This window comes from Corythoichthys intestinalis, chromosome 1 (assembly GCF_030265065.1).
Source record: "Corythoichthys intestinalis isolate RoL2023-P3 chromosome 1, ASM3026506v1, whole genome shotgun sequence".
NCBI classification, from domain to species: domain Eukaryota; kingdom Metazoa; phylum Chordata; class Actinopteri; order Syngnathiformes; family Syngnathidae; genus Corythoichthys; species Corythoichthys intestinalis.
The window spans coordinates 7,373,292-7,879,728 of NC_080395.1; the positions used below are offsets into that span (position 1 = coordinate 7,373,292).

At 39.8% G+C, this 506,437-nt stretch overlaps 15 protein-coding genes across 48 annotated transcripts; 8 read left to right on the forward strand and 7 right to left on the reverse strand.

Annotated features, from left to right (window-relative positions):
- Nucleotides 1–8,139: 8,139 nt before the first annotated feature.
- Nucleotides 8,140–106,969, forward strand: LOC130911811 (zinc finger and SCAN domain-containing protein 2-like). Of its 9 annotated transcripts, XM_057829407.1 has the most exons (8): nt 8,140–8,347; nt 9,592–9,877; nt 16,331–16,750; nt 31,306–31,551; nt 42,579–42,815; nt 50,376–50,612; nt 68,976–69,212; nt 105,374–106,969. In XM_057829407.1, exons 2-8 carry the CDS (start codon nt 9,670–9,672, stop codon nt 106,606–106,608), a joined length of 2,820 nt encoding a protein of 939 aa, XP_057685390.1. In that variant the 5' UTR covers nt 8,140–8,347; nt 9,592–9,669; the 3' UTR covers nt 106,609–106,969. The 9 variants fall into 9 exon arrangements, with proteins under 9 accessions (XP_057685390.1, XP_057685365.1, XP_057685380.1 ...); XM_057829382.1 differs by lacking the exon at nt 105,374–106,969 and having other exon boundaries at nt 68,976–70,891; XM_057829397.1 differs by lacking the exon at nt 105,374–106,969 and having other exon boundaries at nt 9,602–9,877; nt 68,976–70,891.
- On the reverse strand, nt 69,335–98,123 carry LOC130911982 (ubiquitin carboxyl-terminal hydrolase 8-like). 4 transcript variants are annotated; one of them, XR_009062514.1, is made up of 11 exons: nt 97,556–98,123; nt 84,516–84,683; nt 82,692–82,836; nt 82,533–82,618; nt 82,185–82,323; nt 80,757–80,799; nt 78,684–78,852; nt 78,415–78,577; nt 78,193–78,337; nt 71,072–71,299; nt 69,335–69,349 (listed from the first exon to the last, which is right to left on the reverse strand). XR_009062514.1 is itself a non-coding variant. In XM_057829702.1 (10 exons), exons 2-10 carry the CDS (start codon nt 84,617–84,619, stop codon nt 71,295–71,297), a joined length of 999 nt encoding a protein of 332 aa, XP_057685685.1. In that variant the 5' UTR covers nt 84,620–84,683; nt 97,556–98,123; the 3' UTR covers nt 69,373–71,294. The 4 variants fall into 4 exon arrangements, 3 of the variants coding, with proteins under 3 accessions (XP_057685685.1, XP_057685678.1, XP_057685672.1); XM_057829702.1 differs by lacking the exon at nt 69,335–69,349 and having other exon boundaries at nt 69,373–71,299; XM_057829695.1 differs by lacking the exons at nt 69,335–69,349; nt 71,072–71,299 and adding an exon at nt 77,731–77,964.
- Nucleotides 106,921–111,399, reverse strand: LOC130911970 (uncharacterized). 2 transcript variants are annotated; one of them, XM_057829673.1, is made up of 2 exons: nt 111,150–111,399; nt 106,921–108,381 (listed from the first exon to the last, which is right to left on the reverse strand). In XM_057829673.1, the coding sequence occupies exons 1-2, from the start codon at nt 111,345–111,347 to the stop codon at nt 107,293–107,295; spliced, it is 1,287 nt and encodes a 428-aa protein (XP_057685656.1). In that variant the 5' UTR covers nt 111,348–111,399; the 3' UTR covers nt 106,921–107,292. The 2 variants fall into 2 exon arrangements, with proteins under 2 accessions (XP_057685656.1, XP_057685661.1); XM_057829678.1 differs by lacking the exon at nt 111,150–111,399 and adding an exon at nt 109,612–109,905.
- Nucleotides 111,400–117,807: 6,408 nt separating this feature from the next.
- Nucleotides 117,808–379,944, forward strand: LOC130911875 (gastrula zinc finger protein XlCGF57.1-like). 9 transcript variants are annotated; one of them, XM_057829522.1, is made up of 5 exons: nt 117,808–117,886; nt 119,873–119,993; nt 120,864–121,058; nt 130,167–130,443; nt 133,527–137,900. In XM_057829522.1, exons 3-5 carry the CDS (start codon nt 121,029–121,031, stop codon nt 135,059–135,061), a joined length of 1,842 nt encoding a protein of 613 aa, XP_057685505.1. In that variant the 5' UTR covers nt 117,808–117,886; nt 119,873–119,993; nt 120,864–121,028; the 3' UTR covers nt 135,062–137,900. The 9 variants fall into 9 exon arrangements, 6 of the variants coding, with proteins under 6 accessions (XP_057685505.1, XP_057685523.1, XP_057685488.1 ...); XM_057829505.1 differs by lacking the exon at nt 117,808–117,886 and adding an exon at nt 119,546–119,705; XM_057829512.1 differs by lacking the exon at nt 117,808–117,886 and adding an exon at nt 119,570–119,788.
- Nucleotides 142,701–161,012, forward strand: LOC130911943 (gastrula zinc finger protein XlCGF57.1-like). Of its 2 annotated transcripts, XM_057829635.1 has the most exons (4): nt 142,701–142,785; nt 143,039–143,170; nt 151,354–151,735; nt 158,691–161,012. In XM_057829635.1, exons 3-4 carry the CDS (start codon nt 151,667–151,669, stop codon nt 160,071–160,073), a joined length of 1,452 nt encoding a protein of 483 aa, XP_057685618.1. In that variant the 5' UTR covers nt 142,701–142,785; nt 143,039–143,170; nt 151,354–151,666; the 3' UTR covers nt 160,074–161,012. The 2 variants fall into 2 exon arrangements, with proteins under 2 accessions (XP_057685618.1, XP_057685627.1); XM_057829644.1 differs by lacking the exon at nt 151,354–151,735.
- On the reverse strand, nt 166,489–179,080 carry LOC130911925 (gastrula zinc finger protein XlCGF26.1-like). Its single transcript, XM_057829610.1, has 3 exons — nt 178,961–179,080; nt 178,598–178,694; nt 166,489–170,535 (listed from the first exon to the last, which is right to left on the reverse strand). Exons 2-3 carry the CDS (start codon nt 178,601–178,603, stop codon nt 168,826–168,828), a joined length of 1,716 nt encoding a protein of 571 aa, XP_057685593.1. The 5' UTR covers nt 178,604–178,694; nt 178,961–179,080; the 3' UTR covers nt 166,489–168,825.
- Nucleotides 183,132–246,459, forward strand: LOC130911851 (zinc finger protein ZFP2-like). Of its 5 annotated transcripts, none has more exons than XM_057829457.1 (8): nt 189,751–191,435; nt 191,696–191,796; nt 199,377–199,665; nt 206,956–207,195; nt 219,360–219,581; nt 223,350–223,589; nt 235,385–235,624; nt 244,797–246,459. In XM_057829457.1, the coding sequence occupies exons 3-8, from the start codon at nt 199,455–199,457 to the stop codon at nt 246,050–246,052; spliced, it is 2,409 nt and encodes an 802-aa protein (XP_057685440.1). In that variant the 5' UTR covers nt 189,751–191,435; nt 191,696–191,796; nt 199,377–199,454; the 3' UTR covers nt 246,053–246,459. The 5 variants fall into 5 exon arrangements, with proteins under 5 accessions (XP_057685477.1, XP_057685440.1, XP_057685457.1 ...); XM_057829467.1 differs by lacking the exons at nt 189,751–191,435; nt 191,696–191,796 and adding exons at nt 192,604–193,454; nt 193,537–193,605; XM_057829494.1 differs by lacking the exons at nt 189,751–191,435; nt 191,696–191,796; nt 199,377–199,665 and adding exons at nt 183,132–183,229; nt 183,722–183,838.
- On the forward strand, nt 256,071–298,813 carry LOC130911953 (gastrula zinc finger protein XlCGF17.1-like). 2 transcript variants are annotated; one of them, XM_057829655.1, is made up of 3 exons: nt 256,071–256,348; nt 289,444–289,729; nt 292,643–298,813. In XM_057829655.1, the coding sequence occupies exons 2-3, from the start codon at nt 289,522–289,524 to the stop codon at nt 293,743–293,745; spliced, it is 1,311 nt and encodes a 436-aa protein (XP_057685638.1). In that variant the 5' UTR covers nt 256,071–256,348; nt 289,444–289,521; the 3' UTR covers nt 293,746–298,813. The 2 variants fall into 2 exon arrangements, with proteins under 2 accessions (XP_057685638.1, XP_057685646.1); XM_057829663.1 differs by lacking the exons at nt 289,444–289,729; nt 292,643–298,813 and adding an exon at nt 267,308–274,421.
- Nucleotides 302,852–331,257, forward strand: LOC130911907 (gastrula zinc finger protein XlCGF57.1-like). Of its 4 annotated transcripts, XM_057829570.1 has the most exons (4): nt 302,852–303,133; nt 306,222–306,314; nt 313,758–314,037; nt 320,310–331,255. In XM_057829570.1, exons 2-4 carry the CDS (start codon nt 306,309–306,311, stop codon nt 321,854–321,856), a joined length of 1,833 nt encoding a protein of 610 aa, XP_057685553.1. In that variant the 5' UTR covers nt 302,852–303,133; nt 306,222–306,308; the 3' UTR covers nt 321,857–331,255. The 4 variants fall into 4 exon arrangements, with proteins under 4 accessions (XP_057685553.1, XP_057685573.1, XP_057685563.1 ...); XM_057829590.1 differs by lacking the exon at nt 313,758–314,037; XM_057829580.1 differs by lacking the exons at nt 302,852–303,133; nt 306,222–306,314 and adding an exon at nt 311,973–312,496.
- LOC130911934 (gastrula zinc finger protein XlCGF57.1-like) lies at nt 343,431–347,378 on the forward strand. Its single transcript, XM_057829623.1, has 3 exons — nt 343,431–343,558; nt 344,765–344,814; nt 345,256–347,378. The coding sequence occupies exon 3, from the start codon at nt 345,324–345,326 to the stop codon at nt 346,968–346,970; it is 1,647 nt and encodes a 548-aa protein (XP_057685606.1). The 5' UTR covers nt 343,431–343,558; nt 344,765–344,814; nt 345,256–345,323; the 3' UTR covers nt 346,971–347,378.
- A 4,770-nt stretch (nt 379,945–384,714) lies between the features above and the next one.
- On the forward strand, nt 384,715–415,444 carry LOC130915110 (gastrula zinc finger protein XlCGF57.1-like). 3 transcript variants are annotated; one of them, XM_057834897.1, is made up of 4 exons: nt 384,715–384,900; nt 385,091–385,256; nt 402,332–402,620; nt 412,594–415,444. In XM_057834897.1, the coding sequence occupies exons 2-4, from the start codon at nt 385,251–385,253 to the stop codon at nt 413,625–413,627; spliced, it is 1,329 nt and encodes a 442-aa protein (XP_057690880.1). In that variant the 5' UTR covers nt 384,715–384,900; nt 385,091–385,250; the 3' UTR covers nt 413,628–415,444. The 3 variants fall into 3 exon arrangements, with proteins under 3 accessions (XP_057690880.1, XP_057690861.1, XP_057690871.1); XM_057834878.1 differs by lacking the exon at nt 412,594–415,444 and having other exon boundaries at nt 384,741–384,900; nt 402,332–404,638; XM_057834888.1 differs by lacking the exon at nt 412,594–415,444 and having other exon boundaries at nt 384,742–384,900; nt 385,129–385,256; nt 402,332–404,637.
- Nucleotides 415,445–425,596: 10,152 nt separating this feature from the next.
- Nucleotides 425,597–437,484, reverse strand: LOC130915119 (gastrula zinc finger protein XlCGF57.1-like). Its single transcript, XM_057834907.1, has 3 exons — nt 437,173–437,484; nt 436,827–436,919; nt 425,597–430,798 (listed from the first exon to the last, which is right to left on the reverse strand). The coding sequence occupies exon 3, from the start codon at nt 430,788–430,790 to the stop codon at nt 429,447–429,449; it is 1,344 nt and encodes a 447-aa protein (XP_057690890.1). The 5' UTR covers nt 430,791–430,798; nt 436,827–436,919; nt 437,173–437,484; the 3' UTR covers nt 425,597–429,446.
- An 8,367-nt stretch (nt 437,485–445,851) lies between these two features.
- Nucleotides 445,852–458,444, reverse strand: LOC130915127 (gastrula zinc finger protein XlCGF52.1-like). 3 transcript variants are annotated; one of them, XM_057834935.1, is made up of 4 exons: nt 458,300–458,444; nt 457,954–458,045; nt 450,229–450,658; nt 445,852–447,648 (listed from the first exon to the last, which is right to left on the reverse strand). In XM_057834935.1, the coding sequence occupies exons 3-4, from the start codon at nt 450,638–450,640 to the stop codon at nt 446,861–446,863; spliced, it is 1,200 nt and encodes a 399-aa protein (XP_057690918.1). In that variant the 5' UTR covers nt 450,641–450,658; nt 457,954–458,045; nt 458,300–458,444; the 3' UTR covers nt 445,852–446,860. The 3 variants fall into 3 exon arrangements, with proteins under 3 accessions (XP_057690918.1, XP_057690901.1, XP_057690911.1); XM_057834918.1 differs by lacking the exon at nt 445,852–447,648 and having other exon boundaries at nt 447,655–450,658; XM_057834928.1 differs by lacking the exons at nt 445,852–447,648; nt 457,954–458,045 and having other exon boundaries at nt 447,655–450,658; nt 458,300–458,408.
- Nucleotides 458,445–466,721: 8,277 nt separating this feature from the next.
- LOC130915091 (gastrula zinc finger protein XlCGF57.1-like) lies at nt 466,722–483,044 on the reverse strand. The gene is made up of 5 exons (XM_057834824.1): nt 482,799–483,044; nt 481,697–481,946; nt 481,338–481,440; nt 473,216–473,471; nt 466,722–468,635 (listed from the first exon to the last, which is right to left on the reverse strand). Exons 3-5 carry the CDS (start codon nt 481,341–481,343, stop codon nt 467,227–467,229), a joined length of 1,671 nt encoding a protein of 556 aa, XP_057690807.1. The 5' UTR covers nt 481,344–481,440; nt 481,697–481,946; nt 482,799–483,044; the 3' UTR covers nt 466,722–467,226.
- A 9,765-nt stretch (nt 483,045–492,809) lies between these two features.
- On the reverse strand, nt 492,810–499,977 carry LOC130915099 (gastrula zinc finger protein XlCGF57.1-like). The gene is made up of 3 exons (XM_057834838.1): nt 499,800–499,977; nt 499,421–499,537; nt 492,810–496,920 (listed from the first exon to the last, which is right to left on the reverse strand). The coding sequence occupies exons 2-3, from the start codon at nt 499,424–499,426 to the stop codon at nt 495,418–495,420; spliced, it is 1,509 nt and encodes a 502-aa protein (XP_057690821.1). The 5' UTR covers nt 499,427–499,537; nt 499,800–499,977; the 3' UTR covers nt 492,810–495,417.
- Between the last annotated feature and the right edge of the window lie 6,460 nt (nt 499,978–506,437).

Sequence of the window (506,437 nt, forward strand, 5' to 3'; positions counted from 1 at the left end):
AATGTGCATAAGTGGAAGCTTCTCCCCTTTTTGTTACTTTTATACACGTATCCTAGCTACCACGCGTTACAATGCACAAGACGTGGATGACACAAGCTGTGCTCTTTGGCCTGTACTGTAAGCACACGACAGCTCTGGATGCTAACAATCTACATAATTTTATTGGGATAAGTTTGAAAACGCAATATGCTTACCTTGAATATCTGCTAATAAAACAGGACAGCATACACTCTCGCTCCCAACCGGACTTCCCAACAGGACTCTCTCGGATCGCCAGTTTTACCCAACTTTTGTCTTATCAGGTATTTGCTGCACGCATTTTTCCCTGAAGCTCGTCTTGTGAACGACCGACAGTGCTGTCCTGCTCTTCACTTTTCAGATCTGGTTCAAATAGGGAGGGTAGAACTGACGATATGTTGGGAAAGCTAACGAGTGACACGCTGGAATTTCCGCAACGGGACCAGTGACATCACGCACTGCGACGTAACAAGAATGGCGACCTATCACTTAAAATAATTTTACAAACTTTATTAAAACAAAAAAAATAAGAAGGGTTATAATATCAAATTATTATAATTCATACTAACATTTATCTTTTAAGAATTACTTGTCTTAAAAATAGAGGATCCCTTTAACGTTTTCGTTTTTATAGAATTTGAAAATTAGTTGGCCGCCATTGTTGTTGACAACGCAATATACTCTGAGCGATGACGTCAATGTTCGACGCTGCTGTACTTCCACCGTGTCACTCGTTAGCTCCATAAACATGTCGTCGGTTTTGCCCTTCCAATTTGAACAAGAGCGGAAAAGTGTTGAGCAAGACAGCACTGTCGATCTTTCACAAAACGAGCAGCAAAAGCAATTCACTGAAGGTCTCCAGCAGGATTGGAACCTAAATTTCCCGTGCGACAGACAAGCTCGTAGACCACCGGACTATACTTCCGCGTGACGTTCGTCATGATGTTCCTTATAAAGCAATCGTAACTCACATGCGTTGTCTGTATGCGCTGTAAAACCTGAAAGACAAACTCAACTGAAAAGTGCGTTCACTTTGATCACAGAATTAAAAAACGTGGCTAACTTCAGACAAGATCATAGGGATTGCGTAAAAGGGTTTATTGAACACATAAAAAAACAAACGAAGGCGAAATGGGTGACGTGAAAAGGATCAGTGACAGGAGTTGGGGATACATTTAAAAATTAAAATAAATAAAAAATGGGGAAAACCGCGATAAGAGTAAGACAAATGGGGGAAAAAATGGCAACAATGTAACGCAACGAAGGGATATAAAAACTGTCAAATGGCAGAAAGCCGCCTAGGATCGGTATAAAGACACTGCTGATGAACTGGATTTGGATCCAGGTAAGATATTGAGAACTCATCCTACTGCTCTGGAACAGCACCATGCTACTGCTCTGTAACTTAACCATGCCTGTCAAGTTGTATGGTTTCGGCATAATTTGTACAAGTAAGTACTGATTTTTAAATGTGTACGCTCTTCGTGCATTACGTTTTTTTCTCCCTTTGAATTTTGTCACCGTTTCAGCAACGAGACAATGTGCGTTACGATGCAGTACTTCGTTGTTTGATGTGAGAAAAGTCAGAGACACTGGGAGAGAAGAGTTTGTTGTGACGCTGTAGCAAATGCGATGCTAGGCTATGTGGCGCCAATATTTCCTGACTGTACAACAACCTACAATCTACGCCTAGATATTAGGGCTGTCAAAAGATTAAAAGTTTTAATCAAGTTTATTACAGCTTAAAAATTAATTAATCGCAATTAATTGCAATTAATCGCAATTCAAACCATCTTCTGCCATACTTTTCTGTAAATTATTGTTGAAATGTAAAGATAAGACACAAGATAGATATATACATTCAACATACTGTACATAAGGACTGTATTTGTTTATTATAACAAATCAACAAGATGGCATTAACATTATTAACATTCTGTTAAAGCGATCCATGGATAGAAAGACTTGTCGTTCTTACAAGATAAATGTTAGTACAAGTTATAGGAATTTTATATTAAAAGCCCTCAATGTTTTCGTTTTGATAAAATTGGTAAAATTTTCAATCAAAAAATAAACTAGTAACCCGCCATTGTTGATGTCAATAATTACTTACACAATGCTCATGGGTGCTGAAGCCTATAAAATCAGTCGCACCCAAGCGCCAGCAGAGGGCGGCAAAACTCCATAAAACACAATTAACAAGTGGGCATTTCACTGTACTGTCATTTAAATCTGTCTGAGCGGGGCATGTGCGTTAATTGCGTCAAATATTTTAACGTGATTAATTTAAGAAATTAATTACCGCCCGTTAACACGATAATTTTGACAGCCCTACTAGATATATCACATGCTTATAGAACTACATGCGAAATAACAGACGGCGGCATTAATAAACAGCCGCCATTTTGAAGCAGAATTAGCAATAGAAATGTTCTTTGACTCAAAAATTGCATCGTTAAGTTAATTTTATCAATTGACCGTTTTAATTTATAATTGGACACGCTAACGAACTACCTTCAAGTCTAAATGAATTGCGAGCTGAAGTGCATCCATCAAGACATGATAGAAATTGCCAAAAGTGCTACATACAATTATTACAAAATTCACTGTTAAATTTTAGTAGTAATGATGTAACTGAAGATATTGATTGTTCCTTGATTGCACCAGGTTATATGTGACAATATTACCAATAAATTCATATTATTTTAAACATTGAGTTTTATTTTTGTTTCACCAATTTGTAAGGGCATACGTCACTATTTGTAAGATTGCCAATGGCCTCGGGTCGACAGGTATGCAGAACAATCTGACCAGCAGCAGAACGTGACAAAATCATGCCAGTCGTCATACTAGTTTGGCTTGCTAGCACAGCTATTCGCGCAGTCCAGTCCACCCGCGTCCTCACCCGAGCGTGCATTGCGCGTATAAAACATGGCGCCCTCCGTAGGTCAAAACATGTACTAAATATTCCAGATTTTTAAATTAATGGCAATAGTATGGGTTTCTAATGACATATTTTAGTCAAAGAGAACAATTGTGGCTTATTAGAGCCTACAAGTCTTTAAGTCCGAGGTTCCCTTTAAGGCCGAGTTATGCTTCCGCAGCAGACCTGCGCCGTCAATGAAGACCCGATTTACGACCCTCCACTGTAGCCGCTCGTGTTCCTTCATATTTTCTGACTTGGCGTCAACGTGTGTTGACGTGGCGGAAATGGACTTTGATTGGTCTGCTCAGACTGTTGTTTCTGTTTCAGCACGAAATAACTGCCATTTTCAAACATTGTTTTGCTACAAGCAAAACTGGACCAAGCCGACAGGAGTATTATTGAAGAGCAAGTACGACACTTCTACAATGTCTCGTCAAAGACATTGTAAAGATTGCCAAATGGCAAGGTCAGCGATCGCATACAAAAATGGAAGAACCACCGAGACCAGCATGTGTGTGTTCGGAAGCAAATGGCCACCCGAAGCGGTGACCCAGCCGCCCAAAAACTGCCAGCTTTTTATCACTTTGTTATATTTTTGGTTGGTGAACTTCATCATTTATTGTGTACATAGGTTTGCTGTGAGTCTGTGACTTATTTACATTTCACACGTCAATTACATTAGGAATAAAGCACAGGTTTGGTGTCAAAAGTGTTGTTTCGATGTTTAATTTTCAACAACGGACTGTTCACACGCGATACATCATCACTGATTGAGAGTGCCTCAGTGTTTTTATGATAACGTGTTTACCATCAAGGCTTGTAACGCATTTTGGGAAGTTCCATAGCCACCAGAATCTGCGATGGCCTTCCACTGGCTGGTTGTAGGACACGGCAAAAAAATCGGGCTGGAGGGCTGTCTACAACGCTTTGCAGACCACGGACAAAATGCTGGACACTGTGCTCAGCGCCAGTTTTAAGCTAGCCACCACAGCTTGCTGGTTTCTACCCGAGGCAAGAAATCTCTGTGCGGCATCAAAAGTTGGACAGACCGCCTTGAAACGGTCTTCTGCGTCGCCTGCATTTGTATGATCAACATTTAGTGGGCCAACTTCATGAAGGTTACATATTTATACAAAAGACAATAGCTTTAAAGTTTGTTCACAAAAAAAGGAAATCGGCAATGAACAAAAATGTTTAATTATTATAAGAATAATAAAAAGGTCAAGTCATTCTATAATCAGATTGGAAAATATTACAATGCAGTAGACTAAAGTCTTCCCTGAAATTGAAATTACAATGGAAATTGAGCGACAACAAAAGGAGGAGCAGCATCAATGTAATAAAAATGTATAAAGTAGGGCTGTCAAAATTATCGCGTTAAAGGGCGGTAATTAATCAATCATGTCAAAATATTTGACGCAATGAACGCACATGCCCCCCTCAAACAGATTAAAATGACAACACAGTGGAATCTCCACTTGTTACTTGTGTATATTGGAGTTTTGCCTCTGCTGGCGCTTGGGTGCAACCCATGAGCATTGTGTAATTATTGACATCAACAATGGCGGGCTACTAGTTTATTTTTTGATTGAAAATCTTACAAATTTTATTAAAACGAAAACATTAAGAGAGGTTTTAATATAAAATTTCTATAACTTGTACTAACATTTATCTTTTAAGAGCTACAAGCCTTTCTATCCATGGATCACTTTCACAGAATGTTAATAATGTTAATGCCATCTTGTTGATTTATTGTTATAATAAACAAATACAGTACTTATGTACCGTATGTTGAATGTATATATCCGTCTTGTGTCGTATCTTTCCATTCCAACAATGATTTACAGAAAAATATGGCATTTTTTATAGATGATTTGAATTGCGATTAATTATGATTCATTTTCAAGCTGTAATTAACTCGATTAAAACTTTTAATCGTTTGACAGCCCTAAAGTAAATAAATTGCCAAAAGCAGTAAGAAAGATTTGGAAAAGCCTGAACAGCAAGAGAAGGAGCCCCCAAGAGTGGCTTCCCATTCGCTGATTTAAATCATGATAGGGAGGCAAATTGATAACGGTGAAGAAGAAAAAGTCATGAACCCGAAAATTGAAATTGAACTTGCTGCCCATTCGCCGATTCAACACAAGTTGTGAAATTCCCTTTTGGAGGAAGAAGATCTTCTTGTGACACCATCCTCTACAATGAGGTTCTCGTAAAGACTCAATGATTGAGAAAATCCTATTGGATACTTTATGACATACCGTAATGGGCAGCGACATACATATTCCAATAGTTGGACAGTGCACTTCCTTTGGTTACCTACTTCAAACTGTGTCTTCAGGCACAGGGGTGCCATCGTGATAAATTTTACTAACCCAACTCATCCAAATAAAAAGGTAAGGTGTGAAGACTATTGAATTGGTCTGGGGGGGAAAAAGAACGTGCAAAATCATTGCTATATTTTTTTTTTCCACAAAAGAGGCTCAAGGGAAATGAAATTAGGAATTGCTTTTTCCACTGTAAATACGTGATAGAAATCTGAATATTTTGCCACACAATGCAATGGCGTACCGTACGCAGGCTATTTTTAGACCGTGACGTCGCATCGTAAAGCGGAAGTAAAGCCGAAGTGGGACATTATAGACCCGCCTTCGCATAGACACAACGCAATTAGTGCTACTTTTCGCCGGTAATCATTCAAAAAAGAACATGCCGATCACGCATTGCTTTTTTGAAACTTGTAGAAACGACTCTAGACATTACGACACACGAAGGATGTTTTCTTCATACGTTTCCGGAAACCAAAAACGCGGGAGGTAAAAATGTGAAGACCGAATCAACTTGCGCGGACTTTAACACCAGCTCGGTGAATCCATTCACATTTCATATGCAGTAAGCATTATGTTGGCATGGTCTTTCAGAGGACAAAGAGGTAAGCCATTTTTATATTTTTAACTTATTTTTTTAGCGTAACGTTGTGCCGTACTGCTTCTGTCTGACAATGAATGACCTGAAAAGAATTACAATGGTATCTGACTGCCACTGTTACCGTTTCTGTTATATATATAAAAAAAACATTAGTAAGGGGGAAGTGTCATGAAAAAATTAAAAGTGTTCGTTGGCTGTCACTGAGTAGCATTTGCGATCGCTACACAAAGCTAACTAAATTACCCCCAAGAACGGTAAGAGACGTAGGACAACCAGAGGATATATAAGAAAGAGAGGGCTGATGGTAAAGGATAGCTTGTTGAAACAGGAGAATGTCATTGTCAGTCGCGTCGATAAAAAAGCTAAAGCTATGCTTAGGTCGGCTCGTTTTTTTCCCGTCTTTTTCAGCCTTCGACACTAAAGCCATCTCTATAACTGAACATTTTTATGTTCTTCCACATCTTTGCCAGTGAATTTGGCACCAGGCACATCATTTTCGGAGAGAATTGGTAGGTTTAGCGCTGTAATCATCTCCTTCGTACACGATTTCCATTTCCTATTAGGGACAAACGGTGACCTGTCCTTAGTTAGCAACAGTAGCTAATGTCATGAATATTAATGAGCGGAAGTGACGTGATGCTTGCGGTACGCCATTGAAAGCCCCCTTCCCCCTCTCTCTCCTTTTGCGCTTGCGCAAACTGACGCCATTTTCTCTCGAGGGATAACTGGGTTATGTACGTGTTACAACAACAACAAAAATGTACGTGTTACGATCAGTGTTGTTAATAACGGCGTTACAATATAACGGCGTTACTAACGGCGTTATTTTTTTCAGTAATGAGTAATCTAATTAATTACTTTTCTCATCTTGGCAACGCCGTTACCGTTACTGAGGCGGGAAAGGCGTGCGTTACTATGCGTTACTAAGTTGGTTGAATAAAAAAAAGTCTGAGAGACGGACTCACGGGGACGAGAGCAGAGCAGGAGTGGGGAAGACGCCGTTGCAACCGCGATGCTAGATGGCTCCAATAATACCTGACTGCAGCCATAGCCGACAAACTACGCCCACATGACACGGTAGATATCATATTATAGATCTAGATGCGTATGACAGACACTGCTGCATTGCCAACATGTTTTAAGGACTACATGCGTTTGTAAACAGCCGCCATCTTAAAGCAGTAGACCTCTCAGGAAGGCCCTGATGTAGAGATCCTTCCTAGCGAACCTAAGTAATTTTTTTAAATCTAAAATGCTCCTAAATCGGCAAAATCTTAACTTAAATCTATCTTTAAATGATGAAACAGTTTTAAAACTTACACATGTTTAAAGTAGACAGAAGGGAACTAATGCAATAACGGGAGAAATTTTAACAACTTTAACTATTGATTCACAACTTTAAATGACTTCCACACATAGCAAAGGTTACTAGCTAGTTATCGCAATACCCTTGTGTCTAGTCAAGTGGAGGGTAAAGAATTGGGCTTGGGCCAATTGTCCCCCAAGCCCTTTAAGCTTCACATTGTGTGACCTGTTTTTTTTTTTTTTTTTTTTTGGAGGGAAAAAAAAATATCACTAGTTATTTTGCCAAGTAACTAATTACTCTTACATTCAGGTAACTGAGTTACTAACGCAATTACTTTTTGGGAGAAATAATTTGTAACTGTAATTAATTACTTTTTTTTAAAGTAAAATTAACAACACTGCATGGCACTAAATGCGTTAGTAGACAGCCGCCATCTTAAAGCAGTAGACTTTTTAGGACGGCTCTGTTGTAGAGAACCTTCCTAGCGAACCTAAGTAACTTTTTATCTAAAATACTTCTAAATCGGCAAAATCTTGACTTGAATCTATCTTTAAATGATGAAACAGTTTTAAAACTTTCATATGTCGAAAGTAGAGAGAAGGGAACAAATGCAATAATGGGAGCAATTTTAACAACTTTTAACAGTTGATTCAGGGTAAAGGGTAAATTAGGGTAAAGAATTGGGCTCGGGCCAATTGTACCAAAAACCTTCACAAAAAACTTCACATAGTGTGGCCAATGTTTTTTTTTTTTTTTTTTTTTGAGGGAAAAAAAAAGTAATTATCACCAATTACTTTGCCAAGTAACTAATTACTCTTACATTCAGGTAATTGAGTTACTAACGCAATTACTTTTTGGGAGAAGTAATTTGTAACTATAATTAATTACTTTTTTTCAGTAAGATTAACAACACTGGTTACGATTATTTAAAAAACTATTTTTTGGGGGGGTGGGTGATAGTTTAATTTAACCATCCAATAATTATGCCATAGATAGAAGTAGTGATGGCAACTTGAAACTAAAACTTCAAAACGTGCTCCGAACTGATGACGTATATTTTCATTGAATCACTGCTCCGGAAGCGCTTTCTTTTGACCTATCCGAGACTTCCGGTTCTTTTGTGTTCCCCTCTGGTAACCAAACGAGCTCCTTCAAAGTATTCTCATCGGGTAAGTATCTAAGTAAGAATTTATTGGACAAAAACGTCCCATCTTAAAGCTTTGTGGAAGTCGTTTGGCTTAATGTTGAAGTTTTGCAGGCTGACATAATATTGTATTGTTTAGCTTAGCTCGCTAGCCAAGACACGTGATACGCATTTCGATTGCCTTAGCTTTATGCCATTTGTAAAAACATTTTAAAATGGTGGATTGGGTCGTTCAGTTAACATTAGAGTGATTATATTTAATTGAATGAGACGCTTTTCGACGTTTCTTAACGATGCGACAAAATACTACTGACCGAAGGCCAACGTAAGAACGCCAAGCTAAAGAGTAGAGACGTGAAAGATGAGAAGAAATCCAGGCCATGACGAGCAACTGAAAAACAAAAGAAAATGAGGGTAAGATCACGACGTGTTGTTTTACTTTTTATGCAGTATCAGACTTGCTTTGATATGATCAGTGATTGTGACTAGGGCAAAGTTCCCATATCTTACCATACAAGGCTCACGATAACGATGATCTCACGATAGGGCGATACAACAGTTATCAATACATGGGTCAGGAAATCATTCAAGAATATTTTACAGAAAAAAACTAGCTATTTTCAGCCTTTTGGCGTGAATTTCAATGAGCTAGTCGTCGTCCAATCCATTTGAACTGAGAAGTTGGCAGTTCATTAGCTGCCAATCCTCCCACTTAAAACTGATTGGAAGTCTATTGCCGTCTATGGCAGCCGAGGCTTTTCTGGCCAGATTAATACTACAAACCAAGTAAAAAATAAGATAATACGAGGTACAATAAGCAATAAGGTACTGTCTATGTGATTAAAAAAAAAAAAAAAAAAGAAGACTGGTGACAAAATGGCGCGTGAGACTCCGGAATTGTGAAGTCAAAACCGCGTAAGTCGTGCAAGTTGTAACCTGGGTACTACCTGTATACCTCTCCCAAAACAGCCTTATAGCACAGATAAAAGTACGCCTGGCCCTCATCTATTTGTTGCGTTGTTGACGTCAGTGCGGCGGTGCTCTGAAAATACAGAAGTCCTTTTACAAATATACAATAAATGGGTTGTCGCTGAACACTTCACACTAGACTGCCGCTAGTTTGAAACAGCTTTTACAATTTGGATGGGCTAAAAATCAAATTTTGAACAAGGCCTTAGTGTCGGTAAAAAATATACAACATGAAAATCACGGCGGGAAACTGAGCAAAGCTTGACTTTAACCAGTCACGTGATATTTTTCCATTTTCAGTGTCCCGCAGACGTCACTGTTTAAGAGCGTCACCCTCCGGAGCACGATCCCCTCTACGTTAAACAGGAGGAGTCGGATATGGAGTACATCAAACAGGAGGAGGAGTCAGAGACCCCCAACATTAATGAGGAACAGGAAGATGAAATCCCCAGGTTTCCAATGACTGTCGATGTGAAGAGTGAAGAAAGCGAAGTTCCAAGCAAAGAGAGCGGAGCAGTGAAACCTTCGAACGATGGCTCATTTCAACACCTGTCAACCAAAGAAGAGGGACGATCGCAACCTTACGGTTTGTTAGCGTTGCTCTCGGACAGTGACGACATGACATAACACACTCCAGATTAGATATGTGCCGGTTACCGGTTTCAAGGTTTACCGTGGTATTAAAACGTCACGGTTTCAAAACCACTAAAATTTTCCATCATACCGTAGTACGTAGGCCTGTCGCGATAACAAATTTTAGTGGGCGATAAATTATCTCATAAATTATTGCGATATGCGATATTATTGCGCCCCCCCCCCCCCCCCCAAAAAAATATATTTTTTGTGTTTATTTATTTATTGTCATCATCATCGGTATCATTGACAGTTGCAAGATGTAATATGAGCAACCCGAAAAAACGAACATAAGACAAGGGCTGACGAGAGAAGCATATGCTTGTCAAGTCCCGTCCCCTTTTAACCGATTTACAGTAACACAGTGAGAATACAGTATATATTAATAGATCATGTACACCCATTTAAACGCAATAAATGTTTACTTTTAAATTAAAAAAATACCTTTTAAGAAATCACAACTAAAAACAATAGACCCTGCCTCTTTCAAGTAAAAGACAACATTATTAATACCGCACAGAAACACATAATAAATGTCTTTTTTCAAGAAAAAAATAAAATTGCACTTAATAACTGAAGCATTTAGGCACATAGGTATAAAGTTGCAATAACAGTAAGTGCACTTCAACAACAACAGAGAAAAATAGACTAATTAAGTAGCAGTAACAAAAATTTGGCTCCCAAAGGTATCAAATACCATTTAATAGAGGTAAAACTCTCTCATTTCTTCAGCAATGTAGCGGACTTCACTTTCCGTGAGGGAACGCTATTTTGCGCGGTGTCGTCTGTAGAGGTGTGCAAAATTTCCGATTCTTAGATTATTCGCGATTCGGCCGTGGAAGATTCGAGAACGATTCACAAACATCCAAATTCCGATTATTGAAATATGCGAAGTAAAGCGGAAGTACACAACACTCAGCGCGCCGCGCGGTCTTCGGGACGGAACGGAGCGAGAGTAGCTAAACATCATGCTTCCCATTACCCGACCCCTCGGGTAATGCCAATGCTCAACTCACGGCTCTAGCTCAACTCATGCAACGAGATAAAAAAAAAAACGCACAACAACATACCTGACTGCTGCCGAAAAGCTGCTTCAATGTACATCCATATAATGTTACGGTGGATATCATTTATATAGGACTAGATGCATTATAGATTTGGTAGTGTTAGCAGCACATCTACAAAAAGCTAGATGCGGGCGTTATAAACGGCCGCCATCTTAAAGCAGTACACTTCCCTGCAAGGCTGTTGTAGCGAACCTTCCAAGCAAACCTAATTAACTTTTTATCTAAAATACTCCTAAATCGGTAAAATATTGACTTGAATCTATCTTTAAAATAGTTTTAAAACTTTCACATGTCAAAAGTAGACAAAAGGGAAATTATGGAATAACGGGAGCAATTTTAACAAATTTAACGGTTGATTCACAACATTAAATTAATTGAATGTAGTTTAAAGCTGTTGATACAGAATGGGGACTGGAGTTTTTTATTTAATGTTATTTTTGTATATTTGTTTACTGCTATATGTTAACTTGATACTGAAATAGTAGTGTGGTTTAGCCTGAGAGTATTTTTGAACAATTTTGGAACTAATGTACAAAACATTAAAAAAAAAAAAAGAGGAAAAAAAAAAGAAGGGGGGTGCATCAATAATCGTTTTATAATCGAATCGGAGCCTCTGAATCCTAATCGTAATCTAATCGTTAGGTGCCCAGAGATTCCCAGCTCTAGTCGTCTGTATTTCTCACATCAAGCGAATACCTCTAATTGTCAATTAACGTGACAAGGAGGCTCCGCTTGTTGCGATGCAGTTTTCTTACTAAGCAGTGAAAAGTGGAGGTGATGATAGTGTTTCAAATTAGCATGTAGATTTATTCTGTTGGCCATCTTTGTTGAAACAACCTCCAGAAACATTTTGCAGACTGGTTCGTCCTCTTCCTCATTCCGCTCGCTCATTGCTCTGAGCCGACAGTGCACTCGGCCCGCCTCCATCCATTAAATGACGGTCACTCAAACTCAAATGTATAAAACGAACATACCCAGAAGTCAATAAAACAGAGTGGCACAAGGAAGCTGAACTTTAAACACGCCGTCAAACACGTCTGCCACACATCTGCCGCAAGCGCGTGCGTCACGTGCACACGAAGCGATAAATCGCCACAGGAAAATTAGTCTTCATTTTTATATACCGCGCGATAAATGGAATTATTGCATATTGCGACAGGCTTAGTAGTACAGTATTCGCCATTTTTCATGTCCCAAAAATAAAGCCAGCAGCGGCTTGGCGCAGCACCGCTAACCCGTTCCCCTGGTTGTTGCTGTGTGTGTCAGTGATGCTATTCTGTAGACAGACAGCCAACCAAAAAAGAAACACTCCAAACACAAGGCGTACTTTTCTTGAATATTTTTGAGCACTCAAATCGTGGTAACTGAAATATACAAAATGTACACTACCGTTCAAAAGTTGTGGGTCATCCAGACAATTTTGTGTTATCCTTGAGAAGTCACACTATTATTTATCAAATGAGTTGCAAAATGAATAGAAAATATCGTCGAAACATAGAGAAGGTTAGAAATAGAGCTGAAACGAATACTCGAGCAACTCGAGTAACTCGAGTTTAAAAACTGATCTGTGTAATTCACCTCGAGTAATCGTTTATTTTGACAGCTCTAAGCATCACGTTTTGCTCGGACTATTTTTAATGCGGGACAACGCGCTGATGTCACGTGCGGAGAGAAAGAAGAAGAAGGAAGAAAAAAAAACTTACTACAGCTGCTACAAACGACGCCGACGTTGCTAAATACTAGCCCGCACTGATGCTACGTTGGTAGCAGGTAGCGTCTGATGCGTCTCATAGAGATCACATGTATGTTGAACTAGATGCTAAATGACTGACTCGGCCGCGTCTGGGCAGCGTTAGTAAACAGCCGCCATCTTAAAGCAGTAGGGCGCTATGCGCTAATAAAGAGCGCTAAGCGCTAATAAATAAGATTAACGTTACTGTCACTACTAGCTCACGTAACGTTAGCCCTGCTGAGGGCTAGGTTTCTATTAATTATGACCACTGTCAATGCGTGGCTAACATGTCTTACAGGCTTTAACATAACATAGCATTGTGGAGTGTTGAGGGTGTAAAATAAAAACTTAATAATGCTATCAACTATCAATTTTAGTTCAGTAGTCATTGCTGGATAAAACACCAAGTAGCACTGGTCCCTAATGTGCTCCAATACAGCCTGTATCATACATTTATTTTGAACACTACAAAAACTCAAAATCCTATTAGGACTTACATTTTAGACTAAGTTAAAACTTAACTAGAACATAAAAATGGCTTGACACAAAGAGAAATTCAATTGAAACACGTGGGGAAAAAATCCTAACTTTTAAGTGATGTGTGTTATCAAGCGTAACGGCATTTTTAGGTAAGATATATATATATATATATATATATATATACAGTATATAGATTTTTTTTAATAAGATCTAAAAGTTTTTTGAGTGAAAGCAGTGAATTAGTCTTTTTTTTTTTTTTATTCTAGTTACATCTGAGATGCAATTGTTGGCTGTTTTCAACAATATACATCGAAAATAAAGACATTGATTGACTGAAAATGGTTCAAGATTAGATTAAATGTCTTGTTTTCTCATGTATATGTATAATTGCTCTTCACCTAAAAATATATGGTTTATCCGATTACTCGATTAATCGATAGAATTTTCAGTCGATTACTCGATTACTAAAATATTCGATAGCTGCAGCCGTAGTTCTTTCATAATTTGGAGGTGTGCTTTGGGTCACTGTGATGTCGTAGGATGAAATTGACTCCAATCAAGCGTTGTCCATAGGGGATGGCGTGGTGTGGCAAAATATTGTGATAGCCTTCTTTATTTAAAATCCCGTTGATCTTGTACAAATCTTTCATCACATTACCTTCACCATTGTTGACAGATGACATCAGGCACTCTTCCAGCATCTTTTCAGTTGCTTTGTGTGTCACAAATGTTTTCTTTGATCCAAAGTCCAGACACCTCAAACTTTGATTCGTCTGTCCATAACTTTTTTTCTAATCATCCTCTGTCAAATGTCTGTGTTCTTTTCCTCATATTAATTGTTTCCTTTTATTATCGAGTCTCAGATAAACTTTTTCCTTTGCCATACTGCCCTGAAAACCATCATCCCGGAGTCGCCTCTTCACTGTCGACATTGGCACTGGCGTTTTACGGGTACTATGTAATGAAGCTGCTAGACTCTAGAAACTCTTTTGTACTTGTCTTCTTGCTCGGTTGTGCAGCGGGGCCTCCTGCTTCTCTTTCTACTCTGGTTAGATCTTGTTTGTGCTGCTCTCTGAAGGGAGTGGTACACAGCGTTAGAGGAAATCTTCAATTTATGGCAATTTCCCTTATGGAATAGCCTTCATTTCTAAGAAAAGATTGTTGAGTTTTACATGAAAATTGTCTTTTTTTGACCATTTTGAGAGTTTAATCAAACCCACAAAGGTGATGCTCCAGTTACCCGACTAGCTCAAAGGAAGGTCAGTTTTAGAGCTCCTCTAACAACCTAAACTGTGTTGAGCTGTGCCAACATAATTGCAAATGGTTTTTCTAATCATCTATTATCCCTTTAAGACAGACATGTCCGAAGTCCGGCCTGGGGGCCAAATGCGGGCCGTGGTCAAATTTCATCTGGCCCCCAGCCTCTGTCATAAAATCAATAACGTCTGGCCCGCACACAGACTTAATTGGTCAGCAGTGCTGCTACCAGTTTACACACTCCTCATTTACCCACTAAAAGGCGGCAGCAAGATTACCCCATGTGACCCTTTACTCCCAATATTCTAAGATGGCAACAATCAACAAAAAAAGTTGACTGCGACGGCCGACGCTTCAAGGATAGGTGGAAATTGGACTATTGCTTCACGCAACAACTGCGTCTGCCTCATTTGCAAAGAGACAATCGGTGTTTTTAAAAACTTCAATTTGAGGCGATATTACCAAACAAGACATGCTGACATGTACAAGATTACAGGAGTGTCATGTGACTCGTTACAGGAGTGCTGTCAGCATTGCTGCAGAGATTCAAAAGGTGGGGGGGGGGTCATTCCCACAACCATGCTTGACTGTAGGCATGACACTTATCGTCGTACTCCTCAGCTGGTTGCCGCCACACATGCTTGAGACCATCGGAGCCAAACAACTTCATCTTCGTCTCATCAGATCATAGGACATGGTTCCAGTAATCCATGTGCTTTGTTGACATGTCTTCAGCAAACTGTTTGCGGACTTTCTTGTGTACAGTCTTCAGAAGAGGCTTCCTCCTGGGGCGACAGCCATGCACACCAATTTGATGTAGAGTACGGCTTATGGTCTGAGCACTAACAGGCTGACCCCCCATCTCTTCAATATCTGCAGCAATACTGACAGCATTCCTGTAACGAGTCACATAACATTTTGGAGGGAAAATGACAAGCAGTGCTCAATTTGGACATTTAGGGTTGTACGTAGTTCCCTTGCGGTGTACTCACTTTTGTTGCCAGTTTAGATATTAATGGCTATATTTTGAGGGGAAATTAAATTAACTATTATATAAGCTGCACACAGACTACTTTTCATTGTGTCAAAGTGTCATTTTGTCACTTAATTAACTTTTTATCTAAAATACTCCTAAATCGGCAGAATCTCGTCTTAAATATCTTTAAATGATGATATAGTTTTAAAACTTTGACAAAAGTAGACAGAAGGGAAATTATGGAATAACGGGAGTAATTTTAAGAACTGTAACAGTTGATTCACAACATTAAATTAATTGAATGTTGTTTAAAGTTGCTGATACAGAATGGGGACTGGAGTTTTTTATTTACTGTTATTTTTGTATGTTTGTTTACTGTTATATGTTAAATTGATACTGAAATAGTAGTTTGGTTTAGCCTGAGAGGATTTTTGAACAAATTTGGAACTAATGTACAAAACATAAAAAAAAAAAAAAATTAATTAAAAAAAAAAAAGGGGAGGGGGGTGCATCAATAATCGTTTTATAATCGAATCGGAGCCTCTGAATCCTAATCGAATTGTTAGGTGCCCAAAGATTCCCAGCTCTACAAATGACATCATCTCCCGTTTTACTTGGTCGATTGACTTAAAATAAAAACTGGTATGGACATCAACCTCCGCACTTTCAAATGAGACCAATCAGTGGCACGTGGGTGACGTAATTACAGTGCGATGAAGCTTCAAAGACGATATGCATAAACGCGTCGCTGCTGACACGTTCGGTGTTAAAGGGTTAATATTCTTTCCCAGCACAGAATCCACAAAGTGTGGGATGACATTTCGTCCCTTTGCTAATTAATGCACTATAATAATCAATAATCCACTTCATCCACTTTTATCCTGTGTCCCGCAGATGTCACAGTGGAAGATCTTCACCCAGAGAAGCATGATCCTCCCCACGTTAAACAGGAGGAGTCGAATATGGCGTACATCAAACAGGAGGCGGAGCCAGAGAGCCCCAGCATTAAAGAAGAAAAACAGGAAGAAGAAATCATGTTTCCAATGCCTGTCGCTGTAAAAAGCGAAGATGATGATGAAGGTCACAGCAAAGGGAATGGAGCAGCGAAACCTTCGAAGGACAGCTCATTTCAACACCTGAGAACAAAAGGTGAGGGACAATCGCAACCGGACGACCTCTTAGCACCACTCTCGGACACTGATGACGTAACGTCCCACTCTTCTGACTTTGACACCGATGAGGAGGATGTTGACTCGGATGTGTCGAAATCCTTTAACAAGTCATCACTGAAAAAAGACTCAAAAGAATGCGCAGGTGTGAAACATTTTTCCTGCTCACATTGCGATAAAACATTCACTACCAAGGAATTTTTAATCATACACACGCAAACACTCCTTGAGGAAAAGCCTTTTCTCTGCACGCTTTGTGTGAAAAGATTCAACAAGAAGGGAAATTTAAAAACACACAAACACATACTGGAGAGAAGACTTTCGTCTGCACATATTGTGATAAAAGGTTTTCTTGGAAGGAAGCATTAAAAAGACACATGGGAGCACACATTGGAGATAAACAGTTTGTCTGCACTAGGGCTGCAGCTATCGATTATTATAGTAGTCGATTAATTGATGAACTAGTTCGAATAATCGAGTAATCGTATAAGGAACATGAAAAACTAAAATACCTGAGCTGAGCCTTAAACGGTATAAAAAAATAAATGCGGATCTAAGTACAGCAAAAGAACAATTGGCTAACTTACATAGCAAAAGTCCGCTAGCTTAAATGCTAGAGGTGTGCAAAATTTCCGATTCTTAGATTATTCGTGGCCGTGGAAGATTCGAGAACGATTCACAAACATCCAAATTCCGATTATTGAAATATGCCAAGTAAAGCGGAAGTACAACACACTCAGCGCGCCGCGTGGTCAATGAGGAACGGAGCGAGAGTAGCTAAACATCATGCTTCTCATTACCCGGCCCCTCGGGTAATGCCAATGCTCAACTCACGGCTCTAGCTCAACTCATGCCACGAGATAAAAAAAAAAACACAACAATATACCTGACTGCTGCCGAAAAGCTGCTATAAAGTACGTCATCCGCATAATGTAATGGTAGATATCATTTATTTGGGACTAGATGCACGATTGATTCGGTAGCGTGAGCAGCACATCTACAATAAGCTAGATGCGGTTGTTAGTAAACGGCCGCCATCTTAAAGCAGTACACTTCCCAGCAAGGCTGTTGTAGCGAACCTTCCAAGCAAACCTAATTAACTTTTTATCCAAAATACTCCTAAATCGGTAAAATATTGACTTGAATCTATCTTTAAAATAGTTTTAAAACGTTCACATGTCGAAAGTAGACAAAAGGGAAATTATGGAATAACGGGAGCAATTTTAACAACTTTAACAGTTGATTCACAACATTAAATTAATTGAATGTAGTTTAAAGCTGCTGTTACAGAATGGGGACTGGAGTTTTTTATTTACTGTTATTTTTGTATATTTGTTTATTGCTATATGTTGACTTGATACTGAAATAGTAGTTTGGTTTAGCCTGATGGGATTTTTGAACAATTTTGGAACTAATGTACAAAACATTTAACTTAAAAAAGAAAAAAAAAGGAGGAGGGGGTGCATCAATAATCGTTTTATAATCGAATTGGAGCCTCTGAATCGTAATCGTTATCGAATCGTTAGGTGCCCAAAGATTCCCAGCTCTATTAAATGCTATAAAATGCTAACGTTTTTTTTACAATGCTCTTAACAAATGGTTCACATATTCCTACAAAAAATGGCTAAATATGCCTATAAACTAAATTATGAATGCATAAAAAACATTATCTCAAACAAAAACTTATCTTATGTTGGTCTTGACAGGGAGCAGTTGGATTCAGCCATGTGAAATTAGGCAGACCAGAGGGCAGTGTATAAATCCTAATCAATAAAACTAAATGCAAACACTTTCAAAATAAACCATTACAACGCTACTTCAATTAAACGAATACTCGAAGCAATAAAATCCGAATATTTTTTTCTAATGAATACACGAGTTAATCGTTGGAGCACTAGTCTGCACACTTTGTGGTAAAAGATTCCCCCAGAGATTTAAAGATACACAGAAGTACGCACACCGGAGACTAGCCTTTTTCCCGCTCTCTTTGCGATAAAAGATTTAGTACGAAGAAAGTTTTCACAATACACACAATGACACACACTGGAGAGAAGCCTTTCATCTGCTCCGTTTGCGATAAAAGATTTTGTACGAAGCCTGACTTAACAAGACACACAAGAACACACACTGGAGAACTAAGTATCAGTTGACAAGTCACACGAGGACACATACTGCAGCCTTTCGTCTGCTCTTTTTACGATAAAAAATGTTGTTCTAAGCAAGAGTTAACAAGACACGCATACACATAAGGTAAAAGTAGGGATGGGAATCGAGAACTGGTTGCTATAGAGAACCGGTTCCGTGTGTTCAGAGTCCATGGAATCATTTGGCAGTTTATTTAACGATTCGCTTATCGTTTCCAACCAAACCGGCACGATTTACGTTTCGTAATTTACGCATGTTACACACATTTAATTCGGCAAGTAAGACTACATGATTACTCAAAGAGACTACTCATCAAGTATAACCTGAAGAATCGTCGCCGAGTGAATTTGCATTGATTTTCACAGGCCAGGTCATTATTCTTGAGGCTACTTATAGAAATGGTGATTTTTCCCAAAAAGTCTATTAATGGGTCTATTGTATTCCCCGTCAAATACTCTATAAGAAAAATATAACATATATGCATAAAAAATAATCCTAAACGATTTTATTAGCAATTTTAAAACTCCTGTTAGAAAGGTTCTTTGGGTATGCGTTCGTTCCTAGAGCAATCAGTCAGTTACTTCCTGTTATTGTCCTACTTCACGCGCACTACATACAGTGGGGAGAACAAGTGTTTGATACACTGCCGATTTTGCTGGTTTTCCCACTGTAATTTGGTCTGTAATTTGTATCATAATTTCTCTTCAACTGTGAGGGACGGAATCTAATACAAAAAAACAGAAAATCACGTTGTATGATTTTTAAATAATAAATTTGCATTTAATTACATGAAATACGTATTTGACACATCACAAAAATCGAACTTAATATTTGGTACAGAAACCTTTGTTTGCTATTACAGATACCAAACGTTTCCTTTAGTCCTTGACAAGGTTTGCACACACTGCAGCAGGGATTTTGGCCCACTCCTCCATGCAGATCTTCTCCTGAGCCTTCAGGTTTCGGGGCTGCTGCCGGGCAACACAGACTTTCAGCTCCATCCATAGATTTTCTATCGGGTTCAGATCTGGTGACTAGCTAGGCCACTCCAGGACCTTAAGATGCTTCTTACGGAGCCACTCTTTAGTTGCCTTGGCTGTGTGCTTTGGGTCGTTGTCATGCTGGAAGACCCAGCCACGACCCATCTTCTGGGCTCTCACTTCAGTGAGAAGGAGGTTGTCAGCCAAGATCTGGCGATACATAGCCCCATCCATCCTCCCCTTAATACGGTGCAGTCGTCCTGTACCCTTGGCAGAGAAGAAGCCCCAAAAAAATGTTTCCTCCTCCATGTTTCACGGTTGGGATGGTGTTCTTGGGGTTGTACTTATCCTTCTTTTTCCTCCAAACACGACGAGCCGAGTTTAGACCAAAAAAGTTCAATTTTGGTCTCGTCCGACCACATGACCTTCTCCCATTGCTCCTCTGGATCATCCAGATGGTCAGTGGCAAACTTCAGACGTGTCTGGACATGTACTGGCTTCAGCAGCGGGACCTTGCGTGCGCTGTAGGATTTTAATCCATGACGGCGTAATGTGCTTTCGATGGTTTTCTTCGAGACTGTGGTTCCAGCTCTCTTCAGGTCATTGACCAGGTCCTGCCGTGTAGTTCTGGGCTGATCCCTCACCTTCCTCATGATCAATGATGCCCCACGAGGTGAGATCTTGCATGGAGCCCCAGAACGAGGCAGATTGACCGTCAACTTGAACTTCCGTTTTCTAATAATCACTCCAACAGTTGTTACCTTCTCACCAAGCTGCTTGCTTATTTTCCTGTAGCCCATCCCAGCCTTGTGCGGGTCTATTATTTTATCCCTGATGTCCTTACACAGCTCTTTGGTCTTGGCCATTGCGGAGAGGTTGGAGTTTGTTTGTTTGAGCGTGTGAACAGGTGTCTTTTATACAGGTAACAAGTTCAAACAGGTGCAGATACTTCCGGTAATGAGTGGAGAACAGGAGGGGTTCTTAAAAAAGAACTAAGAGCCGAAATATTTACTAGTTGGTAACGTATCAAAATCTTATTTCATGCAGTTAAATACAAATGTATTGTTTAAAAATTATACAATGTGATTTTCTGGATTTTTGTATTAGATTCCATCCCTCACAGTTGAAGAGAACTTATGATACAAATTACAGACCTCTACATGGCTTGCAGGTGGGAAAACCAGCAAAATCGGCAGTGTATCAAATACTTGTTCTCCCCACTGTATTCTGGGACCGAGAATAGGTGTAAGGTGCGCATTTCGAGCAGAGGACGGCCACATGTTAAGATGTGTGATATGCGAGGAAGTATTAATCTGAATGCGTCCATGAACGAATGTAAATATTTCCTCTTCATCTCATGAACCTGTTCATCCTCGCTGCGTCAAGGAGAGCGTTGTTTACATTATATTCGCGTTGCACATTTGTGTTAACCCCTTAACGCACCTTAACACCCCTTAATGTGGTGATTCGGCATCATACAGTTCCTGCTTTGAATGCGGCCAAAATATCGTCTGCCTTTGTTCACTGCCGGTAGATTAATTGCAAACACATGCCTAGGAACCTTTTTCAAGCATTAGTTTCAGTCTGGTCCGACCAGAAACGACACCACTTCCTTTTCCGGACTGCGATATTCAAGTTGAAAGTCACGCCCAACTCCTCCTCACCAAATTGACTAATTCGTCCGATTCAAGGTAAGTCAGCTGAAATAAAAAAATATGTACCGTCTTATTGTGTACTTGTGTTGCTAACACGATGAGATAGTTTCTATGATGAGTATTTTTGAAGCTCTTTTGGCTTGTAGCGTTGTCGCCACAGATCATCGCAAAAGCACCCGCCGTCCCGCCACCCCGCAAACGTAAATGCGTTGTTTGTCGCCGGTTTGCAACACTCGTGCGCGTTTTATGTATAAACTATCACTCTTGTCATCATCTGTAAACATTACAGAAGTAATGTTTTGCATAATAAAGAGCATTTGTGGTTACTATTTTTCTGTAGAACAAAAAAAAATGAACGCATCCTTTATATGCAACGGTGCACACGTGTGCCTCCATGTCGTTCCACTTTTATACACTGTTTAATTAGACATTGCCACACTTGTTATCATCTGTAGACATAGCAAACATAACGTGTTGCATAAACAATGTCATTGCTATTGATTTATTATTTCTATGTAATGAAAATTGAAACAGCATGAGCTGATAACAAACAGAAGCAAATATATATAGATGGTTTTCAACACATTTTATTTTGAATTATAACTAATTTCTGTACCTTATTTTTCTGCAGAAAAACAAAAGAATGCAGCAACTTTTTACGCAAAACTAGCACATCGGACCAAAGCTCTTCCTGTGGAGAGTGATGAGAGCGCTCTCAGTGAAAGTGAGGGCAGCGATGATGAGTACAAACCTAATAAACCTGGTGAAGGTGAGTTTGTGTCAAGTTTGAGCTTCTTTGACGTCTATGGATATAACTAGAGATGTGCCGGTTACCGGTTTCACGGTTTACCGTGGTGTGAAAATGTCGCGGTTTCAAAACCACTAAAATTTTCCGTCATACCTTAGTACAGTATTCGCCATTTTTCATGTGCCAAAATGCAGCCGAAGTGGCTTGGTGCGGCAGCGCTCACCCTTCCCCTGTTTGTTGCCGTGAGTGTTAGTGACTCTATTCTGCTAAACAGCCAGCAAACCCAAAAACAAACCCTCCAAACACAATGCGTACTTTTCTTCAATTTATTGAGCTCTCAAATCGTGGTGAATTATACAAATGAATACATTTAAAACGTTATACAATTGTATTTTTCTACATGTGAGTAGGTTCAACAGGATAGCAGTAGAACCATGAAAAAGGTCGCCAAACACAAAACATACATTTTCCTTTCAAATTCAATATACAAACTAAAACTTACAAAGACGAATGTTAGCCTAGGCTAAGCTGGGAGAGCAGCTTCATCGACGTTTTATGTCTCACAGCCGCTGAGTGAGAAACATGCTTGAATGAAGGGGGGGGAATCGCGTCAAAGATCGCTAATTGCGAAAGGAGGTCTCACTCCTCTTTGTTTTAGATGAGACCTTTCCTCAACAATATTTACATTTTAACTAACTTATACATTTTTAACTAACTTATTAACTTATGAATTTCTTGTTCTTTTGAACACAAAGGCATGACATCATGTAGAAGAAAGTTGACACAGTGGCTGAAAATGGCGAAACTTCAGCTTCTCCCCCTCAAAAACAGTCATACAGTATATATTTTTAATTTTATTTAGAAGTATTTTTACTTTTTTATAGCAATTATTTTGTTCTGGCTCTAATATTGGGCAACTTGAGCTGTGGCCGTAGGTATAGTCTAGGTTCTATTTTAATTTTATGTAAAATATGTTATTTTTTGTTATTTATTTTCACATTAATTTATTTTCACATTATATTCATGTTCCAATTTGCAAATATGTTCTGAAAAAAAACCTGTTCAATGGGAAAAAGTTTTTTTTTTTTTTTTCCTTTTTTTTAAAAAAAAAAAACCCCATACATCTCAAAATTTTGGCGCTGTAATTGCAATACCGTGATAAAGTGAAACCGCGGTATTTTTGCTCACGGTTATCGTACCGTCAAAATCTCATACCGGCACATGCCTAGATGTAACTATGTGAACACACTGAAAAGATAAAAATGTTCGGTGTTTCCTAAAGTGATTTATTATTTTCTGCACCAGGTGATGAGAGCAGCAGCAATGAGTCTACAGTGGACATTAGCAGCAGTGAGGAAGATGCTGATGGGTCGCCTCATCCACCTCCAACCACCAATGCTGGACCTGCAAAAGCAACATCGAAAAGAAAAAGAAAGATACTTTGGAGAACAGTAAAACAACAGAACTCTGCAAAAGAAGTTGATGTTTGGCTCGGTGGTCTTCCTGATGCCAATTCAACAAGATTGCCAATACAGTATTTCAGAGACTTTTTTGATGATGAACTTTTGGACAAAATTGTCGAACAGAGCAACTTGTACTGCACACAGCAGAACCCAAATCATGCCCTCAAATTAGACCGGTCGGAACTGGAACAGTTTCTTGGTTGTGTACTGTTCATGAGCATCTTTGATTTACCTCGATCAAGGATGTACTGGTCACGTATAACTCGACTTCCATTAGTAGCAGATGTCATGCCCCGTGACAGATGGGAAGAAATAAAACGTTTCATTCATTTTTGTGACAACATGGCACCCAAGAAAAATGACAAACTGTACAAAATTAGACTCCTAATTGACACACTTCTCCCCAAATTTCAAGCTCTCCCTCAGGACCAAATGTTATGTGTAGATGAGCAAATGGTTCCTTTCAAGGGCAGATCGCGCCTAAAGCAATATGTCCCCAAAAAGCCATACAAATGGGGATACAAAATGTTTGTACTGTGTGACACAAGAGGTCTGGTGCACTCCTTTGACATATTCACAGGGAAAATAGATCCGGTACCAGGCCAACCAGACATAGGAGCCAATGGTAACATTGTGCTCAAGCTTGCACAAGTCATTCATGAAAATGTCAACCACCTGCTGTTCTTTGATGACTGGTTCTCATCTGTGGATCTGTTTGTTGCTCTTGCCAAAAAGGGCATACCTGCACTTGGGACCGTGCAGCACGATCGCCTGCGTGGGTGCTGTTTCAGTGCAGACTCACAGATGATGAAGAAAGGAAGAGGGACATTTGAAGAGCAAGAGGCTCTTGTGGATAACGTCTGCATAAGAGCAGTCAAATGGTTTGACAACACAGGGGTGATTGTTGCCAGCACATTTGCCAGTGCCCTGCCTGTTTCAAACATCCAACGATGGGATAGAAAGCTGAAAAGGGAAGTGTCTGTGGAATGCCCAAGAATCATCAGCCTGTATAACAAGTTCATGGGTGGTGTTGATGCCCTTGATGGACTAATTGCATACTACCGCATCCACATCAAATCAAGAAAATACTATCACAGACTGTTTTTTCACTTTGTGGACATGGTCATTGTGAACAGCTGGTTGTTGTATCGGCGTGATGCAGATTCACTGGACATTCCAAGAAAGAAGCAAATTGATTTGCTTTCCTTTAGAGCATCCATTGCACATGCCCTCTGTGAGCAAGGAAAAGAATCGCCAAATAGGAAAAGGGGACGGTCTTCGATTGATGTTGACAAAGACTTTGAAGTGAAGAAACGTCGAGGTCCAGCCGCGCCTATCCCAGCAAAGGAAATCCGCACAGATGCTGTGGGCCACTGGCCAGTGCTGGAAAATACAAGGCAACGTTGCAAACTCCCAAAATGTACAGGGCAGAGTGTTTTTAGATGTGAAAAGTGCCTCGTACATCTGTGTTTAAAAAGAAACAAAAATTGTTTTTCAGAATTTCACAGCCAGTGAAAAAAGATGTTGTAATAAAAGCATGTTCAGACCTGAGATGGGAAAATGTGCCTTTTTTGCTATTTAATTGCCTGTTGTCGCTAATCTTATGGGCTATATTCAAATTAACACTTTCAATTTAATTTAGCATCTATTTGAAAGTAAAAACACACCCCCAATTTTTTTTTTTTGGGGGGGGGAAATAAATTTAGGCATTAAGGGGTTAAGAAGGAATGTGTTTGTTGAGCATCTTATGATGTTGTACATCCATATGAGTGTAAAGTGCTTAGTTTTCGCCACTTTTATTGCCAAGACGACCGCACGTGCACACAGCGTGCTTCCGGGTTGTGCGCGCGCGTTCGCGCCCCCCCACCTTTGTGTTCATTATACTGTACAGTCATGTATGTGTGTTATTGACTGCTTTACAGTCAGTTTGCATTGTTTATTGCATCAGCACTAATATGATGTAATTTTTTTCCTTCTGGAGCCACACAAATACCCACATATTTCAGTCTTCTTCCACACACAAGTACATCAACATCTTTCCACACATGCTCTCATCTGCTCATTGAGTGATTTTCATATCAAGTGCAATTGCCTGTACATAGTTGTGTCTGTTGCCAAGCTGGATTAAAAGTGCCAAAGGCCAACTCCACTCTCTGCTCCTTGTGTCTAACCTACACCCCGAGGCGAATGAACCATAAAACACAGTGGGGCAAATAAGTAGTCAACCACTAACTAGCAATTATTTTGTTCTTGCTCTAATCTTAAGCAACTTGAGCAGTGGCTGTGGGTATAGTCTAGGCCTGAACGACATTGGAAAAAACTATTGTTGCGATTTTTTTGGGGGGGGTTTGCGATATATTGCGATATTAAAAAAAAGTATTTTTAAAAATAAATTTTCACTACATGACTTGAATAGCTGTTTGGAAAGACTTTTGATGACTCTAAATCACCACAGTGTACAGTGATTCCTCGGTTTTCGCGGTTAATGGGGACCAGAACCCGCCGCGATAAGTGAAAAACCGCGAAGTTGCACCCCCCCCCCATTATTTTGTGCCCAATGTATTTTTTCAGATTTAGCATTAGAGATACATATAAGACATGTTTTTTTTCTCACTATTCCCCCCAAAGTGAGTTTAAAAATGTATATAAATAAATGGTTTTTAAGCACTTCAAATGTAATAAATATGATCAGTTTTAAACATAACTGTCCAACCAAATCATTTTTGAACAAGAATAAAGTATTGTAGTCGATAAATGCTTGGCTTTATTAAATGCTTCTGTTTATCTACCTTAGCTGTGACAGTTGGAGTGACATGTAGAAATTTCAAACTCATGATCATTTCTGGCATTTATATGTCTCCAACGTCTCCACACACACACGCGCACACACACATTCATTCCACCGCGGCTTCCTTGCAGAAACTGTTTAACAAGTTAAACGATGATTGACAGATTGCTGCCCGGCTTCTTTGGCCAGATCAAAGCCATCGTTAACTTTAATAAGAAAGTGCCGCAGTGACTGAGAGGAACAAAGGGCTGGGAGAGGGAGGGTGTGAGGCTGTGCACAGAGCAGAAAGCAAGGCGTATGTGGATTTTAAAAAATAAAAACTGTCGCACGTGCTTGCGATGGGACTATCGCGCACGCGCACATTGCAATGGCGATGTTTAAACGATATATCGTTCAGGCTTAGTATAGTCTATATTTTAATTTTATTGAAAATGTTATTTTTTGTTTATTTTAACATTACGTTAATGTTCCAATTTGAAAATATACTCTGAAAAAAAATCCTGTTCAATGGAAAACACCTATCCATGTCATTATACAGTTTGTAAGCCAAACATGCCTTTAATATCAGGCCACAGGTGTTTATTATTTTCGGGCACAATATCGGAGACAGTTGCCACTACCATTATACAGAGGATTTGTCTCGATTTAACACGTAGTTTTTTAAATTTGATTTTTGTAACCTGTCCTGTTCAGCTGCTTGACACAGAGAATGATGGAGATCTGAGTGTCCGATTGATGACATACAGTGGGGCAAATAAGTACTTAGTTAACCACCAATTGTGCAAGTTCTCCTACTTGAAAAGATTGGAGAGGCCTGTAATTGTCTACATGGGTAAACCTCAACCATAAGAGACAATGTGGAAAACAAAACAGAAAATCACATTGTCTGATTTTTTAAGAATTTACTACCAAATTGGAGTGGAAAATAAGTATTTGGTCACCTACAAACAAGCAAGATTTCTGGCTGTCAAAAGAGGTCTAACTTCTTCTAACGAGGTCTAACGAGGCTCCACTCGTTACCTGTATTAATGGCACCTGTTTTAACTCATTATCGGTATAAAAGTCACCCGTCTACAATCTCGGTCACACTCCAAACTCCACTATGGCCAAGACCAAAGAGCTGTCGAAGGACACCAGAGACAAAGTTGGAGACCTGCACCAGGCTGGGAAGACTGAATCTGCAATAGGTAAAATGCTTGGTGTAAAGAAATCAACTGTTTGGAGCAATTATTAGAAAATGGATGACATACAAGACCACTGATAATCTCCCTTGATCTGGGGCTCCATGCAAGATCTCACCCCGTGGCGTGAAAATGATAACAAGAACGGTGAGCAAAAATCCCAGAACCACACGGGGGGACCTAGTGAATGACCTACAGAGAGCTGGGACCACAATAACAAAGGCTACTATCAGTAACACAATGCGCCGCCAGGGACTCAAATACTGCACTGCCAGACGTGTCCCCCTGCTGAAGCCAGTACACGTCCAGGCCCGTCTGCGGTTCGCTAGAGAGCATTAGGATGATGCAGAAGAGGACTGGGAGAATGTGTTATGGTCAGATGAAACCAAAATGGAACTTTTTGGTAAAAACACAGGTTCTCGTGTTTGGAGGAGAAAGAATACTGAATTGCCAAAATACCAGCAACAGTGTGTGAAAAGCTTGTGAAGAGTTGCAGAAAATGTTTGGCCTCCGTTATTGCCAACAAAGGGTACATAACAAAGTATAGAGGTGAACATCTGGTATTGGCCAAATACTTTCTATAATAATTTGCAAATAAATTCTTCAAAAATCAAACAATGTGATTTTCTGTTTTTTTTTCCCTCCACATTGTCTCTCATGGTTGAGATTTACCCATGTTGACAATTAGAGGCTTCTGTAATATTTTCAAGTGGGAGAACTTGTACAATTAGTGGTTGACTAAGTACTTATTTGCCCTACTGTACATCCGTTGTGATTATTCAGCGTACCTCGTTTATTAAGAGAAAGCGGGACCAGGAAGGGTTCATGGGGAAATAGAAGAAAAGACGGAGAGACAGACATAAAAAGCATAAACAACAACAAGAAATACATTAAACGCCTGCTCTAACTATGAATATGTTGGTCCTATTGTTAGCTAGTTGTATTTCCAGTTGACACCATGTGGGGGGCCTGATAACCAAGGAAAGCGGTGGGGAGGGGGGTGGTCTGAGAGATAAGTGAAGTGTACATAAATCAGCCCTGTAGTCTAGAACCCAGTATTTGTGTGAATCCCTTTTGAGTGTATGTTGGCATCCTATTCTATGCCGTCTCATCGCTAATTCTGATGCCGAGGTTTTCTATCTGAGTGCGTCTAATTTCACGTTAAAATTTTTTTTTTTTTGTTTAAATTTTGCTATATTGTTTCGCACAGAACAACGTCATCTATATGCTTTTCAGTCAATTGGTTCAAAGTGTCATGGTGGTTCATTTGCTCAAAAGTGGGCTTGAATCCCAATACGTCAGCAGTGTTAAGAATTCTATAGCTATTTGTTTGGGGAAATGATATGAATGTGCTTGTGTTACCATATGGGAAAAATGCAACAAGTGCTAATAGGGTGATTTATTGTTAATTTTTATTCACAAATACCGTAATTTCTCCGAATATAAAGCACACCCGTGTATAATGCGCACCCCAAATTTACTTGTAAAATCTAGGGAAAATTATTGTACCCGTTTATAACGCGCACCCTAATTTTAGCACCAATAAATAGAAGAATACAAAGAAAACAGAGCTCGTGTAAAGATACACAAATGTCATTTTACAGACTGGTGAAACACAGCACAAGCATAGCACATTGGTAGTTCAAAACATTACCATAAACTGACAATATTTACGGTAAGAATATGATTTGACAACTTCTCCAACTTACCAGAATCTAGGACAAAACAAAACAGATGTGACTTTTAAAGACTGCTGTATAACTTGCTCGTTTCATCATGATGAATAAACATTTCTTCCATTGATTGATACGGTAAAATGAAAGCGAGAACGTAAGTCGGAAATCCGTGAGCGCTCATCACTGTCAACACAACAGTAACAATAGGAACTATTGTTATCTGGGTTTGAGTTTCCCGAGGGACCGATATAGTTGACGGACACAGGAAGTGTGTGTGCTTACGTTTGTTATGGTCCAAGTTGCGGAGGTGCAATAAACGTCGATTCAAATGAGTTCAAGAAACTAAATTCTGTGCTTTATGAAAAGTGAAAATAGCAGAATTTCACACAGATGAAATCATTCGGCCGATAAGAGTGAAGTATTACCGAAACAAAATGGTGACGTCACGTACCGTAATGGTCGGCAACGGGTCGCCGGGTTGTCATTTCTTCAACACAACGTGGCCGTGTCAATAAAAAAAAAATGTTTATATATAATATATATATATATATATATGTATATATATATATATGTATATATTTATAAAGAAATTTCTGTCTCCATCCATGTACCCGTTTATAATGCGCACCATGATTTTACAAGTTTATTTTGGGGGGGGGAAAAGTGCGTTATATTCGAGAAATTACGGTAATTTCCTACCGTGTTTGGATTCGTTTTCTTTGAAACGTTTTACACTAGTTACTGTAATTTCTGGACTATAAGGCGCACCTGACTATAAGCCGCCAGCCACCAAATTTGACATGAAAATGGCATTTGTTCATAGATAAACCGCACTAGACTATAAGCCGCAGTTGTCCTCATTCTATTATTGGATATTTACACCAAAAGATATTAACTGGTAACACTTCATTTGACAAAGGCATTGCAAGACTGTCATGAAACCAAATGAACCACCATGAAGCTTTGAACCAATTGGCTGCAAAGCCTAATTGTTTCAAAAATCTTCATTTGGCCATCACTGCTCCCTTGGGGGAGACAGTCAACCTCTGCTGCCACCTGCTGTCAACACTGTTGTCATCCAACATTCCTCCTAGCATGCATTGCGGCACTACAGATGTAAATAACAATCAAAATTCATGTTCTGTGCTAATTATTTCTTCAGTTACTGTTCCAGTTGTTTCATTAATTGCTAGCTATTGTATTTGGTAACATTTTCTTGGATAGAGGTGCCATAATACTGTCATAATTATTACATGACACTGTCATAAGCATTATTGAATGCTTATAATAGATGTTGGTTAGTGTCATCCAGCAAATTATCTCACTTTTGAATGGACGTAAAAGATCTGAGCTGGGCATAAATGGAGTTAGTGACATAATATGACACATATTGACATAGTTATGGTATTAAGTAACACTTTCTTTGACAGTGGTGACATAAGACTGTGTCATAAGACCATCATAATTATGAAATGACACTACCATGGGCATAAATGGAATGCTTATGACGTGTCATCTGGCAAATTTTGTCACTAACTCCATGTCCGACTCGGATCTTTTACATCCATTCAAAAGTGAGATAATGTGCCAGATCACACTAACATCTGTCATAAGCATTCAGTAATGCCCATGATCGTGTCATGTCATAATTTTGACGTTCTTATGACAGTCTTATGATGCCGCTGTCAAATAAAGTTTTACCTATTAACCCAAATAAATCATCAAATAAGCCACACTGGACTATAAGCCGCAGGATTCAAAATGAGGGGAAAAAAGTAGCGGTTTATAGTCCGAAAATTAGGGTATATATATTTCTTTCTCCATCCATGTACCCGTTTATAATGCGCACCATGATTTTACAAGTTTATTTTGGGGGGAAAAAGTGCGCGTTATATTCGGGAAATTACGTGTTTGGATTTGTTTTCTTTGAAACGTATTACACTAGTTAATATTCTTTCACAGCCCAGAATTCACAAAGTGTGGGATGACATTTCGTCCCATTACTAATAAATCCACTATATAATAGATAAATAATCCACTTTATTTTTATCCCGTGTCCCATAGATGTCACAGTGGAAGATCTTCACACGGAGAAGCACTATCCCCTCCACGTTAAACGGGAGGAGTCAAATATGGCGTACATTAAACAGGAGGCAGAGCCAGAGAGCCCCAGCATTAAAGAAGAAAAACAGGAAGAGGAAATCATGTTTCCAATGCCTGTCGCTGTAAAAAGCGAAGATGATGATGAAGGTCCGAGTGGATCAGCGAAACCTTCGAAGGACAGCTCATTTCAACACCTGACAACAAAAGGTGAGGGACAATTGCAACCGGACGACCTCTTAGCACCGCTCTCGGACACTGACGACGTAACGTCCCACTCTTCTGACTTTGACACCGATGAGGAGGATGTTGACTCGGATGCGTCGAAATCCTTAAACAAGTCATCACTGAAAAAAGACTCAAAAGAATGCGCGGGTGTGAAACCTTTTTCCTGCTCACATTGCGATAAAACATTCACTACCAAGGAATTTTTAATCATACACACGCAAACACACACTGAAGAAAAGCCTTTTCTCTGCACGGTTTGTGGTAAAAGATTCAACAAGAAGGGAAATTTAATAACACACACACGAACACATACTGGAGAGAAGACATTCGTCTGCTCTGTTTGCGATAAAGGCTTATGTACGAAACAAGCCTTAACAAACCACTTGAGAACACATACCGGAGAGAGGCCTTTTGCCTGCACATTTTGTGGTAAAAGATTTTCTAGGAAGGAAGCATTAAAAAGACACACGACTGCACACACTGGAGAGAAACCGTTTGTCTGCACACTTTGTGGTAAAAGATTCCCCCAGAAGAGAGATTTAAAGATACACACAAGTACGCACACCGGAGATGAGCCTTTTGCCTGCTCTCTTTGCGATAAAAGATTTTGTACGAAGAATGCTTTCACAATACACACAATGACACACACTGGAGAGAAGCCTTTCATCTGCTCTGTTTGCGATAAAAGATTTTGTACAAAGCCTGAGTTAACAAGACACACGAGAACACACACTGGAGAAAAACCCTTTGTCTGCACACTTTGTGGTAAAACATTCGCCCAGCAGGGAACTTTAAAGAAACATACAAGAACACACACCGGAGACCAGCCTAATGCTTGCTCTGTTTGCGATAGAAGATTTAGAACGAAGTTTCAGTTGACAAGACACACGAGGATACATACTGGAGAGAAGCCTTTCGTCTGCTCTTTTTGCGATAAAAAGTTTCTTTCGAAGGAAGAATTAACAAAACACACGAGAACACACACTGGAGAAAAGCCTTTTGTCTGCTCTGTTTGCAATAAAAGATCAAGTACGAAGCAAGCCCTAACAAACCACATGAGGACACATACTGGAGAGAAGCCTTTTGTCTGCACATTTTGTGGTAAAAGATTTTCTTGGAAGGTAACATTAAAAAGACACACCAGAATACACACTGGAGAGAAGCCTTTTGTCTGCACATTTTGTGGTAAAAAATTTAGCCGTAAGGTAGGTTTAAAAATACACACACAAACACACACTGGAGAGAAGACTTTTGTCTGCTGTCTTTGCGATAAAAGATTATGTACGAAGCAAGCCTTAAAAATACACACGAGGACACACACAGGAGAGAAGCCTTTCCTCTGCTCTCTTTGCGATAAAAAATTTCGTTCGAAGCAAGAGTTAACAAGACACGCGCGTACACATGAAGTAAAAGTAGGGATGGGAGTTGAAAACCGGGTCCTATAGAGCAGGGGTCCCCAACCTTTTTTGCACCACGGACCGGTGTGATTTGGATCTTTTTTTCAGGGACCGGTGTTTTGACAAATTTTGCAACCCATCAAAAACTGCAACTCCCCTGAAGCAAATAAGTATTTCGTCAAGTTCTCCCACTTGAAAATGTTAGAGAGGCATGTAATTGTCAACATGGGTAAACTTCAACCATGAGAGACAGAATGTGGAAAAAAACCCAGATTTTTAAACAAATTTATTTCCAATTTAGAGTGGAAAATAAGTATTTGGTCACCTACAAACAAACAAGATTTCTGGCTGTCAAAGAGGTCTAACTCCTTCTAACGAGGCTCCACTCGTTAGAAGCACAATTTTTTAAACTCATTATAGGTATAAAAGACTCCTGTCCACAATCTCAAGTCAGTCACACTCCAAACTCCACTATGGCCAAGGCCAAAGAGCTGTCGAAGGACACCAGAGACTAAACTGTAGACCTGCACCAGACTGGGAAGACTGAGGGGCAGTTTACATGGCGACTCTGCGATACAAAGACGCAATGACTGTGTTGCGGAGTGGCCTTGCGTTCGTATGGTGTCGGCGAAGACGGAAGGCAAAGACGAAAAATTCTGAATCCTGCCTCCAAAGTGGAAGAATTCGATTGAGGGGGGCTATCTCCGCATGCATATCAAAGGCTCCCGCCGCGCCGATAACGTCAGCACTCGTACACGTCACATTAAACATTAAAAACAGCAAATATGGCGGAATGTTGGCTTTAATTGACTGTTTTAATAGTATTTTTAAATTAAATATGTTGAATGTTTCCATTTTTGTGCCTTTCTGAGCAAAAGAAAAATGCCATCGCTTCGAGTGGGCGGGCATATTTATTCTGGGCTGAGGAACTTTGGTGGGGTCAAAGTGCATCATTCGCTGTCGCCTTGTAAATCTGCACTGCACCCTAGGGCCTGGCGTGAATACTACATCGTTTTCATGCAGAATTGAAACATTGTTCGAATGGAGACGGGCCCATTTATATGCAAACATGACATTTTTCGTCTTCTCGGAGAGTCACCATGTAAACGGCCCCTGAATCTGCAATAGGTAAAACGCTTGGTGTAAAGAAATCAACTGTGGGAGCAATTATTAGAAAATGGAAGACATACAAGACCACTGATAATCTCAATTTTTGCTCCAAGCAAGATCTCACCCAGTGACGTCAAAATGATAACAAGAACGGTGAGCAAAAATCCCAAAACCACACGGGGGGACCTAGTGAATGACCTACAGAGAGCTGGGACCACAGTAACAAAGGCTACTATCAGTAACACAATGCGCTGCCAGGGACTCAAATCCTGCACTGCTAGACGTGTCCTCCTACAGAAGCCAGTACACGTCCAGGCCCATCTGCGGTTCGCTAGAGAGCATTTGGATGATGCAGAAGAGGACTGGGAGAATGTGTTATGGTCAGATGAAACCAAAATAGAATTTAGAAAGAATATTGAATTGCATCCGAAGAACACCATACTTACTGTGACGCATGGGGGTGGAAACATCATGCTTTGGGGCTGTTTTTCTGCAAAGGGACCAGGATGACTGATCTGTGTAAAGCAGTGCTTCTCAATTATTTTCTGTTACGCCCCCCCAAGGAAGACGTAAATGTTTCGCGCCCCCCCCCAACTCTCTGCCGCCACTGTAAATAGTATCATTCGTCTATATTACTATTATAAGTACGCCTCAGCCTAACATTGTGTCCTTTTTTTTCTATTAAAGAAAAAAAGTAACATAGATCAACTTATAATAAAGTATAACTTTTTTAACATTGTGTTGCTTGTAACAGAAAAGACTTAACGCGCATCAATTTGCCTGAAGTTAAAAAATAAAAATAAAAAAAAAAAGTCACATCCAAACTGTAAAAATACTGGACTGTCTCAGAAAATTAGAATACACAATATTCTAATTTTCTGAGACAGTCCTGTACATTAATCCACCATTTAAAGCAGGGGTGTCCAAACTTTTTGCAAAGGGGACCAGATTTGGCGTGGTAAAAATGTGGGGGGCCGACCTTGGCTGACGTCCTTTACATAGAACAATATACAGGACTGTCTCAGAAAATTAGAATATTGTGTATTCTAATTTTCTGAGACAGTCCAGTACACTCAAGGTACATTTTTGACCATTTGATACTGAAAAATAAAATGTAATAAAATCAGTAAACAAATTCAAATTGATTAGAAACATTTACTCTTCAGGACAACGTGCCAAAAAATTTGACCGAAAAACAAAACTGAATAGAAGGGGGGGAAAAAGTCTTTGGACAGAAGGAAAGTTTTTATTTTCGCTGATTCACCACAGTGCTCACTGGTTTACTGATATAACACTGACAAAGCGGGACGATTGTGACAATTGGCAATATTCGGCACATTTTCGCTGAAAAACAATCAAGCGGCTTATCAATGAGATTGAGGTCGAATGTCTTTAAGTGGCGTCTTAACTGATTTGGCTTCTCCGCTATAATCATTTTTAGACTCAGTAAACAGTGGTCTTTCCTCATTTCCCACTATATTAAAAGTCAAAGGCAAACGGCCCGAAAAAAGCGCATTCTCGGCGGCCGAGGTAGAACCGTAGGTGAGGGCGGTGGTCGTGACGATCCCAAGCCGAAAACGGCACTTCTCGGCCGGACACGTGAGAACCGAAGAAGACAGTGGGTCGCTGCGTGAGTCCAGCTCTGCATGAGTCTCTTCCGTGTGCTCTTGCTTACTTCAAAAATACTGCACGCACTTTGAAAATGAGAGCGCCACTGCCACCCACGGAGTGGATGTGCAAGTACACTTTATTCTAGTACGGCAAAAAAAAATAAAATAAAATAAAAGCATGTTCCCCGAGGTCCCTCGCGCCCCCCCTGGCATCGCTCTGCGCCCCCCTGGGGGGGCGCGCCCCACCATTTGAGAAGTACTGGTGTAAAGGAAAGAATGAATGGGGCCATGTATCGAGAGATTTTGAGTGAAAATCTCCTTCCATCAGCAAGGGCATTGAAGATGAGACGTGGCTGGGTCTTTCAGCATGACAGTGATCCCAAATACACAGCCAGGGCAACAAAGGAGTGGCTTCGTAAGAAGCATGGAGGAATGGGCCAAAATACCAGCAACAGTGTGTGAAAAGCTTGTAAAGAGTTACAGAAAACGTTTGGCCTTTGTTATTGCCAACAAAGGGTACATAACAAAGTATTGAGATGGAACTTTTGGTATCGACCAAATGCTTATTTTCCACCATGATTTGCAAATAAATTCATTATCAAACAATGTGATTTTCTGGGTTTTTTTCCACATTGTCTCTCGTGGTTGAGGTTTACCCATGTTGGCAATTACAGGCCTCTCTAATCTTTTCAAGTGGGAGAACTTACAGAATTAGTGGTTGACAAAAAACTTATTTGCCCCACTGTATGCGGTTCTGCGCATGCGCGTAACCTTAAAAAAAGCCGCGAATGCTGCAATTCAAAAGTAAACACTACAAACTTTCTTTGAAGAAAGGAATATTAACTTACGTTTGATCATGGATGGACATGTAGAAAAGTTCTCCTCAGACCCATCCTGCCATGTTAGCTGCACACCGCTCTCTCACCGTTCACGCCTTCGCCGTGTTGTTTAGCATTAATTAAGAAGCCCGCTTCACAAAGATGCGATGTTGTAAATTGTAACAAGGTTTTCAGTGTTCTCGTCACGCTGTCAGGATACTTCGGAATGACTTTAATTGTCTCAAATGTACGTTTAAGGTCACCGTCATTTGCGATCTCTCCAAGCGGATCCTCCTGTTGCACAGACATGGTCGAATCACTCGGTTTATTCACAAACGAGTCACAAATCCACTCTTTCGCAGTTTGTGGGTCTTCGAGGTAGTAGGCTCATCTTCTGGCTCGTCAGGTGACCTTTTCGCCATAAAAAAATCTCTCCAAAGACGTCTGTTTTCCAGTCATTTTTGCTCGTGTGGGGGAACAAATGTGCTGCGCCCACAGCCTAGTCATGTTATTTTATGGAGGACAAGCGCACATAGATATATACAAAACAAAATGTACTGCTTGCAGTCCAGTCAATTGATTTCTATGACATTCTAATCTATATTGTAGTATTATATCTAGAGTAGACAGTTATATTGATGTGTTAAAGCAGGGGCACAGTCCAAAATTAATTCGGCCAGATTGCGGTCGTCAATAAAATATTATCTCTGTGCGGCCCGGTAGCAAATGCACCACGGACTGGTACCGGTCCGCGGCCCGGCGATTGGGGACCCCTGCTATAGAGCAGTGTTTTTAACCGGTGTGCCGTGAGAGATCGTCAGGTGTGCCGCGAGAAATTATCCAATATCGCATTTTTATTTTTTTTACATCGTCGGGCGGAGTTGCAGTAGGAAGGAAGGAGGAAGTAGAAAGTTTCGGTCGTGTGCAGATGAAGGAGGTATTACTCTTGCCACGTTCAATAACTGCTCTGATTTCTAGCCATCAGCTACCTTGCTGTCCGCGACAATGTGGACCCTAGCACGTCTACTGTACATCATTTTATAAGACTCGTCAAGAGTCAATCTTCACGAGCGCGTCCTTTCCATTTTATACATGTGACGACCGCCAATCCTCCCCGTGTTTTGTTCCAACACATTGTCAAGGGCAGCAAGGTGGCCGCCGGCTAAAAATCTGAGCAGTTCTTGAACACGACACGAGCAGCTATCCCATACCTGTCAACCCGAGGCCGTTGGAAATCTTACAAATAGTGACGTATGCTCTACAAATTGGTGACTAGTCTTACAACGTTGTATATAGCATGCAATATGAAACAAAAATAAAATTCAATGTTTAAAATAATATGAATTTATTAGTACTATTGTCACATATAATCAGGTGCGATCAAAGAAACAATCTTCAGCTGCATCATGATTACTAAAATTTAACAGTGACTTTTGTTATAATTGTATGTAGCATTTTTGGCAATTTCTATCATGTCTTGATGGCTGCACTTCAGCTCGCAATTCCGTTTGACTTGAAGGTAGTTCGTTAATGTGTCCAATCCAATTATAAATTAAAAAGGTCAAATGATAAAATTAACTTACCGATGCAATCTTTGAGTCAAAGAACATTTGTTTTGCTAATTCTGAAAGTGATCAGCAATAGTTGTAGGCAAATTGTGTTCGGCAACAAATTGGCAGAATGAAATCTCCTTTTTTGTCACTTTTCATTCTGCAGACTTCATCTTTATGACCAGTGTTGTTAATCTTACTTTTAAAAAGTTAGTTAGTTACAAATTACTTCTCCCAAAAAGTAATTGAGTAATTGTTACCTGAAGGTAAAAGTAATTAGTTACTTGGCAAAGTAACTCGTGTTACCTTTCATGTTTTTTTTTCCATTTAAAAAAATAAAACATAGTAACCTTTGCTATGTTTGGAAATCGTTTAACGTTGTGAATCAGCTGTTAAAGTTGTTAAAATTGCTACCGTTTTTGCATTAGTTCCCCTATGTCTACTTTGGAAAGTTTTAAAACTCTTTCATCATTTAAAGATAGATTCAAGTCAAGGTTTTGCCGATTTAGGAGTATTTTAGATAAAAACTTACTTATGTCCGCGAGGAAGGTTTACTACAACAGAGCCTTTCTGAGAAGTCTACTGCTTCAAAATGGCGGCTGTTTATTAACGCCGCCGTCTGTCATTTCGCATGTAGTTCTATAAGCATTTGATATCTAGCCGTAGACTGTAGGCTGTCGGCTACAGTCAGGAAAAAATGTAGCCACCTAGCCTAGCATCGCGTTTGCTACAGCGTCACAACACTCTTCTCTCTGTGTCTCTGACTTTTCTCGCGTCATTCAACCAACGTAGTAACGCACATTGTCTCGTTGCCGAAACGGTGACAAAATCCGAACGGAGAAAAAAAAACGTAATGCACGAAAAACGTACAGATCTTGAACGTACGGCGTACACATTTAAAGATTTGTGCTCTCTTGTACAAATTACGCCGAAATCGTACAACTTGACAGGTATGCTATCCTAAACGTCATCCCCAAATGAAACACCCGTCGCTTCAAAACAAGTCGATGGACTATTTTGTTCGCCTTTGTGAAAACACAGAGAAACGGGCAACTTTTTTGAGAAAAGCTACAAAGGTAAATGAGAAAGCTCCCAAAGCCAGTTACCTTGCTGTTGAACTTGTTGCTAAATTCAAAGTCCCACATTGTGGCAGAGACCGTAATACTACCTGCCTGCAAAGCTATTGTCAGCAAGCTACTCGGCCCTGATGCGGTTAAAGACATTGTTAAAGTTTTTTGCTTAGAGTTTTTCAAGCCTAACTGCTATAAAAATTAAAAACAGACTGAGAGCTGTTGATAAGGATTCCTGCCAGGATAGCAGCTTTGGGTTAATCTAAACAGGCTCGGTTTTACACTGAGTAAGTATAAATATTGAGAAACTACTTTATAAATACATATACTGTACAGGAAGTAATTTTAGAACCTTTTTGGTTTGTGGTGTGCCGCAAGATTTTTTCCAATGTAAAAATGTGCCATGAATCAGAAAAGGTTGAAAAACACTGCTATAGAGAACCGGTTCCGTGTGTTCCGATTCCATGGAATCGTTTGGCAGTTTATCTAACGATTCTCTTATCAATTCCAACCAAACCGGCACAAATTACCTTTCGTAATTTACGCATGTTACACACATTTAATTTGGCAAGTAAGACTACATGATTACTCAAAGACTACTCATCAAGTATAACCTCAAGAATGGTCGCTGAGTGAGTTTGCATTGATTTCTCACAGGCCAGGCCATTATTCTTGAGACTACTAAAAGAAATGGTGATTTTTCAAAAAAAGTCTATTAATTGGTGTATCGTATTCCTCGTCGAATACTCTATAAGAAAGATATATATGCATCGAAAAGAAACTATTTTCAACTATTGTTCAAAAATATGGGGACACACAGATAAGGTACATCTTCATCCTCTACTGATCCTTCAAAAGAAAGCGATTCGGATCATCCACAACGCGCCATTCAGATCACACACAAATGAGCTCTACATCAAATCTAAGCTTTTAAAATGTTATGATTTGATACACTTCAAAACTTCAGATGATGTATAAGGCACACTCAAATTGTCTTCCGTCTAGCTTACAAATTCGATTCCAGGCGAGGGAATCCAACTATGATTTGAGAGGGAGCAGGTTGTTTACTTATCGCCAAGTTAGAACTACCTTAAAATCATTTTCGGTTACTAACATTGGCGCTCGCCTCTGGAATGCTATTGACCCAGCTCTGACCAGCATACTGTCACTGGCTGCCTTTAAAAGGAAATACAAGGATAGTATTCTGAGTCTCTACTATGATTGACCTTCAATACTATAAAACAACTGCCACACACACAGACACAACATAGTATTCCCACAACAAATAAATGATAGGAATGTCAGGGGCAAAGATAAAGTAGTCACAACATAGCATGCCCTAAAAAATAAACCCTGTCATCAATGCAGAACATTAACTGCTGTTATATATGCGTGCTGTCCACTTGATTTGAATTGTAAAAATTGTGTACAATGGAGTTGCTGATCTGGTTGCTGAGTTCACTGGACAGAATTTTTTTCAACAATGCGACCTACATCCAGCGAACGCCCATGTCCGGCCAACACCTTCACGTACAAATCTGACAATCACCCTAATCGATGAACTCACAATTGATCGACAACTTTACCAAAGTGTTATGTCCAATCAATGACTTTTGGGAAGAAAAATCATGTGAAAAAAAAGTTGTTCATGTATCGCAATGTATTAGTCCTACTCTACCATGTATTGATTGTGCGTCCTTGGATGAAGGGGACGGGACTTGATAAGCATATGGTTCTCCTGTCAGCCCTTGTCTTTTTCTTCGTTTTTTTTTTTCTTGTAACTGTCAATGATACTGATGATGATGATGACAATAATTTGATAAATAATAAACATAATCCTAAAGTCCTAGAGTTTTTTAAAAATATATTTTTAATTTAAATATGTTGAATGTTTCCATTTTTGTGCCTTTTGGAGCAAAAGAAAAATGCCATTGCTTGGAGCGGGCGGGCATGTTGTCTTCCGGGCTTAGGAGGTTGTTGGGGTCACAGCGCCTTGTAAATCTGCACTGCCCCCTAGTGACAATTGCGACATTGGTCGAATGGAGACGGAACCATATAGATGCAAACATGACATTTTTCATCTTCTCGGAGAGTTGCCATGTAAACGGTGTATATTCAGAAGAGTTTTTACTTTTTCATAGCAATTATTTTGTTCTTGCTCTAATCTTAAGCAACTTGAGCTGTGGCTGTGGGTATAGTCTATAAGTTTTATTTTAATTTTATTGAAATTATTTGTCATGTTCCAATTTGAAAATATATTCTGAAAAATTAAAAAAAATCCTGTTCAATGGAATTTTTTTTTTTTACTCCCATACATTACAACATCATTATAACACATTTTGGAGCTATAATTGCAATACCGTGAAACCGCATAATTTTTGGTCACGGTTATCATATCGTCAAAATCTCATACCGGCACATGCCTACTTCTGATGTCCCTGCTCTGTATTACAGTTTGTAAGTCAAACATGCCTTTGATATGAGGCAGCAGGTGTTTATTATTTTCGGGTACAACATCGGAGACAGATGCCGCTACCATTATACAGAAGCTTTGTCTCGATAAACAACGTATATATATTTTTTGTTTTTTTTAACCTGTCCTGTTTAGCTGCTTGACATGGACAATGGAGATGAGTCTCCGATTGATGACATACATCCGTTAGGATTATTCAACGTACCTCGTTTATTAAGAGAAAGCTCCGAACAGAAAGGGGTTATAGGGAAACAGAAGATGGAGAGACAGAAAAAGCATTAACAACAACAAGATATACATGAAACGCCTACTCTAACTATTAATATGTTGGTCCTATCGCTAGCTAGTCGTATTTCCAGTTGACACCATGTGGGGGGCCTGATAACCAAGGAAAGAGGTGGGGGGGGGTCTGAGAGATAAGTGTACATAAATCAGCTATGTAGTCTAGAACACAGTATTTGTGTGAATCCCTTGTGAGTGTATGCTGGCATCCTAATCTATGCTGTCTCATCGCAAATTCTGACACCGAGGTTTTCGATTTGAGTGTGTCTAATTTCACAATTTTTTTTTTTTATCTTGGTATATTGTTTCACACAGAACAATGTCATCTATATGCTTTTCAGTCAATTGGTTCAAAGCGTCACGTTGGTTCATTTGCTCATAAGTGGGCTTGAATTCCAATAGGTCTGCAGTGTTAAGAATTCTATAGCTATTTGTTTGGGGACATGATATGAGTGTGCTTGTTACTATATGCGAAAAATGCAAAAAGTGCTAATAGTGTGATTTATTGATCATTTTTATTCACAAATAATAATTTTCCTACCGTGTTTGGATTTGTTTTCTAGGGAAGCATTTCACTAGGTTAATATTCTTTCACAGCCCAGAATCCACAAAGTGTGGGATGACATTTCATCCCATTACTAATTAATCCACGATATAATAAATAAATAATCCACTTTATTTTTATCCCGTGTCCCATAGATGTCACAGTGGAAGATCTTCACCCGGAAGAGCACGTTAAACGGGAGGAGTCGAATATGGCGTACATCAAACAGGAGGCGGAGCCAGAGAGCCCCAGCATGAAAGAAGAAAAACAGGAAGAGGAAATCATCATGTTTCCAATGACTGTCTGTGTAAAAAGCGAAGAAGATGATGAAGGTCCGAGTGGAGCAGCGAAACCTTCGAGCGACAGCTCATTTCAACACCTGACAACAAAAGGTGAGGGTCAATCGCCACCGGATGACCTCTTAGCACCACTGTCGGACACTGACGACGTAACGTCCCACTCCTCTGACTTTGACACCGATGAGGAGGATGTTGACTCGGATGCGTCGAAATCCTTAAACAAGCCATCACTGAAAAGAGACTCAAAAGAATGTGCGGGTGTGAAACCTTTTTCCTGCTCACATTGCGATAAAACATTCACTACCAAGGAATATTTAATCATACACACGCATACACACACTGAAGAAAAGCCTTTTCCCTGCAGATTTTGTGGTAAAAGGTTTAGCTGGAAGGACACTTTAAAAATACACACACGAATCCACACTGGAGAGACTTTCGTCTGCTCTCTTTGCGATAAAAGATTATGTACGAAGCTAGCCTTAATAAACCACATGAGGACACATACTGGAGAGAAGCCTTTTGTCTGCACAATTTGTGGGAGAAGATTTGGTCGGAAGGAAGCATTAAAAGTACACATGGGAATACACACTGGAGAGAAACCTTTTGTCTGCACACTTTGTGGTAAAAGATTCCCCCAGATGAGAGATTTAAAGATACACAGAAGAACACACACCGGAGACGAGCCTTTTGTCTGCTCTCTTTGCGATAAAAGATTTTGTAAGAAGAATGCTTTCACAATACACACAATGACACACACTGGAGAGAAGCCTTTCATCTGTTCTGTTTGCGATAAAAGATTTTGTACGAAGCCTGAGTTAACAAGACACACAAGAACACACACTGGAGAAAAGCCCTTTGTCTGCACACTTTGTGGTAAAACATTCGCCCAGCAGGGAACTTTAAAGAAACATACAAGAACACACACCGGAGACCAGCCTAATGCTTGCTCTGTTTGCGATAAAAGATTTAAAACGAAGTTTCAGTTGACAAGACACACGAGGACACATACTGGAGAGAAGCCTTTCGTCTGCTCCTATTGCGATAAAAAATTTCTTTCGAAGCAAGAGTTAACCAAACACACGCGCACACACAAAAGGTCAAAGTAGGGATGGGAATCGAGAACCGGTTGTTATAGAAAACCGGTTCCGTGTGTTCAGTCCATGGAATCGTTTGGCAGTTTATTTAACGATTCGCTTATCGTTTCCAACCAAACCAGCACGATTTACGTTTCGTAATTTACACGTTACACACATTTAATTCGGCAAGTAAAACTACTTGATTACTCAAAGAGAGACTACTTATCAAGTATAACCTGAAGAATCGTCGCCGAGTGAGTTTGCATTGATTTTCACAGGCAGGTCATTATTCTTGAGACTACTTATAGAAGTGATTTTTCCCAAAAAGTCTATTAATGGGTATGTCGTAGTCCTCGTCAAATACTCTATAAGAAAAATATAACATACAGTTGTGGTCAAAAGTTTACATACACTTGTGAAGAACATAATGTCATGGCTCGCTTGAGTTCCAGTTATTTCTACAACTCTGATTTTTCTCTGATAGAGTGATTAGAACAGATACTTCTTTGTCACAAAAAACATTCATGAAGTTTGGTTCTTTTATGACTTTATAATTAGTGATGCACGATAATGCATTTTTCAGCCGATACCGATAACCGATAATTTCCTCCTCGTTCCAACCGATAACCGATAATGTCAAGCCGATAATTTTATTAAAGATTTATGTAAAATTTTAAAGTATACACAAGAGAAAATATTGCTGTGCAAAAATAATATTGCTCTTTTTTTTTCCAACATCAAATGTGAACAAGTAGAAGTAGTAGTAGCAGTAGTAGTAGTCAATTCCAACATCTAAATAAAGACAGATTGTCTGACATTGTGTAATGGTAAACTTTTGGCAACAATTACTTACAGAGTAAATACATAAGTTGCACAAAAATGGCTTTAAAAGTGTACCATTCCTAAAGTATAACATTACTACACAGCAAAAACACAGCTCCTTAAGACAAGTTAAAGTCCCTTGTTTTCAGTGTAAATCTATTGGAAATAAGTGAAATTAACTGCCAGCACTTCAAGTATATTTCACTCAGATTTCTTGAAGAAAAATGGCCAGCTGAAAATAAGCTTAACAGCCTTATTTTAAGTAATAAATTATTATACATAATCCTAAAAAAAAAAAAACTTGTTAGAAATGTTCTTTATTTAAGAATATGTATGGTTCAAAACATTATTTCAAAGCAATTTTTTCTTGATTTAGGTGAAAAATGACCCAATTTTTTTTAGATGTTTGGGCTTAATAAGAACAAATTGCAATATTTAGTTCAAGTAAGTGGAATAATCTGGCGCATTCAACTAGTCTTCAACACTCAAACAAGATGGGGAAAATTATTTGACTAGATTTAAGAAGAATGATCTGATTAAGACGTCATAAATTTAAAGCGTACTGAATGCATTACTGACTGGATGACTTCTTTGTGTCGTTTGGCGCATGTTACAATTATCAACTAACCACTGTGCCGTCATGATAAACATGGTTTGTTGACATCACCTGTGTAAATGTCCGTGGTAAAACTGATGTGATCGGCATGTCTTTCACGAAGAATCCTGGTCGTATAAACTGCATTATTTTTTCATCCAGGGGTCTGGCTATCGGGTCATTTCGGGAATTTCCTCCCGCCTGTGCCCTTCAGTCCGCCCGGCTGCCAAATTAGCACCCGCGCCAGGCCTCTGTCTTGAACCGGAGTGGCGGCGGCAGCTAAGTTCGTACCTGATATCCGCCCGCCCCGGCCGGCTCGCAGCGGCGCATTCGGTGCATGGCTCTGCTCTCATGCTCTACCCGCCTAGGGCGAGGCGGCGGCCTGCCGGACCGGCGGGCTCCGTCGGAAGACAGCTACTTGTCAACTATCGATCTCGTGAGGTGTTTAGCCATAGAAGGGAGTTTACCACTCGCTGTGGGCTGCATTCCCAAACACCCCGACTCCCGGAGGACCGCAGCGTCTCTGTATCGTCACAAGCCCCGTAGCTTCCTTTATAGTTTATTTGTTAACAATAGCTTTAGCATTCGTGCTAGCAGCAGCCTCGTATTCGTTCCAAAAATCATTGTGATGCAGTTTTAAATGGCTGCTGGGTTAGTGCTAGTGGTGTTCAATGAGGACGCTTTCTTTATGCCTTGAGGAACTGTTTTGTAAATGGCAAGAGCGTCGTTTATTTCATTTCATACACGGGAAAAGCAACGCACGCCAGTGAGAGGCTGAGAGCGCCTCAACACTGATGTGTAACACCGCCTCCTCTATGACACCGTACTCCTAAACCCCTCCTCCCACAGGGGCTTCAGAGAGGGGAGGGGTTGAGCAGGCGGCAGTGAAGAAGTGGAGAAAACTGCTTGGTTGCGCACATTTGGAGGCTAAATCAAGTATATAATTATCGGATTGCATTATCGGTTGATTTTTTTATTATCTGTATTATCTGTGTGACGTCATAATTGCCATTATCGGCCGATAATTATCGGTAGCCGATATTATCGTGTATCTTTATTTATAATGGGTGAACAGAAAAAAGTGATCAAATCTGCTGGGTCAAAAATATACATACAGCAACGATAATATTTGGTAACATGTCCCTTGGCCATTTTCACTTCAATTAGGCGCTTTTGGTAGGCATCCACAAGCTTCTGGCAAGCTTCTGGTTGAATCTTTGACCACTCCTCTTGACAGAATTGGTGCAGTTCAGTTAAATTTGATGGCTTTCTGACATGGACTTGTTTCTTCAGCATTGTCCACAAGTTCTCAATGGGACTTTGGGAAGGACATTCGAAAACCTTAATTCTAGCCTGATTTAGCCATTCCATTACCACTTTTGATGTGTGTTTGGGGTCATTGTCCTGTTGGAACACCCAACTGCGCCCAAGGCCCGGGCTGATGACGTTAGGTTATCTTGAAGAATTTGAAGGTAATCCTCCTTCTTCATTATCCCATTTACGCTCTGTAAAGCACCAGTTCCATTGGCAGCAAAACAGCCCCACAGCATAATACTACCACCACCGTGCTTGACGGTAGGCATGGTGTACTTAGGGTTAAAGGCCTCACCTTTTCTCCTCCAAACATATTGCTGGGCATTGTGGCCAAACAGCTCGATTTTTATCACAGAACTTTCCTCCAGAAGGTCTTATCTTTGTCCATGTGATCAGCAGCAAACTTCAGTCGAGCCTTAAGGTGCCGCTTTTGGAGCAAGGGCTTCCTTCTTGCACGGCAGCCTCTCAGTCCATGGAGATGCAAAGCACGCTTGACTGTGGACACTGACACCTGTGTTCCAGCAGCTTCTAATTCTTGGCAGATCTGCTTTTTGGTGATTCTCGGTTGAATCTTCACCCTCCTGACCAATTTTCTCTCAGCAGCAGCTGATAGCTTGCGTTTTCTTCCTGATCGTGGCAGTGACAAAACAGTGCCATGCACTTTATACTTACAAAAAATTGTTTGCACTGTTGCTCTTGGGACCTGCAGCTGCTTTGAAATGGCTCCAAGTAACTTTACAGACTTGTTCAAGTCAATGATTGTTCAAGTCAATAATCACTCACAAGAAATTGCTAATTCGTGTTCCTGGATGTATATTTTTGACCCAGCAGATTTGATCACTTTTTCTGTTAACCCATAATAAAGTCATAAAAGAACCAAACTTCGTGAATGTTTTTTGTGACAAAGAAGTATCTGTTCCAATCACTCTATCGGAGAAAAATCAGAGTTGTAGAAATAACTGGAAACTCAAGAGAGCCATGACATTATGTTCTTCACAAGTGTATGTAAACTTTTGACCACAACTGTATATGCATCAAAAATAATCCTAAATGTTTTTATTAGCAATTTTAATACTCCTGTTAGAAAGGTTCCTTGGGTATGCGTTCGTTCCTAGAGCAACCAGTCAGTTACTTCCTGTTATTGTCCTACATCACACACGCTACATATTCTGGGACCGGGAATAGGCGTAAGGTGCGCATTTCGAGCAGAGGGCGGCCACCTGTTAAGATGTGTGCATCTGTGCAAAGAAGTATTCATCTTAGTGCGTCCATGATGTGTTTCCTCTTCATGTCATAGTTTTTTGATAAGTTAGAGCCGTGATCAGCGCGACCGTTTCGCGTTTTTACTGTTACGTCGGCTGGTTGCACCTGCTCGTCCTCGCTGCGTCGAGGAGGGCGTTGTTTACATTATATCCGCGTTGCACATCTGTGTTAAGAGGGAATGTGTTAGTTTAGCATCTTAAGATGATGTTGTACATATCAGTGTAAAGAGCTTAGTTTTCGCGACTTTTATGGCCAAGATGACTGCACGTGCACGCAGCGTGCTTCCGGGTTGTGCGCACGCATCCGCGCCCCTCCACCTTTGTGTTTATTATACTGTGAAAATCATGTATGTATGTCATTGATTGCTTTACAGTCAGTTTGCATTGTTTATTGCATCAGCACTAATATGTAATTTTCTTTCCTTTCAGAGCCACACATATACCCACACATTCCAGTCTTCTTCCACACACATACATCAACATCTTTCCACGCATGCTCTCATCTGCTCATTGAGTGATTGTCATATCAAGTGCCATTACCTGTATATAGTTGTGTCTGTTGCCAAGTTGGATTAAAAGTGCCACCGACCAACTTCCCTCTCCGCTCCTTGTGTTCTAACAGACACCCCGAGGTGAATGAACCATAAAACATACAGTGGGGCAACCACTAATTGTGCAAGTTCTCCCACTTGAAAAGATTAGAGTGGCCTGTAATTGCCAACATGGGTAAACCTCAACCATGAGAGACAGAATGTGGGAAAAAAAAAAAAAAAAACAGAAAATCACATTGTTTGATTTTTAAAGAATTTATTTGAAAATCATGTTGGAAAATAAGTATTTGGTCAATGCCAAAAGTTCATCTCAATACTTTGTTATGTTCCCTTTGTTGGCAATAAGGGCCAAACGTTTTCTGTAACTCTTCACAAGGTTTTCACACACTGTTGCTGGTATTTTGGCCCATTCCTCCATGCAAATCTCCTGTAGAGCAGTGATGTTTTGGGGCCGTCGTTGGGCAACACGGACTTTCAACTCCCTCCATAGATTTTCTATGGGGTTGAGATCTGGAGACTGGCTAGGCCATTCCAGGACCTTGAAATGCTTCTTACGAAGCCACTTCTTTGTTGCCCTGGCTGTGTGTTTGGGATCATTGTCATGCTGAAAGACCCAGCCACGTCTCATCTTCAATGCCCTTGCTGATGGAGGGAGATTTTCACTCAAAATCTCTCGATACATGGCCCCATTTATTCTTTCCTTTACACAGATCAGTCGTCCTGGCCCCTTTGCAGAAAAACCGCCCCAAAGCATGATGTTTCCACCCCCATGTTTCGCAGTGGGTTTGGTGTTCTTCAGATGCAAATCAGTATTCTTTCTCCTCCAAACACAAGAACCTGTGTTTCTGCCAAAAAGTTCTCATCTGACCAAAGCACACAGTCCCAGGCTTCAACTGGGGCCTTGTGTATTTTCGTGTGAGACCAAGATTGAGCTTTTTGGCAACAAACACTAAGTGGGTCTGGCGTGCCACGAAAGATGCGCATGCTGAAAAGCACCTCATACCCACTGTGAAGTATGGGGGTGGGCCAGTGATGCTGTGGGGCTGTTTCGCTTCCAAAGGCCCTGGGAACCTTGTTAGGGTGCATGGCATCATGAATGCTTTGAAATACCAGGACAATTTAAATCAAAATCTGTTGCCCTCTGCTCGAAGGCTGAAGATGGGTCGTCACTGGGTCTTTCAACAAGACAATGACCCTAAACATATGGCCAAATCTACACAGAAATGGTTCACCAGACACAAAATCAAGCTCCTCCCATGGCCATCTCAGTCCCCAGACCTTGTTTTGTTGGCAAAAGGGGGTTGTACGAAGTATTAACACCAGGGGTGCTAATAATTGTGACACACATTATATGTAAAATATTTTTTTCTTTATGTGGGATTTTTTTTCCCCACTGAATGAATGCACTTGTATTGAAGGTTGGATTTTTCTCTTTTTTTTCGTTAAAGTCCCATATTATTTGAATTAAAATAATATATATATTAGAAGCTAAAAAAAAAACACACATTTTTTAGGGGTGCCAATAATTATGGAGGGCACTGTATTTGTTTGGGGACATAATATGAATGTGCTTGTTACTTTATGCGAAAAATGCAACAAGTGCTAATAGGGTGATTTATTGTTGGATTTTATTCACAAATAATAATTTTTCTACCGTGTTTGGATTTGTTTTCTTTGGAAAGTATTACACTAGTTAATATTCTTTCACAGCCCAGAATCCACAAAGTGTGGGATGACATTTCGTCCCATTACTAATTAATCCTCTATATCAGGGTTGCCCAATCCCGGTCCTCGAGAGCCCCTATCCAGCTTGTTTTCCATGTCTCCCTCCTGACACACCTGAATCAACTAATCAGGATCGTTATCAGAGCTGCTACAGAGCTTGCTGATGAGCTGATCATTTGATTCAGCTGTGTTACAGGACGGAGACACGGAAAACAAGCTGGATAGGGACTCTCGAGGACCAGGTTTGGGCACCCCTGCTCTGTATAATAAATAAATAATCCACTTTATTTTTATCCCGTGTCCCACAGATGTCACAGTGGAAGATCTTCACCTGGAAAAGCACGTTAAACGGGAGGAGTCGAATATGGCGTACATCAAACAGGAGGCGGAGCCAGAGAGTTGCAGCATTAAAGAAGAAAAACAGGAAGAGGAAATCATCATGTTTCCAATGACTGTCGGTGTAAAAAGCGAAGAAGAAGATGAAGGTCTGAGCGGAGCAGCGAAACCTTCGAGCGACAGCTCATTTCAACTCCTGACAACGAAAGGTGAGGGACAATCGCAACCGGACGACCTCTTAGCACCACTCTCGGACACTGACGACGTAATGTCGCACTCTTCTGACTTTGACACCGATGAGGAGGATGTTGACTCGGATGCGTCGAAATCCTTAAACAAGTCATCACTGAAAAGAGAGACAAAAGAATGCGCAGGTGGGAAACCTTTTTCCTGCTCACATTGCGATAAAACATTTACTACCAAGGAACATTTAATCATACACACGCATACACACACTGAAGAAAAGCCTTTTGCCTGCACGTTTTGTGGTAAAAGATTTAGCCGGAAGGGAACTTTAAAAATACACACACGAACACATACTGGAGAGAAGACTTTCGTCTGCTCTGTTTGCGATAAAAGGTTATGTACGAAGCAAGCCTTAACGAACCACACGAGGACACATACTGGAGAGAAACCTTTTGTCTGCACATTTTGTGGTAAAAGATTTGGTCGGAAGGAAGCATTAAAAAGACACACGAGAGCGCACACTGGAGAGAAACCTTTTGTCTGCACACTTTGTGGTGAAAGATTCCCCCAGAAGAGAGATTTAAAGATACACACAAGAACACACACCGGAGACGAGCCTTTTGTCTGCTCTCTTTGCGATAAAAGATTTTATACGAAGAATGATTTAACAATACACACAATGACACACACTGGAGAGAAGCCTTTCATCTGCTCTCTTTGCGATAAAAATTTTTGTACAAAGCAAGCGTTAACAAGACACACGAGAACACACACTGGAGAGAAGCCTTTTGTCTGCACATTTTGTGGTAAAAGATTCGCCCAGCAGGGAACTTTACAGAAACACACAAGAATACACACCGGAGACGAGCCTATTGCTTGCTCTGTTTGCGATAAAAGATTTCGAACGAACTATCAGTTGACAAGACACACGAGGACACATACCGGAGAGAAGCCTTTCGTCTGCTCTCTTTGCGATAAAAAATTTTGTTCGAAGGAAGAATTAACAAGACACACGAGAACACACACTAAAGAAAAGCCTTTTGCCTGCTCTCTTTGTGATAAAAGATTTGGTTCGAAACAAGAGTTAACAAGACACACGCGCATACACATTAGGTAAAAAGGTTCACCCTGAAGCGAGAATCAATTCATGACGCAGAACACACGCCGAGGAGAACCCTTTCATATGATCCGCGTGCTGTAAAACCTTCTCTTACAGGGAACCACGGACAACTTGTAGTTCTTAAAAGATAAGTGTTAGTATGGGTTATAATTAGGGCTGTCAAACTTGTCGCGTTAACGGGCGGTAATTTATTTTCTTAATCAATCACGTTAAAATATTTAACGCATTTATCGCATGCGCGGAATGACCCACTCATGCAGTGGCGCGGTTTTTTGTACATTGAGCGCTAAGAGGCAGAGAAAAGCGCGTAGACACAGACATTCAATGGGATCGCGCCATTTATTAGCATAAGCTTTGGCAAGTCTTTCATAACAATTATAATTATTGTGGCGAGCAGTGTTGTTAATCTTACTGAAAAAAAGTAATTAGTAACCTTTGCTATGTTTGGAAATCGTTTAATGTTGGGAATCAACTGTTAAAGTTGTTAAAATTGCTACCGTTTTTGCACTAGTTCCCCTATGTCTACTTTCGAAATGTTAAAGTTTTAAAACTCTTTCGTCATTTAAAGATAGATTCAAGATTTTGCCGATTTAGGAGTATTTTAGATAAAAAGTTACTTAAGTCCGCGAGGAAGGTTCACTGCAACAGAGCCTTTCTGAGAAGTCAACTGCTTCAAAATGGCGGCTGTTTATTAACGCCGCCGTCTGTCATTTCGCATGTAGTTCTATAAGCATTTGATATTTAGCCGTAGACTGTTGGCTACAGTCAGGAAAAATTGGAGCCACCTAGCGTAGCATTGTGTTTGCCACAGCGTCACAACACTCTTCTCTCTCAGTGTCTGACTTTTCTCGCGTCATTCAACCAACATTGTAACGCACATTGTCTCGTTGCCGAAAGGGTGACAAATCCGAACGGAGGAAAAAAAACATAATGCATGAAAAACGTACAGATTTTGAACGTACGGCGTACACATTTAAAAATTTGTGCTGTCTTGTACAAATTACGCCGAAATCGTACAACTTGACAGGTATGCTATCCTAAACGTCATCCCCAAAAGAAACACCCGTCGCTTCAAAACAAGCTGATGGACTATTTTGTTCGCCTTTGTGAAAACACAGAGAAACGGGCAACTTTTTAGAGAAAAGCTACAAAGGTAAATGAGAAAGCCCCCAAAGCCAGTTACCTTGTTGTTGAACTTGTTGCTAAATCCAAAGTCCCACACAGTGGCAGAGACTTTAATACTACCTGCCTGCAAAGCTATTGTCAGCAAGCTGCTCGGCCCTGATGCGGTTAAAGACATTGCTAAAGTCCATCTGTCTGATAATTCTGAGTTTTTCAAGCCTCACTGCTATAAAAAATTAAAACAGAGACTGAGAGCTGTTGATAAAGATTCCTGCCAGGGTAGCAGCTTTGGGTTCATCTAAACAGGCTCGGGTTTTACACTGAGTAAGTATAAATATTGAGAACCTATTTTATAAATACATAAACTGTACATAAAGTAATTTAGGAACATTTTTGGTTTTTGGTGTGCCGCGAGACTTTTTCCAATGTAAAAACGTGCCGTTACTCAGAAAAGGTTGAAAAACACCCCTATAGAGAACCGGTTCCGTGTGTTCCGATTCCATCAAATCGTTTGGCAGGTTATCTAACGATTCTCTTATTGCTTCCCACCAAACCAGCACGATTTACCTATCGTAATTTACGCATGTTGCACACATTTAATTCGGCGAGTAAGACTACAAGTATCAAGTATAACCTGAAGAATAGTTGCCGAGTGAGTTTGCATTGATTTTCACAGGCCAGGTCATTATTCATGAGACTATTTAAAGAAATGGTGATTTTTTCCAAAAAAGTCTATTAAGTGGTCCATTGTTTTCCTCGTCGAATACTCTATAAGAAAGATATAACATATATGCATCTAAAATTAACTCTTTTCTCTCAACTATTGTTCAGAAAATGGGGACACACACATAAGGTACATCTTCATCCTCTACTGCAGGGGTTTTCAACCCAGTCCTCAAGGCACACTGTGGGTCCTGGTTTTTGTTCCAGCCGATCCAGCAGAGACAGTTGAACCAATGAGGCTTCTGCTAAAACAAGCCACACCTGACTGCAATCAACTGATTGCACTTGTAAAACACCAGATTGGGGAAAAAGTGTTGTCATCTTGTTTGGTAAGAATGAAATCCTGCACCCACAGTGTGCCTTAGTGGAATAGGTTGGGGACCCCTGCTCTACTGATCCTTCAAAAGAAGGCGATTGGGATCATCCACAACGCGCCATTCAGATCACACACAAATGAGCTCTACATCAAATCTAAGCTTTTAAAATGTTATGATTTGATCAGAGGTTGCGCTAGACATTTTCGTTGTCCGTCATTTTGACTGACAGGGTCATAAAAATCCGGTCATAATCTATTTTTACCCGTCACTTAAATTTTTAAAATGATGATGACATATTCAATAGTATTTAGTTTTCATTCATTTTTAATTAATATTGTAACGCTTGCTTGGCGGCGAAAAATTAGACACGGAAGTCGTGGTATTTTTCTCCCTCTCTTTTTACTCTGCTTACCGCCAACAACACCAACAAAACAACAACTCCGCCCCCAAAGAAAAAGAGGCAACTATCTAGACCCCAATCACCAACGTCACACAATGATCTTAATTGTGGTTGTCAGCCCAAAATCTTCTTAATATATATTAAATGCATCTTACCAGATATAAAATGACTACTACATAGTCTGTGGTGATCGTTTGGTGCCCAGATTTCTTGTCGAATTACAGCAGTCCATCTCGCTCTCCTCTTCGGGTCTCTCAGAATACGGTAGAACTTCAAGTCTCTCCGTCTATCTTCTCTGTTACTGCAACCAACCGCCACACACGCCTTCACCATTTTGATTATTAATGTTAACTAGCAGAAAAACACGCCGTAATAGAAGGCATGTACGTAGCGGTAATGTGTAAACACAACGAGCTGACACACAATATGGCGGCTCCAGTCAGGAGGGCGGAGTCGTGAGGTCATGTGATTGGGGTCTATACACATGCGGCAATCTAGTCCACCAATTGGCGACGTCATGCATTAAGAGAGACAGTAGCTAATTAATATGCTCACTCGCCACCCTGTGGTCTGGGGTGTAAATTGCAACCTGTCAAAATGACGGGCGGACTTCAGTTTTTTCCGTCACCGTTTTAAAAAACCGGTCAACGACGGAAAATATTCGGTTAACGCGACCCCTGGATTTGATACACTTCAAAACTTCAGATAATGTACAAGGCCTAGTCAAATTGTCTTCCGTCTAACTTACAAATTCGATTCCAAGTGAGGGAATCCAACTATGATTTGAGAGGGAGCAGGTTTTTTACTTATCGCCAAGTTAGAACTACCTTTAAATCATTTTCGGTTACTAACATTGGCGCTCACCTCTGGAATGCTATTGACCCAGCACTGACCAGCATACGGTCACTGGCTGCCTTTAAAAGGAAATACAAGGATAGTATTCTGAGTCGCTACCTTGATTGACCTTCAATACTATAAAACAACTGCCACACACACGCACACACACACACAACATAGTATTCCCACAACAAATAAATGATAGGAATGTCAGGGGCAAAGATAAAGTAGTCACAACATAACATGCCCTAAAAAATTAGCCCTGTCATATGTGCATCCTGTCCATGTTGATTTGAACTGTAAAAATTGTGTACAATGGAGTTGCTGATCTGGTTGCTGAGTTGACTGGACAGAATTTTTTTCAACAATGCGACCTACATCCAGCAAACGACCATGTCCAGCCAACACCTTCACGTACAAATCTGACAATCACCCTAATTGATGAACTCTCAATTGATCGACAACTTTACCTACGTACAGTGCCTTGCAAAAGTATTCGGCCCCCTTGAATCTTGCAACCTTTCGCCACATTTCAGGCTTCAAACATAAAGATATGAAATTTAATTTTTTTGTCAAGAATCAACAACAAGTGGGACACAATCGTGAAGTGGAACAACATTTATTGGATAATTTAAACTTTTTTAACAAATAAAAAACTGAAAAGTGGGGCGTGCAATATTATTCGGCCCCTTTACTTTCAGTGCAGCAAACTCACTCCAGAAGTTCAGTGAGGATCTCTGAATGATCCAATGTTGTCCTAAATGACCGATGATGATAAACAGAATCCAACTGTGTGGAATCAAGTCTCCGTATAAATGCACCTGCTCTGTGATAGTCTCAGGGTTCTGTTTAAAGTGCAGAGAGCATTATGAAAACCAAGGAACACACCAGGCAGGTCCGAGATACTGTTGTGGAGAGGTTTAAAGCCGGGTTTGGATACAAAAAGATTTCCCAAGCTTTAAACATCTCAAGGAGCACTGTGCAAGCAATCATTTTGAAATGGAAGGAGCATCAGACCACTGCAAATCTACCAAGACCCGGCCGTCCTTCCAAACTTTCTTCTCAAACAAGGAGAAAACTGATCAGAGATACAGCCAAGAGGCCCATGATCACTCTGGATGAACTGCAGAGATCTACAGCTGAGGTGGGAGACTCTGTCCATAGGACAACAATCAGTCGTACACTGCACAAATCTGGCCTTTGTGGAAGAGTGCCATTTCTCAAAGATATCCATAAAAAGTCTCGTTTAAAGTTTGCCACAAGCCACCTGGGAGACACACCAAACATGTGGAAGAAGGTACTCTGGTCAGATGAAACCAAAATTGAACTTTTTGGCCACAATGCAAAACGATATGTTTGGCGTAAAAGCAACACAGCTCATCACCCTGAACACACCATCCCCACTGTCAAATATGGTGGTGGCAGCATCATGGTTTGGGCCTGCTTTTCTTCAGCAGGGACAGGGAAGATGGTAAAAATTGACGGGAAGATGGATGCAGCCAAATACAGGAACATTCTGGAAGAAAACCTGTTGGTATCTGCACAAGACCTGAGACTGGGACGGAGATTTATCTTCCAACAGGACAATGATCCAAAACATAAAGCCAAATCTACAATGGAATGGTTCAAAAATAAATGTATCCAGGTGTTAGAATGGCCAAGTCAAAGTCCAGACCTGAATCCAATTGAGAATCTGTGCAAAGAGCTGAAGACTGCTGTTCACAAACACTCTCCATCCAACCTCACTGAGCTCGAGGTGTTTTGCAAGGAAGAATGGGCAAGAATGTCAGTCTCTCGATGTGCAAAACTGATAGAAACATACCCCAAGCGACTTGCAGCTGTAATTGGAGCAAAAGGTGGCGCTACAAAGTATTAACGCAAGGGGGCCGAATAATAATGCACGACCCACTTTTCAGTTTTTTATTTGTTAAAAAAGTTTAAATTATCCAATAAATTTTGTTCCACTTCACGATTGTGTCCCACTTGTTGTTGATTCTTGACAAAAAATTAAAATTTTATATCTTTATGTTTGAAGCCTGAAATGTGGCGAAAGGTTGCAAAGTTCAATGGGGGCCGAATACTTTTGCAAGGCACTGTATTATGTCCAATCAATGACTTTTGGGTAGAAAAATCATGTGAAGACAGAAGAAAAAAAAACGCTATTCATGTATCGCAATGTATAATGCCTACTCTACCATGTATTGATTGTGCGTCCTTGGTTGAAAGGGGCGGGACTTGATTAGCATATGCTTCTCCCTTCATTTTTTTTTCTTGTAACTGTCAATGATGCCGATGATGACAATAAATTGATAAATATTAATAAACATAATCCTAAAGTCCTAGAGTTTTTTAAAAATATTTTTAATTTTAAAATGTTGAATGTGTCCATTATTGTGCCTTTTGGAGCAAAAGAAAAATGCCATTGCTTGGAGTGGGCGGGCATGTTGTCTTCTGGGCTGAGGAGGTTGTTGGGGTCACAGCGCCTTGTAAATCTGACTGCCCCCTAGGGACAATTGCGACATTGGTCGAATGGAGACGGAACCATATAGATGCAAACATGACATTTTTCATCTTCTCGGAGAGTCGCCATGTAAACGGTGTATATTCGGAAGTGTTTTTACTTTTTCATAGCAATTATTTTGTTCTTGCTCTAATCTTAAGCAACTTGAGCTGTGGCTGTGGGTATAGTCTGTAAGTTTTATTTTAATTTTATTGAAATTATTTGTCATGTTCCAATTTGAAAATATATTCTGAAAAATAAAAAAAATCCTGTTAAATGGATTTTTTTTTTTTTTTTAACCTGTCCTGTTTAGCTGCTTGACATGGACAGTGGAGATCTGAGTCTCCGATTGATGACATACATCCGTTATGATTATTCAACGTACCTCATTTATTAAGAAAAAGCTCCGAACAGAAAGGGGTTATAGGGAAACAGAAGATGGAGAGACAGAAAAAGCATTAACAACAACAAGACATACATGAAACGCCTACTCTAACTATGAATATGTTGGTCCGATCGCTAGCTAGTTGTATTTCCAGTTGACACCATGTGGGGGGCCTGATAACCAAGGAAAGAGGTGGGGGCGGGGGGTCTGAGAGATAAGTGAAGTGTACATCAGGCATGAAAATGGGTCAGGGGTCAAAAAGGTGAGAAGGGTGTGGAGGAAATATGTTCCAGTATACTGTACACCCCAATAAAATATTGAGCTCTGTCGACCCACACTGTGTTTCAGCAGGGCCGTGCAGAGACCGGTGGAGGGGCGGGTGCTCGTAGATCAAAAGGAGCACATGAACAAGTATTTAATACACCTTAAAACAACATAACTTCAATTTTAACCAGCTTTAGATAATTATTGGCTGCGACTGTGACATACTTTAATTGGGAGGGGGCAACAGTGAATAGAAATCAAAACTGTCATTAACACTTTCTGGCTTTGACTCAGTCAGTCTGCCTATTTTCTTCCCTCAACCTCTGCATCAAAACTTCCTTCCTCAACTTGTTCATCTGAGAACAAACCACATTAGATGGTCACTGAGCCACCAACAGCACAGTTTTCTTAAAACTATTATTTCATTATTATCCATACTTAACAACTCTAGCACCTAATGATTAATAAAGCAATGACATAAAATCTTATGGAAACATAACATTGTAATTGTGTTTATAATTGTATTTAACACCCGACTATGCTTGCAAACTTGTTCTTACCAGATCTGCTATTCACCCAGCTGATGAGGTATCCACTGCCTTTAGCAGCCTCATCTAACTCCTTTTTTTATCCCTCAATCTCCCTTCCCTACGAGGCATGTCTATGTAATGAAATATAAATATTAAAAAAAACAAAAAAACAGACTCCCCGGTGGCTTTTAGTTTTAAAGCTTTCTTAATTCATTTCTCTCAATAACGATGGAGGTAGATTTGTGTTTTTATTATTCAATCGTGTTTTTATTATTCAATCAAAAAACAAAGTTACTTCTATCAAAAACAAAGTTGCTTCAATCAAAATACAGTATTTACTTTTAATCCCCAAAAAGTCACTTCAATTAAAAAAATTGTTTTTGATTGCAAAAATAAATTTGAGACAAAAAAAGCATTTGAAAACTATTTTACTTGATTGAAACAAATTTTTCCATTGAAGTAATGTTGTTTTGCGTTTGGGCCACATTTTGGCTAGGACATTTGTGTCTTCATTATTCAATCAAATAAGTTGCTTCAAACAAAGAAATATATATAAAAAGAAAAACTTTGCACACGTGTCAATCACCGTTTACCAAAGCCTGAGAGGGTTTGAGTAGACTCACTAAAACAAAAAAAAAAAAAGCATTTACTAAAGCCAAGCATTTTCTTACTACTTTATTCTTGTTTAAAAATAATTCGGTGGGGCAGTAACATGTTTAAAACTTATCATAATTCTTACATTTTGAAGTGCTTGAAAACCATTTATAAATGATACTTTGGTGAAAAAAGTGAAAAAACATGTCATATATTTATCTTTTTTCCAATGTAAAATCTGAATAAATGCATTGAACACGCACAAAAAAATGGGGGGCTACTTCGCGGTTTTCACTTATTGCGGCGGGTTCTGGTCCCCATTAACCGCGAAAAACGAGGGATCCCTGTATTTCTGAAAAGCTTTAAGAAGCAGGACTCATTCCCACCACTCGTCGGGCCGCTGTTGTGCCGACACCGGCCGTCAGCTCAAATCCAAGCCGAAAATAACGCGTCTCCGGCGGACGACGGGAGCGATGTGAGGCGCCCCCTCCATCCGAGAGAATGCCGCTTAATATGACTCAACAGTGTGTTTCTTCGTTTATATTACCGCTAAATACACAAGCTTGACGCCAATTTAACGGGAGCTATTTTTTTTCATGGGAGATTTGGCTAGCTCTGGCAGTGTTCAACGCAAGCTGCAACGAACGGCAGTAACTTTTTTATATCGCAAAGCGTGAAAACGATTGAAACCATTACTCACCAAATTCAATCTGCTGGCAAATACAGGCAAGTGTGTATGCTGCGCTCTGGTCTGCCCCGGTGTGGATAAGGCCTGCTTTTTGTTTTCGCAGCTATGCAATGCCACCCAAAGGCTCTCCGAGCACTCCATGTACAGTAAGGAGTGCGCGCGTTTGGAATAATGGAAGGCACCTTGGGCCGATGATTGGTTCTCGTCAGCGAAGCATCTAGAAGGATTTGCTGACTGTCCAAGTGTGACATTTTTTAAAGAACCGATTTCTTAAGTGCTCAGTTTACGTACTAAGTTAATCACATGATGATAATAATAATGTAACGTTGATAATAGTCAACCGTTTTATCAGATTGAAATTCTTTATTTGTGGAAACTTATTGAACAACACGACTGCTATCTGCCGCAGCCAACGCACATATCTCCCCCGCCAGAACAAACGTAAACACGGAAGGCACGTCCCTCGCTCTCCCGCACCTCCCTCACCCCTCTACGTCATGCGGTGCATTCAGGAACACATGCTAACACCCTCGCCACATTATAACTCGATTCGTTACAATAATAATAATTAAATAAAACCTCCCGACCCCCCCCCCCCCCTCCTCCCAAAAAGAATTTCTCCTCGGATCTACGCAATTCACGTAGGTCGCCATTTTTGACTTCAAAACGGCGAATTTCGCCGAAAGGTGAGAGATTTTCATGCCTGGTACATAAATCAGCTATGTAGTCTAGAACCCAGTATTTGTGTGAATCCCATGTGAGTGTATGTTGGCATCCTAATCTATGCTGTCTCATCGCTAATTCTGACGCCGAGCTTTTCGATTTGAGTGTGTCTAATTTCACATTTTTAAAAATTTTATCTTGGTATATTGTTTCACACAGAACAATGTCATCTATATGCTTTTCAGTCAATTGGTTCAAAGCGTCTTGGTGGTTCATTTGCTCATAAGTGGGCTTGATTTCCAATAGGTCTGCAGTGTTAAGAATTCTATAGCTATTTGTTTGGGGACATGATATGAATGTGCTTGTGTTACTATATGCGAAAAATGCAACAAGTGCTAATAGTGTGATTTATTGATCATTTTTATTCACAAATAATAATTCTCCTACCGTGTTTGGATTTGTTTTCTTTGGAAAGTATTACACTAGTTAATGATAGTGCCCATGATAGTGTCATGTCATAATTATGACGTTCTTATGACAGTCTTATGATCCCGCCCTCAAAGTTTTACCTATTAACCCAAATAGATAATGAAATAAGTCGCAGGATTCAAAATGAGGGGAAAAAGTAGCGGCTTATAGTCCGAAAATTAGGGTAATATTCTTTCACAGCCCAGAATCCACAAAGTGTGGGTTGACATTTCGTCCCATTACTAATTAACCCACTATATGATAAATAAAGAAACCACTTTATTTTTATCTCGTGTCCCATAGATGTCACAGTGGAAGATCTTCTAGCTGGAAGGACACTTTAAAAATACACACACGAATCCACACTGGAGAGACTTTCGTCTGCTCTCTTTGCGATAAAAGATTATGTACGAAGCTAGCCTTAATAAACCACATGAGGACACATACTGGAGAGAAGCCTTTTGTCTGCACAATTTGTGGGAGAAGATTTGGTCGGAAGGAAGCATTAAAAGTACACATGAGAATACACACTGGAGAGAAACCTTTTGTCTGCACACTTTGTGGTAAAAGATTCCCCCAGATGAGAGATTTAAAGATACACAGAAGAACACACACCGGAGACGAGCCTTTTGTCTGCTCTCTTTGCAATAAAAGATTTTGTAAGAAGAATGCTTTCACAATACACACAATGACACACACTGGAGAGAAGCCTTTCATCTGTTCTGTTTGCGATAAAAGATTTTGTACGAAGCCTGAGTTAACAAGACACACAAGAACACACACGGGAGAAAAGCCCTTTGTCTGCACACTTTGTGGTAAAACATTCGCCCAGCAGGGAACTTTAAAGAAACATACAAGAACACACACCGGAGACCAGCCTAATGCTTGCTCTGTTTGCGATAAAAGATTTAAAACGAAGTTTCAGTTGACAAGACACACAAGGACACACACTGGAGAGAAGCCTTTCGTCTGCTCCTTTTGCGATAAAAAATTTCTTTCGAAGCAAGAGTTAACAAAACACGCGCACACACAAAAGGTCAAAGTAGGGATGGGAATCGAGAACCGGTTGTTATAGAGAACCGGTTCCGTGTGTTCAGTCCATGGAATCGTTTGGCAGTTTATTTAACGATTCGCTTATCGTTTCCAACCAAACCAGCACGATTTACGTTTCGTAATTTACACGTTACACACATTTAATTCGGCAAGTTAAACTACATGATTACTCAAAGAGAGACTACTTATCAAGCATGACCTGAAGAATCGTCGCCGAGTGAGTTTGCATTGATTTTCACAGGCACGGTCATTATTCTTGAGACTACTTATAGAAATGGGGATTTTCCCAAAAAGTCCGTTAATGGCTCTATCGTAGTCCTCGTCAAATACTCTATCAGAAAAATATAACATATATGCATCAAAAATAATCCTAAACGTTTTTATTAGCCATTTTGATACTCCTTTTAGAAATGTTTCTTGGGTATGCATTCATTCCTGGAGCAACCAGTCAGTTACTTCCTGTTATTGTCCTACGTCACACGCGCTATGTATTCTGGGACTGGGAAGAGGCGTAAGGTGCGCATTTCGAGCAGAGGACGGTCACCTGTTAAGATGTGTGCGACTCTGCGAGGAAGTATTAATCTGACTGCGTCCATGAACGAATGTATTTCCTCTTCATGTCATAAAGTTTTTTGATAAGTTAGAGCCATTATCAGCGCGACCGTTTTGCCTTTTTACGGTTACGTCGGCTGGTTGCACCTGCTCGTCCTCGCTGCGTCGAAGAGAGCAGTGTTTACATTATATTTGCGTTGCACATCTGTGTTAAGAGGGAATGTGTTAGTTTAGCATCTTAAGATGATGCTGTACATATCACTGTAAAGAGCTTAGTTTTTGCCACTTTTATGGGCAAGATGACTGCACGTGCACGCAGCGTTCTTCCGGGTTGTGCGCACGCACCCGCGCCCCCCCACTTTGTGTTTATTATACTGTGAGAGTCGTGTATGTATGTCATCGACTGCTTTACAGTCAGTTCGCATTGTTTATTGCATCAGCACTAATATGATGTCATTTTCTTTCCTTTCAGAGCCACACATATACCCACACATTCCAGTCTTCTTCCACACACATACTAATACATCAACATCTTTCCACGCATGCTCTCATCTGCTCATTGAGTGATTGCCATATCAAGTGCCATTACCTGTATATAGTTGTGTCTGTTGCCAAGTTGGATTAAAAGTGCCAAAGGCCAGCTCAACTCTCTGCTCCTTGTGTTCTAACCGACGCCCCGAGGCGAATGAACCCTAACACATACAGTGGGGCAACCACTAATTGTGCAAGTTCACCCACTTGAAAATATTAGAGAGGCCTGTAATTGTCAACATGGGTAAACCTCAACCATGAGAGACAGAATGTGGAAAAAAAAAAAAACTGAAAAATCACATTGTTTGATTCTTAGAGAATTTATTTGCAAATCATGTTGGAAAATAAGTATTTGGTCATTGCCAAAAGTTATTCTCAATACTTTGTTATGTACCATTTGTTGGCAGTGATGGAGGCCAAACGTTTTCTGTAACTCTTCACAAGGTTTTCACACACTGTTGCTGGTATTTTGGCCCATTCTTCCATGCAGATCTCCTCTAGAGCAGTGATGTTTTGGGGCCGTCGTTGGGCAACATAGACTTTCAACTCCCTCCATAAATTTTCTATGGGGTTGAGATCTGGAGACTGGCTTGGCCATTCCAGAACCTTGAAATGCTTCTTACGAAGCCACTCCTTTGTTGCCCTGGCTGTGTGTTTGGGATCATTGTCATGCTGAAAGACCCAGCCACGTCTCATCTTCAATGCCCTTGCTCATGGAAGGAGATTTTCACTCAAAATCTCTCGATACATGGCCCCATTCATTCTTTCCTTTACACAGATCAGTCGTCCTGGCCCCTTTGCAGAAAAACAGCCCCAAAGCATGATGTTTCCACCCTCATGTTTCACAGTGGGTTTGGTGTTCTTCAGATGCAATTCAGTATTCTTTCTCCTCCAAACAGGAGAACCAGTGTTTCAACCAAAATGTTCTATTTTGGTTTCATCTGACCATAACACATTCTCCCAGTCCTCTTCTGGATCATCCAAATGCTCTCTAGCGAACCGCAGACAGGCTTGCACGTGTACTGGCTTCAGCAAGGGGACACGTCTGGCAGTAGAGGATTTGAGTCCCTGGCGGCGCATTGTGTTACTGATAGTAGCCTTTATTACTGTGCTCCCAGCTCTCTGTAGGTCATTCACTAGGCTCCCCCCTGTGTGGTTCTGGGATTTTTGCTCACCGTTCTTGTTATCATTTTGACGCCACGGGTTGAGATCTTGCATGGAGCCCCAGATCGAGGGAGATTATCAGTGGTCTTGTATATCTTCCATTTTCTAATAATTGCTCCCACAGTTGATTTCTTTAGACCAAGCGTTTTACCTATTGCAGATTCAGTCTTCCCAGCCTGGTGCAGGTCTACAATTTCGTCTCTGGTGTCCTTCGACAGCTCTTTGTTCTTGGCCATAGTGGAGCTTGGAGTGTGACTGCCTGAGATTGTGGACAGGTGTCTTTTATACTGATAATGAGTTAAATGGGTGCCATTAATACAGGTAACGAGTGGAGCCTCGTTAGAAGTAGTTAGACCTCTTTGACAGCCAGAAATCTTGCTTGTTTGTAGGTGACCAAATACTTATTTTCCATTCTATTTTGGAAATAAATTCTTTAAAAATCAAACGATATGAGTTTGTTTTTTTCCCACATTCTGTCCCTCATGGTTGTGGTTCACCCATGTTGACAATTACAGGCCTCTCTAATGTTTTGAAGTCGGAGAACTTGCACAATTGGTGGTTGACTAAATCCTTATTTGCTCCACTGTATGAGTGTAAAGTGCTTAGTTTTCGCCACTTTTATGGCCAATGACTGCACGTGCACGCAGCGTGCTTCCGGGTTGTGCGCACGCACTCGCGCAAATCCACCTTTGTGTTTATTATACAGTTCATGTATGTGTGTCATTGACTGCTTTACAGTCAGTTTGCATTGTTTGTTGCATCAGCACTAATATGATGTCATTTTCTTTCTTTTCAGAGCCACACATATACCCACACATTCCAGTCTTCTTCCACACACATACTAATACATCAACATCGCGCACTTTGTTTGTTAGTACATTCAGCTTCAACATTAACACAGCTCTCGGCAGACCGTAACTCGAACTCACCCCTGCATCATGTGAGTAAACAACATGTTGGCGCCGCGTGCACTTCAAGGTGCCTTGTATAATTCTATATCAGAATATTACAAATGGCGAGTGGACACAGGCGTTCATCGGACCGCGCCATTTATTGGCATATGCTTCGGCAACTCCTTCACAACAAACATAAGTATCATTTAGTGAAAGCACAACGAAAATAATATCTCTCAAAAAAGTAATGTTCTCAAAAAGAAAAGCGCTTCAATCTGTATTAATGAGGCCCTATTCTCACACAGTTAAAAGACATCCCAATCAAAATAGCTATGCAGCATGCACATAAAACTTACTCAAGACCTTGGTTAAACTCTATTCAAACATTTCGTTTAGTTCAACAAATACATTAGATGGCAATATTTATTCACAATATACACAATATCAGAGGTCAAGTACGTTGAGAGGCCAGCACTCAAATGACGTGAATTACAATGGATGGACCAGTAAACAGGAAACTATGGCGTCAGTGGAGGGACAAAATACACTATTTGGCTTGATATCTAATTTGGTGTATGTGGTGTATTTAGTGTATCTAGTTTATTTTTTGATAGAAAATTTTACAAATTTAATTAATACGAAAAGATTACGAGGGGTTTTATTATAAAATTAGTATAACTTGCACTAACATTTATCTTTTAAGAACTACAAGTCTTACTTGTGGATCCCTTTAACAGAAAGAATGTTAATAATGTTGATGCCATCTTGTGGATTTATTGTTATAATAAACAAATACCATACTTATGTACAGTATGTTGAATGTATATATCCGTCTTCTTATCTTTCCATTTCAACAACAATTTACAGAAAAATATGGCATATTTTAGTGATGGTTTGAATTGCGATCAATTGCGATTAATTTTTAAGCTGTGATTAACTCGATTAAAAATTTAAATCGTTTCTCAAACCTACAAGAAATACATTATTCGCCTACTCTGGTAAATATGAATATGTTGGTCCTATCGTTAGCTAGTTGTATTTCTGGTTGACACCGTGGAGGGGGGCTGATAACCAAGAGGTTGGGGGGGGCAGAGTTGTAATTGAAGTGTACAAAAATCAGCCATGTAGTCCAGAACCTAGTATTTGTGTGAATCTCTTTTGAGTGTATGTTGGCATCCTATTCTATGCTGTCTCATCTCTAATTCTGACGCCGAGGTTTTCGATTTGAGTGTGTCGTAAAAAGAATGTTTTTAAAAATCTTGGTATATTGTTTCACACAGAGCAACGTCATCTATATGTGTTTCAGTCAATTGCTTCAAAGCGTCATGGTGGTTCACTTGCTCATAAGTGGGCTTGAATCCCAATAGGTTAGCAGTGTTAAGAATTCTATAGCTATATAACTCTATATCTTGGTCTCATCTGAGCAAAGCACACAGTCCCAGGTTTCAACTGGGGCCGTGTGTATTTTTGTGTGAGACCAAGATTGAGCTTTTTGGCAACAAACACTAAGTGGATCCGGCGTGCCACGAAAGATGTGCATGCTGAAAAGCACCTCATGCCCACTGTGAAGTATGGGGGTGGGGCAGTGATGCTGTGGGGCTGTTCTACTTCCAAAGGCCCTGGGGACCTTATTAGTAGGGTTGTTCCGATCATGTTTTTTTGCTCCCGATCCGATCCCGATCGTTTTAGTTTGAGTATCTGCCGATCCCGATATTTCCCGATCCGATTGCTTTTTTTGGCTCCCGATTCAATTCCGATCATTCCCGATAATTTTTCCCGATCATATACATTTTGGCAATGCATTAAGAAAAAAATGAATAAAACTCAGACGAATATATACATTCAACATACAGTACATCGGTACTATATTTGTTTATTATGACAATAAATCCTCAAGATGGCATATACATTATTAACATTCTTTCTGTGAGAGGGATCCAAGGATAGAAAGACTTGGGACTTTGTGTATTGTTACTAAATACTGCCATCTAGTGTATTTGTTGAGCTTTCAGTTCAGATACTGCAGCATGCCCCAAGGCATGATGGGAAAGTGGAACCATGATGGGAAGTAAAACCATGACTGTGAGTCATCGTAAGAATGGATATACTATCTCTGCTTGGAGACTAAGCCATGGAGTATAGACAATGTATTATTGACCTCCTTGCTTCCCATATTTCTTCCAACGATAGTCCTAATCATGGGGTGGATGTATGCAAGGTTTTAATTAAATAAGGGGAGGTTTCAAAGGCAGGCAAAGAACACATTATTCAATTCTTGCTGTCTTTAAATTAAACTCTCTATGTAGGTAATATGGCGGCACAACAGATTTAGTGTGACAATGAATGAAAGGGTCATACATCGCAAATATTAATAGCTTAAATACTTTAACGTGACTCATTTCTAAATCAAGTAAATACCGCCCTCGTCAGGATATTTATGGTAACCCAACGCTAAGCCTACCCGAAAGACTGGATGACTGCAACATATTATTTCTGTAACGTTAAATAGAATTAGAAAACGATTTATTAAAATATATATATATTAAAAAATGGCATGGCCGATATATTTTTGCCGATTCCGATACTTTGAAAATGACGTGATCGGACCCGATCGATCGGGGCATCTCTACTTATTAGGGTGCATGGCATCATGAATGCTTTGAAATACCAGTACATTTTAAATCAAAACCTGTTGCCTTCTGCCCGAAAGCTGAAGATGGGTCGTCACTGGGTCTTTCAGCAAGACAATGACCCTAAACATATGGCCAAATTTACACAGAAATGGTTCACCAGACACAAAATCAAGCTCCTCCCGTGGCCATCTCAGTCCCCAGACCTTGTTTTGTTGGCAAAAGGGGGTTGTACAAAGTATTAATACCAGGTGTGCAAATAATTGTGACATTGATGTCAAATATTTTTTTCTTTATGCGGTATTTTTTCCCCACTGAATGAATGCACTTGTATTGAAGGTTGGATTTTTCTCTTTATTTCTATTAAGGTTCCATATTATTTGAATTAAAAAATATATACTGTATATTAGAAGCTGAAAAACACATCTAAACCAGGGGTGCCAATAATTATGGAGGGCACTGTATTTGTTTGGAGACATAATATGAATGTGCTTGTGTTACTATATGCGAAAAATGCAACAAGTGCTAATAGGGTGATTTATTGTTGGATTTTATTCACAAATAATAATTTCTCTCCCGTGTTTGGATTTGTTTTCTTTGGAAAGTATTACACTAAATATTCTTACACAGCCCAGAATCCACAAAGTGTGGGTTGACATTTCGTCCCATTACTAATTAATCCTCTATATCAGGGTTGCCCAATGTTGATCCTCGAGAGCCCCTGTCCAGCTTGTTTTCCATGTCTCCCTCCTAACACACCTGAATCAACTAATCAGGATCATTATCAGGCTGCTGCAGAGCTTGCTGATGAGCTGATCATTTGGTTCAGGTGTGTTACAGGACGGAGACACGGAAAACAAGCTGGATAGGGGCTCTCGAGGACCAAGATTAGGCACCCCTGCTCTATATAATAAATAAATAATCCACTTAATTTTTATCCTGTGTCCCACAGATGTTACATTGGAAGATCTTCACCTGGAGAAGCACGTTAAATGGGAGGAGTCGAATCTGGCGTACATCAAACAGGAGGCGGAGCCAGTGCGTTGCAGCATTAAAGAAGGAAAACAGGAAGAAGAAATCATCATGTTTCCAATGACTGTCGCTGTAAAAAGCGTAGAAGAAGATGAAGGTCTGAGCGGAGCAGCGAAACCTTCGAGCAACAGCTCATTTCAACACCTGACAACAAAAGGTGAGGGACAGTCGCAACCGGACGACCTCTTAGCACCACTCTCGGACACTGACGACGTAATGTCGCACTCTTCTGTCTTTGACACTGATGAGGAGGATGTTGACTCTGATGCGTCGAAATCCTTAAACAAGTCATCACTGAAAAGAGAGACAAAAGAATGCGCGGGTGGGAAACCTTTTTCCTGCTCACATTGCGATAAAACATTTACTACCAAGGAACATTTAATCAAACACATGAATACACTCACTGAAGAAAAGCCTTATGTCTGCACATTTTGTGGTAAAAGATTTGGCCGGAAGGGAACTTTAAAAATACACATACGAACACATACTGGAGAGAAGACTTTCGTCTGCTCTGTTTGCGATAAAAGGTTACGTACGAAGCAAGCCTTAACGAGCCACACGAGGACACATACTGGAGAGAAACCTTTTGTCTGCACATTTTGTGGTAAAAGATTTGGTCGGAAGGAAGCGTTAAAAAGACACACGAGAGAACACACTGGAGAGAAACCTTTTGTCTGCACATTTTGTGGTAAAAGATTTGGTCAGAAGGAAGCGTTAAAAAGACACACAATGACACACACTGGAGAGAAGCCTTTCATCTGCTCTCTTTGCGATAAAAAATTTTGTACCAAGCAAGCGTTAACAAGACACACGAGAACACACACTGGAGAGAAGCCTTTTGTCTGCACATTTTGTGGTAAAAGATTCGCCCAGCAGGGAACTTTACAGAAACACACAAGAACACACACCGGAGACGAGCCTATTGCTTGCTCTGTTTACGATAAAAGATTTCGAACGAACTATCAGTTTACAAGACACACGAGGACACATACTGGAGAGAAGCCTTTCGTCTGCTCTCTTTGCGATAAAAAATTTTGTTCGAAGGAAGAATTAACAAGACACACGAGAACACACACTAAAGAAAAGCCTTTTGCCTGCTCTCTTTGTGATAAAAAATTTCGAACGAACTATGAGTTGACAAGACACACGAGGACACATACTGGAGAGAAGCCTTTCGTCTGCTCTCTTTGCGATAAAAAATTTTTTTCGAAGGAAGAATTAACAAAACACACGAAAACACACACTAAAGAAAAGCCTTTTGCCTGCTCTCTTTGTGATAAAAGATTTCGAACGAACTATGAGTTGACAAGACACACGAGGACACATACTGGAGAGAAGCCTTTCATCTGCTCTCTTTGCGATAAAAAATATTGTTCGAAGGACGAATTAACAAGACACACGAGAACACACACTAAAGAAAAGCCTTTTGCCTGCTCTCTTTGTGATAAAAGATTTGGTTCGAAGCATGCATTAACACAACACACGCGCATACACATTAGGTAAAAAGGTTCACCCTGAAGCGAGAATCAATTCATGACGCAGAACACACACCGAAGAGAGCCCTTTCATATGATCCGCGTGCTGTAAAACCTTCTCTTACAGGGAACCACGGACAACTTGTAGTTCTTAAAAGATAAGTGTTAGTATGGGTTATAATTAGGGCTGTCAAACTTGTCGCGTTAACGGGCGGTAATTTATTTTCTTAATTAATCACGTTAAAATATTTAACGCATTTATCGCATGCGCGGAATGACCCACTCATGCATTGCCGCAAACAGACTACAGTGGCGCGTTTTTTTGTACATTGAGCGCTAAGAGGCAGAGAAAAGCGCGTAGACACAGACATTCAATGCATACCTGTTAAGTTGTAGAAATTGCAAATAGGGAGATTTCTGTTTGCCAACCCCGATGACGCGCGCGCGCGCGACAATCGCTAAGACAAAATGCAACCATTTTTTTTCCAAGTTCATTTTGGTCACAACACTAGTGTAAAAATTAACTACACTGTCAAAGAACCTCTTTTTGGTGGCATCAGAGATAGCCTTCAACTTGCTCCATGTATTGTCTGGCATCATGTGATACTGCTATGTTGCCTGTGTCATGCCAGTTCTCCTTATTCCTGTAATCAACATCTTGGATATCCTCAGCTTTCCTGATCACATCCATTTGCACAAATTTGGACATCAGCTTCCTCAGCAGCCTCTTCATCTCATCAACCATCACTCCAATTAGGGTTTCGTCAGACTAAATCAGCAAGAATTAAAAACATTAATTACATCATTTAGAAAATTAATATTTGTTTTTAAAAGTATCTTTTTCATGGCAGTTTTTTAATTGAATTGTAACCTAGAATTGAAACTTTATATTTTTTGTTTCAGCACAGTAATAATTATATAATGTAATAAAGTGTATAGTATAAACTTTAGCTTTAGCTAGTGATGCACGATAATACATTTTTCAACCGATATCGATAACCGATAATTTCCTGCCCCTTCCACCTGATAACCGATAATGTCACGCCGATAATTCTATTCTAATATGTATGTAAAATTTTAAAGTATACAAAGATCAATAGCAAATAGCACTAAAAATGTAATTTAGTGCTATTTTTTTCCACAACAAATGTGAATAAGTAGTAAATTCCAACATCTAAACAAGGGCAATGACATTGTGTAATGGTAAGCTTTTGGCAACAATTACTTAGAGAGTAAACACCCAAGTTGCACAAAAATGCCTTTAAAAGTAAGCCATTCCTAACATATATCACATTACTACACTGCAAAAACACCTTCTTAAAACTAGCAGAATTGGACGAAACTGTTTGGAGACTAAATCAAGTATATAATTATCGGATTGCATTATCGGTTGAATTTCGTTTTATCTGGATTATCTGTGTGACGTCATAATTGCCATTATCGGCCGATAATTATCGGTGACCGATATTATCGTGCATCTCTAGCTTTAGCATAATAGCGAATCTAAATGATTAAACTTCAAGTAAGTAACGATACGCTTTCTCACTTAAATTCATATATTGTGGGGGTAGGACCGCAGTGGTTTAATATTCCATGATGTTTGATCCACGAAAACAGAGTAAAGCAGCGACTTCTTCCTCCTCATCGTTCTCCCATCATTAGCTCTAATGCTATTAGCATTAGGCTAGTTAGCTATCGCTGGCAGGTAAGACTTACGGCAATTACGTTGACGAACGTCGTTTTTCCCGAATACTGAAGGCAGACCAGGGTCAGCTCCATCTCTTCCTCCCAAAATAAAGACTTGAACCAGTCTAAAAGCCGGTTTATTAGTGCCAGCATCTTGGGAAGTCGGTGGTGCTTCGCCTCTTCCCTCCCTGTCAGATGAGGGCAGGGAAGTCGGAGACGGCCAGGCTATTCGTTGTTGGTCACTTTCCGAATCAGGCCGAATGGTATCGTTACAAAACGGTGACAAACAAAAACGTTAAAAAAAAAAAAAAAAAAATTGACATTTTTGGAAAATTGGGAGATTTGGCTTTCTAATCGTGAGGCGTGAGCATTGGGGTCAAAATCGGGAGTCTCCCGACCAAATCGTGAAACTTAACAGGTCTGAATGGGACCGCGCCATTTATTAGCATAAGCTTTGGCAAGTCTTTCATAACAATCATAATTATTGTGGCGAGCAATGTTGTTAATCTTACTGAAAAAAAGTAATTAATTATAGTTACAAATTACTTCACCCCAAAAGTAATTGCGTTAGTAACTCAATTACCTGAATGTAAGAGTAATTAGTTACTTGGCAAAGTAATTGGTGATAATTACCTTTTTTTTTTTTTTCCTCAAAAAAAAAAAAAAAAAAACATTGGCCACACTATGGCTACGTTCATACTACAGGTCTTAATGCACGAATCCGATTTTTTTTTCATATCCGTTTTTTTGGCGTGCCCGTTCAGGCTGACTTTGTCCATTGAGACCGTTCAAGTATTACGCATGCGCACTAATTCGGAGTCCGACACGCGCTGAACATGAAGACCCGCATGCGCAGAAGCATCAAAACAAATGACACACGTCATCCATCATTCCAGGGATATCATATTTTGCTTTTCAAAAGGAGGACACAAATAACAGACATAAATAATCCCCGTTTAGGCTTATATTCAAAGTTTATATGGATCGATAGCATGCACGCACTGTCCCTGCATGTCACACACACACATATGCGCAGTTTGCCCCGACTCTCGGCCGTGTAGGCAATGTTGAAATATTGCTCACTTGGAGCAAAGAGAAAACTGAGCATTCTCAGGTTTATCCTCAACCCTTTTTTATTTTTTATGACTGTTGTCAAGCCCCGCCCTTCCCCAAAAGCCGTGCTCACTGCAAGCTAGGCGCTAATAACGCACAGCGGCACCGCAACGGTAAGCGTCTCTCTCGCTATTTGATGACGTAATTGCTGCATGAAATCCGATTTGGGAGAGTGGACAGTACAGACCGCCGCAACAGTCTGGAAAAATGTGGCCCAGATCGGATTTGAACCACATACGAAAGTGACCCAGATCGGATTTGAAATGGTCCAGTTCTATGCGACTTGTCACGTTCAGACCGTCAAGTTAATGCCTCACTCGAGTCGGAAAAAATCGGATTCGTGCATTAAGACCTGTAGTATGAACGTAGCCTAAGTGAAGTTTTTTGTGGAGGTTTTTGGTACAATTGGCCCGAGCCCAATTCTTTACCCTAATTTACCCTTTACCCTGAATCATCTGTTAAAAGTTGTTAGAATTGCTCCCATTATTGCATTAGTTCCCTTCTCTCTACTTTCGACATATGAATGTTTTAAAACTGTTTCATCATTTAAAGATAGATTCAAGTCAAGTTTTTGCCGATTTAGAAGTATTTTAGATAAAAAGTTACTTAGGCTACGTTCATACTACAGGTTTTAATGCACGAATCCGATTTTTTCGTGTTTTTCCGACTCGAATGAGGCATTAACTTGACGGTCTGAATGTGACAAGTCGCATAGAACGGGACCATTTCAAATCCGATCTGGGTCACTTTCGTATGTGGTCTAAATCCGATCTGGGCCACATTTTTCCAGACTGTCGCGGCGGTCTGTACTGTCCAGTCCTGCAAATCGGATTTCATGCAGCAATTGCGTCATCAAATAGCGAGAGAGTCGTTACCGTAGCGATGCACCTGTGCGTTATTAGCGCCTAGCTTGCCTTTCGGGGAAGGGCTGGGCTTCACAACAGTCATAAAAAATAAAAATTGGTTGAGGATAAGCCTGAGAATGCTCAGTTTTCTCTGTTACAAGTGAGCAATATTTCAACATTGCTTACACGGCCGAGAGAGAGTCGGGGCAAACTGCCCATATGTGTGTGACGTGCACAGACAGTGCGTGCATGCTATCGATCCATATAAACTTTGAATATAAGCCTAAACGGGGATTATTTATGTCTGTTATTTGTTTCCTCCTTTTGAAAAGCAAAACATGATATCCCTGGAATGACGGATGACGTGTGTCATTTGTTTTGATGCTTGTGCGCATGCGTAATACTTGAACGGTCTCAATGGATAAAAGCAGTCTGAACGGGCACGCCAAAAAAACGGATATGACAAAAAATCGGATACGTGCATTAAGACCTGTAGTATGAACGTAGCCTTAGATTCGCTAGGAAGGTTCTCTAACACAGAGCCGTCCTAAAAAGCCTACTGCTTTAAGATGGCGGCTGTCTACTAACGTATTTAGTGCCATGTCTGTCATTTTGCATCTAGTTATATCTATATACAGTACATGTGATATCTATCATGTCTACCATAACATGCGGGCTTAGTTTGTCGGCTATCGGCTACAACATGTATTATTGGAGCTACCTAGCATCGCGTTTGCTCGGCGTCACAACTTTCTTGCCTCCTGCTCTGCTCTGTCGTCTCGGTGAGTCCGTCTCCCTCAGACTTTTCGACCAATATAGTAACACATAGTAACGCATGCCTTTCCGTCCTCAGTAACGGTAACGGCGTTGCCAAGATGAGAAAAGTAATTAATTACCCACTACTGAAAAAAATAACGCCGTTATTAACAACACTGGTTGTCACACTTCAAAGGAAAAGCCATTTTTGGACAAAATCACAAGAATTTCGTCAAAATAAAATAACGCCCAAGGGTTAAGCAGCATAAATATCCAGGTAAACAGTTGCGATACACATTTGAACAGATTTCTGGGCGGCTTTTTTGAAGTCCGTTTGAGGATTGCGCTCAAACTAAATGTCCTAGAACCAAATTTCCAAATGTAACTACTAGATTGTGATACAATACACTATTGGGTGAAATTTGGTTCACTTCTGCGCAGCGGTTTGGGAGTTAACATCAAAATGACATTTCTCGGCCGAAGTGAAGGGAGCTCACTGTCAAAAGGCTTAAATGGCTTTTTTGAACTAAGTTTGAGGATTGCGCTCAAACCAAATGTCCTAGAACCAAATTTCCAAATGTAACAACTAGGAGTGGGAACCTCAAGGCACCTCACGATAACGATTATCTCACGATATCACGATACCGCAAATATCGATATATTGGTCAGAAATTTGATACATGATATTCTACGATACAACTGTTGAAACGAAAAAAAAACATATTTCAAAATAGAAAAAATACTGTTTAAGTCATTTATTAAACAGTGACACCTTTTCAGTGCAACATTGCTGTAAAATATAAATCTAATGATAATTGTGTACCTGCATATATAGAGGAAACAAACCACAACCACTGATATTTCTTGGCGAAATCATGATGAATGGCACCCTTAATTTCTTAAGTTTTAAATCTTTTGAAAAGTTTTAACAGTGCTGTAAGTGTCAATCAGCAGTTGAGCTTGGAGTGGGGCAATGATAAAATTGGTGGGTCTTTTCTTTGTATATGACCTTTGTTGTCAAAAGCATTGGTTTGAGCATTTCCACCATCTGCTTCAGCATTTGTGATGTAAGACTCAGTCAGTTACATTCTTCCTCACCTTAAAAACAACAAAATAAAAAATATTAGCTACTCAATAGCTTTTGAGTTGAAATTCTGTTTTTTTGTGTGTGTTGGAAGTATTGAGTGAATTAAAAAAAAAAATTAATTGAATGAATAGAAATTAAAAATGCAATAATTACCGGTTTTTAATATGTAGGACACATTAATTATCATGCACATCACCTTATAGATCTTGGAAGCTATTCAAACCTTTTTATAGCTTATTGTATCAAAATGGCAGTCATAACAGTTTGTGTAGTAAACTACATGGAAAGTGGTCCTCAAATATGTCATCAAAATAATACATTTAAATGAAAAAATCAATTACTAGTACATTGCAAAAGTTTCTTACCTCAAGTGATGCTCCATAGAAATCCAGTGTCCAATTAGTCACCAGCTGCCAGTGAACCTTATTTTATTAGACAATGCTTGCATACAGCAAAGTCCTTGTTCACCTTACTTCCTTTATTGTTGATGTAAAATCCAATGTGTGTCCGCATGTGTGATTTTCAGCAATATTTTTCTCACTTTTTCCTCCACCGTTCTCACGAAGCTTTATTTTTTTCAACCCACTTGAGACCGCTCTTCTTCTCTAGGCGACTTGTGCGCACTTTACCTTCACCACCACTGTTGAGCGCCCCCTAGTGGACCGCCAAGGAATTGCTCAACAAACATTGAGCAGTTTACAGCATCCATACTCCATTGTATGGCCAATATGTCAAATAAAAGTATCGATGCTTGGCGGGAGCATATCGATAACCGATCGGGTTGCAAAATATCGCGATATATCGCTGTATCGAGATATTGTCACACTCTTAGTAACAACTAGATTGTGATACAATACACTATTGGGTGAAGTTTGGTTCACTTCTGCGCAGCGGTTTGGGAGTTAACATCAAAATTACATTTCTCGGCCGAAGTGAGTCGAACTCACTGTCAAAAGGCTTAAATGGCTTTTTTGAACTAAGTTTGAGGATTGCGCTCTAACCAAATGTCCTAGAACCAAATTTCCAAATGTAACTACTAGATTGTGATACAATACACTATTGGGTGAAGTTTGGTTCACTTCTGCGCAGCGGTTTGGGAGTTAACATCAAAATTACATTTCTCGGCCGAAGTGAGTAGAGCTCACTGTCAAAAGGCTTAAATGACTTCATTGGGCACAACACAGTTTAACTCATTCTCTGCCTTAGACCACAATATATGAGATGTCATTAGCTTTGAAACAGAATTATTCATTGCTAGTCGTCCTAGTTGAATCTGATTTGCCTTCCAACACAGGCTTCCTAATAGAGATCGACCGATATGGGTTTTTCAGGACCGATGCAGATTATTAGTAGAAAGGCAGATATATCAACTCCAAAAATCAGTTATCACAAAAGTGAGTACACCCCTCGCATTTCTGAATATATTTAAGTGTATCTTTTCAGGGACAACACTGACAAAATGACACAATGAAAAGTAGTCTGTGTGCATCTTATATAATCGAGTTAATTTATAACTATAATAATAATAATAATTATAATAATAATAATAACTGCACACAGACTACTTTTCATTGTGTCAAAGTGTCATTTTGTCAGTATTGTCCCATGAAAAGATATACTTAAATATCTGCAGAAATGCGAGGGGTGTACTCACTTTTGTGATACACTGTAAATGCAGTAAAAGTGTAAAATTTAATCATGCAAACGCTGAACTTCATTGAAATGCCTAAAGCATGTTTTTATTGAATCACACAAATAGAAAATAATAGGGGGTGGTGATAGAGTAGTCGTTCCCCAACCCAGAGGTTGTGGGTTTGATTCTCCGCCCTGATGACCTCATCTAAGTATCCTTGAGCAAGATACTAAATCCCACGTTGCTCCTGGTGCTGTGTCACCAGTACGTAGATATAGTGTGAAGCGCTTTGAGGGCCTTGAAAAGGTGGAACGCTGCAATACAAGTGTAATTCCATTTAACCAATCAGAGGACAGGGTGAATTCTAGTGCAGGAGAAAGAGGTGCAGCTGCAACATAGTCAAAATAACCCAGTGTAAATTTTTTTTCATATCAGCGGTCAGATTTAAAATAATAAAGGCCGATATCGATATGTCAAATTTCCAAATACCGGCCTAGCCGATTATCAGTCTATCTCTACTTCCTAAGGCTGAGGATACTCACGCTGAGGCAGAGTGTTTTGAATAATGTTCTGCCTTGGAGGGTGGACTTTAGCGTTGGTTGTGTACATTGGGTAAAACAACAGCCAGTTCTCATAACCTCCCTCCAGCACAAGTGGCTCACTTCGCAAGATGGTTTTACTGTCCCACTGCGAAGTATCCAAATGATTAACAAATCAATTAGAATAATCCATTGCAAAACAAAATTATTGTTGGGCATAATTACCTTGTATAGAGCATCTTTAAGGCTCTGCAGCGTGGCGCCCATTCTTAGATCTGTTACAGAACTAAACCAGTCCAACAGGACTACGTAATCCACAGAACCCCGCCTATTCCACTGCTCTTTGGACACCTCTGGGAGCTTTTCTTCAATTTGATTCACTGTGATTCTAAAAATTGTCATCAGTCCAGTTTTGATTAATCAAATCAAATTATACAAAACAGAGTAAAAGATCAATTCAAGTAGCATGCTACATTTACTCCTCTGACTCGTACCCTGGACTGATGGCTTCCTCAGGCACGCTGATGCAGGCCTGAGATGGGACCTGAATGTGAGACTCCTCAAAATCTTTCTGGCTCCGGGCATCCATGACGATTATCGTTATCATTTGGTCCTTCATCATGTGGAAAAGTTTCTCGGCAGTGATCCCGCCCGCTGCCGTAGCTGTAAATAGACCATGTTATTTAAAGTGTATGTTAACACCTGGGGAAATGCTAATATTCCATCATTTATCCATAAATGAATGCCTTTTGGATTCATATCATGTCACTTCGTGTAATTACACACATTGCAACACCAAGAAAATGAGAGAAATTTGGGTCAATTTCAAGCTAAAAAGACCCGCCCCCGAGATCCCGGAAATCTGGCAGATTGTGGGCGTGACATCAAAACAAGGAAACAGTGCTTTAGTACTGAATGGCGGCGATGATGGCGGACAATTACGTTTTTATAGTTGCAGCGACGAATCCGACGTAACGAACATTCTTCTAATGGTGAAGAGGAGAGTTATGAACCTTTCTTTGCTGTTTTGGGTTATCAATTTGATCCCAAACGAAAGCCAATGCAGCCTAATGAAAGGATCATTGAGGGGAGCAGTCACACTGATGAAACCCCGACAACAGTTCGTGTGGGAAACACCAAATGGTATGTTTTGCATTTCTTTTTGTGAAGCTCCTACACAGTGACCGCAAAATAATGTATAGAATAATTACCATTTAATATGCTATCATCGGTTTCGCCCTGCCAACCGACACAAATATAAATGGGATTAGAGCAGGGGTCCCCGGTGTGATTTGGGTCTTTTTTCACGGACCGGTGTCCCTCTTTTATATTCAGTTGGACTCTCAATGTTATCCAATGGTGCTAAAAAACTATTTACATCACAAGCATACATGTGCAACACGGAAATGGCGTAAATTAACGCTAAACGACATTTCGGAGTGGCAAACGTAAGTTAATATTCCTTTCTTTAAAGAAAGTTTGTAGTGTGTACTTGGGAATCGCTGCATTCACGATCCTTTTTAACGTTACGTGCATGCCAACTTTGTCAGAACACCGGCAATGTGCGGCAGAAAAATACAGCAAATATAAAATAGCATTTGTTTTTAGCCCCGTCGTGTTAAGTGCACGGAAAAAATACAACTCACCCGCTGAATCAGTAGGAGGGCTGAGTTTGTTTCGTTGAGACGAGATAGGAGAGTGAGAGAAGCTAGCATCAAGCTAGCGATGTTGGAAATTGTAGCACAGTTTTCAGCGCGCTCCAAGCGATGTCGGGATATTCCGAAATGACTTTAATCCACAACTTCGGTAGAGTTGTCTCAAATGTACGCTTAAGTCGCCGTGATTTGCGATCTCTACAAGCTGATATTCCTGTTCCACAGACATGCTCGAATCACTCGATTTATTCACATACGGGTCACGAATTCACTCCTTCGCAGTTCGTGGGTCTTTAGTGATAGGGAAGTAGCATAAATTTTGTTTTCTTTGAGGTTGTAGGCACATCTTCTGGCTCGTCAGGTTCCCGTTTCCCTGTAAAATTGCAAAATTAGCCCTCTTAGCACTGACGAACTTTACTCATTGTCTGCGTAGTCCAGCTTTTTTTCTCGCGTTCGGGAACTCATGGGTACTACATTGCGACAAATGGCTATTTGGAAACTACATAGCAGGACAGGTTTGAACCATTTTAGCTATTTTTTGATAAAACACGAACGCAACTCTCTCGTCGATAAACAACGATGGGACCTGCCTCGACCTTTTGTTTCCTTGTTATGACGTCTCCGCAACACTTTCGGAAATGTTCGTCATTTTCGATCTATTTTCGATAATTGCTCTTTAATGTGATTGATTTTTTTGTTAACTTTATCAATATTTGTTATCTTGGCACATAACGGTTCTATTGATGTCTCACACCCCCTTTGCGTTTTCATACCCTTTAAGGACTGCCTAACATAAGAATGTAGACAATCCAGAATTACTTCATGCCACAATATAGATAATGGAAATCAACAAGTCCATAACTACCGTATCTGAAAAACCAAAGATAATCCCTGTTTAATATTACTACTTACTTTTTGAAGATGCATTCTTCAAGTCGTTTACCTCCCCTTTTACCTGATGGAATTAAAAAAAAAAAAAATTTTTTTTGAGAAAATGTGTTGAAAGTGGGGCTGCAGCTATCGAATATTTTAGTAATCGAGTAATCGACTGAAAATTCTATCGATTAATCGAGTAATCGGATAAAACAAATATATTTTTAGGTGAAGAGCAATTATAAATATACATGAGAAAACAAGAAATTTCATCTAATCTTGAAACATTTTCAGTCAATCAATGTCTTTATTTTCGATGTATATTGTTGAAAACAGCCAACAATTGGATCTCAGATGTAACTAGAATTTAAAAAAAAGACTAATTCAGTGCTTTCACTCAAAAAACTTTTAGATATTATTTTTAAAAAACTATATATATTTATATATATATATATATATATCTTACCTAAAAATGCCGTTACGCTTGATAACACACATCACTTAAAAGTTTGGATTTTTTCCCACGCGTTTCAATTGAATTTCTCTTTGTGTCAAGCCATTTTTAAGTTCTAGTTAAGTTTTAAGTTAGTCTAAACTGTAAGTCCTGATAGGATTTTGAGTTTTTGCAGTGTTCAAAATAAATGTATGATACAGGCTGTATTGGAGCACATTAGGGACCAGTGCTACTTGGGTGTTTTATCCAGCAATGACTACTGAGCTAAAATTGATAGTTAGCATAATTAAGTTTTTATTTTACACCCTCATCCCTCCACAATGCTATGTTATATTAAAGCCTGTATGTAAGACACATTAGCCACGCATCGACAGTGGTCATAATTAATTGAAACCTAGCCCTCCGCAGGGCTAACGTTACGTGAGCTAGTAGCGACAGTAACGTTAATCTTATTTATTAGCGCTCTACTGCTTTAAGATGGCGGCTGTTTACAATCGCTGCCCAGACGCGGCCGAGTCTGTCATTGCGCATCTAGTTCAACATACATGTGATCTCTATGAGACTTATCAGATGCTACCTGTACCAACGTAGCATCGTGCGGGCTAGTATTTAGCAACGTCGGCGTCGTTTGTGGCGGCTGTCGGCTGCAGTAAGTTTTTTTTCCCCCCTTCTTCCTCTCCGCACGTGACAGCGCGTTGCCCAGCATTAAAAGTAGTCCGAGCAAAACGTGATGCTTAGAGCTGTCAAAATAAACGATGACTCGAGGTGAATAAAATTACTCGGATCAGTTTTTAAACTCGAGTTACTCGAGTTGCTCGAGTACTCGTTTCAGCTCTAGTTGAAAGTGTCAGCAAGTCCAATCCCGGTGAGACTACTGAGTCAGGACAAGATGTACAGAGTATCAAAAAATGGAATACAACCTCAACAACTGAGGTTGGCTATTGATCATAAAAGAAAGTCTTAAATCTCCCAATTTTTGTCACACTCAAAATTCCCAGTAAACCAAGTACTACCTTATTGTCGTCCTTGTTGGCTGCTGAGGATTTGGGAGGGCTTCCACTGTCATCTTTCTCAGTTATATTCTCACTCCTTTTTTTCAACTCTTGCTTCTCCTTCTCTTCTAGCTTTTTCCTCACTTCAACTTCTTCATACCTTGTAAAACATTCACAGATGTTGATTAGCTACTGTATATATTTTTTTAATCAACTCATTCACTGCCATTGATAGCGATGGACATCCAATCCATTGTCTGGGAGAGGCTGGTAGCGAATGATCACTTCTAGCACACTAAAGCAAAATGGATTGGACATCCACCACTGCCAATGAGTCAATCACACTCAAAATTCCCAAAATATTCTGACCTGAGTTTGAGGCTTTCAGCGAGCCTCTCAGCTTCTTCGATGGCTTTCTTGAAGTTGTTGGGGCCGAGCATTGTCATGTAATACTCCTGTGGACATAGGCATGAAGAACAATTCATTTTATTACATAAAAAAAAAACTGTGGCTCCTGGGTCACCATACCAACTGCTGCTTGAAGTCTGGTCTGGTCTGGATAATGTTATATACTCCTAGATACTTCATGTAAAGCACATAAGCTCTCTCCTCATCTCTGTCTAGACGACTCTGCTCTGCCGCCTTGAAGAGTTTGCAGGCACTTTGAACATAGCTGCATCATAATAAAATAGTATTCAAATAGTATGCATGCTAGGCCTGAACGATATATCGTTTAAACATCGCCATCGCGATGTGCGCATGTGCAATAGTCCCATCGCAAGGACGTGCGATAGTTTTTTAATTTCATTTTTTTTAATCCACAAACGTTTGTTTTGAGGAAGGAGAGGGGAAAAAAGCGCACAGTTTCTCTTTCTCTCCAGCAAGTCATCGGCTCCTCCCCCTCCCCCTGCAACAGCGGAGTGGAGGGAGGAGGGGCCGAACAGCAGAGCGGAGGGAGGAGGGCCCGTTCTCAAAGTGAAAGCAAGCAATCAACACGTTGGAGGAGCAAGGAAGACTGTATCCAAAAGGAGTTTTGGAAGTATTTTGGCAAGAACAAGACTATAAGGGACAAAAAACAGCCCTGTCGACAGTGCCTCGCCATGGTTGCCTCAACAAGAAGTAATCTGTCAAACATGTGGGACCATTTAAAACGCAGGTATCTATGCATTCCTTCTACGAGCTCCCCATCAGAGGCTTTTTAGCACAGGTGGGAACATTGTTAAATGCCAACGTTCTTGTCTCAAGCCTGCTATAGTGGATAAACTAATAGTCTTGGCCAAAAACCTATGAGACCCAGTTGAGAATTGCTGAGCAAGGAAGGTGGACGATATGCAGACAAATACATAACACAGCTGAAGGAATGTCTTTTCTTTCTATTCATGTGACAGCTATCTGGAAGGCAGGAAATTTGGGAGTTAAAATGGTTCTGTTATTCATCACAGTTATTTGCAGTTATTCAGTTCAATTATTTACAAGTTCAATTGAGTTTATTTCTTTTATATTTAAATTTATTGTAAACCGTATTTTTCAAATAACTAGTACAGCTGCACATAAAGTTTTGATACTTAATATTTTTGTTGAAATATTTTTACAACTTTGTTGCCGTTTTGCAGTTTTATATTGTTATATTTTGTGTAAACAACTCAGGGGACTAATGCACTTGCACTTTTATTAGTCAGATTTAATATTTAAGTTCAAATATGTTGACAACTTTGTTGTTTAACTGAGGTTTTTATGTATTGTTATAGTTTGTGAACTCTTTTGTCATATTTAATATTTTTGTTCAAATATGTTGACAACTTTGTTGTTTTACTGAGGTTTTTATTTATTGTTATAGTTCGTGAACAGCTTTTTTATTTGTCATATTTAATATTTTTGTTCAAATATGTTGACAACTTTGTTGTTATTTTACAGAAGTTTTTATTTATTGTTATATTTTGTCAAAAACTTAGGGGACTAATGCACCTGCTCTTTTATTTATCATTTAATTTATTTGCTGCTGTTGAAGTGTAAAATATTGTATTCAATAAATGATCTATTTTGTGCAGACATGACTTCCTGGATACCTTCATACAGAAATCTTCATCATTCACAAATTAAACGGTATTATATGAATACACTGTGGTCACGGTGTGTTATGTAAAGTATTTCCAAACAGCTATTCAAGTCATTTAGTGAAAATTTCTTTAAAAAAGATCTTTTTTTTTTTTTTAATATCGCAATATAATATCGCAATATATTGCAAACCTAAAAAAAATCGCAACAATAGTTTTTTCCAATATCGTTCAGGCCTAATGCATGCATTGTCAAATCTGTACAGTATGTATGTCAAACTGTACTATCAACACCTACTTTCTTGTGCTGATCTTGTCTGGCTTAATTTCAGCTTTTTTATTGAGGTCACCAAGCGATGTGGACACATAGAGGTCCTTGGCACCGGTGGGCACCCCAGGCATCTTGGCGGGCGTGTTCAGTCAGAACTCACAGTTAATCAGTGCTCTTTAACCGCTTCAGACATGTCTGAAGATAAGCACAAAAAATATACACTATATTAAAAACATGTTCATAAGACACAACGGCATACCTGACTAATGAGCGATGAGTCAGAAAATTAACCTTTCTTTAAATATGTGATAACGCAGGCGTATTGTTTTAGGTATATTGTATTTAATAGTTTGGTGCAAATACTTTTCGATGTTGAAAGTTAATCAAAAGCTTTTAAGAGGGAAAACCTACTCCAGACAACAAGTGGTATGCAGGTTATCCTGCAAAATATCTAGCCACAATAGACCCTACCCACGTGACGTCACAACTCCTTCCTCCTGACTGGTGCCGCCCAATTGTCTGTCAACACATCATGTTTACCTGTTACGGCTACGTACATTCCTCCTATTTACGACGTGTTTTTCTGCTCGTTAACATTAATAATCAAAATGGTGAAGGCGTGTGTGGCGGTCGGTTGCAATAACAGAGAAGATAGATGGAGAGACTTGAAGTTCTACCGGATTCCGAGAGACCCGGAGAGAAGAGAGCAAGATGGGCTGCTGCAATTCGATGAGAAAACTGGGCTCCAAACGGTTACCACAGATTATGTAGTAGTCATTTTATATCTGGTAAGATGCATTTAATATATATTTAGAGGGTTTTGGGCTGACAACCACAATTAAGATCATTGCTAGGCTAATCGCCGACAACATACACGTATGTATGTAGTGAGAGTGCTATCGCTAAACCATATAAACATTAAAAGCCCTAACTCCATTGACAAACGACATGAAATACATTAGACTTGACAGTGGTTGTTAGCAATAACAAAAGATTTTGAATTGAAAATTTCCTAACTCACCTTTCCAAGCACAAGATAGATTCCTGCCGAATTTTCGTGGAAGAGGACCTGTTTCACCCAACCAGCAACGAAGTATTTATAAGCCTCCAAGCTCTTAAAGTTTTTCAAACTTTCGTGAGAATAGGCTGATTTTGTGTGGACAAGATAGTTGTACAGTTCAGGGTAGCTAGCAGATGTCAGGCAAATACGGCGGAGACAGCGGGTCGAAAAACATCGATTTAGGCATCAAATATGGATGTGGCGAATGGATAAACTGAAGCTTTTCCACATAACGCCTTTTATGCAACGCATCAAGTGAGTTTACGGCATCCGAAAGCACCGGGTCTTCCATGAAATGCATTATAAATTGCTTGATCAATTGAGACCATTGATAATACAGACACAAAATGATGGACAAGGGGGCGGAACCATACAGCGAGCACGTGATTTTGTGACGTCGGTGGGTAGGGTCTATATGCATGTGTGGGACATCATTGGAAAGCCTAAAATCTCAATTTTTGGGGGGAAGAAAATTTTTGAACAGGAAGGCATTCATCTTTTATTTTTTTAAACAGCCAAACCCTAACTGGAGGTGAGAGCATGAAAGCATAATTAAAGACGCCATGATTTTAACGAGATACTATCGCATACAAAATTCATGTAGCATGTATCACCGAGTGTCAAGACCAGTGTTGTTAATCTTACTGAAAAAAAGTAATTAATTATAGTTACAAATTACTTCTCCCAAAAAGTAATTGCGTTAGTAACTCAATTACCTGAATGTAAGAGTAATTAGTTACTTGGCAAAGTAATTGGTGATAATTACTTTTTTTTTTTTTTCCTCAAAAAAACAAAACAAAAAAAACATTGGCCATACTATGTGAAGTTTTTTGTGAAGGTTTTTGGTACAACTGGCCCGAGCCCAATTCTTTACCCTAATTTACTCTTTACCCTGAATCAACTGTTAAAAGTTGTTAGAATTGCTCTCATTATTGCATTAGTTCCCTTCTCTCTACTTTCGACATATGAAAGTTTTAAAACTGTTTCATCATTTAAAGATAGATTCAAGTCAAGATTTTGCCGATTTAGAAGTGTTTTATATAAAAAGTTACTTAGCTTCGCTAGGAAGGTTCTCTACAACAGAGCCGTCCTAAAAAGCCTACTGCTTTAAGATGGCGACTGTTTACTAACGCATCTAGTGCCATGTCTGTCATTTTGCATCTAGTTATAGCTATATACAGTACATGTGATATCTACCATAACATGCGGGCGTAGTTTGAAGGCTATCGGCTACAACATGTATTATTGGAGCTACCTAGCATCGCGTTTGTTCGGCGTCACAACTTCCTTGCCTCCTCCACACTCCTGCTCTGCTCTGTCGTCTCGGTGAGTCCGTCTCCCTCAGACTTTTCGACCAATATAGTAACGCATAGTAACGCATGCCTTTCCGTCCTCAGTAACGGTAACGGCGTTGCCAAGATGAGAAAAGTAATTAATTAGATTACCCACTACTGAAAAAAATAACGCCGTTAGTAATGCCGTTATATTGTAACGCCGTTATTAACAACACTGGTGGCGAGCAATGTGGTGAAGAATGACAAGCGATGATCTTTTTCTCAACACGCTTAAAAATACTCAACGCGGAGCATATAGACCCCACTCACCAATGTCACACAATGACGTGTCGCTGTATTGTGCCGCCATATTGACAGTCATTGTGTTTCCGTATTCTCAATGGTCTCAAATTATCGTGCAATTTATAGTGCAATTCATGGAAGCCCCGGTGCTTTCAGACGCTGTAAACTCATTGGATGTGTTGCGTTATGTGGAAAAGCTTCGGTCGAGCCATATTTTATGCCTAAATCGATATTTTTCGACCCGCTGCCTACGCCGTCTCTGCCTGACATCTGCTACCCTGATATCTACAACTATCTTGTCCACAGAAACTCAGCCTATTCTCACGAAACCCACGTAAGACCCTTTTAGTTTTCTAAAATGGCAACAATCCAAAAAAAAAAAAAAAGTTGACTGCGATGGCCGACGCTTCAAGGATAGGTGAATATTGGACTATTTCTTCAATTCAATACACAACAACTGCGTCTGCCTCATTTGCAAAGAGACAGTCGCTATTTTCAAAGAGTTCGATGTGACGCGATATTACCAAACAAGACACGCTGACATCTACGACATTACAAGGAAGATACGCAGCGAGAAATTATAGATACTTGAAGCTAGTTTAATTTCACAGCAGCAGTATTTCGCAAGAGCCTGAGTGTCGAAAGAGAACGCCACAAAGGCGAGATTGTTGAAATTATGAATTTAAAAAAATAATAATAAAGCAAATGTGACACACAGAAGGGCTTGCTAAAAATTGTTTAAATATATTGTTCTACGTAAATCAGCCAAGGTAGCGCCCCACATTTTTACCACACCAAATCTGGCCCCCTTTGCAAAAAGTTTGGACATCCCTGTTTAACTGATGATCCATAGACGAGGCCAGCTTCTTTCACATGGTACCAGCTAAATATTATTCAAAAAATAATGATGGCGGAAGAAATAAACATCTTGAATTTGAAACTGTATGTAGTCGGCGATTAGCCTCGCAATGATCTTAATTGTGGTTGTCAGCCCAAAACCCTCTAAATATATATTAAATGCAGTGTTTCCCACAGGATTTTAGGAGACTGTGGTGGGAGGGTCTCTGACCATAGGATTTTTTGAAACTGTGGTGGTGGGCTGCATCGGAGTCGGACAGCCACACCATGTCATGCCACGGCGAATTTTTTTTTTTTTTCATTATTTTTTCCCCCCCAAGAAGAACCATAACAACGATATATTTGAAATATTTCATTAGCTAGGCTAATGTTATAGCTCTCAGCTACGGTACATGTATGTAAAATGCGTTGCTGAGTACAGCTACGTTACCCTATGTAATAATGCGACTTTTTTTCTCGTAGCAATAGTACGACTTACATCTCGTAGTGACTCAGGGTTGGCAAACTGTTGAAAAGAGCCATATTTGACCCCCCCCCCCAAAAAAACTGATACAGTATGTCTGGAGCAGCAAAAAATTAAAAGCCTTGTACAAGCCTTATAATTATCAATACTAGCTATATTAGCCTACTATAAAAATGACTAAGTTGGCTAGAAATACATAATTAGCCTTCATGATTAAATGTTTATTTTCCCTGCAGTGGATCCTATAGCGCACCACGTGACCACTCTGTTGTACGATGACACCACAAGTTTAACTTCATTACAATATTAATGAATTGAAAGAATGTTTGTATCATGTTTGTCCTCCTAGAAATCCTATTAAAACAAAAAATATATTTCCCTCCCCCATCTTTTTCCATTTAAAAAAAAAAAAAAAGAAAAAAAAAAAAGCTCCGAAGCAGCACTAAAGAGCCGCATGCGGCCCAAGAGCCGCGGGTTTCAGACCGCCGTCGTAGCCCTCCTTTTTCCTTTTTATTTGACCCTCATAAGTACTACATTACCACAACAATAACAGTCCTTCTGTCAACTGACCCATTTACAGGACAGGGGGAATTCTAATGGCCGTGTAAATAGTTTTTCTTGATTCGGTGAGAAGGTGAATAGTTTTTTCCCCGTTGTTCGTGAACTAAATTTCCACACAAACGCACATCGAGGTACCATTAACTTAGCAAGGAGAGGTAAGAGAGTCATTTTTCGAGTGTCCCAGAGCTCGCGAAATTGTGAGGGGGGGGGGCGCATTTATCCAACTTTCGTCAGCCATAATTGTCTGAAGTTGGCGCGTCGGTGTTGTGCCAAAAAATAGCCACTCCACGCGAAATGTCCCCCCGACGGGAGCGCCCACACGTCATTCGTACAAACAGCCTTTTCTTACCAATCGATGGACACGGAAACGACGTTCTTGTACCGTGAATATGTATCATTTTACTCTGCTTGAACTAATAAATACTTTACTGTGACCAACGCTCTGAAAATAGAGCAAGGCTTTATTTTGGGCCCCGCCTCTCCGCGCAAGTTCAATCAAAGTTTGCTTTCCGTCCAAGACGGCCGTCCACCGCTCACTTTCGCCGAAAAGTCCGATCGAAACTATTGTAATGCCCCGGATATGGGGAAGAAGGAGAGAAGTCTGTATTTGCTTACCCACTCGATTGTGGTAACAATAATAAAGAAAAACAATAACAAAATAACAGCGGGCTGCTACGACATGCGACCGCTATCTCTCGCTATCTCGCTCGTTCTCCCATTCTTCCTACTCGTTCCCCTTGCGTCTCTTAAATAAATAAATAAATAAATAAATAAAATACTATTCTGAAATGCTGCTCTCGCTCGCGCGGGTAGTAGAGTGGAGTGGGCTACAGCTGTGTAATCGGCTGACTGACGCATCTGATTAGTATCTTTTTTTTCCGGGGGGGGCGCAAACGAGAGTCTCGTCCATTAGTGGGAAACACTGTAAATGCATCTTACCAGGTATAAAATGACTACTACATAGTCTGTGGTGATCGTTTGGTGCCCAGTTTTCTCGTCGAATTGCAGCAGTCCATCTCGCTCTCCTCTCCGGGTCTCTCGGAATACGGTAGAACCTTAAGTCTCTCCGTCTATCTTCTCTGTTACTGCAACCAACCGCCACACACGCCTTCACCATTTTGATTATTAATGTTAACGAGCAGAAAAACACGCCATAATAGGAGGAATTTACGTAGCGGTAATGCTCAAACAAGACGAGCTGACGGACAATATGGCGCGGAGGCGTGGTTGTGACGTCATGTGAGTAGGGTCTCTACCATTTGCAGCCACCACTGATAGTCATGGTTGCCCAACTTTCCATCATGCATTTGGGCAGAACAGTTAAGTCGCTACAGTATCATTTACTGACAGCGCAACAAAAATAATATTCCTATCTCTCAAAAAAAAAAAAAAAGTCACAAAAAGAAAAGCGCTCAATCAAAATAGCTATGCAAAATACACATAAAGCTTAGACTTCGGTAAAACTCTATTCAAACATTTCGTTTAGCTCAACAAATACACTAGATGGCAATATTTAGTCACAATATACAAACTATCAGAGGTCTCGTATGTTGTGAAGTCAACACTCAAATGAACGTAAGGTACAATGAACCCGGAAACTACGGCGTCCGCCGAGGGGCAAAACGCACTAGAAAAACTTGGCGAGATCTCTAATTTAAAACCCGTCTTTCAATCACTACCTTATGTAGTTAAAGACACTGTGGAAGAACGGCTGTGACGTCACCGCTCGGCGACGTCAACAAAGGTGAGCTATTAGTTTATTTTCTGATTGAAAATTTTACAAATTTTATTAAAACGAAAACATACAGAGGGGTTTTAATATAAAATTACGAAACTTGTACTCACATTTATCTTTTAAGAACTACAGTACAAATTTTTCTATCCGTGGATCCCTTTCACAGAAAGAATGTTAATAATGTTAATGCAATCTTGTGGATTTGTTGTTATAATAAACAAATACAGAACCTATGTACAGTATGTTGAATGTATATATCAGTCTTGTCTTTCCATTTCAAGAATAATTTACAAAAAAATATGGCATATTTTAGAGATGGTTTGAATTGCGATTAATTACGATTAATTAATTTTTTATCTGTGATTAACTCGATTAAAGATTTTAATCGTTTGACAGCCCTAATTTTAATATGTTGAATGTGTCCATTTTTGTGTCTTTTGGAGCAAAAGAAAAATGCCATTGCTTGGAGTGGGCGGGCACGGTGTCTTCCGGGCTGAGGAGGTTGTTGGGGTCAAAGTGCATCATTCGCTGTCGCCTTGTAAATCTGCACTGCTCCCTCGGGCCTGGCATGAATGCTACAGCATTTCTATTCGGAATTGCGACATTGGTCGAATGGAGACGGAACCATATAGATGCAAACAGGAAATTTTTTGTCTTCTCAGAGAGTCGCCATGTAAACGGTGTATATTTAGAAGTGTTTTTACTTTTTTATAGCAATGATTTTGTTCCAGCTCTAATCTTAAGCAACGTAAACTGTGATTAACTAGATTAAAAATTGTAATCGTTTGACAGCCCTAGTTATAATACTTTGATATTCAAACCCCTCTTAATGTTTTTGTTTTTATAGAATTTGAAAAATTAGTATTTAGTAGGTCGCCATTGTTGTTGACAAAGCAATGCACACTGGGCGTTGACGTCAATGGGCGACGCTGCTCTACTTCCACAGCGTCACTCGTTAGCTCCATAAACATGTCGTCGGTTCTGCCCTTCCAATTTGAACCTGAGCGTAAAAGTGTTGAGCAGGAAGGCATGGTCGATATTTCACAAGACTAGCAGCAAAAGCAATTCAATGAAGGTCTCCAGCGGGATTTGAACCCTCATTTCCTGTGCGACAGTCGAGCATGTTGACCACAGGACTATACTTCCGCGTGGCGTAAATCATGATGTCCCTTATAAAGCAATCGCAACCCACATGCGTTGTCTGTCTGTGCGGTAAAACGTGAAAGGGAAACTTGACTGAACAGAAAGTGCGGCTAGCTCTGATCACGGAATTAAAAAATGCGGCTAACTTCAGACAGGAAGCAGACAACAGAACATAGGGATTACACTAAAGGGTTCATTGAACACATAAAAAAAAAGGGAGACAGAAAAAGGGTCCGTGAGATGAAGTGGGGATCAATTTTTTTAAAAAAAGAGGGAAAACCGCAGTAAGAGGCAGACAAACAAACATTTGTAAAATTACCCAAAAATAAGGAGAGAAGACACTCAGTTTTCTTGGCCAAGGAGAGCAAAGGAGGGACTAGATAGATAAATGCTAGATTACGCTGTATAGTCGCCAAAATTGATCTAAGGAAAAAACCCTCCTTTGCTCCTTTCATTAGGGGTTTGTCCTAACACAGAAAGGGTGCTGCCCTGAAGGGAGGGGGAAAGCAAGCTGGAGACACCCGTGTGATTTTGGTTGGCTATGTGTGAGCATGTAGGTGGAACTAACTAAATACACGTGTGTAAGCAGGGCACAGGTAAAGTGGTCAGAACGACCCAGACGCTTCAGTTATGCAACGCTGCGGCCATGGAAGATGTCCTCGAATGGAAAATTGTCCTCGAAAGTCTAGACGTAAGACGCTGAAGATGTCCTAGAAGGTCTAGTTACGCAATGTTGCGGCCATGAAGCAAGGCAGTTGTCATCCCCGACCCTATTTACTCTTTGTAACACTTAAACATTATACTACACCCTAGTATAGCAAGCAATAATCATTTACTGGTTATATCAATAAGAAAAATATGTATTATGCATGTATTAGGTATGTATGAGCACAAGCAGATATTCAATCAATCAAGCAAAAATTCAATCAATCCTCGATAATTAACTCAACAAAAGGGATATAAAAACTGTCAAATGGCAGCAAGTCAATATCTTGGCAAGCCGCCTAGGATCGACACTGCTGATGAGCTGGAATTGGATGCAAGTAAGACATTGGGAACTCATCCTATAGCTGTGTTACAAAACAATCTGACCGGCAGCAGAACGTGTCATAGTCATACTAGCTTCACTTGCTAGCTAGCACAGCTATTCTCTCAGTCCAGTCCAACTGCGTCATCACCCCTAGCGCCCCTTGCGCGTGTAAAACATGGCGCCCTCCGTAGGTCAAAACATGTCCTAAATATTATAGATTTTTAAATCCATGGCAATGATATCTGTTCTCATAACATTTTAGTGAAAAAGAACAAATGTAGCTTATTCGAGGCTACAAGTCTTTAATTCAGAGGTTCCCTTTAACCCTTTACACTCCACGCTGTACAATTGGAAACGCTGGTGCATCCTAGGTTTCTCAACGCCTGTATCAAATTAATCCCACCAAGTATCAACCAGACTACAAAGCCATCAGCAAAACCATGCAGCACCAGAAGTCGCATTAATGTTAAGAAATACTCATCATTGATTAGCAACAGCATCACAATGTTATCAAAAATAATTCAGACTTACTGTACTTTAAAAGTGTTGTAACTTCAAAATATGCACACATTACTTGTATTTTTAATTTTTAACATTTTGTATGGCTCTCACGGAATTGCATTTTTAAAAAAATGTGGCGTTAATGGCTCTCTCAGCCAAAAAGGTTCCCGACCCGATATAGAGGAATAGTCGCTCTTTCATTCAACGCCAGATGGCTGCGCATGGTAACTAAATGAGTTTTCTTGAGTTGACTTGAGTTGAAGTTTGCGTCAGTGGCCGCCATTTTGCATCTGTGATGTTTCATATCACGTCTCTGCTGGATTAATCAATTTTTCTCACAATTATATCGACAAACTGGTATCACAACGACAAGGCAGGGGTAGAAGGGGTGTAAAACACCAGTAGAATAGCGTCAGGTCCTTAGCAGGCGAGTAGAAGCAATGAATTATGCCGAGTGTGAAGATGAGTTCCCAATAAGAGGTGACATGGATTCGGAGGAAGAGGATTTGACTAACAATGGCGTTGATCCCATCCCAGAAGGTAATGAGATGAAATAATATAGTAATTTTTCAAGAACAGACCTCTTCCAGATTTAAAACATGTTTCATTTCATTGGAAAGAATAGAAAATGTTGTTTTTTACTTATCATGACAATGTGTATTGTTTCCACAGTATTGTCAAAAGTGCCATTTTGGGAATGTAAATGATTCTGTGCTCATTTGCTTAACCTCGATGTGCAATGTCAAATTAAAGCTAAGATGTTCAATTTTTAGGATTGATTGTCAGAACCTTTGTGAGATTTAGTTTGTCAATCAAGCAATGTGTGTGATTTTCCATATTTGCCATTTGAAATTCTTTAGCTTTAGCTTAGCTTTAGCTTTTGGAAATAAGTTCATGACATCATCCTTTGATGACAGGAATGCAACTAGGCATGTTTGAATTGTTTTTGGGGTTTTTTAGTATTTAAATACTCATTGAAAAAAGAAAGAAAAAATGTGAAATTTACAAGTTTTTTATATGTCAATCCAAGATCAACCAGCCCACCATTTTGAATAAAAATGTCAAAAAATGCTGTCCATCGTTCGTGCTGTAAAACTTTTTGTTTGTGCTGCTTTCGCTTTTTAGATATTGAGGGATTCGAGTGATGACGTCCCTCGCAGCCCTTGCGTATCCTAACTCCCACGGCGTTACCAACTCTCTCCATAACAAAGGGGTGTCCCAACAACTTGCACAAATGTAGCACAAGCGAACGGCAACCCTTCGAGTCATAAACTTCATAATGTATTGACGGAATACTGGGCGCGGGGCTGATTCATAGGGGGCTAATCTCCGTCAAAGCTGACCGAGTGGAAACACTAAGAGCTTTTCCCGTTGAAAATTCTTGTTAATAAATGCTTAAATCCCTGAATTCTCTATAGATATGTAGAAACAATTGCTAATAACTAAGGCTGTCAAACAATTAAAAATTCTAATCGAGTTAATTACAGCTTAAAAATTAATTGTAATTAATCGCAATTCAAACCATCTATAAAATATGCCATACTTTTCTGTGAATTATTGTTGGAATGGAAAGATAAGACACGAGACGGATATATACATTCAACATACTGTACATAAGTACTGTATTTGTTTACTATAACAATAAATCAACAAGATGGCATTAACATTAACATTCTGTTAAAGCGATCCATGGGTAGAAAGACTTGTAGTTCTTAAAAGATAGATGTTAGTACAAGTTATAGAAATTTTATGTTAAAACCCCTCTTAATGTTTTGGTTTTGATAAAATTTGTAAAATTTTCAATCAAAAAAACTAGTAGCTCGCCATTGTTGATGTCAATAATTACACAGTTCTCATGGTGGTGAAACCCATCAAATCAGTCGCACCCAAGCGCCAGCAGAGGGCGACAAAACACAACAAGTGGACATGACACTGTGCTGTCATTTTAATCTGTTTGAGCGGGGCATGTGCGTTAATTGCGTCAAATATTTTAACGTGATTAATTTTAAAAATTACCGCCCGTTAACGCGATAATTTTGACAGCCCTACTAAAAACCTGACTTTTAATTAGGGTTGTTCCGTTCATGTTTTTTTGCTCCCGATCCGATCCCGATCGTTTTAGTTTGAGTATCTGCCGATCCCGATATTTCCCGAACCGATTGCTTTTTTTTGCTCCCGATTCAATTCCAATCATTCCCGATAATTTTCTCCATCATATACATTTTGGCAATGCATTAAGAAAAAAATGAATAAAACTCTGATGAATATATCCATTCAACATACAGTACATAAGTACTGTATTTGTTTATTATGACAATAAGTCCTCAAGATGGCATTTACATTGTTAACATTCTTTCTGTGAGAGTGATCCACGGATAGAAAGACGTGACTTTGTATATTGTGACTAAATATTGCCATCTAGTGTATTTGTTGAGCTTTCAGTAAATGATACTGCAGCCATTCAACCCAAATGCATGATGGGAAATGGACTGTGCGTAGTGCTACCAATTGCTATATCTTCTCTGCGTTGGGAAATAACATAAGGTGTTAAGAAAAAGATCAATAGCTACCTACCTACATAGGGAGAAGGATTGTAAGGCTTTAGCCTATTTAAAAAAGGCTCCAAAGGCTGCCAAAATTCACTCTACTCATTTTACGCTGCCTTTTATCTCTCTAAATGGGTAAAACGGCGCCATTACTGATTGAGCGCGACAATGCGTGAGTGGGTCGTGCAACGCATGCATTAATTGCGTTAAATATTTAACGTGATACATTTTTTAAAAATTAATTACCGCCGTTATCGGGCTAAATTTGATAACCCTACCTTAAGCCTAAACTAAAGACTCTGGATGAGTGTCAAATATTATGTCTGTAACGTTAAATACAATTAAAAAAACAATTAAAAAATATATATATCTATACATTAAAAAAAGGCATGGCCGATATTTTTTTGCCGATTCCGATACTTTGAAAATGACGTGATTTGTAAAATTTTCAATCAAAAAATAAACGAGTACCTAGCCATTGTTGATGTCAATAATTACACAGTTCTCATGGTGCTGAAACCCATCAAATCAGTTGCACCCAAGCGCCAGCAGAGGGCGACAAAACACAACAAGTGGACATGACACTGCTGTCATTTTAATCTGTTTGAGCGGGGCATGTGCTTTAATTGCGTCAAATATTTTAACGTGATTAATTAAAAACTAGGGCTGTCAAAATTATCGCGTTAACGGGCGGTAATTAATTTTTTAAATTAATCACGTTAAAATATTTGACGCAATTAACGCACAAATGCCCCGCTCAAACAGATTAAAATGACAGCAAAGCGAAATGTTTACTTGTTGTGTTTTTCGGAGTTTTATCGCCCTCTGCTGGCGCTTGGGTGCGACTGATTTTATAGGCTTCAGCACCCATGAGCGTTGTGTAAGTGTGACGGGTCCCAAAAATGGTACCAGACAACAAATACAATAGTCTGTGGAACAGACAAAAGTGCATGAGGAACGAGGACACGATGTTGCTCACGTGCTGTCCAAATTCAGTCTTTTTAATTTCAACATCATGACTCCAACATCACATTCACATCCGCTTAAATTAAATGTCTTCATGCTCAATAAAACGAAAACCTATTCAAAATAATATTTGCAGTTACAAGAATACATATTCTTCCAACCAATAACAGTCTTGCTTTACTGTGATCGATACAACTGACATCTGTTGTCCTTTTCAGCTGTACGACATACTTTCGCCACAAGGGGACGCGCGCGGACGAATATAACGGTTTCATTGTCACTCTTTTCTTTTCACATCAACAAATAATCATTTTACACGTTCTTGAACAATACAGATAATGTACAGAAAGTTCGCTAAATACCTTTACTAAACAACATGTCCGCTATATACATTTATTGAACAAAGGTGGGAGAGTATTGACTACAAGTTTTGTATGACGCAATCTACAATTGTACAGCAGAGGGCAAAATAGCCGTTGCTATCACTTCGCCATGAGAACGCAGTTTCTTTTCACTTTCTTTTGTCAATTAAACTTCTTAAATGACCATCATACTTGCTCTTAACATACAATCAATACAACAAAATTACATTTGACTCAAAATTAGTCAACATTGGTGAATACTGACCTGTGGAACAGACAAAAGTGCATGAGGAACGAGGACACGATGTTGCTCACGTGCTGTCCAAATGCAGTCTGAAATAGTGTTGTATCGGTCGCGAACGATTCGTTCTTTTTGAACGAATTGTTTGGGTGAACGAGACCGAACTAATCACCATCTGCACTGATTCGTTCTATGAAGTTGGTGGCGCTTGTTCGCTGCGTGGGAGGGCGTTGAGCAAGCGGCAGCGTCTTCTGACATCGCACACGACCAATCAGACGCCAGCCTCATTGCGTGCAGGGGAGGGAGCGGAAACAGAATCAAGGCGTCTGTCACTCATTTCCACGTGTGGCCAAATAAGCAGCAAGCGTGCAGGCAGGGGGGAAAGACTGAGTTTTGTCACTTCCCGTTCAGTGATTCGGTCCTCCGGTTCCTGACCTAGCTTGCTGCTAACTTGACTTTCCAGTAATGACTATGCGGTGAACGAGTCATAAAATGAAAGGAAATGACTTTGTCACATATTTGTTAACGTGGAGCCTATCAAATGCTGCTCAAACAGACAAAAACACCGCACAAATCTAGCGAGCATGGTTTAGTGTTCTTTTCTCAACAGACTCGGGACTGTACCTATGACGATATACTGTCAAATTTACAGTAATTTAAAACACGCGTAGCTACGAGGCAAGCAAAAGCTGAGCTGCGGTCGCGTGACGGCAGTGAAGCGGGCAGAGAACTGTCACTATATGGAGGCTTCATGGCAGCGATATTTACCTCATATGTGCACAGAAAAAAAAAGAATATTTAGTATGATCACCATAATACTGATTTGCAATGAAACTGTATATACATGTCAATTTTTTCCGAGTGTTTTTTTTTTTTTTTTTTTTTTCGTGTCAGAGGGTGTCGGTTGGTTTGACAAATTATGTCAATCCGTCCATCATGTGCTACTCAAGCGCCCAAAACAAAGCGCGCGGACACGGGAGATGTCGCAATATGTCTACATTTTTCTTAACAGACTAATGAGAGTAGAAAGGCGACATCATAAAGAGCAAACAATTATTTCTCGTCAGCATTTGACGATCTGAGATGCGGGGACGACAGGGGAGCTGACCGGATTATTTTATTTATTAATACCAGTGCAAAAATTCAATACGATCGTCTTAATAATAAAAAACAAAAATACAACAGAGCGAGAGGTAAATATGATGTGTTGGTCGTTCCATATTTAAGAATTAAACTTTCGATTTATTTTTATTTTCGTGACAGCAAGCATGCCGCGTTGGCTGGTAGAAGCAGCAGCATTGTATATGTGAGCAAGATCATGCTGAAGAAAGTCCGTGCGCCCCCGACCCCAAACCCCCACTTCCCCCTCAAAAGGAAAATGTTTAACCGTGTCCTAAATCGAAATGCAAGCACGAGCCATGACTTTGCTCTCTGACTTTGAGCCCATAGAACTAAGACAGACGACGCGGAAGTTCTCCCTCGCTTTTGGAGCAGCGGGAGGGAGACGAGGCTGTCTGTGAAAGCAGAATGATATCGCCTGTCACTCATTTCTGAAACTACGACGAGTGGTCAATGTGCAAGAGAGGGAGGGACCAAGCAATGTCACTTCCCGTTCAGTTATACTGCGAAGCGGTCTTTGGTGATTCGTTCGGCAACGTCACTTCCCGTTCACTAACCGAACGATTCATTTGGGCGGGGAGGGAGATGAGGGGGGCGAACGATTCGTTGAACGATTCGTTTGAACGAATCTCTTTACTGAACGAACCGGAATGGATTCGTTTACTCAAGTGAACGAGAGATCCCGTCACTAGTCTGAAATATGGGCGGAAGTCCACATCAAAGACGAGGCCAGACGGCAGCATTTCCGGTGTCAAAAGTTCCACTTACTTTTTTCTTTTAATTTAATTAATTAATTTTACAATTAATAACAAAATGGAACCTAAGGGTATATTTTGTTAATTGTGAACCCACAATTTATATTAATATGATTACATATTTTTGTAGTTACTACATAAGTAATTATTGACATCAATAATGGCGGGCTACTAGTTTATTTTTTGATTGAAAATTTTACAAATTTTATTAAAACCAAAACATTAAGAGGGGTTTTAATATAAAATTTCTATAACTTGTACTAACATTTATCTTTTAAGAACTACAAGTATTTCTATCCATGGATCGCTTTAACAGAATGTTAATAATGTTAATGCCATCTTGTTGATTTATTGTTATAATAAACAAATACAGTACTTATGTACCGTATGTTCAATGTATATATCCGTCTTGTGTCTTATCTTTCCATTCCAGCAATAATTTACAGAAAAATATGGCATATTTTATAGATGATTTGAATTGCGATTGATTACGATTAGTGCTGCAATGATTAATCGATTAACTCGAGTATTCGATTAGAAAAAAAGTATTCAAATTAAATTTTGTTGCTTCGAGTATTCGTTTCATTAAAGTGGCGTTGAAATGGTTTATTTTGAAAGTGTTTGCATTTAGTTTTATTGATTAGTGTGGATACACTGCCCTCTGGTTTGCCTCTGTTCACATGGATGAATCCAACTGCTCGCTGTAGAGACCAACGTAAGCCAAGTTTGTTTGAGCTCATGTTTTTTAATGCATTCATAATTTAGTTTATAGGTATATTTAGCCGTTTTTTTGTGGGAATATGTGTCTGAACCATGTGTTAAGAGCATTGTTAAAAAAAAAATAAAAAATCTAGCATTTTATAGCATTTAAGCTGGCAATTAATTACGATTAGTTAATTTTTAAGCTGTAATTAACTCGATTAAAATTTTTAATCGTTTGACACCCCTATTAAAAACATTAATTACCGCCCGTTAACGCGATAATTTTGACAGCCCTACCAAAAACCTGACTTTTAATTATTCAATTGGTTTTAGAAATGGCTTATATGAAAGCTAAGACCCTCCCAAATGATGTTGAATGTACAAAACTATATTTGTTTCACTGAAAAAAGATTTATTAATGAAGACATAAAGGTCAAATTTTGGCAAGGCGAAACTTTTGTCGCCTAAAGAAAGTAGTGTGAAAATTGAACAAAAAATGTACTTCAAATACAAAAATATTTTACATAACATAAGCGAATAAAGAAGCGGTGCTGTGAGATTCAAATTTAATATTTTGTATGACTTCCATGGGCTTGAAAGACTGCATCCATGCGGTTTGGCAAGGATTCATACAATCTATTGATGAAGTCATCAGGAACATCAAAGAAAGCAGTCTTGCATGCCTCCCAGAGTTCATCAACATTCTTGGGTTTCATCTTCCATGCTTCTGCTTTCATCCTGTTCATGTTTGGTGACTGGGCTGGCCAGTCCTGGAGGATCTTGATCTTCTTTGCCTATAGGAACTTTGAGGTAGAGATTGAAGTATGCGATGGAGCACCAGCCTGCTGCAGAATTTGTCCCTTTTTATGGTTAGGAATGTAAGAGGCAGCTAAGATTTTTTGATTTGTTGATGACGTGATCGGACCCGATCGATTCCGATCACTTCATTTTCAAAGTATCGGAATCGGCAAAAAAATATCAGCCATGCCTTTTTAAATATATATATATATATTTGTTTTAATTAAATCGTTTTCTAATTGTATTTAACGTTACAAACATATGTTACTCATCCAGAGTCTTTAGTTTAGACTTAAGGTAGGGTTATCAAATTTATCCTGAAAACGGCGGTAATTAACTTTTTTAAAAATGTATCACGTTAAAATATTTAACTCAATTAATGCATGCGCTGCACGACCCACTCACGCATTGTCGCGCTCAATCTGTTATGGCGTCGTTTTACCTATATAGAGAGATAAAAGGCAGCGTAAAATGCGTAGAGTGAATTTTGGCTGCCTTTTTTTTAAATTGGCTAAAACCTTACAATCCCTCTCCCTACGATTAGAAATATCATGGGAAGCAATGTGGGGAAGCAAGGTAGCAATTGATCTTTATCTTAACACCTTATGTTATTTGCCAACGCAGAGAAGATATATCAATTGGTAGCACTACGCACAGTCATGGGTCCACTCCCCATCATGCATTTGGGCATGACTACAGTATCATTTACTGAAAGCTCAACAAATACACTAGATGGCAATATTTAGTCACAATATACAAAGTCACAAGTCTTTCTATCCGTGGATCCCTCTCACAGAAAGAATGTAAATAATGTAAATGCCATCTTGAGGATTTATTGTCATAATAAACAAATACAGTACTTATGTACTGTATGTTGAATGAATATAATCGTCCGAGTTTTATTCATTTTTTTCTTAATGCATTGCCAAAATGTATATGATCGGGAAAAATTATCGGGAATGATTGGAATTGAATCGGGAGCAAAAAAAGCAATCGGATCGGGAAATATCGGGATCGGCAGATACTCAAACTAAAACGATCAGGATCGGATCGGGGGCAAAAAAACATGATCGGAACAACCCTAATTATAACTACCGTATTTTTCGGACTACGATGTCGCACCTGAGTATAAGTGGCACCAGCCATAAAATGCCCAACGAAGAGAAAAAAAACATAAGTCATGCTGAATAAGTGTACTATGTACAGTGCACGAACAACGAAATGCGAATATACTGTCCTCACCAGGACGCTATGGCTCAGCAGGCTAAACTCCCAAATGACGATCAATTTCGTCCTAGATACCAAACAGGTTCGCATCAACGTAAAAAAAATGATAATTAGGTGCTTTTATTTACAGCAATGACACAAACTGTTAGCATGCATTCGCTAGCATTAGCACATCATTCAAACAACCACACAACTGGCTCTAAGGGTGAATCCCATTTCACCCCTTGGCCCTACCCCTTACCCCTTCCCCTCCGTTTTGCGCGTTCACGTGTAGGGGTAGGGCTGTCCCAATTCACGCTAATGTGCAGGGGTAGGGGTAAGGGGGAGGGCTTTCCACCCCTCCAAACGGAGGGCCATGACTACCCTCACTCCAAACGGAGGGTTACGCGAAATTTCCCAGGGTGCAAAGCGATTACCCCGAGAATCATTTCCAAAATGGCGGAGCCAAGGAAAGAAGTACACAAATGTAAGTAGCTCTGTTTATCCCTAATTTAACTATTTTAACAGTTTTAAGTTGTGATAACTGATGTAGGCGTGTCTGTTTGGTTCTGTCGCTTTTTGATGACGTCATAACTGGCGGAATGGACTTATGACGTACGTGAGTGTGAAGGGGTGTCCCAATTCGTAGGGCTAACGTTTCAAGCCCCTACCCCTTATTGCTCCGTTTGAAGGGCCAAGTGGTAGGGGGAAGGGGTAAGGGGGAGGGCCAAGGGATGAAATGGGATTCACCCTAAGTGTCCGATCGCGGGTGGAAAACACACAACAACAACAGAAAAGATGATACACACAGGCGTTGCTTCTGTAGAGATATTTTACAAGCATAAACAATGAACATAGGTTCGCAGCCGTGTTTCTCTCTCGCTAACTCGCCCACTCACTCAGAGCTACAGAGCTGTCGGTCTTCTTCTGGCGTGTGAGCGCTCTTCTTCACGTAAACAAGTGCGAGTGCGCCCCCACGTGGGTGTTAGAGCACCACAAACTAAAAGCATGCATTTCAATATAAAAAAGTCAATAATATAATTGAATACACATTGCCAAAGGTAGAACGCGAACATGGTCATAGCTATTAAGAGTTATTCAGATAACTATAGCATAAAGAACATGCTAACAAGTTTACCAAACCATTAGTGTCACTCCAAAACACCAAAATAACATCTGAAATGATATCATAATATGTTAGAGATGTCCCGATCGATCGGGTCCGATCACGTCATTTTCAAAGTATCGGAATCGGCAAAAAAATATCGGCCATGCCTTTTTTTAATATATATATAGAGTATATTTTTTAATGAAATCGTTTTCTAATTGTATTTAACTTTACAAACATAATATGTTACACTCATCCAGAGTCTTTAGTTTAGGCTTAAGGTAGGGTTATCAAATTTATCCCGATAACGGCGGTAATTAATTTTTTTTAAAAAAATATATCACGTTAAAATATTTAACGCATTTAATGCATGCACTGCACGACCCACTGACGCATTATCGCATTTTGGCAGCCTATGGAGCCTTTTTTTAATTGGCTAAAGCCTTACAATTCCTCTCCCTACGACTAGAAATATCGTGGGAATCAATGTGGGGAAGAAAGGTAGTAATTGATCTTTTTCTTGACACCCTATGTTATTTCCCAACGCAGAGAAGATGTAGCAATTGGTACCAGTACGCACAGTCATCGTTGCACTTCCCATCATGCATTTGGCCAGAACAGCTACAGTATCATTTATTGAAAGCTCAACAAATACACTAGATGGCAATATTTAGTCACAATATACAAAGTCACGTTTATCCTTTAAGGATTACAAGTCTTTCTATCCGTGGATCCCTCTCACAGAAAGAATGTTAATAATGTAAATGCCATCTTGAGGATTTATTGTCATAATAAACAAATACAGTACTTATGTACTGTATGTTGAATGTATATATTCGTCCGAGTTTTATTCTTTTTTTTATAATGCATTGCCAAAATGTATATGATCGGGAAAAATTATCGGGAATGTTTGGAATTGAATCGGGAGCAAAAAAAAGCAATCGGATCGGGAAATATCGGGATCGGCAGATACTCAAACTAAAACGATCGGGATCGGATCGGGAGCAAAAAAACATGATCGGAACAACCCTAGTGTTAATAATTTCACACATTAGTCGCTCCTGAGTATAAATCGCACCGCCAGCCAAACTATGAAAAAAAACTGCGATTTATAATCCGGAAAATACGGTAATCAGCTTGGAAAATATTACAATGCACTAGACTAAAATCTTCCCTGAAACTATTGAAGTAATGTTAGAAATTGAGCGACAACAAAGGGAGTCAATGTATTTCCATAAACTTCATAATCCCATTACTAGTTCATCCGCTATTAGGGTTGTTCTGATCATGTTTTTTATCTCCCGATCGTTTTAGTTTGAGTATCTGCCGATCCCGATATTTCCCGATCTGATTGCTTTTTTTTTGCTCCCGATTCAATTCCAAATGCCCAAATGCATGATGGGAAGTGGAACCATGACAAGTGGAACAATGACTGTGCGTAGTGCTACCAATTCATATATCTTCTCTGCGATGGTATATAATGTAAGGTGTTGAGAAAAAGATCAATTGCTACCTTGTTTTGCCACATTGCTTTGCTTCCCATGATATTTCTAATCTTAGGGAAAGGGATTGTAAGGCTTTAGCCAATTAAATTAAGGCTCAATAGGCTGCCAAAATTTACTTTACTCATTTTACACTGTCTTTTAGCTCTCTATATAGGCAAAACGGCGCCATTACAGATGGAGCGTGACAATGCGTGAGTGGGTTGTGCAGTGCATGCATTAATTGTGTTAAATATTTTAACGTGATACTTTTTTTTAAATTAATTACCGCCGTGTCAAGTTTAAGGTGATACATTTTTTTAAAAATTACCGCCGTCATTGGGATAAATTTGACAGCCCTACCTTAAGCCTAAACTAAAGACTCTGGATGAGTGTAACATATTATGTTTGTAATGTTAAATACAATTAGAAAACGATTTTATTAAAAAATATAAATATATTAAAAAAAAGCATGGCCGATATTTTGTTGCCGATTCCGATACTTTGAAAATGACGTAATTGGGACATCTCTATCCGCTATAACCCATTTTATCATAACATTAGGCCAAAATATGCACCAAAATCATTAAATCCCTACTGTAAAAATGTTAAGGAAATATCGGCTGTTCTGTCCCAAGAGCGTGATTTTTAATTTTTATCCTGTGTCCTACAGACGTCGCAGTGAAAGATGTTCATTCGGATCGCCCCCATGTTAACCAGGAGGAGTCGGATATGGCGTACATCAAACAGGAGTCAGAGCCAGAGACCCCCAGCATGAAAGAAGAAAAACAAGGAGAGGAAATCTCCAGGTTTCCAATGATTGTCGGTGAAAAAAGCGAAGAAGATGAAGGTCCAAACGAAGAGAGCGGAACAGCGAAACTAGCGAGCAGTAGCTTGTTTCAACACCTGACAACAAAAGGTGAGGGACAATCGCAACCGGACGACCTTTTAGCACCACGCTCGGACACTGACGACGTAACGTCACACTCTTCTGACTTTCACACCGATGAGGAGGATGATGACTGGGATCCTTCGAAATCCTTAAACAAGTCATCACTGAAAAGAGGCGCAGAAAAATGCGCGGCTGGGAAACCCTTGAAGAAACACACAAGAACACACACCGGAGACGAGCTTGCTTGCTCTGTTTGCAATAAAAGATTTGGTACGACGTTTCTGTTAACAAGACACGTGCGGACACACACTGGAGAAAAACCTTTTGTCTGCTCTCTTTGCGATAAAAGATTTTGTTCGAAGCAAGCCTTAACAACGCACAATAGGACACACACGGGGGAAAAGCCATTTGTCTGCACATTTTGTGGAAAAAGATTCTCCCAGAAAGGATATTTAAAAACACACGCGAGAACGCACACTGGAGAGAAGCCTTTCGTCTGCTCTCTTTGCGATACAAGATTTTGTTCGAAGCAAGATTTAACAAGACACACGAGAACACACACTGGAGAGAAGCAGCCTTTTGCTTGCTCTGTTTGCGATAAAAGATTTAGAACGGAGGAACATTTAATTTCGCACACGGGAACACACACTGGCGAGAAGCCTTTCGTCTGCACAACTTGTGGTAAAGGATTCGCCAAGAAGTATCAGTTAACAAGACACATAGGGACAAACAGAAAGAGGTCTTTCGTCTGCTCTCTTTGCAATAAAACATTTTGTACGAAGCAAGTGTTAACAAAACACATGAGAACACACGCTGAAGAGAAGCCTTTTGCTTGCTCTGTTTGCGATCAAAGATTTAGAACGAAGGAAAATTTAATTTCGCACACGAGAACACACACTATAGAGAGGCCTTTTGTCTGCACAGTTTGTGGTAAAAGATTCGCCATGAAGTATCAGTTAGCAAGACATGCGCCGACACACACTGGAGAGGTCTTATGTCTGCTCTCTTTCCAATAAAAATATATCGTATGAAGGTACACTTAACAAGACAACACACACTGGAGAGAAGCCTTATGATTGCTCTGTTTGCGATAAATGACGAGGACACACGTTAAAGTGATCCTCAAACTTATAGTGCCTTGCAAAAGTATTCGGCCCCCTTGAATCTTGCAACCTTTCGCCACATTTCAGGCTTCAAACAAAGATATGAAATGTAATTTTTTTTGTCAAGAATCAACAAGTGGGACACAATCGTGAAGTGGAACAACATTTATTGGATAATTTAAACTTTTTTAACAAATAAAAAACTGAAAAGTGGGGCGTGCAATATTATTCGGCCCCTTTATTTTCAGTGCAGCAAACTCACTCCAGAAGTTCAGTGAGGATCTCTGAATGATCCAGTGTTGTCCTAAATGACCGATGATGATAAATAGAATCCACCTGTGTGTAATCAAATCTCCGTATAAATGCACCTGCTCTGTGATAGTCTCTATTATAGGGGTGGCCGTGGCCACCCCTGGCCACCCCCTGGTGGCGCCACTGGTTAACACATGACACCACATTCAAAAATTTGGCCTTTGTAGCCAGCTACAGATGGAAAATGGCTTTATAATAATGCACATAAAACATGAATGAAATTTAAAAAACTTTTATTTTGGAAGGGAAAAAAAACGAGTCATGGGGGTGTTGGTGTACACCTATTTAGTTGGGCAACACAAAGTGGCGCATCAAGGCTGAACGCACAGCTACACCTTCAGCATCTGTAGCAGGTGGTTGAACAGGAGTGTCTGGCTGCAGTGGCAGTTGCTCGCTCCACTCCTCTCTCCACATCTCATTGTGGCTTTCACAGAGGTTATGAAGCACACAGCACGTGAGCACCATGGACTTGATCCTCTCTAGGCTGCAGTCATTGCGCTTTTGGAGGCATCGCCACCTTCCTTTGAGTCTACAAAAAGCATGCTCAACCACAACTCTTGCCCTGCTTGTCTTCACGTTGAATGCCTGCTCTTCTTTGGTTAAGGCACCAGTGTCTGCAAATGGCTTCATGAGCCAGCTTTTCAGTGGATATGCAGCATCTCCAATGATGTAGTAACCAACATTCTGCCCTGCAACACTCATGTACTCCTGTGAAAATACCCTGCCCCTCTCAGCCAGTTCCCACAGATCAGACAAGCGTAACACTCGGGCATCATGCAGGCTACCAGGTTGCCCAGTGTATGCGTTCCAAATCAAACCTCTTCCATCTACAACTGCCTGTAAAACAATTGAGTACCATCCTTTTCTATTAAAATACTCCGTGTGGGCCTGCTTGGGTGCTAAAATTGGGATGTGGGAACAATCAACAGCCCCAATACACTGTGGCAACCCCCATCTTTGCTCAAAATACTGTGCATGTTCTTTCATTTTGTCAAGGCTAGGCATTTTCAGGACCTCTGGCAGCAAAACTTCTTCCACAGCGGAGCAGAACTCTCTTAAACAGTCACAGGCAGTTGAAAGGCCAATCCCAAATATACGCCCTATGCTCTTGTAGTCAGAGTTGGTGGCGAGCTTCCAAAGGGCGACAGCAATCCTCATGTCTAACGGAACTGCAAGGCGAAACGTCGTGTCCACTCTCTCCATTGCAGGCCTCAGACGCCGACAGAGGTATTGAAATGTCTCTCTAGACATACGGAAATTCTCCACGAACTGCTCGTCTGTAAAACTGGGAAGAACCCGTCTCCACCAGTCATCGGCTTTTGTTCGCACCCAAACAGATGGCGAGGATCGCTGCGCAATGAGTCGCAGCAAAATCTGAAACGGAAATGGAAAACGTATTTTCTTGGGTATTTTGGGTGACATAAGTCACAAACTCAAAAACACAAACTTGGCTCAAATGTTTGTTCATATGACAGTACATGTTTATACAGTCAGGGTCCCCCCAGGAAGGATAAATCTAAATTCAAGACTTTTAAGACCTTTTTTAATGCCATTTCACCTGAAAATTAATACTTTTCTTGCACCCATTATTTAGATCATATTGAATCATATTAAATAAAGCACTGAACATCAAATTTAACCTCAATTACTAAGTGTGTTTGACAAGAATGCACATATATTGAAGATACAATTAAAACACATTTAAAGTAACAATTTAAACTCTGTCAGAATTTTTTTAAACACACACACGCACACAGTAATTATGGACAAAAAGAGGAGGACAGCCATCTTCTGTAACAGGCTAGCCGCTAGTGCACCTGCCAAGACCCCAGTGAACATGGCTAACTCTCGAGTTAAAACGGCGAAATTCACATTTATTCGAAAGGCAAACCGAAATGTTTAAGCAGGTCCACTGCCTTCGCATGACCCATAAACTGCAACCTAAAGTATCTGGATGTAACTTGAGCCCCTATCACATACTCCAAAACAACGGGAATATCGCGGGACTTAACCGTGCAGCAGTTGTGTGTGAAAAAGATTTCCCGTGTCGACTGACATGGGAAGCAGTGTGCGCGAAAGCAGGCGTTAAATTCCCTGGTCACAGTAGAGCAGGGCGGTAAACCGAAAATTTACCGTCACCGAAATTCTTCACGATGACCGACGTAATTTTGACCATGTCGGTAAATTCGGTAATTTAATAAAACAAGAAAATATAGTCTTTGTATCCCGCTTTGACGCTGTGTTGTTCGGCTATGTTCATTCCCCTTTAAGAAAGCAGACAGTGTGCTTACGTATGGAGTCACGTGGTTTTCAGGAAGCCAATCAAACAGAAGCCCGGTAGGCTAATGCTAACGGCTAACGCTAAAAGTAAACGGGATGGAGTCGGGCTTAAGTTAGCTATCTTAGCTCCGCCAAACTTTCACCCGGCATTAAGTAAACTCTTGGCGGGTTCCAGACGGGCTTTCACCCGCTGTCCTCCCTGGTTCTCACGATATTAGGAGAGGATGCGTTCAGTGCGTTCTTCTGGTAGCCAAGCCACAGGCTAACGCTAGCAGCTAACAACGGCTACAAATGAACGTGAACGAGTCGGACAGCGGCTCTAACCTTGTCGAAACGGCTGAAATTAATGAGTGGACTGGGCACGGACTTCATGTAGAAATCATCATGTCGTGTTATTTGGCATCTCTATGTGATTTTTCTGAAAGCTTTCATGATGGTAAAGCACTCAGCATAAAGTAGCCTAATCCAACAGTGAAGCCTATATATAATATGACAGTTTAATGGCCACAGCTATTTTTCTGTATGTGTTTGCTTTATTCTGCCATCATAAAACCTTAAATGTTTCATTGGCATCAAAGCAATACAGCTTTAATCTGGTTGTGTCTGTGTGGGGGGTGCATGTATTAAAAAATGTTTCGGGGAAAAAAAAAAAGAGAAAAAAAAACTGAAACCTTGACGTAAACACTTGTGTTGAATAATTATGTCACAGCAGCCATTACCAATAAATTGTCTGAAGTGTACTGTTAAAGTTGCAAGTCATTTGTGTTAGAATGACATGTTTGCACAGTCATCATATTGATTTTTATAATGTACATTTTCCAAGTCATACAAGCTGTTATGAATGTTCACACTAGAATTCTTATTGTTTACAAGATTTTTTTTAATACTTAGTGTTTAGACTGCATGTGCAATTGTTAGATTGAAAGCTGGTTAAATAAATTTAACGAGAAACGGTTAATTTGTATTCCATGCATTGAGTCAAATTTTCAAATTATATAACAGTCCGCTTGGGCGAATTTATCGTCATTTATCGTTATCGAGGTAAATCTGCTCAATTTATCGTGATACTTAAACTTAAGGCCATATCGCCCAGCCCTAGTTCGGCAAGCACGAGTTGCATTTCGATTTGTAGTGCAGTGCATCGTAAAAATTCTATGCGTCATTTTCGTTATGGATTTTAAAAAAAACAAAAAAAACTTTGTCACGGATATAATTTAGGTTGCACTGAGATGTTCTTGAAAATTAAGACCACTGTGAAAATATTCCAGACTTACAACAGCTAATTTAATACTTTTAATACCTTTAAAAATGAAAAACTAAATTCAATGCTTTTTTAATACTTTTAATAACCCGCGGGTACCCTGACAGTAACAGTAGGGGTCTAACAGTACACTAAAATTAAATTTTGGTTCAGTTTTTGAAGTGCTCATTGCAATTAAGACTTTACAAAAAAAAAGGTTCGAAAAATACAGTTAATGCTTTTATTTTTCAAAATGTAAACAATATGTGAAAATAAATAAACGAGACACTTTTGGATGATATTTCAAATACATATAAAACACCTCGTTCTGAAAAAAAAAAAAAAATGTAACAATTATAACAGATTTATCCACTTGACTTTTTTTCACGTACATATTCCAGAGTGTCCGACACTTAAAGCGTCCGTGCGGAAACTGCCGCATGACCGCACACATCGCTTAGCTCGCGCTGCTAAATTTATGAGGGCTTCAAATGCATCAAAAGAAAACAGTCGGCACGCAAGTAAAACTAAAACAGTTATTAAAAAAAAAAAAACAACAAAAAAAAACACGTGAACACTTACATCCTTAGTAAACACGTCAAATACATGGTTTTACACTTACCCGTCGCCTCCTTTGTCTTCTACGGTCGTCTGCTGCCCTTTTGGTCTCCATGAAACGAAGAAACATCGCTTGCCTTTGGCTCTGTTGTCTTTTAATGTGGGCTACCAGTCTCGTCGTTAGACGCTGGGATTGCTCGCTGATGGAAACGATTCCCTTCAAACATGCAAGAATTGCCGCGGTGTCTTCAACGGTCTCCATTTCGTTGTCTTCCGTTTAGCTTAGCGCCGCTGCTGTGTGTGGCGACTGGCGAGTAAATAATGCGTCACTGGCGCAGACTAAAACGTCACAGCAGGTCGTATTGGGCGTAGTACTATGGGGAGAGATTTGTCTCAAAAATATTCTCACAAATACTTTCGCGATTCACACATATCCTTTGTCGATGCACAAATATAGCCAAGATTTTCACATGTATTTTCGAGATCCACAAATATATCCGTGAGTTTCCATGTGTTTTTGGAATCCACAAATATATTCTGGAAATTCACATGTGTTTTTTTATGTTGTGCGTGCACTCATCATGAATTATTGTTTGCAAACACTCGAATTGTATTTGTGAATCAGTGGCTGCGTGCGATTATTTTTGAGACAAACATAACAAAAACGGTCAAATTTTTCAAATTTTCATTCGCGATTCACACGTTTTTCAAATTCACAAATACATCCGCGATTCTCACAAATACATTAGTGATTTTCACACGTGTTTTTCAGATCCACAAATACGTCCGCGTTTTCCATGTGTTTTTCAAATCCACAAATACTTCCGCAAATTTCGCATGTGTTTTTTAATGATGTGCGTGCAGTATCATTTTTTAAGTATTCAATTTTGCTTGTGAATTGCTGGAGCTGTGTTTTTTAACAGCGAACGCTGTTGAGGTGGTTGCAGCTCAACGTTGCATTCGTAGGAAGAATTGACGGAGAATAAGTTGTCTTTTAGCCAAAACTTGGCGTGTTTAATTTCTACTGACATGCCGATACATCCTCTCTCATTGCTGTCTTCACAGGCAAATCCCACAAATCAAAGTCATCAAAGTCAAACACAAAGAAGTAATAGATGTAGCACTTTAGACAATTAAGTCCCATCCTGCCATCTTGTGGCGAAAAGATGATATGTCAATAATAACAAGCAATAGGAACATTATTTCAACATCAACTGAGGACACATTTATGAATACAAAACATTTCCTCCACCATTTCTTTCAACACCCCCACTTGTTCTCATGTTGATGCCTTTTTTAACAACCAAATGAAATTTTACATTTCAAATTCCCAAAATAACACTGTCAAACTTCTTCAATTTTAACTTTGTTACAGGTTTTGTCATGATATCAGCAATCATGTCATCTGTTGTCAATCAGGTAGCACTCCGCATCTCCTCTTTTGAGTGCGACTCCACTGCACCAGGTACCATCTGCCAACTGTGCCGCTGTGGTTCTCTGGTTTGAACGTCTCCTGGAAGCTTTTGAATTTGGTCTCGTCAGTGATGATATGAGATGTCGCTCCTGTGTCCACCATCAGGCCTCGTTCCCGGATGCTGTGTGTATCCTGCCGCCTGGTGTCGGGCTGTTCATCTCTCACCTTGAACGCGAAGTCAGGATCTCCATCTTCAGCAATTTTTCTCGCTCCATCCAGTGTTTCCTTGCGTCTGCAAGTGGTGTCTTTGTGCGTGTCCGTTTTGCATCGACTACACCATGTCTTTTGTTGACATGATTTTGCATGGTGGCCTTTGATCCCACATTTGAAGCACACCAACTCTGTGTCGTCTTTGATCCGGTCATGAGCGTTTGCTTTTGTGGCTTGCTTTGAAGCTCTTGCTTGAGTCTTCATCACTCTGTCGCTTGATTCTGCTGCATTTAACTTTTCCGTTTCTTCAAAACTTCGGAGTTTGGTTTTGAATTCTGCAAATGTCATGTTCTCATCGGTATGCGCCACATGAATTGTAAATGGCTTGTAACTTTCTGGCAGCCCCTTCAAGACCATTGCGATAAGTAGACCATCTGCCATTGTTTCTCCTGCATTTCGCAATGCTGTGATGGCGGGCTCAGCTCTTATTATGCAGTCCACTATGCTTTCATCGGTTTGCTTTTGAAGAGATGTTAGCATGGTGTACAAGTTTATAATCCTGGGTTTTCCCTTCTCAGCATAATATTCCCTTAATATTTTCAGAGCTTTTCCTCCGTCATTTGGCGCATCTCTCATTATTAAGGCTTTTATCATCAAGAAGTTGTATCATTTCAGCATACGCGTCCGCATTTTTCATTTCATCATTTTCTCTCTCTGCTTCAGTGGTTGGTCCTACCAGCACTGTCTTCTTTAGCCCGATTAGATGAAAATGTCCCATCATTTTAGTTTCTGACTTTACCTTCGAATGATTCCTGGGCCCATAACCTTTTGAGGTGGTTGCAGCTCAACGTTGCATTCGTAGGAAGAATTGACGGAGAATAAGTTGTCTTCTAGCCAAAATTTGGCGTGTTTAATTTCCACTGACATGCGGATACATCCTCTCTCATTGCTGTGTTCACAGGCAAATTCCACAAATCAAAGTCATCAAAGTCAAACACAAAGAAGTAATTACAATTAAGTCCCATCCTGCCATCTTGTGGCGAAAAGATTATTTTGTCAATAATAACAAGCAATAGGAACATTATTTCAACATCAACTGAGGACACATTTATGAATACAAAACATTTCCTCCACCATTTCTCTCAACAAACACGCGCATTTCTTTTTGAGACAAACGTCACTCGATGTTTGATCAAGATTTTCTCACACACAGTAAGCCGAGAATTTTCAGGTGTCTCAAATAACCTCCGCCTCCATCCGATAGTTGGCAGTATTGAGCGCATAGACTATAAAAGTATGATTCCCAGACTTCAAGAATTATCAAGACTGTCCGTGTATCTTTAGGCCGTTTGTTTTTCCTTCTAATTTTGGAAAATAAAAACGGAAAACGAGCCTTAATCCGTTTTTACAATGTCAATTTATTGAACTGAAGTCGAAAAACAAAATACGCCCAATATTTGTTTTCCTCCAAGTTCGCGTTTACGATTAGCCTTGACCCGGAAAACGATGTTTTTCTTCAACAAGGATTCGTCTTCCGGGTCATGGCTCATTGAATGGTGTACCGCAAGCAACACGTCACTTCCGCTCATTAATATTCATGACATTAGCTACTGTTGCTAAGAAGGGACAAGCCACCGTTTGTCCCTAATAGGAAATGAATGGAAATCGTGTACGAAGGAGATGTTTATAGAGCTAAATCTACCAATTCTCTCAGAAACTGATGTGCCTGGTGCCAAAATGTCTGGCAAAGATGTGGAAGAACATAAAAATGTTCAGTTAAAGAGATGCAGTGTTCCCCCCACCAATGAACGAGACTGTGGCGGCCCGCCACAGTCTCGTTTGACCCCCCCCCCCCCCCCAACGCCGGGAAAAAAAAACTAATCAGATGCGTCAGTCAGCCGATTACACAGCTGTAGCCCACTCCACTCTACTACCCGCGCGAGCGAGAGCAGCATTTTAGAGTAGTATTTTTTTTTATTTATTTATTTAAGAGACGCAAGGGGAACGAGTAGGAAGAATGGGAGAACGAGCGAGATAGCGAGAGATAGCGGCCGCATGTCTTATTTTGTTATTGTTTTTCTTTATTATTGTTACCACAATCAAGTGGGTAAGCACATACAGACTTCTCTCCTTCTTCCCCATATCCGGGGCATTACAATAGTTTGGATCGGACTTTTCGGCGAAAGTGAGCGGTGGACGGCCGTCTTGGACGGAAAGCAAACTTTGATTGAACTTGCGCGGAGAGGCGGGGCCCAAAATAAAGCCTTGCTCTATTTTCAGAGCGTTGGTCACAGTAAAGTATTTATTAGTTCAAGCAGAGTAAAATGATACATATTCACGGTACAAGAACGTCGTTTCCGTGTCCATCGATTGGTAAGAAAAGGCTGTTTGTACGAGTGACGTGTGGGCGCTCCCGTCGGGGAGACATTTCGCGTGGAGTGGCTATTTTTCGGCACAACACCGACGCGCCAACTTCAGACAGGAGTTGGATAAATGCGCCCCCCACCCCAATTTCGCGAGCTCTGGGACACTCGAAAAATGACTCTCATACCTCTCCTTGCTAAGTTAATGGTGCCTCGATGTGCGTTTGTGTGGAAATTTAGTTCACGAACAACGAGGAAAAAACTATTCACCTTCTCACCGAATCAAGAAAAACTATTTACACGGCCATTAGAATTCCCCCAGTCCTGTAAATGGGTCAGTTGACAGAAGGACTGTTATTGTTGTGGTAATGTAGTACTTATGAGGGTCAAATAAAAAGGAAAAAGGAGGGCTACGACGGCGGTCTGAAACCCGCGGCTCTTGGGCCGCATGCGGCTCTTTAGTGCTGCTTCGGAGCTTTTTTTTTTTTCTTTTTTTTTTTTTTTTAAATGGAAAAAGATGGGGGAGGGAAATATATTTTTTGTTTTAATAGGATTTCTAGGAGGACAAACATGATACAAACATTCTTTCAATTCATTAATATTGTAATGAAGTTAAACTTGTGGTGTCATCGTACAACAGAGTAGTCACGTGGTGCGCTATAGGATCCACTGCAGGGAAAATAAACATTTAATCATGAAGGCTAATTATGTATTTCTAGCCAACTTAGTCATTTTTATAGTAGGCTAATATAGCTAGTATTGATAATTATAAGGCTTGTACAAGGCTTTTAATTTTTTGCTGCTCCAGACATACTGTATCAGTTGTTGTTTTTTTTGGGGGGGGGGGGGGGTGTCAAATATGGCTCTTTCAACAGTTTGGGTTGCCAACCCTGAGTCACTACGAGATGTAAGTTGTACTATTGCTACGAGAAAAAAAGTCGCATTATTACATAGGGTAACGTAGCTGTAATCAGCAACGCATTTTACATACATGTACCGTAGCTGAGAGCTATAACATTAGCCTAGCTAATGAAATATTTCAAATATATCTTTGTTATGGTTCTTCTTGGGGGGGGGGGGAAGAAAGAAAAAAAAAAATCGCCGTGGCATGACATGGTGTGGCTGTCCGACTCCGATGCAGCCCACCATCACAGTTTCAAAAAATCCTATGGTCAGAGACCCTCCCACCACAGTCTCCTAAAATCCTGTGGGAAACACTGAGATGGCTTTAGTGTCGAAGGCTGAAAAAGACGAAAAAAAACGAGCCGACCTAAGCATAGCTTTACCTTTTTTTATCGACGTGACTGACAATGACATTCTCCTGTTACAACAGGAGTTTGCTCCATTATGCTTCAGTCGCAAATTTGGCAGAAGTTTATTCTTGAAAGGAAATGTCATCGAAAAGACAACAAGAGTCAGGGGCGGAAAAAAGGAAGAGGAAAAAGCGAGATGATGCCCGCGCATCACTTGCAGGTAAGAATGTTTTTTTTTTTTTTTTTAAAAATAATTGTTTATTTATTATCAGCTACGTTTACATGAATACAATAATCTGATAACTGGGAATAACCAGGTAATGACAATAATGAGATTTGACGCGTTTACGGGCACTTCAGTGATGTAATAATCAGGAAAAAACTGGTTTATATGTTAAGTCAATAGTTCGATTTCTTTCCAAGTATATGACGTAAAACTCTTGGTCTCAGCATAGGCCTTCCTCCATGTTAACCAAAAACTTGCTTGAAGTTGTCCCACTGAACCTCTTCAAATGCAAGTGTGGCGATTGCGTTACACAAGCTCGCTAACTGCAGAGTAGGCCCATAGGCTGAAAGCGAATCAGTTTAGCGTCCCTAAGGCCTCTCTAGCGACATCCAGCTTCTTTCACTTGGTACCAGCTAAATATTATTCAAAAAATAATGATGGTGGAAGAAATAAGCATCTTGAATTTGAAACTGTATGTTGTCAGCGATTAGCCTCGCAATGATCTTAATTGTGGTTGTCAGTCCAAAACCCTCTAAATATATATTAAATGCATCTTACCAAATATAAAATGACTACTACATAATCTGTGGTGACCGTCTGGTGCCCAGTTTTCTCGTCGAATTGCAGCAGTCCATCTCGCTCTCCTCTCCGGGTCTCTCGGAATACGGTAGAACTTCAAGTCTCCCCGTCTATCTTCTCTGTTACTGCAACCAACCGCCACACACGCCTTCACCATTTTGATTATTAATGTTAACGAGCAGAAAAACACGCCATAATAGGAGGAATTTACGTAGTGGTAATGCGTAAACACGGCGAGCTGACGGACACTAAGGCGCGGAGGCGTGGTTGTGACGTCATGTGAGTGGGGTCTATATCCACCTATCATTGAAGCGTCGGCCATTGCAGTCAACTTTTTTTTTTTTAATTGATTGTCGCCATTTTAGAAAATTGAAAGTAAAGGGTCACACGGGGTAATGTTGCTTAGAGTGCTGCTCTTAAAGTTTTTCAAAGTTTCGTGAGAATAGGCTGAGTTTCTGCGGACAAGATAGTTGTAGATATCAGGGTAGCAGATGTCAGGCAGAGACGGCGAAGACAGCGGGTCGAAAAATATCGATTTAGGCATCAAATATGGATCTGGTGAATGGATAGACAGAAGATTTTCCACATAACGCCTTTTATGCAACGCATCCAATGAGTTTACAGCATCTGAAAGCACCGGGGCTTCCATGAATTGCACTATAAATTGCACGACAAATTGAAACCATTGAGAATACGGATAAACAATGACGGACATTATGGTGGCCGGATACAGCGGCACGTCATTGTGTGACATTGGTGAGTGGGGTCTATTGAGCTTGCGCAAACCAACGCAATTTTCTCCCGAGGGAGGATGAGAGATTTGTACGCGTTTTTAATCTTTGGCCACAGAGGGATTTATCTATAGCTGGTAGATCATTAGTCTCTAAAGTCGAAGGTATTTCAAGATTGATAAAAGCAGCGATGGCGCTTGATGTGTCAAGAGATATTTGTATCGAAATTGACAGAATTTTATTCAAATTTATTTGAAAAAACAAAATACATTACATAAAAAAGAATGTTATGATAAAAAATGTAGCTTCGGGAGGCTTTGACGCTTTAGATTTTACTTCTTTGAATGCATCGTTTAAAATTAAATGGATTAAATTATATTTGAAAAATCCAGACTCAATATGGAATTTCATCATTACACATAATTTTAAATCTGTAGGAGGTCTAGACTTTTTGTTAAGGTGTAATTACAACATTTCAAAGTTACCAGTTAAATTAGCCAAATTCCACACTCAACTTCTTATGTCATGGTCAATGATATATAAACACAACTTTTCACCACATGGATATTACATTTGGAACAACCGAGATATACAGTATCGAAATAGATCTTTATATTTTGAAAGATGGGCCGAAAATAACATATTCTTAGTTAGTCAATTATTAAACGAAGATGGTCAACTTTTCACTTATCAAGAATTTTGTTTATCTTATGGTATTGTTGTTACGCCTCGTGAATACTCTATTGTGTGTGATGCAATACCAGAGGGCTCTCAAAGATTATTATAAAATTCTCCTAAAGGTAGAAATTGTAACATGCCAGTCTTTGATCCAAAGTCTCTGTTTATTGGTTATAAAAGTGCACTAAGCTCTGAAGCCTCCAACCATTGTTTGAGAGGACTTCTTCAAAGGGAGATAGTTTCCAAACCTGCAGCGATTTATTATTGGAATAATTTATACGAAGATATTGAATGGAAACATGCTTGGCTTTTGCCTAAACAAAAAATTTATTAAGAAATAAAGTTAAAGAAGTCACACTCAAACTACTTCACAGGTGTTATCCTGTAAAGACAACAATGGTTAAATTTAAAATGAATATTGATACGTTATGTTCGTTTTGTACAAATGCAGAGGAAACTATTTCCCATTTGTTTTGGGAATGTACTTACGCCCACATCTTTTGGGTTGACCTGAACAATTATATTAATTCTAAAGTTGAGCCATCATTGAAAATTGTTTTTAGACATATTTTGTTTGGCCTGTCCAACATTGAAGAACCAGAAATGGATAAAAGATATGTGATGAATCTTATTTTAATATTAGCGAAATTTCACATTCATTGTGTTCAATATGCTAATCAAAGACCAAATTTTCATGTTTTTGGGATAATGTTTTCTTTATATTTGGCCGATTTAAGTTCCTGTTTGAACCCCAAGGCTATAAGGACCAAGAGACTTTGCAAACGGTACAGCTCGTGTTAAAATTGACCCCCACCTTTTTATTTATTATTTTTGTTGTTGTATATATGTTGATTGTATGTGAATTGTTCACTCTATGTTTGTATTTGTTTTTGTGTAAATAAAGTTTGTTGGGGGGAAAAATTGTACGTGTTGGATTAAACGTTAAAAAAAAAAAAAAAAAAAAATAGGGAGGGTGATATTCTTTTTAACCATCCAATAATTATGCCATAGATGGAAGTAGTGATGGTCGCTTGAAACTAAAACTTCAAAACGTGCTCCGAACAGATGAGCTAATTGAATCACTGCTCCGGAAGCGCTTTCTCTTGACCTTTCTTTCGTGTTCCCATCTCCTAACCAAACGAGCTCCTTCAAAGTATTATCATCGGGTAAGCATCGAAGTACGAATTTTATGGACTAAAACGTTAGTGGAAGTCGTTTGAACGAATTTCGATTGCTTTTTATGCTACTTGTAAGTTGTTTTTAGCGAGAGTCGCTTGTTTAACATAAGAGTGATTACATTTAAATATGAAACGCTTTTCGACTTGTCTTAAAGATGCGACAAAATACTACTGACCGAAGGCCAACGCAAAATCATCAAGCTAAAGAGTAGAGACGTGGAACATGAGAGGAAATCCAGGCCATGACGAGCAACTGAATAACAAAAGAAAATGAGGGTAAGATCACGACATGAGTTGTTTTACTTTTATGCAATATCAGACTTGCTTTGATGTGATTGTGACTAGTGCAAAGTTCCCATATCTTACTATACAAGGCTAACGATAACGATAGGGTGACCATATTTTGATTTCTAAAAAAGAGGACACTCAGCCCAGCCTCAAGATACTTGAATTTTACTCGAAGTTCACTCAAAGATGCCTATATCACTTTAATATATTTAAAGTGTGCCCCCTCACTCTGGATGGAAAAATGCAGTTTGAAAAAAAAAATAACGACTTAAAAAAAAAAAAAAATATATATATATATATATATATATATATATATATATATATATATAATGCAGACCCATAGAAATGTAGTCCAGTCAATACACATACACACAGTAGGCTATGTGCCAACTAAACATTTTTATAAATTACTATCACGACAATTATCCTTGACAAATTGTTATTCCCATTCAATTGATGTTCTCATTCAATGTTCTAGATTGCACACAAACAAAAACCGAAATAAACTGACAAACTATTCAATCAGCATGTTTCCAAACGTAGCAGTTCAAAACTACATTTCCCATAATGCCTAGCGCGGTTTAGCTTACTGATAGCTAGCTGAGGCAAAAATCAAACTTTGCTATAAAAGTTTACAATCATCAGCAGCACGCCGATGCGACACCAAACGGGATTTTACAGTCAAAGCTCCGACAGAAGTCAACAGTTGCCATTATATACGTATTTATCATTAAAAAAAAAAAAAACTTCAGGCATTGTGGCCAAATCGTCAACCCAGTAGATTGCGGTAATGCCTCACGATAGGGGTAAACTGCCAACAAAAACAAGAAGAACTACTACTTCCCTCCATTCTCGTAGGAGCCATGTCAACTGCTGCCACCCAGCGGTCGGAGGGATTCTCTTCAAATTGGTCCCGTGAAAAATCATAAAAACCGCCCGGACCACGAGGAAACTACGTGAAAGTAGGACTTGTCCGGGCAAAAGAGGACGTCTGGTCACCCTTGATAACGATGATCTCACGATATGGCGATACAAACAGTTATCGATACATGGGTCAGGAAATCATTCAAGGATATTTTACAGAAACAAGCTATTTTCATCCTTTTGCCGTGAATTTCAATGAGCTAGTCGTCGTCCAATCCATTTGAACTAAGATGTTGGCAGTTCATTAGCTGCCAACCCTCCCACTTCAAACGGATTGGATGTCTATTGCCGTCAATGGCAGCCAATGAGTTAACAATTCTGCCATCCCTCTCACTTCAAACGAAGTGGGCGTCTATGGCAGCCAATGAGTTAACAATATACTATCTAGCATCATCAATGGCAGTGAAAGAGTTGATGAAAGATGGGTGTCAGTAATAAAGTGTATTTTTTTATCTACAGCTGATCATCAAATATAACGTAGGGAAAAGTAGCATCATGATTGTACGTTCTAGAGAAGATAGGGCAGGTAGGGTGCTCGGCTTCATTTAGTAATAGTCGGTCGAAGACGGCACACGCTGCAGCCCAGGCTGGATTTAAGCTTGGATTTTTAAAAAAGTACCAAAGCTGTACCGCATACAAAATAGAAGGATTTTCTCAAGAGTGATTTGTTCGAGGATTCAAGGTAATTATTATATTTTTCGTACCATGCATGCATTTTGAAACGTGAATACAATGGGGGGAGGGGCGGACTTGCTATGGCTGCCATATTGGCTTTCTCACTAGCGTTATACTTCGAAATTTTTACGTAACATGAATGGTAACTGACTGTTTTTTCTCCTTTACCTCTAACCAAGAACCCTGTAGGAAAACCCATTTTCTGTGTGTGTGTGCTTTAGTTTAATTGTTGCGATGCTGGCCCTTCAAGAAGTGCGAAGGTCGCTAGAGCAACTCTCTGCTCCCTTCACAGCAGTGTAGTTCGTCCCCCAGTCTACCATCATGTTTACTTACCATCCGAAAATTGTGTGTAAATGGGAGAAGTATAGTGTTGAGCAATGCATAAAAACGTTTGGTTGATGACAGTTCCTCAGCTAATAATCCATTGCATTTGCTAGCCGCCGCAAGTTAACCTCTAGCCGCCCTGTGCTAATTGCTAACGCTACTTTTACTACATTGATGAGGCTATAAGTTTGTATTCAATTCACCTGTCAAGCTAGGTTGTTCTAATTTCCTGCCTAATGTGTTTGCTGATTATTGTCCATGATGAGCAATTATATGCATTATGTGAGCGGTATATTTCATTCATATTAAATGTGTTAATTTAGGTAGATATGTTCATACAAAGGGTGTATGTTTGCATAGGGACTGTAGGGACATAACACTACCAACTTTTCAGGATGATAAAATTGTCCCCACCAACTTTTAAGCAACATGTTTGCAATATATAATGAGTTATATAGGGAATTTAGATTGTTTTCCCATATGTTGTAAGGATAAAATTGACCCTACTATTATTAAGTGAATTATTTTCATTATATTGTTTGCCAATAAATAGTTTTTGAAAACAAAGGTTTGAATCGAAGAGTGTATCACCTGAACCAATGCACGTAAAACTTATTATCAGTCGATACGGATTTATTTTGCATTGATTATTTAGCCCAGTGCTTCTCAATTATTTTCTGTTACGCCCCCCCAAGGAAGACGTAAATGTTTCGCGCCCCCCCCAACTCTCTGCCGCCACTGTAAATAGTATCATTTGTCTATAAAATTACCATTATAAATACGCATCTTCCTAACATTGTGTCCTTTTTTTCTAATAAAGAAAAAAGTAACATAGATCAACTTATAGTAAAGTATAACTTTATTAACATTGTTTTGTTTGTAACAGAGAAGACTTGACGCGCATCAATTTGCCTGAATTTCAAAATAAGTCGCATCCAAACTGTAAAAAATACACTCAAGGTACATTTTTGACCATTTGATACAGAAAAATAAAATGTAATAAAATCAGTAAATAATAAATTAAATTGATTAGAAACATTCACTCATGAGGACAATATGCCAAAAAAATTGACCAAAAAACAAAACTGAATAAAAGAAAAAAAAGAGTGTCCTTTGACAGAAGGACAGTTTTTATTTTTGCTGCTCACAGCAAAAATACACACAAAAAAAAAACCCTCCTTTGCAATGATGTGGAGTTATTTTGCAATAAGCATTCTAACAATGCTCACTGGTTTACTGATATAACACTGACAAAGCAGGACGATAGTTGGCAATATTCGGCACGTTTTCGCTGAAAAACAATCAAGCGGCTTATCAATGAGATTGGGGTCTAATGTCTTTAAGTGGCGTCTTAATTGATTTGGCTTCTGGCTGTCCGCTATAATTATTTTTAGACACAGTAAAATGTGGTCTTTCCTCATCACCCACTGTATTAAAAGTCAAAGCTAAAAGGCAAACGGCACGAAAAAAGCGCATTCTCGGCGGCCGAGGTAGAACCGTAGGTGAGGGCGGTCGTCGTGACGATCCCAAGCCGAAAATGGCACTTCTCGGGCGGCGACGTGAGAACCGGACAAGAAAGTGGGTCGCTGCGTGAGTGAGTCCGGTCGGAAAACGGCTTTCGAAAACGGCGGCGGCACACTGCTCTTCATATCTGTTTTCTGTGTGTGCTGAGTGCTCTTCCTTAGTTCAAAGATAATGCGCGCACTCTGAAAATGAGAGCGCCACTGCCACCCACTGAGTGGATGTGCAAGTACACTTTATTCCAGTACGGCAAAAAAAAAGCATGTTCCCCGAGGTCACATGCGCCCCCCCTGGCATCGCTCTGCGCCCCCCCCAGGGGGACGCGCCCCACTATTTGAGAAGTACGGATTTAGCCTATCTATTAATTAGGTTCATATTCATGAGAAATGTGACCCTTTGCCCCCTTCATCCAATCTGTTTAGTCTTATTAATGTCCTGTCCCCAGCAAAAAAGTACATGCAGGTTATGCTCTTATATCGTCCCTACCAATGTTTAGACCAAACCTCCGGCCTTGGGTGATACAGCATATGCGCGTGTGTATAGACCCCAATCACCAACATCACACAATCACGTGTTCGCTGTATTGTGCCGCCATATTGTCCGTCATTGTGTGTCCGTATTGTCAATGCTCAGTTTCTAAAGGGGGGATTCACTTGCAAATTATGGAAGCCCCGGTGCTTTCAGACGCTGTAAATTCATTGGATGAGTTGCATCAAAGCCGTTATTTGGAAAAGCTTCGGTCGATCGAGTCGCCAGATCCATATTTGATGCCCAAACCGATGTTTCCTCCCGTCCCGTGCGTCAGAGCTCGTCTTGAGACCACAAAATTTCCAGTCATACTCCAGTTTATGTCACGATGAGGAGTCGGGTACCCAAAATCGGGACCGGCCCGAATATAAACCGACATTTGGGCAGCTGAGCGTCACCGTTGTAACGATTGTAAAATGAAACTTGATCGACAACGGGCCGGTGAGTGCCAAAAAAATAGCCACCCCGCGTGAAATGTCCCCCCTGACGGGAGCGCTTATTTATAATGCTTTATTGACGTGAAAACATCAAATGTTTTCCTGGACGCATTACAGTAATGGATTTACGACTGTAAGATCAGTTTTAAATAATTAAATTGCACAAAATATTAGTACTGTATTTTAGTAACAAATCGTGGACTGGGCCACATAACCATCTTTGAACAGAAATGTATTAGTCTACAGGTTTTCACGACCATATCCCAAATCACACAGGTATGACATTTATTAGTTCAAGCAGAGTAAAATAATACATATTCACGGTACAAGAAAGTCGTTTCCGTGTGGGCGCTCCCGTCAGGGGGGACATTTCACGCAGGGCGGCTATTTTTTGGCACAACACCTGTTGTTGCGCTCACCTTCTTGCTGCGCGACCGTGGCGAAGATCTTCGTAGTCTCCGTCTGATGATGTCTACGATCGTGTTGGCATCATATTGATGTTTTCGCCGCTGTCTGACGGCTGTCGACACAAACGCATCATGGACCGAGATAAACAAACCGTGCTGCTTTCGAGATTTGCCCTTTTAACAATGGGCACACAGCAACTACTAAAATGACCGTTTATCTTCTCTGTTACTGCAACCAACCGCCACACATGCCTTCACCATTTTGATTAATCAATGTTAACGATTGTCAGGAAGGTTTTTGGGTTCGTTTACGAGGCGGTGATTCCTTAGACAAGCAGAAAAACACGCAGTAATAGGAGGAATGTACGTAGCGGTAATATGTAAACACGATGAGCTGACGGACAATATGGCGGCACCAGTCAGGGTGGCGGAGTTGTGACGTCACGTGATTGGGGTCTATTATATAACTGACATGTTGCATATGGTTATACTGTATTGCAGAAAACCACACACACCCGTCCTTATCATTCTCTGAAATAAACCACAAATAGATCCTAAACAGCGTCTTTAAATCTGATAGGATTCACAACATCATAGCGGCTTTATTCCACGCACCCATAGAGATCCCAATCTGAATTAGCTCTTTTTCAATCTAGACTGTTTTACATTCATTTCTGTTTAAAAAAAAAATCAGGGATGTAAACATTTATTCACAAGATTTCTCAACTTATAAAGCTCTTTGTTTTGCTACTTCGAAATATTTACGTAAAATGAAATATAACCCGTTTAAAAATTTTTTTTTTTGCTTTTGGTCAGCAATAGGCCGGCCCAGCGCCTGCACTTGCTTAAGATCGTCGGGTTCTTCCCCGGGGACGTGCAGGCCGACCTGGACCGCGCCAAGTTAGAGGAAAAAGATGATGATTAGATCTTGGCCGAGCTTGCCAGGGAGCTAGCCGGACCCGCCCATGAACGACGGCTACCTAGCTAGGAAGGTCCTGGCCAAGCAGGAGCTTGCCCAGCAGGGGAGCATGGAGATAGCTGTGGAGCTCGAGAGGTGTGATCCGCCCTACGTGATGTTCGACTTCCTGGTCGAGCTGATGGACATGGGAGAGCTGGAGACGAAAGCGCTGGGCTGTACTCTAGTGGCCATCTCTCCTCATGACCCATAATGACATAGGATTTCAATACCGTATTGGCCCGAATAGTGTTTTTTGCATTGAAATAAGACTGAAAAAGTGGGAGTCGTCTTATATTCGGGGTCTAGACATTATACCCGTTCACGACGCTAGATGGCGCCAGATATCACTGACGCGAATGCTGAACTTGAGGAGTACTATTCTGTCAGGACAGATCTCAGCTACTCTCAAGTTTAACCAGTTTGCATTATTTTATTGCAATGTTTTTCCTTATTCAGATTTGTTTCAAGACTACAGTTACAGTTAGACCTCACTTTGATGGTTAAGGCAGTTATTGCAATTTTGTTGTTTTATCACAATAGATTGGTTTATTTTAGGGCTGTCAAACAATTAAAATTTTTAATCGAGTTAATTACAGCTTAAAAATAATCTCAATTCAAACCATCTATACAATATGTGATATTTTTCTGTAAATTATTGTTGGAACAATAAAGACACAAGATGGATATATACATTCAACATACGGTACATAGGTACTGTATTCGTTTATTATAACAAATCAACAAGATGGCATTAACATTATTAACATTCTGTTAAAGCGATCCATGGATAGAAAGACTTGTCGTTCTTAAAAGATCAATTTTAGTACAAGTTATAGAAATTTTATATTAAAACCCCTCTTAATGTTTCCATTTTAATAAAATTTGCAAAATTTTCAATCAAAAAATAAACTAGTAGCCCGCCATTGTTGATTTCAATAATTAAACAATGCTCATGGGTGCTTAAGCCCATAAAATCTTGCCTAGCACAGCCAGACTATTCTCCCTGTATTTTTCAAACACTGTGAGAAATAGTCTGGGACTCAGCCCATTAACGGCCTCTCGAGCAAGGTACAAAATCAATCGTCCAATTAGATTCGTTTATGTGCATGACGTGTTCTTAACGAGTAATGTCACTCTTGTGCGCCGAAAGTCGTCTCTACAACAACACAGATGGCGAACGGGAGAGCCGACAATATGTTCCAATCCACGGTTTTAAATGACCAAAAACGCATCGAAAAAGTCATTGACAACAGTCAACATAGCTCACGCTAGCCATGTTGAATAAACTTCTCCATTCTCCGCTCACGCTAATTACTTGTCGTTTTAACAATGTCACGTCTGCCCGTCGCTGATTGGTCCACTCCGCTGTCTGTTTGCTGTGGCTTGCGCCGCCCTCGGAATTTGATCCGCCAGACGGTCACCAGACTCGAGAATTGCTGGAACAGCGGTGAGTCTGGCATACCAGGCAACATAAAATCAGTCGCACCCAAGCGCCAGCAGAGGGCAACAAAACTCCAAAAAACACAAGTAACAAGTGGAGATTGCACTTTGCTGTCATTTTAATCTGTTTGAGCGGGGCATGTGCGTTAATTCCGTCAAATATTTTAACGTGATTAATTTAAAAAATTAATTACCGCCCGTGAATGCGATAATTTTGGCAGCCCTAGTTTATTTACATTTCAAAAACATAAGCCATTCATTTACGAATGTGATATGTAAGCAAAGAGCTTACATATTTAAATGTTCAGATATTTATTGAAGATTTGAATGAGGCAAAATAACATGCTTTTTCTCTCAAATATATTGTTATAATCATTTGTTTCAGATGTACTGTAATTATTTTCTGTATAAAAATTTGGTGTTCAAAAAGTGTTTTTTTTCTCACAGTCTTGAAAAAGAGGGGGTCGTCTTATAATCAGGGCCGTCTTATATTCGGGCCAATACGGTATATAATTAGTTGTGATTGTATATAGAATTTCTAATTTATTTAAATATTGTTTATAGTTGATTCTGCATGCTTTCCTCAAGTATTATGTTTCTGATGTGAAAATTGAGTAATTTATAAGCTTTTGAAAACATGTCAAATTTGCACTCAATAAAAAAAATTAAGTTCCTATTTTGGGCAAAGATTCATGATATGTTAAATATTGCTTTTGATCCTGAAAATATAGGTGATTATCTCTTCATTTTGTGATTTTTGTGCATCAAGTGAAAAATCTGAAAATTTTATAGCCATTTTAAGTTTTGTTATACTTACATACAAAAAATAATCAGGATTTTATAAGAGAACAACTTTGAACTTTTTGTTGCTGCTGCTCATGAAGACTCATATATACCTAAAGTAGGTGCCCGTTTTGGTTTTAGGGCAGTAGCAGCATTGGTTTTGAAAATATTTGCATTTGGAAGTTTTTGAAAATGGGCCCCCTACGGATCGGCCCTGCGCCCCGTGTCATGTCGATATATTATGAAGTCTATGTTCTGAATAATTTCAATGAAGCTAAATACCTTGGCCACTTCATATCTGAAGACTTGTCAGATGACAGGGATATTCTTTGTCAATGTTGAAAACTTTATGCTCAGGCAAAAACGCTTAAAAAGATTTTTTATGTGCTCCCTCCACATGAAAACCTCACTGTTTAGGGCGTACTGCACACTGTTTTACACTGTTCACCTGTGGTCAAGGTACACTGCTAAATCCATGCAGAGGCTAAATGTAGCCTACAATGATGCCCTGAGGCTGTTGCTGCGTGTACCTAGATGGTACAGCGCGAGCCAATTATTTGTTAGCTCTGGTTTAGCTGCTCATGGAGACTCATATATGCCTAAAGTAAGTGCCTGTTTTGGTTTTAGGTCTGCAGCAGCTTTGGTTTTGAAAATATTTGAATTTGAAGGTTTACAGAATAGGCCGCCTACGGATCGGCCCTGCGCCCCGTGTCATGTCAAGTATTATGAAGTCCATGCTGCTGAACACTTCACACTAGGCTGTCGCTAGCAGTGGCGGAATTGGTAATTTTGGGGCCTAAGGCGAACATATCCAGGGGCCCTCTTCATGGGCCAGGGGTTAAAAAGATGAGAATGGTGTGGAGGAAATATATTCCGGTACACTAGGGTAGTGCTAAACGACAATTTTTCTCCTGATTAGTCAGCCGACTAGTTTTACGATTAGTCGACTAATCTAATAATTTTCTTTTTTTTTTAACTAATTTAGCAATGACATTTTTGTTCACGCTTATTAAGTCACCAAACTATTTTGGAACACTTAAATTCTTTATTAAAGTACAAATAATCATGTAAATAACAATAATTAATCACAAATAAACAACGAGGTTAAATGCTTATAGCATTTACTAGTGCAAAAGAATGGAAAGTAAACATATTCACAACACTGACTTTGCCTTTCCAACATTGTTCAAAACAATTCTTAGAAAAAAATTCTAGCATTATTATTACCTTATAGTATATACAGAAAGTTAAAAGAGGCATTAGCGGCCTGTTCTCAACTTCTCCCTCACTGCACTTTGGCTCTCATGGAGAGCACGTTCGCGCATGTGTTCGAAATGTGTTCAAGCAGTGGTTGAAAGCAAATCAGTCTTGCAATCACTGACTTTTAAGTTCTTAGTAATGTATTGTATTGTGGTTTTTTTATTGTAATCTTTTATTTCTTTTTGTATCTTTGTGTCACCTGTTTAGGGACTACAGATGTAAATTAGCATATTCTTGCTACAATCTGGCATATTTCCATCTTTTTAGATGTTCATCAATGTGCACTGTCCCTATTAAATAAATAAACGATAGCCGACGTGCAAAGTAGCAAGTGAGCTGTAAAAATAGCGAGCTTAGTGGCGTGAAAAACGCCGGAGAGCTAAGTGAAGCTAACAAACGGCTAAGCGACGCTAAACGGAGCTAAGCGAAGATAAACGGCGCTAAATGAAACTAAGCGACTGATACTCAGTCCGTCGTTGTGGAACAGTCCATTGTAGTACGTGTGTGGGGTGGAGAGATAATGTAAATGCAGCATTCAAATGGCTTTCTTTTTTGTTTTGTTGTTTGTTTGGTATGCTGACATAATTATACTTGACGAATAGTTGGGGGTGCTGCTGGCTCCGGTGGCCCAAGTCCTTGCTCGTTGGGGCAAAGTCAGCTGGTTGGGGGCCCCCTACTGGTTGGGGGCCTAAGGCGATCGCCTACTTCGCCTGAATAGTAGAGCCGCCTATGGTCGCTAGTTTGAAACTGCCTTTACAATCTGGATGGGGTAAAGATCTGATTTTGGCTGCCAGTCTGAAGAAGGCCTTAGTGTCGGTAAAAATATACAACGTGAAAATCACGGCGGGAGACTGAACAAAGCTTGACTTTAACCAATCACATGATTTTTTTCCCCCATTTCCAGTGTCCCGCAGATGTCACTATTAAAAAGCTGCACCCTCAGAAGCACGATCCCCTCCACATTACACAGGAGTTGGAGATGCCTAACATCAAACAGGAGGAGGAGCCAGATACCCCCAGCATTAATAAGGAAGATGAAATCCCCAAGTTTCCAATGACTGTCAGTGTGAAGAGTGAAGAAGATGAAGTTCCAAGCAAAGGGAGTGGAGCAGCGAAACCTTTGGGCGACGGCTTATTTCAACACCTGACAACAAATGGAGAGGGACGATCGCAACCTGACGGTTTGTTACCGCTGTGTTAGGACAGTGACGACAGCTACTCTGTTTTACAGTTTGTAAGCCAAACATGCTTGTATAGGGCCAGGGCTTTTTAATATTTTCAGGTACAACATGGGAGACAGTTGCCACCACCATTATACAGAGGCTTTGTCTCGATATACCATGTAAAAATGTTTTGTTTAATCTTGGTATATAGTTTCACAGCACAACGTCATCTATATGAACTCTGATTTCAGCAATGAAGCTTTTCAGTCAATTGGTTCAAAGTAGGGTTGCAGCTATCGAGTATTTTAGTAGTCGATTAATCGATGAGCTAATTAGTTCCAATAATGGAGTAATTGGATAAGGAACATGAAAAATTGAAATACCTGAGCTGAGCCTCAAATGGTATAAAAAAATAAATAAATGAGGATCTGTGCACAACAAAAGAACAATTGGCTAACTTACATAGCAAACGTCCGTTTGCTTAAATGCTATAAAATGCTAACGTTTTTTTTTTTTCTTTTTTTACAATGCTCTTAACAAATGGTTCAGACACATATACCCAGGGGTGAAAGTGGGCCAGAACGGTCAGGAACGCAGTTCCGGTATAAGATTCAGGGCCGGAAAGCTGTTCCGGTACACGGTGCTTTGATTCCAAAAATATGACGGCAAGTGTCAAAACGCTATGTAAAAAAAAAAAAAAATGCAACGCATTTGCAACGCAATGCATCTCCAAGAAGAAAACAATCTACCAACATCAGATTTACATACACAAGTGTTAAGAACAAGCACAGTAAAGTACCTGTGTAGCGTCACCAATATTTATTTTATTTTATCCACGGACGGCATGGAGGTTTCTCCGGCTGCTGCAGTTATCCGAGTCTGACGATGATGAGTCACGTCAATGTGCGAATGTGCGCAGCAAAGTAAAACGCCTGGACTCATTTATCCGTTCAATTGGCTGACATAATGACATGTGATCAGTAGAGATAGTTAGCTCTGATTCAACTTTGATCAAATGTCAAATGTGCATGTTTTCCGGGGGGGGGGGGGGGGGGGGGGGTTGTTGAATTGAAATAAAATGGATCAAATCTTTAAGAGCAATCATTTCACGTGGCTGAATCCAGCAGCTCCATGTTAAGACCAACATAAGTTTTTGTTTGTATGTTTTTTTTTAATGCATTCGTAATTAGTTTATAGGTGTATTTGGCCGTTTTTTGTTTTGTTTTGTTTTTTTGTGGGACACGTGTCTGGACCATTTGTTAAGAGCATTGTAATTTAAAAAAAAAAAAAAAAAAACTGTTAGCATATTATAACATTTAAGCTAGCGGAATCTAGCCAATCGTTCTTTTGGTGTACATACAGCTGTGGTCAAAAGTTTACATACACTTGTGAAGAACATAATGTCATGGCTCTCTTGAGTTTCCAGTTATTTCTACAACTCTGATTTTTCTCCGATAGAGTGATTGGAACAGATACTTCTTTGTCACAAAAAACATTCATGAAGTTTGGTTCTTTTATGACTTTATTATGGGTTAACAGAAAAAGTGATCAAATCTGCTGGATCAAAAATATACATACATGGATCTGAAAAAGCGAATTATTGACTTGAACAAGTCAGGAAAGTCACTTGGAGCCATTTCAAAGCAGCCGCAGGTCCCAAGAGCAACAGTGCAAACAATTGTTTGTAAGTATAAAGTGCATGGCACTGTTTTGTCACTGCCACGATCAGGAAGAAAACGCAAGCTATCAGCTGCAGCTGAGAGAAAATTGGTCAGGAGGGTGAAGATTCAACCAAGAATCACCAAAAAGCAGATCAGCCAAGAATTAGAAGCTGCTGGAACACAGGTGTCAGTGTCCACAGTCAAGCGTGTTTTGCATCTCCGTGGACTGAGAGGCTGCCGTGCAAGAAGGAAGCCCTTGCTCCAAAAGCGGCACCTTAAGACTCGACTGAAGTTTGCTGCCGATCACATGGACAAAGATAAGACCTTCTGGAGGAAAGTTCTGTGGTCAGACGAAACAAAAATCGAGCTGTTTGGCCTCAATGCCCAGCAATATGTTTGGTGGAGAAAAGGTGAGGCCTTTAACCCCAAGTACACCATGCCTACCGTCCAGCACGGTGGTGGTAGTATTATGCTGTGGGGCTGTTTTGTTGCCAATGGAACTGGTGCTTTACAGAGAGTAAATGGGATAATGAAGAAGGAGGATTACCTTCAAATTCTTAAAGATAACCTAACGTCATCAGCCCGGAGATTGGGTCTTGGGCGCAGTTGGGTGTTCCAACAGGACAATGACCCCAAACACACATCAAAAGTGGTAATGGAATGGCTAAATCAGGCTAAAATTAAGGTTTTCGAATGGCCTTCCCAAAGTCCTGACTTAAACCCCATTGAGAACTTGTGGACAATGCTGAAGAAAAAAGTCCATGTCAGAAAGCCATCAAATTTAACTGAACTGCACCAATTCTGTCAAGAGGAGTGGTCAAAGATTCAACCAGAAGCTTGTGGATGGCTACCAAAAGCGCCTAATTGAAGTGAAAATGGCCACGGGACATGTTACCAAATATTAGCGCTGCTGTATGTATCTTTTTGACCCAGCAGATTTGATCACTTTTTTATGTTCACCCGTAATAAAGTCATAAAAGAAACAAACTTCATGAATGTTTTTTTGTGACAAAGAAGTATCTGTTCCAATCACTCTATCAGAGAAAAATCGGAGTTGTAGAAATAACTGGAAACTCAAGAGAGCCATGACATTACGTTCTTCACAAGTGTATGTAAACTTTTGACCACAACTGTAGATCCTCATTTATTTATGAATTTATACTGTTTGAGGCTCAGCTCAGGAATTTTAATTTTTTCAGTTCCTTATCCGATTACTCGATTATTCGAACTACTTCATCGATTAATCAACTACTAAAATAATTGATAGCTGCAGCCCGAGTCCCATTGCTAATTCATCCACTATAACCCATCTTATCATAATATTAGGCCAAAATATACACCAAAATCATTAAATTCCTGCTGGAAAAATTAACGAGAAATGAAATATCAGCTGTTCCGTCCCAACAGCGTGATTTTTAATTTTTATCCTGTGTCCTACAGATGTCACAGTGGAAAACCCGGAGAAACACGTTCACACCCATGTTAACCAGGAGGAGTCGGATATGGCGTATATCAAACAGGAGGCGGAGCCAGATACCCCCAGCGTTAAAGAAGAAAAACAGGAAGAGGAAATCATTTTTCCAATGACTGTCGGTGTAAAAAGTGAAGATGAAGGTCCAAGTGAAGAGAGCAGAGCAGCGAAAGTAGCGAGCAGTAGCTTGTTTCAACACCTGACAACAAAAGGTGAGGGACAATCGCAACCGGACGACCTTTTAGCACCACTCTCGGACACTGACGACGTAACGTCACACTCTTCTGACTTTCACACCGACGAGGAGGATGTTGACTCGGATCCTTTGAAATCCTTAAACAAGTCATCACTGAAAAGAGACGCAGAAGAACGCACAGCTGGGAAACCTTTAAAGAAACACACAAGAACACACTCCGGAGACGAGCCTATTGCTTGCTCTGTTTGTAATAGAAGATTTGCCACGAAGCATCAGTTAATAAGACACGCACAGACACACACTAGAGGGAATTCTTATGTCTGCTCACTTTGCGATAAAAAATATCATATGAAGGTACACTTAACAAGACACATGAGAACACACACTGGAGAAAAGCCTTTTGTCTGCTCTCTTTGCGCTAAAAGATTTTTTACAAAGCATGAGTTGAAAAGACACATGAGGACACACACTGGAGAGAAGTCTAATGGCTGCACTCTTTGCAATAAAAGATTTTTTACGAAGCAAGACTTAACAAGACACATGAGATCACACACAGGGGAAAAGCCGTTTGTCTGCACATTTTGTGGTAAAAGATTCGCCCAGAAGGGATATTTAAATACACACATGAGAACACACACTGGAGAGAAACCTTTCGTCTGCTCTCTTTGCAATACAAGATTTTGTTCGAAGCAAGACTTGACAAGACACACGGGGACACACGGAGATAAGTCTTTCGTCTGCTCCCTTTGCAATAAAAAATATTGTACGAATCAAGCGTTAACAAGACATATGAGAACACACACTGGAGAGAAGCCTTTTGCTTGCTCTGTTTGCAATAAACGATTTAGAACGAAGGGATATTTAATTACACACACTAGAACACACACTGGAGAGAAGCCTTTCGTCTGCACAATTTGTGGTAAACGATTCACCGACAAGAGAGATTTAAAGATTCATACAAGAACATACACCGGAGACGAGCCTTTAGTCTGCTCTCTTTGTGATAAAAGATTTTGTACGAAGCATGATTTAACAATACACACGAGGACACACACTGGAGAGAAGCCTTTCCTCTGCTCTCTTTGCGATAAAAAATTTCGTTCGAAGCAAGAGTTAACAAGACACACGAGAACACACACTGGAGAGAAGCTTTTTTCTTGCTCTGTTTGCGATAAAAGATTTAGAACAAAGTATCAGTTGACAAAACACACGAGGACACATACTGGAGAGAAGCCTTTCGTCTGCTCTCTTTGCGATAAAAAATTTCGTACGAAGCAAGCGTTAACAAGACACACGCATACACATTAGGTAAAAGGTTCACCCGGAAGCAAGAATTAAACAATTACGCAAGAACACACACCAAGGAGAAACCTTTCACTTGCACCGTGTGCCGCCTGTCTCACCAGACCATAGGACATTGTTAGAGCATTCCAAGTGCTTTGTTGACATGTCTTCAGCAAACTGTTTGCGGGATTTCATGTGAACCGTGTTCAGAAGAGGCTTCCTCCTGGGGTGACAGCCATGCACACCAATTTGATGTAGAGTGCGGCGTATGGTCTGAGCACTAAAAGGCTAACCCCCCAACTCTTCAATCTCTGCAGCAATGCTGACAGCACTCCTGTAACGAGTCACATGACATTTTGGAGGGAAAATGACAAACAGTACACAGTTTGGACATTTAGGTATGTACGGTGGGGAGAACAACTATTTTATACACTGCCGATTTTGCTGGTTTTCCCACTTGCAAAGCATGTAGAGGTCTGTAATTTGTATCATAAGTTCTCTTCAACTGCGAGGGACGGAATCTAATAAAAAAAAAAAAAAAAAAATGAAAATCACGTTGTATGATTTTTAAAGAATAAATTTGCATTTAATTGCATGAAATAAGTGTTTGATACATCACAAAAATCGAACTTAATATTTGGTACAGAAACCTTTGTTTGCCATTACAGATACCAAACGTTTCCTGTAGTCCTTGACAAGGTTTGCACACACTGCAGCAGGGATTTTGGCCACTCCTCTATGCAGATCTTCTCCAGAGCCTTCAGGTTTCGGGGCTGCTGCCGGGCAACACGGACTTTCAGCTCCCTCCATAGATTTTCTATCGGGTTCAGATCTGGTGACTGGCTAGGCCACTCCAGGACCTTAAGATGCTTCTTACGGAGCCACTCTTTAGTTGCCTTGGCTGTGTGCTTTGGGTCGTTGTCATGCTGGAAGACCCAGCCACGACCCATCTTCAGGGCTCTCACTGAAGGAAGGAGGTTGTCAGCCAAGATCTGGCGATACATAGACCCATCCATCCTCCCCTCAATACGGTGCAGTCGTCCTGTACCCTTGGCGGAGAAGCAGCCGCAAAAAACGATATTTCCCCCTCCATGTATCACGGTTGGGATGGTGTTCTTGGGGTTGTACTCATCCTTCTTTTTCCGCCAAACACGACGAGCCGAGTTTAGAACAAAAAGTTCAGTTTTGGTCTCATCCGACCACATGACCTTCTCCCATTGCTCCTCTGGATCATCCAGATGGTCAGTGGCAAACTTCAGACCTGTCTGGACATGCACTGGCTTCAGCAGCTGGACCTTGCGTGTGCTGTAGGATTTTAATCCATGACGGCGTAATGTGTTTCCCATGGTTTTCTTCGAGACTGTGGTTCCAGCTCTCTTCAGGTCATTGACCAGGTCCTGCCGTGTAGTTCTGGACTGATCCCTCACCTTCCTCATGATCAGTGATGCCCCACGAGGTGAGATCTTCCATGGAGCCCCAGAACGAGGCAGATTGAGCGTCAACTTGAACTTCTTCCATTTTCTAATAATTGCACCAACAGTTGTTACCTTCTCACCAAGCTGCTTGCTTATTTTCCTGTAGTCCATCCCAACCTTGTGCGGGTCTATTATTTTATCCCTGATGTCCTTACACAGCTCTTTGGTCTTGGCCATTGCGGAGAGGTTGGAGTTTGTTTGTTTGAGCATGTGAACAGGTGTCTTTTATACAGGTAACAAGTTCAAACAGGTGCAGTTACTTCCGGTAATGAGTGGAGAACAGGAGGGGTTCTTAAAAAAGAACTAAGAGCCGAAATATTTACTAGTTGGTAATGTATCAAATACTTATTTCATGCAGTTAAATACAAATTTATTATTTAAAAATTATACAATGTGATTTTCTGGATTTTTGTATTAGATTCCGTCCCTCACAGTTGAAGAGAACTTATGATACAAATTACAGACCTCTACATGGCTTGCAAGTGGGATAACCAGCAAAATCTGCAGTGTACAAATACTTGTTCTCCCCACTGTATGTAGTTTCTAAGGGGTGTACTCACTTTTGTTCCCTGGGATTTCGATATTATTGGCCATATTTTAGTTATTTTGAGGGGAAAATAAATTAACTCTATTGTATAAGCTGCACACAGACTACTTTTCATTGTGTCAAAGTGTCATTTTGTCAGTGTTGCCCCATGAAAAGATACTTAAATATCTGCAGAAATGCAAGGGGTGTACTCACTTTTGTGATACACTGTACCACGCGTGCATTTTAGCATTGAACAAGTCTAAGTAAGCCAACTGCTAAATTGTTTTAGTAGTTACATATTTTTATACTTCTATTCATACTGTTTTTGTTTATTATAAATAATAATATATTTTTTCCCCAGACCAATTCAATATTCTTTATACCTTACCTTTTTATTTGGATGAGTTGGGCTCCTTCTCGTGCTGTTGAGGCTTTTCCAAATGTTTCCTAATTGCAATAGATTGACGCTGCTCCTTCCTTTGTTGTCGCTCAATTTCCAACATTATTTCAATAGTTTCAGGGAAGATTTTAGTCGAGTGCATTGTAATATTTTCCAATCTGATTATAGAATCACTTGACCTTTTTAGTATAATTAAACATTTTTGTTTTTTGCCGATTTCCTTTTTTGTGAAGAGTTTTAAAAGCTATTCTCTTTTGTATAAATATGTAACCTTTGAGAAGTTGGCCCCCTATCAGACGCAAATTTAGAGAGCTGCAACTAACGATTATTTTTAGAATTGATTTATCGGCCGATCATTAAACGATTAAACGGATAAATGTCACTTTTTTCAATGATAATAAAAAATTATAATAATAATAATAAAATTCAAAAATAATATTTTATTACAGCTTCCTAACTGTAGTCTACAACTATCGATTATCAAATTTTTCAGCAACTGGTTTATTGATTGATTTTAATTGACTTATTTGATTAGTTGTTGTATCTTTATTAAGAAGCTAGTTGAGACAGTAAGATGTCCGAAAATTGGCAAAAATGTGAATTGTTTTCCAAAGTAAAAGATTTTTGTTAATGTCCTACTTTGACCTAATAAAAATATAATGACAAAATCTGATATTTACAACTTAGAAGTTAAATATATGTTATAATTTGAAGAATTTAGACAAATTTAAGGTAAAAAGGTCTTCAACGATTAATCAATTATCAAAATGTCCTTTAATCGATTAATTGTTGCATTTCTAAAAATGTCAATCTTTTGTGTTTGTTAATAGTGTAAAAAGTTCCATTTCTGCCCCCAACGTTTTTAAGATACAGGTAGTCCCTGGTACTCGACTTACGTGCTTCCGACTTCATGATGCCGGAGTCTCTTCCTCCATTTTGTCTCCAATCTATTTTTGTTGTTGTTGCATAAACAGTACCTTAATTCAAGGATTTTTATTGTCTCATCAGTTCACATTTACATGTTAACGGTGATAAAATATGGAGGTAGATTTGTGTCTTTATCATTCAATCAAAAAAAAAGTTGCTTCAATTAAATAAAAAGTTGCTTCAATCAAAATATATATTTTCAATCGAAGAAAACGTCACTTCAATCAAAAAAATGTGTTTGAATGCAAAAATAAATTTGAAACTCCCAAAGTATATTTGAAAACTATTTTTCTTTGATTGAATTTTTTTTTTTTTGATTTAAGTCAAGTTTTTTTTTATTGAAACACCATTTTTGATTGAAGTCATGTAATTTTGCGTTGGGACCACATTTTGGCTAGGACATTTGTGTCTTTATTATTCAATCAAAAATTAAGTTGCTTCAAACAAAAAATATGTATTTTCAAGAGAAAAATCACTTCAATCAAAAATTTTTAAAATATTCCATCGTAGAAAAAAAGGTTTGAATGTGAAAAAATATTTGAGACTCAGAAATTCGCATTTGAACACTTTATTTTTCATTCAAACTGTTTTCTTTGATTGAAGCAATCCTTTTTGTGTTTGAACCATATTAGGGGTAGGACATTTGTGTCAAAATCATTCAATCGCAATAAAAGTTGTTTTATTAAAAAAATTATTTTTAATCAAAGAAAAAAATCATTTGCAAAAATATATTTTTTGAAAATATTTTTTTTATTTGAAATTTTTTTTTTTTTTTATTGAAGTGTCACTTTTTTTGAAAAGCAAAAAGTTTTAAACTTTTTTTTTCAAAGTGGAAAAAGTTTTGAACACACTTTTTTTATGAAGTGGAAAAAGTTTTGAAGGCACTTTTTTTCGATTGAATCATTTTGACACAAAGATTCAACTTCAACGCTAGTTCCGGTGTGTTTGAGTGGCAGGTGGCTACGCCAATGATATAAAAGTATGAAGCAAGCATAATGGCCACCAGGGCTCCATCCAGCCATCGGAGTCTGCTGGAGTCTAAGCCGAATATAGGGCGTATATTTTTGGGAGTTTCAAATTTATTTTTGCATTCAAACACATTTTTTTGATTGAAGTGATGTTTTCTTCGATTGAAAATATATATTTTGATTGAAGCAACTTTTTATTTGATTGAAGCAACTTTTTTTTTTTATTGAATAATAAAGACACAAATCTACCTCCATAATAAAATAGAACTCCTGTTTTGAAAGTCAATATAGATGCAAAGTCAGTATAAAAGAGCAAAATTGTAAGGTGCAAAAGTATAACATGTAAGATGGACAACAACAAGTGATATCTATAATGTTTTTTTTTTTTCCAAAAGAGGCTCAAGGGAAATGGAATTGGGAATTTTAAATGCTTTTTCCACTGTAAATACGAGATATAAATCTGAATATTTTGCTACACACTGTAAAGTGAGTATAAAAGTATGGGGCGCCGTTTGTAAAGCAGCACTTGCCGAAAATTACGACAACATTTTCTTACATTTAGCGCCACGGAGTGTTAAAAATGTGGTGTGAAATGTTTGCGGTCACTTTTTTTTGCACATTTACAACATTATTTAGCAACTTAAATTTTTATTTTAAAATTATAATTATTGGACTTGAATGTCTAAATCCAGAACTAAATATTTATTTGAATGTTAAATGCAAATCTTGATTTTATAGTCTATATATAAAGTCTATATATATATATATTTTAAATGTATATCCTAAATATATATATGAAATTTATATCTGAAATATATATATCCTAAATCTGAATTTTATATTAAATCCTAAATGTATATGTTATATCTAAATATTATATTTAAATCTTAAATCTGGAAACTGTTTAAACTAAATATTTAGCGTAATATGCAAATTCACATGACTGGAGACCGGAAGTAACTAAATAAAAGCTGAAGCAGCTCAGACTTTGTTCACGTTGCTTGAAAATGAAGAAAACCTACTCAACGGTGGCAGTCCGCTCTTGGACATGATTTATTGTGATAATTACAATATCTACGTAAAATACACATTTAGGAGAAACCATTTAAGGACTATTTTGTGCTTTTAGTGTCACTTTTACGCACGAGCCCTGTGAAGTTACTAAGAATAGCCACGAGGGGTCTCTGTTGGACTGGACTGGAGAGCAAGGTTGACTTTTTTAACTTCAACTGCAAAAATCTCGCGTTTCTCACTGGGAAACCTTTTTATTGCAGTCAGAGTAGCTCTGCCGAAAGTCTCGGGTAAATTTGACTCGCCTGACATACTTTCTTTCAGCCCACCCTCGCCGACTGTGAGAAACGCGGGATTTTTGCAGATAAAATAGAGAACTCAACCTTGCTCTCCAGTCCAGTCCAACAGAGACCCCTCGTGGCTTTTCTTAGTAACTTTATAAGGCTCGTGCGTAAAAGTGACACTAAAAGCACAAAATACTCCTTAAATGGTTTCTCCTAAATGTGTATTTTACGTAGATATTGTAATTATCACAATAAATCATGTCCAAGAGACAACTGCCCCCGCTGAGAAGGTTTTATTCATTTTCAAGCAACGTGAACAAAGTCTGAGCTGCTTCAGCTTTTATTTTGTTACTTCCGGTCTCCAGTCATTGAAATTTGCATATTACGCTAAATGTTTAGTTTAAACTGTTTCCAGATTTAAGATTTAAATATAATATTTAGATTAGGGCTGTCAAACGATTAAAATTTTTAATCGAGTTAATTACAGCTTAATAATTAATTAATCGCAATTAATCGCAATTCAAACCATCTATAAAATATGCCATATTTTTCTGTAAATTATATATATATCCTGTAAAATAAATTGTTGGAATGGTAAGATAAGACACAAGATGGATATATATACATTCAACATACGGTACATAAGGACTGTAGTGGGCATTTCACTCTACTGTCATTTAAATCTGTCTATGCTGTCCTCACTCCGAAGCGTCTACTTTTTCCAAAGCTAGACAGCTAGTGAACGAAGCCTTAATAATTACACTTCTTCCTTTTTCATCTGATTTATTAATAAAATGGCCTCAAACCATTGCCCTCTTTAGACCGTCGTAAAACTACAAAATAAAAGTACATAAGCATTGCATTAGCAACAACGTTAGCTTAGCACGCTATACAGGTTCACTAAACATAAACAAAAAGCGTCTCATACAAAAAATAGAACATTTCACTTACTAACATAATATGTACATTCTTTACAACAACCATACTAACGGACAAATCTTGTCCAAGGATCATATAAGCACAACATTATCAGCCCGAGACGTCGTGCAGCCATAATGAAGAAAGAAAAGAAGAAAATAATAAACTATGTCGCAAAGCGACCACAAGAGTTCGCTGTTGGACAGCACAAAGGCCTTGCTGTAAAACTTACCAAAAGGCAGAATACTTTCTGAGCGGGACATGTGCGTTAATTGCGTCAAATATTTTAACGTGATTAATTAAAAAAATTAATTACCGCACGTTAACGCGATAATTTTGACAGCCCTAATTTAGATATAACATATACATTTAGGATTTAATGTAAAATTCAGATTTAGGATATATATATTTCAGATATAAATTTCATATATATATATATTTAGGATATAAATTTTAAAAATATATATATATAGAATATAAATTTAAGATTTGCATTTAACATTTAAATAAATATTTAGTTCTGGATTTAGACAAGTCCAATAATTGTAATTTTAAAATACATGTTTAAGTTGCTAAATAATGTTGTAAATGTGCAAAAAAAAGTGACCGCAAACCTTACACACCACATTTTTAACACTGCGTGGCGCTAAATGTGAGAAAATGTTGTCGTAATTTTCGGCATGTGCTGCTTTACAAACGGCGCCCCATATAAAAGAGCAAAATTGTAAGGTGCAAAAGTACAACATGTAAGATGGACAACAACAAATGATATCTATATTTTTCTTTTCCAAAAGAGGCTCAAGGGAAATGGAATTGGGAATTTTAAATGCTTTTTCCACTGTAAATACGTGACATAAATCTGAATATTTTGCCACACACTGTAATTGAAAGCCCCGCCCCCCGCCCCCTTTTTCTCCTATTGGGCTTGCGCAAACTGGCGCAATCTTATCTTTATAGTTATGACGGGGGATATGTACGTGTTGGATTAAACGATTAAAAAAAATATTTTAGGGTGGTGGGTGGTACTTTTTTTAACCATCCAATAATTATGCCACAGATAGAAGTCATGATGGCAATTTAAAACTAAAAATCTCCTAAACGTGCTCTGAACTGATGACGTATGTTTTCATTGACCCACTGCTCCGGAAGCGCTTTCTGTTGACCTATCCGGGACTTGTGGTTCTTTCGTGTTCCCATCTCCTAACCAAACGAGCTCCCCCAAATCATTCTCATCGGGTAAGAATCGAAGTATTTGATGGACTAAAACGTTCCATCTTAAATCTTAGTGGAAGTTGTTTGGCCTAATATTAAAGCTTTCCAGGCTAGCGTAACTTCATGTTGTTTAGCTTAGCTCGCTAGCCAAGACACTGAACGCATTTCGATCACTTTAGTTTGACGCTACTTATAAATTGTTTTTAAGAGGGTCGTTCGGTTAACATTAGAGTGACTGCATTTAATTGTATGAGACACTTTTCGACATGTCTTATAGATGCGACAAAATACTACTGACCGAAGGCCAACGCAATCAAAAACATCAAGTTAAAGCGTAGAGCGTGGAAGATGAGGAGAGGACATCCAGGCAATGACGAGCAAGTGAAAAACAAAAGAAAAAAAAATGATGGTAAGATCCCGACATGAGTTTTTACTTTTTATGCAATATCAGACTTTCTTTGATATGATTATGATGATTGTGACTGCAGGGCAATATTCCCATAACTGACTTGCCATACAAGGCTAACGATAACGATGATCATGATCGTGTTCAGAAAAAAAACAAGCTATTTTCATCCTTCTGCCGTGAATTTCAATGAGCTAGTCGTCGTCCAATCCATTTGAACTGAGAAGTTAGCATTTCATCCGCTGCCATCCCTCCCACTGTAAACGGATCGGACGTCTATGGCTGTCAATGGCAGCAGATGAGTTGACAATTCTGCCATCCCTCTCATTTCAAACTGATTAGGCGTCTATAGCTTTCAATGGCAGCCAATGAGTTAGGCCTGGGCGATATGGCCTTAAGTACGTATCGCGATAAATTGAGCAGATTTACCTCGATGATGATAAATTCGCCCAAGCAGACTGTTTATACAATTTGAAAATTTGAATCAATGCATGGAATACAAATGAACCATTTCTCGTTAAATTTATTTAACCAGCTTTCAACTTAACAATTGCACGTGCAGTCTAAACATTAAGTATTAAAAAAAAAATCTTGTAAACAATAAGAATTCTAGTGTGAACATTTATAACAGCTTGTATGAAAATGTACATTATAAAAATCAATATGACGACTGTGCAAACATGTCATTCTAACACAAATGACTTGCAGCTTTAACAGTACACTTCAGACAACTTATTGGTAATGGCTGCTGTGACATAATTATTCAACACAAGTGTTTATGTCAAGGTTTCAGTTTACTTATTTTTTTTCCGAAACATTTTTTAATACATGCACCCCCACACAGACACAACCAGATTAAAGCTGTATTGCTCTGATGCCAATGAAACATTTAAGAATTTATGATAGCAGAATAAAGCAAACACATACAGAAAAATAGCTGTGCCCTGCCCAGTCCACTCTTTAATTTCAGCCGTTTCGACAAGGTTAGCGCCGCTGTCCGACTCTTTCACGTTCATTTGTAGCTGTTGTCAGCCGCTAGCGTTAGCCTGTGGCTTGGCTACCAGAAGAAAGCATCCTCTCCTGATATCGTGAGAACCAGGGAGGACAGCGGGTGAAAGCCCGTCTGGAACCCGCCAAGAGTTTACTTTATGTCGGGTGAAAGTTTGGCGAAGCTAACTTAAGCCTGACTCCATCCCGTTTACTTGTAGCGTTAGCTGCTAACGTTAGCCTATCGGGCTTCTATTTGATTGGCTTCCTGAAAACCACGTGACTCCATACGTAAGTACACTGTCTGCTTTCTTAAAGGGGAATGAACATAGCCGAACAACACAGCCTCAAAGCGGGATAAAAAGACTATATTTTCTTGTTTTATTAAATTACCGAATTTACCGACATGGTCAAAATTACGTCGGTCATCGTGAAGAATTTCGGTGACGGTAAATTTTCGGTTTACCGCCCTGCTCTACAATGAGTTAACAATCAGTGTTGTCAGTAACGCGTTACTGTAATCTGATTACTTTCTTTCAGTAGCAAGCAATCTAACGTGTTCATTTTTCCAAGCCAGTAATCTGATTAAAGTTCGTTTCCTCGTGGCTACCTATCAGGATGCTAACAGTAATGGAGCCGGAGAGATACAACAAACTGCTGCATTTGCTCACTGGAGATACAGCCATTACTTCACATATCCGTCCAGTAAAGATGACAAAAATATCTCCGTGCGTTGCAAACTGCGCAGGCTCCGAAAGACTGTCGACCGCGAAAAACTAGACGTCCAATTCAACAAGGAATCCCTTTGAATTACAGCACAACGCGAAAAAACTCGAATCAAAGCCGACAGGTAACGAGACAGCCAGCACGACAACAGTTTGTAACCAGCCTTTATAATATGTGTAATTATTTACATTTTATACTTAGAGTTTGTAATCATAGGCGAAGTTTTACATTTGTGATACTGGGGGAAAAACATGTTGAAGACTGAAACAAAAGTCATAAGTTTGGACACACTTCAGGATTTTTGCGTTTTATATATTTTCATTACTATTGTATAGACCCTACTCACCAACGTCACAGAATGACATGTCGCTGTATCCGGCCGCCATATTGTCCGTCTCTGTTTAGCCCTATTCTCAATGGTTTCAATTAGTCGTTCAGTTTATAGAGCAATTCATGAAAGCCCCGGTGCTTTCAGACGCTGTAAACTCATTGGATGCGTTGCATAAAAGGCGTTATGTGGGAAAGCTTCAGTCTATCCATTCGCCAGATCCATATTTGATGCCTAAATCGATATTTTTCAACCCGCTGTCTTCGCCCTCTCTGCCTGACATCTGCTACCCTGATATCTACAACTATCTTGTCCACACAAAATCAGCCTATTCTCACGAAAGTTTGAAAAGCTTTAAGAGCAGCACTCTAAGCAACATTACCCTGTGTGATTTCTAAAATGGCGACAACCAAAAAAAAAAAAAAAAAATGTTGACTGCGATGGCCGACGCTTCAAGGATAGGTGGATATTGGACTATTTCTTCAATAAAACACGCAACAACTGTGTCTTCCTCATTTGCAAAGAGACAGCTGCTGTTTTCAAAGAGTTCGATGTGACGCAATATTACTAAACAACACACGCTGACATGTACAACATTACAGGGAAGATACGCAGCGAGAAATTATAGCAACTTGAAGCAAGTTTATTTTTTCACAGCAGCAGTATTTCGCAAGAGTCCGAGTGTCGAAAGAGAAAGCCACAAAGACGAGACTGTTGAAATTATGAATTAAAAAAAATATTAAAGCAAATGTGACACACAGAAGGGCTTGCTAAAATTTGTTTAAATACCGTATTTTTCGGACTACAAGTCGCTCCTGAGTATAAGTCGATCCAGCCATAAAATGCCCAACGAAGAGAAAAAAAACATATACAAGTCGCACCGGAGTATAAGTCGAATTTTTGGGGGAAATTTACTTGATAAAATCCAACACATAGAACAGACATGTCATCTTGAAAGGCAATTTAATATAAAAATACAATAGAGAACAACATGCTAAATAAATGTACAGTGTACAGTGCATGAACAATGAAATGTGAATATACTGTCCTACGTTACGCCTCGGTCCTGGCTGTACAGCGAACTCTCAAAAGACAATGCTGGACGTCCGTATAATTTGCTGAATCAATTTGGTCCTCGATAGAAAACAGGTTCGCATCAACGTAAATAAATGATAATTAGGTACTATTAGTAATAAGTAACAGGTTAGCATGCATTCGCTATCATTAGCACATCGTTCAAACAACCACACAACTGGCTCTAAGTGTCCGATCGCAGGTGAAAAACACACAACAACAACAACAGAAAAGATGATACACGCAGGCGTTGCCTCTGTAGAGATGATTTAAAAGCATAAACAATGAAAGTAGGTTCGCAGCCGTCTATTCTCTCTCGCTAACTCGCCCCTCACTCACTCAGCGCTACGTAGCTGTCCGTCTTCTTCTGGCGTGTGAGCACTCTTCACGTAAACAGGTGCGAGTGCGCCCTCACGTGGGCGTGAAAGCGCCACAAACTAAATGCATCCATTTCAAGTTAAAAAAAAGTCAATAATACAATTGAACATACAGTGCCAAAGGCAGAACGCAAACGTGGCCATAGCTATAAAGAGTTATTCAGATAACTATAGCATAAGAACATGCTAACAACTTTACAAAACCATCAGTGTCACTGCAAAACACCAAAATAACATGTGAAATTATATCATAATGTGTTAATAATTCCACACATAAGTCGCTCCTGAGTATAAGTCGCACCCCCAGCCAAAATATGAAAAAAACGCGACTTATAGTCCGAAAAATACGGTATATTGTTCTATGTAAATCAACCAAGGTGGCCCCCCGCATTTTTACCACACCAAATCTGGCCCCCTTTGCAAAAGGTTTGGACACACCTGTTTAACTGATGATCCGTAGACGAGGCCAGCTTCTTTCACTTGGTACCAGCTAAATATTATTCAAAATGTAATGATGGTGGAAGAAATAAGCATCTTGAATTTGAAACTGTATGTTGTCGGCGATTAGCCTCGCCATGATCTTAATTGTGGTTGTCAGCCCAAAACCCTCTAAATATATATTAAATGCATCTTACCAGATATAAAATGACTACTACATAATCTGTGGTGATCGTTTGGTGCCCAGTTTTCTCGTCAAATTGTAGCCGTCCATCTCGCTGTCCTCTCTGGGTCTCTCGGAATACGGTAGAACTTCAAGTCTCTCCGTCTATCTTCTCTGTTATTGCAACCAACCGCCACACACGCCTTCACCATTTTGATTATTAATGTTAACGAGCAGAAAAACACGCCATAATAGGAGGACTTTACGTAGCGGTAATGCATCAACGCGACGAGTAGACGGACAATATGGCGCCGAGGCGTGGTTGTGACGTCATGTGAGTAGGCATGTGCCGGTTACTGGTTTCACGGTTTACCGTGGTGTGAAAACGTCGCGGTTTCAAAACCACTAAAATTTTCCGTCAGACCGTAGTACGGTATTCGCTATTTTTCTTGTGTCAAAAATGCAGCCAGAAGCGGCTTGGCGCAGCAGCGCTCACCCCCTCCCGTTTGTTGCTGTGTGTGAAAGTGATGCTATCGGCTAGCCAGCCAGTTAACCCAAAAACAAATACTCCAAATATAAGGCGTACTGTTCTTCAATTTATTGAGCTCTCAAATCGTGGTAAGTGTAATATACAAAATGAATGCATTTAAAATGTTGTACAATTAGATTTTTCCATGTGAGTAGCTTCAACAGATTAGCACCATGGAAAAAGTTCGCCAAAAACAAAATACACATTTTCCTTTCAACTTCAATATAAAAACTAACTTACAAAGATAATTGTTAGCCTAGGCTTACCTGGGAGAGCAACTTCGTTGAGTGTGACAGCCGCAGAGTGAGAAAACAAGCTTGAGTCGCTTGAATGAAGGGGAAAAAGTGATAGCGTCAAAGATCGCTAATTGCGAAAGATGATCTTGCCCTAAGCACAAATCCACGTTCGCTGGATCAAGGAGAGGTCTCACTCCCAATGTTTTTTTTATTTTATTTTTTAGTTGAAACCTTTCCACAACAATATTGACATTTTAACTAACTTATACATTTTTAAGTAACTTATGAATTCTTTATGTTCTTTTTAACACAAAGGCATGACATCATGTAGACTAGAGTTGACACAGTGGCTGAAAATGGCGAAACTTCACTTAAAGTGCTTGTGACACGAAAAAGCATGTTTATTTCATAATACACGCGGTATTTTATGCTCCTGAATGATATGGACCGCTTGGATGTGTGTGGAAGCGATTGCTATATTTATTTAGTTTTTTGAATCCCGCGCCAGGAAAATGAGTGACTTCCGGCTTCGGTCTCGCATTGAGGAGGAGGGCGCTGTGACGTGTACGGTAGAAGACATCCTCTTCACGCTACAGTGTACTGTTGTGTATGAGGACGAAGGATTCAGCTGATTTTGCGGATTAATACTTTTATTTTTTGCATCACGCCAGCCAAACGGCTGCAGAAAAATCATTCTCTATGCGGGAGAGGCGTATGCGCCTTTTTGGAGTTTCAAAAGGTTCCCATTCACCGTGGATATTTACTGTGGGACCATTGGACTTACAAGGAAGTGAGTAAACATCTTGTTTTGTATTATGTCAAATACGAACACAGTGATTACAAAGTAAACACTATAAAATTCCTTTAAATAAAGGACTACTTACGTTTGATCATTGATAGGCATGTAAAAAGCTATCCTCACGCTCATTAGCAGTTAGCCGTTAGCACGTTAGCTACACAACAATTCCAGCCACCCTCCTCCAGGGAACGAACTGTAAATTGCTCTCCGCCGGGCGGTTTGCCGATCCGCAAAGAAACTCGACAACCGGGTCGTCATGTCAAATAATCCAGGCTAGTTATGTGTGATTTTCCACTTCGAAAACTTTGAAACATCCCTCGGTTCGGGTTAGCATGTCAGCTAGCTGTCACTCCTTCTGGTCTGTTTACATTCTCCGAAGCCGGGGAAGGGAAATGACATATGTCCGATTTAGGTGTCATAAAATATCGTTCGGCAGGTGTGACAGTAAAGGTAAAGTCGACTGTTTTGACCATTATGGAGTAATTTTGCCATGTCGTCTTGAATAAATGGATTTTTATTATTTTATATTCCATTTAGCACAAGTTATTTGTCATGACCATGCCATTTATTTAGCAATTGGGGAAAGTACTTGGGTAAAAAGAAAATCCTGTAAAAATATTGAAGTAAAGAGACAGAAACAATGACATTTTGCCGCTCTCTTCGTCGCGTTTTCCTCATTGTGAATAGTTCCCCCTCGACGGGCTGACTGGTCCTTCTCAAGCCATTTATATAGCTATTGGGGAAAATACTTGGATAAAAAGAATATCCTGTAAAAATATTGGGAGTAGAGAGACTGAAACAATGACATTTTGCAGCTCTCTTCGTCTCGTTTTCCTCGTTCTGAACAATTCCCCCTCAATGGGCTGAATAGTAAAACCGATGAGCCTAGTCTACCGCTGACGTCATCCACCTGTTGGGGACGCTAAAGCCCTATAATTGTAGGCGTGGCTAACCGGCAGATTAAAAGACTAATTTCTCGTCATCTGCGCTTTGCTAAATTGTTGTATATAGTCGAATCGTCTCAAAATATGATTCTAATTCACATAATAATGCCATTTAAGACTTTTTTTTCTGGTGTCGTATGCTCTTTAAGCTTTTCCACCCTCAAAAAAAAAGTCATGCAGTATAAATTTCTAAAAAATTTTATTCAGAAGTGTTTTTACTTTTTTATAGAAATGATTTTGTTCTTGCTCTAATCTTGAGCAACTTGAGCTGTGGCTGTGAGTATAGTCTATAAGCAGGGGTGCACATAATTTTTTTGCCCAGGTTCTCAGAGTAGGACCTGGAGATGTGACTTGGTCCTCATTGAGCTTGAGTGCCGGCCCGCCTGATGCGATAAATTTATGACAAGCTTTACTTGGAGCCAATTAACTTTAATTAATTATATTAACAATTAATGCTTGATTAACATCAACTGGCACAACAAAATTGCCATTACTTTGAAGTGAAATGTAAAGAAATAAGAAGCACCAATTCAAAATAAAGGGCATTATGCGGCTCCCACATCAACTCCAAGCCTTTTTAAAAGTGGGATATCCTCCTCATAAGACCTCATTGAACGTGCATGTTTAGCTTTGTAAAATGCGAGCAAAAACACGTTTGTCAGTGCATGTCGCTGTTCATTACCTTTATTCCGCCACTTGTCCATAGGGCGAGTGGGGTCCTGTTTGCCATCGATAGTTTGCTTAATTGCCACATGCTCTGTTTTTTTCGTGCTTTTCAAAGTTTGGATGGCTGAAATTTTTTGACCCTACATAAAATGCGCTGCTCTTATCGGCGACATTGGGATTCTCACGACACATTTTGTACCGCATTTCCGTGCGAGCATCATTTGCTTCTAGCCATGGTACCTCCTGTAGCCACTTTTCAGCAAAAGTCCTTTTTTTCGGTAGCTCCGGTGACGTCTTTGTCGTCTGTCTTTTGACGGGGGTGGGGGAACACGGAAGTAATTTAGTGATGGCCAAATGAAGCGCAATGAAGCTTTGCAGCCAATTGGTTTGCACATGTAGCAAAGCTTCATGGTGCTTCATTTACCCTATGGCGCCATCAAGTGGTCTAGAAGCCCAAGAGGTCAACATTGTTAAGAATTCAATGGCTATTTGCTTAAAGGGTATGAAAACGCAAAGGGGGTGTGAGACATCAATAGAACCGTTATGTGCCAAGATAACAAATATTGATAACGTTAACAAAAAAATCAATCACATTAATGAGCAATTATCGAAAATAGATCGAAAATGACGAACATTTCCGAAAGTGTTCCGGAAACAGCCGAATGGGGCGGAGACGTCATAACAAGGAAACAAAAGGTCGAGGCAGGTGCCATCGTTGTTTATCGACGAGAGAGTTGCGTTCCTGTTCTATCAAAAAATCGCTAAAATGGTTCAAACCTGTCATGCTATGTGGTTTACAAATAGCCATTTGTCGCTATGTAGTACCCATGAGTTCCCAAACGCGAGAAAAAGAGCTGGACTACGCAGACAATGAGTAAAGTTCGTCAGTGCTAAGAGGGCTAATTTTGCAATTTTACAGGGAAACGGGAACCTGACGAGCCAGATGTGCCTACAACCTCAAAGAAAACAAAATGTATGCTACTTCCCAATGACTAAAGATCCACGAACTGCGAAGGAGTGAATTTGTGACCCGTATGTGAATAAATCGAGTGATTCGAGCATGTCTGTGGAACAGGAATATCAGCTTGTAGAGATCGCAAATCACGGCGACTTAAACGAACATTTGAGACAACAACTCTACCGAAATTCTGGATTAAAGTCATTTCGGAATATCTCGACATCGCTTGGAGCGCGCTGAAAACTGTGCTACAATTTCCAACATCGCTAGCTTGATGCTAGCTTCTCTCACTCTCCCATCTCGTCTGAACGAAACAAACTCAGCCTTCCCACTGATTCAGCGGGTGAGTTGTATTTTTTCCCTGCACTTAACACGACGGGGCTAAAAACAGATGCTATTTTATATTTGCTGTATTTTTCTGCCGCACATTGCCGGTGTTCTGACAAAGTTGGCATGCGCGTAACGTTAAAAAGGGCCGCGAATGCAGCGATTCCTAAGTACACACTACAAACTTTCTTTAAAGAAAGGAATATTAACTTAAGTTTGCCATGTTTGGCGCACACAACAACTGCACGTAGCCCTCTCACTTAACGACTTCGCCGTGTCGTTAAGCGTTAATTTATGCCATTTCCGTGTTGCACATGTATGTTTGTGATGTAAATAGTTTTTTAGCACCATTGGATAACATTGAGAGTCCAACTGAATATAAAAGAGGGACACCGGTCCGTGAAAAAAAGACCCAAATCACACCGGGGACCCCTGCTCTAATCCCATTCATATTTGTGTCGGTTGGCAGAGCGAAACCGATGATAGCATATTAAATGATAATTATTCTATACATTACTTTATTTTTCGGTCACGGTGTATCAGCTTCACAAAAAGAAATGCAAAACATACCATTTGGTGTTTCCCACACGAACTGTTGTCGAGGTTTCATCAGTGTGATTGCTCCCCTCAGTGATCCTTTCATTAGGGTGCATTGGCTTTCGTTTGGGCTCAAATTGATAACCCAAAACACCAAAGAAAGGTTCATAACTCTCCTCTTCACCATTAGAAGAATGTTCGTCACGTCGGATTCGTCGCTGCAACTAGAAACGTAATTGTCCGCCATCATCGCCGCCATTCAGTACTAATGCACTGAGCCGGTTGTTTCCTTGTTTTGATGTCACGCACACAATCTGCCAGATTTCCGGGATCCTGGGGGCGGGTCTTTTTAGCTTGAAATTGACCCAAATTTCTCTCATTTTTTTGGTGTTGCGATGTGTGTAATTACACGAAGTGACATGATATGAATCCAAAAGGCATTCGTTTATGTATAAATGATGGGATATTAGCATTTCCCCAGGTGTTGACATACACTTTAAGACAAAGATATGAATGTGCTTGTGTTAGTAATTTAGTATGTGAACAAAATATAACAAGTGCTAAGGGTAATTTGTTATTCATTTTTATTTAGAAATAATAGCTTTCCCACAGTTGCTGGCTTTAAAGAGTTTCTTTTTTTTTGGAAAATATTTCACCAGATTTAGAAAATATTCTTTCACAAGGCACAGATGAAGCTGGGGTGCAGAGAAATGTGAGTGCCAATTTATATAAATTTGGGTAGGTATTCTTTTGTGCCTCCCAGTACACTAATGGATTGTTCATTCTGTTGATGTTTGGTTCAGATAGGTACACACACACACTCACATTTATGTTAAAGTAGTTTTTCTCCCTTACCTTATTGAAAGCAATCAAATCAAAATGTTCCCATACAGGGGAGGATCGCTCTTTTCGCGCAGGTTCCATCGCAAGCAAAGGACAAGGCTTGAAAAAAGATTGCACTGGTTGCACTGTTGCGCACAGATGTAACAAGTACAGGAGCCCAAAATCCACAAAATGTGAGATAACAGGCGATCGCCATTGCGTTTTGCAACCAATTTATACCGTAGTCTGTCCTGTTTTTGCAATGTGCGCCAAACGTTGGATCACTTCCGAAGCACTCACGAGATTCAGCCGGGCGCCGGCGAGGCTTCCCACGTCATCATTTCCGGGTTTTGCCGAAATGAAGCGCGCCTCGCTACAAGCTTCGTGGAAACCCCCCTCCCATTACTCGACACAAGCTTCGGAACCTCGGCTCATTTCGTCCCATCACTAAAGTAATTACTCAGTGTGGCCTGCCTCTTCAAAATTTTGAGAAGTTATTTTCTCGTGTCCGCCGCAAATAGAGTGGTCAGCCATCGGTACGCAAAAGCATTTGGAAGCCGTTGAGGGCCAGCGCATTTGTCTACGTCCAGTACGCATGCACGCATGCGGACCACTTATGTGCACCCCTGTCTATAAGTTATATTTAGTTTAATTTTATTTAAAATATTTTTTTATTGATTATTTATTTTAACATTATATTCATGTTCCAATTTGCAACTATGGTCTGAAAAAAAAAAATCCTGTTCAATGGCAAAAGTTTTTTTTTTAACCCATACATCTCAAAATTTTTTGGAGCTATAGACCCTACTCACCTACGTCACAAAATGGGCGTGTCGCCGTTTCCGGCCGCCATATTGTACCTCTTTTTCGGACCTATTCTCATTGTTTTCAATTAGTCGAGCAAGTTATAGAGCAATTCATGGAAGCCCCGGTGTTATCTGACGCTGTAAACTCATTGGATCCGTTGCATAAAAGGCATTACGTGGAAAAGCTTCAGTTTATCCATTCGCCAGATCCGTATTTGATGCCTAAATCGATGTTTTTCGACCCGCTGGCTTCGCCTGACATCTGATATCCTGATATGGACAACTATCTTGTCCACACAAAATCAGCCTATTCTCACGAAAGTTTGAAAAACTTTGAGCTTGGAGGCTTATAAATGCTACGTTGCTGGTTGGGTGAAACAGGTCCTCGTACACGAAAATTCGGCAGGAATCTTGTGCTCGGAAGGTGAGTTACGAAATTTTCAATTCAAAATCTTTTGTTCTTGCTAACATCCACTGTCAAGTCTAATGTATTTCATATCATTTCATATCAATGGAGCTAGGGTTTTTAATGTTTATATGGTTTAGCGATAGCACTCTCACTATATACATATATAATACGTAATAAGTATGAAGTGCGATAGCACTACTCCAGATTGTCCCTAGTTTAATTTATTTTTTTGGCTTTTGACCTCAATAGTGAAATTGTAAATTGTATGACAACTGTCTGATTATCCCCTTATAATTATATATTTTCAGGTAGTTCATTCACAACGTCTGAGTGTATGTTGTCGGCGATTAGCCTAGCAATGATCTTAATTGTGGTTGTCAGCCCAAAACCCTCTAAATATATATTAAATGCATCTTACCAGACATAAAATGACTACTACATAATCTGTGGTAGTCGTTTGGAGCCCAGTTTTCTCGTCGAATTGCAGCAGTCAATCTCGGTCTCCTCTTCGGGTCTCTCGGAATACGGTAAAAATTCAAGTCTCTCCGTCTATCTTCTCTGTTTTTGCAACCGACCGCCACACATGACTTCACCATTTTGATTATTAATGTTAACGAGCAGAAAAACACGCTATAATTGGAGGAATTTACGAAGCGCTAATGCATTAACATGACTAGTATCCGGACAACATGGCGCGGGGGCGTGGCTGTGACGTCACGTGAGTAGGGTCTATAATTGCAATACCGTGATACCGTGAAACCGCGGTATTTTTGCTCACGGTTATCGTACCGTCAAAATATCATACCGGCACATGCCTACATGTGAGTAGGGTCTATATTCTCACTGCAGACATCAAAACTATGAACGAACATGTGGAATGGCAAAAAAAAGTGAAATAACTGAAAACAGGTTTTGTGTTCTACATTCTTCAAAGTATCCGCCTTTGAGGTGTCTCCAAACTTTTGGCCAGTACTGTATATATTTGTATATACACATCTTGACACTGTTCGAGTTCAATCAACTGTTCAAATTGTTGTTGGCAGCGTTTGAAAGCTTAGGTTTAAAGAAATTCTAAATATCCATCTTGCCTCCTTTTGTGTAGTTTTGGCTAAGCAAAGTCTCCAAGGTGCAAGTCACGTGATCTGTTCGAAAAATGATTTTGACCCATTATGAAAACTTTACGTTGTAGGATTTTTGTTCATTTCATTAATTTTTATTGTTTGTTTTATTGCTTTACAACTTTTGGAGACAACATTTTAACGGCTAGGCAGAGGTTACGCTTGACTTTTTCGTTGTCTGTCATTTTGACTCACAGGGTCATAAAAATCCGGTCATAATCTATTTTTACCCGTCACTTAAATTTTTAAAATGATGATACTGACATTGTGGTGACCCTTTGTTTGGCATAATTCACCTTCCGTACTTGTGTGTCCATTTGGCCGAGCGCGTTACCGGCTACGACAGTCACGTGACAGAGACACTTAAGAGCCGCGCGCGGTCCCCTCACTATCCACTCGCTCTCGCTATATGATTGGCCGAAGAGTCGAAATGCTCTCCCGTGAAATGCCTGTTTAAAAATGTTCCCGTTGTTACTTCTTGCATTCGCTTATAAGTGCCCATTTAAAAAGGAAAAGCGATGGATGATACTACACACAGAGCGTATTATTAACAAATGTTAAAGTTGTATAATCATATAGCGAGAATAAGAAACGTCACTGACAAGCGCAGGCCCCCGCGAGTGGATAGTGAGGGGAATAGGATAGTGCGCCTACAGCTAACAAGACTCTTAACATTGCATTCAACATATTCAATAGTATTTAGTTTTCATTCATTTTAAATTAATATTCTGTCCGAACAAGCTTAACAGAGAATCCACACCGTGCCATCACACATCAAGCAGATGAATATGTAACTTTTTCTCCGCAGTGACAAAAACAGCTGACTGTGGCCCAGTAGGTAGGTAGCCTACCATATGTAGCATATGGAACAATGAAATTAACAGTTCACCTGCTGTGGCCTGAACGTAGTCTCACACTTTCCTCCTGGTGCGCATGGACTTGAACTGCGTGCCCGCTTGTGCAGTCCCTGTTTTTTTCACCTCTTTTATCAACACCATCGTCGTTTTGGGGCTTTTTGAAGAAACTTCGGACACTCAGTTGCCTTGACATTTTTTCAGAGTAAGGCCAAAGACGTCATGCATCAAGAAAGACAATAGCTAATTAATATGCTCACTCGCCACCCTGTGGTCTGGGGTGTGAATTGCAACCTGTCAAAATGACAGATGGACTTTCCGTCGCCGTTTTAAAAAATCGGTAAACGACGGAAAATATTCGGTTAACGCGACCCCTGCGGCTAGGTCTTTATTTGAAAGGGGAAGTTCAGAATTTTTTACATTAGGCTCAATCTTGGAGTTAGCGGGGGTTTAATTAGTCGTTGAAGTTGATTTAAACAAATTTTGTGTTCTGTGTTGTGAGCTGTGTTCTAACTTTTCCATAAGAACTGCTCCATGTGTTAGTAAAGAGACAAGGTTGTCAGCACGTCGTGTGTTCGATACATTTGTAAACAAAAAGCTCATAACAAGACACTATGCACAATCCGTTTAAGAGACGCTGGAGTGGGAGGCGAGGAGGAGATCGGCGAGAAGCAAAACTTCGCGTTTGAATGTGGCGGCAGTCCGCTATTATTTTTGTTTTCTTATTGTTGCCACAATAAAGTGGAGAAAGCCATCGAAGACTCATCTCCTTCTTTCCCCCCAATGTTTTTATATTATTATTTTATATGCACGAGAGCTGCCGGATCTGCCAAAATGAACATGAAGTCTGATTATTATTTTTTTTAACAATGTCATCAGATAGACAAAAACATAACATTATGTGCAAATGCCTGCATCTTCAAATCATAAAAATAATAACCGCCTATATCTTACTATGTTGTAATCTCGATGGGTCTTGTATCTATTCCATGTCAGGTAGTCTAGGCACACTGTTTGCATTCTGATTAGCGTCTGGCTAATACATGGTAGATCCAACATAAAATTCCAAGCTCCTCTTCTTCCTCCAACTCTTCAAAAACTTGGATCTCCTCCCTTGCGCTCGGTCCATCGCTTATACCGCTGTTTGAATCATTGTTTGAAGGGCTTTGTATGGCGGCCGTATGTATGGAGCTGCCAACGCTGTTCCCGGTGTGACGTATCACTTCCGGGTTCGTCCCCTTTCAGGCTAGAACTTCGGAAACGCGATTATTTTGTCAAATATACAACATATAAATTATTTTTTCATGCTTTATTTGGTGGACAATGTTTAATTACTTTACTTGTGACCCTATTTGGCATGTGAAGAAATTAGTTCACACTACAGCTTTAAATGCACTAAAATGAACAGAAATTGACTTGTAAATGGCCTGAAAATCAGAAAGTGTGACTGAATGCGCTAGTTTCGAATGAATGAATGAACGTTCGTTCAACCCTCCCAGTCTATTTTTTTTTTTTTTTTTTTTTTAAACCTGTCCTGTTCAGCTGTTTGACACAGAGAATGGAAGTCTTAAGTGCCCGGATTCTGAACAGTTTTAATGTTTCACATTGAGAGTCCGACATACTCCCATTGTGATCATTCAACATACCGCACTTCGTTTATTATGACAAAGTAGCGAACAGGAAGGGATTGTGGGGGGACAGAAGAAAAGAAATACAAGAGAAGAAGGGAAAGAAACACAAACAACAACAAGAAATACATTGAACATCTAAACTAGTTACTAATATGCTGGTGCTATCGTCAGCGAGATGTATTTCCGGTTTACACCATGTGGGGGCGTATTGGCCAGTGTAAGAGGAGAATGGGGGTGGGGGTGTCTATAAGCCTATAAGCTAAGTGATTGAAAGGGGTAGAGTGTACACAAATCAGTTCTGTAATCTAGAACCCAGTAATCGTGTGAATCTCTTATGAGTGTAAGCCCGTTGGCGACCAACCCTATGCCGCCGCATCGCCAATCCTGGCACCGGGACCCCCAACCCGAGCATGCCCTACCACATCCAGCAGCAACCCTCCCAGTCTAAATGGATTGGGCGTCGAGCACCATCAATGGCAGCCATAGAGTTAACTAAGACACTATTATAGTGGAGGATTTTGATAGCAACTTGTTGGCCTTTTTTTTTTTAAAAAAACAATGACACCTTTTTTAAAATGATATCTCGATTCTTGGCAGGTGCATATCGATAACCCTTTGGGATACAAAGTATCACGATACATCACCATTTCAATATTTTGTCACACTCCTAATCTGGGTGGGTTAAAAATACGATTTTGGCTGCCATTCTTTACAAAGTCTTTGTGTCGGTAAAAAATATACAACATGAAAATCACTGCTGGACTATAGCAAATGACATATTTTTCCATTTCCAGTGTCTTGCAGACGTCACTATTAAAGAGCTTCATCCTCAGAAGCACGATCAACTCCACGTTAAACAGGAGGAGTTGGAGATGCCGTACATCAAACAGGAGACGGAGCCAGAGACCCCCAGCATTAAAGAAGAAAAACAGGAAGATGCAATCCCCAAGTTTCCAATGACTGTCAGTGTAAAGAGTGAAGAAGATGAAGGTCCAATCGAAGAGAGCAGAGCAGAGGAACCTTCGAGCGACGGCTCATTTCAACACCCGACAACGAAAAGAGAGGGACGATTGCAACCTGACGGTTTGTTAGCGCCGCTCTCGGACAGTGACGACGTAACGTCACACACGTCAGACTTTAACACTGATGAAGAGGATAAAGACTTTGACCGAAATGCTTCAAAATACCTAACCGAGTCATCATTGAAAAGAGACACAAAAGCGATTGGGAAACCTTTTACCTGCTCACTTTGTGATAAAACATGTTCTCGGAAATCTGACTTAGAAAGACACATGCGAACGCACACTGGGGAGAAGCCTTTTGGCTGCACAGTTTGTGATAAACGATTCGCTGGGAAGGGAAATTTAAAAAAACACATAATGACACACACTGGAGAGAAACCTTTTGTCTGCACATATTGTGGTAAACTGTTTTCTGATAAGGGAAATTTAAGCAGACACAGAATCACACACACTGGAGAGAAGCCTTTTTCCTGCCCTCTTTGTGATAAAAGATACTTCACGAAAGCAGATTTAAACGATCACACAAGAACACACAATGAAGAGAAGCCTTTTGCCTGCTCTCTTTGCGATAAAAGATTTTTTCGTAAGAAACTGTTAACAGCACACACGCGTACACACAGCGGGGAAAAGCCATTTCTCTGCACATTATGTGGTAAAAGATTCGCCCAGAAGGCACAATTAATATGTCACACAAGGACACACACTGGGGAAAAGCCTTTCACCTGCTCATTTTGCGGTAGAAGATTTTGTGCAAAGGTTCAGTTAACAAGACACATGAGTGTACACACTGGAGAAAAGCCTTTTCTCTGCACAAGTTGTGGTAAAAGATTCCTCGAGAAAAGACAATTACGCAATCACGCAAGAACACACACCGGGGAGAAGCCTTTTCGCTGCAAATTTTGTGGTAAACAATTCGCTGTGAAGGGATATTTAACCAAACACACAATCACACACACTGAAGAAAAGCAATTTCCCTGCTCAGTTTGCCATAAAAGATTCTCTCGTAAAATACTACTTAACTATCACACGCATACACACACTGGAGAGAAGCCTTTTGTCTGCACAGCTTGTGGTAAACAATTCACTCATAGGGCAAGTTTAAACAAACACATAAAGATTCACACTGGAGAGAAGCCTGTAGCTTGTTTACATTAAAAAATGGGGTGTCTTCATTGTATTTATTCAGATATAGCATTGGAGGGTTACATATTTCCCTTTTTCCCCAAAAATATAATTCTTTATCAACTCATTTGCTCCCCAAAAAACATATACATACGTTCTATTTTTGTTTCAGTGTCACAAAATACGTCTTTTATGCTTTTTTTTTCCCCACAAGAGATATCTCTAGGTTCTGATGCAACTTCGCTTCAAAGCACAATGGTCAAAATACATTTTAAAGCACTAAACCTGGCCACTGGAGGGTAGTAGCGCATTTTGTAAGAAGTCATATGTCAGGAAACGGAAGTAGGAAGAAGCGAGAAGAGTGAGAAAAATGTAGAGAACAACCTAGCTGGAAACACGCACGGCCAAACCAGTCCCCCCCAGTAACACAACATGCCCCACACAAGCTCCCCAGGTGACCTCTGCCATGAGGCATGTCAATGGAAATTAAATACGCCGAGTTTTGGCGTATTTAATTTCCATTGACATGCGGATATATCCTCTCTCACTGCTGTCTTCACAGGCAATCCCACAAATTAAAGTCATCAAAGTCAAACAAGAAGAAGTAATAAAAGTAGCACTTTAGATAATTAAGTCCCATCTTGCCATCTTGTGGCGAAAAGTTAATATGTCAATAATAACAAGCAATAGGAACATTATTTCAACATCAACTGAGGACACATTTATGAATACAAAACATTTCCTCCACCATTTCTCTCAACACCCCCACTTGTTCTCATGTTGATGCCTTTTTAACAATCAAATGAAATTTTACATTTCAAATTCCAAAAATAACACTGTCAAACTTCTTCAATTTAAACTTTGTTACAGGTTTTGTCATGATATCAGCCATCATGTCATCCGTTGGACAATACGTCAATGTTACTCTTCCCTGATTCACAGTTGATCTAATAAAATTGTATTTTATGTCTACGTGCTTGCATCTCTGTCTGGTAACAGGATTTTTGGCAAGAGCGATTGTCCCTTGGTTGTCATCGTGTACAGTTGTTGGAGTGTACTGATAATGATCAATGCTACCTAGTAGTTGCTCTAAATATAGGCATTCTTGTATGGTTGAAGCCAGTGCCATATATTCAGCTTCACAGGTAGATAGTGCGACTGTAGGTTGTTTCTTTGTTTTCCAAGAAATTGGAGAACTCTTCTTGCTCAAGAAAAGACAGTATCCTGAAGTACTGCGCCTGTCGCTAGTATCAGCTGCCCAGTCAGCATTACTATATGCCTGTATACCAAGTTTTGCATTGTCGTCTCTTTTGAAACCAAGGCTCTTTTCGGAAGTACCTTTTAAGTATCGTAAGACATGTTTCACAGTAGTCCACTGCTCCTCCGTGGGTTCATTAAAGTACTGCGATAACCTGCTTACCACATAGCTTAAGTCTGGTCTTGTGCAAACAGATATATAAGGCTTCCGACTGCTTCCCTATACATCCTCACGTTGCTCATTTTTATTGCATCCTCGGAATAGTCACGTTTTTGTTCACAGGGTGTTTCTCTGATTTTGCAATCAAGCATATCAAAGCGCTCTAGTATCTTGTTTGAATACTTTTCCTGTGACATTTTTACACAATCTTGAGTTTGAATGAAATCGATGGCCAGAAAATGTTTAAGCTGTCCCAGGTCTTTCATTCTGAACTTCTCTGCCAACGTCTCCTTTGTTTGCTTCAGAATACAATCATTGCTTGCAGCAATAAGTAAGTCATTGACCCATATGACGATGATTACCTTCTCATCATTTTGCTCTTTTGTATAAACACAGTGTTCAGCTTGGTTTTGTGTGAAATTGTTGTCACTTAACCATTCATGTAAAACCCTGTTCCAATTTCGGCCTGATTGTTTGAGACCATACAGTGATTTTTCAAGTTTGTAGACTAGACCATCTTTTTCTTCATAGCCATCAGGTGGGTTTATGTATATGTCATAGTCAATAGGAGCATGACTGCACAGGTCCCCTCCAGAATCCACCCACACAGGACACCAGGCGCTACCCGATTTAATGGAACGAACGGTCGGGCCGCACGGCCGGGGCGCCGGTGAAAGACGACCAAACGGACGACCAGGTGGACGTCCAGGACGCCAGGCGGTGGACCACCGAGCAGAACGATCGGGATCACCAGTGTAGCGGATGATGTTGTTGAGTCTGTGTTGCTCGTTGAGTAGAGTTCGTTTTGCCGTGTTCGGCCGCTCGTGACTCTCTAGTGCATGGGTGTCCAAACCTGTCCTCAAGGGCTGCTGCGGGTCCTGGTTTTTGTTCCTACAAATCGAGCACAGACAGTTTAACCAATGAAGTTTGTGCTAAAACAAGCAGCACCTGACTGCAATCAACTGATTACACTTGTGAGCAAGGGCGTAGTTTTGCATATGGATGGTAGGGACATAACACTAGCAACTTTTCAGGATGCTCACATTGTCCACACCAACTTTTAAGCGACCTTATTTGAATTTTACAATGAGTTCGGCTATAAAGGTAATTTAGATTGTCTTCCCTTGTGTTTTTAAGATAGAATTGACCCTACCATTATTAAGTGAATTACTTTTATTATGTTCAGACTTATGTTCACCGCTTTTCACGTGTTGAATGTGCCTGTCCATTTTTTCCCCTCAAACACACGTTTGATTGGCTGATGACTAGAACTCCCACTTTCACACAATCCCGACAGAAATACATGTCAATATGCTGCCTCCTCCGCCCCCTTTGAAGAGTAGGGATATTAGAAGTTTTTTTTTTCTTTTTCGGCCAGCAGCAGCAGCAGCCACTGTATGTACTGTTAAAATATGTCAATGTTGTGGAGGTGGGGAATATGCCACTAATTTTGCTACTGAAAGTCCGACCTGCATCAGAGTTAGCATAACATTAAGCTGTGTGAACTTGCTAACTTGTGAAACTCGAGTAGAAAGATGCTTAGAGGTGTCTTCCTGTATGTTTTCTACTGTCAACTTTAATTCACCTGTGTATTTTGTGCATTTATTCATAAATTGAAATGTATTTTCTACATCATTTTAAAAAAATATTTGCAGCATATGCACCCCCCCCAAAAAAAAACAAAACACCAAAACACAACCACTGTAAATTTCCTTGAAATGAAGGAAGCATTTTGAAAAAGGACTTTCTCCCTATGAAAATAATTTTTACCTTTTTCATTTTTATGTAGTAACTAGCTATTTTTGAGAAATGTATCCAATCTGTTTGGTCTTATTATTGTCCCGTCCCCAGCAAAAAGTGGACATGCAGTTTATGCTGTAATATTATCCCTACCAATGTTGAGACCAAACCTACGCCCCTGCTTGTGCGACAACAGATTGGTGAAAGGTTGTCCTCATGATGGGTATGAACAAAAACCCGCACTCACTGCGGCCCAATGGGGAATAGTTTGGACACTACTGCTCTAGTGTCTGGTGTCTCAACCAGAAACGCACACAACAGCATCACCCCTCAGTTCAATAGTTTAGTAATGTGTAAATAAATTGTTACTTTGCTATCAAAAGCTCTAATTGTCTTGTTGTTTATGTTATTTAGTAGAAGGAAAACATTATTCAGATGTTTGGGACGTTACAAAAGCAAAAAATAGCTGTGTTAAAGTCAAAGTTATATTTGAAATGTATGCTTTTACAAAAAGCTCAATTTCTGTTTTTTTTTTCATCAGAAATTGGAAAATTGCTCAAACTAAGCTATTTTCTAATGCTGATTTCTAAAGAATGGAAAAAGAATTTTTTTTTTCCTGCTAAATAAGAGAGTCTAAGCTTTCTTTTGGTGTGTTCCATGTTTATAGAGCTTATAATAGAAGATAATTTTCTGTGGGCCTTGCAAAGTCAGTCAAAATCCAATAAAACGGCCGGGAGCGAAGGGCCTTGCTCCGGTGAAAAAGGCTGGGAGTGAATGAGTTAAATACTTCATTGAGTGAGTCCTTTCAAATCAACTCATGCTGCATAGAACCGTACACAACACATCACAATGAGTGGCCATAGCACACTACAGCCATTGTTTAATGAGTTAAACGAGTCGATGCCTTTGAAAAATTGTACTCTCAGGCTACGTCTACACTAGCACAGATCATTTTCTCCAGGGTATTTTGCCGACTATTTTTATACCTGTCCACACTTACGTTTAAGGCCCCCCGCTTCTGCCCCCTGCTTTCGCAAACTACGCATGTGTAAAAAAAAATTTCAACCACAGCTTCCTGACAATCCGGACCCCTGGCTGGATGGACGTCCTCGTCACCCCCCCAGTCTCATCTGGCTAGATGGACCTCCTCTTGTTTCTTCATTCCATTGCATCTCTACAAACTGGACCTCCTGCTGCTAATACCCACCATCAGTCCTGGTGCATCTATTGACCCTACTCACCTACGTCACAAAATGACGTGTCGCTGTATCCGGCCGCCATATTGTCCATATTTTTTAGACCTATTCTCATTGTTTTCAATTAGTCGTGCACGTTATAGAGCAATTCATGGAAGCCCCGGTGTTATCTGACGCTGTAAACTCATTGGATGCGTTGCATAAAAGGCGTTATGTGGAAAAGCTTCAGTTTATCCATTCGCCAGATCCATATTTGATGCCTAAATCGATGTTTTTCGACCCGCTGTCTTCGCCGTCTTTGCCTGACATCTGCTACCCTGATACTTACAACTATCTTGTCCACACAAAATCAGCCTATTCTCACGGAAGTTTGAAAAACTTTAAGAGCTTGGAGGCTTATAAATACTTCGTCGCTGGTAGGGTGAAACAGGTCCTTGTCCACGAAAATTCGGCAGGAATCTATCTTGTGCTCGGGAAGGTGAGTTACGAAATTTTCAATTCAAAATCTTTTGTTCTTGCTAACATCCACTGTCAAGTCTAATGTATTTCATGTCATTTGTCAATGGAGCTAGGGCTTTTAATGTTTATATGGTTTAACGATAGCACTCTCACTACATACATATATAATATGTAATAAGTATGAAGTGCGATAGCACTACTCCAGATTGTCCTTAGTTGAATTTATTTTTTGGCTTTTGACCTCAATAGTGAAATTGTAAATTAATTGTATGACAACTGTCTTATCATCCCCTTATAATTATATATTTTCAGGTAGTTCATTCACAATGTCTGAGTGTATGTTGTCGGCGATTAGCCTAGCAATGATCTTAATTGTGGTTGTCAGCCCAAAACCCTCTAAATATATATTGAATGCATCTTACCAGATATAAAATGACTACCACATAATCCGTGGTAGTCGTTTGGAGCCCAGTTTTCTCGTCGAATTGCAGCAGTCAATCTCGCTCTCTCCTCTCCGGGTCTCTCGGAATCCGGTAGAACTTCAAGTCTCTCCGTCTATCTTCTCTGTTATTGCAACCGACCGCCACACACGACTTCACCATTTTGATTATTAATGTTAACGAGCAGAAAAACACGCCATAATAGGAGGAATTTACGAAGCGCTAATGCATTAACATGACGAGTAGACGGACAACATGGCGCAGGGACGTGGCTGTGACGTCACGTGAGTAGGGTCTATAGCCTGTCCCTCCTGGGAGTGGATTTCTCCTGACTGTGGTTCTCCCCAAGGTTTCTCATTTTTTCCCCCAAAAGAGTTTTTGGAGTTTTTCCTTGCCGACATGGAGGGTCTAAGGATGAGGGATGCCCAGGACTTGGACTTTAATTTATCTAGTGTTTCTGAATGTGTATCATATTGCCTCTGCAAAGCCCTTTAAGACAACCTTGTTGTGATATAGGGCTAAACAAATAAATTTGAATAAATTGAACTTAGTTGGCTATAAATACATAATGACCCTTCATGATTGTTTATTTTCCTTGCTTTGCATTCTATAGAGAATGACGCACGGCGTGACTACTTCTGGTCCGATACTGCCTCAAGTTCAACTTTATTACAATATTAATGAATTATGTTTAATTGCTTTGATAAAATTAACACTGGAAGTCCCGTTTTTTTTTTTTTTTGGCTATAAAGAAATACCAGAAAGGGGTCAAAAGACCCCGTTACCAAACTGACTACTTTGCTTTGCTTACAATAGACCACTCAAACAAGCAATCAAGCGGCCTCGGTGTGAAGGGGGAGGTTTCCACTCTGGATAGCTGCAATTAGCATCTTGAACATTTGGAAATCCAGACTTGTTAACTCCTGGTTTTGTGTAAATATGATGAGAGGGCCATGTGGCATGAAATTGAGACTAGCATCCAGAACTGTAGCTAAACCAGACTGTCTACATTTTAGAAAATTGTTAGAACATTGGCGACAAATCCCATCAAGCACCTTTACTTTGTCTTGAAAAGTCCAACATTCATTTGTCGAGGTTCATAATTTATTATGTTGAAGCACACAATGACCAAAGTACTTTCCATAACAGCTCAGATGGCACAAGCTTCAGTTTACAGTACATATGTAAAAAGGTTGTCCGCCCGATTGCCTGCCTGAGCGGTCCACTGTCCGACAAAGCCAGCACTGCCCTGCAAACACTAAAGATGCTAATTGGAGCAATCCAACCCTGTGGTTTTGCGAGTGTGAATGACTAATGAGTACCTCAATGCTCACAGAAGATATGCTGATTAGCATCAGATGACCCTTCTCTGTTAACAAAAGTGATTTGCATCAACTGATTCCCCCTTGGTAGTTTAACACTAGAACTTTTAACACTAAAGAAATGCAATAAAGAAATCAGATTGTGATGTCATTTGTATTTTGAAGATTGGAAAAAATTTTAAAAATAAAAATAAAAAAGCACAATGCAACAGAAAATTGATCAGCTCTTTAAGAGAAAGGAAAGCGTTGAAGAGGCTTATTTATTTTATTTACTGTACATCATTTAATTAGACACATCAATCCTCATTTAAATTCTCACTAAAGGTAAAAGAAATATGAATGAACATGTGTGGAACTATGTACTCAGAAAAAAACAGGTGAATCAACTCAAAACGTAAAATATTCTTGTATCTTCTAAGTAGCCACCCTATGCACCGATTACTTTTTCTTGCCATTCTCTTGATGAGCCTCTTAATGGTGTCTTCTAGAATGGTTTTTGACTTCGCAGCTATGCCTTTTCAGGTTTGATTAGTGGAATTTATTGCTTTATCAATGGGGTTGGGACCTTCATTTGTGTTGCATTGAATGAGGTTTATCCAGATTTTTGGCCTGTACGTTATGTTACTTATATGTTCATTATTTAAAATAAAAAAAAAAAAAGTAAATGTCTGATATAGCCCCAATTTTAATGTACATCCAGAATTGAGGGTTAGCATTCAGATGTGTGTGTGTGTGGGGGGTGGGGTTGGGGTTACTACTGTTTTTGTTAACTTTTATTCTGCAAATCATTGAAAAAACAACTGATCAGGTAAATTTAACAGCTTTAATTTGACATATTGCACATCATGGTTGAGCAAATGAACATTGAGAAATTTACATTCCAAAAATGGCACTTTTTGACAATATTTTGTAAACAATTATTTCACATTGTCATGAAATGTGAAAAAACAAAACATTTTCTGGATGCTCCTATACTGGTGTTCTACACCCCTTCTACCCCGGCCTTGTCATTGTGATGCCAATTTGTCGATGTCATTGTTAGAAAAATTGATTATTCCATCACAGACGTGCTATGAAACCTTGCCGATGCAAGATGGCGGCCACTGATGCGAACATCAACTAACTTCAAGTCAGCTCAGGAAAACCCCGTTACCATGCGACAGTGCAGCCATCTGGTGTTGAATGAAAGAGCTACTATTCCTCAACAAACTGGCCAAAATGACGTCTCATCATGAGTACAACAGATGTTATAGCCCACAGAAATCAAGGGGCCGCTGGCAGAGGTGGGTAGAGGAGCCAAAAATTTTACTCATGAGAATGCAACACTTCAAAATAATGTTACTCAAGAAAAAGTAGTCATTAAAAAAATTGTACTGGAGTTCAAGTAAAATAGTATTTGGTGAACAGAGTACTCAAGTCAGGAGTAACTTTGCGTGTTCTGATTTTTTTCAAACTTTTTTTCTCACCACAAGGTTATCTATGTGAACTATCATTATGCACTATACCCGATTACATAACCGGATGAAGCCAAAGAATCATAAATAAAGGGAAACAAAATTGAAAGTGGAGAAAATAGTTCCGAGTTTGAATGATGAAATTAAAAGGATAATATCTCTGGTTTTCTGTGGTCAGTTGGCACCAAATAAAAACTGGGAGAGAGGTTGAAATCCAGCACTTTTGAGGGCAGCGCTCTATGTCAAATACTTCATTTTTTACGGTGCTCCAAAGACGCTTTGATTGAACATTTGAGATTGAACAGGCTGGCGTGATCAAAGAACGGCAAGCTTGCCTCTGAATAGTATTATTGAGTCATGTGATAATTGCTGCCACGTCTCATTGGTGAAATTGGCAGTGCTACTCTTGGCATGGCTGGGAAAAAAAAATCTAATGTGTAGAATAAAGAGAAAAAATATAATGGCTCATGTGTAGCCCAAAGTAGCAGAGAAAGAGTAGCATTTTTTTCTTCACAAATCTACTCAAGCAAAAGTAGCCAGTATGGCTTGGTAAAACTACTCTTTTTACAGTCTTTTTACATTCCCCCCCCCCCCCAAAAGGTTACTCAAGTAAAGGTAACAAGAGTACATGTAAGACTTCCCCAATCATTCCCAATTGTACAGCGTGGAGAGTAAGGTTAAGAGGTTGTTTTTTTTTGTTTACATCACACAGTGCAAGTGAAAGGTTTCTTCTTGGTGTGCGTTCTTGCGTAACTGTTTAATTCTCGGTTCCAGATGAACCTTTTACCTGGTGTGTACGCACATGTCTTGTCAACTCTTGCTTCCTACAAAATCTTTTATCGCAAAGAGAGCAGGCGAAAGGCTTCTCTCCAGTGTTTGTTATTGAGTGTACATTTAAATCTCCCTTTTCGGTGAATCTTTTACCACAAAATGTGCCGACAGAAGGCTTCTCTCCAGGGTGTGTACTCGTGTGTTTTGTTAACCCTTGCTTCGAAGAAAATTTTTTATCACAAATAAAGCAGGCAAAAGGCTTCTCTCCAGTGTGTGTTCTTTTGTGTACATTGAAATTTCCCTTCGCGGTGAATCCTTTACCACAAATTGTGCAGACAAAAGGCTTCTCTCCAGTGTGTGTTATTGTGTGGATATTCAAATCTCTCTTTTCGGTGAATCTTTCACCACAAAATGTGCATACAAAAGGCTTTTCTCCGGCGTGTGTACTCGCGTGTTTTGTTAACCCTTGCTTCGAAGAAAATTTTTTATCGCAAATAGAGCAGACGAAAGGCTTCTCTCCAGTGTGTGTTCTTTTGTGGACATTTAAATTTGCCTTCTCTGTGAATCTTTTACCACAAATTGTGCAGATAAAAGGCTTCTCTCCAGTGTGTATACTCGTGTGTCTTGCAAACGCTTGCTTAGTATAAAATCCTTTATTGCAAAGAGAGCAGACAAAAGGCTTCTCTCCAGTGTGTGTTATTGCGTGGCTCTTTAAATTAAGCTCAACAGTGAATCTTTTACCACAAAATTTGCAGACAAAAGGCTTTTCTCCAGTGTGCGTTCTTGTGTGTCTTGTTAAATCATGCTTTGTACAAAATCGTTTTTCACAAAAAGAGCAGACGAAAGGCTTCTCTCCAGTGTGGGTTCTTTTGTGCACGTTCAAATTTCCCCTCTCGGTGAATCTTTTACCGCAAAATGTGCAGACAAAAGGCTTCTCTCCAGTGTGCGTACTTGTGTGTTTTGTTAAGTCATGCTTCGTTAAAAATCTTTTACCGCAAAGCGAGCAGACGAAAGGCTTCTCTCCAGTGTGTATTTTTGTGTGCCTCTTTAAATTAAGCTCAACAGTGAATCTTTTACCACAAAATGTGCAAACAAAAGGCTTTTCTCCAGTGTGTGTTCTTGTGTGTATTTTTAAAGTTCCTTCCTGGGTGAAACCTTTACCACAAAATGTGCAGAGAAAAGGCTTTTCTCCAGTGTGTGTATGCGTATGTAAGATCAACTTTTCCTTGGTAGTGAATGTTTTATCGCAATGTGAGCAGGAAAAAGGTTTCCCAACCACGCATTCTTTTGTATCTCTTTTCAGTGATGACTTCTTTAAGGATTTCGAAGCATCGGAGTCAACATCCTCCTCATCGGTGTTAAAATCAGAAGAGTGTGACGTTACAACGTCACTGTCCGAGAGCGGCGCTAACAAACCGTCAGGTTGCGATCTTTTTGTTGTCGGGTGCTGAAATGAGCTGACGCTCGAATGTTCCTCTGCTCCGCTCTCTTCGCTTGGACCTTCGTCGTCTTCACTCTTTACAATGACAGTCATTGGAAAGTTGGGGATTTCATCTTCCTGATTTTCTTCTTTAATGCTGGGGGTCTCTGGCTCCTCCTCCTGATTGATGTACGGCATCTCCGACTCCTCCCGTTTAACGTGGAGGGGATCGTGCTTCTGTGGGTGAAGCTCTTTAATAGTGATGTCTGCAGGACACTGGAAATGGAAAAATATGTCATTTGCTATAGTAGCTAAAGTCCAGCTTTGCTCAGCCTCCTGCTGTGATTTTAATGGTGTATATTTTTTTCCCGACACTCAGGCATTGTTCAGCCTGAACGATATATTGTTTAAACATCGCAATCGCGATGTGCGTGATAGTCCCATCGCAAGCACGTGCGATAGTTTTTATTTATTTTTTTAATCCCCATACGCCTTGCTTTCTGCTCTGCGCACAGCCTCACACCCTCCCTCTCCCAGCCCTTTGTTCCTGACAGTCACTGCAGCACTTGCTTATTAAAGTTAACAATGCTTGTTGTCTTTGATCTTGCCAAAGAAGCGGACTTCAAAGCGGAGTAATGTGTCAATCATAGTTTAACTTGTAAAACAGGCAAGGAAGCCGCACTGGAATGAATGTGTGTGTGTATGTGGAGACGTTGGAGACATATAAAATGAATGCCAGAAGTTATCATGAGGAGTTTGAAATTTCTACACGTCACTCCAAGACTCACAGCTAAGGTAGATAAACAGAAGCATTTAATAAAGTCAAGCATTTTTCTACTACAGTTCTTTATTCTTGTTCAAAAACGATTTGGTTAGACGGTTATGTTTAAAACTGATCATAATTATGACATTTGAAGTGCTTAAAAACCATTTATTTATATGCATTTTTTAAATTACTTTGGGGGAAAAAGTTAGAAAAAAACATGTCTTATTTGTATCTCTTTCCAATGCTAAATCTGAATAAATACATTGAGCACAAAAAAACACACAAAAAAAAAAAAAAAAAAAATTTGAGGGGGGGTGCGCTACTTCGCGGTTTTTCACTTCTCATGGCGGGTTCCATTAACCGTGAAAAACGAGGGATCACTGTGCACTGTGGTGATGGTGAGTCATCCAAAGTCTTTCCAAACAGCTATTCAAGTCATCTAGTGAAAATTTCTTTAAAAAAATATGTATATATAGTTTTTAGTATCGCAATATATTGCAAACCCCCAAAAAAATCGCAACAATAATTTTTTCCAACATTGTTCAGGCCTAGCGGCAGCCTAGTATGGAGCATTGAGCGGCAACCCATTCATTGTGTATGTGGGACCGGACTTCTCAGTCAAAGTGAGTGGTGAACGGCTGTCTTGGGCGGAACGGCAAGTTTGAATCAATTTGTGCCAAGAGGCGGGGCCCAAAATAGAGCCTTGCTCCTTTTTCAGAGCACTGCCGGGCTGACGCAGCCAATAGCAGAGGGGCAGGCGTACAAATAGGCAATTTTGCCGGATGTATACAGGTAATCCCCATGTTAGTCGACCATACAGTACTTGCATCTCGTTTAGAGAATGTTATAGGTAGCCGTGGTAACATTCTACAATGGTTTCAGTCATACCTGGAAGATAGGGCATTCTCTGTAATGATTGGAGAATTTTCTTCCACACAAACTCCTCTGTCTTGCGGGGAGCAACAAGGCTCTATTCTAGGGCCGATTTTGTTTGCACATTATCTGCTACCTTCAGGATCAATTAGGGTGCCACAAGGCTCTATTGTATTGTACTCGCGTTTTGTTTGCACTTTATCTGCTACCTTTAGGATCAATTATAAAATAACACTAGGCCTGCAAGCAGGACTGAACGGGCCCTCGCAATCTAGCGCAACTCGGACGTCACGCAACTCGGACTGTGTGCAGGTCAGGGTGGTGGCAGATCCTCCTCTCTAATCATCTCATTAGAACCTAACATGCTCGAAAGTCGCCTATTTACATTCCCACACCCAAGAGATAAAAACCCCTATTGGAGAGAGTACTACAAAAAAGGAGCCACTACTGAGCTGTGCAGCCAAGCCCTTATTCAAAACCAAAATTAATCTTCTAACTGGGCCAATTCGACCAAGTGTGCCAACTATTGTGGCTCTATAAGCTCCCTGAGTCTCTGAAAAAAAATATTTCCTTTAAATGGCGAACAAAGGGTCGTCACGGCAACAGACAGAGACACGTGGACATGGGCCGTAAAAAAGTATTTTAATAGGTCTTGAAACTACAATGACCAACATGAAAACAACCGGACATGTTTTGGAAAAACGAGTGACTTTCTATCGCCACTAGTTGGCGCTGTAGGGTTGATGCAAATGACCCCTACAAGGCCCTTCAGGGTATGACTCTCAACAAGCACGGGAGGTTTGGCGCAGATATCTTGTATATCTGCCGAGTTATGACTGTTCAAAGTTTTTGGAGAGAAAAATTGTTGACAGTCATTTTCACTTTCCTGTTTGGACCCCTCCGCTTCAACGAAACTTCAATATTTTTCATCAGGCACCTGAAGACAGGTCTTAAGGTTTCCCTTATGCAGGTTTGAGGTAGATTGATTTTTTCCCTTTAGAAGAGGAGTGTGTCCCGTAAAAAAGGGCATTTCCTGTTCCCACTAGGAGGCGCCAGGCACAAATGGTACATTTTCAATCCAGTCCTGCTCAGGCTGGTATACCTCACACACATGCCAGATTTAAAATAGATTGAACGTTGTATGAGGGAGTTATCAGTCATTTTCCGAATTCGGTGTTTTGGCGAAAAAATGGAAGAATTTGGCGCCCCGCCCAGGTCAGGCCCGTGAATGAAAACACACCATTTTTATAACTTAAGATTTCATATGCCTCATGAACAGTCTCCCCAATTTTGAGAATGATCAAACTAATTCCCTAGGTGCCAAGGTGTAAAATGTGCACACTGTAAATCGATAAAAAGTTCACATTCAATCCAAAATACCCGATTTCCTGTAGGATTTGGAATGTGTGTGCAAGAGACTTTTTGGAGCAGTTTTGCACAAAGTTTTGACTCTCCAAATTTCATCACTCTATGTTAGAAAAACCTAAATGGAGAGGCCTTTTTGAAAATTTCAAGGGGGCGCCACTGAGCCATTTTGTTAAATTGTTTCGTAACGTTGCAAGATTATCGAACGTTATCCAAAGCCGCATGTATGTGCAAATTTTGGTGAGTTTTTATGCATATTCAAGCCTCCAAATGTAAACTCTTACTGTGAACCCATGAAAATTTCACATTCGATCCAAAATACCCGATTTCCTGTTGGATTTGGAATATGGGTGCAAGAGACTTTTTGGAGCAGTTTTGCATAAGGTATCTACTCCCCAAATTTCCTTGCTCTATGTTGAAAAAACCCAATAGGAAAGGCCTTTTTTAAAACTTCTTTCTGTCGCCACTAGTTGGCACTGTAGAGTTGATGCAAATGACCCCTACAAGAACCTTCAGGGTATGACTCTCAACAAACACGGAAAGTTTGGCGCAGATATGTTGCATATCTGCCGAGTTATGACTGTTCAAAATTTTTGGCGAGACAAATTGTTGACGGTCATTTTCACTTCCAGTTTGGACCTCTCCGCTTCAACGAACCTCAATATTTTTCATCAGGGACCTGAACACATGTCTTGAGGCTCCCCTGAAACAGGTTTGAGGTCAATAGATTTTTTTCCCTTGGAGGAGGAGCCTGTCTCGTAAAGAAGGCCATTTCCTGTTCCCACTAGGGGGCGCCAGGCCTAATGGGTAATATTTCAATGCAGTCGTGTTCAGGCTGGGATATCTCATATACATGCTAGAAATGAAAAAGATTGAACGTTGTATCACTGAGTTTTTAATCATTTTCTGAATTTGGTATTTTGCCCAAAAATGGCCGACTTTGGGACCACGCCCAGGTCAGGCCCGTGAATGAAAACACACCATTTTGATAACTTAAGATTTCATATGCCTCATGAACAGTCTCGCCAATTTTGAGAATGATCAAACTAATTCCCTAGGTGCCAAGGTGTAAAATGTGCACACTGTAAATCGATAAAAAGTTCACATTCAATCCAAAATACCTGATTTCCTGTTGGGTTTGGAATACGCATGCAAGAGACTTTTTGGAGCAGTTTTGTACAAGGTATCGACTCTCCGAATTTCATCCCTCTACGTTGAAAAAACCTAAATGGAGAGGCCTTTTTGAAAATTTCAAGGGGGCGCCACTGAGCCATTTTGTTACATGTTTTTGTAACGTTGCAAGATTATTGAACGTTATCCAAAGCCACATGTATGTCCAAATTTTTGTGAGTTTTCGTGCATGTTCAAGCCTCCAAATGTAAACTCCTACTGTGAACCGATAAAAATTTCACATTCGATCCAAAATACCCGATTTCCTGTTGGATTTGGAATACGGGTGTAAGAGACTTTTTGGAGCAGTTTTGCACAAGGTATCGACTCCCCAAATTTCATCACTCTATGTTAAAAAAACCTAATAGGAAACACCTTATTGAAAAATTCAAGGGGGCGCCACTGAGGCATTTTGTTATATTTTTTCGTAACATTGCAAGATTATTGAACGTTATCCAAAGCCGTATGTATGTGCAAATTTTTACGAGTTTTTGTGCATATTCAAGCCTCCAAATGTAAACTCCTACTGTGAACCCATGAAAATTTCACATTCGATCCAAAATACCCGATTTCCTGTTGGATTTGGAATATGGGTGCAAGAGACTTTTTGGAGCAGTTTTGCATAAGGTATCTACTCCCCAAATTTCCTTGCTCTATGTTGAAAAAACCCAATAGGAAAGGCCTTTTTTAAAACTTCTTTCTGTCGCCACTAGTTGGCACTGTAGAGTTGATGCAAATGACCCCTACAAGAACCTTCAGGGTATGACTCTCAACAAACACGGGAAGTTTGGCGCAGATATGTTGCATATCTGCCGAGTTATGACTGTTCAAAGCTTTTTGCGTGACAAATTGTTTACGTTCATTTTCACTTTCCTGTTTGGACCCCTCCGCCTCAACGAAACCTCAGTATTTTTCATCAGGCACCTGAACACAGGTCTTAAGGCTCCCCTGATGCAGGTTTGAGGTCAACAGATTTTTTTCCCTTGGAGGAGGAACCTGTCTCGTAAAAAAAGGCATTTCCTGTTCTCACTAGGGGGCGCTAGACCTAATGGGTAATATTTCAATGCACTCGTGTTAAGGGTGGGATACCACACATACATGCCAAATATGAAAAAGATTGAACGTTGTGTCAAGGAACTATTAGTCATTTACTGAATTTGTCATTTTGCCGAAAAAATGGCCGACTTTGGCACCACGCCCAGGTCAGACCCGTGAATGAAAACGCACCATTTTCAAAACTTAAGATTTCATATGTCTCCTGAATAGTCTCACCAATTTTCAAGATGATCCAACCAACTCCCTCGGCGAAAAGGTCTCAAATGTGCACCCTGTAAATCGACAAAAATTTCATATTTGACCCAAAATAACCGATTTCCTGTTGGGTTTGGAATATGGGTGTAAATGCTTTTTTGGAGCGGTTTTGGACAAGGTATAGACCCCCCAAATTTCATTGCTCTACGCTGAAAGACCCTAATGTTATAGGCCAATTTTAAAATTTCAAGGGGGCGCCACTGAGCCATTTTGTTATATTTTTTTGCAACGTTGCAAAATTATCGAAATTTACAATTTTCCGGACGTATGTGCAAATTTTGGTGACTTTTCGTGCATGTTCAGGCCTCCAAATTGGCCGTTTTCATTTGCCCTGAAAAAAAAAAAAAATAAAAAAAATAAAAATAATCCTTTGCAAAACAATAGGGCCTTCGCACGCTTAGTGCTCGGGCCCTAATAATATCTCTTTACATTTTTATGCCAATGACCCGCAGCTGTATTTGCCCGAGACCCAACGAACAAACTGCTCTCACTAAATTGACGGAGTGCATTTCCATTGTGAAGCTGTGGCTCGCACAAAATTTAATACATCTTAATGAGAGCAAAACTGAATATATTACTTTTGGCACACCTTCCATGATGAATGCCCTTGAGCCCAACTCTGGCGCGCTAGCTCCCTTTTTCAAAGAAACCTCGGACTTAAAGACTTGTTGGCTTTAATAAGCTAAAATATGTTAGGAACACATGAAATATTGGCATTGATTAAGGCTGTCGCAAGATGCAATAATTTCATTTATCGCACGATAAATAAAAACGAAGGCGGTAATTTTTCCGCTGCGATTTATCGCCTCGCGTACACGTGCGAGCGGCAGACATGCTGTTAAAAGTTTGGATTCCTTGTTACCAACTGCGCAAAATGCATCTTCGTTCCAGGTCCGGCAAAAAATAGCGCCGGAGCCAATTGTTCCAATTATATCCTATTGTTCAACGTATACCGGCCGCGTCAGTGCTTCGGATTGACTGCGGACCATCTCCGGCGCGCCGGTGTTGTTGACGTGTGGGTGCTCCCGTCAGGGGTGACATTTCACGCGGGGTGGCTATTTTTCGGCACAACGCCGAATATTTACAACGAAGTCCGCCAAAACATTGTCAAACTTGCCATTGACACCTTGTGGTGTATTTAAATCACTACCTTCCATAGTTATAGAGTGACACTGTGAAGTACGGCAGCATGGCCATGTGACGTCACCGTACTGTGACCTCAACAACAACGGCGAGCTACTTAATTTTTATTTGAAATTTTACAAATTTTATTAAAACGAAAACATTCAGAGTTGTTTTAATATCAAATTATTATCGCTAATACTAATATTTTTTAAGAACTACATGTTTTTCTATCCGTGGTACCCTTTAAGGCATCTTTAGTATGTTCCGTCTGTACGCATTTAAACAAAAAAAGCAGTAAGCGCACTGTAGTACTTTGGGTGTCAAATTTTCCTCTTGTAAATGTTTTGCCAGTGTAGCACATTTTGGCAAAACACCATTTTTTCCCCCCTACTTTCGTCACATCTCATCCAGTGTGTCCTGTTCATTTTGCTTTTGCTGCTCATTTTGTGAAATATCGACAGTGCTGTCATGCTCATTATTGTTCCTCTCGGGCTCAAATTGAAACAGTTTAACTGGTGACATGTTTATGTCACTACAGTCATACTCTGGAAGCCCGGCAGCTTAACTATTTGACATCACAGAACAATGGCGACCTACTAGTTAAATAAATTTCAAAAATTGTATATAAACGAACACATCAAGAGGGCTTTCAATTAGGGCTGTCAAAATTATCGCGTTAACGGTGGTAATTAATTTTTTAAATTAATCACATTAAAATATTTGACGCAATTAACGCACATGCCCCGCTCAAACAGATTAAAATGACAGCAGTGTAATGACCGCTTGTTACTTGTTTTTTGGTGTTTTTGCCCCCTCTGCTGGCGCTTCGGCCCAAATGACTTTATAGGTTTCAGCACAATGAGTGAGCATGTAATTATTGACATAAACAATGGCGAGCTACTAGTTTATGTTTTGATTGAAAATAAAAAATAAAAAAACCAAATTGAATAAAATGAAAACATGAAGAGGGGTTTTAATATAAAAGTTCTATAACTTGTACTAACATTTATCTTTTAAGAACTGCAAGTCTTTCTATCCTTGGATCGCTTTAAGAGAATGTTAATCATGTTAATGCCATCTTGATGACTTATTGTTATAATAAACAAATACAGTACTTATGTACCATATGTTGAATGTATATATCTGTTTTGTGTCTTATCTTTCCATTCCAACAATAATTTACAGAAAAATATGGCATATTTTATAGTTGGTTTGAATTGCGATTAATTACAATTAATTTTTAAGCTGATTTAAAAAATTAATCGTTTGACAGCCCTACTTTCAATATCAGATTATTTTAACTCATAATAACGTTTATCTGTCAAGAACTACAAGTCTTTCTACCCGTGGATCCCTTTACGGCATACATTACAAATCTCGGAGTGATATTCGATAGCAGGCTCGGCTTTGAAAAACATTAGTTCTTTTGTAAGAGCAAGTTTTCTTCAGCTCCCTCTCTTGGCCAATGTGAAGACTTTTCTTCCAGTTAATTTTAGATTTGATTTAAAACGTTCACTTCGAACTTTTGATATTCACAGCAGAAGGATGAAAATAGCTTGTTTTCTGTAGCATATCCTTGAATGATTTCCTGACCCAACTGTTGTATCGCCATATCGTGAGATCCTCGTTATTGTGTGCATTGTATAGCAAGTCAGATATGGGATGTGATCACATCAAAGCAAATCTGATATTGCATAAAAAGTAATACAACTCATGTTGACATCTTACCCTCATTTTCTTTTTTTTCAGTTGCTCGTCGTGGCCGAATTTCCTCTCCTCGTCTTCCACGTCTACTCTTTAGCTGGATGTTTTTGATTGCGTTGGCCTTTAAAACAAGTCAAAAAGCGTCTCATACAATAAATGAAATCACTCTAATGTTAACCGAGTGACCCCCGCCCCTCAAAACAAAATTTACAAATCGCAAGTGGCATACAGTTAAAGCAATTGAAATGTGTTCACGTGTCTTGGCTAGCGAGCTAAGCTAAACAAAACTAAGTTATGTAAGCCCAAAGCATCAACATAAAGCCAAACGACTTCCATCAAGCTTTAAGATGGGACGTTTTAGTCCTAAATTCTTACTTCGGTACTTACCCGAGGAGAATATTTTGAAGGAGCTCGTTTGGTGAGGAGAAAGAAACACAAAAGAACGATAAGTCCTGCATAGGTCGAGAGAAAACTGCGGAGGAGGAGTTAGGGTCAGTGAAAATATTCTTCTTCTTCTTCTTCTTTTTGTTTATTGGCAGTTTACCCCTCGGTGCCGTGGGGCATTACCGCCACCTACTGGACCGACGGTTTAGCACGAGATCTGGCAGTTACAGACTGAAAGTAATCCCTCCTGACAACCAGTGAAACACACCCAGAGTGTAGATAAAACCCGAGCCAAAAAATTGGATAAATGACATAGTAACAACCGAATTAAATACTAATGAATTACCCTCTTCCTATATCCTGTCCAACAACCCTGTGTCCCTGAGAAACTTTATTAGCCCTTTTTGAATATTGGCCCTTTTCATCTGCAGAACATTTCCCATCCCAAATGTCTCTTCTGCCTGGTGCAGCACCATTCTGAACCGATCCCTCTGCTCTCCATACTTCCCGCATACCATTAGAATGTGTTCAACCGTTTCACGCTCCCCACAGTGTTTACATTTCCCATCTTTGTGTTTTCCTATCCTATGCAACGAATCATTTAGCCCCGTGTGTCCTATCCTCATTCGACTCAACACCACCTCCTCCCTTCTGCTTCTCCCCAATCTCCTTCCCACACCCACCTGTGACTGTATTGAGAAAAAATGTCTCCCCGTTTCTTGTGCTTCCCAATACTCTTGCCACCTCTTTTGTATGTAGCCCCCAATAATGGATTTCCCTTCCGCTCTACTCAGGACGCCCTGCCTTTCTATCCCCAGTGCTCTCAGCGATTGCTTGGCCAGGATGTCCACTACCTCATTTCCCTCAATCCCCACGTGCGCCGGGACCCACACAAACTCCACCCTGAGCCCACCTTTCTGTGCTTCATACATTAGCCTGTGCAATTCAAATACTAAGTCAAGTCTACTGGACTTCATGGTTAAAATACTCGTGAGCGCCGACCAACTGTCCGAAGCAATCACTGCCAATTTTATCCCATTTGTTTGAACCCAACCAAGTGCCATTATAATTGCTGTTACTTCCACTGCATAAACAGACAAGTGATCTGTACACCTCGTTTTAATGTCCACATTGTAACTCGGCACATGTACCGCCGCCCCAGTACGTCCAGTTTCCGGATCCTTCGACCCGTCCGTAAATACCAGAACGCTTTGCCCATACCTCTGTCCCAGATACTCCTCAGCCACCATACCCTGGTTTCCCCTCTCCCGGATCACTTCCTTAATCCCAAAATTTACCACCGGCATTGTGAATAGCCAGGGCGCAACACTGGATACTGGTACTGTTTTGCCGAACTCCAACTGGCTAAGCCCTGCCAGTTCTGCCACTGCATTCCCCACCCCGCTGAAGGTCATCTTCTGTTGATTTGTGTCCTCCCACCTGTCCATCAACACTTTCTTTACTGGATGTGTGTCTCCATGGCCCCTTACACTCACCCAATACGCAAGCATAATTTTCAATCTTCTAAGTCTCAACGGGAGCTCCCCCAATTCCACCTGTACTGCTGCGACTGGTGACGTTCTGAAAGCTCCACTGCATATTCTCAGACCGTGCGCTTGTTGCACCTCCAGCTTTCTGAGGTGGGAGTTCGCTGCCGAGGCATAAGCCATACACCCATAATCAATTGAAGACCTCATGATCGCCCGATATATATTGAGTAAGGCAGCTCTCGCTGCTCCCCAATCCCTCCCTGACAGGCACCTCAATATGTTATTGACCTTTTTACATTTTTCCACCAATCCATCTATATGCTGTGCCCATGTAAGCTTTTCATCAAACCACATCCCTAAAAACCTCACGCTTTTTACCTGTTCAATTACTCGTCCATACAATTTTAACTCCACCTCCCTATGTCTCCCATAGAAGCATATTGCCTGCGTCTTCACAATCGAGAACCTAAAGCCCCACCTGTCCGCCCACTCCTCAACCCTATTAATAGCCATTTGCATCTTCTTTTGAAGAAAGTCGCCATTTCGCCCTCTCACCCACAACACCCCATCATCGGCATACAATGCCCTCCCTACTCCTGGTCCAACATCATCAAATATATCATTAATCATAATATTAAATAAGGTTGGACTACAGACACTCCCTTGGGGAGTCCCATTGTCCACCTGGTACACCCCAGACAAGTCTGCACCTACCCGCACTTCTATTTTTCTATTCAACATAAAACTCAATATCCAATTATACAATCTCCCCTTCACCCCCAATCTAGTCAATTTAATAAGAAGCCCCTCTATCCACAACATATCATATGCTTTTTCAATATCGAATAATACAGCTATCACCATTTCCTTTTTTACTCGGGCCCTACTAATCTCGGATTCCAGACATATTATATTATCCATCGTTCCTCTCCCTTTTCGGAACCCACTTTGACACTGAGTTAAACAGTTGTCCCACTCCAGAGCGTGATTCAACCTATGCACCACCATTCTCTCCATAGTTTTCCCCAATTGGGAGGTCAGCGCTATAGGCCTGTAATTTTCCGGCCTCGTCGAATCCTTCCCTGGTTTTAGAATTGGAATCACCACTGCCTCCTTCCACTGCACTGGCACCTCACCCGTTTCCCAGATTCTGTTAAAAAGTTTTAGGACCACTCCCAACCCTTGTTCACTCATATGTGCCAACATACTATAACACACCGCATCCTTCCCCGGTGCTGTGTATTTGCGCTTCACGTTCGCTAATGTTTTCTTCAATTCATATAAGCCGAATGGCACATCGAAGTCCCCGCCTGTCACCGGCCTCCTATTTTTAGTTCCCGGATACCGACTGAGAGTCTCCTCCCTACTCGCTTTGGCTCCATGTGTCAAATTCCCCATGCTGTGAATCCCAACAAACGTCTTAGCCAGCAATTCTGCCCTTTCAGCTCCCACCACTGCTTTGTCCCCCTCATGTAGAACTGTTGAAACGGTGCCCCCTTTAAGTCCATTCATACGCCGTATCATGCCCCACACATCCGACAACTGAGTTTCCCTACCAATTTTATCACAATAACCTCCCCAAAATGCACGTTTTGCCGACCTTATGCGCCTTCGTACCACTGCTTGTTTCTGCTTATACTGACATAATGTCCCCATTGTGTGGTGCCGTTTGAGGAGCCTGAACGCTCTGTTCCTTTCCCTAATTGCTTGCCTACACTCATCATTCCACCACGGAACCCTCTTATTGTAAGTACTCCCACGTGACCTAGGGATGGTATCCTGCGCCGCCTGCACTATGGCCCCCACCACTGCTTCATTAAATACCCCCGTGTTTTCCATCCTTTCTTCTGAAATTTCTCCACACCTGTCATCACTCTTAAGCCTGAACCCATCCCAGTCCGCCTTGGCGAAGTTCCATTTCATTGTTCGTACCTCACCAATCCCACACGGGTCAGTTCCTATCTTGCAAATAACTGGGTAGTGATCACTCCCCACAGTTGTCCCTTTGAGTACTCCCCATTCACAAAATCCAGCCAATTCGGCTGATACAAGTGTCAAATCCAGTGTACTTTCAGTGTTCGATGCACTATTATATCTAGTCCCACTACCATCATTTACGCACACCAGATTATTTTCCTCCAAATAGTCTTCTAATGCTGCCCCATTCGTGTCCGTATGTTTGCCACCCCACAACGTGCTATGTGCATTAAAGTCACCACACCATACCACTCTTCCCCCCTTCTGTCCCCTCACCATATCAAGATCCCCCTTATCTATTCTATTGCCCGGATTGTAATAATTTATTATATCCACGACACCCAGCCCAGTCCACAGCTTTATCCTAATCGACTCAAACCCCGCACCCTTTTCCTCTACCTTATAGTTTAAACCCCTTTTAATAAAGGTCGCCACCCCGCCCCCTCTCCTATCCCCCCTATCGTCAGTGGCGGAGCTAGAGGGGGGGCCGGGGTAGCACTGGACCCCCCTAAAATCTGATTGGACCCCCCAGGTGCCACCCCAGATGATTGACAATGACATATCGCGGCACCGACTGCTAAGTCCTTCCTGTACAGTAGTTGGCGCTATGTACCATAAAGCGTTGCAAATTCGCTTTGATGAGGAGAAGAAGAATCGCCACTGAAACGGAGGAAGATTTGAGATTTGAGTACCGTTTGAGTATCGCTGACGGAACGGAACACGGAAGATAAACAAAGTGACAAGAACAAACAAGGAGACGAACTTGGATACCCTGCCTTCAAGCCACTGAAATCCTCGTCGTAATGTAAGTTTTATGCTGGTGTCCTAACGAGTCAATGTTTAAATTTGTAGGAGGGAGATTTTTTTGTTGTCGCTAAAAGAGAGAGCCACGGCATCAAGCAAACGTTAACGTTATCTCATGTCGTCCAGCTTCCAACAGCCGCTCGATATTAACGTCTATATTTAATTCATTTGGGTCGCTATTTACATACATGTTTCTCCAATAATTGTAGAGCATTAGCCAGCTGTCTCATGCTCTCTTGCCTTAAATGAAACATCACGTGAACACGGTAGTTGGCCGGGCCTGCTGTCAACTAGCTTGAAAGTCAGAATATTATGTCTATTATGTATTATTATGTATATATGTATTATTATATTATGTAATATAACGTCTACGGTGGTTTATTTGCCCTGAATTTTTTAAGGCTTGAAGTAGGGATTTAATCATTTACCAACATTGTGTGATTATGAGTGATGCTAGGAGTAACGTTAACAGGACTGGCTCATTGTTTCATAGGGACAGTTCAGAATGAAAAGGCAGGGGGCGAAGATTTCCTCTTTTTAAAGCGATCAAAGTCTGGGACGAGTCAGGCTCAGGATGAGAAAGAATCTGGCACACACTGCCCATCACCAGGTCAGTCAGAGCAGAGAAGCAGCTTCTCTGGTCTGAGAAGCAGTCACATGCTCACTTCAGCAGTCATTTTTCAGATACAGGTTTCCTACATGAGTATGGAAAGTATGGAACTTGATTTTTTATATTTAGTTCTATAGTAGTAGTTTTACGATATATTTCCATACAATGGCTTCCATACCACTAGTATGGAAGCCATTGTATGGAAATATATTTATCTTAATAGTTATCTTAAAATATTTGGATTAATTATTTTGCATACATCACTTATCTACAATCTCTTGGAAATAATTTAGTGACATAATGACATACAAATTCAGACTAATAACAAATGATTTGCATGATGAATTGCATCATCTATTCATAAGATAGATTGATAAGAGAGAAGGGGGGGGGTCGTATGAGTAACTGTGAATGTGTTGGTGCATTTTCACCATTTTTGTAAAAAATAGTTATTATCAAGTTAATAAACAAATTATATACATAAATCTCATCACCTGTGTGCTTAGTATGTACATTTCAACATTTGACACTCTGATAGCAATTGATAAGTCAAGAAACAAATGTATTGTTATAGTCTGTGGACCCCCTGAAATAGCCTCGGCCACCCCCTGGCCACCCCAAGAATAAAAGTCTAGCTCCGCCACTGCCTATCGTTCCTCACTGTTTCATATCCACCTATTCTGAAATCCCACTGCGGCTTTAACCACGTTTCCTGGATGCAAATAACATGTGGTTCCACCCTCAATTCCGCCACAAACCTCTTCATCTCCTGGCCATTGGCTATAAGGCTTCGAGCATTCCATTGCATCAAAACTAAGCACATGACGGCCCACCATTCCACACTTGTGAGCTCAGAGTCTCCCCCGCCAGTTTTTCCGTTACAACTTCCCAACGTAGATCCTTAATATTCAGATATTTCTCAGCCGCTTTAACAATAATCTTGATTTTCTCAGTTTTGCTACTTGTCTGCGCAGTACAATTTATCGCCTCAACCATAAACAAAACGAAGTCCCTCTTACTCACTATTAGAGAGTCTTCATTCATTTTGACACCGCCCACGCACGCTCCATTATCCCCTAACGCCGCTATGTCAGTACCGTCCAGTCGCCTTGTCCCCACTTTCTTTGCCGCATCAGCGTACGAGTTCCCTGCGTAACCCGCATCCTTTGTATCTCCGCTGCTCTCTGACTAACCTCACAGCCCCTATACGCTGAGGCATGCTCCCCACCACAATTACAGCACTTCAGTCGAGCCTTATCCCCACACTTCCCATACTCATGCTCCCCCGCACACCTTCCGCACCTGAGCTTCCCCTTACACACTGCCGCAATATGACCAAACCTTTGACACTTATAGCACCGCAGTGGAGGAGGAACAAATGGTCGCACTTCATAACTAAAATACCCCAAGAACACTTTAGTAGGCAGCGATCCCCCCTCAAACTTAAGCATAACCGATAAACTGTCAACTTTATTCCCATTCCTATTAGCCTTCAATCGGACGACCTCTGCCACCTCAGCCCCCTTCACATTTTCTTTAATCTGGTCCACAGTCACACTCGTAGGGATTCCAGTAATCACTCCCCTGTTCAGGCGTCTCTCATCCGGCAATGAACAAATCACCTCTTTCCCGTCAATTCTAGTCAGCCGCAGTGTCTTCCCCTGTTGCACTCCGTTCTGGCACAATATTAACAGCGATCCATTCCGCAGTTGTTTTACCGACTTCGATTCCCCTATAGCCCTATGGATTGCTTTAGACAGTTTAATCGGGTTCCACTCACCAAACGACGCTCCTTCCTGCGCCAGCTTCACAAATACCTTGTATTCGTCGCTTTGTCTTTCTCGATCACCGCGTTCACCGTCACTACTCGACTCCAAACACTCCAATTCCCTTCTCCTCGTCTCCTTTTCCGATTTCTTGCGCTTTTTCCGGTTTAACTGCCGTTCACCCACCTTACTCCACCCGGCATTTTCCCGGTTCGCCGTTTGACATCCCATCCCCTCCATCTCACTTCCGACTTCGTCACTTCCCTCTGCCATCACTCCCGCCAAACCGTGAGCCAATCCGACCCTGGTCCAGTGAAAATATTCCCGTCATCCGTCGGGAGAAAATGGCGTTGGTTTGCGCAAGCGCAGTAGCAGTCCGTCGCGATCCGGTAGGCCGTCACGATCGGGTAGTGACAGACAACTGCAACAACCATAGGTTATGTTTCTTGTCGTCAATTCTGTCTTTATCATAAATACCAAATACAGTGTAGTCTAAAAGAATTCACAAAGTGAATGAATGCAATCCCAATGACAGCAAAACAATGGTGAAGGAGGATGTGCAGAACTCTCGAGTCTCTCAGAATCTGAGGAAATTATACATTGGGGGGCAGGATTTTTGGGATAGTAAATGTATTAACAAAGTTGTCAGGAAATTGTTGATATATGAATATTTTCCGAATACAATTAGGAGGATATACAGTATATTTTGAAATGATTTGAGATCGATAAGATTAAAAGTATACGAAAAAATTATGTTTCATTTCCGGTGCATCCTCAAGCGAAGGCGGTCCAATTCAAGATTTTGAACGAAATTTACCCAACGAAAGAATTTTTAAGACTGAAATTTGGTTTTGAAGCGAATAACTACTTTTTGTGATGTAGATTTAGAAAATTTAAGTCATATATTTTTTCACTGTAATGTTGTTCATTCCTTCTGGATTCAATTAAACGAATGGCTGCAATCTAAGAATATTGATCTACCCCTGACGGATGAAACAATTTTATTTGGTGTTTATCTGAAGGATAAAAATTTAGAATTTGTTTTAAATGTAATATTGCTTATGGGGAAAATTTTTGTTCATAAGTGTAGGTTTTTTAAAACCAAACCGCGTATGGCTCACTGGAGAAATGATTTCTCTATATATTGCAAAGTTTTGAATGTGATCGATGGGAAGGCCCATCATTTGTTTTCTTTATTCAAACATTTTAAGTTGGTTTAGGAAGTTCTCTCAAGAGAAAAAAGTTGATTTTTTTGTTGTTGTTTACTTTTATGTTTGTTGTGGTGGTTGTTGTTGTCGTTGCCATTGGATGTTCGGTTATGCTCAATCTATAATATTGTATTTGATGTAGATACTTGAGTGCTTTGTTTTGTGTGTGTATATTGTTCAGTGGCGTACCGTACGCATGCTATTTTTAGACCGTGACGTCACATCGTAAAGCGGAAGTAAAGCCGAAGTGGGACATTATAGACCCGCCCTCGCATAGACACAAAGCAATTAGTGCTACTTTTCGCCAGTAATCTTTCACAAACGAACATGCCGATCACGCATTGCTTTTTTGGAACTTGTAGAAACGACTCTAGACATTACGACACATGAAGGATGTTTTCTTCATACGTTTCCGGAAACCAGAACTCGGGAGGTAAAAATGTGAAGACCGAATCAACTTGCGCGGACTTTAACACCAGCTCGGTGAATCCATTCACATTTCATATGCAGTAAACATTATGTTGGGTTGGCATGGTCTTTCAGAGGACAAAGAGGTAAGCCATTTTTATATTTTTAACTATTTTTTTAGCGTAACGTTGTGCCATACTGCTTCTGTCTGACAATGAATGACCTGAAAAGAATTACAATGATATCTGACTGTCACTGTCACCGTTTCTGTTATATATATATATATATATATATATATATATATATATGTATATAAATAAAACAACTTTAGTAAGGGGGAAGTGTAAATAAATCATAGGATTAGGATGTGTTATCATGAAAAAATTCAAAGTGTTCGTTGGCTGTCACTGAGTAGCATTTGCGATCGCTACACAAAGCTAACTAAATTACCCCCAAGAACGGTAAGACACGTAGGACAACCAGAGGATATATAAGAAAGACAGGGCTGATGGTAAAGGATAGCTTGTTGAAACAGGAGAATGTCATTGTCAGTCGCGTCGATAAAAAAGCTAAGGCTATGCTTATGTCGGCTCGTTTTTTTCATCTTTTTCAGCCTTCGACACTAAAGCCATCTCTTTAACTGAACATTTTTATGTTCTTCCACATCTTTGCCAGTGAATTTGGCACCAGGCACATAATTTCGGAGAGAATTGGTAGGTTTAACTGTGTAAACATCTCCTTCGTACACGATTTCCATTCATTTCCTATTAGGGACAAACGGTGACTATTGATGAATATTAATGAGCGGAAGTGACGTGTTGCTTGCGGTACGCCATTTAAAAAAAAAAAAATCTGTCTTTATCGCTTTGTAAAGCGCGCCATCTTGTGGTCGTTTTGTTTCTTGATTCGATAAAACGTAGAAGAAGAATGCAAACCACAAGTTGGTGAGATGGTATAGACCCTACCCACGTGACGTCACAACTCCGCTCTCCTGACTGGTGCCGCCCACTTGTCCGTCAACACATCGTGTTGACCTGTTACGGCTACGTACATTCCTCCTATTTACGGCGTGTTTTTCTGCTCGTTAACATTAATAATCAAAATGGTGAAGGCGTGTGTGGCGGTCGGTTGCAATAACAGAGAAGATAGACGGAGAGACTTGAAGTTCTACTGGATTCCGAGAGACACGGAGAGGAGAGAGCGAGATGGGCTGCTGCAATTCGACGAGAAAACTGGGCTCCAAACGATTACCACAGATTATGTAGTAGTCATTTTATATCTGGTAAGATGCATTTAATATATATTTAGAGGGTTTTGGGCTGACAACCACAATTAAGATCATTGCTAGGCTAATCGCCGACAACATACACGTATGTATGTAGTGAGAGTGCTATCGCTAATCCATATAAACATTAAAAGCCCTAGCTCCATTGACAAATGACATGAAATACATTAGACTTGACAGTGGATGTTAGCAAGAACAAAAGATTTTGAATTGAAAGTTTCGTAACTCACCTTCCGAGCACAAGATTCCTGCCGAATTTTCGTGTACGAGGACCTGTTTCACCCAACCAGCAACGTAGCATTTATAAGCCTCCAAGCTCTTAAAGTTTTTCAAACTTTCGTGAGAATAGGCTGATTTTGTGTGGACAAGATAGTTGTAAATATCAGGGTCAGGCAGAGACGGCGAAGGCAGCCGGTCAAAAATCATCGATTTAGGCGTCAAATATGGATCTGCCGACTGTATAGAACGAAGCTTTTCCACATAACGCCTTTTATGCAACACATCCAGTGAGTTTACGGCATCAGAAAGCACCGGGTCTTCCATGAAATGCATTTTAAATTCCTCGATCAATTGAAACCAATGCTAATACAGAGACAAAATGACGGACAAGTGGGCGGAACCATACAGCGAGCACGTGGTTTTGTGACGTCGGTGGGTAGGGTATATTCATTGTTCTCCATTCCAGTCCCACCCTCACGACTTTTATGGATTAAAAAAATAAATACATACACTTTGAATATTGTCCTGAAGTTACTTGTGTGATACAGAATGTGTTTTATACTTTGAACTAGAAACTGCAATTTCTGGAGAAATTACACCTGGTCTTTCCTGTGTGGCTATACAGATCGTAGCCCCGCCCAAGGCTATCAATAGAATGGACAAACATGCCTATCAATGGCATTAAACAAATTAAATCCCATTAGAAATGAATGGGAAATTTGGACATCCATGGCCGCCAATGGCGGCACCCTTAATAAGCATCAATGGAATTGGGGAAGTTTGGGGGACATGTCCTATTGATATCTGGTCATTATCTGTTGATTTTCGGGGGGAAAAAAAATTCCCATTGAAAATGAATGGGGAAAAATTTGGACGTCCATGGACGTCAATGGCATCAATAGAATGAACAAACATGAAGAAATGCCATTGGAAATGAATGGGAAGTTTGGACGTCCATGGACGTCAATGGCATCACCCTCCATAAGCGGCAATGCAATCGCGGACATTTGGGGGACACGTCCTATTGATATCTAGTCATTTTCTGTTGATTTGGGGGGAAAAAAATGTTCCCATTGAAAATGAATGGGAAAAAATTTGGACGTCCATGGACGTCAATGGTATCAACTTACATAGGATTCAATGGAATCCAAGTACATTGGCGTCAATAAAATGTAAAAACATGCTGAAATGCCATTAGAAAATGAATGGGAAATTTGGATGTCCATGGCCGTCAATGGCGCCAGCCTTCATAAGCGTCAATGGAATTGGGGAAGTTTGGGGGACACGTCCTATTGATATCTGGTCATTTTCTGTTGATTGTGGGAAAAAAAAACATTTCCCATTGAAAATGAATGGGAAAAAATTTGGACGTCCATGGACGTCAATGGCAGCACCCCCTATAAGCGTCAATGGAGTCAGGGATGTTTGGGGACAGGTCCTATTGATATCTGGTCATTATCTGTTGATTTGGGGAAATTTAGTTTTTTCCCCATTGAAAATGAATGGGAAACATTTTGGACGTCCATGGCCGTCAATGGCATCGACATCCAAAAAGTCAATTGAATCCAAGTACATTGGCATCAATAGATTCGACATGCATGGCCGTCAATGGCATCAATGCAATGTAAAAAATTCAATTGGAAATCCCATTGTAAGTGAATGGGAAATGTTCTCATTAGAAATGAATGGGACAGTTTTTGAAAAATTTCCGGGGGACCGTAATTTTTATCAAAATTCTGTATACAACTTTTATGCCTCTCACCGTCACGGAATTTTTGATGCCCAAATTATGTGATTTGGTCAAAAATTGAAGGACTAGATACATTTTTAAACTCTTCTTTGTTTCCCATTAAAAATGAATGGGCTAGTTTTTGGCAAATTGCCCGGAAACCTTACATTTTATCCAAAAAAATTTCGCCATCCCGGAATTTTTGACGCCCATCTTGTGTGTTTTCGTCAAAAATTGACGGACTAGTAACAGTTTGAAACTTGTCTTTTTTCCCCATTAAAAATGAATAGGCAGGTTTTTGGCAAATTTCCGGGGAACCGTATATTTTTTTCCAAATTGTGTTAATAACCTTTTTTCCCCTCCCCGTCCTGGAATTTTTGATGCCCAGATTGTGTGATTTGGTGAAAAATTGTAGGACTAGAAACTTTGAAACTTTTTTTTTTTCTCATTAAAAATGAATGGGCAAGTTTTTGTCAAATTTCTGGGGAACCGTAAATTTTTTCCAAATTGTGTTAATAACTTTTATGCCCCTCACCGTCCCGGAATTTTTTATACCTAAATTATGTGATTTGGTAAAAAATTGTAGGACTAGATACATTTTGAAAATTGCTTTTTTTTTTCGGAAAATTGCCGTTTACGGGCAAACGGAAAATTTTTCGGGGACTTTTGAAAAAGTCCCTGCGTCGCGCGAAAATTCCGGACGTGTCGATACTTGAATGGTGCCGATCGGTCAAGCGATTCGGGCTGCGCGGCTGGACGAAGGATTCCCATTCAAAAAAAAAACCCAGAATAACATATAGGAGGAGGCTGGAGAATCTCACTACCTGATCTTTCCAAAGGAAAGGCCAGGTAATTACACGACTCTGTTTTCAGTGAAGCACTGCTCCGGAAGTACTCTCTCTCTCTTGACCTATCCGGGACTTGCCGTTCTTTCGTGTTCATTCTTCCAACCAAACGAGCTCTTTCAAAGTATTCTCTTCGGGTAAGTACCAAGTAAGCATTTAGTGGACTAAAACGTCCCATCTTAAAGCTTAGTGGAAATCGTTTGGCTTTATGTCGATGCTTTCCATGACTTTGTTTTGTTTAGCTTAGCTAGCGAGCTAAGACACGTGAACGCATTTCGAATGCTTTACCTTATTTCCACTTGTAAATTTTGTTTTAAGGGGGGGGGGCAGGTCTCTCGGTTAACATTGGAGGGATTATATGTAAATTTTATGAGACGCTTTTCGACTTGTTTTAAAGGCCAACACAATAAAAAAAAATAAAACATCCTGCTAAAGAGTAGAGACGAGGAGTGGAAATCCAGGCCACGACGAGCAACTGAAAAACAAAAGGAAATGAAGGTAAGATCACAAGATCAGTTGTTTTACTTTTTTATGCAATATCAGACTTGCTTTGATGTGACCATGATCAGTGATTGTGACTGTGGTGCTGAATTCCCATATCTGACTTGACATACAATAATAAGGATAATCTTCAACAAAACAAGCTATTTTCATCCGTCTGTTGTGATTTTTAATGAGTTGATCACTACTTGATGTCCAAACCATATGAACTGGGAAGGTGGCACTTTCGTTCATTTGCTGCCGTCCCCCCCATTTCAAACGGAAGGGATGTATAATGAATTAACAATTGTATATCTCTCATTAATGGCAGTGAAAGAAATAATGAAACATAGGGGTTAGTAGCAGTGTTGTTAATAGCTACGTTACAATATAACGGCGATATTTTTTTCAGTAGTGAATAATCTAATTAATTACTTTTCTCATCTTGGCAAAGCCGTTACCGTTACTGAGGATAGAAAGGCGTGCGTTACTATGTGTTATTATATTGGTTGAATGACGCGATGCTAGGTAGCTCCAATAATACCCGTTGTAGCCGATAGCCTACAAACTACACCCACAAGATATGGTAGACATGTTAGATATTAGGGCTGCAGCCATCAAATATTTTAGTAATCGAGTAATCGACTGAAAATTCTAAAGATGTCGATCGATCGGGATGCCGATCGATCGGGCCCGATCACGTCATTTTCAAAGTATCGGAATCGGCAAAAAAATATCGGACATGCCTTTTTTAAATATATATATATATATATATATATATATATATATATATATATATTTTAATTAAATCGTTTTCTAATTGTATTTAACGCTACAGACAAAATGTCTTACACTCGTCCAGAGTCTTTAGTTTTGGCTTAAAGCAGGGCTGTCAAATTTATCGCGTCGATGGGTGAAATAACATTAAAATATTTAACGCAATGAACGCATGCGCTACACTACCCACTCACGCATTGTCGCATTCAATCTATAATGGCACCGTAGTACGAACACATGGAGCGAAAAAGCAACGTAAAATGAGTAGAGAGAATTTTGGCAGCCTTTGAAGCCTTTTTTTAATTGGCTAAAGCCTTAAGGCCGAGTTATACTTCCTGCGCCGTCAAGGAAGACCCGAGTTACGACCCTACGCCGTAGCCTGACGCGCGCCTCTTGAGTTTTCTAACCAGGCCCGGAGTGACTAATCGGGAGCTTCTGGACGATTCCAGAAGGGCCGGCCGGCCAGATGGGCCGGTCCGGGTTTTATTAAAAAAAAAAAAAAAAAAAATTACACTGTTATCATTTTTTGTTTGGTATTTATTTGTGACAGTGTCACTGAGTATAACTTACATTCTGTTACCGCTGTCCCTGTGGGCCGTCTTAAAAAAAAAAAAAAAAAAAAAAAAAAAAAAAAAGTAATTTTTTTTCCAGACTCATCCTCACGTGTGCAGACGAAAAATACAGCATGCAGCTCCGCCCCCTAATTGTAGTCTGTATTGAGCCAAATTAGCTGCTAATTCGGTGCTCGGATGGATAAAAAGAGCAAGGGTGGCGCTGAAAAATAAGAATTAAAAAGAGAAAAGCACTCGTGAAAGAATCGGCAAAATGCGCAAAAATAGCTATTTTTTTTCATGCAGCGACCTTGCTGCCTCAAACTACAGAGGATTACAACGAAAGTGGTAAGGCCAGATGGCGAATAAAATGCAACTTGCACCGTGTGATACGACAATATGTAATTGTGGAAACTTTGGCTTCTTGTAGCACCTCACAAGGGATATGTAGCAGCAAGCATTAGCCATAATGAACACACCACAGGTGCAGAGCTGGAAGGTAGGATTGCCATGTCGTTCAGCGAGTTAACATTAGAATTAATGTAATCATTTACGTGGCGTTTTTAAAGTGGAAATGGAAAATGGATAATAGTATCATTAGAAGTTGTTACAATGTGCAATACGTATTCTTTATTTTTCATATTGTTATGTTGCTATGTTTGTTTTATCTGTAAGCACTCATTTTGTTAATATTTGATGTTGCAGAAAAGGTCTTATTGATTCATTTATTTTAGGGCTGTCAAAATTATCGGGTTAACGGGCGGTAAATAATTTTTTAAATGAATCACGTTAAAATATTTGACGCAATTAACGCACATGCCCTGCTCAGACAGATTTAAATGACAGTACAATGACATGCCCACTTGTTAATTGTGTTTTATGGAGTTTTGCCGCCCTCTGCTGGCGCTTGGGTGTGACTGATTTTATAGGATTCAGCACCCATGAGCATTGTGTAAGTAATTATTGACATCAACAATGGCGGGCTACTAGTTTATTTTTTGATTGAAAATTTTACAAATTTTATTAAAACGAAAACATTAAGAGGGGTTTTTAATATAAAATTTCTATAACTTGTACTAACATTTATCTTTTAAGAACTACAAGTCTTTCTATCCATGGATGGCTTTAACAGAATGTTCATAATGTTAATGCCATCTTGTTGATTTATTGTTATAATAAACAAATACAGTCCTTATGTACCTTATGTTGAATGTTTATATCCATCTTGTGTCTTATCTTTCCATTCCAACAATAATTTACAGAAAAATATGGCATATTTTATAGATGGTTTGAATTGCGATTAATTACGATTAATTTTTAAGCTGTAATTAACTTGATCAAAAATTTTAATCGTTTGACTGGCCTAATTTATTTTTCAAATGTATCCATTTTTAAATTTGTTCAAAATATGTTGTGTTGCACTTGTTAAAATAGAGCCACCTTGTTAAACAACCATTACCTGCACTGAATTGGAATACACAGAATTACAGTACACGGCTTTAGAGAACACTGAACTTAACACGTGTATGCATAATGACATAATTTTAAATGAGTGGGCCGGTCTGAGGCATGAAATTCCAGGGCCGAAAATGAGTCCCACTCCGGCCCTGTTTCTAACCTTCGCGTCGCGTAACGCGAAAACGGACTGTGATTGGTCCGCTCAGACTGTTGTTTCCGGTTTAGCGCCAAATCACCGCCATTGTAGAATAGAATCAAACATTATTTTCTACATGCAAAAATGGACCGACGGGAGTATCATCGAAGAGCAAGTCTCGTCGAGACATTATTGTGAGTGCCAAATGGCAAGGTCGGCGATTAAAAAAAAGAAAAATGGAAGAAGAACCGAGACGTGTGTGTTCGGAATCGAGTGGCCACACGAAGCAGTGACCCAGTCGGCCAAAAACTCCCGACTTTTTATCACTTTGTCGTATTTTTGGTTGGTGCACTTTATCATTTATTGTGTACATATATTTGCTGTGAGTCTGTGACTTATTTACGTGTCACACTTCAAGTATATGAAGAGTAAAGCACAGATTTGGTGTCAAAAGATTTGTTTTGATCTTTAATTTTAAATAACAGACAGTTCACACGCGATACATCATCACTGATTTAGAGTGCCTCGGTGCTATTTATGATAACGTTAAAATCAAGGCTCCCGACGCAGTTTGGGAAGTTCCATAGATGCCAGAAATCTGCTATGGCTTCCCACTGGCTGGTTGTAGGACACGGGAATCAAATCGGGCTGGAGTGCTTTGCAGACCTTGAATGCAGTGCTCGACGCTGGTTTGAAGCTAGCCGCCACAGCTAGCTCTCTCCACCCGAGTCTAAAACTCTCTGTGCGGCATCAAAAGTCGGCCAGACCGCCTCGAAACCATCTTCTGCGTCGCCTGCCCCTCAACATTTGTATGTTCAATATTTATTCAGTGTTGATGAGCAGAATATTTACTTTCAAGAGTTCCATCTTGCATTGTTTATTTTTTCTCCGACTAGCGGAAGTCAACGAGCATGCCCAAAAACCATACAAACATAACGCCACATCCCTCTAGCGGCTTGGCGGTGATTTACAGAGCAACGCGTTCCCTCACCGCGGAACTATTGAATGTCAAATGACGCCGTAGTTGCTGCGCTGTCACCGCAACGTGGGAGTATAACTTAGGCTTTACAATCCCTCTCTCAACGATTAGAATTATCGTGGGAAGCAATGTGGGGAAGAAAGGTAGTAGTTGATCTTTTTCTCAACACCCTATTTTATTTCCCAACGCTGAGAAGATATATCAATTGGCACCATTACGCACAGTCATGGTTGCACTTCCCATCATGCATTTGGGCAGAAGTTAAATGGCTGCAGTATCATTTACTGAAAGCTCATAAAAATCCACTAGATGGCAATATTTAGTCACAATATACAAAGTCACATTTATCCTTTAAGAATTACAAGTCTTTCTATCCGTGGATCCCTCTCACAGAAAGAATGTAAATAATGTAAATGCCATCTTGAGGATTTATTGTCATAATGAACAAATACAGTACTTATGTACTGTACGTTGAATGCATATATTCGTCCGAATTTTATTCATTTTTTTCTTAATGCATTGCCAAAATGTATATGATCGGGAAAAATTATCGGGAATGATTGGAATTGAATCGGGAGCAAAAAAAAAGCAATCGGATCGGGAAATATCGGGATCGGCAGATACTCAAACTAAAACGATCGGGAGCAAAAAAACATGTTCGGAACAACCCTAGACAATTCTATCGATTAATTGAGTAATCGGATAAAACATTTATTTTAGGTAAAGAGCAATTATATATATATACATGAGAAAAAAAGAAATTTAATCCAATATTGAACCATTTTCAGTCAATCAATGTCTTTGTTTTCGATGTACATTGTTGAAAACAGCCAACAATTGCATCTCAGATGTGATTAGAAAAAAAATTCACTTTCACTCAAAAAACTTCTAGATCTTATATAAAACATATCTTCCCTAAAAATGTAATTGCGCTTAATAACACACATCACTTGAAAGCTATGTGTTTTTTTCCACGTGTTTCAATTGAATTTCCATTTGTGTCAAGCTATTTTTAAGATCTAGTTAAGTTTTAAGATAGTCTAAACTTTAAGTATTGAAAGGATTATGAGTTTTTGCAGTGTTCAAAATAAATGTATGATACCTGCTGTATTGGAGCAGATTAGGGACCAGTGCTACTTGGTGTTTTATTCAGCACTGACTACTGAGCTAAAACTGACAGTTAGCTTTATTATGTTTTAATTTCACACCCTCATCACTCTACAGCGCTGTGTTTTACAGATTAAATAAAGCATGTATGTAAGACACGTTAGCCACGCATTGACAGTGGTCATAATCAATAGAAACCTAGCCCTCTGAAGGGCTAACGTTACGAGAGCGAGTGACGGTAACGTTATATTTATTAGCGCTGAGAAGTCTACTGCTTAAAGATGGCGGCTGTTTACTAACGCTGCCCAGACGCGGCCGAGTCTGTCATTTCCTCGGGGTGCATAAAATGACTCGGATCAGTTTTTAAACTCGAGTGGCTCGAGTATTCGTTTCAGCTCTAGTAGATATCACATATACAGTGGGGAGAACAAGTATTTGATACACTGCCAATGGGTTTTCCCATTGTCAGTGTATCAAATACTTGTTCTCTCCACTGTGTATATATATATATATATATATATATATATATATGTGTGTATATATATTAGAACTAGATGCAAAATGACAGACACGGCACTAGATGCTTTAGTAAATAGCCGCTATCTTAAAGCAGAAGATGTCTTAGAAAGGCTCTGTTGTAGAGAACCTTCCTAGCGAACCTAAGTAACTTTTTATCTAAAATACTCCTAAATCGGCAAAATCTTGACTTCAATCTATTTTTAAATGATGAAACAGTTTTAAAACTTTCACATGTCGAAAGTAGACAGAAGGGAACTAATGCAATAACGGGAGCAATTTTAACAGCAATTGAAACAGCCCCACAGCACACGGTCCCAGTTGAAGCCTGGGACTCTGTGCTTTGGTCAGATGGGACCAAGATTGAGCTTTTTGGCAACAAACACTCTAAGTGGGTCTGGCGTGCCACGAAAGATGCGCATGCTGAAAAGCACCTCATACCCACTGTGAAGTATGGGGGTGGGTCAGTGATGCTGTGGGACTGTTTCGCTTACAAAGGCCTGGGAACCTTGTTAGGGTGGATGGCATCATGAATGCTTTGAAATACCGGGACATTTTAAACCAAAATCTGTTGCCCTCTGCCCGAAAGCTGAAGATGGGTCGTCACTGGGTCTTTCAGCAAGACAATGACCCTAGACATATGGCCAAATCTACACAGAAATGGTTCACCAGACACAAAATCAAGCTCCTCCCATGGCCATCTCAGTCCCCAGACCTTGTTTTGTTATTAAAAGGGGGTTGTACAAAGTATTAACACCAGGGGTGCTAAAAATTGTGACACACCTTATTTGATGTCAAATAATTATTTCTTTATGTGGGATTTTTTTCTCCACTGAATGAATGCACTTGAATTGAACGTTGGATTTTTCGGGAGTAAACGGGGGAAAAACGGGAGTAAACCTCAACTTCCGCACTTTCAAACGAGACCAATTAGTGGCACATGGGTGACATAATTACAACTTGAGGAGGCTTAAGGGTTAATAAAGTAAAAAATAAGATACTGTGAGGTACAAAAAGATACTGTTAGTGAAAAAAAAAAGACTGGGAAAAAATTGGCGGATGAAACTCCTCCGTCGTAAAGTCAAAATCGTGTAAATCGAGTACGTTATAACCCTGTAACAACCCGTATACATCTTCCAAAACTGCCTGATAGCACAGATGTAAGTAAGCCTGCACCTCTTCTATTTGAAGCGTTATTGACATCAGCGCTGCAGTGCTCTGAAAATACAGCAAGTCTCTATTTTGGGTCCCGGCTCTCGGCGCAAATTCATTCCAGCTTGCCGTTCCGCCCAAGACGACCGTCCACTGCTCACTTTTGCTGAGAAGTCCTGTTTGAGATGCACGATAACATCGGTCACCGATAATTATTGGCCGATAATGGCAATTATGACGTCACACAGATAATCCAGATAAAATGAAATTCAACTGATAATGCAATCCGATAATTATATACTTGATTTAGCCTCCAAATGTGCGCAATCAACAGTTTTGTCCAATTCTGCTAGTTTTAAGGTGTTTTTGCAGTGTAGTAATGTGATATATGTTAGGAATGGCTGACTTTTAAAGGCATTTTTGTGCGACTTGGATGTTTACTCTCTAAGTAATTGTTGCCAAAAGCTTACCAATGTCATTGCCATTGTTTAGATGTTGGAATTTACTACTTGTTCACATTTGATGTGGAAAAAAATAGCACTAAATTACATTTTTGCACAGTAGCATTAGATCTTTGTATACTTTAAAATTTTACAGTCATATTTGAATAGAATTATCGGCATGACATTATCGGTTATCGGGTGGAAGGGGCAGGAAATTATCGGTTATCGATATCGGTTGAAAAATGTATTATCGTGCATCACTAAGTCCTGTTACAAATATACAATGAATAGCTTGACGCTGAACTCCTCACACGAGGCCGTCACTAGTTCGAAACTGCCCGGATGGGCTAAAAATCCAATTTTGGCTGCCAGTCTGAACAAGTCCTTAGTGTCGGTAAAAATACACAACATGAAAATCACGGCGGGAGACTGAGCAAAGCTTGAAATTAACCAATCACGTGATATTTTTCCATTTCCAGTGACCAGAAGACGTTACTGTTAAAGAGCTTCACCTTCAAAAGCCCGATCCCCTCCACGTTAAACAGGAGGAGTCGGAGATGCCGTACATCAAACAGGAGGAGGAGCCAGAGACCCCCAGCATTAAAGAAGAAAAACAGGAAGATGAAATCCCCAAGTTTCCAATGACTGTCAGTGTGAAGAGTGAAGAAAATGAAGATCCAATCGAAGAGATCGGAGCAGCGAAACCTACGAGTGACAGCTCATTTCAACACCTGCCAACAAAAGGAGATGGACGATCGCAACCTGACGGTTTGTTAGCGCTGCTCTCAGACAGTGACGACGTAACTTCACACGCTTCTGATTTTAACACTGATGAGGAAGATAAATACTTTGACCTAAATGCTTCAAAATGCTTAAACAAGTCATCATTGAAAAGAGACACAAAAGCGGTTGGGAAGCCTTTTAGCTGCTCACTTTGTGATAAAACATATTCTGGGAAACGTCAATTAAAAAGACACATGCATAGACACACTGGGGAGAAGCCTTTCATCTGCACATCTTGTGGTAAACGATTTGCTGAGAAGGGAAGTTTAAAGAAACACACAATGACACACACTGGAGAAAAGCCTTTTCCCTGCTCAGATTGCCATAAAAGATTCTCTCGGAAAGCACAACTAAACTGTCACATTAAAACACACACTGGAGAGAAGCCTTTTGGCTGCACAGTTTGTGATAAACGATTCGCTGAGAAGGGAAATTTAAACAAACACTCAGCCACACACACTGGAGAGAAGCCTTTTCCCTGCTCTCTTTGTGATAAAAGATACTTAACGAAGTTAGATTTAAACAATCACACAAGGACACACACTGGGGAAAAGCCTTTCGCCTGCACACTTTGCAATAAAAGATTTTCTTGGAAGCCTTCGTTGACAACACACACTCGTACACACACCGGGGAAAAGCCTTTTCTCTGCACATTTTGTGGTAAACAATTCTCTGACAAGAGAAATTTAACCAAACACACAGTCACACACACTGAGCCAGAAACTCATAGCATTAAAGAGGGACAGGAAGATGAAATCCCTAAGTTTCAAATGACTGTCAGTGTGAAGAATGAAGAAGACGAAGTTTCAATCAAAGAGAGCGGAACAGCGAAACTTTCGAGCGACAGCTCATTTCAACACCTGACAACAAATGGAGAGGGACGATCGCAACCTGACGGTTTGTTAGCGCCGCTCTCGGACAGCGATGATGAAACGTCACACTCTTCTGATTTTAACACTGATGAGGAGGATAAAGACTTTGACCCAAATGCTTCAAAATACTTAAACAAATCGTCATTGGAAAGAGACACAAAAGCGGTTCGGAAACCTTTTACCTGCTCACTTTGTGATAAAACATGTTCTCTGAAATATAACTTAAAAAGACACATGCGAACACACACCGGGGAGAAGCCTTTTGGCTGCATAGTTTGTGATAAACGATTCGCTGAGAAGGATAGTTTAAACAAACACACAATGACACACACTGGAGAAAAGCCGTTTCCCTGCTCAGTTTGCCATAAAAGATTCTCTCGTAAAGCACTACTAAACCGTCACATTAAAACACACACTGGAGAGAAGCCTTTTGGCTGCACAGCTTGTGGTAAACAATTCACTCATAAGGCAAGTTTGAACAAACACTCAAAAGACACACACTGGAGAGAAGCCTTAGCTTATTTACATTAGAAAATGGGATGTCTTTAATGTATTTGTTCAGATATAGCATCGGAAATCACAGTGAGTTGCCATAGCACACTACAGCCAATGTTTAACAAGTTAAACGAGTCGGCGCCTTTGAAAGGTTGTACTCCCGAGCTTCTTCGGTAAGTTCAAAGCAGCTCCCTTGTCACTCATTGTTTAACAAGCTGCAGTTGCCTGCTGAGAAAGAAAAGCTTCAGGAGGGAGAGTGAGAGGCTGTACGTGATCGGATAGGACACGGCGATAAACTCCTGCTTTTTTTTAACCTGAAAAAAATCCGCGATGGACTGAGGGTGCGATGTTTGAAGCGCGAAGCAGCGAGGCGACGCTGTAATTTTATAATTAGGGATGTCCCGATCCAGGTTTTTGCACTTCCGATCCGATACCAATATTGTTTTGCACTTCGGGTCTGATACCGATACTGGCCGATATCGACCTATCTAAGCATGTATTAAAGTTTAAAGTTATTTAGCCTCCTTACTTTGTTGTCAGACTCATGTTGAAAAGGGTTTTAGTTCTCTTGATAACAACTAGCAAGCTGAATTAGGTGAGTTTGAATAACACACAACGGTTGGTAACAAGAAACTGACCTGTTTACTCAGTGTCAAACACAAAACATTCTAAATAACAAACAGAAATGGCATAGTCAGTAAAACGTGCAAATAATATTGTAAACCAGTGGTCTCAAACCGGTCCTCAAAGGGCCGCAGGGGGTACTGGATTTCATTCCAACCAAACGAGACAAATACCTTTTCACCAATCTGGTTTCTTACAAGTGTAATCAGTTGATTGCAATCAGGTGCTGCTTATGTTAGTAGAAACCTCATTGGTTGAACTGTTTGTGCTGGATCTGTTGGAACAAAAACCAGGACCCACTGCGGCCCTTTGTGGAGTCGGTTTGAGACCGCTGTTGTAAACTGTCTTTAAAAAGCAAAACACACGAACAACCTTGGTGGAAAATCCCACAAACCCACCAAGCTATTAGACGCTTTTAATGTTTCGTGCATTAGTTACAAAAATTGTATAAAAAGCCTCTCAGGTTTAAACGATTATTTCAGTACCAAGTTAACATTTTAAAACAGTATATAAAATACTCAAGTCCCTATTCTGTATCAGCAGCTTTAAACTACATTCAATTCATTTAATTTTGCGAATCAACTGTTGTTAAAATGCTCCCGTTATTCCATAATTTCCCTTCTGTCTGCTTTCGACATGTGAAAGTTTTAAAACTGTTTTGAAGATAGATTCAAGTCAAGATTTTGCCGATTTAGGAGTATTTTAGATAAAAAGTTAATTAGGTTCGCTTGGAAGCTTCACAACAGCCTACTAGGGAAGTCTCCTGCTTTAAGATGGCAGCTGTTTACTAACACATCTAGTTTTCCATACTTCAGTGTTGCTAACGCCGTCAAGTCTGTTGTTTTGCATCTCGTTCTATATACATATGATATCTATTATCTACAGTAAAACGATGTTGACGTAGTTTGTAGCGGCTGTCAGCAGCAGTCAGGTATTCTTGTGTTTTTTATCCAGCGGCATGAGTTGAGCTAAAGCCGTGAGTTGAGCATTGGCATTACCCGGGTCTATGACAAGCATGATGTTTACTCTCGGGACGCAATGCAGTCCGTTTCTCATTGCGTCCCGAAGACCGCGCTGTGTATTAGTTCCGTTTTATACGACATATTTCAATAATCGGAATTTGGATGTTTGTGAATTGTTCTCGAATCTTCCACGGCTGAATCGCTCAAGGATGTAATGACAGCTGGGCATGTTGTACCGTGGTTCTAAGTGTTGGATGGTGCGTCTTTACGCACGAGAGATAATGGCTCGTCATCCAGAATGAATTCTTCGGCAATGACTCTCGTTATTCCCTGGGCTTTGGGACTGTCGAGTGCCAGTTTGTCACGCATAGCAAAAGTTTCTGCCAGTTTTAGTTGCGTAGGACCTGTCTTTTTGTTTTCGGTTTTCTTAACATGATACTCCTTATGTTGTTTGTGGTGGTATTTCGCTAAATGCTTGATTAGGTTGGTTGTATTAAAACGTCTTACAGCTTTACCACCACGCTAGACTTTGTTGTGGCATATGTTGCACTCTGCCTCTTCGTCTTTGTCGTCCTTTAAGGTGAAATGATCCCACACAGCTGACATTTTTACCGATAAAGTCTCTCGGGAAATTGGGAGACGGTAATGTAGTGTGTTGAAGGTTTGCCGTAAAATGCGGACCGGATTTTAGGGAAATCAAAGCAAAAACTGGAATGTATTATGTAAATTGGTGCGCTGGAAAACCCGCACCGGACTTAAAAAAAAAAAAACAGGATCGGAATTTTTCCGTGTCAGCCAATCCGATACCGATGCGCATTTTTTTGCCCACATCGGCGTTCGATCCGATCCAAATATCGGATCGGGACATCTCTAGTTATAATAATCATGCTGTCGCGCGATTACAATTTTTAATTGCAGCCAGATGGGTTCACGCTTGTTACGCTGCCTCAGCGTGCCCCATTTGGCCATTAAAATCTAAAATTAAGCTATACCAGGATCAAGTCAATAGGATGATACTCTCTCATAGAGCTCGCGGCATTGAAAGCGTGTCACGGGGTCTTGAATTCATAACTACAGGATGCTGAAATAGCCATAATTTAACGCGCAAAGGGGGTCGGGGGTTACGTTAGTGATGTTAGAAACGATCTTAACAACAGCTTCTTTAAAAATGTCTATTTTCGACCGGACCAAACGTCAGGCTGGCCCACCGGGTTTTGTCCCGGTCCTCCCAATTAGCCACTCCGGGCCTTCTTTGATGCTTGACTTCTTTCTGTTGTTGTTTGTCCAATTTCCAAACGTTATCTGAATAATTTTCGGGAAGATTTATATATTCGTCTTGTGCATTGTAATCATTTGGAATCTGCTTCATTGTAGATTTACTGGACCTTTTTATGATTACTAGCAAATATTGTTGTTCATTACTGACTGACTTACTTCAATTTTTGTGAACTGTTTTTAACGGTCTGTACTATAAATATTGGTTATATATACCAGTACTCTTTGCATTGCATTAATTTACTTCATTGGACGACTGTGGTATCGTGCTTTTAATAAATTAAAATAAAAATAACATTGTTTTTGGCAGCCTTTTTAATTTTCGTCTTTCTTTTGGACGAAAATACTTGCTCAAAATGTTTTCGTCTGTAAAATTCAAAATTTTTAGTGGGAACAAAGGTTTCCAACAATTTTGAGGAAACATTGACAGACGAGCATATACTTAAGCGTCTATAAGGAGAATCCCTGACTTAGTCATATTACTTACTCGCCAGGAAAACGGTACATTTTCAATGAATTAAACCCACTTGGACGCCACGAACTGAATGTAAAAGTTCAATTTAAGACGACGCTCGCCACACTAATTGCTAAAGCTAATGAGAATGCTATGCTAATGCTGCGAGTTAAATTTAGTGTGTGATGATCACTTCGCGCAGACCTTTAATGGCTAAAGCAACATTGGGTATTCTCTCATGCCAAGATAAGAAAACAGCTTACCATGTGTCTCGAAACAAGCAAGCCAGAAGGGCTGCCTAGCTTTGCAGCACATCCAAAACCCCGCGCTGCACATGTGACACGACTCAAACAATGATACAATAAAGGCTGACGTATTACACGTACAGTAAGAAAATGAACACAAACATATGACAGAAACTGTTGCGTTGTCGTCTCGTCAGGTGAAAAATGGCAATCTTTTCGTTATGTTACTGTTGTCCAGGACACGTACTTACGTAGCTCTTCAACCTCACGTCATTGTTATGAAAAAAATATCAACAAATTTTATGAAATTGAAAAAAAATATATTCTCAATTATAAATAAATACATTAAGGAACAACAAATTCAAGCTTGTGGACACGTTTTGGGAGACACAGAAGAGACACCATATGATGTAGCTGCTTTGTTTTCTAGTTTGTAAGCCACAGGTGTTAATTATTTTCAAGTGCAACGTCCGAGACAGTTGCCGCTACCATTTAGCAAAGACTTTTTCTCAATATACCATGTAATTTTTTTTTCTTATCTTGGTATATTGTTTCACAGCACAATGTCATCTATATAAACTGTTATTGAAGCAACGAGGCTTTTCAGCCAATTGGTTCAAAGCTTCATGGTGGTTCATTTGCTTTGAAGTGGGCTTGAATCCCAAGAGGTCAACAGTGTTGAAAATTTTAGAGATATTTGTTTGGGAAAATGATATGAATGTGTTTGTGTAACTATAGACCCTACTCACCGACTTCACAGAATGACGTGTCGCTGTATCCGGCCGCCATATTGTCCGTCTCTGTTTAGCCCTATTCGCAATGGTTTCAATTAGTCGTTCAGTTTATAGAGCAATTCGTGGAAGCCCCAGTGCTTTCAGACGCGGTAAACTCATTGGATGCGTTGCATAAAAGGCGTTATGTGGAAAAGCTTCAGTCTATCCATTCGCCAGATCCATATTTGATGCCTAAATCGATATTTTTCGACCCGCTGTCTTCGCCCTCTCTGCCTGACATCTGCTACCCTGATATCTACAACTATCTTGTCCACAGAAACTCGGCCTATTCTCACGAAACTTTGAAAAACATTAAGAGCAGCACTCTAAGCAACATTACCCTGTGTGATTTCTAAAATGGCGACAATCCAAAAAAAAAAAAAAAAGTTGACTGCGATGGCCGACGCTTCAAGGATAGGTGGATATTGGACTATTTCTTCAATAAAACACGCAACAACTGTGTCTGCCTCATTTGCAAAGAGACAGTCGCTGTTTTCAAAGAGTTCGATGTGACGCGATAATAACGACACGCTGACATGTACAAAATGAGGGGCGGCTAGCTTGACTTCGTTTTAACGAGTGGAGGGTGGCTTGACCGCAGTTTCGCAAGAGCCCGAGTGTCGAAAGAGAACGCCACAAAGACGAGACTGTTGAAATTATGAATTTAAAAAAAATAATAAAGCAAATGTGACACACAGAAGGGCTTGCTAACATTTGTTTAAATATATTGTTCTATATAAATCAGCCAAGGTAGCCCCCCGCATTTTTACCACACCAAATCTGGCCCCTTTTGCAAAAGGTTTGGACACACCTGTTTAACTGATGATCCGTAGACGAGGCCAGCTTCTTTCACTTGGTACCAGCTAAATATTATTCAAAATGTTATGATGGTGGAAGAAATAAGCATCTTGAATTTGAAACTATGTTGTCGGTGATTAGCCTCGCAATGATCTTAATTGTGGTTGTCAGCCCAAAACCCTCTAAATATATATTAAATGCATCTTACCAGATATAAAATGACTACTACATAATCCGCGGTAATCGTTTGGAGCCCAGTTTTCTCGTCGAATTGCGGCGGTCCATCTTGCTCTCCTCTCCGGGTCTCTGGGAATACGGTAGAACTTCAAGTCTCTCCGTCTATCTTCTCTGTTATTGCAACCAACCGCCACACACGCCTTCACCATTTTGATTATTAATGTTAACGAGCAGAAAAACACGCCATAATAGGAGGAATTTACGTAGCGGTAATGCATATACACGACAAGTAGACGGACAACATGGCGCAGAGGCGTGGTTGTGACGTCATGTGAGTAGGGTCTATATGGGCAAAACGCAACAAGTGCTATTTAGATCATTTGTTTTTCGTTTTTATTCACAAATAATAATTTTCCTTCAGTGTTTGGATTTACTTTTTTCTTAGGAAAGTATTGCTCCAGTTAATATTCTTTCACAGCCCAGAATCCATAAAGTATGAAATAAAACATACACCAAAATAATCAAATTCCTCCTGGAAAACTTGAAATGTCAGCTGTTTCCAAGAGCGTGATTTTTCAATTTTTATCCTGTGTCCCACAGACGTCAAAGTGGAAGCTCTTCACCCGGAGAAACACGACCCCCCCCATGTTAAACAAGAGTCCATCAAACAGGAGGCGGAGCCAGATAACCCCAGCTTTAAAAAAGAAAAACAGGAAGAGGAAACCTCCAAGTTTCCAATGACTGCCGGTGTAAAAAGTGAAAAAGATGAATGTCCAAGCGAAGAGAGCAGAGCAACAAAACGAGCAAGCAGGAGCTTGTTTCAACACCTGACAACAAAAGGTGAGGGACGATCGCAACCGGACGACGTCTTAGCGCCGCACTCGGACACCGACGACGTAACATCACACTCTTCTGACTATAACACCGATGAGGAGGATGATGAAGTTGAGCAAAATGCTTCGAAATCCTTAAACAAGTCATCACTGAAAAGCGACCCAAAAGAATGCGCGGGTGGGAAACCTTTTTCCTGCTCAACTTGCAATAAAACATTCACTACGAAGAAATATTTACTCATACACACTCATACACACACTGGAGAAAAGCCTTATGTCTGCCCACTTTGTGGTAAAAGATTCACCCAGAAGGGAAATTTAAACATACACACAAGAAGACACACTGGAGAGAAGCCTTTCACCTGCTCTTCTTGCGATAAAAGATTTTGTACGAAGCATGACTTAACAAGACACGCAGGAACACACACTGGAGAAAAGCCCTTTGTCTGCACATTATGTGGTAAAAGATTCACCCTGAAGACATGTTTAACGATACACGCAAGAACACACACCAGGGACGAGCCTATTGTCTCCTCTGTTTTCAATGAAATATTTCGTAGGAAGGAAAACTTAAGACACACGAGAACGCACACCAGAGATAAGCCTTTTGTTTGCTCTCTTTGCGATAAAAGATTTTCCTGGAAGAATGTCTTAACAAGACACACGAAGACACACACTGGAGAGAAGCCTTTCGCCTGCTCTCTTTGCGATAAAAAATTTCGTTCGGAGGAACGCTTAAGAATACACACGAGGACACACACAGGAGAAAAGCCTTTTGGCTGCACATTTTGTAGTAAAAGATTCCCCCGGAAGGAAAGTTTAAGTTTTCACACGAGGACACACATTGAGGGAAAGCCTTTCGTCTGCTCTTTCTGCAGTAAAAGATTTTCCAGGAAGAATGTCTTAACAAGACACATGATGACACACACTGGAGAGAAGCCTTTCGTCTGCTCTCTTTGCAATAAAAAACATTGTACAAAGGACGAATTAACAAGACATATGAGGAGGCACACAGGGGAAAAGCCTTTTGTCTGCACATTTTGTGGTAAAAGATTCGCCCAGAAAGCACAATTAATAAGACACACAAGGAAACACACTGGAGAGAAGCCTTTCGTCTGCTCTTTTTGCGATACAAGATTTCGTACGAAGCAAGAGTTGACAAGACACACAAGAACACACACTGGAAAAAAGCCTTTTGTTTGCTCTCTTTGTGATAAAAGATTTTGTTCGAAGCCAACGTTGATAAAACACGCGCAAACCCACCAGGCAAAAGGTTCACCTGGAAGCGAGTATTAAACGATTTTATTTTTTCCTAAATAATATCGGACCTTAATGGAAACAAAGAGAAAAATCCAACCTTCAATACTAGTGCATTCATTCAGTGGGGAAAAAATCCCACATAAAAATAATTATTTGACATCAAATAATGTTTGTCACAATTATTAGCCCCCCTGGTGTTAATACTTTGTACAACCCCCTTTTGCCAACAAAACAGCACCTAATCTTCTTCTATAAAGTTTCACAAGGTGGGAAAAGACAGAAAGAGGGATCTTTAGCCATTCCTCTTTGCAGAATCTCTCCTCTTCAGCTCACCCCACAGGTTTTCAATGGGGTTGAGGTCTGGGGACTGAGATGGCTATGGGAGGAGCTTGATTTTGTGTCTGGTGAATCATTTCTGTGTAGATTTGGCCATATGTTTAGGGTCATTGTCTTGCTGAAAGACCCAGTGACGACCCATTTTCAGCTTTCGGGCAGAGGGGAACAGATTTTCATTTAAAATGTCCTGGTATTTCAAAGTACAGTGGTACCTCTACATACGATCGCTTCGACACACGAACTTTTCGACATCCGACGTAAAATTCGACTCGCCATTTGTTTCTACATCCGACGGCATGCTCGAAATACGACGACAATGGCAGCACCGCAGACGAATGCACGGCGGATTTTCTTGTGTGACAAATCAACACTGGTTTCAGAAAAGGTTGGTACGGGTGGTGAAACAAGAAAAAAGTTGACGCTTACTTTCTAAATGAAGATGCAAATGACAGAAAAATATGAGCGTAGGGTGGGCATCCGTGAAATGGCTCAACAATACATCTCCACGGTCCTCCTCCGACCATCGTTCGCCAGTCTTTATAAGTTAAGCTGACAATTCTTATTGTGGTAACATCTCCAGAGAAATCGCCAACTTCGCCACATTTTTATCATTTATTTCACAACTTATTCAAAACAAAAACACCTTCTGTCTGCCGCAATTGACGGTGTTCTCAAGAAAACATTCAAAGTGAAAGTGAAACTCAAGCTCACCGGTCTGTCTCTGGCACGTCAGCCCCGCGGTGCGTTCAGGGTCGGCAAAAAACGTCCGCCACATTAGAACCCGATTCGTTACATTAATACAGGAATTATTATTATTATTATTATTATTCCGATTTTGATTTATAATTTATTTGTTTTGCTATGTGTAATTGCCATTTGTAATAGTACCAGCAGTATTTTTTAAGGATTTAGTGGAGGTTTTTGGGCTGTGGAACGAATTAATGGAATTATAATGTATTCCTATGGGAAAATCCTGCTCGACATACGACCATTTCGACTTCCAAACAAGGTCCTGGAACGGATTAACTTCGTATGTAGAGGTACCACTGTATTAATGATGCAATGCACCCTAACAAGGTTCCCAGGGCCTTTGGAAGCGAAACAGCCCCACAGCATCACGGACCCGCCCCCATACTTCACAGTGGGTTATCGCTGTTGACGCGATAAATTTGACAGCCCTACTTTAAGCCAAAACTAAAGACTCTGGATGAGTGTAAGACATTTTGTCTGTAACGTTAAATACAATTAGAAAACGATTTAATAAAAAAAAGAAATATATTAGGGCTGTCTAACGATTAAAATTTGTAATCGAGTTAATTACAGCTTAAAAATTAATTAATCGTAATTGCAATTAATCGCAATTCAAACCATCTATAAAATGTACCATATTTTTCTGTAAATTATTTTTGGAATGGAAAGACAAGACAAGATGGATATATACATTCAACATACGGTACATAAGGACTGTATTTGTTTATTATAACAATAAATCAACAAGTTGGCATTAACATTATTAACATTATGTTAAAGCGATCCATGGATAGAAAGACTTGTAGTTCTTAAAAGAAAAATTTTAGTACAATTTATAGAAATTTTATATTAAAACCCCTCTTATTGTTTTTGTTTTAATAAAATTTGTAAAATTTTCAATCAAAAAATAAGCTAGTAGCCCGCCATTGTTGATGTCAATAATTACTTACACAATGTAATGGGTGCTGAAGCCTATAAAATCAGTCGCACCCAAGCGCCAGCAGGGGGCGGCAAAACTCCATAAAACACAAGTGAGTGTTTCACTGTACGGTCATTTAAATCTGTCTGAGCGGGACATCTGCGTTAATTGCGTCAAATATTTTAACGTAATTAATTTTAAAAATTAACGCCCGTTAACGCGATAATTTTGACAGCCCCAATATATATATATATGTGTGTGTGTGTGTATATATATACATATATTAAAAAAGGCATGTCCGATATTTTTTTGCCGATTCCGATACTTTGAAAATAACGTGATCGGACCCAATCGATCGGGACATCTTTATTTAATACCTTATCATTGCCTTAAGAATACTTTTTGCATGTATTACCCTTTCATACTTTTAACCATTATTTTTTTGCTGTAGCTTTAAAGCAGTTGACCGCATTAGTCACGTAGTATATTTAAATCGTCCTTATATGATATAACTACATTTAAGTATTTTCTTAAGGAATTTTTTTTGTACGTTCTGCCTGTATGCATCTAAACAAAACAAGTTGAGAGCGCACGGTAGTACTTTGGGTGTCAAATTCTCCTCATGCAGACGTTTCGCCGATGTAGGACATTTTGGCAGAATGCCGGAACATTTCCTCCACACCTTTCTCACCTTTTTAACCCCCGACCCATTTTCATGCCTGAATAAATAATAAATTACCCAAATAAAATTTGATACAAAACTAATAATTCTGACAATTCCCAGGGACCAACGTATTGCCATCAAGCGCGGAATACTTCTCCGGCTTATTGACATGAGTCGCAGTATATTTTGTGCGATGAGGAATAATGGTGCTACCAGGGGGTGGCGAGCCCTGGCCACGGCTCCCCCCCAATGAATTTGTTGGCTACCCCACTGGTCACCTCACTCGCCAGTATAATGTCAGATTGTATTAGCTGGGGAATTCAAAATTTTGACTGGACTATGTACACTAATACAACATAATAGTACACAATAAACAATCTCGCACAATCAACATAAGTATATTAGAAGGTAGAGGTGTGCAAAATTTCCGATTCTTAGATTATTCGCGATTCGGCCGTGGAAGATTCGAGAACGATTCACAAACATCCAAATTCCGATTATTGAAATATGCCAAGTAAAGCGGAAGTAAAACACACTCAGCGAGCCGGGCGCTCTTCGGGACGCAGTGAGGAACGCAGCAAGAGTAGCTAAACATGCTTCTCATTACCCGGCCCCTCGGGTAATGCCAATGCTCAACTCACGGCTCTAGCTCAACTCATGCCACGAGATAAAAAAACACAACAACATACCTGACTGCTGCCGAAAAGCTGTTACAAAGTACATCCACATAATGTTACGGTAGATGTCATTTATATAGGACTAGATGCATTATAGATTCGGTAGCGTGAGCAGCACATCTACAAAAAGCTAGATGCGGGCGTTAGTAAACGGCCGCCATCTTAAAGCAGTACACTTCCCTGCAAGGCTGTTGTAGCGAACCTTCCAAGCGAACCTAATTAACTTTTTATCTAAAATACTCCTAAATCGGTAAAATATTGACTTGAATCTATCTTTAAAATAGTTTTAAAACTTTCACATGTCGAAAGTAGACAAAAGCAAAATTATGGAATAACAGGAGCAATTTTAACAACTTTAACGGTTGATTCACAACACTAAATTAATTGAACGTAGTTTAAAGCTGCTGATACAGAATGGGGACTGGAGTTTTGTATTTACTGTTATTTTTGTATATTTGTTTACTGCTATATGTTAACTTGATACTGAAATAGTAGTTTGGTTTAGCCTGAGAGTATTTTTGAACAATTTTGGAACTAATGTACAAAACATTTAAAAAAAAAAAAAAAAAAAAAAGGTAGGGGGGTGCATCAATAATCATTTTATAATCGAATCGGAGCCTCTGAATTGTAATCCTAATCGAATCGTTAGGTGCCCAAAGATTCTCAGCTCTATTAGAAGGTGTGTCTTGAAGTCTATCTGCCAATTTTCTACTGGCCTGTTTAATACTACAACATAGTAAAAACCTGAAATCATGGCTTTTGTTTTTTGTTGTGCCACCCCAAGGTTTTAAGTGGCCCCATTTGGCCACCTGTATGAAGAATTTCAGGAGGCGCTACTGATTTGAAATGGGAAGTATAGCACTACTCCAACACCCTGTGGTTGTTCCATGATTTTCTTGCCTGTGAGTGAACGAGGGCAGGTGTGTTCCATTTACGTCTTTCGCTTCCCCTCCGCCCCCTTTCCCGCCATCCTCCAAGTGGCCTCAGTGTTGTAGCAAGTGCTCAGGGCAAAGTGAGTGAGGGGAACTCAAACCGTGACTGGAACGCAGCCATAACATCAGTAGAAGAACATCCAGTCCATAGCAGGCGAGTATAAGCCGTGAATTATGAGTCTGAAGATGAGTCCCCAGAAAGGGGGGACATGGATTCGGAGGAAGAATGTCTATTGTTTACAGAATATTGTGATTAAGTGCCATTTTTGGAATGTAAATTTCTCTGTGCTCATTTGATCAATCTTGATATGCGGTACGTCAAATTAAAGCTGTTACAATTTACTGATTAGTTGTCAAAACCTGAGATATATAGTTTATCAGTAATCAACAGGGGTAAAAGTGGCTAGAATTTACTGCCAGAACCCCATGACCTGAAGGATGCAACAGAGCCAGAATTTTTTTTTTTTTTTTTTTTTGGGGGGGGGGGGGGGGGGGATTCAAGCCTAAAACTACTGAAATACTGATCAAACTGCTTTTGGCAATTATTCCTATAACTCATCCAAACAAAGAAATAGAAATAATGCAAAAGAAAAGTTAACAAAAACCGCAGTAACCCGAACCTCCATTTCGTATTCCCCCCACCCCCACCTCAACATCTAAATGCAAAACCTCAATTTTGGATGTACATTAAAATTGAAGCTAATGCAAAGATTTCGTTGTTGTTTTTTAAGCCTCTTTATTCCTTTCTCTTAAAGAGCTGATCAAGTTTCTGTTCCTTTGCCCTTTTTTATTGCATCAGTTCAACAAGCTCTGTTCTGTTTTTTTTGTTTGTTTTCATTTTTGCTGTTCCAGAAAACATGCATTAGAACCAATCAGAGGGAAGCATCTCTGCTGATCACATGTCAATATTGTGCTGTAAGGAGTTACAACTACACTGTTTAATAAAGAAGTCAGAATGATTACAACGCCTGGTCTACTTACTGAAACAGTGAGGTGGACAACGCAAGTATTTTGCTTTGCTTTGCTTTTCTGCGCACATGGGCGTATCGACGCGACTCGTCAGACTCGTATAACAGCAGCAGCTGGAGAAAATCCATGCCGTCTGTAGTATTAATAAATAATATCGGTGAAAATGATATCCCACACAAGCATTTTATTATGCTTGTTGTTAACACTTGTTTATGTAAAGCTAACATTGGTAGATTGTTTTCTTCTCAGTGATGTGTGGCAGCCAGGAAGGGTTTTTGTTGTTGTTGTTGTTTTACATAGGGTTTTAATAGTTGCCATCATATTTTCGGGATCAAAGCACCGTTGTGGCCCCGAATCTTATACCGGAAGGGCGTTTCGGCCCACTTTCATCCCTGGCAATTTTTGATTTTCCATATTTGCCATTTACATATTTTGCCACTTCAAGGTAAGCCCAGGCCAAAATAACAAACCAGATCTACACTTAAACCCGACCCGCTAACTAAACGCTGATCATAAGAAAGGAAATAACAAATAGGCAGCCAGTGCCCTGGCTTCCTAGATTAAACAAAACAGGAGAAAATGTAATGAACACAAATGGCAGCTTACCCCTACTGCTTGGTGGTCTTATGTTCAGTGTCGAACAAAATGGATCCAATAATGGCAAAACACAAAAGACCTCACCGAAACGTGAGAATGTAACAAACTCTAAATTAGGGCTGTCCCAAACGACTAATTTCCTCCCGATTAGTCAGCCGACTATTTTTACGATTAGTCGACTAATCTAATATTTATTTAGTTATTTATTATTTTCTTTTTTTTTTTTTTTTTACTACTTTAATATTCAATTTTTTGTTTAAGCTTATTCACAAAAACCTTTTTGAACACCTACATTCTCTATTAACGTATAAATAAATAATATTAATACCAATAATAAATCACAAACAATGAGGTCAAATGCTGCTGGCATTAACTAGTGCAAAAAAATGTAAACGGAAACACTGTGACTTACCCTCTTTAACAGGAGTCAAAACGATTCTTATTTTATTTTTGTGGTATGTCATTGTCTATATATTTCTAAATGTTAAAATGAATTGCAATGTCCCGGACAACCATTTTCAGAATACTTTGTGTGAGTTCAGATGCTTTTTCTGGTGTGCATGCCGCATTTTTGGGGGATGTGAAAAACTGTTCAACTTTTGTTTGTTTTAACCTGAAAATAGATAAAGTACAGGGCACACTGAAATATTACCACAATTATTTTGAATGAAAGGCACACATACCCACAGTAACAAAAATTAAATATATAGTATTTTATAGTATATTACCATATGTAAAACTTTATAATATTAAATAACTAACATTAGTGCAGTCATGGATTACAGTAAGCAGGCCAATGGTTTTTCTATATTTTTTTTTATTATATTATGTATAAGGATATATGTATATATTTTACCCAAGTGGGAGCTTCCATGATCCTAATAAATTTAATGATAATTTTAAAAAATATATAATTATATTAATTATTTTATTAAATAAAAATGCACGTTGATACGACGCACTTAAAGGCAACTTCCATTTAAAAAATCGTTAGAAAGTTGTATGGACTTACTAGCTTGTTGTCTTAGAAAATTACACTTATGTGACAGCGCTTCAACTGTTCGTTCATAGCCGACGTGCTACCGTGGTGTGCGAGCTCAGCTTAGCAAAGAGTACACAAAGTGGCACCCTCCATATTTTCCTTGAAATAATTCCAGGCTCTGGCTATTCTGGTCCGCTTTTTTTGGCTTTATGCCGCCTTCACGTGTTACCAACTCTGCCCTTTTTGGAAATTGGCGGTGTTTTGAACTCCTCACCGGCGATTCACTTGGCTCGTTGTCGTCGGTTCGTCCGATTTCCTCCTCAGGAAGGCGGCGGCTTGCATAAAAACACCGAGAGGCATCGGATGGCTCTTTATGGATACTTTTATTGACCAAAACAAAAACATGGGGGATGAAGCCACTCAATTCGGCGCTACCCGCACACTTTTCCAACTCACCGATCTCGCTCCCTCTCTCTCGCTCGCTCGCCCACTTTCTTCCTCTTTGCTCAATCTGACAACGCCAGTCACATTGAAATAACAGCGGCCCCCTTGGGGTGCCAGTAACAACCGCTTGTATCGCGAGCGCCCACCATTCTAAACTTTATCCGCATGTAATTTTTTTTAACCCGTCATTACCCGTCGACGGTATGTTTGCACGTCGACGCATTTACGTCATTGATGACGTCAACAACGTCGACTAGTTGGGACAGCTCTACTCTATATCGGATGCTAAGGTGGATGTTAGACAAGCAAAAGCAGCTGGTGTGGCGGTACGCAATGGCTGTCAAATGCGACTTCGCTGACCTGATACAGCGGTTGTTATTTGAAGTTTGGCGACCTCCCTCTGTGGCCAATCGGCGGCGCCCACGTCGTCTACCCATTTGGTGTTGCTCAGCATACTTCACAGTGGGAGGGGAAGCAACCAGTCTATCGTTTTATAATTGTATATATGTAAGGCGGTGTGACGGCCCTGGCTGTTTAACTGTGTTTTATTTTGAGAAGCCAACAGTCAGCTGTTCCTCGCCTCTGCCAGCTGGCTGCTTCCCCTCCCACTGTGACGTAAGCTGATCGACGCTGGACGGACAGACGACGTTGCCGCCGCTGATTGGCCACAAAGAAAGGGTGCAAAGCATTTTGTTTGTGGTTTTGGCCTGGGCTTACCCTGAAGCTGCGCTTCTCAGTATTTTGTATACATTGTTCATTTCGAGTTTGATTTGTGTAAATAAATGTGTGTCCACTTGTATACGTGTGGTTCGTTTTATATGTTACGTTTATATTAGAAAGCCGGCTTGTCCCATCAGACCATAGGACATGGTTCCACTAATGCAAGTGCTTTGTTGACATGTCTTCAGCAAACTGTTTGCGGGCTTTCTTGTGTACGGTCTTCAGAAGAGGCTTCCTCCTGGGGTGACAGCCATGCACACCAATTTGATGTAGAGAGCGGCGTATGGTCACCCCCCCCCCCAACTCTTCAGTCTCTGCATTAATGCTGACAGCACTCCTGTAACGAGTCACATGACATTTTGGAGGGAAACTGACAAGCAGTACTCAATTAGGACATTTAGGGATGTATGTTTTTTCAAAGGGGTGTACTCACTTTTGTTCCCAGGGGTTTAGCTATTAATGGCTATATTTTTAGTTATTTTGAAGGGAAAATAAACTATATAAGCTGCATAAGCGGCATCCCAACGATGCTCAAATGGTACCAAGGGGCCCAAAGAGTGCCAAGAAAATATTCCGCACACCATTACACCACCACCAGCAGCCAGAACTGTTGTGTTGACGCAAGGCAGGATGGATCCATGCTTTCATGTTGTTGACGCCAAATTCTGACCCTACCATCCGAACGTCGCAGCAGAAATCGAGACTCAGGCAACGTTTTTCCAATCTTCTATTGTCCAATTTCGATGAGCTTGTGCAAATTGTAGCCTCAGATTCCAGTTCTTAGCTGAAAGGAGTGGCACCCGGCGTGGTCTTCTGCCGCTGTAGCCCATCTGCCTCAAAGTTAGACATACTGTGCGTTCAGAGATGCTCTTCTGCCTACCTTGGTTGTAACGGGTGGTTATTTGAGTCACTGTTGCCTTTCTATCAGCTCGAACCAGTCTGGCCATTCTCCTCTGACCTCTGGCATCAACAAGGTATTTCCGCCCACAGAACTGCCGCTCACTGGATATTTTTTCTTTTTCGGACCATTCTCTGGAAACCCTAGAGATGGTTGTGCGTGAAAATGCCAGTAGATCAGCAGTTTCTGAAATACTCACACCAGCCCTTCTAGCACCAACAACCATGCCACGTTCAAAATCACTCAAATCACCTTTCTTCCCCATACTGATGCTCTGTCTGAACTGCAGGATATTGTCTTAAACCATGTCTACATGCCTAAATGCACGGAGTTGCCGCCATGTGATTGGGTGATTAGAAATTAAGTGTTAACGAGCAGTTGGACAGGTGTACCTAATAAAGTGGCCGGTGAGTGTATATATCTCGGGGATATTGTTTGTCAGCACAATGTCGTCTGTATAAAATGTCATTGAAGCAATGAGGCATTTCAGCCAGTTGGTTCAAAGCTGGTTGTTCATTTGCTCTTAAGTGGTCAACAGTGTTGAGAATTCTATAGCTATTTCTTTGAGAAAATGATATGAATGGGCTTGTGTTACTATATGACCAGAATGCAACAAGTGGTAGTAGGGTAATTTGTGATTCGTTTTTACTTACAAGTAATAATTTTCCTACAGTGTAGAATCTAAATTGCAAAAAGCCCTCAGCCCAACGCTCGTTCCCTCCCCCTCGCGCACCACCTCACAGCGGCCAATAAAAACACATACTTCGCTCGTTCTCAGTTCATTCGTTTAATCCAACAAAAATTAATCCAAACGCTTGTCATCCCAAAATATAAACAAATGAGCAATTGAGAGGTAGAGTGAGATAGAAAGATGTTAATCCAAACAGGAAGAGCGAGAGAGAGATGTCAAAAAACAGTTTCGGCTCTATGCTTCCTCCTTCCTGCCTTAGTGTCAACTGACCGTCCACGCAGCAACTTCCGCGTTATATAATGCGACGTGAAATGTGTGGACACGAACTACTTCCACAAATAAACCACAAGCCCGTCCAACAGAACCAAAACACCAAATCACAAGCCTCTCTTATAGAACCAAATAAATTATTTACAACCAACATGAATAATTAACCAAACGTGATTTAGGTTCCTTCCTACTAGGGCTGTCAAACGATTAAAAATTTTAATCGAGTTAATTACAGCTTAAAAATTAATTAATCGTAATTAATCGCAATTAATCGCAATTCAAACCATCTATATAATATGCCATATTTTTCAGCAAATAATTGTTGGAATGGAAACATAAGACACAAGATGGATATATGTATTCAACATGCGGTACCTAAGGACTGTATTTGTTTTTTATAACAATAAATCAACAAGATGGCGTTAACATTATTAACATTCTGTTAAAGCGATCCATGGATAGAAAGACTTGTAGTTTTTAAAAGAAAAATGTTAGTACAAGTTATATAAATGTTATATTAAAACCCCTCTTAATGTTTTCGTTTTAATAAAATTTGTAAAATTTTCAATCAAAAAATAAACTAGGAGCCCGCCATTGTTGATGTCAATAATTACACAATGCTCATGGTGCTGAAACTCATAAAACCAGTCGCACCCAAGCGCCAGCAGAGGGCAGCAAAACTCCGCAAAACACAATGAACAAGTGGGCCTTTCACTCTACTGTCATTTAAATCTGTCTGAACTGGGCAAGTACGTTAATTGCGTCAAATTTTTTAACGTGATTAATTTAAAAAAATAACGCCCGTTAACGCGATAATTTTGACAGCCCTAGTTCCTACATACAGTGTTTGGATTTTAGTTATTTTTCTTTCAAAGGTCTTTCACTAGTTAATATTCTTTCACATCCCAGAATCCACAAAGTGTGGGATGAAATTTCGTCCCATCCTATAATAGTAGGCCAAAACATACCTACTGGAAAAATTAAAGACAAATATCAGCCGTTCTGACCCAAGAGCATGTTTTAAAAAAAAAAATGTTATTCTGTGTCCCGCCAACATCACAGTGGAAGACCTTCATTCGGAGAAGCACGATCCCCTCCATGTTAAACAGGAGTCGGAGATGCCGTCCATCAAGCTAAAGACCTCTGACATTAAAAAACAAGAAGAGGAAATCTCCAAGTTTCCAATGACTGCCGGTGTAAAAAGTGAAAAAGATGAAGGTCCAAGCGAAGAGAGCAGTGCAACAAAACGAGCAAGCAGGAGCTTGTTTCAACACCAGATAAAAGGTGAGGGACGATCGCAACCGGACGAACTCTTAGCGCCGCACTCGGACACCGACGACGTAACATCGCACTCTTCTGACTATAACACCGATGAGGAGGATGTTGACGTTGAGCAAAATGCTTCGAAATCCTTAAACAAGTCATCACTGAAAAGCGACCCAAAAGAATGCGCGGGTGGGAAACCTTTTTCCTGCTCACATTGCAATAAAACATTCACTACGAAGAAATATTTAATCATACACAAGCATACACACACTGGAGAAAAGCCTTTTGTCTGTCCATTTTGTGGTAAAAGATTCACCCAGAAGGGAAATTTAAATACACACACAAGAAGACACACTGGAAAGAAGCCTTTCATCTGCTCTTCTTGTGATAAAAGATTTTCCAGGAAGAATGTCTTAACAAGACACATGAAGACACACACTGGAGAGAAGCCTTTCGTCTGCTCTCTTTGCGATAAAAAATTTAGTTCGAAGGAAGACTTAAGAATACACACGAGGACACACACAGGAGAAAAGCCTTTTGGCTGCACATTTTGTAGTAAAAGATTCCCCCGGAAGGGAAGTTTAAATATTCACATGAGGACACACATTGAAGGAAATCCTTTCGTCTGCTCTTTCTGCAGTAAAAGATTTGCCAGGAAGAATGTCTTAACGAGACACATGATGACACACACTGGAGAGAAGCCTTTCGTCTGCTCTCTTTGCAATAAAAAATTTTGTACAAAGGAAGACTTAACAAGACATACGAGGACACACACAGGGGAAAAGCCTTTTGTCTGCACATTTTGTGGTAAAAGATTTGCCCAGACAGTACAATTAATAAGACACACAAGGAAACACACTGGAGAGAAGCCTTTCGTCTGCTCTTTTTGCGATACAAGATTTTGTACGAAGCAAGAGTTGACAAGACACACAAGAACACACACTGGAGAAAAGCCTTTTGTTTGCTCTCTTTGTGATAAAAGATTTTGTTCGAAGCCAACGTTGATAAGACACGCGCAATCCCACCAGGCAAAAGGTTCACCTGGAAGCGACTATTAAACGATTGTGCAAGAAGATCTTAAAAGATACAGTGCCCTCCATAATTATCGGATTTATAATGATTGTGTTTTTTAGCTTCTAATAATTTTTTTCTTAATAATATGGGACCTAAATGGAAAAAAAGAGAAAAATCCAACCTTCAATACAAGTGCATTTATTCAGTGGGGAAAAATATCACATAAAGAAATAATTATTTGACATCAAATAATGTGTGTCACAATTATTAGCACCCCTGGTGTTAATACTTTGTACAACTCCCTTTTGCCAACAAAACAGCACCTAATGTTCTCCGATAAAGTTTCACAAGATGGAAAAAGACAGAAAGGGGGATCTTCAGCCATTCCTCTTTGCAGAATCTCTCTCAATCATCCAGAGACGTGGGTCCTCTCCTCTGTACTCTCCTCTTCAGCTCACCCCACAGGTTTTCAATGGGGTCGAGGTCTGGGGACTGAGATGGCCATGGGAGGAGCTTGATTTTGTGTCTGGTGAACCATTTCTGTGTAGATTTGGCCATATGTTTAGGGTCATTGTCTTGCTGAATGTTAGGTAGAAAAATGTTAGGTCTAAACTTAATACTTGAACTAAGAAAACAACAAAGACCTAGGAAAGGACGGAGAAAACATCAGACTTGAGACGTAGATAAAATTAACACTGGTGGCCACCAGGGAGAAGACTGGTTGTTATTTGAAGTTTGGCAACCTCCCTCTGTGGCCAATCGGCGGCGCCCACGTCGTCTACCCATTTGGTGTTGCTCAGCATACTTCACAGTGGGAGGGGAAGCAACCAGTCTATCGTTTTATAATTGTATATATGTAAGGCGGTGTGACGGCCCTGGCTGTTTAAGTGTGTTTTATTTTGAGAAGCCAACAGTCAGCTGATCCTCACCTCTGCCAGCTGGTTGCTTCCCCTCCCACTGAGACCTAAGCTGATCGACGCCGGATGGACGGACGACGTCGCCGCCGCTGATTGGCCACGAAGAAAAGGCGCAAAGCATTTTGTTTGTGGTTTTGGCCTGGGCTTACCTTGAAGCCGCGCTTCTCAGTATTTTGTAGACATTGTTCATTTCGAGTTTGATTTGTGTAAATAAATTTGTGTCCACTTGTATACGTGCGGTTCGTTTTATGTTACGTTTGTTACAAGAAAGCCAGCATGTCTCATCAGATCATAGGACATGCTCTTATTAACAACATCGGGATTCTCACAGCAAATGTTGCACTACATTTCCGTGTGAGCATCACATGCTTCTAGCCATGTTACCTCCTGCAGCCACTTTTCAGCAAAAGTCCTTTTTTCCGGTAGCTCCGGTGACGTCTCTGTCATCTGTCTGTCTTTTGAGGGGTGTGGGGGAACACGGAAATAATTACTCAGTGGGGCCTGCCTCTTTGACATTTTGAGAAGTGATTTTCTCGTGTCGGCCGCAAATACAGTGGTCAGCCATTGGTACGCAAAAGCGTATGGAAGCCGTTTAGGGCCAGCGCGTTTGTCTATGTCCAGTACGCATGCGCGCACAGCCGGAAGGCAAATCAATTAAGACGCCACTTAAAGACATTAGACCCCAATCTCATTGATAAGCCGCTTGGTTGTTTTTCAGCGAAAACGTGCCGAATATTGCCAACAATAGTCCCGCTTTGTCAGTGTTATATCAGTAAACCAGTGAGCACTGTTAGCATGCTCAGCGCAAAATAACCCTACACCATTGCAAACTGGAGGTGATCCTTTTTTGCAGTTTTGTTTTTTCGGTCAAATGTTTTGGCATATTGTCCTCATGAGTTCATGTTTGTAATCAATTTGAATTTGTTCTTATTTACTGATTTTATTTTTCAGTATCAAATGGTCAAAAATTTACCTTGAGTTTTTGGATGTGACTTTTTTTTTTTAAATTCAGGCAAATTGATGCACGTTAAGTGTTTTCTGTTACAAACAAAACAATGTTAATAAAGTTATACTTTCTAACTTGATCTCTGTTATTCTCTCTAATAGAAAAAAAAGATACAATGTGAGGCAGAGGTGTACTTATAATAGTAATATTATAGACAAATACTATTTACAGTGGCGGCAGGGTTTGGGGGGGGCGCGAAACATTTACGTCTTCCTTGAGGGGGGCGTAACAGAAAATAATTGAGAAGCACTGGTTTAATCCCAACAAAAATTAATCCAAACGCTTCTCATCCCAAAATATAAACAAAGGAGCAACTGAGAGGTAGAGTAAGATAGAAAGATCCAAATAGGAAGAGAGAGAGCGAGAGACGTCAAAAAACAGTTTCGGCTCTGTACTTCCTCCTTACTGCCTTAGTGTCAACTGACCGTCCACGCAGCAACTTCCGCGTTATATATTACGACGTGAAACGTGTGGACACGAACTACTTCTACATATAAAATAAACAAACCACAAGCCCGTCCCACAGAACCAAAACAACAAATCACAAGCCTGTCTTATAGAACCACATAAATTATTTACAACTAACATGAACAATTAACCAAACATGATTTAGGTTCCTACATAGTGTTTGGATTTCAGTTGTTTATTTTTCTTTGGAAGGTATTTTACTAGTTAATATTCTTTCACAGCCCAGATTCCACCAAGTGTGAGATGACATTTCGTCCCATCTTATAATAGTAGGCCAAAACATACCTACTAGAAAAATTAAAGAGAAATGAAATATCAGCCGTTCCGACCAAAGAGCGTGATTTAAAAAAATATATATTCTGTGTCCCGCCGACGTCACAGTGGAAGACCTTCACTCGGAGAAGCGCGATCCCCCCCATGTTAAACAGGAGTCAGAGATGCCGTCCATCAAACTTGAGCCGGAGCTAAACACCTCCGGCATTAAACAAGAACAGGAAGATGAAATCCTCAAGTTTCCAGTGACTGTCCGAGTAAAGAGCGAAGAAGATGAGGGTTCAAGCGAAGAGAGCAGAGCCACAAAACTAGCAAGCAGGAGCTTGTTTCAACACCTGACAACAAAAGGTGAGGGACAATCGCAACTGGACGACCTCTTAGCGCCACACTCGGACACCGACGACGTAACATCACACTCTTCTGACTGTAACACCGATGAGGAGGATGTTGACGTTGATCAAAATGCTTCCAAATCCTTAAACAAGTCATCACTGAAAAGTGACCCAAAAGAATGCGCAAGTGGGAAACCTTTTTCCTGCTCACGCTGCGATAAAATATTCACTACCAAGAAATATTTAAACATACACACGCATTCACACACTAGAGAAAAGCCTTTTGTCTGCCGATTTTGTGGTAAAAGATTCACCCAGAAGGGAAATTTAAAGACACACACAAGAAGACACACTGGAGAGAAGCCTTTCACCTGCTCTCTTTGCGATAAAAGATTTTATACGAAGCATGACTTAACAAAACACACAGGAACGCACACTGGAGAAAAGCCCTTTGTCTGCTCTCTTTGCGATAAAAGATTTTGTAAGAAGCATGACTTAACAAGACACACAAGAACACATACTGGAGAAAAGCCCTTTGTCTGCACATTATGTGGTAAAAGATTCACCCAGAAGGGATATTTAAAGATACACGTAAGAACACACACCAGGGACGAGCCTTTTGTCTGCTCCCTTTGCGATAAAAAATTTTGTACGAAAGAATACTTAACAAGACACATGAGAACACACACTACAGAAAAACCTTTTGTCTGCTCTCTTTGCGAGAAAAGATTTTGTAAGAAGCATCAGTTGACAAAACACACGAGGACACACACTGAAGAGAAGCCTTTCGTCTGCTCTCTTTGCGATAAAAAATTTCGTTCCAAGCAAGAGTTGACAAGACACACGAGGACACACACAGGAGAAAAGCCTTTTGGCTGCACATTTTGTGGTAAAAGATTCTCCCGAAAGGGATATTTAAATATACACACGAGGGCACACATTGGAGAGAAGCCTTTCGTCTGTTCTTTCTGCAATGAAAGATTTGCCAGGAAGGAACTCTTAACAAGACACATGAGGACACACACTGGAGAGAAGCCTTTCGTCTGCTCCCTTTGCAATAAAAGATTTTTTATGAAGGAAGACTTAACAAGACACACGAGGACACACACAGGGGAAAAGCCTTTTGTCTGCACATTTTGTGGTAAAAGATTCACCCAGAAGGGATATTTAAATACACACACGAGGACACACACTGGAGGGAAGCCTTTCGTCTGCTCTCTTTGCGATAAAAGATTTTGTGAGAAGCGTCAGTTGACAAGACACACGAAGACACACACTGGAGAAAAGCCTTTCGTCTGCTCTCTTTGAAATAAAAGATTTTGTTCGAAGGAAGACTTAACAAGACACACGAGGAAACACACAGGGGAAAAGCCTTTTGTCTGCACGCTTTGTGGTAAAGCACAGCTTTTCTCTCAGTCCAGTCCAACCATGTCATCACTCCTAGCGTGCATTGCCCGTGTAAAACATGGCGCCCTCCGTAGGTCAAAACATGTACTAAATATTAAAGATTTTTAAATCAATGATAATAATATGTGTTTCTAATAACATACTTTAGTAAAATAGAACAAGTGTGGCTTACTAGAGGCTACAAGTCTTTAAATCCAAGGTTCCCTTTCACCCTTTACCGTCCACGCTGTACAATTGGGGACACTGGCGTCCCCTTGATTTCTGTTGCCCATAACATCTGTTGTAGGCGTCATGGACGTCATTTTTGGCCAGTATATAGAGCAATAGTCGCTCTTTCATTCAACACCAGATGGCTGCACATGGTCACTAAATGAGTTTTCCTTAGTTGACTTGAAGTTAGTCAGTTGAAGTTAGCGTCAGTGGCCGCCATCTTTTATCTGTGATGTTTCATATCAATTCTCTGCTGGAATAATCAATTTTTCTCACAATCACATCGACAAACTGGCATCACAGCGACAAGGCAGGAGTAGAAGGGGTGCAGAACATCAGTAAAAGAGCATCCAGTCCTTAGCAGGCGAGTAGAAGCAGTGAATTATGCCGAGTCTGAAGATGAGTCCCCAGAAATGGGGGACATGGATTCGGAGGAAGAATGTCTATTGTTTCCAGAATAAAGTGAAACGGTACCATTTTTGGAATGTAAATTTCTCTGTGCTCATCTGCTCAATCTCGATATGCAATATGTCAAATTAAAGCGGTTATATTTTTATGATTAGTTGTCAAAACCTGAGATTTATAGTTTATCAGTAATTAACGGGGGTGAAAGTGGCTAGAATTTCTTGCCGGAACCCCGTGACCTGAAGGTTGCAACGGAGCCAGAATTTTTTTTTTTAGTATAAATAAATAATAAATATTGGTGAACATGGATGATGCTACACAAGCTTTTTTTTATGCTTGTTGTTAACACTTGTGTATGTAAAGCTAATGTTGGTAGATTGTTTTCTTCTTGGAGATGCATGTGTGGCACCCTGGAAGGTTTTTTTGTTGTTGTTGTCTTACATAGGGTTTTGATAGTTGCCGTCATATTTTCGGGATCAAAGCAGCGTTCTGGCCCCGAAGCTTATACCGGAAGGGCGTTCCGGCCCACTTTCATCCCTGGCAATCAAGCAATGTGTGTGATTTTCCATATTTGCATTTGTATATTTTGCCCCTTTAAGGTAAGCCAAGGCCAAAATAACAAACAAACCAGATCTACACTTAAACCCAACCCGCTAACTAAACGTTGATTATAAGAAAGGAAATTATAAAAAGACAGCCACTACCCTGGCTTCCTAGATTAAATAAAACAGGAGAAAATGTGATGAACACAAATGGCAGCTTACCCCTACTGCTTTGTGCTCTTATGTACAGTGTTGATAAAAATGGAGCCAATAATGGCAAAACACAAAAGACCACCGGAACGTGGGAGTGTAACAAACTCTAGATTGAATGCTAAGGTGAATGTAGGACAAGCAAAAGCAGCTGGCGAGGCGGTACACAACGGCTGTCAAATGCGACCTCGCTGACCGTTGACAGCGGTTGTTATTTGAAGTTTGGCCAATCGGCGGCGCCCACGTCGTCTACCCATTTGGTGTTGCTCAGCATACTTCACAGTGGGAGAGGAAGCAACCAGTCTATCGTTTTATAATTGTATATATGTATAGCATTGTGACGGCCCTGGCCGTTTAACTGTGTTTTATTATGAGAAGCCAACAGTCAGCTGATCCTCACCTCTGCCAGCTGGCTGTTTCCCCTCCCACTTTGAAGGTAAGCTGATCGACGCCAGACGGACAGACGACGTCGCTGCCGCTGATTGGCCACGAAGAAAGGGCGCAAAGCATTTTGTTTGTTGTTTTGACCTGGGCTTACCCTGAAGCCGCGCTTCTCAGTATTTTGTATCCATTGTTCATTGCGAGTTTGATTTGTGTAAATAAATTTGTGTCCACTTGTATACGTGTGGTTCGTTTTATGTTACGTTTATGTTACAAGAAAGCCTGCTCGTCTCATCAGACCGTAGGACATGGTTCCAGAAATGCATGTGCTTTGTTGACATGTCTTCAGCAAACTGTTTGCGGGCTTTCTTGTGTACCGTCTTCAGAAGAGGCTTCCTCCTGGGGTGACAGCCATGCACACCAATTTGATGTAGAGTGGAGCGTATGGTCTGAGCACTAACAGGCTGACACCCCACCTCTTCAATCTCTGCAGCAATGCTGACAGCACTCCTGTAACAAGTCACATAACATTTTGGAGGGAAAATGACAAGCAGTACTCAATTTGGACATTTAGGGATGTACGTTTTTTCAAAGGGGTGTACTCACTTTTGTTGCCAGGGGTTTAGATGTTAATAGCTATATTTTGAGGGGAAAATAAGTCAACTCTGTTCTATAAGCTGCACACAGACTACTTTTCATTGTGTCAAAGTGTCATTTTGTCAGTGTTGTCCCATGAAAAGATATACTTAAATATCTGAAGAAATACGAGAGGTGTACTCACTTCTGTGATACACTGTCCAGTCCCTGACAAAATTCTTGTCGCTTATCCATTTTATAGAAACAGTTGCTAATAACCTGACTTTTAATTTTTCAATTGGTTTCAGAAATGGCTCATATGAAAGCTAAGACTCTCCCAAAGGATGTTGAATGTACAAAAAAATATTTGTTTCACTGAAAAAAAGATTCATCATTTAATGAAGACATAAAGGTCAAATTTTGGCAAGACAAAAGTTTTGTCGCCTACAGAAAGTAGTGTGAAAATTGAACAAAAAAATGTACTCCGAATTAAAGATGCACCGATACCGATACTAGTATCGGCAGGGGGCGCCGATCCGGCCCGAAATGGTGGTATCGGTATCGGCAAGTACCAACAAAGACGGCGCCGATACCATTTACCGGTCCATTCTTATAACATTTGACCACAGCCTTTTTCTCCTCCTGGCGCTCACTACACTCTGTCTCTGTGTTGTGTGATGACACGTGAACACCAAGCAGCTATCGCTATTGGCCTGCTCCAGACCAATCAGAGCGGGCCAATAGCCACTCCTGACCAATCAAAAGGGGGCTTTTTCATATGGACGAAAAACAAACCAGGAAATATGGTGGCGGTCGGGAAATATTTCCAAATAGAAATCCCGTCGGTTAAAATCAATGGCTGCATGCAAGATTTGCGGCCTGAAAGTTTGGAGATGTGGAGTTAAATCGGCCAGTTTCAATACCTCGAACTTGATAAAACATTTGAGGACGAAACGTGAACGAACACAACGAGTTTGAGCCTGCAAGAGCAGGACTGCTATCCAGAGGAAGAAGGCCGCTGGACCGGAGCAACAATCTCTGGTCAGTTCACTTTGTGTACTTTACTTTTATTGTCTTTTACTGAAAGAAATGCCGCAGTAATTTGGGAAGTGTTTCCAAAGTATTGTTGCCACCTTTCAGAAATAGAAATAAGGGACTCCCACCTCCCGAAAAAAAGGAGAGACGGGATGCTGTGGTCAATTACTATTATAATTGTTAGTGTCCGCAAATGCGGAAACAAGGTTGAACCTCGAAGCAGACAACAAGCGGGGGATACATAAAAGGGTTTAATGATTGCAAACAAAAAATAACACGCGATCGCGGGATAGTAGAAATAACGAGGAGTCCGTGACAGCAGGTCGACGGACAAACTAAGACGATAGGCAGCGGTTACAAACGAGAGCAGCACACTAACAGAAAAACCCAATGCAGGGGCATAACAAGCAAATGTAGCGAGATTATTGTGCCAGATGTCAAATAGCGATCAGCAAGGCAAATATCTCGGCAGCCTTCTCTGAGATCACCCGTGCTTAAATGCTGCGTTGATGAGCCTACATTGGATTCAAATGCCACACCCCCACGCCCAGCAACAAAACACAATCTAACCAGCAGCAGAATGTGACAATAACTTCATGAAAGTTGCACTGTTTGGACTGAGAGGTTTAAAAAGGTTTATTCAGTTCATTCAGAGTTTATTTTTATGAATTTATTTTTACTTTCTTACTGTTGGGCTAGTATTATACATGTTTTATTAATTTCACAAATTTAGCACTATTTTGGCCTTTGAGAGCCAAAGGTTTATTCAACTATTGTCTACTAGGGTTTAGTGTACTTTTTCCTATTTTGCAGAGGTAAGCAACAGCCTGACAAAGCCTTGATAGCAATGATTTCACATCCAATTATGTAGCTCTTTGGGGAAAAAAAAAAGAAAAAAAAAAAAAATATATATATATATATATATATATATATATATATAAACGGGGTGTTATCGGTATGGTATCGGCCGATACTGCACAGCCAGGTATCGGTATCAGTATCGGGGCCAAAAAAATGGTATCGGTGCAACACTACTTCAAATACAAAAATATTAAAGATACACGATAATATCGGTTACCGATAATTATCGGCTGGTAATGGCAATTATGACGTCACACAGATAATACAGATTTTTTTTAAAAAATCAACCGATAATGCAATCTGATAATTATATACTTGATTTAGCCTCCAAATGTGCGCAACCGAAGCAGTTTTCTCCACTTCTCCACCGCCGCCTGCTCAACCCCTCCCCTCTCTGAAGCCCCTGTGGGAGGAGGGGTTGCGGAGTACGGCGTCATAGAGGAGGCGGTGCTACACATCAGTGTTGAGGCGCTCTCACTAGCGTGCGTTGATTTTCCAGTGTGTGAAATGAAATAAACGACCCTCTCACCATCTAAAAAACATGCACTGCAGAAGTTCAACGAGGCGTAAAGAAAGCGTCTTCATTGAACACCACTAACCCAGCAGCCATTTAAAACTGCCTCACAAAGATTTTGGGAACGAATACGAAGCTGCTGCTAGCGCGAATGCTAAAGCTATTGTAAACACAAACTATAAAGGAAGCTACAGGACTTGTGACGATACAGAGATGCTGCGGTCCTCCCGGAGTCGGGTTGTTTGGGAATGCAGCCCAAAGCGGGTGGTAAACTCCCATCTATGGCTAAACATCTCACGAGACCGATAGTTGACAAGTAGCTGTCTTCCGACAGAGCCCGCCGGTCCGGCAGGCCGCCGCCTCGCCCTAGGCGGGCAGAGCAGAGCCATGCACCGAATACGCCGCAGCGAGCCGGCCGGATATCCAGTACGAATTTAGCTGCCGCCCCCACTCCAGTTCACGACAGAGGCCTGGCGCGGGTGCTAATTTAGCGGCTGGACGGACTGAAGGGCACAGGCGGGAATTCCCGAAATGACCCGATAGCCAAATCCCTGGATGAAAAAATAATGCAGTTTATACGACCACGATTCTTCGTGAAACACATATCGATCACATCAGTTTTACCACGAACATTTGGAGAAGTGATGTCAAGTAAGCATGTTTATCATGACGGCACAGTGGTTAGTTGATAATTGTAACATGCACCAAACCACACAAAGAAGTCATCCAGTCAGTAATGCATTCAGTACGCTTTAAATTTATGACGTCTTAATCGGATCATTCTTCTTAAATCTAGTCAAATAATTTTCCCCATCTTGTTTTGAGTTTTAAAGACTAGTTAACAGATGAATGTGCCAGATTATTCCACTTGAACTAAATATTGCCATTTGTTCTTATTAAGCCCAAACATAAAAAAATAAGGTCATTTTCCACCTAAATCAAGAAAAAATTGTTTTATGTTTTTTGAATGTTTTTTTTCATTTTGAAAAAAACTGGATTGGAATTTTTCCGTGTCGGCCGATCCGATACCGGTGCGCATTTTTTGCCCATATCGGCGTCCGATCCGATCCAAATATCGGATCGGGACATCTCTGTAGCTGACCGCTCGGAATGATGCGACACGCAGAGGGCTTCGACGGGTGTTCTTTAACTTTATTTTCAGTCATTTTTTGTTCTTTTGTTGACACCCTGAAAACTACAAAAATTCAAACGTAACAATGGTGTGGCATTAAAATACAATTCACAAAACCAACAATAAACATTTTCATTTCTCCTACCTCCATCTGCTTTCCAAGCGTGCTATCTTCAATCGGACCAATACAACCTCTCCACACTACAGTCTTTACACAAATACAAGCCAAACTAATATAAACATAAATTCCCGCAGTAATAATAACCCTTGCGATTTATTTGTGGACTCACCTACGATGTGGCTGTGCTGCTTCTTAGACAGTGCAGCGTGTGGACAGGTTTACAGACAGGTGTGCTAGATTTCCTCATTAAGAAAAAGACGGGAGCATGGGGTTGTGCGCGGTGCCTTTCAAAATAAATGCAAAAACGGAAGTGCCCGCAATTCACAGACCCACACGCCATTTACACTCCCACCAAATTCTGTTACAATGAACAAACAGTAAAATGAATTGTGCAGAATTTCTCGACGGTGTGCGTGTATAACTACTGTCAATTCTCCATGAGAAGAACTAGTTTTTGAATTGGTGTCTCGATAACGGACTTTTTAAAGGAGGAACTCTGAATTTCTTGCGCCTTGCGTGCGCCAACTTTGATTCGCCGAACTAAGTCATTGCCATCTTTGACTGCCTCAACTACTCGTCCTAATTGCCACTGATTTCTTGAAAGGTGATCGTTCCTTATGATAACAATATCATTGACATTTAGGTTGCGCTTTGGTAAGTGCCATTTCTTTCTTGTGCATATGTTAAGGAAGTATTTCCTTTTCCACCGACTCCACAATTGTTCAATAAGATATTGGACTCTCCTCCACCGCTTCGTCCCATATAAATCTTCCTTTACAAATACTCCAGGAGGAGGAAGGGAAACTTGTGCTTTCAACATGAGATGGTTTGGTGTTAAAAGTTCCCAAGTCTGTGGATCATTGTCATTTCTAATTAATTGAGCACGATTCACAACCTGTTTCAATTTGAGAAGATCATTCCTCCATTCCTCCCACCGTGGTCTAATATCTTCTGAGAATGGCTTGTCCCATCCAGTGTTGCGTTGACTAAGCTCTTGAAGGATTCGCTTTCCTGTTAGAATGAATGGGGCAATGAATCCAGGTTGATCGAAGAGAGAGGCGATGACGGACAAACAGCCACGGCGGGTGGAAGGCTGATCCTTTGCAGATATGTTAAAGTTGGAAGCGTCTTCTTTAATTGACCACTGAACACAGAGACACTGTTCTGACGGAGATACATCTTCATTCGACTTGAACTTATGCAGGCGCATGCCTCCCATTTTGCACAACTCTTGTGACTCGGTGATCAGTTTCTTGGCTTCTTCCACTGATGACACACTAGCTAAACCATCATCGACATAAAGGTTTTTCTCCAAAAATGTTAATGCCCGTGGATGATTATCCTTGTATTGTTTTGCTAGATGCTTGAGGCCAAAATTGGCACATCCCGGAGCCGATGCGGCTCCAAAGAGATGAACTGTCATTCTGTACTCTTGTGGTTCCTTCTCCAGATCACCACCTTTCCACCAAAGGAATTTCAAATAATTTCTTGACTCCGGAGAGACAGAAAATTGATAAAACATTCTTTCGATGTCACAGATAATGGCTACCTTTTCCTTTCTGAATCTACAAAGCACTCCTACTAAGGGATTAATTAGATCAGGTCCAGTTAGCAGTGTGTCGTTTAAAGAAATTCCATGAAATTTTGAAGAACCATCAAACACAACTCTTAACTTATCTGGCTTTTTAGGATGATAAACGCCATGATGCGGCAGATACCACTCTGTTTGACCTTTGAATGTTGTAGGGGCAGGCTCTGCATCACCCTTGTTAATAGTTTCCTCCATGAATGTTTTGTATTGATCATAATATTGTTTATCGGCCTTCAATTTTCTTTTGAGACACTGTAAGCGAACCATAGCTAATTTCTTGTTGTTTGGCAGATTAGGTAAACTGTCACCTTTGAAAGGAAGGGGCATCTCATAATGGCTGTCATGATTTTGCTTAATATTTTTACTGAGAAACTGTATAAACTGGACATCTTCTTGTGACACGTACCTATCCTCGTACGCTTTCTCACTGAAGTCTGCTTCAAGGGCCTTTATAACATCTGTCTTTGTTGGACATGGCAACTCCTTGACTGTGAGCCGGTGCACAAAGCTATGACTTCCTTGTCTGTCTAGGTGGGGGTTTGATGAACCTATTATACTCCATCCTAGTTCTGATCGTTGTGCAAACGGCTGGTTTGTGTCACCTAAAATTACTTCACGAGGAGCCAGTGCTGTAGGACAGTCGTCTCCGATTAAGAGCCCGATATCACAGTCTTGAAGAGGTGGTATTTTACATGCCAAGGTTTTGAGATGAGGCCAACGCAATGCTGTCTCCTTTGTTGGAATATAAGACTTATCTACTGGGATGAAGTCACGACTATAGGCTTTTTGTATTTGAATGAGGATCTCAGAATTGAGTCCTCGTACTTGTAGACCATGAACGCACTTGCTGGGTATAATTGTGTCAATTGCGGTCATGGTACTAAGTTTCAAGTTTACTGGTTGGACGTTTACACTTAATTTGTCGAGCACATCTTCTAAAACAAATGTTGAATCACTTTGTGTGTCCAGCATTGCATATGTGAGTACTTCTCTGTGTGGTTCTTGAACTGATGAAACAAAAACTGGTACAATACTTGAGGTGGCAGACGTATGTTGTGTTGATATGTGTGACACAGCATGGTGTGGCACTTGACTTTCATGTCCTTCTGTGGCAGCAGAGTTACTACTTCGTGCTTCCACCAGTTCTTGCCTTCGGTCCTCATGCAAACAGGTTGGGTGACGTCGATTGCAGGTGCTACAGGTGTGTCGTCTTTTACAATCCTTGGTCATGTGACCCTTTCTCAAGCATCCAAAACAGAGTCTGTTTTCATGTATAAAGGCTCTTTTATCCTCAATGCTCTTAGCTGCAAAGGTGGGACATTTTGTGATGACATGTGTCTCATTTTTACACACAAAACAAGGCCATTTGGGTTTACTGCTAATTGCTACTTGGCTTTCGTGTGCAAGATCTCTTGGTTGTGTGTTTGTATTGAAGGCTTTAGCTCTCTTTAGGTTCCTGTCATCTATAGTTCTGAAATTTGTCAACAGTTGAGAAGTAATGGGATTACAAGAGATTCTCGCTTCTTTACTTAGGAACTCAGTGAAGCATGCGAAGTCTGGAAAGTTGCCTGTTGTGTCGAGTTCATCGACCACAATGATGAATCCAACTACAGTTAATCCTTGCAGTACTTTGAGCGCCCCAAGTCAGACAGTCACAGTCTAGACCAGGGGTGTCCAAACTTTTTGCAAAGGGGGCCAGATTTGGTGTGTTAAAAATGTGGGGGGCCGACGTTGGCTGACGTCCTTTACGTAGAACAATATATTTAAGCAAATTTTAGCAAGCCATTGTGTGTGTCACATTTGCTTTATTATTATTTTTTTTTTGTTAATAATTTCAACAATCTCGCAACTAGCTTTTGTGGAGTTCTCTTTTGGCTCTTGGGCTCTTGCGAAATACTGCTGCTGTGAAATTAAACTAGCTTTAAGTTGCTCCAGTTTATCGCTATGTATCTTCCCTGTAATCTTGTCATACATGTCAGCCTGTCTTGTTTGGTAATATCGCCTCACATTGAACTCTTTAAAAGCAGCGACTGTGTCTTTGCAAATGAGGCAGACACAATTGTTGCGTATTTTAGAGAAGAAATAGTCCAAATTCCACCTATCCTTGAAGCGTCGGCAATCGCAATCAACTTTCTTTTTTTTTGTTGATTGTCGCCATTTTAGAAAATTGGGAGTAAAGGGTCACACGGGGTAATGTGTGGAGTGCCGCAGCCTTTTAGTGGGTAAATGAGGAGCAGCATTTAGTGTGTAAGCTACTTCATATGCTGGTAGCAGTGCTGCTGACCAATTTTTTAAGTCTGTGTGTGGGCCAGACGTTATTGATTTTAGGACAGAGGCTGGTGGCCGGATGAAATTTGTCCATGGGCCACATCTGGCCCCCGGGCCTGACTTTGGACATGTCTGGTCTAGACACATTTTCCTCATTTTTCTCTCAAAGTGAACGAAATTGATGCATTTTACAATAAAATATATTTTTTAATTCTCCCGGGGGGGGGCATGCCCCGGGACCCCCCTAGAGGGTCTGTGTACAGTGATTCTTGTGGGCTGGGCTGAGTCAAACTCCAGGGCTGCTTTTTAGGCCCAGTCCGCCCCTGCATACAGTGTTTGGATTTCAGTTGTTTATTTTTCTTTGGAAGGTATTTCACTAGTTAATATTCTTTCACAGCCCAGAATCCACAAAGTGTGAGATGACATTTCGTCCCATCTAATAATAGTAGGCCAAAACATACCTACTGGAAAAATTAAAAAGAAATGAAATATCCGCTGTTCCGACCCAAGAGCATGATTTCAAAAAATTTTTTATTCTGTGTCCCGCCGACGTCACAGTGGAAGACCTTCACTCGGAGAAGCGCGATCCCCCCTGTGTTAAACAGGAGTCGGAGATGCCGTCCATCAAACTGGAGCCGGAGCTAAAGACCTCCGGCATTAAAGAAGAACAGAAAGATGAAATCCTCAAGTTTCCAGTGACTGTCCGTGTAAAGAGCGAAGAAGATGAGGGTCCAAGCGAAGAGAGCAGAGCAACAAAACTAGGAAGCAGAAGCTTGTTTCAACGCCTGACAACAAAAGGTGAGGGACGATCGCAACCGGACGACCTCTTAGCGCCACACTCGGACACCGACGACGTAACATCACACTCTTCGGACTATAAAACCGATGAGGAGGATGTTGACGTTGATCAAAAGGCTTCCAAATCCTTAAACAAGTCATCACTGAAAAGTGACCCAAAAGAATGCGCGAGTGGGAAACCTTTTTCCTGCTCACGTTGCGATAAGATATTCACTACCAAGAAATATTTAAAAACACACACGCATACGCACACTAGAGAAAAGCCTTTTGTCTGCGGATTTTGTGGTAAAAGATTCACCCAGAAGGGAAATTTAAAAACACACACAAGAAGACACACTGGAGAGAAGCCTTTCATCTGCTCTCTTTGCGATAAAAGATTTTATACGAAGCATGACTTAACAAGACACACAGGAACACACACTGGAGAAAAACCCTTTGTCTGCACATTATGTGGTAAAAGATTCACCCAGAAGATATGTTTAAAGATACACGCAAGAACACACACCAGGGACGAGCCTTTTGTCTGCTCTCTTTGCGATAAAAAATTTCGTACGGATGAAGACTTAACAAGACACACGAGAACACACACTAGAGAAAAACCTTTTGTCTGCTCTCTTTGCGATAAAAGATTTTGTAAGAAGCATCAGTTGACAAGACACACGAGGACACACACTGAAGAGAAGCCTTTCGTCTGCTCTCTTTGCGATAAAAAATATCGTTCGAAGGACAACTTAAGAAGACACACGAGGACACACACAGGAGAAAAGCCTTTTGGCTGCACATTTTGTGGTAAAAGATTCTTCCGAAAGGGATATTTAAATATACACACGAGGACACACATTGGAGAGAAGCCTTTCGTCTGTTCTTTCTGCAATAAAAGATTTTCCAGGAAGGAAGTCTTAACAAGACACGTGAGGACACACACTGGAGAGAAGCCTTTTGTCTGCTCTCTTTGCAATAAAAGATTTTGGACGAAGCAAGAGGTAACAAGACATACGAGGACACACACAGGGGAAAAGCCTTTTGTCTGCACGTTTTGTGGTAAAATATTCACCCAGAAAGCACATTTAAATACACACACGAGGACACACATCGGAGAGAAGTCTTTTGTCTGCTCTCTTTGTGATACAAGATTTTGTTCGAAGCAAGAGTTGACAAGACATGTGCAAACACACCAGGCAAAAGGTTCACCCGGAAGCGAGGATTAAACGATTGTGCAAGAACACACCAAGGAGATACCTATCACTTCACCGCGTGCTGTAAAAACCTTCTTTTAAAGGGAATCACGGACAATGTGTAGTTCTTAAAAGATAAGTGTTAGTATCAGTTATAATAATTTGACATTCAAACCCCCCGTCCTAATGTTTTCTTTATTATAGAATTTGAAAAATGAGTTTTGTAGGTCGCCATTGTTGTTGACGATGCAATGCACTCTAGACAGTGACGTCACTGGGCGACGCTGCTCTACTTCTAATGTGTCACTCGTTGGGTCCAAAAACATGTCGTCAGTTCTGCCCTTCCAATTTGAACCAGAGCGGAAAAGTGTTGAGCAGGACAGCTTTGTCAATATTTCACAAAACCAGCAGCAAAAGCAAATTCAGTGAAAGTCTCAGGGATTCGAACCCGCGTTACCCGTGCAACAGACGATCGCGTAGACCACAGGACTATACTTCCGCGTAACATTAGTCATGATGTTCCCGTTATTAAGCAATCACAACCCACATGCGTTGTCTGTCTGTGCGGTAAAACCTGAAAGGGAAACTCAACTGAAAAGAAATTGTGGCTGGCTTGATGATGGAATTAAAAAACGTGGCTTGCTTCAGACAGCAAGCGAACAAGAACAGGAATTGCATAAAAGAGTTTATTGAACACATAAAAAACACGCGATCGCGAAAAGGGAGACACAAAAGGGTTTCGTGACAGAAGGTAGGGATCAATTTCAAAAAAAGTAACAAGAAAAGAAAAAAACTGAGGGAAACTGCGGTGAGAGTTAGACAAATGAAAAAAAAACAAAGCAATGACGCAACTAGCAACGAAGGGATATACTAACTGTCAAATGGTAGCAAGTCAATATCTGGGCAAGCCGTCTAGGATCGGTTTAAAGTAGTGTTGCACCGATACCATTTTTTGGGCCCGATACCGAAACAGATACCTGGCTGTGCAGTATCGTCCGATACCGATACCATTCCGATACCACTCTGTTTGCAAAAAAAAAAAATACATACATATATATATATGTATATATGTAAATATAAGGGATGCAACGATACAGTTAAGTCACGGTTCGGTATGATTTCGATACAATTCAATACATTTAATGCTCTGAAACAGAAAATACAACTGTTGTTATTATTATTATTATTATTTTTTTTTTTAAATAACAGTGCCATCATATAAACAAGCATAAGTCTAATTAATGATGTACATTAAATAAAATAAATAAGCCTCTTCAATTGTTTCCTTTCTCTTCAAGAGCTGATCAATTTTCTGTTCCTTTGCCCCTTTTTATCGCATCAGTTCAACAAGCTTTGTCCTTTTTTTCTTTCGTTTGTGCTGTTCCAGAAAACGTGCATTTGAACCAATCAGAGCTAAGTATCTCTGCTGATCACATGTCAATATTGTGCTTGAAGGAATACGCCCATCACCCCACACCCCCCCGCCAAGCTGCGGAAACAGTGCCAGCCGAACGAAATGCTGTTCCGCTGGCACCGCTCCCGCAAGCCAACCGGATGGGGCCAAGATTCCGCGCGTTCACTCCCATGTTAACCCTTTGTACTGACTTAATGTTCCAAAAGTTTGAAGAAGGCTCACCGAAAACAGGTTGACAATTTATTTGTCGACACTGGTCAAAAACAAGGCAAAAACAGTAGACAGAGAGGCAGTGTTCGATCCAAGGTCCACAAAACAATGGACACATTGGAATGTTCCTGAGACGCGACCGTTTTTATCTAAATGTCCAGTGTTTTTAAAGCTCTCGCGGGGCGGGCCGTGGATAGGAAGAAGGGTGTGAAGAAGGAAGAAGAAGGGTGTGTGTGGGATTATAGTCTTTTGTTGATTGGACAGGAGGATTTGGGAGTTACTGTTATCCGGGCAACGAGGATGTGGATTCTGCCCCCTCAGTGTCAAAGAGGGCTGTTGGAGTCTTGTCAGTTGTTATCATTTGAATATCGGGCGTTCTCTGATGTAACTTGTTTTAGGATAGAACGCCCTGCTCTTTCTCCTGGAGTGCCTGGGAGAACTGATTGCGAGAGTTGGTGCGTCAATCTTTCCCATGACGCACGTTGGGCTTCTGCGATAAGATGGCGTTGTGCATCTTTTATGCTTCTTTTCATTAAACTATTGTATAAGTGCTATTTATTTTATACTAGGTATGTTAGAGTAATACAAACGTTCCTACAGTAAATATGAGAAACAATACTATTCCCTGATTGACTGTATTACGTGTTAGAGTAATGCGAACAGTTATATGGTGTGTGCGAGAAAGGTACAGTGCCTTGCAAAAGTATTCGGCCCCCTTGAATCTTGCAACCTTTCGCCACATTTCAGGCTTCAAACATAAAGATATGAAATTTAATTTTTTTGTCAAGAATTAACAACAAGTGGGACACAATCGTGAAGTGGAACAACATTTATTGGATAATTTAAACTTTTTTAACAAATAAAAAACTGAAAAGTGGGGCGTGCAATATTATTCGGCCCCTTTACTTTCAGTGCAGCAAACTCACTCCAGAAGTTCAGTCAGGATCTCTGAATGATCCAATGTTGTCCTAAATGACCGATGATGATAAATAGAATCCACCTGTGTGTAATCAAGTCTCCGTATAAATGCACCTGCTCTGTGATTGTCTCAGGGTTCTGTTTAAAGTGCAGAATGCATTATGAAAACCAAGGACCACACCAGGCAGGTCCGAGATACTGTTGTGGAGAAGTTTAAAGCCGGATTTGGATACAAAAAGATTTCCCAAGCTTTAAACATCTCAAGGAGCACTGAGCAAGCCATCATATTGAAATGGAAGGAGCATCAGACCACTGCAAATCTACCAAGACCCGGCCGTCCTTCCAAACTTTCTTCTCAAACAAGGAGAAAACTGATCAGAGATGCAGCCAAGAGGCCTATGATCACCCTGGATGAACTGCAGAGATCTACAGCTGAGGTGGGAGACTCTGTCCATAGGACAACAATCAGTCGTACACTGCACAAATCTGGCCTTTATGGAAGAGTGGCAAGAAGAAAGCCATTTCTCAAAGATATCCATAAAAAGTCTCGTTTAAAGTTTGCCACAAGCCACCTGGGAGACACACCAAACATGTGGAAGAAGGTGCTCTGGTCAGATGAAACCAAAATTGAACTTTTTGGCCTCAATGCAAAACGATATGTTTGGCATAAAAGCAACACAGCTCATCACCCTGAACACACCATCCCCACTGTCAAACATGGTGGTGGCAGCATCATGGTTTGGGCCTGCTTTTCTTCAGCAGGGACAGGGAAGATGGTTAAAATTGACGGGAAGATGGATGCAGCCAAATACAGGAACATTCTGGAAGAAAACCTGTTGGTATCTGCACAAGACCTGAGACTGGGACGGAGATTTATCTTCCAACAGGACAATGATCCAAAACATAAAGCCAAATCTACAATGGAATGGTTCAAAAATAAACGTATCCAGGTGTTAGAATGGCCAAGTCAAAGTCCAGACCTGAATCCAATCGAGAATCTGTGGAAAGAGCTGAAGACTGCTGTTCACAAACACTCTCCATCCAACCTCACTGAGCTCGAGCTGTTTTGCAAGGAAGAATGGCCAAGAATGTCAGTCTCTCGATGTGCAAAACTGATAGAAACATACCCCAAGCGACTTGCAGCTGTAATTGGAGCAAAAGGTGGCGCTACAAAGTCTTAACGCAAGGGGGCCGAATAATATTGCACGCCCCACTTTTCAGTTTTTTATTTGTTAAAAAAGTTTAAATTATCCAATAAATTTTGTTCCACTTCACGATTGTGTCCCACTTGTTGTTGATTCTTGACAAAAAAATAAAATTTTATATCTTTATGTTTGAAGCCTGAAATGTGGCGAAAGGTTGCAAGGTTCAAGGGGGCCGAATACTTTTGCAAGGCACTGTAACTATTCCCTTCATGCTGTATGGAGTTACAACTACACTACCCAGCATGCAGTGCAATTACTCATTGAATAATCACATGATGATATGTTGAAGGAAACTCAGTCTTTACTGTGCGACTGGCGCAAATCAAACCAAAAGTGTTTATTAAAGAAGTCAGCATGATTACAACGCCTCGTCTACTTATTGAAACAGTGAGGTGACAACGCAAGTATTTTGCTTTGCTTTGCTGCGCGCATGGGCGTATCGACGCGACTCGTCAGACTCGTATAACAGCAGCAGCTGGGGAAACCACCAGACATGTCCAAAGTCCGGCCCGGGGGCCAAATTCGGCCCTTTGTCAAATTTCATCCGGCCCCCAGCCTCTGTCATAAAATCAATAACGTCTGGCCCGCACATAGGCTTAATGAATTGGTCAGCAGTACTGCTACCAGCATATGAAGTAGCTTACACACTAAATGCTGCTCCTCATTTACCCTCTAAAAGGCACCAGCACTCTAAGCAACATTACCCCGGGTGACCCTTTATTCCCAATTTTCTAAAATAACGACAATCAACAACAACAAAGAAGTTGACTGCGAGGGCTTCAAGGATAGGTGGAAATTGGAATATTTCTTCACTAAAATACGCAACAACTGTGTCTGCCTCATTTTCAAAGAGACAGTCTCTGTTTTTAAAGAGTTCAATGTGAGGCGATATTACCAAACGAGGCGCTGACATGTACGACAAGATTACAGAGAAGATACGCAGCGAGAAATTCAAGCAACTTGAAGCTAGTTTAATTTTACAGCTGCAGTATTTCACTAGAGCCCGAGAGCCGAAAGAGAACGCGAGATTGTTGAAATTATTCATTAAAAAAATAACAAGCAAAAGTGACACACGGAATGGCTTGCTAAAATTTGCTTCAATAATTTGTTCTGCGTAAAGGACGTCAGCCAAGGTCGGCCCCCCACATTTTTACCACACCAAATCTGGCCCCCTTTGCAAAAGGTTTGGACACCCCTGCTCTATACCGTCTGTAGTATAAATAAATAATAAATATTGGTGAAAATGGATGATATGCTACACAAGCATTTTTTTATGCTTGTTGTTAACACTTGTGTATGTAAAGCTAACGTTGGTAGATTATTTTCTTCTCAGTGAAGTGTGGCAGCCAGGAAGGTTTTTTTTGTTGTTGTTGTTGTTGTTTTACGTAGGGTTTTAATAGTTGCCATCATATTTTCGGGATCAAAGCACCGTTCTGGCCCCGAATCTTATACCGGAAGGGCGTTTCAGCCCACTTTCATCCCTGGCAATCAAGCAATGTGTGTGATTTTCCATATTTCCCATTTGCATATTTTGCCACTTCAAGGTAAGCCCAGGCCAAAATAACAAACAAACCAGATCTACACTTAAACCCAACCTGCTAACTAAACATTGATTATAAGAAAGGAAATAATTAAAAGACAGCCACTGCCCTGGCTTCCTAGATTAAATAAAACAGGAGAAAACGTGATGAACACAAATGGCAGCTTACCCCTACTGCTTTGTGCTCTTGTGTACAGTGTGTATCAAAATGGATCCAATAATGGCAAAACACAAAAGACCTCACGGAAACGTGGGAGTGTAACAAACTCTAGATTGAATGCTAAGGTGAATGAAGGACAAGCAAAAGCAGCTGGCGAGGCGGTACGCAATGGCTGTCAAATGCGACCTCGCTGACCGTTGACAGTGGTTGTTATTTGAAGTTTGGCGACCTCCCTCTGTGGCCAATCGGCGGCACCCACGTCGTCTACCCATTTGGTGTTGCTCAGCATACTTCACAGTGGGAGAGGAACTAACCAGTCCATCGTTTTATAATTGTATATATGTATGGCGTTGTGACGGCCCTGGCCGTTTAACTGTGTTTTATTTTGAGAAGCCAACAGTCAGCTGATCCTCGCCTCTGCCAGCTGGCTGCTTCCCCTCCCACTGTGACATAAGCTGATCGACGCCGGACGGACAGGCGACGTCGCCATTGCTGATTGGCCACGAAGAAAGGGCACAGAGCATTTTGTTAGTTGTTTTGGCCTGGGCTTACCCTGAAGCCGCGCTTCTCAGTATTTTGTATCCATTGTTCATTTCGAGTTTGATTTGTGTAAATAAATTTGTGTCCACTTGTATACGTGTGATTCGTTTTATGTTACATTTATGTTACAAGAAAGCCCGCTCGTCTCATCAGACCATAGGACATGATTCCAGTAATGCATGTGCTTTGTTGACACGTCTTCAGCAAACTTTGCGGGCTTTTTTTGTGTACCGTCTTTAGAAGAGGCTTCCTCCTGGGGTGACAGCCATGCACACCAATTTGATGTAGAGTGCGGTGTATGGCCTGAGCACTAACAGGCTGACCCCACCACCTCTTCAATCTCTGCAGCAATGCTGACAGCACTCCTGTAACGAGTCACATGACATTTTGGAGGGAAAATGACAAGTAGTACTCAATTTGGACATTTACGGATGTATGTTTTTTCAAAGGGGTGTACTCACTTTTGTTGCCGGGGTTTAGATGTTAATAGCTATATTTTGAGTTATTTTGAGGGGGAAAATTGATTAACTCCATTATATAAGCACACACAGACTACTTTTCATTGTGTCAAAGTGTCATTTTGTCAGTGTTGTCCCATGAAAAGATATACTTAAAAATTTTTTGAAATACAAGGGGTGTATTCACTTCTGTGATACACTGTATATGATGTATATTTCATTTCATCTACGAGCAAGCAGTGTCGTTAACTGTGACTTCCTTATGCTTGGCCACTTGCTGCTCGTCCATTTCTGGACTCAGATGTTACGTCTTAAGTGCAGTTTACCCATGAGTGGGTAGGTGAAAATATGAAATCACGTTGTTCAAAACTTGTAGTGTCTTGATTGAAGAAAAAATGTCATCACACAGACAAAAATATGAAACTAAAAATTCTGGTTCCTCTAAAATATAAACAAATACATTAAAGAGCATATGACATGAGAAAAAAATTCCTAAATAGCATTATTATGTGAATTAGAATAATATATTGAGACGATTTGACTATATACAACAATGTAGCAAAGCGCAGATGACGAGAAATTAGTCTTTTAATCTGCCGGTTAGCCATGCCTACCATTATAGGGCTCTAGCGTCCCCACCAGGTGGATGACGTCAGCGGGAGAATGGGCTCATAGGTTTTACTATTCAGCCCATTGAGGGGGAATTATTCAGAACGAGGAAAACGACAGCCCCAAAACATCACTGCTCTAGAGGAGATCTGCATGGAGGAATGGGCCAAAATACCAGCAACTGTGTGTGAAAAGCTTGAGAAGAGTTACAGAAAACGTTTGGCCTCTGTTATTGCCAACAAAGGGTACATAACAAAGTATTGAGATGAACTTTTGGTAATGACCAAATACTTATTTTCCATCATGATTTGCTAATAAATTATTTAAAAATCAAACAATGTGATATTCTGTCTCTCATGGTTGAGGTTTAACCATGTTGACAATTACAGGCCTCTCTAATATTTTCAAGTGGGAAAACTTGCACAATTAGTGGTTGATTAAATACTTATTTGCCCCACTGTATGTCAAAAAACAGTTTCGGCTCTATGCTTCCTCCTTACTGCCTTGCGTCAATTGACCGTCCACACAGCAACTTCCGCGTTATACAGTAAGACTTGAAACGTTATGTCACAAACTAGTTCCACAAATAAACAAACCACAAGCCCATCCCACAGAACCAAAACAACAAATCACAAGCCTGTCTTGGAGAACCACATAAATTATTTACAACTAACATGAATAATTAACCAAACGTGATTTAGGCTCCTACATACAGTGTTTGGATTTCAGTTTTTTCTTTTTCTTTGGAAGGTATTTCACTAGTTAATATTCTTTCACAGCCCAGAATCCACAAAGAGTGGGATGACATTTCATCCCATCTTATAATAGTAGGCCAAAACATACCTACTGGATAAATTAAAGAAAAATGAAATATCGGCCATTCCAACCCAAGAGCGTAATTTTAAAAAAAAAAATTTCATTCTGTGTCCCGCCGACGTCACAGTGGAAGACCTTCACTCGGAGAAGCGCGATCCCTCCAGTGTTAAACAGAAGTCGGAGATGCCGTCCATCAAATTGGAGGCTGAGCTAAAGACCTCCAGCATTAAAGAAGAACAGGAAGATGAAATCCTCAAGTTTCCAGTGACTGTCCGTATAAACAGCGAAGAAGCAACAAAACTAGCGAGCAGTAACTTGTTTCAACAAATGACAACAAAAGGTGAGGGACGATCGGAACCGGTCGACCTCTTGGCACCACTCTCGGACAGTGACGACATGACGTCACACTCTTCTGACTATAACACTGATGAGGAGGATGTTGACTTTGAGCAAAGTGCTTCGAAATCCTTAAAGAAATCCTCACTGAAAAGAAACACAAAAGACGGCGCAGGTGGGAAACCTTTTTCCTGCTCGCATTGCGATAAAACATTTACTACCAAGGAATATTTATTCGTACACACGCATACGCACACTGAAGGAAAGCCTTTTCTCTGCACATTTTGTGGTAAAAGATTTAGCCGGAAGGCAACTTTAAAAATTCACACAAGAACACACACCGGAGAGAAGACTTTCGTCTGCTCTCTTTGCAATAAAAGATTTTGTACGAAGCATGACTTAACAAGACACACGAGAACACACACTGGAGAAAAGCCTTTTGTGTGCACATTTTGTGGTCAAAGATTCACCCATAAGGGTCATTTAAATGTACACAAAAGAACACACACTGGAGAGAAGCCTTTCGTCTGCTCTCTTTGCGATAAAAGATTTTGTACGAAGCAAGTGTTAGCAACACACACGAGAACACACACTGGAGAGAAACCTTTTCTCTGTACATTTTGTGATGAAAGATTTGCCCAGAAAGGGCCCCTAATTACACACACTAGAACACACACTGGAGAAAAGCCTTTCGTCTGCTCTCTTTGCAATAAGAGATTTTGTACGAAGCAAGTGTTAACAACACACACGAGAACACACACTGGAGAGAAACCTTTTCGCTGTACAATTTGTGATGAAAGATTCACCCAGAAGAGATATTTAAAGATACACACAAGAACACACACTGGAGACGAGCCACATGTCTGCTCTCTTTGCGACAGAAGATTTTGCACAAAGGAAGGTTTAAAAAAACACACTCGAACACACACAGGAGAGAAGCCTTTCGTCTGCTCTCTTTGCGATAAAGGATTTTATGCAAAGGAAGATTTAACAAAACACGCGTACACACACAGGGGAAAAGCCTTTTGTCTGCACATTTTGTGGTAAAAGATACACTGATAAGAGAAATCTAAATGCACACAAAAGAACACACACTGGAGAGAAGCCTTTTCTCTGCTCGCTTTGCGATAGAAGATTTTGTACAAAGCAAGGGTTAAAAAAACACACTCGAACACACACTTGAGAGAAGCCTTTTGTCTGCTCTCTTTACGATAGAAGATTTTGTCGGAAGCTAGAGTTGACAAGACACGCCCATACACAGCAGGTAAAATGTTCACATGGAATCGAGACTTAACTATTACGCAAGAACATACACCAAGGCAGGGCCGGCCCAGCCTATACGCAGACTATGCAGCTGCTTAGGGCCCCTGACCACTAGGGGGCCCCCAATCTGGCAATTGTTTAATTTATATTCTATTTTGTTTACTACAGTTTGCTTTATTTGACTTTTGTGAGTTTTGATACTTGATTACAAGCTTAAAAAAATAAAAGTTCTTCCTTAACTTCTTTCTTTCCTCTTTTAGAAAAAGGTTTGGCGCTGTCTACTGTAAGTACTGACAAATCATTTGGGGTTGAGAAGTTTGAAGTATGCAGTGCTACAAAATCTGATTAATATACAAAATATGGACGTATGGGTTGGATTGCATGTATAGGTTTCACAGTACACTGTGACGAAATGGTGGGCCAAAAATATGGGCCCCTTTGCGTTATTTTGCTTAGGGCCCCCAAATGGCCTGGGCCGGCCCTGCACCAAGGAGAAACCTTTCACTTGCACCATTTTGTAAAAACCTTCTCTTCACCAGTGTTGGGAATAACGGGGTTATTTTTTCAGTAATGGGGTAATCTAACTAATTTTTTCTGCCGTTACAACACCGTTACCGACGATCAAAAGCGATGCGTTACTTACTCTGAATAAATTGAAGAAACTACCAGCCGAAGCGAGTCTACTCTGCTGTTTATTTGTCATCCAAGACTTGGGGTGCGTTCAGGTTCAAGAATGCCGCACATGGTTTTTTTTGTGCTTTTTCTTAGCAACGATATACCACACATGACGTGCTAGCACTCTGTTTCTATAATAGCACATACAACAAACATACAACATTAACACAAACGTACGGCTCTCGCCAGGCCGTGTCTCTAATTCACTCCCGCATCATGTGAGCAAAACAATAATGGCGCCGTATGCACTTTAGGGTGCCTCGGATAATTCTGTATCAGAATATTACAGCACGTACTTCTTATGCCTCGAGGCTGTTTTTCCCTGCTCATTCAACTAGACAATGCTTTCCAAAGCTTGCTAACATTTCTGTTTGCTACACCTGAATGCTAGTCTCGTTCCCATCCCCCACTGTCAGCCAGCAAGAATGCTGCTTCCATCTTAAGGACGGCAGACGCTTTGAGGGTGACTGGAGGAGTAGGGGGATGAGGCTACCTGAATGCACCCCCTGGATAGATGCGATGGAAGTGATTGTGATTAGCTGAGGGTTAAAGTCATGTGTCATAGTACGCCAATCAGAGCCGATGTTTTCACACACACACCGGAACAGCGCGTGCGGCAAACACACACACATGCAAAACAGAGTGATATGATGGCAGAGCATTCAGAGGAAAATTTGTCCTTTACGAGGTGGGGATATAAACACTATTTCAAGTCAAAATACTTGAAGTATAGTAGGCTATGTCTACTTGACTAGTTGTCTCAGGTTGTGAGAGTTAGATTTAATTTATTAAACTCACTTTAAATTGTTTACTGTTGATTGTGCCAACAGTAAAAAGGCTAAAGTCAAGGCACAGTTTCCTGCACTCTGTAAAGGCTCTGGACAGAAATCCAGACAAGCAGCGTCTCGCTCTGTGGACAGAACATCTTACCCAAACCCCACATACAGTGTCTTCTATTAGGCCATGCGAATCTCTTCCATACGGTGCTAGTGAGGCATGGCCACTCTGGTCTTGCCGTAACCGGTTGAGAACTGCTGTCGGCCGATGCAAAACAAACCTGACAAAGTGGGGGTTTGATCAGAATGGTGACATCTCTTGTATGTGTGGAGAGGATCAGACCATGCAACATCTCCTTGTCTGCCCACTCCTCCCGACATCTTGCACCCAAGAGGACCTAGCTGACCTAACCCAGAGTGCCAGACAATGCATCCAACAATGGACTGGAATCATTTGATAATACGTAGTGACTCGAGAAGAAGACTGCTGATTGTTATCTCATTATATTGTTTACTGTTTATTTTTGTTGCACTTCAAGTTTAGGATAAATCTGTTGCTGGTGAGGTGCAATAAAAATTACAAGGTTTTATAACACAACTACCTGTCCTTCTCTATTCAACTGACTCGAATACTGCTCAGAAAATTTCAAATTCTTTGACATACAACAACTTTTTAAAGTAATGGAAATAGTTACTTTCCCTGGTAACTAGTTACTTTTACTATAGAGTAATTCAGTTACTAACTCAGTTACTTTTTGGAAGAAGTAGTGAGTAACTACAACTAATTATGTTTTTAAAGTAATGTGCCCAACACTGCTCTTAACCCTTTACACTGCACACTGTACAATTGGGGTCGCCGGACAATATGAATTCTGAGTTGGTATTCAAACCCCTCCAAATGTTTTCGTTTTTATAAAATTTGAAAAATTAGTTTTAGTAGGTCGCCGTTGTTGTTGACGAAGCAATGCAGTCTGGGTGGTAATGTCACTGGGCAGCGTTTCCCTACTTCCACATTTTTACTCGTTAGCTGCATAATGAAGAAATTGGGCCCCCCGGCCAAGCCGCCGGAACAGCGGCGGCAGAACCAGATAGTGTTCCGCTGGCGCCGCTCCAGGAAGTCGTCAGGGCGGGCCAAATCCCACGCGTCCACTCCGGTGTTAACCCTTTGTACTGACTCCATTTTGAACGGTTTAAAGAAGGCTCACCGAAAACAGGTTTGCAATTTATTCGTCAACAATGGTCAAAAACAAGGCAAAAACAGACGAATGAGAGGCAATGTTGGCAGTTTACGCTGTTAGCGTAAGTGGTCTTCTTCGATTTCACGTCGTCGGTGCTGTCGGCCTTGCTGTTGGCAACACCGCCGTCCTTCGTCACAGATTTTGACGGCTCGTAGATTTTGGTATGGCAATATTTAGTCACAATATACAAACTATGATGCTGGGAACCATTATCAGAAGTCCTGTTTGTTGTGACTGACTACTACGGCGTCAGTCGAGGGACAAAACACACTAATTGTCTTGCGCTCTTATTAATTTAAATCTCGCCAATGGCACCTTGTGGTGTATTTAAATCACTACCCTACATTATTAAAGAGTGACTGTAAAGTACGGCAGCATGGCCCTGTGACGTCACTGCCGTGCGACGTCAGCAACAATGGCGAGCTTTTTTTTTTTTTAATTATACGAATTTTATTAAAACGAAAACATTAACAGGGGTTTTGATATCAAATTATTGTAACTCGGACTAACATTTATCTTTTAAGAACTACATGTCTTTCTGTCTAAGGTACACTTTAAGTGTAGATGTGGTTTGTTTGTTATTTTGGCCTGGGCTTATCTGTAAGGCAAGGTTCTTCCGATTTTGTACTTTTGTATTCAATGTGATTTGTCTTTGTAAAATAAATTGTCCCCTTGTAAGCAAGTCACTGGCTCGTTTATGTTGCGTTTGAAGCGAGCCTTAAATTGGGACGTAACAGTACTTATAAACTTTAAAAAAAAAAAAAAAAAAAACTACTGAAAAACAGTTCAAACATGCCTAGTTGCACATCCTTTCATTCCTATCATCAAATGATTATGTCAGGAACTTTTCCAAAAGTTTTACATTCTTGAAAGTGTCAGAACCAGCTGAAGTTGATGAATTTTAAATGGCAAATATGGAAAATCACACACATTGCTTGATTACTAGGGATGAAAGTGGGCTGAAACGGTCCGGAACGCTGTTCCGGTATAAGATTCAGGGCCAGAAAGGTGCTTTGATCCCGAAAATATGACGGCAAGGGTCAAAACCCTACAGTGGTACGAAAAAGTATCTGAACCTATTGGAATTTCTTATATTTCTGCATAAAATCATCATCAAATGTGATCTGATCTTTGTCAAAATCACAAAGATGAAAAAAACAGTGTCTGCTTTAACTAAAACCTCCCAAACATGTATTTTCATATTTTAATGAGGACAGTATGTTAACAATGATGGGGGGGGGGATAAGAAAGTGAACCCTCTGCCTAAGGAGACTTAAAGAGCAATTGAAACCAATTTTTACCAAACATTTTAAGGTGTGTGCCCAATCACTATAAAAAAAACACTATTAAAAAAACACCTGGTAAGAAATGTCTGGATGAGAAGAATTGTCTGATGTGCATCATGGCTCAGTCAAAACAACTGTCTGAAGACCTGCGATCATGGATTGTTGATTTGTATAAAGCTGGGAAAGGATACGAAAACATCTTTTAAATGTCTGGATGTTCATCAATTGGCAGTCAGAGAAGTTGTCTAAAAATGGAGAGACTTTTGGCACTGTCCGATATGCACGTATGATACATCATTGGAGAGGTTAAAATCTCAATTTTCTGGGGGAAGAAAATTTTTGAACAGGAGGGCATTTATTTTATTTTATTTTTTTAAACAACAAAACCTTAACTGGAAGTGAGAGCATGACAGAGCAGAATTAAAGACGCCACCATTGAAACGAGATATTATCGCGTACTTACCTTGTTTTGATCCAAAATTTCCGTGTATTATGTATCACCAAGTGTCAACACACAGATGTGAATGACCACAGCCGGATTTGGGGGGATTTTATGGGTGAAACATAGTAATATAACAAGGGTCGTGATGCAGAAAAAAAAAAAAAAGAACCTTGTAATCACTACACAATCTGAATGTCAAAAATTGTTATTCGATATTTTCTGCGTCCTAAGGTATACTGGGGGTGGGTTTAAATAAGCTCTGACTTCTCCAGTCTGCCCTTTTCTCTTCGGGTTGAATTAATTGTAAACACATATAAATGCTGTATGCTTGCTGGATTTGTCATGCCTGAAGGGAAAAAATAAAGAGTTTCCAGGGTAAAACGGAGAAATTAAAACCAGTTTGGGGGCTTAATGCCCCATGAATCTGCTATGGCAGCATATAGACATATTGTTCTATCAAACACAACAGTTCTTTTGGCTTAAAATACAGCAGTTTATTTTAAAGAGAGTGCAAAGCAGAAACAGCTTTTTCAGTCTTGTCTGTTTTCCGCCATATATATTTTACACTGTTTGTCTCCTGTATATAAACTGTTTTGACCATAGTATGCACAAAGGCCAAAACGCCTCTGAACATACCTACTGTTTCTGTTGAATTATCAAATATAAAACTATTCAGTCTCATTTTTTTCTTTTGAATGTTTATCCTAACAAGTTGAACAAATATTATTAAGCTCTAAAATGTTTCATTGAGCATGATTGGTTGTCAATTGGACATAAATACTACAAATTTAGGGGTTTTTTTTTCCTTGTCTTTTTGGGTCCAAAATGTTGATTAGAATTGGTCAGTGAGGAAAGCAACAGTTTGAACATGAAGGTTATGGTGCCTAGAAAAAAAGGATCCAACCAGGCCAATGTGAACGATGAAAAAAACAAAAAAAAAAAGATATACAAGGCAATATCAAAAGCATGCAAATTCAGACAAAATCGGCTCAGCTATTAGACCAGTGGTCCCAAACTACGGGCCGCGGGTCAGATACGGCCCACTTCCACATTTGGTCCGGCCCCCTGAACAAAAAAAAAAAAAATTGGGAAAAAAACTAGTTTTTATTTATTTATTTTATCCCATAGTGTTATTTATTTGCTGGCTTTTTTCTGTGAAGAACCCAGAGAGGGTTATTTGGTTATTATCTATTTGATTAATAGTAGGGATGTCCGATCACGTCATTTTCAAAGTATCGGAATCGGCAAAAAAATATCGGACATGCCTTTTTTTAAATATATATATACTTTTTAATTAAATCGTTTTCTTATTGTAATTAACGTTACAGACAAAATGCCATACACTCATCCAGAGTCTTTAGTTTTGGTTTAAAGATTGGTCCATAATAACAACAAACATCCTCCCCTGCCATTTATTGTCGCACTCACAAAGTGTGGCACCGAACAAAACTGTTTTTTTTAACATGTTTATTGTTTACATATTTTATGGCACAGTGCTGATAAGCTTTGTTTTGATCCAAAGCAGTGGAACAATGTCATGTTGGACAATAAAAAAAGATACTTGGAGCAATTGAATTGAGTTTTATTCATTTTTTTTTTCTTAATGTATTGCCAAAATTTATATGAAAAAATTAAAAATTATCGGCAATGATTGGAATTGAATCGGGAGAAGGAAAAAAAGCAATCGGATCGGGAAATATCGGGATCGGCAGATACTCAAACTAAAACGATTGGGATCGGATCGGGAGCAAAAAAACATGATCGGAACAACCCTAATTAATAGTGTTGTTATTATTATTTATTATTATATTATATTATTATTTTATTTACTTTTGTTCCGTGAAGAATCCAGAGAGGGTTATTCGATTGGGGCTTTCTGAAAAACAATAAATCTTTACATTTTGGCACTCCTGCAATCGTCACACCTTTTCTGTTACAAACTGACCCCGGCACCTCATCAGAGAAGGGAAAAGTTATGTGGCCCTCACAGGAAAAAGTTTGCGGACCCCTGTTTTAGAGGGTTGATTTAGTTTTGTTGATTTTTTAAAGATGTTTCCATTATTTCGTCCAACTCCTGGAGTGTTTAAGTGTAAAAAAATATCCAGCCCGTCTTGGACAGTCCACGTTTAAGTTTGTCGCACCCGAGCCCTGTTCACATTTGTTCTGCCACTGACGGTCACAATAAGATCGGGGGACAATGAGGTGCATGACCTGTAGATGGCCTCGCTTCCGCTATCCAAGCAGCTAAACATACACAGCAAAAATTAAAGAGTTGAAATTCCAGGGTTAAACATTTCAGAGTTGATTTCAACTCCCAATGTGTCATTTTAACACCATTGTATTTAAATTGGGTTCAGTGTTGGAGTTATTTGAAAGAGTTGATCATGTCAATGTTATCCAACTTAGTCCCGAGTTAATACCACTCAATTCTAACACTTTCTGGTGTAATGGTTAGGTGTCTGGAGTTGTTTTTAATTGTTGATTCAAATCACTCCGCCCTGGAGTTGATTTCGACTCCCAAAGTGTAATTTTTAACACCCTCTGATTTAAATGGTGTGACATCAGTGTTAACTCAACTCAGGATAGATGTAAATAAGCTCCTCCCGCGACTCACACACCTGCACTTCATTTTGAATTTGATGAGCCAACAGACCAACACGGTGCTGCGTCGCATTTTATTAAAACTTTTTCCTGAGTGTGCTGTGCCTTCTACGCAAATTTTTTGTCAAACATGATGTTTACAGAGATGTTTGATGAGCATCGTCATGCTTTCAGAGTATCCACAAGTGAGGAAAGGTGTATAAATAAAATGTCTGAGCTGAAATGTTGCACACCGTTCGATGTTCAGAGCTCATACAGTGCCTCAGATGAACATCTATATATTGTAGTTGATTTTATACTGCTGTAATGAAAGACTGACTGGACTGGGGAGAACATGGCCAAACGAAATGTTTTATTTATTTCAATATTTTATTTGTTTTAATAAATGTTTTATATGTGAAACTGTCATTTGTCTAATCCCTATTTTTAACTGTGGTAAAGAGTAAAACCTTTTAATTATTCAACTCTCAGAAGGAGTAAAAAAAAAACATTTAATTATTTAACTCTGGTAAGGAGTAAAATGATTAGGTATTCAACTCTGTGAAAGAGTAAAATATTTAACTCGGAGCACAGTGTTATTTATTTTAACTCTGGTAAGGAGTAAACATTTAACCCAGAGCAGTGTTATTTGCCTAATAACGTCAACTCTGGTAAAGAGTTAAAGAAGGAACTCTTGGTGTGGTGTTGATATTGAACTATTTCCAAAGTGTTAATTTGACTCTAGAAAGTGTGGACCTATATAAAGTCTGAAAAGGAGTTGAAATTGACTCTGTGAGAATCAATTCAACACCAGGCTTTTTGCTGTGTAGAGACTTCACAGCAGACATGGCGCACCCCATACGCATAACACGCACTGCGCGTAGGACACCAACTCTGCCTGAAGGGGCACAAAAAAAAAATCAAGTTTGTAAAAAAATCCTAAAAAATAGTAATTGTAATAATAACAACAATATATAGTATTTAAAATAAAACTTTGTAAAGCCTGATAAATGCAAGTAATACAAATATAAGTAACATAGGCTCATTATTTACACAAAAAAAGAATCTCCTGTGCGGCCCTCTCGTCAGTCTACCTTTGGTGCCCCCCAATTCCCTAGTGGTTTGCTCTATTATGCTTCAGTTGCAAATTTGGCAGAAGTAAGGAAGAGGAAAAAGCAGCGGGATGATGCCCGCGCATCACTTGCAGGTAAGAATGTTATTTTATTTTTTTAAAATAATTGTTTATTTATTATCAGCTTTGTTTACATGACTACAAGTAGGTAGATGGCGATGTAGTGTAAAGCGCTTTGAAAGGTGGAAAAGCGCTATATAAGATAACACCATTTACCACCATTTACAATAATCTGATAACTGGGAATAACCAGGTAATGACAATAATGAGATTTGACGCATTTACATGCACTTCAGTGATGTGATAATCAGGAAAAAACTGGTTTATATGTTAAGTCAATAGTTTGATTTCTTTCCAAGTACATGACGTAAAACTCTTGGTCTCAGCATAGGCCTTCCTCCATGTTTACCAAAAACCCATGCTTGCTTGAAGTTGTCCCACTGAACCTCTTCAAATGCGAGTGTGGCGATTGCGTTACACAAGCTCGCTAACTGCAGAGTAGGCCCATAGGCTGAAAGCGAATCAGTTTGGCGTCCCTAAGGCCTCTCTAGCGACATCCGTTTTTCCATTTGTTCACATGCTCAGATATGTAAAATAGCGGTGTTTATCAGATAAAGGATAGCAGACCATGCTGTTTACATGACCACTTGAATAATCTGGTAACTCCAGAAATCGGTTTATGATCGGTTTATTAGTATGCACAACCAAAAAAAACCACTCCAAAACGCTGTGGTGGAAATGATGTGACTTGCAAATTCATTGCACAATGAAAATTAAATGGAATGTTACGAGACATACCGGTAGTTGTTTTATGCAACGACTATGTTGATACCGAAATTTTTCCATTAGTAAGAAGCCGTAGTCATTTTCGAGAGGTTCAGAGGCCAAGAGCGACATCTACTGGTGAAACTAATTAGAAGAAAAAAAACAATCTTAAAGCTATGTAGATTTCCCCTTTCATATTCAGTTTCCACATTATGTCCAGAATGTTTATATAGTTCCCTATCAGTCCATGTCTATAAAGGTATAAAATTAAAGTTTTCATGTATGTTTTAAATATGGGCCTGCATAATACCATAATTAATTTAGAAAATGTTTGTACCATGGTTCAAAACAATATTTCACCGTATAATCCCTGAATGTTTTGTCTTGTATTGGTGGATTGGGGGGCACCACAAAGCATTTATGCCTAGGGCAGCAAAATAGCTAGCGCTGGCCCTGCTTCACAGTCCAGATGATTATAGAGATGCTTTACAGTGTCTCCCTTTTGTGAAACTAAAACAACAAAAAAAGATATACAATCAATAATACTGCTGCAAATAACAAAAACCTGTCTGCATATGGAAACACATTTGCCTTTCATAAGATAAACACACATTCTGTATCAAAAATGTAACTTCGGGACAATTGGCAAAGTGGAGTTCTTTTTTTAAAAAAAAATCTATAAAAGTCGTGAGAGTTGAGCTGGAATGGATCACAATGAATAACATTCAACTTCTTGTTTGTATTATTCTCCTACCGTTTTTTAATCAGGAATAAAACGACCACTAGATGGGGCGCTTTACCAAGCGATAAAGAGAGAATTTTCTACAATAAACAAAATACTGTATGACTCGATGGGAGATTTGGGAGTTGTCTGTCACTTCCCGATCGTAACGGCCTACCGAATCACGACAGATTGCTACTGCGCTTGCGCAAACCGCCGCCATTTTCTCCCGAGGGACGACGGCAGATATTGATATGTACAAGTTGTATTAAACGATTAAAAAAATCTCTTGATTATGCCATAGATAGAAGCAGTGATGGCAACTTGAAACTTAAACTTCAAAACGTGCTCAGAACCGATGGACCACTGCCCCGGAAGCGCTCTCTCTTGACCTATCCGGGACTTGCCGTTCTCTTGCGTTCCCTTCTCCGAACCAAATGAGCTCCTTCAAAGTATTCTCATTGGGTAAGTACCAAAGTAAGAATTTAGTGGACTAACACGTTCCACCTTAAAGTTTAGTGGAAGTCGTTTGGCTTTATATTGAAACCGACCGGGCTAACGTAACTTCGTTTTGTTTAGCTTAGCTCGCTAGCCAAGACACGTGAACGCATTTCGATTGCTTTAGCAGAATGCCACTTCCGAGCTATAAATTTTGTTTTAATGGGGCGGGGTGTCACTCGGTTAGCATTTGAGTGATAATTTTTGATTATATAATACGAGCAACTGAAAAACAAAAGAAAATGAGGGTAACATCTATACATCAGTTGTGTTACTTTTTATGCAATATTAGACTTGCCTTGACGTGGCCGTGATTATGCCTGTAGGGCCAAATTCCCCATATCTGACTTGCCATACAAAGCTCACAACAATGGTGATTTCATGATATGGCAATACTACAATTGTCAATACATTGGTCAGGAAATCATTTCAGGATATTCTACAGAAAAAAAGAGCTATTTTCATCCTTTTGCTGTGAATTTCAATGAGTTCGTCACTAGTAGACGTCCAATCCATTTGAACTGGGCAGGTGGCAGTTTCGTTTATTCACTGCCATCCCTCCCACTTCAATGGCAGCCGATGAGTTGACAATTCTATCTATCATTAATGGTAGTGAAAGAGTTGATGAAAGATAGGGATTAGTAAGAAAGTGTATTTCCTGTATCTTCAGCTAAAGGGTTCTTAGGCTGCGTTCAGACTGTAGGCATATCTGATTCCAATCCATTTCATCCTCAAATCCATTTTTTACAGCTGGCAGTTCACACTTTTTTTTTTTTTTTTTTTTTTTTTTTTTTGGAAAGTGTCCAAAACGGAATTTAGTCTGTTCAGAGTGGGCTAAGTTATTGACCCTTCTGAAGGGGTCGCTGTGGCAACGAAGGTGTCATCCAGTGTGTGTAGAGTTTGACGTCATAAAATTGTGTCAACGGCGACAAACATGCCAGAAAGTTTCTACAAGGTACTGAACCAATGTTACTATGCCCTTATATTAGCCAGTATATGGCAGTTTGCCTAGCTAACAAACAGACATTACTGACCTGCATTACCATTATTTGTCCACCACTCGTCGCCATCATCGTGAAGTGCTGCGTTGTTCAACGCAAATAGTGGGAGAACGCTGGTCTTGTCCCCAAGTATGCCGTCTAGAGCTGGGAATCTTTGGGCACCTAACGATTCGATTACGATTACGATTCAGAGGCTCCGATTAGATTATAAAACGATTATTGATGCACCCCCCCTCCTTTTTTTTTTTTTTTTTTTTTTATGTTTTGTACATTAGTTCCAAAATTGTTCAAAAATACTCTCAGGCTAAACCACACTACTCTTTCAGTATCAAGTTAACATATAGCAGTAAACAAATATACAAAAATAACATTAAATAAAAAACTCCAGTTCCCATTCTGTATCAGCAGCTTTAAACTACATTCAATTAATTTAATGTTGTGAATCAACCGTTAAATTTGTTAAAATTGCTCCCGTTATTCCATAATTTCCCTTTTGTCTACTTTCGACATGTGAAAGTTTTAAAACTATTTTAAAGATAGATTCAAGTCAATATTTTACCGATTAAGGAGTATTTTAGATAAAAAGTTAATTAGGTTTGCTTGGAAGGTTCGCTACAACAGCCTTGCAGGGAAGTGTACTGCTTTAAGATGGCGGCCGTTTATAACGACAGCATCTAGCTTTTTGTAGAGGTGCTGCTAACACTACCAAATCTATATTGCATCTAGTCCTATATAAATGATATCCACCGTAACATTATATGGATGTACTTTGGAGCAGCTTTTCGGCAGCAGTCAGGTATGTTGTTGTGTTTTTTTTAGGGCTGTCAAAATTATCACGTTAACGCGCGGTAATTAATTTTTTAAATTAATCACGTTAAAATATTTAACGCAATTAACGCACATGTCCCACTCAGACAGTATTCTGCCTTTTGGTAAGTTTTACAGCAAGCCTTTTTGTGCAATCTAACAGCGAACTATTGTGGTCGCTTTGCGACATGGTTTATTGTTGTCTTGCCAGTTCAATATGGCTGCAGGACGTCACGGGCTGACGCCTACGTTGTAATGTTGTGCTTATATGATCCTTGGATAAGATTTGTCCGTAAGTATGGTTGTTGTAAATTATGCACATATTATGTTAGTAAGCGACATGTTATATTTTTTGTATGAGACGCTTTTTGTTTATGTTTTGTGAACCTGTATAGCGTGCGAAGCTAACGCTGTTGCTAATGCAATGCTTGTGTACTTTTTTTTTTGTAGTTTTACGACGGTCTAAAGAGGACAATGGTTTGAGGCCATTTTATTAATAAATCAGATGAAAAAAAAAAGAAGTCTGATTATTATGGCGTCGTTCACTAGCTGTCTAGCTTTGGAAAAAGTAGACGCTTCGGAGTGAGGACAGCATAGACAGATTTAAATGACAGTAGAGAGAAATGCCCACTACAGTCCTTATGTACCGTATGTTGAATGTATATATCCATCTTGTGTCTTATCTTTCCATTCCAACAATTTATTTTAGAGAATGTATTTATAATTTACAGAAAAATATGGCATATTTTATAAATGGTTAGAATTGCGATTAATTACGATTAATTAATTTTTAAGCTGTAATTAACTCGATTAAAAATTTTAATCATTTGACAGCCCTAGTTTTTTTTATCTCGGTGCATGAGTTGAGCTAGAGCCGTTAGTTGAGCATTGGCATTACCCGAGGGGCCGGGTAATGGGAAGCATGATGTTTAGCTAGTCTCGCTCCGTTCCGTCCCGAAGACCGCGCGGCGCGCTGAGTGTTGTGTACTTCCGGTTTACTTGGCATATTTCAATAATCGGAATTTGGATGTTTGTGAATCGTTCTCGAATCTTCCACGGCCGAATCACGAATAATCTAAGAATCGGAAATTTTGCACACCTCTACTGCCGTCTAATAATTAATAAAAGTGAATGAGTGACTGTATTTATATATATATTAGCAGTGTGACGGTTTGCAGTTCAAAGCCGAACCGTACGGTTTGCCCTGTATGGTCTTTATGAGCCGCGTCTTTTTGCTTTTGCAATTAATTTATTCCAAACGCTTGTGGAAGTTGTCTGTCACTTCCCGATCGTACCGGCCTACCGAATCACGGCGGATTGCTACTGCACTTGCCCAAACCGACGCCATTTTCTCCCGAGGGATGACGGCAGATATTCTCCACAGCTGTGGAGAAATTCCCGCCCCGCAAGTAAATGTCCGATCGCTGTCAAGCACCTGTGTAATAGAAGCCGAGAAACGCCCTCTCACGAGCTAAGTGAAAGTGAAACAAGAAAGAAAACAAAAAGCTATGGCGAGCGGAGGAGTGGAGAGACCAAATTTTGAGGAAGCACCGGCTTCTTTCAAATCTGCGGTGTGGAAACATTTCGATTTCCCCGTGGACTACAATGCAGAGGGAGAGAAAATATTGAAGAAAAAAAATTGCAAGCATTGCTCAGCGCTTGTTCCCCATGCTAATGGCAACACTTATAACATGATTTCGGCAGCTCAGCCGGCATCACCCACAGATATCACTTTCTCAGAGCAGGACAACCCTGAAAATGACACCAGTGAAAACACACGGTGGGCTTCGTTAATTTATTTGCGACGCTTGACCCGCGTTAAATTGTTCCCTCGCGGACATACTCTATTTCTCCAACAACGTAATCCCCGACATTTATGAAATGGCACGCAAAGCCATCGAAGATGATTTTGCTAAAGCACAAAGTTTCGCCCTGACGACTGATAGTTGGACGTCCCGTGCTACACAGTGCTACTACCTAACTGTGACGGTCACGACGGCAACGAGACAATGTGCGTTAGAGAAAAGTCAGAGACACGGAGAGGGAAGAGTGTTTGTTGTGACGCTGTAGGAAACGCAATGCTTGGCTAGGTGGCTCCAATATTTACTGACTGTAGCTGACTGCCTACAATCTACTACATGCGAAATGACACACTCCGTAGCGTTAGTAAACAGCTGCCATTTTGGAGCAGTAAACTTCTCAGAAAGGCTCTTTTGTAGCGACCCTTCCAAGCGAACCTCAGTAACTTTTTATCTAAAATACTCCTAAATCAGCAAAATCTTGACTTGAGTCTATCTTTAAAGGATGAAACAGTTTTAAAATTTTCACATGTCGAAAGTAGACAGAAGGGAACTAATGCAAAAACGGGAGCAATTTTATCAACTTTAACGGTTGATTCACAACATTAAATGATATCCAAACATAGCAAAGGTAATATGTTTTTGTTTGTTTGTTTGTTTTTTTGAAAAAATGAAAAGAAAAAAACAATAAAGGTAACACCAGTTACTTTGCCAAGTAACTGTTTTACTACTGTGTGTGTATTTCAGTAGTCAGTCACTACACTAGACAAAGAGCTAAGAGGCATTTTAACAGTCGAAAATGTTTCCATTTTAAGTGTTTCATTTTATTAAAAGCAAAATAAAGGCAGTTTATAAATTTTTTTTTTTTTAAATGCAAAAGCAAACCGAAACCGAACCGAAACCGTGATCCCAAAACCGAGGTTCAAACCGAACCGTGGGCTAACTGAACCGTTGCACCCCTAATTTATATATACAGTGCCTTGCAAAAGTATTCGGCCCCCTTGAACCTTGCAACCTTTCGCCACATTTCAGGCTTCAAACATAAAGATATAAAATTTTAATTTTTTGTCAAGAATCAACAACAAGTGGGACACAATCGTGAAGTGGAACAAAATTTATTGGATAATTTCAACTTTTTTAACAAATAAAAAACTGAAAAGTGGGGCGTGCAATATTATTCGGCCCCCTTGCGTTAATACTTTGTAGCGCCACCTTTTGCTCCAATTACAGCTGCAAGTCGCTTGGTGTATGTTTCTATCAGTTTTGCACATCGAGAGACTGACATTCTTGCCCATTTTTCCTTGCAAAACAGCTCGAGCTCAGTGAGGTTGGATGGAGAGTGTTTGTGAACAGCAGTCTTCAGCTCTTTCCACAGATTCTCGATTGGATTCAGGTCTGGACTTTGACTTGGCCATTCTAACACCTGGATACGTTTTTTTTTTTAACCATTACATTGTAGATTTGGCTTTATGTTTTGGATCATTGTCCTGTTGGAAGATAAATCTCCGTCCCAGTCTCAGGTCTTGTGCACATACCAACAGGTTTTCTTCCAGAATGTTCCTGTATTTGGCTGCATCCATCTTCCCGTCAATTTTAACCATCTTCCCTATCCCTGCTGAAGAAAAGCAGGCCCAAACCATGATGCTGCCACCACCATGTTTGACAGTGGGGATGGTGTGTTCAGGGTGATGAGCTGTGTTGCATTGTGGCCAAAAAGTTCAATTTTGGTTTCATCTGACCAGAGCACCTTCTTCCACATGTTTGGTGTGCCTCCCAGGTGGCTTGTGGCAAACTTTAAACGAGACTTTTTATGGATATCTTTGAGGAATGGCTTTCTTCTTGCCACTCTTCCATAAAGGCCAGATTTGTGCAGTGTACGACTGATTGTTGTCCTATGGACAGACTCTCCCACCTCAGCTGTAGATCTCTGCAGTTCATCCAGAGTGATCATGGGCCTCTTGGCTGCATCTCTGATCAGTTTTCTCCTTGTTTGAGAAGAAAGTTTGGAAGGACTTGGTAGATTTGCAGTGGTCTGATGCTCCTTCCATTTCAATATGATGGCTTGCACAGTGCTCCTTGAGATGTTTAAAGCTTGGGAAATCTTTTTGTATCCAACTCCGGCTTTAAACTTCTCCACAACAGTATCTCGGACCTGCCTGGTGTGTTCCTTGGTTTTCATAATGCTCTCTGCACTTTAAACACACACAGGCGGATTCTATTTATCATCATCGGTCATTTAGGACAACATTGGATCATTCAGAGATCCTCAATGAACTTCTGGAGTGAGTTTGCTGCACTGAAAGTAAAGGGGCCGAATAATATTGCACACCCCACTTTTCAGTTTTTTATTTGTTAAAAAAGTTTAAATTATCCAATAAATGTTGTTCCACTTCACGATTGTGTCCCACTTGTTGTTGATTCTTGACAAAAAAATAAATTTCATATCTTTATGTTTGAAGCCTTCAATGTGGCGAAAGGTTGCAAGATTCAAGGGGGCCGAATACTTTTGCAAGGCACTGTATATGGCGGAAAACACAGACAAGACTGAAAAAGCAGTTTCTGCTCTTTGCACGCCTCTTTAAAACAAACTGCTGTATTTTAAGCCAAAAGAACTGTTGTGTTTGATTGAACAATATGTCTATATGCTGCCATAGCGGATTCATGGCGCACTAATCTTCAAACTATTTTGAATTTTTCCCTTTTACCCTGAAAACCCCCGTTTACAGACATCGCGCAACCGCTTTTGTTTCAACCCAGCCATAAAAAACGCAGTAATTATATTTATTATTCCAAATGTCTGTCATTTGTAGCTTATAATCATTAATTGATGTCTAATATTTTGTCTAAATTTTTTAAATTATTTTTTTAAATGCCCTCCTTTTCAAAATGTTTGTTCCCCCAGAAAATTGAGATTTTAAGCTTTCTAATGCTGTATCACACATACAAAAAGGCCAATTTTGAAATTTGGCCAAATCGGGGGTCTAAGAGCGGAACTTCAAGCCACCTTTGTGTTTTCCGCCATATATATAAATATGTACTTGGCGGAAAACACAGACAAGACTGAAAAAGCACTTTCTGCTCTTGCCCCCCTCTCTAAAATAAACTGCTGTATTTTAAGCCAAAAGAACTGTTGTGTTTGATAAAAAAAAAAGTCTATATGCTGCCATTGCAGATCATAGTGCATTAAGCTCCAGAACTATTTTTAATTTGTCCGTTTTACCATGGATACCCCCGTTTACAGACGTCGCGCAACCACTTTTGTTTCATCCCAGCCATAAAAAGAAGGTAATTAATTACATTTATTATTAAAAATGTCAGTCATTTTTAGCTTTCATTAAATGATGACTAATATTTAGTTTAATTTTTTTTTTTTTTTTTACACTTTTAAGAACTACAAGTTGTCCGTGGTTTCCTTTTAAGAGAAGGTTTCACTAGGGGTGTGCCATCTTAGGCACCCCGCAATATGATTCGTTTTAAGAGTCAGGGTGCTACGATTTGATTAATAAACGCTGATCACGGTATTGACGATGAACACGGTTATCAGGATGATCACGATTAGCGATGCATCGTACATTACTAATTAATAAAGTAGCCAAGCAAATTTATGTCCATTATTTATTTAAATATCCTAATGATTCGACAGGAACGATGGAAACATGCCCATACAACAAAAAGATGCCCTTAAACTCCTAGTTTTATTTATTTTTATTTTTTTATACAAGAAAGTGCAAAAACATTAACCATTTGAAAGGCAGTACTTATTTCTCAACATGCCCATACAACACTCGGCTTATTTTCAGATATTCTTTTTCACAAGAAGGTGCAAAAACATTAGCTGTTTCAAAGGCAGTACTTATTTCTCTCAACAACACGATAAAATTTACACTGATGGAATGAATTCCACATTTTCTGTAAACAAAGTGTCTTTAGAAGTAAGACCATTACCAATATACCGTAATTTTCGGACTAGAAGCCGCTAGTTTTTCCCTTCATTTAAAAACCTGAGGCTTATAGTCCAGTGCGGCTTGTTTGTTGATTTATTTTTGTTAATAGGTAAAACCTTATTTGACAGCGGCGTCATAAAACAGTCATAATTATGACATGGCACTATCAGGGGCATTACTGAATGCTTATGACAGATGTCATTAAGTGTCACCCAGCAAATTATGTCACTAACTTCATTTATGTCCAGCTCGGATCTTTTACATCCATTCAAAAGTGAGATCATTTGCTGGATAACACTTAGTGACATCTGTTATAAGCATTCATTAATGTTCATGAGTCATGTCATAATTATGATTGTCTGATGACAGTCTTATGGCACCACTGTCAAATAAACTGTTACCATATACCTAACTAGAAATTAATGAAACAACTGGAACAGTAACTGAAGAAATAATTAGCACAGAACAAGAATTTTGATTGTTATTTACGTCTGTATCGCTGCAATGCATGCTAGGAGGCATGTTGGACAATAACAGTGTTGACAGCAGGTGGCAGCAGAGGTTGACTGTCTCCCCCTTGGGGGCAGTGATGGCTAAAGTTTTGCAGCCAATTGGTTCAAAGCTTCATGGTGGTTCATTTGGTCTTATGACAGTCGTATGATGCCGCTGTCAAATAAAGTGTTATCGGTTAATATCTTTTGGTGTAAATATCCCATAATACAGTGAGAACAGCTGTGGCTTATAGTCAAGTGCGGCTTATCCATGAACAAATGCTGTTATCGTGTCAAATTTATTGGGTGGCGGCTTATAGTGAGGGGCGCCCTATAGTGCGAAAATTTTCACACATTTCTGTACTATTTCACATGTTTGTAGTATTACCCCTGTAATAATCCTGGTTTTAAATGTTCTGTATCTGGAGTAAGTTATGTTGCAAATTAGCATAGCGCTCGGCGCTAACTAGTAATATCTCCAAAACAACAACAATAAAGGCTAAACACTACAAGAGGGTTTATGTACTTACCTCTGATAGACGGACACGGGACTTAGAAAAACACTAGGGACTTTTTCCAATTAACACAACTTGAACCTACTGCTGGAAAACTGAAAGACAAGGAGCAACGAACTATCTCTCTTCCCCTCTCGCTCTAAAAAATAACCTGCGCACAGAAGCGTGACCGCCGCGTCCCTGCCTGTCTCATACACAAATTTATTTTCCAGTCTTTTGAAAAGGAGTAAATCTCTCGCTCAGTAACCTGCAGCATCCATCATAATGTTGTGCGTGCGTCCGTTAAAGGTGTCCGGTGGGCAGACGTCTCTTGACTTTCATTCCGCTACGAGCGGCTGTCATAAAGTTATGAGGGAAAATCGTTTTTTTTTAACCTTTATGAATCATAATCGAATTGTCACGTGTTGAATCGCGACGCATCTAATAATCGATTTAAATGGATCTATTTCGTTTGCACGAAGCGGATGAATTTCACGCCATCATCGAGAAGTGTTCTCTGCTACAAACACTTCGAAGATGCCTGCTTCCTTAACCGGTCTGCTTATGATCAAGGATTTGCCAAAAAGTAAGTGTGATTTGGACGGATGGCCAAGTGTGAATTAATTTGCGGCGAGAAGCAGGGTCAGAGTGTCGCCGCGTTAACTTCAACAACGAGGGGCAGGGGTTCTTATTATATCTGTGATATCAGGCTATCTCGGTGGACGGATATACGCAATCACGGCTGACGAAACTTTGATGAATGCGCTTTTTTCAAGTTTTGCGAGCTTTGGGACACTTGAAAAATGACTCTCATGCCTCTCCTTGCTAAGTTAATGCTACCTCGATGTGCGTTTGTGTGGAAATGTAGTTGACTAACACAAAAAAAAAAAAAAACTATACACCATCTCATCGAAACTAGTAAAACTCTTTTCACAGCCATTAGAACTTCCCCCCCACTCCTTGAAATGGGTCCGTTGACAGAAGGACTATTATTGTTGTAGTAATGTAGTACTACGAGAAAAAAGTGGTATTAGTACGTAGGGCAGTGCTTCTCAATTATTTACTGTTATGCCCCCCACAGGAAGACGTAAATGTTCCGCCTCCCTCCCAACTCTATGCCGCCACTATAAATATACTGTATTATACAGCATCACTGACCCACCCCCATACCTCACAGTGGGTATGAGGTGCTGTCTACACGCCAAGAAGCTGTTTGGGAGGCATGCACGGAGAAAACCTTTCCTCACTCACAATCATGAACGCAAACGTCTGGAGTTCGCCAAGCGGTATTGGGGCTTCAACTGGGACCGTGTGCTTTGGTCAGATGAGACCAAGATTGAGCTTTTTGGCAACAAACACTCTAAGTGGGTCTGGCGTGCCACGAAAGATGCGCATGCTGAAAAGCACCTCATACCCACTCTGAAGTATGGGGGTGGGTCAGTGATGCTGTGGGGCTGTTTCGCTTCCAAAGGCCCTGGGAACCTTGTTAGGGTGCATGGCATCATGAATGCTTTGAAATACCAGGACATTTTAAATCAAAATCTGTTGCCCTCTGACCGAAAGCTGAAGATGGGTCGTCACTGGGTCTTTCAGCAAGACAATGACCCTAAACATATGGCCAAATCTACACAGAAATGGTTCACCAGATACAAAATCAAGCTCCTCCCATGGCCATCTCAGTCCCCAGACCTCAACCCCATTGAAAACCTGTGGGGTGAGCTGAAGAGGAGAGTATAGAGGAGAGGACCCAGGTCTCTGGATGATTTAGAGAGATTCTGCAAAGAGGAATGGCTGAAGATCCCTCTCTCTGTCCTTTCCCATCTTGTGAAACATTATAGAAGATTAGGTGCTGTTTTGTTGGCAAAGGGGGGTTGTACAAAGTATTAACACCAGGTGCTAATAATTGTGACACACATTATTTGATGTCAAATAATTATTTCTTTATGTGGGATTTTTTTCCCCACTGAATAAATGCACTTGTATTGAAGGTTGGATTTTTCTTTTTTTTTCATTAAGGTCCCATATTATTTAGAAAAAAAAATATTAGAAGCTAAAAAACACATAATTATTGTAAATCCAATAATTATGAAGGGCACTGTATATATATAACTGTGATTAACTCGATTAAAAATTTTAATCGTTTGACAGCCCTTGTGCATATTTACATAAATAAATGTAACAGTACACTTTCACAGCCCAGAACCCACAAAGTGTGAGATAACATTTCATCCCATTACTAATTAGTCAACTACAACCCATCTTATCATAATATCAGGCCAAAACATACACCAAAAATAATCAAATTCCTACTGGAGAAATTAAAGAAAAAAAAATATCAGCTGTTCTGTCCCAAGAGTGTGATTTTTCCATTTTTATCCTTTGTCCCACAGATGTCACAGTGGAAGATCTTCACCCGGGGAAGCACGATACCCCCCATGTTAAACTGAAGAAGTCGGATATGACGAACATCAAACAGGAGGCGGAGCCAGAGACCCCCAGCATTAAAGAAGAAAAACAGGAAGAGGAAATCTCCAAGTTTCCACTGACTGTCGGTGTAAAAAGTGAAGAAGATGAAGGTCCAAGCAAAGAGAGCAGAGCAACAAAACTAGCGAGAAGTAGCTTTTTTCAACACCTAAGAACAGAAGGTGAGGGACGATCGCAACCGGACGACCTCTTAGCGCCATTCTCGGACAGCGACGATGTAACATCACACTCTTCTGACTATAACACCGATAAGGAGGATGTTGACTTTGAGCAAAACGCTTGGAAATCCTTAAACAATTCATCACTGAAAAGTGACAAAAAAGAATGCCTGGGTGAGAAACCTTTTTCCTGCTCACATTGTGATAAAACATTCACTGCCAAGGAATATTTAATACTACACACGCATACACACACTAGAAGAAAGCCTTTTGTCTGCGCATTTTGTGGTGAAAGATTCACTCATAAAGGAAGTTTGAATGTACACAAAAGATTACACACCGGAGAGAAGCCTTTCGTCTGCTCTCTCTGCGATAAAAGATTTTCTAGGAAGCATTCGTTAACACAACACACGAGGACACACACTGGAGAGAAGCCTTTTGTCTGCGCATTTTGTGGTAAAAGATTTTGTTCGAAGCCAGAGTTGACAAGACACACGATGACGCACACGGGAGAAAAGCCTTTTGTCTGCTCTGTTTGCGATAAAAGATTTTGTTCCAAGCAAGAGTTGACAAAACACACGAGGACACACACTGGAGAAAAGCCTTTCGTCTGCTCTCTTTGTAATAAAACATTTTGTTCGAAGGAAAACTTAACAAGACACACGAGGACACACACAGGGGAAAAGCCTTTTGTCTGCACATTTTGTGGGAAAATATTCACCCAGAAGGGACATTTAAATGCACACACGAGGACACACATTGGAGAGAAGTCTTTTGTCTGCTCTGTTTGTGACAGAAGAATTTCTTCGAAGCCAGCGTTGGCAAGACACATGCAAACACACCAGGTAAAAGGTTCACCCGGAAACGAGAATTAAACAATTGTGCAGGAAACACACACCAAGGACATACCTATCACTAGCACCGTGTGCTGTAAAAACCTTTAAAAAAATTTTTTTTAAATAAAATATTTAAAAAAAAATAAGTGTTAGCATGAGTTATAATAATTTGATATTCAAACCCATCCCTCCTAATGTTTTCGTTTTTATAGAATTTGAAAAATGAGTTTTGTAGGTCGCCATTGTTGTTGACGATGTCATGCACTCTAGGCAGTGAGTCACTGGGCGACGCTGCTCTACTTCCAAAGTGTCACTCGTTGGGTCCAAAAACATGTCGTCGGTTCTGCCCTTCCAATTTGAACCAGAGCGGAAAAGTGTTGACAGCATTGTCAATATTTCACAAAACCAGCAGCAAAAGCAATTCAATGAAAGTCCCCAGGATTCAAACCGCGTTACCCGTGCGACAGACGATCGCATAGACCACAGGACTATACTTCCGCGTGACGTTAGTCATGATGTTCCCCTTATTAAGCAATCACAACCCACATGTGTTGTCTGTCTGTGCGGTAAAACCTGAAAGGGAAATTCGACTGAAAAGAAAGTGTGGCTGGCTTGATGAGAGAATTACCGTAATTTCCCGAATATAACGCCCCCCCCCCAAAAAAAAAAAATCAACCTGTAAAATTATGGTGCACATTATACATGGATACAGGGATGGAGACAGAAATATATATATATTATATATATTTAAAAACCGTTTTGTTTTTAATTGACACGGCCATGTTGTGTTGAAGATACGTATGCGGCGATCCGTTGCCGACCATTACGGTACGTGACGTCACCATTTTGTTCCGGTAATACTTCACTCTGATCGGTCGAATGATTTCGTCTGTGTTAAATTCTGCTTTTTTCACTCTCCATAAAGCACAGAATTTAGTTTCTTGAACTCATTTGAGTCAACGTTTATTGCAGCTAGTGTTGTATCGGTCGCGAACGATTCGTTCTTTTTGAACGAATTGTTTTGGTGAACGAGACCGAACTAATCGCCATCTGCACTGATTCGTTCTATGAAGGTGGTGCTTGTTCGCTGCGTGGGAGGGCGTTGAGCAAGCGGCAGCGTCTTCTGACATCGCACACGACCAATCAGACGCCAGCCTCATCGCGGGCAGGGGAGGGAGCGGAAACAGAATCAGGGCGTCTGTCACTCACGTCCACGTGTGGCCAATAAGCAGCCAGCGTGCAGGCAGGGGGGCAAGACTGAGTTTTGTCACTTCCTGTTCAGTGACTCGGTCCTCCGGTTCCTGACCTAGCTTGCTGCTAACTTGATTTTCCAGTAATGGCTATGCGGTGAACGAATCAGAAAATGAAAGGAAATGACTTTGTCACATATTTGTTAACGTGGAGCCTATCAAATGCTGCTCAAACAGACAAAAACACCACACAAATCTAGCGAGCATGGTTTAGAGTAGTACTTTTCTCAACAAACTCGTGACTGCCTATGACGACATACTATCAAATTTACAGTAATTTAAAACACGGGTAGCTACGAGGCAAGCAAAAGCTGAGCTGCGGTCGCGTGACGGCAGTGAAGCGGGCAGAGAACTGTCACTATATGGAGGCTTCATGGCAGCGATATTTACCTCGTGCACAGAAAACATATTTAGTATGATCACCATAATACTGATTTGCAATGAAACTATATATACATGTCAATTTTTTCCCGAGTGTTTTATTTTTTTTTTATCGTGTCAGCGTGTCGGGTGTTGGTTGGTTTGACAAATTATGTCAATCCGTCCATCATGTGCTACTCAAGCGCCCAAAAACAACGCACGAGGACACGGGAGATGTCACAATATGTCTACATTTTTCTTAACAGACCAATGAGAGTAGAAAGGCGACATCGTAAAGAGCTAACAATTATTTCTCGTCAGCATTTGACGATCTGAGATGCGGGGACGACAGGGGAGCTGACCGGATTATTTTATTTATTAATACCAGTGCAAAAATTCAACACGATCATCTTGATACTAAAAAACAAAAATACAACAGAGCGAGATGTAAATATGATGTGTTGGTCGTTCCATATTTAGAAATTAAACTTTCGATGTATTTTTATTTTCGTGACAGCAAGCATGCTGCGTTGCATTGTATATGTGATCAAGAACCTGCTAAAGAAAGTCCGTGCGCCCCCGCCCCCTACTCCCCTCACAAAAGGAAAATGTTTAACCGTGTCCTAAATCGAAATGCAAGCACGAGCCATGACTTTGAGCCCATAGAACTAGGACAGACGACGCGGAAGTTCTCCCTCGCTTTTGCAGCAGCAGGAGGGAGACGAGGCTGTCTGTGAAAGCAGAATGATACCGCCTGTCACTCATTTCTGAAACTACGACGAGTGGTCAATGTGGAAGAGAGGGAGGGACCAAGCAATATCACTTCCCGTTCAGTTATACTGCGAAGCGGTCTTTGGTGATTCGTTCGGCAACGTCACTTCCCGTTCAGTAACCGAACGATTCGTTTGGGCGGGGAGGGAGATGAGGGGGGCGAACGATTCGTTGAACGATTTGTTTGAACGAATCTTTTTACTGAACGAACCGGAATGGATTCGTTTACTCAAGTGAACGACAGATCCCGTCACTAATTGCAGCTCCGCAACTCGGACCTTAACAAACGTAACACAACACAGACTTCCTGTGTCCGTCAACTATATCTGTCCGTCGGGAAACTCAAACTCAAATAACAATAGTTCCTATTGTTACTGTCGTGTATACAGCGATGAGCTCTCTCGGATTTCCGACTTACGTTCTCACTTTCATTTTACTGTATCAATCCATGGAAGAAACATTTATTCATCATGATGAAACAAGCAAGTTATACAGCAGCTTTTAAAAGAAAAGTCACATCTGTTTTGTTTTCTCCTGGATTCTGGTAAGTTGAAGTTATCAGATCATATTATTACAGTACATATTGTCAGTTTACGCTAATTTTTTAAACTACCAATGTGCTATGCTATGTGCTGTGTTTCACCAGTCAGTAAAATGACATTTCTCTATCTGTACACGAGCTCTGTTTTCTTGTATTCTTCTATTTATTGGTGCTAAAATTAGGGTGCGCGTTATACACGGGTACAATAATTTCCCCTAGATTTTACAAGTAAATTTGGGGTGCGCGTTATACACGGGTGCGCCTTATATTCGGGAAATTATGGTAAAAACCGTGGCTCACTTCAGACAGCAAGCAAACAACAAGAACAGGGATTGCATAAAAGAGTTTATTGAACACATAAAAAAACACGCGATCGCAAAAAGGGAGACACAAAAAGGGTCCATGACAGGAGATGGGGAATAATTAAAAAAAAAAAAAAAAAATTTTTAACTGAGGGAAACTGCGGTGAGAGTTAGACAAACGAAGAAAAAAAACAAGCCAATGATGCAACTAGCAACGAAGGGATATACAAACTGTGAAACGGTACAGGGTTTCCCCTACATATTAGATATTGTGGCGCACCGCCACAACAAAATAATAGCCGCCACGCCGTGCAAAATTTAAAAACTTTTTAAAAAAAAATTTTTTTAAGGCCATTTCAAACTAATGGCAGCCTAAGGTGAAGGGTTCAGCGGCAAGCTATTCATTGTGTATTGTAATGTCTGTAACTATGGGGCCACCATAAGAAGTGACGATCAGGCGGGGAGCTGTGACGTAGAAGCGAGGAGGAGATAGCGGTCGCATGTCGCGGAAGCCCGCCGTTATTTTGCTATTCCTTTATTAGTGTTGCCACAATAAAGTGGCTAAGACAATACAGACTCCTGTCCTTCTTCCCCCCATCCGGGGCATTACTGTATTTTGTATTAGACTTTTCGGCGAAAGGGAGCAGTGGACGGCCGTCTTGGACGGAAAGGCAAGTTTCAATGAATTTGTGCCGAGCGGCGGGTCAGTGTGTCGCCACGCTAACATGTCAACAACGCATTCAATAGCAGAAAATGCAGGGCTGTTACAGCGGATGGATATGTGCAATCGCGGCCGACGAACCCTTGATAAATGCGCTTTTTCTCCCCCAAGTTTCGCGAGCTCTGGAACACTCGTAAAATGTATCTTATACCTCTCCTTGCTAAGCTAAATTGTACCTTGATGTGCGTTTGTGTGGAAAAGTAGTTCACGAACAACGACAACAAGAAAAAAAACTATTCACCTTCTCACCGAAACTAGTAAAACTCTTTACACGGCAATTAGAATTTCCCCGTACACCTTGAAATGGCTCCATTACGAGGAAGTAGGTTTGGTTTCAATTTGGGCTGTCAAAAATATCGCGTTAACGGGCAGTAATTAAATTTTTAAATTAATCACGTTAAAATATTTGACGCAATTAACGCACATGCCCCGCTCAAACAGATTAAAATGACAGTACGGTGTAATGTCCGCTTGTTACTTGCTTTTTGGTGTTTGGCGCCCTCTGCTGGCGCTTGGGTCCAACTGATTTTATGGGTTAGTACCATGAGGGAGCATGCTGTAATTATTGACATCAACAATGGCGAGCTACTAGTTTATTTTTTGATGGAAATGTTTCCAAATTTTAATAAAACAAAAACATTAAGAGGGGTTTTAATATTAAATTTCAATAACTTGTACTAACATTTATCTTTTAAGAACTACAAGTTATTCTATCCATGGATCGCTTTAAGAGAATGTTAATAATGTTAATGCCATCTTTTTGATTTATTGTTATACTAAATAAATACACTACTTATGTACCGTATATTGAATGTATATATCCGTCTTGTGTCTTATCTTTCCATTCTAACAATACAGAAAAATGGCATATTTTATAGATGGTTTGAATTGCGATTAATTACGATTAATTAATTTTTAAGCTGTAATTAACTCGAATAAAAATTGTAATCGTTTGACAGTCCTAGTTTCAATATTGGTGGAGACGCTATAACAGCATAACCTGCATGTTCACTTTTTGCTGGGAACAGGACATTAATAAAACCAAACTGATTAGGTGAAAGGGGATCAGGGCTTAATTTCTCACCAATATGAACCTAATTAAAGGGGAAATGTGAACTAAGGTTGGCCAACCATGTTTTTGAATAATATCAATGGCTAAACAATTATAAGCATATTTTCATTATTTTTTTTAACGCAACACAGATTGTTTGTTTAACTCATAGCAACGCCCCTGACAACGAAAATGCTTTTCTTCGGCAAATCTTCGGAAATTACGTCACACCGGGAAGTGCGAGGGACGTCCGCCATAGAACAGTATTGTTTGTTGCATTGCTTCTAGGTAAGATGCCACGGCGGTGTGTGGCGATGTTTTGTTCTCACTCAAACGAAAAGTTGTATGAGTGGCCAAAGGATAGCAGGGCACGTAAATGGACATCTTTCGTTCGCACGAAGCGAATGAATTTCACGCCATCATCGAGTAGTGTTCTCTGCTGCAAACACGTCGAAGATGCCTGCTTCTTTAACCGGTCTGCTTATGATCAAGGATTTGCCAAAAAGTAAGTGTGATTTTTGGATAGATGACTGATGACTTTGTCAAAGCAGAGCTGCCAACTGTTGTGGAATGTACAGTAGAAGCTGGCGACGTTAGCCGAAAGCCAACTCGTGGCAATAGTCGTGGCATAGTTGTTGTTGTGTTCGCTAGTGTTACGTCCCAAGGACGGCTCGCGAAGGGCGTAACATAAAACGAGCCACACAATTTCACAAGTGGCACAAAATTTACACAACAAACTCGCAATGAATCTGGTAAATGGTGTTAGACTTATCTAGCGCTTTTCCACCTTTCAAGGCAATATGTACAAAATTTAGATGAAGTGCGGCTTCAGGGTAAGCCCAGGCCAAAACAAAAGGAATCTACACTTGTACCCCAACTGCTAACTAAACCCTGATGATGAAAAAGAACGAAGAAAAGACAGCCACAAACCTAGCTTCTTACGCTAAAAAAACAGGAGAAAACGGGTTGAACAGAAATGGCGACGTACCCCTTCTTGCTTCAGTGCTCTTATTTACAGTGGTGAACAAAAACGATCCAAAAACGAATAAACACAAAAGACCTCACCGAAAACGCGGGAGTGTATCAGACTAGCGATCAAATGCAAACCAGCGTGAATGGCGAGCTAACAGCTGGCGAGGAGGACCGCGGCAGAATGCTGTCAAATGTGAACGTTTACAGCTCAAGTCCCGCAGTGAATCATGGGAAATGTAGTCTCGGGACAACACTGAAGTGGTGCTTTGTAATCTGTTCGCTTGTGTGAAAAAACTACATTTCCTCACGCCATTAGACGCCACTTCCTGCCGATAGCCCCAGGAAGTAGTAGTAGCTGGTAGTACGAGGCGAGGCGGAGATGAGCGACAAGCAAAACTTTGCGGTCGAATGTGGCGGCAGTCCGCTATTATTTTTTTTTCTTATTGTTGCCACAATAAAGTGGAGAAAGCCATCAACGACTCATCTCCTTCTTTCCCCCCAACGTTTTTATAATATTATTTTATATGCACGAGAGCTGCAGGATCTGCCAAAATGAACATGCAGTCTGATTATTATTTTTTTAAACAATGTCATCAGATAGACAAAAACATAAAATTATGTGCAAATGCCTGCATCTTCAAATCATGAAAATAATAACGGCCTATATCTTACCAATCTTGTAATCTCGATGGGTCTTGTCTCCATTCCATGTCAGGTAGTCTAGGCACATTGTTTGCATCCTGATTAGCGTCTGGCTAATACATGTTCGGTCCAACATAAAATTCCAAGCTCCTCTTCTTCCTCCAACTCTTCAAAAACTTGGATCTCCTCCCTTGCGCTCGATCTATTGCTTATATCGCTGTTTGAATCATTGATTGAAGGGCTTTGTATGGCGGCCGTATGGAGCGCTGCCATTGATGTTCTCGGTGTGACGTATCACTTCCGGGTTCATCCCCTTTCAGGCTCGAACTTCGGAAACGCGATTATTTTGTCAAATATACAACATTTAAATTATTTTTTCATGCTTTGTTTTTTGGACAATGTTTAATTACTTTAATTGTGACCCTATTTGGCATGTTATGAAATTACTTCACATTACAGCTTTAATTGATAGGCTAAATGATCAACGCAAAAATAAATCTGTATTGATTTGTACTAACTTTCACACTGCAAATTTATAACGTTTTAAATCTGATAGTTTTTCTGAAGTCTATTCGAATAATTTTTTCCATCTTGTTTTGCGTGTTAAAGACTTGTTAACAGATTAATGGGTCAGATTATTCAATTTACTTTAGGTAAATATTAACATTAGTTCTTATCAAGCCCATACATCTAAAGGTTGGTCATTTTTCACTAAAATCAAGGGAGAAAATGATTTCAATGTTTTGAACAGTATCACTTCTTGAAAGAACATTTCTGAAGAAAAAAAGCTTTTTTTTTAAAAGATTTAATATACTCAATTTTTGCTTAAAATAAGAGTGTTAAGATTATTTTCAGACAGCTGTTTTTTTAATTTCAAGAAATCTGAGTAAAATTTACTTGAAGCACTGGCAGATAATTTCACTTATTTCTAGTAGATTTACACTGAAAACAAGGCAATTTAACTAGTCATCAGCCAATCAAACGTGTGTCTAGGGGGGGGGGGGGGATTGTGTCATTGTAAGTCTGAACATAATGAAAGTAATTAACTTAATAATAGTAGGGTCAATTCTATCCTTACAAAATATGTGAAGACAATTTAAATTACCTCTATAACAGAACTCATTATGTAATGCAAATAAGGTTGCCTAAAAGTTGGTGGGGACAATTAGAGCATCCCGAAAAGTTCCTAGTGTTACGTTCCTAACGTCCCTAGGACAGAAGGACTAGTTTTGTTGTGTTAATGTAGCACATTAAGGACTGCGAGATTTAAGTAGTACTATTGCTACGAGAAAAAAAAGTCGTATTATTACGTAGTGTAATGTAGCTGTAATCAGCTACGCATTTTACGTACATGTACCGTAGCTGAGAGCTACGACATTAGCCTGGCTAATGAAATATTTCAAATAGATCTTTGTGTTGGTTCTTCTTGGGTGACAAAATGTGAGAAAAAAAATTATATGGCATGATATGACGCAATTTTGCCCTGGCACGACGTGGTGAGGCGGTCCGACTCCGATGCAGCCCATCACCGCAGCTTCAAAGAATCCTGTGGGAAACCCTGCGGTAGCAAGTCAATATCTCGGCAAGCCGTCAAGGATCGGTTTAAAGACACTGCTGCTGAGCTGGAATTGGATGCAGGTAAAACGTTGGGAACTCATCGCACATCTCTGTAACAAAACAATCTGACCAGCAGCAGAACGTGACAAAATCATGCCAGTCGTCATACTTGCTTCACTTGCTAGCTAGCACAGCTTTTCTCTCAGTCCAGTCCAACCGCGTCATCACCCCTAGCGTGCATTGCCCGTGTAAAACATGGTGCCCTCCCTAGGTCAAAACATGTACTAAATATTAAAGATTTTTAAATCAATGGTAATAATGTGTTTCCAATAACATACTGTAGTAAAAGAGAACAAGTGTGGCTTATTAGGGTCTACAAGTCTTTAAGTCAGAAGTTCCCTTTAACCCTTTACAGTCCACACTGTACAATTGGGGACACTGGAGTCCCCTTGATTTCTGTGGTCCATAACATCTGTTGTAGGCGTCATTTTTGGCCAGTATATAGAGTAGTAGTTGCTCTTTCATTCAACACCAGATGGCTGCACATGGTAACTGAATGAGTTTTCCTGAGTTGACTTGAAGTTAGTGAGTTGAGGTTCGAGTCAGTGGCCGCCATCTTTTATCTGTGATGTTTCATATCACATCTCTGCTGGAATAATCAATTTTTCTCAATCACGGCATGGAAAGGGCATGGAGTGAAGTCTGCCTAAACTATGGTTAAATGCTTTACTGTAATGAATGTGTTCGACTAATACAAACAGTTATACAGTGTCTGCGAGAAAGGTAACTATACCGTTCATTAAACATGTCATCGGTTTTGCCCTACCAATTCGAACCTTAGGACAGCACTGTCGATACATCACAAAACAAGCAGCAAAAGCAATTCGATGAAATGATCAAATTTTATGACGTTTATTCCGTGAAAGGGAAGATAAGCCTCGGCAACTTGGAGAGAGGGTATAGCCTCGTTTAAGTAGCAAATGGCAGTTTACGCCATTAGCGTAAGTGGTCTTCTTCAATTCCACGTCGTCGATGCTGTCAGCCTTGCTTTTGGCAACATCGCCCTCCTTCGTTACAGATTCTGACGGATCGTAGATTTCGGTATGGCAATATTTAGTCACAATATACAAACTGATGCTGGGAGCCATGATCAGAAGTCCTGTTTGTTGTGACTGACTACTACGGCGTCAGTCGAGGGACAAAACGCACTCATTGTTTTGAGCTCTTATTAATTTAAATCAGTACCTTACATAATTAAAGAGTGACACTTTTTTGGGGGGGAGTGGCACTGTAAAATGTGGCCCTGTGACGTCACCGCCGTGCGAGGGCTACAACAACAATGGCGAGCTATGATTTTTGATATATTTTTAATATATATAATATACAGTATATATATATGTATGTATGTATATATATATATATATATATATATATATATATACGTATATAATATTTTACAAATTTTATTAAAACGAAAACATTAATTTGATATCAAATTATTGTAACTGACTAACTGTCTATCCAAGGTACCTTTGGATCTGTGTAGATCTGGTTTAGGGCTGCAGCTATCGAATATTTTAGTAGTCGATTAATCAATAGACTGGTTAGTTCGAATAATCGAGTAATCGGATAAGGAACATGAAAAATTAAAATACCCGAGCTGAGCCTCAAACAGTATGTATTTTTTATTTTAAAAAAAAAAAAAGAGAATCTATGTACAACAAAAGAACAATTGGCTAACATATAGAAAAAGTCCGCTAGCTTAGATGCTATAAAATGCTGAAGTTTTGTTTTTTCCCCCTCCAATCCTCTTAATAAATGGTTTGGACACATATTCCCGCAAAAAAAACGGCTAAATATACCTATAAACTAAATTATAAATGCATTAAAAATCATTGGCTCAAACAAAAACTTAGCTTACTTTGGTCTTAACAGGGAACAGTTGGATTCAGCCATGTGAAAAGAGGCAGACCAGAGGGCAGTGTATCCACCCTTATCAATAAAACTACATGCAAACACTTTCAAAATTAACCATTACAACACCACTTTAATTAAACGAATACTCGAAGCAACAAAATTTAATTCGAATATTTTTTTCTAATCGAATACTCGAGTTAATCGATTGATAGTTGCAGCACTAATCTGGTTTGTTTGTTATTTTGGCCTGGGCTTACCTGGAAGGCAAGCTTCTTCCGATTTTGTACTTTTGTATTCAATGTGATTTGTCTTTGTAAAATAAATTGTCCCCTTGTAAGCATGTCACTGGCTCGTTTATGTTGCGTTTGAAGCGAGCCTTAAATTGGGACGTAAAAGTACTTATAAACTTTTAAAAACAAAAAAAACAACTTAAAAACTGTTCAAACATGCCTAGTTGCGCATATTTTATCATCAAACGATTATGTCATGAACTTTTCAAAGTGTCATAACCAGCTGAAGTTGAAGAATTTCAAATGGCAAATATGGAAAATCACACACATTGCTAGATTACCAGGATTGAAAGTGGGCTGGAACAGTCCGGAACGCCATTCCGGTATAAGATTCAGGGCCAGAAAGGTGACTTGATCCCGAAAATATGACAGCAACTGTCAAAACCCTACAGTGGTATGAAAAAGTATGAACCTTTTGGAATTTCTCATATTTCTGCATAAAATCATCATCATCAAATGTGATCTGATATTTGTCAAAATCACAAAGATGAAAAAACGGTGTCTGCTGCTTTAACTAAAACCTCCCAAACATGTATAGGTTTTCATCTTTTAATGAGGATAGTATGTTAACAATGATGGGGGGGGGGGGGGGGGGTGTAAGTAAGTGAACCCTCTGCCTAAGGAGACTTAAAGAGCAATTGAAACCAATTTTTACCAAACATTTTAAGTCAGGTGTGTGCCCAATCACTGATGAGTGGTTTAAAGCTGCCCTACCCACTATAAAAGAAACACCTGGTAAGAAATGTCTTGATGAGAAGCATTGTCTGATGTGCATCACGGCTCGGTCAAAAGAGCTGTCTGAAGACCTGCGATCAATGATTGTTGATTTGTATAAAGCTGGGAAAGTTTATGAAAACATCTCCAAATGTCTGGAGGTTCATCAATTGACAGTCAGATAAGTTGTCTAAAAATTGAGAGAATTTAGGCACTGTCCGATATGCACTTATGATACATCATTGGAAAGGTTAAAATCTCAAAACAGGAGGGCATTTATTTATTTAATTTTTGAACAGCAAAACCCTAACTGGAAGTGAGAGCACGACAGAGCAGAATTAAAGATGCCACGATTTTATCGAGATATTATTGCGTACTTACCTTGTTTCGATCCAAAACTTCCATGTAGCATGTATCATCGAGTGTCAAGATACAGATGTGAATGGCCACAGCCGGATTTTGGTGGGATTTTATGGTGAAATATAGTAATATAACAAGGGTCGCGATGCAGAAATCGCAGACATCAAGGAGTGGTCGAGATGTTCTTTTTCATATATTTACCCTTTTAAATGTTGTTTTTCCATTTTTTTTGTTTGGATCAATTATTTCTCATCTAACATATTGGGGAAAATTCGACTAACAAAAAAAAATTTAAATTAAGCGATAGTTATGAGTTAGATATCCGTGACTTATTTACAGGCACCATTTTTTTCACTGTCTCGTAATTTGTTTAAAAGTTTAAAATATGCAAATGAATAATTTTTTTAAGTCTTTTTTTTTTTTTTTTTTTTTTTTTTTTTTTTAAACAAAATATTCGACATCAATTAATGATACTAAGCTAAAAATGACAGACATTTGGAATAATATCATTACTGGGCTGTTTTTTATGGCTGGGTTGAAACAAAAGCGGTTGCGCGACGTCTGTAAACGGGGGTTTCCAGGGTAAAACGGACAAATTAAAAAAATGTTTAGGGGCTTAATACCCCATGAATCTACTATGGCAGCATATAGAAACATTGTCAAACACAACAGTTCTTTTGGCTTAAAATACAGCACTTTATTTTAAAGAGGGGTGCAAGAGCAGAAATTGCTTTTTCAGGCTTGTCTGTGTTTTCCGCCACATATATTTTACACTGTCTACTGTACATAAACTGTTTTGAACATAGTATGTAGATAGAACAAAAACGCTGATGACGATAGTGAGGAAAACAACAGTTTGAACATGAAGGTTATGGTGTCTAGAAAAAAAGGGATCCAACCAGGCCAACGTGAACTTTTTTTTAAATTTTAAATATGATATACAAGGTAATATCAAAGGCATGCAAATTCAGAAAAAAATATGCTCAACTTTTCGAGGGTTGATTTAGTTTTTGTTGATTTTTTTTTTTTAAAGATGTTTCCATTATTTCGTCCAACCTCTGGAGTGTTTGAGTGTAAAAATATCCAGCCTGTCCCCCGTTGGACATTCCACCCTAATGTTCATCGCACCTGGGCCCCTGTTCACATTTGCTCCGCCACTGACGGTGAAGGGAAAAGAAACCGTCATCGTCACCATATAATTGTTTGCATTAGGCTAACACATTCATCTAACTATTGTTTAAGCAGACTCCACTACATGCCCTTTGACACAGTAAAGTGAATCACCTTATCCGGGCTAATGAGGGGGAGATGAGAAAAATGGTACAGTTTCTCATAGGCACCGTCTAACTGTTTGCGTTATTTTAACACACGTCATATAATTAATCAGGAAATAGTATCATTTTCATATTTACGGTAGGACTGCACTACTAAAATAAAATAAATAGCACACCATAGTTTAATGAGAAGAAATAGAAGAGATACACAATGCCGTCTTATCACAGAAGCCCAACGCGTGCGTCACGAACAAGATTGACGCACCAACTCTTGCAATCAGCTCTCCCAGCAAACTCCAAGGACAAAGCGCTTTGTCCTAAAACAAGTAGAGATAGCCCGGACAACAAAGTTGATAGCGGGCGTCCCATCCGCGCACGAACCTAAGCCGCCCAAAACCGGCAACAGAGGGGAAGACCCAAAAGCAACGCCCAGACACACCTTCGGACACACCTTCGACACGGCCCGCTTCACCAAGGACTTTAAAAAGACTGGACACTGAGATAGCACAGATTTTGCTGCTCGGAAACTTTTTTGGGATCCAGAATTGTCCCTCTGTCGTCTGTTTTTTGCCTTGTTTTTTACCATTGTCGACGAATAAATTGTCAACCTGCTTTCGGCGAGTCTTTTTCAAACTTTTGGAACATGGAGTCAGTACAAAGGGTTAATGTCAGAGAGAACGCGCGAAGTTCTGCCTTCCCGGTTGGCGCGCGCGGGGGCAGCATCAACCGAGCGGCACTTGTTTTGGCTGTCGCTGTTTCCGTGCGTCTTAGCCTGGGGGGCGAATTTCAAAAACGGTTACCATAACATCGGGGGAAAATGAGGTGCACAAGGGTGTAGGTTTGCATATGGACGGTAGGGACAAAACACTAGCAACTTTTTAGGATGCTCGCATTGTCCCCACCAACTTCCACCACTTCCCATGTTTTAATTGTTGCACTTGACCCCATCATTAAGTGAATTATTTTCATTATGTTCAGACTTACATTTACCTCTTTTCACTTGCTGAATGTTGTGGTCCATTTTTTTCCTCCTAAACACACATTTGATTGGCTAATGACTTGGACAACCCCCCCCCCCCCCCCCCCCAGACACCCACACATTAGATATTAAAGATATTAGAAGTTTTTTTTCCCAGCCAGCAGCAGCCACTGTAAGAAATGTAAAAATATTTCAATGTTGTGGAAGTGGGGAACACACCACTAATTTTGCTACTGAAAGTCTGACCTGCATCAGAGTTAGCATAACATTTAAACTGTGTGAACTTGCTAACCTGCAAAAGTCGAGTAGGTTGCTGCTTAAAGAGTCCTCCTTTATGTGTTTTCTACTGTTAACGTGAATTAAACTGTAAGAAATGTAGTAAACTGAGTTTTACCCCTTTCTCTCCATGTTTACTTTTAATTTTATTTATGTAGTCTTAAAGCACCCCACTGGACCTTTAATTTTTTTTAGTTTGGTTGTGCTTGTTGACAGAAGCAGTAGTTTACCTGGAAAATGGCTCAATTTTTATTTATTTATTTTGTTATTTCCTGACAAAGACGATTTTCAGTTATATTTAATTTCTTTATTTAGGCAATGTTTTAGCATTCCTGGATAGTTAAGGGATGATTAACAAGTTTCTATTTATTGTGAATGTGAATATAATTTATGTTCAAATAATGCAAGTTAAATTTGCTCATAAAATCCGAAAAGAAAATTCTGGAAGTTTTCAAAATGCTTCTTTAGTAATTTTTTAAAATAAAAGTTTGAATTAAACGGTTTAGGCCAAACCAATACACGTAAAAACTAGTATCAGTCAATACAGATTTATTTTGCATTGATCATTAAGAATGTCCCGTCCCCAGCAAAAAGGACATACAGGTTATTTATGTCATATCGTCCCTACCAATTTTGAGGCCAAACCTACGCCCTTGGAGCTGCGTGACTGTAGATGGCCTCGCTTCCGCTATCCAAGCAGCTAAACATAGAGAGCCTTCACACTCCAGATGATTTCAGAGATGCTTTACAGTGTCTCCCTTTTGTGAAACTAACACAACAAAAAAAGATGTACAATCAATAATACTGCTGCAAATAACAAAAATCTGTCTGCATATGGAAACACATCTGCCTTGCATAAGATAGTGCTGAATTCAAAGTACAAAACACATACTGTATCATAAATGTAACTTCAGGAAAATAGGCAAAGTGTAGTTCTTTAAAAAAAAAAAAAACATAAAAGTTGTGAGAGTTGAGCTGGAATGGATCACAATGAATAACATTTAAACAAATTCTGGTTTGCATTCTTCTCCAACTGTTTTTATACAGGAAAAAAACGACCACTAGATGGGGCGCTTTACCAAGCGAAAAAGAGATTTTACAAAATATGACTACTTGGGAGTTGTCTGTCACTACCCGATCGTGACGGCCTACCGAATCACGACGGATTGCTTCTGCGCTTGCCCAAACGGACGCCATTTTCTCCTGAGGTGTGACGGCAGATATTGATATGTTCATGTTGGATTAAACGATTTAAAAAATAAAATTCTTATGCCATAGATAGAAGTAGTGATGGCAACTTGAAATTGAAACTTCAAAACGTGCTCCGAACCGATGAACCACTGCCCCGGAAGCGCTCTCTCTTGACCTATCCGGGACTTGCCGTTCTCTTGCGTTCCCTTCTCCTAACCAAACGAGCTCCTTCAAAGTATTCTCATTGGGTAAGTTCCTAAGTAAGAATTTAGCGGACTAACACGTCCCATCTTAAAGCTTAGTGGAAGTCGTTTGGTTTTATATTGAAGCCTACCAGGCTAACGTAACTTCGTTTTGTTTAGCTTAGCTCGCTAGCCAAGACACTTGAACGCATTTCGATTGCTTTAGCTTAATGGGGCGGTGTGTCACTCGGTTAGCATTTGAGTGATAATGTTTAATTACGTAAGACGAGCATCTGAAAAACAAAAGAAAATGAGGGTAAGATCTATACATCAGTTGTGTTACTTTTTATGCAATATTAGACTTGCCTTGACGTGACCGTGATTATGCCTGTAGGGCCAAATTCCCATATCTGACTTGCCATATAAAGCTCACAACAATGAGGATCTCATGATATGGCAATGCTACAATTCTCAATACATTGGTCTGGAAATCATTCAGGATATTCTACAGAAAAAAATGCTATTTTCATCCTTCTGCTGTGAATTTCCTTGAGTTCGTCACTAGTAGACGTCCAATCCATTTGAACTGGGAAGGTGACAGTTTCGTTTATTCACTGCCATCCCTCCCACTTCAAACGGAATGGACGTCTATGGCCGTCAATGGCAGCCAATGAGTTAACAATTCTATCATTAATGTAAGTGAAAAAGTTGACGAAAGATAGGGGTTAGTAAGAAAGTGTATTTACTGTATCTTCAGCTAAAGGGTTCTTAGGCTGCGCTCAGACTGTAGGCATATCTGATTCCAATCCATTTCGTCCTCAAATCCAATTTTTACAGCTGGCAGTTCACACTTTTTAAAAAAAAAATATATTTTTTTTTAATTTTTTGGAAAGTGTCCAAAACGGAATTTGGTCTGTTCAGACTGGGTTAAGTTATTGACCCTTCTGACGGGTCGCTGTAGCAACGAAGGTGTCATCCAGTGCGTGTAGAGTTTGACGTCATAAAATTGTGTCAATGGCAACAAACATGCCAGAAAGTTTCTACAAGGGACTGAACCAATGTTAATATGCCCTTATATTAGCCAGGTTATGGCAGTTTGCCTAGCTAACAAACACTGACATTACTGTCCTGCGTTACCATTATTTGTACACACTCATTGCCACATTCCCATCATCGTGAGGTGCTGCATTGTCGAACACAAATAGCGGGAGAACGTTGGTTTCTTCCCCAAGAATGCCGTCTAATAATTCATAAAAGTGAATGAGTAACTAATATATATATAAAAAAAAAATATATATATATATATATATATTAGGGCTGTCAAACTATTAAAATTTTTAATCGAGTTAATCACAGCTTAAAATTTAATCGTAATTAATCGCAATTAATCGCAAAAAAAAAAAAAATAATAATAATATTCGTTTGACAGCCTTAATATTTTATATCTCTTAAAAATTTTAATCGTTTGACAGCCCTAGTATATATATATATATATATATATATATATATATATATATATATATATATATATACTAGGGCTGTCAAACGATTAAAATTTTTAAGAGAGCTAATCACAGCTTTAATCTTAATTAATTAATCTGAATTAACTCTCATTAATCGCAATTCAAACCATCTCTAAAATATGCCATATTTTTCCGTAAATTATTGTTGGAATGGAAAGATAAGATATAAGATGGATATATACATTCAACATACTGTATTTGTTTATTATAACAATAAATCCATAAGATGGCATTAACATTATTAACATTCTTTCTGTTAAAGGGATCCACAAGAAAGACTTGTAGTTCTTGAAAGATAAATGTTTGTACAAGTTATACTAATTTTATATTAAAGCCCTTCTTAATGTTTTCGTTTTAAAAAAATTTGTAAAATTTTTAATCGAGTTAATCACAGCTTCAAAATTAACTAATCGTAATTAATCACAATTCAAACCATCTCTAAAATATGCCATATTTTTCTGTAAATTTTTGTTGGAATGGAAAGATAAGACAAGACGGATGTAAACATTCAACATACTGTACATAAGTACTGTATTTGTTTATTATATCAATAAATCCACAAGATGGCATTAACATTATAAACATTATTTCTGTGAAAGGGATCCACGGATAGAAAGACTTGTAATTCTTAAAAGATAAATGTGAGTACAAGTTATAGTAATTTTGATAGTTTGTATATTGTGACTAAATATTGCCATCTAGTGTATTTGTTGAGCTAAACGAAATGTTTGAATAGAGTTTGACCAAAGTCTGGGTATTATTTTGCATTGCTATTTTGATTGGGAATGCCAGTTCTCTTTGCATTGAGCGCTTTTCTTTTGTGAACATTATTTTTTTGGGAGAGATAGGAATATTATTTTTATTGTGCTTTCACTAAATTATACTGTAGCGACCTAACTGTTCTTAACTGCCCAAATGCATGATGGGAAGTTGGGCAACCATAACTGTCAATGGTGGCTGCAAATGGTATATCTTCTTTGCGTTGTGTACAATACAGGGTGTTAAGAAAAGATAATCTCCTGTCATTGTTCCCCACATCGCTCGTCACAATAGTTATAATTGTTGTGGAAGAGATGCCAAAGCTTATACCAATAAATAACGCGGCTCCAATGAATGCCTGTGTCCACTCCACTTGCTTTTCTCTGCCTCTTAGCTCTCAATATACTTAAAACGGTGCCATTGTAGTCTGTTCTTGGCAATTCGTGAGTGGGTCGTTCCGCGCATGTGTTAAATGCGTTAAATATTTTAATGTGATTAATTTAAAAAATTCATTACCGCCGGTTAACGCGATAATTTTGACAGCCCTGACATATATATATAATATATATATATGGCGGAAAACACAGACAAGACTGAAAAAGCAGTTTCTGCTCTTGCACCTCTCTTTAAAATAAACTGCTGTATTTTAAGCCAAAAGAACTGTTGTGTTTGATAGAACAATATGTCTATAGAGCCTACCCACGTACCACGTGCTCGCTGTATGGTTCCGCCCACTTGTCCGTCAAAACATAGTGTTAACCTGTTACGGCTACGTACATTTCTCCTATTTACGGCGTGTTTTTCTGCTCCTTAACATTAATAATCAAAATGGTGAAGGCGTGTGTGGCTGTTGGTTGCACTAACAGAGAAGATGGAAGGAGAGACTTGAAGTTTTACCGTATTCCGAGGGATCCAAAGAGGAGAGCGAAATGGACGGCTGCAATTCGACGTGAAAACTGGACACCAAAAAATCACAACAGACTATGTAGTAGTCATTTTATATCCGGTAAGATGCATTTAATATATATTTAGAGGGTTTTGGCCTGACAACCACAATTAAGATCATTGCTAGGCTAATCGCTGACAACATACGACGTAGTACGACATAGTTTCAAATTCAAGATGTTTGTGACTTCCCTTTCTTCCACCATCGTTATTTTTTGAATAATATTTAGCTGGTACCAAGTGAAAGAAACTGGCCTCGTCTACGGGGCTGACAAATAACCACAATTAAGATCATTGCGAGGCTAATCGCCGACAACATACGACGTAGTACGACATAGTTTCAAATTCAAGATGTTTGTGACTTCCCTTTCTTCCACCATCGTTATTTTTTGAATAATATTTAGCTGGTACAAGCCTTAACTCGACAAACTGACATGAAATACATTAGACTTGACTGTGGATGTTAGCAAGAACAAAAGATTTTGAATTGAAAATTTCGTAACTCACCTTTCCAAGCACAAGATAGATTCCTGCCGAATTTTCGTGGACGAGGACCTGCTTCACCCAACCAGCAACGAAGTATTTATATGCTTCCAAGCTCTTGAAGTTTTTCATATTTTCGTGAGAATAGGCTGATTTAGTGTGGACAAGATAATTGTAAATATCTGCGTAGCAGATGTCGGGCAGACAGGGCGAAGACAGTGGGTCGAAAAACATCGATTTGGGCATCAAATATGGATCTGGCGACTGTATAGAACGAAGCTTTTCCTCATAACGCCTTTTATGCAACAGATCCAGTGAGTTTGCGGCATCAGAAAGCACCGGGTCTTCCATGAAATGCATTTTAAATTCCGCCATCAATTGAAAACAATGCTAATACAGAGTCAAAATGACGGACAAGTGGGCGGAACCATACAGCGAGCACGTGGTACGTGGGTAGGCTCTATATGCTGCCATAGCAGATTCATGGTGCATTAAGCCCCCGAACTATTTTTAATTTGTCCGTTTTACCCTGGAGACCCTCGTTTACAGACGTCGCAGAACCGCTTTTGTTTCAACCTAGCCATAAAAAGAAGGTAATTAATCATATTTATTATTCAAAAAGTCGGTCATTTTTAGCTTACATTTATTAAATGATGACTAATATTTAGTTAAAAAGACAACATTAAAAATTATTTCCTCGCATATTTTAAACTTATAAACAAATTAAGTCACAATGGAAAAAAATAGTGTTTATAAAATAGGTCACAGATACCAACCTCATATCTATCACTTAATTGTATATTTTTTTACACTTTTAAGAACTACAAGTTGTCCATAGTTCCCTGTAAGAAAAGGTTTTATGAGGGGTGTGCCATCTTAGGCGCCCCACAATACGATTCGATTACGATTCAGGGTGCTACGATTCGATTATTAAACAGTGATCACGGTATTGACGATGATCACGGTTATCAAGATTATCGATGCATCATACATTACTAATTAATAATTTAGCCAAACAAATTTATGTCCATTATTTATTTAAAATATTCTAACGGTTCAACAGGAAAGATGGAAACATGCCCATACAACACTCAGCTTATCTTGAGCTACTCTTTTTCACAAGAAGGTGCAAAAACATTACCTGTTTCAAAGGCAGTACTTATTTCTCTCAACAATACATAAAATTTACATTGATGGAATTTATTTCACATTTTCTGTAAACAAACAAAGTGTCTTTAGTAGTAAGAATGTTTGTAGTATTACCGCTGTATTTAATCCTGGTTATAAAGGTTCTGCATCTGCAGTAAGTTATGTTGCTAATTAGCATAGCGCTTAGCGCTAACTTGTAATATCTCAAAAACAACAACAATAAAGGCTAAACACTACAAGAGGGTTTATGTACTCACCTCTGATAGACGGACACAGGACTTAGCAAAACACTAGGGACTTTTTCCAATTAACGCAACTTGAACCTACTGCTGGAAAACGAACTGAAAACTGAAAGACAAGGAGCAATGAACTATCTCTCTTCCCCTCTCACTCTAAAAAATAACCTGCGCACAGAAGCGCGACCGCCGCGTCCCTGCCTGTCTCATACACAAATTTATTTTCCAGTCTTTTGAAAAGGAGTAAATCTCTCGCTCAATAACCTGCAGCATCCATCATAATGTTGTGCGTGCGTCCGTTAAAGGTGTCCGGGCGGCAGACGTGTCTTGACTTTCATTCCGCTACGAGCGGCTGTTATAAAGTTATGAGGGAAAATTATCGTTTTTTTTTTTTAACCTTTATGAATCATAATCGAATTGTCACGTGTTGAATCGCGACGCATCTAATAATCGATTTTTTTGGGAAATCCCACAGCACACGTTTCAAGTGACGTGACGTGACCTTGGTGTGTGTTGGTAAAAAAATATAGAACATGAAAATCACTGTGGGAGACTGAGCAAATCTCGACTTTAACAAATCACTTGTTGTTTTTCCATTTCCAGTGTCCCACAGACGTCACTATTAAAGAACTTCACCCTCAGAAGCGCGATCCCCTCCACGTTAGACAGGAGGAGTCCAAGATGCCTTACATCAAACAGGAGGCGGAGCCAGAAATCTGGAGCATTAAAGAGGAACAGGAAGATGAAATCCCTACGTTTCCAGTGACTGTCAGTGTGAAGAATGAAGAAGACGAAGGTCCAAGCAAAGAGAGCAGAGCAGCGAAACCTTCGAGCGACAGCTCATTTCAACACCTGACAACAAAAGGAGAGGGACGATCGCAACCTGACGGTTTGTTAGCGCCGCTCTCGGACAGTGACGACAAAATGTCACACTCTTCTGATTTTAACACTGATGAGGAGGATAAAGACTTAGACCCAAATGCTTCAAAATACTTAAACAAGTCATCGTTGAAAAGTGACTCAAAAGTGGTTGGGAAACCTTTTACCTGCTCACTTTGTGATAAAACATGTTCTCTGAAATACGACTTAAAAAGACACATGCGAACAAACACACACCGGGGAGAAGCCTTTTGGCTGCACAGTTTATGATCAACGATTCTCTGAGAAGGGAAGTTTAAAGGGGAACTTTGAACTAAGGTTGGCCAACCATGTTTTTGAATAATATCAATGGCTAAACAATTATGAGCATATTTTCATTATTTTTTTTAACGCAACCCTTCCAGATTCTTTGTTTAACCCATAGCAACGCCCTTGACAACGAAAATGCTTTTCTTCGGCAATCTTCGGAAATCTTCAGAAATTACGTCACAGCTAGACGTGCGAGGGAAGTCCACCATAGAACAGTATTGTTTGTTGCATTGCTTCTCGGTAAGATGCCACAGCGGTGTGTGGCGATGTTTTGTTCTCGCTCAAACGAAAAGTTGTATGAGTGGCCAAAGGATAGCAGGGCACGTAAATGAACATCTTTCGTTCGCACGAAGCGAATGAATTTCACGCCATCATCGAGTAGTGTTCTCTGCTGCAAACACTTCGAAGATGCCTGCTTCCTTAACCAGTCTGCTTATGATCAAAGATTTGCCAAAAAGTAAGTGTGAATTTTGGATAGATGACTGATGAGCTGCCAACTGTTGTGGAATGTACAGTAGAAGCTAGCGACGTTAGCCGAAAGTTAACTCGTGGCAATCCCCGATCATAGTTGTTGTTGCGTTCGCTAGGTTAAGCGTGTTTAAATTGTGCGTCATCTACGATCGTGTCCGAAAGGGTTAATCCACTGTCAATCAGGAAACGGGTGTGGATGTGCATATAAACGGGTTGGCATCGCAGTAATTCACGGTCACGTTGCAGTAAGAGACACACACCGCCGGTGAGTTTGTGCACATTTACAGTATATATATATATATATATCTATATATATATATCTATATATATATATATATATATATATATATATACATATAATTAGGGCTGTCAAAATTAACGCGTTAACGAGCGGTAATTAATTTTTTTAATGAATCCCGTTAAAATATTTGACGCAATTAACGCACAAATGCAATGCAAAGTGAAAGGTGTACTTGTTGTGTTTTTCGGAGTTTTGCCACCCTCTGCTGGCGCTTGGGTGCGACTGATTTTATAGGCTTCAGCACCCATGAGCATTGTGTAAGTAATTATTGACATCAACAATGGCGGGCTACTAGTTTATTTTTTGATTGAAAATTTTACAAATTTTATTAAAACGAAAACATGAAGAGGGGTTTTAATATAAAATTTCTATAACTTGTACTAGTTATTATCTTTTATTTATTTTCTATACATTTTTATAAATATTTATATATTTTATTAATTTATATATTTTATTTATTATTTTTATTTATCTTTTAAGAACTACAAGTCTTTCTATCCATGGATCGCTTCAACTGAATGTTAATAATGGTAATGCCGTCTTGTTGATTTATTGTTATAATCAGGGGTGCACATAATTTTTTTGCCCAGGTTCTCAGAGGAGGACCTGGAGATGTGACTTGGTCCTCATTGAGCTTGAGAGCCAACCCGCCTGATGCGATAAATTTATGACAAGCTTTACTTAGAGCCAATTAACTTTAATTAATTATGTTAACAATTAATGCTTGATTAACATCAACTGGCACAACAAAATTGCCATTACTTTGAAGTGAAATGTAAAGAAATAAAAAGCACCAATTCAAAATAAAGGGCATTATGCAGCTCCCACATTAACTCCAAGCCTTTTTAAACGTGGGATGTCCTCCTCATAAGACCTCATTGAACGTGCATCTTTAGCTTTGTAAAATGCGAGCAAAAACACGTTTGTCAGTGCATGTCGCTGTTCATTACCTTTATTCCGCCACTTGTCCATAGGGCGAGTGGGTCCTGTTTGACATCGATAGTTTGCTTAATTGCCACATGCTCTGTTTTTTTCGTGCTTTTCAAAGTTTGGATGGCTGAAATTCTTTGACCCTACATAAAATGCGCTGCTCTTATCTGCGACATTGGGATTCTCACGGCACATTTTGTACCGCCTTTCCGTGCGAGCATCATTTGCTTCTAGCCATGTACCTCCTGTAGCCACTTTTCAGCAAAGTCCTTTTTTTTCAGTAGCTCCGGTGTTGTCTCTGTCGTCTGTCTGTCTTTTGACGGGGGTGGGGGAACACGGAAGTAATTACTCAGTGTGGCCTGCCTCTTCGACATTTTGAGAAGTTATTTTCTCGTGTCCGCCGCAAATACAGTAGTCAGCCATCGGTACGCAAAAGCGCATGGAAGCCGTTGAGGGCCAGCGCGTTTGTCTACGTCCAGTACGCATGCGCGCATGCGGACCACTTATGTGCACCCCTGGTTATAATAAAGAAATCCAGTACTTAGGTACCGTATGTTGAATGTATATATCATCTCGGTCTTATCTTTCCATTCCAACAATAATTTACAGAAAAATATGGCATATTTTATAGATGGTTTGAATTGCGATTAATTGCGATTAATTAGGATTAATTAATTTTTGAGCTGTAATTAACTCAATTAAAAAATGTAAATCGTTTGACACCCCTAATATATATATATTTATATATATGAATATAACACTGCCAATGGGTTTTCCCATTGGCAATGTATCAAATACTTGTTCTCCCCACTGTATATATAACAGTAATAGTAGAAAAATGAAAGAGAAATGAAATATCAGCTGTTCGGTCCCAAGAGCATGATTTTTCAATTTTTATCCTGTGTCCCACAGACGTCATAGTGGAAGATCTTCACCCGGGGAAGCACAATCCCCCCCACGTTAAACTGGAGAAGTCGGACATGACGAATATCAAACAGGAGGCGGAACCAGAGACCCCCAGCATTAAAGAAGAAAAACAGGAAGAGGAAATCTGCAAGTTTCCAATGACTGTCCGTGTAAAAATAGAAGAAGATGAAGGTCCAAGCGAAGAGAGCAGAGCAACAAAACTAGCAAGCAGTAGCTTGTTTCAGCACCTGAGAACAGAAGGTGAGGGACGATCGCAACCGGACGACCTCTTACCGCCATTCTCGGACCGCGACGACGTAACATCACACTCTTCTGACTATAACACCGATAAGGAGGATGTTGACTTTGAGCAAAACGCTTCGAAATCCTTAAACAATTCATCACTGAAAACAGACCAAAAAGAATGCGTGGGTGGGAAACCTTTTTCCTGCTCACATTGTGATAAAACATTCACTGCCAAGGAATATTTACTCATACACACGCATACTCACACTAGAGGAAAGCCTTTTGTCTGCGCATTTTGTGGTAAAAGATTCATTCATAAAGGAAGTTTGAATTTACACGAAAGAATACACACTGGAGAGAAGCCTTTTGTCTGCACATTTTGTGGTAAAAGATTTTGTTCGAAGCCAGAGTTGACAAGACACACGATGACACACACGGGAGACAAGCCTTTTGTCTGCGCATTTTGTGGTAAAAGATTCACTCATAAAGGAAGTTTGAATGTACACAAAAGAACACACACTGGAGAGAAGCCTTTTGTCTGCTCTCTCTGCGATAAAAGATTTTCTAGCAAGCGTTCGTTAACACCACACATGAGGACACACACTGGAGAGAAGCCTTTTGTCTGCACATTTTGTGATAAAAATTTTTATTCGAAGGCAGAGTTGACAAGACACACGAGGACACACACGGAAGAAAAGCCTTTTGTCTGCTATGTTTGCGATAAAGGATTTTTTAGAAAGCATTTGTTAACACAACACACGAGGACACACACTGCAGAGAAGTCTTTTGTCTGCTCTATTTGTGATAGAAGAATTTCTACTAAGTCAGCGTTGGCAAGACACATGCAAACACATCAGGCATAAGGTTCACCCGGAAACGAGAATTAAACAATCGTGCAGGGAACACACACCAAGGACATACCTATCACTAGCACCGTGTGCTGTAAAAACCCTTCTTTTACAGGGAATCGCGGACAACGTGTCATTCTTAAAAGAATAAGTGTTAGTATGAGTTATAATAATTTGATATTCAAGCCCTCCCTCCTAATGTTTTCGTTTTTATAGAATTTGAAAAATGAGTTTTGTAGGTCGCCATTGTTGTTGACGATGCCATGCACTCTAGGCAGTGACGTCACTGGGCGACGCTGCTCGACTTCTTAAGTGTCACTCGTTGGGTCCAAACACATGTCGTCGGTTCTGCCCTTCCAATTTGAAACAGCGGAAAAGTGTTGAGCAGGACGGCATTGTCAATATTTCACAAAACCAGCAGCAAAAGCAGTTCAATGAAAGTCTCCAGGAGTCAAACCCGCGTTACCCGTGCGACAGACGATCGCATAGACCACAGGACTATAGACCCTACTCAACAACGTCACAGAATGACGTGTCGCTGTATCCCGCCGCCATATTGTCCGTCATTGTTTATCCGTATTCTCAATGGTTTCAATTTGTCGTGCAATTTATAGTGCAATTCATGGAAGCCCCGGTGCTTTCAGACGCTGTAAACTCATTGGATGCGTTGCATAAAAGGCGTTATGTGGAAAAGCTTCAGTCTATCCATTCGCCAGATCCATATTTGATGCCTAAATCCATATTTTTCCACCCGCTGTCTTCGCCTTCTCTGCCTGACATCTGCTACCCTGATATCTACAAATATCTTGTCCAGACAAAATCAGCCTATTCTCACGAAAGTTTGAAAAACTGAAAGAGCAGCACTCTAAGCAACATTACCCCGTGTGACCCTTTACTTGCAATTTTCTAAAATGGCGACAGTCAATAAAAAAAAAAAAATTTAACTGCGATGGCCGACGCTTCAAGGATAGGTGGATATTGGACTATTTCTTCAATAAAACATGCAACAACTGTGTCTGCCTCATTTGCAAAGAGACAGTCGCTGTTTTCAAAGAGTTCGATGTGACGCGATAATCATATTACCGAACAAGACACGCTGACATGTACGACAACATCACAGGGAAGATACGCAGCGAGAAATTATAGCAACTTGAAGCTAGTTTAATTTCACAGCAGCAGTATTTCGCGAGAGCCCGAGTGTCGAAAGAAAACGCCACAAAGACGAGACTGTGGAAATTATGAATTTGAAAAAATAATAAAGCAAATGTGACACACAGAAGGGCTTGCTAAAATTTGTTAAAATATATTGTTCTATGTAAATCAGCCAAGGTAGCCCCCCGCATTTTTTCCACACCAGATCTGGCCCCCTTTGCAAAAGGTTTGGACACACCTGTTTAACTGATGATCCGTAGACGAGGCCAGCTTCTTTCACTTGGTACCAGCTAAATATTATTCAAAATGTAATGATGGAGGAAGAAATAAGCATCTTGAATTTGAAACTGTATGTTGTCGGCGATTAGCCTCGCAATGATCTTAATTGTGGTTGTCAGCCCAAAACCTTCTAAATATATATTAAATGCATCTTACCAGATATAAAATGGCTACTACATAATCCGTGGTAATCGTTTGGAGCCCAGTTTTCTCGTCGAATTGCAGCAGTCCATCTCGCTCTCCTCGCCGGGTCTCTCGGAACACGGTAGAACTTCAAGTCTCTCCGTCTATCTTCCCTGTTGTTGCAACTAACCACCACACACGCCTTCACCATTTTGATTATTAATGTTAACGAGCAGAAAAACATGCCATAATAGGATGAATTTACATAGCGGTAATGCGTCAACACGACGAGTTGATGGACAATACGGCGCGGAGGCGTGGTTGTGACGTCATGTGACGTTAGTCATGATGTTCCCCTTATTAAGCAATCACAACCCACATGCGTTGTCTGTCTGTGCGGTAAAACCTGAAAGGGAAACTCAGCTGAAAAGAAAGTGTGGCTGGCTTGATGACGGAATTAAAAACCGTGGCTCACTTCAGACAGCAAGCAAACAGCAAGAACAGGGATTGCATAAAAGAGTTTATTGAACACATAAAAAAACAGGCAATCGCGAAAAGGGAGACACAAAAAAGGGTCGTGACAGGAGATAGGGATCAATTTAAAAAAAAAAAAAAAAAAGCAAAAAACTGAGGGAAACTGCGGTGAGAGTTAGACAAACGAAGAAGAAAAAAAACAAGCCAATGATGCAACTAGCAACGAAGGGATATACAAACTGTCAAACGGTAGCAAGTCAATATCTCGGCAAGCCGTCTAGGATCGGTTTAAAGACACTGCCGATGAGCTGGAATTGGATGCAGGTAAAACGTTGGGAACTCATCGCACATTTCTGTAACAAAACAATCTGACCAGCAGCAGAAGGTGACAAAATCATGCCAGTCGTCATACTAGCTTGGCTTGTTAGCTAGCACAGCTTTTGTCTCAGTCCAGTCCAACCGCGTTATCACCCCTAGCGTGCATTGCCCGTGTAAAACATGGCGCCCTCCCTAGGGCAAAACATGTACTAAATATTAAAGATTTTTAAATCAATGGTAATAATGTGTTTCTAATAACATACTTTAGTAAAAGAGAACAAGTGTGGCTTATTAGAGTATACAAGTCTTTAAATCAGAGGTTCTCTTTCACCCTTTCCAGTCCACGCTGTACAATTGGGGACACTGGCGTCCCCTTGATTTCTGTGGTCCATAACATCTGTTGTAGGCGTCATTTTTGGCCAGTATATAGAGCAAAAGTTGCTGTTTCCAGATGGCTGCACATGGTTACTAAATCGAGTTTTCCTGAGTTGACTTGAAGTTAGTGAGTTGAGGTTCGAGTCAGTGGCCGCAATCTTTTATCTGTGATGTTTCATATCACACCTCTGCTGGAATAATCAATTTTTCTCACAATCACGGCATGGAAAGGGTATGGAGTGAAGTCTGCCTAAACCAGTGCTTCTCAATTATTTTCTGTTACGCCCCCCCCAGGAAGACGTAAACGTTCCGCGCCCCCCCAACTCTCTGCCATCGCTGTAAATATACTGTAGTATCATTTGTATATAAAATTCTTATTATTATAAGTACAACGCTGCGTAACATTGTGTTATTTTTTTATATTAAACAGAAAAGTAATACAGATTAACTTACAATAAAGTGTTAAAAAAAAAAAAAAACATCATTCTGTAAAAATACACTCAATACATTTTTTGACCATTTAATGAAATCAATAAATAATAATAAATTCAAATTGATTAGCAACATCAAGCATGATGACAATATGTCAAACAATTAGACCGAAAAAACAAAAGTAATAAAACAAAACAACATGGCAGTAGGCAGAGGGACAGTTTTTATTTTTGCTGCAGGCAGTATCAGCTCCTTTGCTATGTTGTGGGGTCATTTTGCACTGAGCAACTTGGTACGCCACCTTATATGATGCTGACCGTGCTCACTGGTGTACTGATGTAACACTGACAAAGCGGGAGGATTGCTGGCAAAATTTGGCACTCGCTGAAAAAAAAAATTCCTGCTGTCCGCTGCAAACATTTTTATACAAAGTAGACAGACTGGTCTTTCCTCGTCTCCCACTGTACTAAAAGACAAAGCCAAAAGCTAAATGCTACGTATGCTTTGTCATATTTCCTTGTCTTAGCTTTTCATATCTCCAGTGCTCTTTGCTGTGTGCTCAGGTTTGGTTCAAAAGTACTGCACACACGCTGAAAATGAGAGCGGCACTGCCACCCACTGAGTGGATGTGCAATTACACTTTCATCTCGTACGACAAAAAAGTATGTTCCCCAAGGTCACATGCGCCACCCCCAGCTTCGCTCTGCGCCCCCCTGGGGGGGCCCGCCCCACTATTTGAGAAGTACTGGCCTAAACTATGGTTAAATGCTTTACTGTAATGAATGTGTTAGACTAATGCAGACAGTTACACAGTGTCTGCGAGAAAGGTAACTATTCCCTTCATTAAACATGTCATCGGTTCTGCCCTTCCAATTCGAGCCTGAGCGGAAAAGTGATGGGTAGGACAGCACTGTCGATACTTTGCAAAACAAGCAGCAAAAGCAATTCGATGAAATGATCAAATGTTATGAGGTTTATTCCGTGAAAGGGAAGATGAGCCTCGGCAACTTGGAGCGAGGGTAAAGCCTCGTTTACGTTGCAAGTGGCAGTTTACGCTTCTTCGATTCCACGTCGTCGGTGCTGTCGGCCTTGCTGTTGGCAACATTGCCCTCCTTCGTTACAGATTCTGACGGATCGTAGATTTCAGTATGGCAATATTTAGTCACAATATACAAGCTATGATACTGGGAGCCATGATCAGAAGTCCTGTTTGTTGTGACTGACTTCTACAGCGTCAGTCGAGGGACAAAATGCACTCATTGTCTTGAGCGCTTATTCATTTAAAACTCGTCAATGACACCTAGTGGTGTAGTTATATCACTACCTTACATAATTAAAGACTGATACTTTTTTTTTTTTTTTTTTTTTTTGAGTGACACTGTAAATACGGTAGCGTGGCCCTGTGACGTCACCGCCGTGCGATGTCAACAACAATGGCGAGCTATTATTTCTTTTATTTAAAATTTTACAAATGTTATTGAAACGAAAATATTAAGAGGGGTTTTGATTTCAAATTATTGTAACTCGGACTAACATTAATCTGTTAAGAACTACATGTCTTTCTATCCAAGGTACCCTTTAAGTGTAGATCTGGTTGTTTGTTATTTTGGCCTGGGCTTACCTGGAAGGCAAGCTTCTTCCGATTTTTTACTTCTGTATTTATTGTGATTTGTCTTTGTAAAATAAACTGTCCACTTGTAAGCATGTCACTGGCTCGTTTATGTTGCGTTTGAAGCGAGCCTTAAATTGGGACGTAACAGTACTTATAAACTTTTAAAAAACAAAAAAAAATACTTAAAAACAGTTCAAACATGCCTAGTTGCACACATTTTTATTTCTATCTTCAAATGATTATGTCATGAACTTTTCCAAATGTTTTACATTTTTCAAAGTGTCATAACCAGCTGAAGTTGAAGAATTTCAAATCACAAATATGGAAAAAAAAATTTTATGACTGTGATCAAGCCCGCTTCATGCTTAAAAGCAGAGTTCAAGCTAGGCGCTAATGCCTACGTGGCTGCTGTCCTCCGTTCTTCTTTTTCTTTGCTGACGTAATTGCTGCATGAATTCCAATTTCGTAGTCCTGACAGTTCAGACCGCCAGTCACGTTCTGAAAAAATGTGGCCCAGATTGAATTTGAAACACATACGAAAGTGACTCAGATCGGATTTGAAATGGTCCACTTCTATGCGACTTGTCCCCTTCAGACCGTCAAGTTAATGCCCGACATGAGTCGGGGAAAAACACGAAAAAATCGGATTCAAGCATTAAGACCTGTAGTATGAACCTAGCCGAAGTGAACCCTCTCCCTAAGGAGACTTAAAGAGCAATTGAAACCAATTTCTACCAAACATTTTAAGTTAGGTGTGTGCCCAATCACTGATTATGGTTTAAAGCTGCCCTACCCACTATAAAAAAAACACCTGGTATGAAATGTCTTGATGAGAAGCATTGCCTGATGTGCATCATGGCTCGGTCAAAAGAGCTGTCCGAAGACCTGCAATCAATGATTGTTGATTTGTATAAAGCTGGGAAAGGATATGAAAACATCTCTAAATGTCTGGATGTTCATCAAGTGACAGTCAGAGAAGTTGTCTAAAAATAGAATTTTGGAACTGTCTGATATGCAGGTATGATACATCATTGCAAAGGTTGAAATCTCAATTTTCTGAGGGAAGAAAAATTTTGAACAGGAGGACATTTAATTTTTTTATTTATTTTTTAAACAGCAAAACCCTAACTGGAAGTGAGAGCATGACAGAGCAGAATTAAAGATGCCACGATTTTATCGAGATATTATTGCGTACTTACCTTGTTTCGATCCAAAATTTCCATGTAGCGTGTATCATCGAGTGTCAAGACACAGATGTGAATGGCCACAGCCGGATTTTGGTGGGATTTTATGGGTGAAACATAGTAATATAACAAGGGTCGCGATGCAGAAATCGCAGACATCAAGGACTGGTCGAGATGTTCTTTTTCATATATTTACCCTTTTAAACGTTGTTTTTCAATTTTTTTTTTTTTGGATCAATTATTTCTCATCTAACATATCGGGGAAAATTCGACTAACAATAAGCGATAGTTATGAGGTAGATATCCGTGACTTATTTACAGGCACCATTTTTTTCATTGTGACGTAATTTGTTTAAAAGTTTAAAATATGCAAATGAATATTTTTTAAAGGCGTTTTTTTTTTTAAACAAAATATTAGACATCAATTAATGATACTAAGCTAAAAATGACAGACATTTGGAATAATATAATTACTGAGCTGCTTTTTATGGCTGGGTTGAAACAAAAGCGGTTGCGCGACGTCTGTAAACGGGGGTTTCCAGGGTAAAACGGACAAATTAAAAAAAGTTTGGGGGCTTAATGCCCCATGAATCTGCTATGGCAGCATATAGAAACATTGTTCTGTCAAACACAACAGTTCTTTTGGCTTAAAATACAGCACTTTATTTTAAAGAGGGGTGCAAGAGCAGAAATGGCTTTTTCGGGCTTGTCTGTGTTTTCCGCCAAATGTATTTTAAAAATTAAAATTTTAATTGTTCGTAACTCTGGCAGGATTCTTCGCTCGACCGGCCAGCTTCTTTTAGATGTTCCGAGGTCAAAACTTAAACAGTGGGTAGACCGATCCTTTGCGGTTGCTGCCCCCAAGCTGTGGAATAGCCTACCTCCCGAAATCCGCACCACCACGGATGTAAGTCTTTTTAAGTCTCGGCTAAAAACACACCTTTTTAGACTCGCCTTTCACACAGATTAGGATAGCCTGGTTTTATTTGCTTAAGGTTTTTTTTTTAATGTATTTGGATTTTATCGGTTTATTTGCTGGACTTTTATCGCGATCCGCCGTCTTTGTTTTATTTTTTGTTTTATTTCTTTTTTTTTTTTTTTTTAAATGTCATTGTATAATATTTTCCTGCGTTTTATTTATCTTGAGACATGTTTTGTTGTAAAGCACTTTGAGGGTCTTTCGGGTTTTGTAAAGGGCTATATAAATAAATTTAATTGATTGATTGATTGATATATTTTACACTATTTGTCTACTGTACATAAACTGTTTTGACCTAGAAAGAACAAAAACGCTGATGACCATAGTGAGCAAAACAACAGTTTGAACATGAAGGTTATGGTGTCTAGAAAAAAAGGGATCCAACCTGGCCAATGTAAACATTTAAAAAAGAATTTTTTTAATGATATACAAGGCAATATCAAAGGCATGCAAATTCAGAAAAAAATAGGCTCAACTTTTAGAGGGTTGATTTAGTTTTTGTTGATTTTTTTTAAAGATGTTTCTATTATTTCGTCCAACTCCTGGTGTGTTTAAGTGCAAAAATACTCAGCCCGTCACCCCTTGGACAGTCCACGTTTATGTTCATCGCACCCGGGCCCTGTTCACATTTGTTCCGCAACTGACGGTCACCATAAGATCGGGGGGCAATGAGGTGCATGACCTGTAGATGGCCTCGCTTCAGCTATCCAAGCAGCTAAACATAGCCTTCACACTCCAGATGATTTCAGAAATGCTTTACAGCAGGGGTGTCCAAACTTTTTGCAAAGGGGGCCAGATTTGGCGTGGTAAAAATGTGGGGGGCCGACCTTAGCTCACGTCGTTTTTACGTAGAACAATATATTTAAGCAAAATTTATCAAGCCATTCAGTGTGTCACATTTGCTTTATTATTTTTTAATGAATAATTTCAACAATCTCGCAACTAGTCTTTGTGGCGTTCTCTTTCGACTCTCGGGCTTTTGCGAAATACTACTGCTGTGAAATTAAACTAGCTTCAAGTTGCTTCAATTTCTTGCTGCATATCTTCCCTGTAATCTTGTCAAACATGTCAGCGTGTCGTTTGGTTATATTGCCTCACATTGAAATCTTTAAAAACCGCGACTGTCTCTTCGCAAATGAGGCAAGACACAGTTGTTGCGTATTTTAGTGAAGAAATAGTCCAATTTCCACCTATCCTTGAAGCGTCGGCCGTCAGTCTTCTTTTTTTTTTTTTTGATTGTCGCCATTTTAGAAAATGGAAGTAGCCCTTAGCCCTTAAATACCTGCAACACGAAGCAATTATCAAAGATTACCAAAATTTGAAAAATAAGGTCCTAATGAAACCTATTTTTCACATTTGTAAAAAGAAAAGTCAAAATGAATATGTGTAATAAGCGCTCTAATATCTATAACCCATGCTAAATCATGTTTTTTTCTCATGGAACCTGCAGATGCATGTGTTGACTTGCAGCCATCTTTTTTTTTTTTTTTCGTCTCGAAAAATGTCAAAATTCTAAGTTAGTCTCAAAATCATGAAATTTTAGGTGTATCAAATGTGATACATTTGGCAATAAAGGGGTTAAAGTGCTGCTGCCTTTTAGTGGGTAAATGAGGAGCAGCATTTCGTGTGTAAGCTACTTCATATGCTGGTTGCAGTCCTGCTGACCAATTTATTAAGTCTGTGTGCGGGCCAGACGTTATTGATTTTATGACAGAGGCTGGGGGCCGGATGAAATTTGACCACGGGCCGCATTTGGCCCCCGGGCCGGACACTGCTTTACAGTGTCTCCCTTTTGTGAAACTAACACAACAAAAAAAGATGTACAATCAATAATACTGCTGCAAATAACAAAAATCTGTCTGCATATGGAAACACATCTGCCTTGCATAAGATAGAGCTGAATTCAAAGTACAAAACACATACTGTATCAAAAATGTAACTTCAGGACTTCTTTAACAAATAAAACATCCATAAAAGTCGTGAGAGTTGAGCTGGAATTGATCACAATGAATAACATTTAAACAAATTCTGGTTCGCATTCTTCTCCCACTGTTTTTTAATCAGGAAAAAATGACCACTAGATGGGGCGCTTTACCAAGCGAAAAAAAAGAGATTTTACTGCAATAAACAAAATATGACTCTATGGGAGTTGTCTGTCACTACCCGATCGTGACGGCCTACCGAATCACGACGTATTGCTTCTGCGCTTGCGCAAACGGACGTCATTTTCTCCTGAGGGGTGACGGCAGATATTGATATGTTCATTTTGGATTAAATGATTTAAAACATAAAAAATCTTTTGATTATGCCATAGATAGAAGTATTGATGGCAACATGAAACTGAAACTTCAAAACGCGCTCAGAACCGATGAACCACTGCCCCGGAAGCGCTCTGTCTTGACCTATCCGGGACTTGTCGTCCTCTTGCGTTCCCTTCTCCTCACCAAACGAGCTCCTTCAAAGTATTCTCATTGGGTGAGTACCAAAGTAAGAATTTAGTGGACTAACACGTCCCATTATAAAGCTTAGTTGAAGTCGTTTGGCTTTATATTGAAGCCTTCCAGGCTAACGTAACTTCGTTTTGTTTAGCTTAGCTCGCTAGCCAAGAGACGTGAACGCATATCAATTGCTTTAGTTTAGCTCAGTGCTTCTCAATTATTTTCTGTTACGCCCCCCCAAGGAAGACGTAAATGTTTCGCGCCCCCCCCCCCAACTCTCTGCCGCCACTGTAAATAGTATCATTCGTCTATATTACTATTATAAGTACGCCTCAGCCTAACATTGAGTCCTTCTTTTTCTATTAAAGAAAAAAAGTAACATAGATCAACTTATAATAAAGTATAACTTTTTTAACATTGTGTTGCTTGTAACAGAAAAGACTTAACGCGCATCAATTTGCCTGAAGTTAAAGAAAAAAAAAAAGTCACATCCAAACTGTAAAAATACACTCAAGGTACATTTTTGACCATTTGATACTGAAAAATAAAATGTAATAAAATCAGTAAATAATAACAAATTCAAATTGATTAGAAACATTTACTCTTCAGGACAACATGCCAAAAAATTTGACCGCAAAAAAAAAACAAAACTGAATAGAAGGGGGGGGGGAAAGTCTTTGGACAGAAGGAAAGTTTTTATTTTCGCTGATTCACCACAGTGCTCACTGGTTTACTGATATAACACTGACAAAGCGGGACGATTGTGACAATTGGCAATATTCGGCACATTTTCGCTGAAAAACAATCAAGCGGCTTATCAATGAGATTGAGGTCTAATGTCTTTAAGTGGCGTCTTAACTGATTTGGCTTCTCCGCTATAATCATTTTTAGACTCAGTAAACAGTGGTCTTTCCTCATTTCCCACTCTATTAAAAGTCAAAGGCAAACGGCCCGAAAAAAGCGCATTCTTGGCGGCCGAGGGAGAACCGTAGGTGAGGGCGGTGGTCGTGACGATCCCAAGCCGAAGACGGCACTTCTCGGCCTGACACGTGAGAACCGAAGAAGACAGTGGGTCGCTGCGTGAGTCCAGCTCTGCATGAGTCTCTTCCGTGTGCTCTTGCTTACTTCAAAAATACTGCACGCACTTTGAAAATGAGAGCGCCACTGCCACCCACGGAGTGGATGTGCAAGTACACTTTATTCTAGTACGGCAAAAAAAAAAAAAAAAGCATGTTCCCCGAGGTCACTCGCGCCCCCCCTGGCATCGCTCTGCGCCCCCCTGGGGGGGCGCGCCCCACCATTTGAGAAGTACTGGGCTAAATGCCACTTCCGATTTGTAAATTTTGTTTTAAGGGACGGGGTGTATGGGGAGAGATTTGTCTCAAAAATATTCTCACAAATACATCCGCGATTCACACATATTTTTTGTAGATGCACATATATATCCAAGATTTTCACATGTATTTTCGAGATCCACAAATATATTCGTGAGTTTCACATGTGCTTTTGTAATCCACAAATATATTCGTGAGTTTTACGTGTGTTTTTTTATGTTGTGCGTGCACTCATCATGAATTATTGTTTGCAAACATTCGAATTGTATTTGTGAATCGGCGGCCGCGTGCATTTCTTTTTGAGACAAACATAACAAGAAACGTTCAAATTTTCACACACAAGCGCATTCGCGATTCACACATGTTTTTCAAATTCACAAATACGTCCGCGACTCTCACAAATACATTAGTCATTTTCACATGTTTTTCAGATCCACAAATACGTCCCCGTTTTCCACATGTAATTTTCAAATCCACAAATACTTCCGCAAATTTCACGTGTTTTTTTTAATGATGTGCGTGCAATTATCATGACTTGACATTTTTTAAGTATTCAATTTTGCTTGTGTGTGCTGTACCAATAAACCAATATTTGTGAAAAACTTTGTGAATAATTGATTACAGCATTATTCATTGTTTGTTTTTTTTTCTCTGATTTGTAATGTTTGAAATGTTTATGCCTTCTGCCATATTTGTGTTTGTTTTGTTTTGTTTTTGGTTTGTATTGTTGATTCTTCATCTTTCTGGTTTTTTTTTTTTTTTTTTTTTTTTTGAAAGATGGATTAAGGCTCGTTTCCGTTATTGAATTAGTGGTTTTTAATTGGGAAACGGGAGATGATTCATTTCTCTTTTTTTTTTTTGTGAACACACATAAAAATTGGGCTTGTTTTCCAACATTAGAAGGAAAAACGAATGGCCAACTGTCCCAAAACACCTGTTTATCTGTTGCCCGGTGTTATGTCACCCGCTAGATGTCAGTATGTGATCTTTTTTGATGGGTACTTTTGACCTTTCTATGCGCTCAATACTGCCACCTATCGGGTGGAAACGGAGGTGTTTTGAGACATGTGAAAATTGTCGGCTTGTTGTGTGTGAGAAAATCTTGGTCAGACATCGAGTGACGTTTGTCTCAAAAATAAATGCGCGTGTTCGCTGTTAAAAAACACAGCTCTAACAAGTCACAAGCAAAATTGAATACTTAAAAAATGTCAAGTCATGATAATTGCACGCACATCATTAAAAAAAACACGTGAAATTTGCGGAAGTATTTGTGGATTTGAAAATTACATGTGGAAAACGGGGACGTATTTGTGGATCTGAAAAACACATGCGAAAATGACTAATGTATTTGTGAGAATCGCGGACGTATTTGTGAATTTGAAAAACACGTGTGAATCGCGAATGCGCTTGTGTGTGAAAATTTGAACGTTTCTTGTTATGTTTGTCTCAAAAAGAAATGCACGCGGCCGCCGATTCACAAATACAATTCGAATGTTTGCAAACAATAATTCATGATGAGTGCACGCACAACTTAAAAAAACACACGTAAAACTCAAGGATATATTTGTGGATTATAAAAGCACATGTGAAACTCACGAATATATTTGTGGATCTCGAAAATACATGTGAAAATCTTGGATATATTTGTGCATCTACAAAAAATATGTGTGAATCGCGGATGTATTTGTGAGAATATTTTTGAGACAAATCTCTCCCCATAGGGGTGTCACTCGGTTAACATTTGATTGATTAGATTCAATTATATGAGACGCTTTTCGACTTGTTTTAAAGGCCAACACAATAACATCAAGCTAAAGCGTAGAGACGTGGAAGACGAGGAGAGGAAATCCATGCTACGACGAGCAACTGAAAAACAAAATGAGGGTAAGTTCTATACATCAGTTGTGTTACGAATTATGCAATACCAGACTAGCTTCGATGTGACCGTGATTAGTGATTTATGACCGGGCAAAATTCCCCATATCTGACTTTCTATACAAAGCTTATGATGAGGATGATCTCATGATATGGCGATACAAGGGTGTAGATTTGGGCTCAACATTGGCAGGGACAATATAACAGCTTAACATGCATGTACACGTTTTGCTGGGGACGGGACATTAATAAGACCAAACAGATTGGGTAAACGGAGGTCAGGGCTACATTTCTCACAAATATGAACCTAATTAATTGGTAGGCTAACTGATCATTGCAAAATAAATCTGTATTGAGTTATACCAGTGCTTCTCAGTTATTTTCTGTTACGCCCCTCATAGGAAGACACTATGCGCTCATGCGCTGGTCCTCATGGGAAAGGCAGTCTTTAAAAAAAAACACCGCTTTTGTCCACCAGCGTCGCTAAAATCGACCAAAACTGAAAAGTTACTAAGTGTTGCTTTAAGACCACATAACCAAAACAGCAGAAAATACATACAAAAGTGGAGGACACTTCTCTCTAAGCAGATTCCTACTGGAGTTTTGCAGGTTAGCAAAATTAGTGGTGTGTTCCCCACCTCCATAACATTGACGTCTTTTTACATTACGTACAGCGGCTGCTGCTGGCTGGGAAAACAACCCCTTCTAATATCCCTTCGAAGGAGGTGGCATGTTGGCGACAAGTTGTATTTTCGTCGGGTCAGTGCGTGTGTGTCTGGGGGGGTCAAGTCATTGGCCAATCAAATGTGAATTTGATGGGGAAAAATGGACTAGCATACTCAGCAAGTGGAAAATGGGGAAAAAATAAGTCTGAACATACAGTAATGACAATTCACTTAATAATGGCCACAACAATTATAAATTTTGTGGCAAGCAGCGTAGGGAAAAGCTTTTTTTAACACCATGTATTCACCACAACGCAGAGAAGATATACCATTTACTGCCACCACTGACAGTCATGGTTGCATGGTCAACTTCCCATCATGCATTTCGGCAGTTAAGAACAGTTAAGTCGCTACAGTATCATTTGGTGAAAGCACAACAAAAATGATATTCCTAACTCGCCCAAAAAAATAATATTCACATAAAGAAAAGCGCTCTATGCAAAGAGAGCTGGCATTCCAAATAGCTATGCAAAATAATACTCAGTTTGGTCAAACTCTATTTAAACAGTTCATTAGCTCAACAAATACACTAGATGGCATGTTTAGTCACAATATATAAACTATCAAAATTATTATAACTTGTAATTCTTAAAAGATAAATGTAAGTACAAGTCTTTCTATCCGTGGATACCTTTCACAGAATGTTTGTAATGTTAATGCCATCTTGTGGATTTATTGTTATAATAAACAAACACAGTACAGTGGTACCTCTACATACGATCGCTTCGACACACGAACTTTTCGACATCCGACGTAAAATTTGACTCGCCATTTGTTTCTACATCCGACGACAAGCTTGAAATACGACGACAATGGCAGCACCGCAGACGAATGCACGGCGGATTTTCTTGTGTGACAAATCAACACCGGTTTCAGAAAAGGTTGGTACGGGTGGTGAAACAAGGAAAAAGTTGACGCTTACCTTCTAAATGAAGATGCAAATGACAGAAAAATATGAGCGTAGGGTGGGCATCCGTGAAATGGCTCAACAATACATCTCCACGGTCCTCCTCGGACCATCGGTCGCCAGTCTTTATAAGTTAAACTGACAGTTCTTATTGTGGTAACATCTCCAGAGAAATCGCCAGCTTCGCCACGTTTTCATCATTTCTTTCACAACTTATTCAACACAAAACGCCTGCTGTCTGCCGCAATTGACGGTGTTCTCAAGAAAGCATTGAAAGCGAAAGTAAACTCTCACCCGCTCCCCTCCCTCTTTGTCACGTCAGCCACGCGGTGCCTTCAGGTACAGAAAAAAACGTCCGCCTTATTAGAACCCGTTTCGCTTCACTATTACAGGAATTATCATTATTATATTATTAATCCGATTTTTGTTTATTATTTATTTGTTTTGCTATGTGTAATTGCCATTTGTAATAGTACCAGCAGTATTTTTTAAGGATTTAGTGTAGGGTTTTGGGCTGTGGAACGAATTAATGGAATTATAATGTATTCCTATGGGAAAATCCTGCTCGACATACGACCATTTTGACTTACAAACAAGGTCCTGGAACGGATTAACTTCGTATGTAGAGGTACCACTGTACTTATGTACAGTATGTTGAATGTATACATCCGTCTTATCTTTCCATTCCAACAATAATTTACAGAAAAATATGGCATATTTTAGAGATGGTTTGAATTGCGATGAATTACGATTAATTAATTTTTAAGCTGTGATTAACTCGATTAAAAAAATTTAATCGTTTGACAGCCCTAATATATATTAGGCCTGTCAACAATAACGCGTTAACAACCATGATTAATCTGGAATTATTAACGCATTTAAAAAAAATAATGCAATTTACCGCTCACACTAAGTTTAGCTACAACTGCCTCCCGTAGTCCCACACGCTGATGTTTACATTTTCCGCGCGGCAATGCAGGACATAATGCAGCCAGCCACGATGAATGAGGATGATGACCAAATTCCGTTTTAAAAAGCTGCCTAATGGAAATCTGGATAAAACCAAAGTTGTGTGCACATACTGATGTAATGAACTGTCGTTCGATCGAAGCTCAACCAGCCTAAAGTACCACCTTCGGGCACAGCTAGTGTTAGCAATGACGCTAACACTGCGGGAAACAAGCCGCAGTCATCAAGCTACACTGGCAGAGCGCGGGGTTGGACTTGTCAACAAAAGACAACAAATAGGTTGACTACTGCTATTGCTACATGGGTAAACAGAGACTGTAGAGTTTAGACCCATTAACATAGTCGAAGACGAGGGCGTTGAAAATCCAATGACAACAAACAACAGCAACCAATGACAAACCACTAGACAGGTACAAGGCAGTGCCAGCATGGACTCATGTCCACTACAGTGGTGGTCTGCGCACAGTGGTACCCACAGTAAGCTGGCCCATGCAAAAGAAAGTATCTGGTCACACCTGCCACAACCGTTCCTTGCGAGAGACTGTTTTCTTTGACAGGGCACATTGTTCAAAAGAAAAGGTCTGCTTTGTTATCTGAAAATGTCAACAAGCTAGTTTGCCTGAGCAGTTGGTTAAAAAAAAAAAAAAAAACTGGCTAACTTAAGCAGTGTTTCTAAACACCTTTACACACAGTTTAGTGTAATGTTTTTCAGTTAAATAGTCAATTTTCATACACTTTTTTATATCCACGGTACCCGCGGGTTATTAAAAGTATTTAAAAAGCATTGAATTTAGTTTTCCAGTATGAAAGGTATTAAAAGTATTAAATTAGCTGTTTTGTAAGTCTGGAATTTTTTTACCGTGGTCTTAATTTTCAAGAACATCTCAGTGCAACCTAAATTATATCCGTGACGAAGTTTTTTTTCTGTTTTTTTTTTTTTAAATCCATAACGAAGATGCCGCATAAGATTTTTACGATGAACTTCACTACAAATCGAAAAGCAACTCGTGCGTACCAAACCACCACAACCGGCAAAACGGAGAATCCACCCACCTCTGCATTGGGAATGCGTCCGTTTGTCGGTGGAATGAAAACCCTGCAGGCTGAAGTATTGTGGATTCTGAACACCAAAACAGACCACCATTCATATACTTCAAATGAGCCCTTTGGTGATCTGTTTCGGATATTACGTCATTTTTGGTCAGCATCGGCTGTCACAATGTTGGTCATATTGCGTTTTGTTCCAGAGGGAACGTTCCCGATGTCATAACTGTCTTTTGTAACGAATTTTCAGTTAGCAGGAAAAAAACGCACATTTTCTTAATGTTTAAATAGTCTACATATTTTTATGATCATTATAAATGCATTGACACAATTAAATAACGCTGGAAAAGTTTGTTAAAAATAATGTTGGTCAAATCATGTTTTTTTCCGGAGTGAGCATTCCCGACTTCGTAACTGCAGCCAATTTAAGCTCATCAAGACTTTAAGATAGAGGTAAAATCGGGCCTAAAAAATACAGCCCGACCCGAACTGGTCCGCGGGTATTAAAGCCCGACCCGCGTTTTGTGTGATAACATTTGTGACGATGTCTGTATAAAAGCCTGTCTTTTGTAACAAATCCTCAGTTGGCAGAAAAAAAACCCGCACATTTTCTTAATGTTTAAATAGACTACATATTTTTATGATCATTAAAAATGTATTTGCACAACAAAATAACGCTGGAAAAGTTTGTTAAATATAAATAAACAGATGCGGTTTTGCGGACTCCAGAGGGGAAGATTAAAAAGGGCGTATAGGCACGCTCTTGCTCTGCAATGACCATACAGCGCCTTCTTTTTTTTATCCAAATTATTTTTTTTCTAACAAGTATTCCTTAATTTATCATTCATACATCGTTAATATATAGTTATTTCAAAAAGTTAGCGAGAAAGAACCCTGGCCCTGCCCGACGTAATAATTGACATTTTGGTCATGTTTTCAGTTTAATTTAGCTGTTTCCAGCTTGCTATGTTTATAATTGCGTTGTTTGTTTACCGCTTTTCCTCTTACTGCGAAGAGGGAGGAAGTTACATCGGCCGCTGCTATGATATTTAAATCATCACCCATCTGCTGACTTTAATGCCTGCTTTCACGCACACTGCTTCCCATGTCAGTCGACACGGGAAATTGTTTTCACACACAACTGCTGCACGGTTAAGTCCCGCGATATTCCCGTTGTTTTGGAGTATTTGATAGGGGCTCAAGTTACATCCAGATACTTTAGTTTGCAGTTTATGGGTCATGCGAAGGCAGTGGACCTGCTTAAACATTTCGGTTTGCCTTTCGAAGGAATGTGAATTTCGCCGTTTTAACTCAAGAGTTAGCCATGTTCACTGGGGTTTTGGCAGGTGCACTAGCGGCTGGCCTGTTACAGAAGATGGCTGGTCTGAGTCCTGTCCTCCTCTTTTTGTCCATAATTATTGTGTGCGTGTGTGAGTGTTTAAAAAAATTCTGACAGACTCTATAATGTTACTTTAAATGTGTTTTAATTGTATCGTCAATATATGTGCATTCTTTTGTCAAACACACTTAGTAATTGAGGTTAGATTTGATGTTCAGTGCTTTATTTATTTAATATGATTCAATATGATCTAAATAATGGGTGCAAGAAAAGTATTAATTTTCAGTTGAAATGGCATTAAAAAAGGTCTTAAAAGTCTTGAATTTAGATTTATCAATTCTGGGGGGACCCTGATATCTCACACAGCTTTCAGGCCATTTAGTGTAAAACTGCAAATGCGTTTTTGTGTGAAATGTCCAATTTAACAGACAAGTTGTTTACACATTTTTTGAAACACTAGCTGTCGTTACTGTATTGTGCTTGTCTGCTCTTTAAATTGGCAGTTAATTTTGGGTAATATGCCAAACGGTACTTGAGCCACATTGTTAGTCTGAGACACTTTAATCTGTTAAAACTCTTTGCTGTATAATACAGACAATTTATTTTATTTTTTATTTCATATGAGCTGAGTTGTTAAATAAAATTTTAAAACTATTGGTTTGTTAAATAAAATTTTAAAACTATTGGTTAAGTATTAATTCATTCACACATCATACATTTCATCTTAAAACAAATTTTAAGTCAATTATAGTATTTTCCTAGATTTTTTTTTCCTGAAGAGCAACTTTATTTATCCCAAGGGAAATATTCATTCATTCATTCATTTTCCATGCCGCTTTTCCTCACGAGGGTCGCGGAGGTGCTGGAGCCTATCCCAGCTAACTCGGGGCAGTAAGCAGGGGACACCCTGAACTGGTTGCCAGCCAATTGCAGGGCACAAGGAGACATACAACCATTCACGCACACACTCATACCTACGGACAATTTAGAGTGTTAAATCAGCCTACCATGCATGTTTTTGGGATGTGGGAGGAAACCGGAGTTCCCGGAGGAAACCCACGCAGGCACGGGGAGAACATGCAAACTCCACACAGGAAGGCCGAAGCCCGGGATTGAACCCTTGATCTTAGAACTGTGAGGCAGACGTGCTAACCACTCAGCCACCGTGCCGCCCAAGGGAAATGTGATTAAAGTATTCTGCCTTTTGGTAAGTTTTACAGCAAGGCTTTTTATGCTGTCCAACAGCGAACTCTTGTGGTCGCTTTGCGACATGGTTTATTGTTTTCTTACCAGTTCATTATGGCTGCACGACGTCTCGGGCTGATAATGTTGTGCTTATATGATCCTTGGACAAGATTTGTCCGTAAGTATGGTTGTTGTAAAGAATGTACATATTATGTTAGTAAGCGAAATGTTCTATTTTTTGTATGAGACGCTTTTTGTTTATGTTTAGTGAACCTGTATAGCGTTCTAAGCTAACGTTGTTGCTAACGCAATGCTTGTGTACTTTTATTTTGTAGTTTTACGACGGTCTAAAGAGGACAATGGTTTGAGGCCATTTTATTAATAAATCAGATGAAAAAGGAAGAAGAATTATTAAGGCGTCGTTCACTAGCTGTCTAGCTTTGGAAAAAGTAGACGCTTCGGAGTGAGGACAGCATAGACAGATTTAAATGACAGTAGAGTGAAATGCCCACTACAGTCCTTATGTACCGTATGTTGAATGTATATATCCATCTTGTGTCTTATCTTTCCATTCCAACAATTTATTTTACAGAATATATATATAATTTACAGAACAATATGGCATATTTTATAGACGGTTTGAATTGCGATTAATTACGATTAATTAATTTTTAAGCTGTAATTAACTCGATTAAAAATTTTAATCGTTTGACAGCCCTTATATATATATATTATATTAAATATAACTGAAAATAACGTCTTGTTAAGGTAGCCACCTTAACAAGTGAAGTGAAACCCTATACCCAAATGCACAGCAATGACAAGTCTTTATTCAGAAGCAGCCCTAGAGTGTATTTATTCAACAAAGGCAAAACCGGTGAAAAGCGGTGCTGGCCCTGCAGATTTCCTGACTGTGCTGGAAGGCCGAGTAGGTTTGGTGTGGCTATGGAGAAAGTAGAATAAATAAGTCACAAAGTTTGTCAGTACAGTGGGCTGTAAGTTACCATACGTGGTTAGGTGAAGCTCTGCCATCGAATTACAGTGGGGCAAATAAGTATTTAGTCAACCACTAATTGTGCAATGAATGGGTTGTCACTGAACCCTTAACACTAGGCTGCCGCTAGTTTGAAACTTTTACAATCTGGATGGGCTAAAAATAAGATTTTGGCTGCCAGTCTGAATAAGGCTTTAATGTCGGCAAAACAAAATATACAACATGAAAATCACGGCGGGAGACAACGAAGCTCGACTTCAGCAAGTCACGTGATGTTTTTCCATTTCAGTGTCCCACAGACGTCACTATTAAAGAGCTTCACCCTCAGACGCGCGATCCCCTCCACGTTAAACGGGAGGAGTTGGAGATGCCATACATCAAACAGGAGGCGGAGCCAGAGACCCCCAGCATTAAAGAAGAAGATGAAATCCCCAAGTTTCCAATGACTGTCAGTGTGAAGAGTGAGGAAGACGAAGGTCCAAGCAAAGAGCGCGGAGCAGCGAAACCTTCGAGCGGCAGCTCATTTCAACACCTGACAACAAAAGGAGAGGGACGATCGCAGCCTGACGGTTTGTTAGCGCCGCTCTCAGACAGTGACGACGACATGTCACACTCTTCTGATTTTAACACTGATGAGGTAGATAAAAGACTTTGACCCAAATGCTTTAAAATACTTAAACAAGTCATCGTTGAAAAGTGACTCAAAAGTGGTTGGGAAACCTTTTACTTGCTCACTTTGTGATAAAACATGTTCTCTGAAATATGACTTAAAAAGACACTTGCGAACACACACCGGGGAGAAGCCTTTTGGCTGCACAGTTTGTGATAAACGATTCGCTTTGAAGGGAAGTTTAAACAAACACAAAATGACACACACTGGAGAAAAGTCTTTTCCCTGCCCAGATTGCCATAAAAGATTCTCTCGGAAAGCACTACTAAACCGTCACATTAAAACACACCCTGGAGAGAAGCCTTTTGGCTGCACAGTTTATGATAAACGATTCGCTGAGAAGGGAAATTTAAACAAACACACAACCACACACGATGGAGGGAAGCCTTTTCCCTGCTCTCTTTGTGATAAAAGATACTTCACGAAGGCACATTTAAACGATCACACAAGGACACACACTGGGGAAAAGCCTTTCGCCTGCACACTTTGAAATAAAAGATTTTCTTGGAAGCAAACGTTAACAACACACACTCGTACACACACCGGGGAAAAGCCTTTTCTCTGCACATTTTGTGGTAAAAGATTCACCCAGAAAGTACAATTAATATGTCACACAAGGGCACACACCGGGGAAAAGCCTTTCGCCTGCTCATTTTGTGATAGACAATTCAGTCAGAAGGGAAATTTAACCAAACACACAATGACACACACAGGAGAGAAGCCATTTCCCTGCACAAGTTGTGGTAAAAGATTCCTCGAGAAAGGACGATTACACAATCACGCAAGAACACACACTGGGGAGAAGCCTTTTCTCTGCACATTTTGTGGTAAACAATTCACTGAGAAGGGAAATTTAAACAAACACACAATGTCACACACTGGAGAAAAGCCATTTCCCTGCTCAGTTTGCCATAAAAGATTCTCTCGGAAATACTACTAAACTCTCACACAAGAACACATACTGGAGAAAAGCCTTTTGTCTGCAAAGGTTGTGGTAAACAATTCACTCATAAGGCAAGTTTAAAGAAACACTCAAAGACACACACTGGAAAGAAGCCTTAGCTTATTTACATGAGAAAAACGGGGTGTCTTCAATGTATGTATTCAGATACAGCATTGGAAAGATACATATGTCCCTTTTATCCCCACAGTATAATTCTTTATTAAACGCTTTATTGAGTGAGTCCTCTCAAATCAACTCATGCTGCATAGAACTAGAGCTGTCCCGACTAGTCGACGTCATCGATGACGTAAATCCGTCGACGAGCACAACATCCCATCGACGGCTAATGAAGGGTTAAAAAAATATATGTGTTGAAAGTTCAGAATGTCGGACGCTTGGTATGCAAGCGGGGAAAGCGGCACAAAGCCAAAAAAGCGCACCCGAGAGTCCAAAACATTGACTTACTTTTAAAGAAACAAAGGAGGGTACACTGTTGTGTCCTGTCTCTTCAATGCCAAGCTTGGCTGCACGTCGGCAGTGAATGACAACGACAGGAGATTGTAAGTCCATCTAACTAAATAATGACATGTTTCATTGAAGTTGCTAAGCCTGTCACGATATGCAATGAGTCAATTTATCGCATGGTAAATAAAAATGAGGGCGGTCATTTTCACGGCTGAGTCTTTTCGCTACGCGCGCGTACATGCGTACATTTGTGCGTGCGTGCTGATGGCATATGAGACGCCAGTTCTTTTCTGTCATCAACACGCTGTAGAATTAAAGTTCAGACATACAAAATAGGAAAACATCTATATTAATCACTATATACGTTAGCATTGCTACATTGAGGTGAATGGGGAAAAAAGACGACCTACTTTAGCCGGCTATAAAACAGGCAGCCTCCTCCAAAACTTGCAGTTAAAAGGTGACACTTCAAACATGAAAAATCGCTGGTTTACAGCATTTGCAAAAGGAAAAAAAAATCTATTACTGACACCACATGCAATGACAAAAAGTGCTTTTTTTGCGGAGTGTAAAGCTTAAATTAGTGGTTTAGCGAACGTACTTCCGGTGAACATTTCAAAATAAAAGCATGTCATGTTCGTCATATAAATAACGATTTCTGGAGTTAATCCCACATACTTCAGATTCTACGCTAAGAATACCTTTAAAATGACACCCTTTATGAAAAGTCTGATTGGCAATGAATAATTATTATAATACTATTATATATAGTACTATAGTACACTATAATATTAATGCTAGGTATTTTTTAAAGAAAGGCGAAGTCAGTGTTCTGAATCTGTTTACATTCCATTCTTTTGCACAAGTTAATTCTATCAGCATTTGAACTCATTGTTTATTTGTGATTTATTATTATTTATCTGTTTATTTGTACTTTAATAAAGAATTTAAGTGTTCCAAAATGTTTTGGTGACTTGATAAGCGTCAACAAAAATTTCATTGCTAAATTAGCAACAATTTTTTTTTTTTTTTAAATTATAAGATTAGTCGACTAATCGTAAAAATAGTCGGCTGACTAATCGGGAGAAAATTAGTCGTTTGGGACAGCCCTACATAGAACCGCACACAACACATCACAGTGAGTTGCCAATGTTTAACAAGTTAAGCGAGTCAGCGCCTTTGAAAGGTAGTACTATCGAGCATCTCTGGCAAGTTCAAAGCAGCTCCCTTGTCACTCATCGTTAAATTTAAAAAGCTGCAGCTGCCTGGTGAGAAAAAAATTTCAGAAGGGAGAGTGAGAGGCTGTATGTGATCGGATGGGACGTCGCTACAAATCCTGCATTTTTTTCAACTGAGAAAAATCCGCGACGAACTGAAGGCGCGATGTTTGAAGCGCGAAGCAATAAGGGGTCACTGTATTGTAATATTGATCATGCTGTCGCACGATTAAAAAAATTGAATTGCAGCCAGACGGGTTCACGCTTTTTACTATGCCTCAAAGTGCCCCATTTGGCCGTTAAAACCTAAAATTAAGCTATACAAGGATCAAGTCAATAGGATGATACTCTCACAGAGCTAGCGGCATTGGAAGCGTGTCACGGGGTCTTGAATTCCAAACTACTGGAAGTTGAAATGCCCATAATTTATAGCGCAAAGGGAGTGTTACGTTAATGTCGTTAATAACATGATTAACCAACAGATTCTTTAAAAATGTCCCAAACGTCAGGCTGGCCCACCGGGATTTGTCCCAGTCCTCCCGATTAGCCACTCTGGGTCTTCTTAGATGCTTGACTTCTTTCTGTTGTTTGTCTAATTTCTAAACTTTATCTGAATAGTTTTGAAATCTGCTCCATTGTAGAATTACTGGACCTTTTTATGATGACTATCAAATATTGTTGTTCATTACTGACTGACTTCAATTTTTGTGAACTGTTTTTAGCGCTCTGTACTATAAATGTGGATTGTATTTACCAGTACTCTTTGCATTGCATTAATTCACGTAATTGGACGACTGTGGTATTGTGCTTCTAATAAATTATTATTAGGGTTGTTCCGATCATGTTTTTTTGCTCCCGATCCGATCCTGATCGTTTTAGTTTGAGTATCTGCCGATCCCGATATTTCCCGATCCGATTGCTTTTTTTTTTGCTCCCGATTCAATTCCAATCATTCCCGATAATTTTTCCCGATCATATACATTTTGGCAATGCATTAAGAAAAAAATGAATAAAACCCGGACGAATATATACATTCAACATACAGTACATAAGTACTGTATTTGTTTATTATGACAATAAATCCTTAAGATGGCATTTACATTATTAACATTCTTTCTGGGAGAGGGATCCACGGATAGAAAGACTTGTTATTCTCAAAGGATAAATGTGACTTTGTATATTGTGACTAAATATTGCCATCTAGTTTATTTGTTGCGCTTTCAGTAAATGATACTGTAGCCATTTAACGGTTGCCCAAATGCATGATGGGAAGTGCACCCATGACTGTGCATTGTGCCACCAATTGATATCTTCTCTGCGTTGTACTATAACACATGGTGATAAGAAAAAGATCAACTACTATCTTACTTCCCCACATTGTTTCCCACAATAGTCCTAATTATTGAAAGGGGGATTATAAGGCTTTGGCCAATTAAAAATAGGTTCCAAAGACTGCCAAAACTCACTCTACTCATCTTACGCTGCCTTTCAGCTCTATATGAGGTGAAGCGGCGCCATTATAGATTGAACACGACAATGCGTGAGTCGGCCGTGCAGCGCATGCGTTAATTGCGTTAAATATTTTGACGTGATTAAATTAAAAAGTATTAATTACCACCGTTAACGCGAGAAATTTGATAGTCCGACTTAAAGCCAAAACTAAAGACTCCGGATGAGTGTAAGAAATTTTGTCTGTAACGTTAAATACAATTAGAAAACAATTTAATTAAAAAATATATATATATATTTAAAAAAGGCATGTCCGATATTTTTTTGCCGATTCCCATACTTTGAAAATGACGTGATCGGGTCCCAATCGATCGGGACATCTTTAATTATAATTTTTTTTTTTTTTTTTTTTTTGGGCAATTGTTTTTGGCAGCGCTTTTATTTTCGGCTTTCTTTTGGACGGAAATACTTAGTCATATTGTAGTCATTCCAAAATGAGAACATCTTCATTTAGGTTTAATTGTCCATTACTCAAAATGTTTTCGTCTGTAAAATTCTACATTTTTAGTGCTAACAAAGGTTTCCAACAGCATTGAAGAAACATTGACAGACAAGCACATACTTTAGCATGTATAAGGAGAATGCCTGACTTCGTGATATTACTTACGTACTCTGCAAGAAAATGATACATTTTCAATGAATTAAACCTACTTGGACGCCACAAACTGAATGTAAAATTTCAGAGTTTAAGACGACACTCGCCACATGAAATGCTAAAGCTAAAATGAAAGCTATGCTAATGCTGCGAGTTAAATTTGGTGTGTGATGATCACTCCGCAACGACCTTTAATGGCTAAAGCAACATTGAGTATTTTCTCTTGCCAAGATAATACATCTAACCATGTGTCTCAAAACAAACAAGCCAGAAGGGCTGCCTAGCTTGAAGCACACATAACCCGGTGAGCAGTGCGCCCCCCGCGCAGCACATGTGACACGACTCAAACACTGGTACGATAAAGGCTGACGTTTAATGGGCAACACATGCCTCCTAGCATGCATTGCAGCATTATAGATGTAAATAACAATCAAAATTCATGTTCTGTGCTAAATATTTAATCAGTTACTGTTCCACTTGTTTCATTAATTGCTTGTTATGGTATTTGGTAACTCTTTATTTGACAGCAGCGTCATAAGACAGTCATAATTATGACATGACACTATCATGGGCATTACTGAATGCTTATAACAGATGTCATTAAGTGTCGTCTGGCAAATTATGTTACTAACTCCATTTATGTCCAGCTTGGATCTTTTACATTCATTCAAAAGTGAGATAATTTGCCGAATAACACTAAATGACATCTGTTATAAGCATTCGTTAATGCCCATGACAGTGTCATGTCATAATGACAGTCTCATGGCGCCACTGTCAAAGTGTTACCAAATAACATAACTAGCAATAATGAAACAACTGGAACAATAACTGAATAAATAATTAGCACAGAACATGAATTTTGATTGTTATTTACATCTGTTGCTCTGCAATGCATGCTAGGAGGCATGTTGGACAACAACAGTGTTTACAGCAGGTTGCAGAAGATATTGAATGTTTCCCCCAAGTTAGCTGTGATGGCCAAATGAAGCTTCTTGAAGCAATGAAGCTTAGCAGCCAATTGGTTCAAAGCTTCATGGTGGTTCATTTGGTCTTCTGACCGTCGTATGATGCCGCAGACTAATGAAGTGTTACTGGTTAATATCTTATGGTGTAAATATCCCATAATACAGTGAGGACAGCTGTGGCTTATAGTCAGGTGCGCCTTATAGTGTGAAAATTACGGTTTATATACAGTATATATATATGTGTGTATATATATATAATATATATATAAAATATAGTAATAGTACACTTTCACAGCCAGAACCCACAAAGTGTGAGATGACATTTTGTCCCATTACTAAGTAATCCACTAATACCCATCTTATAATATGTGGCCAAAACATACACCAAAATAATCAAATTCCTCCTGGAAAAATTAAAGAGAAATATCAGCTGTTTAAAAGAGCGTGATTTTTCAATTTTTATCCTGTATCCCGCAGACGTCACATTGGAAGATCTTCACCCGGAGAAGCACGATCCCCCCCACGTTAAACAAGAGGAGTCTGATATGGCGTACATCAAACAGGAGGCGGAGCCAGAGAGCCCCAGCATTAAAGAAGAAAAACAGGAAGAAGAAATCTCCAAGTTTCCAATGACTTTCGTTGTAAAAAGTGAAGTAGATGAAGGTCCAAGTGAAGTGAGCAGAGCAACAAAACTACCAAGCAGTAGCTTGTTTCAACACCTGACAACAGAAGGTGAGGGACAATCGCAACCGGATGACCTCTTAGCGCCATTCTCGGACAGCGACGAGGTAACATCACACTCTTCTGACTATAACACCGATGAGGAGAATGTTGACTTTGAGCAAAACTCTTCCAAATCCTTAAACAAGTCATCACTGAAAACTGACAAAAAAGAATGCGCAGATGGGAAACCTTTTTCCTGCTCACATTGTGATAAAACATTCACTGCCAAGGAATATTTAATCATACATACACATACACACACTAGAGGAAAGCCTTTTGTCTGTGCATTTTGTGGTAAAAGATTCACACATAAAGGAAGTTTGAATGTACACAAAAGAACACACACTGGAGAGAAGCCTTTCGTCTGCTCTCTCTGCGATAAAAGATTTTCTAGGAAGCATTCGTTAGCAAAACACATGAGGACACACACTGGTGAGAAGCCTTTTGTCTGCACATTTTGTGGTAAAAGCTTCACCCAGAAGAGATATTTAAATACACACACGATGACACACACCAGAGACGAGCCTTTTGTGTGCTCTGTTTGCGATAAAAGATTTTGCACGAAGTATCAGTTGACAAGACACGCGAGGACGCACACTGGAGAGAAACCTTTCAACTGCTCTTTTTGCGATAAAAAATTTCGTACGAAGGAAGACTTGACAAGACACACGAGAACACACACGAGAGAAAAGCCTTTTGTATGCTCTCTTTGCGATAAGAGATTTTGTAAGAAGCATCAGTTGACAAGACACACGAGGACGCACACTGGAGAGAAGCCTTACGTCTGCTCTCTTTGCGATAAAAAATTTCGTTCGAAGGAAGACTTAAGAAGACACACGAGGACACACACAGGAGAAAAGCCTTTTGGCTGCACATTTTGTGGTAAACGATTCATCCAGAAGGGATATTTAAATACACACATGAGGACACACATTGGAGAGAAGCCTTTCGTCTGCTCATTTTGCAATAAAAGATTTTCTAGGAAGGAAGTCTTAACCAGACACATGAGGACACACACTGGAGAGAAACCTTTCGTCTGTTCTCTTTGCAATAAAAGATTTTGTACGAAGGAAGACTTAACAAGACACACGAGGACACACACAGGGGAAAAGCCTTTTGGCTGCACATTTTGTGGTAAAAGATTCACCCAGAAAGGATATTTAAATACACACACGAGGACACACATTGGAGAGAAGTCTTTCGTCTGCTCTCTTTGCGATAAAAGATTTTCTTCTAAGCCAGCATTGACAAGACATGCGCAAACACACCAGGCAAAAGGTTCACCCGGAAGCGAGAATTAAACGATTGTGCAAGAACACACACCAAGGAGATACCTATCACTTCACTGTGTTCTGTAAAAACCTTTTCTTAAAGGGAACCAAGGACAACTTGTACTTTTTAAAGGGTATGACAACACCTGGGGAAATGCTAATATTCCATCATTTATCCATAAACGAATGCCTTTTGGATTCATATCATACCACTTTGAGTAATTACACACATCACAACACCAAGAAAATGATACAAATTTGTAGGAGTGGGAACCTCAGGGCACCTCACGATACGATACGATTCGCGATACACGGCTCACGATAACGATTATATCACGATACAGCAATTATCGATATATTGGTCAGAAATTGGATACATGACATTCTACGATACAACTGTTGAAACAAAAAAAAGAAAAAAAAAAAAGATATTTAAAAATAGAAAAAATACTGTTTAAGTCATTTATTAAACAATGACACCTTTTCTGTGCAACATTGCTGGAAAATATAAATACTGCAAATTGTGCCCCTGCACATATAGAGGAAACCAACCACGACCACTGATATCGCTTGGAGAGATCATGATGAATGGCACCCTGAATTTCTTTAAAGTTTTAAATCTTTAAAAAATAAATAAATAAAAAGTGATGTAGGTTTCAGCAGTTGAGCTTGGAGTGGGGCAATGATAAAATTGGTGGGTCTTTTCTTCGTATATGACCTTTGTTGCTTGGTTTGAGCACTTCCGCTATCTGCTTCAGCATTTAAGATGTCAGACTTGCTCAGTCACAGTCTTCCTCACCTTAAAAACAACAAAATAAAACAAAAAATATTAGCTACTTCATAGCGTTTGAGTTGAAATCCTGATTTTTTTTGTGTTGGAAGTATTGAATTAAAAAAAATATGAATTGAATGTATAGAAATTAAAAATTCAATAATTACCTATTTTTAATATGTAGGCTACAGCAATAATTACCTATTTTTAATATGTAGGCTACATTAATTATCATGCACATCACTTTATATATCTTGGAACCTATTCAAACCATTTTTATAGCTTATTGTATCAAAATGACAGTAATAACAGTTTGTGTAGTAAACTAGATGGAAATTGGTTCTCAAATAAATCGGTAAATTCACGTGGGCTTGTTCGTATTCATTTTCATCCAGTTTAGGGTCCTGGTTTATTTTATATCATTCAACACCAAATGTCATCAAAATAATACATGTAAATTAAAAAGTCAATTACATTGCAAAACTTTCTTACCTCAAGTGATGAAAGCAAAGCTCACAATCTCCGGTGTCCACTACGTCACCAGCTCCCAGTGAAACTTATTTTTCTTAGACAATTCTTGCATAAAGCAAATTCCTTGTTCACCTTACTTCCTTTCTTGTTGGTGTAAAATCTAAAGTGTCCCCATGTGTGATTTGTAGCAATATTTTTCTCATTTTTTTCCTCCACCGTTCTCACTGAGCTTTTTTATTTTTTCAACCCACTTGGAGCTTCCTCTCTTCTTCTCTAGACAACTTGTGCGCACTTTACCCTCACCGCCACTCCCGAGCGCCCCTAGTGGACCGCCAAGGAATTGCTCAACAAACATTGAGCAGTTTACAGCATCCATACTCCATTGTATGGCCAATATGTTAAATAAAAGTACCGATTCTTGGCGGGAGCATATCGATAACTAGTGATGCACGATAATGCATTTTTCAACCGATACCGATAACCGATAATTTCCTCCTCATTCCAACCGATAACCGATAATGTCAAGCCGATAATTATATTAAAAGATTTATGTAAAATTTTAAAGTGTACACAAAAGAAAATATTACTGTGCAAAAATATAATTTATTGCTCTTTTTTTTCAACACAATGTATGAACAAGTCGTCAATTCGAACATCTAAATAATGACATTGTCTGACATTGTGTAATGGTAAACCTTTGGCAACAATTACTTACAGAGTAAATACCTAAGTTGCACAAAAATGCCTTTAAAAGTAAGCCATTCCTAACATATATAACATTAATCCGCTGCAAAACACACCTCCTTAAAACTAGTCAGTTATAAGTGTAAATCTATTGGCAATAAGTGAAATTATCTGCCATCGGTTCAAGTGTATTTCTCTCAGATTTCTTGGAAGAAAAATAGCTAGCTGAAAATAATCTTAACAGCCTTGTTTTAAGCAATACATTATTATACTTAATCCTAAAAAAAAAAAAAAAAACTTGAAGAAGGAAAGATTTTGAATAATATTTGTGGCTACAGAATATTGATTTAAGAATTTGATTATCCACTGTGACTGTAATTGAGCAAAGAAATAAGTTAAATAATTTGAAAAGTGATTGCTAATGTTATATGCTTTGTTGCACACTGTGAAAATGATTGCCTCAAAAGAGCGAGATGTCATGTACCCATTCTGCAGCGCTTTGTTTACATTTGCGGCTTTCACGACATTTGCGTTACAGCAGCTAAACTGCTACACGGCAGTACTATTTGGACGGAGTTTGCGCTAGCATCCGTGTGCGTGTTGTTTTGTGCCTGAGTTTTATTAAGCCGAAAATAAAGGCAGCGTTACAAAGTCATCTGACCGCTCGTCATTTCACATTCTGAATGCATTATTGACTGGCTGACTTCGTTTTCTCCATGTTTAAATTATCTTATAACCACTGTGCCGTCATGATAAGCTTGCTTACCGGACATCACTTTTTCATGAAGAATGGTGGTCATATAAACGGCATTATTTCTTTTATCCAGGGCTTTGGTTCTCGTGTCATTAAGGTAAAAAAAAAAAACTGTGTCTCGTCTCGGCGGCAGCTACATTCGTACCGGATAATCCGCTCGCCCGCCCCGGCCAGTTCGCCGCGGCGTATTCGGGTCCTGGCTCTGCTCGCACGCCGTGGGGGAACGCTCGAGAAACCGGGGTGTTCGCCGGAGGTCCAGAGGCCGGGGAACCGGGCTCGGCCCGCCCCGCCTATGGCGAGGCGGCGGCGGCCTGCCGGACTGGCCAAAGCGGCGGGCTCCGTCGGAATTTACCACCCACCTTGGGCTGCATTCCCAAACAGCCCGACTCTGTATCGTCACAAGCCCTGTAGTTTAGCTTAGTGTTTACAATAGCTTGCTAGCAGCAGCCTCGTATATGTTCCAAAATTCTTTGTGATGCAGTTTTAAATGACTGCTGGGTTAGTGGTTTTGAATGAGGACGCGTTCTTTCTGCCTCGTGGAACTTGTACGGTACATGTTTCGCAGATGGCGAGAGCGTCGTTTTTTTAGTAACAGCCGCCATAATATTCAACTACTTCTTGTCTTGTAACTCCGCCTCCTCAACCCCTCCTCCCTCAGGGGCTTCAGAGAGGGGAGGGGTTGAGGAGGCGGCGTGCTGAATTCTTCGGTTGAGCACATTTGGAGGCAAAATCAAGTATATAATTATCGGATTGCATTATCGGTTGAATTTTTTTATTATCTGGATTATCTGTGTGACGTCATAATTGCCATTATCGGCCGATAATTATCGGTGACCGATATTATCGTGTATCTTTATCGATAACCCATCGGGTTGCAAAATAACGCGATATATCGCTGTATCGAGATATTGTCACACTCTTACAAATTTGGATTGATTGTCAAGCTAAAACGAACGGCGCCCGAGATCCCGGAAATCTAGCATATTGTGTGCGTGACGTCACAACAAGGAAACAAGTGCTTAGTACTGAATGGCGGCGATGATGGCAGACAATTTTGTTTCTAGTTGCAGCGACGAATCCGACGTAACGGACGTTCTTCTAATGGTGACGAGGAGAGTTATGAACCTTTCTTTGGTGTTTTGGGTTATCAATTTGAGCCCAAACGAAAGCCAATGCAGCCTAATGAAAGGATCATTGAGGGGAGCAATCACACTGATGAAACACTGGCAACAGAATCACCGAATGGTTTGTTTTGTATTTCTTTTTGTGAAGCTGATACACCGTGACCGCAAAATAAAGTAATGTATAGAATAATTATAATTTATTGTGCTATCATCGGTTTTCGCTCTGCCAACAGATACAAATATGAATGGGATTAGAGGATTTGTTGTATATATTATACGAGCGATAATTTATACATGTGTCCAGTCCTATATCCTATGCATGATATGTTTTTTGTTATACAAGAGTACTCACTCTGGCCATTTCCCTCCTTTGCTTAGCCTGGGGTGGTGGGGTGGTCTCATCAGAGCCAGTCATCGTCCTCTTTCTTGATATCTCAGGACATTTAGGTGGCTGTGCGTGTATGGTGGGAACCGCATCTGCTTTCAGCGGCAATTTCTTAGCAAAACCTGATTTCATTTGTCCATAGTTCGAATAGATTTCAGGTGTAAAATTCGCACCACACAAAACCGTGCCGGAGGCTGCGTCTGCAAAATTAGCCCTCTTAGCACGGACGAACTTTACTCATTGTCTGCATAGTCCAGCTCTTTTTCTCGCGTTCGGGAACTCATGGGTACTACATTGCGACAAATGGCTATTTGTACACCACATAGCATGACAGGTTTGAACCATTTTAGCGTTTTTTTTTTTGATACAACACGAACACAACTCTCTCGTCGATAAACAACGATGGCACCTGCCTCGACCTTTTGTTTCCTTGCTGTGACGTCAAAGCCCCATTCGGTTGTTTCCGCAATACTTTTGGAAATGTTCGTAATTTTCGATCTATTTTCGCTAATTGCTCATGAATGTGATTTTTTTTTTTTTGTTAACTTTATTAATATTTGTTATCTTGCCACATAACGGTTCTATTGATATCTCACAGCCCCTTAGTATTATAATACCCTTTTAAAAGATAAGTGTTAGTAAGAGTTATAATAATTTTATATTCAGACCCCCCTCTTAATGTTTTCATTTTCATAGAATTTGCAAAATTAGTTTTGTAAGTTGCCATTGTTGCTGACTTTGCAATGCACTCTAGGCAGTGACGTCACTGGGCGACGCTGCTCTACTTCTAAAGTGCCACTCGTTGGGTCCAAAAACATGTCGGTTCTGCCCTTTCAATTTGAACCAGAGCGAAAAATTGTTGAGCAGGAAAGCATTGTCAATATTTCACAAAACCAGCAGCAAAAGCAATTCAATGAAAATCTACAGGAGTCAAACCCGCGTTACCCGTGCGACAGACGACCGCATAGACCACAGGACTATACTTCCGCGTGACGTTAGTCATGATGTTCCCCTTATTAAGCAATCACAACCCACATGCATTGTCTCTGTGCGGTAAAACCTGAAAGGGAGACTCAACTGAAAAGAAAGTGTGGCTGGCTTGATGACAGAATTAAAAAACGTGGCTCACTTCAGACAGCAAGCAAACAACAAGAGCAGGGATTTCATAAGAGTTTATTGAACACATAAAAAAACATGCGATCGAGAAAAGGGAGACACAAAAAGGGTGACACAAAAAGGGTCCGTGACAGGAGGTAGGGATCAATTTTTTTTTTTTAAAAAGAAAAAAACTGAGGGGAAACTGCGGTGAGAGATAGACAAACAGAAAAAAACAAGGCAATGATGCAACCAGCAACGAAGGGATATACAAACTGTCAAATGGCAGCAAGTCATCATCTCGTCAAGCAGTCTCGAATCAGTTTAAAGACACTGCTGATGAGCTGGAATTGGATACAGGTAAGACGTTGGGAACTCATCGCACTTCTCTGTAACAAAACAATCTGACCAGCAGCAGAACGTGACAAAATCATGCCAGTCATCATACTAGCTTCGCTTGCTAGCTAGCACAGCTTTTCTCTCAGTCCAGTCCAACCATGTCTTCACCCCTAGCGTGCATTGCCCGCGTAAAACATGGCGCCCTCCGTAGGTCAAAACATACTAAATATAGATTTTTAAATCAATGGTGATAATGTGTTTCTAATAACATATTTTAGTACAAGTGTGTCTTATTAGAGGCTACAAGTCTTTAAGTCAAAGGTTCCCTTTAACCCTTTACAGTCCACGCTGTACAATTGGGGACGTTGGCGTCCGCTTGATTTCTATGGTCCATAACATTCTCATCTGACCAAAGCACACGGTCCCAGTTGAAGCCTGGGACAGTGTAAATTTTTGTGTGGGACCAAGATTGAGCTTTTTGGCAACAAACACTCTAAGTGGGTCTGGCGTGCCACGAAAAATGTGCATGCTGAAAAGCACCTCATACCCACTGTGAAGTATGGGGGTGGGTCAGTGATGCCGTGGGGCTGTTTCGCTTCCAAAGGCCCTGGGAACCTTGTTAGGGTGCATGGCATCATGAATGCTTTGAAATACCAAGACATTTTAAATCAAAATCTATTGCCCTCTCCCCGAAAGCTGAAGATGGGTCATCACTGGGTCTTTCAGCAAGACAATTACCCTAAACATATGGCCAAATCTACACAGAAATGGTTCACCAGACACAAAATCAAGCACCTCCCATGGCCATCTCAGTCCCCAGACCTTGTTTTGTTGGCAAAAGGGGGTTGTACAAAGTATTAACACCAGGGGTGCTAATAATTGTGACACACATTATTTGGTGTCAAATAATTTTGTCTTTATGTGGGATTTTTTCCCCACTGAATAAATGCACTTGTATTGAAGGTTGAATTTTTCTCTTTTTTTTCCATTAAGGTCCCATATTATTTGAATAAAACAAAATTATTAGAAACTAAAAAACACATCTTAACCAGGGGTGCCAATAATTATGGAGGCCACTGTATGTTTTCTGTGAGTCTGACTTTTTTTCGTGTCACACTTCAAGTATATGAAAAATAAAGTAGAGGTTTGGTGACAAATAAGTTGTTTTGATATTTAATTTTCAACTAGACAGTTCACACACTTGATACATCATCACTGATTGAGAGTGCCTTGGTGCTCTCATGATAACGTGTTTACCATCAAGGCTTACAACGCAGTTTGGGAAGTTCCATAGCCACCAGAAATCTGCTATGCCCTCCCACTGGCTGGTTGTAGGACACGGCAAAAACCTGGAGGGCTGTCCACAATTCTTTGCAGACCTCGGAAAAAACGCTGGACACAGAGCTCGACGCCAGTTTGAAACTAGCCGCCACAGCTTGCTGGCTTCCACCCGAGGCTAGAATTCGTAATGTGACGGCATCGACAGACCGCCTCCAAAACAGTCTTTTGCGTTGCCTGCGCCTCAACATCTATATGATCAACATTTGTTGTCCACATTCCAGCGTTTTATCTCCGGTTGCATTTTAGCATATCAGTGTAACCGGAAGAATACTAGAAGTCATCAAGATCCCCCCAAAACCCTACAAACGCAACGCCACACCGCTCTAGTGGCTTGGTGGTGAATTACAGAGCAACGCCGCAGAACTATCGAATGCTCATTGACCCCGTAGTCGCTTCGCCGTCACCGCAACGCAGTAGCATAATTTAGGCTTGAAAAGGCATTCCTGTGAAGTCAAAAACCATTCTAAGTGACACCCTCTTGAAGCTTATCAAGAGAATGGCAAGGAAAAGTAATCAGTACAAAGGGAGGCTACTTTGAAGATACGAGACCAATCAGAGCTAACCATCTCTGCAGATCACATGTCAATATTGTGGTGTAAGGAGTTAGAACTAACATTGAATAACATGTTATGTTGAAGGAATTTCAGTCTTGACTGCGCGACTCGCGCGGGTCAAACCGAAAGTGTTTATTAACCCCTTTAACACCGAACGTGTCGGCAGCGACGCGTTTACGCATATCGTCTTTGAAGCTTCGTCACGCTGTACTTACGTCACCCACGTGCCGCTGGTTGGTCTCATTTGAAAGTGCGGAAGTTGATGTCCACACCAGTTTTCTATTTGAAGTCAATCGACCAAGAAAAACGGGAGATAAGGTCATTTGAGTTTTATAGTTTTATTGCACTCATAAATATGCATTAAAACGCTGCATGGACAATGTATATATCTCCATATTCCATCATTTTTTGTCCTTTTTCAAAACCGAAAGCAGCACAAAAGACTACACATCCCAAGAGCCGTTCTGATGTCGAGAAGGACGAACCAAATGTGATCATTTTTATTGAATTTCCGAACGAGGCGCCAACTAATGAAAGGGAGTCATGCGACGCAAGCAACGGCCGGTTGGTTTGAGCGAGCGACTTTGAAACGTGCAGAATGAATATAAAACTACATTCAGCGCAAGCTAATGCATTATTTCATTAACTCAAGGAAGTAGATGAGCCGTATTTGTTGTCTTTTTCTTTGCATGAGTCGGCGTCTCGGCGAATAGAGGTGACGGCAACGCGCAAACGGCGAAAGAGTAGGCTGTGTGACGACGTGTGTGACGCAGCTCCGTGACCTGTTCATTGAGTGTTCAAGCTTTATTGAGTGCGCAAAAAACAACAAAAAAAACTTTATTGGGTCTCATGCCTGGAAATTTTGAATTGAACTGAACTACTTGTCAATATTTTTTTTAATACTTTTTTTCAGTGTTATATATATATTTTTTCTTTACTATAATCTTTTCAATTTTTATGTAGATGTGTGTTCGAGATTGATTGCATGTAGGTATATACTTTTGATAAGGTGATGGGTACAACACCTAACTTCACAAAGAGATATCCTCCAACCCTTTTTGTGTTAGATGATACATATAATTTTTTCTCTCACTATTTTGCACTGTATATAACCTGTTTTGACCATAGTATGTGTAAAGGCCAAAAACGCCTATGATAATACCTGCTGTTTGTGTTGAATTGTGAAACACAAAACTATTCAATCTTATTTTTTTCTATTGAATGTTTATCCTAACAAGTTGAATAAATATGATCAAGCTTCAAAACGGTTGGTCGAGCATGTTTGGTTATCAGTGGAGTGGGACGTCAACATTACAAATTTTGAAAAAAGATTTTGGGATTTTTTTGTCTTTTTGGGTCCAAAATGTGGATTAAAATTGGTTAGTGAAGAAAACAACAGTTTGGTTATGAAGATTATGGTGTCCTGAAAAAAGGGACCCAACTTGGCCATTGTAAACAATTTTTTCTGTGAAATATAAAGGCAACATCAAATGCATGCAAATTCGGCCAAAATAGGCTTAGGTGTTAAAGGGTTAAAGAAGTAGGCATGGTTACAATGCCTCGTCTACTTATTGAAACGGTGAGGTAGTCTTGGAATTTGCTTCCCCGGCCAAGACGCACGGAAACAGCAACAGCCCATGCGCCAACCGGGAAGGCGGAAATTCGGCACGTTCACTCCCTATGTTAACCCTTTGTACTGACTCCATGTTCCAAAAGTTTGAAGAAAACTCACCGAAAGCAGGTTGACAATTTATTCGTCGACAATGGTCAAAAAATAAGGCAAAAACAGACGACGGAGGGACAAGTCTGGATCCAAAACAAGGCTACATAGAAAATGTTTCCGAGCAGTAAAATCTGTTATCTCAGTGTCCAGTGTTTTTTAAGTCCGTGGTGGAGTAGGCCGGGCCGAAGGTGTGGCTGCGTGTTGTTTCGGGACCGTCCCTCTGTGGCCGGTTTTGGGCGGTTAGGTTCGTCCGTGGATGGGACGTGATTGCCACAGCGACCGACGCTGGTCTTGACATCCCAAGCGCCCGCTATCAACTTTGTTATCCGGGCTGGTTTTACTTGTTTTGGGACAAAGCGTGCTGCTCTTTGTCCTTGCAGAACTGATTCCAAGAGTTTGATGCGTCAATCTTGCTCGTGACGCACACGTTTGGCTTCTATGATAAGATGGCGTTGTGTATCTATTCTGCTTTTCATTAAACTATGGTGTGCTATTTATTTTATATTAGGTGTGTTTAGAGTAGTTCAGTCCTACAGTAAATATGAGAAATGATACTATTCCCTGATTAATTAAATTACGTGTGTTCGAGTAATGCAAACAGTTAGACGGTGCCTATGAGAAACGGTACCATTTTTCCCCATCTCCCCCTCGGGAGCCCCGATAAGGTGATTCACTTTACTGTGTTCAAGGGCATGGAGTGAAGTCTGCCTAAACTATATTTAGATGAATGTGTTCGACTAATGCAAACAATTATATGGTGTGTGCGAGAACGGTACCTATTCCCTTCAGTAGACAACGCAAATATTTTGCTTTGCTTGACTGTGCGCATGGGCGTGTTGACGCGACTCGTCAGACTCGTATAACTGCAGCAGCTGGGGAAGCTCCGTGCCGTCCGTGGAACAAATAAATAATAAATATCGGTGGAAATGGATGATGCTACACAAGCGCATTATTAAAAAAAACTTTAAAAAATTATTTACTCGCATATTGAAGAGAATAGATGAGAATAGATGGTTTTGACGGCAGGGCTCTCAGAATCATCGAAAACGGGTGTGCCCAGCAAATCTCCAGCGAAACCCCGCGAGCCCGGACAAATCAGCCCAGAGCCTCCCACCCAGGGGTCGCGTTAACCGAATATTTTCCGTCGTTGACCGTTTTTTTAAAATGGTGACGGAAAAAACTGAAGTCCGTCCGTCATTTTGACAGGGTGCAATTCACACCCCAGACCACAGGGTAGCGAGTGAGCATATTGATTAGCTATTGTCTCTCTTAATGCATGACGTCGTTGGCTATTCAGTCAGAATATTGTAGCGTCACCGGGGTCTGGCGGCGGCACCGTGATTGACACATCAACGCGAGGTTCTTATTGGTGCACCCGGTGTGCCAGCGCGTCATCCAATTGGTGGACTAGATTGCCGCCTGTGTATAGACCCCAATCACATGACGTCACAACTCCGCCCCCCTGACTGGAGCCGCCATATTGTCCGTCAGCTCGTGTTTACACATTACCGCTACGTACATGCCTCCTATTACGGCGTGTTTTTCTGCTCGTTAACATTAATAATCAAAATGGTGAAGGCGTGTGTGGCGGTTGGTTGCAGTAACAGAGAAGATAGACGGAGAGACTTGAAGTTCTACCGTATTCTGACAGACACGAAGAGGAGAGCGAGATGGACTGCTGTAATTCGACAAGAAATCTGGGCACCAAACAATCACCACAGACTATGTAGTAGTCATTTTATATCTGGTAAGATGCATATAATATAAATTTTGAAGATTTTGGGCTGACAACCACAATTAAGATCATTGTGTGACGCTGGTGATTGGGGTCTATATAGTTGCCTCTTTTTCTTTGGGGGTGGAGTTGTTGTTTTGTTGGTGTTGTTGGCGGTAAGCAGAGTAAAAAGAGGGAGAAAAATACGACTTCCGTGTCTAATTTTTCGCCGCCAAGCAAGCGTTACAATATTAATTAAAAATGAATGAAAACTAAATACTATTGAATATGTCATCATTATCATTTTAAAAATTTAAGTGACGGGTAAAAATAGATTATGACCGGATTTTTATGACCCTGTCAGTCAAAATGACAGACAACGAAAATGTCTAGCGCAACCTCTGCTCCCACCTGGCTGCACAGCGCTGCATCCGCTGGCTTGGCCATGTTCACAGTCTTCCTCCTGACCATCCGACAAGAGCCATCCTGAAGTTTGACCCAAAGGCTGCAGGCTGGAGACGACCACGAGGAAAGCCCTGCACTCGATGGCTTGACACCATCGCGTACGACGTGAGTATACTCATATTCACATTATACACACAGTCTCTTTCTCAACGCAGACAGTTGCCAGTGAGAAATAGACACCGCGTTTTACCACCGGTAGACACAATAAACATGCTGAGTTAAATCTCGTAGCTGGTGGGAAACGTTCATGACATTGTTTACTAACCTTTAAGTTTGTATAAATGCGAAATCATATTGGAGGTATTGCTTCCTTGGCAGCCATCCTCGGCAAACATGTTTTACATGTCAGTTGAGCCTATTCCTCTAAGCCACGGCCGTCTAACTTTTCTGTAGCCAAGTATTCCCATACCAGCGATTTCGTTTTCTTCGATGGGGGGAAAAAGTTTAGGAGTTTCACCTCCTCCAGTCATCGTGTCGCACAGCTGACTCACTGACACTGAGTAACAACCGGTGGGGGAAGGTTGAGCCTTGCAGCTGCAAGCCAGGGATTTTGTCTATGCATTTTTGGGACATAAAAAATAGCTAATACTTCAGGGGCGGTATAAAAAAAAAAAAAAAAAAATGCGGTTTTGAAACCTTGATGTTTTCATACCACGGTATAGACCCCAATCACGTGACGTCACAACTCCGCCCCCCTGACTGGTGCCGCCATATTGTCGGTCAGCTCATCCTGTTTACATATTACCGCTACGTACATTGCTCCTATTACTGCGTGTTTTTCTGCTTGTCTAAGGAATCACCGCCTAGTAAACGAACCCAAAAACCTTCCTGACAATCGTTAACAATGATGAATCAAAATAGTGAAGGCATGTGTGGCGGTTGGTTGCAGTAACAGAGAAGATAAACGGTCATTTTAGTAGTTGCTGTGTGCCCATTGTTAAAAGGGCAAATCTCGAAAGCAGCACGGTTTGTTTATCTCAGTCCATGATGCGTTTGTGTCGACAGCTGTTAGACAGCGGCGAAAACATCAATTTGATGCCAACACGATCGCAGACATGATCAGACGGAGACTACGAAGCTCGTCGCCACGGTCGGGCAGCAAGAAGGTGAGCGCAACAACCGGCGTTGTGCCGAAAAATAACCGGCCTGCATGAAATTTCCCCACTGACGGGAGCGCACACACAGAAACAAATTTCTTGTACCGTGAATATTATTTTACTCTGCTTGAACTAATAAATGTCATACCTGTATGATTGTCATATGGATATGGTCGTGAAAACCTGTAGACTAATACATTTCTGTTCAAAGATGGTTTTGTGGCCCAGTCCACGATTTGTTACTAAAATACAGTACGAATATTTTGTGTGATTTGATTATTTAAAACTGATCTTACAGTCGTAAATCCATTACTATAATGCGTCCATGCAAACATATGATGTTTTCACGTCAATAAAGCGTTATAAATAAGCGCTCCCGTCAGGGGAGACATTTCACGCGGGGCAGCTTTCTATCAAGTTTCATTTTACAATCGTGACAACGGTGACGCTCAGCTGACCAAATGTCGGTTTATATTTGGGCCGGTGCCGATTTTGGGTACCCGACTCCTCATCGTGACATAAACTGGAGCATGATTGGAAATTTTGTGGTCTCAGGACGAGCTCTGACGCACGGGATGGGAGGAAACATCGGTTTCGGGCATCAAATATGGATCTGGCGACAGGATCGATCGAAGCTTTTCCAAATAACTGCTTTTATGTAACTCATCCAATGAGTTTACAGCGTCTGAAAGCACCGGGGCTTCCATAATTTGCAAGTGAATCCACCTTTAGAAACTACGATCAATGACAATACGGACACACAATGACGGACAATATGGCGGCACAATACAGTGATCACGTGATTGTGTGACGTTGGTGATTGGGGTCTATACCTTGAAACCGGTAATCGGCATATGTCTCGTCCGTATGATTAAATATTCCTTGGTAGTGAATGTTTTATCACAATGTGAGCAGGAAAAAGGTTTTCCCCCACGCATTCTTTTGTGTCTCTTTTCAGTGATGACTTGTTTAAGTATTTCGAAGCATTTACTCAAAATGAACAGCTTCCTCATCGGTGTGAAAGAAGAATTTGATGTGACGTCATCGCTGTGTGAGAGTAGTGGCGCGAGGAGGTTGCGATCGTCCCTCACCTTTTGTTGTCAGGTGTTGAAACAAGCTACTGCTGGCTAGATTCGCTGCTCAGCTCTCTTCGCTCGGACCTTCATCTTCTTTTCTAATTACACCAACAATCATTGGAAACTTGGAGATTTCATCTTCCTGTTCTTAAAGAGTATGTCATGCCCTGGGAAAATGTTAATATTCCATCATTTATCCATAAACGCATGCCTTTTGTATTCATATCATGCCACTTCGTGTAATTACACACAAGAAAATGAGAGAAATTTGGCTCGATTGTCAAGCTAAAACGACCGGCGCCCGAGATCTGGCAGATTGTGTGTGTGACGTCATTTTAAGTGAAGAGCGTGTCACCGGCCACTAGGGGGGCAGCGCCGGTCTGCATCAATATAATTCCTTCTAGTGAGGGGAGAATTAGCGGTGTTTTGAGCTGTTTATGCTGTTGCACTGTGTTCGTCCTGCACATATTCCAGGTTCCCTCATGAAGAAACACCCCTCGTTGTCAATAAAAGAGAATTCGGAATTGACAGTGTGGGGTGTTTCTTCAACAAGAAAAAAGGCTCAGTGCTTAAATACTGAATGGCGGCGATGATGGCAGACAATTTCGTTTCTAGTTTCAGCGACGAATCCGGCGTAGAAGGACGTAACGAATGTTCATCTAATGGTGACGAAGAGAATTACGAAGCTTTAATTGGTGTTTTAGGTTACCAATTTGAGCCCAAACGAACGCCAATGCAGCGTAATGAAACGGTCATTCAGGGGAGCAATGACACTGATGAAACATCGGCAGCAGATCGTGTGGGAAACAACGAATGATATTTTTTGCATTTCTTTTAGTGAAGCTGATACACCGTGACCGCAAAATAAAGTAATGTATAGAATAATTATCATTTATTGCGCTATCATAGTTTTTCGCTCTGCCAACAGACACAAATATGAATGGGATCAGAGGATTTGTTCTATATATTTTACAAGCGATAATTTATGCATGTGTCCAGTCCTGTATCCAATGCGTGGTATTTTTTTATTATAAAAGAGTACTCACTCTGGCCATTTCGAGCTTGGCTGCTCCCCTCCTTTACTTAGCCTTAGCCTCCTTTGCCAGTCATCGTCCTCTTTCTTGATATCTCGGGACATTTAGGTGGCTGGTGTATGGTGGGCACCGCATCTGCTTTGAGCAGCAATCTTGCAGCAAAACCCGATTTCACTTGTCCATAGTTCGAGAAGCTTTCAGGTGCGTGCCAGAGGCTGTGTCTAGAAAATTAGCCCTCTTTGCATGGACGAACTTTACCCATTGTCTGCGTAGTCCAGCTTTTTTTTTTTTCGCGTTCGGGAAATCATGGATACTATATTCCGATAAATAGCTCTTTGTACACCACATAGCACAGCAGTTTTGAACCATTTTAGTGATGTTTTGGTCAAACAAACCCGAACGCTACTCTCTCGTCAAAAAAAAAACAATGGCACCTGGCTCCACCTCGACTGTCAATCACTTGTTGTGACGTCGCCGCCCCATTCGCCTGTTTCTGGAACATCTATATCCGATAATTGCTCATTAATGTGATTGATTTTTTTGTTAACTTTATCAATATTTGTTATCTTGGCACATAACGGTTCCATTGATGTCTCACACCCATACCTGTTAAGTTTCACAATTTGGTCGGGAGACTCCCGATTTTGACCCCAATGCTCACTCCTCACGATTAGAAAGCCAAATCTCCCGATTTTCCAAAAATGTCAATTTTTTTTTTTTTTTTTACGTTTTTGTTTGTCACCGTTTTGTAACGATACCATTCGGCCCGATTCGGAAAGTGACCAACAACGAATAGCCTGGCCGTCTCCGACTTCCCCGCCCTCACTCCCCTTCAGAGCTGGAAAAGCCCAACCAATCATCTGACAGGGAGGGAAGAGGCGAAGCACCACCGACTTCCCAAGATGCTGGCACTAATAAACCGGCTTTTAGACTGGTTCAAGTCTTTATTTTGGAAGGAAGAGATGGAGCTGACCCTGGTCGGCCTCCAGTATTTGGGAAAAACAACGTTCGTCAACGTAATTGCCGTAAGTCTTACCTGCCAGCGATAGCTAACTAGCCTAATGCTAATAGCATTAGAGCTAATGATGGGAGAACGATGAAGAAGTCGCTGCTTTACTCTGTGTTTTCGTGGATCAAACATCATGGAATATTAAACCACTGCGGTCCTACCCCCACAATATATGAATTTAAGTGAGAAAGCATATCGTTACTTACTTGAAGTTTAATCATTTAGATTCGCTATTATGCTAAAGCTAAAGTGTATACTATACACTTTATTACATTATATCATTATTACTGTGCTGAAACAAAAAATATAAAGTTTCAATTCTAGGTTACAATTCAATTAAAAAACTGCCATGACAAAGATACTTTTAAAAACAAATATGATTAATTTTCTAAATGATGTAATTAATGTTTTTAATCTTGCTGATTTAGTCTGACGAAACCCTAATTGGAGTGATGGTTGATGAGATGAAGAGGCTGCTGAGGAAGCTGATGTCCAAATTTGTGCAAATGGATGTGATCAGGAAAGCTGAGGATATCCTAGATGTTGATTACAGGAACAAGGAGAACTGGCATGACACAGGCAACATAGCAGTATCACATGATGCCAGACAATACATGGAGCAAGTTGAAGACTATCTCTGATGCCACCAAAAAGAGGTTCTTTGACAGTGTAGTTAATTTTTACACAAGTGTTGTGACCAAAATGAACTTGAAAAAAAATGGTTGCATTTTGTCTTAGCGATTGTCGCGTGCGCGCGTCATCGGGGTTGGCAAACAGAAATCTCCCTATTTGCAATTTCTACAACTTAACAGGTATGCACACCCCCTTTGCTGTTACATACCCTTTAAATGTCTTTTTTTCTCATGTATATTCATAATTGCTCTTTACCTAAAAAATTTTTTTATCCGATTACTCGATAAAATTTTCAGTCGATTACTCAATTACTAAAATATTCGATAGCTGCAGCCCTACTTCTAACACCTACCTTGGCCTGTTCCCTCATCAACCAGGTGCTAAGAACCTTCAGCAGCTTGAATTTTTTGCAAATTCTCATTATTACTGCGATTGTCATTACCCGATCGTGACGGCCTACCAGATCCCGACGGATTGCTACTTCGCTTGCGCAAAACGACGCCGTTTTCTCCCGAGGGATAACGGGAGATATTGATATGTACGTGTTGGATTAAACGATAAAAATTAAAATCTTTTTTCTTCTTCTTCTTCTTCAAACCATCCAGTGATTATGCCATAGATAGAAGTAGTGATGGAAACTGTAAACAAACGTGCTCCGAACCGATGACGTTTATTTTCAGTGATCCACTGCTCCGGAAGTACTCTCTCTTGACCGCAGTCCATCACGGACTTGCCGTCCTTTTGTGCTGTGTTCCCGTCTCCTCACCAAACGAGCGTCATCGGGTAAGTACTGAAGACAGAATTTAGTGGACTAAAACGTCCCATCTCAAAGTTTCATGGAAGTCTTTATGTTGAAGCTTTTCCGGTTTACATAACTTCGGTTTGTTTAGCTTACCTCGCAAAGCCAACACACGTAAACGCATTTGGATTGCTTTAGCACTGCCACTTGTAAATTTTGTTTTAAGGGGGGGGGGGGGGGGGGGGTCGCTCGGTTAACATTAGAGTGATTAGATTTATTTGTATGAAACGCTTTTCGACTTGTTCTAAAGGCCAACACAATCAATAACATCAAGTTAAAGAGTAGAGACTTGGAAGACGAGGAGATGAAATCCAGGCCACGACGAGCAACTGAAAAAAGAACACATCACAACATCAGTTTTACTTTTTATGCAATATCAGACTTGCTTTGTTCTGACCGTGATTATGACAAAATTCCCATAGCTGACTTGCCATACAATAGGCCAGGTGTCGGGAACCTTTTTGACCGAGAGAGCCAAAACACCCAATATATTTTAAAATGTGATTCTAAGAGAGCCATACTGAGTGTGTGTTTATATCAGTGTGTGTGTATATACACAGTATATTATATTGGAGCTGAGTTGTGATTGATAAAAATATTGAGAAAACAACAACGAAAGCCTAACATCGTCACTTCAATCGTTGCTCAGTTGCGCACTCATCACTTGGAAAATAACAAATAGAAACATGGATTGGCGTTGCGTTTATTCCCTGGTGGTGGAAAGTGGAAATCACTACCAGGGGAACGTGTGCATCACAGTAGCTGAGACAGATGGAGCCTCTCTAGGCAGCAGTTTTGAAGTCTCTCTTTCCTAGAAGTGGTGACAATTTGACAGGCGCTTGGGGTCCCACACAGTTCACTTTCGTGTTTAATTTTCCCCTACGCCATTTCATTTATACTATACTTCTGCCTGAGTGAAGTATAGTATAACTTCACAGTGGGTAAGGGGTGCTTTTCAGAATGCGCATCTTTTGTGGCACGCCAGACCCACTTAGAGTGTGAAGTATGGGGGTGGGTCAGTGAGGCTGTTTCGCTTCCAAAGGCCCTGAGAACCTTGATAGGGTGCATGGCATCATGAATGCTTTGAAATACCAGGACATTTTAAATCAAAATCTGTTGCTCTCTGCCCGAAAGCTGAAGATGGGTCGTCACTGGGTCTTTCAGCAAGACAATGACCCTAAACATATTGCCAAATCTACACAGAAATGATTCACCAGACACAAAATCAAGCTCCTCCCATGGCCATCTCAGTCCCCAGACCTTTTTTTGTTGGCAAAAGTGGGTTGAACAAAGTATTAACACCAGGGGTGCTAATAATTGTGACACACATTATTTGATGTCAAATAATTTTTTCTTTATGTGGGATTTTTTTCCCCACTGAATGAATGCACTTGTATTCAAGGTTGGATTTTTCTTTTTTTTCATTAAGGTCCCATACTATTTGAATTCAAAAAAAAAAAAATTTGAAGCTAAAAAACACATCTTTTTCAGGGGTGCCAATAATTATGGAGGGCACTGTATATGGCGGAAAACACTCATATGACTTAAAGTTCCGCTCTGAGACCCCCAAGTTCTCCAAATTTCAAAATTGTCCGATTTGCACGTGTGATACATCATTAGAAAGCTTAAAATGTCAATTTTCTGGGGGAAGAAAATTTTGGAACAGGATTTATTTTTTAAAACAGCAAAACCCTAACTGGAGGTGAGAGCATGCGAGAGCAGAATTAAAGACGCCATGATTTTAACGAGCTATTATCGCATACTTACCTTGTTTTGATCCAAAAACTCCATATAGCATTATCATCGAGTGTCAAGACACAGATGTGCATGGCCACAGCTGGATTTTTTCGGGATTTTATGGGTGAAACATGGTAATATAACAAGGGTCGCGATGCAGAAATTGCAGACGTCAAGGAGTAAACGAGATTTTCATATATTTACCCTTTTAAACTTTTTTTTTTTTCCAATTTTTCTTTGTTTGGATTGATTATTTATCATCTAAAATATTGGGGAAAATGCGACAGTAACGAAAAAAAAAATACATTTAAGTGATGGTTATGAGGTAGATATCTGACTTTTACAGACGCCAATTTTTCCATTGAGACGTAATTTGTTTAGAACTTTAAAATATGCGAGTAAATGATTTTTTAAAGTCGTTTTTTTTTTATTACGAAATATTAGACATCAATTAATGATTTTAAGCTAAATTTTGAATAATAAAATTACTGACCTTCTTTTTATGGCTGGGTTAAAACAAAAGCGGTTGTGCGACGTCTGTAAACGAGGGTTTTCAGGGTAGAACGGACAAATAAAAAAAACAGTTTAGGGACTTAATGCGCCATGAATCTGCAATAGCAGCATATAGACATATTGTTCTATCAGACACAACAGTTCTTTTGGCTTAAAATACAGCAGTTTATTTTTAGAGAGGTGCGAGAGCAGAAACTGCTTTTTCAGCCTTGTCTGTGTTTGTGAATTGAAGTTCCACTCTGAGACCCCCAATTTGGCCAAATTTCAAAATTGTCCTATATGCATGTGTGATGCATCATTGGAAAGCTTAAAATCTCCACTTTCTGGGTGAAGACATTTTTTGAACAAGAGGGCATTACAATAAGGTACTGTTTATGTGACTTAAAAAAAAAAGACGAGACTCCGGCGCCGTAATGTCAAAATCGCCCAAGTCGAGTACGTCCCAACCTGGTGACTACCCGTATACAGTGGGGCAAATAAGTATTTAGTCAACCACAAATTGTGCAAGTTCTCCCACTTGAAAATATTAGAGAGGCCTGTAATTGTCAACATGGGTAAACCTCAACCATGAGAGACAGAATGTGGAAAAAAAAAAAGAAAAAAAAAAAAAGAAAATCACATCGTTTTATTTTTAAAGAATTTATTTGCAGATCATGGTGGAAAATAAGTATTTGGTCTATACCAAAAGTTCACCTCAATACTTTGTTATGTACCCTTTGTTGGCAATAACGAAGGCCAAATGTTTTCTGTACCTCTTCACTAGCTTTTCACACTCTGTTGCTGGTATTTTGGCCCATTCCTCCATGCAGATCTCCTCTAGAGCAGTGATGTTTTGGGGCTGTTGTTGGGCAACACGGACTTTCAACTCCCTCCTCACCCCGTGGCGTCAAAATGATAACAAGAACGGTGAGCAAAAATCCCAGAACCACACGGGGGGAGCTAGTGAATGACCTACAGAGAGCTGGGACCACAGTAACAAAGGCTACTATCAGTAATACAATGCGCCGCCAGGAACTCAAATCCTGCAATGCCAGACGTGTCCCCCTGCTGAAGAAAGTACAAGTCCAGGCCATAACACATTCTCCCAGTCCTCTTCTGGATCATCCAAATGCTCTCTAGTGAACCGCAGACGGGCCTGGACGTGCACTTTCTTCAGTAGGGGGACACGACTGGCAGTGCAGGATTTGAGTCCCTGGCAGAGCATTGTGTTACTAATAGTAGCCTTTGTTACTGTGGACCCAGCTCTCTGTAGGTCACTCACTAGGTCCCTCCGTGTGGTTCTGAGATTTTTGCTCACCGTTCTTGTTATCATTTTGACGCCACGGGGTGAGGAGGGAGTTGAAAGTCCGTGTTGCTCAATGACAGCCCCAAAACATGACTGCTCTAGAGGAGATCCACATGGAGGAATAGGCCAAAATACCAGCAACAGTGTGTGAAAAGCTTGTGAAGAAGTACAGAAAACGTTTGGCCTCCTTTATTGCCAACAAAGGGTACGTAACAAAGTATTGAGAAGAAGTTTTGGTATAGACCAAATACTTATTTTCCACCATGATTTGCAAATAAATTCTTTAAAAAATCAAACAATGTGATTTTCTGTTTTTTTTTTTTTTCTTATTCTCTCTCATGATTGAAGTTTACCTATGTTGACAATTACAGGCCTTTGTAATATTTTCAAGTGGGATAACATGCACAATTAGTAGTTGACTAAATACTTATTTGCCCCACTGTACATCGGCCAAAACAGCCTGCTAGCACAGATATAAGTACGCCTGCCTCTCTGCTGTTGGATACGTTGTTGACGTCGATGCAGCGGTGCTCTGAGCCCCGCCTCTCGGCGCAAATTCATTCAAACCTGCCGTTCCGCCCAAGGTGGCCATCAACCGATCACTTTTGCCGAGAAGTCTTGTTAGACATGCACGATGAATGGGTTTCCGCTGAACCCTTCACACGAGGCTGCCGGTGGTTTGAAACGGCCTTTGCAATCTGGCTGGGCTAAAAATCCGATTTTGGCTGCCAGTCTGAACAAGACCTTAGTGTCGGTAAAAAATATACAACATGAAAATCACGGCGGGAGACTGAGCAAAGCTGGACTTTCGCAAATGATGTGATTTTTTTTTCTATTTCCAGTGTCCTGCAGACAACACTAATAAAGAGCTTCACTATCAGAAGCACGATCCCCTCCACATTAAACAAGAGCAGAAGGAGATGCCGTACATCAAACAGGAGGCTGAGCCAGATACCGCCAGCATTAAAGAGAAACAGGAAGATGAAATTCCCAAGTTTCCAATGACTGTCTGTGTGAAGAGTGAAGAAGACGAAGGTCCAAGCGAAGAGAGCGGAGCAGCGAAACTTTCGAGCGACAGCTCATTTCAACACCTGACAACAAAAGGAGAGGGACGATCGCAACCTGACGGTTTGTTAGTGCTGCTCTCGGGCAGTGACGATGAAATGTCATACTCTTCTGATTTTAACACTGACTCATCAGGTGAAAAATGGCAATCGTTTCTTTTTGTTACTGCTGTCCAGGACACGTATTTAGCTTTTCACCCTCACGTCATTGTTATGGAAAAAATATTCGTCAACGAATTTTATTAAATTAATTAATCTAAAAATAAATAAATAAATAAATAAATTCTGGTTTCTCCAAATTATAAATACATTAAGGAACAACCAATTCAAGATTGTGGACAGGTTTTGGTAGACACAGAAGACAACATATGATATGGCTGCTTTGTTTTTACAGTTTGTAAGCCAAACATGCTTTGTATATGAGGCCACAGGTGTTTATTATTTACATATTTACATAGATCAGAGACAGTTGCCGCTACCATTTAGCAAAGGTTTTGTCTCAATATACCACGTAAAAATGTTTTTTATCTTGGTATATTGTTTCGCAGCACAATGTCATCTATATGAACTGTCATTGAAGCAATGAAGCTTTTCAGTGAATTGGTTTAAAGCGTCATGGTGGTTCATTTGCTCCCAAGTGGGCTTGAATTCCAAGAGGTCAACAGTGTTGAGAATTTTATAGCTTTTTGTTTGAGAAATTTATATGAATATTTTTGTGTAACGATATGGGCAAAATGCAACAAGTGCTATTTGGTTTTTTAAAAAATCGTTTTCATTCACAAATAATAATTTTCCTTCAGTGTTTGGATTTAATGTTTTTTTTTTTTTTTTTTTGGAAAGTATCATACTAGTTAATAGTGCATATATATATATATATATATATATATGTGTGTGTGTGTGTGTGTGTATATATTAGGACTGTCAAAATTATCGCGTTAACGGGCGGTAATTTTTTAAAATTAATTACGTTAAAATATTTGACGCAATTAACGCACAAATGCCCCGCTCAAACATTAAAATGACAGCACAGTGAAATGTGTACTTGCCGTGTTTTTTCTGAGTTTTGTCGCCCTCTGCTGGCGCTTGGGTGAGACTGATTTTATAGGCTTCAGCACCCAAGAGCATTGTGTAAGTAATTATTCACATCAACAATGGCAGGGTACCAGTTAATTTTTTGATTGAAAATTTTACAAATTTTATTAAAACGAAAACATTAAGAGGGATTTTAATATAAAATTTCTGTAACTTTTACTAACATTTATCTTTTTAGGACTACAAGTCTTTCTATCCATGGATCGCTTCAACAGAATGTTAATAATGGTAATGCCATCTTGTTGGTTTATTGTTATGATAAACAAATAAATAAAGACATTGATTGTCTGAAAATTGTTCAGTATTAGGTGACATTTCTTGTTTTCTTGTGTATATTTATAATTGCTCTTTACCTTAAAAAAAATGTTTGTTTTATCCGATTACTCGATTAATCAATAGAATTTTCAGTCGAATACTCGATTACTAAAATATTCGATAGCTGCAGCCCTAGTATATATATAATAATAATAGTACACTTTTAGAGCCAAGAACCCACAAAGTGTGTGATATGACATTTCGTCCCATTGCTAGTTAATCCACTATAACCCATTTTATCATAATATTAGGCCAAAATAATCAAATTCCTCCTGGAAAAATTAAAGAGAAATGATATATCAGCTGTTCCGTCCCAAGAGCGTGATTTTTCAATTTTTATCCTGTGTCTCACAGACGTCACAGTGGAAGATCTTCAGCTGGAGAAGAGCTGTCTCCCTCATGTTAACCAGGAGGAGTCGGCTATGGCGTACATCAAACAGGAGGCGGAGCCAGAAAGCCCCAGCATTAAAGAAGAAAAACAGGATAAGGAAATCTCCAAGTTTCCAATTACTGTCGGTGTAAAAAGTAAAGAAGATGAAGGTCCAAGCGAAGAAAGCAGCGCAACAAAACTAGCAAGCAGTAGCTTGTTTCAACACCTGCGAACAGAAGGTGAAGGACGATCGCAACCGGACGACCTCTTAGAGCCATTCTCGGACAGCGACGACGTAACATCACACTCTTCTGACTATAACACTGATGAGGAGAATGTTGACTTTGACCAAAATGTTTCGAAATTCTCAAACAAGTCATCACTGAAAAGCGACAAAAAAGAATGCGCGGGTGGGAAACCTTTTTCCTGCTCACATTGTGATAAAACATTCACTACCAAGGAATATTTAATCGTACACACTCATACACACACTAGAGGAAAGCCTTTTGTCTGCGAATTTTGTGGTAAAAGATTCACTCATGAAAGAAGTTTGAATGTACACAAAAGAACACACAGTGAAGAGAAGCCTTTCGTCTGCTCTCTCTGTGATAAAACATTTTCTAGGAAGCATTCGTTAACGAAACACACGATGACACACACCAGAGACGAGCCTTTTATCTGCTCTGTTTGTGATAAAAGATTTTGTACGAAATATCAGTTGACAAGACACACGAGGACACACACTGGAGAGAGGCCTTTCGTCTGCTCTCTCTGCAATAAAAGATTCTTTACGAAGCAAGACTTAACAAGACACATGAGGACACACACAGGGGAAAAGCCTTTTGTCTGCACATTTTGTGGTAAAAGATTCACTCAAAAAAGAAGTTTGAATGTACACAAAAGAACACACAGTGAAGAGAAGCCTTTTGTCTGCTCTCTCTGTGATAAAACATTTTCTAGGAAGCATTCGTTAACAAAACACACGAGGTCACATACTGGAGAGAAGCCTTTTCTCTGCACATTTTGTGGTGAAAGCTTCACCCAGAAGAGATACTTGAATACACACACGATGACACACACCAGAGACAAGCAGTTTATCTGCTCTGTTTGCGATAAAAGATTTTGTACGAAATATCAGTTGACAAGACACACGAGGACACACACTGGAGAGAGGCCTTTCGTCTGCTCTCTTTGCGATAAAAGATTTTTTACGAAGCAAGACTTAACAAGACACGTGAGGACACACACAGGGGAAAAGCCTTTTGTCTGCACATTTTGTGGTAAAAGATTCGTCCAGAAGGGATATTTAAATACACACACGAGGACACACATTGAAGAGAAGCGTTTCTTCTGCTCTCTTTGCAATAAAAGATTTTGGAGCAAGGACGTCTTAACAAGACACATGAGGACACACACTGGAGAGAAGCCTTTCGTCTGTTCTCTTTGCAATAAAAGATTTTTTACGAAGGAAGACTTGACAAGACACACGAGGACACACACAGGGGAAAAGCCTTTTGCCTGCACATTTTGTGGGAAAAGATTCACCCAGAAGGGATATTTAAAGGAACACATAAAAACACACACCGGAGACGAGCCTATTGTCTGCTCTGTTTGCGATAAAAGATTTTGTACGAAGCAAGCGTTGGCAAGGCACTCGCAAAGACACCAGGCAAAAGGTTCACCCGGAAGCGAGAATTAAACGATTGCGCAAGAACATACACCAAGGAGATACCTATCACTTGCACCGTGTGCTGTAAAAACCTTCTCTTAAAGGAAACCAAGGACAACTTGTACTTCTTAAAAGATAAGTGTTAGTATGAGTTATAATAATTTGATATTCTAGAGCTGTCCCGACTAGTCGACAGGCAAAACATACCATCGACGGTTAATGACGGGTTAAAAAAGAAAAATTACATGCAGATAAAGTTTAGAATGGCGGGCGCTCGTGATTCAAAGGGTTCTTACTGGCACCCCCAAGGGAGCCGCTGTTATTCTCAATATGACTGGCATTGTCAGATTGAGCAGAGGGAAAGAAAGTGGGCGAGCGAGAGAGAGGGAGCGAGATAGGTGAGTTGGGAAAGTGCGCGGGGCGGTTAGCGCGGAGTTAAGTGGCTGCATCCCCCATCTTTTTGTTTTGTTCAATAAAAGTATCCATAAAAAGCCATCTGACGCCTCTCGGTGTTTTTATGCACGCCGCCGCCTTCATGAGGAGGAAATCGGACGAACCGACAATGAGCCAAGTGAATCGCCGGTTCACTGCTCACTACGGCGAGGAGTTGAAATCACCGCCAATTACCAAAAGGACAGAATTGGTAACACGGTGAAAGCGGCATAAAGCCAAAAAAGTGGACCAGAATAGTCAGAGCAGGGGTCGCGTTAACCGGAAATTTTCCGTCGTTGACCGGTTTTTTAAAACGGTGACGGAAAAAACTGAAGTCCGTCAGTCATTTTGACAGGTTGCAATTCACACCCCAGACTACAGGGTGGCGAGTTAGCATATTAATTAGCTATTGTCTCTCTTAATGCATGACGTCGTTGGCTATTCTATCAGAATATTGTAGCGTCACCGGGGTCTGGCGGCAGCACCGTGATTGACACATCAACGCGAGGTTCTTATTGGTGCACCCGGTGTGCCAGCGCGTGATCCAATTGGTGGACTAGATTGCCGCCTGTGTATAGACAAGTTTTCGAGGTACCGGTTTACTTCCTTATGTCTTCCTTCCCCTTCCGTTTCCGCCTGTTTACCATTGAAGTCAATGGCGGTGGAATCGAAGTTGGATGGTCTTTATACAAGATCCCGGGAATGTTATTTTGATGTAGGCGGGTGGAGAACCAAGCCAAGGCCTTCATGCTTCGTACCATGTCGATTTCCAAACCATGGGTGCTCGTACTCGTCATACAGGAGGGACGGAAGATGTACAAAACTGACAGCTCCTGCAGTCATGCCCCCGCTGTTATGGAAGGTAATGTGCTCTAAAAATACGAAACCTAAAATCTGGCGCATGAAACGACTTGTTGCCTTTGCTATTGATATTACGATGATGATTGTAATTACGAAGTTTAATTGTTTTTACAACAACTAGCTTCTGCTACTGCTGCTATCCGCCTGTTGCTAATCGTGTTTGAATGCACCGCATAAATCAAGTGTTACAAGCTTTTATTCGTTTGTTTCCAGCTGGGAAACGCTGTTATAAAAGGGAAGACAACTTGACTTGTACGTTGATGGACATATATCGAACATATATCGTTTGCGTTCCACAATGATGATGACAGCTCGACTCCCGGGAGAGGCCGAGAGAGAGGCAGGAATTGTGACAGACGGTGGTTCGCCGAGATCGCCGTGATCCAACTACGAACTTGTGAACGGCAGCATCTTTAAATATATGCTATTGGAGCTGGAATTACCGAGGACGGGAAAAAAGCACATCTAAATGCCACCGAGGGCCTCCGTGATGTCGCTATTTGTTCACGAGGCTCCGGAGCTCTGCGGTCTGATATCACATTCTCGTATGCTATTTTTGCAATACTTTTATAAATGTGATTTATTGACCTGTTTTGGAGTGCACCAATCGTTTTAAAAAAAAACAAGAAATGGAATCATGTCTAAATGTTTTATTGCGATCAATGCCTGCAATAAAAAAAAAAGAATGACATACTGTGTTAACATCATATGTACATAACCTTGTAGCATTTCCTTGTAACAAAACTATGTCAGCCCTTCTGCAGTCGGCAAATGTAATATAACTTGTAATTTCACCACATTTTGGTCACTAATGGCCGTAGTAGCAATCCATTCCTCACGTTAACACAGGCTGACCGTTGTTAATAATTTTGTCCACGAATGATCAACGAAGTGACACGAACTGCTATCCAATCTCTTCTACGTGTCATCTAGGTCGTGCTGAATCAATTTTTGAAGATTCCATGGGTTGCTCTGGCTTGATTTCGTAGTTTTATCGTCGTCAATACACTGCTAATACACTGCTACTCAACCGGACCGGAAGTGCGAAGCAGACATTTTCCTAGATGGCGGCGCCCATATTTCGCTCAGGAAACTTGGCACCAAACGATCACCACAGACTATGTAGTAGTCATTTTATATCTGGTAAGATGCATTTAATATATATTTAGAAGATTTTGGGCTGACAACCACAATTAAGATCATTGTGTGACGTTGGTGATTGGGGTCTATATGGTTGCCTCTTTTTCTTTGGGAGTGGAGTTGTTTTGTTGGTGTTGTTGGCGGTAAGCAGAGTAAAAAGAGGGAGAAAAATACAACTTCAGTGTCTAATTTTTCGCCGCCAAGCAAGCGTTACAAAATTAAAAATGAATGAAAACTAAATACTATTGAATATGTCATCATTATCATTTAAAAAATTTCAGTGACTGGTAAAAATAGATTATGACCGGATTTTTATGACCCTGTCAGTCAAAATGACAGACAACGAAAATGTCTAGCGCAACCTCTGAGCCAGAGCCTGGAATTATTTCAAGGAAAATATGGAGGGTGCCACTGTGTGTATGTACTCTTTGCTAAGCTGAGCTCGCATACCACGGTAGCATGTTGGCTAGGAACGAACACTTGAAGCGCCGTCACCCAAGTGTAATTTTCGAAAACAACAAGAAACGACAAGCTAGCGGATTGTAAATCCATAGAACTTTCATCCTTTTTTTTTTTTTTAAATGGAAGTTGCCTTTATGTGCGTCGTATCAACGTGCATTTTTATTTAATAAAATAATTAATATAATATATATAATTATATAATATTTTATTTAATTATTATTAAATTTATTAGGATCATGGAAGCTCCCACTTGGGGAAAATATATGCATATATCCTGTATATACATAATGTAATAAAAATTAGGGCTGTCAAACGATTAAAATTTTTAATCGAGTTAATTACAGCTTAAAAATTAATTAATCGTAATTAATCGCAATTCAAACCATCTATAAAATTTGCCATATATTTCTGTAAATTATTGTTGGAATGGAAAGATAAGACACAAGATCGATATATACATTCAACATACGGTACATCAGTACTGTATTTGTATATTATAACAATAAATCAACAAGATGGCATTAACATTATTAACATTCTGTTCAAGCGGTTCATGGATAGAAAGACTTGTCGTTCTTAAAAGATAAATGGTAGCACAAGTTATAGAAATTTTATATTAAAATCCGTCTTAATGTTTTCGTTTTTAAAATAATAAAATAAAATTTGTAAAATTTTCAATCAAAAAATAAACTAGTAGCCCGTCATTGTTGATGTCAATAACTACACAATGCTCATGGGTGCTGAAGCACATAAAATCAGTCCCACCCAAGCGCCAACAGAGGGCGACAAAACTCCAAAAAACACAAGTAACAAGTGGACATTGGACTATACTGTCATTTAAATCTGCTTGAGCAGGGCATGTGCGTTAATTGCGTCAAATATTTTAACGTGATTAATTTAAAAAATTAATTACCGCCCGTTAACGCGATAATTTTGACAGCCCTAATAAAAATATATATGGAAACACAGCACTGGCCTACTTACTGTAATCCATGAGTGCACTAATGTTAGTTACTTTATATTATAAAGTATTATCGGGTATATACATATAGTAGCATACTTTAAAATTAATACTATATATTTAATTTTTGTTACTGTGAGTATGTGTGCCTTTCATTCAAAATAATTGTATTATTTCAGTGTGCCCTCTGCTTTATTTTCAGGTTAGAACAAAAGTTGAAGTTTTTCCATAACCTCTGTTGTACGCCTTATAAAGACTTCATTTTTGGCTAGTACATTGAGGAATTTTTGACCCCAGATGGCTGCACTGTCGCCTCATAGCTAAATAGAGTTTTCCTGAGTTGACTTGAAGTTCGTAAGTTGAAGTTCGCGTCAGTGGCCGTCATCTTGCATCTGTGATGTTTAAAATCACGTCTCTGCTGGAATAATCATTTTTTGTCACAATTACATCGACAAACTGGCATCACAACGACAAGGCAGGAGTAGAAGGGGTGTAGAACACCAATAGAAGGGCATCCGGTCCTTAGTAGGTGAGTAGAAGAAGTGAATTAGGCCGAGTCTGAAGATGAGTCCCCAGAAAGAAGGGACAAAATATTGTCAAAAAGTGGCATTTTTGGAATGTGAAGTTGTGCTCATTTGATCAACCTGGATATGCAATATGTCCAATTAAAGCTAAGATGTTACATTTTTATGATAAGTTGCCAAAACCTTACTGAGATTTATAGTGCACTGTAGGAAAATTATTATTTGTTAATAAAAATGAATAACAAATTACCCTATTACGACTTGTTCCATTCTGTTAATATAGGAACACAAGCACATTCATATTTTCCCAAACAAATAGCTATAGAATTCTCAACACTGTTGACCTCTTGGGATTCAAGCCCACTTAATAGCAAATGAACCACCATAAAGCTTTGAACCAATTGTCTGAAAAAAATTGTACAGTGGTAGCGGCAACTTTCTCCGATGAAGAATATTAATAACTTAAATACTTTCGAAAGAAAAAGAAACAATTGAAATCCAAACACTGAAGGAAATATTTTTTTGAATAGAAAAAAATAATAGAACGGAGAATTTTTTTTTTAGCTGACATACTATGCAACACATCTCCAACCCAGCGGAACATCATATTAACGAAACGAAACCCATAAGCAGAGTTTAAGGGGGGGCCAGGCCCCCTCTAACGGCCGAAAAGTGTCATTGCATGTAATTGACTTTCCTATATAAAGTTGTAAAGCATTAAAAGAAAGAACAAAAATGAATGAAATGAACAAAAAAATATATTTTTATAATAGTTCAAAATAATTTTTCGAACAGATCATGTGACTAGCACCTTAGATTGTCATTTGCTTTGCATATTAAAAAAAAATTCGGGGTGGGCAATTTTATTTTTCAAATGATTTTTACCTTTGTTTGAAAATATATTTTTATTTGATTGAAGCAACTTTTTGGGGGGGATTTAATGACTTAGACACCAATGTCCTACACTTAATATGGCCCCATACACAAAAAGGACTGCTAAAATCAAAGAAAACTTAAATAAAAATTAAATGTGCTCAAATGCAAATATTTGAGTCTCAAATATTTTTTCGCATTCAAAAACTTTTTTTCTATGATTGAAATTTTTTTGGGGGGTGGGGGGGATTGAAGTGATTTTTCGTTTGAAAATATATTTTGTTTGAAGCAACCTATTTTTGGATTGAATAATAAAGACACAAATGTCCTTGCCAAAATGTGGCCCAAACGCAAAACAACATTACTTGAATCACTCGCTTCAATCAAAATAAATTAACTTCAATCCCCCCAAAAATTCAAAAACAGCTTTCAAATGCATTTTTTTGTTTCAAAATGTATTTTTGACTTCAAAAACATTTTTTGATCAAATAATGAAGACACAAATCTACCTCCATATGGCTCCGCCCAGGGGATACAATTTTTGACTGGGGTAACTACATTGACACGACACCGGCGGGCGTACCATATTCAATGGATGACGATCTTGGTGAAAAGTATAGCTGTCCTAAGCAGCCTGATTTAGAATTCCCCTCAAGAATGATAGAGAACAACACAAAAACGCTCATTTTCAACTTATTATTATAAATATTCTTGTAAGTTAACTTTATTGCTCACAATGCGTTTTGGGGTCATCATCATGTTGTGCCCCCCAGCCCAAAAGTCAAACTCCGCCTATGACGAAACCTTCAACATTTACGTTGTTTCTTCATCAACCAGAGGCTAAGAACCGTCCGCAGCTTGAAATGCTGTGCTAATTCTTGTTTTTACTGCGACTGCCACTACCCGATCGTGACGGCCTACCAGATCCCGACGGAATGCTACTGCGCTTGCGCAAAACGACGCCGATTCCTCCCGAGTAGTGACGGGATCTGTCGTTCACTTGAGTAAACGAATCCATTCCGGTTCGTTCAGTAAAACGATTCGTTCAAACGAATCGTTCAACGAATCGTTCGCCCCCCTCATCTCCCTCCCCACCCAAATGAATCGTTCGGTTAGTGAACGGGAAGTGACGTTGCCGAACGAATCACCAAAGACCGCTTCGCAGTATAACTGAACGGGAAGTGACATTGCTTGGTCCCTCCCTCTCTTGCACATTGACCACTCGTCGTAGTTTCAGAAATGAGTGACAGGCGATATCATTCTGCTCTCAGAGACAGCCTCGTCTCCCTCCCGCTGCTGTAAAAGCGAGGGAGAACTTCCGCGTCGTCTGTCCTAGTTCTATGGGCTCAAAGTCATGGCTCGTGCTTGCATTTCGAATTAGGACACGGTTAAACATTTTCCTTTTGAGGGGGAAGTCGGGGTTTGGGGTCGGGGGCGCACGGACTTTCTTTAGCATGATCTTGCTCACATATACAATGCTGCTGCTAACAGCCAACGCGGCATGCCTGCTGTCACGAAAATAAAAATAAATCGAAAGTTTAATTTCTAATTATGGAACGGCCAACACATCATATTAACCTCTCGCTCTGTTGTATTTTTGTTTTTTATTATTAAGATGATCGTTTTGAATTTTTGCACTGGTATTAATAAATAAAATAATCCGGTCAGCTCCCCTGTCGTCCCCGCATCTCAGATCGTCAAATGCTGACGAGAAACAATTGTTTGCTTTATGATTTCGCCTTTCTACTCTCATTAGTCTGTTAAGAAAAATGTAGACATATTGCGACATCTCCCGTGTCCGTGCGCTTTGTTTTTGGGGCGCTTGAGTAGCACATGATGGACGGATTGACATAATTTGTCAAACCAACCGACACCCTCTGACACGAAAAAAAAAAAAAAAACACTCGAAAAAAATTGACATGTATATACAGTTTCATTGCAAATCAGTATTATGGTGATCATACTAAATATTATTTTTTTTCTGTGCACATATGAGGTACATATCGCTGCCATGAAGCCTCCATATAGTGACAGTTCTCTGCCCGCTTCACTGCCGTCACGCGACCGCAGCTCAGGTTTTGCTTGCCTCGTAGCTACGCGTGTTTTAAATTACTGTAAATTTGATAGTATATCGTCATAGGCACAGTCCCGAGTCTGTTGAGAAAAGTAGAACACTAAACCATGCTCGCTAGATTTGTGTGGTGTTTTTGTCTTTTTGAGCAGCATTTGATAGGCTCCACGTTAACAAATATGTGACAAAGTCGTTTCCTTTCATTTTATGACTCGTTCACCGCATAGTCATTACTGGAAAGTCAAGTTAGCAGCAAGCTAGGTCAGGAACCGGAGGACCGAATCACTGAACGGGAAGTGACAAAACTCAGTCTTTCCCCCCTGCCTGCACGCTGGCTGCTTATTGGCCACACGTGGAAATGAGTGACATACGCCATGATTCTGTTTCCGCTCCCTCCCCTGCCCGCGATGAGGCTGGCGTCTGATTGGTCGTGTGCGATGTCAGAAGACGCTGCCGCTTGCTCAACGCCCTCCCACGCAGCGAACAAGCGCCACCAACTTCATAGAACGAATCAGTGCAGATGGTGATTAGTTCGGTCTCGTTCACCCAAACAATTCGTTCAAAAAGAACGAATCGTTCGCGACCGATACAACACTACTCCCGAGGGATGACGGGAGATATTGATATGTACGTGTTGGATTAAACTAAGAAAATAAAAAATCAATCCATCCAATGATTATGCCATAGATAGACGTAGTGATGGCAACTTGAAACAAACGTGCTCCGAACCGATGACGTTTATTTTCAGTGATCCTCTGCTCCGGAAGCACTCTCTCGCTACCTATCCTGGACTTTCCGTTCTATTGTTTTTCCTTCTCCTAAACAAAACGTCCCATCTTAAAGCTTCGTGGAAGTAGTTTGGCTTTATGTTGAAGCTTTCCAGGCTTACATAACTTCGTTTTGGTTAGCTTACATCGCTAGCCAAGACACGTGAACTTATTTCGATTGCTTTAGTTTAATGCCACTTTCCGATTTTGTTTAGCTGTGGAGGGATCGCTCAGTTAACACTACAATAATTGCATTTAATTGTGTGAGACGCTTTTCGACTTGTTTTGAAGTCCAGCGCATCAAAACCATCACGCTGAAAAGTAGACGTGGAAGACGAGGAGAGGAAATCCAGGCCACGACGAGCAACTGAAAAACAAAAAATGAGGGTAAGATCACAACATCAATTGTTTTACTTTTTATGCAATATAAGACTTGCTTTGTTGTGATTAGTGATTATGACTGTGGGGCAAAATTCACATATCTGACTTGCCAAACAAAGCTCACGATAACGATGTCACGATATGGCGATACAGTACTACAATTATCTGTACATGGGTCAGGAAATCATTTAACTCATTCAGCCATTTTCAACGGAGCAAGGCCCTTTGCTCCCGGCCGTTTTACTGGATTTTGACTGCTTTTGCAAGGCCCACAGAAAATTCTGTTCTATTGCTATATGAACATGGAACCCATCAAAAGAAAGATTACTCTCTTCTTTCAGCAGAAAAAAAAGTTAGTTCATATCTTTTTCCTTTCTTTAGAAATCAGCATTAGAAAATAGCTTAGTTTGAGCAATTTTCCAATTTCTGATGAAAAAAGGGAGAAATTGAGCTTTTTGTGAAAGCATGCATTCCAAACATCGACTTATACACAGCTATTTTTTGCTTTAGTTACATGCAAAACATCTGAATAATGTTTTCCTTTTACAAAATAAGATAAACAACAAGACAAATAGAGCTTTTGATCGCAAAGTAACATTTTATTTACACATAACTAAACTATTAAACTGTTGAACTATTTGCGCACATAACAACGGGGAAGACTCTCGGCTGCTCCCGTGGCTTATCTGATGAGTCCGGATCAAGATCGGTCTCACTTTTTTCATCATCTTCATCGTTGGTTTCAACCTCGGGCTATGGAGTAACACAACGTGAGCTCCGCAGAACGCGTGTGGAACCTGACGCTGTTGTGGACGTCAATGTCACTATCCCATCAAGATAGATTTTTTTGAATCCTTCTTTGACGATGGTTTCGTTTTCTTTTCAAAACACTCCTCCGGTGTTGTTTGCCCTTTTTTTCCCCGATCGTTCTCCACATTTTTCTCAAATTCTCACGCGTCTTCACAAGATCCCTCCAACTTCTGTTTCCTGACTATCTTTCTTCACTTCCTTTCTTGGCCCGAGACAAATTCTTACCAAATGACTGACCTCCAGTGGCCGGTTTTATTGCTTTAAAATAGGTTTTGAGCTTTTTGCATTATATTTTAGATAGATCGGAACCTATAGATGTCTCTTGTAAAAAAAAAATAAAATAAAAAATAAAAAAATAAAAGACCCTAACAAGGTTCCCATGGCCTGGGACCGAGTGGGAGAGCGCTCGTCTTGTCCCCAAGAATGCTGTCTAATAATTCATAAAAGTGAATGAGTGACGAATACATATATGGCTGAAAACACTCCAGTGAATTGAAGTTCAGCTCTGTGACCCCCAATTTGGCCAAATTTCAAAATTGTCCTTTATGCATGTGTTATGCATCGTTGGAAAGCTTAAAATCTCCATTTTCTGGGTGAAGAAAAATTTTGAACACGAGGGCATTACATTAAGGTACTGCTTGTGTGACTTTAAAAAAAAAAAAAAAAGACTGGAGACAAAATGGCGGTCGAGACTCTGGCGTCGTAATGTTAAAATCGCGCAAGTCGCGTACGTCCTACCCTGGTGACTAGTTGTATACACCCGCCAAAACAGCCTGATAAGCACAAATATAAGTAAGCCTGCCCCTCTGCTATTGGATGCGTTATGGTGTTATACTTATATAGCGCTTTTCCACCTTTCAAGTTGTTGACATCAGCGCAGCGGCACTCTGAAAATAGAGCAAGGCTCTATTTTGGGTCCCGCCTCTCGGCACGAATTCATTCAAACTTGCCGTTCCGTCCAAGGTGGCCGTCCACCGATCACTTTCGCTGGGATTTCCTGTTACACATACTCAATGAATGGGTTGCCGCTGAACCCTTCACACGTTATTAAAAGTATTAAATAAGCATTGAATGTAGTTTTCCATTATTAAAGGTATTAAAAGTATTAAATTAGCTGTTGTAAGTCTGGAATGTTTTCACTGTGGTTTTAATTTTCAAGAACATCTCACTGCAACCTAAATTATATCCGTGACAAAGGTTTTTTTTTTTATTTTTTTTATTTTTATTTTTAAATCCATCACGAAGATGACCCATAGAATTTTTACGATGCACTGCACTACAAATCGAAATGCAACTCGTGCGTGCCAAACCAACACAACCGGCAAAACGGAGAATCCATCCACCTCTGCATCAGGAATGCGTCCGTTTGTCGGTGGAACGAAAACCCTGCAGGCAGAAGTATTCTGAACACCAAAACAGACCACCATTCATATACTTCAAATGAGTCCATTAGTGATCTGTTTCGGATATTACTTCATTTTTGGTTGGCATCAGCTGTCACAATGTTGATCATATTGCGTTTTGTTCCGGAGGGAGCGTTCCCGATGTCGTAACTGTCTTTTGTAACGAATTTTCAGTGGGCAGGAAAAAAAAAAAAACGCACATTTTCTTAATGTTTAAATAGTCTACATATTTTTATGATCATTATAAATGCATTTACACAATGAAATAACGCTGGAAAAGTTTGTTAAACATAATGGTGGTCAAATTGTGTTTTTTTTTTTTTCCCGGAGGGAGCATTCCCGACTTCGTAACTGCAGCCAATTTAAGCTCATCAAGACTTTAAGATAGAGGTCAAATCGGGCCTAAAAAATCCAGCCCGACCCGAACTGGTGCGCGGGTATTAAAGCCCCTCCCGCGTGTTGTGTGATAACATTTGTGACGATGTCTGCAAAAAAGCCTGTCTTTTATAACGAAGTCTCAAATGGCAGAAGAAAACGAACATTTTCTTAATGTTTAAATAGACTACATATTTTTATGATCATTATAAATTTATTTACACACCGAAATAACGCTGGAAAACTTTGTTAAATATAAATGAACTGATGCGGTTTTGCGGACTCGCAGGGGGAAGATTAAAAAGGGCGTATAGGCACGCTCTGGCTCTGCAATGACCATACAGCGCCTTCTTTTTTTTTAATCCAAATTATTTATTTTATAACAAGTATTCCTTGGTTTATCATTCATACATCTTTAATATATAGTTATTTCAAAAAGTTAGCGAGAAAGAACCCTGGCCCGGCCCAACGTAATAATTGACATTTTAATTTTGGTCAAGTTTTCAGTTTAATTTAGCTGTTTCCAGCTTGCTATGTTTAGAATTGCGATGTTTGTTTACCGCTTTTCCTCTTACTGCGAAGACGGAGGAAGTTATATCGGCCGCCGCTATGATATTTAAGTCATCAGCCATCTGCTGTGACCCGGGAATTTAACGACTGCTTTCACGCACACTGCTTCCCATGTCAGGCGACATGGGAAATAGTTTTCACACACAACTGCTGCACGGTTAAGTCCCGCGATATTCCCGTTGTTTTGGAGTATGTGATAGGGCCTCAAGTTACAACCAGATAGTTTAGGTTGCAGTTTATGGGTCATGCGAAGGCAGTGGACCTGCTTAAAAATTTCGGTTTGCCTTCGAATGAATGTGAATTTCGCCATTTTAACTCAAGAGTTAGCCATGTTCTCGGGGTCTTGGCAGGTGCACTAGCGGCTAGCCTGTTACAGAAGATGGCTGTCCTCCTCCTCTTTTTGTCCATAATTATTGTGTGCGTGTGTGTGTTTAAAAAAATTGACACATTTTATAAGTTACTTTAAATGTGTTTTAATTGTATCTTCAATATATGTGCATTCTTTTGTCAAACACACTTAGTAATTGAGGTTAAATATGATGTTCACTGCTTTATTTAATATGATTCAATATGATCTAAATAATGGGTGCGAGAAAAGTATTCATTTTCAGTTAAAATGGCATTAAAAAAGGTCTTAAAAGTCTTGAATTTGCATTGATCAATCCTGGGGGGACCCTGTTTGAGACGCTTTCTACAATCTGGATGGGCTAAAAATTAGATTTTGGCTGCCAGTCTGAACAAGGCCTTTAAGTGTCGGTAAAAAAATATGGCGGAAAACAGACAAGGCTGAAAAAGCGGTTTCTGCTCTCGCACCCCTCTATAAAATTATTAAAAGTATTTTAAGCCAAAAGAACTATTGTGTCTGATGGAACAATATGTTTATATGCTGCCATAGCAGATTCATGGCACATTAAGTCCCCGAACTATTTTTAATTTGTCCGTTTAACCCTGAAAACCCCCGTTTACAGACGTTGTGCAACCGCTTTTGATTCAACCAGCCATAAAAAGGTAATTAGATGTTTTATTCCAAATGTCTGTCATTTTTAGTCTAGAATCATTAATTTATGTCTAATATTTAGTTAAAAAAAAAAAAAAAACGACTAAAAAATTATTCACTCGCATGTTTTAAACATAATACGTCACAGTGAAAAAAATAGTGTCTGTAAAAAAGTCACGAATATCTACCTCATAACTATTACTTAATTGTATATTTTTTGTTACTGTCGAATTTTCCCCAATATTCTAGATGATAATCGATCCAAACAAAGAAACATTAGAAAAAAACGTTTAAAAACGTAAATATATAAAAATGAAAATCTCGATTGCTCCTTGACGTCTGCGATTTCTGCATCGCGACTAGAGCTGTGCCGACTAGTCGACGTTGTTGACGTCATTGATGATGTAAATGCGTTGACGGGCAAAACATACCGTCGACGGGTAAAAAAAAAAAAATTTACTTACGGACAAAGTTAAGAATGGCGGGCACTGGCGATGGAAGCGGTTGTTACTGGCACCCCCAAGGGGGCCGCTGTTATTTCAATGTGACCGGCATTGTCAGATTGAGCAAAGAGGAAGAAAGTGGGCGAGCGAGAGAGAGGGAGCGAGATCGGTGAGTTGGGAAAGTGCGCTGGTACAGCGGAATTCAGTGGCTTCATCCCCCACGTTTTTGTTTTGGTCAATAAAAGTATCCATAAAGAGCCATCCGACGCCTCTCGGTGTTTTTATGCACGCCGCCACCTTCCTGAGGAGGAAATCGGACGAACCGACGACAACGAGCCAAGGGAATCGCCGGAAGGCTTGGAAAGCTTAGAATCTCAATTTTCTGGGGAAAGAAAAATTTTGAACAGGAGGGCGTTTTTTTTTTTTTTTTTTTTAATGGTTTTAAACAGCAAAACCCTATCTGGAGGTGAGAGCACGCTAGAGCAGAATTACAGACGCCATGACTTTAACAAGATATTATTGCGTACTTACCTTGTTTCGATCCAAAAACTCGATGTAGCATGTATCACTGAGTGTCAAGACAGCTGTGAATGGCCACAGCTGGATTTTTGGGGGATTTTATGGGTGAAACATGGTAATGTAACAAGGGTCGCAATGCAGAAATCGCAGACATCAAGGGGTGGTCAAGATTTTCTTTTTCATATATTTACCCTTTTAAACATTTTCTTTCAATTTTTCTTTGTTTGGATCGATTATTTATCATCTAACATTTTGGAGAATATGTAACAGTAACAAAAAAAATACAATTAAGAGATAGTTATGAGGTAGATATCCGTGACTTTTTTACAGACACCATTTTTTTCCATTGTGACGTAATTGTTTGTTTGAAAGTTAAAATATGTAAAATATGTATGTAACATTTAAATATGTAAAGTAAAAGTAAAATTTGCGAGATTTTTTGTCTTTTTTTTTTTTTTTAAACGAAATATTAGACATCAATTAATTATTCAAAGCTAGAAATAACAGACATTTTGTATATACATATAATTAATTACCTTCATTTTATGGCTGGGTTGAAACAAAAGCGGTTGTGTGACATCTGTAAACGGGGGTTTTCAGAGTAAAACGAACAAATTAAAAATAGTTTGGGGGCTTAATGCGCCATAAATCTGCTATGGCAGCAAATAGACATATTGTTGTATCAAACACAACAGTTGTTTTGGCGTAAAACAGCATTTTTTTTAAAGGACCAGTGCAAAAGCAGAAACTGCTTTTTCAGTCGTGTCTGTGTTTTCCTTAGTTATGGGACGAAATGGGCCGAGGTTCCGAAGCTTGTGTCGAGTAATGGGAGGGGGGTTTCCACGAAGCTTGTAGCGAGGCGCGCGTCATTTCGGCAAAACCCGGAAATGATGACGTGGGAAGCCTCGCCGGCGGCCGGCTGAATCTCGTGAATGCTACGGAAGTAATCCAACGTTTGGCGCGCATTGCAAAAACAGGACAGACTACGGTATAAATTGGTTGCAAAACGCAATGGCGATCGCCTGCTATCTCACATTTTGTGGATTTCTGGCTCCTGTACTTGTTACATCTGTGCGCAACAGTGCAACCAGTGCAATCTTTTTTCGAGCCTTGTCCTTTGCTTGCGATGGAACCTGCGCGAAAAAAGCGATCCTCCCCTGTATGGGAACATTTTGATCTGATTGCTTTCAATAACGTAAGGGAGAAAAACTACTTTATATACAGTGCCTTGCAAAAGTATTTGGCCCCCTTGAATCTTGCAACCTTTCGCCACATTTCAGGCTTCAAACATAAAAATATGAAATTTAATTTTTTTGTCAAGAATCAACAACAAGTGGGACACAATCGTGAAGTGGAACAACATTTATTGGATAATTTCAACTTTTTTAACAAATAAAAAACTGAAAAGTGGGGCGTGCAATATTATTCGGCCCCTTTACTTTCAGTGCAGCAAACTCACTCCAGAAGTTCAGTGAGGATCTCTGAATGATCCAATGTTGTCGTAAATGACCGATGATGATAAATAGAATCCACCTGTGTGTAATCAAGTCTCCGTATAAATGCACCTGCTCTGTGATAGTCTCAGGGTTCTGTTTAAAGTGCAGAGAGCATTATGAAAACCAAGGAACACACCAGGCAGGTCCGAGATACTGTTGTGGAGAAGTTTAAAGCCGGATTTGGATACAAAAAGATTTCCCAAGCTTTAAACATCTCAAGAAGCACTGTGCAAGCCATCATATTGAAATGGAAGGAGCATCAGACCACTGCAAATCTACCAAGACCCGGCCGTCCTTCCAAACTTTCTTCTCAAACAAGGAGAAAACTGATCAGAGTTGCAGCCAAGAGGCCCATGATCACTCTGGATGAACTGCAGAGATCTACAGCTGAGGTGAAAGAGTCTGTCCATAGGACAACAATCAGTCGTACACTGCACAAATCTGGCCTTTATGGAAGAGTGGCAAGAAGAAAGCCATTTCTCAAAGATATCCATAAAAAGTCTCGTTTAAAGTTTGCCACAAGCCACCTGGGAGACACACCAAACATGTGGAAAAAGGTGCTCTGGTCAGATGAAACCAAAATTGAACTTTTTGGCCACAATGCAAAATGATATGTTTGGCGTAAAAGCAATACAGCTCATCACCCTGAACACACCATCTCCACTGTCAAACATGGTGGTGGCAGCATCATGGTTTGGGCCTGCTTTTCTTCAGCAGGGACAGGGAAGATGGTTAAAGTTGACGGGAAGATGGATGCAGCCAAATACAGGAACATTCTGGAAGAAAACCTGTTGGTATCTGCACAAGACCTGAGACTGGGTCGGAGATTTATCTTCCAACAGGACAATGATCCAAAACATAAAGCCAAATCTACAATGGAATGGTTCAAAAATAAACGTATCCAGGTGTTAGAATGGCCAAGTCAAAGTCCACACCTGAATCCAATGGAGAATCTGTGGAAAGAGCTGAAGACTGCTGTTCACAGACACTCTCCATCCAACCTCACTGAGCTCGAGCTGTTTTGCAAGGAAGAATGGGCAAGAATGTCAGTCTCTCGATGTGCAAAACTGATAGAAACATACCCCAAGCGACTTGCAGCTGTAATTGGAGCAAAAGGTGGCGCTACAAAGTATTAACGCAAGGGGGCCGAATAATATTGCACGCCCCACTTTTCAGTTTTTTATTTGTTAAAAAAGTTTAAATTATCCAATAAATGTTGTTCCACTTCACGATTGTGTCCCACTTGCCTGAAAGCCTGAAATGTGGCGAAAGGTTGCAAGATTCAAGGGGACTGAATACTTTTGCAAGGCACTGTAAATGTGAGTGTGTGTGTACCTATCTGAACCAAACGTCAACAGAATGAACAATCAATTAGTGTACTGGGAGGCACAAAAGAATACCTACCCAAATTTATATAAACCGGCACTCACATTTCTCTGCACCCCAGCTTTATCTTTGCCTTGTGAAAGAATATTTTCTAAAGCTGGTGAAATATTGTCCAAAAAAAAGAAACCGTTTAAAGCCAGCCACTGTGGGAAAGCTATTATTTCTAAATAAAAAGGAATAACAAATTACCCTTAGCACTTGTTCTATTTTGTTCATACTAAATTACTAACACGAGCACATTCATATCTTTGTCTTAAGCAAATAGCCATTGAATTCTTAACAATGTTGACCTCTTTGGCTTCTAGACCACTTGATGGTACCATAGGGTAAATGAAGCACCATGAAGCTTTGCTACATATGCAAACCAATTGGCTGCAAAGCTTCATTGCTTCATGAGGCTTCATTTGGCCATCACTAGTTTTCCACCATATACAACATGAAAATCACGGCGGGAAACTGAGCAAAGCTGGACTTTAGCAAATGATGTGATATTTTTCCATTTCCAGTGTCCCGCAGACGTCACTATTAAAGAGCTTCACTCTCAGAAGCACAATCCCCTCCACGTTAAACAAGAGTTGGAAATGCCGTACATCAAACAGGAGGCGGAGCCAGAGACCTCCAGCATTAAAGAGGAACAGGAAGATGAAATCCCCAAGTTTCCATTGACTGTCACTGTGAAGAGTGAAGAAGACGACGGTCCAAGCAAAGAGAGCGGAGCAGAGAAACCTTCAAACGACTGCTCATTCCGACTCCTGACAATAAAAGAAGAAGGACGATCACAACCTGACGGTTTGTTACCGCTGCTCTCGGATGGTGACGACAAAATGTCGCACTCTTCTGATTTTAACACTGTACGGGCGGATAAGGACTTTGACCCAAATGCTTCAAAATACTTAAACAAGTCATCTTTGAAAAGAGACACAGAAGCGGTTTGGAAACCTTTAACCTGCTCACTTTCCGATAAAACATGGATTCTGGAATATGACTTAAAAAGAGACATGCGACCACACACCGGGGAGAAGCCTTTTGGCTGCACAGTTTGTGGTAAACGATTGGTTTCGGAGAGCAATTTAAAAAGACACACAATGATACACACTGGAGAGAAGCCTTTTGGCTGCAGATATTGTGGTAAACTGTTCGCCGATAAGGGAAATTTAAACAAACACACAACCATACATACTGGCGAAAAGCCTTTTTCCTGCTCAGATTGCCATAAAAGATTCTCTCAGAAAGTACAACTAAACCGTCACATTAAAACACACACTGGAGAGAAGCCTTTTTGCTGCACAGTTTGTGATAAACGATTCGCTGAGAAGGGAAATTTAAACCAACATATGACCACACACACTAGAGAGAAGCGTTTTCCCTGCTCTCATTGTGATAAAAGCTACTTAACGAAGGCAGATTTAAACGATCACACAAGGACACACAAAGGGGAAAAGCTTTTCGCCTGCACACTTTGCAATAAAAGATTTTCTTGGAAGCATTCGCTAAGAATACACACTCGTGAACACAATGGGGAAAAGCCTTTCGCCTGCACACTTTGCAATAAAAGATTTTCTTGGAAGAATTCGTTAAGAATGCACACTCATACACACACCGGGGAAAAGCCTTTTCCCTGCACATTTTGTGGTAAAAGGTTCACTGAGAAAGTAACATTAATATGTCACACAAGGGCACACACCGGGGAAAAGCCTTATCTCTGCACATTTTGTGGTAAACGATTCACTGCTAAGGGAAGTTTCACCAATCACACAAGAACACACACTGGAGAAAAGCCATTTCCCTGCACAAGTTGTGGTAAAAGATTCCTCGATAAAAGACTATTACACAATCACGCAAGAATACACACTGGGGAAAAGCCTTATCTCTGCACATTTTGTGGTAAACAATTTACTGAAAAGGGAGGTTTAAGCAAACACACAATGACACACACTGGGGAAAAGCCATTTGCCTGCTCAGTTTGCCATAAAAGATTCTCTCGGAAAACACAACTAAACAAGCACACAAGAACACACACTGGAGAGAAGCCTTTTCTCTGCACATTTTGTGGTAAACGATTCTCTGAGAAGGGAAATTTAAGCAGACACACAAAAACACATAATGGAGAGCTTCTCACCTGAGCAGTTTGTGGTAAAAGATACACCCGGAAGGAAGATTTAACAATCACGCGAAAAGAAATACCTAACTTACTACGGCTTACTGCTTTTCACAATTTTACTTCTGATTATCAGCATTTTGAAATGCAGTGATCCCTCGTTTTTTGCGGTTAATGAGGACGCCCCGCACCCTGAGATAAGCAAAATTTTATTCCACTAAAAAAAAATTTTTTAGGAGGCGTTTTTAGAATGGATTTATTTAGATTCAGCATTGGAAAGAGATACAGTGCCCTCCATAATTATTGGCACTCCTGAAAAAGAAGTGTTTTTTAGCTTCTAATATTTTTTTTTTTATTCAAATAATATGGGACCTTAATGGAAAAAAAGAGAAAAATCCAACCTTCAATACAAGTGCATTCATTCAGAGGGGAAAAAAATCCCACATAAAGAAAAAATTATTTGACATCAAATATTGTGTGTCACAATTATTAGCACCCCTGGTGTTAATACTTTGTACAACCCCCTTTTGCCAACAAAACAAGGTCTGGGGACTGAGATGGCCATGGGAGGAGCTTGATTTTGTGTCTGGTGAACCATTTCTGTGTAGATTTGGCCATAGGTTTTGGTTCATTGTCTTGCTGAAAGACCCAGTGACGACCCATCTTCAGCTTTCGGGCAGAGGGCAACAGATTTTGATTTAAAATGTCCTGGTATTTCAAAGCATTCATGATGCCATGCACCCTAGCAAGGTTCCCAGGGCCTTTGGAAGCGAAACAGCCCCACAGCATCACTGACCCACCCCCATACTTCACAGTGGGTATGAGGTGCTTTTCAGCATGCGCATCTTTCGTGGCACGCCAGACCCACTTATGCCCCTTTCCCACTGAAACTAGTGGGTCAACGTGCGTTTTTCTAAGCCGATGCAACCCACTAGCAATTGGCATTTGGCACCTTTCCCATTGACAAAAAAAAGCCGTGTCTTTTTTTTTTTTTTTTTCCCCACCCGTCTAACCCCCACACCCCTCCTCAGCCGTGCGTAAGGTTCGTGACGTCACCACGCTAAGATGCGCTTCGACGAGTATGACCGAATTCAGTTCAAGGAAGTAAACAATGCAAAGCAACATAGAAGCCTCCTTTCCGTTTGTGTTCTGTTTTCATGCTTTTTACTGCCCTCAAAATGGTCGAAATGCAGCAAAGGATCAACACTCTGCTTGTGCTGAGGCAACGTAGGCGACGTGAATTTTGGCTTGAATTTGAAAGGAGTCGTGTACGTCACAGAAGGAGGAGAAGAGCCTTTGTTTCATCTGTTATGGCTATTGCTAACGCTGCTACACCGACTGTTCGTTGTATGTGGATCTGGGCTAGAGCACATGGTTTTTGTTTTTTGTTATGACGCATCACGTACTAGCCTACGTCACCACGTAGATTAGCGTGTTGACTGTTGACCCGGGGTTTTGCTGTCACACTGCATGGCGATCAGAGCCGAGGTGATTTTAATGCGGGTCGCTTGGCGGGTTGATTTACACGGGTCGAGGCGGGTCGCTGCACCTTTCCCAATGCCACCAAAAGCCGATTTTTTGTGGGTTGACACGGGTTTTTTGGCCTGTGGGAAAGTGGTATTAGTGTTTGTTGCCAAAAAGCTCAATCTTGGTCTCATCTGAGCAAAGGACACGGTCCCAGTTGAAGCCCCAATACCGCTTGGCGAACTCCAGACGTTTGCGTTTATGATTGTGAGTGAGGAAAGGTTTTCTCCGTGCATGCCTCCCAAACAGCTTGTTGGCGTGTAGACAGCACCTCATACCCACTGTGAAGTATGGGGGTGGGTCAGTGATGCTGTGGGGCTGTTTGGCTTCCAAAGGCCCTGGGAACCTTGTTAGGGTGCATGGCATCATGAATGCTTTGAAATACCAGGACATTTTAAATCAAAATCTGTTACGCTCTGCCCGAAAGCTTAAGATGGGTCGTCACTGGGTCTTTCAGCAAGACAATGACCCAAAACATACTTGTATTGAAGGTTGGATTTGTCTCTTTTTTTTTCCATTAAGGTCCCATATTATTTGAATAAAAAAATATGTATATATATATATATATATATATATATATATATATATTTAAGAAGCTAAAAAAAAATTTCAGGGGTGCCAATAATTATGGAGGGCACTGTACATATAAGACATGATCCCCCCCAAAGTATAATTATTGAATTTTTCTTTAAGTGAGTCCTCTCAAATCAACAAAGCAACACATCACAATGAGTTGCCATAGCACACTAAAGCCAATGTTTAACAAGTTAAACGAGTCGGCGCCTTTGAAAAGTAGTACTCTCAAGCTTTTTTGGCAAGTTCAAAGCAGCTCCCTTGTCACTCATTACTAACTTTAACAAGCTGCAGCTGCCTGCAGGCATGAAAATCACTCCCCTTTCGGCGAAATTTGCCGTTTTGAAGTCAAAAAGGGTGACCTGCGTGAATTGCGTAGATCCGAGGAGAAAATTTTTATGGCGTGGGGGGTCGTAATTCCATCTATCTAACTAATGACATGTTTTATTGAAGTTGCTAAGCCTGTCGCGATATGCAATGAGTCCATTGTCGCAAGGTAAAGAAAAATGAGGGCGATATTTTTCACGGCTTCATTTTATAACTTAATTAACTAACTTACTAACTAACTAACTTAACTTAATTTTATAATTTGTGCGTGCGTGTAGATGAAATATGAGACTCCAGTTCATTTCACAGATGTTTATTGGTAATCAACACGCCATAAAATTACAGTTCAGACTTACAAAATAAGGAAACACATTATTAAACCCTGTAAACGTTAGCATTGCTACATTGACACTAATGGGAAAAAAAAGACAACCTACTTTAGCCTGCTATAAAACATTGGCAGTCTTGGCAAACTTGCGGTTAAAAGGTGACACTTCAAACATTAAAATCGCTGGTCAACAGCATTTGCAAACGAAAAAACGAAAAGAAAAAAAATCCGAGTTTCACCACAAGCAATGACGAAGAGTGCTTTTTGCAGAGTGTGAAGCTGTTAGCGGTTTAGCGAACATACTTCCGGTGAACTTTTCAAAATAAAAGGATGTCACGTTCATGTAAATAATGATTTTTTGGCCTGGTTAAAAAGAAGCTTCAGGCGGGAGAATGAGAGGCTATAGGTGATCAGATGGGACATCGCTATGAAAGCCTGCATGGTTCAAGGGCGCAACGTTTGAAGCACGAAGCAGCGAGGGGTCACTCCATTGTAATAATCATGCTGTCGCTCGATTAAAATTTTTTAATTGCAGCCAGACGGGTTCACACTTGTTACGCTGCTTCAACGTGCCCCATTTTGCCATTAAAACTCAAAATTAAGCTTTACCAGGATCAAGTCAAAAGGATGATACTCTCTCCCAGAGCTAGTGACATTGGAAGTGTGTCGCGGGGTCTTGAATTCCATACTATGGGATGCTGGAAGGGCCATAATTTATCGCGCAAAGGGGGGTTGCGTTAATGCCTTTACTAACGAGTTTAAAAATGTATATTCAGGACCGGCCCAAACGTCACGATTTTCCCGGTCCTCCCGATTAGCTACTCCGGTCCTGCTTTGATGCTTCCCTTCTTTTAGTTGTTGTTTGTCCAATTTCCAAACTTTATCTGAATAGTTTCAGAGAAGATTTCTTTATTCGTCTTGTGCATTGTAATCATTTGAAATCTGCTCCATTGTAGAATTACTGGATCTTTTTATGAGTACTGTCAAATATTGTTTATTACTGATTGACTTCATTTTTTGTGAACTGTTTTTAGCGCTCTGTTCTATAAATATGGGTTGTATATACTAGTACTCTTTGCGTTGCATTAATTTACTTAACTGGACAACCATGGCATTGTGCTTTCAATAAATTATAATAAAAATAGCATTGTTTTTGGCAGCCCTTTTAATTTTCGACAAAAACACTTACCGGTAGTCATATTTTACTCTTTCCAAATGTGTTTGTCTTCATCTAGTTTTAGTCGTCGATTACTCAAAACATTTTCTTCTGTAAAATTCAAAAGTTTTTGTGCAAAAAAACAAGGTTTACAACAATTTTGAAAAAAACATTGACGTATGAGCACATACAGTGCCCTCCTTAATTATTGGATTTATAATATGTGTTTTTTAGCTTCTAATAAATTTTTTTTCTAAATAATATGGGACCTTAATGTAAAAAAAAAAAGGGGGAAATCCAACCTTCAATACAAGTGCATTTATTCAGTGAGGAAAAAATCCCACATAAAGAAATAATTATTTGACATCAAATAATGTGTGTCACAATTATTAGCACCCCTGGTGTTAATACTTTGTACAACCCCCTTTTGCCAACAAAACAAGGTCTGGGGACTGAGATGGCCATGGGAGGAGCTTGATTTTGTGTCTGGTGAACCATTTTTGTGTAGATTTGGCCATATGTTTAGGGTCATTGTCTTGCTGAAAGATCCAGTGACGACCCATCTTCAGCTTTCGGGCAGAGGGCAACAGATTTTGATTTAAAATGTCCTGGTATGTCAAAGCATTCATGATGTCATGCACCCTAACAAGGTTCCCAGGGCCTTTGGAAGCGAAACAGCCCCACAGCATCACTGACCCACCCCAATGCTTCACAGTGGGTATGAGGTGCTGTCTACACGCCAACAAGCTGTTTGGGAGGCATGCACGGAGAAAACCTTTCCTCACTCACAATCATAAACGCAAACATCTGGAGTTCGCCAAGCGGTATTGGGGCTTCAACTGGGACCGTGTGCTTTGGTCAGATGAGACCAAGATTGAGCTTTTTGGCAACAAACACTCTAAGTGGGTCTGGCGTGCCACGAAAGATGCGCATGCTGAAAAGCACCTCATACCCACTGTGAAGTATGGGGGTGGGTCAGTGATGCTGTGGGGCTGTTTCGCTTCCAAACATATGGCCAAATCTACACAGAAATGGTTCACCAGACACAAAATCAAGCTCCTCCCATGGCCATCTCAGTCCCCAGACCTCAACCCCATTGAAAACCTGTGGGTGAGCTGAAGAGGAGAGTACAGAGGAGAGGACCCAGGTCTCTGGATGATTTAGAGCGATTCGTCAAAGAGGAATGGCTGAAGATCCCTCTTTCTGTCTTTTCCCATCTTGTGAAACATTATAGGAGAAGATTAGGTGCTGTTTTGCAGGCAAAAGGGGGTTGTACAAAGTCTTAAAACAAGGGGTGCTAATAATTGTGACACACATTATTTGATGTCAAATAATTATTTCTTTATGTGGGATTTTTTCTCCACTGAATAAATGCACTTGTATTGAAGGTTGGATTTTCTTTTTTTTCATTAAGGTCCCATATTATTTAGAAAAAAAAAATATTAGAAGCTAAAAAACACATCTTAACCAGGGGTGCCAATAATTATGGAGGGCACTGTATATCAACTGCTACTGAAGCAATGAAGCTTTTCAGTCAATTGGTTCAAAGTGTCATGTTGGCTCATTTGCTCTTAAGTGGGCTTGAAGCCCAAGTGGTCAACAGTGTTGAGAATTCTATAGCTTATTAGTTTGGGAAAATTACTAGTATATGCAGAGACGTAGCATGGGTTCCCGGGGGCCCCAGGCAACAAGCAACATGGGGCCCTTCGAGCGTGTGCAAGTAAGGGGGACAGTTGGACTTGGAGCAATAGCATATTTAATAAAAGTTTAATAATGCCTCGCGGTCTCATAGAGCACATAGAATGCGCTCATAGAGACACTCAAAGTGCCCGGATTCTATACATTAGGACATAAAACTACAGTAACATAAGCCCTTTTCACACACATATCCAGGGAAATTCCCGTGAAAGGTGACGCGGAATTTACCGGCATCATTGCTTTCACGCACACAAAGATGTCCCGAAAATGAAGCCGGTTTGAGCTTTCACAGACTTGACCTGTGTTGCCCGCTGGCGCTCTCTGTGCGGGAAGGGCTGCTGGCGTGATTTCATAACCGGATATTACATCATTTTTGGTTGGCATCAGCTGTCACAGTGTTAGTCAAATTGCGTTTTGTTCAAGAGGGAGCGTTCCCGATGTCGTAACCGTCTTTTGTAACAAATTCTCTGTTGGCAGGGAAAAAAACCCAAATGTTCTTAATGTTTAAATAGTGTACATATTTTTATGATCATTATAAATGCATTCACACAATGAAATAACGCTGGAAAAGTTTGTCAAACATAATGTTGGTCAAATCGTGTTTTTTTTTTTTTTCCAGAGGGAGCATTCCCGATGTCGTAACTGCCTTTTGTAACGAATTCTCAGTTGGCAGAAAAAAACCCCGCATATTTTCTTAATGTTTAAATAGTCTACATATTTTTATGATCATTATAAATGCATTTACACAATGAAATAACGCTGGAAAAGTTTGTTATACGTAATGTTGGTCAAATCGTGTGTTTTTTTTCCGTAGGGAGCATTCCCGACGTCCTAACTGCAGCCAATTTAAGCTCATCAAGACTGTATTTAGGTAAAATTGGGCCTAAAAAATCCAGCCCGACCCGGTCTGCGGGTATTAAAGCTTGACCCGGCCTGAGCCCGATCAATTAACTTGATTTGCAGGCCCGACCCTGAAAAAGAAATTGTATGTTTTATTTTTGAGGACTCGGGGGGGGGGGGGGGGGGGGCGCAAAGGGAAGGGATGCGCCAGTCAGACCTGAATCGAGCACTACTTGCTGCTTGGGAAAACGAACTGGTTGCATTATGTGTGATCACATTTGTGACGATGTCTGCATAAAAGCCTGTCTTTTGTAACGAATTCTCAGTTGGCAGAAAAAAAACCCCGCAAGTTTTCTTAATGTTTAAATAGTCTACATATTTTTATGATCATTATAATTGTATTTGACGTAATAATTGGCATTTTCCTTTCGTCATGTTTTCAGTTTAATTTAACTGTTTCCAGCTTGCTATGTTTATAATTGCGATGTTTGTTTACCGCTTTTCGTCTTACTGCGAAGAGGGAGGAAGTGACATCGCCTGCCATGATATTTAAGTCATCAGCCATCTGCTTTCACGCACACAGCTTCCCGGGAAAGTTCCCGAACATGATACTAGGACGCGACCTGTGAAATGTCCGCGTAAACGCCGTGTCAGTCGACACGGGAAATTGTTTTCACACGCAACTGCTGCATTGTTAAGTCCCGTGATAGTCCCAGTGTTTTGGAGTATGTGAAAGGGGCTTCTAGTACACTAACCGCTGTCGTGCTTCCTTTTTTCCTCTTCTGCTTTTTTTTTCTTGTGTCGCTTCCAGAAGGATAACTTCTCTTCATTTTGGATCCACGCCAATTAAAAAAAAGCCAAATCGCCTCTCACTCTGAGTCACATGAGGGAAGGGGGGGGTGTAGTGCGAGTGAAGGGGCCCCTTCAGGGAACTCAGACACAAGGATTTCACTGGCATTGTCGCACTTGTCGCTGCGACAGTAAAGCTGCGTGTGCTAAATCTGTTGGCCTTCTGGGGGCCCCTGCTGGCTGGGGGCCCTAGGCAATTGCCTGGTTTGCCTAATGGGACGCGACGCCTCTGAGTATATCAATGTGATTGTGTTACTATATGGGCAAAATGCAACAAGTGTTATTAGGATAATTTGTTATTCATTTCAATTTACAAATAATAATTGTCCTTCATTGCTTGGATTTAAATTTTATTTCTTTGGAAATTGATCCGCTAGTTAATATTTTTTATAGCCCAAAACCCACAATATGTGAGATGACATTTCATCCCAATTCTAATTAATCCACAACAACATAATTTATCATAATATTAGGCCAAAACAAACACCAAAATACTCAAATTCCCACTGGAAAAATTAAAGAGAAATGAAATATCAACTGCTCCGTCTCAAGAGCGTGATTTTTTTATTTTTATCCTGTGTCCCACAGATGTTAAAGTGAAAGATCTTCACTCGGAGAAGCACGATACCCCCCACGTCAAAAAGGAGGATATGGCGTACATCAAACAGGACGCAGAGCCAGAGACCCCCAGCATTAAAGAAGAAAATCAGGAAGAGGAAATCCCCAAGTTTCCAATGACTGTTGGTTTAAAAAGCGAAGAAGATGAAGGCCCAAGGAAAGAGAGCAGTGCAACGAAACTAGCAAGCAGTAGCTTGTTGCGACACCTGACAAAAAAAGGTGAGGGACAATCGCAACCGGACGACCACTTAGCGCCACTCTCGGACAGCGACGACGTAACATCACACTCTTCTGACTTTTACACCGATGAGGAGGATGTTGACGTTGATGCTTCAAAATCCTTCAATTCATCACTGAAAAGAGACAAAAAAGAATGCGCGGACGGAAAACCTTATTCCTGCTCACATTGTGATAAAACATTCACTTCCAAGGAACATTTAATCATACACACGCATACACACACTAGAGGAAAGCCTTTTCTCTGCACATTTTGTGGTAAAAGATTCACCCAGAAGGGAAATTTAAATACACACACAAGAAGACACACTGGAGAGAAGCCTTTCGTCTGCTCTCTTTGCGATAAAAGATGTTCTACGAAGCAAGCGTTAACAAAACACACGAGGACACACACTGGAGAGAAGCCTTTTGTCTGCACATTTTGTGGTAAAAGATTTTCTGCGAAGGAATCGTTAACAAGACACACGAGAACACACACTGGAGAGAAGCCTTTTGTCTGCACATTCTGTGGTAAAAAATTCACCCAGACGAAATATTTAAAGATACACACAAGAACACACACCGGAGACGAGCCTTTTGTCTGCTCTCTTTGCGATAAAAGTTTTTGTACAAAGCATGATTTAACAAGACACACGATGACACACACTGGAGAGAAGCCTTTCGTCTGCTCTCTTTGCGATAAAAAATTATGCACGAAGCAAGCGTTAACAAGACACATGAGAACACACACTGGAGAAAAGCCCTTTGTCTGCACATTTTGTGGTAAAAGATTCACCCAGAAGGGATATTTAAAGGAACACACAAAAACGCACACCGGAGATGAGCCTATTGTCTGCTCTGTTTGCGATAAAAGATTTTGTACAAAGTATCAGTTGACAAGACACACAAGGACACACACTGGAGAGAAGCCTTTCGTCTGCTCTCTTTGCGGTAAAAAATTTTGTACGAAGGAAGACTTAACAAGACACACAAGAACACACACTGGAGAAAAGCCTTTTGTTTGCTCTTTTTGCGATAAAAGGTTTTGTACGAAGCAAGCGTTGACAAGACACGCGCGAACACACCAGGCAAAAGGTTCACCCGGAAGTGAGAATTAAACAATTGTGCAAGAATACACACCAAGGAGCTACCTATCACTTGCACTGTGTGCTGTAAAAACCTTCTCTTAAAGCAGAAATGTAAAGTAATTTCATAACATGCCAAATTGGGTCACAATTAAAGTAATTAAACATTGTCCAACAAATAAAGCTTGAAAAAAATAATTTATATGTTGTATATTTGACAAAATAATCGCGTTTCCGAAGTTCGAGCCTGAAAGGGGAAGAACCCGGAAGTGATCCGTCACACTGAGAACAGCGATGGCAGCGCTCCATACATACGGCCGCCATACAAAGCCCTTCAAACAATGATTCAAACATCGATATAAGCGATAGATCGAGCGCAAGGGAGGAGATCCAAGTTTTTGAAGAGTTGGAGGAAGAAGAGGAGGTTGGAATTTCATGTTGGACCTAACATGTATTAGCCAGACGCTAATCAGGATGCAAACAATGTGCCTAGACTACCTGACATGGAATGGAGACAAGACCCATCGAGATTACAAGATTGTTAAGATATAGGCTGTTATTATTTTCATGATTTGAATATGCAGGCATTTGCACATAATTCTATGTTTTTGTCTATCTGATGACATTGTTAAAAAAAATAATAACCAGACTTCATGTTCGTTTTGGCAGGTCCGGCAGCTCTCGTGCATATAAAATAATAATTAGGGCTGTCAAACGATTAAAATTTTTAATCAAGTTAATTACAGCTTAAAAATTAATTGATAGTAATTAATCGCAATTCAAACCATCCATAAAATATGCCATATTTTTCTGTAAATTATCGTTGGAATGGAAAGATAAGACAAGATGGATATATACATTCAACATACGGTACATAAGGATTGTATTTGTTAATTATAACAATAAATCAACAAGATGGCATTAACATTATTAACATTCTGTTAAAGCGATCCATGGATAAAAAGACTTGTAGTTCTTAAAGGAAAAATGATAGTACAAGTTATAGAATTTTTCATATTAAAACCCCTCTTGATGTTTTCGTTTTAATAAAATTTGTAAAATTTTCAATCAAAAAATAAACTAGTAGCCCGCCATTGTTGATGTCAATAATTACTTACACAATGCTCCTGGGCGCTGAAGCCTATAAAATCAGTCGCACCCAAGCGCCAGCAGAGGGCAGCAAAACTCCGCAAAACACAATTAACAAGTGGGCCTTTCACTCTTCTGTCATTTAAATCTGTCTGAGCTGGGCCAAGTGCGTTAATTGCGTCAAATAGTTTAACGTGATTAAAAAATTACCGCCCGTTAACGCGATAATTTTGACAGCCCTAATAATAATATAAAAACGTTGGGGGGAAAGAAGGAGATGAGTCGTTGATGACTTTCTCCACTTTATTGTGGCAACAATAAGAAAACAAAATAATAGCGGACTGCCGCCACATTCGACCTCGAAGTTTTGCTTCTCGCTCATCTCCCCCTCGCCTTCTACTACTCACAGCTCTCCAGTCCCAGCGTCTCTTAAACGGATCGTGCATAGTGTCTTGTTATGAGCTTTTTGTTTACAAATGTATCGAACACACGACGTGCTGACAACTTTCTTTATTAACATATGGAGATAACAGTACGAACACAGCTCTGGGCTCTCGGCAGGAAGTGGCGTCTAATGGCGTGAGGAAATGTAGTTTTTTCACACAAGCGAACAGATTACAAAACACCACTTCAGTGTTGTCCCGAGACTACATTTCCAATAATTCACTGCGTAACCTGCACGCTCGCTGATTCGCTGCGAGACATAAAAACTAGGGCTGTCAAACGATTAAAATTTTTAATCAAGTTAATTACAGCTTAAAAATTAATTAATCGTAATTAATCGCAATTCAAACCATCCATAAAATATGCCATATTTTTCTGTAAATTATTGTTGGAATGGAAAGATAAGACACAAGATGGATATATACATTCAACATACGGTACGGACTATTTGTTTATTATAACAATAAATCAACAAGATGGCATTAACATTATTAACATTCTGTTAAAGCGAACCATGGATTGAAAGACTTGTAGTTCTTAAAAGAAAAATGTTAGTACAAGTTAGAGAAATTTTATATTAAAACCCCTCTTAATGTTTTCGTTTTAATTTAAAAGTTTTAATCAAAAAATAAACTAGTAGCCCGCCATTGTTGATGTCAATAATTACTTACACAATGCTCATAGATGCTGAAGCCTATAAAATTAGTCGCACCCAAGCGCCAGCAGAGGGCGGCAAAACTCCATAAAACACAACAAATGAGCGTTTCACTGTGTACTGTCATTTAAATCTCTCTGAGCGGGGCATCTGCGTTAATTGCATCAAATATTTTATCATGATTAATTTCAAAAATTAATTAACGCCCGTTAACGCGATAATTTTGACAGCCCTAATTAAAACCAACACGCTTGTTGTCAACTGTCACCTGTCAGTGGCTCTCGTAAAACACAAACTAGAAGGCTATCAAGCGATCACTGTGAAAGAAACGCCGAACCGTACAAATGCAATGCAATGCTTGAAGCATGAAGGTGGAAATACATAATACAAATACAAATAAATGTGCACAAACTCACCGACGGTGTGTGTCTCATACGGCAACGTGACCGTGAATTACCGCGACGCCGACCCGCTTACATGCACATCCACACCCCTTTCCCGATTGACAGTGGATTAACCCTTTTGGACAAGATCGTAGATGAAGCACAATTTAAACACGCTTAACCTAACGAATGCAACAATAACTATGATCGGGGATTGCCACGAGTTAGCTTTTGGCTAACATCGCTAGCTTCTACGGTTCATTCCACAACAGTTGGCAGCTCTGCTTTGACAAAGTCATTATTCATCTATCCAAAAATCACACTTTTTGGCAAATCCTTGATCATAAGCAGACCGGTTAAGGAAGCAGGCATCTTCGAAGTGTTTGTAGCAGAGAACACTACTCGATGATGGCGTGAAATTCATTCGCTTCGTGCGAACGAAAGATGTCCATTTACGTGCCCTGCTATCCTTTGGCCACTCATACAACTTTTTGTTTGAGTGAGAACAAAACATCGCCACACACTGCCATGGCATCTTACCGAGAAGCAATGCAACAAACAATACTGTTCTATGGCGGACTTCCCTCGCACTTCTCAGTGTGACGTAACTTCTGAAGATTGCCGAAGAAAAGCATTTTCGTTGTCAAGGGCGTTGCTATGTGTTAAACAAAGAAGCTGGAAGGGTTGCGTTAAAAAAAAAAAACGAAAATATGCTGAAAATTGTTTAGCCGTTGATATTCAAAAACATGGTTGGCCAACCTTACTTCACATTTTTGCTTTAAAGGGAACCACGGACAACTTGTATTTCTTAAAAGATAAGTGTCAGTGTGAGTTATAAAAATTTGATTTTTAAACCCCTCAATGTTTGCGTTTTTATAAATTTTTTAAAAAATTAGTTTTCGTAGGTCGCCATTGTTGTTGACGACGCAATGCACTCGGCATTGACGTCACTGTGCATCGCTGCTCTATTTCCACAGTTTCATTCTTTAGCTACATAAACATGTCGTCGGTTCCGCCCTTCCAATTTGAACCCGAGCGGAAAAGTGTTGAGCAGGACAGCGCTTTCGATATTTCACAAAACAAGCAGCAAAAGCAATTAAAAGAGGGTCTCCAGTGGGATTCGAACCCGCGGTCCCTGTGCGATAACAAGCGCGTAGACCACAGGACGTGACGTTAGTCATGGTTTTCCTTATAAAGCAATCGCCACTCACCTGTGTTGTCTGTCTGTGCGGTAAAACCTGAAAGGGAAACTCAACTGAAAAGAAAGTGCGGCTAGCTTGATCACGGAATTAAAAAACGCGGCTCACTTCAGACATCAAGGGTTTATTGAACACACATAAAAAAAACAGGCAAATGCGAAATGGGAGATACAAAAAGAGTCCGTGACAGGAGGTAGCAATCAATTAGAGAGAAAAACAAAAAACAAAACAACAGATAAAACCGGGATGAGAGGCAGTCAATGATTCAACTAGCAGTGTAGGGATATAAAAACTTTCAAATGGCAGCATGTCAATATTTCAGCAAGCTGCCTAGGATCGGTTTAAAGACCCTGAGCTGGAATTGGATGCAGGTAAGACGTTGGGAACTCATCGCACATCTCTGTAACAAAATCTGACCAGCAGCAGAATGTGACAACAACAAGGCAGGAGTAGAAGGGGTGTAGAACACCAATCGAAGAGCATCCAGTTTTCAGTCGAAGCATAAATTATGCCGAGTCCAAAGATGAGTCCCCAGAAAGAGGTGACATGGATTCAGAGGAAGAGGAGTTGATCAACAATGGCACTGATCCCCTCCAAGAAGGTAATAAAATGAATAAATAGTCATTATCATGAACCGATCACTCCCAGATGTAAAAGATGAAGTTTCATTTCATTTAAATGAATAGAAAATGTTTTTAACGTTTTATGACAATGTCTATTTTTTACAAAATATTGTCAAAATGCCCATTTTTGGAATGTATCAGTAATCAAGCAATGTGTGATTTTTCATATTTGGCATTTGAAATTTTTCAACTTTAGCTGGTTATGACACATTCAAAAATGTAAAAATTTTGGAAAAATATTCATGACATCATCGTTTGACGACAGGAATAATAATGTGCAACCAGGCATGTTTGAACTGTTTTTTTGTTTTTTGTTTTTTTTAAGTTTCCTCATGTGTCCTCGTGTGTTTTGTTAATGCTTGCTTCGTTTAAGTCCCAGGGCCCCATACTTCACAGTGGGTATTAGTGACGGGATCTGTCGTTCACTTGAGTAAACGAATCCATTCCGGTTCGTTCAGTAAAACGATTCGTTCAAACGAATCGTTCAACGAATCGTTCGCCCCCCTCATCTCCCTCCCCACCCAAATGAATCGTTCGGTTAGTGAACGGGAAGTGACGTTGCCGAACGAATCACCAAAGACCGCTTCGCAGTATAACTGAACGGGAAGTGACATTGCTTGGTCCCTCCCTCTCTTGCACATTGACCACTCGTCGTAGTTTCAGAAATGAGTGACAGGCGATATCATTCTGCTCTCAGAGACAGCCTCGTCTCCCTCCCGCTGCTGCAAAAGCGAGGGAGGACTTCCGCGTCGTCTGTCCTAGTTCTATGGGCTCAAAGTCATGGCTCGTGCTTGCATTTCGAATTAGGACACGGTTAAACATTTTCCTTTTGAGGGGGAAGTCGGGGTTTGGGGTCGGGGGCGCACGGACTTTCTTTAGCATGATCTTGCTCACATATACAATGCTGCTGCTAACAGCCAACGCGGCATGCTTGCTGTCACGAAAATAAAAATAAATCGAAAGTTTAATTTCTAATTATGGAACGGCCAACACATCATATTAACCTCTCGCTCTGTTGTATTTTTGTTTTTTATTATTAAGATGATCGTTTTGAATTTTTGCACTGGTATTAATAAATAAAATAATCCGGTCAGCTCCCCTGTCGTCCCCGCATCTCAGATCGTCAAATGCTGACGAGAAATAATTGTTTGCTTTATGATTTCGCCTTTCTACTCTTATTAGTCTGTTAAGAAAAATGTAGACATATTGCGACATCTCCCGTGTCCGCGCGCTTTGTTTTTGGGGCGCTTGAGTAGCACATGATGGACGGATTGACATAATTTGTCAAACCAACCGACACCCTCTGACACGGAAAAAAAAAAAAAAAAAAAAAAACACTCGGAAAAAATTGACATGTATATACAGTTTCATTGCAAATCAGTATTATGGTGATCATACTAAATATTATTTTTTCTCTGTGCACATATGAGGTACATATCGCTGCCATGAAGCCTCCATATAGTGACAGTTCTCTGCCCGCTTCACTGCCGTCACGCGACCGCAGCTCAGGTTTTGCTTGCCTCGTAGCTACGCGTGTTTTAAATTACTGTAAATTTGATAGTATATCGTCATAGGCACAGTCCCGAGTCTGTTGAGAAAAGTAGAACACTAAACCATGCTCGCTAGATTTGTGTGGTGTTTTTGTCTTTTTGAGCAGCATTTGATAGGCTCCACGTTAACAAATATGTGAGAAAGTCGTTTCCTTTCATTTTATGACTCGTTCACCGCATAGTCATTACTGGAAAGTCAAGTTAGCAGCAAGCTAGGTCAGGAACCGGAGGACCGAATCACTGAACGGGAAGTGACAAAACTCAGTCTTTCCCCCCTGCCTGCACGCTGGCTGCTTATTGGCCACACGTGGAAATGAGTGACATACGCCATGATTCTGTTTCCGCTCCCTCCCCTGCCCGCGATGAGGCTGGCGTCTGATTGGTCGTGTGCGATGTCAGAAGACGCTGCCGCTTGCTCAACGCCCTCCCACGCAGCGAACAAGCGCCACCAACTTCATAGAACGAATCAGTGCAGATGGTGATTAGTTCGGTCTCGTTCAATCAAACAATTCGTTCAAAAAGAACGAATCGTTCGCGACCGATACAACACTAGTGGGTATGAGGTGCTGTCTACACGCCAACAAGCTGTTTGGGAGGCATGCATGGAGAAAACATTTCCTCACTCACAATCATAAACGCAAAGGTCTGGAGTTCGCCAAGCTGTATTGGGGCTTCAACTGGGACCATGTGCTTCGGTCAGATGAGACCAAGATTGAGCTTTTTGACAACAAACACTCTAAGTGGGTCTGGCGTGCCACGAAAGATGCGCATGCTGAAAAGCACCTCATATCCACTGTGAAGTATGGGGGTGGGTCAGTGATGCTGTGGGACTGTTTCGCTTCCAAAGGCCCTGGGAACCTTGTTAGGGTGCATGGCATCATGAATGCTTTGAAATACCAGGACATCTTAAATCAAAATCTGTTGCCCTATGCCCGAAAGCTGAAGATGGGTCGTCACTGGGTCTTTCAGCAAGACAATGATCCTAAACATATGGCCAAATCTACACAGAAATGGTTCACCAGACACAAAATCAAGCTCCTCCCATGGCCATCTCAGTCCCCAGACCTCAACCCCATTGAAAACCTGTGGGGTGAGCTGAAGAGGAGAGTACAGAGGAGAGAGGACCCAGGTCTCTGGATGATTTAGAGAGATTCTGCAAAGAGGAATGGCTGAAGATCCCTCTTTCTTTATTTTCCCATCTTGTGAAACATTATAGGAGAAGATTAGGTGCTGTTTTGTTGGCAAAAGGGGGTTGTACAAAGTATTAACACCAGGGGTGCTAATAATTGTGACACACAGTATTTGATGTCAAATAATTATTTCTTTATGTGGGATTTTTTCCCCACTGAATAAATGCACTTGTATTGAAGGTTGGCTTTTTCCTCCTTTTTTCAATTAAGGTCCCATATTATTTACAAAGAAAAAAAATTAGAAGCTATAAAACACATAATTATTATGAATCCAATAATTATGGAGGGCACTGTATATAATGACAACAAAGGGCTGGTCTCTTCTGTTCTATTGTTGGTAGTCCCCAGGTTATGAGCGAGTTCCGTTCCTACGCTGGTGACGTAACCCGAAATTCCGCGTAAATTGGAATTAACCTTTTAATTAATCCTAAATACTGCATAAATCTCAAAATAACTATCAAAAAACATGTTCTATATCATAATAAAGGGCAGGTCAAGAGCTTTTCGTATTTTGGTGTAATTTTAAGAATATAAACTTTGGACGAGTTCGTTGAAACAGCTGCAAGGATACTTTGCGTTTTTTTTTTTTTTTTAAGTTTTCTTAGCACTCCATCAATATTCCATTACCAAACCCGGAAGTGTGACGTAATTTCCCAAATGCAACAGAAGACAGTCACACAGTGAGCATATCAGGATTGGTCTTTAGTGACACTAACGATGGCAAAAGGTCCCAGGAAATATTATCTACAGTTAATCCCTACATGTTTGAACCCAAGGCATCAGATGACGACAATTTACTCGGCACGGCAGACATTGGTGAGGACGCCGGTTGGCAGCTCGACACTTCATGAAAGGATGAGTGGTAGGCCTACGTCTAGCATCGTGATTTCTGTCTGAATCTTTCCACATTCATTCTGGGATATAATTATTATTTATTTATTTATCCGATTAATCGGCCGATTAATCGCTTATAAAAAAAATAATCGTTAGTTGCAGCTTTATAAATTTGCGTCTGACGGGGGGCAACTATAAAGGTCACATATTTATACAAAAGAGAAGAGATTTAAAAATTGTTCACAAAAAGGAGGTCAGCAATGAAAAAAACGTTTAATAATAAAAAGGTCAAGTAATTCTATACCTTATCATATTGGAAAATATTACAAGGCACTAGACCAGTACTTCTCAAATAGTGGGGCGCGCCCCCCTGGGGGGGTGCAGAGCGATGCCAGGGGGGGCGCATGTGTCCTCGGGGAACATGCCTTTTTTTTTTTTTTTTTTTTTTTTTTTTTTTTGCCGGACTGGAATAAAGTGTACTTGCACATCCACTCAGTGGGTGGCAGTGGCGCTCTCATTTTCAGAGTGCGTGCAGTATTTTTGAACTAAGGAAGAGCACTCGGAGTCAGCACACAGAAAACCGATACGAAGAGCAGTGCACCGCCGCCTTTTTCGAAAGCCGTTTTCCGACCGGACTCACTCACGCAGCGACCCACTGTCTTGTCCGGTTCTCACGTCGCCACCCGAGAAGTGCCATTTTTGGCTTGGGATCGTCACCACGACCGCCCTCACCTACGGTTCTACCTCGGCCGCCGAGAATGCGCTTTTTTCGTGCCGTTTGCCTTTTAGCTTTGACTTTTAGCACAGTGGGGTGATGAGGAAAGACTACTGTTTACTGTGTCTGAAAATAATAATAGCGGACTGCCAGAAACCAAATCAATTAAGACGCCACTTAAAGACATTCGACCCCAATCTCATTGATAAGCCGCTTGATTGTTTTTCAGCGAAAACGTGCCGAATATTGCCAACAATCGTCCTGCTTTGTCAGTGTTATATCAGTAAACCAGAGAGCATTGTTAGCATGCTCATTGCAAAATGACTCCACACCATTGCAAAGGAGGTAATACTGAGTGTGAGCAGCAAAAATAAAAACTGTCCTTCTGTCCAAGGACACTCTTTTTTTTCCTTTATTCATTTTTGTTTTTTGGGTCAAATTTTTTGGCATATTGTCCTCATGAGTAAATGTTTCTAATCAATTTGAATTTGTTATTATTTACGGATTTTATTACATTTTATTTTTCTGTATCAAATGGTCAAAAATGTACCTTGAGTGTATTTTTACAGTTTGAATGTGACTTTTTTTTTTTTTAATTCAGGCAAATTGATGCACGTCAAGTCTTCTCTGTTACAAACAAAACAATGTTAATAAAGTTATACTTTATTATAAGTTGATCCGTTACTTTTTTTCTTTATTAGAAAAAAAGGACACAATGTTAGGCAGATGCGTATTTATAATAGTAATTTTATAGACAAATAATACTATTTACAGTGGCGGCAGAGAGTTTGGGGGGGCGCGAAACATTTACGTCTTGCTTGGGGGGGGGCGTAACAGAAAATAATTGAGAAGCACTGCACTAGACTAAAATCTTCCCTGAAACTTGGAATAATGTTGGAAATTGAGCAACAACAAAGGCAGGTGCAGCTTCAATGTACTGTATTTCAATAAATGAACACAGCAAATAAGTAATATAGCGCAAAGCCGGAGGTAAGATTTGGAAAAGCCTCAACAGCAAGAGAAGCAGTCCAACTTATTAAAATAAAAGGTATTAAGAATATTGTCTGGTCTGGGAAAAAAGGACCTGCAAAATCATTGCTATTTTTTTTCTCACATGAGTCTCAAGGGAAATGGAATTAGGAATTTCAAATGTTTTTTCCACTGTAAATATGTGATAGAAATCTAAATGTTTTGACACACACAAGCATTTTCACCTTTCTCTCCTACTGCGCTTGCGCAAATCGACGCCATTTTAAACGATGAAAAAAAAAATTGATTAAACGATGAAAAAAAATTTTTTTTTTTTAATTTTTTGGTGTTTTAGTAGTGTTGGCAACTTGAAACTAAAACCTCAAAAACGTGCTCCGAGCCGATGGCGTATATTTTCATTGAAACGCTGCACCGGAAGTACTCTCTCTTGACCTATCCGGGACTTTCCGTTGTTTCGTGTTCCCTTCTCCTAACCAAACAAGCTCCTTCAAAGTATTCTCATCGGGTAAGTACCGAAGTAATAATTTAGTGGACTGCCACGCCACAACGTAACGCTTAGTGGAAGTCGTTTGGCCCAATGTTGAAGCTTTACAGGCTAACATAACTGCGTTTTGTTTAGCTTAGCTCGCTAGCCAAGGCACGTGAACGCTTTTCGATTGCTTGAGCTTTATGCCTATTGTAAATTTTGTTTTAAGGTGGGGTTGTGTAACACCCTTTTCGACTGTTCTTAAAGATGCGAAAAAATACTACTGACCGAAGGCAAACGCAATCAAGAACATCAAGCTAAAGCATAGAGACGTGGGAGATCAGGAGTGGAAATCCAGGCCACGTCGAGCAACTGAAAAACAAAAGAAAATGACGGTAAGATGACTACATGAGTTGTTTAACTTTTTATGCTATATCAGACTTCTTTTCTGTGACTGTGACTGTTGGGCAAAATTCCCATATCTTATTTGCCAAACAAGGCTCACGATAACTACGATCTCGCGATATGGCGATACAAGTTATTAATTCTCGCTGTCGGCGTGATGTCACGGTGACGTCATCTCGCATAGCAACGTGTCGCCATTTTGAGAGGGGGGCACGCACAGTAGTGACGGGATATGTCGTACACTTGAGGAAACGAATCCATTCCAGTTCGTTCAGTAAAAAGACTCGTTCAAACAAATCGTTCACCGAATCGTTCGCCCACCTCATCCCCCCACCCCCATCCACCCAAATGAATAGTTCGGTTTGTGAACGGGAAGTGACGTTGCCAAACGAATCTTCAAAGACCGCTTAGCAATATAACTGATCGGGAAGTGACATTGCTTGGTCCCGCCTCCTCTTGCACACAGGGTCCTCATTGGCCGCTCGTCGTAGATTCAGAAGTAAGTGACAGACTATAAAATTCTGTTTTCGCTGTCTTGTCTCGAGTCTACCCCGCCGTTGCAATAGCAAGGAAGAACTTTCGCGTCGTCTGTCGTGTTTCTATGGGATCAAAGTCGTGACTCGTGCTTGCATTTTAATTTCGGACACTGTTAAACATTTTCCTTTTGTGGATTTAGGCTCGGGGGCGTACGGACTTTCTCTAGCATGATCTTGATCAAATGTACAATATTGCCGCTACCAGCCTACGTGACACGCTTGCTGTCACGCAAATAAAAAGAGAAATCGAAAGTTTAATTTCTAAATACGGAATCACCAGCACATTATATTTACCTCACGCTCTGTTGTGTTTTTGTTTTTACGTTCTTCACTGTTATTTTTGGTAACTATCGTTAAAACTAAAGTGTAAATAGCTGGTTGTCAAATGTATTGCTCTGAAATAAAAACATTACTACATTTTGATACAAAACAGTTTAATTGAAAATCATTATTAAGATGATTTAATTGAAATATCATTTTTGCACTGGTATTAGTAAATAAAGAATCCAGTCCAGTCCAATCCTGTCGCCCCCCCCATCTCAGATCGTCAAATGCTGACGAGAAATAATTGTTTGCTCTTTACAATGTCGCCTTTGCACTCTCATTAGTCTGTTAAGAAAAATGGAGACCGAAGTTTTGCTTCTCGCTCATCTCCGCCTCGCCTCGTACTACCAGCTACTACTACTTCCAGTCCCAGCGTCTCTTAAACGGATCGTGCATAGTGTCTTATTATGAGCTTTTTGTTGACAAAGGTATCAAACACACGACGTGCTGACAACTTTGTTTCTTTATTAACACATGGAGCTAACAATACAAACACAGTTTAGGGCTCTCGGCAGGAAGTGGCGTCTAATGACGTGAGGAAATGTAGTTTTTTTCACACAAGCGAACAGATTACAAAGCACCACTTCAGTGTTGTCCCGAGACTACATTTCCCATGATTCACTGCGTGACTTGGGCCGCTTGCTGATTCGCTACGAGATTGACTCAATGCCAACACACTAGTTGTCACCTGTCAGCGGCTCTCGTAAAACACAAACTATAAGGCTATCAAGCGATCACCGTGAAAGAAACGCCGAACCGTACAAATGCAATGCAATGCTTGAAGCATGAAGGTGGGAATACATAATACAAATAAATGTGCACAAACTCACCGGCGGTGTGTGTCTCTTAGGGCAACGGGACCGTGAATTACTGCGACGCCGACCCACTTATATGCACATTCACACCCCTTTCCCGATTGACAGTGGATTATCCTTTTCGGACAAGATCGTAGATGACGCACAATTTAAACACGCTTAACCTAGCGAACGCAATAACAACTATGATCGGGGATTGCCATTAGTTGGCTTTCGGTAGCTGTCGCTAGCTTCTACTATACAATCCACAATAGTTGGCAGCTCTGCTTTGACAAAGTCATCAGTCATCTATCCAAAAATCACACTTACTTTTTGGCAAATCCTTGATCATGAGCAGACCGGTAAGGAAGCAGGCATCTTCGAAGTGTTTGTCGCAGAGAACACTACTCAATGATGACGTGAAATTCATTCGCTTCGTGCGAACGAAAGATGTCCATTTACGTGCCCTGCTATCCTTTGGCCACTCAAACAACTTTTCGTTAGAGTGAGAACAAAACATCGCCACACACCGCCGTGGCATCTTACCGAGAAACAATGCAACAAACAATACTGTTCTATGGCGGACTTCCCTCGCACTTCTAGGTGTGACGTAATTTCCGAAGATTGCCGAAGAAAAGCATTTTCGTTGTCAAGGGCGTTGTTATGGGTTAAACAAAGAATCTGGAAGGGTTGCATTAAAAATAAAAAACGAAAATATGCTTATAATTGTTTAGCCATTGATATTATTCAAAAACATGGTTGGCCAACCTTACTTCACATTTCCGCTTTAAGGCTTGGATTAGCTCAAGCAACTTGTGATATCTATATAAATAGTTGTGTGCGTAAGTGTTGTACAGTATGCAGTGTAGAGCAGGGCGGTAAACCGAAAATTTACCGTCACCGAAATTCTTAACGATGACCGACGTAATTTTGACCATGTCGGTAAATTCGGTAAATTGATAAAACAAGAAAATATAGTCTTTTCATCCCGCTTTGATTCTGTTGTTCGTTTATGTTCATTCCCCTTTAAGAAAGCAGTCAATGGGCTTACGTAGAGAGTCACGTGATCATCAAGAAGCCAATCAAACAAAAGCCTGGTAAGCTAACGCTAGCAGCTAACGCTACAAGCAAAACGTGATGCAGTGTGGCTTAAGGGAGGTTCACCAAACTTTCACCCGACATTTAGTAGACTCATGGTGGCATCCAGACGGGCTTTCACCCGCTGTCCTCCCTTGTTCTCACGATTTCCAGAGATGGTGCTTTCAGTGCTTTCTACTGGTAGCCAGGCTAACGCTAGCTAGCGGCTAACGCTACAAATGAACGTGATGGAGTCGGATAGCGGCTCTAACTTTGTCGAAACGGCTGAATTTAATGAGTGGATTGGGCACGGACAGCATCTAGCAACTACTATGTGGCGTTATTTTGTATCTGTCTGTGTGTGATTCCTCTGATAGCTTTTGTGATGGTAAAGCATTCAGTATAAAGTACAATCCAACGGCGAAACTTATAATGACCGAGAAATGGCCCCAGCTATTTTTCTGTATGTGCTTATTTCTGTGTCATTATTGCTATCATAAAATCTTTATATAGCTTTAATGTGTGTGTGTGTCTCTCTCTGTTTGTTTGGGGGTTCATTTGTGCGTGCATTTATTAAAAAATGAACGGGGGGGGAGGGGGACCCTGAAACCATAAAGTAAACACTTGTATTTAATAATTATGTCACAGCAGCCATTAACAATAAGTTGTCTTTTTGAAGTGTACTGTTCAAGCTGCAAGTCATTTGTGTTACAATGACATGTTTGCACAGACATATTGATTTTGATAATGTACATTGTTCAAGTCATACACGCTGTTATAAATGTTCATACTTGAATTCTTATTGCTTACAATACATTTTTATAAACTGTAAAATGTTTAGACTGCATGTACAATTGTTAAATACAGTATATGAAATTGAATGCCGGTAAATAAATCAACAACAAACAGTTAATCTGTATTTCATGCATTGATTCAGATTTTCAAATTATATAACAGTATGCTTGCGCGAATTTATCGTCATTTATCGTTATCGAGATAAATCTGCTCAATTTATCGTGATACATGTTTAAGGCCATATCGCCCAGCCCTAATGCAGTGTATTGAATATGTGTATGTTTTTGTGTTATAGTTTCACAATATAATATGTAACGAGTGACTTCACATAAAGGCAAGAAAAGACCAAGCTTTGTGGTTTATTGAAGTACATTCAGTGTTAGCTGGCTGTCGGGCAGTGCACAAGGAAACGCACTGTTTTGGGCAGTACAACATCCAAATGAATATACACTGTGTATATATACAGTTGTGGTCAAAAGTTTACATACACTTGTGAAGAACATAATGTCATGGCTCTCTTGAGTTTCCAGTTATTTCTACAACTCCGATTTTTCTCTGATACAGTGATTGGAATAGATACTTCTTTGTCACAAAAAAACATTCATGAAGTTTGGTTCTTTTATGCTTTGCTATGGGTTTATTTATTATGGGTGAACAGAAAAAAAGTGATCAAATCTGCTGGGTCAAAAATATATATACAGCAGCGCTAATATTTGGTAACATGTCCCTTGGCCATTTTAACTTCAATTAGGTGCTTTTGGTAGCCATCCACAAGCTTCTGGCAAGCTTCTGGTTGAATCTTTGACCACTCCTCTTGACAGAATTGGTGCAGTTCAGTTAAATTTGATGGCTTTCTGACATGGACTTGTTTCTTCAGCATTGTCCACAAGTTCTCAATGGGGTTTAAGTCAGGACTTTGGGAAGGCCATTCGAAAACCTTCAATCTAGCCTGATTTAGCCATTCCATTACCACTTTTGATGTGTGTTTGGGGTCATTGTCCTGTTGGAAAACCCAACTGCGCCCAAGACCCAATCGTCGGGCTGATGACTTTAGGTTATCTTGAAGAATTTGAAGGTAATCCTCCTTCTTCATTATCCCATTTACTCTCTGTAAAGCACCAGTTCCATTGGCAGCAAAACAGCCCCACAGCATAATACTACCACCACCTTGCTTGACGGTAGGCATGGTGTACTTGGGGTTAAAGGCCTCACCTTTTCTCCTCCAAACATATTGCTGGGCATTGTGGCCAAACAGCTCAATTTGTTGTTTCGTCTGACCACAGAACTTTCCTCCAGAAGGTCTTATCTTTGTCCATGTGATCAGCAGCAACCTTCAGTCGAGCCTTAAGGTGCCGCTTTTGGAGCAAGGGCTTCCTTCTTGCACGGCAGCCTCTGAGTCCATGGAGATGCAAAACACGCTTGACTGTGGACACTGACACCTGTGTTCCAGCAGCTTCTAATTCTTGGCAGATCTGCTTTTTGGTGATTCTCGGTTGAATCTTCACCCTCCTGACCAATTTTCTCTCAGCAGCAGGTGATAGCTTGCGTTTTCTTCCTGATCGTGGCAGTGACAAAACAGTGCCATGCACTTTATACTTATAAACAATTGTTTGCACTGTTGCTCTTGGGACCTGCAGCTGCTTTGAAATGGCTCCAAGTGACTTTCCTGACTTGTTCAAGTCAATGATTCGCTTTTTCAGATCCATGCTGAGCTCCTTTGACTTTCCTATTGTGGCGTTTGTGGGCGTTTGCATCCAATGAGCCCTATTTAAATGGCCTCAGAGAAGTCAAAATTGCTAATTCATGTTGCTGTATGTATATTTTTGACTTAGCAGATTTGATCACTTTTTCTGTTAACCCATAATAAAGTCATAAAAGAACCAAACTTTATGAACGTTTTTTGTGACAAAGAAGTATCTGTTCCAATCACTCTATCGGAGAAAAATCAGAGTTGTAGTAATAACTGGAAACTCAAGGGAGCCATGACATTATGTTCTTCACAAGTGTATGTAAACCTTTGACCACAACTGTATGTGTATATATATATATATATTATATATACACATACATACAGTATATTACTATATATGCACTATTATCCAGAAGTTGTCTGAAATATTACATTCCTTTGCATGCTTTATTTTGAAAATCTTATCCGATCTCCTGTTGCAAGCTTGTGCCCGAGTACGTTGATGCGGACTGGGAAATTAGGAGAAAAATCCACAGAAAGGTCGTCAGTAGTCAGTCGGGTTGAAGCCTGTGAAAACGACCTTAATATTGACATTGACATAACGTTTTAAGTTCTTTATTGCGTGTATTTGACCCGAATCTTCGTGTACTAGTAAAGCATTGTTGCTGATATTACTGGTTGTAATTTCAGATGAGTATTTTGAAGTACAGTGGTACCTCCAGGACCTTGTTTGTATGTTGAAATGGTCGTATGTCGAGCAGGATTGTCCCATAAGAATACATTATATTTCCATTAATTCGTTCCACGGCCCGAACACTTACACTAAATCAATAAACACTGCTTGTACTATTACAAATGACAATTGCACATAGCAAAACAAATAAATTATAAATAAAAATCGTAATAACAATATGAATGATTCCTGTAATAATGTAACGAATTGGGTTCTAGTGTGGCGGACGATTTTGCTGTACCTGATAGCACTGCGCAGCTGATGTGACTGTGAGACAGTGCGGTTCTATTTTACTTTCTCGTTTAATGTTTTGTTGCTGGCGTAAACTGTAGCAGGCAGTAGGCGTGTTGTGTTGCACAAGTTGATAGAATAAATGACTAGAAACCTGACCAAGAAACCCTAACCCTTGGCTAAGAGACAGAGCTGGAAAAAAACTTGCTCTTACAACAGAACTATCTGTTTTTCAAAGTTCAGCCTGCTATCGAATATCACGCCGAGATTTTTAATGTGTGCCTTGAAGGGATCCACAGATAGAAAGACTTGTAGTTCTTAAAAGATAAACGTGATCATGAGTTAAAATAATTGATATTGAAACCCCTCTTGATGTTTTCGTTTTTATACAATTTGTAAAATTTGTTCACGTAGTAGGTCGCCATTTTTGTTGATGTTGCAGGGCGGTGACGTCACATGGTTATGCTGCCGACCTTGCAGAGTATGACTCTCGCGACATGACTACACTGTAGATTTTTCACAATACGAGCAGCAAAAGCAAAATGAACAGGAAAGACTGGACGAGACGTGACGAGAGTAGGGAAAAAAACGGTGGTTCGCCAAAATGTGCTACACCGACGAAATGTTCTACAAGAGGCGAATTTGACACCCAAAGTATTACCGTGCGCTTTCAGCATGATTTGTTTAGATGCATACGGATAGAACATACTAAAGATGCCTTAACAAAATACTTAAACATAGTAATATCAAATAAGGGTGGTTTCAATATCCTACGTGACTAATTTGGGCACACTCTGCTTTTAAGCTACCACAAGAAAACACTGCTTAAAAGTAGGGGTGCACGATAATTATCGGTGAATGTCATCATGAAAATTCTGGTTCAGTCAAAGACAAATCTATGCTGAATCAACCACTAGTATTTTTGACCTACAGGTGTTAAAAACTCAAGTGAATATACATTGAGAAATTACATATATATTATCGGTTATCGTATCGGTATCGGCCTTGAGGAGCAGAAAGTTATCTGTATCGGTTTCAAAAAATGGATATCGTGTACCCCTACTTAAAAGTATGAGAGGGAAGCATACACAAATTATTTTGAGGCAATGAAAAGGTAATAAAAGACTCAATAAAAACACAAATAGTAAGTCCTATTTTTAACTGATGAGCGGATGTGTTGGACGTCTCACGTACTAGAGAAGGAATTGCAGTAACCCGATAGTATTCGTCGAGTGACAGTGACAATCTAGGTCAGGGGTCAGCAACCCTGGTCCTCGAGTGCCACTATCCAGCTTGTTTTCCATCTCTTGACACACCTGAATCAAATGATCAGCTCATCAGCAAGCTCTTCAGGAGCCTGATAACGATCATGATTATTTGATCCAGGAGTGTTAAAGGAAGGAGGCATGGAAAACAAGCTGGATAGTGGCACTCGAGGACCAGGGTTGCTGACCCCTGATCTAGGTCATCACCCCGAGTGTCCATTAAACATGGTGCGCTCTGTAGGTCAAAACATACTAAATATTATAGATTTTTAAATCAATGGCAATATTTTATTTGTACCTAATAACATATTTTAGTAAAGGAGAATAATAAGTATTTAAGTCCTTTTATAAAAGGAACTACAGCACCAGAGTTGGGCTCAAGGGCATTCATCATGGAAGGTGTGCCAAAAGTAATATATTCAGTTTTGCTCTCGTTAAGATGAAAAAAGTTTTGTGCTAGCCACTGCTTCACATCGGAAATGCAATCCGTCCATTTAGTGATAGCAGTTCGTTCGTTGGGTCTCAGTGGCAAATACAGCTGCAGGTCATCGGCATAAAAATGAAACGAGAGATTTTTTTTTTTTAAATAATTGATCCTAAATGTAGCAGATAAAGTGCAAACAGAACCGGCCCTAGAATAGAGCCTTGTGGCACCCCGCAAGACAGAGGACTTTGCGAGAATTCTCCAATCATTACAGAGATGGTCCTATGTTCCAGGTACGACTTAAAGCATTGTAGAGCGTTACCATAGATACCTAGGACATGCTCTAAACGAGATAAAAGGACTGTATGGTCGACTAACCCGGGGACTACCTGTATACATCTGGCAAAATAGCCTGTAGCACAGATATAAGTACGCCTGCCCTCTGCTATTGGATGCGTTGTTGACGTCAGCGCGGCGGCGCTCTATTTTGGGCCCCGCGTCTTGGCAAAAAATCAGGCATAAAAATCATTCACGTTTCGGCAAAATTCGCCGTTTTGAAGTAAAAAAGGGTGACCTATGTGAATTTTGTAGCTCCGAGGAGAAAATTTTTAAGGGGGGGGGGTCGTAATTCCATCTAACTAACTAATGACATGTTTTACTGAAGTTGCTAAGCCTGTCGTGATTTGCAATGAGTCAATTTGTTGCAAGGTAGATAAAAATGAGGGCGCTAATTTTCACAGCTGCATTTTATCCCCGCGTGCGTGCTTGCATGCATACATTTGTGCGTGCGTGTAGATGACATATGACACTCCAGTTCATTCCACAGATGTTTATTGGTAATCAGCACGCCGTAGAATTACAGTTCAGACATACAAAATAAGGAAACACGTATATTAAACACTGTAAACGTTAGCATTGCTACATTGAGACAAATGAGGGGGAAAAAAGACAACCTACTTTAGCCTGCTATAAAACATTGGCAGTCTTCTCCAAAACGCAAACTTGCGGTTAAAAGGTGACACTTCAAACATTAAAATTCGCTGGTTAAAAGAATTTGCAAACGAAAAACTGAAAAGAAAAAAAATATTAGTGACGCCACAAGCAATGACGCAAAGTGCTGTTTTACGGAGTGTGAAGCTGTTAGCGGTTTAGCGAATGTACTTCCGGTGAACATTTCAAAATAAAAGGACGTCACGTTCATATAAATAATGATTTCTGGAGTTAACGCCCATACTTGAGAATTAATACAATAATATGTTGATACTATTACATTACTACAGATTCTACACTAAGAATAGCTTTAAAATGACACCCTTTTTGAAAAATATGATTGGCAATGATTATTAGAATTTTTATAATACTATTATATATAATAGTATATAGAGCTGCAGCTATTATTTTAGTAGTCGATTAATCGATGAACTAGTTAGTTCAAATAATCAAGTAATCGGATAAGGAACATGAAAAATTAAAATACTTGATCTGAGACGCAAACGGTATTAGAAAAATAAATAAGGATCTATGTACAACAAAAGAACAATTGGCTATCTTACATAGCAAAAGTCCGCTAGCTTAAATGCTAGAAAACGCTAATATTTTTTGTTTTTTTTACTATGCTCTCAACAAATCGTTAAGACACACATTCATACAAAAAACGGTAAAATATACCTATAAACTAAATAACGAATGCATTAAAAAAACAAAAAAAGCTCAAACAAAAACTTGGCTTATGTTGGTCTTAACATGGACCAGCTGGATTCAGCCATGTGAAATGAGGCAAACTAGTGGGCAGTGTATCCACCCAAATCAATAAAACTAAATACAAACACTTTCAACATTTACCAATACAGCGCCACTTTAATTAAACGAATACTCGAAGCAGCAAAATTCAATTTGAATCTTTTTTTCTAATCGATTAATTGTTGCAGCACTAGTAGTATACAATAATAATAATGCTTTTTTTTTTTTTTTTAACAATTGTTTTGAATCATGTCGGAAAGGCGCAGTGTTCTGAATGTTTACATTCCATTCTTTTGCACTAATAAATGCTATCAACATTTGACCTCATTGTTTATGTGTGATTAGTGTTATTTACATGTTTTTTGTACTTTAATAAAAAAAAAAATTACGTTCCAAAATGTTTGTGAATTAATAAGCGTAAACAAAAATATCATTGCTAAATTAGTAAAAGATTTTATTTATTTATTTATTTATTTATTTTTAATTAGTCGCCTAATCGTAAAAATAGTCTGCTGACTAATCGGGAGAAAATTTGTCGTTTGGGACAGACCTACCGGAACATATTTCCTCCACACCCTTCTCACCGTTTTAACCCCTGACCCATTTTCATGCCTGAAAAATGAATTCAAACTTGCCTAGTGCTATAACGATTAATCGATTAACTCGAGTATTCGATTTGAAAAAAAATATTCAAATTAAATTTTGTTGCTTCGAGTATTCGTTTAATTAAAGTTGCATTGTAATGGTTTATTTTGAAAGTGTTTCCATCTAGTTTTATTGAGAGCTGAAACGAGTACTCGAGTAACTCGAGTTTAAAAACTGATCCGAGTAATTTTATTCACCTCGAGTAATCGTTTATTTTGACAGCTCTAAGCATCACGTTTTGCTGGGACTACTTTTAATGCGGGACAACGCGCTGTCACGTGCGGAGAGGAAGGAGGGAAAAAAAAAAACTTTGTGCAGCCGACAGCCGCCACAAACGACGCCGACGTTGCTAAATACTAGCCCGCACGATGCTACGTTGGTACAGGTAGCGTCTGATGCGTCTCATAGAGATCACATGTAGAGCTGAAACGAATACTTGAGCAACTCGAGTAACTCGAGTTTAAAAACTGATCCGAGTAATTTTATTCACCTCGAGTAATCGTTTATTTTGACAGCTCTAAGCATCACGTTTTGCTCGGACTACTTTTAATGCGGGACAACGCGCTGGTGTCACGTGCGTAGAGGAAGAAGCAAAAAAAAAAAAAAAACTTACTGCAGCCGACAACCGCTACAAACGACGCCGACGTTGCTAAATACTAGCCCGCACATGCTACGTTAGTTGCAGGTGGCGTCCAATGAGTCTCATAGAGATCACATGTATGTTGAACTAGATGCAAAATGACAGACTAGGCCGCGTCTGGGCAGCGTTAGCAAACAGCCGCCATCTTAAAGCAGTAGAGCGCTAAGCGCTAATAAAGAGCACTAAGCGCTAATATATAAGATTAACGTTACTGTCACTACTAGCTCACCTTACGTTAGCCCTGCGGAGGGCTAGGTTTCAATGAATTAAGACCACTTTCGATGCGTGGCTAACGTGTCTTACATACAGGCTTTAACATAACATAGCGTTGTGGAGTGATGAGGGCGTCAAATAAAAACTCAATAATGCTAACTATCAATTTTAGCTCAGTAGTCATTGCTGGATAAAACACCAAGTAGCACTAGTCCCTAATGTGCTCCAATACAGCCTGTATCATACATTTATTTTGAACAGTGCAAAAACTCAAAATCCTATCAGGACTTACAGTTTAGACTAACTTAAAACTTAACTAGAACTTAAAAATGGCTTGACACAAATAGAAATTCAATTGAAAAACGTGGGAAAAAATCCTAACTTTTAAGTTATGTGTGTTATCAAGCGTAAAGGCATTTTTAGGTGTGTTTATATATATATAATATATATATATGTATATACTTTTTAAAAATAAGATCTAAAGGTTTTTTTGAGTGAAAGCAGTGAATTAGTCATTTTTTAAAATTCTAGTTACATCTGAGATGCAATTGTTGGCTGTTTTCAACAATATACATCAAAAATAAAGACATTGATTGACTGAAAATGATAAAATGTCTTGTTTTCTCATGTATATCTATAATTGCTCTTCACCTGAAAATATATTTGTTTTATCCGATTACTCGATTAATCGATAGAATTTTCAGTCGATTACTCGATTACTAAAATATTCGATAGCTGCAGCCCTAATCACATGTATGTTGAACTAGATGCGAAATGACAGACTCGGCCGCGTCTGGGCAGCGTTAGTAAACAGCCGCCATCTTAAAGCAGTAGAGCGCTAAGTGCTAATTAAGAGCGCTAAGCGCTAATAAATAAGATTAACGTTATTGTCGCTACTACCTCACGTAACGTTAGCCCTGCGGAGGGCTAGGTTTCTATTAAGACCACTGTCGATGCGTGGCTAACGTGTCTTGCATACAGGCTTCATTTAATCTGTGAAACATAGCGCTGTAGAGTGATGAGGGTGTAAAATGAAAATATGCTCAAGCTAACTGTCAATTTTAGCTCAGTAGTCATTGCTGGATAAAACACCAAGTAGCACTGGCCCCTAATGAGCTCCAATACAGCAGGTATCATACTGTAACATTGACAAAGAGTTACCCGCTTAGTTAGGTTGCAATTATTTCTTTTTAGGGAACTTGTGGAACGACAACAACAACAGGAAGGCACGTCTCTCGCTCTCCCGCACCTCCCTCACCCCCGCACGTCACATTCAGGAACGCATGCAAATATCCCCGCCATTAAGCCTGTCGCAATATGCAATAATTCCATTTGTCGCACGGTAAATAAAAATGAAGGCGATAATTTTTCCGCTGCGATTTATCGCCTCGCGTGCACCTGCGTGCGCGCGTGCTGTTAAAAGTTCGGCTTCCTTGTTACCAACTACGCAAAATGCATTTTAGTTCTGTTTTTAGTTTAGTGCAGTTGAAGTTTAGTGCAGGTGGAGAGAAAAAAAAGAAAAGGTGACGCTTACCATTGAAATGAAGATGTGAATGATAGCAAAATATAAGCATGGTGTGTGCATCCATGAACTGGGTCGTAGAATGCCGATCTCGGCCGGCAGTCCCCTCTGTTCGCCAGTCTTTATAAGTTAAGGTGACAGTTCTTATTGTCAGGTTTCAAATCATTTATTCCATCAACTTGCCGAGTGTCCACTGCTGTTGACGCCAGGATCGAAACCGAAAGTAAAATAGCGCTCTCCTGCTCACCGTTAGCCCCGCGGTGCGTTCAGGTACAGCAAAAAAAAGTCCGCCACATTAGAAGCCGATTTGTTACATTATAACAGGTACTGTACTGTATTATTGTCATTATTGCTATTATTATATTATTGTTATTCTGATTTTTATTCATATTTTATTTGTTTTGCTCTTTGTAATTGCTATTTGCAATAGTAACAGCAGTATTTATTAAGGATGTAGTGAGGGTTTTTGGGCTGTGGAACGAATTATTGGAATCATAATGTATTCTTATGGGAAAATCCTGCTCGACATACGACCATTTCGACTTACAAACAAGCTCCTGGAACGAATTAACTTCGTATGTAGAGGTACCACTGTATTACACATGTAACGCCACAGCAGAAGCTATAAAGGGAAAGGTTTTCATTTGCCTAGATAATTAAATTATTAAGTGGAATTTTATTTTTCTTAAAAAACACATTTTATTTCTTCTGTGTTTCTGTTCAGTATTAATATTGTTGTCTTTTACTTAAAAGAGGCATGGTGTATTGTTTTTAGTTGCGATTTCCTATTTTTGAATTTAAGAGTAAACATTTATTGCGTTTAAATGGGTGTACATCATCTATTAATATATACTGTATTGTCACAGTGTTATTGTATTTTTTTTTTTAATGGGGGGTGCAATAATATCGCATATCACAATAATTTATGAAATAAATTATCGCACACTAAAATTTGTTATCGCGTCAGGCCTACCCGCCATACTATAACCTGTTCTGTTACAATACATTTATTTTGAACACTGCAAAAACTCAAAATCCTATCAGGACTTACAGTTTAGACTAACTTAAAACTTAACTAGAACTTAAAAATGGCTTGACACAAATGGAAATTCAATTGAAACACGTGGGAAAAACACCTAACTTTTAAGTTATGTGTGTTATCAAGCGTAATGGCATTTTTAGGTAAGAAATATATATATATATATATATATATATAATAAGGGCTGTCAAACGATTACAATTTTTAATCGAGTTAATTACAGCTTAAAAGTTAATTAATCGTAATTAATCACAATTAATCGCAATTCAAACCATCTGTAAAATATGCCTTATTTTTCTGTAAATTACTGTTGAAATGGAAAGATAAGACACAAGATGGATATATACATTCAACATACGGTACATAGGGACTGTATTTGTTTATTATAACAATAAATCAACAAGATGGCATTAACATCATTAACATTCTGTTAAAGCGATCCATGGATAGAAAGACTTGTAGTTCTTAAAAGATAAATGTTAGTACAAGTTATATAAATTTTATATTAAAACCCCTCTTAATGTTTTCGTTTTAATAAAATTTGTAAAAATTTCAGTCAAAAAATAAACTAGTAGCCCGCCATTGTTGATGTCAATAATGACTTACACAATGCTCATGGGTGCTGAGGTCTATAAAATCAGTCGCACCCAAGCGCCAGCAGAGGGCGGCAAAACTCCATAAAACACAATTAACATGTGGGCATTTCAGTGTACTGTCATTTAAATCTGTCTGAGCGGGGCATGTGTGTTAATTGCGTCAAATATTTTAACGTAATTAATTAAAAAAATTAATTACCGCCCGCTAACGCGATAATTTTGACAGCGCTAATTTTTTTATAAGATCTAAAGGTTTTTGAAGTGAAAGCAGTGAATTGGTCTTTTTTTTTTTTTTTTTTTTTCCTAGTCACATCTGAGAGGCAATTGTTGGCTGTTTTCAACAATGTACATCGAAAATAAAGACATTGACTGAAAATGGTTCAATATTAAATGAAATGTCTTTTTTTCTCATGTATATTAATAATTGCTCTTTACCGAAAAAATATGTTTTATCCGATTACTCGATTAATCGATAGGATTTTCAGTCGATTACTCGATTACTAAAATATTCGATAGCTGCAGCCCTAGTGGATACACTGCCTTCTGGTCTGCCTCTTTTCACATGGCTGAATCCAACTGCTCCCTGTTAAGACCAACGTAAGCTTTTTGTTTGAGCTAATATTTTTTAATGCATTCTTGATTTAGTTTATAGGTATATTTATCCGTTTTTTTGTGGGAATATGTGTCTGAACCATTTGTTAAGAGGATTGAAAAAAACAAAACTTTAGCATTTTATAGCGTTTAAGCTAGCGGACGTTTTCTATGTAAGTTAGCCAATTGTTCTTTTGTTGTAGATAGATCCTCATTTAAAAAAAAAAAAATTATACCGTTTGAGGCTCAGCTGAGGTATTTTAATTTTTCATGTTCCTTATCCGATTACTCGATTATTCGAACTAACTAGTCCATCGATTAATCGACTACTAAAATATTCGATAGCTGCAGCCTTAAACTTGCCGTTCCGTCCAAGACAGCCGTCCACCGCTTACTTGCCGAGAAGTCCTAACCCACATACAGTGGGGCAAATAAGTATTTAGTCAACCACTAATTGTGTAAGTTCTCCCACTTGAAAATATTCGAGAGGCCTGTAATTGTCAACATGGGTAAACCTCAACCATGAGAGACAGAATGTGGGGAAAAAAACAGAAAATCACATTGTTTGAGTTTTAAAGAATTTATTTACAAATCATGTTGGAAAATGAGTATTTGGTCAATACCAAACGTTCATCTCACTACTTTGTTATGTACCCTTTGTTGGCAATAACGGAGGCCAAACGTTTTCTGTAACGCTTCACAAACTTTTCACACACTGTTGCTGGTATTTTTGGCCCATTCCTCCATGCAGATCTCCTCTAGAGCAGTGATGTTTTGGGGCTGTTGTTGGGCAACACGGACTTTCAACTCCTTCCACAGATTTTCTATGGGGTTGAGATCTGGAGACTGGCTAGGCCACTCCAAGACCTTGAAATGCTTCTTACAAAGCCACTCCTTTGATGCCCTGGCTGTGTGTTTGGGATCATTGTCATGCTGAAAGACCCAGCCACGTCTCATCTTCAATGCCCTTGCTGATGGAAGGAGATTTTTATTCAAAATCTCTCGATACATGGCCCCATTCACAGATCAGTCGTCCTGGTCCCTTTGCAGAAAAACAGCCCCAAAGCATGATGTTTCCACCCCGATGCTTCACAGTGGGTATGGTGTTCTTTGGATGCAATTCAGCATTCTTTCTCCTCCAAATACGAGAACATGTGTTTCTACCAAAAAGTTCTATTTTGGTTTCATCTGACCGTAACACATTCTCCCAGTCCTCTTCTGGATCATCCAAATGCTCTCTAGCGAACCGCAGACGGGCCTGGACATGTACTTTCTTCAGCAGGGGGACACTTCTGGCAGTGCAGGATTTGAGTCCCTGGCGGGGCATTGTGTTACGGATAGTAGCCTTTGTTACTGTGGTCCCAGCTCTATGTAGGTCATTCACTAGGTCCCACCGTGTGGTTCTGGGATTTTTGCTCACCGTTTTTTATCATTTTGACGCCACGAGGTGAGATGTTGCATGGAGCCCCAGATCTAGGGAGATTATCAGTGGTCTTGCATGTCTTCCATTTTCTAATAATTGCTCCCACAGTTGATTTCTTTACACCAAGCGTTTTACCTATTGCAGATTGTCTTCCCAGCCTGGTGCAGGTTTACAATTTTGTCTCTGGTGTCCTTCGAGAGCTCTTTGGTCTTGGCCATAGTGGAGTTTGGAGTGCGACTGACTGACGTTGTGGACAGGTGTCTTTTATACCGATAATGAGTTAAAACAGGTGCCATTAATACAGGTAAAGAGTGGAGCCCCGTTAGAAGAAGTTAGACCTCTTTGACAGCCAGAAATCTTGCTTGTTTGTAGGTGACCAAATACTTATTTTCCACTCTAATTTGGAAATAAATTCTTTAAAAATCAATGTTATTTTCTGTTTTGTTTTTTCCCCCCCACATTCAGCCTCATGGTTGAGGTTTACCCATGTTGACAATTACAGGCCTCTCTAATCTTTTCAAGTAGGAGAACTTGCACAATGGGTGGTTGACTAAATACTTATTTGCCCCACTGTATAAAATGAATAGGTTGCCGCTTAATGCTTCACACTAGGCTGCTGCTAGTTTGAAACCGCCTTTACAATCTGGATGGGCTAAAAATCAGATTTTTGGCTTCCAGTCTGAACAGGGCCTTTGTGTCGGTAAAACAATATACAACATGAAAATTACGGCAGGAGACTGAGCAAAGCTGCACTTTAGCAAATCATGTGATATTTTTCCATTTCCAGTGTCCCGCAGACTTCACTATTAAAGAACTTCACCCTCAGAAGCACGATCCCCTACATGTTAAACAGGAAGAGTCAGAGATGCCTTACATCAAACAAGAGACGGAGCCAGAGACCCTCGGCATTAAAGAAGAAAAACAGGAAGATCAAATCCCCAACTGTCCAATGACTGTCAGTGTGAAGAGTGAAGAAGATGAAGGTCTAAGCGAAGAGAGCGGAGCAGAGGAACCTTGGAGCGTCAGCTCACTTCAACACCCGACAACAAAAAGAGAGGGACGATCGCAACCTGACGGTTTGTTAGCGCCGCTCTCGGACAGTGACGACGCAACGTCACACTCTTCTGACTTTAAAACTGATGGTGGGGATAAAGACTTTGACCAAAAATCATCATTGAAAAGGGACACAAAAGCGGTTGGAAAACCTTTTACTTGCTCTCTTTGCGATAAAAGATTTTGTCAGAAGCAACAGTTAACAACCCATATGCGTACGCACACCGGGGAAAAGCCTTTTCTCTGCACGTTTTGTGGTGAAAGATTCACCCAGAAGGTCCAATTAATACGTCACACAAGTACACACACTGGGGAAAAGCCTTTCGCCTGCGCATTTTGCGATAAAAGATTTTGTACGAGGCATCAGTTAACGAGACACACACATTCACACACTGGGGCTAGGCCTTTTCTCTGCACGAGTTGTGGTCAAAGATTCGTCGAGAAAAGTGATTTAATCATTCACACAAGAACACACACTGGGGAGAAGCCTTATGCCTGCACATTTTGTGGTAAACAATTCTCTGTGAAGGGAAGTTTAAACAAACACATAAGAACACACACTGGAGAAAAGCCTTTTGTCTGCTCAGTTTGCCATAAAAGATTCACTCGGAAAGAAAAACTAAATCGCCACGTTAAAACACACACTGGAGAGAAACGTTTTGCCTGCTCACTTTGTGATAAAAGATACTTGACAAACGCAGAGTTAAACATTCACGTCAGAACGCACACCGGAGAGAAGCCTTTTGCATGCTCTTTTTGCGATAAAAGATTCTGTCAAAGGCAACACTTAAGAACACACACGCGTGTACACACCGGGGAAAAGCCTTTTCTCTGCACATTTTGTGATCAAAGATTCACCCAGAAGGTACAATTAATACGTCACACAAGTGCACACACTGGGGAAAAGCCTTTTGCCTGCTCGTTTTGTGATAAAAGATTCCTCGAGAAAAGAGATTTAAGCAATCACACAAGAGTACACACTGGGGAGAAGCCTTTCGCCTGCTCTCTTTGCGATAAAAGATTTGGCCGAAAACAACAGTTAACAACACACACGCGTACACACGCTGGGGAAAAGGCTTTACCTTGATCAGTTTGTGTTAAAAGAGTCACCCTGAAGGAAGATTTTAACAATCAAGCAAGAAGACACTTAATTTACTTACGGCTTAACGCTTTTCAGAATTTAAATTCTGATTGTTGACAATATTTTGATGCTTCCCTTCTTTTTGTTGTTGTTAGTCCACTTTCCAAACTTGATATAAACTCTTTCAGCGAAGATTTCTTTATTCGTCTTGTGCATTGTAATCATTTGAAATCTGCTTTATTGTAGAATTACTGGATCTTTTTATGATTACTATCAAATATTGTTGTTCATTACTGATTGACTTCCTTTACTGTGAACTGTTTTTAGAGCTCTGTTCTATAAATATGCGTTGTACATACCAGTACTCCTTGTATTGCATTCTCATTATTCAACACAATTGGACTACTATAGTATCGTGCTTACAATAAATGGCGTACCGCAAGCAACACGTCACTTCCGCTCATTAATATTCATGACATTAGCTACTGTTGCTAAGGGGGGGACACGCCACCGTTTGTCCCTAATAGGAAATGAATGGAAATCGTGTACGAAGGAGATGTTTACAGAGCTAAACCTACCAATTCTGTCCGAAAATGATTTCCCTGGTGCCAAATTCACTGTCAAAGATGTGAAAGAACATAAAAATGTTCAGTTAAAGAGGCTTGAGTGTCGATGGCTGAAAAAGACAAAAAAAACGAGCCAACCTAAGCATAGCCTTAGCTTTTTTATCGACGCGACTGACAATGACATCCTCCTGTTTCAACAAGCTATCCTTTACCACCAGTCCTGTCTTTCTTATATATTATATCTTCTGGTTGTCCTACGTCTCTTACCGTTCTTGGGGGTAATTTAGTTAGCTTTGTGTAGCGATCGCAAATGCTAGTCAGTCACAGCTAACAAACACTTTTAATTTTTTCATTTATAACAAATCTTAATTCTATAATTTATTTATTTATTTATTTCAACAGAAAAGGTAACTGGCAGTCAGATACCAGTGTAATTCTTTTCAGGTCATTCATTGTCGGACAGAAGCAGCACGGCACAACGTCACGTTAAAAAATAAGTTAAAAATATCTAAAGATGCACGATATCGGTTACCGATAATTATCGGCCGATAATGGCAATTATGACGTCACACCGATAATAGATATTTTAAAAAATTCAACCGAGAATGCAATCCGATAATTCTATACTTTATTTAGCCTTCAATTGTGTGCAACCGAAAAAGTTTTGTCGAATTCTGGGCCGGCACCCCAACCCCTCCTAAAGGTATTTTTTGTGCAATTAAGTAATTTGTAAGCATTATGAATATTAATTAATATAAAATGATTCGACGTTGGAATTTACTACTTGCTCACATTTGATGTGGAAAAAGTAGCGATAAATTGTATTTTTGCACAGTAACATTTCCTCTTTTTTATAATTTAAATTGGTATATATGTATATCTTTTCAATAGAGTTATCGGCTTGACATTATCGGTTATTGGCTGGTAGGAAGAGGTGATTATTGGTTATCGGTATCGGTTGAAAAATGCATTATCGTGCATCACTAAAAATATCAAAATGGCTTACCTCTATGCCCTCTGAAAGACCATACCAACCCAACAAAATGTTTACTGCATATGAAATGTTAATGGCTTTACCTAGCTGGCGTTAAAACGTCCGCGCAAGTTGATTAATTGGGTTTTGGTTTCGGGAAACGTATGAAGAAACATCCTTCATATGTCGTAATGTCTAGAGTCGTTTCTACAAGTTCCAAAAAAGCAATGTGTGATCGGCATGTTCGTTTTTGAAAGATTACCGGAGAAAAGTTTGTTTGTTGTTTCTATGCGAGGGCGGGTCTATGATGTCCCACACTCTTGCTTTACTTCTGCTTTACGATGCGATGTTACGGTCTAAAGATAGCATGCATGCGGTACGCCATTATGAGAACAATAGCATTGTTTTTGGCAGCCCTTTTAATTTCCGTCTTAGTCTTTTGAACGAAAATACGAACCGTAATTTTAGCATTATAAGCTGCTACTTTTTTCTCTCATTTTGAATCCTGCCGTTTATAGTCCAGTGAAGAGGTGGGTAGTAACGTGTTACATGTATACCGTTAACGTGTTACATGTATACTGTTAAGTAACTTTTTGAGAAAAATTCAATTTCAAGAGTAGTTTTACTATGCCATAATGTTTTACTTGAGTAGATTTGTGAAGGAAAAAAACGCTAATCTTACTCGACTACTTTGGGCTACACAGGAGTCGTTACATTTTTTCTCTTGATTCTAGATCTTTGATTTTTTTTCAAGCAATGGTTAGAGTAGTTCTACCATTTTCACCAATGAGACGTCGTAACAATAATCACATGACTCCATCATACCAAGCTTGCCGTTCTATGATCACGCCAGCCGGTTCAATCACGTGGCGTCTTTAAAGCACATTAAATATGTAGTGTTTGACATAGAGCACTGCCCTCAACATGACTCGAAAGCACTGATTTCAACCTCTCTCTGTCTTTATTTGGCACTGAATGACAATGGACGACCGGTTATATGATCCTTTTAATTTCATAATAGTAACTATGAAGGAACTAGTAGTTCCTAGTTTGAATAGTGAATATTTCTCCACAGGAGGGCACTCATGCTCTTTGGACGAATCATGTTTCATCTCTCATTTTTTTCCTCTTGCCAGAATTCAATGATTTAAGTTTTTTTTTTTTTTTTGTATTTCATAGGCTTAATGTGGTTATGTAATGGGTTATTGTACAGTATCATAGTAATAACAGTTCATATGGATAACCTTGTGCTGAGAAAAAAAAATACAATTAAAAAAAAAAAAATTGTAAGCCGTTACTCACAATGTTACTCATCACTTGAGTATTTGTTCCACCAAATACTTTTTTACTTGTACTTGAGTACATTTTATGGATGATTACTTTTACTTGAGTCATATTATTTTGAAGTAACACTACTCCTACATGAGTAAAATTTTTGGCTACTTTACCCACCTCTGGTCCATTGCAGCTTATTTGTTGATTTATTTGGGTTAATAGGTAACACTTTATTTGACAGCGGCGTCATAGGACTGTCATTTTCATGACATGACACTGTTATGGGCATTAATAAATGCTTGTGACATATGTCATTAAGTGTCATCCTTCAAATTTTGTCACTAACTCCATTTATGTCCAGCTTAGATCTTATACATCCATTCAAAAGTGAGATAATTTTGAGATAATGAGATAATAACATTCTTATGATGCCGCTGTCAAATAAAGTGTTACCGGTTAATATATTTTGGTGTAAATATCACATAATTTAGTGAGGACAGCTGCGGCTTATATTTTGGTGCAGTTTATCTGTGAACAAATGCCATTTTCGTGTCAAATGTGGCAGCTTATCGTCAGGTGCGCTTATAGTCTGAAAAATACAGTAGTCATATTTTAGTCATTTCAAAATTTGTTCGTCTTCATCTAGTTTTAGTCATCGATTACTTAAAACGATTTCGTCTGTAAAGTTCAAGTTTTAGCCTGAAAAGCAAAGGTTTCAAACAATTTTGAATAAACAATGACAGACCGGCACATATTTTAGTTTCTACAAGGAGAACGCTTGACTTCGCGATATTACTCACACGGCAGGAAAACAGTACATTATCTATAATGAATTAAACCCACCTGGACGCCACGACCTGAAGGTCAAAGTTCAGAGTTCACGACGATGTATGCTACACTAAATGCTAAAGCTAACTTGAACGCTATGCTAATGCTACAAGTCAAATTTAGTGTGTGATGATCACTCAGCACAGACCTCTAAAGGCTAAAGTAACAATGCATATTCTCTCTTGCCAAGATAACAAAACATCTTGACATACAGTGCCCTCCATAATTATTGGATTTATAATAATTATGTGTTTTTTAGCTTCTAATAATTGTTTTTTTTCCCTTCTAAATAATATGGGGGGAAAAAGAAAAATCCAACCTTCAATACAAGTGCATTTATTCAGTGGGGAAAAAATCCCAAATAAAGAAATAATTATTTGACATCAAATAATGTGTGTCACAGTTATTAGCACCCCTGGTGTTAAGAATTTTTACAACCCCATTTTGCCAACAAAACAGCACCTTATCTTCTACAATGTTTCGCCAGATGGTCATTGTCTTGCTGAAAGACCCAGTGACGACCCATCTTCAGCTTTCAGGTAGAGGGGAACAGATTTTGATTTAAAATGTCCTGGTATTTCAAAGCATTCATGATTTCATGCACCCTAACAAGGTTCCCAGGGCCTTTGGAAAAGAAACAGCCCCACAGCATCACTGACCCACTCCCATACTTCACAGTGGGTATGAGGTGCTGTCTACACGCCAACAAGCTGTTTGGGGAGGCATGCACGGACAAAACCTTTCCTCACTCACAATCATAAACGCAAACGTCTGGAGTTCGCCAAGCGGTATTGGGGCTTCAACTGGGACCGTGTGCTTTGGTCAGATGAGACCAAGATTGAGCTTTTTGGCAACAAACACTCTAAGTGGGTCTGGCGTTCCACGAAAGATGCGCATGCTGAAAAGCACCTCATACCCACTGTGAAGTATGGGGGTGGGTCAGTGATGCTGTGGGGCTGTTTCGCTTCCAAAGGCCCTGAGAACCTTGTTAGGGTGCATGGCATCATGAATCCTTTGAAATACCAGGACATTTTAAATCAAAATCTGTTGCCCGAAAGCTGAAGATGAGTCGTCACTGGGTCTTTCAGCAAGACAATGACCCTAAACATATGGCCAAATCTACACAGAAATGGTTCAATAGACAAGAAATCAAGCTCCTCCCATGGCCATCTCAGTCCCCAGACCTTGTTTTGTTGGCAAAAGGGGGTTGTATGAAGTATTAACACCAGGGGTGCTAATGATTGTGACACACATTATTTGATGTCAAATAATTATTTCTGTATGTGGGATTTTTTTCCCCACTGAATAAATGCACTTGTATTGAAGGTTGGATTTTTCTTTTTTTTTCCATTAAGGTGCCATATTATTGAGAAAAAAAAGTATTAGAAGCTAAAAAACATCATTATTATAAATCCAATAATTATGGAGGGCACTGTATGTCTTAAAACAAACAAGCCAGAAGAACAGTCCAGCTTGAAGCACATCCCAAAAGCCAGTGAGCAGTGTGCCCCCCCGCGCAGCACGTGACACGACTCAAACATTGCTACCATGCAGGCTGACGCACTACACTTACACTAAGAAAATGTCACAAACATATGACAGAAACTGTTGCGTTGTCGTCACTCAGACGAAAACTGGCAATCGTCTCGTAATGTTAGTTGTCCAGGACACGTTTTAGCTCTTCACCATCACGTCGTCATGAAAAAAATATTCGTCAATGAAATATTTTCGTTATCGTCTACATTGAAGGAAAAAACGATGCTATTGAATCATGCTTACATTAAATTATAATAACAATACATACTATATATGATATATAAGTATATTAATCTACGAGCACTGTTGTTAACTGTGACTGCCTTCTGCTTGGCTACTTGCTGCTAGTGTATTTCTTTACTCAGATGTTTATACGTCATCTGAAGTGCAGTTAACCCAGAAGTGGGTAGGTGAAAATAATCATCACGTTTAGAGCTGTCCCGACTAGTCGCCATAGTCGACGTCATCGATGACGTATATCAGTCGACGAGCACAACATCCCGTCGACGGTTAATGAAGGGTTTTAAAAAATCTATGCGTGGAAAGTTCCGAATATTGGACACTCTGTATGCAAGCGGGGCAAGCGGCACAAAGCCAAAAAAAGCGCACCAGAGTGTCCAAAACATTGACTTATTTCAAAGAAACAAAGCAGGGTACACTCTTGTGTCCTGTCTCTTCAATGCCAAGCTTGGCTGCACGTCGGCCGTGAATAAACACCTAAAGCGCCGTCACCCTGTTTGTAAGTCCATCAAACTGACTAACGACATGCTTTATTGAAGTTGCTAAGCCTGTCGCCATATGCAATGAGTCAATTTATCGTCGGCAAATAAAAATGAGGGCGGTAATTTTCACGGCTGCATATTATCGCTGCGCGCGTGCGTGCTGATGACATGTGAGACTCCAGTTCCTTTTTCTTATCAACACGCTGTAGAATTAAAGTTCAGACATACAAAATAAGAAAACAAATCTATATTAAACATTGTAACGTTAGCACTGCTACACTGAGGTGAAGCAGGGAAAAAAGGCAACCTACTTTAGCCCGCTATAAAACATTGGCAGTCGTCTCATGAAAGCAAACTTGCGGTTAAAAGGTGACACTTCAGACATGAAAAATTGCTGGTTAACAGCATTTGCAAGCGAAAAAGATGAAATATATATATTATAGGGGTGTCAAACGATTAAAATTTTTAATCAAGTTAATTACAGCTTAAAAATTAATTAATCGTAATTAATCGCAATTAAAACCATCTATAAAATATGCCATATTTTTCTGTAAATTATTGTTGGAATGGAAAGATAAGACACAGGCGGATATATACATACAACATACTGTACATAAGTACTGTATTTGTTTATTGTAACCATAAATCCACAAATGGCATTATTAACATTCTTTCTGTTAAAGTGATCCACGGATAGAAAGACTTGTAGTTTTTAAAAGACAAATGTTATAGTTACAAGTTATAGTAATTTTATATTAAAACCCCTCATCATGTTTTCGTTTTAATAACATTTGTAAAATTTTCAATCAAAAGTAGAGTTAATATCACAATAATAAGAATAAAAATAACAATAATAAGAATAGAGTGACCAAATTCTGAGTAAGTTTTACGTGTATTTTGCATAGCAATTTTGATATGGAATGCCAGTTCATTTTGCATTGTTGTTTAACTGTGAGAATAGGGCCTCATTACTATAGACTGAAGTGTTTTTCTTTTTGTGAACATTATTTTTTTTGAGCGAGATAGAAATATTTTTGTTGTGCTTTCACTAAACGATAATTTATGTTTGTTGTGAAGGAGAAGCTTATGCCAATAAACGGCGCAGTCCAAAGAACGCCTGTGTCCACTCGCCTTTATAAAATATATATCTCTGTACATATCTTAACCAAAATACAACAAGAGACACATAATTGCCACTAAAAGAAAGAAAACTTACTGAAATATGTGTGGAGCACAAATAGCAATTTGCATTGCATTGTGCATACAGCATAAACATCTCACAACTACTAATTCTCCCACGTTTAGAAGAAATAACATTAGTATGGAACGGCGCTGTCCCCAAGCGGCCGGTAGCATTCTCTTCAGTCTTAATGTCCATAAACGGCCTCATTGTAATCTGTTTAAGGCAATGTGCGAGCTGGTCATTCAGTGCTTGCATTAATTACGTCAAATATTTTAACGTGATTGATTAAAAAAATTAATTAACGCCCGTTAACGCGATAATTTTGACAGCCCTAATATATTACTGACACTACATGCAATGACAAAAAGTGTTTTTTTTGCAGAGTGTAAAGATGAAGTTAGCTGTTTAGCGAACGTAATTCCGGTGAACATTTCAAAATAAAAGCATGTCATGTTCGTTATATAAATAACGATTTCTGGAGTTAATCCCACATAATTCAGAATTCAGATTCTACACTAAGAATACCTTTAAAATTACACGCTTTATGAACAATCTGGTCGGCAATGAATAATAATTATAATACTGTTATATATAGTACTATACTATAATATTAATGCTAGGTGTTTTTTTAAGAATTATTTTGAATCACGTTGGAGAGGCGAAGTCGGTGTTCTGAATCTGTTTACATTCCATTCTTTTGCACTAGTTAATTCTTTCAGCATTTGAACTCATTGTTTATTTGTGATTTATTATTGTTATTTACGTGTTTATTTGTACTTTAATAAATAATTTAAGTGTTCCAAAAATGTTTTTGTGAATTGATAAGCGTCAACAAAAATGTCATTGTTAAATTAGTAAAAAAAAATTAAAAAACTTTTTTTAATTATTAGATTAGTCGACTAATCGTGAAAATAGTCGGCTGACTAATCGGGAGAAAATTAGTCGTTTGGGACAGCCTTAATCACGTTACGTTGTTCGTAACTTATTATTGTCTGATTTTTAAAAAAAATGTCATCACACAGACAAAAATATAAAACTGGAAATTCAGATTTCTCTAAATTGTAAATAAACAAACACATTAAACCCCAACAAATTAAAGCTTGTGGACAGGTTTTGTTTTGGCAGACACAGAAGATGCCATATGATGTAGCTGCTCTGTTTTACGGTTTGTAAGCCAAACACGCTTTATGAATGAGGCCACAGGTGTTTATTATTTTCGGGTACAACATCGGAGACAGTTGCCGCTACCATTTTTTTGGTTTGTTTCAAATACTTTTTGTTTTGTCTCGATATACCACCTAAAAATGTTTAACTTTGTTTATCTTGGTATGTTGTTTCTCAGCGCGTCAACTATATGAACTGTTAATGAAGCTTTTCAGCCAATTGTTTCAAAGCTTCATGGTGGTTAATTTGCTCTTTAGTGAGCTTGAATCCCAAGAGGTCAGTAGTGTTGAGAATTCTATCGCTATTTGTTTGGAAAAATGATATGAATGTGCTTGTGTTACTATATGGACAAAATGCAACAAGTGCTACTAGGATAACTTGTTATTCATTTTTATTTACAAATAATTTCCTACAGTGTTTAGATTTAAATATTTTTTTTTCCTTTGGAAAGTATTTCACTAGTTAATATTTTTTCACAGCCCAGAGTCCACAAAGTGTGGGATGACATTTCATCCCATTACTAATTAATCCACTATAACCTATTTCACCATAATATTAGGCCAAAACATGCACCAAAATCATCAAATTCCTACTGGAATAATTAAAGACAAATGAGATATCAGCCGTTTCCTCCCAAGTGCGTGATTTTTCTGTCATGTGTCCCGCAGACGTCACAGTGGAAGATCTTCACCCAGGGAAGCACGATCCCTCCAACGTTAAACAGGAGTTGGACATGCAGTATATCAAACTGGAGGTAGAGCCGACGGCCCCCAGCATTAAAGAAGAACAGGAAAATGAAATCCCCAAGGTTCAAATGACTATCTGTGTAAAGAGCAAAGAAGATGAAGGTCCCAGCAAAGAGAGCAGAGCACAACTAGCAAGCAGTAACTTGTTTCAACAAATGACAACCAAAGGTGAGGGACGATCGCAACCGGATGAACTCTTGGCACCAATGTTGGACAGCGACGACCTAACATCACACTCTTCTGACTTTAACACCGATGAGGATGATGTTGACTTTGAGCAAAATGCTTCGAAATCCTTAAACAAGTCATCACTGAAAAGAAACGCAAAGGAATGCGCGGGTGGGAAACCTTTTTACTGCTCACATTGTGATAAAACATTCACTACCAAGAAATATTTAATCATACACACGCATACACACACTGGGGGAAAGTCTTTTCTCTGCACATTTTGTGGTAAAAGATTCACCCATAAGGGAAATTTAAATACACACATAAGAAGACACACTGGAGAGAAGCCTTTCGTCTGCTCTCTTTGCAATAAAAGATTTAGTGCGAAGGAAGACCTAACAGCACACACGCGTACACACACTGGAGAGAAGCCTTTTGTCTGCACATTTTGTGGTAAAAGTTTCACCCAGAAGAGATATTTAAAGATACACACAAGAACACACACCGGAGACAAGCCTTTTGTCTGCTCTGTTTGCGGTAAAAGATTTTGTACGAAGCCTGATTTGACAAGACACAGAAGGATACACACTGGAGAGAAACCTTTCGTCTGCTCTCTTTGTGATAAAACATTTTGTACGAATCATGAGTTAACAAGACACACGAGGAAACACACTGGAGAAAAGCCTTTTGTCTGCTCTCTTTGCGATAAAAGGTTTTTTACGAAGCAAGTGATGACAAGACACGCGCAGACACACAAGGCAAAAGGAACACCCGTGAGTAAGAATTAAATGATTACGTAAGAACACACATCAAGCAGAAACCTTTCACTTTCACCGTGTGTTGTAAATACATTGTCTTAAAGGGAGCCACAGACAACTTGTAGTTCTTAAAAGACGAATGTTAGTATGAGTTTTGATAATTTGATGTTCAAACCCCTCAATGTTTTCGTTTTTATAAAATTTGAAAAATTTGTTTTTGTAGGTCGCCATTGTTATTGACGATGCAATGCATTGACGGAGCAATGCACTAAAGATGTCGGCATCCCGATAGATCGGGTCCGATCACGTCATTTTTAAAGTATCGGAATCGGCAAAAAAATATCGGACATGCCTTTTTTTAATGTATATATTAGGGCTGTCAAAATTATCGCGTTAACGGGTGTTAATTTTTAAAATTAATCACGTTAAAATTAGGGCTGTCAAAATTATCGCGTTAACGCGTGGTAATTATTTTTTTTAATTAATCATGTTAAAATATTTAACGCAATTAACGCACATGTCCTGCTCAGACAGTATTCTGCCTTTTGGTAAGTTTTACAGCAGGCTTTTTGTGCTGTCTAACAGTGAACTCTTGTGGTCGCTTTGCGACATGGTTTATTTTTTTTCTTGCCAGTTCAATATGGCTGCACGATGTCTCGGGCTGACGCCTACGTTGTAATGTTGTGCTTATATGATCCTTGGACAAGATTTGTCCGTAAGTATGGTTGTTGTAAAGAATTTACATATTTGGTTAGTAAGCGAAATCTTCTATTTTTTGTATGAGATGCTTTTTGTTTATGTTTAGTGAACCTGTATAGCGTGCTAAGCTAACATTGTTGCTAATGCAATGCTTGTGTACTTTTTGTTGTTGTAGTTTTACGACGGTCTAAAGAGGACAATGGTTTGAGGCTATTTTATTAATAAATCAGATCAAAAAGGGAGAAGTCTGATTATTAAGGCGTCGTTCACTAGCTGTCTAGCTTTGGAAAAAGTAGACGCTTCGGAGTGAGGACAGCATAGACAGATTTAAATGACAGTAGAGTGAAATGCCCACTACAGTCCTTATGTACCGTATGTTGAATGTACAGTGCCAAAAAGTGTATCAAATACTTGTTCTCTCCACTGTATATATCCATCTTGTATTATCTTTCCATTCCAACAATTTATTTTACAGAATATATATATATAACTTACAGAAAAATATGGCATATTTTATAGATGGTTTAAATTGCGATTAATTGCGATTAATTACGATTAATTAATTTTTAAGCTGTAATTAACTCGATTAAAAATTTTAATCGTTTGACAGCCCTTGTTAAAATATTTGACGCAATTAACGCATGCAATGAATGACCCGCTGGCATATTGCCTCAAACATTACAATGAGGCCATTTATGGACATTAAGAGTGAAGAGAATGCCACCGGCCGCTTGGGGGCAGCGCCGTTCCATACTCATGTTATGTCTTCTAAACGTGGGAGAATTAGTAGTTTATGCTGTATTCACAATGCAATGCAAATTGCTATTTGTGCTCCACACATATTTCGGTAAGTTTTCTTTCTTTTAGTGGCAATTATGTGTCTCTTGTTTTATTTTGGGTAAGATATGTACAGATACAGTGGGGAGAACAAGTATTTGATACACTGCCAATGGGTGTATCAAATACTTGTTCTCCCCACTGTATATGTTATACAGTAAAGGCGAGTGGACACAGGCGTTCTTTGGACCGCGCTGTTTATTGGCATAAGCTTGTCCTTCACAACAAACATAAGTATCGTTTAGTGAAAGCACAACAAAAATAATATTCCTATCTCTCAAAAAAAAAAAAAAAAATTCTCAAAAAGAAAAGCACTTCAGTCTACAGTAATGAGGCCCTATTCTGACACACAGTTAAACAACAATGCAAAATGAACTGGCATTCCATATCAATTTAGCTATGCAAAATACACGTAAAACTTTTCACTCTATTTTTATTATTGTTATTTTTATTATTATTATATTAACTCTACTTTTGATTGAAAATTTTACAAATTTTATTAAAACGAAAACATGACAAGGGGTTTTAATATAAAATTACTATAACTTGTAACTATAACATTTATCGTTTACGAACTACAAGTCTTTCTATCCGTGGATCACTTTAACAAAGAATGTTAATAATGCCATTTGTGGATTTATTGTTACAATAAACAAATACAGTACTGATGTACAGTATGTTGTATGTATATATCCGTCGTGTGTCTTATCTTTCCATTCCAACAATAATTTACATAAAAATATGGCATATTTTAGAGATGGTTTGAATTGCAATTAATTACGATTAATTAATTTTTAAGCTGTAATCAACTCGATTAAAAATTTTAATCGTTTGACAGCCCTAGTATATATATTTTTTATTTAAACTGTCTTTTGTAAATTGTATATAACGTTACAGACAAAATGTCTTACACTCATCCAGAGTAGTTTTGGCTTAAAGTAGGGCTATCAAATTTATTGCTTTAACGGCGGTAATTATTTTTTCTTAATTAATCACGTTAAGTAATTAACGCATGCGCTGCACGACCCACTCACGCATTGTCGCGTTCAATCTATAAAGGCGCAGTTATCCCAATATATGGAACTAAACGCAGCATATAATGAGTAGAGAGAATTTTGACAGCCTTTGGAGCCGTTTTTTATTTGGCTAAAGCCTTACATTTCCTCTCTCAGCAATTAAAATTAACGTGGGAGGCAATCTGGGGAAGAAAGGTGATAGTTGATCATTTTCTTAACACCCTATGTTCTTTCCCAACGCAGAGATATATCAATTGTGACTAAATATTGCCATCTAGTGTATTTGTTGAGCTTTCACTAAATGATACTGTAGCCATTTAACTGTTGTGCCCAAATGCATGATGGGAAGTGCACCCATGACTGTGCGTAGTGGTACCAATTGATATATCTTCTCTGCGTTGGGAAACAACATAGGGTGTTAAGTAAAAGATCAATTACTACCTTTCTTCCCCACATGGCTTCCCGCGATATGGCTAATCGTAGGGAGAGGGATTGTAAGGCTTTAGCCAATTAAAAAAAATGCTCCATAGCCTGCCAAAATTCACTCTACTCATTTTACGCTGCCTTTTAGCTACATATATAGGTAAAACGGCGCCATTACAGATTGAACGAGACAATGCGTGAGTGGGTCGTGCAGCGCATGCGTTAATTGCGTTAAATATTTTAATGTGATACATTTTTTTAATATTAATTACCGCCGTTAACGGGATAAATTTGATAACCCTACTTTAAGCCTAAACTAAAGACTCTGGATGAGTGTAACATATTATGTCTGTAACGTTAAATACAATTAGAAAACAATTTAATTGAAAAAATATATATATATTTAAAAAAGGCATGTCTGATATTTTTTTGTCGATTCCGATACTTTGAAAATGACGTGATCGGACCCGATCGATAGAGATGCCGATTGATCGGGACATCTCTAATTATAAGTGCACCTCTGCATAACATTGAGTCCTTTTTAATATTAAAGAAGAAAAAGAAGTGTAAAAAGAACACATCCATACTGAAAAAATAGACTCAAGATACATTTTTTGACCGTTTGACACTGAATAAAATAAAATAAAATCAATAAATAATCATAAATTCAAATTGATTAGCAAAATAAACTCGAGAAGACAATATGCAGAACTATTAGACAGAAAAAACAAAAATTAATAGAACAAAAACGACAGTTTTTATTTTTGCTGCAGGCAGTATCAGCTCCTTTACTGTGGTGTTGGGTTATTTTGCATTGAGCAGTTTGGTGTGCCACCTAATGTGATGCTGACAGTGCTCTCTGGTTTACTGATGTAACACTGACAAAGTGGGACGATTCTTGGCAGCAATCAGCACGTTTTCGCAGAAAAAAAAAAAAAAAAAGAATTCCTGCTGTCCGCTGCGAACATTTTTAGACAAAGTAAACAGACTGGTCTTTCCTCGTCTCCCACTGTACTAAAAGTCAAAGCCAAATGCTACATACGCTTCGTCATATTTCTTCGTCATAGCTTTTCATACCTCCAGTACTGTTTGCTGTGTGCTCTTGTTTGGTTAAAAAATAATGCGCACATGCTAAAAATGAGAGCGCCACTAACACCCACTCAGTGGATGTGCTATTACACTTTATTCTAGTAAAGCGCCCCCCCCAGAGGGGGCCCGCCGCACTACTTGAGAAGTACTGGCGTAAGTAGTCTTTGATTCCACGTCGTCGGTGCTGTCGGCCTTGCTGTTGGCAACATCGCCCTCCTTCGTCACAGATTTTGTTGGATCGTAGATTTCGGTACAACAGCGGCAAAAAATTCTAGCCACTTTCACCCCTGTGTATGATACATGTTCTTTGAATAACTAATTTGAGATTTAGTCGATGTTTAGGGGTGCTTAAAAGGTTAATTCTGACTTCCGCAGAAATTCAGGTTACCTTGCCAACGTAGGAACGGAACTCGTTCGTAACCCCGGGACTACCTGTATTTAAAAGTAGTAGTCCCACCGTGACGTACACTGAGCACCACCAAATGGCAGACTAAATGGGCGCTGCTGATTGGCCAGGGAGGGAGATCGCCAAACTTCAAATATCAGCCGCTGTCAACGGTTAGCGAGGTCACATTTGACAGCCGTCGCGTACCTCCTTGCCAGCTGCTTTTGCCCGCCCTCGATCACTTTAGCATTCGATCTCGCGTTTGTTACACTCCAGCATTTCAGTGACCTCTTTTGTGTTTTGCAATTCTTGGATCCATTTTGTTCGACACTGTACATAAGAGCATTATTCAGTAGGGGTAAGCTGCCATTTATGTTCATCGGGTTTTCTCCTGTTTTGTTTATTGTAGGAAACCTGGGTAGTGGCTGTCTTTTTGTTTTTTCCTTTCTTATGAACAGGGTTTAGTTAGCAAGTGGGGTTTACAGTGGATCACAAAAGTGAGTACACCCCTCGCATTTCTGCAGATATTTACAGTAATTTCCCAAATATAAGGCGCACCCGTGTATAATGCGCACCCAAAATTTACTTGTAAAATCTAGGGAAAATTATTGTACCAGTTTATTACGCGCACCCTAATTTTAGCACCAATAAATAAAAGAATACAAGAAAACAGCTCGTGTACAGATACACAAATGTCATTTTACTGACTGGTGAAACACAGCACAAGCATAGCACATTGGTTGTTCAAAACTTTACCATAAACTGACAATATTTACGGTAATAATATGATTTGACAACTTCTCTAACTTACCAGAATCTAGGAGAAAACAAAACGTGACTTTTAAAGACTGCTGTATAACTTGCTCGTTTCATCATGATGAATAAATGTTTCTTCCATGGATTGATACGGTAAAATGAAAGTGAGAACGTATGTCGGGAATCCGTGAGAGCTCATTGGTGTCAACACGACAGTAACAATAGGAACTATTGTTATTTGGGTGTGAGTTTCCCGAGGGACCGATATAGTTGACGGACACAGGAAGTGTGTGTGCTTACGTTTGTTATGGTCCGAGTTGCGGAGCTGCAATAAACGTCGATTCAAATGAGCTCAAGAAACTAAATTCTGTGCTTTATGAAGAGTGAAAAAAGCAGAATTTAACACAGACGAAATCATTCGGCCTATTAGAGTGAAGTATTACCGAAACAAAATGGTGACGTCACGTACCGTAATGGTCGGCAACGGGTCGCCGGGTTGTCATTTCTTCAACACAACGTGGCCGTGTCAGCAAAAAAAAAATCGGTTTATGTACATGTATATATATATATATATATATATATATATATCTGTCTCCATCCATGTACCCGTTTATAATGCGCACCATGATTTTACAAGTTGATTTTGGGGGGGAAAAAGTGCGTTATATTCGGGAAATTATGGTAAGTATATCTTTTCATGGGACAACACTGACAAAATTACACTTTGACACAATGAAAAGTAGTCTGTGTGCAGCTTATATAATGGTGAATTTATTTTCCCCTCAAAATTACTCAAAATATAGACATTAATATCTAAACCCCTGGCAACAAAAGTGTGTACACCCCTTTGAAAAAACGTACATCCCTAAATGTCCAAACCGAGTACTGCTTGTCATTTTCCCTCCAAAATGTCATGTGACTTGTTACAGGAGTGCTTTCGGCATTGCTGCAGAGATTGAAGAGGTGGGGGGTCAGCCTGTTAGGCTACTTTTCATTGTGCCAAAGTGTCATTTTGTCAGTGTTGTCCCATGAAAAGATATACATCAGTATCTGCAGAAATGTGAGGGCTGTACTCACTTTTGTGATACACTGTAAGTGTAAATCTGGTTTGTTTGTTATTTTGGTTTGGGCTTACCCTGAAGGCAAGCTTCTTCCAATTTTGTACTTTTGTATTAATTGTGATTTGTCTTTGTAAAATAAATTTTGTCCACTTGTAAGCGTGTCACTGGCTCGTTTATGTTGCGTCCTAAACGAGCCTGAATTTGGGACGTAACAGTATTTATAAACTAAAAAAAAAATCCAAACATGCCCAGTTGCACATCTTTTTATTCCTGCCATCTAAGGATTATGTCATCAACTTTTTTCCAAATGTTACATTTTTGAAAGTGTCATAACTAGCTGAAGTTAAATAATTTCAAATGGCAACTATGGAAAATTACACACATTGCTTGATTACCAGGGATAAAAGGGGGCTGAACTTTATTCCTCCCTTGGAAGAGTTCCCTCAGGCAAATTAGTTTACAAAAAACTAGGGCTGTCAAAATTATCGCGTTAACGGGCGTTAATTTTTTTAATTAATCACGTTAAAATATTTGACGCAATTAACGCACATGTCCCTCTCAAACAGATTAAAATGACAGCATAGTGTAAAGTCTGCTTGTTACTTGTTTTTTGGTGTTTGGCGCCCTCTGCTGGCGCTTGGGTCCAACTGATTTTAAGTGTTACACCATGAGTGAGCATGGTGTGATTATTGACATCAACAGTGGCGAGCTACTACTTTATTTTTTGATTTAAAATTTTACAAATTTTAATTAAACGAAAACATTAAGAGGGCTTTTAATACAACATTTCTATAACTTGTACTAACATATATCTTCTAAGAACTACAAGTCTTTCTATCCATGGAACGCTTTAAGAGAACGTTAATAATGTTAATTCCATCTTGTTGATTTATTGTAATATATAATAAACAAATACAGTACTTATGTACCCTATGTTGAATGTATATATCCGTCTTGTGTCTTATCTTTCCATTCCAACAATAATTTACGGAAAAATATGGCATATTTTAGAGATGGTTTGAATTGCGATTAATTACGATTAATTTTTAAGCTGTAATTGATTAAAAATTTTAATCGCTTGACAGCTCTACAAAAAACCTGTGTGTCTGTCACACACGCATTTCCAAGAAGAAAACAATCTACCAACGCTAGATTTAATTACACAAGTATTAACAACGAACATAATAATGTGCTTGCGTAGCGTCATCCATTTCCACCGATATTTATTTTTTATTTATTCCATGGACGGCACGGAGCATCCTCAGCTGCTGCAGTTAACAAAATCTAACAAGTCGTGTCGATATGCCCATGCGCGCGCAGTAAAGCAAAATACTTGCGTTGTCAATCTTGTTTTAATAAGTAGATGAGGCGTTGTAATCACGCTGACTTCTTTAATAAACACTTTCCGTTTTACCTGCGTCAGTCGCACAGTATAGACCCCACTCACATGACGTCACAACCACGCCTCCGCGCCATATTGTCCGTCGGCTCATCGTGTTTACGCATTACCGCTACGTAAATTCCTCCTATTATGGCGTGTTTTTCTGCTCGTTAACATTAATAATCAAAATGGTGAAGGCGTGTGTGGCGGTCGGTTGCAGTAACAGAGAAGATAGACGAAGAAACTTGAAGTTCTACCGTATTCCGAGAGACCCGGAGAGGAGAGCGAGATGGACTGCTGCAATTCGACGAGACAACTGGGCACCAAATGATCACCACAGACTATATAGTAGTCATTTTATACCTGTAAGATGCATTTAATATATATTTAGAGGGTTTTGGGCTGACAACCACAATTAAGATCATTGCAAGGCTAATCGCCGACAACATACAGTTTCAAATTTAAGATGTTTATTTCTTCCGCTATCATTATTTTTTGAATAATATTTAGCTGGTACCAAGTGAAGCTGGCCTCGTCTACGGATCATCAGTTAAACAGGGGTGTCCAAACTTTTTGCAAAGGGGGCCAGATTTGGTGTGGTAAATGTGGGGGGCTACCTTGGCTGATTTACGTAGAACAAAATATTTAAACAATTTTTAGCAAGCCCTTCTGTGTGTCACATTTGCTTTATTATTATTATTTTTTTATTCATAATTTTAACAATCTCGCCTTTGTGGCGTTCTCTTTCGACACTCGGGCTCTTGCGAAATACTGCTGCTGTGAAATTAGACTAGCTTCAAGTTGCTATAATTTCTCGCTGCGTATCTTCCTTGTAAAGTTGTCGTACATGTCAACGTGTCTTGTTCGGTAATATCATTATCGCGTCACATCGAACTCTTTGAAAACAGCGACTGTCTCTTTGCAAATGAGGCAGACACAGTTGTTGCGTGTTTTATTGAAGAAATAGTCCAATATCCACCTATCCTTGAAGCGTCGGCCAACGCAGTGAACTTTTTTTTGATTGTCGCCATTTTAGAAAATTGGGTCACACGGGGTAATGTTGCTTAGCGTGCTGCTCTTAAAGTTTTTTAAAGTTTCGTGAGGATAGGCTGAGTTTCTGTGGACAAGATAGCTGTAGATATCGGGGTAGCAGATGTCAGGCAGAGACGGCGAAGACAGCGGGTCGAAAAATATCGATTTAAGCATCAAATATGGATCTGGTGAATGGATAGACTGAAGCTTTTCCACATAACGCCTTTTATGCAACGCATCCAATGAGTTTGCAGCGTCTGAAAGCACCGGGGCTTCCATGAATTGCACTATAAATTGCATGACAAATTGAAACCATTGAGAATACGGATAAACGCTGACGGACAATATGGCGGCCGGATGAGGAGTCTACTGCGTTAAGATGGCGGCTGTTTACTAATGCATCTACTGTAGTTCTTTATTATACATGTTGCTAATGCAGCCGTGTCTGTCATTTGCATTTAGTTCTGTATATATGTGATATCTACAGAAGCATCATGTGGGCGTAGTTTGTAGGCTATCGGCTACAGTCAGGTATTATTGAAGCCACCTAGCATAGTAGCATCGCGTTTGCAACGGCGTCACCCTCCCTTGCCTCCTCCCTACTTCTGCTCTGCTCTCTCGTCTCCGTGAGTCCGTCTTTCTCAGACTTTTCTCGCATCAGTCAACCAACATAGTAACGCACGCCTTTCCCGCCTCAGTAACGGTAACTGCGTTGCCAAGATGAGAAATTAGATTACTCACTACTGAAGAAAATAACACCGTTAGTAACGCCGTTACATTCCAACGCCGTTATTAACAACACTGGTTATATCTTTATCATTAAAAAAAAAGTAGTTATTAACAACACTGGTTATATCTTTATCATTTAAAAAAAAAAAAAAAAAGTAAATGTTTGTATTAGATTCAATTTTAATGTACATCCAAAAGTGAGGTTTTGCAGTTAGATGCGGGGTGTGGGGGTAATAGATGGAATATACAGTGGGGCAAATAAGTATTTAGTCAACCACTAATTGTGCAAGTTCTCCCACTGTATGTTGAATGAAAATCCTTTTTTTGTTTGTATGTGTGGTAGGAATAACTGTGCCAAAGGCAGTTTTAGCTCCATTTCAGTGGTTTTAGGAGGTTTGCCCCCCCCTTGCGACCTTCATGTTAGGGAGTTCCAGCAAAAAATTCTAGCCACTTTCACCCCTGTTGATTACTGATAAAGTATAAATCTCAGTACGGTTATGACAACAGATCATAAAAAGTGAACATCTTAGCTTTAATTTGACATATTGCACATCAAGGTTCAGTAAATGAGCACAGAGAAATTGACATTTTTCTGCTGAAGAGAGAAAAATAAAGATGTTTTTTTTTTTTTTTTGTCTTTCCAGCACGGACTCAACTAGGGATGTCCCGATCCAGGTTTTTGCCCTTCCGCTCCGATACCAATATTGTTTTGCACTTCCGATCCGATACTGGCCAATACAGACCTATCTGAGCATGTGTTATAGTTATTTAGCCTCCTTACCTAGTTGTCAGACTCATGCTGAAAAAGGTTTTAGTACCCTTGATAACAACTAGCCAGTTGAATTAGGTGAGTTTGAATAACACACAACGGTTGGTAACAAGAAACTGACCTGTTTATTCCGTGACAAACACAAAGCATTTCAATAACAAACAGAAATGGCATAGTCAGTCAGTAAAGTGTGCAAATAATATTGTAAACTGTCTTAAAAAATTAAAACACACCAACAACCTCAGTGGAAAATCCCACAAATCCCCCAAGCTATTTAATATTTTTAATGTTTCGTGCATTAGTTACAAAAATTGTATAAAAAGCCTCTCAGGTTTAAATAACAATTTCCGTATCAAGTTAACATTTTAAAACAGTAAATAAAATACTCAAGTCCCCATTCTGTATCAGCAGCTTTAAACTACATTCATTTAATTTTGCGAATCAACTGTTAAAGTTGTTAAAATTGCTCCCGTTATTCCATAATTTCCCTTCTGTCTACTTTCGACATGTGAAAGTTTGAAGATAGATTCAAGATTTTGCCGATTTAGGAGTATTTTAAATAAAAAGTTAATTAGGTTCGCTTGGAAGGTTCACAAAAGCCTATTAGGGAAGACTTCTGCTTTAAGATGGCGGCTGTTTACTAACGCATCTGGTTTTCAATACTTCAATGTAGCTTATGCAGTCGAGTCTGTCGTGTAACATCTGGTTCCATATACATATATCTATTATCTCCAGTAAAACGACGTTGACGTAGTTTGTAGCGGTACTAGCGGGTGTGAGCAGCAGTCAGGTATTCTTGTGTTTTTTATCCAGCGGCATGAGTTGAGCTAAAGCCGTGAGTTGAGCATTGGCATTACCCAGGTCTAAGACAAGTTATGTTTACTTTACGCATTGCATCCCGAAGACCGCGCTGTATATTAGGTCCGCTTTCCTTGACATATTTCAATAATCGGAATTTGGATGTTTGTGAAACGTTCTCGAATCTTCAGCGGCCGAATCGCGTGTTGGATGGTGCGTCTTTACTCACGTGAGATAATGGCTCGTCATCCAGAATGAATTCTTCGGCAATGACTCTTGTTATTCCCTGGGCTTTGGGACTGTCGAGTGCCAGTTTGTCACGCATAGCAAAAGTTTCTGCCAGTGTTAGTTGCGTAGGACCTTTCTTTTTGTCTTCGGTTTTCTTAACATACTCCTCATATTGTTTGTGGTGGTATTTCGCTAAATGCTTGATTAGGTTGGTTGTATTAAAACTTCTTACAGCTTTACCACTACGCTTGACTTTATTGTGGCCTATGTTGCTCTCTGCCTCGTCTTTGTCGTCCTTTAAGGTGAAATGATCCCACACAGCTGACATTTTTATCGATAAAGTCTCTCGGTAAATTGGGAGACGGTAATGTAAATGTGGTGTGTTGAAGGTGTGCCGTATAATGAGGACCGGATTTTAGGGAAACCGAAGCAAAAACTGGAATGGATTATGTAAATCGGTGCGCAGGAAAACCCGGACCGGGTTTTTTTTTTTTTTTTTTAAACTGGATCGGAAGTCTGGATCGGAATTTTTCCCGTGTTCCGATTCGATGCGCATTTTTTTGCCCATATCGGCGTCCGATCCGATCCAAATATCAGATCGGGACATCTCTAGACTCAACGGCATCGTCCGCTGCACTGGTGGTCCCGGCCGTTCTGCTCGGTCATCCAACGCCTGGCATCCAGGGCATCCTCCCGGTTGTTCTGCTCGGTCGTCCGCCGCCTGGCATCCTGGACGTCCATTCGGTAGTCTTCCGCTGGCGCCCCGGCCATGTGGCCACCTGTTCGTTCTGGTGAATCGGGTTGGTCTTACCAAATGCGCTACTGCCCTCCAGTGGCCAGTTTTATTGCTTTAGAATGGATTTTCAACTTTGTGCTTTGGAGCTAAGTTGAATCAAAACCTAGAGATGTCTCTTGTTTAAAAAAAAAAAAAGTAAAAGACGTATACGTCTTTGGGACACACAAACAATTAAAAATAAAACATATTTATGTTTTTGGGAGCAAATTAGTTAAGTTCAACGCGAGAAATGGTGTCCGGTTGGCAACTGCGGTGAAGTGACCCGCATTTTGTAAATACTTGGTCAAGTCAGCCGTACATTCTCTTTAGTTGCTTTTCCCTTTCAGGTTCAGAGACAGACAATGCACGCCGATTCCGTCAGATTTATAAGAGAAAATCATGACAATAATGTTGTGTGGAAGAAGTCATTTAGTAAACAAATGATCCATGCAGCGTTTTAATGTTTATTTGAGAGGACAATAAAACTTAAATGACATTATCTCACGCTTTACTTGGTTGATTGACTTCAAGTAAAAACGAGAGGAAACGTCAACTTCCACACTTTCAAATGAGACCAACCAGCAGCACATGGGTGACGTAATTACAATGTGAAAAGTCTTCAAAGATGACATGTGTCACCACTCACTAAATTTAACTCATAGCCATAGGTGGGTAGAGTAGCCAAAAAATTACTCAGGTAAAACTAGCATTACTTCAAAATGACAATTACTCATGTAGAAGTAAAAAAAAGTATTTGGTGAAAAGAGATCCCAAGTCATGAGTAACATTGTGAGTAATTGAATTCGATGTTTGATTCCTTTTTTTTTTTTTTTTTTAATTTCTCAGCACAAAGTTATGTATATGAACTGTTATACTGTACAATAACCCAATACATAACATTAAGCCAAAGAAATACACACAAAAAATATTGAATTTTGGTAAGAGAAAAAAATTACGGAAATGAAGCATCATTCATCCAAGGAGCCCGAGTGCCCTCTAGTGGAGAAAATAGTTTCTAGTTTGAATAGTTGAATATTAACTAGTTCCTTCATAGTTCCTATTATAAAATTAAAAGGATCATATCTCTGGTTTTCTGTAGTCAATCAGTGCCAAATAAAAACAGGTTAAAATCTGCGCTTTTGAGTCATGTTGTTACGAGTACGAGGGTAGCGCTCCATGTCAAATACTTTATTTTTTACTTGCTTTAAAGAAACCACGTGATTGAACAGGCCGGCGAGATCATAGAACGGAGAGCTTGAGTCTGATTGATATAGTAAGAGTCATGTTTCGTCATGTTGACGTCTCATTGATGAAACTGGTAGAGCCACTGTTGGCATCGCTCGGAAAAAGAAAAAAAGTTCTAAAATCGAGAATAGAAAAAAATTAATGTAGCGGAGTTGCGTTTCTTCTACACAAATCTACACAAGTAAAAAGTATGGCCTGATAAAACTACTATTTGAAGTAAATTTTCTCGAAAAGTTACTCAAGTAATTTGCTGCTCGAAGCATTACCATCTCTCACCAACTGATAGTGAAGTCTATGCCTAGCGAATTTAAACCGCTCTTATTTGATATCACTACATTTAAGTATTTACTTATGGATTTTTTTCTGTATTTTCTGCCTGATTGCATCTAAACAAAACATGTTGAAAGTGCACGGTAGTACTTTGGGTGTCAAATTCAGCTATTGAAGGAAGTTTCGCCAGTGTAGTACATTTTGGCAGAACACCGGAAGCAAGCAAGATGTCAGGTGATGACATTGTTATTAACAAGACTTTTTCAACATTTGCAGGGTGGGCCAATAAAATGTTACCAATTTATAATCATACACAAGCTTTATAAATAAGTTTATTCAAAATTTTGGATTAGTAATATACTAGTAGATATTATATCTCTAAATTTAAGCACAAAACATCTGATTTTGAGTCCACTTGGAGGATTTCTCCGTTCCGAACCGAACACCAAGTACCGAAACGGTTCAATATATAATACTATTTTTAAGACAAGTAATTCTTATGATAAATGTTAGTATGAGTTATAATTTGATATTGAAATCCTTCTTAATGTTTTTGTTTTAATAAAGTTTGTAAAATTATTTTAAGTGATAGGTCGCCATTCTTGTTACGTCGCAGTGCGTGACGTCACTGGCCCCGATGCCGAAATTCCAGCGTGTCGTGTTCTACCCTTCCTATTTGAACCAGATCTGAAAAGTGAAGTGCAGGACAGCACTGTCGGTCGTTCACAAGACGAGCTTCAGGGAAAAATGCGTGCAGCAAATACCTGATCAGACAAAAGTTGGGCAAAACTGGTGATGCACTCGCTGTCTCAATGGCAACAGAGCAACAGAGTGCTATTGGGAACTCGGGTTGGGAGCGAGAGTGTTGGGAACTCCGGTTTTATTAGCAGATATTCAAGGTAAGCATATTGTGTTTTCAAACATCCCTATATAATTATGTAGATTGTTAGCATCCAGAGCTGTCGTGTGCTTACAGTACAGGCCAAAGAGCACACCTTGTGTAATCCATGTCTTGTACATTGTAACGCGTGGTAGCTTGGATACGTGTATAAAAGTACCAAAAAGGGGAAAAGCTTCCACTTTTGCACATTTATTCACAAAAAATAAGATTTCCACCTTGACCACTCTTCACTGGGGAGCTCAGCAGTACGCAAACCCGTGTTCCCTGACGAACTCCAACATTGTTGTAAGGTCCACGTCAGTCACTGTCGTCACTGTAGCGTGCCATAGTGCTTTAATTATTTAGTATGATTTGGGGAAAACTCCCACGAAGAATAGTCAACAAAAAAGATCGCAAAAGAAATCCAAATCCGTGTTTTTTACACACTCGAAGATCCAGGAATTAGACCGATCCCATGACAATGTTCCAGCCGCGATCAGGCCGTCGATTCCACAAAATAGACTGATCGGAAGCCGCGGTGGGACCGACGAATCAAACCAATGGACAGATCCGAAACCAATATTGCAGACGCGGTGGGACCTTGCTTGACTGAGGATCCAGGATACAATGTTCGGGCGCCAGTTGCAACGCGTGGTGGGTAGGACACGTGCACACAGGGACCAAAAAGGGGGAGAAGCTTCCACTTATGCACATTTATTCACTAAAAATAATAATTCCACCTTGACCACTCACTTCACTCCCCTTGTTTCCATTTGACTGGAAATTGCATCCAAAAGCAGCACATCGTGGCAATTTACTTCGCGAGTTTAGGCATCAATAAGCAATTGTTGAACACGCTACACATTTGGAAAGGTGCCATTGACGTCATCACTGCGAGCCCGCAAACCATGGCGTCAACTAACGGTCAAAATATGTACTAAACATTATAAAATATTGCCATTGATTTAACATTTTATGTGTTTCTAACAACATATTTTAGTACAAGAGATCAATTGTGGTTTATTAGAGCCTACATGTATTTAAGTTAGTGGATCACTTAAATATATATATATAAAGTTAAGCCAAACTTTTGAGCTCCGCCGCAACGTGTCCATGATTCTAATCAAGTTGCAATGCACAAACGCGCTTCTTCTGGCTTCCTTTACGTGGTTTCCAGCAGCAATTTTTTTCTGCTCGGCGGTCAGGACATCGAAAAATGGAATTGAAATTTAAAAATTTGAACGGTTCCGAGAGCATCGGAGTGTTAAAACCTGGTCTCATCGATGCTCAACCCTATCGATGGGGGTGGAGTGGGGGGCTTCCCCATTAACCGCAAAAAACGAGGGATCACTGAATTTCAAAATGCGGACAATCAGAAGTAAAATTGTGAAAAGCAGTTAGCCGTAAATTAATAACGTGTCTTTTTGCGTGATTGTTTAAATTTTCCTTCCGGCTGTATCTGTTAGCACAAAATGATCAGGGAAAAGGTTTTTCCCCGGTTTGTGTACACGTGTGCGTTGTTAACTGTTGCTTACGACCAAATCTTTTATCGCACATAGGGCAAGCAAACGACTTCTCTCGAGTGTGTGTTCTTGTGTGTCTGTTTAGACTTCCCCTATCAATGAATCGTTTACCACAAGCTCTGCAGACAAAAGGCTTTTCTCCAGTGTGTGTTCTTGTGTGATGTCTTAATAGTACTTTTTGAGAGAATCTCCTATGGCAAACTGAGCAGGAAAATGGCTTTTCTCCAGTGTGTGTCATTATGTGTTTCTTTAAACCTCCCTTCTCAGAGAATTGTTTACCACAAAATGTGCAGAGATGAGGCTTTTCCCCAGTGTGTAAACTTGAGTGACGATTTAAGTGTATCTTCTGGCTGAATCTTTTACCACAAAATGTGCAGAGATAAGGCTTTTCCCCGGTGTGTGTACGCGTGTGTGTTGTTAACGCTTGCTTCCAAGAAAACCTTTTATCGCAAAGTGTGCAAGCGTAAGCCTTTTCCCCAGTGTGTGTCTTTGTGTGACTTACTAATTCTAACTTCTGGGCGAATTGTTTACCACAAGATGTGCAGACAAAAGGTTTTTCCCCGGTGTGTGTAAGCATGTGTCTGTTTAAGTGATGTTTCCGCGAATATGTTTTAGCGCAAAGTGAGCAGGCAAAATCTTTCTCTCCAGTGTGTGTTTTAATGTGACGGTTTAGCTTTTCTTTCCGAGAGAATCTTTTATGGCAAACTGAGCAGGGAAAAGGCTTTTCTCCAGTGTGTGCCATTATGTGTTTGTTTAAACCTCCCTTCTCAGCGAATTGTTTACCGCAAAATGAGCAGGCGAAAGGCTTCTCTCCGGTATGTGTACGCATGTGTGTTTTTAAGTGATGTTTCCGAGAATATGTTTTATCACAAAGCGAGCAGGTAAAAGGTTTCCAAACTGCATTTGTCTCTCTTTTCAATGAGGACTTGCTTAAGGATGTTGAAGCATTTTGCTCAAAGTCATTATCTTCATCATCAGTGTTGGAATCAGACGAGTATGATGTTACGTCGTCACTGTCTGAGAACAAACCGTCAGGTTGCGATCGTCCCTCTCCTTTTGTTGGCAGGTGTTGAAATGAGCCGTCGCTCGAAGATTCCTCTTCTTCGCTCTCTTCGCTTGAAGCTTCGTCTTCTTCACTCTTCACACCGACAGTCACTGGAAACTTTGGAATTTCATCATCCTGTTTATCTTTAATACTGGAGGTCTCTGGGTCGTCCTCCTTTTTGATGTACGCCATCTCCGACTCCTCCTGTTTAACGACGAGGGGATCGTGCTTCTGTGGGTGAAGCGCTTTCATAGTGACATCTGCAGGACAATGGAAATTGAAAAATATCACGCCATTTGCTAAAGCCGAGCTTTGCTCAGTCTCCCGCCGTGATTTTCATGTTGTGTATTTTTTTACCGACATTAACTCATTTGCTCCCCAAAACATATATATATCTTCTATTTTTAATTGTTTGTGTCCCAAAAATATATTTACCGTAATTTTCAGACTATAAGCCGTTACTTTTTTCCGTCATTTTGAATCCTGTGGCTTATAGTCCAGTGCGGCTTATTTGTGGATTTATTTGGGTTAATAGGTAACCCTTCATTTGTCATAAGACTTGTCATAAGACCGTCATAAATATGACATGACACTACCGTGGGCATTACTGAATGCTTATGTCAGTAGGTGTCATTCGGCAAATTATGTCACTAATTATTTCCAGCTTAGATCTTTAACATCCATTCAAAAGTGAGATGATTTGCCAGATAACACTAAATGACTTCTGTTATAAGCATTCATTAATGCTCATGATAGTGTTATGTCATAATTATTGATTGATTGATTGATTTTTATTTTGAGCAATAACATCCAAAAACAACAAGTATGGAGAAAAAAAATAAAAAAATAAATAAAATAAAAATTAAACAGTAATGATGAATGTAACAAAAATAATAATAATACATACACGTGTAGCTCGAAAAGGAGTGGGAAGAAGCCGAGCTTTTTGAGTCCCACCCCCATTTCACTCCAAAAATTCCATAGGAATGCAGTCACTTCCCTACAACAGCTGTACTAATCATAATGATTACATCGATAATAATAATAATTAGGGCTGTCAAACGATTAAAATTTTTAATCGAGTTAATTACAGCTTAAAAATTAATTAATCGTAATTAATCGCAATTAATCGCAATTCAAACCATCTATAAAATATGCCATATTTTTCTGTAAATCATATATATATTCTGTAAAATAAATTGTTGGAATGGAAAGATAAAACATACGGTAGATAAGGACTGTAGTGGGCATTTCACTCTACTGTCATTTAAATCTGTCTATGCTGTCCTCACTCCGAAGCGTCTACTTTTTCCAAAGCTAGACAGCTAGTGAACGACGCCGTAATAATTAGACTTCTTCCTTTTTCATCTGATTTATTAATAAAATGGCCTCAAACCATTGTCCTCTTTAGACTGTCGTCTAAAAACTACAAAACAAAAGTACACAAGCATTGCATTAGCAACAACGTTAGCTTAGCACGCTATACAGGTTCACTAAACATAAACAAAAAGCGTTTCATACAAAAAAATAGAACATTTCGCTTACTAACATAATATGTACATTCTTTACAACAACCATACTTGCGGACAAATCTTGTCCAAGGATCATATAAGCACAACATTATAGGCCCGAGACGTCGTGCAGCCATAATGAACTGGCAAGAAAACAATAAACCATGTCGCAAAGCGACCACAAGAGTTCGCTGTTGGACAGCACAAAAAGCCTTGCTGTAAAACTTACCAAAAGGCAGAATACTTTCTGAGCGGGACATGTGCGTTAATTCGTCAAATATTTTAACGTGATTAATTTTAAAAAATTATTACCGCGCGTTAACGCGATACTTTTGACAGCCCTAATAATAATAAGAGCAGTAATCATAATAACACCAATATATAGATTATATATAGATATATATATAATATATATACATATATACATACACACACATCACTAATAATAAATATGAGTAACTATTACATATGTACTAAATATTATACATAAAACATGTAATATTTCTACATACGCCCAAGACATTTAAAGACCTCTTTCTGTATATCTTGACCAGACCTGATGTTTATACAGCAATTTGAATTTCTGGATACTTTGACACTGCTTATAATGTAATCCCAAACTGCTCCAGAGTTTTACCCCACATACAGACACGCAGAATCCTTTAAGAGTAGTACGAAATTTTGGTTGTGAAAAGTTAGCAAATCTTCTCAAATTATGAGATTGCTATTGCACTGTAAAAAGACATTGTAAATTGAGGGGTAATAATTTATGAAATGCTTTAAATAAAAATATTGATGTGTTGTATTTAATTATGTAATGTAATTATGATTGTCTAATGATAGTCTTATGGCGCCACTGTCAAATAAAGTGTTACCAAATACCATAACTAAAAATTGATGAAACAAGCGGAACAGTAACTGAAGAAATAATTACCAGAGAACATAAATTTTAATTGTTATTTACATCTGCAGCGCTGCAATGCATGCTAGGAGGCATGTTGGACGACAACAGTGATGACAGCAGGTGGCAGCAGAGGTTGACTGTCTCTCACAAGGGAGCAGTGATAGCCAAATGAAGCTTCTTGAAGCAATAAAGCTTAGCAGCCAATTGGTTCTAAGCTTCATGTTGGTTTATTAGGTCTTATGACAGTCATGTGATGCCGCTGTCAAATAGTATCATTCTTTCATTGTCCAAGCCGCTTATGTTACCAATTAATATCTTTTGATATAAATATCCTATAATACAGTGAGGACAGCTGCGGCTTAAGGTCCGGTGCGGCTTATCAATGAACGAATGCAGTTTTCATGCCAAATTTGGTGGGTGGCGGCTTATAGCCAGGTGCGCCATATAGTGCGAAAATTACGGTATACGTATTTTACATTTTTGACAAGAGGCATCTCTAGGTTCTGTTGCACCTAAACTGCAATGCACAATGCTCAAAACTCATTTTAAAAGCAATAAAACTGGCCAGTGGCCACTGGAGAGCAGTAGCACATTTTGTCAGAACTCATCTTGGGCCAGGAAAGAAGTGAAGAGAAATAGTCAGGATCTTGTGAAGACGCGTGAGAATTTGAGAAATAAGTGGAGAATGATCGGAGAGAAAAAAGGCAAATGACACTGGAGGTGTGCTTTGAAAAGAAAACGAAACCATCGTCAAAGAAGGATTCAAACAAATCTATCTTGATGAGACAGACGGTGACGGCCACAACAGCGTCAGGTTCCACATGCCTTCTACAGAGCTCAAGTTGCGTTACTCCTGAGCCCGAGGTTGAAACCAACGATGAAGATGATGAAAAAAGTGTGACCGATCTTGATCCGGACTCATCAGATTACTGGGAGCCACCTCATTCAACCGGGAGCAGCCGAGAGCCTTTCCCGTTGTTATGTGCGCAAATAGTTCAACATTTCAATAGTTTAGTTATGTGTAAATAAATTATTACGTTGCGATCAAAACCTCTTTTTGTCTTGTTGTTTATGTTATTTTGTAATAAAAGGAAAACATTATTCAGATGTTTGGGATGTAACTAAAGCAAAAAATAGCTGTGTTAAAGTTATGTTTGAAATGTAGACTTTCACAAAAAGCTCAATTTCTCTTTTTTTCATCAGAAATTGGAACATTTCTCAAAATGAGTTATTTTCTAATGCTGATTTCTAAAGAATGGAAAAAGATATGAACTTGTTTTTTTCTGCTGCAAGAAGAGAGTCTAATCTTTCTTTTGCTGGGTTCCATGTTTATATAGCAATAGAAAAGAATTTTCTGTGGGAATTGCAAAATCAGTCAAAATCCAGTAAAACGGCCGGGAGCGAAGGGCCTTGCTCCGGTGAAAATGGCTGGGAGTGAATGAGTTAAAGGCCTTGTTCAGACTTGCAGCCAAAATCTAATTTTTAGCCCACCAGATTGTAAAGGGTGTTTCAAACCAGCGGCAGCCTAGTGTGAAGGGTTCAGCTGCAACCCATTTATTGTATATTTTTAACAGGACATCTCGGCGAAAGTGAACGGTTGTCTTGGGTGGAACGGTAAGTTTGAATTAATTTACGCCAAGAGGCTAGGCCCAAAATGGAACCTTGCTCTATTTACAGAGCGCGGCCGCGATGACGTCAACAATGCGTCCAATAGCAGAGGGGCAGGCGTACTTATATCTGTGCTATCAGGCTGTTTTGGCAGGTGTATACGGGTAGTCACCAGGTTAGGACATTCAAGACTTGCATGACTTTGACATTACGACGCCGGAGTGTCCTCCACCATTTGTCACCAGTCTTTTTTTTTTTGAAGTCACATAAACAGTATCTTATTGTGCCTCACTTATTTTTTACTTTATCAACATTACATACTGTACGTCTACATACTATATATGGCAAAAACACTCAGGTGACTTGAAGTTCCACTCTGAAACCCCCAATTTGGCTAACTTTCAAAATTGTTAGATATGCATGTGTGATACATCATTGGAAAGCTTAAAATCTCAATTTTCTGGGGAAAATTTTTCAAACAGGAGGGCATTTAAAAAAAAAAAATTAAACAGCAAAACCCAATCTGGAGGCGAGAGCACGCGAGAGCAGAATTACAGACGCCATGACTTTAACGAGATATTATTGCGTACTTACCTCGTTTCGATCCAAAAACTCCATGTAGCATGTCTCACCGAGTGTTAAGACACAGCTGTTAATGGCCACAGCCGGATTTTGGGGGGATTTTGTGGGTGAAACATGGTAATATAACAAGGGTCGCGATGCAGAAATCGCAGACGTCAAGGAGTGGTCGAGATTTTCTTTTTCATATATTTACCCTTTTAAATGTTTTTGTTGTTTCAATTTTTCTTTGTTTGGATCCATTATTTGTCATCTAACACAGGGGTCCCCTAACTACGGCCCGCCTCCACATTTGGTCCGGCCCCCTGAACAATACCAGAGAGCATTTTGATCCCCCCCCCCAATAGTAGAGCTGGGAATCTTTGGGCATCTAACGATTCGATTACGATTCAGAGGCTCCGATTCGATTATAAAACGATTATTGATGCACCCCCCTCCTTTTTTTTTTGTTTTAAATGTTTTGTACATTAGTTCCAAAATACTCTCAGGCTAAACCAAACTACTATTTCAGTATCAAGTTAACATATAGCAGTAAAAAAAATATACAAAAATAACAGTAAATAAAAAACTAGTCCCCATTCTATATCAGCAGCTTTAAACTACATTCAATTATTTTAATGTTGTGAATCAACTGTTAAAGTTGTTAAAATTGCTCCCGTCATTCCATAATTTCCCTTTTGTCTACTTTCGACATGTGAAAGTTTTAAAACTATTTTAAAGATAGATTCAAATCAATATTTTACCGATTTAGGAGTATTTTTGATAAAAAGTTAATTAGGTTTGGTTGGAAGGTTCGCTACAACAGCCTTGCAGGGAAGTGTACTGCTTTAAGATGGCGGCCGTTTACTACGCCCGCATCTAGCTTTTTGTAGCTGTGCTGCTAACGCTACCGTATCTATATAGCATCTAGTCCTATATAGATGATATCTACCGTAATATTATGTCGATGTACTTCATAGCAGCTTTTCGGCAGCAGTCAGGTATGTTGTTTGGTTTTTTTTATCTCGTAGCATGAGTTGAGCTAGAGCCGTGAGTTGAGCATTGGCATTACCCGAGAGACCGGGTAATGAGAAGCATGATGTTTAGCTACTCTCGCTCCCTTCCTCATTGTCCCAAAGACCGCGCGGCGCGTTGAGTGTGTTGTACTTCCGCTTTACTTTGCATATTTCAATAATCTGAATTTGGATGTTTGTGAATCGTTCTCGAATCTTCCACGGCCGAATCGCGAATAATCTAAGAATCGGAAATTTTGCACACCTCTACCCAATAGTGTTATTTATTTCCTGGCTTTTTTCTGTGAAGAAAGTAAAGAGCGTTATTTGGTTATTATCTATTTAATTAATAGTGTTATTATTATATTTTATTATAATTTTTATTTTATTATTATAATTATAATTTTATAATTTTATTTATATATGTATATATATGGCGGAAAACACAGACAAGACTAGAACAGCAGTTTCTGCTCTTGTACTCCTCTTTAAAAGAATGAATCATTAATCACTTATATCGCCCATCCCTACTATTCAGTGGTAAACTTTTGGTCTTTTTACCAAATACCAAAAATGCAATTTTAGCCATTTTAGGCGCCGAATTTTCCGTCACATCTTGGACAAGACCAGAATAGGTTGGCATGGAGTGGGGTACAAATAATGGTAAAGCAGGTCAGTAATGTCGTGATCTTACCCTCATTTTGTTTTTCAGTTGCTCGTCGTGGTCTGGATTTCCTCTCCTCGTCTTCTACGGCTCTACTCTTTAGCTTGATGTTTTTGTGTTGGCCTTTAAAACAAGTCGAAAAGCGTCTCATGCAATTAAACGTAATCACTCTAATGTTAACCAAGCGACCCCCCTTAGAACAAATTTTTAAAAGTGGCATTCTGCTAAAGCAATCGAAATGCGTTAAAGCGTCTTGGCTAACGAGCTAAGCTAAGCAAAACGAAGTTATGCAAGCCTGGAAAGCTTCAACATAAAGCCAAACGACTTCCACTAAGCTGGACGTTTTAGTCCATTATACTCTTACTTCGGTACTTACCTGATGAGAATACTTTGAAGGAGCTCGTTTGGTGAGGAGAAGAGAACACGGAAGAACGGCCAGTCCCGCTTAGGGATTAGGTCAAGAGAGAGTTCTTCCGGAGCAGTAGTTCACGGAAAGTCTTGACAAATCCGAGTAGAGATTTTTGGACGTCGCCCTCTAGCGGTGGCCGTCATTGCTGGAGTATTAACTATTGATGGAAATTAGGGTTGGGAATCTCTGGCATGAAGCCGATTCGATATGTATCTATAGACCCTACTCACCTACGTCACAAAATGGGCGTGTCGCTGTTTCCAGCCGCCATATTGTACCTATTTTTTAGACCTATTCTCATTGTTTTCAATTAGTCGAGCAAGTTATCGAGCAATTCATGGAAGCCCCGGTGTTATCTGACGCTGTAAACTCATTGGATGCGTTGCATAAAAGGCGTTACGTGGAAAAGTTTCAGTTTATCCATTCGCCAGATCCGTATTTGATGCCTAAATCGATGTTTTTCGACCCGCTGGCTTCGCCTGCCATCTGCTATCCTGATATTTACAACTATCTTGTCCACACAAAATCAGCCTATTCTCACGAAAGTTTGAAAAACTTTAAGAGCTTGGAGGCTTATAAATGCTACGTTGCTGGTTGGGTGAAACAGTTCCTCGTACACGAAAATTCGGCAGGAATCTTGTGCTCGGAAGGTGAGTTACGAAATTTTCAATTCAAAATCTTTTGTTCTTGCTAACATCCACTGTCAAGTCTAATGTATTTCATGTCATTTTTCAATGGAGCTAGGGCTTTTAATGTTTATATGGTTTAGCGATAGCACTCTCACAACATACATATATAATATGTAATAAATATGAAGTGCGATAGCACTACTCCAGATTGTCCCTAGTTGAATTTATTTTTTTGCTTTTGACCTCAATAGTGAAATTGTTAATTAATTGTATGACAACTGTCTGATTATCCCCTTATAATTATATATTTTCAGGTAGTTCATTCACAACGTCTGAGTGTATGTTGTCGGTGATTAGCCTAGCAATGATCTTAATTGTGGTTGTCAGCCCAAAACCCTCTAAATATATCTTAAATGCATCTTACCAGATATAAAATGACTACTACATAATCTGTGGTAGTCGTTTGGAGCCCAGTTTTCTCGTCGAATTGCAGCAGTCAATCTCGGTCTCCTCTTCGGGTCTCTCGGAATACGGTAAAACTTCAAGTCTCTCCGTCTTATCTTCTCTGTTTTTGCAACCGACCGCCACAAACGACTTCACCATTTTGATTATTAATGTTAACGAGCAGAAAAACACGCCATAATAGGAGGAATTTACGAAGCGCTAATGCATTACCATAACAAGTATACGGACAACATGGCGCGGGGGCGTGGCTGTGACGTCACGTGAGTAGGGTCTATTATACAGACCCGGCGGCAAGGGCGGGCAGTAGGGGGCCGGGCCCGCCCTGAGAGACTGCTGTGCCCGCCCAAGCTCGATTAGACTGTATTGTGTAATTTTTTAAAAATCTTCCACAAAAACACACACACGAGGAGGACGAACCCTCTATTCCAGTGTTTTTCAACTGATTGTGCCGCCTCCATGAGATATCGTCAGGTGTGCCGCGAGAAATTATCCAATGTCGCTTTTTTTTTTTTTTTTTTTTAAACATTGTCGGGCAAGGAAGGAGTAGGCAAAAAGTTCTCGACTGTGTGCAGATGAGCGAGGCATAGCAGGTGTTGCGTTCAAGAACTGCTCGGATTTCTAGCAATCAGCCATTTTGCTCTCCGCAACAATGTGGACCCCAGCACATCTACTGTTCATCATTTGACTCGTCAAGTGTCGATATACACAAAAGTGTCCTTCCCATTTTATCCATATGTGACGACCGTCAATCCTCCCTCTGTGTTTTATTTCAACACATTATCGAGGACAGCAAGGTGGGTGATGGCTAGAAATCCGAGTAGTTCTTGAATGCGATACGAGCAGCTATCTAGCGCCATGGCGCCATACAAGCTTAAACGTCATCTCCAAATGAACGCCTGTCGCTTCAGAACAAGTCGATAGACTATTTTGTTCGCCTTCGTGAAAACACAGAGAAACCCTTTTTTGAGAATAACTAGTACAAAGGTAAATAAGAAAGCCCTGAAAGCCAGTTACTTTGTTGCTAAATCCAAAAAGTCCCAAACTGTGGCAGAGACGTTAATACTACCTGCATGCAAAGCCATTGTAAGCAAGATGACCAGCCCTGATGTGCTTTAATACATTGCTCAAGTCCCCGTCTGATAATTCGAGTTATTCAAGCCTAACTGCTAAAAAAAATTAAAAATAAAAACAGAGAGAGACTGAGAGCTGTTGAAGATTCCTGCCAGTTTTTTGGCTTTGTGTTCATCTTAACAGGCTCAAGTTTCACACTGAGAAAGTATAAATACTGAGAAAGTATTTTTATAATTAGATATACTGTACAGAAAGTAATTTTGGAACCTTTTGGTGTGGTGTGCCGCGAGATTTTTTGCAATGTCAAAATGTCCCGTGACTCAGAAAAGGTTGAAATACACTGCTCTATTCATCCTATCTTGAGCTGTCGTCATTCAATTCAACCAATCTGAGCAGCGAATGAAGCCAATTTTTAGCCAATCACAGATAGGGGGTAGCCAGCGGTTGGGTACTGTGAATGGATAGGGATTGCTTCGGTTACAGAAATGGCGATTGAGCGGCTCCTCCGTTGCTAATTCAAATTGGAATGGACTTCCGAGTTTTTTTCAAGAGTTTTTTTTCAAGAAACTAAAGACAAACTCAAGCCATGACAAAGACTCGGCCAAAAGTCAACATAAAGGGATAGCGCTGCCAACCCCTGCAGTTTCACTGACTGACATCATTATCAGAAAATGTAACGGGTAAAAACGCCACTGTTTAGGTTAAATTTACGTTGAAGAAGTGTGCCCCCCCCCAAAAAAATGTAATGCCCCCCCTGTAATTTCTTTCTGCAGCCGGGTCGGTATCTGGATACACAGGTTATGATTCGATTAAAAAACAATATATTTTTAAGGCCGAGCGATTCGATACAGTTTAAGAACGATACGGTTCGATACAGAGTGAAAACGATACGATAGTAAACATTCGTCGTGCGTGTTCGTACAGTATTTTAAACATATAAAAAAAGACCACATTTCTAATAGCAAAATTAAACAACAAAAATTCATACCAATGTTATGTTTTATGAAAAAAAATAAAGCTTACTATATGTCAAGTTCAAAAATAGATCCTTAGGTAGACATTGCAAAATTACCCAAAAATAAGGAGAGAAGACACTCAGTTTTCTTGGCCAAGGAGAGCAAAATGTGACTCGTGAGTCACCAAAATTGATCTAAAGGAAAAAAATTACGCAATGATGCGGCCATGAAGCAAAACAGTTGTCATCCAGACCCTCTTTTTTCTCTTTGTAACACTTAAGCATTACACTACAACCTGGTATAGCAAGCAATAATCATTTACTGGTTATATAAGTAAGAAAAATATGGCAATATGTATTATTTATGGTATATATGAGCACAAGCAAATATTCAATCAACCAACCAAGCAAATATTTAATCAATCAAACCTCGATAATTACCTCAACACTATATGACGGTCATTTTGTTGGATGTGATTGATAATAAAACTTCAGTGACAGACAACAATAAAGCGCAGTAATTTACTTTTTCCTGGTGTTTTCAACACAATAGGTTAGTAATTGAAGTGCAAACTTTCAACGTAAACATCTTACAAGCAAAAAAATATTAACTGTATGAAGCAGCTCTGGAAAAAAAGAATTAAACATGCTAGTGTTATCATAAATAATAAATTATGCTTTACCACTGGTATAATTGGGGGAATAAAAACATGGCGTTTTAGACAGACAGGTCTATAATCATTACTTTAACCTTATACACAGCAAAGTCGTTCACTTATGCCTGTGCTTCCACATTTTTTATTCATCACTATCCACATCTTTATTGAAGGGCAGATGTTTCTTGAGGAAGATCAATTGATCCAGATGCTCATGTTTAAGTAGACTGCGTTTCGTGGAAACAATATGCCGCCCTTTCCACCATTGTCGTGGGTTATTTTTCAGGGTTATAAACTCACGATCGCTGTACCGCTTCACACTTCACATGAGCTCTAGCCTCTGTCCCAACCGAACAGATCTGGCTGCCTTCATCACTTCAAAGTCCGACTTGGGTGCGTTGAAAATCAATCGCTGCAGGTCGCTGGCGTGGTGCTCAAACTGTCCATTGGTTTAGCATGTTGCTTCGTTGCCACTACTAGTTTCGTTTTGGGCTGTGAAGAAAACGCTACGGAGGGTGCGTTACAGTAGTTTTGTTAGCTCTCGCGTTGTTATGACACGCCCGTGACAATCGGGTAATGACGGTGACTACTAGCGGTTCTGCTGAAATGCATGGGAAGTTGAGGCAACCACGACTGCGAGTGGTGCTTGTCCAAATTACATCATGCGTGCGGTCACAATCTAAGTGCGCTGTGTGGTGAACAGTGTTGGGCACGTTACTTTAAAAAAGTAATTAGTTACATTACTTATAGTAAAAGTAACTAGTTACCAAGGAAAGTAACTACTTCCGTTACTTTAAAAAGAACTTGTATGTCAAAGAATGTGAATTTTTTTTAGCAGTATTAGGCTCGAGCATTTACGTCACAGCAGCACGGGATCGTGCGAGATTTGCGACAACGCAGCCATTGCGGAAGCACGTCTGCATCACGGGACATTTAAACTCACCGGCAAATACAATTCAACTACGAGTGCCAGAGATGGAAAAATGAAGGGAAAACTTGCCCGTTCCATACAGAGACAAACTTGTTACCACGGCGAAGGACAGATATGCGAGCAATTATAAGGATGTGAACAATGTTGAACCTCACGAGCAAGCCGAACACAAATGGAATAAAGATTAGGCATGAAAATGGGTCAGGAGTTAAAAAGGTGAGAATGGTGTGGAGGAAATATGTTCCAGTACACTGTATACCCCAACAAAATATTGAGCTCTGTCGACCCACACTGTGTTTCGCAGGGCCGTGCAGAGACCGGTGGAGGGGCGGGTGCTCGTAGATCAAAAGGGCCACATGAACAAGTATTTAATACACCTTAAAAAAACAACTTCAATTTTAACCAGCTTTAGATAATAATTGGCTGCGACTGTGACATACTTTAATTGGGAGGGGGCAACAGTGAATAGAAATCAAAACTGTCATCCATACTTTTTGGCTGTGACTCAGTCAGTCTGCCTCTTTTCTTCCTTCAACCTCTGCATCAAAACGTCCTTCCTCAACTTGTTCATCTGAGAACAAACCACATCAGATGGTCACTGAGCCACCAACAGCAGTTTTCTCAAAACTATTATTTCATTATTATCCAAACAACTCTAGCACCTAATGATTAATAAAGCAATGACATAAAATCTTATAGAAAAATAACATTGTAATTGTGTTTATAATTGTATTTAATACCCGACTATCCTTGCAAACCTGTTCTTACCAGGTCTGCTATTCACCCAGCTGATGAGGTATCCACTGCCTTTAGCAGCCTCATCCAACTCCTTTTTTTTATCCCTCAATCTCCTTTCCCTACGAGGCATGTCTATGTAATGAAATATATATTTTTAAAAAACAACAAAAAAACATTCCCCCGTGGCTTTTAGTTTTAAAGCTTTCTTAATTTCTTTCTCTCTCAATAACAATGGAAGTAGATTTGTTTTTATTATTCAATCAAAAAACAAAGTTACTTCTATCAAAAACAAAGTTGCTTTAATCAAAATACAGTTATACTTTTAATCCCAAAAAAGTCACTTCAATAAAAAAAATTGTTTTTGATTGCAAAAATAAATTTGAGACAAAAAAAGCATTTGAAAACTATTTTTCTTGATTGAAACAAATTTTTCCATTGAAGTAATGTTGTTTTGCGTTTGGGCCACATTTTGGCTAGGACATTTGTGTTTTTATTATTCAATCAAATAAGTTGCTTGAAACAAAAACATATATATAAAAAGGATAACTTTGCACATGTGTCAATCACCGTTTAACAAAGCCTGAGAGGGTTTGAGTAGACTCAGTATGAAGCATTTAATAAAGCCAAGTATTTTCTTACTACTTGATTCTTGTTTAAAAATAATTCGATGGGGCAGTAACATGTTTAAAACTCACAACAAAAAAATGGGGGGGGGGGGGGGGGGGGCTACTTCGCGGTTTTCACTTATTGCGGCGGGTTCTGGTCCCCATTAACCGCGAAAAACGAGGGATCCCTGTATTTCTGAAGCAAGAGTCATTCCCACCACTCGGCCGTCAGCTCAAGTCCCAGCTGAAAATAACGCGTCTAAGGCGGACGACGGGAGTAAAGCGATGCGACCCCTCAATCCGAGAGCATGCTGCTTAATTTGACTCAACAGTGTGTTTCTTCGTTTATATTACCGCTAAATACACAAGCTTGACGCCAATTTAACGGGAGCTATTTTTTTTCATGGGAGATTTGGCTAGCTCTGGCAGTGTTCAACGCAAGCTGCAACGAATGGCATTAACTTTTTTATATCGCAAAATGTGAAAACGATTGAAACCATTACTCACCAAATTACATCTGCTGGCACATACAGGCAAGTGTGTATGCTGCGCTCTGGTCTGCCCCGGTGTGGATAAGGCCTGCTTTTTGTTTTCGCAGCTTTGCAATGCAACCAAAGGCTCGCCGAGCACTCCTTGTTTCACGTAAGGAGTGCGCGCGTTTGGAATAACGGCACGCAGCTTGGGCCGATGATTGGTTCTCGTCAGCGAAGCATCTAGAAGGATTTGCTGACTGTCCGTGTCATTTTTTTAAAGAACCGATCAGTTTACGTACTAAGTTAATCACATGATGATAATAATAATAATAATTAAATAAAACCTCCCAACCCCCCCTCCTCCCAAAAAGAATTTCTCCTCGGATCTACGCAATTCACGTAGGTCGCCCTTTTTGACTTCAAAACGGCGAATTTCGCCGAAAGGTGAGAGATTTTCATGCCTGACAGATGTCGACAAGCTTCCACCACTACGCGAAATGGACATCATGCTGTATTTAGAGTTTGGTGTATGTTACTACACTCACCAGCAATTCCGAAACCACAAATCGCTACAAAGCTACGAACAGTTTTGCTGCGGATGGGTGCAGGATCTGCACATTATGACCATAGTAAACGGCAACACCAGCTTTCTACAAAGGTAGGCAATGTGTTTACATTAGTCTGTGACCATGGATGTACAAATTTTTTGTTGCAGAAAATGTAGCCTAGTACAAATTCTTTGCCACTCTCTCACGTCAAAATATTACAGCTTTTTCATTTAGCAACGACAGGAATTATGTCTTATGAAGACAATGCACATGTATGCATGCTAGTTGTTTAGCTGTAGCAATAGCTAACAACAGGCCGACTTAGGGCATAAAGTTATCGAAATTTACATAAACAAACGAACTTACCGGAGTGGAAGTGCATAGAGCAAACTCTGTGTGAAACTGGAGAATCAAACGTTATGCCCTTCCTTCTGATCGAGGCCACCCATGCCGTTCTTCGACGTTTGGTAAGTTCAGATATGAGCTTTCCCTCGCCTTTTCTCCATGTACGGATCCGGAAGAAACTCAATGGTGTTCCGTCGAGCTGTACATTCTCCTTTCTGTTCGATCGGTTGTTGCAATTCTTTACCGCACAATAATTTCCAACCATTTTTAAAGAGCGACTTGTGTTGAAATGCCTCACTGTTTATGTTTCTCGCTTCCACAATGGCGATAGCGGCGGAAACCTCGCGAGTGCCACGTCATACGCTCGAGCCTAATTCGAGTCAGTGGAATTGAGAAGAGCAGACAGGTAGTTAACTTGTTAGGTGCTCCAGCAGATTCGAATTGCTTACCACAGATGTCGACAAAAGCTAAGCCCCGGGACATAAATTACACATTACATGCAGGTTCTTTCCTTTAATTTCGACAAACTTGAAATAGTGTCTATATCTCCACCTCTTAAAGGACAATTTTTCTTCTGAATGCGCTGCCATCCCGACCCTGTGCATCTGTTTGGCGTGTGTGTGTGTTTGCCGCACACGCTGTTCCGGTTTGCTTGTAAAATCACCGGCTCTGATTGGCTTACCACGACACATGACTCTAACCCTCAGCCAATCACAATCACTTCCAACGCATCTCTCAAGGGGCTGCATTTAGGTAGGCTCGTTTCCCGACAATTCACGTCACCATCAAAGCGTCTGCCGTCCTCAAAATGGAAGCAGAATTATTGCTGGCTGACAGTGGGAGATGGGAACGAGGCTAGCATCAGGTGTAGCAAACACAGAAACGTTACCAAACTTTGGAAACCATTGTCTAATTGAATGAGCAGGGACAAACAGCTTGGAGTCAGAAGTACGTGCTTATTTTTTAACCTTAATGCACCCTAAGTCTTGGATGACGAATCAACAGAGAAGAGAATCGACTCGACACGGCTGGTAGTTTCTTCGATTTATTCAGAGTAAGTAACGCACCGCTTTTGACTGTCAGTAACGGTAACGGCGTTGTAACGGCGGAAAAAGTAATTAGATTACCCCGTTACTGAAAAAATAACGCCGTTACGTAACGGCGTTATTTATAACGGCGTTACTCCCAACACTGGTGGTGAAAGACAAACGCAGCATATGAAGTAAATGCTAAATTATTATCATATAAAGCAATGCATTGAACTAGGCATTAGAAGCCGATTCTTGTGCTCGCTATAGCCGAATTCTATCTCTACTATCGGTTCATTGAATATCTAATGGCAAATTACTGTCGAATGGTAACTTTACTATCGATACAGCTGTATCTCTCACCTGTAAAACCAGATATCCGGTTGTATCGGTTTATCGTTCTCAAGCTTAATGGAAATGAGGTGTGTCCAGACTTTTGCCCTGTATTGTATCTTACTTATATCTTTATTTTTTAGAAAAAAAAAAAAAAAAAAAAGATGAAGTAAATGTTTTCATTAGCCTAAATTTTAATGTACATCCAAAATTGAGGTTTTGCATTTCGATGTGGGGTGAAAATAGGAGATGGAGTTTGGTGTCACTGCTATTTTTGTTAACTTTTATTTTGCAAATCATTGAGAAAAAATAAATTTGAATGAAAATCGTTTTTGTTTGTATGTGTTATAGGAATAATGCCAAAAGCAGTTTGGTCTGCATTTCAGTGGTTTTAGGAGGTTTGACACCCCCCAGCCCCTCCTTGCGACCTTCATTTCAGGGAGTTCCAGCAAGAAGTTCTAGCCACTTTCTCCCCTGTTGATAACTGATAAACTATAAATTCAGTAAGGTTATGACTAGGGTTGTTCCGATCATGTTTTTTTGCTCCCGATCCGATCCCGATCGTTTTAGTTGGAGTATCTGCCGATACCGACATTTCCCGATCCGATTGTTTTGTTTTTTTTTTTGCTCCCGATTCAATTCCAATCATTCCCGATAATTCTTCCCGATCATATACATTTTGTCAATGCATTAAGAAAAAAATGAATAAAACTCAAATACAGACATTCAACATACAGTACATAAGTACTGTATTTGTTTATTATGACAATAAATCCTAAAGATGGCATTTACATGATTAACATTCTTTCTGTGAGAGGGATCCACGAATAGAAAGACTTGTAATTCTTAAAGGATAAATGTGACTTAGTATATTGTGACTAAATATGGCCATCTAGTGTATTTGTTGAGCTTTTCAGTAAATGATACTTTCTTTCGTGTCGTTTTAAATTTCCCGTCTGAGTGAATCTATTACCACAAAACGTGCAGACAAAAGGCTTCTCTCCAGTGTGTGTCCTCGTGTGTTTTGTTAACGTTGACTTCGTAGAACATCTTTTATCGCAAATGGAGCAGACGAAAGGCTTCTCTCCAGTGTGTGTTCTTTTGTGTACATTTAAAGTTCCCTTCTGGGTGAATCTTTTACCACAAAATGTGCAGACAAAAGGCTTTTCTCCTGTGTGTGTGCGTGTGTGTAGGATTAAACGTTGATTGGTGGTGAATGTTGAATCGCAATGTGAGCAGGGTTTCCCACCCGCGCGTTCTTTTCCGTCTCTTTTCAGTGATGACTTTTTTAAGGATTTCGAAGCATCAAAGCCCACATCCTCCTCATCGGTGTTCAAGTCAGAAGACTGTGAAGTTACGTCGTCGCTGTCCGAGAGTGGCGCTAAGAGATCGTCCGGTTGCGATTGTCCCTCACCTTTTCTTATCAGGTATTGAAACAAGTTACTTCTCGCTAATTGCTCTGCTCTGCTCTCTTCACTTGGACCTTCATCCTCTTCACTCTTCACGCTACGAGTCATTGAAAACTTGGGGATTTTATCTTCCTGTTCTTCTTTAATGCTGGGGGTCTCTGGCTCTGCCTCCTGTTTATTGTACGGCATCACAGACTCCTCTTGTTCAACGTGGTGGGGATCGTACTTCTCTGGGTGAAAGTCTTCCACTGTGACATCTGCGGGACACAGAATTTAAAAAATCACGGTCTTGGGATGGAATGGCTGATATTTTATTTCTGTATAATTTTTCCAGTAGGAATTTGATGGTTTTCAGTCATGGTATGGAATGCCATCTCACACTTTGTGGATTCTGGGCTGTGAAAAAATATTAACTGTACGAATTCAGAAACTGCTGATCTACTGGGATTTTCACGCACAACCATCTCTAGGGTTTACAGAGAATGGTCCGAAAAAGAAAAAATATCTGTGGGCAGAAATGCCTTGTTGATGCCTGAGGTCAGAGGAGAATGGCCAGACTGGTTCAAGCTGATAGAAAGGCAACAGTGTCTCAAATAACCACCCGTTACAACCAAGGTAGGCAGAAGAGCATCTCTGAACGCACAGTATGTCGAACTTTGAGGCAGATGGGCTACAGCAGCAGAAGACCACGCCGGGTGCCACTCCTTTCAGCTAAGAACAGGAAACTGAGGCTACAATTTGCACAAGCTCATCAAAATTGGACGATAAAAGATTGGAAAAACATTGCCTGGTCTGATGAGTCTCGATTTCTGCTGCAACATTCGGATGGTAGGGTCAGAATTTGGCGTCAACAACATGAAAGCTTGGATCCATCCTGCCTTGTATCAACGTTTCAGGCTGGTGGTGTTGGTGTAATGGTGTGGGGAATATTTTCTTGGCACTCTTTGGGCCCCTTGGTACCCATTTAGCACCGTTGGAACGCCACAGCCTACCTGAGTATTGTTGCTGGCCATGTCCATCCCTTTATGACCAAGACGTACCCAACTTCTGATGGCTACTTTTAGCAGGATAATGCGCTATGTTATAAAGCTGGAATCATCTCAGACTGGTTTCTTGAACATGACGATGAGTTCTCTGTACTCAAATGGCCTCCACAGTCACCAGATCTCAATCCAATAGAGCATCTTTGGGATGTGGTGGAACGGGAGATTCAATTCATGGATGTGTAGCAGACAAATTTGCACCAACTGTGTGATGCCATCATGTCAATATGGACAAAACTCTCTGAGGAATGCTTCCAGTACCTTGTTGAATCTATGCCACGAAGAATTGAGGCAGTTCTGAAGGCAAAAGGGGGTCCAACCCGTTACTAGCATGGTGTACCTAATAAAGTGGCCGGTGAGTGTAAATAAGCATTAGAAAAGTACAACAATAAAGAAAAGTGGAAAATAGAATTTAAAAGTCGTGACCTCAAACCTTTCGGGAAACAGCATTGTTTTAATATGTCAACGCGACGAAACAAACTAGGATGTGCCATTTATAACAAACTATGTTATACATGGTGTTATCTTTAATATATTACTACAGGTAGGTGAATCAAGGAAATATAGACATTCTCTGGAAAAACAGTATTCTTGCTGTGAAAAAAGAAAAACCTAAATCCTCTTGCATTTCAATGTAAAATTCGATTTCTCGTGCAAACGCTAACACAAACTTTCACTCCACATGGGAAAGTTCCCTTCTGCCTAACAGTTTAGTTTTCAGTTGTCGCCTTAACACCTCCAAATGTAAAACTAGCATTTAAATGTTATAATGCAATGTCAAAATCAAACTACTACTTAGATATGCGATTTTATCCATTTTCCCATAAATATCCCAATTGCTGCTGTCAGTTCCATTGAAAACGACTACAGCGCTGCTTGTGCTTGGAACTACCCACACCCCACAGGAACCACGTGACCACCTCCGGCGACATTAAAGAGTGTCGTGACTCTCTTTATACGGCTCTGGTTTTACCGAGTGCGTATGCGTGTGTTTTGTTAACTCTTGCTTTGTACAAAATTTTTTACCACAAAATGTACAAAGAAAGCGCTTCTCTCCAGTATGCGTTCTTGCACGTGTCGTTACATCAAGCTTGTGTGTTCTTTCGTGTCGTTTTAAATTTCCCTTCTGGGTGAATCTTTTACCACAAAATGTGCAGACTAAAGTCTTCTCTCCAGTGTGTGTACTCGTGTGTATTGTTAACTCATACTTTGTACAAAATCTTTTATCGCAAAGAGAGCAGACGAAAGGCTTCTCTCCAGTGTGTGTTCTTTTGTGTACATTTAAACTTCCCTTCTGGGTGAAACTTTTACCGCAAAATGTGCAGACAAAAGGCCTTTCTCCTGTGTGTATACGAGTGTGTATTGCAAATCCTTGGTTTGTACAAAATCTTTTACCACAAAATGTACAAAGAAAGCGCTTCTCTCCAGTATGTGTTCTTGTGTCTGTCGTTACATCAAGCTTGTGTGTTCTTTCGTGTCGTTTTAAACTTCGCTCCTGGGTGAATCTTTTACCACAAAATGTGCAGCCAAAAGGCTTCTCTCCAGTGTGTGTACTCGTGTGGTTTGATAACTCTTGTTTCGTGCAAAATCTTTTATCGCAAAGAGAGCACATGAAAGGCTTCTCTCCAGTGTGTATTCTTTTGTGAACATTTAAATTTCCCTTCTGGGTGAATCCTTTACCACAAAATGTGCAGACAAAAGGCTTTTCTCCTGTGTGTGCGCGTGTGTGAATGATTAAATTTTGCTTGGTGGTGAGTTTTAAATCGCAATGTGAGCATGGAAAAGGTTTCCCACCTGCCCGATCTTTTCTCTCTCTTTTCAGTGATGACTTTTTTAAGGATTTCGAACCATCAACGTCAACATCCTCCTTATCGGTGTTATAGTCAGAAGACTGTGACGTTACGTCTTCACTGTCCGAGAGCGGGGCTAACAAACCGTCAGGTTGCGATCGTGCCTCTCCTTTTGTTGTCAGGTGTTGAAATGAGCTGTCGCTCGAAGGTTTCGCTACTCCGCTCTCTTTGCTTGGAACTTCGTCTTCTTCACTCTTCACACTGACAGTCATTGGAAACTTGGGGATTTCATGTTCCTGGTTTTCTTCTTTAATGTTGGAGGGCTCTGGCTCCTCCTCCTGTTTGATGTACGGCATCTCCGACTCCTCCTGTTCAACGGGGAGGGGATCGTGCTTCTGAGGGTGAAGCTTTTTCATCGTGACGTCCACGGGATACTGGAAATTGAAAAAAAAAATATATATATATATATATATATATATATATATTAAGGCTGTCAAAATTATAGCGTTAACGGGCGGTAATTCATTTTTTAATTAATCACGTTAAAATATTTGATGCAATTAACGCACAAATGCCCCGCTCAAACAGATTAAAATGACAGCACAGTGAAATGTGTACTTGTTGTGTTGAGTTTTGGTGCCCTCTGCTGGCGCTTGGGCACAACTGATTTTATAAGCTTCAGCACCCATGAGCATTGCATAAGTAATTATTGACATCAACAATGGTGGGCTACTAGTTTATTTTTTGATTGAAAATTTTACACATTAAAACGAAAACATGAAGAGGGGTTTTAATATAAAATTTCTATAACTTGTACTAACATTTATCTTTTAAGAACTACAAGTCTTTCTATCCATGGATGGCTTTAACAGAATGTTCATAATTGTAATGCCATCTTGTTGATTTATTGTTATATTTATTGGTATGTTGAATGTATATATCCATCTCTTTTCTTATCTTTCCATTACAACAATTTACAGAAAAATATGGCATATTTTATAGATGGTTTGAATTGCGATGAATTGCGATTAATTTTCAAGCTGTAATTAACTCGATTAAATTTTTTAATCGTTTGACACCCCTAATATATGTGCAGGTATATATATATATATATTATATATATAATGTCTCCCGCCTTGATTTTCAAGTTGTATCTTTTTTTACTGACACGAAGGCCTTGTTCAGACTGGCAGACAAAATCTGATTTTCAGCCCATCCAAATAAAAGGAGTTCCAAATAATCGATTATTAGATGCATCGCGATTCGACACGTGACGATTCGATTACGATTCATAAAGGTTTAAAAACGATGATTTTCCCTAATAACTTTTATGACAGCCGCTCGTAGCGGAACGAAATTCAAGACACGTCAGCTGCACGGACACCTTTAACGGACACACACACGTTATGATGGATGCTGCTGGTTACTGAGCGAGAGATTTACTCCTTTTCAAAATAAATTTGTGTATGAGACAGGCATGGACCTGGCGTGAGCACTTCATTGCGCAAGTAATTTCAGGGTCCCACCAGGATTGATAAATCTAAATTAAAGACTTTTAAGACGTTTTTAATGGCATTTCAACTGAAAATTAATATTTTTCTCACACCCATTATTTAGATCATATTAAATCATATTAATTAAATAAAGCACTGAATATCAAATTTAACCTCAATTACTAAGTGTGTTTGACAAAAGAATGCACATATATTGAAGATACAATTAAAACATATTTAAAGTAACATTATAAAGTGTCAGAATTTTTTAAACACACACACGCACACAATAATTATGGACAAAAAGAGGAGGAGGAAAGGACTCAGACCAGCCATCTTCTGTAACAGGCTAGCCGCTAGTGCACCTGCCAAGACCCCAGTGAACATGGCTAACTCATGAGTTAAAACGGCGAAATGTACATTCATTCGAAAGGCAAACCGAAATGTTTAAGCAGGTCCGCTGCCTTCGCACAAGGGCGTAGGTTTGCATAGGGACGGTAGGGACAAAACACTACCAACTTTACAGAATGCTCAAATTGTCCCCACCAACTTTTAACCAACCTTATTTGCATTATATAATTTGTTCAGTTATATTGGTCATTTATATTGTCTTCCCATATCTTGTATCGAATTGACCCTACCATTATCAAATGAATTATTTTCATTATTTTCCGACTTATATTTACCTCTTTTTCACTTGCTGAATGTGCCAGACCCCCCCCCCAAACGCACGTTCGATTGGCTGATGACATGACCCACCCCCGACACACACATACGCTTACACTCACACAGCCCTGAAAGTAATACATGTCGACAACATGCTGCCTCCTTCGAAGAGGAGGGATATTAGAAGTTTTTTTCGACCAGCAGCAGCCACTGTAAGTAATTTAAAAAGATGCCAATGTTGTGTTGGTGGGAAACACACCACTAATTTTTCTACTGAAAGTCCGACCTGCATTAGAGTTAGCATTAGAGATGTCCCGATCTGATACTTGGATCGGATCGGACGCTGATATGGTAAAAAAAATGCGCGTCGGTATCGGAACACAGAAAAATTCCGATCCAGACGTCCGATCCAGTTTTTCCCCGAAGTCCGGTCCGGGTTTTCCAGCGCACATAATCCATTTCAGTTTTTGCTTCGGTTTCCCTAAAATCCGGTCCGCATTTTACAGCACACCTTCAACACACTACATTTACATTACCGTCTCCCAATTTACCGAGAGACTTTATCGGTAAAAATGTCAGCTGTGTGGGATCATTTCACCTTAAAGGACGACAAAGACGAAGAGGCAGAGTGCAACATATGCCACAATAGAGTCAAGCGTAGTGGTAAAGCTGTAAGAGGTTTTAATACAACACACCTAATCAAGCATTTAGCGAAATACCACCACAAACAATATGAGGAGTATGTTAAGAAAACCGAAGACAAAAAGAAAGGTCCTACGCAACTAACACTGGCAGAAACTTTTGCTATGCGTGACAAATTGGCACTCGACAGTCCCAAAGCCCAGGGAATAACAAGAGTCATTGCCGAAGAATTCATTCAGGATGACGAGCCATTATCTCACGTGAGTAAAGACGCACCATCCAACACTTAGAACCACGGTACAACATGCCCAGCCGTCATTACATCCTTGAGCAATTCGGCCGTGGAAGATTCGAGAACGATTCACAAACATCCAAATTCCGATATCGAAATATGTCAAGTAAAGCGGAACCAATACACAGCGCTGTCTTCGGGACACAATGAGAAATTGACCGCATTGCGTCCCGAAAGTAAACATAATGCTTGTCATAGACCCGGGTAATGCCAATGCTCAACTCACGGCTTTAGCTCAACTCATGCCGCTGGATAAAAAACACAAGAATACCTGACTACTGCTGACAGCCACTACAAACGACATCAAAGTCGTTTTACTGGAGATAATAGATATCATATGTATATAGAACTAGATGCTACACGACAGACTCGACTGCGTTAGCAACACTGAAGTATTGAAAACCAGATGCGTTAGTAAACAGCCGCCATCTTAAAGCAGAAGACTTCCCTAGTAGGCTGTTGTGAACCTTCCAAGCGAACCTAATTAACTTTTTATCTAAAATACTCCTAAATTGGCAAAATCTTGACTTGAATCTATCTTCAAAACAGTTTTAAAACTTTCACATGTCGAAAGTAGACAGAAGGGAAATTATGGAATAACAGGAGCAATTTTAACAACTTTAACAGTTGATTCGCAAAATTAAATGAATTGAATGTAGTTTAAAGCTGCTGATACAGAATGGGGACTTGAGTATTTTATTTACTGTTTTAAAATGTTAACTTGATACTGAAATCATCATGTATTTAAACCTGAGAGGCTTTTTATACAATTTTTGTAACTAATGCACGAAACATTAAAAGCATCTAATAGCTTGGGGGATTTGGGGGATTTTCCACTGAGGTTGTTGGTGTGTTTTCCTTTTTTAAGACAGTTTACAATATTATTTGCACGTTTTACTGACTGACTATACCATTTCTGTTTGTTATTTATAATGTTTTGTGTTTGTCACTGAATAAACAGGTCAGTTTCTTGTTACCAACCGTTGTGTGTTATTCAAACTCACCTAATTCAGCTGGCTAGTTGTTATCAAGAGTACTAAAACCTTTTTCAACATAAGTCTGACAACTAAGTAAGCAGGCTAAATAACTCAACTTTAACACATGCTCAGATAGGTCGGTATCGGCCAGTATCGGTATCGGAACGGAAGTGCAAAACAATACCGGCATCGGATCGGAAGTGCAAAAACCTGGATTGGGACATCCCCAGTTAGCGTAACATTTAACTGTGTGAACTTGCTAAACTGCAAAACTTGGGTAGGAAGCCGCTATTTTTCCTCAAAGGCACGTTTGATTGGCTGATGACTTGACCACCATTTTTTTCTTGATTTAGGTGAAAAATGACCGACTTTTAGATGTATGGGCCTAATAAGAACACATGGTAATATATACTAAAAGTAAGTGGAAGAATCTGATGCATTTATCTGTTAACTAGCGTTTAAAACTCAAAACAAAATGAAAAAAATATTCGACTAGATTTAAGAAAATTGATCAGATTAAGACATTATACAATACAATTTGCACTTACAGATTTATTTTCCATAAATCATTTAGCCTATCAATTAATTAGGTTCTTATTGGGGAGAAATGTCCTGTTCCCAGCATAAAGTGTACATGAAGCTTATGCTGTTGTATTGTCCCTACCATTATTGAGACCAAACCTACGCCCTTGCCTTCGCATGACCCATAAACGGCAACCTAAAGTATCTGGATGTAACTTGAGCCCCTATCACAAATACTCCAAAAAAACGGGAATATCACGTGACTTAACCGTGCAGCAGTTGTGTGTGAAAACAATTTCCCGTGTCGACTGACATGGGAAGCAGTGTGCGTGAAAGCAGGCGTTAAATTCCCGGGTCACAGCAGATGGCTGATGACTGCGCTGACGTCAATAATGCGTCCAATAGCAGAGGGGCTTGTGTACTTATATCTGTGCTATCAGGCTGTTTTGGCAGATGTATACGGGTAGTCACCAGGTTAGGACGTTCAAGACTTGGGTGACTTCGACATTACGACGAAGAGTCTCCTCCACCATTTGTCACCAGTCTTTTTTTTTTTTTTTTTAAGTCACATAGACAGTATCTTATTGTACCTCACTTATTTTTTACTTTATTAACATGACATACTGTACGTCTAGGTACTGTATATGGCGGAAAACACTCAGGTGACGAAGTTCCGCTCTGAGACCCCCAATTTGGCAAACTTTCAAAATTGTTAGATATGCATCATTGGAAAGCTTAAAATCTCAATTTTCTAGGGAAAAAAAATTTAAACAGGAGGGCATTAAAAAAAAAAAAAAAAAAACAGCAAAGCCCTATCTGGAGGTGAGAGCACGCGAGAGCAGAATTACAAACGCCATGACTTTAATGAAACATTATTGCGTACTTACTTTGTTTCGATCCAAAAACTCCATGTAACATGTATCACCGAGTGTCAAGACACAGCTGTGAATGGCCACAGCCGGATTTTTTGGGGGATTTTATGGGTGAAACATGGTAATATAACAAGGGTCGCGATGCAGAAATCGCAGACATCAAGGAGTGGTCGAGATTTTCTTTTTCAAGTATTTACCCTTTTAAACTTTTTTTCCCCAATTTTTCTTTGTTTGGATCAATTATTTATCATCTAACATATCGGAGAAAATGCGACAGTAATAAAAAAAAAATACAATTAAGCGATAGTTATGAGGTAGATATCCGTGACTTTTTTTACAGACGCCATTTTTTTCATTGTGACATAATTTGTTTAAAAGTTTAAATATGTGAGTAAATAATAAAGTGGTTTTTTAAAAAAAAAAAAACGAAAAATGAGACATCAATGAAGGATTCTAAGCTAAAAACGACACACATTTTGAATAATAAACATAATTAATAACCTTTGTTTTATGGGTGGGTTCAAACAAAAGCGGTTGCGTGACGTCTAAACGGGGGTTTTCAGAGTAAAACGGACAAATTAAAAATAGTTCGGGGGCTTAATGTGCCATAAATCTGCTATGGCGGCATATAGACAAATTGTTCTATCAAACACAACAGTTGTTTTAGCTTAAAATACAGCAGTTTCTTTTAAAGAGGAGTGCAAGAGCAGAAACTGCTTTTTCAGTCTTGTCTGTTTTCCGCCATATATATATATACACACACACCGATGTATCACATATGCATTTCGGAAAATTTTGAAAGTTGGCCAAACTGAGGGTCTCAGAGCGGAACTTTGAGTCACCTGAGTGTTTTCCGCCATGTATGTATGTGTATATATACTAGAGCTGAAACGAATACTCGAGCAACTCCAGTTTAAAAACTGATCCGAGTAATTTTATTCACCTCGAGTATTCGTTTATTTTGACAGCTCTAAGCATCACGTTTTGCTCGGACTACTTTTAATGCGGGACAACCGTTGATGTTACGTGCGTAGAGGACGAAGCAAGAAAAAAACAAAAACAAAAAAACTTACTGCAGCAGACAGCCGCTACACACGACACCAACGTTGCAAAATACTTGCCCGCACGATGCTAGTTGGTAGCAGGTAGCGTCTGATGAGTCTCATAGAGATCACATGTACGTTGAACTAGATGCCAAATGACAGACTCGGCCGCGTCTGGGCAGCGTTAGTAAACCACCGCCATCTTAAAGCAGTAGAGCGCTAAGCGCTAATAAAGAGCGCTAAGCGCTAATAAATAAGATTAACGTTACAGTCACAAGCTCACGTAACGTTAGCCCTGCGGAGGGCTAGGTTTCTATTAATTATGACCACTGTCGATGCGTGGCTAACATGGCTTACATACAGGCTTTAACATAACATAGCATTGTGGAGTGATGAGGGTGTAAAATAAAAACTCAATAATGGTAACTATCAATTTTAGCTCAGTAGTCATTGCTGGATAAAACACCAAGTAGCACTGGTCCCTAATGTGCTCCAATACAGCCTGTATCTTACATTTATTTTGAACACTGCAAAAACTCAAAATCTTATCAGGACTTAACAGTTTAGACTAACTTAAAACTTAACTTAAAAATGGCTTGACACAAATAGAAATTCAATTGAAACGTGGGAAAAAAATCCTAACTTTTAAGTGATGTGTGTTACCAAGCGTAGCGGCATTTTTAGGTAAGATATATATATATTATAAAATCTAAAAGTTTTTTTGAGTGAAAGCAGTGAATTAAGTCTTTTTTTTATTTTAGTTACATCTGAGATGCAATTGTTGGCTGTTTTCAACAATATACATCGAAAATAAAGACATTGACTGAAAATGGTTCAAGATTAGATGAAATGTCTTGTTTTCTCATGTATATTCATAATTGCTCTTCACCTAAAAATATATTTGTTTTATCCGATTACTCGATTAATCGATAGAATTTTCAGTCGATTACTAAAATATTCGATAGCTGAACCCCTAATATACATATATATATATATGTGTATACATATAAAACATATGAACTTCCGGTATCGATATCAGATCGGGATCAAAGTATTTGGCCTTGGTATTAGATCAAATGCAAAATCATTTATATCGCCCATCCCTACTATTCAGTGGTAAACTGCCGAATTTTCCGTCACATCTTGGACAAGACCAGAATAGGATGGCATGGAGTGGCGAACAAAATAATGGTAAAGCAGGTCAGTAATGTCGTGATCTTACCCTCGTTATTCAGTTGCTTGTCGTGGTCTGGATTTCCTCTTCTCGTCTTCCACGGCTCTACTCTTTAGCTTGATGTTTTTGATTGCGTTGGCCTTTAAAATAAGTCGAAAAGCGTCTCATGCAATTAAACGTAATCACGCTCATGTTAACCAAGCGACCCCCCCTTAGAACAAAATTTTAAAAGTGGCATTCTGCTAAAGCAATCGAAATGCGTGAACGCGTCTTGGCTAGCGAGCTAAGCTAAGCAAAACGAAGTTATGCAAGCCTGGAAAGCTTCGACATAAAGCCAAACGACTTCCACTAAGCTGGACGTTTTAGTCCATTAAACTCTTACTTTGGTACTTACCTGATGAGAATACTTTGAAGGAGCTCGTTTGGTTAGGAGAAGAGAACACGGAAGAACGTCCAGTCCCTCTTCGCGGTTAGGTCAAGAGAGAGTTCTTCCGGAGCAGTAGTTCACGGAAAGTATTGACAAATCCGAGTAGAGATTTGTGAACGTCGCCCTCTAGCGGTGGCCGTCTTTGCTGGAATATTAACTAGTGATGGAAGTCAGGGTTGGGAATCTCTGGCATGAAGCCGATTCGATATGTATCTAGATACACAGGTTACGATTCGATTAAAAAACGATACATTTTTAAGGCTATACAGTTTAAGAACAATACGGTTCGATACAGAGTGAAAACGATACGATAGTGAACATTTGTTGTGTGTGTTTGTACAGTATTTTAAACATATAAAAAGACCACATTTCTAATAGCAAAATTAACAAAATTTCATACCAATGTTATGTTTTATTTATGAAAAAAATAATAAAGCTTACTATATGACGGTCATTTTGTTGGATGAGATTGATAAACTTCAGTGATGGACAACAATAAAGTGCAGTAATTTAATTACTAGAGGTGTGCATCGGCACTGCCCTTACGATTCGATTCGATTACGATTCGGAGGGCCACGATTCGATTCGATTCGATTCAAAGGGTCTCGGTTCGATTCGGCAATTCATCTTGATGCCTTAAAGCCTGGGATGCATTAAAATTCTAAAGCAAAGCATATTTTTCGTGAGGCAACACAAGCGGTCAGACATTAAACAACTCTTTATTGGCTCTTGTGTCACTCCTGGTTGAAGTCAAATGAAAATACTTATATATATATATATATATATATATGTATATATAAAACTGATCACAGCATTTAGTTAGTGCTTTGAATGAGACCAGGACTTTCTTTTTTTTTTTTTTTTTACACACAGTAGCAGCCTTTCACACAGTGCAACATCTGAACTCCTGTGCAAAATCAGTAAAAACAGTCACTGTATTTTAGTCACAACGACCCATCAATAAAAATTTTCAAGTAAATATTAAAGAAAACGACAGAAAATACTGTAGTGCAGCAGCATCTTTATCGCAATATCAATCCAGGGATCAGTTCAGTTGCAAACAAAACATCAACTAAATTGCAATGTAGAACAAAAGTAAAATATAGGCCTAGCCCACTATATATGTGCAATCAACTTAGAAATGCAATCAGTAACTACCACATAACAATAAAAAATAATGAATTAAAATGAAGTGCAGCAGCATTTTAGCAGCCATAACAATCTGTTTCAACACGAGGAAATATCAGTTTTTTGCAATTGAGAGAGCAGAGAGATAGTAGAGGTTAGATCGGGCCTAAAAAATCCAGCCCGACCCGACATGGCCCACTGGTATTGAAGCCCGACCTGGCTTGAAGTGACATACTCAACATATTTTTATGATCATTATAGAAGCAATTACACAACGAAATACCGCTGGGAAAGTTTAATATAAAAAAAACAAAAAACATGCGATTTTCCAGACACACAGAGAAGATTCAAAAGGATCACATTTGTGTTACCTTTGTGTGCATAAAAAAGTGTCTTTCGTAACAAATTCTCAGTTGGCAGGAAAAAAAAACGTTTTCTTAACGTTTAAATACCGTAATTTTCGGACTATAAGCCGCTGCTTTTTTCCTTCATTTTGAATTCTGCGGCTTATAGTCCTGTGTGGCTTATTTGATGATTTATTTGGGTTAATAGGTAACAATTTATTACAAAGCGCCATCATAACATTGTCATAAGACGGTCATTCATACTTATGACAGTATCATGGGCATTACTGAATGCTTATATCGTGAAGTGACATCTGGCAAATTATGTCACTAACTCCATTTATGTCCAGCTTGGATCTTTTATATCCATTCAAAAGTGAGATGATTTGCCAGATACCACTAAATGACATTTGTTATAAGCATTCATAGATGTTCATGACAGTGTCGTGTCATAATTATGATTGTCTAATGACAGTCATATGGCGCCACTGTCAAATAAAGTGTTACCAAATACCATAACTAGCAATTAATGAAACAACTGGAACAGTAACTGAAGAAATTATTCGCACAGGACATGAATTTTGACTGTTATTGACATCTGTAGCGCTGCAATGCATGCTAGAAGGCATGTTGGACAACAACAGTGTTGACAGCAGGTGGCAGCAGAGGTTGACTGTTTGACAGTGATGGCCAAATTAAGCTTATTGAAGCAATGAAGCTTTGCAGCCAGTTGGTTCAAAGTAATTGGTGTTATGCTGGTGTCAAATAAAGAATTACTGGTTAATAGTGCTGCAACGATTAATCGATTAACTTGAGAATTCGATTAGAAAAAAATATTCCAATTATTTATTGTTGCTTCGAGTATTCGTTTAATTAAATTGGCGTTGTAATGGTTTATTTTGAAAGTGTTTGCATTGTTTTATTGATTAGGGTGGATACACTGCCCTCCTGTCTGCCTCGTTTCACATGGCTGAATCCAACTGCTCCCTGTTAAGACCAACGTAAGCAAAGTTTTGCTTGAGCTAATTTTTTTTTTTTAATATATTCATAATTTAATTTATAGGTATATTTAGCCGGGTTTTTTTGGGGGGGGGGGGGGTGTCGGAACCATTTGGCTCAGCTCAGGTATTTTAAATTTTCATGTTCCTTATCCGATTACTCGATTTTTCGAACTAACTAGTCTATCAATTAATCGACTACTAAAATATTTGATAGCTGCAGCCCTACTGGTTAATATCTTTTTCGTGTAAATATCCCATAATAAATAAATACACCCATCCATCCATACATACATACAGGACAGCTGCGGCTTATAGTCCAGTGCAGCTTATCTATGAACAAATGCCGATTTTGTGCCAAATTTGGTGTGTGGCGGCTTATAGTCAGGTGCGCCTTATAGTGCAAAAATTAGGGTAGTCTACATATTTTTATGATCATTATGAAATCATTTACACAACGAAATAACGCTGGGAAAGTTTAATATGAAAAAAAAAAAAAAAAAAAAACATGCGATTTTGCAGACACAGAGGAGAAGATTCAAAAGGATCACATTTGTGTTGCCTTTGTGTGCATAAATAAAAGTGTCTTTCGCAACGAATCGTAACCGCCACAGCGGAGAAGGAGAAGAAAAAGTGGGCGGCGCCACTGCGTTCATGTGTGTCCACAAGCAAATGCACAATACAGAGAGCCTGCTCTTGGTTTTATCCTGTTTTTTTTTTTTTTAATAATTTATTTGTCCGGCGTGGCAGCCCGACCCGAACGTGAATGCTTAACATTTTGGGCCCGACCCGACCCGTTCAGGTTTGGGCACAAGCTCTAACCTCTAAGAGATAGGACATCACATAACAATGGCTGAAACGGAGAAAGAGGGAGCGAGAAAGATTATTGATGCACCTAAGACATTGAAAGCTGACATCTGGAGACATTTTGGCTTCTACGAGGTTGGTGGGAAACTTGACCAGAGTTATGCAGTGTGTAAAAAATGAAACAGGAGAATAATAATACAAATGGGGAAACCAAATCCGTTGCATCACAACCGACACAAATATGAATGGGATTAGAGGATTTGTTCTATATATTTTATGAGCGATAATTTATACATGTGTCCAGTCCTATATCCAATGCGTGATATGTTTTGTATTATAAGAGTATTCACTCTGGCCATTTCCCTCCTTTGCTTTGCCTGGGGTGGTGGGGTGGTCTCATCAGAGCCAGTCATCGTCCTCTTTCTTGATATCTCGGGACATTTAGGTGGCTGTGCGTGTATGGTGGCCAGGGCCGGCCCAGGCCATTTGGGGGCCCTGAGCAAAATAATGCAAAGGGGCCCATATTTTTGGCCCACCATTTTGTCACAGTGTACTGTGAAACCCATACATGCAATCCGACCCATACGTCCTTATTTTATATATTAATCAAATTTTGTTGCACTGCATACTTCAAACTTCTCACCCCAAATGATTGTCAGTGCTTACAGTAGATAGCGCCAAACCTTTTTCTAAAAGAGGAAAGAAAGAAGTTAAGGAAGAACTTTTATTTTTTTAAGCTTGTAATCAAGTATAAAACTCAAAAAGTCGAATTAAGCAAACTGTATTAAACAAAATAGAATATAAATTAGGGCTGCAGCTATCGAATATTTTAGTATTCGATTAATCGATGGACTAGTTAGTTCAAATAATTGAGTAATCGGATAAGGAACATGAAAAATTAAAATACCTGAGCTGAGCCTCAAACGGTATAAATTAAACGGTATAAATTAATTTAATTTTTTTTTTTTTAAAAGAGGATCTATGTACTACAATAGAATAATTGGCTTACTTAAATAGAAAAAGTCTGCTAGCTTAAGTGCTATAAAATGCTCAAGTTTTCTTTTTTTTCCTTTTTTTTTTTTTAACAATGCTCTTAACAAATGGTTTAGGTGTTTTTGTTTTACCACAAAAAAAACGCTAAATAATACCTATAAACTAAATTACAAATGCATTAAAAAAATTAGCTCAAACAAAAATTTAGCTCATGTTGGTGTTAACAAGGATCTTAACAGTTGGATTCAGCCATGTGAAAAGAGGCAGACCAGATGGCAGTGTATCCACCCTAATTAATAAAACTAAATGTAAACACTTTAAAAATAAACCAATACAACGCCACTTTGATTAAATACTTGAAGCAACAAAATTTAATTCGAATATTTTTTTCAAATCAAATACTCGAGTTAATCGATTAATCGTTGCAGCACAAATATAAAACAATTGCCAGATTGGTGGCCCCAAAATGTTCAGGGGCCCTAAGCAGCTGCATAGTCTGCGTATAGGCTGGGCCGGCCCTGATGGTGGCCACCGCATCTGCTTTCAGCAGCAATTTCTTAGCAAAACCTGATTTCATTTGTCCATAGTTCGAATAGCTTTCAGGTGCAAAATGCGCACCACACAAAACCTGGGTCTTCAAAATTAGCCCTCTTAGCATTGATGAACTTTACTCATTGTCTGCGTAGTCCAGCTCTCTCTCGCGTTCGGGAACTCATGGATACTGCATTGCGACAAATGGCTATTTGTACACCACATAGCATGACAGGTTTGAACCATTTTAGCGATTTTTTGATAAAACACGAACGCAACTCTCTCGTCGATAAACAATGATGGCACCTGCCTCGACCTTTTGTTTCCTTGCTGTGACGTCTCCGCCCCATTCGGCTCTTTCCGGGATACTTTCGGAAATGTTTGTAATTTTCGATCTATTCTTGATAATTGCTCATGAATGTGATTTATTTTTTTGTTAACTTTATTAATATTTGTTATCTTGCCACATAACGGTTCTAGTCCGATCACGTCATTTTCAAAGTATCGGAATCGGCAAAAAAATATCGGCCATGCCTTTTTTTAATATATTTTTTAATTAAATTGTTTTCTAATTGTATTTATCGTTAGACATAATATGTTACACTCATCCAGAGTCTTTAGTTTAGGCTTAAGGTAGGGTTATCAAATTTATCCCACTAACGGCGGTAATTAATTTTTAAAAAAAATGTATCATGTTAAAATATTTAACGCAATTAATGCATGCGTTGCACGACCCACTCATGCATTGTCGCGCTCAATCTGTAATGGTGCCGTTTTACCTATATAAAGATATAAAAGGCAGCGTAAAATGAGTAGAGTGAATTTTGGCAGCCTTTGGAGCCTTTTTTTCAATTGGCTAAAGCCTTACAATCCCTCTCCCTATGATTAGAAATATCATGGGAAGCAATGTGGGGAAGCAAGGTAGCAATTGATCTTTTTCTTAACACCTTATGTTATTTCCCAACGCAGAGAAGATATATCAATTGGTAGATTGATACGCACAGTCATGGTTCCACTTCCCATCATGCATTTGGGCATGGCTAGAGTATCATTTACTGAAAGCTCAACAAATACACTAGATGGCAATATTTAGTCACAATATACAAAGTCACAAGTCTTTCCATCCGTGGATCCCTCTCACAGAATGTTAATAATGTAAATGCCATCTTGACAATTTATTGTCATAATCAACAAATACAGTACTTATGTACTGTATGTTGAATGTATATATTCGTCCGAGTTTTATTCATTTTTTTCTTAATGCATTGCCCAAATATATATGATCGGGAAAAATTATCAGGAATTATTGGAATTGAATCGGTAGCAAAAAAAAAAAAAGCAATCGGATCGGGAAATATCGGGATCGGCAGATACTCAAACTCAACAACCCAAAACGGTTCTATTGATATCTCACAGCCCCTTAGTATTATAATACCCTTTAATTATCGCTTCCGGATTAACCTTTTAACCTGGTGTGTACGCACTTTTTTTAAACTCTTGCTTCCTACAAAATCTTTTATCGCAGAGAGAGCAGACAAAAGGCTTTTCTCAAGTGTGTGTTCTTGTGTGTATATTTAAATTTCCATCCTGGGGGGAGCTACTATTCTACAGTGCCCTCCATAATTATTGGCACCCCTGGTTAAGATGTCTTTTTTAGCTTCTAATATATATATATTTTTTTAATTCAAATAATATGGAAAAAAAGAGAAAAGTCCAACCTTCAATACAAGTGCATTCATTCAGTGGGGAAAAAAATCCCAAAAAGAAAAAATTATTTGACATCAAATAATGTGTGTCACAATTATTATTATTATTATACAACATGAAAGCTTGGATCCATCATGCCTTGTATCAACGGTTCAGGCTGGTGGTGGTGGTGTAATGGTGTGGGGAATATTTTCTTGGCACTCTTTGGGCCACTTGGTACCCATTGAGCACCGTTGGAACGCCACAGCCTACCTGAGTATTGTTGCTGGCCATGTCCATCCCTTTATGACCACAATGGACCCAACTTCTGATGGCTACTTTCAGAAGGATAATGCGCTATGTTATGAAGCTGGAATCATCTCAGACTGGTTTCTTGAACATGACGATGAGTTCACTGTACTCAAATGGCCCCCACAGTCACCAGATCTTAATCCAATAGACCCTACTCACGTGACATCACAGCCACGCCCCCGCGCCATGTTGTCCGTCTACTCGTCATGTTAATGCATTAGCACTTCGTAAAGTCCTCCTATTATGGCGTGTTTTTCTGCTCGTTAACATTAATAATCAAAATGGTGAAGTCGTGTGTGGCGGTCGGTTGCAAAAACAGAGAAGATAGACGGAGAGACTTGAAGTTTTACCGTATTCCGAGAGACCCGGAGAGGAGACAGAGATTGACTGCTGCAATTCGACGAGAAAACTGGGCTCCAAACGACTACCACAGAATATTTAGTAGTCATTTTATATCTGGTAAGATGCATTTAATATATATTTAGAGGGTTTTGGGCTGACAACCACAATTAAGATCATTGCTAGGCTAATCGCCGACAACATACACTCAGACGTGGTGAATGAACTAGCTGAAAATATATAATTATAAGGGGATAATAAGACAGTTGTCATACAATTAATTTACAATTTCACTATTGAGGTCAAAAGCCAAAAAATAAATTCAACTAGGGACAATCTGGAGTAGTGCTATCGCACTTCATATTTATTACATATTTTATATGTATGTAGTGAGAGTGCTATCGCTAAACCATATAAACATTAAAAGCCCGAGCTCCATTGACAAATGACATGATATACATGAGACTTGACAGTGAATGTTAGCAAGAACAAAAGATTTTGAATTGAAAATTTGGTAACTCACCTTCTCGAGCACATGATAGATTCCTGCCGAATTTTCGTGGACGAGGACCTGTTTCACCCAACCAGCAAAGAAGTATTTATAAGCCTCCAAGCTCTTAAAGTTTTTCAAACTTTCGTGAGAATAGGCTGATTTTTTTTGTGGACAAGATAGTTGTAAATATCAGGGTAGCAGATGTCAATCAAAGACGGCGAAGACAGCAGGTCGAAAAACATCGATTTGGGCATCAAATATGGATCTGGCGAATGGATAAACTGAAGCTTTTCCACATAACGCCTTTTATGCAACGCATCCAATGAGTTTACAGCGTCAGATAACACCGGGGCTTCCATGAATTGCTCTATAACTTGCAAAACTAATTGAAAACAATCAGAATAGGTCTAAAAAATACAGACAATATGGCGGTCGGATACAGCGATACGTCATTTTGTGACGTAGGTGAGTAGGGTCTATAGAGCAACTTTGGGATGTGGTGGAATGGGAGATTCGCATCATGGATGTGCAGCCGACAAATCTGCACCAACTGTGTGATGCCATCATGTCAATATGGACCAAACTCTCTGAGGAATGCTTCCAGCACCTTGTTGAATCTATGCCACGAAGAATTGAGGCAGTTCTGAAGGCAAAAGGGGCTCCAACCAGTTACGAGCATGGTGTACCTAATAAGGTGGCCGGTGAGTGTAAATAAGCATTAGAAAGTACAACAGTAAAGAAAAGTGGAAAATAGAATTTAAAGTCGTGACCTCAAACCTTTTGGGAAACACCAGTGTTTTTATATGTCAACGCGACGAAACAAACTAGGATGTGCCATTTAGAACTTGGGAACAAACTATGTTATACATGGTGTTATCTTAGATATTACCACAGGTAAGTGAATCAAGGAAATCTAGACGTTCTCTGGAAAAAAAAAGGATTCTTGTGAAAAAAAGAAAAACCCAAATCACATGTAAAAGTCAATTTTTCGTGCAAATGCTAACACAAACATGAAACTTTCACTCCACATGGGAAAGTTCCCTTCTGCGTAACAGTTTACATAGTTTTCAGTTGTCGTCTAACACCTCCAAATGTAAAACTAGCATTTAAATATGTTATAATGCAATGACAAAATCAAACTACTTAGATACGTGTGTGTGTTCTTGCATGTGTCGTTACATCAAGCTTGTGTGTTCTTTCGTGTTCTTTTAAATTTCCCTCCAGGGTGAACGTTTTACCACAAAATGTGCAGACAAAAAGCTTCTATCCAGTGTGTGTCCACGTGTGTTTTGTTAACTCTTGCTTCGTACAAAATCTTTTATCGCAAAGAGAGCAGACGAAAGGTTTCTCTCCAGTGTGTGTTCTTTTGTGTACATTTAAATTTCCCTTCCGGGTGAATCTTTTACCACAAAATGTGCAGACAAAAGGCTTTTCTCCTGTGTGTATACTTGCGTGTGTTGTAAACGCTTGCTTCGTACAAAATCTTTTACCACAAAATGTACAAAGAAAGCGCTTCTCTTTTGTATGTGTTCTAGTGTGTGTCGTTAAATAAAGCTCGTGTGTTCTTTCGTGTACTTTTAAATTTCCCTTCTGGGTGAATCTTTTGCCACAAAATGTGCAGAAAAAAGGCTTTTCTCCTGTGTGTGTGTGCGTGTGTCTTATTAACTGTTGCTTTGCACGAAATCTTGTATCGCAAAGAGAGCAGGCGAAAGGCTTCTCTCCAGTGTGGGTTCTTGAGTGAACATTTAAATTTCCCTTCTGGGTGAATCCTTTACCACAAAATGTGCAGACAAAAGGCTTTTCTCCTGTGTGTATACTCGCGTGTGTTGTAAACGCTTGCTTCGTATAAAATCTTTTACCACAAAATGTACAAAGAAAGCGCTTCTCTCCAGTATGTGTTCTTGTGTGTGTCGTTAAATTAAGCTCGTGTGTTCTTTCGTGTCGTTTTAAATTTCCCTCCTGGGTGTATCTTTTACCACAAAATGTGCAGATAAAAGGCTTCTCTCCAGTGTGTGTACTCGTGTGTATTGTTAACTCTTGGTTCGTACAAAATCTTTTATCGCAAAGAGAGCAGACGAAAGGCTTCTCTCCAGTGTGTGTTCTTTTGTGTACATTTAAACTTCCCTTCTGGGTGAATCTTTTACCACAAAATGTGCAGACGAAAGGCTTTTCTCCTGTGTGTGTGCGTGTGTGTATGATTAAATATTGCTTGGTGCTGAATGTTGAATCGCAATGTGAGCAGGGAAAAGGTTTCCCACCCGCGCGTTCTTTTCCGTCTCTTTTCAGTGATGACTTTTTTAAGGATTTCGAAGCATCAAAGTCAACATCCTCCTTATCGGTGATATCGTCAGAAGACTGTGATGTTACGTCGTCGCTGTCCGAGAGTGGCGCTAAGAGATCGTCCGGTTGCCATCGTCCCTCACCTTTTGTTGTCAGGTGTTGAAACAAGTTACTTCTCGCTAATTGCGCTGCTCTGCGCTCTTCGCTTGGACCGTCATCCTCTTCACTCTTCCTGCTAAGAGTCATTGGAAACTTGGGGATTTTATCTTCCTGTTCTTTCATGCTGGGGGTCTCTGGCTCCGCCTCCTGTTTAATGTACGGCATCTCCGACTCCTCCTGTTCAACGTGGTGGGGATCGTGCTTCTCTGGGTGAAGGTCTTCCACTGTGACGTCTGCGGGACACAGAATTTTTAAAAAATCATGCTCTTGGGATAGAATGGCTGATATTTCATTTCTGTATAATTTTTCCAGTAGGAATTTGATGGTTTTCTGTCTTGGCGTGGAATATCATCTCACACTATGTGGATTCTGGGCTGTGAAAAAATATCAACTGTGCGAGTGATATACTTTTCAAAGAAAAAGAAACCATCTAAATCCAAACACTGTTGGAAAATTAGTATGTGTGAATATAAAAAACGTATTATCCTAATAGCTTTTGTTACATTTTGTCCAAACAAGCACATTCATAGGCCTGTCCCGATAACAAATTTTAGTCGGCGATGTATTGACTCATAAATTATTGCCGATATGCGATATTATTGCCTGCTTTTTTTTAGCCTATTCAGCCACGGATATAGTGACAATACATCCGAATAAATCATCTATTCAAATGCAATAAATTGTTGTTCTTCTTGACATCTGAAACCACATTTTGATTAAAATTGGACGGACAGATTGAAGAGTGCCATGATGACCCAAATGATTAGCTTGATCCGGACCACAACTTCTACAATAGTATGTTGGATAACCGTAAATACTACACAGCGGACCAGTATAACAACTCCGTGGATGTGGACGGTAAGCTGAAACTTATTAATGGCAGGAGTCTCTACAAGAATTTTGAACACATTAAGGATTATCTACTAAAGATAACAACGGCTCTGACTTATTTGCACAGATATACAGTGGGGAGAACAAGTATTTGATACACTGCCGATTTTGCTGGTTTTCCCACTTGCAAATCATGTAGGGGTCTGTAATTTGTATCATAAGTTCTCTTCAAATGTGAGGGGAGGAATCTAATACAAAAAAACAGAAAATCACGGTGTATAATTTTTAAATAATAAATTTGCATTTAATTACATGAAATAAGTGTTTGATACATAACAAAAATCAAACTTAATATTTGGTACAGAAACCTTTGTTTGCTATTACAGATACCATACGTTTCCTGTAGTCCTTGACAAGGTTTGCACACACTGCAGAAGGGATTTTGGCCCACTCCTCCATGCAGATCTTCTCCAGAGCCTTCAGGGTTCGGGGCTGCTGCCGGGCAACATGGACTTTCAGCTGCCTCCATAGATTTTCTATCGGGTTCAGATCTGGTGACTGGCTAGGTCACTCCAGGACCTTAAGATGCTTCTTACACAGCCACTCTTTAGTTGCCTTGGCTGTGTGCTTTGGGTCGTTGTCATGCTGGAAGACCCAGCCACGACCCATCTTCAGGGCTCTCACTGATGGAAGGAGGTTGTCAGACAAGACCTGGCGATACATAGCCCCATTCATCCTCCCCTCAATACGGTGCAGTCGTCCTGTACCCTTGGCAGAGAAGCAGCCCCAAAAAAATGACGTTTCCTCCTCCTTGTTTCCCGGTTGGGATGGTGTTCTTGGGGTTGTACTCATCCTTCTTTTTCCTCCAAACACGACGAGCCGAGTTTAGACCAAAAAGTTCCATTTTGGTTTCATCCGACCACATGACCTTCTCCCATTGCTCCTCTGGATCATCCAGATGGTAAACTTCAGACGTGTCTGGACATGCACTGGCTTCAGCAGCGGGATCTTGAGTGCGCTGTAGGATTTTAATCAATGACGGCGCAATGTGTTTCCGATGGTTTTCTTCGAGACTGTGGTTCCAGCTCTCTTCAGGTCATGGACCAGGTCCTGCCGTGTAGTTCTGGGCTGATCCCTCACCTTCCTCATGATCAGTGATGCCCCACGAGGTGAGATCTTGCATGGAGCCCCAGAACGAGGCAGATTGGCCATCAACTTGAACTTCTTCCATTTTCTAATAATCGCTCCAACAGTTGTTTACCTTCTCACCAAGCTGCTTGCTTATTTTCCTGTAGCCCATCCCAGCCTTGTGCAGGTCTATTATTTTATCCCTGATGTCCTTACACAGCTCTTTGGTCTTGGCCATTGGGGAGAGGTTGGAGTTTGTTTGTTTGAGCATGTGAACAGGTGTCTTTTATACAGGTAACAAGTTCAAACAGGTGCAGTTACTTCCGGTAATGAGTGGAGAACAGGAGGGGTTCTTAAAAAATAACTAAGAGCTGAAATATTTACTAATTGGTAATGTATCAAATACTTATTTCATGCAGTTAAATACAAATGTATTATTTAAAAATTATACAATGTGATTTTCTGGATTTTTGTATTAGATTCCATCCCTCATAGTTGAAGAGAACTTATGATACAAATTAAAGACCTCTACATGGCTTGCAAGTGGGAAAAGCAGCAAAATCGGCAGTGTATCAAATACTTGGTATCCCTACTGTACATATTATAGTATTATTTCTGAAGTATGTGGGATTAGCTCCAGAAATCGTTATTTATATGACAAATGTGACGTGCTTTTAATTTTGAAATTTTCACCGGAAGTACGTTCGCTAAACTGCTGACAACTTTACATTCCACAAAAAGCACTTTTTGTTATTGTTTGTGCTGTCACTAATAGATATTTTGTTTTCTTCCATTTGCAAATGTTGTTAACCAGCGATTTTTCATATTTGAAGTATCATCTTTTAACAGCAAGTTTGCGTTTTGGAAAAGACTGCCAGTGATTTTCATGCCTGCAGGTGAAAGGCTTCTCTCCATTGTGTGTACTTGTGTGTCTGTTTAAAGTTCCCTTCTCAGTGAATCGTTTACCACAAGCTGTGCAGACTAGAGGCTTTTCTCCAGTGTGTGTTCTTGTGTGATAGTTTAGTAGTCTTTTCTGAGAGAATCTTTTATGGCAAACTGAGCAGGGAAATGGCTTTTCGCCAGTGTGTGTCATTGTGTGTTTCTTTAAACTTCCATTTCCAGCTAACGGTTTACCACAAAATGTGCAAACAAAAGGCTTCTCTCCAGTGTGTGCACTTGTGTGACGCGTTAATTGTCCCTTCTGGGTGAATTTTTACCACAAAATTTGCAGAGAAAAGGCATTTCCCCGGTGTGTGTACGAGTATGTGTTGTTAACGCTTGCTTCCAAGAAAATCTTTTCCCCAGCGTGTGTCCTTGTGTGACTTATTAAAGGGTACGTCATGCCCTGGGAAAATGTTAATATTCCATCATTTATCCATAAATGCATGCCTTTTGTATTCATATCATGCCACTTTGTGTAATTACACACAAGAAAATGAGAGAAATTTGGCTCGATTGTCAAGCTAAAACGACCGGCGCCCGAGATCTGGCACATTGTGTGCGTGACGTCACGACAAGTGAAGAGACTGCCACCGGCCACTAGGGGGGCAGCGCCTGTCTGCATCAATATAATTCCTTCTAGTGAGGGGAGAATTAGCATTGTTTTGAGCTGTTTATGCTGATGCATTGTGTTCGTCCTGCACATATTCCAAGTTCCCTCATCAAGAAACACCCTTCGTTGTCAATAAAAGAGAATTCAGAATTGACAGTGAGGGGTGTTTCTTCAACAAGAAAAAGGCTCAGTGCTTTAATACTGAATGGCGGCGATGATGGCAGACAATTTCGTTTCTAGTTTCAGCAACGAACCCGACGTAGAAGGACGTAACGAATGTTCATCTAATGGTGACGAGGAGAGTTACGAAGCTTTAATCAGTGTTTTAGGTTACCAATTTGAGCCCAAACGAACGCCAATGCAGCGTAATGAAACGGTCATTGAGGGGAGCAATGACACTGATGAAACATCGGCAGCAGATCGTGTGGAAAACACCAATGATTTGTTTTGCATTTCTTTTTGTGAAGCTGATACACCGTGACTGCAAAATAAAGGAATGCATAGAATAATTATCATTTATTGCGCTATCATAGCTTTTCGCTCTGCCAACAGATACAAATATGAATGGGATCAGAGGATTTGTTCTATATATTTTACGAACGATAATCTATACATGTGTCCAGTCCTGTATCCAATGCGTGACATTTTTTTTATTATATAAGTACTCACTCTGACCATTTCGAGCTTGGCTGCTCCCCTCCTTTGCTTAGCTTTAGCCTCCTTTACCAGTCATCGTCCTCTTTCTTGATATCTCGGGACATTTAGGTGGCTGCGCGTGTATGGTCGGCACCGCATCTCCTTTGAGCAGCAATCTTTTAGCAAAACCGGATTTCACTTGTCCATAGTTCGAGAAGCTTTCAGGTGGAAAATAACAGAAAACCGTGCCGGAGGCTGGGTCTAGAAAATTAGCCCTCTTTGCACGGACGAACTTTACCCATTGTCTGCGTAGTCCAGCTTTTCTTTTCGCGTTCAGGAACTCATGGATACTATATTCCGATAAATTTTTACACCACATAGCACAGCAGTTTTGAACCATTCTAGTGATGTTTGGTCAAACAAACCCGAACGCTACTCTCTCGTCGATAAAAAACAATGGCACCTGGCTCCGCCTCGACTGTCAATCACTTGTCGTGACGTCCCCGCCCCATTCGGCTGTTTTCGGAACACTTTCGGAAATGCTCGTCATTTTCGATCTATTTTCGATAATTGCATTTGAGTCAAAGTCTTTATCCTCATCATCACTGTTAAAATCAGAAGAGTGTGACGTTAAGTCGTCACTGTCTGAGAGCGGGGCTAACAAACCGTCAGATTGCGATCGTGCCTCTCCTTTTGTTGTCAGGTGTTGAAATGAGCTGTCACTCGAAGGTTTCGCTACTCCGCTCTCTTTGCTTGGAACTTCGCCTTCTTCACTCGTCACACTGACAGTCATTGGAGACTTGGGGATTTCATCTTCCTGATTTTCTTCTTTAATGTTGGAGGTCTCTGGCTCCTCCTCCTGATTGATGAGGGGATCGTGCTTCTGAGGGCGAAGCGTTTTCATCTTGACGTCCACGGGACACTGGAAATTGAAAAATATCACGTGATTTTCAAAAGTCAAGCTTTGCTCAGTCTCCCGCCGTGATTTTCATGTTGTATATTTTTTTTACCGACACTAAGGCCTTGTTCAGACTGGCAGACAAAATCTGATTTTTAGCCCATCCAAATAAAGGGAGTTTCAAATAATCGCTTATTAGATGCATCGCGATTCGACACGTGACGATTCGATTACGATTCAAAAAGGTTTAAAAACGATGATTTTCCCTAATAACTTTTATGACAGCCGCTCGTAGCGGAACGAAATTCAAGACACGTCAGCCACATACACACACGCACACACAACGTTATGATGGATGCTGCTGGTTACTGAGCGAGAGATTTACTCCTTTTCAAAATAAATGTGTGTATGAGACAGGCATGGACCTGGAGTGAGCGCTTATGTGCGCAAGTAATTTTTTAGAGCAAGAGGGGGAGGAAGATAGTTCGTTGCTGCTTGTCTTTCAGATGTCCAGCAGTGGTTTCAAGTCATGTCAATTGAAAAATGTCCTGAGTGTGTTGGTAAGAGTCTTGTGCGTCTATAAGAGGTGAGTCCACGAACCCTCTTGTATTGTTAAGCTTTTATTGTTGCCGTTTTTGAGATGTTACCAGTTAGCGTCGAGCGCTAAGCTAATTAGCTAATGCGCTTACGTGTATTTCATATGCAGGATGGTAAAACCATGGTTAAGTACAGCAGTAACACTACAAACATGCGAAATAGTACAGAAATACGTGAAAACAAAGTATATTGGTTAAGTCTGATTTTTAATGACACTGTTTCCAGAAAATATGGAATTTATTTGACCCGTGTAAATTTTATTGTATTGCTGAGAGAAATAAGTACTGCCTTAAAAATGGTTAATGTTTTGGCACTCGCTTGTAAAATAAATAAATAAATAAAAAAGCAGCTTAAGGGCAGCTTTTTGTTGTATGGCCATGTTTCCATCGTTCCCGTTGAATCATTAGGATATTTTAAATAAATAATGGACATAAATTTGTTTGGCTACTTTATAAATTAGTAAAGTACAATGCATCGATAATTGTGATACCCGTGATCATCGTCAATACTAGGCCTGAACGATATATCGTTTAAACATCGCCATCGCGATGTGCGCATGCGCAATAGTCCCATCGCAAGGACGTGCGATAGTTTTTTCATTTCATTTTTTTTAATCCACAAACGTTTGTTTTGAGGAAGGAGAGGGAAGGAGAGCGCACAGCTTCTCTTTCCCTCCAGCAAGTCATCGGCTCCTCCCCCTCCTCCTGCGACAGCGGAGTGGAGGGAGGAGGGGCCGAACAGCAGAGCGGAGGGAGGAGGGGCCGTTCTCAAAGTGAAAGCAACCAAGCAACACGTTAAAGTAAGACCGTCTCCAAAAGGAGTTTTGGAAGTATTTTGGCAAGAACAAGACTATAAGGGACAAAAAACAGCCCTGTCGACAGTGCCTCGCCGTGGTTGCCTTAACAAGAAGTAATCTGTCGAACATGTGGTACCATTTAAAACGCAGGTATCTATGCATTCCTGCTACGAGCTTCCCATCAGAGGCTTTTTAGTACAGGTGGGAACATTGTTACGTGCCAACGTTCTTGTCTCAAGCCTGCAATAGTGAATAAACTTGTAGTCTTGGCCAAAAACCTATGAGACCCAGTTGAGAATTGCTGAGCAAGGAAGGTGGACGATATGCAGACAAATACATAACACAGCTGCAGAAATGTCTTTTCTTCTTTTTATTCATGTGACAGCTGTCAGGAAGGCAGGAAATTTGGGAGTTAAAATGGTTCTGTTATTCATCAGTTATTTGCAGTTAATCAGTTCAATTATTTACAAGTTCAATTGAGTTTCTGTTTCTTTTATATTTAAATTTATTGTAAATCGTATTTTTCAAATAACTATATATAGTACTGCTGCACATAAAGTTTTGACACTTAATATTTTTGTTTAAATATTTTTACAACTTTGTTGCCGTTTTGCAGTTTTATATTGTAATAGTTTGTGTAAAATACTCAGGGGACTAATGCACTTGCACTTTTATTAGTCAGATTTAATATTTAAGTTCAAATATGTTGACAACTGTTGTTTTACTGAGGTTATTTATTTATTGTTATAGTTTGTGAACAACTCTTTTGTTTGTCATATTTAATATTTTTGTTCAAATATGTTTACAGTACAACTTTGTTGTTATTTTACAGAAGTTTTTATTTATTGTTATATTTTGTCAAAAACATAGGGGACTAATGCACCTGCTCTTTTATTTATCATTGAATGTATTTGCTGCTGTTGAAGTGTAAAATATTGTGTTCAATAAATGATCTATTTTGTGCAGACATGGCTTCCTGAATCCCTTCATACAGCAATCTTCATCATTCACAAATGAAACAGTATTATATGAATACACTGTGGTCACAGTGTGTCATGTAAAGTATTTCCAAACAGCTATTCAAGTCATCTAGTGAAAATTTCTTTAAAAAAAGATATATATATATATTTTTTTTTAATATCGCAATATAATATCGCAATATATTGCAAACCTAAAAAAAATCGCAACAATAGTTTTTTCCAATATCGTTCAGGCCTAGTCAATACAGTGATAATCGTTCGATAATCGAATCGTAGCACCCTGAATCGTAATCAAATCGAATCGTGGGGTGGCTAAGATGGCACACCCTTAATCCAAATTGTAAAAGGCGTTTCAAACCAGCGGCAGCCTAGTGTGAATGGTATAGCGGCAACCCATTCATTATATATGTGTAACAGGACTTCTCGGCAAAAGTGAGCGGTGGAAAGCAGTCCTGGGCGGAACGGGAAGCTTGACTGAATTTACGCCGAGAGGCGAGGCCCAAAATAGAGCTTTGCTTTTTTACAGAGCACCACCGCGCTGACGTCAACAATGCATCCAACAGCAGAGGGACAGGCGAACTTCTATCAGTTCTATGAGGCTGTTTTGGCAGATGTATACGTGTAGTCCCCGGGTTAGGACCTCCTTGACTTGTGCGATTTCGAATTTATGACGCCGGAGTCTTGTCCGCCATTTGTCACCGGTCTTTTTTTAGTAATATAAACAGTACCATACTGTACCTCACAGTATCCTATATTTTACTTTATTACAGTAATATGACATGTACTGTCCTCACTATAGAGCAGGGCGGTAAACCGAAAATTTACCGTCACCGAAATTCTTCACGATGACAGACGTAATTTTGACCATGTCAGTAAATTCGGTTATTTAATAAAACAATAAAATATAGTCTTTTCATCCCGCTTTGACTCTGTGTTGTTCAGCTATGTTCATTCCCCTTTAAGAAAGCAGACAGTGTGCTTACGTATGGAGTCACATGGTTTTCAGGAAGCCAAACAAACAGAAGCCCGGTAGGCTAACGCTACAAGTAAACGGGATGGAGTCGGGCTTAAGTTAGCTTCGCCAAAGTTTCACCCGACATTAAGTAAACTCTTGGCGGATTAGGGCTTTCGCCCGCTGTCCTCCCTGGCTCTCACGATATCAGGAGAGGATGCTTTCAGTGCTTTCTTCTGGTAGCCAAACCACAGGCTAACGCTAGCGGCTAACAGCGGCTACAAATGAACGTGAAAGAGTCGGATAGCGGCTCTAACGTTGTCGAAACGGCTGAAATTAATGAGTGTACTGGGCACGGACTTCATGTAGAAATCATCATGTCGCGTTATTTGGCATCTCTGTGCGATTTCTCTGAAAGCTTTCATGATGGTAAAGCACTCAGCATAAAGTATAATCCAACAGTGAAGCCCATATACAATATATGACAGTTTAATGACCACAGCTATTTTTCTGTATGTGTTTAGTTTATTTTGCCATCATAAAACCTTAAATGTTTCATTGGCATCAGAGCAATACAGCTTTAATCTGGTTGTGTCTGTGTGGGGGTGCATGTATTAAAAAATGTTTCGGGAAAAAAAAACCAAAAAAAACGAAACCTTGACGTAAACACTTGTGTTGAAAAATTATGTCACAGCAGCCATTATCAAAAAGTTGTCTGAAGTGTACTGTTAAAGCTGCAAGTCATTTGTGTTAGAATGACATGTTTGCACAGTCGTCATATTGATTTTTATAATGTTGTACATTTTTCAAGTCATACAAACTGTTATAAATGTTCACACTAGAATTCTTGTTTACAAGATTTTTTTTAATACTTAATGTTTAGACTGCATGTGCAATTGTTAAATTGAAAGCTGGTTAAATAAATTTAACGAGAAACGGTTAATTTGTATTCCATGCATTGATTCAAATTTTCAAATCATAACAGTCCGCTTGGCCGAATTTATCGTCATTTATCGTTATCGAGGTAAATCTGCTCAATTTATCGTGATACGTACTTAAGGCCATATCGCCCAGCCCTACCTCACTATACGTGAAGTTGTTTAGCTTTACAGAGAGCAAACAAAGTTTTTAACGATGATTGACAGGTTTGTAGCATTGATCTGGTCAGAAATGCCTCGGTAGCTCTACGATCAAAGGCACAAATGTGTTAATCATCGCTAAGCTTTGTACACAGTTTGAAGTGAGCTGTGACAACTCATTCGTTGTCTGAGTGAGACGCTATTCCCGGGAGCGGGAGAGTCAAAGCAAAAAAAAAAAAAAAAAACTTTTTCGGTGTCAGATCGGGACTCCATATCGGCAGATTCTCAAAATGAGGCTCTCTGACTCGGGTGCAAAAAATATGCAATTGGGAAATTCCTAGTATTCATATAATAACATTTAATCCAGGCTAACAGTGTTTATTTGTGAATGATGAAGATATGAAGATTGGTGTTTATAAAAAGAATCCAGGAAGCCATGTCACTGCACAATTGCTGTTTTTATGGAGAACCCTATGCGCACATTGTGATGGCGATGACGAGCGCTCACTCAGACATTTTATCTCAGTGCTAAAACTGTGAAAGCATTCCTTGGAGAAAGACTCATCCAGTCAATGATATAGCCTGCAAATAGCCCAGATCTCAACCCTATTGAAAACCTGTGGTTGAAATTGGAAAAAAATGGTCCACAGCAAGGCTCCAATTGCAAGGATGTTCTGGAAACTGCAATCAAAGAGAGTTGGCACCAAATTGATGAAGAATACTCATCAAGTCCATGCCTCAGAGACTGCAAGCTGTCATAAAAGCCAGAGGTAGGATTACTTAAATACTAGAGACATGTTTTGATTGTTATTTCTATGTTTGTTTCTCATTATTCCATTTTTAAAATATATTTCCCTGTACTTGCTCTATAAAAGTAACATTTACTGACCACCACAATGTTTTTAATTCATTTCTTTTAGTGTTTCTGAATGCTAAAGAGTTGCACTTTTGAACTACCGTATTGGCCCAAATATAAGACGGCCCTGATTATAAGACGACCCCCTCCTTTTCATGACTCAAGTTTGAAAAAAGACTTTTCGAACACCAAATTAATTTTTATACAGAAAATAATTACAGTACATCCAAAACAAATGATTATAACAATAAAATTGAGAGAAAAAGCATGTTATTTTGCTTCATTCAAATCTTAATATCTGAACATTTAAATATATGCAAACTAAATTGCAATCACATTCGTAAATGAATGGCTTCTGGTTTTTGAAATGCAAATAAACAAATCTAGTGCTGACACGATTCATCGATTAACTCGAGTATTCAATTAGAAAAAATATTCGAATTAAATTTGGTTGCTTTGAGTATTCATTTAATTAAAGTGGCGTTGTAATGGTTTATTTTGAAAGTTTACATTTAGTTTATTGATTAGGGTGGATACCAGTGGCCCAGTCTGAACAGTAAGGATGGGAATCCAAATCCGATTCCAATTCGGAACCGGTTCCGAGTGTTTCGAGGCCTCGACATCACAATGAAAAAGCCTTAACAATCCCTTTAACGATTCCTAAAGACGCGTATTGCGTCGTGACGTGTCTTGTTGTCCAGACGCATCAAACTAGCATGGCGCCAAGAGGAAAGAGTGTGAAAATGAAAGGTTACGACGGGTAAGCACGAGCATTGCAGCCATAAACATAACAATGACAGCACGTAGGTTCAAACGCTCGAAAGTGTGTCTTCACTTCACGAGGAAAAATTACAACAAAGCGACTTGCAGTCATTGCAAGGTGGAGATAACTGCATCGGGAGGGAATAGACTGCACTGTCCTCACCGAGACAGCTATACAGCTAGCTAAACTCCGAAATGTCGATACAGAAGACGTTGGTATAATTTGCTGACTTTATTCAACCATCACTTGAAGAGTGAAACTAAAAATAGAAATGAAACAAATCAATTTCGTCCCCGATAACAAACAGGTTTGCATCAACGTAAATCAGCGATGATTAGCTGCTAATAACAGTATGGTTAGCATTCGTTCGCTAGCATTAGCACATCGTTCAAACCACTACACAACTGGATTTAAGTGTCCGATCGCGAGTGGAAACACAACAACACAAAAGATGATACATACAGGCGTTGCCTCTGTAGATATTAACATTAACAAAGAACGTAGGCTCGTAGAAGTGCTTCCCTCTCTCACTTCGCACGCTCACTCGCTTGAATGCGGCATTTCTTCGGGTGCCCAAACTGCGGCCCGCGGCCCAAATACGGACCGCCTCCACATTTGGTCCGGCCATTTTGAATTTTTTTTTTTTTTCTTCAATCGTGTTATTTATTTCCTGGCCTTTTTCCTTGAAGAATTCAGAGCGGGTTATTTGGTTATTATCTATTTAATTAATAGTGTTTTTATTATTAATTATTATTATTATATTATTATTTATATTTTATTTACTTTCATTCCGTGAAGAATCCAGAAAGGGTTATTTGACTGTGGCTTTCTGAAAAACAATAATTTTTTACATTTATGCACTTCTGCAATCGTCACACTTTTTTTGTTACAAACTGACCCCGGCCTTCATCAGAGAAGGGAAAAGTTATGTGGCCCTCACAGGAAAAAGTTTGGGGACCCCTGCTTTAACACATATTGCCAAACGCAGAACAACAACCTATCTCCCAATATATACCAATATTTTTTATTTCTATTAGATAAATGTTTCAGTAAAATGTTACACATTCTTGTGTATTTGCCACTTATTGCCACAGTTAACATTGAGGCTTTGGGCCTCTTTTGATCTCGTTGTGAGTTTGTAAGGTTGTGAGTTCTGATTAAACAAACTCGATGCCAATCAAAACGTTTGTTGTTCTTTTTCCCCAAATTAGAATCGATAAGAGAATCGATAAAGAATCGAATCATTAAGCAATATCGATAATGGAATTGGAATCGTAAAAATCCTATCAATTCCCATCCCTAATGAACAGGCCCGGATCCGATTTGGACACTTTCTAAAACTCGGTGTGAACTGCCAGTCGTAAAAATTGGATTTGAGGACGAAACAGATTGGAATCAGATATGCTTACAGTCTGAACGCAGCCTAAGAACTCTTTAGCTGTAGATGCAGTCAATGCACTTTATTATTAACACCTATCTTTCGTCATCTCTTTCACTGCCATTATTGTTAAGTCATTGACTGCCATTGACGGGCATAAACGTCCATTCAGTTTGAAGGAGGAGGGACGGCAGCGAATGAACGAAACTGCCAGCTTCCCAGTTCATTGGATTGGACATCGACGACTGATGAACTAATTGAAATTCCCAACAGAAGGATGAGAATAGCTTGTTTCGCTGTAGATTATCCTTAAAATCTTCCCTGACCCATATATCAATAATTGTAGTATCGCCATATTGTGAAATTATCCTTCTCGTGAGCTTTGTATGGCAAGTCAGGTAAAGGAATTTTGCTCTACAGTCACAATCACTGATCACGGTCACATCAAATCAAGCATAAAAAGTATAACAACTGATGTTGTGATCTTACCCTCATTTTCTTGTGTTTTTTCAGTCGCTCGTCGTGGCCTGGATTTCCTCACCTGGTCTTCCACGTCTCTACTCTTTAGCTGGATGTTTTTGATTGGGTTGGCCTTTAAAACAAGTCGAAAAGCGTCTCGAAAAATTAAATGTAATCACTCTAATGTTAACCCTTAAAATAAAATTTACAATTCGGAAGTGGCATTTAGCTAAAGCATTCGAAATGCGTTCACGTGTCTTAGCTCGCTAGCTGAGCTAAACAAAACAAAGTTATGTAAACCTGGTAAGCATCAACATAAAGCCAAACGACTTCCACTAAGCTTTGAGATAGGACGTTTTAGGGCACCAGATTCTTACTTCGGTACTTACCCGATGAGAATACTTTGAAGGAGCTCGTTAGGTGAGTAGGGAAAACGAAAGAACGGCAAGTCCCGGTTAAGTCTAGAGAGAGTGCTTCCGGAGCAGTGGTTCACTGAAAACATTGACTCTAGCGCCCTCTAACGGTAGCCGTCATTGCTGGAGTATTAACAGACCTTAGTAGCAGGCTTGCAGCCCAGCATCAATCAATGTAGACTGAGGCTTGATGTCTGCAATGAAACTTGAAGCATGTGATGGCAGTCTGCAGAAAAATGATTGAATCAAACAGATATGATGATGTGAAGTATGTTAATGAAAAGTGCACCCTTAAAGAACCAGCATCTAGATTAGGCAACTATTATGAAGTCCAAAGTGCAATGCATTGTGCAAACAAAAGAAATAGTACATTCCTTGTATGGATCCCAAATGAGTAGGTTATCATATATATATACATCATGGCTAGATCATTGTATATCAACAGTGGATGCTCACACGTCACTGGCACAGATGGAAATTCTATATAACATGTCTACCTCAGATCACATCCCTGTGAAGATGGTTATAAGTTTTGCTAATGTCCCGAATACTGTTAAAGCGAAGAGAAATTTTAACCCAGATCTGGTAGTCTGATCTTCTCTTTCCAATGATGACATTACTTCCTATACTTCCGACACCGATGTACTGCTGAGCAACTTAAATCTGCCCAAGCAAGCAGTCATGTGTAGAAACAATAACTGCTGTGATCCCAATCATAAAACAGATGTCATGGAAATGTATAATCACATTGTGTCAGCACTACTTGCTGCCAGTAAACCCCTTAGTACACATAGGAGGAGGAGTAGAATTAGGCCTGGCTGGAACACTTATGTCGCTGAATTTTATGCAGAAGCCTGTGAAGCTACCAAAGCCTGGGCTTCGGCAGGTAGACCCAGGCAGGGCCCCATATTTGAATATAAGAAGTGTACGAATGCAAAATATAAATACGCACTACGGTACATCAAAAAGAACGAACAAACATTGAGGGCAGACTCCATGGCCAAGAAGTTATCTTGTAACAACACTAAAGCCTTTTGGAAGGAGGTGAGGCTTGCAACTAATTGCAAACCCTGCTTACCTTGCTCGATTGATGGCTTCTCGGGAGCTAATGCAATAGCTGCTTTCTGGCAACAGCATTACGAAAATCTTTTTAACTGTGTACTAACGGAACGCTGTCAAGTGAACAATGTTGAAGAGGTGTGCTCAATTAAGACCCATGAGGTCTTTCACGTCATTAAAAACTTATCAGTTAATAGGTCCACAGGTATGGATTCTATATCTGTCGAACATCTTATGCATGCTAGTCCGAGGCTAGTTCCACTTCTTGCACTCTGCTTTACTTCCTTTATGGTTCACGGTTGTCTTCCTGACTCTATGATGTCGGTGATGCTGGTCCCTGTCATCAAGGATAAAGCAGGGCAAGTAAGCAGCTCGGACAATTACAGACCTATCGCCCTTGCTAGTGTTCTCTCTAAAGTATTTGAACTCCTCATGCTGGAGAGAGTTAGTACATTAATAAACTCTTCAGATAACCAGTTTGGCTTTAAACCTAGGCATGGCACAGACATGTGTATTTATGTTTTAAAAGAATTGATCAACACCTATTTGAGGAAAAACTCGTCTATGTTTATGTGTTTTCTAGACGCTTCCAAAGCCTTTGATCGTGTAAATCACGGGAAGTTGTTTAGGAAATTAAGCCAAGCGGGGGTTCCCAATGACATCATAAGAATTCTTTTATATTGGTACACTCATCAAACTATGCAGGTTAAGTGGGACGGCTGTATGTCTGCCCCCTTCCAAGTTACCAATGGGGTCAGACAGGGGAGCATTTTGTCTCCAATTTTATTCAATTTTTATATGAATGACCTGTCAAAACTATTAAATAAGTGTAGAAATGGCTGCATGGTTGGTGGCTCGGTGGTCAACCATCTAATGTATGCAGATGATTGTGTGCTACTTAGCCCAAGCTCAGCAGGTCTACAGCAGCTACTCAATGTGTGTTCCGGGTATGGGGAGTTACACAACATTAAATACAATGAATCAAAGAGTGTCATTATGATTTTAAGAACCAAAGAGGACAAACGGTTGGTTTTCCCTAATTTTAAGTTGTCTGGTCAAGTTTTAAAGTCCTGTAGTCAGGTAAAATACCTTGGTCATCTGCTCACGGACACTCTGACTGACAACGAGGACATATTGCGACAGTGTCGCTCATTATATGTCCAAGCCAATGTTCTCTCTCGAAAATTTGGTCCATGCTCTGATGAGGTCAAGCTTGCCCTGTTCAAGGCTTATTGTACTCCCCTCTACACTGCGCATCTGTGGTCAAATTACACTAAGACAAGTTTTCAGAGACTGCAAGTGGCATACAATGATTCTTTGAGAATCTTGCTGAAAAGACCCAGATGGTGCAGTGCCTCTGAAATGTTTGTATCTGCTCGGGTGAATACTCTCCAGGCCCTTCTAAGGGTGCTAATGTTTAATTTTATTCAACGTTTAAAATGCTCTGAAAATGTGATTGTCTGGGGTCTGACAAACATTTTACATAGTTCTACTCGCTGCTTGTCACTGTTCGGGAAGCACTGGAATAGGTGCCTTTTAAAACTGGGCCAATAGATGGCCTAATTTTTGTATCACTGTAGTTTACCTTCTTTTATTGTTATGTTGTTTTTAGTTTTGTATGGTTTGTTCCCTTGTATTGTGTGGTTGTGGCTTGGACCTTGAGTCTGTTAATAAATTTATCTATCTATCTATCTATCTATCTATCTATATATATATATATATATAAATCAGATTAAAGTGTTATTTTATTTGATGTTGTTCACTGTTGAAACATTTATTACATTAAAGAAAAGTCTTTTTTGTTATTTCATATTTGATCACTCAAATCTCCTCTGCCATATCCCAAAAATGCGCGTCACCTTCTTGCTCATGAATCTCCATTTCCGATTGGCTCCTTTGCTGGGCTGTGGGATGGGCTGCGCTGTACCCCCCCCACCACCTCCCCGGGCTAGCTGGGTGGGAGTCGCGGCCTTGGCTTGGCGTCTGCGTGGCTGTTGCGTGCTTAGTGGGGCTCGCGTGCGGCGTGATGTGATTGGGGGCGCTCGGGTGGCGATTTGGAATTGGCGATGGGGCAACGTAGGGTCGGTCGCCAACAGGCTTACACTCACAAGGGATTCACACAATTACTGGGTTCTAGATCACAGAGCTGATTTGTGTCCACTCTACCCCTTTCAATCACTTAGCTTATAGACTCCCCACCCCTCTCCCCCTCTTTCCTGGTCAACAGGCCCCCCACATGGTGTCAACCGGAAATACATCTAGCTGACGATAGCACCAACATATTAGTAGTTAGTGTAGGCGAGGGGTGTCCAAACATTTTGCAAAGGGGGCCAGATTTGGTGCGGCAAAAATTTGGGGGGGGCGACCTTGACTGACGTCCTTTATGTCAAACAATATATTTAAGCAAATTTTAGCGATCCATTCTGTGTGTCACATTTGCTTTATTATTTTTTTTAATTAATAATTTCAACAATCTCGCAACTAACTTTTGTGGCGTTCTCTTTCGACTCTCGGGCTCTTGCGAAATACTGCTCCTGTGAAATTAAACTAGCTTCAAGTTGCTTCAATTTCTCGCTACGGATCTTCCCTGTAATCTTGTCGTACATGTCAGCGTATCTTGTTTGGTAATATCGCCTCACATTGAACTCTTTAAAAACAGCAACTGTCTTTTTGTAAATGAGGCATACAGTTGTTGCGTATTTTAGTGAAGAAACAGTCCAATTTCCACCTATCCTTGAAGTGTCGGCCGTCGCAGTCAACGTTCTTTTTTTTTTTTTTTGTTGATTGTCGCCATTTTAAAAAATTTGGAGTAACGGCTACACGGGGTAATGTTGCTTAGAGTGCTGCTGCCATTTCGTGGGTAAATGAGGAGCAGCATTTAGTGTGAAAGATACTTCATATGCTAGTAGCAGTACTGCTGACCAATTTATTAAGTCTGTGTGTGGGCCAGACGTTATTAATTTTATGACAGATGCTGGGGGCCGGATGAAATTTGTCCACGGGCCGCATTTGGCCCCCGGGCCGGACTTTGGACATGTCTGGTGTAGGCGTTCAATGTATTTCTTGTTGTGTTTTTCTTTCTTCTCGTGTTTTTTTTCTGTTCCCCCATAACCCCTTCCTGTTCGCTGCTTCGTCATAATAAACGAGGTATGTTGAATGGGAGTATGTCATACTCTCAGTGTGAAACATTAAAACAGTTCAGAGCAACCGAGTACTTAGACTTCCATTCTCTGTGTCAAACAGCTGAACAGGACAGGTTTAAAAAATAATAATAAAAAATGTTCACAAAAAAGGAAGTCAGAAATGAACAAAAACGTTGAATAATAATAACAATAAAAAGGTCAAGTAATTCTAGAACTCATCAGATTGGAAAATATTACAATGCACTCGACCAGGGGTCAGCAACCCGCGGCTCAAGAGCCACATGCGGTTCTTAAGCATTGCCGTAGTGGCTGGAGCTTTTTCAGAAATGTTGAAAAAAGGCAAAAGATGAGGACGGAAAATGTATATTTTGTGTTGTTTGTTTAGGAGAAAAAAATATGACACAAACATTCTTTTACTTCATTCATACTGTATGGAAGTTAAACGAGGCGGTATCGTACAACAGTAGTCACATTGTGTATCATTCTTTATAGGATGCACTTCAGGGAAAATTTAATCGTGGAGGCTCATTATCTATTTGTAGCCATCTTAGTCCTTTTGATAGTATGCTAATATAGATACATACAGCATGTATTACATTCATCATAAGGATAATAAAGGCTTTTAATTTTTGGTGGCTCCAGACATATTTGTTTTTTTGGTCCCATATGGCTCTTACAATATTTTGGGTTGCAGACCCATGCACGAGACTAATCTTCCCTGAAACTATTGAAGTGTTGTTGCTCCATTTGCAACAATAGGGAAGAGCAGCATCAATGTATTTCAAATGAACACAGTGAATAAGTAAAATAGCGAAATGCAGTAAGAAAGATATGGAACAGCCTCAACAGCAAGAGAAGTAGCCCAACTCATTCAAATAAAAGGTATCAAGAATATTGACTTGGTCTGGGGAAAAAAAGGACCTGCAAAATCATTGCTATATTTTTTTTCAAAAGCGAAATGGAGTTAGGAATTTTGAATACTTTTTCCATTGTAAATACGTGATAGAAATCTCAATATTTTCCCACACACTGCAATTGAAAGCTTATCCCCCAATGTTGCTCCTTATGTGCGATTCTCGATGTCCTTTGTGAGTGAATCTTTTCCCACAAACTGAGCAGAGAAAAGGCTTTTCTCCAGTGTGTGTGCTTATGTGTTTCTTTAAATTTCCCTTAGGGGTGAATCTTTTACCACAATCAAGGCCGAGTTATGCTTCCGCGTCAGACCTGCGCCGTCAAGGAAGACCTGATTTACGACACTGCGCCATAGCCTGACGTGTGCCTATTGAATTTTCAAACCCTAGCGTCACGTCGACGCATATGACGTGGCGGAAATGGACTGTGATTGGTCCTCAGGCTGTTGTTTCCGGTTCAGCGCGAAATCACCTCCGTTGTAGAATAGAATAAAAAATTATTTTTCTACACGCAAAAATGGACTAAGCCAACGGGAGTGTCATCGAAGAGGCAGTCTCATCAATACATCATAAAGATTGTCAAATGGCAAGGTCAGCGATTGAATAAAAAATGGAAGAACCACCGAGACGTGTGTGTTCGGAATCGAGTGGCCACGCGAAGCGGTGACCCAGTCGGCCAAACACTGCCAGCTTTTTATCACTTTATGTCGTATTTTTGGTTGGTTTGGCACTTCATCATTTATTGTGTACATATGTTTGCTGGGAGTCTGTGACTTTTTTACGGGTCACGCTTTGAGTATCTAAAGAATAAAACACAGGTTTGGTGCCAAAAGAGTTGTTTTGATGTTTATTTTTCAACAACAGACAGTTCACACACGATACATCACCACTGATGAGAATGCCTTGGTGCTTTTATGATAATATAAACATCAAGGCTTCCAATGCAGCTTGGGAAGTTCCACTGACGCCAGAAATCTGCTATGGCTTCCTACTGTCTGGTTGAAGAACACGGCCAACAAATCAGGCTGGAGGGCCTTGCAGATCTTGGACAAAACGCTGGATGCAGTGCTTGACGTCAATTTGAAGCTAGCAGCCACAGCTAGCTGGTTTCCACCCGAGGCTAGAACTCTCTATGCGGCATCAAAAGTTGGACAGACCGCCTCGAAACAGTCTTCTGCGTCGCCTGTGCCTCAACATTTGTAGGATGAACATTTATTCAACGTTGATGAGCTGAAGATCCACATTCAAGCGTTCCGTCTTGCATTTTTTTTTCTCCGTTAAACTAGACAATAGGAAGTCAACTAGGGCAGCAGCTATCGAATGTTTAAGTAATCGACAACAAATTCTATCGATTGAGTAATCGGATAATTTTTAATTTTTTTTTTTTTAGGTAAAGAGCAATTATAAATATACATGAGAAAACAAGACATTTCATCTAATATTGAACCATTTTCAGTCAATCAGTGTCTTTATTTTCGATGTACATTTTTGAAAACAGCCAACAATTGCATCTCAGATGTACTCTCGGATCATAGAAGCAATGCCTCACATCAAAGTAATCCGCCTTAGGTGCGCTATTTTCAGCTTGAACTCCTCAAGCTGAGTCCGATGGCTGGCTGGAGTCCTAGTGGCCATTGTTGAAATTCGCCCCCCCCGGCCCAGACGCACCCGCAGACAGCACCAACCAAAACAAGTGCCGCTCGGCTGACGCTGCCCCGCGTGCGCCCGCCAGGAAGGCCAAATCTTGCGCGTCCTCTTATTTTAACCCTTTGTATTGACTCCATGTTTCAAAAGCTTGAAGAACACTCACTGAAAACAGGTTGACAATTTATTCGTCGACAATGGTAAAAACAAGGCAAAAACAGACGACGGAGGGACAATTCTGGATCCAAAACAAGGCTATATGTTTCCGGGCAGAAAAAATCTGTCTTATCTCAGTGTCCAGTCTTTTTAAAGTCTTTGCTGAGGCGGGCCTTGTCGAAGGCGTTTCTGGGCGTTGCTTTTGGGTCATCCCCTCTGTGGCCGGTTTTGGGCGGCTTAGGTTCGTGCGCGGATTGGGACGCCCGCTATCAACTTTGCTGTCCGGGCTGGTTGTACTTGTTTTAGGACAAAGCGCTTTGTCCTTGGAGTTTGCTGGGAGAGCTGATTGCCAGAGTTGGTGTGTCAATCTTGTGATAAGACAGCATTGTGTATCTCTTCTATTTCTTCTCATTAAACTATGGTGTTCTATTTATTTTATATTAGTAGTGTAGTCCTACCGTAAATATGAAAATGATATTATTTCCTGATTAATTATATTACGTGTGTTAGAGTAATGCAAACAGTTAGACGGTGCCTACGAGAACCTGTACCATATTCAGAGGATGCGCTAGACTTTTTCGTTGTCTGTCATTTTGACTGACAGGGTCATAAAAATCTGGTCATAATCTATTTTTACCCGTCACTTAAATTTTTAAAATGATGATAATGACATTGTGGTGACCCTTTGTTTGGCATAATTCACCTTCCATACTTGTGTGTCCATTTGGCCGAGCGCGTTACCGGCTACGACAGTCACGTGACAGGGACACTTAAGGCTCAAACACACCAGCAACGTGAACGTCGCGTCAACGATCCCGCCGCGATAATGCACCAGTGACACTCGGCGTCAATTTCCATAGGACACGTTTCACGAGCAGCGCGTCTGTGGAGCGGCTCGATCGGTTCACGCGAGGATTGCAAGATTGCGCGAGAATAGCGGGTATTTAAAGGTAATAAAACAACAACACTTTGCCTATCAGACCCCGCGAATTGGCCAGCTTTCTTTTTGAAACAAGAAAAAAGTCATGTGCTAATGCAAAAAGCAATCCCAATGACAAAGATTTTAACATTTTTTTTCTTATGAACATTTTTCTAAGCTTTATTGATGTTTTTTCTCAAGTTAAAGCACCACGCAGGAATTAATTTAATTGTGTAGCAGGATTTGTGTATTATTCGTATTAATTGCAGGTGTTTTAGCTCATTTCAGTTTATTTTATTTATATAGTGAGTTACGATTGCATATTATTTTGAAAATCGACCGGATCCACCGTTTTTTTACACGAGTGACTTCCGGCCTGCCCGATCCTACCTAGTAGTATTGACGCAGGGGGGGGCTGTGTCTCGCGTCAAAAAACAAACTGCTGTTCTTTTCGCGTGCGTCGCGTTTAGCGCTTCTGGGACCCGTCTAACACGCGGACGCACTGCGACTGGTGTGCATTGGCTGATTGACTTTAACGGCTGCGTTTCGAAGCATAACCGCGGCGAGATCGTTGACGCGATGTTCACGTTGCTGGTGTGTTTGAACCTTTAAGAGCCGCGCGCGGTCCCCTCACTATCCACTCGCTCTCGCTATATGATTGGCCGAAGAGTCGAAATGCTCTCCCGTGAAATGCCTGTTTAAAAATGTTCCCGTTGTTACTTCTTGCATTCGCTTATAAGCGCCCATTTAAAAAGGAAAAGCGATGGATGATACTACACACACAGCGTATTATTAACAAATGTTAAAGTTGTATAATCATATAGCGAGAATAAGGACAAGCGCAGGCCCCCGCGAGGGGAAATTAATATTCTGTCCGAACAAGCTTAACAGAGAATCCACACCGTGCCATCACACATCAAGCAGATGAATATGTAACTTTTTCTCCGCAGTGACAAAAACAGCTGACTGTGGCCCCAGTATTAGGTAGCCTACCATATGTAGCATATGGAACAATGAAATTAACAGTTCACCTGCTGTGGCCTGAATGTAGTCTCACACTTTCCTCCTGGTGCGCATGGACTTGAATTGCGTGCCCGCTTGTGCAGTCCCTGTTTTTTCACCTCTTTTATCAACACCATCGTCGTTTTGGGGCTTTTTGAAGAAACTTCGGACACTCAGTTGCCTTGACATTTTTCAGAGTAAGGCCAACGACGTCACGCATCAAGAGAGACAATAGCTAATTAATATGCTCACTTGCAACCCTGTGGTCATGGGTGTGAATTGCAACCGGTCAAAATGACGGATGCACTTCAGTTTTTTCCGTCACCGTTTTAAAAAATCGGCCAACGACGGAAAATATTCGGTTAACGCGACCCCTGCATATGTATGTGTTAGACTATATATGTGTTAGACTAATGCAAACCATTATATTGTGTGTGCGATGACGGTACCTTTTTCCTTCACCATTATTCGTGATTCATCATGCTTTTATGCCATTGGCGTAATCACTGGTCACTCAAACATGTCGGAAGTAGCAGCGAAATTGGATCTTTGTGTCAGAATGATTCAACAGCGAAATTGGATCTTTGTGTCAGAATGATTCATTTAAAACGTTATACTTAAAAAAAAAAAAGTGCTTTCAAAACCTTTAGTACTTCAAATAAAAAAATGAGTTCAAAACTTTTTGCTCTCCATAAAAGTGAAACTTGAATAAAAAAACAAAACAAAACAAACAAAAAAAATATATATATTTCAAATAAAAAAAAATGTATAATTTTTTTAGGGAAGATTAATTTTATTTTTGAAAATGATTTTGATTGAAGCAACTTTTTCTGGGATTGAATGATTTAGTAACAAATGTCCTACCCATAATATGGCCCAAACAAAAAAGGTTTGCTTCAATCACAGAAAACAGTTTAAATGAAAAATTCAAGTCTCAAATATTTTATCGCATTCAAAAACTTTTCTTCTATGATGGAATTTTTAAAATTTTTCGACTGAAGTGATTTTTCTTTTGAAAATATTTTTTTTGTTTGAAGCAACTTATTTTTTGATTAAATAATAAAGGCCCAAATGCAAAACTACATTACTTCAATCAAAAAAGTTGTTCCAATCAAAAGAAAAAAATTCAATCAAAAAAAAAAAGTTTTCAAATGCATTTTTTTGAGTTTCAAATGTATTTTTTTTGCATTCAAACATTTTTTTTATTTAAGTGACTTTTTAAAATTGAAAATATATATTTTGATTGAAGCGACTTTTTTTTTTTTGACTGAATAATGACACAAATCTACCTCCATAGAAACCTAGCCCTCCGCAGGGCTAACATTACGTGAGCGAGTGACAGCGAGCGACATCTTATTTCTTAGTGTTGAGAATCTACTGCTTTAAGATGACGGCTGTTTACTAACGCCGCCCAGTCTGTCTTTCGCATCTAGTTCTATATAGATATGATATCTATGAGGCGCATCAGATGCTACCTGCTACTACCGTAGCATCATTCGGGCGTAGTTTTTATCAACGTCGGAGTAGTTTGTAGCGGCTGTCGGCTGCGGTAAGGTTTTTTTTTTTATTATTGCTTCTTCCTCTACGCACGTGACATCATCGCGTTGTCCCGCATTAAAAGTATTCCGGGCAAAACATGATGCTTAGACCTGGCAAAATTAAACGATTTCCCGAGGTGAATAAAATTACTCGGACCAGTTTTTAAACTCGAGTTGGTCGAGTATTCATTTCAGCTCTAAAGTCAACAAGCATGCCCCAAAACCTTACAAACATATCGCCACATCTGTCTAGTGGCTTGGTGGTGAATTACAGAGCAACGCATCACCTGGCTGGAGAACCATCAAATGTCGAATGACGTCGTAGTCACTGCGCAGTCACTGCAACGCGGGAGCATAGCTCAGGCTTAAGTGCAGAGAAAAGGCCTTTCTCCAATGTGGGTGCTTGTGTTTTTTTAAATTTCCCTTCTCGGTGAATCTTTTACCACAACAAGTATAGACAAAAGGCTTGTCTCTAGTGTGTGTACTAGGGATGTCCCAATCCAGGTTTTTGCACTTCCGATCCGATGCCGATATTGTTTTGCACTTCTGATCCGATACTGGCTGATACCGATACAGGCCTATCTGAGCATGTGTTAAAGTTTAAAGTTATTTAGCCTCCTTACTTAGTTGTCAAACTCATGTTGAAAAGAGTTTTAGTACTCTTGATAACAACTAGCCAGCTGAATTGGGTGAGTTTGAATAACACACAACGGTTGGTAACAAGAAACTGACCTGTTTATTCAGTGACAAACACAAAACATTATAAATAACAAATAGAAATGGCATAGTCAGTCAGTTTACAATATTATTTGCACGTTTTACTGTCTTAAAAAAGCAAAACGCACAAACAACCTCAGTGGAAAATCCCACAAACCCCCCCAAGCTATTAGATGCTTTTAATGTTTCGTGCATTAGTTACAATCATTGTATAAAAAGTCTCTCAGGTTTAAATAAATGTCTATTTCAGTATCAAGCAGGGGTCGCGTTAACCGAATATTTTCCGTCGTTGACCGGTTTTTTAAAACGGTGACAGAAAAAACTGAAGTCCATCCGTCATTTTGACAGGTTGCAATTCACACCCCAGACCACAGGGTGGCGAGTGAGCATATTAATTAGCTATTGTCTCTCTTGATGCGTGACGTCGTTGGCCTTACTCGGAAAAATGTCAAGACAACCGAGTGTCCGAAGTTTCTTCAAAAAGCCCCAAAACAACGATGGTGTTGATAAAAGAGGTGAAAAAAGAGGGACTGATGCAGTGGAGGATGACAACGAATCAAGTGTATCGCCGGTTCACCCCTCACTGCGGCGAGCAGTTGAAAACACCGCCAATTACCAGGAAGGGCAGAAATGGTAACACGGTGAAAGCGGCATAAAGCCAAAAAAGCGGACCAGACTAGCCAGAGTCTGAAATTATTTCAAGGAAAATATGGAGGGTGCCACCACTGTGTCAACTCTTTTTGCTAAGCTAAGCTCGCATACCACGGGAGCACGTCGGCTATGAACGAACACTTGACGCGCCGTCACCCAGGTGTATTTCGGAAGACAACAGGAAACAACAAGCTAGCGGATTGTAAGTCCATACAACTTTCTAACGATTTTTAAAAAAAAGAAGTTGCCTTTATGTGCGTCGTATCAACGTGCATTTTTATTTAATAATAATAATAATACATTAAAAATATATATACAGTATATATATAAAATGGAATTATATAATATTTTATTATTCTTAAATGTATTAGGATCATGGTCCCACTTGGGGGAAAAACAAAAAATATATGTAAATAAATATATATATATCCTGTATATACATAATACAATAAAAACATATATGGAAACACAGTACTGGCCTGCTTACTGTAATCCATGACTGCACTAATGTTAGTTACTTTATATTATAAAGTATTATTGTATTGTTGTGTATATACATATAGTGACTGCATCAAGATATATTCATTTTAAAAATTTAAGTGACGGGTAAAAATAGATTATGACCAGATTTTTATGACCCTGTCAGTCAAAATGACAGACAACGAAAAAGTCTAGCGCAACCTCTGGTATCAAGTTAAAATTTTAAAACAGCAAATAAAATATTCAAGTCCCCATTCTGTATCAGCAGCTTTAAACTACCGTACATTCAATTCATTTAATTTTGCGAATCAACTGTTAAAAGTTGTCAAAATTGCTCCCGTTATTCCATAATTTCCCTTCTGTCTACTTTCGACATGTGAAAGTTTTAAAACTGTTTTGAAGACAGATTCAAGTCAAGATTTTGTCGATTTAGGAGTATTTTAGATAAAAAGTTAATTAGGTTTGCTTGGAAGGTTCACAACAGCCTACTAGGGAAGTCTCCTGCTTTAAGATGGCGGCCGTTTACCCAATGTTGCTGACGCAGTCGTGTCTGTCGTTTTGCATCTAGTTCTATATACATATGATATCTATTATCTACAGTTAAACGATGTTGACGTAGTTTGTAGCAGCTGTCAGCAGCAGTCAGGTATTCTTGTTTTTTTATCCAGCGGCATGAGTTGAGCTAAAGCCGTGAGTTGAGCATTGGCATTACCCGGGTCTACGGCAAGCATGATGTTTACTCTCGGGACGCAATGCGGTCCGTTTCTCATCGCGCCGTGTATTAGTTCCGCTTTACTTGACATATTTCAATAATCGGAATTTGGATGTTTGTGAATTGTTCTCGAATCTTCCACGGCTGAATCGCTCTGCGTCTTTACTCACGAGAGATAATGGCTCGTCATCCAGAATGAATTCTTCGGCAATGACTCTTGTTATTCCCTGGGCTTTGGGACTGTCGAGTGCCAGTTTGTCACGCATAGCAAAAGTTTCTGCCAGTGTTAGTTGTGTAGGACCTTTCTTTTTGTCTTCGGTTTCCTTAACAAACTCCCTATATTGTTTGTGGTGGTATTTCGCTAAATGCTTGATCAGGTTGGTTGAATTAAAACTTCTTACAGCTTTACCACCACGCTTGACTTTATTGTGGCATATGTTGTGCTCTGCCTCTTCGTCTTTGTCGTCCTTTAAGGTGAAATGATCCCACACAGCTGACATTTTTACCGATAAAGTCTCTCGGTAAATTGGGAGACGGTAATGTAGTGTGTTGAAGGTGTGCCGTAAAATGCGGACCGGATTTTAGGGAAACCGAAGCAAAAACTGGAATGGATTATGTAAATTGAAGCACTGGAAAACCCGGACCGGACTTTTAAAAAAACTGGATTGGAAGTCTGGATCGGAATTTTTTTCGTGTCGGCCGATCCGATACCGATGCGCATTTTTTTGCCCATATCGGCATCCGATCCGACTCTGCTTTTCTAAATTAAATCTTCTGAGAAAATCTTTTATCGCGAAGTGTGCCGGTGAAAGGCTTGTCTCCAGTGTGTGTACTCTGATGCTTTTCTAAATGAGCCTTCTGAGAAAATCTTTTAACGCAAAGTGTGCAGGTGAAAGGCTTGTCTCTAGTGTGTGTACTCAGGTGCTTTTCTAAATTAGCCTTCTGAGAAAATCTTTTATAGCAAAGTGTGCAGGTGAAAGGCTTCTCTCCAGTGTGTGTGCGCTTATGTAAATCTAAATTAGCCTTCTGAGAAAATCTTTTACCGCAAAGTGTGCAGGTAAAAGGCTTCTCTCCAGTGTGTGTGCGCTTATGTATTTCTAATTTAATTTTCTCAGAAAATCTTTTATTGCAAAGTGTGCAGGCAAAAGGCTTCTCTTCAGCGTGTGTGCTTGCGTGTTTGTTCAATCCTCCCTTCTCGGTGAATCGTTTACCACAACGTGTGCAGACAAAAGGCTTTTCTTCAGTGTGTGCAGTACGCGTATGTCTCGTCAACTGATACTTTCGACCAAATCTTTCCACACATAGGGAGCAGGCGTAAGGCTTCTCCCCAGTGTGTGTTTGCATGTGTCTGGTCAACTGGGACTGAAAATAAAATCTTTTCTCACATAAGGAGCAGGCGAAAGGCTTCTCTCCAGTGTGTGTGTTTGCGTGTCTCTTTAAATTTCCCTTCTCGGCGAATCTTTTACCGCAACAAGTGCAGACAAAAGGCTTTTCTCCAGTGTGTGTACGCTTATGATTTTCTAAATGAGAGTTCCAAGAAAATCTTTGATCACAAAACGAGCAGGGAAAAGGTTTCTCAACCACGCATTCTTTTGTGTCCCCTTTCATTGATGACTCGTTTAAGAATTTTGAAGCATTTTGGTCAAAGTCATTATCTTCCTCATCAGTGTTAAAGTCAGAAGAGTGGGACGTTACATCGTCGCTGTCCGAAAGCGGAGCTAAGAGGCTGTCCGGTTGAGACACTCCTCCTCCTTTTGTTGTCAGGTGCTGAAAGGAGCTGTCACTCGAAGGTTTCGCTGCTCCGCTCTCTTTGTTTGGACCTTCATTTTCTTCACCCGCGCGTTCTTTTCTGTCTCTTTTCAGTGATGACTTTTTTAAGGATTTCGAACCATCAAAGTCTTTATCCTCATCATCTGTGTTAAAATCAGAAGAGTGTGACGTTACGTCGTCCCTGTCCGAGAGCGGGGCTAACAAACAGTCAGGTTGCGATCGTGCCTCTCCTTTTGCTGTCAGGTGTGGAAATGAGCTGTCGCTCGAAGGTTTCACTACACCGCTCTCTTTGCTTGGAACTTCGTTTTTTTCACTCTTTACACTGACAGTCATTGGAAACTTGGGGATTTCGTGTTCCTGTTCTTCTTCTTTAATGCTGGGGGTCTCTGGCTCCGCCTCCTGTTTGATGTACTGCATCTCCAACTCCGACTCCGGTTTGACGTGGAGGGGATCGTGCTTCTCAGGTTGAAGATCTTCTACAGGGATGTCTGTGGGACACTGGGTGAGAATTATTATTTTTTTTTTAATCACGTAATTTTCTCAAATCCAGCCTTTGTCTTGATTTTCATGTTGCATATTTTTCACCGACACAAAGTACCCATTAGCTGTACTAGATACAAGAGGTGGGAATCTTTGGGCACCTAAAGATACGATTACGATTCAGAGGCCCCCGATTCGATTATAAATCGATTATTGATTTTACCCCCTCGCGCTTTTAATCCGTTGTACAAAATTGTTAAAAAATCCTCTCAGGCTAAACCCAACTAATACTTCATTATCAAGTTAACAGTTAACAGTTAAAAACAGTAAATATTCAAGTCTCCATTCTGTATCAGCAGCTTTAAACTACATTCAATTAATTTAATGATGGGAATCAACCGTTAAAGTTGTTAAAATTGCTATCGTTATTCCATAATTTCCCTACTGTCTACTTTCGACATGTGAAAGTTTTAAAACTGTTTCTTCATTTAAAGACAGATTCAAGTCAAGATTTGGCCGATTTAGGAGTATTTTAGATGAAACGTTATTTAGGTTCGCGACAACAGAGCCTTCTAGAGAAGTCTACTGCTTTAAGATGGTGGCTGTTTACAACGCGGCAACTACTAAACGGCAAGTCTGTCATTTCGCATCTCGTTCTTTTTATATGTTTTAACACCGCCATCGTCTGTCATTTTGCATCTAGTTCTACATATATGAGATACCATGCCCTCCATAATTATTGGCACCCTGGTTAAGATGTGTTTTTTAGCTTCTATTTTTTTTTTAATTCAAATAATATGGGACCTTAATGGAAAAAAAGAGAAAAATCCAACCTTCAATACAAGTGCATTTATTCAGTGGGGGAAAAAAATCCCACATAAAGAAATAATTATTTGACATCAAATAATGTGTGTCACAATTATTAGCACCCCTGGTGTTCATACTTTGTACAACCCCCTTTTGCCAACAAAACAAGGTCTGGGGACTGGGATGGCCATGGGAGGAGCTTAATTTTGTGTCTGTTGTAAGAGTGTGACAATATCTCGATACAGCGATATATCGCGATATTTTGCAACCCGATCGGTTATCGATATGCTCCCGCCAAGCATCGATACTTTTATTTGACATATTGGCCATACAATGGAGTATGGATGCTGTAAACTGCTCAATGTTTGTTGAGCAATTCCTTGGCGGTCCACTGGGGGCGCTCAACAGTGTTCCAGGCTTGAACTGGGACCGTGTGCTTTGGTCAGATGATCATGAATGCTTTGAAATACCAGGGCATTTTAAATCAAAATCTGTTGCCCTCTGCCCGAAAGCTGAAGATGGGTCGTCACAGGGTGTGTCAGCAAGACAATGACCCTAAACATATGGCCAAATCTACACAGAAATGGTTCACCAGACACAAAATCAAGCTCCTCCAATGGCCATCTCAGTCCCCAGACCTTGTTTTGTTGGCAAAAGGGAGTTGTACAAAGTATTGACACCAGGGGTGCTAATAATTGTGACATATTATTTGATGTCAAATAATTATTTCTTTATGTGGGATTTTTTCCCCACTGAATAAATGCACTTGTTGGATTTTTCTCTTTTTTTCCATTAAGGTCCCATATTATTTGAATAAAAATAAAAATTATTAGAAGCTAAAACACATCTTAACCAGGGGTGCCAATAATTGTGACATATTATTTGATGTCAAATAATTATTTCTTTATGTGGGATTTTTTCCCCACTGAATAAATGCACTTGTTGGATTTTTCTCTTTTTTTCCCATTAAGGTTCCATATTATTTGAATAAAAATAAAAATTATGAGAAGCTAAAACACATTTTAACCAGGGGTGCCAATAATTACGAAGGGCACTGTATCTATGATAGACGTATGTGTCTAAGTTTGTAGCAACTAGCAACTGGGCGTTGTTTGAAGCAGCTGTTGGCCGCAGTCAGGTATTATTGTTTTTTTTATCTAGCGGCATGAATTATACATGATATTTACTCTCGGTCCGTTCCTATTTGCGTCCTGAAGACCGCGCTGACTGTGTTTTAGTTCAGCTTTACCTGGTATAATTCAATAAACGGAATTTGGATGTTTGTGAATCGTTCTCGAATCTTCCACAGCTTAATCGAGAATAATCTAAGAATCGAAAATTTCGCATGCCTCTACTAGAAACGCATAAAAAAAAAAAAGTTACTTTATTAATGCCATTGATGATGATATAATTGATAACTCATTAGCTGCCAATGACGGCACTAGACGTCCAAATCATTTTGACCTGGATGGGTGAACGAATTAACATCTACTCTAGCGGCACTGAAAGATGAGCATTCACAGCAAGTCTTTTGTGGGCATTTATTGGTTACTTCCTGTTAATTTTGAGTCACTTATATTCATTTGGGGGACGTTCTTGAGTCACTTCCTTTTCAGCAACCAAAAATCAACAAGTTGTTATCCGTCAATGCCCCATCATCATTAAGTCTGATATTGCATGAAGAGTAAAACAAGTAATGTCATAATCTTACTCCCATTTTCTTGTCTTTCAGTTGTTCGTCGTCACCTGGATTTCATCTCATGTTCCACGTCTCGACTCTTTGACTTGTTTAGGATTGCGTTAGCCTTCAGTCAGTATTTGGTGGCATCTTTAAAACAAGTCAAGAAGCGTCTTACACAATCAAAATTAATCACTCAAATGTTAAACGAGCAACACCGCTTAAAATAAAATTTACAAATCGAAGGTGGGATTAAGCCAAAGCAATCAGAATACGTTAACGTGTTTTAGCTAGCGAGCTAAAATAAACTAAATTAGGTGAGCCTGGGAAGCTTCAACATAAAGCCAAACGACTTCCACTTAGCTTTAAATTGGGACTTTTTAGTCCACTAAACTCTTACGTGGGTACTTACCAGATGAGAATACTTTGAAAGAGCTCGTTTGGTTCGGAGAAAAGTACAGGAAAGAACTGCAAACAAGGATGGGTACACAAACGTTGCGTCAAGTAAACCGGAAGTAAAAACTGAAACTTCAGTGTAATATGTTGAAACGTTTGGAACCAAAAGTGCTTCGATAACTGGACTCCAAAAATGTTTAATCAATCCGATGAATTTATCCGAATTTGGGTTATAACTATTAATAACTCAATTTTGAGGGCTCAGAACTTTTTTTTCGTAAATCTATACGTTTAAAGTTCGGTCTTTGTCCAACTTCCTGTCGTGCTTCCGCTGCACTTCTTCCATCAAGGAACAAAACAATGAACTCGCTTCATTTCAAAGCATTCAAGCTTTCCCAGGCTCGCTTGGTTGAGCTTTTCTCGCTAGCCACGATCCCTATTTATTCCAAAAGCACAAAAGAAGAAGAAAACGAGTAGAAGAGCTGTACATGGATGTGAAGAGAACGGCCAGGAGTGCTCGCTGTTGACAAAAAGCCTCCACTCAAAGCAGATTGGTTAACTTGATTTAAATATAATAAAATAATAGGGAATGGGACGTACTACGTCATTGTTTGGACGCGCCTCCATGCTGGCAATATGATTCACTTCCGGGTCGGCAGACTCAATGCGGATTGTAACGTGTGGTCGTGCTAAGCTAACTCTTTCGGTGTTTTAGAAAGAAATTATGGGTGTATATTGTTGTGTTACCGGGTGCAACAGCTTCTCCTACGACTAAAAAAAGGGCGAGGAAAACTGGACTCACTTTTCACCGTTTTCCTGCATGGAGGACCAAATATCAGATCACGAAGGCACGACTGATGGCTGGATTGCAGCGGTTCGTCGGAAAAGCATTTCTTATGATCATATTTCTGCTGGAATGAGAGTATTCCCCTCATCTCTACTCTTGTAAGTTGAACGATTTATCGGTTTTGGTTTCAATACGTTTTTTTTTTTGGTGTGTTTTTTTTTTTACTGTTGTGTAAATCTGCCTCGGTAGCAATGCTAACCTACTCCTCCTCACCTACCTGTTGTGTTACTAGGAAAACCTGCATATGAAATGCTGACAACACATCCCGATTGGTCACCATATCTCTTCTTGGGTTATTCTGAGGTCAAGCGCACCACATCGGAGCGTTATGAGAGGTTGGAAAGGCGAAGAGTGCACGCTGAAACTTCAGTTTGCTCTGCTCTTACAAACACGATCCCAAGTGTTGTTGTGAAAAGTCAATAAAATATGAATACCAAAACATGACTTGAACAACTTCTTGACAAACTGTAACTGCTTGTTGTTTACTTCAGGTCTTCATAATAAACAGGTGTAATAATTACAAAGTCAGGTGACTTAATTTTGTTATTCTATTTGGAATATGCATTGACAATTTTTGGACAGTGTTGTAGACAAGAACTGGGACTGATAAGTTGCAATAGATTTATTTCAAGTAATGCAATTTCTCCAATACGATATTTTAATTGACAGTTTAAAATCTTTAAATTAGTGCAAACAAGGCCCACCCTCTGACGGTGGCAGCAAATATTGTATAATTATAAGTAATACACAAATACAAGATCACAATAAACGTGTCTTTGTCAAAGCAGTTTAAAACACTATTTACTGGCCTTGGGTAAATTGCCAGACAGGATAAATATGTGCTTTAAAGTTCTTGCATTTCCATTTTAAGTATTGCAAGTACTAGTCTCCAACACAGTATTTGAACTGACAGTTTAAAATCCTTTTAGTACAAAATGGCCCACACTCTGGCAGGGGGCAGCAAATATTATAATACATAATACATTATAAAAAGCTATATACTATATAAATACAAGATCACAACAAAACCTGTATTTTTTCAAAGCAGTTAAAAAACATCCAGTGGCCTTAGGTAAATAAAGGTGTAAAAATATGTACTTTACAGTTCTTGCATTTCTATTTTAGGTATTGCAACTTTTCCAACACTATTTGAATTGACAGTCTAAAGTCTCCATAAGTGCAAATAAGAATATTATAATTTAAAAATAATAATAGAATATATAAATTCAACATTACAATGAAACGTGTCTTTGTCAAAGTGGTTTAAAAATAATAATAATAATACGTCACTGGCCATAGTTAAATAGCCAGGCAGAATAAAAATGTGCATTACAGTTCTTGCATTTTCACAAGTTAAAAGCCCGCAGTTCATCGACGAGAAGGGCAGACCCAGATGGCGTCTGCAGCAGGGGCTTGTTTGAGTCCGACACAGGACAAATGGAACCACTCCATTGAACAAATTTTCTTTGTCAAATGATCCAAGAAGAGAGATGGTGACAAATCGGGATGTGTTGTCAGCAGGTTTACCTAGGAACACAACAGGTAGGTGAGTCGTAGTAGGCGAGCATTGCTACCGAGGCAGATTTACACAACGGTGTAAAAAAAGAAAAACGTATTGAAACCAAAAGTGGATAAATCGTTCAACTTACAAGAGTAGAGATGAGGGGAATACTCTCATTCCAGCAGAAATATGATCATAAGAAATGCTTTTCCGACGAACCGCTGCAATCCAGCCATCCGTCGTACCTTCGTGATCTGATATTTGGTCCTCCATGCAGGAAAACGGTGAAAAGTGAGTCCATTTTTCCTAACCCCTTTTTTTGTCGTAGGAGATGCTGTTGCACCCGGTAACGCAACAATAAGCACCCATATTTTCTTTCTAAAACACCGAAAGAGTTAGCTTAGCACTACCACACGTTACAATCCGCATTGACTCTGCCGAACCGGAAGTAAATCATATTGCCAGCATGGAGGCGCGTCCAAACAGTGACGTAGTACGTCCCATTCCCTATTGCATATGGCGGAAAACACTCAGGTGACTTGAAGTTCCGCTCTGAGAACCCCAATTTGGCCAATTTTCAAAATTGTCCGACATGCACGTGTGATACATCATTGGAAAGCTTAAAATCTCAATTTTCTGCAGGAAGAAAAATTTTGAACAGGACGGCATTTAATTTTTTTTTTTTTTTTTAACAGCAAAACCCTAACTGGAGGCGAGAGCACACAAGAGCAGAATTAAAGACGCCAAAATTTTAACGAGATATTATCGCATACATACCATGTTTCGATCCAAAAACTCCATGGAACATGTATCTCCGAGTGTCAACACACAGCTGTGAATGGCCACAGCCAGTTTTTTTTTTTTTTTTAATTTTATGGGTGAAACATGGCGATATAACAAGTGTCGCGCTGCAGAAATCGCAGACAACAAGGAGTGGTTGAGAGTTTGTGTTTCATATAGTTACCCATTTCAACGTTATTTTTCAATTTTTTGTTGTTTGGATCGATGATTTATCATCTAACATATCGGGGAAAATGCGACTAACAAAAATAATACAATTAAGCGACAGCCATGAGGTAGATATCCGTGACTTTTTTTACAGATGCCAAATTTTTCATTGTGACGTAATTTGTTAAAATGTGTGAATAATTTTTTAAAAGTCGTTTTCTTTTTTAAAAACTAAATATTAAACATCAATTAATGATTCTAAGCTAAAAATGACATTTTCAATAATAAATATAATTACTTACCTTCTTTTTATGGCTAGGTTGAAACAAAAGCGGTTGTGCGACGTCTGTAAACGGGGGTTTCAGGGTAAACCGGACAAATTAAAAATAGTTTGGAGGCTTAATGCGCCATGAATCTGCTATGGCAGGATATAGACATATTGTTCTATCAAACACAACAGTTGTTTTGGCTTAAAATACAGCAGTTTATTTTAAAGAGGGGTGCAAGAGCAGAAACTGCTTTTTCAGTCTTGTCTGTGTTTTCCGCCATATATATATATATATATATGCGGCGGAAAACACTCAGGTGACTTGAAGTTCCGTTCTGAGACCCCCAATTTGGCCAAATTTCAAAACTGTCCTATATACAGTGGGGAGAACAAGTATTTGATACACTGCCAATGGGTTTTCCCATTGACTGTGTATGAAATACTTGTTCTCCCCACTGTACATGTGTGTTACATCATTGCAAATCTTGAAATCTAAATTTTCTGGGGGAAGAAAAAATTTGAACAGGAGGGCATTAAAAAAAATTTAAACAGTAAAACCCTAACTGGGGGTGAGAGCATACAAGAGCATAATTAAAGACACCATGATTTTAACAAAATATTACATATTTTTCGACCTAAAAACTCCATTTAGCATGTATCACAGAATGTCAACACACAGCTGTGAATGGCCACAGCCGGATTTTTGGGGGGTTTAAGTGAAGATCTGGTTTGTTATTTTGGCCTGGGCTTACCCTGATGGCAAGCTTCTTCTGATTTTGTACTTTTGTATTCATTGTGGTTTGTCTTTGTAAAATAAATTGTGTCCACTTGTAAGCGTGTCACTGGCTCGTTTATGCTGCGTCCTAAGCAAACCTTTAATTGGGACGTAACAGTATTTATAAACTCAAAAAAACGTTCAAACATGCCTGGTTGCACATCTTTTTATTCCTGCCGTCAAAGGATTATGTCATGAACTTTTTTCCCAAAAGTTATATTTTTGAAAGTGTGATAACCAGCCGAAGTTGAATTTCAAATGGCAAGTATGGAAAATGGCACACATATCTTGATTACTGATAAACTATAAATCTCAGGAAGGTTCTGACAACTGATCGTAAAAATTGAACATCTTAGCTTAAATTTGACATAATGCACGTCATTTACGTTCCAAAAATGGCACTTGTTGACAATATTTTCTAAACAAAAAACAATGTCATGAAAAGTGAAAAGCAACATTTCCTATTCATTTCAATGCCATGAAACTTCATCTTTTACATCTGGGAGGGTTCTGAACTTGATAAATGACTTCTTTCATTACCTTCTTGGAGGGGATCAATGCCATTGTTGATCAAATTATCTTTCCCCGAATCCATGTCCTCTTTCTGGGGACTCATCTTCAGACTCAGCATAATTCACTGCTTCTACTCACATGCTCGCGACCGGATTATCTTCTACCGGTGTTCTAATCCCCTTCTACCCCTGCCTTGTCGTTGTGCTGGCATTTTGCCGATAAAATTGAGAAAAATGTATTATTCCAACAAAGACGTGGTATGAAACATCACGCATGCAAGATGGCGGCCACTTACGCAAACTTCAACTCACTAATTCCAAGCATGCTCAGGAAAACTCATTCAAGCCCCTTTCACACATATACACGGTAAATTCCCGTGTAAGGTGAAGCGGAATTTAGCGGTGTCATGGCTTTCACACATGAGGAAATGTCCTGTGAAAAAAAACGGGTTGTATGAGTGAAATTGGCTCGATTTATCCCGTGTTGGCATCCCAGCGCTCTTTCTGCGGGGAGGGCCTCAGTGGGTGCGGGTATTTGTTCAAACCCATCACGAGGAGAGCCTTTCTCCTATCTGGTTTCTTACAAGTGCAATCGATTGCAGTCAGGTGTTTGTTTCAGCTGAAACGTCATTGGTTAACCTGTCTGTGTTGAACCAGTTTGAACAAAAACCAGGACCCACTGCGACCCTAGGCAAGGCAAGGCAAGGCAAGGCAAATTTATTTACATAGCACAATTCAACACAAGGCAATTCAAAGTGCTTTACATCACATGAAGATCATAAAAATCACATTTAAATCAATACAACGTAAAAACCAAGACAAACAAAATCGGAAATAAAATTATAAAGATCGCATTCAATCACAAATAGAATAAAAATAGATATAAATAAAACAAAAACTACTACTACTAATAATAATTGAAATCAGCAATGGAGATAAGCACAAGAAGAATAGAAAGCAAGCAGATTGAAAGATACAGACAGTTATGGATATGCAGTGCTAAAAAAAAGCGTTTTCAGCCCTGATTTAAAAGAGCTAACAGTTTGAGCATACTTCAGACGTTCAGGTAACTTGTTCCAGAGGTGAGGAGCATAATAACTAAATCCTGCCTCACCCTGCTTGGTTCTTGTTCTTGGAACACGCAGAAGACCGTTTCCAGATGACCTTAGGGGTCTGGATGTCTCATAGGAATCTAACAAGTCAAGCATGTATTTTGGTCCAAGGCCATTAAGTGTTTTGTAGACGAGCAGTAGTATTTTATAGTCTACCCTTTGACTCACTGGAAGCCAGTGTAGCGATTTCAAAACCGGTGTAATGTGGTCCAGCTTCCTTGTATTTGTGAGGACTCTGGCTGCAGCATTCTGTACTGGCTGCAGCTTCCTGACTGATTTTTTTATCAAGACCCGTAAACTTACCGTTGCAATAGTCCAATCTGCTGAAAATGAATGCATGCATAAGTTTTTCCATGTCTTGTTGAGTCAGAAGCCCCTTAATTCTGGTTATATTTTTTTAGGTGGTAATAAGCGGCTTTAGTGACGGACTTTAGATGGCTATCAAATTTTAGGTCTGAGTCAATAATTACGCCAAGGTTTCGGACTTGATTTGTAGCTGTAAGTGACATTGTGCTAAGTTGCCTGCTTATCTTTGACCTTTCCTTTTTTGGCCCAAAAATGATCACCTCTGTCTTCTCCACATTTAACTGGAGAAAATTCTGGCACATCCATTCATTACTTTGATGAATGCATTTACTCAGGGAGACTAAGGGACTATAATCACGTGGGGACACAGAAATGTACAGTTGTG

Coding starts and splice junctions, on each gene's coding strand:
- LOC130915091 (XM_057834824.1), bottom strand. Junction 468,636..473,215: donor GGCACGATCGCAATCTGACG/GTTTGTTAGCCC, acceptor TGTGTCCCGCAG/ACGTCACAGTGGAAGACCTT.
- LOC130915127 (XM_057834918.1), bottom strand. CDS start 450,640: ATGAAAAAGCTTCACCCTCAGAAGCACGATCCCCTCCCCGTTGAACAG.
- LOC130911970 (XM_057829673.1), bottom strand. CDS start 111,347: ATGGAGACCGTTGAAGACACCGCGGCAATTCTTGCATGTTTGAAGGGA. Junction 108,382..111,149: donor GAAGACAAAGGAGGCGACGG/GTAAGTGTAAAA, acceptor TTTCCGTTTCAG/ATTTTGCTGCGACTCATTGC.
- LOC130911953 (XM_057829655.1), top strand. CDS start 289,522: ATGCCTTACATCAAACAGGAGGCGGAGCCAGAAATCTGGAGCATTAAA. Junction 289,730..292,642: donor GGGACGATCGCAACCTGACG/GTTTGTTAGCGC, acceptor TGTGTCCCACAG/ACGTCATAGTGGAAGATCTT.
- LOC130911907 (XM_057829570.1), top strand. Junction 314,038..320,309: donor GGGACGATCGCAGCCTGACG/GTTTGTTAGCGC, acceptor TGTATCCCGCAG/ACGTCACATTGGAAGATCTT.
- LOC130911851 (XM_057829457.1), top strand. CDS start 199,455: ATGCCGTACATCAAACAGGAGGAGGAGCCAGAGACCCCCAGCATTAAA. Junction 199,666..206,955: donor TGGACGATCGCAACCTGACG/GTTTGTTAGCGC, acceptor TGTGTCCCACAG/ACGTCAAAGTGGAAGCTCTT. Junction 223,590..235,384: donor TCAACACCTGACAACAAAAG/GTGAGGGACAAT, acceptor CCGACGTCACAG/TGGAAGACCTTCACTCGGAG.
- LOC130911811 (XM_057829382.1), top strand. CDS start 9,670: ATGGAGTACATCAAACAGGAGGAGGAGTCAGAGACCCCCAACATTAAT. Junction 31,552..42,578: donor TCAACACCTGACAACAAAAG/GTGAGGGACAAT, acceptor CGTGTCCCATAG/ATGTCACAGTGGAAGATCTT. Junction 50,613..68,975: donor TCAACTCCTGACAACGAAAG/GTGAGGGACAAT, acceptor TGTGTCCCACAG/ATGTTACATTGGAAGATCTT.
- LOC130911943 (XM_057829635.1), top strand. CDS start 151,667: ATGCTAGCTTCTCTCACTCTCCCATCTCGTCTGAACGAAACAAACTCA. Junction 151,736..158,690: donor CCTTCCCACTGATTCAGCGG/GTGAGTTGTATT, acceptor TTCCATTTCCAG/TGTCTTGCAGACGTCACTAT.
- LOC130911875 (XM_057829522.1), top strand. CDS start 121,029: ATGGCGATACAAACAGTTATCGATACATGG. Junction 121,059..130,166: donor AAACAGTTATCGATACATGG/GTCAGGAAATCA, acceptor CCCCATTTCCAG/TGTCCCGCAGATGTCACTAT. Junction 130,444..133,526: donor GGGACGATCGCAACCTGACG/GTTTGTTACCGC, acceptor TGTGTCCTACAG/ATGTCACAGTGGAAAACCCG.
- LOC130911982 (XM_057829689.1), bottom strand. CDS start 84,619: ATGCCTGGGGTGCCCACCGGTGCCAAGGACCTCTATGTGTCCACATCG. Junction 82,837..84,515: donor GACAAGATCAGCACAAGAAA/GTAGGTGTTGAT, acceptor ATTATGATGCAG/CTATGTTCAAAGTGCCTGCA. Junction 78,338..78,414: donor TTAAAGATGCTCTATACAAG/GTAATTATGCCC, acceptor GATACTTCGCAG/TGGGACAGTAAAACCATCTT.
- LOC130915119 (XM_057834907.1), bottom strand. CDS start 430,790: ATGAAAGCGCTTCACCCACAGAAGCACGATCCCCTCGTCGTTAAACAG.
- LOC130911934 (XM_057829623.1), top strand. CDS start 345,324: ATGGCGTACATCAAACAGGAGGCGGAGCCAGAAAGCCCCAGCATTAAA.